We start from the raw sequence: 563,985 nt of genomic DNA on the forward strand, positions 1-563,985 counted from the left end.
ATTTGTAACGGGATGGTATAGAGGAACCTTTCCATGGAATGACTCAGTGCCAAAATGAGAGGAAACGAGAGCGGCTTCATAAAAGCATGGCAGCCGCTGATAACTCACATGCCAGCACCAGAGGCTCTTCTACAATTCACTCCATGAATGGTTTGTATGAAAGCGATAGTGTGTTAGGAACAGTGTGTGCATGTGCGGAAATTATCTCTATGATAACGTGCGTGTTCTTCATTTGTTTCTTTTTCTCTCATATTCATCTGTTTGTTATTTATCAAGCTCGGGCCTGTAACATGTTGCTGTTAGTCATGATTTTTACCACTTTTTACTGATCAGTTCTTAATTGCTCTGATGTGGTGTGACAACAGCAGCCTCAGCTTTAAAGCCGTCTAACTACTCCTTAAAGATCTGAAATCTGGGTAATAACTGTGCTGATCAGCATTTTTGCTTTCTAATAAGCAATTGAGATAGTATTACTCAACTGCTGACCTTCTGAATCGCCTGTGTGGTTGTCCAGTTGGTGGTGTGGTTGCAAAGCAAAGCTGAAATGATGATGACCAAAACTATGAAAATGAGACACAGATTGTCAGTTTTTGTTGGATATTGAACTAGATGGATCCAGCGCTGATGTCTGTGATATAGTGAGACTTGAAATACATAGATTTTTAATTCCATGTGTCCTTGTGGTATGAGAGATTACAGTACGTGCTTTCATGTTGCAGAGGGCCAAATTTAAATACAAACTCCTGCCTCTGCTTGAGTAATAAATGGAGCTTTGTGAAGGACTTGGCTCCGTTCATTTAAGGCAGGAAGGCTCGGAGCCGCCGTGCTCTTGTGGTCCTGACATGTGTGCAGAGCCCGGATAAATAATGAATGAGCTGCATGGAAGTGAAGGTTAAGCCACGTAAACCTTGTCTCACTCCGCTGCTGGTCTTCATAGGAGCTGAGCTAAAACCATCTGTTGACCACTAAAAATCAGCTCCAAAGGGGGGGGTTCTGTTCAAAAAATGTCTTGTGCAGTGGTCTTATTCCATGTATTTGGACATCTGCCCGTACATGTTGCCATAACTGCAGTAACTGTAACATATTTCATTATGTAAGCAGGTCTGGGCCTATTTTCTGACAGTCAGTACATCTCCTTGTTAAGGGACTAAATGGCTAATAATCAGAGCTGAAGGTCGGCCGTCACAGCCAGAAGAACAGTGGCCAACACCAACAGAGCTGCAGTGCCTCACCTTCCTCTTCAGTATTTCACTGCTCTGCTGTAGGAGCTGGGCTGGCATTTTAATGCTCACTCTTTATTGCTTTTCCTCCTGTTGGTCTGTCTCTTTGCCCAACTGTCTGTGTCTGTGTGTGTGTGTGTGTGTGTGTGTGTGTGTGTGTGTGTCTGTGTGTCTGTGTGTGCGTGTGTGTCTAACTCCAGATATCGTAGCAGAGGTCTAGCAGAACACAGCCCTGTTGCCATAGCACCGGCTGGACAACAAGCGTACACAGTGGTGAAGATTAAGACGTGCAGGCTGCAGCTGGCAGCGAGCAAGCGTGGGGCTCTGCTGTGGCTAATGATGCTGCATCGGAGTGCCAGGGCATTCCTCGCTGCTTTTCCATGAACGTACAGAAAGGGTTTCAAGAGGAGTTGGAGAAGACAGATAGAAAGAGAAAAGAAGGGGGTCTGGGAAAGGCAGGGAAAGAGCGGTGTTCCTGATAGACACAGCTGGCAGCTGCTTTAGTAGGAACATCTGGATTTAGGGGCCTCATTGGATGAAAGATGAGTGCTGGATGAGTTTCAGTGTCTCTATAGAAGTTATGATAAATACAGTTGCTCTGGAGGCTTCATGTGTCACTGCTGGTGGGAAGACAGGCCTGGATGAGCAGGTTACTGCTAATCTATTACAAATTAGGAAATCTGTTATATAATCTGTACAGTGGCGATGCTCAGTAAAGGGTGAGGTATGCTTGAATAGAAATTTGTTCTTACAATGTGAGAGGAGAAGATTGAATATTGAAGATTGAATACGAAGCTACGGCCAGTAGCTGGTTAGCTTAGCTTATCTTATCTTAGTGTAAAGACTGGAAACAGGGGGAAACAGCTGGCCTGGCTCTGTCCGAAGGTAAAATCCACCTGCAAACACCTCTAAAGCTCACTAATTAACACGTTACATCTTGTTTGGTTGATCCGCCCAAAAATCCAAGTGGTTTCTAGGGAGTTATGAGCCAGATTATTTCTTGTCTGGCTGCTGCAGCTTCATATTTACTGTACACACGTGAGAGCTTTAAACTGTTTCTCCTCAAAGGCGTTCACGGTGTTGCACTCGATTGTGCAAAGATTTCAGATGCAGGCCACTATTAGGTCGGACGGTAGGCTCATATTATTAGCCTCACATTATCACGTTCCTTCTTTCCTTTCCCACACCTGTTTGCTGACTTGTCTGAGTAATGTTTAATCAACCACCTACAAATTTGTTCTGATTTGTTGACTATCATGACCAGGAACGTCTTCTATGATCATAGTGTGAGCCTGTGGGGCTTCTGCTGCAACCATAACTCCAGGTAAGCCCCAAACAACTAGCCAGCCTTCAGGTGCTTTCCTTTGGTTCCTTTACTCCACTCTGAATCTTTTTGTCTGTGTATCTAACAGTACTAAATGTCGTCTGAAAGAACATTGATTATTTGAGCGGTGAACCTCAGAAAGTGGCTTAAAAGGAGAGGGCATTTAATGATACCTATCTGTAGATATTTCACACGTAAGTCCTTACTATAAAACAAAGAACAGTCCCCTCAGGTCGCTCGTACAGGGTGGTGTGTAGTCCTACAACCCCAGCTGGCAGCCAGGATCACGTCTCATGTCCGTTTATATGTAACTGACTGGCTCCAATTTAAGAGATGCTGATTTATAGTCACATAAACCATTCTTTCGAAATACCTTTCATACTTTGTCGCTGAACTTTCCTTTTCCAGCACACCACAAATTGTCTCCGACACAATAGGCCCAATTGAAAAATCCGGGCATTGAAAGGGGCTGTAATTTTGTGGCTGATTTCAGGTGACCACACTCTCTGGACAGCAGCGACCAACAGCGGCAGCAGCAGCGGTTTTCCTGTGAGTACAATGCAACAATCCCGCAACACACAGCCACTGCTATCATTGTTCTTGCAGTCTGGCCAGTGGTCAGACACTGCAGACGGGATCTGGTCAGTCGGAAAATCTCCACACGATAAAAACAGACTGACCGACACACATATATACACACACTCCCCGATTCTGTCACTCTTATCAGATTGGAAACGTTCAACCTTTTCACCTCGTGTGCCTCAAACAATGTGCTGAGGTGACCGTCATCCTGCAGCCGAGGAAAAAATTCACCTCACCTAGCAGCTGCACTTAAAACAAAGAGCTTAGGCAGCAACTTGCGGTATAAGTTGAGCCATAAAGGCAATGCATTTTAATGAGGCTGGGCCACGGAGGCTGTCCTGGAAATAGACACAGTGTGGTCCATTTCCTCTGCAGATTTTTAGGACAGGGCCAGTGTGCATGAAGTGGCTGCTGTGGAGAAAATGGGCCAGAATATATAGTCCTGAATAGATCGCTGCGGACTGCTCTGCCGACTCCCACTCAGAGTGTAATCTTAGCACATTGAAAGCACATTTAAGGAAACCTTCCTTTGCTAATCTATTATGGCTGAGAGCTGGTCTCTCTGCTGCCTGACAGAGACATATAAATGTTGCAAACGCAGTGTAAAATAGTGGTAGCTTTGAATTCCCCGTCCTCCAACCATGGATTTCTTAATCTTGCATTTAAAAAGAGCGTCATGAATACTCTTTCTTGTTCGACAAGTTAAATTTCAACACCCATGTGAAACATTTAAAGCGCTTCAAGTTCTGATCTTTGGAGGCGAGTGACAGAAACGGCTCGAGAGAGCAGCTTGTACAAAGAAAAGACCAGCTCTGTTATCTGCGTCGACAAAGGCCAACACATCACTGACAGTGTTGGTACTGTGCACGCAGCAGCTGATTATGCTGTAAGACCCCTTTTCACAATGTGGTAAACACTGTCGTTCTCTCCTCTGTGTTGCTCGTTCACAGATGTGACCAGATGCAAACTAAACGATGGGATTTTAAAGCTAATACAGGGAGCAGGTAAGTTCGGTTGACTTTTAAAGGTACTCTGCTTTGGTTTTGAGCTGTTTCTGGCCTTTTAAAAAAAAAAAATCGCTGCAGCAAAATAAACACTAGATTCCAAGAAACTATTGCTAAATGCTGCTTTTGGGCAAATGAGATTTTAATTGGAACAACTTGGCCAAATTTTTAAGGAGAGAAACATCGTATTTCAGATTGGACCTCATGATGAAATTCCACGGGGGAAAAAGAAAATGAATAAATAAAAACTCCAGCATCTCATAATTGCACCAGAGTGGATCTGAGCGCTAAAGTCTGATTTCCTGAAATATCTAAATCACCCCCGTGTCAGGAGAGGTGGTGGGAGTGCTCTGTAAGGAAATTCCTTGCAGCGAGCTGGCAGTCGCTCTGTTTGGATAAGCTCTCTGGGATCTGGCAAAGAGAGCGAGGTGGCTGGCTGCAGCAGCCAGAATGAACTTCATTAGATCTGATGAGTAAATGTGAAATTGATGCCTTTGTCCAAATGGAAAAATCATTTTATCTGGAAGCAGCACATTCAATAGACACAGACATCAGTATTCAGGCTTGACATCTGTAAATCTGTGCAGCTTGTATTCAGTGGAGAATATTTCATGATATTCCATCAGCAGGCTGCTCTGAGCCTCATTAGCTGCACTATATGCCATTGCAATATAGTGGATGTAGTGAATAAAGCCTACAATGGCCCTGACAGAGGACGGCTGTAATTTTCTCGTCATTTGCACGCTGTGTTGATGCACAGGCTATGAGGGAACATACAGAGATTCAATCTCACTCCGCGTCATGCACAGTTTGTTTAAAAGGAAGAAATTTCGAGCAGGTTTTCCATGATCAAAGTCATCCGCCAGAGCCGAGCGTTGCCTCACTTTCGACGGAGTGGCTGAAAATAAATGCGTGTTCACAGTCACGGTAAATTTACAAACGGGCGAGGGAAAATTCGGCCGAGGAAAAGCTTTTGGAATGAGGCGTTAAATGAAATCCATTTGGAATACTGACGTCACAGCGATGCATTTCAGCTGCGTCTTAAAAGGTCTGACATATTTCTCGCTGGGCCGAGAGAGCGAACATGTTGGCATGTGAATGCTTTATAATGCACTATAATGTCGTTGTGAGCAGATATAAGGACAGTTAATGAGTAATTATTTGCTACATTACTTACACTTCAGCACTTATTATAATTATATTTATTGAAGAAGTAATTATTAATTTATAAATACTTTTCACTCAAGTTTTTTTTCTTTAAAACACATTTAGCGACAATTTTGAACCTGCTTGTGATTGTACGTATGGTGTTAAACATAGCCACAATTACAGAAATGAGTTAAACCACAAACATATCTTGTTTGTGTTGTTTATTGTCTTCCGTACAGTTTAAACAAATGCAATAAATAGGTGAGCTTTAGAGGTGCTAATAAGCAAATATTTGAAGTCTGGACAGAGACAGGCTAGCTGTTTCCCCTTGTTTCCAGTCTTTGTGCTAAGCTATGCTAACTGCCTGCTTGCTGTATCTCACAGACCTGAGAGTGGCATCAATCTTCCTCTTTTCATCTAATTCTCTGCAAGAAACAAATAAGCAGCTTCTTTTAAGTAAACACTGAAATCGTCCTTGTGCTTACAACTACATTACAGTCTAATATAAACAGTTTGATATTTGTTCATATGCTGCTTCTTGATAGATAAACGGCAGTTAAAGTGAAGGGTTACCAGGATATCCACATTGCATGCACACTGTAACCTTGCACTTAAAAAAACAAATCTCTCGCTCTTTATTTTCCCATCTCCATCAATCTGTCCTTCGCTCTCCCACTCATACATAAACACAGCGTATATGGTTCCTCTTTTGTCTGGCATCGTTTACCACGTGGCCGTGGTTCAGCTCCTTGTCCTTATCAGTGTCGGGTCATGGTGGTATTTCCTGCCTGGAACAAGAGCAGAAGGTGGCACAGGATGAGTGCTGCTTCCTGTGCTGGCACGCCCAGCATGTACCCACTGGCCCCAACCACTCTGCACTGCAGTCAGACGCAGCGTTACAGGGGGCTTGTTAAGTTGCCCCCTATATACAGCTCATGATTTCAGCTAACACATCTGTATGCCTAAGATCAAAGCTAGCTGCACGATGCTGACGAGTGGTTAACTGAGAGCAGTTCATTTGCAATTCATCTGATCTTTACTGGGTTAATGGGTTATTCTAAAGGTGTCTGTGCTTGCTGGACAATATGTGATGGAGTGACCATGAAGGTGGGGAGGGGTCTGATCCCTGAGGTGGACTCACAGCAGTGCTGGAAAATGAAACTCAGTATGGCTGCAGCCTGCCTCACTCATTACTTGATGAGCTATATGAATTTTTTAAGGAGAGCCAATCATTTCTGATGATGTTTCATCAAGTGAGCGTCCTTAAATCCCACAGAAATTCTATTTTATCGCTGGTTGGGTAAAAAAGAGAAAACTACTCAAACAGCATCTGAGATGTTTCAGAGGGAGAACTTTGACTGGACAATGTTTGATTTTAAAAGGATAAATGTCAAAAGCAAACCGATTCATTAGTCTTGCGTTGCCCATGATATCCTTTAAATGATGTTTTAGTATCCTCCAATTAAGTGCCTGCCTCTTTGGGTACCCACCTCTCAGGAGTCCCCGCAACTCCATGAGGGCCCCTCTGGGTTCGAGAGGACTCTTTGAGTGACACTAATATATTGTCTGCTACCATTTTCACAGTGGAAGCCTTGTTTCATCTCGGCCTCAATGCAGCCTTTCCCATGGGAAGTACGCAGAAGAATCCTCGGTCTCATCAGGGGGAATCTGCAGATGTTTGTAAATACGCATGTGGCTGCTGAGACCAGGGAGGACTTGCCCTTCAAACGTTCTGATGTTGAATGTTTATCAGAAGTGGGTTTCTTGGGAAACCATGATCACTGGGCTCGCTCGCTCGCTCAACGTATTTGGAGTGCGGCCTCTTGCATGTCATCATGAATTGGCTTTTCTTCGCAAACGCCCATCTCCTCCATCACCAAGCTCCCACAGCGAGCCAGCTGGAAATCAGCCGATGCTGTTTGTGTATTACAACCTTCAGTGGAACGCTGACATTTTCCCTTCTAAAGCTTAATATCGGCAGCCCTTGCATTTGCCGGTTAGAGGGCAGTAGTAGCTACAGAAGTGTAATCTTATTTGACAGTTAAAAGTACTGATTTTGCATGCGCGTGTTCTTATAGCAACATAAACCGCTCCTGCAGACGGCATGTGAAACGTATGGGCCTTTTCATAGCAGAGATTTTGACTTGTCATAGCAGGAAAAACACTGGTGTTATTTATAATACGAACAATCTGTTATACTCAAGTGTCCCAGTAAGTCATCACAGCGTGACAGTTAGCCAGCACACACAATACCAGGACCCTGAAACTGAGGAAGCTACAAGAATTCAGATCCCTTTTTAGGCCACAAGATAAGATAAGCCTTTATTCTATCAACTGTAATGGTGTTATCAAGTCACGGTAAGTTGATAATGTCAGTGTTGTCTTTTACAGCCTACTAAATCACCAGGCTGTAAAGCACAACACTGACATATTATCAACTTACAGTGACTTGATAACACCATTACAGTTGATAGAACATGTGAGCAAACAGTTGGTTATTTGCTCATTCAACGGACAAGCAGCAACGTTAGTGTTCGTCTCGATTGTTTTTGTGGCCACCTGATGAATGTATGTCCAATATTTACTCTCTTTTCAAGCTCTGTTTCAGTCTGCACATATTTCTGAGGGAAACATCTGCCTCTTTTGCAGCTAAATGCTCCACTATGTTCACCAGCTGCTGTTAACTTTGTCTCTCTGCAGTCTTTTCATTTGATGGTTTTTTGTTGTTCTCGTTGTTTTTTGGTGAAAACAGCTGCTTGCTGTGGCTGGAAACAACACTGGTGAGACCCAAGACAGCGAACCAAGACAGTTAAATAATGACCATAAAACCAAAAACAATGAAAGATGCTCAAACACGTCTTACCTGAGTGCAGCTATTAGACGTCTCTGTGGGATTGTGACACCTTTCACGACACACAGTCATTTCACCCATTCTTCATATAAAAGTATTGAACAGTGCAGCTTTAAGTATCAAATGTAAATGTATCTGTCAAATCTTAGGGAGCCGATCACACTGGATGCATTTCCAATGATTCTAAATTACCTGGAAGCAAGGACATCTGGCTATAAATGGTTTGTGCGTTGATATGAAACACTGATATCTCATGACTTTTGTTCTTTGTTTTCGTCTTAAATTGTTATGTTTGTCTTATGTCTGTAACCTGTAATTGTTCTGCTGCCTGACAAAGGAAAGGGAAGGAAAGAACATTTCGTAAATACATGCTTATTCTGAATTTAATGCAGCAAAACTTTGGCACAGGAGCAACTGAAGACTGGGAAAGATGTGGAACGCTCCAAAAACACCTGTTTGGAACATTCCACAGGTAAACAGGCTCATTGGTGACAGGTGAGAGTATCATGATTGGGTATGAAAGGGGCATCCTGGAAAGGCTCAGAATATTTTCCCAAAATGTAGTGAGTTTGCGTACTTCAGCAAAGTACCTCAAAATTGTACTGAAGTACTACAGCACTACATATATTCAGTTGCTTTCCGCCACTGGCCGTTACTTTACAGCTGTGTAGGTCTGCAAACATAATTCACGTGGCTTTCGTTAATGCAGGGTTTAGATCCACTGCATATGTTTCCTTTTTGGTATGCATGAAATTCTTTGATATACTGCCTTTACTCCCTCACAACACAAAACACTTTGATTGGGTTTGTGTGTAACTGTATCCGCGGCCACATTCGGGGCTCATATTGAAACATTTTATTGGAGGCAAGGCAACTAAACCTTCCCCCTCTTTGCTTAAATAGTGCGTTCCCTGTAATCTAGGCTTGGTGAATGGCATGACCGTCATCTTCAGCATGATCCCCTTTGGAGCAATTAGATACTTTGGATGAATCTGTGGTAAAAGCCACAGAAAGGGTTGATGTGTGGCATTACGCTCCGAGGAAAGAGATGCTTTTCAAACATTATCAAGAGAGGAAGGAAGATGTGGGTGGGTTTTTTTTTTCTACTCCATCCGTGTTTGCAAGCTAGTTTTTGTTTTCTGTTTGTTTCCCTTCCTCCTTTTGCTGCTTTGTGATCTTTTAAATTTAGCATGAGGGGTTGCTTTTAGGTTCACAATGTGTGCCTGTTAATGGCACTGCTTTGACGGTTTTACGGGTGATAAGAGAGGAAGAGGAATGCCTGAATAATACGTTCTTAGCAAGAGTTTGGGCTCTGTGACATAGTGTGCTATGTCCCATACATATATATAAACAGATCGACAGATAAGAGAATCTCATCTGACCTTACATCTGTCACTCATCTCCACACATGAACCACACCAAGAAACAGGATGTTTCCTGTCACACAGAGATGGGAGTCACATGCTGCAGCGTTTGCTCACATGTTGCTGCTCCCCCCTGCAATGTGTTCCCTTTCTTAAACAGACTTTGGCACCGTTTTGGACACCTATCGATGTTCTGCCGGAGAACAATAGCCCTAAAAGTGTCCCGATACCAAAGGTTGTAACCGTTGGCGCTTTAAAGATAAACTTTCGCTTCCTTCACGGCTTCTGAGTAATACTGAGGGACAAAGCCTGTTCACAGCGGTGGGAGAAGACAGAGTGAGGCTGTTGTTGTCAGAATGGGCCATTTTGACTTCCTTAGGTTTACCAGTGGCACCAAGAAAACTGTGCCAATTCATTGTGTGGGAGTGTGGGAGTTATTGTGTATGACTCTGCATCTGTACAGCTAAGAGTGTTGTTATGTGTTTGTATGAGTGTGCATGAAAACCCACATGTTAGCCGTGTTGAGTCAGATTTCCTCTTTGGTTGAATTTGTGGCAAAGTGCATGCAATGAACTTAAAAGCGAGAGGCTGTGTTTAATGGTAGGCCTGTCTTTACTGTCCATGGCCTGGATTTCTGCATGTGTCTGTGGGTTTCAAATTATTCAGTGTTTGTTTGCATGCTATATTGAGTCATGTTCCTCTTATGAGTTGCAGTTGTCATCATGTTATCTTGTTGTTCGTCAGCCTGTTTGTCGGTCCACCACATTTTGTCAAAATTGAACTATTTTAACAGCTAACATCAACTTTTATGCAGGCATCGATGGGAGGATCAATCCTGACTTTTCCTCCAGCGCCACCATAAGGTTCATATCAGTGAAATTTCGCAGTTGGTGGATAGGTTGCCATGACATTTGGTCCAAACATTTGTGTCCCCTATACTAAGAAATGTGTTTACTTTGGTGACCCTTTTACTTTTCATCTTGAACCATTATCTGGTCAAAGTTTCAATTTGTTCAACACTTGACAACCAAACACCTGCAAAACCGATGACAGGCTCAACTTAACTATGTGTTTACTGCTAATTAGCAAATGTTAGCATGCTAAGATGCTAAATTAAAATGGTGAGCATTGTACCTGCTTAACATCAGCATGTTAGCATTGTTGTCATGTGCATGTTAGCACTGTGACATTAACATTCCTTACATTATGTTCTTCCTATTGCTCAAACATCTGCCCCAACTCTGTTTCTGATTGGCTCTGATCCTGGCATTTGCTTCCCTAACCATCAATCCAACCATCTAACCCTAAAGCTAACCAAGCAATGGTCTTTTTGGACATTGCAGCTTGACCAGATCTGTGCTGCTCTTTGTTTTTTGACCTCAAACTGATGCATCTTTCTCTCTTTTGCTGTCTTTAACTTCATTTTCTATCTTGATTTCACCTTTCACTTTCTGGTTTTCCAAAATTGTGCCCCTTTCCCTCAGATTCTGCATTCATATGCAGATATTTGTTTATAGAGATTACTGACGGATTGGAGAGGCACATCCTGAGGCACATTCACCTGACAGATTGACATCCAACAGCTCTGTAAGTGAGAAAAAAGCCCCCACAATCTGAAAAAATAAAAAATGAAAAACATTTCATATTCGAGTTGCGTGGGCAGGCACCTTAATCATGTGCAATGTAACTGAAGAATCACTTGATTGTTTTGTGCCACTATTCTCACAAGCAATTTACAAGTTGTATTACATTTCTCTCTGCTGTGCACATGCACACGGCCGAGCTTGTGGGACTCGAGAGCCATGTTTAAAGATGTTTTTTCCTTTGGCATGAGCATTTTATCCTGTAACAAAGTCTTGATTGAAAGTGGTTTAAAAAGACAGATGGCGTGAGGTGAGCTGGCTGGCAGTGGGTGCAGTGATCCAGCAGCTTGCTTGCTTGCTTTTCCAGCCAGCGCACCAAAGACATCATTGGCAAATCAGCGATGTAACAGAGATCTGATCAGGGGATCCGTTCAGGGAACGGGTGAAAACATCTAAAAGGGAACAAGGTTTATTTATAAACCAGTTTCCCTCAAGATTACCTGAAGAGGCAGATTTCTTCTATTGGTGACAGTGGCTAAAGTCCAATGGCAGTGGGCACTGACAGAGAGCCATGCTGCAGAGAGAGGACAGAACAAAGACACTGAAAAATATTTCAATTTTTGAGCCCCCTGATACCTCCCAAAGTGATGTTAATGATTTCCTTGTGAAAAAGAGACAATGCTTTGACATTTTGTGAAATGTTTATGATTTCCTGGCCCCTTTGACTTTTGCAACAGATTTTAAGAATATATCTAAAAATACAATCTGCAAAACTAAAAATACCATGAAGAAACCTGAAGCTCAGAACTTGAGTTTTACAGTCACCTGTAAAAAAAAAAAAAAGAAAAGAAAAAGGCATCCCTTGCGTAACGTGCTGCCATGTCTAATTTTAGGTACCAAGAACACAGTGTGCAATGCAAGAACTGAAAAAGCTCAAATTCATACAGTAGGAAGGCTGTAGCGCCATGCACCTTCAAACTAAAGTGATAATCTTCTTTCAAAATCTGTAATAAATAGGAGCACTCTCAAAAGGTTGAAATCAAACCTGGTGTGGAGGAATTGTCTAGAGAAAATTAATTCAGCGTTGAACTTTCGCAGAACTTTGAGACGTCGTTCTTACACTAAGTGCCAGAAATTCACTGTTTCTAACAGCAATTCAGCATCTTTCTAACCTTGCAATACTTGCCGTGCCTCAGCTTAGTACTGACTGATGATTCAATATCCCTGTGCGCCCTCTCCTTCTGTGGCGCACCTCCAGTTGGCACTCAGTGCGGGGGAGAGATCTTATAAGAAATGCGCATACAATATATGCATATAATCCTGTGTGTGGGAGAGACTGCACTTGCGTTACCACTTTTTGTCCTACGGATATGCAGAGAAAGGTGCAGAGACCTCCGAATGTCTTTGTAATGTGCTGCAACGCGCCACTTGTTTGCCATCGGTGTTATCTCAAGGTGTGCGTCAGGGGGTTTGTCATCAGGTTGCTCTGTTTACCTTTCCACTCGACCAGAGCAGTTTACAGGAACGCCAAGCACCTGCTACTGAGCATAATACCACTCAGGATGTTTGCCTGCTGCTTGTTTATCTGTGTTTGTGCGATGAGGTGGGGAAAAGTCGTTCAAAGGCAGGAGGAGCACTGAGAGACTCGTGCACGGGGAAAGGCTAAAAGTGAAAGGAGCACATGAAGTAACACTAAAAAAGGCTGTGATTAAATAAACCCTTCTGGGCACACAGGAGTGTTGTGCGGTTGTGTGTTTCCTGTTGAAGTGAAGCAGATAAAGTTAAGTCATAGAAGGCCTTTGTTTGGGTGTTGTGGTCAGTGAGCAGGATGTTGTGACCCTCCAGGAGGCCACATGTGCTGAGGTCAGTGGGGAACGGCCGTCTTGGGCTCACAGCGCTGTCGGATCTCCACCTTGTGGCTTGGACCCCACCTCGCAGTGCCGAACACCCGCCTGGCACACAGGCTTAAACAAACACAACCGCCCACACCCACCAAGAGCTGAAACAGAGTCAGTGAAATGAGCTGAACAAATCTCTCCAAAGGACCAGTGGTTTTCAAAGTCTGATGCTGTGACCCCCCATTAGACAAAACTGAGACAACTGAGCCCCTTTTAATCTGTATTTGTTTACATTTTGGCAAATTGGCACAATTAAAAGTGTGCCGAATTAGCTATTATCAGCTCCTGTTTGCAATGTTTCCATGGATGCACAGACTGCTATCACTGCATGACTTTATTACTGAAGACAACTTGAAAACATGATGACTCTCAGCCAGATGCTGGGGTTGTATGGAGCTGTCTTTTTCCACCCTTCACTGCACTACACCTTCGCTATCACAGGCTCGCCAAAAGCAAAGCAAGAGCTGCTAATAAAGCTCAGTGAGCCGATGGCGTAGGAAGCAGCAGACGTCCTGTGTGGAGAGTTATAAGCTCCGGGGTCAGGGGGTCAGGACAGAAAGCTGACATCACGCCTCGAGTATGCAGAGCAAAAACACATGTCTGCAGAGCCCCGGCAATAGTCGAGTAATTTATGGGTGTTAGAGTGGACTTAACCTCTGTGTGTCTTCAATAAAAACCAACTCGGTGAGATATGGAGTGACTCTCGCCACTTCTTATGTCACCCTTGATTAACTGAGAGAGCCTGGAGCCTCTCCAGGAAAAACATGAAGAGTGTAATTTAGCGTCTTGGAATGGACACCTAAATGAGTTTAGTGTGTCAAAATTAAAATTAAATATGAGCAGAAGCCAGCAGCTGACAGCTCTAAGTAAGATCTGAAAGGTGTGACGACTTTGAAGTAAATCTGGGTGTTTGCATATGCTCGCAGCCCATAGGTGAAGCCTGCGGAGGAGCTATTTCAGAGCATGTCATTTCAAGTCCTGCGCTGCTGGGCTTCACCCTCTTAATGACATGCTTCAAGAGCCACATGAGCACGCCTGAGAAGTAGAAGAAGAAGAAGAAGAAGAAGAAGAGGGGGAAAAAAAAGCTGTCCAACCCCTCTGAAGATTTCCTGTTTCATGAAAAGTGCATATAGGGCAAGTCCTGCCTGCTGTGTTTACTCTGCTTCTTCCACCCGGAGCTGTGAAGGCGTTCTTTGGGGGGGAAGCAACAGGCGGACCGAGCGAAGTCCGCGGCGTCTGGATATTAACCGGCAGTCAAGGCTTCGGTAAATTAATGAGAAAGAGAGGAGTGTACAGTCCGTTTCTGAATGGAGCTACTTCGGTTTTCCGCTTTTTGGTGTGGAGCGATACTCTTTGGTAGTATTCTGCCGGAGGAGGCGGGTGAGTTGAACTTTTAAACTTGTCAAAAAACTTCGTCCGCCTTTTATCTGCGCCGCCGCGCAGCTTTAAGGTGAATCTGTGAAGCGCCACAAAGTCTCAAATGAGCTCTTTAAGGACATGATGATAAACTAAAGTCGTTATCTTTTACACAGGTGTTCTTACACGCGCCTGCAGCACATTGGCACGTCGCTTTTTATTAAAAGTAATGATAAAGACAACAGAAACTGCCTGAGTGCGCAGCTTCATTTAACCTTAAACTCCCAATCAGCTCTTGTCTCCAGCGCCATTTTTTGTCTTCCTGTAATGTTTATTCATGTCTCTCAAAGTGTGACACTCGTGAGTGCTGCAGCAGCTCTTGGGAGGGCCTCACCTGCTCTAAGTCACAGCCTTTAAAGCCCCCCCTCACATGGCTTATCTCCATCTTTGATGTGTAGCCACACTGCTAACAGGTCTAGCAGCCCCCTCCCCTCAGGAAGACAGTGTTATACCTTCATCTGTCTCAACACTCAGTCCCAGCGGCACCAAGTGGCTTTGGCTGCTCCTAATCCTCTTTCCCCCCTCTCTGCAATTATATGTTGCCCTGGGTGACAATTACTAGCATTCATCCCCTCCATAGCCGCCTCCTGGGTTTAAATGACATGCTCTTTCAGAGGAGTTGTTCTAATGATATAATTACTCCGGCTCAGCCACCTTCCCACCACAGCGCTCAGGCATGGACTGTCCCCCCTCAGAGCTGATCTGCTTCAAAACACCTCACCAACCCACCAGGATGAGTTTTAAATTGCTCTGCCGAATAGTTCAGTCTGGAGTTCAAGTGTAGTATTTTGATGTTTTTATTTGGGAGTCTGTCAGTTAAGACAAAGCAATGGCCGTCTGCAATATCCTGCAAGCGTCTTGTGAAACGCAACAGGAAGAGGATGCCGTCGACGTTTCATGTCTCTACATTTGCTTCTCTTCGGCGCTGCAGGTTGTTTTTGTGTTGCTGCAAAGCCGCAGGTTCAGCCCCACCCGGCAGATTGGGTGAAATGACACAGTAGGCTTTTTGTGGCAGGTTAGGAGCACACAAACACACACAAACACACACATACACACACAGCAGCTTTTCATCAAGCCCGCGTAAAGTCAGGGGCGAACAGATGCTGAACAAACTTCTTCACACTGTCTCCTGTCAAGAGGTCTGCTTTCACTTCCCAGTCCAAAGCATCTCACTTAGAGGTCACGTGACCAGAGTTTGTCAGGGCCATCTTCACAGCCTGCTTCAGACACGTCACACGTTTGTTCACAGGAGGTGATCTTACCACCACAGCGTGTCAGTCACCTGGTTCGGTCTCGTGTTGTGTGTTATGATGCAAAGAGTAGGTGCACTTCCTGTCAGCGTGTAGTTGAAGTGCGGTTATGTGGTTTTACAGTAGCAGCGCTGTCGCATGCTTTTTCATTTCCTCTGTATTTGAAATTTGTCTGTTTTCAGTTTAATTTTATCTTTCAGTTTTTATTATTTCTCAACACGAGTCTTTGTCACGTGGAAATTTCTCTTTCACCCTCTCTTTGCTCAGCAGACTTACAGCGAGTGGCCTGACTTATCTGCATGGTACCACTTGAGTCTACACTGTGTACACTTGTACAAACAAACTCATGTGGCATCGCCCGTATGACACATCCTTTCCTGAAGCAGTGGTACTAGATTGATCCTGGGAAATTTGGAATGTCCTCTTTTGGAGTAATTTCTGACTCTTAAAGCCACAAGATCCACTTTCCAGTTGCACTTTTATGTGGTGGTGCAGGCTTCCCTTTTAGGAAAAAGGAAGATGTGAGAAGAGAGGGGAGGCTGTTCACCTTCCTTGGTGCTCAGTCTCTCCTTTCTGTGCCAAACAGAAGCACGCCGTCTGACTGATTTTTATCATCACAACCTCTCAATGCAAGGATGATCTGCAGACTGCAGGCAGAGAATTTCTGCACACACGTACGCACATGCCTCTCTCCAAACATTCACAGACACTGATACATAACGTCTCCCCCCCTTTTTTTTTTTTGATATTCACGAGCAGAGTTGGCACAACACCTTTCTATACGGGGAGCCGACTCATCGGCCTGACAAATTAGAGACTTCTCAGCGAGGAGATGCATCCGTGTTTCCTTTGTTTGTTGTTCTTGCCTGTCTGGCAGTTGTCTCCTTAGATGATTATCAAACCCACAGGCACTCATCACACAATCCTGTCTGTCTCACTGATATGGGTCTGCCTGCCGGCAAAGTCAAGTCTGGACAAGACCAAAGGAGGTGGATGCCACTGCTGCGCGCTGCTCTTATTGTTCAGACTTCACGGGGAAAAAATCTGTCCACCCCTCTAGGATGGAATAGTTTGGATTTTCATGTGGTTATATTGAATATCTGCTTCTGCTTATTGGCACATTCCAAAAGACTTCCACCCTTTAATTAAACTTTAACTTCTTCTTGCTGTTAGTGCTAAGAAATCTTCCTGTTATTCATTAACATGGAAGCGTTTTGCATTTTCAAATGCTGCATAGGTGGAAATAGGCTGTTACAAGACAGACTGAACCTGTTGATGTGTCCAACTCACCGTCTTTCCTCTCTCCCGTCTCTCTTTTTCCAGAAGCCACTATAATGAAGGTAAGGAGGCTGTGCAAGTTCTGTGACGTTCGCGCAACTACCTGCACAGGTAAAGGCAGCTGCAAGGTGGAGTGTGACATCACGTCCATCTGCCCCGATAAACAGGATGTGTGTGTCAGTATCTGGTAAGTGTGCTCTCAAACCACATATCTGTATGAATAGAAGTAAGGGTTATGATGCAAAATGGTTTCAGACATAAATGAACGACTGAGTCATTTCAGTCCAACTTGGACAAACAGAAGTGAAGCAACGAGGCAACAGTAGCTTCTCTTTCATTTATCAGATTGGGCATCATTTCCTCCCAAAAGCCCCTAAAGTTCTTCATCGGATTGACCTTCTCCTTTGAACTCTTTGTCAGTCAGCATTCTGCTGAAGACGGCTGACTGGATTATGACAGCACACGAGCGTCTTACCACCCATCAGCATCTGATCTGACTCTGAACGTGAGAAGGCAGCAGGAAGCAGATTTGTGTTGGTGTTAAGAGCTTAAGGCTGTTTCTCATTATATTAGCAGTGCTGTGGGTTTGTCGTGAGCTGAGGTCAGCAGAAATGGACAGCAGCACCTCTTTAAAATGTTTCTCGTAGCGCTGCTCAGCAGGGAAGCAAAATCTGAATATGTATATTTGTGCAGGTTCAGGGTTTTCCTTGTTTCCTGTTTGTAATGGTGTGGCTGTTTGTAAGTGTGACTTCTGTATTGCATCTATTTGCATAATGCTGAGACTGTGGACTACTGAAAGAGACAAATGTGCCATTTACAGCCACCACTTTATCTCTGTACGGCGGAAAAATTGCATTATTTGCACAAGTGTAGACCTGCCATCATTGCCTTGTTACGTGATAATACAGATCGCTGAAAAGGGGACTTCACTGCCAAAATAGTTGTCAGCAAAGACTACAAATCAAACTTAATCCAATAAATGGCAACATTTTCTATGCGTGTTTTCTCTTTCCAAGGAGGAAGACGAATGACAACATCACCTTTGATACAGTCTGTCACAACCCGGCTCAGAAGCTGTACGGCCTGGTCCTCGAGGATTACAACAACAGCAAGTGTGAGATGAAGGAGAGAAAGGGCATGGGCTCACAGTTCTTCATCTGCTCCTGCTCGGAGGATGAGTGCAACGAGCACATCTTCTTTAACTCCTGTAAGTCAAGACCCAATTATTTCACCTGCTAATTCTTTATTTTCATCCACGCCTGAGCTTAGTGAGTGTCCACTGTGTTAGCCATGCGATAGCAGCAAACCCTCTGTGTCCTGACTTTAAACCAATAGCTAAACATTTTGAGAATTTAGCTTTTTGTTTTTAGTTAGATGAGACAGTTCATACCACTCTCATGTCTGCATGTTAAATATGGACTTACAGCCAGTTAGCTTAGCTTAGCATGAAGACTAGAACACCAACTAGCATTAAAACAAGAAAACCTTGGGCTTTGTCATGAGTTCAGGCTAGCTGTTTCCCCCTGTTTCCAGTCTTTATGCTCACCTAACAACATAAGTTTATTTCCCGCAATTCAAACCCGCTCTTGCGTCAGTACTTCTCTTTCTCAGTTCACTGATGTAGTAACTCTCTTTTGAGCATGTAAAAATGAAACTCTGTGATTCTTACAGCCGTACAACTTAACACAGCAACGTCATAGTCATGGTCGGCCTAATAATAATATGCCAGTTTCTATCAGCTTGTCATGTAAGGCGTTGTGCATGGATGCTAACATGTGCGCTGCAGTGCTCTCCAGAAACATGATTACAAACAGGTTTTTGGAGACACGGGCTCATAGACTCCAGTTACAACACTGGTCCTGGAATCAGATGTATTTTGACTACAACGTCCAGGCGATAATAACACTGAGGTACATTTCCGAGACCTGGCTCTGCACAGAGAGCCAAATTGAAAGCATCTGCACAGTGCAAACCACGTAATGGAAATACTTTCTCTTACTCTTGAGAATGTCTGTGCACTCCCTGTAACTTCTCTCTGACTAACATGAGACAGTGCAGTAATGAAGGAGCTCCAGCAGAAATAAGAACCACGAGGCAACAATGCCAGTAAATTTAGATGAATCTGCCTCTTTCTCTACTAGCAAGTGACTGGTTTCCCATTTTTTCTGCCTGAGCCTTCACTTAGGTAAATTTAGGACACTGCAAAAAACATCTTATTGGTAACAGTAAACCTTCTTTCTGCACCATTGTACTAACAAGAAGGCTAATGGTGTTTTTAATCATCTTATCAGCAATAAAACCATTGGAAACCCCAAGAAGGAGATCTAATTAGAGAACAAGAAGCATGTAATGCCAGACAAAATAAGTAATAATAACAAAAAAGCAATTCTACAGACTAAAGATTGCAGGGTTAGAAACTGGCCCAGCATGTGGTCTGTTTCACTCGCCACCAATGGGGTGTTTTGACCTTGCGTTGGTGTATTTTTACATTACTGTTGGATTACTGGATCAAAATATCCCTTCTGTTGGGTGGTTTGAGTACTGGGCACAGCATCCCAATGTCCCAATTTAACATTAAGACTCACAGTAATTCGTATTTTTTTGTCACTCACACAACCTTTTCTCCTAAAAATTCAATATTTCATACTTTAAGTGAAGGCTTCGGCCAAAGCCGAGGGAGTCCGGAGGCACAGTGACAGGTTTGTTGTGAGAAATAGCTTCTCAGTCTAGGAAAATAAAAACAAACTGGCTGGGGCCATGTTGAGGATTTCAGACATGTGGTTTCCTGTTCAGAAAAAAGAAATGAGAGGGAACCAGAGGGCTCGACTGGGCAGGCTGCTAGATGCCTTCTCCATTCGTCCTCGTCCCTCATTTCATCCTGACTCCTCTCCTCACATCCACACGTGCCTCTTAAATTAGCTTCTTATCAGTTCTTCAGCAAAATGGGGAAAATATGAGGATATTTCTGCTGCAAAACTGCATTTCAACATTACGATCTGTCAAAGCCGGTAATTTTAAAATGTTTTGGAAAGTTGTGTGGCACTCAGAGCAACCAGACAAGGAGGCGTATAAATGATTAAATTTAGAACTCAAACCGTGCACCAATTGGGGGTTTCTCATTTAGTATGTCGGATGATATAGTTTTTATAGGTCTTCTTTTATGACTGCAGCTTCAAAAACTGGACCATAAACACAGCACAAGCATAAACTTTCACCGTTTGCCAAAACCGTAGCAGCTCCCAGACACACCACGTCCTAAATTATAAGAATCAGACGTACACTATAAAGAGACACAATATGTGGTTGACTGGGTCAGGGTTTGGAGCTGCTCGCCTTTGTGGCCCAGACGCTAACTTTAGCTTTCTGATGCTTATAGACATTCCACAGGGATAGGTCAGGTTCCTCTGCTCCTCTGAGAATATTACTTTACTCTTAGCTAAACGCTGATCTGCCGAGACGGAATTCGAGTCTTCTTTCTTTATATCAGGGGAGACTAATTGTTTCGTGTGTTATCATTCCAAACAAAGCGCAGCAGGAGAAATGCAGTGTTTTGAGTGAGCTTTCACCGTTTTACAGCGGTGCTTTCAAGAGCCTGTGTTTGGTTTGTCCATTTTGGGCGACTGTAGAACATGGGCTCACTCCCTCTGTAGATATGAAGAGCTCATTCTAAGGTAACGAAAACACAGGGATTCTTATTTTCAGGTGATTATACACTAATAAAAACATACATGCAATCAGCTGAAAGATGCTAAAATGCCCTGCAGAGCTGAGGAGAACTCTGACACCTTCACATTACATGCAGTCATTTTCACATGATTAGCACGGCGTTAACCTCAGCTGTATAAATGTGGGCATCATCTTCATCCTCATCATCTTAATCTCTTGACCTTTGTTCCCTCAGACATGGATTCCCAGGTGGTGGCGGTCATCTTAGTGAGCCTGGTGCCTCTGCTGGTCATGGCTGTAGTCGTCATCACTTCCTTCTACTGTTATCGGGTCTACCGCCAGCGGCAAGCCAGCTCCAGACGCAAGAGGGGGCCCCCGCTGGACTTCAGTGACGCTCACGCCATCATGATAGACGACGAAGGTTCAGACAGCAGCTCCACGCACGCCAACAACATCAACCACAACACAGAGCTGCTGCCCATTGAACTGGATGTTCAGGTTGGAAAAGGACGCTTTGCAGAAGTTTACAAAGCCAAACTTAAGCAGGGCTCCTCCGTCAGCGAGGAGCAGGGCTTTGAGACGGTGGCCATTAAGATTTTCTCATACGAGGAGTACGCCTCCTGGAAGAATGAGAAGGAAATTTTCTCAGACGCAGATTTGAGACACGAGAATGTGCTTCACTTCCTGACCGCAGAGGAGAGGAAGGTGCAGAGACAGTACTGGCTGATCACAGCCTACCAGCCAAGAGGGAACCTCCAGGAGTACTTGATCCACCATATTATCAACTGGCACGACCTGTGGATGCTGGGGAGTTCGCTGGCGTGTGGAGTGGCGCACCTCCACAGTGACCACACCACCTGCGGTCGCTACAAGGTGCCCATCACGCACAGGGACATTAAGAGCTCCAACATACTCGTGAAAAGCGACCTGACCTGCTGCCTGTGTGACTTTGGCCTCGCCCTCCGCCTGGACAACACTCTGTCTGTGGATGAGCTGGCCAACAGTGGGCAGGTAAAGCCTCGTAATCCTAAAATTTTTATTTTTTTATTTTGGCTTTACTTAAATAAATCCTCTGCTGTTGTAATTTTCACTGCCACCCCAGACTCAGGCCATTCAAAGCTTTGATTTCTTTGAAGATACGTACCACCCCGAGCACCGCCGTCTGTCAAACTTTTCATTCTGAAGCTCATCGCTCAGGGACACCATCTCTTAATATTTGGCACTCTCTATATCTTGGCCCCAGATGGCTAACGCTGATAGAAATAGTGTTGTAAGTGTTCGTAGGTTGTCGTTTTATTATCCTCACAAGACAAACAGGTTTGATTGATTCTTAATGGACTCATTACGCTGATGTAAGAGGCCAGAGTCATATTAGACTCTGTTATGAGAATGACTCATTATGAGCAGGCCTCACCCTTTGCCGTGCAGCACACCTAATGCATTGTAATGCACTTTCGAGGAAGCGCCAGTGAGCACATTTTCCAGGTTGGTAATTATGTGAAGACAAGCGGCGTGTTGTTGAGCTCAGAGCTGCCTTTGTTTTTCCAATTATGTTATACATCAAACATGTTTTAATTCAGATCAATGTGATCCGAATACACAAAATTGCCACCTGCCTCTTGATTAATGCAGGTGAAACGGCTAACAGCTAAGATGGTCTGCTTAGCCGTGCTTTCTTAACCAAACCCCTCTTGTAAAAAGGTAGTCACTGGTTAAAAAGGTAACTTAATTGTGTGATTAACCATCTGTGCTGTCGAGGACTTCGATGAGATCTTTTTCTCCCTGTTTTTTCTCAGGTGGGCACAGCCAGGTACATGGCCCCAGAGGTCTTGGAGTCCAGAATCAACCTAGAAAACATCGAGTCCTTCAAACAGGCCGATGTTTATTCCATGGCTCTTGTACTGTGGGAGATCATCTCCAGGTGTAGCGCTATCGGAGGTAAGATGTGATCAGACACACATGACTGTGCTGCTGGAGTTAGATCACATTCACAGACAAATTACTTCCTGTTAGTGGTAGATTAATGTTTGAATTTGAAGGCTAATGCAGCAGCTTTTGATTGAAGCACCTAACAGCTCATATTTGGGCTTTTTTAAAATCCTAATCAAAACATTTAGCAAATTTCAGTGATCTGATTAATTAGGCTTTGAATGTATTATTAATTGATATAATTGAATGAATAAAATCAAGAAAAATGAAAATGATAGTATTATTATCATAGATTGTACAGACACTGGCGCTCGAGGGTTTTTTAGATGGGTGAAATATATAAAAAAGCCAATGCATGTCAAACCACCTTTAAAAGTGGCTGACAGGCCTCAGACACCAGAGGGTTTAACCCTACCACACAGCAAATGTGTGAAGACGATACCCATCGAGCTTGATCCTCCTCACACAATACAATAAAACAACAGACCTGAAGTCAGTGTTTTATTCACTGGATTCAGTAGATATTTGCTGTCATGGAGGTTTGAATGATTCCTGAAAGATGGACTTCTTAAAGGAAGACTTTCAGAGAGTTAGATGAAAAGACTGATAGCAACCTCCAACCTTAGCTTAGCTTAGCTTAGCTTAGCTTTGCATAAAGACTGGAAACAGGGGGAAACAGCCGGCCCGGCTCTGTCCAAAGGTAACAAAATCTGCCTACCAGCACCTCTAGGGCGAGACACATTGGCTTCCAAGGGTCTTGTCATTGCTGTGAGGTGGTCAGACGATCAGCAGAGGCTGCATGAAGTCATTGCCTCCAGCTGAACAAACAGTCCAGCACATAACCCTGTAAAAGGACAAGTTGACAGACAGATAAATGTTCTCTAATTCTCAAAAAGGAAGCAAATAGGCATATTTCTCAAATGCTGCACTGTTCCTTAAATGAGTATTCCATTCTGCTGCCTTCATCCCCTCTGAGTGTTGTTGGCTGTTTATTCGTGTTAACTGTGTTTTGTGGACACCATCTTTAAACATGACACATCCGACTGCCTGCGTAATGGCATGCTGCCCCCACTGTACACACAGAAAACATCGCTTGTGACCTTTACTGTAGTTAATAATGGAGATAAGCGCATTTTCCCTGGTAAATTAGAGATTAGCTTGGGCCGTTGAGGGTAAAGGAAATCAATAGAAGCGCTGATTGATGAAATTCCCTTTGGGGCCTGTGTAAAGCTCCTCAGAAATACTGTAAAAAGAAAAATTGCCTCCACAGCTCGCTTGACCTCTAAGGACTACCAGCACAGCGACGACTTCACCAATTAGGAGCGCAGTGGCCCGCTCCACCTTGAGTTCACTTACTGGATGTGTGACACTGTGCGACAGGACTTAATGTGTGTGCCATCCACGACCCATTAATCACTGCGGGAGCAAAATCTGAAAGTGTCAAACACGCGATTCATCTTGTGGAAGTCTCAAGGATCTGCCTTCACTTTCCTAATGTACCGTTACGTGTGTTTGTCATTCTGCAGCAAAAACAAGGCCAGGATATGTGCAAATAATAGAAATGAGTGATTATCTGAAGGCACACCGCAGGGCAGTATTTCATGTCGACACTCAGTCGTTTGTTTTCACTTCCTCTTAGTGTCTCTGTGGTCCAGCTTGTTTCTGTGACTGCTCCTGTCTCCATTGTGTCAGAGCAGTGATTGAAAGCCCGGTTTGGGCATGAACACTTCTACTTTGGCGTTTTCCTGTTTTGTTCCCCCCCTACCACCACCAGTCCTCCCGAGGGGGGCCTCCTTGAAGTGTATCACACAGTTACACTACCCAAGAGTCCTCTCAAGAAAAAACATGGTTGAGTGACCCACAATCCCCCTCGCTTTTCCTTCCCAACAGCAAGAATATGTGTGCCCCTTGGGTACACCTTTGAAAAGAAAATAGACTATTTCCTGTTTTTGCAGTCCCCAAGACGTACTGTTCTCAGAGTGAAGTTGTAAGTATGGATGGCTCCTTTATATGAGGATGTTTTGCAGCTAATGTCTCATGAGGAGACCAGACAGGATGCATGTTGGTGGACTAAACGAATCCAGGCTCCTTGGTTAAAGGTTAGTGTGGCTTCGCTCGGCTTCCTCTTGAGGGATTTGAGGGACAACGGCTTTATTCATCCCACTCATCCTCCTCCGTGCGTTTCGTTCATTTCTGGGTTTATTTCTGAGTCTTACTTGGCGTTTGTTTAGATCTTGACAAACAGAAACACCGCACGGGGCAGGAAAGGTTATTTTAGACATTTCTCTGACTGTCCTTGCACAGAAAACTCTGTGTCATCCTCTGCTTCTAAACTTTTATCCACATTTTTCTCTCCCTCTCTGTGTCTGTCTCTTTGTTCCTGCCCTCAGGCAGGTGAGGCAGCACTTAATTACTCTCCCACTGCACTGTAGCACTGCAGACAGCCATCCAGCCTCACTCCTGCCGACACAGACAGACAGGGAGGACAGGCTAGCGTAGATGTAATGGTGAAGCAGAGGGGTTCCCGTCCCACCCCCGGACCAGAATCGAGACTATACATAAGCAGCTGGAGTAGTTTGTGTGTTTTTCTGCGTATCTCAATCCATTTTTTCTGGACTTGGCATCTCTCCGAGACGAGCCGTGGAGCGAAATCTGTAGTTCATTAAGGCCAAAACCCAAGGAGACGTTCTCATGCTGAAAGGTTAAAACGTTGCACAAACACAGCCAACCTCCTACCTTGATAAACCCAGAGGAAGGCGGAAAGAATGAGCTCCGTAAATGAGATGCAGTGATTTGGTTCTAGTTCGCTGGCAGCTGAAAGACTCTCCACGCGGATGGTATGCTGGCAGAGATCTGGTATTGATTGGGGAAATCAGAGCACCATGAGAGTAAAACTGATGTGTTTACAGAGTGCACTCAAAGAGTTTCATGCTTTCACGCTGCTGGTCTCTTGTTTTCCACAAAGTTGCCAAGCTGTCCCTGGAGGCCGGTGAGTCACTAATGACACCCTGAGTGCTCACCTCACATGAGACAAAATATGAAACACATGTGCACACACACAGATATTCAGAGTGACACATCCCAGGGCATCATTATAATGACTGGGGTGAAGCCCTGGTTTCCTCTTGTCTCTCTTGTCTCTGTTGCCACCTGCCTGTGTGTGTGTCTGTGGAAGACAGATGTCTGATCAGAGCTCTGCGTCTCAGTGGCAGGCAGCCACATAGCCGCTCTGTCACAGTTCCTGGGGCCGTGGTCTGATCTGAGATCCGCCAGGCGAGGAGAACACAGCCGTCTGTCGACAACGCCAGTCAGCCAGCCATGAGCCATCACTTTACTTTCTTTATCTTCCAAGACTATAAAGACTGAGGAAAAGTTAGAGTGAGAGGGAAACGGTGAGATCAACGCACCTCGGAGAGGAGGAAAAGCTGGATTCAAGGCTCAGGCCTTTTTATCTCTGACTCTGTTCCCTAAAATGTCCCTCCTGTATAATTTCGCTGGTCCAGATTTAGGGCTTGGAAAGACTATGAGGGCGTTCCTCAGGCGGGTGGGGCTACGTGGGGGGATAATAGTGGAGTGGTGTTGAATGTGGAGCTGCAGACAGAGAAATGCCTTCGGTCCCTGGAGGGAGAGGTTGGGCTAGACTGGAGAGGAGAAGAGGTTAGGGCAGCTGCTCTCCAGATGTCAGACCATCAACTCCTCCAGGACCGGAGGGCCTGATCGTACGGTGTGTTTGTGTTGTTTTGTGCGGGGTCTGCCATAGTCCGTGTTTGGGGACAAATGTTTGATTTCCCTCCACTTGCTTGTGGATCAGTTGGGGACAAAATGTGTGTGCCCAATTGATTTTCACAACAGTTACATCCAGCATGAGTTTAAATGGGTTTTTGGGCTCCTTTAATGGGGTTAGGTTAAGGTTAGGGCCCGAATCAGCTGGAGCTAAATGTAGGGTAAGCCTCCAGGGTAAGTCAGTGCCATATGTCTAAAATGGAGCTCCGCTAACATGTAATGCACATGCCTACATCTGTACTAAATGACTTTAACAACCTGTGAGGAAGACAAACAAGTGTCACAGCCACCGCGGCCTAATGAAAACCAGCAGAGGCGGCTGGGAGTGGATTAGTCAAGCTCTTGTTGCTTGACTCAGACAGACTCTGGGAAACAGGCAGTGTTACTGTGATCACATTACTAATTAATTTCCAAGCACATGTCGAAACTCTGCGCGGATCTGTTTTTTTTTGCATTATTGATGTGTTTAGGTTACAGGACTTCAGTTCTCTTTTTCAGTGTTTATGTCTTGTTGTGCATAATTATAGAGAATGTTGGCTTTCAGGGGCAGCACAACAAAATATCAATATCAGTAGCTTCAGTCTAATATTTTAGGATGGATCCTGCCGCAGAGCTGAGTACATCAGTGTGATAGGGCCACAATCAGAACAAGTGAAACGCTCATGAAAGACTTTAATTAGTTGGGATGGTTGAAGTCCTGGTCATTCCCTGAAAGACATGAAAGTGGCTGTTAGCTATGGCAACACGACTGTCATGGATGCACATCACAAAGCTTCAGAGTGACATTCATTGACAAGTTTCCCCAGTCTGCCATCGTCGCTAAATTTAACTGGATTTCTCTTGGCTGCAGATTCCCAGACAGTTTCGACAGGCATGCCTGACAACCGGCATGGAAAATAGACATTAAGGATGAAATATGTGCTAGCATTGCAAAATCCACATCACTCCATGTCAGCTGTCGCAGGAGACACAGTGTAAGTTCCTCATTGTTACTCTGCTGAACTTGTTATATTGCTTCGCAGGAATCTTGTCAATATGCAGTGTGTGACTTTTGCAAACCGCAGCATTCCTCCCTCGCCCTGTGTTGTGTTTTCAATAGCTTTTTGCTAGTTCAGAGTTTAATTTAAGGTTCGGTTGGAAAAACCATCTTTCCTTTTTAGAGCGGGATTGGCCAATCTTTCCATCCTGGAATACACTCTGTTGTTTACACTGCAAAGTGCTCAGTAGTATGATTCATATATTTTGGGCCCATTGTTTGGAGATGAACACATAAACATGTTTGCCCAACAGTTTATAAATGGGATTTGCAGTGCAGAGCGCAGTTATACACTCCCACGGACCTGTGCAAACAAAAAGAGGCCTGTCACCTTTCCTCCTAATGGTTGGGTGGAGCGGTGTCTAAACTTTAATACCAATCCAGGAAACCTTGCTTGCCTAAAGAAATAGGAAGTTTTAGAGTCATCTGTTGCACTTGTCCATCTCCCAGAAGCCTCCAGTTCTGTCTGTGGGCTTCATGACTTCCTCTGAGCTTCTTTTGAAGCACGTTTTGAAAGAGTGAAATGTGAAACCATCATCTGGTTCATCCTACAAATTGTTTACTTGCTGCAATGGTTCACTTGCAGAGACACCATGTTGGCCTCGTGATTGGGCGGGTTACCCCGGAGCTCGCCGACTCCGGCTGGCGCTGCTTTGATCCAATCATGTAAACTCTGTGGGACAGATTTACGGACGGGGAAGCGCAGGACAGATCTGCGCTGTGCCTTCCTTTCTGTGTGTGTTTGGAGCCAGATATACTGGATTAAAGCACCAGCACATTTTGCCAATCAGTGACTGGCACTGCCCTGTAGGTGTATTCTTTGAGTAACTGAGAGCTCAAAGGGGGCAAGTCCAGCTTTAGGTTTGTATATGATGCTGGTACACTACCTTTGTGTATCATTAATGGCATCATTTTTAGGCATTAGTCATCGTTTCTACTGCAAATGATACACTTCCGACTTCTTGAGTGAATGCAGACGTTGAACGTTATTGTGTAATGACACAGACTGCACTCTGACTCATTTCCCTCAGTCAGGTTTCAGCTTGTAGTTAAAGCTGAGAGCTGCAATAACAACGTAGTGTGTGCACCCCAAAAGTGCATGTCTGTTTTTCTAGGTGAGGAAATTATAAACGGTATATGAAAGGGATCATTGTGTTCAATTACAGTCAACAGTGGCAGTCAGTTTAAAGTTTTCAAAGTAGAAAAGTGGAGCTTGTGTCTGTTTTCTGTTTGAAGGCTTCTGTCTGCCTTTGCTGAGGTGTTATTTTGCAGAGCGCCGTGTGATTCTCAAACTGCTGTTTCATCTCCCGGTCATCTTTTTAATCATTGAAAATCAGCTTGAGCTAATTATTTACTTCCTCATTCTTCACACAGTCATGTGCCTCATCAGGCTCCTCTTATCTCGATGGATTCTCTGAAACTTGTGTTTGTCTTTACACGAGCCCTCCACGCTCCAAAGCAATTTGGAATTTGATTTGTTGTTTTACTCCGAGGATACATGAATTCATGGGAGATAAACCGTCTGGAAATTCTTGACCCGCAGTTCCCAGACTGTCCTCCACGGCAGTGCTTTGAAATCTTGCCCTGAGTAAACTCAACTGGTAAATTTCCTTTGACAAGCGCCCTGGATTTCATTGTTTAGGAGAGCTGACACAAAGCCAGAGCTGCGTTGGTGAGATACTTTAAGCTCCTTGACGTTGAGGGTAAAAATGTGATAATAATAAGTGTTTCTCTTCAGCAAATCTCCCCCTTGGCCCCTCCATCAGCAGCTCAGGATTCTGTCGGTGTTTTGTGCTGCTTCAGTGCTATTTAAAGTTTGCAACCTGCAGTTTTAATTTGGAGCACACAGCGAATCCTTTGAGAAGTGTTGTTGATGTGTGCGCTGTGGGGCACTGCCATCTGATCTAGTCTCTCCGTTCAGCAGAGCTGTAGCTTTCAATAGACGCGAATCTCTTTGAAAGTTTACTGCTTGTATTAAACAAGCAAAGCTCACCAGTTTGAGCGGTCACAGGCTCACTTTCCTGTACCTCTTTCTCGTTTGCGTGTGCAGAGGTGAAGGAGTACGAGCCACCCTTTGGGAACCTGAGGGAACACCCGTGTGTCGAGAGCATGAAGGACAGCGTTCTGCGAGACAGGGGACGACCTGAGATCCCCAACAGCTGGATCAACCATACAGTAAGAGGCACCGCACAGACATACATGTTGGATAACCTGAATGCATCCTACAAGGTTTAATTCCTCTAATAACTAAAGTCTCCATTGCACATTAATTTGCATTTTCACCGTATCTGGTAGAAATGAGCAAATTAGACTAGTGACAAATTGAAAAAAAACAACAGCAGTATGTGAGATGCATTTTTTACACATGAGGAAACATCAACACAGAGTCGTCCTGCTGTTCTTTGTACAACACTTCTCTGAGTGGATGCAATGAAAGGAAAAACAGTAGACATGCAGAGGTGGAAATGCAGAACGAAAAGCCCAGAACAGCTGTCTCTAAAGCAGACAATCTGTTGAGTGTTTCATGGTTATTTATTCCCGCTCTTAAAACAAAACCACAATCAAACAATTAGCAAATAAAAGTTTTATTTCTCACGTTCACTCGCTCGTTCTTTTGACTGCCTCTTGCTCTCTCTCATGCTCTACGAATGCCTTCAGCTTGTTTGAACACCCTCTCTCAAAAACATTATTCTAATTTTAACATGAATAAACATAGCAAGAAATGTCGCTCCCGTGTCCTGATATTCATACTAGTCGTCCAGTTCGTCCTCATCTTTTAAATGAAGCTGTGCACAAGCTGCAGCAGGTGCATCATCAAACTCCACCCTGAAAGAAAGCACCACCCTCGGAGCAGGCTCCTGTAACGATCACACAGGAGCTAAATTTAGTTCTGCTAGTGGAAGTGCAGGTAGAGTTCCTGAGTTCCTCTCAAGGATTTTTGTCCCGTGGGACAGCTCTTGCAGTGGAAAATAATTGTCTCTATTTCCATACTGATGTAAGGCCAGCAAAGGTGCAAACATTAATTAGGTGTATTGCTAATTTAATTTGCCCTAAATTGTGTTTTTTGTTTTACTTTTACCTGTTTAATGACATCAGGCGCCTGAAGCTTCTTTTGGCTGTGTTAAAACACGCAAGCGTTCATATCGTAAATGGTTTGTGTGGACTGCAGGAAGATTAGGACCTGCTGTGGCATAAGCTGAAGGAGATACTAGCAAATATACAAATAAGTGGTTAGCATTGCTTTGGTAAGTTTCACAGAGCGGTGCCTGTTGTCTGTTTAAAGTGCTGTCTGGAGTCATCCTGTTTTTAAAGAGTGAGTCCCCGTTTCGTTTGTCTCTCACGTGCATGAGGACACGCGTGAACGCAGGTGACACGATACACGTTTCTTCATATGGTTTCAGGCTATTCTGCTGATGGAGGTGACACCGCAAGAAAGGCCAAAAACAAGAGCAGATGAGTCAGTCAAGCACAGTTTTATCCCCGCTGATAGTCCTGAGAGGAGTTCTAATCTCTACTCTGCTTCTATTCCTTTTCTCACCCAGTTGCCATCGATGAGGGTCGTTCAGTTCAGCAGCCTCTGAAATGATCATACAGCTGAATTATCGCCTGGCTGAAAAGATTCAATAAAAACTGAGCATTGTAACCCTCATGAAGGCTGCTTTTACTTCAGACTGCGATGCTAGACTAAATTAGTTTTAGCTAGGTGTGCCTAAATAACTGGCAACTGAGTGTATAATTCTGCTGTATTATGTGACTCCGTCTTTTTGGTTTCCACTCGCAGACAACACAGACACAGGCGGACAAACATAAACACACAGATGGAAACTCACTCTCTCACATGAGCACTCAGGGGTTCAGCTTGAGGTGATGGTATGCTGTCACAGTCAGACTTGCCCCCAGTCCGTATTATTGACTGATTATATCTCTGCTCCACCGCTCCCCCTGCAGGGCATCCAGATGGTGTGCGCCACCATAGAGGAGTGCTGGGACCACGACCCGGAGGCCCGTCTGACAGCCCAGTGTGTTGCTGAGCGCTTTTCCGACATGGAGTACCTGGACAAGCTGTCAGATCGCTCTGACTCAGAGGAGAAGATCCCTGAAGAAATCTTAGTGGTGGATGAGAAGTAGAGCTCGACAGAAACACTGCCCCCCACTAGGGTGGCAGAGGAATTACAACCAAGCAGCTGGGAGAGGAAGAAAGTCCAGAGGATGCATTGTTTGCTATGGGTTCATCAGAAATGTGTGACGGAGGAGCAAACTGGAAACTCGTGGATGAAACAGAACTGATGTCAGAGACGGACTTCCGTGTACAGACCAGGACCATAAACACAAACGGCAGTGACTCGATTTGTATTCTTCTACATGCTTCAGAGACTGGATCGAGTCGTAAACAAACAGGGAAACTGCATTTTAAAGCTTTTATAACCAAACACTATTTGCACTTTACCAATATCTATGCACACCAAATTATATATATTCAGTGCCTTCAGGTATAGGAAATAAAGGGACAGAACATATTTAAAAAAGTGAGGAAAAAAAGGAGCGATCTAAAATATTAAGATAGTTAATAAGATTAATACCCCAATACAGTTTATTGGATCGCACACTAAAGGTGTCAACGGGACTGGCTGACAGTGCAACGCAAGTTTCAAAGTGCAAGTAGAATTTCTTGTGGCATGAAATGGAAATTACCCACAGCAAAGAAACAGAGAAGCCTTCTAAGGCAGAAATCTGCAGGGAAAGCTGATATCATATCTCAAGGACTATGAATTGCAAAATAAAGACGGCAAAATCAGCCTGAAAGGAAAAAAGGAACAGCTATATACTGCGTGTGTGTGTGTGTGTGTGTGCGCGCGTGTGTTTGTGTGTGTGCGTGTGTTTGTATGTGTGTATTACTCAGAGGAGTCTGTGTAATCAGACAAAGAAAATAAAAGGAATGGAAATCTGTATAAAGGACTCTCAACTGGAAGTTCCTGCACGTTGCCTATATGCTATAAAAACTGAGCTTCTTCACAGACATTTTGTCACTGAAAAGGGAATTTCATGATCAGAAAAGATCTATATCACAGTCATTTTGTATAAAACTCTAAAGCCATAATTAAAAGTATTACAGTACTCCTCGTGTCAATGTGGTGTTTTTAAGGCTGTAATGTGAGATGATGGGGACGTTGATTTGACACTGTGAACCACTTTCATAGAAAAGCTGAAGTTCTTTACAATTGCATTACAAATGCTGAACTTTCTTACACAATGAACCACAATGCTTTTCAGTTTCCTACATAAGTGCGATCCTCAAAGCTCCACTGTGCAGCGTTTTTGATATTTCTGACATTGAATCAACTGGCTCGCTCTTAATGTTGCTAATGCTGCTGAGAAGCAGCAGCTCTGTGCAGCTTTCAGCTCATGTTTTAGTTCACTGGACCTTATGGTTAAGTCCCTCCAGCTCTCGTCGACCCCCCCAACTAACTCATGGACCAAACCAAAGCTAAAATGTAAGTGAAAACTGGCCTTGATCCTTTTTTTGTCCTCTTCATTAATGGAGCAGTTCTATTTAACAACAACATTTTAATATGCCTCATGCACTGAAAACATGCCTTTGGGGTGAAAAGCTCTAATCTAAACGATCACTGCAGGGCTCCTGCAGGATGACAAACTCGGTAAAATCAACATCGGCCATCAGTTGCTCTCAGGCTTGATGTTCCAGTCGTGATGCCACACTGACACAAACTTCTTCATTCATGATTGCACTGAGGCCACCAAGATGCTTCACATTCTGGGTGTTTTTCAAAATATGACAAATCTCTCAGACTGTGTTGTCACACATCTTGATAGTGGCAGTTGATTGACAGGCAGGGCCTTTACACTGTGTGTGTGTGTGTGTGTGTGTGTGTGTTTTTGTTTTTCAGGCTGCTTTCAGAGTCACATTTCAAACTCAAGAGCAGTTAATTGAGGACAGCTGATGCAACTGGGGACAAAAGCATCGCCCTAATTGAAAGACAGCTGACTTTTGGGCCAGCGGTTGTGGTTCGGGTAAGTCTCCAGGAAATGAATGTAAGTCTATGTAATTTCCCCAAAAGTGACCCATGTCAGGGTGTGTGTGAGTGTGCCGGATGAACCCAAGGTAAGAGGCTCAGCGGGGCCACACGCTGTTTGGCATGGAGTGTGTCTGCAGTGTACGGCGCCGTCAGACCTTTCATCCTGAGCCCAGAGGTGACTCAGACTGGAAAATGTGCCTGTTTCTGTCTGTTGCTCTCTGTCTACCCGTCTATGCCACTATCTGCCGATTTCTCCGCTCATCTGTCTCTCTTGCAGGCAGCTGCTTTTAATTCATCCAGCAGTTCCCAGAATCTATTTTGTATGTATGTTAACAGGGCTCCACTTGCTGCTTCGACTAAACTAGAAACCAGTGCTTGCAGTGGGATGAAAACCCACATGAAGAGAATTCAGTGGTACGTGTGTCTCGGTGGTTATGTCACGGTGTCTGCGTTATGTGTGATTTAGCCCTTTTCCGTCAAGCTGTGTGCTATGTGAGAATTTCTGCCTCCGACACTGTATGATGTCAAAATTGCCGTTCTTTCATTCAGAACACATTAACATAGGCTGCATTCGTGGAGCAGCACCACTGAAAATGCATGAAATGTTAAACAAATGCACTTGGGAACAGTAGGAAAGGGATTTATCAGCTGCAGTGGGCTGAGTTGTCGTCTTGCAGGGAGATTTCCGTTGCCCTTCCCACAGTTTACATGCTCTATTTACATAAACTATGCCACAGGCACACTTGGTGTGGGCTGCACTACAGATGAATTGGACACTGCCGCGGGATATACACGCTGATGATAAATGATTTAAGATTTTACATTATAAATGGATTACCACAGGGGTGTCAGAAGTAACAAAAGTAGCATTTCTCTTCGTTTTTCACAATCAAACAATGTGATGCCAGTTATCCTGTAGCACAGGAGTCAAGTTCTCACACGGGAGATGCATATGCAAGAAAGGGAATGCCTCTAAATGCCTCCTGATGCGCTTCTTTAAGTATACTGCCTTCTTTTCAACAGCAAATTCTGTTTAGCTTTTACTGTTTTTGCAGGAGCAAAAGAGCACAGATACCCCAGAAGAGCAGGTCTACGCAGCTAGGTGCAGTTCGCTTAACAGTGTGGGACAAGTGTAAAGCAATTACACATGAATCATGTAGCCCATACAGTCAGTCAACAATAATCCTGTTATGTTTAAGCTGTTATGCCAGTTTATATTGCTGTGCCTTGCAAATGAATTCACTCAGTTTTAGATTCTGCAATCACAGTCATCATGAAGGGAGCAGATAGACGTCACTGCGTGTTGTGTCTTTCAGTTTTTTGGTTTGGTTTTTTAAACTCTTTTCCAGTCTGTTCAGCATTAATAATATTCATATCCTCAGTCAGCTGGTACAAATCCTCCAGTCTGTGATCCCATCCCAATTTGTGTTTTAATTAAGGCAACATGGGAGCTTGTGCACACTTATTTACTTCACTGCCAGCAACACCAAAGCAGAATATTGCCCTAAACACGTGCATTTTGTCTTATCACCAGTAGAGGGCGTAGTGGTTCCACTGGATGCTGCGTACAAAGACACCATTTGTGCCTCCTGCAGCCAACTGGGTTTAAGTGCTAAAGTGCAGGGTCCAGTGAGTTGACGTTTGTGCTTTGAGGGTAAAAAATGGAAGCAGTGCACTGTGAAAATGAAGGGGCTGAGCTCAAGATGTGACAGGTCTTTCCATTACGAAGACTTATGCTGAGTCATACTAACCAGTCACCAAACGCTGGAGTCATTTTGTATCTCGGTGGGAACTAATTGCATTTAAACAGCTGCTGTTGGCAAGCATAACTTAGTGAATTTTTCTCCCTCCGATCCCCTCACTCTGTTGAGCCCCTCTCTCTTCGTTACTCACAGCACTTTCCATCACTCGCCTGTCACAGTGTATCAGAAAGTAGAAGCTCAACACGCCATTGTACAGCCCTCCACTGGTTAAACTTCGCACCTGGGGCACTGTATGTGTTCTTGTCAGCTGCTCAATCATGATACTTTCTAACCCGATTAACCCTTTGAGTGGGAGGCAACAGCCGGCAGAGAGTTAGGCCAAGAACAGCTCATCATTGCATGCACGTATTTACAAAGAGGCAACCCTTAGGTGGTCTTAATAATCCAGAAGGAGATATTCTCCTGCCAAAGTCACTTACCGTTCCCACATGCCGGTTGCCATGGCAACGCCTCGTACATCAATCAAAGTTGCTGAGGAGTGCGTTGGTTGGCGAGAGCTATAAACAATATTTTAAGTTCCAGTAAGGAGATGACAAGGAAGACAAATCACTCCTCGCTCCGATATCACCTCCTCTCTCCCCTCTCCGGATCCAGTCGTCGTCAGAGGCCGTTTCCCCCTCCATCCCAGCTGTTTTGGGTTTTTTTTCCCCATTCCAAATACCCATATGATTTAGACATTCCCTTGCCATATTACGAAGCAGCACTTGGGGTGTTCAGCTTTGTTATTGGCAGCAATAGTGGCAGCAGTGGGAGTCACATTCTGGAAGAAACTTTAAGGCCCTGAGCCACAATTGCATGCAGCAATTGTCCAGTGGATGATGTGCCTGTTAAGATAAGAGCAGCAGGCAGCCAAGGCCCAGACACAGAGAAATGGGACTGCTGGCGTATCAGGAGCCATTACCCCTGCTGTCCTCTTAGACATTTTTGTCTGATAGCAGTGGGCTTGATAGGTCCGATATTACTTTAATTTCCTTATGCCTGAATGAACTATTGTGTCATTATAGTCTCTGCTAGAGAGCGCTCAATAGGGAGAAAAGGAACAGCCTATCAAGGACAAACACAGCTGTGTCACAAAAGGCAGTATGTTTGATCTGAGGGTGCTTGTCTTGGGAGGATACATCAAGAGTGTTGTTTGCTCACATTTAACAAGACCCGTGCTTGGCAGTTATGCTGCGATTTCCCCTCCAACAAAAGAAGCCGGAATGATTTGATCATTTGAGCCAACAAGGACGATGCCATTCCACTTAATTCCTTACATCAATCATCCCCTGGTTGCATGCAGGGTCTGATGATGATTTGGGACTAATTTGGCTCAGTATATCCTTTAATCTCTGTTCCATATTAATTTGTCTATTTGGAAATAGCCTAATTCACTCATTGCTGTGCCATTCCAGTTAATGTTCCATGAGAGTCTGCAGCGATGTGTGAGTTAATCTCCAGCCGTCTCTGCTGCAGCATTGTTCAAACCTCTTTGGTCTTCACAGACAGCTCATTATAAAATAATGTACAGAAATGTTCTCCTCAAAGGTCAGCCAAAGTTGATATAAGACGTAAGAGGCAGTGATGGGGAGAAAAAAATGATACCTTATATGTAGGATAACTACTGCAAATGATAATAGTAACAATCCATCATTGTCAATAAGCTTCCACAATGCTGCAGCAAATGTGTTTAGTATCGTTCAAGCACTGCATCTTAGCATTAAGGCTGCAAAACAGACCCACCTAAGAGCCCGACTAATGGACCAAAGTGGAATTCATGACATCAGTGAGGTGGGTGCTGCACATTGGTGGTGGTTGAGGTGAGTTTGAGTATCATGATAAAGAGCTGTATATATGTAATCCTTTATTATTATTGTTATTTATTATTATTATGGTTGCATTCCATGTAGGTTAGCCTGGTATTGTGCATCTCACTCACTGACATGGCTTACTGGGACACCTAATGGGATTAAGCTATCGTTAATGTTATTATTTACACCTGTGCTTTTCCCTGCCTGACATCTGAAAATGTCTGCTGTGAAGGGTCTGCTCCCCTCAGAGTTTTGCTTCTTAAAGGGACAGATTAACGTTTTTGGGGGAAATATTTCATGAGAAGATTGATAGCGCTTTCATGTCTGTCCATTAGATATAAAACTAAAAGCAGGAGAGTTTGTTTAGCATTCAGACTGGAAACAGCAAGCCTGGCTCTGTCTAAAGGTAAAAATCTGCCTACCACCTGCCTACTAATTAACATTAACGTGTTACATTTTTGCTTGCGTATGGATTAACATGTTAATGAGCTTTGGAGGTGCTGGTGGGTGGATTTTTGAACTTTGCAGACAGCTAGGCCAGCTGTCCCCTCTTGCCTCCACTCTTTATACCACTTTATTTCCTCCTGGTTGTGGCTTCATATTTAATGGACAGATACGAGAGCGATATCGATCTGCTCATTTTATCCCCAGCAAGAAAGTGAATAAGCATATTTCCCAAAATGTCAAATGATCCCTTTAAAATTCTGCCTGCCTTTTTGTCTGGAAACACATCTCTCTGGTTCAGCAAATATCAGTCAAACCTCTGCTGTCCCAGGCTAAATTGCATGAATTTACTAACAATATTGTCTCATTGCACGTTCATTAAAAGCAAAGGGATACGTTTGTGTGTTTATGGTTCGAACTAAAGGTTTGTGCTGTGTCCTGGTGTGCAGTTGAGGCTCAGTCTGCAATAACTTCACCAGCACTAAACAGCCTGCTGAAGGGTGGTTATTTCTCTCTCCCCCCTCCTTGTGTCCATTTTGGCCATCCTGCAGCCCCCTCCTCTCTCCCTCCACCTCATCCCCTATATTCACTGGAGAGTCCAACCAAATTTAACTTTATTTTGGAGGCGTGAATTGCATTCTGTCAGATGACCGATTGAGGGCAACCAGGAGGAGAATCGATTGGACACGGGCTGAGCACAGAGATGCATAGTCTTGACCAGGGGGCCACTTGGTATTGAACCACCTTTACAGAGCGCGCTTTGGTCAGAAAAGAAAGAGCAGAGTAGGCCTTTAATTTAATGTATTTGCACATTACACAGAAAGGTATTAAAATATAAAAAAGTACAAGCATGAATTAGTGTTCATGTGGCACAAAAGCTTCACTGAAACCTAAATTTGTAGTCAGTAAAACAAAAAAAAAGAAGACGAGAGGGAGGCAAATGCAGCCAGGAGCTGTAGTTTGTGAGAAACATGACAGGGGTCTTCATTTGTGCAGGATCTCTGTATGAACTTTGGAAAGAACCTGAGATGTGCTTTGTCACCACCGCCAGAATAATATCAGTGTGCTCCCCTTGTTTTGAATGCTCCTGCCGTAATTTCGCCACAGAGGTTTCAGGGCTGTCATTGAAGCAATATCACATAAATCTGCTGTCTTCTGAATTGAGACAAGCCCATGCTGGCCACTCAGGAAAGCGAAAGAAGGGTCATTTGTCAACCCGGAGCAGCTGGGAAATTGGGAGACATACTTCAATTTTCAACACTTGAGTCATATTTTTTTGTCTCCTGTGGGGATAATGTCAGAAGAAGTTCAACTGTTTTCTACGCTCTTCATTTCTAGTATCTGAACGGCAAGCCCCCCTCAAAAGACATGAGGAAGAGGCTGCTCGAACCATACCAAAGCGAGGGAAATGTTGATAAGGCAGCTGTTATTCTGAAGAGGTAGAAATGCATGCCAACTTTTCAGAGATTGACATTCTGCCTGCAGACAGTTGATATCTCTGTTGAGCTCAGGTTAGTGCCTCGCTCCTCCTTATTTTTCCCCCATCACTCTCCCTCGCTCATGCTCTATCAATTGCAACTTTCTTAGAAAACTTTTTATGCAGCACGCCAATAGAATTGAAGCATCACTGCAGGCATTTTCAGCTGTGTCGACAGGTCACAATCAATCTTGATGAATGTGGCGAACTGTGAATGTTTGCAGGCAATTTTCGATGCTGATATGTTTTTTGGGAGTCGCTCTCAGAAAAAGAAAGATTAGAAGTTTTCTTTTTTTATACTTGAGGCCTGCACTCAGATGCGAGAGGATCTTTTTTTCAATTCCATAATTGCATAATTATTGTGTAATTTCATGGGATAATTATTGTGATTAAAAGGCTGATTAAAAATTAAAACTATAGATTCCGTGACTGTGTTAATATTGGAAATTAAGATTTTGGGTCGAATAAAGACACAAGGAACTGACTTTTATTACAATCCAGTTTTTGCATTCTCATTTCTTTTTTATTTAAGTTGTCAAAAATGGAAAGATTTCATTGACAAGCACAGATTGCTTTGTTCCCTTCTTGGAGATGATGTGGTAGATCTTATTGTAATCACAAGAAAATGCATTTTCAATCAAAACTGTCATAGCCTCTGCAGCTCACAGCCTCTTAGGGAGAAAGAACTTTTCATATGCTTTGGAAAATGACAGATGAGTGCAATGAATGCAATATATCCTGAAGCAGATGCAGCCTTATAAATTGAGCGAAAGCTCTCTGATCTCAGGGATGATGGATCCCACCATGAACTTATCTTACTGTTTCATATTTTATCACAACAAGCAATTTTCTTTAGAGAAGGAGTCTGAGCTCGGCTGTGCATTGTGCATGTGAATAGATAAGTGATGCAGTGCTATAGATAATCTATGGATCACTTGTGACATTATCAAGATTGGCGGCCCTATCGTGCAGGGTGAGGCCTATGGCCGATCCAGCGGCAGCACATCTTCCATCAAAGTCAAGATTACGGTGTTGCGTGGCTGAGTATCAAACACACATGTTGCCTGGGACTGAGTGGGTCATGTTCACATCTAGTAGATTTAGCTGCCTCTCTGCGCCCCATTGATTGTTGGAGAAATGAGGCATGCTCAGTGTGAAATGGCGTGTCACTGATGAGGCCACACAGGTAACCCCTGCAATCCGAGAAAGACCCCACATCCTCAGGTAGAAGTTAACTCGTGTTTTTGTTTCTTTCGTTCTCTGACTCATCACTGAGACTTGCACGCCAGATGTCCTTTAACCCTGTGTCATGGAAACCACTTCAAACCTGTAAGCAAATTTAAATAAGGGATTATTTTTTGACGACACATGAAACTTGACCTTGAGACAACTGCTGTGATGTTATAAAGCTTCTCAGAGAGCACTACAACAGACTAACTCTGCGTTGGTGACAGGTAAATAAACAGTCTATAACAGTCAGACGCCGCAGCTCATTGGGAGTCTAAGTGCTTTTCTTTAAGTGCTCTCATTTCTGTTAATGATTGCGATGCAGATCGGTGTGTGCAGTGGTGATCCCCAGGCACCGGCTAATCATCCCGTTACACTGGATGACACAGACAGACTCTGGAGTCTTTACAGCTTGCTACGCATACAATGAGCAAACATCCTGTTCTGCCATGCTTTCTGATTGAATATAGAGAATGGATTTCTCCTGCTTGTTGGGCTGTTCATGTAAACGATGCACAAGGCAATTAGAGGAGAGCAATGCCAAGTGAATTAACGGTCAACTTTACAACACAACAAACACATCGATAAGATCCCAGTCTTACATTTATTTTCTGTGTTTAGTTTGCAAGACAGGGAGCTGATGAACTGAAGACTACGGATACTGTAGGTGTGTGACTGTGTGTTATCCCTGTGATGGATTGGCAATCAGTCTAGTGTTTTCCTGCATTCCACCCACTGCATGCTGGGAAAGGCTCCAGGCCCCACTAATGACCCTCAATAGGACAAAGTGTGTAAAGAACATAAAATGATATCATTTTCATTTCTGATTTTTCCCCCCGCCTCCATTGCACAGCTTCCACTGATTCCATTGATGTTGCAAGGATGTCAGGAACCTGGGAACATGATGTGCCTGCTTCTCAGCTATCCTTCACACTGCAGGCTGCGCCTTAAAAACAAATTACAACATCAGATTCCTCCACACTGTGCATTTCACATACCATCTGCATTTTATCAGAGGATTCCTTTATATGTATAGAGCAACTTTGCTTTCATCAGAGAAAGCATATTCACAGAGGACTGTTTGCTTTGTTGTCCCTGTTTACATAACACCATGCACAATTGATTGAGAGATTTCAGATTATTCTGCATCTTGTTGCTGAATCCAGTCAATACTGCACCCAGATGATACTGAAGCTGTTTATAGCTTTCAGGATTCACTGCATGAGCCACTCTCAATGACATCAGGTTTTTTTAAAAAGTGTAAAAACGGGCATAATCATTATAATCATCTTGACCAGTTGCGACACCTCTCTCTCTCACACACTCACTCTCTCTCACACATGCAGTCAAAGCAGAGAGAGATGACAGGGAGAAAGGTGCAAAGAGCGTCTCATGCCAGGCATCTTAAGCTTTTTAGCACGGCTGGCCTTTGGCAAAGTGAAGAAGTGTAGACACCTAAGAATGCCAGGCATATACACAGCAAGTCTGTAATGTTTTGGGGAGAAAAAAAAACAGAAAAGAAAGACAAAGCAAACACAAACATTCAAGTCTGCCTCTGGGGACGGAGGAAAGCAAAGCTGCCCTGCCTGGCAACAGCGCTCATTTTGGCTGGCTTTCATCTGGGCTTGGCCTTTTGACAAAAGATGCGATTGAAGCAATCTTCACAGGCTGCATTTCTATTTGTCTCAAAGGTCATCCATTCAGAATTTGAAGGTAGAGGGGAAAGGATGAGGGGGTAGAGTGCTCATCATGGCATAAGCAGGCATTTATGAATTATTGAGGAACTGAGGGCATGTGTGTGTGTGTGTGTGTGTGCATGAACACATGGTTGTATGTATCAATCAGCATGCATATGCTTGTGTGTATGTGTGGGATTACATATGTTTGCATCTTTACACAGTGTTGCCTCTGTGTATGCTGTGTGTGGGTGTGTACGTGTACAAGAATTCTTTTTGGCACTGACTTTCAGCTGCAGCATATTCCTGCAATACGGTCTGTGATACTGAGTTTTGGTCTCTGTGATTTCTTCATGAGCTCAAAACTCTTATCCACATTGCCACTCCGTCTACTCTCCATGATGACCCCCATCAATTTTCATAATCATCCTTTTACTCTCCTTTAGTGTTGGCCTTCCATCTCCCCGTCTCTCCAGCGCTGTATTCTCATCCCCCTTATCTCCTCCTCGTCTCTCCAGAAGATAGCCTTGATCCAAAGCCGTGCTAAGCCGGCTCAAACTTTAGTCCCATTCTTCTACATGAATATTTCATTTACATTTTTTAAATCATGATCTTATGGATGACAGGGTAGCTGTAAACACTGTTGATGAAAAGTAAGGATGGGAATTTGGGCCAAGTTTTCAAATCAGCAAATGGGCTATTCTCAAATCAAATGTACTGAAAGGAGACCTAATTAACAACTTGTTTTATATTGTAGAAGAAAATCATGCATTCCCTTCAAAACTTAGATACTCTGATAATTAATATGTACTTATCAGAGCAGTGTGAAGCATCTGTTTAAACCATAAATTACCTAAAGTAGTTTTTAATTTACAATAATGTTTTGGAGGTATGTGAATCAAGATCCTGCTTGTGTAGAAACAGGCCTTCAGTGAGTGATGTAGTACTGTGCAGTAGGTTAGATTCACATAAAGCATCATTATACGCAACAAATGTTCGAGGAGACGAGAAAAAGATTTTTTGTCCACTCTGAGTTCAGAGCACAGTTGTCTCTATCAATGATATAACACAGAGGAGGGCTGCTGGACTATTGTTTTTCCCTCCTTTGGGAGAGAATCACATCTCAGCTAAATCAATAATACTTCCTGCCCGTCGCATGGTTATATAAAACAGTGCAAGCACAAAATGAACCTATACGATCAATCAAAAACTTGTTCAAAAAAGGTGTCTTATTCCAATATAGGCTTTCTGGGCTTTGGGGGAAGTTGTGAAACTACATCCTGAGTTTAAGAGAATGATGAATGCTGTGTTCCTGTCTTTGCTGGGGGACATAATAATGATGAGACACATCAATCTTTATTACCACTCCAACACCAAGTCCAGAACATCCAAGGGCAACAGAAATATTACACTCAGACAGAACATTTATCTTCCCACACCTGCCTATAGCATTTAGCTGCAAGGAATCGGTTTCTTTCTCGAGTCTGGGCTGTGTGCACGTTATCTTCTCTTTGTTATTCTCAATGAAAATGACTAATTCAGCTCCATACAGCCAACTTTAAGCCCAGTAATGATTTTATTTATAGTGAGCACCAGAATGACTCAATTTTATATATAACTGGGGATAATCCTTATTTCAATCAGTCGCAGCCATAATGTAGTGTGTTTCCATTGGTGGACTCATTTGTCTATCTAGCCAGCATTGCTCTCTGATAGGTCTGAATACGTAAAACCCCGCCCTCTCGCACCTGTCGATCTGTGAGAGGCCGCCAGAGCTTTCTTACGCCCCGCCCACCGCTTACCTCCCGCCCCTTTCCACCGGCGTTCTATCGTGAAGCGAAGTGGCTGTTGCAGGCTCGGAATGTGGCGCATGAGAGTGCGTTTCGGGATGTAACAGCTGTCTCTCGGAGTAGCGACGCTGAATTTAAACATATATATACGCGGGGGACTCACAAGAGAGAATACCTGAGGAGACCGGGCACAAACTAAGGGAGTTTACGACAATACGGAGCGGAGGGAGACACGGGAGCGTGGCAGGAGGGACGCTCGAGCAAATCCAACCGACACCGCACGCAGAAATGGCGGAGCACCACGCAGCCAGCGACGGCAAGCACAAAGCGTCCACCAATGCCGGGGGCTCGGTGCACGGGAACAGCCGACCCGGCGCCGCTGGTGGAGGAGGGGGCAAAGGAGGCCTGTCTGGCGGACTGACACAGCCGGCAGGGTGGCAGTCTTTACTCTCGTTTAGCATTCTTTTTCTGGCCTGCCTGGCAGGATTCAGCTCCAGACTTTTCGCGGTGATCCGGTTCGAGAGCATCATCCACGAGTTTGATCCATGGTAAGCTAAGTTAGCTAACGTTCGTCAGGTCAGACTGAGTCCTCCGGTAACAGTTGCTTGAAGTGGCAACAAAAGACCGAGGTTGACGTCCACATCACTCCAGGGGGTCATTTAAAACAAAAAAGAAAGATAACGTTTGTTAAAGATAACGTTAATTAATTTCTTCACTCTTTAGAAGTCAGCACTATAACAGCGACTGTCTTCAACACAGCTTTAACTATTTATACGCTCTGTTAACGTTCACCTTAGCTCGTCTCATTCAAGACAATTAAATCTTTTCCATCAACAACCAACGATGGGTTTTCCTCTGGTGTCGTCGGGACAAACACTTTGAACATGGGGGCCAGTGGCCTGATGTGTAGTCCGTGTGAGGGACCTTGACATTTAGATGTGATGATCCGAGTGACACGCAGCTAGCTCGTTTGGTCTGACTACTCTTATGTAATTAGATTTAACGTTAGCGTTCAGCCAACAGCGAACAGTAACTGAAGTCTGAGCTGCAGTGAGCCGCATGAGGAGGCTTCACCTGCAGGCACAACTTTGTTTGGATTGTAGGAGAACGCGTGAATAACCGGAATGAAGTCGTGCGCGGTTTCTCTGTTTCCAGTCATCGAAAGCTCAATTCAGTGAGAGCGGATGCGGTTGCAACGGTTGCTGTTGCTTAGATGAGGATTATCGCTGCAGCGGTGGTCGATGTGATTGATTGAGATTGTTCTACTGCTCAAGCAGGTTTTGTCTGAGAGTTCAACGTAACTTGTTGGTTTTAGAAATGGTAAAGATAAGGCAGATGAGTGCATACTGAACGACCGGGTTTTTTGTGTAAATTCCCGCCGGTGCTCATCAGAAGAGCAGGCGGCTTCAAACCCGGAAACCAAGTTATCCGGTCTGGCGTGTCTCTCTTCACGATGCAGGATTATTCCGCTCTGTTACAGTGTCACATGGGCCCCACAAGTGTTTGCGATGCACTGTCATTCCCTCACTCACATACATACACACCGTGGCATTCACGAGAAAGCACGACTGATGCATGCATTTATTAATTTTCAAGAACAGGTGCTCCATCTTGTTCTGGGTGTCACTCGCCTCTTCAATTATGATGATAACTTGATTGCATTTTACAGCCAAGGGCCAAGCCGTAGGGGTAATAACAGGTTCAGCATGGTTCAGAAGAGCTCCACCCTGCTTTCAGACTGGAATTTGCACCAAGGACCCACCTTTGTACTATTAATGAGCAGCACAAAGTGTCACACGGTCGTTAGAAGCCACATTCTTTCTTTACAGCCTTCATATATCCGCTTTACATCCTGGGTGGTCACACAGTTGGTGTATTATCAAAGGTGTTTCGCACTTCACAGTGAAAGTGGGAGCCGTTTTGCTGTAAGTTTTGTAAAATATTGCTATAAAGCGGCATCAGTTTTTGCAGATGCTGAGTTAAAACTGCAAACAGTTTCCTTGGCAGCGTGTCACAGAAAAGGAAGCAAAGGCACCCTTTGATATTCAAAAGTTTAAAAGCCCTCGCAGCTATGAGTAGTCTACATCTGTTGTTCTCAAAAATCGTTCTCCTGGACCCCAAAAACAAAGCAATGCTTGGATGAAACCTTCTCTCGCAGACTTAAATGTGAAAAAATGGTGAGTTAGGCTGATGTTTTTAGGATGGCCGGCTTAATTAGTAGAAGGAGTATTGGAGTTTTCAAATACTAATCATTTTACAGGAAGTACGTTTAGAGAAACAGATTTACCAGAAATATAACTGGAGTTGACTGTGTATGAATCTTGCAACCATTTACTATCCACTCACTATTCTTTTGCTAAATTGATAATTATTCTGGTATCTTCTGCCGACCCTAAGAAATGCGAGTGGATTGTAACTCTCTGAAAAGCTGGTCCTTATGATTATGCTGCATTACGCATTAGAGCTTCCTCATCCTTTTTGACAGCGAGAAAAGAAAATGTGCATTTTGCTGCTGCAGCATGGTAATTCCAGGTGGCCGTCCCTCCCAGACACACATGATTAGTGCCGTGGTTGTTTGAGGCTGTCATTGATTTTTCCCTCAGTGAACAGCTTCAAATTATCTGCAGCTAACTATTACGTTAAACGAGCTGGCAATTTGAAGATTCAAGATTGGATTTACAAGCTCCAAAATGTCAGGCTTATTCTGCAGTATGCAAACACCACATGGCGTACTGATTTAACACGAGTCCCTGATATGACTTGCCTGTTATCTGGCTGTGCTCATTTCGCTTTCCTAATATTTCTGGATTATCTTAAGACCGGGGTGGGCTTTTGTTGGCATTCAAGTTACATTTGTTTTTAGTCTTCTCCATTCATAAAAGTAATTCATTTCTTAAGCTGTGCCCCGATTCCTGTTCAGAGTATTGTCATGACTGCCGACTAGGCTTCACCATGTGGAGGTGTAACTCCTCAACCCTGCTGGTGCAAATATATCCGCTTTTTAAGTACCAGTATTTGCCAAGCTCCCGCTGGTGCTCCTCAGAGGAGACAGATTTGTTCCCACTCCCCGAGTTGACTTTCATAAAATATCTCTGTCCGGGTTATTAAGTTAGTGGAAGGAAAATTTAACTAGACTGAAAGCTGTGTGGTGAGGCACATACATGTGTGCAGGGGAGGGGAGCCTTCCTTGGAAGTTTTTCAGCAGGCAGTCCGTTCTGACAGCAGAGTGAGGGGTAGAAGAAGCGTCTCTGTCAGGAAAATAATGAGCTGGTTACTCGGGTGTAGCAGCAAGACATACACATTCACACACACACACACACTTACACTTTTACTTTCTCTTTGACCGGTCGGTATCAGAACGGCTGCTGCTTCGCATGACTGCAGCTTTGTTCAAGGTCTAGATGGATGTTCACAGTGTGTCGTACGGGATGTCAGCTTTTAGTAGCTAAGTCTACTAAAGCGGTGTGTTTAGACATATGTGGTGCTGAAATGATTAGCTGATGAATCACTTAGTCGATTGGAGTTACCCCACATTTCTGGGGCGTTTGAAGATTTGCTCAGTCTGTGCTGCCTCACGGGATTGTGAATTGAATACTTTGGTCACAAAAATAAATAACTTAAATGACAGATGCACTGATCCAACTTTTTTCTCCCCCAATATCCAAGTACCAATTGATACCAGTGCTGCTTTTTCACAAATTTAAAATTTGTGTGTGCAACTGTATGAAACTTGAGTCCTTTTTATCTGAAGATGAGGCCGGGGATCATCTGTGTCACAAACAACTGATTGGGTGCCATGTTGTGACAAAGTGAATGCAACCAATAGCGGATAGACTCATTTTTATGACAGTGACAAAATGAACTGTAATTAATGTTTCATACCAAATCATAAATCTGGATGTAGTTGCAAGTTCAGAAAAAGACACAGTAGTGAAGTTGTTTAGGTAAGCTCGAAAGGTTAGGTTCAGGTTAAGGTAAGAGACAGTCGGGGTTGTAGTATTTGTGCCATCTGCTGCTGTAGTGTTTCTGTGCCATCTGTGTGCACACTCACTGCAGCAGTGTTACCAGGTTAAGAGAAGATTTTCAGCTCGAGACCCCATTGGAAGACTAACATGCTCTAAAACCACCCGAACACATCGCCTTATTTCTGCTGTCTCTCTCTCTCTCAGCTGATCCTGCTTGCCTGCACGCTCTCCTTCACCTGCCTATCCTCTTGTAATCTGCAAAATTTGGGTGCAACAGATTAGAATATTCTTGGGAAACACAAATCTAAAAATTCTAACAACCGCTTTCATCTGCTCTGTCGGTATCCTAATTATCTGGGTGGGAAACCCGTAAGACTGGCAGCTCTAACACCACTACAGATGGAAATTGATACAGAATCTTAGACCTTTTTGGAGGCAGTCACATTACTTCATGCAAGACTCAAAAAAATTCAGTGATATTCAACTGCTTTTGATTGTTAATTATGAAGTGAGAGAAGTGTGATTTAACACCTGAAATGTCAGTAGCTTCACAGATTCTTTGTACAGTCCTCCACTATCTTAAACAACACTTTGATAACAGCTAACACCTCTGAAAGTGTTTCTGACCCCTTCTGATAATACAGTCTTTGCTACTGAAAGTTGTTAAGTGCTGTGAAAATGAAATCTCCCCACAAGTAATGTTGCCACCTCAGCTTTTTTTGGAAAAGCCAGCGAAATTAATGGGGGTAGCAGTTTTTCTGTGTGTGTTCTCTCTTCCCCTATCTCTCCCCTTTTCTCTCCTTCTGTCTTTTTCACACACACACACACACACACACACACACACACAAAAAAAACATGACGTCTAGCTCAGTGCAGATTAGGCCATCCCAGGAGCGGCTGCTGGCACATCAACACGTTAGCAAGTGCAGCAGTGTGGGAAAATGGAGAATAAGTTGTGATTGATCTCCCTACCAGACTCTTGGCTGGAGCTGTGATCCCTGCCTAAACCCCCGACTGACTGTCCAACAGCTTATGAAATATTCAGCGTTGAGACGGTGTCCAGTTACCTGCATGAGAAAAACTTTTAGTGAGTGCCCATCCTCAGTCATTATCGGCTAGTTTCCGAGGCTTACATTATTCTTTGTTTAATAGATTGGGGTTACCACGGCGGCTTATTAGCCATTTCACAGCATGCCTCGGCTCTTTTGTCTCCGCTCCAGCATCGCGGGCCAGGCCTCACACACAACGCTTACAGGACATGAGAAAGCTAACACACTCGTTTTTTTCTCCCTTGCAGAACTTTTTGATTTGCTGCTCTCTCCTCAGTCAGGAGACTTGATGTCAAACCCCTGATGATTAAGTGCCATTTTTCAGGCTGGGCCTCCCAGCAGACTAGTGTCAGGCATAACAGGAGGCTTCTGTGAACGCAAGGTGTGCTGCGTGTGTGTGTGTGTGAGATGGAGAGCGACAGATCTGTTCCAGGGCACCTGGGGCAAGTGTCGATGAGCTGAGATCGGGAGGAACGTCAGGCATGGGGGCACCACCGGCTAGCACAGTGAAAGGCACGTAAAAGCAACCCTGTTTTAGACCAGATTTAGTTGTATGTTTTTTGGTTTGCTCTACAGTGGACTGGATTAGCATTAAATTTACATCAAAGCTTATTTCTAACTGTACAGCAAGACCATTTCCATGTCTCTTGACTGCTTAGTTGAGTCGCCTCCTTCTGTCTTCATGCTCTCTATTCTGAGGTTATCCTCTCAGCTGTGGATAATGTGCAAATGTTTGTGCATTAAGCTTTTTGCAAGCTATTCCAGGATGCTGTTTAGGAAAATAAAAAGGGGCATATGCATTATAAAAGCGAAAGGTACTGGTCAATTCATTCGCACTGAATTGAGGGAGCTGATGCCCTAGTTTGTATCCCGCAGTTTGCCTGTCAGCCAATTTAGTCAGGCCATTCTGAAAGTGTGTAAGATTGCCACCTAACAAGAGGTGCTTGTCAGCAGCCTGGAGGCCACACGAGTCAGAGATGCCTTGATGGAGCATAATGGCACGGATAGATAGCCCAATTTGTTAGCGTGATGAATTGCCTCTGCTGCGTATTCAAAGCAATATTTGTGTTTGTGTGCTCACCCGCACATTATAAGCTTCACGGGGTGTTTGGTGCCAGTTTAAGTGTTTGTTTAATTTTGCATTTAATTACAGGGGGTGGGAGAGGTTCAGCATAACCCGCTCCTTGCATAAGCTACAGCACAATGGAGCCATTGCCATTATTCATTGCAAATTATCTTGAGCTGGTCCTCTGCTCCACCTTTCTGAACCGCCGTCTTCTCGCAAGGTTTGGCAGTCATTCACTAATGAGATTTTAAGAACATTTTCCTCTGATGGCTTTGGGTACTGTGTTCCAACTCTGTGCTCTTTATTGAAGGGTAAAGAGTGCGATCTTGTACTCCTATAACTTTCAGACATGGCAACAAGGCAGGCACCTGATTACACCCAGCTTAGTGCTTACATCTCCACATATCAGATATAGATGGCAGTATTTCCTATACTGTACTTTCACTAATCAGCAGTGGGTCTCCACAGTTTGATTCACTTACAGTTAAACTGACCATGTTTCAGGCCAAGTTCCCTAGCAGAAATATAAAAAATGGTCCCCTGAGTTAGAAAATATAGATGAAAATTCACCATTGCTAAACAACAGAAATTATATAACAGATTATTGTATTGTACTGCTTGTTCTGTGTTTCCAAATTACTGCATCATTATGATTTCAATGCTACCAGATGACGATACAAAAGAGCATTGGCGTGAACCCACATGACACAACATTGAAATGATGTATTACATTTTAGATCGAGAACATAATGCAGGTTTACTTGTTGTGACGGCTTTGGTGTTCGTTTGAAGGACAGTTTGCACAAATCATCTAAACACTTGCAGTGTGGGTCGTCTCCTCACAGCTGCTGATAGCTCAAGTGTAGCACCATTATTGTTTGCACAGGCCTGAACCGCAGCATTGAAACTGGATTTTTATTCATACAGGAAGTGTAAGTGTTTGGCCTTGAAAATGTAACTTGAAATGCTGAAATGATACTGATGAACAGTGGTATTTTAAGGAAAACTGAGACTGCTCTAATATAGGGATTATGAAAATGAGTACATTTCAGAATATACACATGGATATTGTTGCACTGTTCTGCTTGTATTGTGCAGATGTAATACGTCTTGATATACATGCCCAAATAGCATTGTGTCTAATACTGTTTCCTCTACTGGAACTGATCTTGTAGTGGGCCCAGAAGCAAACCTGGGTAGCAGAACTAAATTTATCCCCTGTGTTCTCATCTACAAAAAGTGCTAGAGGAAACACTGGACAAACTTGCACGCACACACACAGTTGCATATCAGTGTGTGTCACGCAGAGTGGAGATGCGTGGTTGATGCAGCTTTTGTCAAGCTGTTTGTTCTGTGTTGTCATGTGCGCTTTGATGTGATTGTTGTTCCATGACCACCCAGCCTGCAGAACCCATCCGTCCGGGGAAAAACAGAAGGAGCGACGTGTCCGTTTAACAAATGCAAGGCTGTAATTGATGGCACTCCTTTCAGAGTGCCTGTACGAGTGCCTTCTCTTCACTGTTTTCCTATAGCACTCTGTGCGTCAGTCGTAGAAGTGCGTGACAGGTCAGTCTTCATGCCTCGAATTTCACCAGCACCACCACCACAGACATCCCTTAACTCTTCCATCCCAGTGAACTGAGACATGTTGGATAAGGAATATTGGCTTTTCAGGGTATAGTCTTAGATTGTCGGAAAGGGCTCGCAAAGTCAGACTCCATGTGTTATTTAAGGGTGGGAACGCTGTGAAAGACTAAGCGATGGAAGACCAACAGGTGTAGATGATGCGAGTGCAGACTCCACACTAAAGTAGGGGCTATCCTAAAGGGAAGTTATGCTTGCATGAGAAAAAACAATATCTGCTTGTTTTACAGCCCTCTAACTCTGTTTATGGTTACTGTAGACCATTGTTGGTCAGACAATCCTTGAATATTGGCTCAGCCGTACTGTTTTTCTTTTTCTCCTTCACATCGGCTTTGAAGTGGTTCTTGATGCTTTCTGGATGGTGTGGGGTGGAAGTGGGGCAGAGGGAGCAGAGAGAGGATCTGAGCTCATCATACATCCCTGTCCTCATACTGACAGGAGTCAGCGTGCAGCTCTGTGGGCGAGCGCACCTGCATACAGAGAGGAGAAGAAAGGAGAAGTGAGAGAAACGATGGTAGGAGGAGGAGAGGGAGAGAAGAAATTAATGCCTGCCAGGCATCCAATCTGAGGGAGGTTTTGGTTGTGGAGCCAAAGAGATTTCATTGTTCCAAACACTGCTTCATCAGTTTGTTTGTGTGTGCATGTACATGTGTAATGTCTGTGCTTTATGTTTTTATGCAGGGAGGATAGGGTTGATTTATCATTGTGTCGGCCTTGGCCTCTGGTTAAATTGAATGTCTTCTGTAGCTGATAGACTACTTACAGCAGAGCACATTTAATAAGATCAGCTGCTTAAAGCATCTCCAAAGCATTACTGAATAGTTAAAATAGCTCAACTCAGCTTATTCTTGAGTAGTTTTTCTCCTTTCAGTATAATCCCTCCAACATTTCGCAGAAACTCCTCAGAAAATCACTGTTTGGTGTCAGCAGGTAGATAGGTATGAGCTGGTTTAATCAAGTAAATCCCAAAGTAGAGGTTATTATGAAGGTCAGGTGGTTACAGCCACACTTGATTGTGCTTGGTGAAATAATTTAGTCATTGGGTTCTGCAGTCAGTAAGCTGGTTATCTTTTGTATGAATTTTCCACTGCATGTTTCACTTTGAGATTTGTCTGTTTAATTCTGCATGTGTTGATATGGCCATTGGCCGGATCCCTGTTTACTTGATTGGCTAGCAATCAGTTTGGCACCTCTTAAATGCCTTGCGTTCTGTAGTCATTTAGATTCTGTTATGTCCTCACTGGAAGTCTTTTATTCCTTTTGTTTCAGAGTAAGATTTCTGAGAGCCTTTTGCATATTTTTGTATCATACGCATATGAATCTGTTAGTTTTCAAGTTGTTTTATGAAATTATTGAAATTCACAACAGTCTGTTTCAGTCTTTTATCACTATGCAAATAAACTAAACCCATAGCTGAAGCTAATCTCAGAAATGATGTAATTGCCTTTCCTAGAAACTGTAACAAGGCTTCTGTGTCTTCTCCCACCACTGTTTTGTAGATGCCACAGTAAATCCTCCACACTTTTCTCTCTTGTTAGAATATTGATGTACTGTGGTGGAACTGTCGTCCCTTCAGTTTTATATGTACATGTTGTCCTCTGGGATTACATGCATTTGTTCTGGGTGCTTTGGTTTCCTCCCACACCAATAGAGAAGTGTTAGGAATTAAAGATTCTTCTGCTGTTGCCCTTGACCAAAGCATTGGACTCAGAGCTGAAGTTGGTCCCTAAGGGCCCACGCAGGGGCCTCCCTTTGCTCTTAAAAAATTAGGCTGTATCGAACATAGAGGGTGATTTTCTAATGGAAATCATATAACTTGGAGTCACTGTTTTTTAAGAGGAAGAGATATGTTTGGGTACTAAGTAATACTTCTTTACTGATTAATCTGTTTATTTCATCGATTAATAGAGCCCTGATGTCTTATTTTGTCTGACCAGCAGCCCAAAAGCCAAAAATATTTACTATCACAAAGGAGTAAGAAACCCAGAAAATATTTCGGACATTTATATGAGAGGGTGGAAAGGAAAATGTACCTTAAAAATTGCTTGAAGTTTCAGTTTAACACGCAGTTACGAGTGATTTGCAACAAGAGGGCAGTGTTCAGTGTGATTGACAGTAAACTCAATCATTTTGTGGAAGAGAACAGATATTCTACTATAATAGAAAGTGAAGAGAAATGAAAACTTGAAAGCTGATTACTTTTGTGTTAGATATCTTTGGGCATATTTTTGTAGTTTCTAGAGCTGTGTAGACTCAGACTATCTGCCAGTCAATGTCAGTCTCATATTGTATCTGTAAGACTCGTTTTAATTCCTTCCTTCTTCATCCGTAAAAGATCACCCATCCACACAGTTAGAAAGTGAAAGTGTCCATTCTGCTCATAGTTCAGTCTTAGTGTCCCAGCATACCATGGAACATCTCTCCTGGTGGGCTGCTAACAGCGCTGTCAGCTGAAGAGTCCGTCTCAGTGGACGGCAGTAGAGGCTGCCCTCCGTTTCTCTCACCCTTCTTTGTTTCTGTCCCAGTTTTGTGGTCATTTTTGAGACTCGGTTTGCAAATCTGCAAATGCTGTTGATTCCGCATTACTCTGTGTACAGTGACGCAGCTGAAAAACACAGGTGCAGTGATCGAGCTGTTGACTTGGCTTGATGACTTGAATGATCTTCTGGGCTTTTCGGGGCAGCCCTAGTACTGTGCAGTTTTTACGTGATTGTCACCTGCTTTTAACATGCAGAAAATCTCCTGATTATTTCCTTGATTTACTCAGTATTTCTGGTTTTGTTTTGAAAATAATTTTTCTAAGTATATTTCTCTGCCCATTGTATGTCTGCCAAGGGGAGCCTCTCCATTGTGGCAGCACCCGGCCTTTTGTTTTTCTAGTGCAGATGTGTCCATTGTTGTGTTTGTTTTCATTCTCATCGGCCCATTGAGAAAGGACGACTTTATTGTCACAGCATAGCCACTGGCAAGCCCACCTGGTGTGACATTAGGGCACATTATAGTCTGAGGCCATTGCTTTGTTTCAAGTCGGCAGAACAGCTGACTGCCAGGCAAGTACACAACTGCCCAGAGTTGCTTTCTTTTGCTGTAGGCCACAGACAAATGGGGGAGTAGGAGAGGGGATGGGGGGTGGAAGAGGGCTCTGGGCAGAGGATGAAAAATGACAGATGGACGAATGGAGTGGTGTCAAGCAGGACAGAATGACAGCCGGAATAGGTTGTCAATCAGTGACTGGCCAAGAAAGACGAGTCTGTCAGGCGGCTGTCATATCATCTTGGTTATCAAGTAGAGCAGCTGGCAGGGAGTCTGAGCGAGCCGCACCAGCTTTGAAACACAGTGGAGTGAAGAGTCTTGACCCAACGAGAGGCTGAAATGGGCCTGATGCTAAAACCACTGTGGACAGTTGGAGATCATCTTGCATGTTAGTTTGAAATTAGTGCAGAAATGTAGATCACCATCTTCCACTTTATGTGGTGACAAAATCACTTTGAGAGCTTATATTAAAAGGAACTAATGAAAAAACATTTTACAGGTAAATACATTTGAATTTTTCAATTATTAGGACTGAATAACCCATGTATTCGATTGGGCAAAGCTCTCAATCCCACGGTCCAAGCATACATATGTTAACTCTATTCACGAAGGTTTTCTCACTATGTTGCATATCTCTTTTTTGCTGACCTCTAAAACCGGTTGCCTTCCTGGATCTCTGCATGGCAAAGGTGAAATTTCTGCTGAACAGGAAAGGGGAAGGAAATTAAGATTGGAATTAATCATCTGCAACAAATTAATCAAGAAAGTTAAAAGCCCCTAAAAGTGCATTGTAGACGTTTAATATCCAGTGAAAGAGGATTTAACCCCTGCGAGGATATACTTACAGAGCTGTTTGCTTTAAATGTTGTAGTTATAAGTTTTTGGCCAAAACTTGCAGAATAAACATTCTTTGGCTGTAGTTTGTACTAAGCTACAGTAAGCTTATAGCTACTTAGTTCCTGGCTGGGATACTGGGGTTGCTTTTATTTCGGCAAAAACCTTTTAGGCCAGTGTCATTATTTAAACACCTGCTTTCCACTACCATCTCCATGCCACCATGTCAGAGTGACAGAAGGCACAATGTAATGTGAGTGCTTGTTGAGAACAGGTTTCCCTCATGGACACTGTGGGCATTGTTGGCATGCAGCTAACCTGCTGCTATAAAAAGTCTAAGAAGTGCTTTGAGAATAGCATGACTCATTGTGGCTCCAGGCAACCCACAGCAGGCATCAGTGCACTTGCAGGCCATTAGATAAACGTTTGTTTCTGCCTTAAGACATTGCCGATTTTAAAAAAAGCAACTCTTTCAATTTCCAGTGAAAGATTATAGGCTTATCACAGATTGCTTTTGTAACCCTGTTTGACAGATAAATATAGTAGCATCTCTCTATAAGTGGTGGTTTAAAAAAAAAAAAAACTTTGTGAAGGGGTGTGAAAAAAACAAAATCCTACTATCCTCATGTATCAATGGCCAGTTCTGGAAGGCCTACAGGTAGTTTGTACAATGTGCTGTCTGACCACGTCTGAAGGCTAAAGTGTTTGTAGCTTTTCCTTACGGCTCTAGTCAAAGGTGGGGTGAAAAGGCTGCCGTCACGGAGAGGGACAAGATGAAGCAATCGTCCAGAAGCAGATAACCGCCCAATTTTTCAAACAATCTGTTCTTGCAGGCATATGTGGTGTTCCAGTTGTTTGTGCATGTGGAAAGTGACTGAAGTAGATGGTGAAGAATTGAAAAAGAGGCCTCGAGACTTTCAAATTCTGCCTACTTTCACTCCTCAGCTCCCTTGGCCGATCACTACGTGAAGAAGATTTTCAGATACAGCTCTGTCAATTCCACTTTCTGCGGGGTGTCGGGAGGGAGGGGGCTTCAGACACTGTCTTGACAGGCACTTTGATTGAAGCATACAAACCCATTTGCCATATTACTTCTTCATCCATCCCAATGAATTATCGCTCTTAAAGAAAACTGTATACAACTTGGCTTTCCCAGCATTGTGGACAATGTCTTGTATGGTCTTTTTTTCTTTTTGAGTATCAGCCTGTAATATCAAGTTTGTCTTGTGAGTTATGCATTCTCGTATCTGTTTTGGACTCCTTTCACGGCTAAACTGTGACATTTCAAGCTCTATTTTGCATGATTACAGCTTCAGTTCTTACAGATGCTGCAAGATGAGATCAGTATATAATGTTTTCTCATTCCACTTGCAGTCTCATCTTGCAGCATTTCAGTCTGCAGAGACACAACTCTGCCTCCTCATTTTGCCTTTTATGATGCTTCCTCCTGATCTAGCCAAGTCTTCAGAACAGATTTGCTGAAATTAATAAATAAAATGATTTTTCCCCCAAGCCAACTCTTCAATTTAATGTGTCCTTGAGACATGTAGCACCACATGAGTAGAGCAGCTTTCCCTTCCAAATGCTAATCATTGTCCCGAGTGCCATACTCCCTCTTGTCTGGTATGGCCCTTCTACATTTCCCAAGCAAATGATGGACTAACCGACTTGATTTGGAGGCTTAGTCTTTGCTGATATCCTGAAACTTGCTGCCTTCCGCTGATATCCCTGAAACGTGCTGCCTTCCACTGATATCCTGGAAATTTGCTGTCATCCTCAGAAACTCTCAGTTTCATTGTTCACAGTTTTGTCAAGCTGATTTTGCTTGGTGGGGGAGATGTAAGGCAACCATTCTTGGAGTCTTGAGTCACAGCAGCAGTTTGGCAGTCTGATTCAATACTTTTCTCTGAGTCAGCCTCCATATGGATGTCATGGTGATGCCAACATATCCCTCACATCTTCTCTTGTTTTGTCAGGAGAAAACATGATGAAGATGCAGTGTTTCTGTCGGTTGTGTATATACTCCGACATGGACACAGACAGCAGATATGCATATGGTTCTGTTCGTGCAGCATTTACATTTCATGTGCTTGTCACCATGCACTGCACCATTCTAAATTTTGGGCTGCATGTGGATTGTCCACAAACGACGAAATGTACGTTATGTGGACATGCCAAAAATATGCCCTGGATTTTGCTTTGCATCTGAGCACAATGAGGATTATCCTCCCTTCCATTGGACAAACACAAGTTTTACTGACTTCCATAAAGACCAGCCAGAAATGGGAGTCTTTATTCTTCTTAAAATTGACCTTCAGATTAGTTGCCATCGTTTGCTTGGACTCTTAAGATTTGTTGAGTGATGTAAGAGGTCTGCAGGAATAGTTATGGGAATCAAGATGAGAGTAACTTTCCTGCTGTGTAAGAATCGGTGAAGAGGCCTTTGTCTGTACCGCATTGGCCTGATGTATGGGCTGAATCAGGATGGAGAAAGAGTTCCCTGGGCTGGGTTAACCACTATGGATGCTAGGCCATTACTGCTAAGTCCTTGTGAAATTGAATGTGTCAATAACCCCGAGGTCAGGCTGAACTTATCTGCTCTTTGTCTCAGGACCAGTTTCATGACATGAATGTCCAGTTTGGGTGCATTTTAGTGGTTCTTCCCCACTGTCCTATTCTAGCTCGGCTGCGCTTCAGTGAAGACCAATAGCTAAAGGGCTCCTGTAGCATGAAATATGAGATGATGGATGCTTTTTTGAGAGTACTCTTTTAGAGTGCATATTTTGTATAGTAACTTCTGGCTCCTTGGAAATTCCTCAGTGTCCATTAGAAATATAGCCGTAGGTAATTACCTGTATTGGTCTTGACCCTTGACTAAACTCCTCAGTATAATGATGCCACTGCAAGGAGTATAATGAATTCTCAGCTCTGTTTAAATGTTTAGTCGTATATCTTCAATAGGTATATTATTTTTGGCGGTATTTTGCTTTTATCCTCTTGTTGCTTTTCTTTTTGTGACAAGTACTGCCTTCCTGCTTTCCCCTCCCAAGTCCTTTGCATTTGACACTAAAATCAAAGACTGTGAAATTCTGTGATGGTGTCATCTCCTCTCTCATCTCAACCTGTGACCTTCAAAGCATGTTTTCTTTTTAAGCAGATGCACCCTAGTTAGCGAGATCAAGGAGGATATTTCCGACACTTAAGGAACGAATCCAGCTCTGATGATGGCACCTCTCCATTAAAAATGCTCCCAAAGCTTCATTGGAATATATGAAGGAGATCATTAGGCACTTGATATGATTTCACTCAGGAGAGATAAGTGACCTCAGACTTTGACATTTCCCTTGCAATGTAGCTCCAGAATTTGGCAATTACCACAGTCATTAGAATTCCATTTACCATGACTGCTTATCTTGACCTTGAAACATACATTTTCAATCCAAGTGGCAAACTTGACAGAGGTACTCTTCTCTCTGTCACTCTCAGTTTCTTATTTGCCAGTTTCCTGGGTTTCTTTTATGTGTCTCTGTTCTCTTCCCATGAGCATGACTTTGGAACTTAGCAAGCAAGCCTTGTTCTCAAGCTGTGATCTAACTCCCATCTGGTCCCCCCAGCTACCCAGAGTTTCATTTCAAAGCAAGATGAACTTGTCGAGGCTCTTAATAGCTATGTCACCTGTCTCCCATTTGCCTCAAAAGTCTCATAAAGCAGGACCCCTGCATCAGTGAGAAATGGCACTGTATTAAACCTCTGTGTACTCTAACAAGCATGCTTCCGTTTAGGTTTAGTGTATTTCTTCCTGACTTTGATTGCATGCTAACCCCCCGCAGCCAGTCAGTGTGCTAGTGAGGTTGTTATTTTTTTGATAATGCTCTTACTGTTGCCATTTGGCACATCATGTGAATTCCTGTGGTGAATGGCTGCCAGAATTCACCTATTTTCATTATTATTAGGGGTTTTTACGCTCTTTGGCTTTCACAACTGCTTTTTAAAAGCTTTGGTATTTTGGAGTATTTTCTTTCTTTTTTTGGGGGGGGGGGGCTTTTTAGCCCTTATGACAGTGACAACCGAAGGCATGACAGGAAATGGGGTAGAGAGGGAGGGGATGACACACAGCAAATGAGCCGCAGGCGGGAGTCGAACCTGCGGCCACTGCAGAGGACCGACAGCCTCAATACATGGGGCGCACACACACTACCAGCTGAGCTATAGGGGCGCCCCTTGGAGTGTTTTGTAATGTGGATTTTGTGTCGTCGAGGAGGAAAGTGATTTGTTTGTGGCTATTGTAGCGGATGCTTTAAAGTATTTTTCACCTTTTTCTAGAGCTTACACAATTAGTCGATTAATTGATTTGTAGAATGGCAGAAAATTACTGGTCAGCTATTTTGATATTTTCCAGCCTCTCAGTTATGAGGATTTGCTGCCTTATGCGACAGTAAATCAAGCAATTGTCACCTTGAACTCTAAGAAATTGCCATTTTTCACAATTTTCTGACATTTCATAGATTCACCTTTTTTTATCCAATGTAATTTTTTTATCTTTTTAACTATAATAAGCCCTACCAATCCACTTCAGGCAGAATACATTACAGCCAAAGAAGGGCTCAATAGCATTTCTGCATTGAAGAACATGTGATTGTGTGCGTGTTTCTATTTGAATCTGTTTAACTGATTCTCTCGAGACAGTCCTTGATTTTTGATGATGTGACACAAATGGTAAATTTTGGCACTGTTGCTCAAGGGTTCATTATGGCGAGGTCATAGTTTGGGGCAGCAGGATGGCCATTAGCCAGATGTTGAGTGGATTCCTCAGAGGGAATGTTAAGGGATGGTTGGTTCAACCCAATTAACATTTTATTCAGGCTGGGGCAAGTCGGGCTGTTGTAGTCCAGCTTAGGTGATATTAAGTTCATTTCTTCCAGAATAAGCGTAAATGATCCTTATCACCAGAGCTGTTAATGCATGTTGCTGATTGTACTGTGTGTAACAACATGTCATGTCTGCAAATGCCAAGAATGTTGATAAAAGGTTGATAGAACTCGTATGTTTAAACAAAGATGTCTCTCTTCTTGACTTAATACGGGACAAAGGATGTCTCTTGTAGAGATGCTGGCTGTACAGCTTGTGACATTAGTCTTCTGTCTGCATCAGCATCATTCACTTGCAGAGGGAAATCAGAGGGACGATTCTCCCTTCTGCGTTTCTGGGCTGCAGTTCAATCAGGAGTCGAGCTGAGAGAGTCATCTGTTTCTTTCTCCGTCTCCATCACCCTCTCTCTTCATCTAGCGTGCGCGCGCACACACACACACACACACACACACACACACACACACATACAAATGCACCCTACCTGCACTTGCTACAGCTAGAGCTGCCCTAATGTCATTACGACACTCCCAGCGAAGGTTGGGCCATATTTGATGGAGCTCGGCAGACAAAAGCAGAATTTGGCTGCGAACTAACAGCAGTCCCATCTCTCAGGCTCCCTGTAATAGGGTTCTGGGTTTGTTACCCCCTCTGGCTGGAGATTTGCTACACAGGCAAGAGCGCAAGAGGAAGCCCTTGCTCTCATTCACCACTGCAGATCTATAGAGTATGGAGTTTTCATCCAGGATGAGCTCATTGTTGCCTTTTATGTATTCCCTTTGCCCGGAGATCCGTTTTCTACTAAGATGCTATCTCTGTGCATTTCACACAGATTTCTACTGCAGCTTGATTTTTATCTCTGCTGAAGTTTCAAAGTTGGATTAGGGCAACTGTTTGTTTTCAGTGTGGAATGAGTGATTAGATCTCTGTTCATACGGAGTTTGCAGACACCAGGCTCATACACAGCAGTGCTGACCGCCTGTTTAGCATAGCTTTGATAGGCTTCCAAAGAAAGTTGTCACTGATCATCAGAATTTTAATACTCCTATGTAAGTTTATTTTAGTGATAACCTGAGGCAGAAGGGCAACTGTAGCAGCTTGACAGAAACAGAAGGGGGACTGCGTGAGTACACTGAAGGGTTTGAGAAGTGATCATATATCCACATGACATTGAAAGGTATTTGGTTTAGTTTTTCATTCATGCACAGCCCTGATTGCAAAAAATGCACTCATTTGCGTACAGACTGTTTTCAAGTCCATGCAGAAATATCCTTTATCCAATCATGTGTTCACAAAGTGGTGAACGTCGCTCCATCCTTGCTTGCGAGTGACTGAACCTTTCCAGGATGCCCCTTTCACACCCAATCATGATACTATCACCTGTTACCAATGGACCTGTTTACCTGTGGAAACACCAAACAGGTGTTTTTGGAGCATTCCACAACTTTCCGAGTCTTTAGTTGCTCCTGACCCAGTTTGTTTAAAATGTGTTGATGGCATCAGAATAAGCAGATAATTACAAAAATCAATGAAGCTGATGAGGTCGAGCATTAAATATACTGTCTGTACTGTACTGTTCAATTGAGTATATGTCAAAAGCAAAGCAAATGATCACATTCTGTTTATTTGTGTTTCACACGGCGTCCCAGCTTTTTTGGAATCTGGGTTGTTGGAGGATCTGGAACAGGTTTCTCACAGTCACACAGTTCTTCTCATGCCATGAGACCAAAATAGGTCATGTTGCTGTTTTAGCGTGCACCACATGTCGAGAGGTGTATAAAATTGTTTTAAGGCGGGCCACAGTTTTGACCTTAAAAGCTCTTGCTGCACTGTCTCAGACACTGAACAAAACTCATCCCCATGCTGAGATGCATTTGTGATGCCAGGGCCTGAGTGATGAGCAGCAGCGCATACAGCTACAGTACTTTCCATTTAGCCAAGAGCAATCCTTCATCCCTGGCACTGAAGCCCTAAAGCGTGCAAGCTTCACCATGTCTGGGGTGACATTTAATTGGAGGAATAACAAAAGGCTCATTGTCTTTCCTCTACTGGAAATTACTACAGCAATTTTGCCCCCCACCACACAAATCAATGTCTTCGTCCTCCAGTGCAATTATGCATGCAGAGTCACAGTTATGACGAAGTAGCTTTTTCTGCGTTTTACAAAGTCGTGAAGTCCCCTGTGGTGGTATCTGTATTCGGCATGGTTGCTCATTAGATTGCATGGATCATTAAAGGCTGCTACATCAAACAAGCGTTCTTTGGGTTGCTTGCACTGAGCTCATGTTGCCTGTGTTGTCTATGTCCCTCTCCAGCTTCTACAAAGAGGACCTGATCTGACAATGGATCTTTGAGGCTGCCTTTTTATTTTTCGTCTTTTTCCTACTCTGGAGTATATGAGCAATTACTATTATTTCTGAAAAACATATTGTTTTTAATGTAGAAATAACGGCGCCTAGAACTGTTTATTAGGCCATCCAAGAAAGTGAGTAAAAAACCATTAATTGTCACTCACCAAATTACTGAAGATATTCTGTAGGCCTGAGCGGTGTACTCTGTCACACTAGTTCACTCAGGTTAAATGACATGAAATGGAAGTTAATGTGGGCTCTAAAACGAGAAAACAGGCTCAGAGCACTTGTGTACTCAGTCAGCACAATGGTTTTGTCTTAACATAATTTAACAATGTGGACATGCATGCATATCTGTGTTTTTTCCCCATGCTCTTGAGGAAAGTGGATCTTACATTCATTGTCTGAAATAAGCTTTACAGCTGCAGGTAAGTTTTGAAGCTGCTCAAAATGCCACAGATGACTATGCTATCTATCTTGCCTAAAGATCTTAAGTTGCCTTTATGCTTTGGGACTTTGTTTTCCAGTTTGTTCGTTAAGTGAAGGTGCGGCACAAAATGTGTCCATGCTTGTCGGAAAGAAAGACTAAGATATTGTGGCTATAAACTATGCACATTCAGTCTGTGGCTTCTTTTTTGTTTGTGGTAGTCTGGCTGTCAGTCAATGTCACTGTCATACTGATGACAGAGGACTTGCCATTACTGCGTTATGCAAAGGCAGTTTAAAATAAAATGTTTTGACTGGCTATAGACACAGAAGTTCTTCTTCGACAGACGGATAACAATGGCATGCCGACTGGCGTATGCACAGATGAGATACTCTCTCTACCCTCAATGATTTCTTTTTATCTGCCAAGAATACTCAAATATATTCAGTAGATCTATATGCTGTAACTAAAAAAAAGCCATTTCATTAAAATTGGACTTAGAATGGCTACCTATATATTATTGATATGTTAGTATGCTGTTAGATCGAATCAGATGAAAGCAAATCAAACTACTCACACCTTCACTGAACAAACAATGAGGCCGTTGTAGCTCCTGTGTATATGTAAATATGCTTATTAAAAATGATTTAATTATGATGAAATGCGTGTTAAAATCATCAATCATCCATCCTCACAGACCGAGTCGTGTGTGTCTGTGAAGACTTCACTGTGTGCACAAAGAACTTGTTGATTTTACGCTGAGCCTTGCTTATCAGTAAGGTGCATTCGGGTCTCAAGAGGGCTGACTCCTCATTGCTGTTCAAAGAGCGAGAGAGACTGTCTTTCCCTGGAAAGTTAATTCTGAATTAACCAGCTGCTTGCTACTCCAGATACACTAGCTCTTCATTTTCATGCAAGTTTTTTTTTTTTTTTTTTTTTTAAAAAAGGCCATACCCCAGGCTAGCTAGTTAGTTGGATAGCGACAGTGCGAAACGCAGACATCGTGTGTCTGTGCTCTTTGCTTGCTGAAGAGGCCATACGATTTGGGAATTTGTACCTCCTCAAAGACTCCCTCGTGGAAGAATGAAACACTGCTTTGTCCGTACTGTAGAAAAAGAGAGAAAAAGAGGAGCAGAGAGAGTGAAGCACTCCCTTCTGTTCTCTTCCATTCTCTTGTAGCCATAGAATATGAAACAGCAGAGGCAGCCATGTGTTTGGAAATAATGATGAAGGGACCGCGGTGCTACAGGAGACGGTGCATAATTATTCTGCCCTGGCAGTAAATTTTGACCCCTCAGTATTTCAGAACCACAGTCAAGCCCATTTGTGAAGATATGGCAGCTTTGGGGCAGCAGTAAGTTGTCTTATGATGTAGGCACGCTGTTTTAATGATTGTCGAGATTGCAGAGAGAGGTTGCGTAAAGTGCTCAGTGTCGTCTTGAATGGAGTGTTACTGAGCGCCTTCCACTGATGTTTAAGCCAATGAGGCGTAAATGTCTTACCTGCTTTCTCTGCTGTCTCTTAGCGACTCCGCAGCTCATAGCAAAGCCATTGCACTCAACGAGAGAGCAATAACAACTTTTTGTCCAGGGGAATCAATTGTATGTAGACTGCGTAATTGTCCACAGCTGTGTTTTTAACATCCAGTTTTATGGCTTCATCTCTGGCCATTGTGCTGTCTTAATAGAGCTTTTTCTCCCAGTTTCCCTCTTTCCCGCAGTAGGTGGATGTTTGGATGAAGAGAAAATGATTTTTAAGCTGTATATGACTGTAGCCAGCTGCCCTCAGTTTACCCTCACTGCAGGATTTTCAGGCTGGAACCTCACAGTGGGGGATTTAGTATATGCTTGTCTGTAGCTCCAAAATGTACTGATACTGCAAGCATTACAGCCTTTGAGTTGAGTTCCTTCTCAAGGATATTTTGAGGGCTTAGGCAAGTACATCATCAGGAGTTGTACATGCATTTTAATTGCCTTCCCCATTACACCTTGTCAGTAGTTAGTCTAGAAACTTTAGTTTAAACCTGCGCTGTTCTTTTTTCCAAATCATGACAAGGCATTCAGACGTGAGTTCTTTTGAGAATGCCTTCAATAGAGATCTCAGTCTGTGATGATTAGGCCTGTAATTATTGCTGCTGTTTGTTCTCGATGTTTGTGTTTGTGATATCCAATTGATTAGCCGCCCGTTATGACAGCAAAGCTCTTTGTGTACCAGTAATTACTCCCTATCTCCAGGATTCACTGCTGCCTGCTCTTTCTGCCTGGCTCTCCCAGTGCCTTCCCTATTTTTGGTCGATGGTAACAGTGGGTTTTGATAAAAGCAAAGCCTCTGCCCCAGTGGACTCCTTGGCTAAATGTGGAATTGGCATGCCTTTCATCCATTTCCTTTGATTCACATGCCGCAGTTTGAAATTCAGTGACTTGGTGCTTTTGGGAACGTCACATTTCTTATCCTCCTCCTTACCTTTTAAATGGACTCAAAGTGCAAATCTTTAGCTGCTTTTGAACCACTCTTGTATCAAAGACGTTAACATAATTCTAAATCTAGCATTGTGACTAGCTTTGGCTTATTGGTCCTGCAGCATTTAACCAAGAGCTTAGGGAGGAGAGTTTGTGACCTGAAGACCTGGCACAGGAAATGTGTTTGAAGAAAAACTGAAAACTGAATGAGATGAATTTAAGTTCCCTTAACACTTACAGTTGGTGCCCACAAACAAAATGATAATTTACCATGTCTACCGGCCTTTCCTGCACTAATGAATAGGCTTTCATCAATAGACAGCCAACACATTTCTTTTTCTTTTTTTTTGCCGTGTGTTACTGAGCGGGTAGTGTACTGTGTAGGTTGCTGTGCAATTGCAGGCCAGACAGCTAACCATTGAGCTACAGCTTTCTATGAAGTTCTGCAAAACCAGCGCTGCAGATTCAGGTGACATTTCTCTGTAGGTTCATTACTACAGGTGACCCCTTTTCCCGCATCACATTACTTCAGTAAACAGCTGTTTTCCATCTTGGGAGATCTGGGTACCTTTTGTGCTCATAGAAATTTAATTGTATCCAGTTTTCATAAACGATACAACGAAATGATAAAATTAAACAGTGATATCATTAGGTACATCAATTTTAAGGGGCCAAGGCTACTGTAAACATATATTAAAGCAGTTTTCAGTATTGACCACCTCTCCTGTGCAGTCTTCTTTCAACTTGGTTTGACACCATCAGTCCTTTTTTGGACAGAATGATTATGAGTTTATTGGCATCTACAGTACATAAGCCACAGGTAGATTACCTCTACTTTGGCATTATATGTGGTGAAATCTATAATACATTGATCTTATAATGCTGTAGCCACCCAGTGTGTCCATATTGCAGTTCGTGACACTCATCTGTGCATGCTCTTAATCTCCAGTGCTAAGAAGCACACTTCTTATTTCCCATCTGCTGTCCGTGTAGTGTGCAGAGACTGTCATAGAAACATCTGTTACAGTTCAAGTCCACTCATCAGTTGTCAACCCAACATATTCATCAGACAGGACTTTTCAGAGCTTGGATGGATGGCTACATGTCTGCAAACTGGAGTGTTTTGGCTGAAGATCATGGATTTACTCCAGAAATCTTAGTCCCTGTGAAATGCTGATAGGATTAAAGTTTTTTGCAAATGAAATACACCAGTTCATCAGTTATATCAGTTAGGAAACAGCTGATATTTTGTTTTTCGGATTTGGGCAAAAGGGTTATAATGTGTGCTTGTTTACACACTAAAAGCTCCCTCTCTGTCTCTTCAAGTGTGCATGTATTGTGAAAACTGGTTTTAATAAAGTTGTTGTGGAGTGATATTTCAGTCAATAGCATCTGTCTGTTGAATGTTGCCTTTTACTGAGGGGAATACAAAGATGACCCAATTATGTAGCTAAGTCAATTGTTTTATTCCTGACCATCCATTGGGGAGGGGGTATCATGTGTGAATGCTTTGCTTATTTACTCTCTGCTTTGTCCAGATTTCACATCCAGTCTATGTTCAGTTCGGGAGGTTCTTAGGCGATGGGAGGCTAAGCTTTATGGGGAATTTATAGTATTATAGACCGCACTAAGAAGAGCTTAATCTTTTGAAATATGATCAGGTTGCTTTGAACTCTGACAGATTCAGCTGTATTCTTGCTATCATGCGGTGGAGTATTAAGGCTAAGATAGAAGCAACTTGAAGACTGATCAAGGTAATAGTCAAACTTTCTCCTTTCAGCTAGGTTGTGTTTTTAACACTGTCAACTAAATATGCATGTAAGGGGGTCTCACTCACCTTGGTTATACTTAAACTCCCATTTTACTTCTGAATGCATTCAACACAGTAATTGCTGTGGTGTTCAACCAATATGTGTTGGGGTTCAGACTCCTCATCTTTCCTTTGTGATTACTAGTCAATACTAAGCTAGCCCCAGCTGGTTAATTGTATGCCACATGGCCACTTCTGTGTAATGTTATTGAACACAGAAGGCACAGTTGCCTTACTGTTTTGTCATTGATGGATTCCTTGCACATCAGCCTACAGTTTTGCAAGTGCTGAAAATCTCAACCTTGCCTATTAGAGCTGACCCCAGGCTCAGTTTATTCCCTTTGTTATTACAACCTGGTTTTAGAGTACTTTTTAAAAATCTTTTCACATTCTCCACATGCTTAATTGCTGTGAAAAAAGACGTTAACACCGTCTCTCCATTCTCTTTTGCATACCAAATGACCAAAAAGTGGAACCCTCTGGACAATGAATTAATTGTACCTTTGTGCAACTTCAGTGACTCTAATTTTGGATTTTTGCGGAGACAGGAAGGGCTTCTGGGGAGGGGAGGGGTTCTGAGGCTGTAGTTTGCAGTGAGTCACTGCAATCATGTTTTGTCTACTTCTGTGTACATATAAGGGAGGAACAGAAATTATAGGCATCAAAATAAATGTAATTTTGTATTGGACAAAAAAAATAGATAGAAAAGCTGCAATTGTTTCTGAATTCTCATCTCTCACTGCATTACTAGCACAACGCTAAATGTGATCCACCCCACATTGTTCTATTGTGTACTTCTTTTGTGTTTTCACTGTGACATTAATTAGAAATTTGTTCTCGCAATAGGAAAGTCACAGTAGGAACCACACTGTTAAAACAAGGCTGTTGTTCATGTCGTCCTTTGGTGTCTTTCCTGCATAGGAAGTAGAAATGTTCTGGTTGTGGGATTGTCTCAGTTGGCCTCATTGGACTCAGTTGACCTGGCACATTCTTCTTCATGATGCTATCATGGAGAGCAGTTGGATCACACTGAGCCACTGCTTTGTTTAGATTACTAATCTGTTTGTAGCTGTTTAGTTCAAAATGTAGGAAGCAATTAAGTGTGAAATGATTCTGTGTACCAAAGCCCCTTCTTGAAATTTCTTCGAGGACCTCCATAACCCTGTGCCCTCATCTGGCAGCAGTATCAGCAGGCCTTCTCTGAATGTCACAAGGTTAAATGCTCTCAATTTTCTCTTTCAAGTTTTGTACATGCTTGTTTAAAATATTGTCATCTGCTGCTGAACAACCCCTGTGTTGTTTGCCAGCAGAGCCTGCCCTTTATGTGGCTGTGTTCTGGACACATACAATCATGGATGTAATTAAATTCATATAGCATGAATAATTAGAATCACCAAGGGTTGTACTGACATTTTGTTCAGTGCATTAATTTTCATCAAATGATGAACTCAATAAACTATACTAACTGCACACATTGTGCAATTGAACAAATTGTGATAATGATTAAATCATTGGCATTAACTGCAGTTTGGGGTCATGTGGGTAATATTATTGCAACCGTTTTTTTGAAATATTATAAATATAAAACATTAGTTTTGGGCCTATTTTCAATTGTCATTAAGATGTTCATCATATTTAGATTGATCATGAAGCACATACAATGTCAAAGACAATGACTTTTTTGTTTTCAAAGATGAGCTGTTATGTCAAAATGTTAGTTGCTACATCTTACTAGAAAGCAGTTAGCTACAGTATATTTCATGTACCCCAGACCTCATTGTTTCAAGCCTGTTTGAAGTGATCAGTGAAGGCTTAATGTAAAACAAACAACATTCAGTGTGTAGCCAACAGATGTTTCCAGCCATGTGTGTTCATCCACCTCAATAAATCAGACAGTCCTCAGACTTCCTCTGTTTTACAACTCACACCACTGCATGCATGCTCACTGTGCATTCTCGACCCTGTTTGGATAATTTATTATTCAGTGCCTCTCCTTGTGCACTTACAGCTTGTGTAAGCATCTTGTCCAGCTTCCCTAGGAGAATAGCCTAATTCAAGATCGATTGTTCTATTAGACCCACAAGGCATTATACATCTGTGTCATTGTGATAGGTATGGCCGAGTTGTTTTCACACAGGTGTGAATAAGAGCCTGTATGCCCGTGAAAAGATAATTAGGATGTCAATAGCAGTGATTCTGCTCTCCTGTAAATCTGTTGTCAGGAAAATGTAGAGCTCATTGACTAATTGCCTTCAAGTGACTCCAACTGGGTATTTTACACAAAAATCAGCACATTCCAGGGCTGAACAAATCTCAGGAAGCCGCATGCTTCCTCACACATAATACAAGAGATACAGCATTGACACATTCACAAAATAGCACCTACTGTAGACACAGAAAAGTCTTTATCAGACTGTGCTCTATTTCAGAATTGAATAACTCTGCTCCCAGCAGCCTTTTTTACAGCCCAAACTGTTTTATGTGTGAATCTTTATCTTCACTGTCAAAATGTGGAGGCAGTGGAGCAAACAAACAATGCTAGTTTATAGCTATTCTGTGTCTAATGGGTAGTCCTAGTAAGAGCTGGAGCACAATAATGTGTTTTGAAGTTATTCCCCAAGGCAAGTCAATATTTATGCCATCGTGTCTCTTTACCTCAAGATACATTGTCATTTTTCAATTTTCATCCATTAGTTTCAACAGGCAGCAGTGTGGCTGTTTGTATGTATATTAACATGAAGATCTTGCACTTCAGCAAGGCACAAAAACAGAAACCATCTGGTTGTGTTACTACTGCCAGCTGGTTCGATCAGAAAAATTTAAAGGGGCAAATTTAATGTTTTCTTTTTTTTGTATCACCCCAATGTCAAGTCCAGATCCAAATACATATCCATTCAGTCCAATTCCAAATTCATAGTTTTGTATTTTTGGGTGTTTTCTCTCATATCTTACATAGTACCTTCATTTTGCACAGATTTATTTATTTTTTAATTTTCAATGCCCAGTTTTTGTGCACACTGTCGTCCTTGCCTCGATGAACACTGTTTGCTGGCCTTGGGACGATATTGATTGCAATGCTACCCTTGTGAGATGAGATGTCACTATCCACTTCTTTTAATGTGCTTTTGTCTGCGCTGGCATCGTGACCAAGTAGAAGGAACAGGAACCTCACTGAACCGCATCTCTTCAGGAGTGGTTGAAATTTCAGTGACGACAAACCCAGTACCTCTTTTTATTGCACACTGGACTATGACAAACTTGTTGCTAGTGAAATTCATTGTAACCAAAATAATTCTGGTGGAGCCTGCCATTTGAAGCATGTGGGAGGAGGGTTTAATATTGATGCTGAAAATCATATTTATCATTCATCATTAATCCCTTTATACATTTATATGAGATTACATTTCTTACATACATGCTACATTTGTATTGTTTATCTCTCAGTATAAACATGCAGCCCTAAGTCTATGTTAGGATGGTTTTAATTGTGGATAGACCTCCTGCCTTAATGGACTTACATGCTAGATGCAGCTTCCCTGTACCAATTTGAGAGTGGAAATTGGGGTTGAATGTATGGATTCTCCTCAGCCTGCTAAGTAGCATAATGATGCAGCATTGATTCACCTCACACAAACACGCGGCTCTGACTACAACCACACTACAAAGTGTTTTAAAACACTGTTTTAAAATGAAAGTGATCTCTGTCCAGCGAGTGTTTTAGCACCTTTTCAGACTGTCTCACACACATGCATCACAAAGGAGTATCGCACAGGTGCTATGTACCAAATGCGAGATATGTTGCACTGTACAACCCTCAGTAATTTTGGAAGTAGGATGAAATGGCTCTTCCTGGACCTCTTTATCTCAAAAGATGAGCTCTGCACTCAAGATTCAATTAGAAAAATGCTCCCTGCAGTGTCAGCAAGTGCTCACGCGTTGAAATTAGGATAATTGTCTTTTTTTGTGCCTGTTTGAGTTTTTGGAAACAGTTGACTGATTATCTGCATATGTGGTATTTGTTTCCTAACGATTCTGTTCATAGGTTTTTGCTGCTCCGGTTTCTATAAACAACCCTACATCAACTGAGACAGTACCTCATTGAATCTGCTGCATATTCTGGCAGGCTAGTAATTACAGCCAATATTTAATTTTGGATTTACTAAGTCGTGTCTTGTCGCATGTGAACAATATTGTCATCACACATCCACTGAATGCAATTACCTTACTGGGTCATTGAGCACTCAGGAACACACATACAGACACACACCACCCTCCGAGAATGAAGTGATACAGTCGCTAGATGACATGCCAGGATGCCTCATCTTGTCAGGTGATGGCAGGCATGCTGGACACTCAGCACTATTAAAGCTTTGGCTGCTCTCCAGTGAGCCAGTTTGTGTGACCCTTTCCACAGCACGGAGGTATTAGTTTTGGGGCAGGAAGGGAAAGTGTGCAGTGTGACTGAAAACTAGCGATCATGCAATACTCAGGTAATCCAACCAGAAAATCCAATTTGGAGACTATTAAAAGGCAAATTCTGTAGGCTGCAGATAGTTGTAATCCTATTTCAAGTGCTTGTAAAACTGTACGTAAGGGGCTTGTCTAGAAGGCTAATCAGAGTAGCAAATTTACAGTTGGAGTCGCAGGTAGGTTTAGTGTTTCATACTGGTTTATGTGCTGTCTCAGTGAGGATCCGTCCTGCCGAGGTGTCGATAAGCTGGACTCTGAATCTACGAGCTAATATCTTATGGCAGTGATGTTGAGACAATTGGCAAATAAAGCACAGTTGTAGTTTGGTTTCTCTCAGTTGGTTGCCTTGTTTACTTTTTAATGAGTTTTACCTTGTAAGATCAATCAATTCTCCCATTCTCCAGAAATTCAGATTTTATATTGTTATGTTTATATTTACAGCCAACGTTAGGGATGAATAATGAACTTAGCAAATCACACTTTGGCTGAGCGTCCTGTGAATTTGTCTGACCTTATTCTTTCCTCGCATATTGTGTCTTGTAAATCATATTGTGCTGTTGACTGCTATACTACTGTCTCCTGAGTGCGTGTTGTGGTGCAAGCCAACAATATCCTCCACCTTCATCTATCCAAGTCTCCTTCATTGTGTTCTGCTCCTTTCATTATAGACTTTCGAGACCACTGCTTTGAAAACACTCAATAACATGACACCTCGGCGATGCTCAACCCTGTTCATTTGACAGGTGTCTTGTTGTGTGAAGCTTGTGATGCAAGTGCTCGCTGGCCTTTTGGGTCCCCAAGCTGGCTCCCATTTACAGGTTACTCATTCAGAGTTTGACAGAGGTGGCTAATTAGTCAAGGTGGTGATTACACCCCTGGAACCAAAAGTCTATTTAGACATTCAGCATATCGTAAACCAGTGGGGGAAAGGCAATGATGCATCTGATTATGAAGTCGATACTGAATGAGGCATTACTGGCTTGTAAACAGCAATGCTGCCCACTTAGTCATGCTGATGATGATGGTCCTGTCTCAACAGGAAACTGATAATCAGTGAAACAGACCTTTGATTAAAATGAATTATGACGCCTGCAGAGCATCCCGAGTGATCTAAAGTGCACACTATGCCACTCCTAATTTTCAGTTTTGCGCTGAGATGTTGTCAGAGGAGTTTATATAGGGGCCCCATCGTTCCCTTCATCCTGCTCGCAATCAATCCAGGAGTGTTGTTTTTTTTATGGCGTCGCTCAGCTTTAAGTTCACTTGCTGCTGGTTTGAAGTGCTGCAACGGCATCACTAGTAGTCATGTGCTCTGTGGCCTGAGACCATATTGGCAGCTATGCATTAAATTGCTAATGTGCCTGGCAGTGCTACATTATCCGCCCCATCAAAGTGACAAGGGCAGGGATAAATCACTACGCTCGGCTGTCCGTGAGATCATTGGAAAATGGGTTTTGTGGATATGGCTTGGCAGCGTGCAGAGTTGTCTTTTAGAATGCTTTCTTTGAATTCGCTTTGTTTCTGCCTCGCTGATTTGACAGCTGCAGAACAATGAGGCAGAAGTAGCTGGCTAGTTGCACCTGCATTCAAAGTCCCACAGTGGAAGAACTCTCTCACACCTGGCTGCCTCTGTAGCTTTTCACTTTGTAACATTGTGGGTCTTTGCACACCTCAGTATGTAAGGAAGTAGACTCACGGAATGGCAAAACAAAAGAATCGTCTAGGTCGTCTAATTTTTAAGGAACAGTTTGATTGCCCATTGCAAATTGTTTTTGCGGTAAAATGATCTTATGTAAGAGGAGGATATAAGTTCTAAACTATGATGGACAAGAGTGAATCTTCAATAGTAAAAAAATTTCAGGTGGATTTTATCAGCCAAAAATCTGACATGCAAGTACAATGGCAGTGTATTCTTTTCTGTTCTGTGCCAAGATTCAGGGCCTCGGGTCTCAGGTTGTTGAGTAATATGATGTAATTGCCCAAGGAGCCACAAAGATAAACCCTCATGTCAGCTCCTCAATAGCTTTTCAAGATCACTTTAAGAGGCACAATGCCTGTTACTGCTTTCTATTTCTTCCACGTTTTCTTCCAAGGCATAAACAATATTGCACGTCTAATGTCTGATCACTGTGCTGGCATTGACTTATAAATGTGCCGAGCAACAGCTCAGAAGGTCAAATGTCCTAAAAATGGCATGGAAATTTGTTGGTTTTCAGTGCAAATGTCAAACTTGACGACTTCATGCCTGCATATAAAACACTGATTAAAAAAACTTTCATGCAATGAAAACATGTGATACATGTTGTCATGTGAGTATCTGAAATTGTACGATAAACCAAGAAATAGTCTTAACTGATATAGAAGCAGGGATAAAAAAAAGTTGTTTACAGTGGAGTCAGTTATTGGAAAATTGGATCTTCTAGAAATGAAACGTGCTGCTCAAGATGAACACGAGACCACCTCTTAACGTTTGGCTTGAAATGACTCATGTCTGGCCACCGTGTGCTCTCTGGAAACATGAGCCAAGATGGGAGGCCTTGCACGAGGGAGGAGAGCTCCGACTTCAGGTGCGATGTGGAGGCGGTAAAACACCAGGCGACTTGTGATGATTAATGAGCCTCAACTTATGCCAGCAATTTTAAACACACTGTCCTGATCACGAGTGGAAGCCGCACACACTCGAGCAGCTTTGTGACAACTCTGCTGCTGCCTCGCCTGATATCAGACAGAATGGTTAACTCGTTACACTCCATTTGCATCTTCAGTCTGACACTGTGTCCACATTTCTGTGGGGCTGAGGGATTCGATTTCCCCTAGCCAATCACAAGAGACCAACATATCTACCTGAATCAAAGTCCTTTTAAGTTGACACAATGCAAAGCTGGAAAACTGGTATCGCTCGGCGTGTAAGAGCGAAGCAGAGCAAAGTGAAAACAAACTACTGTGTCGGCCATAGAAAGCCTTAATATCACAGCTTGACAATGTTTGACAACAGCTTGACAACGGTGTTAGTGCTGCCTGTAGCACTGATTGGCTAATTGTTGGGCACTCATTGGATCGATTGCTTTTTTTTAACTGAGAAACAGCTGTTTTCATGTCACTATGCATCAGTCAGCTCAGTGGAGAAGGCAGATTTCAAGGTCTGGACCCAGGCAACTGCTGCCTCTCCTTGTCCAACGTGCATTCGTACACACACACAGTTAAAATCTGAAGAATACCTATAAATGTGATGTGTGCATGTTAGCCTCTATGCAGTGCTGTTGTGTATATTGGTACACCACTGTAATCTTGGTAAGGCCTGTGTGTGATTTGAAGCTGTACATAAAAGCAAATTCACAGCATTTTGAGGATCTCAGCCCTGAATTACCGCAGAACAACCGTCACAGATGCATGCATGATCTTGAGGAAAGCATTTAGAGTAAAGATGAACACATAAATTTAAGGTTGTTAAAACTTAATCACACATAAACACGCCTTTGCAGTGTTTTGTCACATTTAAGGCTGCTCGCTGAAACGTGACCTTGTCTGTTGGCTGTCCGTATGCTTTTACTTGGTTTTAGTCTGAATCAAAGAACCTCTCTGGTGGTTAAAGGAGCTGATTAATAACACAGGTGATGTTATCTCCCATTCTCTCTTGTATATATCTCTAGAGGAGACAGACAGATCAGGTAATTGTCCTTTTGCAGTCTGTTCTGCCTTGCTATAGGTTCTCTATGCATGAAGTGTTTTACATGAGTTATATGGACCTCTGAACATACCATAAAGCAGCCCACATTAATGAGCTCTGCAGCGAAGACGGTGCCTCTGAAAATGTACTGAACACTTGCCTGGTCCTCTTTGGCAGCACTCTTCTCAACAGTGTCAGCTCTTTCGTTCTGCTGGTTTGACAGTGTTCCAACCCCCTCGGCTTACCACAGCTACAGTGTGAATCAAGGCCTCTTTGTGGTGATATTCCTTATATTTATTCTCAGGTTTTTTTTTTTTTTTGGTTTATTTGTTTTTTCTTTTGTTTTGTTTTTTTCACGCCACTTTTCCGCCTTTGTCAACCCAGCACATACCAGTGGTTGCAGTTGGAATTATCTGTACAATAAGCAGGCTTTGTTCTCAAAATGCCACAGTATGGGTGAAAGCCTGTCATCTCTCCATTTTTTTTAACCGGGGGCTGACCTGAGAATTGTTGGCATCAGCACAAAGGCTCACATAGTGAATGGAGGCTTTATCTTCCCTATTCTAACAAGGCAAAGTCTCTGCAGCTAACCCATTCAGCCCGCCTTCTGGAAATCTGGGAATAAAATAACCTATTCTTTCCTAGAGTTAAGTGTTTTTTCTTGCTCTGTCAACAACTGCAACATTTCGGCAAAGTATGGTCTATAAATGGAAATTGATGTTCCTTCTCTGTGTGTGGTTGTTATTTTGCCTTATACTAAGCAAACCCCCTCTCTTTTTCATCTGTTGCTTCAGGTTCAACTACAGATCAACACACCACCTCACTACAAACGGCTTCTACGAGTTCCTCAACTGGTTTGATGAAAGAGCCTGGTACCCCTTGGGCAGGATCGTTGGTGGCACAGTGAGTTTCTCCTCAAATTGATGCAGGCTCCATGTTTTACATCTTTGCTAATTTGTTTCATTATTCATCAGTTCTAGGTTATCTTTAGAGGAATACATATTACCTTGCAGACAACATTCTCAAGCTCGAACAGGCTGACAGGAGCACACAGAAATGTGCATTTCAGTGTTCTGACCCTCTTGTTACTCTCCTGGTGCACACCAGAAGGAGACACCTCCTGGGGATGCCATAGTTCTGCTAGAGTACTTTACACTCACATAGGCAATGACAGTGCCTAAGGGATGGAAGACAGTGAGTGTTGGCTTGCATTTCTGAAAAAGCGCAAGATGATGTGCTCCGGCTCTGTGGTTATCACGCTGCTCAGCCTCTTCAGGAGGGCTTATGCAAGGGTGCTGGAAAGGACTCTTGAGCCGATTGATGAATCTCATATTGAGGAGGAGCAGTGCAGATCCCATCCTGGTCATGGAACCTGTTTAATCTTGGAAGAATCCTGGAAGGGTCATGGAGTTTGCCCATTGATTTGTGTTTTTTGCACTAGGACGTGACTTATGACCGTTGCTGGCGTGCCAGGGCCGCTGATACAGTACTTGTTTGACAGAATGAGAGCTGTGTATGTATCCACGGCAACAAGTCAAATTATTTCCAGAAGGCATTGGGATCAGCCAAGGGTTTGCCCTCATTATTTTCATGGTAGAATCTGAAGACACAGCAGAAGCATAGAGGTTTTCCAGTTTGATTGCTCAGGATTGTATCGCTACGTTTTGCTGATGATGTAGCTGTGTCGGCTTAATCAGACCATGATCTCCGCTGTGAGCTGGCTCACTTTGCACCAGACTATAAAGTGGTGGGGACGAGACTCAGCAACTCCCATGTCTGAGGCTGTGCTAATCTGCTAGATTGCCTCCTTCAGCTGGGGAGCAAGTTGCTAGCTCTGGTGGAAGGAGTACAAGTAACTTGGAATCTTGTTCGTCAGTGAGGGTAAGATGGATGATTAGGAAGTCTCCTACATGCCTCCCTATGGAGATAGTCCAGGCTTGTCCACCTGGGAAAAGAACCGGCAGACGCAGAACATGCTAGAGGACTTACACATCCCGCCTGTCATGGGAATACTTTGGAATCCCCCAGGAGGTGCTCGCTGGGACAAAAAAAGTCTGAGGTACCTTGCTTAGTGTGCTGCCATTGTGACCCTAACCTAGTTGTTTCAAAAAGAAAAGGATGGATGGATAGCAGAAGATATAACTGCAGCGTATAGCCAAATATAATGCTAGCAGTACTTCCGTGGTTGTTTTGGTACAAGTAACACAAAATTAGTGTAATCAATAAGACACTCCACACAGATACTAATTTTGTAAAGGAACGTAATACTTTATAATGAAAGTAACTGTTGATATATTACATTTGGAAGTAACTTGCCCAACACTGGCATTCCATCCCTCACTGAGTACAGTCAAGCATCAAATGGCTTGGGGTTATCGGGGGTTAGGCACGGCAGTGCAGGGATGCCAGAGAGCCCTGTAAGCCTCCACTGGGCAGCATGGATTTAAGTCACAATCCAGCAGCAACAGTGAGCTGTTAACTTGACAGATTCCCCTCGGCTGCCATGGCCTCCCTGTTTACCAGAAGCAGTTGTGAAACATTGACCCTTTTCAGTGAAAAATACAACATTCCGATTCCACGCAATTTATCTCCCATTTCCCCTGCCTCCCCTCCTCTGTGCATCCCTTCTCCCAAACTCATCTTCTCAGCCCTGCATCCTGTAAGCTGTGAGGCCTGTGCGAGTAAAATGCCATTGGCCGATCCATCTCCCTCTCCTCTTTAACAAACCCACCTGCCTTCTTTCTTTTGACCACCTCCATGGACCCACCACGTTTGTACTCTGAGCTGTAATTGCAGTGGCTAATGATGCATCAGGACTACATAATCCATGTCCTCTGTGCCGAATAAATGTGGAAATGTCTCCCTACATGATTCCATTATTGGGGCCAGCTGAGAGGCTGGGATAGAGCCTTGCCCTGGGTGCCTGAAGTGTGACTCTTTCCCTTCTCACTCTTTCTTTCTTCCTATCTCTGCTTGGTGTAAACTCAGTCCTACAGGCTGATCAGAGAGTTGCTCTGCACAGTTGAGACAGTGAGGCATGTTAATGTTGTGCATTGCTATCAGATGTCGTTATCATTACAGCATAAGCAGATGGTGCAGGGCAGGAGCTGTAGCCACGCTACATGCCGATGTTTGAATTTAGCATTCACTACGGCATAAGAGGCACAAGGAATTGGGATCCAAAACCCATCCATCAGCATTCATCTGTCATAAGCAATTACCATCAGCCACTGGTAATTGCATATGACAGGCCTAGCTTGTAATAATGAATGTGCTCGGTACATTACAGTATGTGGATACTTGGTAAGGCCTTGTAGCCACAGAGTGGAAGCTAAATCTCATGATTAGACTGGTAATCGGAATTGGAAGGCGTATAGTTTAAAGTTAATTTTCATGACATTTGGAAGATCCCTGGGCTGCAAAACGCATTGTCTTTTGCATACAAACAAGCCTACAAAGCAAACAGAGTTTACATCTTTCCCTTGTACACTTGTATTGATATTTCATGAATGTATGAGTAGAAAAAACAGCAGAAAATAACTGCAGAGTTATTCACACACATTCATTTGAGGAAGATTATAGCAAGTTGTGCTCTCTTCTCAATTGAATTTCACATAAATGTCATTTAATTTCCCAGCTGAGCATTCGATCAAATATTTTGAATTGATCAGCAGAGTGTCCACAAGCTACACCAATCTGCAAACACAGGACATGCAAGAGCTTTGCTATTGTGCAGTGTGACAATAGGTGCTGTGATGAGCATCAGTATAATACGTAATTTCCTCCCGAGCAGAACTGCTGTCTATCTGTAGATTGTTTTCCTTTATGAATATTAACTTTGTTGCTCTGTATATCAGTTTTTCCACGAGAAGGTCTTACATCTCAGATTCAGATTAAGCTCTCTGCACAGTCCATGGTTTGAACACAAGAAATAAGTGAACTGAAAAAACATAAGATGAAACAATATACAATCACTAAAAAAGCTTTTCAACAAAAGGCGCTATATAAAGGCTATATGATTTTGAGATGTTAAGCTGAGCAGTTATAAAGAGAGTGAGCGGCCGGGATATGTCTTGCACTCTGTCCTTCCAGTTACCGTACAATTACGGTGGTTATATTGCCCTTGCACTTGCATCATATATTATTATTTTGAACAGTCACATGTTAGTGTACACCTGTTTTTTTTCTCAGCAAATTCAGTGGAAAGACCAAAATGAAAAACAAAGTGGATCCTCTTCTGTGTGCAGCCAAAGCTTGACATAGCTTATTCCTCTGTGCCATTGACGTCCATTGTTATCCAAAAACTATTACAAACATGTCCATGAGCCGCACTGTTGCACCAGGTGACACATTTCTGTCATTACCATGAACAAGGCCATTGCCGTTCATTCTGAGTTGATCCCTCATGCATATTTTGTCTAACTCACCAGCTGCGTGTTAACCCACGGTTGGAAAAAATCCCCCAAAAATTAAACTATTTGCTCCTGTGTGAGTAACATTTGCTGAAAATCATTGTGCCCATCTGTCATAGGAAATTACTGTGGCTTTTTTGAAAATGAAACTGTGTGTTTGGGAGCAGATGTTTTTTAAAGATTTACATCTTCAAGAAGAACCAATGGGCTTGAGGCTGGGAGCCACAGACTGTTGGTGTTGGTCATTTGATTTGTTTGCAATAGAATATATCGAATTTTGCCCACCTTGTTCTGTAAAAGGCGACATCTGTTAACAACCCACATTTGACTTGAAAGAAGTTTACTGCCAGATGGTTAAGTCACATCCTGCCTTTTAGGGTTCACGGGCATTTTAAATAGCATGTGGGTGGGTCATTCTGGCCGCCATGGTAAATGCAAATGTGTCCTTATAACATGCAAATCTATGCAAAATGCAGCAAGATCTAGGAATTGATGCATAGAGAAGATCTGACAGAGGCACTACAGAGGGTCTACCTGTTGGCTCAGTGATGGATCCATGTCCATTTCACTTTTAACTGCTGTGTCTTTATACGAGAGGCTGAAGTGGGATCGGTTGGCAAAATAATCTGGTGCCTTGCTCAAGGGCACCGTGATGGTAGTTGCTGGAATAACAGAAAGCCACTCAGGCTAACTGTCAAAATCCCACATGACTGAGCTCGATAATTTTCTGAGCACAGACAGGCAGACAGGGAAGAAGGGCATTTAGTTTACACCCACACTGCATTCAGAATCACAAAATGAGTGTGTAAGAGCTCTTATTTGCATCCAGCCTATGCTTTTAAAACATGCAGGGGTGTGGACAAGTGCTAGGTTCACCTCAGTCTGTTTCATACCCCACAATGCAGTTACCAATCCATGACCTTTGTTTAGAAAACTTAAAATAGTTTATGAATTACAAAGTTACAGTCCCTCCTAGTTTTCAAAAAAACCTGTCTTGACATTTTAACAATGTCAGTCTCATGTGGAGTGGTGGTCTGTGACCCTCGTGGCTCCAGGTGGAATTCATAAAACCACCTTTGCTCTATCTGATGGCGGTGACCGAGACTCTTGTCTGTTGCGTTCAACCTTTTGCCTGCCTGCACTCACTTAAACACACCCTTTCAGCCTCTATACTTCACTTCGTCTTCTGTCTCTCCAGCTTCTTCGTCTTTCATCATCTCTCCTCTGCCGTCTGCCTCTGCCTCTCTCTAATGTCTTGCTGTCTTTTCTCACCTCCTTTGTGCCTTCATTCTGTGCTCTCATCCTTATCCCCTTTTTTTTTTCAAATTCAAAATCAGACAGATGATCCTGACAGTCCTCATTAATTGTGTATGATAGCGTTAAGTCTCTAAGCACTCAGATGGGTCACACTGTTTGGAAGACAGACGAGTCGATATCAGTTAATGTGACACTTTGGTGCCTTTATGCTCAGGCCGGTCCAGCTGCCCTCTCCCTTTTTAGTTCCCCTTTCACTCCCACCCTCCCTCTGTTCCCCAGAGGACGACTGTCAGTTGCTCTTTCTCCTGAGCCATAGATAAGGAATGGAAGGCTTCTCTAATGTGACAGTCCATAACAACAGTGGGCTGTCAAGCCAATAAACCACTCTTTGTTGGCATAAGGACAATGCCTCAAGTGCATTTTTGGTAACTGCTTTTGTCAGTTCCAGTTGATGATATTTTCATAATGAACAAGCTACATAATGCATTCTTGAATGTCGATATAGAGAAAGGTGTTGATAAATTATGCACAAAGATTTGTCTCCATCAAGCTCAATGCAAAATGTACTTGGCTATGATGAACAATCTCCATCATCTTCACAACATTTCGGGGACCTGGACACTACCACAGGGTTCAAAATGGCTAATTATTACAAGAGTGGTTCTGTAAATGGCAGGATACCGCTCCATTAGACATAGTCCAATCTTCAGAGCCGAGAGGCAAGACATGGTTGATTTTCACTGAAGTAGATTGGTTGATGAAGCTTAGGTCTCGTAGGCGCCAGCTAATTAGAGACGTGAAGACCTGAGTTTATTAGCGGCAAGGCAAAGTGCATGGACTGCCGCTGCAGTGAAGACACATCAGGGATATCACTCACATGTTAAACATAGCCAGTGTGCTGCACAGGGCCCTAATTGGATCTGCTCTCACGTAAAGACAAGGCCTCGCTTACTCATTCCTCAGCCTCCACTGAGTGGAGGCTTTAATTCATTCTAACGTCCTGTTGAAGGACGTCCTAAATGACAACAAATTTGGTTCCATATTCTCAAATGTCACTGTCAGATGAAGCAAGCTATTCAGAGAGTACACCTTTGGCTCGGGGAAATGGCTGATGACCATTTTTCACTATTTTCCAACCTTAGGCAGTACACATCAACAGATTAATTGATGATGCAAGTAATGGTTGGTTGCAGGGCCCACTGTTGGTCCGAGTCTTAAGGCAGATTTAGTTCACTTTAGTTATATTTAGGACTGCAGCTAACAAATATTTTAATAATCAGTTATTACTTTGATTAATCAATTAAAAAAGGAAAAAAATAGCAAGTATGTTTTATATAACTTCATATATTTCAAAAAACAAAGTTTATTCCTCGTCTTATTGCACGGTGCTCTTTCAAACAACTTGGCAAGGCAAGTACAGACAAGGCCACTACAATAAACGAAAATGAAGTTAACTGACTGGACATTGGACATGCAGCCATGCACTGAAAATAAAAGGGAAATGTAACCAAGATTTAATCAGACAGCGCTCAAGTTTCTGTTGTGAAGGAATAAAGGATTCACTTTAAACTGTCTCTGACTAATAGCATGAAATGGAGAAGAAACAGAAGGCATTTCTGTTTCCCTGTTCCCAGTCAGCACTGATGAAGTGACAGGTGGTTGTGATGCAGCTTTCGTTTGTGAGAGCTGTCTAGCAGTCGGCGGTCACAGTGTTCTTCAATGTGTTTGGTCACAGTAGCTCTCGATGGCATAACATGCTCTGGCTGTAGGTACTGAACTAGTGCTTTGAATCCCTCGATGTCTGCCACAATGATTGCCAGCATATGGGTCTCAGTCATACAGCAGAAGAACTGGGTGATGGCCCCAGACCGAAGTGCATCACAATGTGTGTATTCAAACCTATAAACCGACAGAAATCTTCTCTGTGGTTAACTGATTAGTTCAAATAAAAGCCTGTAGCTGATCCATGTTCCTCCTGTAAAGCTCAGAATTGTTCTTATCTCTGTCTAAAATATTTTTAACTTTCGTGCTTCGTCTCTGGCCTGACCCACCCTTCATGCTTTCTTTGTTCTCTTTCTCTCTCCTTGCCCCCTCGCTCAGGTGTACCCGGGGTTAATGGTGACTGCTGGCCTCATCCACTACGTGCTCAACCTGCTCCACATCACGGTCCACATTCGTGACGTGTGTGTCTTCCTGGCACCGGTGTTCAGTGGTCTGACCGCTATCTCCACCTTCCTGCTGACACGGGAGCTGTGGAACCAGGGTGCAGGGCTGCTGGCGGCCTGCTTCATCGCCATCGTCCCTGGATACATCTCCCGCTCCGTCGCTGGCTCCTTTGACAATGAGGGCATCGCCATCTTCGCCCTGCAGTTCACCTACTATCTCTGGGTATGTACACAGAAGAATCTTACTGTACATGAAAATGTAACCATGTAATTAACATGTGGACATACACCTCTGGTATTAGGTTCATGGTTATTCTAATGTGACTGTTTCAACTTGTCTTTGTGCTCACTCTTAGGCAGCTTATATCCAAATAGTGAGGGCTCAGTCTGTTGTTTTTAAGGAAGAGGCCTTATGTAGCCAAACAAGTAGCCCAATCTGCTTGGCCTGAGATGTTCAATTATCTATCCAGACCCTTGAAAGGCACACCAGTCATCTTTCTTGACCATTTGGAGGCCAGGAAATGGACTTCTGCACTGTAAAACCCTCACAGTCAGATGATCTTGAATTGAAGAGGTCTTGGATTCAAGATTGAACAGCCCTCCTCCCAATTTACTTTCCTACAATGCACAAAGTAAATAGAGCAGGTTGCGCTCTCTCCAGAGCTGCTGACCCTTTTGGGTTTCCACCATCAAATGAGTTCGACAAGGTCAAACTTATTTTATATGTAACACATATTTTCCCACTGTGATTAAAAACCTAATTTGTCGAGGTTATCCTTGATCTGCGAGGCAGACCTTGACAGAACACAGAAATTCCAATATGAATACAGCTTGAATGTTTGCAGGAACTACACTGCAAAGAATTTCTGAAATGGTCGTCCACAGCAGGTGCAAGGAAGGAGCTTTTCAAGCTGCAACATGTCTGAAACAGACTTTTCACTGAACCTCAGTCTGTCCAGTCTTTTCAGTTGCATCAGCAGCTACCTTACTGCCCCGCAGCTATCGTCCTATGAAAGCATTTCGTGTGTGTGTGTCTGTGTGTCTGTGTGTGAGAGGGAGAGAGAAATTGAAAAGCTCTGTTTTGCAAACAGTTTTATCAGCATCCCCCTCTTTCTTGTTATTGGAGTTGACCTCGACAGGTATTGAGTTCTTCCACTCAGTATTGAGCTGTATCCGTTCAGTGATACAAACTATAATACTCAGGAAAGGATTTATGTGAAAATGAAAATGTGGAAAGGAAGCTTGAGATGGAGAAGAACTCAGTATTTCCAGCTAACCAGGTAATGGAGATGGAAGTAATCAGCTTCTTAAAGGCACTAATAGATGCAGCAAAAAAATAAATAATAGAAAATAGAAGAAAAAATGAAAATGACAGTATAAATGAATGAATTACTGTATGTAGGCGTCGCTGGATGCTACCAGTATTTTGAGCATGTTACATTTACGTTTGCATTTATTCATTTTACCTAAAGCGATGTACAAATGAGATACAATTTTGGGGGAGGTAGAAAAGGAAAAGGCATGTTAGGTAAGTACTCTTGGAAGATGTAGGCAGAGATTCTGCTGACCCAGTCAAGTCTGATGAATGATAGTTGTGGGACCGCACAGGAGAAGAGGTTGGATTGAGATTTCCTGCCTTGCAGTGATGCTGGGACTTCTTTGTACTGAATGTGGTGAACCAGATTGCTCATAAACCTGAATGAGGGGATTCAGGTAGATGGGTGCCATGCTACTGGCCACTCTGTGGGCGAGAATCACTAACTTGAACTTAATGCGAGCACCAGCAAGGATCCAGTGGAGTGGAATGAAAAGTGGAGGGACAGGAGCTGTTTTTGGCTGGGTGAAGCCCAGACTGGCTGCCACATTTTGAACCATTTGCAGAGGTTTTACTGGGCATGCAGATAGCCTTGGACTTGAAAACCATGGATTTCCAAAGTCAGTGTTCTCTTTTTTTCATGAAGAAATACAATAAAAATGAATAGATGTTGGCATACTGTTAAAACTGCTCTTGTTTCTGCTGCCGAGAAATTGCAAATATTCTAAATGCCTAAATAGCACTGCCTTTCATTCGAGCACTGTCAGCATATTTCTTATTTATACAATATCATGTCATGGTGTCTATAAAATTCATTTCTATTAACAAAGTTGTCTCATGTTCCTGTAGACTGGCGCAATATAATATGAAAAGGTTAAACTGAAGCAATTACCTTCATCATTGTGAAAGAATTTTACACCAGCACTGTTAACCTGCAGCAGGAGCAGGTGCTAAATGAATATAAACATTTGGTGAGTCCGTAGTTTATATTATAGATTCAATCAATGTAAAAGAGATCAAGCAAAAGACTTAATTGATTTTAAGGTAGTAATTTGCAAGTAGCAGCTTTACAAAGCTGAACCTGCAAGGAGCCAGCCACCCCCATCTACAGGGCCCTCCCCCAAACATGCATGCAGCAATGAAACCCCTCACCCCTATTGCACAATATTATATTATTATTCTTATTTGCGTCACTCCTGCAGCTCAGTGTAACTTGGCAATGGACATTACTTTTTTTTTTTTTAAAGCTTGGAGGCTTTTTGCATTATCTAGAAACTGTTATTACATGATTTGATGCTGCAATCCTATCAGAACCAAAGGAAACTCATACAAATAAGCCACATGTCTCATTTATTGACCAACTGTAGCTGTGTCGTTGTAGGGAGGCTTATCATTCTTGGCTGGTTCACATCAAGTGCACAAGAGTTGCAGACAAGTAAAACCCCAGTTTTATTTAAACTACATTGATTATTCTTTTCATTATACCCGCAGCGTTCAAACAGGACCGCCTGCAGCTCTTAAACAAAATACCCCCTCTGCTAAAAGCAGAGCACGACTAACAGGAGTCCCACATTTATGCAGACTTTTATTTGGAGGCACCACTGTGGTGCTCATCAGCATTCGGGATAAATGTTCACTTAGCTGATAGTTTGGTGAGCCAGTTGCTGCACAGCACACAGTTGCAGATTCAGGTTACTGTTAAGCCTGAACTATCCACACAACAAATGCACAGACATGATTGTCAAAGATCGTCACCTGATGTTGTTCACATTTCCTGTGAGTGCATAAAGATTTCTCTTTATAAGGGCCTTCTGATGAAACATAGAGTTGTTGTTGATTCTGCATAACTTCATCTACATGCTGCTTGGCAATTAACAAATGGAAAGGAAGTTTTTACACGACAGTTGGAAGTGAGAAGCAGCATAAATATTTTGTATTGTACTTTTTATTTTGCTTTCCATTTTTAATGCAAATTTGCCATTCAGTCTTTTCTGTTTCCAGGTCACTATATATAATATATTATTATTGTATTATTATGAGATTTACATATATAATTTAACTGTCATTTGAATTGTCAGTGGAAAAGTCGTACAGAGGCACAAATTTGCTGAATGGCAGCGACGCCCCACGTTAAACTGCCTGTCCTCATCCAAGGGTGTTTCAGTAAATGAAAAGAGAAGAGCTCTCATTATGCATGCCATAGGCGGCTGGTAATGGTGGCTCGTACGCTATTTGTCCAATTTTTATTTTACCTTCAAGGTGTAGATCTCTTTTATGCTCCAGTGTAAAGACATGCTGCACGGTGGAGGCTTTCATCCAGGTAGAAGTAGTGAAGCAGGTATTTCGTCATGCCATGCCTCACTGCTGTTTGTTACAGCATAACAAGCTTGGCAGTACAGTTGCCGCCGGGTTGGAAGGGACCCTTTTATCTGTCCAAGGATTCAGCCATTCCAGTTTATGTCACTTTGTCAAATTGTGCATGGATGCATCTCTAAATGCGGTTTCAAGGTAGTCTGAGTCACTAGGCTCGAGTGTGTTTGATGACAGCTCTATGGCTCTTTTTCGAACTCGCTCGCTGTCACTGATCTGGCAATGACCTACAGTTTAGTGTCCAGGTGGCTGGCTGAGCACGCCTGTTGTGTCTACAATTTAAGTCCCGATATAACACGATTGGCATCATGTCTGTACCGGCTCAGCAGAGTGAAACCAAGCAGCTGATGGTGTCACTCACCGGGAGAGTTGACATCCTCAAACATATAGTGCATATCTGGGAGCCAAACATACTTACAAACAGACAAATAAACAGAAATGTGTATTATTCACCTTTTTATAGGCATAGCATTTCCACCAACATGCACACATTTGTAGACTATAGTCAGAAAGGAGCATATATTGAACATTTTATCAAAAACAAAGGACAGTAAAACTGACTCCCAAAACAAGATAATTTGCTCTGCTAATTTATATTTGAATTCTGCACAGAAAAAGCCAGAAATCAAAGGAAAGTCACAAAGGTTTGTCGAGATGTGGCATATTGAGAGAGTTGGGCAACAAGAAACACAAACTGTGCACAGTGCTGCAGCTGTAGATGCAGTGCACAGTGTAAAAGGTGAACTTCACGTGAACTGTCTCAGGATCTGCAGTGAACTGAATTGAACTAATACTCTTTACTCTAAAAGAATACTTAGAAATAGTTCATTTTGCCATTTTCAGACAGATTTTAAAGTGATTAATATAAACTAATACATTTAAGCAATTTTTTTTATTTTTCTGCAGGACTCTCCAAAAATCATCATTTAACTTTTCAGGGCTCACCGTAACCATGTCTCTCACACCGGGACATCTTAGTCTCCTGTCCATTATAATGGCCTCCTGTCATCTCATGCATATAATCAGTACATCTCCAAGTGAGGCAGGTGCTCCTCGCAGCAGTCATCACTGCCTGTTAAAGCTGGTGTGAGTCATTCTGGAGAAAGATTGTTGATGTCGCCATCTCTCCTTCTTCACAATGTGATTACACATTAGCATGCCAGATTTACCGTCTCCCTCGATCCCCCGGTCCCCTCTCCCCTTCCCCGTGTCCTGTGCAGGAGCACGAACGCCACCTGTTGCTGATTGGATGGAATAGTGTCGCGTGGCTTGATCCGATCCTTGCAGAGGCAGGACTGTGTACAAAAAACAGATTTTTTGTACACAGAACGGACAGCTAGTGGACTGTGAGGAGATATTGGCTGAATATCAAATCCAGCAAATATCAACAATCTTTCTCCAGAATGACTCACCCTACCTTTACGGTGACGCGTCATCAGTGAAGCAGTGCCGTCAAAAAAAAAAAAAAAAAAAAAAAATCCCCCTCTACTCACCTGCCACCTCTCACGTCCTCTGTTCAATTGGCAAGGGCCTTGAAAAACAATCAACCAGGCCACGCACCACTGCTTCCCATTATCAGTCTCATTTACCCACATTTGTCTTTGGGTCTCTTTCCTCCTCTCTGTCTTTCTTCCATCTCGTCTCCCGTTAATTGTCTTTGTCTTCTTTTGTCCCTGCCATTGTTTTGCTCTTGCCATGTTCTGCTTTCTGTCTCCTCTTTCCTGTTCTTCCCATCGTGCTGTCTCCTCCTATATCTCGTTAATGCTCATTCCTGTCTTCTGCTCTCTGCCTTGTCTCCTTACTCCTCTCCGCCACATGGCAGAAACGCACAGAGCCGTTCTCTCAAGTCTCAGCCCAATCTTCATTATCCGACTCCTTCATTTTATCCGCTAATAACCCATTCAACTGCACTCGCTTAATCTCTGTGTTTACCCCCCCCAACACACACACACACACACACACACACACACACACACACACACACACACACACACACACACACACACACACACACACACACACACACACTCTCTCTCTCACACACACACTCTCACACCCTCCCATAATCTATAATTGAATCCCCTCACACCCAGGAGAGCTGCTCTTTTTAACACCATAGCTCTTCATAACATGAATACACACACACACACACACACACACACACACACACACACACACACACACACACTCCCTTGCTCCACCCCGTGCACCATGCATGCATTGTTATAACAGTAATTCCACTCTTTTTCTCAGTTCACATTTAATTAGCTGGACTGGTATCACACTGTGTAACTTCTGTGTCTTCACAAAGACACGGCTGGGGGGGGGGGGGGCAGTGGAAACAGTGGTTTGAGGCACCAGTTGAACACTGTTTATACATGCCGCCGAATAGACACAACACAAGGCTGCACGCTAGCTTCAGGCCAGCTTGAGTGGGGATACAGTCTGAGGAGAACACAGCGGCTTGTACAGTAACTGTTGTCATCCTAATCTGTCATTATGCTTGTTTTCATTTGTTAACAAAAGAAGCAACATGGAGCCATTTATGGGGAAAGTGTTTTGGTGGCTGCGCCTTTGGCAGTATACCCTCAGTTGCTAGTTTGCTCCAAGCCAATACTAATGCAGTGGAATAAAACAGCCTTGCAATGAATCCTGCCTTCACGGCAGTCAAAATGTTCAGTTTTTGTTGAAAGTGTTTCACAGAGGCGCTGATTCAACTCGATGCGGCGGTTTTTGGTGGTGCTCAATTGTCTCGAATTACGCTGAGAGGTGTTTAGGATATTTTGTCCACCCCATTTATATCAGTGAGGGTACCAGATAACAGAAACACCTCCGAGTATAACACAGTGCGGCCCATCAGCAGCACAGCCTCCAAACTAACCTTGCAGTTAAATCAACACCTTTTGAATTCAGACTCAACAAAAACGAAACATTATCAGCTTTTATGAAGGTCTGATTTTTCGCAGGGCTGCACTAGTCTGAGCTAGGTGTACCTAATAAACTGGCAACTAAGTGCAACTTAGGCCCTATTTGGACAGCATGTTTCAGATGACATTTTAGCCACTGACAAAAACACAGGAGCTAATTCTGTAACAGACAGTCATGTGATGTGGGAGGACCATGTGGCTTTTAACACCAGTGGGCTTCATATTACTTTTAATTTAGAAATTACTGAGAAAATCAATAGTTAAATGCCTCGGCTGTACCCAAGAAAGGCCAGCAGAGACGGAATCATCTGTGGTATGACTAATACAACAGGCCTTTTGACGAGCTGGCAGGGTTTTAGCCTTGTGATGTTTATTTATTTATTTTTAGGGATTGGTAAATCTCATTGGCTGGGGCTTTAGTCTTGGTGTGCCAACCCCAAAGAGCAACAAGGCCCTAAAATATTTATTTTCCTTCTTCCACAAAAAATAGTTCCATCTTCTTAGAGAAGGATAATCAGCTCACCACAGACCTGAAGACAGAGGCAAAGCACTGCTCGAGGACAGTTTATTTTTGTGTTCAGGTATACCTACAGCACGAAGCAGAGTCAGGGTCTGTGTGGCTGGTTGATCGGTGGCTGATCCAGGGGTCTGTCTGTGACGCTCTGCCGGGTATCTGGGTGAGACCACCTTGGTCGAGCGATCACTGATGGCCCCTCACCAGCACTGGTGTGTGTGTGTGTGTGTGTGTGTGTGTGTGTGTGTGTGTGTGTGTGTGTGTGTGTGTGTGTGTGTGTGTGTGTGTGTGTGTGTGTGTGTGTGTGTGTGTGTGCATGCATGTAAGTTTTTATTGTCTCAGTGTGTTTTTAAATGTTTATGTGTACACATGCTGGCTTTATCGGCCCGTGGCGAGGAAGGAGAGCTTGTTTACAAGATGTTTTCGTCGGTCTACTCTGAACAGCTCTCCTCTCATCCTCTCTCACTACAGCTGGCTGTTCCATATCGACTGTGATCATTAAGCTGTGATCATTAAACAACTTTTTAAGATGCACAAAATATGCATATTCGTCTCCTTTTAACCCATTCCAAGGATGCATGTAGAAGTTGGTTTGACACATTTTGCGTTAGTTGCGAAATACATGTCTTGACTTGATTTTAAATCTGGTGAAGCACAATGTAAACACAGCTTTTAATGAGACTCTAGTGTCGCAGCAGTGTGGGACTAAAACAAATAGAGTGAACCTTCAGTAGAGAGGACAGGACAGCCTGCACTCACGCAAGATATGAGACTTTTCTACTGTAATTGAAGGAGAACCACCTCGTCATTATCACAGAAAATGTGCCGCCTTTAGTTTTTAGCTTCCCTGAAACACAACCCATGGGCCAACGTCTTACTTGATGTTGAAGCATGTGTGGCGCACCGCTGTGACTGTTGTGTCATTTTGTGATCTCTCTCTCTCTCTCAGGTGAAATCAGTGAAGACAGGCTCGGTATTCTGGACCATTGGCTGCTGTCTCTCCTATTTCTACATGGTAAGAATACTTCACACACAAACAGTGACACAAACAAGGGTACTTTGTAACCGCTGGCTGGATGAGGCTGATTTGATTAAGCCATCCCTCTCAATTGTAAGTCAGGATCACATTATGACTTTCTGTTCCACTCTACCTTCTCTTCAAACAGACCGAATAACAGGAGAAATGTATCTTCATGTATCCATGTAGGACTTGAATTCTAAATATTATGTGATTTTATGTTTTTACTCATAATTTCTTTTTGAATTATTTTCTTTTGTGCACTGTGCTTTTTACACATCTCTGTTTTTTCTTCATTGTAGATACATGGTGTGTTTTTTTTTTTGTGCTTGTGTTTCTGCTTTGCTGTTTTGTAACCAGCTGCCCTTTGGAGACAAAAACAGGGATTGAGATCACTTGGGTCTGGTATATTTTAGCCTTTTATCAGTTCTGTGTCTGTTTCAGCTCATTGATTCTGGTTCTTATCAAGCCTTTTCCATTTCTTGTCCTGTTATTTGAGCCAGAGAACCAAAACATATTCAAAACTATAATCTCAGTATGTTTCTTGTGCCATAAACAATCATTCATCATAAGCAACAAGGGTGGTTCCTGTAATTTAATATAAATAGTCCTTATTTTTGCATGCATAAAGCACCTTCACAGCTGGAGCTGAAGATGCTGGCACTAACTGACTCTGCAGCACTTTGATTACAAGAGTAAATATGAAAAAGTGCTGCTTTCTCATGCAGTGCTGCAGGAAATGCTGTGTCATGTTAGTCAGACTTCCTTACTGTTATGAAATTATTATCATGCATTGAAACTGTCTCTTGTAACGCTGTAACATAACGTTTGTTAGCTCAGGTTCTGGACTGTGTATTTTTTGTATTTTGTAACTCTAAACCTAAACACACACAGCTGACCGAAACATGAAAGGTCTCTCAACAAATCCCACTTTATATTTGAAGCTAGTTACAAATTCCGTACTGATTCTTAGTAATTAAGCCTTCTCCTGAGTTGATAGCGTTTGGACAATTTTCCTTTGTCCAGCATAGACGTGACAGTGCATGGAGAAAAGGGAGGAGCAGATCAGCCAGTGTTTTCTGCATTATTTATGAATTCAGGCACAAGCCCTTCCGGGGCTTGATGAGAGCGATGAGATAAAAAAGACAATCCAGGCACACTGCCTCAGCGACAGATTGTTTGCGTGTGTGTGTGTGTGTGTGTATGTGTGTGAGGGACCGCGATCGCCTATGAAAATCTCCAGCTTCTTGCTCATTTCAGGCTTAATCTCTGTGGCCGGCAGTGAGACAGATATCAAATGAAACAGATTACCGAAATCCAGCTTCATCGATCACGCTGGGTCACACAGGGGTGGGGCGGCAGAGAGGATTGGAGAGAGGAGTGATGGAAGGATGAATAGAACGGGAGATGAAACAGGATGGAGAGGGGGCAGAGACAAAGCAGTAAAGAGAGGTGTGGAAAGATAAGGGTAGAGGGGACAGAGAGATGGGGGAAATACAGAATGATTAGACAGGGCAGAGAATATATTGTGATGTGTAACTTCTGCATTGTTCTAGTCAGCAGCAATGGGAACATTGGGTCTTCTTTCTCGTTATTACTATTTTCTCTCCTTTACACCCTTTCTCCCCCTCTCCCCAGTGATGTGGATTTCCTCTGTATTGTATCTGCAGCCCACCCACTGTTGCAGATGAGACCTCTAACAGCAAGCAACAAACTAGGCGTATATGTCTCCATCAACACCACCAACCTCCCACCATCTCCTCTTGGTCCTGCACAAAAAGTACCGCATACACTCGTTGACCTGCCCCCACTTTAACCACCCTATCACCTTATGCTGTCAATTTAATCAGGATATAGCTACGTTTTCCCAGGGGGCTTAATTGAATGTGACACTCGTAAAGCAGATATGGAGACAGGGAGGGAGAGATCCCCTGCCTGGATGCTGGCATAATTAGGGAGGGGAGGACAGAGAAGGACAAGATTAAGAAGAGGATCAGAGCAGCAGGACCTACTGATGGACAGCAGCCACAGGGACCATTCTACCTTCCTGCACAGTATCCTCCTTTCATCCCTCCAGGGGTGAGGGTAGAGTGGGTTGAGGGTGAAGCAAGGGGAAAAACAGAGGACAGAGCGATAGCCGATGCATAGATCAACTGCACTGCTCCGTTCATTTCCAAAGCTCTGGCCTACTTTTCTCTCTAAGCCCTCCACGGTCTCCTCTAGCAGAGCTACCTGTAAAGTCAGAGCACGCCAAAAGTTCCTTCACTTAATCAAGTATTGATTAAACGCTCTGAACAAAAGGCTCCTGAAGTAATTCTTTTAAGAGATGTCACTTTGTTTGACGTTTTTGCTATGCTAGCGAGTCGCTCTCGGGCTGTCAGTGGTTGGTGAAATATCTCAGCAATTACATTTTGTACAGATATCCATGGTTCCCAGAGGATGAGGCCTAATGGCGTAGGCAATTGTCTTACCTTTCCTGAAGCCAACACAACGTTGACGTTTGTGGTTTTGAGTGAAATGTCTCAAAAACTTTGAAATGTACTTACATAAAACTTGGCACAGACATTCATGCCCCACTCTGAATGAATTGAAATAACCGGGATTTTCCATCTAACAGCAAAACATTAAACTTGCTAAATATCAGCATGTTAACATTGTCATTGTGAGCACGTTAATGTTAGCATTTAGCTCAAAGCACAGTAAAGCCTTCCTCATGAAACAGCGAGTCACTGCTAATATTAGAGAGGGCAGAGCTGGTGAATAAGCACACATAAACAGAGCAGCATTTATATTCACTATCACAAAGAAACAGAATGATGCCCTACATGAGCACATAGGCAGCCTGCAAACATTTGCACACACACACACACACACACACACACACTCTGAGTAAACCCCTTCTCCCTGCTGCGTTCTTTATATCCTCTTCAGAGCGGGCCCCGAGGTCATCAGATAAGCCCAGTATGAAATGCAGAGAGCGATAACGGCTAAAAGACTTTGCTCCGAACATTTTCTGATTCCTGCCCTCAGCTGTTAGCCCGTGGCTTGGGCAGAGAGCTGGCTGTTAGAACCATAATTTCAAATAGAGCTTGTTAGTGCACACACACACACACAGACACAGACACACACACACACACGCACACAGGTTTGTTTTTTGTCATTGGCATTCATCTTTGCATAGTCCTCTAATGTGACCAGATGGCCAGTTTCTCCCATTCTTATTTTTCCCCCCGTTGATTGTGCGTTCTGCTGGCATGACCGTTTATTCTAAACACCGGAGAGGTAAATCTGCAATCAGGTTGCATTGTAGAGTTTGCTGAATAATGGATGCTGATACCACCTTGACATCGTGTCAGAGTTACTATATTTACTGATCTCTGACTCGAAAATTCAGGCCAATATCTAAATGATAATTATTACTTGGAATCTTATTTTTAGCCATCCTGGCAACGCGGCTCTTGGGTTGGCTCGTCATTCCACCTCTTTGATCCAGACTGAGTCATCCTACCAGCCACTCGAAGTGTTCAGCTCTCCTGAAAGTATCTCAGTATCTAACATGCTAAACTATGATGTTGAACAGGGTAAACATTATACCCACTAAACATCAGTATGTTAGCATTGTCAGTGTGAGCATGTTAGCATGCTGATGTTAACATTTAGCTCAAATCGATGCTCTGCACCCCCAGAGAGAAGCGAGTATGGCTGTTGACTCTTAGCTAGATTCAGTCGGGTGCTAAGCAGCACTAAATAGCAAACACACATGGATGCCATTATGCCAGCCGAAGGCCATTATTGACTCAGTGTTGCTTAACCCTGCTTTAATGCCAATTTGGTAAGTGACATCTGAACTCTGCAAATGATATAACTGTAACAGAACGGTAGATAAATATTCATGTAGTGTGTAAATGACTCCAGTACGTAGAACCGCTGATCTTCTCCATTTTCAGTTGACCTGAACAATTGCAAATAGTGACCACGGGAATTTTTCCAGTCACTGCCTTCCATCCCTCTGACATGGCACTGAGCCTCCTACATTTCTGCCCTGTTAAGTATCCGAAGGGTAAAAACAAGCCTTAAAAATGCTGTTGACTTTGACTCTCTAAGTCAATACTGTGCGCCACGTATACCAGGGAGTCTAACGTGGAGGGATCAATAATTTAAAGAGGCTTTTTTATTAGGTTTACCCTGAAAAACTGTGTGGTTGGTCTGGTTTTTGTGAATGAAATATGCTGCGATTTCACTAACATGTCTATCGATCCACAGACCTTCGTAGTAAAACGACTTTGTGACTTGTCTGTCTTGTTCTTGCAGACACGTGTTCTAATGTAAAGCGTCTTTTGAGCTGCGTTAAACTGCTCAGTGTCAGTGTTGAAGAACACGTCTGACTTGCTCTTTATTGCAGTGACATCGTGTTTAGTGCCTTCAGTAGGTTGCAGTCAGTTTTGGCTGAATGCAGAGGACAAATTTTCTGTTTTCCTGAATGTCGTAAACACTAAGTATTTAAACATGTACATAGCAAGATGTGTCACATTCAGTTTTACAGCCGCAGAGCCAGTAGCCTCGCACTCTGCGTTTTCAAGCGTTATGTTTTCAATTAGTTCCCAGCCAGTCAGCAACAGAGACTCTCTCACCTGTCCTGTATCAATGCCGGGAATGAGTCCTAATTGAAGTCATCTCTGGTATTCATCTAAGTTAGGGTTCACCTGTTACTAATTGGCTGTCACCATCTGAGAGAACAGATGCAAAACGACTGCCAAAAGATAATTACACTAAACCATTCAGCAAGGAACTTAATTGGGAATCTTCTTTCACTCTCCCATAATGTAACATATTAATGCTTTTATCAATTAGACATGATGTGCTCATTTTTCCTGTGATTGCACTCGTGTTATGAATGCTCTTTTCACTGTACTTAGCAGGTGCAGCGAGGCTCTTTCCGACAAGCTGCTGTGAGCAGGATCAGACGATTTTGCATATATGCAAACCCTCGTTTGATTCACTCTCACTCTCCTCTGTTTCACTTTCCAGCTCTTTACATCTCTCCTTTCTCCTTTCCTCTCTCTCTTTCTTCTGTAGTCTTTCACTCTTGGCTTTGCTCCTCTCTTTGTGAAGTGCTCTCACCGTTTCCATTTGCCCTTTGCTGTAGTCAAGTGGAGACAATTGAAAACTTGTCAGTGATGTTTTTGTAGAGTCTTTTTATTGCCCCCCACATCTAGTCTCAGCAGACCTCAAAAACCGTTGAGGTATAATTTTAGTGGAGCTTTTAAAGTTATTGGTGCATCTCACATTTTACACCTAACATGTAAAATATGATTGCCTAGTTTTTATAGATTCTATATAAGTCAGTTTTTTTTATAGCTGTGTGCTTGTGTCTAATGGAGAAAAGGCAGGAAGACGTTTTTACGACTGTTCTTGAACGATTCTGTTCAAGGTCTGTGAGGTGATCTTTATGCAGGGGTGCATGCATGCAAGGGCTGCTTCTTATGTATGCCTTGATTTAACTTTTTATTTAATTATTAATGTACTGTATTTCTTACTGTTGATAGTCCACAAGATGCAGTATGCACATGAACGGTCGGAGCAGTGTGAGGATGGTAGCAGATGCCTGTTAGAAAGCAGAGGGTGAAGACAGGCCTCTCTGCTGAACTGACTGGTTCACTGTGCATGTTGTGTGGTGGACGTTTGAAAATGCTGGCAGTGTTTCTTGCATGGGCAGAGCCGCCATTGTTATGATGACCCTCTGGGCCTTAATACCATCTACTATGGTGCTGCTGTCAAGCAAGCAAAATACAAGGCTCCTTGCAGCGTTTTGCTTACATCATGCAAATCCAGAAGGTCTATATGGTCTGAGTTCTCGGTTGTGCCCTCTTGTGGTATCCTCCAGTAACATGCGCAGCACAGAGGCAAGCATGTGAACAGTTCCATTCACGACACGGCCGGCTGTCTACAAGAACATGTGGTTAAAAAGCAAGTAAATCTCTGGCCTTAATCTGCACTTTGAATTGCATCTCCCCACAGAGCTTTGACAGCAAGAAATAATGAATGCAACAAAAACCCTCATGCACGGGGACTTTTTTGGTTTTGCTGCCCCAACGAATGTGACACATTGTCTGTGATGATCTCCACAACGTCAACTATCCGCTTTTTGTGACGCGCTTTTTCGAACGATCCAACAGTTTGTTTTAGCTTAAGACGTGGGAGAACGCAGAATGTTCTCAAAACATAAAGCAACACTTGATCCTTCAGTTGATCAAAATAAACAAAATAAAAATGTACGTGGTTATCAGTTGACAGCGGCAATATGTGGAAAAGTATCGTCTCACAACCTGAGCTGTTTCCTAGCAGCTCCCGTCACCGAGGCAAGCCCGACATCAAGCCTGCAAAGTTAATTTATCGCAGTTAAGAGGCAGGCCTCCACAGGGTTATCTCATCTGAACCAGAAAATGTAGAACAATTGATCATGTGGGTCAGCTGTTTCTAAATGAAGATTGCTTTAGACTAAGAATGATGTCCTCGTCGGCTGACTGCCATGTTCTGTGTGTATGTGTGCGTTCTAGGTGTCGGCATGGGGAGGTTATGTCTTTATCATCAACCTGATTCCTCTGCATGTGTTTGTGCTGCTGCTGATGCAACGCTACAGCAGAAGAGTCTACATTGGTAAGACACACACACACACACACACACACAAGCAATTAAACCAGACAGTAAGTTTTAGTGTGTGACTTGATGTTTAAAACTCCCCCACATACAGACGAGCTGAAACGGAAACTGTTTGCAGATCCTCCCCCCTTAGAATAGAAAGGTATGCAAGAAAGAGACAAACCCCCGCTCCTTCCTATGCATCCCCCAACCTCGTCGGCCAAGCGTTTAACCCTGAAACAAGCTCAAATGCCCAGTCACGCCTGTGCTCATCCCTCACAGCCGTAAGCATTCCACCATCAGCAGTGCAGACATCCACACACCCACACACCACTTAACAGGAAATTCAGTCACCTGCTACCTGATCCTCTTTATTTTTTTTTTTTCCCACAAATACCAGAGGCGAAGCGCTGGGGAAGAGGATAGGCTTGTTATTCCACAGAACATCCCAGTTTCAAAGAGCACGCGGCAGCTCCTGCACATTATCCCTCTGCTCAGAGAGCTGGATCCCAGTCCGTCAGACCCTCTGCCATCCGTCGTCAGCTTAGCCGTGAGCCCGCGTCAGGCGCCTCTGTTGTGGTCGAGAAAAATCATACCATGTCAAGTATCATTTACGCACGATTATATGTTGCACTCAATGTAACCGCAAAGCACAGCCTTTGAGAGCTTTGATAATAAATGATGACCTCCTCAGACTGTGAAGGATTCGACCTACGTCTGCTCGTGTCTAAGCGGTTCTTCAATGATGAAATTCTACTCGGCGACGCTGGTAGATGAAGTGGAAAATGTCCCTCCGCCTTCCTTGTTTCTCCAGGATTTATGCAGCCAGAGCATCATCCAGAAACCTTATGCACCTTTTGTTAGCAAAAGAGAGATGGAGGAATACATTTGTAGACATATTCTGTTGACAGAAAACACATTAGGTCTTCAAGTGCGTCCTATATTCCTCACTTTCCCTCATCTTTACATCTTGCAGCTCCTTTATTCAGAGCCAGGTGTCTCTCAGTCACTGCGAAGGAATATGCAAAAAGGGAAAAGAAAAAAATCCTGGTTTAATAAAATGCCTCGCAGTCTGTGTTCCCTCACAATTCATCTCTCTGTCTTGAGTCAATAGCACATGTGTGAGAAAGAAATTGCTGAGGGCAGTCACAACTACTTCAAAAATGAGGCACACTCTTCAGGAAGAGTATGAAATCTTAATTAAGCCGGTGCGTCTGCGAATCGGTTCCCCCCAGCTACAAAGGTGGGAGTTGCACTGTTCTCAGCACCGTCGTCTCACTGCAGGCCTCCCTGCCACACTGCACCGAGCCAGCTCCTATTTTCTCAGTAAATGACATTAGATTTAGTATTTTGTATTTACTCCCTCTGAGGTGCTGAGTGAAAATCAATAGACTTTAAATACCTCTATTGAGGTTGATTTCCCTTAGTGGGATCCAAACTGGAGTGGTGGAGCAGAATAGAGGGTTTTCAGCAGTGCAGTAGTTCATTTTGATGCTTTGATTTCTTATCTGTTCTACCTCCTCTCTCTCTCTCTCTCTCTGTGTTTCTCATTCCCATTTCTCTTCTCTTGGTACAGCTTACAGCACTTTCTACATCGTGGGTCTCGTACTGTCGATGCAGATCCCTTTTGTCGGCTTCCAGCCAATCAGGACCAGTGAACACATGGCTGCCGCTGGTAAGTCCCACCCTCTCTGCCTCCAGAGTGGCTGATCCTACATACAAACAAGTTCCCTTCTAGAAAATTTCAACATAAATGTCATTCAGAGTGCAATGAATTGGAAAATGTTGCCAGCTGAAGTCATGACTATTACACCTCTCTCAGCAAATGCCAGTGCTTCTCACACGTGTGTGGTAGCGTGGCCTTCAACTGTCCTGTTTTGTTTCCCTAGCTGGGTTTCCATCCAAATCTATCGCAAAAGAAAATGCGAATGAGTGCTTGTTTCTAACCATTACCTTTCTGTGAATAGGAGTTGTTTCATCACGATAAGCAGTACGTGTCTCCATACACATGCTAACACAGGCCAGTTGACAGCGATAAAATCTATGTTTAGCAGCCAAATACTTCTCTCAGGAGTTGGAGGGTGAATAGTGGACTTATATTCAACAGGTGGCAAGAAACATGACTCAAAATGAATGGCTGCAAAACATGGGAGAAAGATTCAGGCTGGCTGCTGTAGTCCATGTATTAAAGGTGTTACTTCACATAAGCCACTGGCTTGTTATCCAAAGCACCTTACAGTACTGTGGATGCACACTTCCAGATTGGCTGACTGCAGCAGGACGTGAATCCCCTCGCGCTGACAGCGTTAGTCATGCTCTGTGTGTAGAACAACACAGGACCTTCTCAGAATACATTTACAAAATTAAAAAAAAAGAGGAAGCAGCATCACATGTCGCCCATATGGGTTTGGGACTTTAAGTACTTTTTGTTTTTGACTTGTGGGTAGTTAATTAAAGCTTGTTCAGTTTCGCTTCTCAAGAGTGGGCCCATCTGCTGCCCAACAGTACGGCTGAGTGCGCATGTATGTGCGTGATTCTTGTGTTCATTTGCATCCAGATTGGGAGAGGACTGTCGCTCGCAGCTTTATGACGACTGAGCAGCACCTTTTTTGGAGAATTGACTGCAGCAGGCGAACGCTCAAGTGTCCCGTTTTTTCCTCTGCGTCTACATCACCAACAGCATGAGAGGCTTTGAAGAATGCACCACCAAAAAATCATCTCTGCCGCTCTCTGTTTTTGGCTCCCCCTCTCTGTGTCTCTCAAAGAGCGAGTGTGTTTTCATGTCGCCAGGGTAGCAGCTGCTCTGAACATCTGGTGGTAGCATTCAGGGAGCTCAGTGGGAGACAGGAAGAGAGTGACAGAGCCGCGGTCGGTACCCTTGAGATGTCAGCCCCTGAGGCAGGCAGGGTGGCATGGAGTGACAAGCGTGTTAGCACCATGGCGGCTCTCCAGGAGACAGGCAGGGGCTTAACCTTGGAAATGGGTGCGACCTGCCGTGGGTGGTGGTGGGCTAGCGGAGGAATAAGGCGATATCAGACAAGGTTTGTCAAAGGAATGAGAGGTGGTGAAAGGGAGGGGAACCAGGCCTCTAAATTTTTTATATGGAATTCACTGTGCAAACAAAGAGACACCGGAGAAAACAGCACGGAGAAAGTGACAGAGCAAAGGAACAGAGGAAAAAAGTGTGACCGAAGGGGGCTGCAAACAGAAAGACAAGGCGCGGGAAGAGAGGGGCTTATTCACACGAATCTGTCTCATGCATTTGAAATATGCTGTCCCGCAATATTTGTTTTTCACATCTGCATGAACAGCCAAAGGGGGCTACCGCGAACTGCTTTGTGGCGAATTCCGCCAAACTTACGACGCCGCTTCTTAACCACGTAAAACCTGCTTTGTACCCTGCAGGAGGCGGCGGCGTCGAACAGGGCCCCCTCAAGTATTCACTGTGTTCCTGTTGTGTGTTTGCTCATTCTTTTGTTTCTGTCTGTATCTTGTCTCAGGTGTGTTTGCACTTCTGCAAGCCTACGCCTTCCTGCAGTACCTGAAGGACAGGTTGACCAGGCAGGAGTTCCAGACACTTTTCTTCCTCGGGGTCTCTCTCGCTGCTGGCGTGGTCTTCCTCACTGTCATCTATCTGACATACACAGGTCTGTATGTCTGCTCACGTACTTTCACAGTCTTGTTTAGTCAAAATATAATTGGAAACAAGCTAGTTTAATGTATTTTTTTGTCCTTTTTAAGTCGAGCTGAAGCAATTAGTCTGTTCATTGATTAGTTGGTGGAGAGAATATTGTTCTTCATTTAAGTCAATTATCAAGTGGAAATGCCCAAGAGTTTTAGGTTTTGGCTTCACAGAATGGAGGATTTGCTGCTTTTCTCTGTTTTTTGCTCTTGTAAATTTCAGGGTTTTTGCTGTTTGTAGGACAGAACGAGCAAATTTAAGACATCTTCTTTTATTCTTTGTGACATTTTTCACAATTTTCTGACATTTTATAAGCTAAATGAATTGAAAAGATTATCAACTGATTCATTTATTCAGTTCTTAAACTGAACCTTCCTTCCTGCTCGAGTGCCAGTGTCAAGGTCACTCATCATAATTTAACTTTTATTACTTTATAATAGTAGTGTTATTCTACAATACCAAAACAGAAGACAGTTTAAAGTTTTCACCCCCATCTGTTTGTCACTTTATTAGCACAGCGTGTTAGAAATCACCCAGAATTTGGCTGAGATTTTGGCCTCTTGTGCAAGGATCAGTTAACTCGATTTTGATAGTGATCCAGATCTGGGATTGGAGCCATTGTGGATTTTCTTTTCTTTTCTTTTTGGCCAAAAGTTCACTGAATGTTCACACGCTATCCCCTGATGGTCTGCCCTCCAGGCCTCCACTGTGGGCCACTAATCAGCATTTGGTTTAAACCTGGAAGGAAAACCATAAACAAAAACAAAGTGATGTGGATGCTTCGGCTTTGCAGCTTGGAGAACTGCTGAGTGTTGGTGGAGGATTGTGCTCTCCCTGAATGCCTTTTTGTGAACTTGTATATGTGCTGTTTTTGTTTTTTTTCACTGGCCTGGGTGAACCCTGATGTGCACAGCCAGCTGGTTGAACTTTGTCCTTGTTAATGTTTTTCTCCATTACTTTGAGCTCCGCCTGGGTTTCGGCCTCAGCGGAAGCCTCAAGGTTTCAGACCTTTCAAATGTTGCCTCTTGCTATTTATTGATTAAGAAAACAGACATTATATATTAGTTTTCTAACCTTGAGTAACGTAGCGTATTATTTACTCCCCTTAAACAACAATCTGCCATTCTGTCACTGCAGATTATGTAAACACTGCAGCCAGGCGTTTTGCCCAGTGTAGAGAGATGGTGGCACAGTACATCTACACTCCTTAGACTGGTTGCCTGCCTGTTTTAGAACTGAGCGGCCATTAATGTGGATGCAGAAGTCCAGTCTCCTGAGGATTCTGGATTCAGCCAGACGTCTGCTAAACGTTGTACTCTATCAGCCATCTGAACTGAGCAGTGGGAGTCTGTGACTGTTTGGTGATGTGCCAGTTTTGCAATGAAACTGCACACGTCCTTCTCCGGTTTGTCAGACTTTTTCATCTCATAAGAATCTCTGCAACAGCGTAGCCGGGTGGGTTTACTCAGTATCTTGAACACGGAGCCAAGTATCGATTGGTTAAATCAGTGTCATCCCTTAAATCACCTCTCAGAATATCTCCTCCATCTCCCTCTTACTGCGTTTCCACATCTTGTGCTTGCCTGCTTTGGTTTACCTTTCTATAACATCTTGTTTAAAAAGTGCTCTGTTTTTCTGTGACGGTGACCAGCTCCTCATTATTTTTATTATTATTTTACGCATTAAGCGTAGCGTCTTTAAAGGAGCATCAAAGGACTTTATGTTGCTGCAAACGTCATGAAATTTAAAATATGAGGCTAATGCTTTTGTTGGTGTTGTCTGTGCACATGTGAGTGTGTGAGTGGCTGTGAGAGCCCCCAGGCAACAGTTCAGAGCTGAAATGTATTCCACATCAAAGCTTCACCAAAATAAGACATTTGCATGCGCACATAAAATACCCTGTGCGGTCTAATTTGCAGCTTAAATGGTTTCAGTTACATTTGTAAACAAGTCAATTCCAGTAATTAAGTACCATCAATAGAATACATTTTGAGCATTGACACAGTCTCTTCTGGGGGTTTTCTTGGGTTTGAACCACAGTTGGCAGAACGTTTGTACAGTTTAGTCGCTGGACTTCATATGAATATAAGTAAAGGTGCAGGAAGCCTTTTTTTCTCAGTCAACATCTTACTCTAAAGGACGAGAATAGGATTGTCTGTTTTTATATTTTAAATTGTGATTTGTTGACATCAGTGGTGGGAAACCTCCAGCCTCCAGATGATACACAGCCCACGATAAATACTAAAGAACAATTACTTTTTGTCAGCAATGAAGTAATAACATAAGATGCTAGACTAACACATTCTTCCAAGTGGTCCTTGAATGCAACACACGTAGTAGTTGATATCACTTTCTTTTTTTTTCTTTTTTTTGTAAAATACAATCCAGTTTGCATAAGTTAGTTTGTGGGGACACAGTGGCAGTGATGGAAAAGGCCAATTTCCAGCATCATTACAGCTACAAACATGCTAAACTGGATGAGTTACAAGGACAAATGCATTTGGATAAAGTTAACAGTCTTCAGTGGAGTTTGGATGCCCAACAAGCACCTTTCACAGACCACGTTCTGACAGAAACAGTGTTACACAGGCAGGTTTCGTGGCGAGCAAGCTTATAGCTAAGAAGCCTAACCCTCATTCAGAAGTAGAATTCGTGAAGGAGCACCTTGTTGCTGCTGCGGAGCTGCTAGCACCAGACAAAGTAAAGCTGTTCCAGAGTGTCAGTTTGTCTGGAATAATTCATAGACACGTAGGAAATCCTGACGTGGAAACTCAGTGATAGCAAATGTCTGTGTGATTTGGACGTCATTACCAAGTACCTCTGAGAGCTGAACCTCGAGCTCCAGCCAGCTCCTCAGCTCTCTGTGCTCACATGTGAAATCATTTGAAGTGAAATCAAAGCTGTGGCAAGTGCAGCTGGAAAGAGTAAACACTGTGCGTTTCCGACTCTGCAACAAAACAAAAGCCTGCTGTGACATCTGAAAACTCCTTCAGGTTTCAGGACGTGAAGAGTAAACAAAAGGAATTGAACATATTTGCTTTAATGTGGAACCAGCTGATGTGCCTGACAACCTTTAAAGTGAAATCATTACGCTACAAAGCAACGACCTGCTGCTGTGCGCAGCTCTTTTCAGCTGTGCTCAACACTGACCGACCCAAACCTGGAAAATCAGCTGCAGGAAGCTTCATCACAGCGAGGAGAGCTCTCTGAAGAGCCGCGAGCGAGGGTACACAAGGGCTTTACCAGCCGATATGAGCCTTTGTTGGATATCAGTTAGTGATTGGACGCTACAGCTGATAGGACTGATCTGGTGCATGAGTGGAGATTCATACCAGAGTGAAGACAGATCAGAGGTCAAACTCAAAAGTTTTGCATTTCATTTGTCTTCTGATTCACTATCTAGTTACAGTAAATACAGATGAAAATAATCATTAAATAAATTCAACACATTCTGCCAGTAGAGACGTGTCCTGTGTCTCTGAGCAGGACACAAAACAAATACAGAGCACAGGTTGTTATTCATGTGTTAAACAGGTAACAGGCTACAGAGAGCAAACACTGCTGCTGCACTAGCATTAGCACAGCGCATGTGTTCAGACGCAGATTCATCAGAAGTTTCTCCAGCCCACTGACAACTGATCCAGCTGTGATCAGCTGTTGGCGTCTTCAAAAACGGATGCCGCCATCTCTCTGAAACCGTATTTCCTCATTTCGTCTCTCCTCGCATGGTTTCCTTGCTTCTCTGCGTGGGTCCTCAGTGGGAGCAACTAAGACGCAAGGAGGGATGTAATTTAAGAGAGCTGAGATGTGCAGCCTGTTTGCTTGCTAGCGGTCCTCTTCACTGCTGTTAATGGAGCATTGCTGCTTTTTTTTTTGGCACATTTCTGCCACCAGCTGATCGGGGGAATGGGGTCAAATCAACAGCAGGATGTCAATCATGCTGCGTTGCACCTGCTCATTTGCGTCTTGGTGCACAATCCAAACACAACAAAAGCCAAAGGATGTGTTTTTTTTTTTTTTTTTAATTTTATGCTGATTGTTCCTTATTTATTCATGAATATTTAATGCTATGGAGAAATACCTGACATCAGATAACTTCAGATAAGCAGATGCACATTTCTATATAACGCAGTTTTGTTCCAAACTATGATCATTAAAACTGTGCTGTAGACATCCAGTGGACCTTTTTTCTCCAGTCCTGTTGGTGAAATAGTGTCAACCATTTTATTTATTCCACGCTGTACACTGGGGTTGAGTTTGCCATGTGAATAAGTACGTTTTGTTAGAATAAAGAGCAATCTAATGGAAGTATTCTGAGGTTGTTTTAATATATTTTCTCATTATTAAGGACCTCTATCCTGCTTATCATTAACTTAATCCAACAAACCTGCCTGACCACAGTCCTTGTTTTCCAGGGCTCAGCTGGAAGCCATTAAAGTGAAAGCATTACATATTTCTCCATTGATTGTCTTCTCCTTCTCCAGGATACATTGCTCCGTGGAGTGGTCGTTTCTACTCTCTGTGGGACACCGGGTAAGCTCTGCTGACCTTCACACTCTTGCTGTCGATGGAACACTTGTTAAGTCGAGTGCATGTGTGTGTTTTCTAAGACATATAAGCCCCCGCCCTGCCCTGCACCATCCCAGAGGGGGGAAACAGCACAGCAGAGTCGCTGTGTTGAATCATTGTCTTGCTTCCAAATAGCACCGGGCACCCTGTGTTCTCCAAATGCACTGCAACGTGTTTGATATTTCAGCACACCCAATCAATCCCCCCACCCCCCACCCCCCACCCTCCTCCCCCGTTTGCTGACTGAAGCAGTCTGGGTTCGTTTTTTTTTCCCTGCCTTCCCTCTGGAGGCTGATACTAATTCCTTAATGTGCTGTGTGTTTTCTCTTCCCCAGCTGTAATCACAAAACACTTTAGTGAGAAATATTTAAAATTGTATAGAAACTGCTGTGTGAAAGCCCATAATGAATAAACAGGGAACAAACACATCAGAAAAACCAACAGCAAAAAAAAAAAAAAAGAACATTTCTTATCTCGAGCGCTTAATGTGTTCATGTTTTACCATTAGCATGCCGCGGAGGTAAATTAGCTTTTTCCCCTCATAATTCTGGAGTTAATCAGGGGGATCTATTGTATAATTTGTCTCAACATTCCCAATGCGCTCAACCCAACATGAATTACATCCTGCCTGTCTCTCCCCCCTCCCTCTCTCCCTCCCTCCATCTTCAGCTATGCAAAGATCCACATCCCCATCATCGCCTCGGTGTCGGAGCACCAGCCGACGACGTGGGTCTCTTTCTTCTTCGACCTCCACATCCTGGTGTGCACGTTCCCGGCGGGGCTGTGGTTCTGTATCAAGAACATCAATGATGAACGGGTGTTTGGTAGGGGGATTTTATTTTCACAGCTCGGCAGTTTTTGAAAATACGCTTTAAAGCCTTAATATCCACTGCGGCGTTGAGTCACTGCTTGTGGAAATGTTTTTGCCCACTCTGAATTCCCATCTCAATTTTTCCATTTAATGATGCACTCAGTGTTACTTAACATGTAAACACGGGACCATCCCAGATGTATCAGTCCCACAGATGCTTGTTTTGGCCAGTGATTTGGCCAGTTGGATTAGCATGAAACTTTGTACAGACATTTGTGAGTATGTTAGCGCTGATGTTGTGATGATGTTAGCATGCTGACATTGAGCATTTAGCTGAAGGCACCAGCACTGTGTTGAAGTACAGCCTCAGAGAGCCTCTAGCATGGCTGTAGAGTCTTCTTTATTCAGTCAGATTGGCTCAGGATGTGGCTCTAAATACTCTAAATACCACACTGAACCTGCAGAGTTTCATGTTTCCACCAAATACGGTCTATGGAGGGGATGAATTGGACTTGGACGTTCAGGAACGTTTCCGCTGTGCACTCTTTCACACATGCCACAGTGATGCTGGGATAGACAGGGCCCAGCAGATGTTGGTAATGCAACACTTATCATGCCGACCGCCATAAAACTCAACAGAAGTAGAAGAAGGTGGGGCAAGGCTGGATATTCATGTACACAAATAATAAAATGTCTTATTATTTTCAGGAACGTGGCAGGCGAGGAGCTGTTTTTGACCGCTGCTCTTGTAATGTATTCACTATTCAACAAGTCTGCAGGACAAGCAGTGTTTTCTCGTGATCTACTTGAAGCAAAAACACACATTCAGTACAATAAAAGGAACACTAAGAGAGGGTTGGATTCAAATTAGTCATCAGCGGAGTCTTGTGATTGCTTTGCGTGCTCCATGTGAAAGCATCTTTCGTCAGATGGACGTAACCCTTTACGTAATCTTTCATTCACACCAGCATTCTTCCTGACATGTTTCTTGGTCTTGAGGCGGGAAATCCTCCGTACAGATGTCTCTGAATGTCAGTCACTGCTCCCATTCACGACCCCACGCAGGAAATTTGTTTCAGGGATGTGTGAAAGGGGCTCAGTTGTTCTGCTGTGGCTCTGAATAGCATGCATCATTTGGAAATAGCATAAGTCAAACGAAACAGCACAGTACAGCATCTCCTCTGCAGTTGTGCCGTCAGCTGTCTGTCTGCCTGACAGAACAACACTGAGGGGGACTGAACTTTGAAAAAAAAAACAGCTCAGAACTTTAATGTTTACAGAGTGAGACAGCCACGATCAAGGGCAGAGAACCTTGATCTGAGTACTATAAAACAGTCCCTCAGCAGTCTGTTTCTCCCTCAGACTTAATCAGCCTGTTACAGATATTGATTAGCCATGCACCTGTTGAGCCGGGTCGGCACTTTTCAAGGACGGGCAGCAGCCATTAGGGTTTGAGTTGTGCAGAGCCAACGTAGACTGATTATGCTGCGTTAGTCTAACAACTCAATTTATTTTCTTCATGTCTTTATCTCGTTCTCACACGCTCTGCCCTATTTTCCTGTCTCTCCTTTACGTTCACACCGTGTTTTTCCTTGTCCGACCTTTGTCTGTGCTTTGTCCCCCCCCTCTCCCCACACCCCCGCCTCTCACTCACAACCTTCTTTTTCCATTTCTTTCCAGTGGCCCTTTATGCCATCAGTGCAGTGTATTTTGCCGGCGTGATGGTGCGCCTGATGCTGACACTGACGCCGGTGGTGTGCATGCTGTCTGCGGTGGCTTTCTCCAGTGTCTTTGAGCATTACATGGGAGATGACACAAAGAGGGAGAAGCCCCCCGCTGAGGACAGCAGCGACGAGGATGACAAGAGGAATTCCGGGAATCTTTATGACAAGGTCAAGACAGGACAGATTGTCATAGTTCACATTTACAGAGATGTCTTTCTTTGCACTCAGCGCCCTGTAGCAGTATGTCATTATGATGTGCCTAAAGTTTAAAGCAGCAGTTACTGAGATGCTTTGCAGACTTCTTCGCTGACTTTACGCGCCCGTTTTGCACAGGAGTTTGTATTTATCGGTTGCATGTTTATCACCTTGGCTCCTCACCTCCCCACCAGTTTCCCGTGTCAGTTTGTGTAAACGGATCCAACTGTTGGCTCAAACTGTGAGATACTGTTACCGCTGTGTTGAATTTAGATCTGACTGCTGTCAGCATTTAGCCAAACTGTAGCTTTGCGTATTCCAGGCCACCTTGTAATCACACCGTTCATGTGCTGCCCACAGACACCCATCTTTCCGAGGTGACTCTGGAATAACATTTTAGCTTGTGTAAAAATTGTTTACAATTGACAAATACTTTGAAAATGACATGTTTTAGAATATAAAGAGAGCAACGTTGAAAGTCTGCTGATGGTGATGGTGTTCGTCACACATCTCTGCTCTCCAGCACTTCTGGAAAAAATACAGTGATGGACACTTTAGCTATGCTTGAAGGCTTTGCTGTTAATACAGGTCGGCGCCTTTATGTTGCTGAACGTAAATATTGCACACGGTGTGATACAAACTGTGATGGACGTTTCCGCTCATAGTTCTTCTAGCATGTTGTAAAAAGCAGTGTTTGCAGGTTTCTAGGTCAGAAATACATTCAGCATCAAGCTGAGTTGTGGGAGTAACACTGAATGTAAACATTATGTAATATTAAATTATTCAACGTTTCATGTTTAGTCTGAAAGGCTTTGTTCGTTTACTGATTTGTCCTCTAAATTCGTGAGTTATCTAACCTTTATTTATTCTGAACTCTCACTAAGACCTTTACAAGAGAGACCTGAGAACAGAGTAGATGTATATATCACCTCAAGCGAGACAGCTGTAGCACAAAGCTGTCTTCACACGCTCTACAACAGTCACAAATATTACTAAAAATATGTACAAGTACAACTTTAGTCCCTCAGTTTGGAACTCGTGTCTGTAACTTCTGTTTAACATCTCACTTCTTGGTAGAAATCAAAGTATGTCCTCTTATCTTTGTCTGTCTCTGCTCATATTTAGCTACAGTTTGGATGTTAGAGCGAGCAATTGGAGGTGCTGTTACAGAAAAGTGTTCGCTGTGCAGATTTCCTGCTCACTGGAGTTTCTGCAGCCTTAACGCTTCTCTGCAGCTACTGTAAAATAATAGTAACTCATCACACAGCATGGGAAGCTTAGATGCTCTAAGATGCTTTGCTCAATTAGTTCATTCAATAATTTATTGCACCCAGTAATTCATCTCTCTGGAACACTGGAGACATTGCAGTCCATCATAATAGTATGTGTCTCCCCCTGCAGGCCGGCAAGGTACGCAAGCATGTGTCAGAGCAGGAGAAGGCCGAAGAGGGTTTGGGTCCAAACATCAAGTCCATCGTCACCATGCTCATGTTGATGCTGCTGATGATGTTCGCCGTCCACTGCACCTGGGTCACCAGCAACGCCTACTCCAGCCCCAGCGTGGTGCTCGCCTCATACAACCACGACGGGTAACGCATGCACACACACACACACACACTTCGCTTGTAATGTGCTAATGGATGTTAAATAACCGCGAGGAGCCAAGCAAAGTCTGCAGTAGTCGTTCATAATGCTGAAGGACGGCACGCTCCACCTTGCATGCAAATGAGCACGTGTGAGCATGCATGAACACAGAGCAGCAGGAGAGAGGGAGTATATGTATATTTCATCAGAGGTTTGTGGAAATATTGTTATGTGCACCTATAAGCGTTAGTCTGATTGCTTGACTTAGTGTTTCTAGGTCACAGAAAACATCTGTGGACCATCTCTGAATTTACAAAAAGCTGATATATTATTCTCTGTGAGACTCTTTACGGGCATAATTATTCTCTTTAAGTATTAGGGAGGAAATACTGAAGGCCAAGACTAAATGGTAGAAGCAAGTTCTCATACATATATTAATGATACGGCGGCACATCTCAGACAATGGTTTCGCCATGCTACAGAGAGCATAGCTGTCACTGCTTTTTCTCCATCGCACTTATACACAGGCATAAATGCACAAGGACGCACAGACATAATGTAATTACCATAACTGCGGTTAATTGGTTGCCTGTCTCTGTGTCTGCTCCCGCTCCTGGAGGTAAATTTAGGACACGGACGTTTAAAGTTGGAGATGTTTTTAACCCTCAGATTATTATGGATGGATGCTCTATTTTCAGCTGTTGTTGCCCTTCTGATTCAAAGTCTTAAGTCTGAAATATTAATAGGCTCCGCAGCCATACGCCTGTCGACGCCGTTACCTGTCAACCTTTTTCTCCTCGTTAGGACGCGCAACATCCTGGATGACTTCAGGGAGGCCTACTACTGGTTGAGACAGAATACGGACGAGCACGCACGCGTCATGTCATGGTGGGACTACGGCTACCAAATAGCCGGCATGGCCAACAGGACCACACTAGTGGATAACAACACGTGGAACAACAGCCACATAGCGCTGGTGAGCCTCCATCTGCTTCTCTCTTGCCGTCCTTCGTCTCTTTGCTGTTTCACTCCTTGAATTCAGGCACGTACAGAGAAACAAATGATTTCTTCTCGCAGCCGCTGGATGATTAGCAGGCTCTTCAGTGAATTTTTTATGTAATTGCCACATTGTATAAAACCTCTCCTTCCAACAAGCCAGATAATCTTGTTTGCTTAAACTTTTCCCACTGAATTTACACTGTGGGGGGATTTCAGTTAATTGCTGTCAGGTTCTGTGAGTTTGATTTATTTTGTTCTCTCACTGCTGCCAAATGTAGAGTCATGTTTTTTTGGCTTTCAGGTAAGTCTGTTAGAAACCCTCCAGCTTTCATCGCTCCTGCTTTCTACCTGCTGACTGTTGTCTCTTCAGCATCTGTCCATAGGCGATGTAATTTCAGAGAAAACAAGATGGATCTCTGTTTAATCACCATGGCCGCCGCTGAATGGGAACACAGTCTCTTGTAAAGCCCAAATTAAACCTGTCGTTCTTTATCGCGGTCTTTAGGTGGGGAAAGCCATGTCGTCCAACGAGAGCGCAGCCTACCAAATCATGAGGTCGCTGGACGTGGACTACGTTCTGATCATCTTTGGAGGTGTGATCGGCTACTCGGGAGACGACATAAACAAGTTCCTGTGGATGGTGAGGATAGCGGAGGGAGAGCACCCCAAAGACATCAGGGTGAGTGCGAGGCAGCAGCACCTGCCACTGCGGCGATTGTCCAGGACACCGTGTAGCAGGCGCTCACACAGCAGAGAAATCAATGTTTCCTCTTCACTCTCACACACTCACTCTTCACAGCGATGCTCAAGGACACACTCTGTTTCGCCCGCTGCAGTGTTTCCCCTGCCAGTCCCCCACCGCCTCCCTGAAAGAAGAACAAAATATTTTATTTATGTTATTTACCTAATTTATGTGCACTGGTTTCATTTCAGCTCCGTGTGAGAGTCTTTCCTGCGTTCTGCTGTCATTTTCTCAGCTCCTCCACACTTACCGGCTACGAACTGACAGATTCAGTGTTTTTGTGTTTGGCCACAGAATACTTGGTTAAAACCGATCGGAGATGCTGTTTTGGCCTAATTGTTCTTCCTTGAAGTTAGCTGAAAGAGATCTAATGTAGTCCCAGTGTATTTTATGTAAGGTGGGCCCTGTGCCAGACTCCATTTTTAAAAGAAGAAAACCTTTTTAAATGCTACACCGTCAGCATCCGCTCATATGATAACTTACGAGGCAATTTGGCCTCGTGTGCTCTGATTAATTCAGCATGCAGTTAACACACCAGTCATAATTTTGTTTTAATGAAAACTCCTGCCATTTGCTCCTGGTCTTCATCACCACTGTTGTGGAAGAACGAAATAACGGCGAACCAGCTTTAAAAGTGACATATTTATCTTTTTAAATAAGTGCTGTGTGTTGGATCCAATTTAACTGACACATATTCTTTGGGGAGTCTATATTAGCATGTGAGCAAAGAAAGTTTAGAGAGTTAAATTGGGTGTGGTGGTAGGTGTTAGAGCGAGGATGTTTAACAGGGCAAGATGTGATGGGATCCGCTTTTGGTCAGCTAATTAAGTTAAAAGTTAATTAGTACAAGTCTTTAAACATTTGCTCTGGACCTTGTCGCTTTCTCCTTCATTCAGATAGACCTGGAGAAATATTGAGAGCAGCCTTCCCTTGGCAAAAGATGATGATGAATGTACCTGACTGAAAAAAAAAATATTCTGAGTGGATCACAAGGAAATAAAATAAAATAGACTTGTAAAATATGAGTGTGTTACCTTGGGGATACACTGCATTGTAGCACATTCATGACACGTTATCCTTGACTTGTAGGCACATCCTGAACAGCACCGCTTTTTTTTAAAGGGCAGAAAATATTACATTTTCAAGTTCACGATGTCCCTGTTTACTTTTTTTTTTTTTTTTTTTTTTTTGGCTGGCTTGTCAACATACAGCATCACGAGTGCTGCAGCTGACTCTGCTCCAGCGCATCAGTGTACCACAAAAACACGCCCAGCAGGTTTACATACACTCGAGAAATTAGGCTGTTCAGAGCAGCCAGAACATGCAGGTAGTCACACACCATCTGCAAGTTTCCTGCTCTTCATCATACTTTCCTCTCTGTGTTCTTCAGGAGAGCGACTACTTCACGCCTCAGGGAGAGTTCAGAGTGGACAAGGCCGGTTCACCAACTCTGCTCAACTGCCTCATGTACAAGATGTCCTATTACCGATTTGGCGAAATGCAGGTGAGCAGAGAAGCTCTAATGAAAGGCGAGTTAACATCGCCAAAAACGGCCTAACTCTGCACGTCTTTGAACGTTTTTTTTAACTCCAGGTCTGAGGTCAGGGCCGGAGAAAAACTCTTCAGTGAATATAAAGCAGTTTTGTGGGGGTTATGATCCACTTCATAGGTACAAATAATGAGTTCTAGCTTTGTGCCAAGATCAGAAAGTAACAAGCAGCTGCTATCGCCAAAAAGTAAAAAGTACGGCTACTATATATTATGCAGCACGCAGCTTTGCCGGAGAATAACAAGCAGCTGCCGCCACCAAAGGTGTAAAACTTCTTGATACTGTATCTTAAAAGCAGAGCTGGCTGACAGACAGGCGGAAGAGGATTTAAGGAGATGCCTTGGGGAGCTCCTGAGGTTGGGAGAAGGAGGCTGTTGGGGAGGAAAGAAAGGCTGGAGGAGGAATATGAAGGATTGGCGGAAGCTTTGAAATGTGCCATGGCTACTTCTGGCAGGTAGCAGAGGGGAGATGAGAGAGCTCCTTCTCGCAGATGCTTACATCTCCACTGTAGATGAGGCCCGGCCAGCAGCCATCCGCAGACAGCCAGCCAAAGCTCTGTGCAGCTCTCAGACAGAGCTGTTTCAGGGAAAAACGATGGAGAGACTGAGGCGCAGGAGGAGACGGAGGACAGAATGGACTGAGCGGCGAGGGAGGAGAGAAAGAGAGCGGGGGGGGGTAGATTAGGTTTACGGAAACAGGATGTGACAAGGTGAAACGGAGGCTTAGAGGACGTCAGGAGAAAGACAATAAGTAGAGTGGGGTGAACCGTAAAGGATAGCTGAGGATGGATGCAGTTTGCAGCGGTGAGTGGAGATTAAAGGATAATACTGACGGGGCATAATACATGCAGAATAGGAAGTATGGAAGGACCCGTGGACTCCACCTCTCCCCAGAAACCTCCTCATTTATTTCTTTTTCTATACACTTAAACAAGTCGAACAGTGGTAATAAATACAAATCGAGGGTCTAAACTGTTGTGACTAATAATAATTTGATATTTCACACTCTGTCCTCTGAAGCTGGCCAAAGGCATAATCGAGATGCCAAGGTACAGTAGATGGTGCCCGAAGGGAGAGAGGAGGCGCGAGAGAGGCGACGGTAGACTGTAGCTTTGAGAGCAAAGGTGACCAGGTCAAATCAAATGTGACAAGGACAACGTAAGAGCAGCTGTCAAAGGCTTTTAGAGCAGCATCACAGGGAGAAGAGGCTCTAAGTGGCTCATACAGAGCATAATGGAACCGTCGCCACAGGGCAGACGCTGCTCTGTAATCAAAGTACCATCAAACTTTTTATTATTCTTTTATAATTGTGTTTGTTCTGGTTTGTAGCAGCTCAGCACCAATGTTTGGATTAGTTAAACTGCAGCGGGCTGAGATGAAATTAAACCAGAATTGCATTTTAATTGTCTTCATAAGACTTTGGGCCTTTTTGTTTCTCAGTTTTCTTGAAAGGAAAAGTTTGACAAAATATTTGTCTTCTCGCTCAGAGTTGGACAAAGAAACCGCTCTCACATCTGGAAATACGAAGCTACAGCCTGCAGCAGCAGGTTAGCTTAGCTTAGCTTGGCATAAAGACTGGAAACACGGATCACTATATGTGGAAAAAGGACTATTTTGGATTTTGTTGCATTTAAAGTCAAGCAAGCTATTTCCCTGTTTCCAGTCTTTGTGTGAAGCTAAGCTAACCGGCTGCTGGCTGTAGCCTCATATTCAACATACAGATACGAGAGTGGTATCGATCCTCTCGTCTCTTTAGTCCGGACTGTTCCTTTAAACGAAGAAGCATTTTTGATGCGACAGTTAACCAACACGCACAGCTAGCTGCTAGCCAATCAGCCGAATGACCACCATATCCATCTCTCAGCTGGACTTCCGGACGCCTCCTGGCTTTGACCGAACGCGCAACGCAGAGATCGGCAACAAGGACATCAAGTTCAAGCACCTGGAGGAGGCGTTCACCTCGGAGCACTGGCTGGTCAGGATCTACAAGGTCAAGAACCTGGACAACAGAGAGCCGCTGGACCACAAGCTGCGCAGCGTAGTGCCCAAGCAGAAGTACACCTCCAAAAAGGTAGCAGCACACACCCTGTTTCGTGTTTTAAATGTGTTACTTGCAACAATCGAGGCGGTGATTCAGAGCTGTTTGAAGAGCCGACGTGGAGGCAAAACACTGTTTTACTCACTGTAAACTAACTGCTTGCATGCTCATTCCTGTTTTTATATGTGCATCATGCATTTTTCCACATATTTAATGTTATTTTATTGATTTTATTTTGGCCTTCAGGACAGAATCACTGGATTTTCCCCTTAAAAAGACAAAAATCATTTACAGACTGTAGCAGAGTCACTGTGACGTATAGCTTACTATCTCTGATGTGGGATTCTTTAGTTAAGTCACTCTTCAATGAATATTTATATTATGCCAGTCATTTAAATTCTGGATGAAAGTTATTTCATTATTTGTTCCGTTGATTTTTTTTTGGACGGTTTGTCACTGGATTTATCTTTTTTCCGTCCCTCTGACCAGACTGCCAAGAGGAAGCGAGGACACATCAAGAACAAGCTTGTCCTGAGGAAAGGCAAGAAGCTCCAAAAAAAATAATGACGACGGTGACGAACTCTTCTAGGAAAACAAACACATGCGAAGAAACCTCGAACAACCAATGAAGAAGAACACAGGGGCCGTTAATCTGGCACTCGGTCTCCAGCGCGTCTCATTAGAGCGCCCCCGTGTGTTGAGGAAGTTGAAGTGTCATATCTGGCTAGCTCCAGAACTGTTGTCCGTTTTATCCTGAGGATCTTTGTCTTGGCTTATTTTCTCCCGTTTTTGTTTTTCTGATTTATTTTTTTACTTTGTACTTGAATGTGTGGCGAGGCATAGGGCTGCTCTACTTGGTTTGGCGTCGGTTCATTTTTTTTTTTTTTTTTTTGTGGTACGTTAATTAACTGCTTATCAGTACGGGGATCGGGGCGAGAGGAGGTGGAGGGGGAAGCGAGGGAAGACTAGGAACATTTGCACCAAAGACCCATCGACCTTGCTCCACGGCACATGTTGAACTCATTCCTGAGAGTGAGGAGCGAAAAGCTGAGGACTTGTTCCTGACACGTGTACAGAGGACAGTATGCGGTATGGAGGAACGTCACCGTCTAGGCACAGTCCGTCTGTAATATTAACCTTTTTATCATCATCATCATCTCCTTCATGTCTGCCTGGCTCCCCAACCTTCCTTTTTCAGCAAAATTCGTTAGAAAAAAAATTGGCCTAATGTGTAAATATGTTATGTAAAGAAAATGTCTAAAAGGATGATAATATATTGGATTATTGTGGTGATTTTTAAATATGCGGTTTTTGTTATTCTCTGTTTCTTTTTGTGATTGTTTTCCGGGTTTTGGTTTTTTGTATGACCGCAAATAGAACAGTGAATGCAATAATTCTTGTACAGAGGGGCTTGAGATTTTGTTGAAAGAATGAATGTGAATTTTTACAATGCTCCCCCCAAATCTGCCGACCTTCGTCTCAGTCGATTTCCTCTTCTGAAACGAACATTGGAAAATAGAAACAGAGCTTTTTTAAGAAACGGGCATCAAAGTATTTCTGATATAAAGTCGAATTTATAGTTAACGGCTGAAAATTCAGTTTTTTCGTTCTACCTAAGGCTAATATTAATCCTCGGTGGGGATTCCTTATCAAGAAAAACTGAACTTATGAATGAAAAAACAGAATTTTGAGCCATTTAATATCAGAAGATGCTTTGATTTCCCTTTTTTTGTTTCAATTCCAGTGATGTTTTTTAAAAAACCTTGTCCTTCTTTTTCCAATTTTCTATCCAGAATTGGAAATCTGTTGAGACGAAGGTCAACGGATTCCCCCGGGCCCCTCTTTTTCATAAATTGCATAGATTGTAAATTTCTGCTGCTAGGGTTTTAAAGACGGACGCAAGCAACAACTGTGTGTAAGAAGTAGTGATAATAAATTAGACCTCCCTTCCTGCAGGGGGAGCTCTCTAGTTCAGTGTGCAAAGCCTAGTGCCTCATCGCTGGTCATCATCGCCTCATTCATTTGTGACCGTCTCTACTTTGTTTTAGCTCGTCTGTGTGTATCGATGCAGCGACCACACTGAGGCTTTGGATAATGGGCATTTTGAAGAGGTCTGGAAATAGACTGGTGAACTGTGAAGGGGGGTGGTTATAACGCAGGCACTGAACCTGAACCGAGAAGAACTTCCATCATCATCATCAGTCTGTGACTACGGTGGACTGACGACCACCTTTAGGGCTCTTTAGAGCTGTGTCCTGATTCCATACTGCACACGAGTCTGAGCGTGTTGTGGATTCACACAGATATGTCAGTGAGCATTCAGGCTGCAGCCAAGTGGTATTAATTAATGAGCTTTGTCCATAAAATGTCAGTGAAATCTTAAAATTAAGAAAAGCAGCAAATCCTCACAGTGGAGCATCATTACTGCTTGAAAAATGACTGATTGGATAAATTGATTGGTTGGCAATTAAAGGGGTATTTCACCCTTTTTTTTTTTCTTCATAAAGTCAGTGGACATAAGAGACACTGACGATGAGGTGATCTCTGACCTTTAGTCCACAGCACGAGTCAGGATCCAAAATGGCTGCATTCCATATTTCCCATGATGCAGCTCACTAGTGTCCATGTCTAGTAAAGCCCCACACCTGTGTGAACTTGGTGGAATGGCCCTTTAATTTTCCATCAATCGATTAATGACTAAATGACAATATCAACATACAGTACAGACGCACTGAATGATTCATTTTGTTATTGATTAATCAAAATTGGAAGAGTGTGACAGGGATTTTTTTGTCCAAGCTGATACTAAGTGAGACAAACCAAATTCATTTTTTGGAAATTCTTTGAAAAATTCCTTAATTAATAAATAGCTACTGATCAGTTTCCTGTTCGCTGATTGATGGATGAGTCGCCTCATCGTTTGGGCTGTGTGTGCACTGTAGAGTTGGGACACGGCTCTCGGGAGCTGTAACCTTTGACCTGTTAGCGGTCGGGCACTGCACTGTTCTTTGTGTCTGGGCTCTTCAGATACACTGAAGGAGTTTCTGTACGTGCACGCTTCAGTAACTTTTTTATCAAGTCAGTGATCAAACACTCACACATCATACAGCCGCACTTGTTTTGTCACACCTCACAGGAAGTGACTTTTTTTTTTTTTTTTATCGGTATCACCTGTTAATTTTCTGCTTTTTAAGAAACTGTGTCTGAATCGCTTTGTTCTTCTTGCTTTGTTCTTCTCCGCAGCCGAGCGTCACCGTTTCAGGCTTCAGACCTTTGACACGATGCCACATTGTTATTCAGCCGCACGGCGCCTGAAACTGTGTCGAGCCCTTTGGTTTCTCATTTGTCAAGTGAGGAGAGAGTGCAGACTAAGCCTTAATGTGATGTGCAGTTTGTTGCCCTCTTATGTTTTTCATTTTTCTTACGTTTTGTGTTACTTAGGAGCGGTGGAACAGTTCCTTCCTCTACTAAGTTGAGTCATTTCTTAGTAGCTCAGTGCCGTCTGTCCCCAACACCGTTCATGTTTGATGAAATCCCTCCCTCACCTTCAGAGTTTACATTTTTACATTGTTCTTCTGTTCAGCCATCTTTAAATATACACTTTAATGAAAACACTTGTGTAAGTTGTTGTTTTTGTCGAGTCCAAAGCATTGTGCAGAATTCTTAACGGACAGTTGAATTTATTCATATTTTTCAGTCTAGGTGAGCAGGAAGCCAACCACTTGATGGCAGCATTATCCTTTGGATGAAGACGTTCGCTTCTGAGTCTGCAACCGCATGTATAACAAATGACTGAAGTCTCACAGCGGGAGGATAGTTGGTGGTGGGTTTGAGAAGCATGCTTGTGTTTGCGTGGTCACGAGGTGGAATCCAGTCATATGTGGGGAAATATTGGTTCAAAAATATAAAGTCAAGCGACAGATAACTCCTGAATGTTCTTCACTTGGTGTGAATAAGGCACTTTAAAGCCAGTTTCTCCAGAGCGAAACCATGTGGTGACCCCTAGTGTGATATTTGGATCTGTGAAGCAGCTCATGAATAAGAGAGGAATGTGTTAAAGCATTCAGTATAATTATTATTTAAGGGCAAAAAAAAAAAAAAAAAAAGGCATCTTTAAAGAATTTAACCACAGTTGGACCACATGGGGTTGTGATGCTCACTTCACCCTAAAAAACAAGTTTATAACAGGCAATTATTCTTAAATTTTTAAGAGGATGACGCCAGAGGAAAGGACATATTTTTCCAAAAATCATGTTTTATCCTTTTGTACTTAGGTCTCAAACTCAGCTCTGCTTCTAAACTCTGCTCATGCTAATGTGCTAACCTACAGATAGCCTGTTAACATGCTCAGCCTGTACTGCTGTTGATTAGAAAATATGCTAACACTTAGCATGCTAAATGTGTTAACTGCTGGATGGTCATACTCTAGCATGTTGCCATGTTTGCATGCTAACATGTAAAAATTTGGTGTGTAATGTTTTGCTTCTGAACACAGTTATAGTTAGCATGTAAACATGCCAATGTTTAGCATGCTAGCATTTAGCTAATTTATCGTGCTACCATTAGCATATTTGCTCCGTTAGCATTAATCTTCAGCTGAGGTTTCGGTCATTAGCTTTGAAGGTGCCCTCTTGAGAGCTGACTTCTTGAAAATTGGTGGCGGTGATTCACAATCTGCTGGTGGCGTTCAAGGAAAGGTCAGCGGGAGTTATTACAGTTCATCCTCCAGGTAACTTACTCTGAATATCTGTGATAATTTCATCATTAGGTTTTATATGCTGAAGCTACAACGCTAGCAAGGTTAAAGACCCTGTGATTGCCATGGCACTTTTTTTTTTTTATTTCAGAACAAAATGATCTTAAACGGGAAATAAGATGCTGCACAGACCTCAACCTCAGGAGTGAATGAGGAGCAGCAGTTTGAGAGGAATCACTTGAATGCAGGACAAGACATACATTCAGGACATGATGAGACGACGTTTAATTTAAAAAAAGATAGAAGGTCTTTATTAATGAACAATCCCTCCTTCGTCCACAGTCACGACCTACTTCAGTGAGTCTGGATCCTCTTGGATATAAAAACAAAACTGCATGTTAGTTTCATGTAAGGCGAGTGTCATAAAACAGTAATGAACAGTGGTTTGCTGGAGACGGCGGCTGCAGGTTTGTTCTCTGTACTGTCATGGCATAAGCTACAAATAGGCATCTGGTTAAAATCACCTGGCTCAAAATACGAGTGCTGTTTGAAAATGCACGTGAACGAGCTGAAAGTTTGTCCTTCCGTGACAAAAAATAATGACAAGGCATTAAGAAAATCAATTCTCAGTGGAAAAACAGCATGAGTGGATAAACTGTTGATTACTCTCAGTTAATTTCTGCTTTACTTTGTTTAGAAAACAGCCTGAAAAAACGGCGCCATGGACGGTGAAACAGTGAGCACCGCCGCAGTGACACGATGCATTTCCTCTTCTGTCCAACAGGCTGCTCATCCCACTGATTACTTATTCTGCCAGATTATCCTCTTCACAGAGGCAACCTTCCAGCGACCCCAGATGTGAGAACATGGTTGTGTGTTCCTGCAAGCCTCCTCATCCATATTCATGACCATCACAGGCGACCTAAGGAGGAGCGTTAACTTGAGCAGGCATGGCCGAGCGGCGGCTGTCTAATTACACAAGTGCCGTCTTTGGGGCTCAGATGCAAAAAAAGGATTAGAAGACCCAGGAGTGTTTTGTTTTGGAAGAGAAAGTGGCTAATGGCTGGAATAGCTGAATAAGAGAGGTAGTAATGGAAATGTAAAAGGATGCGGAGGCGTCTCGCTCGATGGGTGGAATACTGTAACTGGAGCGACGTGACACGATGAAAAGGCAGAACACAAAAAGTGTGTGCAGAAGCGAACCGTGTAAGATGGAAAAGTAGCATACTACTAAAATGTGCCCAAATACATTCATAGTGCAGACAAAACAATCAGGACCTTTACCTCCTAGTAGCTCACTCTAATGTACGGTATAATAATATATACTAACACATAATCTAATGTAGTACATTGGCTCATTTTACCTCTTGATCTATACTCTGTTTTAAATCTGGTTCGGTGTTCTTGTTTCCCGTAAAGCTCTTAGAAACCACCCTGATTGGTAGAAGCCATAGATATAAAATCTGAAATTTCTTTCTATGGTAAAAGTGCTTTTATAAACAACACATTTACAGCTACGGTAATGTGTGTGTTACAGGGAACTCGTATCGATTCATTCTAACGCTGCTTTACAAACTAAAAGCGTGGGACCAAACATCGACAATGTCTGAGAAAACACTGATCGTTTAAAAAAAAAAAAAAAGAAGAAAGACTAAAGCAAAACACCAGTGGCAAACTTCATTACTGTGCATGTGCAAAAAAGGCCTTGGCAAGGTGAAAAATAGAAATACTCTACTTTGAATAGTAATACTATTAACTGTATATAAAAATTTACTTTGTCCCAAGAGCTCCAGCCAGCGTCCGGCTGGAGATCCCTTTGGCACCTTGCTTCTTTACTGTTTGTGTGTCACTCTGGGATCTATAGCTCAGGTCTGAAGGTCTCTGGAGGTCACGGCTCCTCTGCCCTCGCCGCGGAGGGGCAGGAGCTCAGCTATTGTCCGTGAGAAGAGCGCGTTCAGGTGTCAGGTGGACTTCCACAGCGGGCTGTTGTAGATCCAACCGTCTCCCTGCAAGAGACAGTAATGACAGACTTAAACACGTGAAGACGAGGGACGGTCATTTCTTCCATGTTGCTGGCGTCAGAGACACAGACAGGAACAAAGAGACTTTTCAGACATGTCCCAGATCCAGACTGCAGTACTAAAGGGTACTTTGTGTTATGGCTTTCAGTGAAAACCTGCTGTGCATTGGTTTGTAGTATGGGTTTGGGATTCGGCCGCAGTTCAGCTCCTGTGTTTACTTCCTGGAACTTTTTGATTCACAGCCGTCGGTTTTCAGAGAAACCGCTTTCTGCTGAGGAAACATGAAACCGTTCACAGTGAAGTCTGAATTACCCAGAGTAACGAGAGACTCAGTGCTTCCTGAAATTCTACTGCTGCTGGATTGTTTTATGTCATTTTTCAATGGTGAGAGCAGAACAAAAATCCCACTGACAGCAGAAATCTCTCAGAAACACTCTGTAGTGAGCAGTGGTCTCAAGGATCTGGACATTTTGCATCCTTCCTTCAGGTTTAGAGTCAGATGAGAGTCATTTTCTATCAGTCTGACACATGGCATTGTTGTACTATGTGCAGGGAGGCGTGTACTGTACATGCATGGACACAGCTTTGTGGGAACATGAATTTCACACAGTCGATACATATACAGTAAACAGGAAGTGATGTCCAACACAGTACCTCTTTCGTGAAGTATTTGGGTGTCCAGGGTTTGTTGTCAGCTGCTCTCTGCTTCTCCTCCCCTCGCTGTCGCTCCTCCAGCCGGTGTTTGTGCTCCGTGGCCTCGTCGATGTTCCCTTCCTTCAGCGACTTGGTGACGTGTTGCCACAACCGCCTGCAAGCAAAAGTACAACACGCCACAGCGACGTTTAGGAGCGATCCTCCACAGCCCTGCCTCTTCAGGAGATTACATGGAGCGAGTTTGTCACCTGGACTCCGTCCTGCCCTGCCTCTCCACAGGCCGCAGCTTCTTCCTGGTCACCGGCAGCTTGGCCGTGTCGATCACTTTGGTTTCGCCGCTGCTGTAGGTGAACTCCAGCGTGCCGTTCCACTCGCCCTGCGCTTTGCACACGATGGTGTTGGTGGGGTTGTGTTTGACCTCCGCCGTCACTCTGCGTTGGTCAGACAGACAGGTTGTCGTTGCATTGTTGTGCACATTTATACCTGCGTTACTATTTGACACTTAAGATACAACCACAGTGCTTTAAGTCCCTAAACATCGCCATGAAAAGCGCTTATCATGCTTAAGTTGCTCAGCACTAATATGCAATTTCTAGGTGACGGGGTTGTAAATATAGTGTCTTATAAGTGATTCTAACAGGATGGAGAAGTGTTTGTTTGTTTGTAGTAAACTGAGAACCTGATTGGAAATTAGCAAAGTGTTCAAATTCTACACCGACTGGCTTTTTTCTATCATCAGTATTTCAACTCTGAGGCATGATTTTCTCACAGTAAACAGTCTTTTCCTGACTTGCATACTGCATTTCTTCCCTTTTATCATGAAATCTGTTGGATCGCTTTACATCACAAAGGGTCAGGAAGTGCGCTGCTGTTCTCTCATCACACACTGGTGTTTTTATCGCTGCAGATGGACGAGTACATTAAAGGCTGATGGGATATTTGTGTGCTACAGTATGTGTATGTTTGTGATAGGGAAAATGAAATCACTGGAAATATGTTGTGTGTGTCATCCTTCCTGATAAAGTGAATGAAAAAACATGAGACACGGAGGGGCAGCAAGACCAGGAAGTGACTGTATAACAGCAGCTTTGAAGACTTTGAAAAGGAATTTTAACTTGACAGAACTGCTGAAAAACGAACTGAGCGAAGAAAAGACTTTCCAGACTGTTTTAATGCAGCTGGAGTCCAGGAGGAGGCTTTATCTCAAGAGCAATGAGCGACATAATCTGCCTGATATCCAATAAATAAATGGCCAACATTTGCCATCGATCACCGTAATCATACTGTCACACCGTCTTAGTACATAAAGGAAAAGGCCAACAGGCAGGGAGAGAACAAACACTCACCTGTGAACCTTCCCTCCGTAGAAGGGCTTGGTGTGAAAGGTGACGGTGGCAGAGTAGCCGCTCTTGACGCAGTTGATGGAGACTTTGCCCCCCAGCTCCACCCAGGGCACGGTGAGGATGGAGCGGGCGTAGGCGCAGGGCAACGTGAAGACGTACTCCTCGTCGTGCTCCAGGAGACAAAGCACCCCTGAGAGGAGAGAGACATTTTCTGAGTTGCTGATGTGTGAAACACTGAGAGGAAACGTGTTCGTGAGGGCTGAAACACTCGAATCAGCCGCAGCACGTCGAGCCAGCTGACTTCGCTGCACACTGCCTCCCTTTGTCTACATGCATAATCAAATGTTGGAGTACTAAACACAATCGACGGGCCTGATGGTGTTTTCTTCACGACGCATTGGTAAAACAAAGCAGGCAGAGAAGAGAAACTGAACAGGGACTAAATAACATATAAATATATACATTAAATGAAATGTCATGACGAGGCTGCGCAGTTTATTCTGCTGTCCTATACCTTTGATGTTATGTAAGGAATAAACTGTTTTCAACAATCTCTGAAGTGACGTGATGAAAGTGTGCTGGTGTCCTGTGTGTTCAGGCGATAAAAAAAAAGAAAGTAACGTTATTTAACCTGACTGGAGGCAGCGATAATTGCTTTCTATTACACATAATGCATAACACTCAGCAGAGCGAACACCCACTGCGAAGAACATTATATAAACCATCTGATATCTCCTTCAGGCAGCTTGTGTTTGCATCTCTCGAGTGCAGCAGAACCCATAAGAGAGGCCATTATACTTAAAGCTCATGATCGACTCTCAGCGTATGCAACTAATCCTCATCACCGGCGTCCTTCAGTCAGCACCGGTGGGCTCGTTCTGTCGTAAACGACGGCACGTGGTCATAAAAAGCTTTCTGTCCTCGCACCGTGATCACATGTTTGCACGGGATCACTGGCGCAGCTGTGCTTCACTGCCCGCGGTGAGCCGAGTCCATGTGGCGCCCGTGTGGTCAGATGTGGTTTTAGAAGTCGACTGTACTTCAAGCATCAAAAGCAAAAGAGATAAATTCATCCTCAGGAGCTCGGCGTCAAATACACGACTTAGATTATTTTTCTTACCCATGAGTAAGCAGCATTTAACTGTTAGAAATACATAAGTTAAAGGTATGGAGTCCCTGCATACACGTGGCAGGTATGTTCACCTGTTTGGCCTGATTAGACTTTTTCTCAGGACTGTGTGGACGTGCACTAACTGGGTCAGACTCCTGTTGGCTTTGTTGTGGGACAAGTTACAGTTTTATCATTCTGACTGGTGCACGGAGGTTTAGATCCCAGCATGAGCAGGTCTGATCAGCCACAGTAACTGAAATCACCTGAATGGCCTCAACAGAACGTGATAATATGTTAATCCTCTTTGACATGAACTCAACTGTAAACAGCGCAAAGACAGTATATTTAATGTTTGACTTCATCAGCTTCATCGATTTTTGGAAATATCTGCTGATTCAGAATTTGATGCAGCAACACGTTTCAAACTATTTGGGACAGGAGCAACGGATGCAGCATTTAATTGTCATCAGGTCCTTTCTGTCACCTGCTTACAACCAGATGTTCAGAGCAACATCTGCACAACAGCAGTCACAGCTTACTACAGACTATGATGTAACACCGGCCGAATTATCTTCTGCCTCTTACCTGTGTAGATGTAATGATGAAATTCTGTTTTTAAGAGGCAGAAAAGTGTACAGTAAATCTATGAGAGTCATGACGTCCATCCTCGCAGCCCCAGAGGCGACCAGAGCAACCGCGCATCACCACGTCTCACAGGTCAAATCCAAATCCTGCTGGTCACGTACGCAGAAACTCTGAGGCTGCATCAGCTGCTGTACCTGCCGGCCCTTTTCCGGTGCTGCTGACTCACTGCCAATCAGTCCAGTCTGAGCCATTCATAACGAAATACAGTATGAAAAGCTCTCAGGAAAGCAGCCACTGCAAGAAAAAATACCCAGCAATCAATATTTCCTGGGGTGAGGGTCACTATGTTCTCCGGTGGCGGCACATGGTGATGAACCGCTGTGTCACAACCTGCAAACAGGTGGTACGGCGAGTCCGGGGGGGGGGGGGGCGGGGGACTGAATCAGTTCATGCATCCAGAGTCAGTCGATTGGACTCAAGGACTTCCTGTTCAGGGTGACTCATCGCGCCTCCTGTACACGGTGTGACGGTGCTGACAGACGGCACTGGCTTATTGATTGCTATGGGAGAGCTCGCGTCCTCTTTCACGCAGGACAGGACGCTGAGACGGTCTCACACGGCTTAAAGGTGAGACACAAAGCGCCATTTTCAGAGTTTTTCACACGTTGTTCCTCCTGTTTTTCAGCTGACACAAAAATAACCTTCTTAAAAACGAATAAAAGTCATTCATGTTACAAAAGGTGAGCTGCGTTCAGGGCAGTGCTCTGTTTAATTTAGTGTTTGTCAGCCGCGTTGATAAGTGAGGTCGTTTCCCGTTTGAGGTTCTCGTCATTGTGACCTTTATATCGACTACAACAACAACTCAGGCCTGAACTGCCTTTACAGTAATTACAAGAGTCCATGTATTAACAGCATTCATCCAATCACGTGTTCACAAAGTGGTGAAATCGCTCCAGATATTTACGAGAATCAGTGAAGCTGATGAGGTCAAAGATTAAATGTATTGTCTTTGTGCTGTTTTCAATTGAACATATGTCAAAAACACTACTTTAAATACATTTTGCCAACATAACCTCTGTACTTGTTTTCTGAAGTGAAGAGCATCGGTGGGATTCCACCACTGATTTTCTCGCTCTGATTATGTTTGTATTTATTACCATAATGTTGTTTTTATGCTTTTTCTCTTAATCTGAAGGAGAATTTCAGCTCGTCCAGCAAAGAAAAGGAAACAAAGACCAGCTGAGAGCAGAGTGAGTGAACATGCTGTGGGTTCGCTCACCTTCTCCCACCATGGACACTCCTATCGACATCCCCATGAACTTGCTCTTGGTCCACACATGGGCGTTGACGCACATCCTCCTCTCCCGGCACTCGCAGTAAAACCCCGACACCGGCGGGTGGTGGGACACCTGCTCGGCCACAAACCGGACTCTGTAGCAGCCTCCCGGTGAATCGTCGGCCTGCTGTGCGTTGTTGGGGCCCCTGCTCGGCTCCCAGGAGGACCCCTGGTTCGACCTGACCGAAGGTTTGACTTTTTCCCGAGGCACTTCCCAGGAGCAGTGGAAGGTCTCGCCCAGCACGGGGTTGTAGGGCTTTTTGGCCACGGCGCCTTTCCGGCCCTCGTGGAAGGCGGTCAGGTAGTACTCGACAAAGCGGACTATCCGGTCCTCGGCCGTGGCTCCGGCCGTGATGGACAGGAACATGTCGGGGTGGGCCATGAAGTTGGCGTACATCTCCAGTAGTGACCGCTTCTCCAAAATGAAGGTCGGCAACACCACCTGGGAAAACCACAATGACCAAAAATGACGCACTAAAAACATCCCACAAACTTTATCCTCACGAGTCGGCGGCTGTGATTGGACAGTCAGGCTCTGGAGGCGTACCCGTGTGAGGTCCATGCCCAGTTTGAGCTGGGAGAGCAGGTGGAGGATGATGCTCCGCTGGTCGTCCAGGACGCCCAGGTCCTCCTCTTCGTTGTCCTCCGTATCCGTCACCTCTTCAGTGGGGCTGATGTCTTCCAGCCCTGTGTGGTGCTGTGAGAGCGAGAAGACAACAGAAAATTCAATGACTATCACCGTTTGTTTTGTGTGGAGGGTGTGCGGAAACACATTAAAGCTCTGCAGCCAAAATCTGCTCAATGTGAATCTTTGTTGACAAGCAAATCTGCAAGAAAATCATCTGCTTATTTCTTCTCTCATCTGTTCTTGTTCTGCTCATCTTCAGCCTTCACCAAAGAAGTGAATTTCACTCTCAGACACGTGTAACCTGTAACAATGGCTCCTCGAGGCTGGAAAGCACTGACACGACTGAAAAAATATTCTAGATTTTAGTCTGGCGATGCTCCACATGCTCACAAACAGACCTGTCACCTGTCACTCAGAAGGCCGCGAGGAGGAAGATGAAGCCATCTTCTCTCGCCGATATTCAACCGTCAATACCGGCGCTAAGGTCACAGCTCAGTCTGGGCCTGCTACAGAAGCAACCTATAAATACTGTTCACTCTCCACTGCGGCCCATTCACACTCCATCCCGCCACGTCCTCCCACCTTTCAAGCCACTTCCAGCGTTTCACAAGGCAACAGGAGCTCTCTGAGTGCCTCCCGCTCGTATCGAAGAGCCTTCAGCACAGACCTTCACAAAGCCTTCACGGGCGTAAGTTGCTCGGCGCTGGAAAGCACACACAAGTCGTGTCCTTCATTTGTGTTCCAGCATTCGACTGGAAACTGATCTGGAGGAGGTTAAAGGAGAGCCGTGCCTTTGATATCTCCTGCAGTAACTTGGGGCAGGAAGGAAGAGGAAGAAAAAAAAAAAACAAGAAAGAGGCTGATGTATAATGCAGAAAGTGCTCTGGAGCCTGTGGGCAACAACAACTCTCTGTGCACCCCCCCCCCCCCGCCCGCCCTGCTGCTCTTTATCCTCCATTTATATCTGTATCTCTACGCGACTACATTCAATGCATGCGTGTCCCTTTTCCAGCTTGCATGTCTCACTTTAGTGAAGCCGCTGCTGGAAAATCAGCAAGAACACGGAGGGAGCCCGAGCGGAAACTCCTGGCAGCATCGCTGCACGCTCCTGCAGAGAGAGGGAGGAACGCTGAAGGAGAAGAGATTTCCAGGAGCAGAGTGGCTGCCTGTCACCTGAATATTTCATTGCATGCATGCATGCCAAAAGCTCCACACATTCGCTCACACTTTACCTCCACGCTGAGCTCACTGCCTGCACCAAAAAAATTACAAACGCACACACACGCGCGTGCACACACACACGCACGCGAAGGAGCACAGGAGTCCCTGGAGCTGGTTGGTTCTCGCAGCAGAGTGATATATATAGAAGTGAAAGGGAAAAGAGAGGAGGTACTGTAGGGGGAGGAGGTCTGTTATGATTCCACTGGTTCTAACTAATTAAAGAGGCTCTTGAAAGCAGCAGAAAGTGCAGCTGGAGAGGTCAGAGCACCTCCGCCGAAGCCCTGGAGTGGATATATTGGTGGACTTAGTGGTTGTCGTTAGCTTAGACTTTTTAATGCAGTTCAACTTGTCCAGAAGTCGGTAATAAAGTGTCCCCAATGACAAATCAGCTCAGAGGGTGTTTGGATTTATGACTCGACAGCATGAGGAGGAGAGGAGACTCGCTAATGTTGGTCATTTAGACACTTTTGTTGTACTTCATCCCATCCTAAAACACTGGACGCCGGCACTGTGTGTAACTTTGACAGGCTGCGAGTATCATGAAAGGTTAAATAAACATGAAAGCTCTCGTTTTCATTGTGGACGTTTTCAGAAAAGAATGTCTTGATGTTAAAATAAGACCAAAAATAAAGGTGCTAAAGAGTTAGCTGATGGCTAAATCAGTTAAGTTTGGTGGATACTGTGGGCCTTTTAACGGGGCATCCTTTAGAAGAACTAATGGCTTTATTAACAGTTTACATATCAGTTCTAAACCACTTACAAGAACTTTAAAGCTTTGTGAAAAATACCTTTGAGTGTTTGAACTCAATCCATTAACTACTCACTAACAGTTATAACTGAACACTGGATGGTTTATTAGAACATGAGAATGAGCACTTTACATTGTCTTACTGTAGTTAAGAGAGTAAAGAGCAGCAATAGCACAATGAAAAATACTCTAGAGAAGAAAATAGGATGTATTTGATTCATATTTTGTAATATTCATCTGAATCTGTGAAGTAATGAGCAAGTGAAGCTGTAAAGTACATGCAGTGAAGTAAAAAGTACAATATCAGAAGTAGGATTAGCACAGAACAGATATAGTCAAGTAAAAGTAACTCAAAATTGTACTTATGTGCAGCGCTTGAGTAAATGTACTCAGTTACATTCCATCACTGCATATGCAGGTGCATTATTACTGAATAGAAAAGATAAACACTGTACACAAACAACATATCTGACAACCAGGCCACCCAGAAGGACTTCGTATTAAGTGCTTATAATTGCTCTGTGAAGCATTAGTGGACATTGAGGTTACTGGGTTTGGTTTTTCACCTTTTTCCATTTCAAACCCCATTTGAGAAACTTTTAAGGACGCCGTCGGCGTTAAATGTTTACCTCCGGAATGAGTCCTGCTGGCTGGTTTGTTCTATAACTTATTTATGAAGTCAACAAAGACTCGGAAACCTTCCCATTTCAGATAAATGATGTTTACTGCTTCAACGCAACCCAGTGCACGCTGGGTAACCCCTCAGGCTGCAACTTCACCATTCACCCCCACGTCCAAAAACAGACGCAAAGACACACACATCAGCACCATCACACGCAGCTTGTCGACACTCACGCTGCATTGCTGTGTAGCTACAGGCTTGACCTGCATGATGCTGGATCTCATCTCCGGAAAGGGACGGAAGTAAGACGGCCTCAGGTGAACACAAGCGCCGGCGACATCCAGCAAAAGGCAGAGAAGTTACAGCTCCTTCCTCCACAAGCAGGACAGCCACGGCAGGAGGCCCGAGTCGCTGTAAAATCCAGTTAAATAGGTGCTCTCTGAGTGGAAAACCTGTCAGAAACTGTGTCTTCTGAAGGGTGTAAAGCTCCGATGGGCACCGCGGACCAAAACACTCGTCTCCCGCGGCTGAATTTGCTGACAGAGCGAGCAGCCTTCTTGAAGCGGTCCCGGGTCTTGTTAGAGGGACGCACAGTGTGGCTGAGGGAAGGCGGTGAGCTGCTGTGCTGTGCGTGACTCGCAGAGAGAGACTCTTTCCTCTCTGTCCACCACCCGCTCTGAAAAACAGGGAGGAGGAGGAGGGAGAGAGAGAGCTCAGGGAAAGTCCCAGTGACGTTTCCCTCTGCATCCTCCCATCATCCCTCTGGCGTGTTTCCCTTCATCTCTTTCCATTTTTACATCCTCCTCCCTCCCGTCCTCCTCTGTCATGGCGTCCCTGCCTCCTTCCACACCTCCACCTTTCTGTTTATCAGCCTGGTTAATTAGTGTGGCAGTTCTGCGAAGCTACAGCAGGCTGCTCTCTGTTTTCATGGCCTTTAACCGTGGACACACTCCCCTCAGATCTCAGAACTCTTGAAGACATTTCTTCCTAATTTGGGTTTATTTTGCTGGTATCACTGTTGATGTTTTACTGTGTCGTTACCAGATTTTTTCTTGTCGTTAGTTTGTTTTCCTCCTGCTTATTGCTATTGCTAACATTGCTATTTTCACTCATAGCACTTGTAGCTTTGCACTCAAGGTGTTTTCTAAATAAAGTCATCAAGCTCTTCCTCTTGTCTTTGCCATCCGTCTCTCTTCTGTCTCAGTGCAGTAACTGTCTTCTCCTCTTCATTCGTTCCAGCCTGACAGTCTTCCTTTTAATTGACTCCAATCTCATGTTTGATTCATTCTTCCTCTCTCTTCCTCCGCCCTCGCGCTGTCATCTGTCATTGTGCCTTCCATTCACCCTCCCTTCCCTCGTCTTCCTCATTCATGCCATCCGCTATTCTGTTTCATCGCCGTCTTTCTCCTTAACCGTCTCCTCATGCATTCGCAGGGCTTTCCCACCTCCACCCTGTTCTCTTTTGTTGCTCTCGCTGTGAATACTTCTCCGTTTCTTTCTCTTTGCTGCCCCTCTCTCTCCCTCTCTCTCTCTTGCTCTCCCTCTCTCTCTCGAGTCATCAGGGGAGAGTGTGGGCGTCTGCAGGAGGCTTAGATAGGGCGAATGCGATCGTGCTCCCACTTCAAAGACTCCTTTTCCTTCTCGGTTCGAACAGGCTAAACTTGGAGGGCTTGTCCTCCTTCACCCGCCGTCCTCTCCATCCCCTATCATCATCACGTCCATCTTCTTTTTATTTCTTTTCTGTTGAAACACCATCTAAGAACCGGTGGGGGGGGGGGGGGTAGCGCAGAGTGCATGGGACTCCACTCCTGAACCTTTCTGCTGTGAAATCATTCCCTGACAGAAGAGTCCTCTTTCTAGCTCTACCTTTGAAGTGTCTGTGTTACAGTAAAGTGGATTTCCCCTCCTCCGCCTCCTCCTTTGGGCACCGTCAACAGAGAAAAAAGGTAAAACTGTAACCTGCTCGATTAGTCATCGCCAACACCGGGGAGGCCAGCTTTGTGGTGCAAATTAATTTTTTTGTCTCCACCCAGCTCGGACCAGATTGTAATTAGCAGGATGTGTTTCCACCTGCTTTGTTACTAAACTTGACCCTGAAGTCTTAAAGGGCCAGTACCCCTTTTATGCTGTATAGAATTAGATAATAGTATGAATTTGGGACATGCTGTAAGAACATAACTTTGTTTTTAACTTCAAGAAATTCACCAAGTCTCTCGTCCTAATTACAGCAGTGCCAGTGTCGCACAGTGCTGCTGCTTCAGAGACGTCTGTCGGATGGCTGATCTCCGTCTGTAACTTTCTGAAACCCACGATTGGACATTCATACCCATTTCACACAGTGACTGCTCAGCTGTGCAGAGGTGAGAAGGGAGCAAAGGTTTCAACTTCTCTCTCTCGGCTGCCTTTTCAATACTGACCCAACTATTTCACTTGTGCAACACTATGAATGTCTTCCAAGAGATCCCCACATCTAAACGATATCCACCTTCTGGTGTCACCATTCAGACGCTTCTAATTTCCAACGTGGTTGCAGAACACATTGTGAGAACTAGCTGTGAACATGTACAGTGAAAGTGTTTTCAGTATGATCAGCAGCCAATATAAGAAGTGTCCCGAGGGTTGATATAAGAGAGAAAGTGGAAGTCATGCAAACTGATGTACACCCCTCGACTGTGTCTTTAAATCAAGCTTAGGGAACGAGTTTAAAGTTACATACTGATGATAAGCTGTGGAACAGCAACTACAGTTTATGGAAGCACGATGAAGTGTATACATTCACAGTATACATTCAATGTATTTTTTTAGTGAGAAATTCATTATTTTGTTTGTAAAATAATAATAGTAATTTTCACTTTTCTGCACCAATGAAATGGGAGAGCAGCACACTTTAAGCGTGTGTGTCTCTCTCCTGATTGGACCCTGACACTTTCTGCCCAGCACTGTCACGCTGCTACTGAAGTATCAGTGTCCCGCCTGCTGGCCTCTGGCCTCCCTCTGATCATCGTGGCATTTTCACTGGCAGGGCTACACGTGTTTTGTCGTTCCCAGGAAACCCTGAGGCAGCCGTGTCTGCATGTGCAACACTAATAATCATGTCGAAAATCACTGAAAAACACCTCCTGTCCAATTTGACATTCAGTCGCTTCATAATCACTGAACGTCCACACCCTGTCTGCGTGCTTCATGCTTATCCGGATCACTGTCTGCAGGAGCAACATATTCCAATAAATTGACGGTTTCATAACTAAAGTATAACAACTGGGTGTGTTTGTCGAGCTCCTCTTCCTCTGTTAAATGTCAGCTCTGCTTTGAGTCAACATGCAGGGAGCTTCTCAGGGCTTCCAGTGTGGCTCCCGTTCGGCATTTATCCCAAAGCTACAGCTTATTTTTACCTTTCATCCATCATTTCATATAACGCATACGAGTGTTGATACTATTTACTAATAAGGAGGTGACAGCGCTGAGAATAGGGCTGAACTTCACTTTGTGACGCAGCGCTTTCAGTGTGTCGCTGCTGCCGCTGGGCCAAACAAAGCTAAGGCAGCTTTAAAGCTTAAAGCTCGCTTAAGACACATGACAAAGAGGAGGTCAAGCAGCCTTGAGTGCAACGTGCCAGCCCAGACGGAGAGCAGACAACCCCACCCAAACAAGAAACTGCTAAAATCCATACATGAATCAGCTCCGTGTCACTTTCGTCTTTCCAAACAGTGACTTTCGCTGAAAGGCAACGGGGTTTGCAGCTGTGTAATAAGACCTGTAGTCATTTTTTAAACGTTAATTAGAAGCTTTAAAGGCATTTAAATGGTAGCAGATGTCTGAACAGACTGTGCTGCATCAACTGCTTGGTCTCAATTTAGGACATAAATGTGTAAAAACATTTTGTGCAGAGAACTACAGCACACACAAGACTGGGCCAATGATTAGCATTAGGCTGTAAAGCTATTAGCATTGGACCTTCTCTCAGGGACCTAAGAAGCAGAGATACGACGCAGCAACAAACACACGACACAGAACTGCCACAAATAAAGCTCCGGATTAGAAATGCACCTGAACAGTTACGAATGAGAAAGAACATCAATGAGAAGGAGACCGCCCAAAAAAAGAGGCAAACAGGGCTGAGATGTTGAGTTTCAGTACCTCATGTATAAATCATAATGAGCAGTTCCATCAGAAGAGCGTCTAATGAGAGGATAGAAAGTACAGACACAGTGGTTAGGAGCTCACACACACACAAAGATGAAAGAAACCGTACGCCATCACACTCGGTGGTGAGTCATCCTGCGGCCGGTGTGTGTTAATCGCGGAGCAATCTATGAGTAAAACGACATACAGCTACAGTACGACGTACTGCAGCTACACTACGCACAAACCAATAAGACGCCGCTGTTGTCGACTAATCCAACCACCCAGCTGGCTTAAAATGAGCCGTACACTTGGTCCCACTTGGTAACACACTGATACAAACGTGTGACACAACAAAAGCAAGTCAGGCTGTTTATCTGGTGAGCAGTTCCATGGTTAAAACTACCGCTGGATAACGCTGGAATAAGAGCTTCTTCCCATTCTGCCCACAGAACTAACCATACACAAGCCAGCACCACACACATCTGCGGTCGTGCTGTACCGTAGCTTTTACAGAACAGTGATTTTCTGCAGCTTCTGCCTGAATAATGATCAAACGAAGCAGCGAGTAATGCCAACTCCCTCTAAAAGTTATCTAATATGTAGTACACCTGGTAATCACACACCTTTCCATTCTGGCACTCCTGTTCTTAATCAGAGGCTGATGGAAGTCTCTGCACAACTGTTCTTTCTCTGACATGAAGTGTAGAGAAAACCAAGAAGTGAGAAACTTTCTGCGTCAGACGTCTTTGTCTCGGAGCTTTGAGGGAGATTAAAGCAACAAAGACACCTTACAGTTCAGAGCAATGAACTTTCCAAAGCCTCACTTCTCACTACCGGCGCAGCATCACAGGGCAGAGTTCTGACGTTCTACAGGCGAAAAACTAATCAATTACTTCAGAAAATCAATGCCCAGTTAATCGATAATTAAAGTAAGCCACAAAAAACATCACTAAATGTCTCTGCGCGTGCGTTTCATGCCGGTTGTTCTGAAAAACAGCGAGAAGCTTCGATTTAAAACACTAAGTCTGTGATGTCTCCAGCAGAAGTGCAGAAGCAGACAAAGCATTTTCCAGCAGGCAGATGTCATTTCCAATTTCCCAAAGTAAATCTGGAGTTCAATAAAGAGAGTGGATTACAGAGCAGAGAGTGAGTCATGGGTTGATATTTTCCACCCTGAGCTAAGACCTGAGAACACACAGCTCTTTATTTGATGTTTTCACTCCGGGACTGACAGGATCTTTACGCCTGTTAATAAGACTTGACTTACTTTGGCTGTTTAGAGCAAAATAATCTTCTTAATTTAACTCAAATAAGCGTTTGAGTTCATAAAGTTGCAAGCTGACCACACGCTGGTCTAAATCAGACTGTGATGTTATTGCCACTGTTGGCGTTACAGTTACTCTTGAGTTCACATGTAAATCTCTCTGGCAGTGCAGTCGACTAACACTGTAAACTGAGTCACACAGAAGAGGAGCTGCACGTCACACTTTGCTGCCCTCTGCTGGAATAATGAAGAAACAACAATTTAGATGTAGAAAGTTTTTAAATTCAAAATGCAGGAAAAGAATCAAGAGAAAAAAGAAATAAAAACCTTCTGTAACTACTGTTATATTCTCTTTTCCCGTATGTCTTTCTGCAGGATTTCCACCTCTTTCTATGTTTTCACAGCACAAAAAAAGAAAATTGTGAGTAAAAACATGCAAATATGAAACAAAATCTACTTTTAACCGAACACATGGACATCAGAAAGAAAGGACTCCTCCTAATCTGCCTTTTCTGTTGATACAGAACTGATGGAGGTGTGTCATTAACTCTCTGTTCTCCAGCAGCAGCTTCTATCCACACTAACACTGTGGACGAGTCGAGTATGTTGGAAGGAAGTGCACCGCTGCTGCTGCAAATGCATTAAGCAGCTGATTTCTGCAAGCACTAGCAATTTTTCTTCCATTTTCCCACAGTCACACTCCGGCCCTGTGCTTCCTTCTTGTTGCCTGCATACTTGGAGCGAATATCAAACGCGACCGCGGTGCTAAATAATTCAAATAGCAAACCTTTATTATTCTGGGTTAATGTATTTTCTGCCTCGCGTTCACGACTACTCACGACATTAATCGGGAAATGGTAAACTGGCAAACAACTAGGCTCAGAAACTGGAGATTAGATGCTTGAGCAGTACTGGAAGTGAACATTTTGTCCACCGTTTAAGGACATCTGACCAACAAATAGTGCAACTGGAACTAAACAAGAATATTTCATTTAAACCATTAATAATGCAAGAACCGTCTCTTGTTTCTAGTGTTGTCTGCTTTCTAAAGATATATAATACCAAACCTCCGGATTCAGAGACCCAAGGCATTTTGCAGTGAACTCTGTCTGCATTGTGTTTCCCCACCACAAGATGGCAAAATAACCATCTCACCAGAGCCACTGTTACCCTGTCAAACAGCACACGAGGTAAATGATTACACCCTCAATCTCTGGTCCTCTTTCTCTAAATATCAGCTTTAGTGTGTCAAAGTTTCAGACAATCAACTCAAGAGGAATCTCTCAACCCTCTCACCTCCCTCACACTTTCAATCGCTCTGACTGGACGGGGAGTAATCAGACGGATGACGGTGCTGCATCTCATTAAAAGATGAAGAAACGTCAGTGTCGAGCTGGACTAATGCGCCTTGGCAATCTGCACTGCATCTCCTCCATCTCTGGCCGCCGTCTTCAAACGCAGGCCACAGCGTCTTTGAAGGCTCTAATGAAATCTGGTTCGAGCTGCAGGGCAGAGCCGAGGAAGAGGCGGGAGGGAAGCGCAGAATATTACAGAGCGGCGACGGAGCGCGGTGAAAAGTCTACATGTTTCGGTGCAAAATGAGATGTCGAACCTACGCAGACTTTCTGTGTCGTGCTGACAGTTGATGATATGTCAGTGTGCGGGTTACAGTACAGACACTGTTTACACAATAACTCAGAGGCCTGACAACTTTTTGAGAAATAACGTCTAATTTACTGTCCACGCTTGGTTAGCTAGAATACAATTTATTTTCACTCATGAGGTGTCAAGAAAGGCAAAAATAAGTCCTTTTGTGTTCTTTTGCGAGATATCACCAAAGCTACACAGTGTGCACGGTTGTTTGTATGCAAGTGACGTGTGAAGAAAAGAAGTTTTCACATGATTCGCAGATGAACAGTCAGAGGAATCACACCGCGGTGCAGAAGCTCATGGTTGAGTTTGATGGCCTGTATGTTTTTCTGACAGAGTAATGAGAAAAAGGAATAAATCATGAGGAGCATCATGATATATAATATGTGCAATCTTTTTTGGTTAAACCTGTTTCATTTTATGTTCTTCTCCAAGTCCCTGATGGTCGTTTTTACAGTTCCCTCAATGTCTGCATCTTATTTTATGGCAGGCATATTTTCGTAGTACTCCGTAGTGGAGTATCCTAACAGCACACTGTGGTGGGCAGAAACATACTGACAGTGGCAGGAATGTCAGTGCAGATGGTTGGCCGAGACCCCCTGAATCATAACTGCCGTAATACTGTCTGAAATGTCTTTAAAGGCGCCAAATCACTATTATGGGCTGCCTTCCATTCTCTGCTCTTAATTGTGCGCTATGAAGTATGCTGAACAGCTTGACAATTAGCTGTAAATGGGTTGACAGAGCAATGCCTTAATACCCATTTTACACTCATATGTCAATAGAAAATGATCATTAACATGACATATTACATCTCTGTGCGTCGAGATTAGACCGCTGCCAGCACAGCTAAGTCCCTGGTGGCAGTTAGGCAGGGCGTCGATTCACTGCTCCCATCAAGGGTAAAAAGTCCCTCCCCGCCCCGCATACCTTGTTCTGTGGTTAAACCAGTGTCACCCCATTATAAGATGTGACATGAGTGTTTACCAGGCTGTTCCCTCAACGTTTCACAACAGAGACAAGCAATGAAAGAAGTTTAACGTTTGACAAAAAGGCTATTACGAGCAGGCGTGGCAGCTAATGCTGCTCAGATGATACTTGCCCCATTAATCTTCATCTTGTTATTCACAGCTGAGGATTCCATTATTACGCTGTGTTCGAATAATAGGATGACAGAACCAAAGATCAATGCGATTCATGTCACAGAGGTGTTACAGGAAATCGATCCATGTTTACATGATGCTCACACTTCGCTGGTGCGGTGAAGAGCAGCAGTCGTCATGACGTGACCGTCCATGTGAGCCACCTTCCTCCTCTCACCTCCTCTCCACCTGGTTTGCATACTTCAACTACAGATTATGATTCCATACATTTACAATTTGCTGTCTTTTCACGGTGGGCTACATGGAAGATAAAAACATTATACCAAAACGACTTAGTGTAGGAGGAGTGACTCTGGAACCACATCCCTGCTGTTTGATTTCATGCTGATGTTTTACAGAGCTGACAAATCCACTGTAGCATCTCATCTATGTTTCCAAGGTGTCCATGGGAACAAGGAAAATACACCACCAAAAATCACAAAGCTTAATGCAAGACATGGAAAATTAGCTGCTTCTGAACAACCATATCTTTCATAATAATAATGCAATATGTAAAATAACATATAATATCCATACAATCCATATGAAGCTGTTTGTCTTCATATGGACTGTCCTTTGAAGGTAATTATCAGTGGTTTAACTCAATCATTAAAGCTGCAGTTGGCAACAACTATTGCTATCAATTTATTAACTGTCCATACAGAGTGACACCTTCCGCCTCCCTCTGCCGCCTCGCATCACTCCACTAAGCCCTGCCACCAAATCCACAAGTTCAAACCGCAGCAAGAGTCGGTTTCCCTGCAAAACCTCAAGCCTCGTAGGGTCCACTCTGCACAACGCGAACCTCGCCAAGACCCCGGGCCCTCTCGCTGCGACTCATCTTCTCAAAGACGCCCCTCCACCACTTCCCCGCTGTTTGTCATCATGCCTCTTCGCCACTTGTTGATACGAGCACCACAGTATCGAACATAATGAGCCTGAAGCTCCGTGTGGAGCTGTACCACAGCTCTGGCATGTCTGCTTACCATTTTTGGCAGAAAGCAATTAAAGCACCAACGTCTCAGCCTCTAAGCCTCACACTTTCATCCACCCCTCTTTCTCTCCACCCAACTGAAACACATTTGCGTCAGGGTCACCTGGTCTGCTTCTCCTGTCACTGATGCAGGGTGGTCCAGGCAGTTAGATGGCCCCTCTCTGCAGCAGGCAGACAGGAATTCATAGAGCCCCCTTCTGGGATCAGCTCAGTTCTAGCTCTGTACTGTGTGACCCACTTATTTGACAGCAGCTCTGTTAAAACTTTCAGAAAACCAGTGCTTCCCCTGCTGGGAAACAAGGGCTAACGTCATGAAAGTGAAGCAGAAATCGCATCATCATCACAGACACATTTGTTTCGGTCCACTGGCCCACAGAGGAAGTTTGTGAATTAGGAATGAATGAATGGTTTATTTCATTCACATTTTTCATACCATTTCATATCTTGCAAGTAGCTTTTTACTTTTAATTAACTTCACTAAAGCAGGAAAATCAACTTACAGAGGTTTGAAAAGACAGGTAATCCATCACAGTAAATATGTAGTCAGCTTCATTGTTTTAAGAGCACCACTGAGGGAAAATGTTTTTGTTGGTGCCTTCAAGGGCTTTTTGGAAAGCCTGACATCAAATACTTGAGACTTCACTGCTGATCAACAACATATTTAATGCAGGAAAATGGCCAATGCACTTAAGCCTTTTTAAAATTATGTTCATGCTCGCTTATTGTTCGTTCTCTGGGTTGAATTTTCTGAAAACAAAGCTGACAATTTCAAACCTTTTTTTTTTTGCAGTGAAGTCTCAAATACTCATTTAAGAGTCTCACTGAACATACAAAGATATAGCCCCTGTCTGCAATCGTAGCTGTCCAGCGAAAACCAAGTATCTCCAAAGTAACTTCGAGTCAAAAAAGTGGTGGAAGGTTTAATGTGATGGATGGCCTACTTTAAGGTCCAAATGCCCACTTGCAGTAACAATTAACGGTAACAATTCATTGTTGTTTATGCTCGTCTACGGACAAAACCGTTTGCGTTTATACTACACTATATAAACGATACGCCGCTAGAAAGCTAAAATTCTCGTTAATCGATCGTTGAAAATTTTTTGAAGATATAATCGCAACAGGAGGCACAGTAAACGCCAACAGCAGCCAAACAACTCTTAAAATTGAGGCAACATTGAGGCAACTCACCGAACACGTTTCTCAGTGATCCACAGATCGACGAAACTCCAACAAAAACGGTCTGGTAACATCGCCAAAGTCCAGACGATCGACGGCAGTAAAAATATGTAGTCCAAAACATGATAATAATCCATAGAAGGATGTTTTGTTTTCTGCTTTCAAATTAGCAGACCATTCACTCTTCTTCCGCTTACCCTCTGCGTTTTTGCCGTTACAACTTCCGGAAACGTTAAGAGATTTCAACTGACACCTCACTTGACCAATCACAGTCTGCCTTGTGAAGCCTAGCAACCAGAGAAGCCAATAACAGTGAGCTGATCAGACACGCCTCTTTTCTTCTGGCCTGAGATCGAGCCAATCGCAACTGACTTTGCAGATGAATTGAATGGCCAATGAAATTCTGAACTTGCTGACTTCTGAACTTTCTGATACGTTCACTACAGCAGGTTTTTTACAGCTCCAGTCACCTTAAATCAAAGATTTCAGTGCTAACGGGGATATTCACGCAATTTGAAGTGCTAAATATATAAAATGGCCTCAATATAAACATATACAATATAGCCAAAATATAGATATAATACCTTAAATACAAACATGGATGGCCAGTATTAGACAAAACATAAAAATATTCAGTTTCTGTGGTAGTGTTATCTGTTTTTATTTAACTTGGACTAGGATAAGGCTTCATGCTGTGTTCCCATTGTGTTTTCCAGCTAATATGTTCCAGATATGTACATTGCACATCCTAGTTTAAACACTAGATGTCGCTGTCATTTTAACAACTAGGAAGCCCTGTCATTGCACTTTTAGTTTGAACACGAAAGTTTTGGTTCCACTTCCACAACGGCTAGACCTACAATGACTGATGAAAACATTTACTTACCATATATTGATTAAACATGGCCAAACCGAAAATACGGAAGACATTGTCTTTGCTTAATTCGCAAGGAAGTTGTTGCAGTGATGACTGTTGATATTGAGTATAATGTTCAAAGTCGCCATGAAGCTAAACATTAGTCCCATGCTTTGAATATTCGCACAAATCACGAGCAGAACACCAAACAACTGACCCCTATCCTGTTAGCTCAACAACAGCAACCAACAAAATACAAGAAAATACTATAATAACCATCTATGAGGTAACCCTGCTCCTCACCCAGCACAGAAAAACCCTGGCAACTTTATAAAAGAGTGCCTCATTAGTTGCTGAGATAAAGTGCCCAGAGGAAATACAAGAATCAAACCACAAAGAACAAAAAACCCTGATGTCCTACTTACTTATACTTTTCTGCATGTATCTGCAACCTTGGACTTGGAAGCATGAGCAAAATGAGCAAATGTAAAATTATTTTCTTTATAATCCAATCAACCCCATCAGAAACACCCTCCCAGTTAGAAATCAAAGTAGACAATATTTCAGTTTCAATATTTCCTAGCTTAATTGTGCAGTCCTATGGTGGTCTCAGTCCCACATCTGAGACCATGAACTCAGATTTCTTACAGACATAGACCAGACAGCAGAGGTGATAACTGACAATATGATGTAATGTTTCTCACCTCAGCACCATGGGACAGACTCCTTTTCCTGAGGGCCGGGGAGGGCTCGGCTGATCGTAGAGGAGTCAGACCTCCGTTCTTCATCAGCTCCCCTGAGGGCGACTTTGGTACAGTCCACACAGGAACACCATCTGAAAAAGGACAAGGCAGCGTCAGAGCCGACTGTGGCTTTTACTGAACAGTGAGGAAGAGATATTTGGGATTTATAATATGATTTGTACTGTGGATCCAAGTCTACTAATGCTTGATTTTGGAATGGATAAAACTGATAAGAGGAATCAAAGAGGGACTAGAGAGAACCCATCACACTCTATATCCTATATATTTCTGACAGTCAATATAAAGATTCTCATGAATAGTACTGAACTGAAGGTGTGTGATTGACAGAGACTAGACAGGAAATTGTGTGTGTTCTTGTGCGTCTGTTTGAATTTAATATTTGTTCATTGTTATATGCTGGCCTGTTGTGTTCACTCAACTCAGGTAAGACACACAGAAATGATTAGAATCAGTAGTCATTTTGACGCCGGCCAACAAACACAATGTTCTGCAGATACATTATAAATCTACATCGTGTACAATCTGTCTCATACTGTTTCTGAGCCTTGAAACAATTTCATGCCAGTCATTGCACGCATTTAAAAATCAATATCTGAAAGTACTGCTCTATCTTCACCTACAAAGGACAGAATGGCAGAGGTGATGATTCAACTTGACGGTCTTTTTTAAGGCTATTGTTTGCAGTGCTGTTCAGCAAAATCCCTTAAAAATCAGTCAACTCTTTGTTTTTGCTTGTGCCATTTTTCTGTCTTTGGAAAACATTGTCAGACTTTTGAGGCTTTCCCTCAGACGATGTTAACATGCTATGTTGGGCAGGTATGACGTTTACCATCTTCACCATATTGGCACGCTAACATTTGCTAATTAGCACTAAACACAAAGTAGAGCTGAGGCTGATGGGAATAAGCAACTAGTTAATGTTGAGTTTGTGTACCTTAATATAACAACCAAAGTTTTGGACTAACTGAACTTTTGACCTGATGATGGCACTCGAGGAAAAGGAGATCAGAGTTATTCAGACTCATCCTCTGGGGACTGGGGAATGTTTGTACCAAATATTGTGACAGTCTATCAAGTAGATGCTGAGATATTCCACAGGGTGATTGAAACCTTCAACCTGCTTGTGGCACCAGAGGAAAAGTCAGGGATCACCAGGTCAGGTTCATCCTCTGGGGAGCATCAACATCCGGACAAAAGTCATGACTGTCTATCTCTAGAGATATGTTGCTAGCATGGATAAAAATTTCAGGCAGCTACACCAGTTCAGATTTATCAAGATCAAGATCAATATTCCTTTATTTGTCCTGCGAGGGGAAATTCCAGAATTTATACAATATTCCAAATTTCAGATTTATACAATATTACAATGAAAAAAGAGAAAAATGGGTATTGTATGGTGAACATGTTGTATTATCATTTCACAAAATTCTGCCATCCAATTTTCTGAATATCAATTTGATTATATTAGGATTGATTTTGTATATTTGTCCTACTTTTTCAGTATTGTCATATTCATTTTAATCTTCTCACTCAGCCCTACCTCAAGGAATCACTAATATTAAAGCAGCTTCAGTCTAAATTACAGTTACAACCTTATGTAATGTGGGAAGGTGAAAAGGAAATATGTATTAACTTAAAATACTGACTAAAAGGCTCCTCACTGGAAATCTGCTTAACAACACGATGAACTACAGCCTCAAAAACAGACATCAAATTCAGTCACCACCTCTCACAACCCTCTAACACTGTGCTTCACCAAATCTGTATCTAATGCAGGACTATTGCACTGATCAAATTTTGTGTCTCCTGTATGTATGAACAGACCCATCGGAAAAACAAGCTACGATTTTTCTCTTTTAAAAGCTCCTTATACAGACCACAGTGGTAGATCCCATTTCAAAGTACAGTTAATGGAGCAGGACCACAGGCCCTTCTCATCTCAAGTCCCAACACTCAAATTGGGTTAAAAGTCTAATGCACCAAGAGGCCGTTCTTTGATATCCATTAGTGAGAAGCAAGCTGTGCTGACACAAGTCGACATGCTGGTGAGGCTGAGGCGAGCCCGTCTAGACAAAATCTGCTGAAATAGCCCTCAGGCCAGGCCAAACTGACAGTTTGACTGACAGGAACCTGAAAAGCGTTAGTGAACCTCCTCCTACGATACTCGACTCCCATACAGCGCAGACATGAGCAGGGGTGGCTCTGCCTGAAGGCGAGTGAGATGTGAGAAAGTTGTAAATACAGTGAAAATTGAATTTTTTGAAAAGGCTATTCTCGAGACATTTGGAGGTTAATAGATTCCTGAGAGTTCATTTCAAGATAGAGTTGTAAGGGAAACATTTCTGGAAATAGTTCATGCGTTTATGCTGGTAATAAGTTAGGGGCTTACCAACACAGTTTATGACAGATCTACTTTCATACTTTCTCTGAGATGTCACATAGAAGCACCAGAAGTAGAAACACTCAGGGGATGTCTGGGCCATTGGATAGAGGCATGCAGGTGAATCAAAAGGCTGTTGCAAATCAAACAGTGGAGAGACAAACATTCATGCAGTAGAAGTAGTTTCCAATGGCTTTACCTTCCATTTCTGGGCTGTGACATCGACTCAGATTTTGTGATGCTTTCACATCCAACTCTTACCCTTCATGTTCCTCTTGCCTTTTATTTTGTGTGTAAAATAGTCGATTTTCTGTCTTTATGTTAAGCTGCAAGGGGGAGCATTTGCAAAGTAAATTTCCTTTATGGATTTTCATTTCCTTAAAGGAAAATGTTCTGTGTGACAGAGACGGAGGGTTGGGCTTCAAGCTCTTTATGGCAGTGACAGAGGGGAGGGGAGGGGGATCCAAAAAGAGCTAGAACGAGCAGCAAAGATCCTCCGTGACATCAGCTGATAATATTCTGTCTGGTTTGTGACTGGCAGGTTCTTGGTGGGAGTTTACAAAGATCCTTCAAGTTCCTTGACTGTCACTGCGATTACTGGAGCTGACTCAAACAAGCTGCTCTGGTTTTGTGGTAATAGGAGCCTGGAGGGACTAACGTGCCGGCCAAACTCAGTCCAACCTCATGCTTGGCTCTCTACCAAAGAGTTATCTTGCCCATGCAGTGGCAAAGCTTCCCTGTGAGGGCATAACAAGACCACTCAACCAACCGACCAGCCAGACACTCCCTTTATCAGCTGCATCAAATCTGGATGCTGCCCATGCTGGTGAGCCACACTACCCATCACTCGGCAAAACCGAGGATTCTAACGAAAAACTCCTCACTGAGGTGTGGGGGGTACATGCCGGAAGCGGGGGGCAGCTGGACCTCCACAGGACTTATCAGCCAGGCAGCGGAAGGAAAGAGGTTTGTACTTGCGGCCCGGTGGTCCCACTCCACACCACCCCCTGTCTGATGAACAGGTACAGGGTAGAGTGACTGTTGGCGTAAAGAGAAGACCAACAAACTGTGAGGACCGGCAGATTGGCTGGGATCCAGCACCCACCCAAACCCAGACCCCAAAAGACCTTTCTCTAAGTTGGAGATGGAGGTTGACAACAACTTCTTGGCTTACATATTCCACCAAACACATGCACCTGTAGGGCCTAGAAGATGGCAGCGGTCATCAGTTTGGATTCACAGCAGTTATAATGGATTCCAATGGGGACCAAGAAGTCATGAGAAACACACGCATCAAAACCATCCGTCCATCTTCCCCTGCTTATCTGGGTTTGAGGCGTTGTGACAGCAGGTTAAACAAGGTAGCCCATGCATCCTTCTCCCTAGCCCTGCCTTCCAGCTTAATGGGTTCCCAAGCTTGATGGGACATTTCATCCCATCAGTGTCTCGTGGATGTATCCCAGGTTCTTCTCCCAGCTGAATGTGTTTGCAATACTTTCACAGAGAGGGGTCTTGGAGGCATTCAAATCAGTTTCCCAAACCACCTCAAGGAGTAGCGTTCCTACACTGAGGTCCATGCAGATGTTTGAACTTATCACCATGTCTCTAAAGATGTGTTCAGACAGTCAGTAAGGTGAATTTTAGAGGTTGCATGAACGCATACAAAGTCAGAGGAAAGACCAGAGTGGGCGAAAATAGAAGCAATTAGCATGGGGGCAGCGTGAACTGAGGCAAACATGATCCATTGTTATCCCAGAGATTTGCAAGTCTGCTTAATATACCACCAAAGACGAGAAGAAAAAGGAGACAGGAGGGAAAACCAAAAAGAACTGGAATTCCTGGTGAGTTCTGTTTTCAGTCAGAGGCTGAGCGGCCACACACACACACACACACACACACACACACACACACACACACACACACACACACACAGTGAGTTTGTTTCTAACTAGTTTACAGCTAACATCTGTACAGTTGATTCACTGGCTTTTTGAGGTGAGCAGCAGTCCAATTCACCTCACTTTCTGTCTAAACACAACTTTAGGGTGAGCCAAGCACCTTGCAAAGAAAACTCATTTCTGCCGCTTGTATTGGTGATTCAATTAGTTCAATCTAATCTCCACAGAAACTTTCCAAACAACTTCTACAGCATAATCGACTTCTTCAGTTTACATCAACCAATTCTAGTGCCAGTGAAATGTTGAATACAATACTTCCGGCGGAGCTTTGGAACTATGAGGAGGCAATAGTGTAACACAGAAGTAAGCCATTTAATGCTTTATTGGCCATTTTCAAATCCACTTTGAACATCGTTTCCATGACAGGTCCATAACAGCAAGTGAATGGACCTTGAGTTGAAATTACTTTGTCAACAAGGAAATTTTGCCACAGCTGTTTGGGAAATTTCTCTGGGCAAAATGACACATTTTTTGCCTTAACTTGTGTGTGATTGGCATCAATTAATAACTGCTGTGAATCCAAACTGGCTACATCTGCCATCTTCCTCACCTTTAAGCCCACAGGCAGTGAGTGTTCTCAGTAGCTTTTCAATGTATCAGCGTACTCTTTCAGAGCACTTTAAATCATCTCCCTTTTCAGGAGAGATTTATGCTGCTGTTGTTCTATAGCAAGTCGACTGTAAATGGATTACAGGTATAGCTCTGTTCTTGGGAAAATAGGATTAGTCCATAATGTTTGGATGGATTTCACATTATCTTAACAGTCTATTCTTGTCCTGTATTTGGAGTCTACCTTCCACCTTTAGGAACTGTTCCCTAATCCTGATCCTTGGTGTTAGGCCAATAGAACCACCCTCAGGCTTCAAATGGTTTAAATCGAAACAACTTTATTGGATCCATAGTGATCTGGCACAGAGAGGGTTAAACATGGCAGAGGTCTGACATTTTAGGCACCAGTGTGGATTCCTTTGGCAAAGACTTAATCCTTTGGGAAGATTTCGAAGTGCATAGTATTAGTCATTATATTTAGGTTTACTCATTCACACATAAACCCTGATTTTTCTGACATGCATGTTGGGAGACAGTCTGCAATGCTTTCAAGGATTCTGTAAACAAGATTGACAGTCAATTCATGTTCATACACACAAGTTTGTACTTGGCACTACCATTTTGAGGAAATATTGGCATTTCAATGCAATTGGCGACACTGAAGAGACACAATAATGAATGGAAAACAACACAGAACAACATTAACAACCACAAACTATGACAAAAAAAAAAAAAAAAAAACAGAAATGGAACAAAATAAAACAATTTAACACAAATGCAACATTCAACAACATTTACTACAAACATTGAAGTTCATGGTAGCCATTAGGCAGGGACAAGAGCCACAGTCCAGCTGCCCCAGCTGGACCTTGCCGCTGGTGCTGGGCTCTAGAGGAGGGGACTGGAAAGACAAGAGGGATGGGGGAGATGGAGGGGTCGGGGGCTCCAGTAGCAGCACTGGAATGGGGCCCAGGGCAGACTCACCGGAGGGGGCTCCATGGGCAGCGTGACTGCGGTCAGAGGCCTGTGACTGAGGTGGCGCCTGGCTGTGGCTCTGGGTCTGTTGGAGGATGTTCAGGCACTCTCCCAGGCAGCTGAGTGTGGCGGCCGATGTGGCTTTGAGCAGCAGCAGGTCCTGGTCCAGACAGGAGAGAGGGCCTCTGGTGGGTAGAGAGTCAATGGATTGGACCAGGTTTTTCTGTTGGCCCTCTGCTTGGGACATCACCTGGGGGACAAAGGTGATGTACAGCATTAAAATTCAAAGTCATCATTTAAAACCATAATCAACAGCCACTGAGTTACTCAGCAGTTGGTGGCATGGATGCACATGTTTGCTGGATGAGGCAATGAAATCGTGTAACTGCATTTCTCACCTTGCCTCACCAGACAATATTTAACCCACAAAGCAACATTAAAAACATTCCTGGTCATTGGATGGCAAGAAAATTACTATCACTACTGGTGAGTAACTTAAAGTATATAATTTAATGTAAAACAAACTAAAAAACGTTCCTTTAACTGCCACTGTACATTGACAGGACAAACCCCCAAGTATGCACTTTAAGAACTTCAATGGTAAGTTATATGGTAAGACTGGTCAGTTATATGTCTTTGCGCTTAAAGGATGAGGCTGGTGGTGTTTTTATTGTTCTCATTCATTCCATGAAAAGACCAAGAAGCACAAAAAACACATCAGTACACAGCTGCACTTACTGATGTTCCTTCATTATGATTACATGGGCACTGTAGTCTGGTTTAAGGCAATCCCACATCATAAATACTGTTGTGCATCAAAAGTGTATTTATCCGCAGCTGAAAATAGTCCCCCAGAAATGCACTTCTCTTTGAATAAAGTTTGTTAAAAACTACTGTGCCCAGCTGTTTTTGTAAATTATTTGGCCTTTTAGGTGATGAGACTACAGATCTGGGGCAGTTGTTGAATTATTTATGTAGAAACATGTGTTCAGTAGGAGCCAATGTGCTTGGGGCAGGCGGGGTGAGTCAGAAAGTATTGAGATATATGAGCACAGCTGATTTTGGTCTTTCGTGGGATTTGTTGGAAAAAAATAATAATAAATAAATAAACACAATAGCTCCAACTTAATCAATAAATGTCCATTTTCACTGTCGACTCATGAATTCCAGACCTAATTAGCAGGAAGCTGCTGTTTCACTGTGATAAGATGGGTCATCAAATCCACAAAAATAAGATTAGTTTGCCCACTTGTTAAAACAATGAGGCGCAAACTAGTTATAATTTACATTTTAAAGCTGGTTGATAATTTAATGCTGGGCTGATAATTGCTGACATCTCAATATAAATGTAAATTCAGTTTTTTTAAAATGTTTTCCAGTGTTAGCAAATCAGAAACAAATGCGACATCCTCCACCATCTTATACATCTTTTTTACAAGTGCGTAGGAAGTGATACAACACTCTGTCACCTCAGTCTTGACTGCAGGCAGCAACTGATCCACACAACCATCTGCTCATAGACGGCAGTGCCAAAAAAGAACCTGCTAAAACTCTTCAAACAACAAAAGTTCTCCCCTATGCTCCTACAGACTCACAGAACAGTTCTTACTGAGAATTCTTTCTGTATGACTCACCTATCAAAGTCTAAATGTATCACAAAAAGGAAGAAGTCAGTTTTTCGCTGGCGGGTAATAAGCTTCTCTCGGGGCTAATGAATCTGGGTTGTTTATCAGCCTGGAAATGTTGTATTCATTAATATTGTATGGCTTCACAAACACTCGTCCTCTGCACGCACTTCAATAGCACATCTGTCTCCCTGCATCAGTACACAGAGCTATTTTGGAGTCACTGAGAAGTGCTGCGGTGGGGTTATATGTGGCATAGATGTTCATGTAGAGGAGGTTTATTATTATTATTTTTTTTTTTTCCTTAAACAGAGCTTGTCCAATTATTCAGCTATTTACTTGTGTCAGGACTTGAATTCCTCAGGCAGATGGAGCTCAAATTTTTGTCTCCGCTGCTTGTTATAAATAGATTCTTAGTGTTCAGCATGCTGATAACCATATCATTTTCACAGTGCCCTTCAAATAATAAGGACTTGCTGTTTCCTTTCACACAGACGTTTCATTTTTTACAGCTGAAACCCTCGAGACAGATGTGTCCATTTCATGGCTGACATCATTTTTACTGCCCTTTATACAGTCATAAAGGGCAGGATGTAAGCGGTTATTGTCTTTCTGTATTATAAGTTCCCACATCCTTCATTACATCAGGATATCATGGTTAACATTTCATGTCTAATTTTCGTGTCTTACTAAAACGAATGAGCGGAAAGTGTGCTCATGTGCAAACCAATGCACGCCACCATAAGACTAAGGGAGACACTAAGCCTGACCAATATTTGACTTTTGAGACAATGAAAGGATGTTTGATAGATTAAAAAAAAATCCAATAACGATAAGATTTGTGACAAAGATGCAGACTGACCAGGTCACAACAGAGACACAAATATAAGGTAAAGTCATAGCATGTGAGGTCAGGAAGAGTAAAAGCCAACTATAACATAAGGTATCATCTCTCAGAATACCAGACTGGATAAGGACGGACACACACACACACACACACACACACACACACACACACACACACACACACACACACACAAACATGCATCCAAATAAGGGTCCTTATTGTAAAACTCTCAGCACCTGAACATCATAAATACAACTTGGTCTCATGTGTGTAACAAGGGTCACCACTGAAGTACCCGAGTCACCTTTAAGTCTTCATTCAAACAGACACACAGATAAAAAACACGAATGTTGGTACATATCTTCCTTATATTCCAACACAAACCAGGTCATAAAGGTATTAATATACATCTAAGCTCTACTTTTTAAATAATGTTGTGCCCTGTATGTGACTATAGTTCATATTTCCTTGCTTGGTTTCCAAGTTGATTACACCGTTAGACATGAACATAAAAGGAACATAAAATTGCAGCAGACCTCAGTCAGTGGGCTTACAGTAATGGCAGCTCCCCCCACCACACACACACACACACACACACACACACACACACACACACACACACACACACACACACACACACACACAGTTCTCTGGAGCCAACAGGACCAGAGATGCTTCCAGAAATAGCCTAACCCCGGTGATCCAGCTCTGCAGCAGCGGTTTAAGAGCCCAGTGGTGCTGCTGCACTGCGAGTCGAGGCGTTTGATGAGTTCACATCAGCCGTGACAAGCAGGCTGAGGAGAGACGGTAATGTGGTCTGACTCCCAGCGCCACACATTCAGAGGAAAGACAGATGCATGCATGGATGGACAGATGGATGGGAGGTGACAGCATGACAATAGCCTGAACATCCAGTCCAAGACCTCAGCAACATATTAATACTTAAGTGCTATCTTTTAGAGATACCAGAGTCAGATGCTGCATATTTATTTTGGAAAAATGTTACAACCTGATATTTATCAATTATTACTATCGAGGTTTCTCTTACCTACAAAATCTAAGAGTCACACTTTAAAATGCATAAACACGCAAAATCATGAAATGCTTGTTTTGCCACCTCCATGTTATATAGGAGTTGCTGTAATAACCAGGTTCCATGTAACCAGCATTCATGTCAACATCATGACTGGTGAGATGTTTCTGAAAATTCAGATGTATCTGACTTTGTGCTTAATATGTGAAAAGCACCTGAAAATCAAACAAACATGGACCAAAGTCTGTCATTCAAGGCGATCAAACCCAAATTTAATATTCGTAGTGTTTTCATCCTAATACACAAACATTTTCACTTGTCAGATGACAATGATGGAGTCGTAAATATGGGAATCTTTCTGATCTCTGCCATCCATTCGGTATGAGATTAATAAAGCATTGCTTTAACAATATGGTAGTAGACTGTGTGAAATAAGAATCAGCCCCTTCATTCATGTCAGTGAGGCACAGCGAGGATGCTGAAGCACAGGGAAACTACTGTCTTACCCCACAACCGTCGAGATGGAGGATTAAATTGTTGCCATGATCATTTTCCAGTGCTGTTAGGTGTCAAGAGTCTGATTAAGCCTTCAAACACATGGATGTGTTACTCAAACTGGATTTTACACATCACATTCAGCTTACTTGTCACAAAGAGCACCAATACGGCTGAGAGAGCAGCTGTATGACATCGTCTGTGGCTCTGGAGGGGGTTTCTTTCCAACGTTTGAAAAAATAACCCTGGTGATCTCATTAGGGTTGGGAACTACTTTTCTTGCAGAAAGCCTGTGTAACAAACTGGGGGCATGGAGTTTTGAAAGACATGGAAATGTACCGGACGAACAGCCTTTGAGCCAGGTGAGTGGGGGACACTTTAATCCTGTTACACAACATCGGTAGAACCCTAACAGCCAAGTCTCCCGCCTGGTGTGAGGATGGTTCAGTGAGCGCTGGCGGGACGGGGATCAACGGGCAGAGCTGAGGAGGCAGATCATGTGGAGACTCACCGAGGTGCAAAGACCTCGTTCCCTCCATGACTTTGGGGAAAAAAAAGGCAGTGAATGCATCTGTAGCTGGTGGGGTGTGTGTTCCAGGAACTCCCAGAGTGGTGCTTATGAATATTATCAGGGATAGTGACCAGAAAGCATATGAGATGTACAACACAACATCTGCGATGCCGCTGTTCGACCATAAATCCACTGATAATCAGCACGCAGCAGCTTTCTGGTCTCTACTGAGTACAGTGGTGCATTAATCACAGAGCAAGCAGACTCCTTTACTGTCGACTCCGGCATCCTCCAGCCCTGTGCCAAACCTGTCAGACAACTTTATGGGCCTGTGATGAATAAAGGAAGGGGAACAACAAATGACACGAGGAAGGAGGCAAGGCGGTTGGAGGCTGAGAAGGAATAGCGAAAGTAAAGAGTGATGAAGACGGAAGCTAAACGACGGCGGATATGAATCAGGTCACAGGAAGCAGCAACCCAATTCTCCTGGACCAAAGGAATGTGAAGCCGAAGGGAAAGTGACTCACACATCACAGAGGGCCTTGTTTTCTCAATCTGTACAGAAAACACAAGCAGCAAAGGAGTGTTTGTTTTGCTTAATGATCGCACCATCTGCTCGGTATTTACTCAAACTGTCCCAGGTTCACTCGAGGAGACAGACTCTGCTCCTGAGAGGTGAGAAATTATTCTCCACTCGCACTGATCGCTCGTTGCTCTCTTTCTGTCACAGAGTGAATCACTTAGACGAGATATTCTTAGCGAGACGAGGAAGACACACAGCGTGGCGCATCTGAATGGGGAATTTAACAACTTGAAGGCAGCCAGGTCTTCAGTGAGCAAGAAGGCATGAAAGAGAGATCCTTGCATGAAATATTGATGCTCCTCCAAAAGCGTCATTAGAACGACAAGCAAAGGAACCGGACGAGCCGTTGACACTGTTTAGCTAATAGTTCTCCAGTCTGTTCCCTACTGCTTGTTTAAGGACAGGTGACACGGTGATACAGGTGCTCAGATCCTACTGTGAGGTAACATGACAGGTTATTAGACGAGTTTTTTGTTCCCGTGGTGTATTCGAATGCCCGACTCAGTGGACGCCATGCAAAGCAGCTTTGTCCCAGTTTAAGACAGCCGGTAAATGAGAGACGTCTTTGTTATTCTGGAGGGAGGATCAGACGGCCACAGGTGAAAGATTGTCTTCTTATCCCTGTAACCTTCAAAAGGCAGCAAAGTCAGAGCAGACAGAAAATTAGTAATTTATCCAGCATATATCACTGTAACCTGGATATCTATCAATGTCCAGGCTGTTTTTGACTGTTCATCAGACAAATGAGTCATTTTTTACCTCTAGCAGTGCGATGGAGATATTTATTCAAGAGCAGGTCCCTGCTTTGTTTGTCTCACGCACACAAAAATGGGTGATGCGTTACACATTCCTGTCAATGAGTCCATGCTATTCCACTGATCTACAGATGGTGGTGATGTGCCAAGAAACACACGGCAAAGGGAAGAGAGGAAGACTGCGAGCCAGCTAACACAAAATGTAAAAAAAAAAACAACACAAAACACACTGGTAACACTTTATGAGAAAGGAAATATGCTTCACACGTCTGTGAGAAGTCAGAGATTCACACAATGTGTTTTGGGGAGTAACACTGGATGCACACATCGCTTTATGAGAAAACCTCACAGAGCAACTTTGAATCGTCGCCCTGGCTCGTTTTCACTTTTTTATAGACTGAAAAATCAGCTGATTAACACAGACAACAGACGAACAGATACTGAAAACAACGATTTGTTGCAGTAATCAAATGAATGTTTCTGGTAGAGATGTGTTATCCAGGTGCATGTGTGTATTTTGTCAATGCTCGACACAAACTACTTTCTAACCTTTGAACTTGCATTGACTGAAACAAGCTGTAAATACGAAACTTTTAAGTCAATATGGCACATAGTTGTCAATTGACCCAGAGCAACATTAGCATTCATCTGGACTCTTCTTATGTCCCTTGTGAGGCCATGAATGTGCAATATTCTCTCTTTTAGCTCTGTTTTTGGTCTGTGCCAACTCCTGAGGAAAATATCTGGCTCTTTAGCTGCTAAATGTTCCACTATGTTTGAAACAGCTGTTGTTTGGTGCTGAGCAGGTAGTGAGTTTCACAGCTTTTTTTTTTTTTTTACTGGACTCAGTTGTCTGCTGCTGCTGCTGGAAACGTCACAAGGTGATTCTCACTTAAAACGGCTTTAACTTATCATGCAGCACTTTATTCTTTTGTGAAAATGTGTCACATTTTTCAACATGTGGCTCAAACTTAATCTGTTCTGGATGAGTTACTACAGGCACTGATAGTCTGCATAATAGAGGGAATACAATTTATCAAGTCACGTCTTGATGTTTGCAGGTAAGTAACGTACACCTGAACAGCTCAAGGACAAAAACAGCTCAGAAAGGCTTTTGTGCTCACCCAAAACATTTTCCATGATGGCCGAATAACCGCTTCCCTGCCAGTTCTATTTCTCTCTTCTGTACCAACAATTGACATGGGCAGAAGCGTTTTACATTTAGAAAGCTTCTTGACTCTCCTTGTCCATGTTTCTTCCTCCATCCAAACCATAAAGTCATCTTATCTCCATTATTCGGCGGCCAGATGTGCAGCTACCTGGCAACAATCCGAAAAGCGCATTTCATCTCTAAGCAAAAGGGTGAATGCAAAAATGCTGCAGCTAATGACTCTGTAGTTTGCCAGCCAGGCATACAATCATGTCTTCATCACGTCTTTATAATTTTCGCTTTGCAAACCCAACTTCAGGGCTAATCTCCTGCAATTAATCACTAAAATCCAACTGCAGACAGGCTATTAAGAAGAGAAAGGAAAAAAACAATCGTCTCTTGAGAGATAAGCGGTGAAAGTGAATGACTGTGCTGAGTGTATGGAGATGTAGCAGATGAGGACAAAGTGGTAACTAGAAGTGACAGGCCTGGTGACTGAAGCGGACAGAATTAATGAGGATATGAACTTCAAACTAAATCAAAGCCTGATTGGAAATTTGAAGTGGAGGGATTTGTAATTAACTCAGGGTGTGCTTCCAGGTCTGTGTGTTTAAACTATGATGGAAATACTAGTAAAAACTGTAAAGATGTATACATTCAGCCATCAGCATGGCAAGGTCATTAATATCAAATGTTCCATATGGACAAGCTCACTTTTTCCCAGTCATCACCTCCACTATTTATCTTCTTTGCACACATGGACACATTTGCATCTAATATGTTGATTACTGCACACGCTAACCACACTGACCCTGATTCAACAACATACGCTCCATCAGCTCTTCCCTCTGTCACCAGCAGTGTTAATCAGTATTGATATATAACAGAAAAAATGCAAACAAAGCTGAACTTACAAGAAAGACAGAGCACACTGCAGTCGCTGTCAAGCCTGCCAGGAAGCCAGAAATATCTGCTGAACTCACTGCACCAGTGTCCCACCTGAGACCAGTGTAGAGGCTCTGAAGACAGAGGCCACATAAAATGTATGCCGCTTCTGGAGTTTGATCCAGATGATCAAAAAGAATGAAGTTTCTGATAGTTGAGGGATTATTTTTTAGCTAACTGCTCTGGGATGTGGACAATGTGGCAACATACAGCAGATGTATGATTATACAGGTTTTAAACAAAGCTCCAGGTTAGCTGAACACATTTAGAAAAGTTGAAGAGAAGAAGTAAACTTGGGAGACTCAAGGAACCACTGCGACCTGCACGGCCAAAGATGTCAGCAAGCTAGTTTTTGGTAGCCTTGCTGGCTTGTCTACTTGTACTGTAAGAAATTCTTCAGAGAGGACGCGCATAACATAAGTGTCTTTGAAATTAGTAAAATTCTACAGCATTAGAAAGACCTCTTACAGCAGTAAGGAGTCATTCACTCAAACAGCATTCAAAAAGAAGAGGACAATGATGAATAATAATAATAATAATGTTGAACATGAGACGGATGGAGTGCCTGCCAAAATGGCTAAAAGTTTGTACAAGTACCTCACCAAATAGAAGCAACATCAAATGCTTTTTGTAAAAACATTCCCCCCGCAGGGAAAAGCGACAAATCTGCCAAGCATAAGCTCGCCAAAGAGGTGCAGGAACATGCTTCACCAATGACTGCATTTATACCATCTCTCCCATCCATTTTCATAATCACCCTCTCCTACCAACTGTCTCTCTTGCCAGGAGCCTCTCTTGAAATCACAAGTGAAGCACAACGTGTAAATGATGTGCACGTATCCTCCAAGTAATACATATTCAGACATGCTGAAGTGCTGAATTTATTTGCCCTTTGGTGTTTTAATATATTTAATGCAGGGATGTTGAGAGCATTTCACTTTCAACTGGGTATCTGATTCTGACCACCTAATTGTAGTCACTTACTTAATGTAGGAACTAGTTAACCCAGTCCTTGTTGCTCTAATATTTAATGGTTGCCTACCAGAGATTTCAGAAGTCACTGTGTGTGCCAACGTCTAAATGTAAATGGTATATGGACAGTGGTATGGGTGGTGGGACGGCCCTGGGCAGGGCACTGGAAAATTTCCCTCATTATCAAATCCCAGTGTTAGCGAGTATTCTGTAGTATGGTATAAACACATGGTGCTAACACTGTTTGCACCTGTTCATTTGAAAGAGCAATCAATGGCGATAATTCAACACTTTGCCAACCAACCAATGGTGTATCTTCAACAAACAGGCTGTCAGCCCCCACCCCCACCCCGGGCCTTACTTGTATGCAGTTCTGTACAATTATGAATTTTTAGCAAAACATTTCACGTTGCTAAACTGTTAGCTTGTTTACAACCTGTGTGATCGTCTGCACCGCACGTTTTAGCCCAGTTGGACTTCGTAGTGACATTGCCGTATTCACAAATCTAAGCAATGAATTTGAGCACAATATTAACATAACTGATAGGAATGATGACCCAAACTAAAAATGGGAGCCAAGTTGTAATAAAACAGAATTATACTTTCATGTTGTCTTGGCAAATCCAACTCCACTGCTTATTCCCAGTCTGTGCAACCTCTTGAAAAGGCAAAAACATAAAAACTACACCCACTCGTCTGCTCTGAATTTCAGGCCTGGAGGCCAAACACTAAAAAGTTGCTAAGCCTGTGAAACCCACCTCTTTGACCTCCAGCAGCCGTCCTGGGTACTGACTCTTGGCCCGCCGAGCTGCAGCCGGAGATTTGTGGTGGGTGATGGTGACGATGTTGCTGGGTGAGGCCGTGTGGCTCAGGTGCCTCTGAGAACCCGGGGATGAAGATGGAGTTAGGTGGGGGAGGAGGGAGAAACTACGGGTCCGACCAGAGGATGAGGAGCCCTGGGGGAAGCAGGGGGTGACACAGAAAGAAAGGGAGAGAGTTGTGTGGGAATTTAAATGCGAAAGGAGCATGATAATGTAAAGGAAGAGCATGCTCTTCAAAATAATCTCATTTTAAAAAAAAGTTTCAATAAGGAATGCCGGTTCTGTTCCCCAAATCAAATAAACTTCAGCCACAAAAAGCTTCAGTATTAGATTTGTATTGAAAAAGAGCCCGTAATGTTCATGAGTTTGTCTGATTTGCCTGCTAATAGAGAGGAGAACAGCGCTGAGCCTATGCAATCTGCGCTAACTCAATTTTGGCTAACCTAAGTTGGTTCCACTCTTATTTTATTTCGATATCTCTGGCACTTTAACTGTCCCAGTTTCTTTAGTATAAGCAAAATAAGACAAACAAATTAGTATAATCAAATTATGCTCTAACACGACAATTCAATGTCAGTTAAGGCTAACTGTTAGCTAGAAATAAGTTAACCTCAAACTAAATCTTAATCTTAAAGCTCCTTGCAATGTTTAAATAATTTAAATACACCAAGTGGATCAGCATGTAGCATATGGTAGATATAGGAATGTAGAAAGAGCTCCATGAATATGTTCTCTCTGTATATTCAGTAGACATTAGTTTGGCTAACATTAATGCTAGCTAGCATTAGCTGTAAGCTGTAAGTAAGTTGGATACTGTTTGGCTTTTCTTCATGTTACTAACTTTACAATTTACTCAAAGTTATTAAAATGAGATGTTTTCAGATGGCACGGCTTAAAAGAATAACAATTATAGCCTATACATTTTGTGCAAACAAAGAACTAGCTGTTAGCTGTTAGCGTTAGATGTTAAGTAGAGACAAATCTGCAACTTTTTACTTATCAAAATGTGGCTTAGTTTCAGCTGTGATCCATTTTCTTTTTATCTGTTTCCTTGTTTCTTAGATTACAAGAGGAAAATTATCACACAGACCACACAAAGTTGCTGTAATGTGTAAACGAGGCCTATTTTCACCCCTGCCTTCTAAACCAGCATCTCAAACATTTCACAGAAACAGCATGCTACTGCAAAATGCTACCTCTGTTCTTTGTGTCTGCTGGGGCTCATCAAACCAACGCCAACGCTCATTTTCAACAGCAGAAACCAACGGAAAAACAATCTCAAAAACAAATGGATTATCAAAATTGTTTAATTTATTGTTAATTTATGTTTATCTATTTGTATTTAATGCATTAATATAAATGCACTTTCTGTGTCTGTGTGCGTAGAGTGTGTCACTGTAGTTTTCTCTGTTGCTCTTTTGTGTTTAGGATTGTACATGATGATTATTATTGTTGTTGTTGTTGTTGTTGTTGTTGTTGTTATAAAAAGGTTCAATATAGAACCACTTGTTTTAAGAGTGCAGTGAGAGGTAAACATATTTTTTACTCATGACAAATCCCAAAAAATTGCCTCCCAAGAAACCTGCAAGACAATTACATACAGTAGGTGCCACCACCAGGTGTGTGAATAAAGTTGAATTCGAGCTTTATAACAAAAAACAAAACAAAACAAAACAAAACAACAACACTAGACATCCCTTTTGACATTTCTTAGTTCTCGGCGCCAAAGCTAAAGTCACATCACATTCTTCATTTTGATGCCTCCTTCGCCTCCCCTCTGCGACTCTTGTCTCTTCAGTTCGCTGACCTCTGCGCTCACGCAGGCAGCGATGTCAGAACAGTATCTCTCTCTTCTGTCTTTACTCTCCATTACTTTACAGCAGCACAGGGAGACAAGGCACCAGAGATTTATCTCTCAGAAGAGCACAGAGGTCTGGCCACTGCGGCGGTGAAAATAAGATAGATCAAATAAACAACTTCACCCCTGGGACACCAGCCTTTGCCACGTGGTAAACCAGGTAATCACACCTACGACTACCATGGTGTTTTAACATAATGTCACATACATGATTAGGTGATAATTGTTTGTTATTCTGCCTCTGTGAGTAGGTTTTAAGAGGATAAAACAGCATGCAAAAATGCATTTTTACAAAAAGAAAATCATATCCATACACCTGTAAGTACATCTCCTTGTGATTAGATGCATCCAAACACTAAACAGAGGGAGTTGCAGTATAGTAGGCAGGTTCGTGTGTAATCATTTTAACTGAAAATAATCAGCTTACAGGAGAGAACACTGTTGTGTTGTGCGAGGCTAAGCCACGAGTCGTGAGTAAGCAGAAAAGGAACAGCATTTCAGGAGTGCGAATAGATAGACACACTGAGGTTCTGTGCTCCAAAACTGGCACAGAGCCCCGAGCATTTCAATAAAAGTGGAACAGAAAGAAGATGTTAGACCAAGAGGAAAGTGAGAAGAAATGCAGGGAAATATTGAGTATCACAGGTGTGAGGAGCATACTAAGTGCAGGGTTTGTAATGCCAATGAAAGCAAATGCATATCAAGAAACTATCAGAAATAAGGTTAAGTTAGGTCACATGGGAAAGTGTTGCTGGATATTTTTGGCCTCTGACCAATTAAAATGAATTTGATATCTAGTTGTTAGTCCTTTTTCTTTCTCATACTGCTTCATTTAAAGGATTTTTGGAGGTCCAGAGAGTATTTCATTAAGAAGAAATTAAGAACAAATTCCTGCAGTAATCTGTGACGTTCAGCTTTATGTTGGGGCCACCATCACCCACCACACTGACACACAACAGAGTACCATTAACACATCAAGGAGTATATGAACATTTTCCCAATTTTACCACTTTGACTAAGTAAGAATAGACACCAAACCTGTGATGAAAAACATAAATCTAAGGCCATATAATCACACCCTTGGTAAATTTACAGCCATGACTGGTACTCCAGGCTTCTGATCTTACATAAAAGGCAGCGTGTGCCTGACAGACTTAGCTGTGGGGTAAATAAAATCTATTGCTTGCTGCTTCGCAGGTGCTCCACTGTCACTCGACCGTGGGCGGACTTGGCCCTGTGAGAGGCCGGCATGGGTAGATGGTACAACGGTCAGCTGCTGACCTGCCATTTTCTTCACTGCAGGGAACAACATTAATTACACACAAGCTATTCAGTAATCACCTTGGTTAGAGCGAAGGAAAACAGTTTTTAAAAACCTAAACACAGACACCTTTAGTATGTTATTACCAACTGAGTTTAAAGCCCAGGACAGACACTCACACGTGCATGTCCACAGCTTGACTCTTTGTGCCCCTCGTGTCAGGAGTTCAGTGTGTTTGTGGTTTCAGCTTCACACCTAAACAGTGAGCACACACGATAACTGGCCTATTTGTGAGGTGGCTAATCAGCTTGAAAACCAGCTGCTGTGCTCACCAAATGTCCACCTGCAGCATCCTCTAAAACCACACCTGCATGTGTCGGTGTACGTAGAAGTCTCTACAAGTTTTTCAAAAAAGTGTCAGTGCTGACCGATCAGCTGTTTGTGCTACAAAACCCAAAAGAAGAAGCCGTTTCTGTTGTCGTCGTCTTCCCAGATATTCCTGTAACGCTCTTCGTCTTCATAATCTTCACCTTCGGACAGCACAAAACAACACAAGAACAATTTCAACTTGCCCAAATGAAACAAATTCCTGCAGACCTCTCTCCATTTTTCTCTCAGGTGGCCACTCTTCTTCTTCTTCTTCTTCTTCTTCTTCTTCTTCTGTTTATTATAGCCATGTGCAACGTAGCTTACACTGCCGACTTCTGACGAAACTACGATTTACATTTTGCTTAAAAATCACTTGACTATAGATGGAAAGACGGCTACGGAAGAGAAGCCTTTTAAAGAAGCAAAGAAAATCGTATTCTGTCCATGTCACAAAAATATCTCCATTCAACCTGCATTTGGATTTATACCAGAGGTTGTTAGAAATGATAAGAAAGATGCTTGCTTCATTTTTTGTGTTCAGTTGTTCTCCACGGCCACTTATGCTCCTCATACGTGTAAATATATCCTAATTTTGCTGCCAACAAAATACATAAAATAACACAAAAACAATAATTTGTATTCGCTCAACACCATCTCATGTCTTTCTCTTAAATGGATAAAACTGAAACTCTGAAACTAGGACACCTAGTTAGTTAGACTTGGAAGCAGCGAACAAAGCAATAACCACCGTAAGCAGCTACCTGTGGTTGGAGGAAACAGGCTCTCACTGCAATGAACAAGGTCAAAATCTGCAACCAGACCTGATGGGAATCTACAGGAAGCTCCAGGCAGAGAGATAAGAGCATCTACTCATCCCTTTAAGGGTTATTGCTTTATTGAACGTGAGCTTTCTTACATTGACAATGTGGCTGCAGAAAAATGCATTCCTGTGGTTTTCTTGTGTAAAATGGATAAAATGATTCTGACTCTCCCTTTGAAGATGTTACGTACTGCTTAGCTCTACCAGATTACCAACAAGGGAGGAAAGAAAGACATACAAGGTACATCTGAGGAAACACAGCAGCCCTAGATTACCTCGAGGTCCATCATGTAGCTGTTGGAGTTTTCAACCACAGCACATGGAAATGAGATTCCGCAAAAAGCTGAATAATAATCATATAACTTCAGAGGCTCGTCACCTTAGAAGTGTTGCAGTCAACACATTTATCCAACATTTCCCGTCAAGTAGATCATCAGTGTGCAGGTGGCCATGAAATCTGTGTGAGAAGAGTCCAGCCATGGATGCCTATGGTGCAATTATGTCACAGCTGTCAGTGTCGGATTTCACCTGCTGATATCGTCACCAGGTGTATCGTATGAAATTGGACGATATCATGCTTTTAACCACAGTGTATTCCAGCCTGGTGTATTTCCCATAAACGTGGCCATTGTGGCTCTATGGGTTGTGCTAACTTGCCGCTCATCACATCTGTTGTAGAGTTTCGGGGAAATGTGGACTCATGCAAAGCGACATATATATCAGTGCAAGCTGCAGGGGCTTCCGACAGTTTTCCAAATAAACATCATATTTACATGAATCATTTCAAACCCTCGTTTCTGAGCTCAACAACCTCTGCCTATTTGACGTTACCTCGAGGGAGAAGGACTGAGTCAAAAAAGATGAATGTTGGCGAGAAACACTGGACTTCATCAGGCCGGCGAGTAGCTGCTGTGCTGTCATAACATTATCCTCGGTCCTAACTGTGGGAATGTGTTCATCATTACTAATTCCAGATCAAACATTAAAGTAGCCTGCTCCTTGTAGAATAAATAACTCTGGAAATAAAATGACTGTATGTGAAACTCGTACCTTTCCTAATTGTTATCCAGATCCTGCGCAGAAGATGTATAAATAATGACCAAACGGGCCAAAGTTTAATCCGCCTCTTGCATTTGCTTTTAATGCTAAAGCACATTTGCAGCCATCTCTTTCTTTTCTTTTTCGGTACACAAGACTACAGCGTCACACACACAACGCCGCTGTCAGTTTGATTGACAGCTGCTTCACCTGCTTCCCCAATGACATCTGAACTCGTGACAATCGTTTAAGACAAAAAAAAATCGTGTAGTCTGAAGCGGGCCTAACTCTGCTGATGTTCACAGCTGAAACACTGTGGTGTCTATGCTGAGGAGAAAACCAGCATACCAACATACTCTACCTCCTCAGCATCGAAATCAAAGCCTCCCAAAGCCAAGTTTGAAAAATATAGTCTCTGCATCTGTATCTATCCCCACTATAAAATATGTCTCACTCTTTTATTCCATTTCTTATGAAGACAGACCCCCCGTCCTTTTTTTTTTGTAATGAATAAATCCTGCTTTACCTTTTGTGCTAAAGAGGCTTGTTGTCAGAGATGCAGCCGAACCGCCACCGCTGGCTACCTCATCGCCAGAGTGGCTGCGATAACGATCTGAGAGGCAGACAGTGGAGCTCAGGAAAGGATTAGACCACAGTAGTGGGTACAGTAATAACAGCTGCTGCTGTGGCGATGCCCCGCAGCCAACGAACAGGAACAAAACACCCGCAGGACAGAAGGAAAAGGAGAGACAGACCACCGTCCCCCTTCCACTTTTCCTTGCTTATCCAATTTTCTCTCATCTTCTGATTGCTTTTCTCATCACGGCTGAGCAGAGTAATTGGACTTTCCCCTCGCTCCAGCTGTGCAGCAGTTTGAAGTGGTGAGCAGCTACATGTTGAATAAGCGAGCCGGCGATGAGGCAGCATAATGAGGCTGCAGTATTTTAATTGTTAAAAAGACACATGAAAGAGCGTCAGCATGGAAAGAAAGTGAGTGTTCATTGTCCTTTTTCAAAGTTTGAAGGTGAAACTCTGTTTGTGAGGAGCGTCTTTGGTGCTCAGGGATGAGTGTGTGGTGACTCACCAGCACGTCCTGGCCTCCTGCTCTTTCCACACTCAGGTGTTCATCAGAGCCCTTCAGCTTCCTCACCTGAAACCAAACACACATGCAGACAAATTAATGGAACATAACCTGAACAAATTAGTGAGGAAACATGACAAAAGCATAAGCATCCGTGCAAGGGGAAGACACTGAATGGCTTGATGGCTATGAAACTGACGTGAATCAAATGCTGTGATGCCTTCACAGTCAACAAGGCATGTGGGACATTTTGGACCAACTGGTTTGACAGTACTAATACACAGTGCAGAATTTATCACGTGTGCCGTACATTACAACAGAATCTAGTGGAAGCATCATTTATTCTGAGTCAGAATGTTCCAGCTCCTTCAGTCCTGGTCCATAGACTGGGAGTTTCCTCCAACTAGTCAACAAATACAGCCTTTAGTCATGGACACTCTGCATTTAGTCAGAATCAGCAGTTTTAAAGAAGCTAAATTTGTCTTGGCTTTCAAACATCCACAATTTGAAAATGAGATGCACAAATGAATAGAAACATCTTTCACCTTTTAACTTAACTTTCACCCAACTTAAAATTTGCCTCTATGACGGTGTCAGTAAAAATAAAGCTTTATAAGCTTCACAAAGCTTGGATTTATCCTTGGCCAGTTGTATTGAATTGCATTAGATTGAGAGGATGTTTCTAATAAACTGGTAACTCCGCTGCTTAAATATACACCAGTCACACAATGGACTTCAGAAGTTAGAAACTCAGCTTAAAACATAATACCAGCATCCCAACATCAGCTCGTTCATTCAGAGCTGCAGCGACGACCAACAACAAATATGCCTTCACGGCTTCCGTGCACAAAATCAACTTAATACCAAAAGTTTGCCAAAGAGATAATAAAGTTTGGATTATTCTTCTACTTCGTGTACTACTGATTTGCACACTGTCACAACCTGCAGTGGCGCACCGGACGGAGCTCTATAACAAGCCTCATTCTCTACTGGATCAGGCGGATGGGGATGTGCCCCACCGAGATACAGACAGCACACACAAATACACCGAATAATCCCTTGAAGGCCTCACTAAACCTCCCAAAATGCACATGCCAAAATATTAATCCATGAAACCCATATTAAAAAAGACTGGTTGTGGATAAAGTTAGTAACTTCTGCAGCCCATGCAGTAATCTCTCAGAATTAGCCCAGAGGGATATGAAGAGGACGGTGAAACCAGGGACATTTAGTGACACTCTCATCCTCAAATAAAGCAGCAGGAGCGTGCTACCACATTTCCCTAAGTCGCTTCTGTCAATGGAAGAGCTAAAAATACTCTTGAATTAGACAAGCAAGAGAAGTTACACATGACACGAGGAAGCTGAGCTCTGCAAACGGTGTCCGTCTCAGATTTTCACATCCTTTACACTTTCTAAACGCAGCATCTCTCTATGTTACACGCATGTGTGCTCGCTGTTGTTGCATCTTTTTTTGTATCCTTTCTCACTTTTTGACTATGTTTACTTATTAAATGTTTTTAATTGTTGCTTTTCATCATTTCCTATTCATCCTTCATCATATTAAAAATTTCCTTACTTTTTTTTAACTTATTTTCACTTTCAGACACACATGGACAGATTTAATTAGGAAGCATTACTTGCCTGCAGAGACACGGCATTTACTTGGATGACATTTAAGGTCTGCAACTGTGGATTTGTTCACTCCGTTTGTGGCGAGACAGCGAAGGGAGTCAGAAAACGAAAGAAACCTCACACATGAACGAAAATGATGATGCATGTAGTGTATCGAGACCAGACCTCCCCAACTGAGTTGACTCAAAACTGTTCAAGCGTTCAAGTTAAAATATTTAAAAAGTCTTTGACCATCTGTTTCCATCTGTTTCACCCTAGGAAAAGTTCATTCAAGTACCCCAGAATACCTGTGGTCCTTTGCACCAGCTACACATAAGTTCTCTCTTAAGTTAGGATGCCACATTAAATGATATGTTGAAATTAGCTCGTTTGATACTGTTGATGTTTGGTTGCACCACACAGACCTAAGATTCATCTCAACTACTGTCAAGTCCAAACAAACCAAAATATTGTTTTCTATTTTGGTATACTTGCTTGCTGACACTATAACAGTAGATTCTAATGTCAGTCAAGTTACCAGCTTTGCTATCCCTATAACATAGTGTTAGAAGTTACGTTCAACCACAGGCTACGTTTGAATTTATGTACAACTGGTACAACCCAGCGCTGGTCACTGGTAAATGCAATGCCCAACATTAGCTTTCTGACATTTGACATTGAAGACACAGCATCTGCTTTTATTATGTTACTGCTGTTTGGCAAATGTCCACAATTAAGCTACAAAGTTTGATCCACAATCATTAGCTGAATTAAAAAAAAAATCTTGCAGCAGCTTTAAAACTCTGGAGGGAATGTTAAGTGGGACTCAGGGGAGATGATGCCATTTAAAATGAAAATGGCACAGAAAAAAAAAAATCTGTCACCTTTAGAGTCACTAAAAAAGACAGCAGACTATAAGCAGAACAGGAAGTAAGACAGGGCCAGGACTTGTCCAGACTGTACAGAGGGTCTTCACCTGGTGAAGGATCTGCTCCTGTGCACAGACGGGCAAACTGTTGAACTCATGACCCTGACCTGAGTTTACTCAAATGGGAAACTGTCGCATTTATAAACACACACACACACACACACACACACACACACACACACACACACACACACAACAGGACTCTCCAAGGAAATGTCAAGGCTTTCCGCTCACTTCTCTTCCTGCAGGAACATACGCCAAGAGCTTGGACCGGGGTCATGTTTACAACTCACTTACTGTATGTGTGTGTGTGTATGTGTGTATGTGTGTGTGTGTGTGTGTGTGGGTGTGTTACCTTGGCACTGCTGTCGGAGTGACGTCTGGCACACGCTTGGAGCTGACTCATCCAGAACTGCTGCTCCTTGGCGTCGGAGGCTACAAAGACACACAGAACAGGAACACATTGATAAAATGAGAGGCCTTAACTTCCTTTACACACAAGATGTTGAGAATCACAGATAAATCCTTACATGAGTTCACAGCCTGGTCAATATGCAGTTAGAAGAAAGCCATCTGCCTTAAAGTGTCTCCACATCCACCGATGGTTAACATTCAGTTCTTGTACTGTGGCTTCTATTTCCACAGACGAACTTTTAAATTATTAAAGCACTAAACATCGTCAGAGGAGCGAGACGCCTGTACTCATTAGAGTTTACAATTTGAACCTCTTTTCTTAAGAAGCATTCAATAAATAAAACAATAAAATACAAGGAAGCACTGAATCACTACAATTTCTGAAGTCACTGAGGTCATGTCCTCGATATGATTACACAAAATATGGGAGCTTCAGTGGACTGTGAGGAGTTATATGGGTAATATATGAACATGGGTATTTAATTGGCTGATTCCAGGATGAATCTTAGACTTTAAATATTAAATATGTGACTATTTTTAGCCAACAAAATAAAGAAATTAATCATAAATTCGCTGCTCCAGCCCCAGAAGTCTGTTCTTGGCAGAAAAGGCTTTGAAAGATAATTAAGACGTTAATGTTCGCTAATGTAACAGTTAAAAACAGGAGGGTGGGATGACTCAGGAAGACCTGGACTCAGGCAGGTTTATTTTCATTGCTTATTCTTTTGTTCATTTTTTTTAAATTAATCAATTAATTGTTTCCTTACTTGGTTCTTGTTTTTAGGCTATAAAATGTCACAAAAATGTAATAAAATAAAATAAAATCCAGAGGTGATGTCTTCAAAAGTCTAGATTTGTCTGATCAACCTAAAGATATTCAGTTCACATTTGTTGAATCCTCCTGTAAATATTCTTAGCTCCAACAGCTTAAGATCAGGTTCAACCAGTCTGAACCGACACAGCAAACACAGTGTACTGCGAGGAGAAGTGGCGCGATAGGAGGCAGAGACACAAACTCACACACGCTGTAACATATCGCAAGCAGGGCAGGTGGTGGGCGCATGAGGTTTCAAGAGCGGCTTTAGCCAACAGCCGCTGTGGATGCTAAAGCTGCATTTTCCTGTAATTTCAAGTTTAAAACAAGGCTTCACAAAGACAGACATAGGCCCACAAGGCACAAAAAGAACCTGACAGCATCAGATATATGCACATTAAACATGTTAAAGGAAGAGTTCAGCAATTTGTTTAACATGTCTGTTTGTTCTGTTGCAGGGAGTTAGATTGACACCACTTTCATATCTGTTGAAGACCAAAACCAGCAGCTGTACAGATTCTAAAAATACTATTGCCAATATTCTTGCCATATGTTGAATTGCACTTGAGAAATGCTGTTGCAAGTCTATGTATATGTAAAACACGTACACTTTATAAAAATACTGTTGCCAATATAGATAATACAGTGTTTGTACTATTGCACAGCTGAAAAAAAAAATAAAAAAAAATACAACAAATTAAAAATTGCACAAGATGTAATGGTGTTGCACCAGATGCAGTGGATGATGTGAGCATAGAAAGCAAGAAAGAGAAAAAGCAAATTTCCCAAAATGTTGAACCGTCACACAAAATGATCAGAGAACCAGCACAACCATGACAGAGCCTGTTTTAAGGTGGAATGAATGAGTGTTTTTGATTTAACTTGTGACTGCTGCCTTAAGGCTAGAAGTAAAGGAAACCGCTAACACTTGGATGAGGGGTGATGAAGGCTGCATATGACTGAGGCATCAGTGAGGACGACCTGCTCGGTGATCTCATTTGTAGCCAAATGATTATTCAACTTGCCGACTGTTCACCCGACCATTTGATCCTGTTACCTTCTGAATGAAGTCCTCGGGGCTGATTTCACATCTGAACCTCTTCATTTTCTTCTAAATTGAACATTCAGTATTCGAGAAACAACAGCAGTTCATTTGGCCGGTTTGGAGCAGCACAGGAAGCAGCTTGATACTCTCTGCGTGCTTGTGGTTTTCCCTTTGGCACGGAGACAATACGCCCTGTTATCTAAACACAAATAGCCAGTTGAAGCCCAGACTTGCTGACTAACACATCGAGCTGCAGCCCTTCCAGTTGAAGGAGACACCGACTGTCTGCTTGTGCTGACCCACTCCAGGTCAAACTCGAAAAGAATATCCTTCTGATCCCATTTCACTGACTAATTATTACAGAACAATGTCTTTGATAGGTCTGATGATGCTGACTTTAGTCTGTAGGTCAATCCTAACTGAAGCACCAACAGAAGACTGCACCTGCTCATTCTGTGCAATTAAACTAATAAAAAAAAATCTTCAAACCATAAAAACTCACCTAAAACAAAGATCCTTCTCAGTAACAAAAGGCAAAGTGTGTGTCAGCACACCTGCACACAGCCTCATTTAAAGGTGTGCTTCAGTCTGTGTTATCAATGGTAGGTCGACTGCCAAGGTCTTGTATGTACACCACTGCAAATACACCCATCCACTAAAATAAGTCACCGACAATAGTTTCGGGTAATATATCATTGTGAAGTCTGTGCAGATGCAAGCTTCACCAGAGGGTCCATCAGGGGCTCATGACAGCACTTCAGAGCAGCCTTGCAGAACAAAAAAAAAAAACAGGACTGGGACTTCCTGCGTCTTTACGGACCCTCGCATGAACGTACACACTAGACCCAGAAGAATGAGGCTGGAAACTAGGAAAACATCACTTATTTCCAGATCATGACTTAAAAATGCTTCAGGTCTGCCAAACATCGGGCTTCATTCAGATCTAAACAAGGGTGTAATTAGCACTTATCACAGCAATTAAGCTTTAGAGTAGTCGTGAGTGATTTCAGGATTTATTTTGGCCTGCTTCTCAGACAACATACAGGCTGTCGTCTCCTCTCGGTGGAGGTTATTATGGCTGTATGCAGCCTGTGAGGCCGCCTGCAGACACTGCTCAGGACTGTGAGTCAAGCCCCCTTCGCATTCTGGGGTGCTCTGATTTACAGATATAGAGATAGTGTAGTAAAGGGCTGAGCTCTTTGGTCTAAGGATGGAAATTCATGCACATTATCTTAAAGGTTAATCCTGTGTTGTCATGTTACGTGTTGTCATGTGTCGTCTTTTAAAACAAAACTCCACACATTCCTTTTTTAGCTGCATCTTACAGTAGTCTGATTTGCCCGATAATTATTACTTTTATTTTATATGATATATATGTACAGTATATATATGTATACTTCGACTATTATGGAAAACATGATGACCAACTTGATCATTAATTGTGAGATTAGTGAGTGCTGAGCAAACCAACAACCTTGGATCCAAACTTCTGCATTGCAGTGTTTTAAATGTCAGGTTTGAAGCCAATTCAAAAAGCATATTTTTCACAAACTGCTCACCTCTGAATCACGCAGCATAGCTAAAACAAAAAACCCTCTCATATACTGTTTGTGTTCGCCTGCACACTGGACTGTCGAGCCTTTTGTGGAAGGCAGGAAACAAAGAAGAGCGAAGTCCTCGGTACGCTCGAGTGAATGAAACACGACATTTATGTACAGCGGTGGATGGTGGGCGTGTAAAGTGCAGGACTGTGACATCAGAGTCCAGGCTTCACCTCCAGACTGTGGTTAGATTTAGGCAACAAAACACACTTAGGTCAAGTTTGGGAAATATCCTGATTACAGCTGACTTCTTCTGCATTGAAACAGACCGCGAACCAAACGCTGCCAGCGCCTAAACCGAGCCATAAAGAACTTGAAGAATGCTGCAGTCACGACGAGTAGGTGAAATACAATGTCAGTCAACCTAAATTCAGTAACAGCGTTTTTGTGGCTTGCAGGTACTTTAATTAACAACACTTCCCCATTATGTTAATAGCAAATGTAATTTGGTTTATTACATTTCCTTCTAAATGTATTTGCGGTTGCAAATTAGTTCTACGTAAATGTGATTACTGGGTCACTTTTTGCATGAGTACAAGTCCATTAACGCTTTTGAGGTGAGACTGTCTGAAAGCGCGTGACTTCATCCTCAGAATTTTTAGTCTCATGTCGTATGAAGTGGTTCGTTTGAAGCCTACTGAACCTTTTAATCCACTACTGTTTGAAAGACGCCTGAATTAAACTCCACTCTGCGTGTCATCAAAGTATTTTCAGTATCTCCTCTCCCGATTCTCATCCGGAGAAAAGCTTTAAACGCGTAAACGAATGCAGCACTCTCCCCATTAGCGGCTGGATAATGAGGAGGGATAGCTTCATTAGATTTGGGTTGCAGGAGTTGCATCACCACCAGAATGAGACTTTTAAATCTTCTGTTCGGTGTAAACTGTTTTTTTTTTTTTTTTGGCACGCTGATGGAAGACATTTCAAAGCGTGGAGCATTCAATTTGCACTTGTCACTCACTGCCGACATCCTCCGCAGTCATGAGAACACCTTGAATGAGGAGGGAACTCTGGGAAAATGAGACGTTTCGAGAAAGTCTTGACGAGCGCAGCATTTGAGTCGTGCTGGGGGAGTGGCTGCTCACCTCTCTGGAGAGAACAGGGTATTCATATGAAAACACCTGTGCAAAGCTGCCTCTCTCCAAAAATACCAAGTATCAACCTTCCCACTTATTTCTTGTTGTCATCGTCCACAGAAATCACTCACTCTAAAGGGGCCACTTAGCCGAAGAGTGAGCAGGCGCCTAAATCAGATATTTTTCTCTGATGCGCACAAGCCTCGCTGCGATTAAAAATAATTAGTTGTCAGTGCTGCGCAGAGCGTCCTCCGTATGCGGCTATGCTAATATGCACCTGCTCGTACGGTGACGCAAGAGATAACCACACTACTTAGCTGAGAGCAGGACGTGCTGTTCTCATTCAGGGAGAATACTATGATACTGATGAAAATTTCAACGCTGGTTTTGTGTCACAAGGGCTGCAGACTTGGAGGTGACACGTTGACAGCTCTATTCATTTGATGAATGCGCGAGGTTTGCGCTGGAAACCGGGGGGACCAACAACGAAATGAGAAGCTGGTCCGTCTGCCCATTTAAAATGAGCAATAATAGACACGCGTCCCGGCCTGTGTATCCTATTTAAATGTCAATATCCATCCCAGAGAGACGGTGAGCAATATCCGCACACTACTGAGTCAGAGAGCTCCTTTCCAGTCAATCATAGCATGGCCATCATCGTCTAATTACACCCATTTTAATTACAGCATTGAGAAAGATGTTATTGGTTAAGATAATGGTGCGTCTGAGGATTAATGCTTGGACCAGCAGTTTGATTTGATTAAAGTGCTGAGAGATATTATGAGCGAGGCACTTTAAACATATACTTCAAGAAAATGGACAGGCTGACATGGACTGGAGAGGCTGGAAGAGTGGCCCAGCAATTACAGCAACCAGCCTTTCCTCATTAAAACGACACAATGGCCCCCCTAATTATTCATACTGAATCAGCAACGTGAAATTATACACTAGGAGAAAATGTGTTGTAATTTCAGCTTTAACTTTATGTTTAATTGGCTTTTAATAGCTTTTATTCACTCATGGTGCACACTGCTGCACCTCACATTTGTTGTGCAGAGCAGTTCATTTGAATCTTTTATGCAGTCTGGCAAAGGGGACTTGAATGTCATGTTTAAGCAGAGTGAGTGTTTACTTTAGTGGTGTTGAACCACATGAAAAGAAAACTACACAAAAGTCTCAAAAGACCATGTGTGGAAGTGAACTGTGGCCACTGACTTGATAAATGTCAAAATGAGAGAAGAGCAGGCAAAGAGGAGACTCTGTTTCTCCTATTATTTGTCCTTAGAAATAAGAGTGCTAAAGTAAAAATCTACTCCAGGAAAGGTATGAAGTGGATCATTGAAAATGTATTCAGAGAAAAGTCACTTTTAAGAGCGCGTGATTCTTTGTTCCAGTTCACAATTTGTTCCAGTTTAAATGGAGTAAGGCACAGCACTAAACAGCTTTTTTCGACAAGTACGATCAAAAAGTATGCTTTTACATTAAAAAGGGAAATGGAAACGTGACATTTTGGGAAATAAGCTTTTTAGCTTTCCTTCTGAGAGTTAGATGAGAAGATTGATACTACTCTCAGGTCCGTACGCTACGGGTTCATTTATCACCAGCTGACAGTTAGCTTAGCTTAGAATAAAAATTACAACAACAACTACTACATGTGCCCGATTTTGTGTAGATTAAACAAAAGAGACATGACATGCTAACTTAGGTGCTGGTACTGGTAGAAACCATTAGTTTTACTTTGCTAGCTATGCTAACTGTTTCTACACTAACCTTCTACTGGCTGTTGCTCTATATTTAGTATAGCCAAACCAAAATGCAAATTTATTCTTTTAATCACAGTAAATGGATGCTCTGGTGTTTCCTCTATGTAGATTGCTGGAAAAACAAGAACTATTACCCTCTTCTGAGTCAACTACAGCTCTACACCGAACAATAATAATGATAATAATGATTTTAATCTGCAGACAGACGAGCAAGACAATAAACGCCGCGCTGTTCACTCACTGAAAGTCACTCTGGATAATCACATCAACTGAAAATGTCAAGTTAGTGAAAAGCTAACGGGGGATCATCACGGGAAACAATAAAAATAGTCTGCTGCTGCAAATAGTAGACATGTTTTGGCAGATTTGTAGTGAGGTGTGATCTTGGCAGACTTATAAAAATCAATTGCAATGACAGGCATCAAACGACTGCAAAATTATTGTAATTATTATGATGCACAAAAAAGACTGTGTCAGGAATCCTAATCAGCCAGTTTGAAACACAACGTGACATTTCATTGGCTGACTGTCTCATTGTGACATTGTTTGATAAATTGCTTAATTTGCCGTCTGAGCATTCAGACATGATTAAATCCCCACTGTTCTTCACCTTTGCTCAGCAGCAAAACACGAGGCACAACAGCCTCCCTCTGCGCGATAATGAAATACTCCCTTTACATCACTCTGCTTTAGCTAATAATACCGTGATCCTCAGACTGATTTAAGGCTCTGTTAGATGTCACATGTTAAGTCCCAAGATGGATCAAATGAGACATTCTTGCATTATGGAGAAACATTATGAAGAGTTGTGATCAATTGTTGCACAGAAGAAGCCTCATAAATTGCTGTATTATAATGCACCAACCCAATAAGAGCCTGCAAGTTCCTTGTGAGATCTGATACTTTTTGATAAATATTGTTATAACTATAATTTCCAATATCAACGATGAACCTTTAGAGGCCAATAAAGAATGTTTCACATCTACCTTGACTACAAAGAGCACTGTCTTTTTCTGCACCTTTCATTAATCATTAGTTCTAGTGTCTTTCCAGGAGAATTACCTGTAATTAAAAGCAGCTAAACTATTTTTTTCCCACCAGAAAACGCGGTGGTGTTGGGGACGTTTTAAGCCCTGAGTCTTTCCTAAAAGCTGCATACAGCACTAACAACCTCCACCATTCATGCAGGGCCTCTTTTATATATCGCCTGAGAGGCAAAATCCAGGACAAAAAAAAAGTCTGAAACTCACTGGTAACTGGTTGTGAAGCTGAAGCTCTGTGAGTGCACGGTATGACTGACTCTGATGGGCTTTTAAACATTTTGATCGACTCAGAGATTTTCCCATCTGGATTTTGGCAGTTGGACGGTAAGAGGACATGACAGAGTGTCTTCTTAAGCAGCAAAGCAATATGTTCAAAACCCTCTTGGGAAAAGGTATCGACCTGAGAACAAAGGTGGCATTTAAAGCTTTAGACACACCATCGGTGATATGATACGCAATTTATATAAGACTCCCAACTGAACCTTCAAGTTACTCTTTTTCATCCCCAGGTTTGGACTTTCAGGGATTCCCATGGTAACCAATACCAGATCTGAAGGGTACCGGCTAATCTTAATCACAGACTGTTGAGGGACTTTGAACCCTGTTGTTTGAGCAAATTGAAGTTTTGGAGTACAAATGCTGCAATTAATTTCAGGGTAAGAATATCTAAAGAGCTGTTTTGTTGTTGGGTCATTGGGGGGTTGTGCGCCAGTCAAACCTAAAAACAGGGTTTGTCTGGCTGAGCTGCATCAAAAGATCACTTTTCTCTCTCAATGACTTCCTTGATTATTCTCGACTCACTGAGGCACTGGAAATGGAAATACCTCTGCCTGTGAGCTACTCAGCCCCACTTCTTCGTCTCTGTGTGATCATTGTTTCCTTTTAGCTCAACACACATGGATCACCGAGTTATTCGGGGAATATAGGCCAAGTTATTCTGATATCCTCCCCCTCGAGAGCGTAAGGGGACATTCCAGCGGCTCAAGTGGAGCAACAGTGAAAAGGAGTTTCTCCCGCTTCAGTGGATACAGGTCACTGAAAGCAAAGGCCTTCAACACAGTGACCGGCTACAGGCTCTCTGTCTAGCACTGGGTCTTAAAGCCATATTTCAGTTACATTTGCTTTACACGATGTTCTTACAGAACTGTGCATTGATGTGGGAGACATTTTCAACTTGATGCAGGAAAATCAAGCAAATAACATTCACTCCTACATTAGATACTTGCAAAGTCTTGACAAGACTAGATCACAGATTATTTGAAGAACAGTTGTAACTCAGCACACCACTGACTGCTCCCCTGTGTATAGTCCCCGTGTGCAGTGTTTGCAGCATAACTTTCTTAATTTAGTTTGTCTCTGCTGTTTTGTTTTTGTATAAACAGCACGTGTACAGTGTAAACAAGTCTGCACTATCTTGAAATGGCAAGACTATGTTCCCTTGAACCCAATTAAAATGACAATAGAACTGAACATAATTGAATTTGCATGATAAATTACTTAAATGATTAGTCATGATTACAACTGTTGATTACGTGATCAGCTATTCTTTTTGGCATGAACTGAAGTAAAAAACACTTAAACGACTTGTAAATCTGTTAGAATTCAATCTCAAATATGTAAAGTGACATCAAATTACTCTACACACAAAAGGAAGAGCTTGATTTTAAAGGTAACAGATCTTTTCTGATCAATAACAGAGCAGAACAGTATCTAGTGCAGTTAAATGTGTGCAATTTATAAAGCTTCCCTACAGGTTTACACCTACATTTACTGACTTTTTGGCCACTTAAGGGTAGTGAAACAAGCAGTAAACACAACATTGACACATTATCACTTTATAAAGATGATGCAGCACACTTTTTGGCAAACAGCTGCATTTTTACACAACCAGCAGTCACACAGCAACATTACCATTGATTTAGAGTCATTATTCTGGCCTTCTGATGAATGTAAGTCCAATATTCACTCTCTATCTCTGTTTCTGGTCTCCACCAACTCCAGAGGGAAATATCTGGCTCTTTAGCTGCTAAATGCTCCACTATGTTCCCAAGCTCGTCACTAACTGTGTCCGTCTGTATTTAAGTGCTGGGCAAGTAGCGTGCAGTGGGTTTATCAGAGTTTTTTCACTGAAAACAGCTTCCTGCCACAACGGAAAGAAGCATAAAGTTGCTGGCCGTAAAACCAAACCAATGAGCTTAAAAACGCTAAAATGCTTCATAGACCTGAGGGGAGCTGCAGAGCCTGTAACAATCACTGGCAAACAGCTGCATTTTTACACATTCAACAGTCCCGCAGCAACATGATCGTTAATTTGGAGTCGTATTTCTGGCCACCTGATGAATATTCACTCTCTTTTTATCTCTGTTTTTGGTCTCCTGCAACTCCTGAGGGAAACATCTGGCTCTTCAGCTGCTAAAAGCTTTACTATGCTCACCAGCTCGTCACTGTGTGACTGTGTCTGTCTGCCATTTAGTAATAATTCCTTGTTGGATTATCACAACGAGTGACGTCTTTCACATGGCACAAAGTCATCTGATCCACTGTCCGTCTAAAAATATTGATTGGAGCAGCTTAAAGAGTAAAACGCTGCAGCTTTAATTCTCTCAAGAGCTTTCCATTACCAGCTGTCCAGTGCATTCACAAATACTGGACGGAAAAACTTCATTCATAACACCCCCAGTATGTACACTGCACACCAAGTGACTCCAACATAAAACACACACTCAACTCTGTGTTTGTACTTTGCCATATACGGACAGCCTGAGGCCGGCGAGGGTCGTACCTCTGAGTTTGTACAGCTCTCCGTTGACAGAGTTTACAATGAACATGTGCGGAGCCTCCTCGCTCGGGGTTACCGAGGCACCGATCAGGGGCAGGGACCCACGGGGCTTCTGGCTCTTCCCCTGCTCGTTGACAAAGTAGTGCAGCTGTCCCAACTCTGGATCTAACACAAAGTACCTGCATGGGAGGAAAACAAAGACAGAAAGAGGGAAGTTAGGAAAGTAATAGGCCAGAGAGAAATAAAGGGAGAGGGAAATACAGGAAGCATTCTCATCATTTTGTTTTATGTTCTCATTACTGCAGCTTGTTTACTGATAAAACTTTTCTTATATTCCTGTTGCACAAACTTTTCAGGCTTTGGGAGATAGCAAGAAAGTGAGTAGGAGGGTTATGAATGAGTGTGAGATGAGAGCTGCCGTAAAACACACACAGCACTCTTAAATTTCTCACCTCCCATGCAACGACGCCTGCAGGATGTTATTTACCACAGCTCTCCTCATGCAAGATTCGTTAAAAATACCCCTCCGCTCACATTAAGGCCTGCTTTCGCCAGCATCGAGCCGGCAGCTCAATTCCAAATTACTCAAGGTGGCGATTAGAACGGTCATCTTGAGCAGAACCCACAGCTCGAGGCGTGGAAATTAAACCCCACATTTTCCCCTTTGTGATTAATGAATCACATTCAATCACTGCATAATTAAATCTCTGCCTCGCTCATCGCTGGCTGGAAGACTCAAACACAGCCAGACACATAACCCAAGACTCTGAGAGGCAGACACATTTCATTTCCTGTAGCCAGAGAGGACTGTGTATGACATTCAAGAAACCAGCCCGTCTGCCCCGCTTAACGCTTTGTTCTGGTTCTGCAGTTCAATACAGGCCAGAGTGGCACTGGGTGGCTTTGGCTGACCTTTCCATGTTTGTGCGCAGTGGCCAAACAGCAGCTGTCTTTGTCCTGTCTTCTGGTTCAGCACGGCCCTGCATCGCCCTCTTTTCCCAGAGATTCCCCGTGTTCACAATCAATGTCCTCTTTCCACCCGCGATTACAGAAGCTGCAGTATTGATCAGGCCTTTGTCGAGCAGCATCGCTCTCAGCTCACACACAGCGTCTGCTTCTTCCTGCGGCCACATCATGGCTGAATGTGACGGCTGAGCGCCACACTGGAGCGGTCACCTGTCGGCTGCAGCATCTCACAGATGTGCTGTTTATTAATAGGTGTCTCGTAGATTTCAAACAGCAGTCTGCCCTCATGCTGTCGCTGACATGGTATCAATGTCTGCCACTTCCTTCTTTCATCTGTAACACCACATCAACAGACTAAAGCCAAATGTGACGTCTTCAAATGGCTGGTTTTATCCGACCAGCAGTTCAAACCCAAAGATTACAACTTTAGACAAAGACAAGCAACAAATCTGCACAATTGAATGTCTGGGTTTTAAACAATTATCAAATATTTGCAGATTGATATTCCACCCACTGACTAATTAATTAATTGGCTAATCATGTCAGATCTACTGTCTGTAGACACATCCTATTTTTGTGTCCAATTCATTCATGGTTAGACATATCTAGGACAGCAACTAAGAAATATTTTCATCACCAATTGATCTGCTGATTTTTTTGATTGTTCTGTTAATATTTAGTCTATAAAAAGGTCAAAAGACAATGACAACATTTGCATTTTCCCAGAGCCCAAGGTGACATCTTCAAGTTCTTGTTTTGTCCAACTGACCACGAAAAACCCAAATGCATTAAATTTATAAAGCTAGAAAACAGAGAAAAGCACACACTCACATTTGAGGAGCTGGTAGCAGCAAAAGTTTTAACCTTATTATCAGGTATGATCCAAACATGACTATTCCACAGTAAATACAGTTTCTTTGAGAATGATAATATAAAAATGTGCAATTTCTGTTATCAGTTCCATTAATTCATTCATAGCTATTGGGTACAGATGTCCACAGTGCCTTCAGGATAAATCTCAGTGACTTTGATGACCCCCAGACTTTTCCTCTAGCGCCACCATCAGGCCAACTGTTGCAAATTCTTCTGCAAAATGTACGGCAGAACACCAAATCCTTACATTTAAGAAGCTGGAACAAGCAAATGTTTGACATCTTTACTTGAAAAATGACTGATTATCAAAATAGTTGCAGCTCTACTGATGTTAGCATTTAGCTCAAAGTACCAAGATGTCAAATAACTGAAAAATACCATTCAGAAGTTCCCGAGAGCCCCGGTGAGGTCTAGAAATTATTTGTTTTGTCCAAAGATACTGCAAAATACAAATATACTAAGTTTGCAATTGATTGAAATGCAAATGTTTGGCATTTTTGGTTGATAAAAGACCAGATTATTAAATCTAAATAGTTGTTTGATATTCTACTAATTGATTAATGAGCTATTTTCTGCAAAAGAAATCTCAAACATTTATTAATTATGATTACAAAATAAATGCCACTGGGAACCTTAACCTTAGTCTTTAAATATGCAAACGATAAGACAGCAAAGAACACGTGCAGCATCCTTCACATCAGGCGTTTTCCCATGAACCCTCGAGGGTTCCCCAGAGAGGATGCAGTGAATATTGCTCTCTGAAAATTGATCCTCACTCACGGTCTTGCCCCCTTCCATCAGGAGAGCTGGTGATTTATGTCGACCACAGCCAACCAGGGAACAATCTGCCTGCGTCAGTTTCTATCCAGCCATCTCTTTTTCTCTCACACACACATGCTGTACCGTATATGAAGTCTTATCCCCTGTTCAGTCAGCAGATTGGAGGCTTTTACCGTTGACCTCTTCAGGCAGTCTTGCCTTTGCAGCTAAACCACAATAACAGACCTTTAACATGATGGATGGTGCTGGATAACAAAACCTTGGGCTTTACATTCAGCCCCTCGTGTCGTAGCAGTGCTGATATCATGCGACCTGCAAGGCTGCAGACTCTCTGCGCTCACAGTGAACTTTTCACCTTTGGAAGCACGAGGCTGCAGCAAACTGGGCCAAATCAAATATACTGACATAACAACATTGAAAGAGCACCAGAGTTTTGCAGCAATGTTGCTGCTCTCGTTATACTGCTTAAAAACAACCCATCTAAAGCCACCATATCAAAAAAGAAATGGGAGACAAAATCAGGTGTACAGATAACTGAGGAAGACTGGAATAATATTTGGGAAAGCCAGGCAGCACAAGGTCCTGGCAGGAGCTCTGTTGGCAGATCATAGAAGAGTATTTTGTAACTCCAAAATGTAACTTTATATTAAAAGATATCACCAAGGAGATAATCAAAATATTTGGAATAGAAGTTGAATCCTTTGTTTTTAACATTTTACCTGGGTAAAATCACAGATTAACCTATGTCACAGGACAGATAATTAAAATACTTTTGGACTGTAGTTGTCAAAGAAGTGGAGAAACTGACCGTCACCTTAAGATGACAGCTCCTGCAAACTGGATATTCACATTTGGCCATATTATCGTTGAAAATATCATTAAAAGTAAATGTCTCTTGTTAAATATATTATGATTTTAAAGATTTTACTGGTTTAATCAGGATTAAAATAGCTTGAGAAGCATTTTCAGACCTATCTGTATAGACTTGTGCTTTTTCAGGCATTGAAAACACTAAATATAACTTCAGTGGCTGTTCTGAATTTTCATCAAAAACTATCCTTGGCTTTCAGCTCTGAACTGTAATCACTCATCCACTCAATAATAGACATCTGTAACAACAAAGAGCTTTCCGATACCGACTTTTTTGCTGATATCATTCAAATAAATCACCACCAAAACAATAATAACACTGTAAAAAGAGCTTAGTCAAGCACATTTATCCACATCAACAGAAACACTGCCATTTCCTAATGGCTTCAACATTGATGCTGCAGGAAATAGCTTGTCAGCAGAATTTGCATCTCCTCCCTGCTCTTTTGGCAGTTAATTCTCAAAAATGCCCAGAGGAACATCGGACCAGCAGGAAGGCAGTAAATCACGCCGGTTATTGGCAGGAAATGTGGGTTTATACTTGTTAAGTGATAAAATGTGTAGTGTTGTAGTGTCAAAGGCCCAACATCTTATTATCACACAGCATCAAAGGAGCATCTTAAAGCTGCGTTAGATCTTCTTTAACCATGAAGGGTCAGAAAAACTCCAAAACAAGCTCAAAGAAACACAGGCCTGAGATACCCACTTATTAAGTGAGTGTAGCTAACCTGTTAGCTTTGACAGTTTCCTTCTCACACATCCAGCAGACACACAGCAGCGTTAGCATCCTGTTTCTGTCCACATGACAAATTGAGTTCAATATTCCTGTAATTCAGTGTTTATTTTGGATATTGTGAAACAGGGATGTGGACTCGCTGTAAGAAGACGGGGAGACCTCGCCCTTACACCAGTCACGAAAGAGTACCTTAACAGCCACGGTAATATGTAAGAAGTGCAAGAAGACTGCAAAAACAAAAGGAGATGATGCCACAAACTTATGTCGCCACCTCAAGCAGCAGCTCCCAGTTGAATACGAGCAGAGCCAAAACTCCAGTTAGGAGAGCGCAACGGCCATTCTGAGGTCACAACTGAGCAGGCAAACTGCATTGGCTCAGCACAGCATCGCCGAATATTTGGCAAGTTGTACTCCATATTTTGTCACATAGTCAAGAATATCATTTTCACAGAAATACCCTGAAATAATGATATCATTTCGGGGCCAAATCACCCACCCCTAACCTCCAGCAGTTTAAACTTTGCAGCAGAGATGTATGAGGAACATTAAGCAAAAGACAACTGTCTGAATGACATAAAGCCACCACTTCAACAGATTAACGAGGAAATTTCATGTCTGGAATAAGTTTTTCTCTATAGGGTGACTGAGGAGAGCATTGACAATCAAACAGAAAACTAAACATCAGGCTAAAAGTTGGTAAGAAACTTAGGAGCTGACAGGCATTTCTCAGTGGATGTGCAGCAAAAACAAAGCAATCTTAACTCAAGGTCCACTTACTTGCCTGCCATGGAGCTTTCAACCGTGTCAAATGGGCTGTGCTACAGCTGCTTAAACCTTCCATCATCCATGTTGACTTCCATGTTGAAAGTTTTACCATCTACCTATATATCTATCTCACATGGCCAATCAGCAAACTCTGATGATGAGGATGGCAGATTGTCGGTTAACTCCTCGTACAACCTTTATTTTGCAGCTACCAGGAAATCAACCAACAGCCGTTAAGAGAGCGTGACGACAGCAAATGCAAATTCACTTAAGGCAGCAGAAGACTAACCAGCCTTTTTTTCAATCATGTAGAAGTCAAACATCTTAAGTTTTCTTTCTCTTCTGTGCCATGGAGACACCCACCAGAGCCGCATTAGCTCGACTCACAGCTTTGATCAAAGCGGCACAGCATTGCTGCTTTCCTGTGAGCACATCTGCAAAGAAATGATTCATCCCTTACAATGTACTCCCCACCCTGCTGACCGCTTAGGAAGACAGAAATTTAGAATCTACACATGTCGAAACCCTCGCAGATCCAGCCTCATATTGTACAACCAGATATGTGAAAAGGGGAATGAGAGAGCTTTGATTGCTCAGGATTCTGTGGTCTGCATGCAAATGTTGGGATACCTACTGTATATACGGCGCACACAAACACTCATCACGCTGTGCAGATGAAAACGAGACTATGACCCAACAACAGAGCAATATCTCCCGCATGAAAAGCTGAACACTGGACCTCATTTGCAGTTTGAAAATAATCATTAATAAGTCCATCTCCTGCACCATCACCCTGGAAACCAGCTCTGAAACGCCATCTACAACCACAACCCTCCCATCGTCTGCTTCAGCAGCAAAATCAACTTTAAAATATGAATTATCACACACTAAACATGACCAGCTGACGGCATTCACACACACACATGAACACACACTCCTCTATTGTATACTGCATTACATTAGAGTCAAAAGAGCTCCAACATCTTACACCAACCTCGTCTGACACATGAACGTCTTTGTATCTCTAACAAAAGGCCAAGGCTCAGCAGGGATATCATGCAATCACTGCATGCACGTTAAATATCTTTTGAGTGTCTGTACATGAGTGTGAGTCGGTGTGTGTTTGTGTAAATGCTCAATGGCAACCTGATTGTCTGGTCCGGGGGCCTTGAGGCCATGTAACGTAGAGTCAACCTATTAATCCTGACAGAGATTCTCAAGTGAGCATCTTCTAGTGCAGCACTAACCTGATGAACATTCATAAGTTGTGTGTGTGTGTCCTGTATTTGGACTTTTGTGGGGCTCATTTGAGTTAAGTGCGGGCACATTTTGGCATCTTCACAGGACTGTTTGAAGGTTAAGACATGGGTTAACATAAGATTAGACTTAGAGTAAGTTTAAGGTTTGAGTTAAAGTGTACAACCCAGACTCCAAAAGGGTTGGGACGCTGTGTGAAATGTAAATAAATTTGCACAGATCATTTCTTTGAGTAGCTGTAGAGGAAAATTCTATGAAAACCCTTAAGTAGAAACTTAAATGTCAGTTCTAGGGGTTAAGGAGTACATTATGTTAATGAGGGTCCTCACAAGTGTAGTATGTATATGTGTGTACAGAAAAAAAATTGCTACCTAGCACATTTTCTTCATCACACACACACACATACACACACACAGCACCCACACAACATAACAGCACTTCACACTGACACATGGCCACCCACACAGTGGCAGAATTAGCTCCACTCAGGTCTGTTGCCCACCATGACACCGCCTGCCAAACACAGACAATGTGTTTCTCCACGTGATGAAGATGGAACGTGACTGCCGACTGTAATTACTCCAGCACCATCTTCCACCGGTACAAAGGCTTATGGACTTTATTATTCTCTACTGTCTTTTAAACTTAACCTTTGCACAAACTCCTATGTACACGGCACGTGGTGAATACAGCGATTTCTGATGTTGTTAAAGGTTTGTTTACATCAATTTTGTCTGTAAACAGAACTTTATTTTCATTTTGATTAGCTGAGAAACACAAAAACTCTTATTTTACATAATTCAATGAATATACACTCAATATAAATTAATAATTTTTAATATTTATGTGTACAGTTAAATTTAGTGTTTGTGCCTTTAATTTTCACACATTCGTGTCAAAAACAAAGGAGACAGTAATATCTGTGCTTTGCAAATGTCAAATAGTCTAAAACGGCAATGGAAAGAAACAAAAACACAAACCCTACTGCAGCGATTGCTGACCTAAACTGCAGCCTCAAAGCAGTTCCATTTGCAGTATATTTGTAGCTGTTATGCAAAACATGACACCAGGAATCATCTTAATCCGCTGTTACAGCGTTAAGTCGTTTTAATTTCAGGTACAGATAAACATCACGTTTCGATTAGTCACATTCAACCTGCGTTCTATATTTAGAACCACCGGCATGAAACAAAATATGATTAGTAAATCTGGCTTCCTTCAGAAGAACTGAGATATCAAAACGGTCTCCTGATGAGTTAAGAATCTTGATCATAACAGGAGACTAGGACAGGAAAATAGTTTTAACCGGTAGCCATGACAGAAGGTTGGTACTGCAATAAATCATTAACATTTAGTCTGATCTCATTGCATACTCAAAGAGACTTTTCACTCTTGGGCTACATTTCAAAGATGCTTTAGTGGACACATTAACCTGAGCTGGAGGCCGCAGTGTTCACTCAGGGTCAAAGAACCAAAAGGAATCTCTCCTTGAAAGCAAGCGCTTCGCCTCCAGGCACTTTGAAATTGAAGCGGGACAGCTATCATCACCCCAAAGAACAAACGGATCCTTTGAATCCCTTCCTGCTGACAACTCAACTTACAAATCAGCACGATCCCGCTCGTAACGACCCAGGCTTTATATTCTATGATTTCTGTTTGCATATATGTGTGTTCATGTGTTTGTGTGAGCAGAGGTGACAAGACTCCAAATCCCACATGGACGTCAAATACAGTTACGTTTCATTGGATCAACCACTTCATTTTTCCCTCTTTCAAATGAGCATGTGTCTTTTCTTTTTCACCCAGGATGAGTCTTACACTCAGGTATTCCCGTGGGTGCATATCAAGATGCAGTTCAGTGGATCATCTGCCTGTCAGTTTAATGGGAGAGCAGGGAGCAGCCATTCTTCCTCTCCACCTCCACCTCACTACCCCACCCGTCTCACATACACTGGCTTCCAGCCCAGATCACACACTACAGCCTCAGCTTCTCTGCAGCACCGCCACAGCGACAATGGGACGTTATAAGTCGGTAATTTTTGTGTGCATATTGGTGAAAAGGAATTCCGATCCCAAATCACACGACAGCTGCAGAACAGAGATCCTGCATAATTCACGCTAACTGTGCAGGAGTTTGGCAGCGAACAGGAAATTCACAAGAAAAGGCTTTCTATTCTCTTAAAAAACAAAAACCAAACCACAACCAGATGTTTCACAACAACAAGTGTAGGCTTGAGTAATATTTCGAACTTAAAAACTCATAGCTTCCCATAACAAACTCTCCCAGTATCCAGCAGTGTCTTGAGTTGAGTAAATCGGACAGGGCAGGGAGTGAACCCATGAATGCTGCATGAAGTACAGTCGCACAATAATGCACTGCTGTGATCTCGACAGTTGTTGCTGAGACATTCTTCATTATGAGAGCGGCTGCAGAGCCTCATGAGCAGCGGAATATCAGACAACCGCAGGATATGAGCAGCGTGTCTGTTCAAAGCAATAAAAAAAGCAATAAGTTAGTATATCATTAACCACGACGACCTGGAACAGGCAAACGTAATCACAGAGGCTACAGTGAAAATGGCTCTCAGAAAACATTTCAGGGTGAATGTCCCGCACGCCAAGCTACCATTTTATTACATACACCCACACAATTCAATCCAACAGCCCCATAATATATCCTAGCCTCACGAATCTTAGACCCAGAGCTGCAATGATTAGTTGATTAATCAACTGACAGAAAAAATGTTTCAATGATGAACGTTTCAGTGATTTTTGTGCAAAAATGCGACCAGTTCCAGCTTCTCACTTGTGAGGATTTGCCACTCGATACTTGACTGAACATCTTAATGATCTGAACTGCTGGTCCGACAAAACGTAATCAGCTGTCTTGTACTTTTAGCCCCACTGATACTGGATTTTTGAGGCCTCGATCAATATTCGAGAATTTCAAAAATACAATAAGAATTTATCCTACAGTTTTTAACATATACAAACACTTTCATAAGGATCCCTTAGATTTGGTTGTTAAGCAGTATTTTACAACTGCAATGACTGAGCAGGTATTGTTCACAATTTTCCTTTGACAAAATGTTTAATTGAATCTGTAGTTGCAGCTGTATGCTGGGGGCAGAATTCTGAGACGAGTCTTACTGACAACCCGCCCCAGGAAATAAGGGGGCATAATATTAAAGGCAGTGCACTACTAACAATTAATGCAACCACTGGTAGTTGATTATTTTTTCTGCCCGTTGCTTAATAAGCTCCCAAGCCCAAGTTGGATGTCTCCAGACCAGCAGTTCAAAACTCAATGATATTTTATTTTCTATTATCGAGGACTTAGAAAACCAGCAAATACTCACATTTGAGAAGCCAAAACCAGTTTGTTTTTGGCATGACTGGCATGACTAAAAACAGCTCACCAATTATCAAAATAGTGGCACTTTCCTCAACAACAACACTAGATCTTGCCTCAACAATGACTGTGGAATTGGGTCAACACATCCCTGATACAATGTCCACCGACATGATACAATATAAAAGATACTGAATTCAGGACTGCTGTCACATAAATTCTCTTGGCTGACATTGGAGTTATTAGTGTCCATTTGCTTTATAATAGTCAGTGAAATAGTTCGTGAGCAGGCCTACAAGCATGTGTGCAGGCTTTGGATTTAAACCCCCTCGCCTCCTCACCCCTCCTCCTCCCCCTCGCGGTGACGTGGTGGCAAAAGTGCAACGTGGACGGGGCAAATAACAACACGAAGCCATCTGACACCTGAACCCAGAGTGACTGCGTCTATCGCCCCCTGTCCCCTGTCCACCCAACTCCATCCATGTGCTTACCTGTTCTGCCAGCCTTGGATCAGGTTGGTGTATTTGCTCAGCACTCCTTCCAGCTGCCTCTTGCGCGCCTGCTGCTGCTGCAAATTCATGCTGTTCCCAAGCACAGCTCCCCGGCTGCCTGCTGCTCCAGCCGGGCCGCCCAGGGAGCCGGAGCCGGGGCTGTGCGACCCGGTCCTCCCGGGCTTCCTCGACGATGGTTTCCCACGGTCCGACGAGGAAGAGTTGGTTTTGTTGGTCCCGGGATGCGGACTGTAGAGCGTCTTGTCCATCCTGGCGACGGGACGGCAGAGAGCAGCAGGAGGAGGAGGAGGAGGAGGAAGAAGAGAGGGGAGGAGGGGACGGGGATGGACCAGAAGCAGCAGCAGCAGCAGGGACGGTTTCACCAGCGCATAAGTGGTAAAGAGGGCGATGTGTGTCTGCTGAACTAAAGCAGAGGCAGTGCATATGCACTGACTGCGCTGCGCCGGTGGTTTGAGCGTCCCTCGGTGCGTGAGAAAGCTGACATTATTCCTCGGTGGTGTTTGCCTCCTGCTCGCCCCTCCGCAGTGCGCGTCTGAGAGGCACTGTGGGTCTCCTCCAGCGTTTTCCTGGTGGGAAGGGAGAGCAGCGCGCAGGCACGCCCACTCCACTCTGGACCTGCCCCCGGATATTACAATGCAATCCTATTACACACACGATCATAGCAAAAAATCTAAAAACACTGCAGACATCAACAGGAAACGCTTTAGATGACTCACTCACGAGGCTGATACACATGAAGATTTTCTTTATGATATTTTCGAAGGTGCAGGTTTGGTTTCACAAGTGGGACACACACACACACACACACACACACACACACACACACACACACACACACACACAGCTAGTCAGAGGTTCTTGATAAGTGTACTGATGTTGCGTAACAGAAACATGTTTTCTTATTATTATCTCTGTAATTGTTCTGTGACCCCTCAGATTTATCACGTGACTCCTACAGAGGACCCTGACCCCTGGGTTGGACTCAGTTTACTGTAGTATAAATACCCACTTGAATATTATGGAAACATTATAGCCAATACTGCCACATAAGGGGACTATACAACTATTAGCATTACGATTACAATTTAATATGTATAATAAGAAGAACAAAATGTGTCAATATGTCAATAAAGCAAATAAAATCACTCACTACGTGTATGTGTGTGTCTGTGTGTCTGTGTGTGTTTGTGTATACACATACAGTCTATATGTAGACTGATGTCATATATTTACAAGAACAAACAGTGACGATTTTGCATTAGCAATACATTAGTTGATATATTAATATATTAGTGGATACTTCTCAGCCACTTTAGCAGCGTGGCTTTAGGGACAACAATGTCAGTCCACTACTTGTTCCAGACTGAAATAACTCATCAACTATTAGATGGATTGCCATAAAATCTGTTGCAGACTTTCATGTTGCCCTCAGGATGAATAACATGTAATGAACATAATGGCTTATAATGAAATACCTGTAAAACTTGTAACATTACCACCAGTCTCCACTTTGGTTTGTGTTCTAATGCTATTTAGCAAATGTTAGCATGCTAACATACTAAACCAATATGGTGAATGTGGTAAACACATCTTCTCTAGTCTATTTGTGAAGTTTTATAAATTTGGGAGGGCGTTCAGATAGTTGCACGTCCTTGAGATTTCTTTTCTTCAAAGTATTATATAACCTATTCACACATACACTCACACACACACGCACACGTCCATGACAACCAGGATAAAAAGAACACGTTAATGAAGACCAGACTGAGGAGCACTGCAGGCTATTAAGAGGAGGCCAAGACTGCGCTGAGCAATTGAAGGCATGCCTCGGTGAATCTCCATAGGACACTCAACAGAGCACAGCTAGAGTCCTGTTGCTTGTCAGCTGAGGCAGCCACAAAGCAGAGATCAATAAAAGAGGGTAAAAAAAAAAAAGATCCCGTGTGACGGACAGTCAGTGGTTTGTTAAAAGCTTGTGCTAAGAGTCAAGCTCAAGTCAGCTGCATTTCATTACGAGAGGCCAGTTTGACTCTGAGGCTTTTTGTTATTAATTTTGAATTTATAATATATATAAATCATAGAAATCAGATTTTATCATCTACATTTTGCTGTTAAAAGTAACTAACTGTTTGATAAACCCAACCCCTGAGTGGTAACTATCTTAGTGCTACAGTAGTAACCTGAGATTAATTCGTCTCAAAGGCAAGGGGCATGTTACTAGATCACTATTTCAGATTATTTTGTGGGGTAACAAGTTAGAAAATACCCATACAGGACTGAAACATTCATCACGCAGGTGTCAAGATGCTAGTAGGCTATATAAGAGTAATGTTAGCAGCTCTGTCCTGCTCTTTTATTTAGTTTGGGGATGTTTACACTCCAGCAAGTCCAGCCAAACTATCTTATCCTCAAAACCTTTTCTTTTGTAAAAGTTAGGCTTCCTGTGTGAAAATATGAACACTAAAACCACTGTGCTACCTGTCCAAGCACATTTTTCTATAGTAAGATTTCAAACCATCCCTGGGTTATGTCAGAATTAACAGCATTTAAATGACATTATAACATGGGTGCATATACTGTACATATGTGCATAGAAATGTAATATCTTGCAAATGGAACATGTTAGCCTCAATGTTTCAGCATTACATCCATGTTTAAGACCCTTTTGCGTAGTTCTCATTTTAGAACGAATCAGCTAAAACACTGACAAGTCAGCTAACAACAGAGTTTTACCCTAGCATTAGCATTAGCTTCTACTTTATCTACATCTGATCTACTCTGCTAGCAACAGTCTTTGCCTAAAAATGGGGGGCCAGCATTTGTTTACCTTTGTGTGAAGTTGAACACCCGCTGTATAAAAAGTTGCTGTGAATTTTAGTGGTAAATGTGCCCCCTGTTATCGTTTTAAACTGCTTATCAGCTATGAGAAAACGCACATCTTGACAGGCACAGCAACGGTAACTGCGGGGGGGCGGGGCTTAGCTGTTGACCGTTGACCGAGGTGGAACCGCAATTTCCGGGTTCTTTTCCTTTAAAAGCCTATTGAGATTTGCATCGACATTAATAACTAAAAATACAAATATATCATCAAAATGGGGAAATTACTCAGCTGTGGCACTTGTAGTTTTTTCATGGGAGCTGTAGTTTGTTTTGTGTTCACCAGCAGGCTGCAGTGTCTTCTGTTTTGTCTTAGAATACGAAAAAAATGAAACTCAGGAATGTGTTTACTTGTTTCACAGAGACCAGTGACAGAAATGCTGAATAGACTGCATAGAGTTCCAGACGTTAATGGAACAGCAGCTCTCTATTTTCTTCTGACAAACTCTGCAGAATCATGACATTTAAAATCCTCATCATCTTCATTATTTCTTCTTCTTCATCCTCCTCCATTCTCTCCTCCACCTTATCATCTTCATCACCATCATCCATGTCATAAGCACTTTGAAACTGCTTGCATCACCACCATCATTCTGCCGAGACGGAGCGAGCTGCTGCAAGAGCCGCCTCTGTTTCCTCACCTCAACACTGTAAAATATGAAAGAACTCATTCCTCACAGCAGTGATTCGCTATGTTTCTTCTCCCCAGCTACACACTGACTTCGCAACAATCTCCTCCATTACAGTCCTGCGTCAGCCCAGTCAGATTTATGGCAGCTGTGACCGCCAGAGGCGAGGCCTCATCATCTTCCACTACCAGTCCACTGTCAGCACCAGAGCCATTACAGTGTAGAAAGAGATACTTTTAAACCTAATGGCTCCAAAATGTCAGCTTTTTAGGAACTGAGAACAGCAGCCTGGTTTTTAGCTTCATAACAACACATTTCTCTGTTTATGTAGTGACTTCTAAGATATGAGTGTTAAGTTATAAACCTGCAATTTTACATACATTTCCCCTCATAAACAGCCTGACACATTTTCTGTTTTTGCAGTTTGACAGCTTTACTAGATTTGTTGGTAGTTTGGCTGCCACAGCATGAGCTTGTAGTGGTTATGCTGGTCCGCTCACAGGTAATGGAGATTTAAGATGAATGAACAAAATCCAAATTAATGAGGTATCTGCTTGACAGCGACTATGCACAGATGCCCTGTTATGTAGTGTTTCTTTAACAAGGATCACACGTAAAGATACACCTGCATGGGAAACAGCCTCACTCTGCCAGCATCAGTGCACAAGCTGGAAATAAGGTCACCCATGTCACACTGACCTACCACAAAAATGTAATTACCGCAGTGCTGAAGGTGCTAAGCTGCCATGCCTTTATGCTTTCCTGCCAGACTGTTCCTCATAGATGTAACTGTTGAGCAATGTCATATTTTTACATATACAAACAATTAATGAGTCTGATGAAATCATTTTGGCACCAGCATGGTGTGCCATCATCATCATTCTGCGGCCGTCTGATGATGCTTGTTATGTGATTGAAAAAAGACATGCTGGGCATACAGAGTGTATTTATACTGTAGAGGTAAAGCATGTGAGCACATGAGCTGTTACCAGCAAACTCTACATTTACATTTTTTCTCAAAGAAGGAAAATGGTCACGGTCCAGAAAGTCTTTGATAATTGGATGCAACCTAAATGAAATGCTTAATACAAATAAAACCTTTGTGCTTTGTAGAAAAACTGATCACATGAAGCATTCGTTAAATTGTATTTTAACTGTTAAATGGCAGCCTAGCAAGGCACAATCACTGTAAGTATTTCATACATGTTCTCATGCAAATTCATATAAGCTATATATATATATGTTTGCATGGATTAACTAAACTATAACTACTTAACTGGTGAGCTTTGTAGGTGTTGATAGGCAGATCTTTTTTTACCTTTGGGCAGAGGCAGGCTTGCTGTTCCCACCTGCTTCCACTTTTTCTGCTCCACTAAGCAAACCTGCTGCAGGCTGCAGCTTCATATTGACTGAACAAACATGATACTGGTTAAAACTTCTCATCTAATTCTCTGTTAGAAAGTGAGTAAGTGTGTTTCCTAAAATGTAGAACTACTGTTTTGGAACAACAGCACACAACGACTGTAGACAACAGTGTGATTCGATCTTTTTGAGAGAAAAATGAAAGGAAATCTGTGCAGCCTGGAGGCCAAATCTTGTTGAAAACTGGTGGTTTTGGAGTGAGAGGCTGCTGTGTTCAAGTATATTTCACTATATTGCAGCAGCAAACTTTGTGCAAGCAAAACCTTGCCTGATCAAAGTGTGCTGCTGTCCAGCACATTTGGCATTTAGATGTCTGACAGCCTTTCAGAAAATAATTGATGATTGATCGTGAGGCTCAGCACAGAAAAAGCCCAGCAATCAGCTTTAAAGATAAAGTAGTGTGAAGAAACCCTCCATCAGGACTCTTTCTCATCTCTTAGTTCATATGCTTCAATTTCCAGAATGTAATATTTCATAGCTTTTAATGGATCCTGGCATCTCAAAGGCAATTGTATGAGTGTCAGGGCAGAGAGTTTTGTTCGTTGATACAGTATGTTAAACGATCATTGCTTACTAAGTGCATGGTTTGAAAGGTTATGGGAAAAACTACGGAGTGACAGGGTTCATTTTAGAGTAGGCAGTCAGACTTTCAATAAGGATGGGTGTATTGCACCATCGATCTTATCGATGTTGGCTGTATGAGCTTGTCTGTCCTTGTCCATGACCGATATCTGCGCAGTGCTGCACTGCCCGGCACTTTGTGTGCAAATACACAAACGCACACACACAAACAAACATAATCCACATATGTCTCCTCCTTTCTGAGACTCCAAACCAACCCAACAGTAATGTACAGTGAGACATGACTGACCTTGGTCTGTTTCGCTGACGCTGCGTTTACAAAGAGCAGCTGGATCAGATTAGCATTTCACCTGGTCTAATTGTTCCTGGCAACCACAGGAACTGAGATTATCTGGAGTCTGTTTGTTTTGGGAACATTTTATCTGCTTGTTGCAAACTGCTGCCTGCCAACATGGCTCAATAAAATGTCTCTCTCCCTTTGCTCTCTGGAAAGAAGCTTAGTTGGCGTGTGAAACAAGCTTAATTCCCTCTGTCAGCTCTTACTTTGGTTTAACTGTAATGTAAAACCGTAATATTCAGTCATATTGGGTATAAGTGTATTTTACTTTATGGCATTTCTCAGGCTGTTCAGTCTGTGACATTATAAATGACATGTGGTGATACTTGGCTTGCCAAAAGCTAGCGTATGTTTGTACAACAGCCTGCATTATTCACAAAGACCGGCCAGTTCGTCATAACTACTTAATGGACTGGAAGGAGGCTATTGACCCCGTACACTGACAAGGTCAACAGACTGTGTGCCTGTGTAGTTATGTGTAGGACTGTAAGCTGAGCGCAGGAGAGAGGGAATTTATAGTTCAAGGGTGTGTGTGCCTGTGAGTGAATATCTGACTCTGCGTGCTGCCTCTTTCCATGCTGGGCTGAAAGATGAGAGCATGCATATTCATCAAGGCAGCTAAAGAATGAGGCTCTATGGTGGCTAGAAATGAATATGAAGGCCAGACTATTCATACTTTTTTTTTAGTTTTTGTGTGCCAGCCAATCAGCCACTACTCTCAAGGTCAAAACATCTCTACAAGAAAGAGGATGGGTAATTAAGACCAGAAAATCAACACAAAAGAACTTAGCATGTGGGTTTCCACAAGACCATAAACCTAGCTGCTTACATGAAATAAACTATATTTATGTCCGGTATTTTCATAGCAAGGCATTGGGTTAAAAGAAAGCCAGTAAGTGAGTGCATCACCTTTCAAGGGCAAGTCAGTACAAACAACAGTATGTTAATGCATCACCATTCAAAGGCACTTCAGTGTGTAGAACGGTAAGCAGCCACATGTAAATTAGCAAGTGAAGGCATCACCATTCAAAGCGGTTTAAGAATCTAAAACAGTCAGCGAATGCATCACCTTGCAAAGGCACCTCAGTACTTACAACAGCAAGCAAATGCATCACCATTCAGAGGAGCATTAGTTCGTAGAACATTAAACAACTACATGTACATCAGTAAGTGAACGCATCACCATTCATATGAACTTCAGCTGGTAGAATAGTAATGATATGCATAACCATTCAAAGACACTTCACATAAACAAGCGAATGCATCACTGTTCAAAAGGACTTCAGGCCGTACAATAATAATTGAATGCATCACCATTCAAAGGCACTTCAGGGCGTACATCAGTAAGCGAATGCATCACCATTCAAATTCATTTCAGTCAAAAACACTGCTATCTTTTTCCCAGATGTTCTTTTATTTGTTGTGTGCTCCTAGAATAAGAACTGGAAGAGAAATGGAAAGAAATGAGAACAAGATAACAGTGTGCAGGTATTTTGTCATCTTTTGATCTCCATTATAGTGTTTCCTTTGTGCAGTTATTGAGTGTGTGCTACCAGAATGATCAAATGTTAAACGCTACCACTAGCCAGTAGCTGCAACATACTCTCCAGCAAAAAACTAATGCAAAGAAATGTGAAATTAGCTCAATATTGTGTTAAAGAAAATGTTGTTCACTGTGTTTTACTGCATCTCCAGATGAAATGAACACATCTAATATTTAGGTGTCATTATGGAAATATAGATGAAGGCAAAAGGAAATGTGCAACAGTATGAGCAGAAGATCCATTTTGCTTCAGTTCTTACAGCTGAATTTTCCTTTTGAATCATTAAAATCTGTCTGCAAGTATCTGACAGCTGAGTTAAAGGTCACAGTTAAAGTTGTTACACTAATGAACCCTACACTTTGAAGACAGTATTTTCTTCCATATTAAATCACCTTACTGGACCAAAAGCACAAAAGGTGGACAAAGATACAAGAAGGCAGTGACAGACCTTCAGTAAAAGTGGCACTGAAGCTCTCTGTGGGCTCAATTACCGCTCAGTTGGACAAGAGTAGAAGGACCTCCAATTCATGCTCTCACTTGGCACTTTTTTGTGTTTGTCAGAAGAGCAAGGAGATAACAGCTAATGGTTCCACTTGATTTCAGACTTTTCTGCTAAGCAGACACTGCAGAAAGACACCGGTGTCAAAATGTGACAGTTCGAGGACGGTCATTTCCCTGAAGCTTGTTTCAGTGGGATGAGAGACAGAAACAACACCTTGCTTCTTTTCTTCTGCTCTGTCGTTGCTCGGCACTCTAATATCCTTTTCCAGTGACAGCAGGAAAACACACACATTGTTCACAGACACACACGTACACCGGGGCCCTGCAGTTATGTGCTTGTTTTGAGACCAGGTTTTATTACCTTCCTTGTTTTTCTGCCTCTAATTTCCTTTAGGGACTCTGTGATCACCATCTCAGTTAAAATCACTTTATGAATCAACTTGATGTATGTAGATGCATTCAAAGCAGCAATAATGCCATAATGGCATCTTTACAGGGTAATTTTACTACTTGCAAATGTCAAGATGGAAAGGTAATATGGAATTTGGTAGTAAATCATCAAAATATCAGCAAGCAAAACAGGTTATTTCAAACGAATTATTGCCTCATCCCATGACATTGCCGCAGAAATAAACGTACACAATGAGCAAGTCAGGGATTTTCACCCACAGCAGGTTGTGGTGGATGTTTTTCTCTGAAGCTCATTAGAGACATCTACTGGCCAGAACGCTTACTGTGCGTTTACACTTGGCCTGTTTGAGAAAAAGATGAGATCACCTTTAAGATGTGATGTCATTTGCTTCAGAGGATTTGGTAATTCAGGCCAAAAAAGCCAAACATTTGGTCTAAGATTGAGTTCAGACCAGAGAGGAGTTTTTGACATGTGTCAAAAAGATGATTCTGGTAGCTTTACAGAAAGGAGAAAAAAAAAAAAATCAAGCCAAAGTGGAAGTGCAATTGCTGCCCTGCAGTCACAGCAATCATCATGGCTTATGGCTCAGTAAGCAGCCACTCCAATCACTGCACTTCCACACAGACAGCTAGACAGCTAAAGTAAAGGCCTTTTTTCAGAGCAGACATTTTCACATGCCAAAACATGAAGTGCACAGGTGCATATGAAAAAAATAATGATGGCTGAATTCACTTAAAATGCTTCAGTGTCAGGGTCCTGGTAATGTGCATGCGTGCAGGTTTCGGCTAAAGCTGAATTGGCTGACTCTTTCCTCGTATTTGTTTCCTGTAGGTAAGTAAAAAATATAAATTTGAATAAACTTGGTAACTTAATAACATAAACTATAGCCTAGCTTCTGCTAGCCTAGCTTAGTGGCTCTGCCTCTGAGTGAATTATCTGCATTTTTCAGATATTATTTATGGTCTAATCAACAAATAAAATAAGTAAATAATCATCTTTTCTATATTTTTGTATCTCTTGGGCAGTTTAAGTTCATCATACGCCTAACGTAGACTATTTTCCCTCTTTTTCCACGATCACCTGACCTCCTGTCTTTAAAATATACATAATTTTAATTTTGTAAGCGCAGAAATAACACCGTGACACATAATCCTCCATCGCTGGCCAAATGTTCAGCTGAGTCTGATGAATAGATGGACCACTGTCCCTGATGACTTGTCTTTATTACAAACGCTCAGATTAATACAGTCATTACAGGCTCATACATGCATGACAATGACTCCACTTTCTATTCCTAATTAGGAGAATAATTTATTCTCGTGCTGGTACCCCCTCTCTGACAGCCCCATCTCTCTGTAAAGGGCACAGAGGAGAGGGAATGAGGATCATGAGACTGTGTGTGTGTATGGAGGACACACATGTGTAGCTGCCAACACACACGCTCTTCCCGTCCATTCCTCTTAGAACTGGTGTGCTTTAATGTAATGAGCCTTTACAGTGCAGCTCATCACTATGCTGAAGGGAGGAGAGGTCCGTCCTGAGCAGTCTGGATAAACTGGAGTCATACTTTATTCTACGCCCACACTCAAGGACATTACATTAGCATTGATTGTCCTCTACTCCACCCAGTATTAATAGCACAGAAGAATAGGAGGAGACTTCCATTCACTGTCTATTAATATTAAGACTCTGCTTAATCACTCTTTTTTAAACTAAATATCTGATCAAAACACTATAATATCGATTATTATGGCTCCAGCATGGTTGCAGGCACCTCACTGCTGCTTCAAAGTCATCATTTATTCAGTTAAGGTTATGAAAAGATAGAACTTCAAGTCCCAGAATGCCACAGTGCGCTTTTTAGTCCAACCACAGCGCTGCACCGGCTTGACAATGCGTTGTGTGACTGCCACCGGACGGCTGTCGGTAGAAAGTGCAGAAAAACGTGCCATGCATTGACACACACACTCACACTCACACACACGCTACCATGCAGGCAGCTCAACCCGGACCATCAGCAGCGGCAGCAGCAACAGCAGCAGCAGCAGCAGCAGCAGCAGACATGTAAAGACGGATTAGAAAATTATGTGCCTCGGCTGTCATCATCATGTTCCCGGGAGTTTTCTATGCACTGCTGGCGGGTTTCCTCGGGGCCGTGGCGTCGTCGTCGGCCAAACTGTCCCTCGGAGCCGACTACCTGAAGGGAGTCTGTGAAACCGGACTCCGGACGTGGGGAGAGCAGCGGAAATTTAGACAAGCGGACGAAACTACCGCCTGTGACCGGGTGAGGCATGGAGGGGCCGTTAAAGTTGCGTTAATTATTAACACAGTGTGGACGCCTGTGAATAATGCAGCGTGCACGCGTATGATTTCTCACGGAGGAAGTCGGGGGTTATCCCCGCCCGCCTCCCCTCTCCGCCCCGACTCCCTCAGCATCAGCACCGTCAGCAGCATCACTCGGGGGAGCCCGTGCAGCTGCTGCGCCCTCGTGCCGCGTCCGCGTGCTGAGTGACATTGCAGCTCGTACGAGCGTGTGCGTGTGTTATCGCGTTGTTTTGTTCACCCGTATCAGCGCGGTGGTGTTGATGGAGGGGAGGAAGGCTGGGTTTCTACATAAAAGGGGGTCAGGTTTCCTGCATGGATGTATTATGGGTTTCTTGCGTGACCTTCACGCTCTCCGCACACGTCAAACAGTGATGTCAGACGCATCTGCAGGCAGCCGTCTGCAGCTTTAGAAACGCCAAACTGACCTTTAATCTGAGGGATGTCTCAATCAGCACATAAGGTGCGCAGATGGATATAAGAGAGGTGCTCTTAATATTCACCACGAGCTTTGAATGCGTCATGATACCTCAGACATGCAGGAAATGGACAAAATGACAGAGACCCTTCATTATATAATGCTCTGATTAAATTATTAAGACTGCGTTGAATGTAATATTTGCTGTGGTTTGTAACTGTTGTTACTAAGTACATGTACTCACTAAACTGAAGTGCAGTTTTTAGGTATTTACATTTACCATTTTCATTTTATGCTACTTAATTGTACTTTTTACTTATTTACTACATTTGTCAGACATATATAATGACTCATACTTTGCAGATTTCGATCTGTTTACAAAATAAGATGCATTGTTAAACTACCCCAAAAATATATATAGTAGGTAATAGTAGCTTCAACTCCATCACCTGCAACATTAAAGTGCTTTGCAAACATTAATGCATCTGTTATATGCATCCGTCCACCAATGGACTGTAAAAACTGTAGCTTTTGGTGATTGTGTGCTGAATTGCTTCACTCTGTCTGGTGTTACTGTGGTTACTTGTCGAGAATTATGGGATAAGCAAAGCCCACAGCTTTTAATTTGTACACTACTCTTCTTGTTTTTCAGCTCCATATCCCTCTGAGGCTGTTGTGTGGCGGGCTGCTTTTCACCTGCAATGCTGTGATGTGGACCTTCCTTGCCAAAGCACTCAGGTACTCCTCTTCCTCCACCCGAACCACTGTGACCACCACCGCCTCCAACTTCATATCTTCCGTAAGTATCAGTCTCTCCTGCAGGACCTCCGACTCACCTTTCTTGTCTCTTCTCTATAATCTTACCACTAAATGCTTCACATCAGACTGCAGTGGAGTGTAAGTTAATTTCAGAGTGACCTTACATTGTGTTGTCCTTATAGAAGCTGCTTTATTTTAGGAAATAGGCTGGACTATATTCAGAAATAACTTGTCGCAGTGATTTAGGCTTCTTACAAGAATTTCTTGTCAAAGTTCATCTCCTTGTCTGACATATTCCATCCAGACTTCCTTATTGGCTGTTATTTAAATGCGCTCACAGAGGCTGATTTCCTTTGACAGAGTAGAAACCTTTTTTCCTCCTGCAGGCTTTTCTGGGGCAGCTGATCTTCGGTGAAGCCCAGATAACGCTGTGGTGGGTTGGGATCTCCCTGACCTTCTCTGGTCTGTTGGTACTGCAGAGGGTTTCACCGCAGGATGGACATCAGAACACAGTCGCCAAGGACGAATAATATGTCTCGTCTCCACTAGCTCAGGTCAGCTTGGCTCCAGCCGGCTGTGGTATGTGGTGTGTTTCGGTCAGCATCTCCTCTGATTTTCAACATTTAGCCAAAGAATATTGAAGTGTATTTGGTCAATTTTGCTCTTTTACAAAAGTACATATGTTGAATTAGGGACTCTCTTCCTGCACTGCAGTGAAACAAGAAGAAGAATATCCACATAAGTAGCTCTGTGGCCAAGTAGGCTGAGTAACACTGCTGGCTCAGCTGTGGTGCAGCCTTGTTTAGGCCCGTTCTAAAATCACAGGAGATGTTGGCCCTCAGCCAGTCTGACCAAGGCACAGCTACAGTGTGGCTGGTGGAGACAAGCTAATGGATGCCTGTGCGAGGCTTGCCAGAAGCTCTAAAATCATCTTCGCCCACAGGCTTACAATGAAGCAAAAATTATATTAGCTTTAGTCAACAACAGCACAACAAGTCATGAGCTAACAGAACAGATGTGAATGAAGGGAAGAGACCAAAAGGAATAATTTGACATTTTGGGAAATGCACTTATTTGCTTTCCTGCCAGGAGTCAGACGAGAAGACTGATACCACTCTCATGTCTGTACGGTAAATATGACGCTGATGCCAGTGGCTGGTTAGCGTAGCTCAGCATAACAATGGAAGAGGGAAGCAGCCAGCGTGGCTCAGCCTGAAGGTAACAACATCAACATTTTTGTGTGGGTTAAAAAAAAAAAAAAAACAAGAGGCAGACTTTGTTGTCATTAGACAGAGCCAGGCTAGCTGTCGCCCCGTTTCCAGTCTTTTTGCTAGGCTAAGCTAACCAGCTCTCAGCTGCAGCTTCATATCTAATGGACACACATGAGAATGGTGTCAATCCTCTCATTTAACTCTCAGCAAAAGAAAGGACATGAGTGCATTTCTCAAAATGTTGAACTATTGTTTCAAAGGAAGAGACAGAAAATACAAGATACGTGTATATAATTTGAGAACCTGTGTGCATATTGACGGACTGATCTGAAGTCAATCTTTTGGGTTTTGTTCACAAGCAATGAACAAATAGCATCATTGGCTATGCGCATGATGTGACCATCAATCAGCCTGTGCATTATGTATTGCAGCCGTCAGATCACCAAAGCTTTCTTAATTCTCACATTTCCTTAAGTTGCTACGACACTCACTGTAAACATCCTACACTGACATTGCATTTTATGCATGCTCAAGGCGATGTTATAAATGGCGCACTTGGCTAACGACGTACTCGTACTTTCACAAGTAATAATACTAATGTAGCGCTGAAAGGCTCATCCCTGGTAAGAATTTGCTCTCTGCCTGGATCTTTCTTTTACTTTTTATTTGCCTTTCTTGATAGCTTGAACCTTAACCTCAAGATATGAGCATGACACATGTTTTCAGAGGCAGCTGGTCTTCCATATCATGATAGATGTGTGCTTGTTCCTACAAAGGCCTGAGCTCAGATATCTCACACCAAAGCATCCTGGAGCGTCAGCCCACATCAGAGGGACGTCCCTGTGAGCTGCTTCATTTCATTAAACTCAGAATCTTGCGACTTAAGTGGCCAAACTGTCTCTCCAGCGACAGAGACATCACATAGCCTCTTGATTGCCTGTTGAGCTTTACGTGCCCTGCGTTTGCAATCTCATATTATTTTGTTGCACGTCATGAATATAAGCCCATCACTCATAATCTCTCGGGGTTTCATAGACATCAAGTTCATTTAAAGCTTCCTTCTACATCGCAGGAGTTGTCAGTGAGAGTGCAATAACATTACACTTCCTTTAAATCTCATAACACTGTGATGTGTGTAACAACAAGGGAGCTTTGAGCATTAATTATTGAGCAAAGAAAATGTCAATAAATGCTACTAGAAGGACGTTTCTGTCAGCGTGAATCAGATAAGTAAGTATATTGTAGTTCACAGGGATTTGCCTGAACATCAAAGGTTGCTTTATTGAAAATGTTTTAAGATCACACTTTGCTGTTCGGATACATATCATAATATAAATGCATAATGGTAGCTATAATACCTGTCTGTAATATCCCACAGCAGCAATGCACAAATATAATGTCAGATGTCCGTCCAGCCGCTGCTGTGCAGGTTTTGTATCATGTGATTTACATGCATCCCTATTAATGTGACTGCAGTGACAATGTGATTATACGGCTCTTATGTTAAAATGCCGGCTGAGTGATGTCTCATGGCAGGGCTGTATTCACCATGCAGGATTTTTCAGCAGCGATCACTCACAGCCGCGCACAGGCAGCGTTTGTGCCTCCATGTTTGGGGATCCTGGGAGTTTGCATTAAAGAATAGTTAGGCATTATGGGAAATTACGCTCATTTGCTTTGTTGCCAAGAGTTAGATGAGAAGATTGATACCACTCTCATGCTTGTATGGTAAATATGCAGTTTGAGCTAGCAGCCGGGTAGCTTAGCTTAGCATAAAGGCTGGAAACGGGGAAACAGCTAGCTTGGCTTTCTCCAAATGTAATAACATTTCCTTACCAGTGCCTCTAAAACTCACTTATTGCCTTGTTTACTTTAATGAATAATTTGACATTTCTCCTGCCGACTGTCAAATAAAAAAACTGAAGCTAGTAGCTTGTTATCTTAGCATAAAGACTGGAAACATGGGGTAACAGCTAGCCTGGCTCCGTCCAAAGGTAACAAACTCCACCGACTAGCATCTCTAAAGCGCACTAATGAAAATGCATCTCAGTTATTTAAATTGTACAAAAACTGAGGTGTAAAAATAACAATCTGTGGGTTCACAGAGGGTTATGTGTAGGAGCATTTGTTGGATAGGAGTAGTGACTTCCGGGTTGTTGTCACCGTGAGGTTGCCCAGTGATTAACAAAAAAGTTCATTAGTGAGGTTTGGAGGTGCTGGTGGGTGAATTCTGTTACCTTTGAACAGATCCAGGCTAGCAGTTTCCCCCTGTTTCTTTATGTCTTTATGCTAAGCCAAGCTAACTGCTTCATATTTAGTGGGCAGGTGTGAGTGAAGCCTTAAGTTGTGGTTTTATTGGTGTTCATGTGCTGGAGTATTTCTTGGCTTGGAGCAGTTGCAGCAACCAGCGGAGACTTGCCAAGAAATAACCCAACACATAAACCCAGAGAAAACCACAACTTTCCATTTTTACACTTCAAGCAGTATGATCACAACATGTCACTTGTTAATCAGTGACCTTTAGAGGCGCTGGTAGGTAGTTTTTATTACCCTCGGAGAGCGCCAGGCTAGCTGTTTCCCTCTTGTTCCAGCATTTATGCTAAGCTAAGCTAACTGGCTGCTGCTGGAGGCTTCATATTTACATACAGACTTGAGAGTGGTATTAATCTTCTTGTCTAACTCTCAGCAAGAAAGTGAGTTAGCGTTTTTCCCCAAAATGTCGAACTATTCCTTTAACCTACCTTTAATACCTGTACTTTGTGCTTTTGTTTCTGAAGATTTTTTTGGTGCCTGGCTTTTCTCCAGTTAACGGCATGATATGAAGGTAAACCATCTACCTGTGAACCCACTCTCACTGTTATATAACCAGTCAGAGCTTTGCAGTAGCCACATTTATAGCTCTGTGACAGCGGCATGGCCCTGAGTGTGATCTATTTATATCCGTGTGCATATAAAATGCAGATGTACAGAAAGATTAAAAAAAAACACTGAAATACAATCATGGCCTGTCACAACGATGAGTTCATGTGCTGCAGTGCAAAAAAAAGACAAAAAAAAAAAACATTTAATTTATCAGGGCTTCTCATGTTTGCATAAAATCTGTGCATATTGGTCACTTTAATCTGAAGCTGCAGCTGCACAGACAAATTTAAGATTAGGATTAACTTTTTAACACGAGTCAAGACAGCGTGATTAGAGGGAGAAGCTCTGTTTGCTCTGATATAAGCCGCTCATAATGTGTCTTACAGATTATGTGAAACAAACATTTGTAAAAGTGTAAATATGTTCTGTTAATAAGAAACACTTAAAAGGATGTGTAAATTGCCACTGAGAGAAGAAACACTGTTGAATTATTGAATAAACATCTCATCTGACAAACAAGACTCTCGTGTGCGTCGCTCAGATATTGTTGGGCTGTGGCAGGATGTTAAGTACATCTTCACGACAGAAAAGCTTCTTTGTCCTTCATTTCCGTCCAGATGAATTGAATTAGACGTGGATAACAAGATGAATTATAATGCACGCGTTGAAGTGGATGTGAAGGTCTGTGTTTTCCTGTAGTAAACACAGACTTTGTGTTCATTTAGCTCAGTGTCCTCTAATGTCTAAAGAAGATCACGCTCGCTGTGGTTAATGGTGCTGCTTGTAATATTAGCCTTGAGCTCGAGAGCTTTGTGCTCACTGGACCAGTTCCTTTTAATACATCTTGTAAAATTAATTTGTAAACTAATTTTGAGGCCTTGCATTGGAGAACAATTTATTGTAAATCATAATTTTACATTTTTTTAATGGTAACTACTTCAAAAAATTATGCTGCTGGTGCTACAAAAACAGATTACGTTAATTTTAAGTTATGTAAATTTAATTCCATGCCTGAATTAAAGGAATTTAGTTCCTAAATTTATCACAAGAGGACCAAACCATCAAAGTAAAAGCAAATTAAGTCAATAAAAATGTAAATTTGAATAACTGTTTTACCTAAATAAATCTGCACTTGATTAAAAAAGAAAGCAACTTTTTAAATGATGAAATTAAGGGTATTCGTGTGTTGTTGTTGTTGTTGTTGTTGTTGTTGTTTTGGAGGTGAAAGTTGATGTTTTCAAATGACGAGGAGCATAATTACAAAGGCTAAATGTGGCAAAAATGGCAGATTTTTTTTAGTTTGTTCATTGTTCAAGTCTTTGTTTTTGTTTCACACTTCAGTATCAAATATGTCCCTGAATTTAAAGTGGACAGTCTGAATTTACCAAAATATAAACTTGATAAACTGAACCGAAAGCTGTGTCACATATATAGATTTATTTCATTCCCCTTGAAACAAACACATCAAAAAAAAAAAAAAAAAAATGTGGTCCACGGTACTACAAATGGTTTTCATACCTGACCACAAAGAACATATTGAACAATTCAAGAAAAACGAAGAAAGCTGGTGCTGTATGTGTAAACTGGATATCATCCCCGTATGACGTTAACGCTTTGTACATATTTTAAAAACTCAGTGATTTTTAAAGCTGAAGAAAATGTCACTCTTGACTTCCTCTGCTCTACTCTTGAAATGGTCACTTCAATGCTTCCCTTCATTACGCAGTCAATTTGGCACCATTATCAAATATGTCCTTTCAAGCACGTCTTAGAATTACAGTAAGGCTTTCCAACACATTTGGGCAAAGGCATTTTTAGTGTTAAATGCTTTGATGTGACCTTTTTCCGACCTGCATCAAATCCCCATCACCAGAGGTAAATTCAACACTCGTCCCTTCGCACTGGGCGGCCCAGGACTGTCCACAGCTGCGACAATTAACGTGCAATTCCACCAGGGTCTTTCAGGCCTCAGTGCATGCTTTCTCCTGTAAGGCTTTTTTCCACTTCAGTCAGGCTTGCAACTACAATCTATGACAAACTGGATCATCCACGGGTAAAGTCCATCAATTGAGAGCATGTGAATTACACTTGGGGTCAGTGCGTTCAGAGAGCAACGTGTATTGCTTTATTCCCTGACTGTCCATCTGAGCTGGTGACTGTGATGGAAATGGTTTTCATGCAAAGAGGTCGGCTCGATTCAGTACATCAAATGATCAACAGAGGGACGCTGGTCAAACTTTAGGAGATACCTGAACTGAAGTGTCAACTTTCAATATTGTACAAGCTGAGAAACAAGTGTCAAGTGTCAGATGTGGGAGTTTAAATTATAATCCTTAAGATTTTCATGAACTCAGACGCCTTTTTTGATACGGTTTGTGGTTTCGAGTGATATAAGATCAGAGTAAATGAATTATCGCCCCCTCTCTGTAGTGGTTTTCTTTCTTAGTAGCCTCCATTCTCAAGCTGTATTCAAAATGTATTCACAGGATGTAACCTAAGCATATAATACTGCATTTTTAAGTCTATCTCATGGATACCAACCTCTCACAGTGCGCTTCAATCCACATTTATGTGCAAATTTTAAACAGTGAAAATTCAAATTTACTTGATTTGTTTAATTTCTATTTGCACCCTCTTCTTCTGCACTGGTTTTACGGCACCTGACAGATGAATCAGTGCCGCCAACTATTTATATTCATGCATCCAACTGCTAATAATCACATCCTGGGAGTGGATGGAAAGGTGCACTAATGCAAAAATACAATGGTACTGACATCATCAACAGACTGTTTGAAGGTTGAGACTTGAGTTAAAATTAGATTTAGAGTAAGTTTAGGGTTTGGGTTGGACGTGTACAACCCTCATTCCAAAAGTTGGGTTGCTGTGATAATCTGAAATAAAACCTGAATGCAGTCATTCGCAAACAAGCTGTGTTTACAGTCTTCCTGAGCCCATGTAGTAACATCCTTCATCCAATCATGTGTTCACAAAGTGGTGAACCTCGCTCCATCCTCGCTTGTGAGCGACTGAGCCTTTCCAGGATGCCCCTTTCATACGCAATCATGATACTATCACCTGTTACCAATGAACCTGTTTACCTGTGGAATGATCCAAACAGGTGTTTTTGGAGCGCTCCACATCTTTCCCAGTCTTTAGTTGCTTCTATCCAAACTTGTCTGAAATGTGTTGCTGCATCATAATCAGCAGATATTTACAAAAATCAATGAAGTTGATGAGCTCAAAAATTAAATATACTGTCTTTAACTGAGTTTATGTCAAAAAAGGCTTTGCAAATTATAGCATTCTGTTTTATTCATGTTCTACACGGCGTCCAAACTGCTTTGGAATCAGGGTTGTGATATTCAGGTAACGGCTGATGAAACTGCACATCACTGGAAAAACGTGATGAAAAAAAAAAGCGAATTATGGACCCATTTACTAAAACAACAGTTCGTTTGGATGCACTGTTAACAAACTCAACAGCTGCTCTTCAGCTGTGTTTCTGAAAAAGTAGCTGCTCAACGAGTGTTTGCTGTAGCATCAGAATCCCACTTGCTGTTACACAGTAAGCACGGCTGCCGCAGGACTGACATCTTAAGGACTATAAGTTCGACTGGCCACTGCGAGGCTACCTTTGTCCTTCACAGTGAGCTGGCACCAAATAAGGATCCAACAAACTAATTCAAAAGAGTGTTTAACCAATGTGATCCTGCCTCACCCTGACTGTCATGTTAAGGCAAAATAACAGAAAGGCAAGTCACCCGCAGCGCTCGGCAGAAGACGACTGCTACGACAGAAACACAGCGGATGGAGAAGCGACAGGATCACAGCAGTGTTTACAGGAAGACAAACCCTGGGGTCCATCTTGGCACCCGGGCCGCGGACTTCAGTTTCAGATTCACATTGTTGAGTCTTGGAAGCAGGAAATGATCAGACATACTGCAGGAAATTTGACTCTGGAGAAGGCAGAACTTAGTCCCTTGGTGTCGTTTCGCCAGCTCTCATCAAGTGCTTCTTGTCAAGTTGTCGCTGCTGCTTGCTTTGAGATGTTTTCTTTTTGTACAGCTACACCTCATTAATCTCAGTCAGCACCAAGAGGGAAACAATGACATGAAAAGAAGGTGACAAGCGGTTAAAAAATAAACATACTTTGACAAATGTAATAGCTTACAGTAGAACACCCTGAAATATCAATAAATGAAATATTCCTAAACGAAAGAAAACATAGTGAAGAGGAGTTCATGCTCATTGAGGTCCAGCCAATAGGAGGCCAGACCAGGACTGATCAGTCTACGTCCACAGCAGCAGAGCTCGGGGTTCCAGCTCTCACACAATGTACTGGTACACATCTGCCTTGCCGTGGTCGGGCGCTGCAAAGGGGCTCAGCCAGGCTATAGAGAACGGATGGCCGAACACCACCTTCATATTCATCCACTTTGACTTTTTGGCCCATCGTCTCTCCTCCTTCTTGAGCTGTTCGATACCCTGCAGGGACAAGATGTGACAAACAGGAGGAGATGTGAGTCTGCCCCCCCTGGTTCACGCTCAGAGCTGATATATGTGTGAAGATGCAGCCGTGTGTTTAAATTTTAATGTACCAGCAGAAAATAACCGGCGCGAGGGATTAAAAATGAAACACGTTTTGCATTCTTTTGTCTGTCTCCCGGAGGTCTTAATCAGGGTTAGGTGACTCACTCTGAGCGTTTCATCATGTCTAAGAACAGCACACACATGAAGATGCAGAGTACTGTCGGCCATATTAGACTGAAAGTGACTGAAATAGATGATCTTTGTAGCGAAAATTACGACACTGTGAGTCATCGTCGTGGGTGGTCTGAACACACACGTTATGAGAAACTGCACTAATCTCCACCTACCTGGAGGCTGTAAGTGAATTAACTGCTCCTACTTACATCTGTGCTCTGATTTACTGAACAACAGACAGGACGAATTTAAGAAGTCAAGAGCTGCTGTATAAACTATAGACCGAACCGACACGAGTGCCTCGTTCCTCATATTATGGTTCTAACTTTTTTGGGGGTATTTTATGATTTTCTTAGAGAATCAACCATAGAGAGATGACAGAAAATTAAGGAGGAGAGATTTACGGTCGGTGCTATAAATTTACAATCCTTAAGATTTTCCCACTTTTGATGCCATTGATTATCTGCCTTGTTCAGCAACAGCCATCAAATGTGTTCATATTCAGCAACTGTTACCTTTCTATGTTGTATTCTTTTACTTTCCCTTGCTCTGACCCCGATTCTCCAAATTAAAAGACAACTTCCACTCTTTACTCCCCCCCAGGCTGCAGCTGAAAGCCCGTGTGGAGGAGGTGCACAGGTGTGAAGCTGCTGCTGCTGCTGCTGCTGCTGCTGTCACTCACCGTCTCATCGGTACAGATGGAGTGGACCTGGGTCCCAAACATGACAGCAGTGAAGATCAGAAAGAGGAGACCCTCAAAGCAGAGGAGGATGAGGAGGATGACAGTCGCTGGTGGGGAGAAGTTACTGCACTCTGGAGAGGGAGGAAGAACAGAGAGAGATTAACCTTGTTCAACCTTATAGCTGCAGAGTCGCTGCCCCGAATACATTAAAAATCAGTCAGCTCTAACAGGAGATAAGCAAATAAACATTGAAGGGTCCCAGTGCCAGGCCACTGCACCAGTATGTTACTTACTTGTCCAGTCCTCTTCAATGCAGAAAACAAAATGGAAGGCCACCAAGACTAACGCATGGAAAGATATTAGTGCAATATACATCTGGAGGGGGAAAAAAGAGTAAAACAAAGCATAGATTTAGTGTTAAGACTCTTAAATAAACTTAAAAATAAGACAAAATTCATGGGAGATCTTCTTAATTTTGACAAAACTACATTTCATACTGAATAAATTCAAATTCAGGTTGTCAGATTTATACAGTAAATAGATTTACAGACTAAGAGTCGAGTACTTCACTGTGTTCTTGCTGCTTCATCATGTTCCTCAAACTGTGTGATGTCAATGTGTTTTCTGGCCTCTAGAGACTCACCGTGAAGAGCACAAAGTATTTCTGGTTGTTCTCTCCGACGCAGTTGTTCACCCAGGGACAGTGGTGGTCCATCTTTTTGATGCAGCGTTTACACACACTGTGGAGACACATGCACGTAACAAGGGTGAAAAATCTTGCAGGCAAACTGAGATCTTTTAAGGCTACTTTGAGGCATATTCAACCATTTCCAGAGTAAGTCAAAACACAAACTGACACAGACAAACTCTCAGTCCTCCTTCAGCAGCTTAATCCCCCCCCATGTTGACACTGACTGATGTGAGAGACTGGAACAGACTGCTCTCCGTCAGGGGGGCTGGACCGTGTCTGTCAGTGTGTGTGCTGAGTGTGTGTGATGGGTTATTTATCTCGCAGAAGTGCAGCTGGTTGAAAACTCAAGTAAGGTCTGGCAACTCACAATCTATCATGTGACAAAGCAGGAAGTCAAACCCTGTCTGTCCGTCTGCCTTGTTGTCTGAGGGAAATCTACATTTAGAAGCTGCCTCCCTGTGTGTAAGATATTACTCTCATGGGCCATTGGAGACAAGCGTATCATCTGCACCACCCACGAGGATGACGAATAATAGTCAGCAAAAAAAAAAAAAACCCTGCTTCATTCAAACTGACTCCCATTCTTGCCTCTGAGACCGAATGACTCACTGGCTTTACAATTCAATTACTCTGCAGTGTTTTTGTGCTTTTCATGCCTCGAGATCCCCGGGAAACCACTGAGCAGCCACAGAGGGAACTCCTTATTATCAGGCTGCGGAGTCTGCAGGGAAATGCTTCACAGCTACTCTACAGCGACACGGGGGAAGCAGGAGAACCGGTGCAGGAACAAACACAGACGAGCTGAGGAGTCCCCGGTGAGAGCCTCATCAGGAAGGTGCAGGCTTCAGCAGAACACTCCACCCGCCCAGACCCACATCTTTAAAAGTTGCAGAGTCTGCAGTGGGAACTGTAATCCGTCCTACACATTCACACAGTGCTGTACCTGCAGTGGTGAGCTCTGTCAGGCTTGATGCTGCAGCATTTGGGACACTTGTACACCACCTGTCCCGGCTTGAGCTGCAGGCTCTCGATGAATTCTTTGGTGGCGTTCCCTTTAGGCACGGCTCCCTGAGAGAGAGGAGGGGGAGGAAAAGATGCAGCGATAAGGAATTCAGCTCCTCTCACTGCAGAATCTTTTTACAGCGTTTCTGAGTCATTGATTTGGCTGCAAGAGTTCCTTAATGATGGAAATTTACCCTCACAGCACCCTCCTTTACTGGTGTCTGTCTGTGCATATGTCTGTTTTTGCTCATGGTCAAAATCAATTTGCCTTCAGTGGTTAATACAGTTGTATTGAATGGAACTGAATTGTGCAGCCAAGGTAAAGACTGGAAGAAAATTGAAAAACTGAAATATCAAAAGGTATCAAAACTACATTCTGACACATGCAAAAAGATGGTTTCTACAGTTTTTAAGTTTATCTTGGGTGTCACGCGTCATTACAGCATTTAGACACAGCTCATATGAACATGTATGAAAGCCTATAAATGAGTCAGCTATTCGGCGTCTGACTGACCGGGTCTGTGCACATCGCCTTGGCGTGCGAGGCGAGGGCGAGGAAAGCGAGGCCGTTGAAGATCACCCCGTTGAAAAGGCTGTAGAACACGTTCTTGGCAGGAAGCAGCATGACGAACACCACCACGAACTCGGCGTAGAAGACCAGGAACCAGGTGATGACGCCGCACACGATGCCGCAGCCGTCGCGGATGAACCACATGGTGTCGGAGCCGGTGCGGGGCGGGGGAGGGGCGCAGTGCTCGGGCCTCAGGTAGCCAGCTTGCCGCTCGATGTCCCTGGTGCGGTGCGCCGGGCTCTTCATCCTACAGCGCCCGTGACTCCAACCACATACTGCGAGGAGCGATGAGAGGCAGATGGAGAGGAAGAGGGGGAGCGGAGCGATGGGCCGAAAATGAAAGAAGAAGGGAATTAGAGAATTAGGTGCCGGATTTGGACTGAGCACATGTCGATGAGGGAAGGTATGAGCATAAGGCTGCATCTGACATTTATTCTCACTATCCATTAATCAGCTGATTGTTTTCTGGATTAATCGTTTGGTTTCTAAAATGTTTTCTGCAGTCTGAGGTGACTGCAAGCGCTGATTAACAAGCGCTGACTGGTCCAATCCCAACGGGCCCAGCAGAAACAAGAGGCTGCTGCTGGATTTGAAAACTGTGTTTCACTGTTTGGTCAAAACAATGCTCCAACAAAACAGCCTACACTTTTATCCTGACCTGCACTGAGTGTGTGTCCAGCTCTGTTTGGAGACGGGGCTCATGAATAAGCCATTGAGCAGGTCGGAGTGTGTGCAGGCTGAGATGATGTGACTTCAAAGGGGACAAAATGTCAGAAAACCAAAAATAGGCCTCGCTGCTATATGCAGATAACACAGAGCGAAATATGGCAGCTTATACCCAGAGGATGGCTGGACCCCCTCCCTCAAACCTAAGCTTATAATGAGTGAAATCAAATTGCTTGGTCATACCTGAGGATTCGGTCGATCCATTAGGATAAACTGAGCGATGGCCTAATCTCACTTTTATGTCCGTATTAATTAGTGCTTGGCCAGTGATCCTGGCAGTTAAACATGCTTCCCTGAGGACAGAAATTTAATCAGAACGATACGATACGGCCTTCCTTCGGCATGTTTGGGGTGAAAAATGAATCAATGCCATCTCCGGGTTGAACTCAAACATCTCATGGTCCATTCGGCCCACGTTCAGATCAATCGTCTTCTCCGTCTTCCCTCGAGATCAACCTGCTGAAGACATCCACCCCTCGGTGCCACCACCAATCCAAATGCTTTTCTTTCACCTCAGCCTGTGAGTTTCACTTTTTACAGTGGGATAAAATAAATTACGCCAACTACTCTGTGTCGGGCTTTGTTTCATTAAAACAGAAGACACTGACGGCTCCCAGAGGATGAATCCTGCTGACTTTGGTGATCCTATAAGTTTCTCTTTAGCACCACCACGAGGGGACATTTGTGCTTCTGAGTGAACGGATGGATCGCCATAAAATTTGCTACATACTAGAGTTTCTGTTGTCTAGAAATCACTGTTTTGGGGGTTTTTTTTTGGGTAATTTCCTCCAGGACACATGACACCAAACACTGCTACATACATTGTTCTTGAGCGCCACCATCAGATCTAAAGTTTTAATTAGTCAAACACTTTGGTTTATGACTAATGAGAGTCCCGTCAGCCTCAGCTGTACTTTGTGTTTAGCGTTAATTAGCAACAAACTAAGACAGTGACACGTTAAACTTTATACCTGCCAAACCTCAGCATGTTAGCATTGTCATTGCGAACATGCTAATATGCCTGTTAGCATTTAGCTCAAAGCACCGTTGCGCCTAAACGCAGCCCCACAGAGCTGGGGCTGTGTACTCGCCTTCTCTTGAAAACTAACCTTTTTTTTTTTGCTTTACAATAGGAAAAACAAACATGGAAGCGATAAAGATGATAAAACCCAGCCAAGCATTCCACAATGAGCGCAACACCACAGGTCTTCAAATGAAAACCCAGATAAGACTCCCAGCCTGAGGTTGTTTCGTAAAGGCAAACGGTTCACTGACGGCAGCTGTGAATGTCGACAGGCGTCAGTTCCCGACAACCTGAATTAATCCACCTGTTTGACCGCAACCTTTCCAGCGATCCGACTCTGGAAACAGAGACGGGGCCATTGTCTTGTTAAAAATGCCCTTCCTGCTTGGAATGACCTTTCTAAAATACAGTATGACTGACCCAAACCCTGCTGCGCAGCCTCTAGACCCTTTTCACCACGTCTGTCATCACACAGCAGGAGTCGGGCGCTGTGGGAGGTCACGCTGGAGGCTGGGTGTGTGCTCGGCTCTCACTTTCAGGAGAAGCTTGGGATTATTGTACCATCTGCCTCGGCACCAGTGGCAGCAAACTGTAAAAGTATGTGTAATTGCACACATACTGCACATAAGTACAAGTCTGGGGTGCCTGTACTGTAGTATTTCCATTTCAGCTTCTTTTAACTTCAGCTCATTCCTAATGGAAAGCATCTAGTTGCCACTTAAAGTTCAGGTTTATGTCGTTCACTAACTGCAGTTATATTGCGAAGCACAATTCATGTGAGGTTACAACCTCAAGGTGAAAATGTCTACATCCTCTGATCAGACAAAATGCTTGTTAAACAGGCTTTGCTTTGCCAGTCCAGCTAACTGTTAATCCATGTGCCTGTTCACTGCTATAGATCTGATTCAGCTGGTGGGAGCTGCCCAGTTCAAGAAAAACTTGTTCCTGTGTGTGTGTGTGCATGTGTATCACTATCAGTCGTGGTGATACGGGCGCTTGATAACGACCTGTATCTGAAACAAAAACGCTTTGATGGCCCTAAAACCTGTGGAGTCACAGATCGGATGAACTCAATAACGTAAAGAAAGACGTGGAGTGAAACTAACTGCAAAGACAGAGTTCATTAACAACTGTCAAATAGATCTGGGCTTTGTTTTTGTGCAGACTGAAGAACGATCCTATAGTGAATAGCTGGTTTGTCAATACACAACTGACTGACTTGATTGTAACAGACACACTTCACAGAACAGACCCAGTGTAGTTACTGTTCACCAGACTGAAATGCCTCTTCCACCTCGGTCAGACAGGATACAGGACGTGAAAATGCCTGATTTACACTCAGGATTCACTGAACTGATACTGACTCAGACAGCAGGATCAGGTATCGGTGACAACAGGGCGGATCTATCCAATTCAGTTCTATGTTTACGTCCATGTGCTGTACACATGAAAGAATGACCCCGGTCTCTTCCATTGATACTCAGTATCAGCAGATCCAAATTCATTTTCATTTTGATTGGTGCAACCCTAATTTAGACTGTAGCAACGCCTCAGATAATCAATGATTTATGGGTATGTTTGACACCCTGCTGATGGAAAGTATTTCAAAGCACCTGACAGCACTGACTGATAGCAGGACAGGCAGGAAGAAATACAGATAAATGCCACCCCCTGTTCATCAATATCGTATGATTTCACTTCATTGATAACCTCAATTGTCAACTTGGAAAGCAAAGAAGCAGTAACCTGTGAATGACTTCTGCTTAAAAATGACTGAAATGAACGACGATCAAAGTCGTCGCCGGTTAATTTTCTGTGGATGGATGAACTGGTGTTTCCACTGTTAGCACAGATCTCGGACCAGCAGAGCCACACGAGCATCCTGTGAAGACAAGTGTGTCCGGCCACCAATTTCAAGCCCAAACTTCACTGACTCTTAACTCAGATTTGGTTTCCACCGATCTCTGAGAAAAGGCTCTAATAAACCCGGCTCCAATGAACACATGGCTGCCCTTTTGAGCTTGGTTTATTTCATTCACAGGCTGAAATATGATGGAAAACTTAAGGCAAGAATGAAGATATTAAAATCTCTAAAATGCCTCTGAGCAGGAATCCAGGGATCCTGTTAACTGGCTAAAATGACCTCTGACCTCCCTGAAGACTGAAATGCAGAGGAAATGATGCTATGACCCATAAAGCCTAGACATATATTATGACATTTTAGGGCCGTAATGAATACACTTCCAGAAACTTCTAAGACAATTAAACTGACCAGGAAGTAACTCTGGAATCTGGAGCCATGAAACCTGGATTTCCTTGAGCTGCCAGCTGATCAACCACACAGCGAACCTTACATTCAACTTTCAGGAGTAACACTGACGCTAGCTTTCTAACAACGTACCTCGCCGTCTCCCGTCTTCTCGGCTAAAGTTTCTTGCGTAGTTTCGAGGCGCTGGAAGTTAAAACACGCCTAAACGACGGCGTCTCCTCCGCCGCCGCGTCAGTTAGCGCAATCCGGGCTAACCTCACTGTTCTGCGGGCAGCTTCCCTCCACAGCTCCGCTGCTCGGCTCCCGCTTTTACAGCCGCCTCGGTTTCGACGGGGTGTAAATTCGCCCGTTCGTATGCTAACTACCGCGGGACCAAGCCTTAAAACAGGCGGTTGCCCAACTACTTCGTTGCTTCCTTCTCTTTTAGATCCAGAAAGCTTTGCTGGCAACGGGACAACACAACGTAGATCAGAACCCGGAAGTCCGACACCCTCGCCCGTTACAAATGGGCGTTCCGCCCTGAGCTGCGTCTATCAGGCAGCACGTTCTCTCCGCCCTCGATGAAAGCTGAATCAATCAAATGCTGATGTGAGGAAAACTCCCACTTCCATTTGGGGATAGATCAAATAGTCGTCCCTCTGACATGGAGAAATGTGAAAATGGGATATTCGGTACACATCCCAAGCTAAAGTGGAGCTAATATAACAGTATGATGCTCTTTAAAATGCCTATAAAAGTAATTTAGCAACACTTACCAACGCTGATTAAGATGTTAGGAGGCTTCTTGGTAAACAAAAACAAAACAAAACAAAACAAAACAAAACAAAACAAAACATAATAACAATTGCTTGGCCCCTCTTTGACTCATTTTTTATATTAGTGTGTGTGGCCTGGTGTAGGGTTTGCTTTGTGGCAAGTTGATTAAACACAAGTTGCTGAAGTGATTGATTGTTTTCATAGCAGATTTTGACACAGGGCCCTTCATCTAAGCAGGGCCTTGAGTTCAGGTAATGAAGCAGACCCACCTTAAGGGCCTTCACGTGTCAGTTGATATCCCTGTATAGATTTTCTGTTTGATTGTTTCAAAACAGTTGACACACCTGCAGGCTTTACATTTAGCACATTTTTCAATCGTGAGAGTCTTAGATGATTCTGGAAATGCCTTCAAAACAGCATTAAACAAAAAATGGTGGTCAGTGGTGACTGTGGTGTTTAACAATAGATGGGCGACTGACAGAGGCTTTTTTTAACTTCCCTTTTCCTTTTTTATTCTCTCTGAACCAACTGTCTATTCATCATGACAAGACTAGTTTCACTCACTTAAGGCTTCAGTATGCGGCCACAACTGCCTGAAAATCATAACTCAGGGCAGAACATTATAATCACATGTAGCATCAGGGGTTGCGGCTGCAGTGGAAATATGAGAACTATCAAATCTGACCCGGGGTCTGTGATAGAGATGGAATTCCCGGTGCATTATAAACACCAAACAGAGAAAAAGCTCAATACTAGTAGAGGCTTCATGCAGATGAAACAATAGGAATGTCTCTTCTAGTCGTGTTTTATGAAGAATTGACGTTAATCGCCAGTATAGGTTGTGTGTTAGTGTATTAATAAGCTGAAAACGCTCAAAAAAGTTATCTTAAAACAGTTTCTCGTCTTTTCCGGTATCCCTCACGTGTTGGTGAAATATCTTCAGCCTGGCTGCAGCGGTTGGGCGGGGTCTTCCAACTTTCGGAGGACGCTCAACCCAGCGGGATATCCGGGTAAGCAAAGCGGGCACACCTGCGATTGGCTTTTTTTTTTTTTTTTTTTTAAATTATTCGTCGTCTTTTGATGACGTAGAGGACAAGCGACACACATGCTAGTAGAGTTTGTACATTATGGCAACTGTACAAGTTAGCGAGGCTGAAAAGGTGTACATTCTGCACGGTATACGGGTAAGTTTTGAACACTTACACGTCAGCCTTTGACCCCTGAGCTTAATAAATCGATAAATGTCACAACGGTCATTTGCGCTCCACAACGACAAAAAACACTAGCTAGCCGTGTTAGCATTTGCTAACTGTGAGACTGCTGTTGACATGCTGATTGTCATCATCAGGATGACTTACGGGTGGATGGGAGAGGCTGTGAGGACTACAGACACATGGAGGTGGAGACCGATGTGGTGTCCAACACAGACGGCTCGGCTAAAGTCACACTGGTAAGTTCTACATTTGGTTAATTTTCTATGGAAACAAGAAGAAGATGCGCTAAAACTATCGCCTGTGCACCCTCAGTCATCCTATAAACACTTCCAACACCACAAACTGCCTCATGTGTACTTTGTTATTGTTTATAATTTAGCAGGAAGAGTGATTGATTGATTGATTGATTGATTGATTGATTGATTGATTACCTATTATTTTATGATATGTTCTATTTTGTCTCTTTCTCAGGGGCACACCGTGGTTCTAGTTGGGATTAAGACTGAAATTGGAAAACCCAAACCTCTGGTGCCAAATGAAGGATACCTGGAGTTCTTTGTTGATTGGTAGGTATGCTGCATATTGACTTTTATAAACTGATTAAATCGAAATTGTTTCATGCTATACGTTTATAGTCTTATTCTGCAGCATAATAGACACATGGGGATGTGGGGACTGTGATTAAACTGAATAGTCTGTATCAGCATTACTGTGATCAACTGGCCCACTTATGAGAAACACCCGTTTAGAAGTGAAAATAAACCTCCTTTATAATTTACCCATTGTACTGAAAGATTTCATACTGCATACAAAGCTGAGGTACGTGTGGTCAGTCAAAGTTGTGAGCTGTGCAGTATGATTACACTGGACATTTAGGTACTATTTGTAAGTATTCATTTAATTACTGTATCAAAACAACACATGAAATCAAATATGAAAGTGTTTCAGACAAAAAGAAAATGTCATGGACAACATGAATGGTGTTTAAAAATCACAAAAATGGAGACACATTTTTTCTTAGTGATCGTTTCCAACAGTCTTTGTAGTGTTTTGATGGGTCCTTTGCCACTAGGAGGTAGTGTTGCATCATCTGTTCCCTGTCAGATGCATCCCAACACATCTCAGTGGCTGTGGACTTGCCAAAGAAAATATCACCACAATAAGAATAAAGCATCTCAGACTCAGTTATTTTATTACCTCACATTTTTATTGTCTTGTTTTCACCTTCCGTCACTAGTTCGGCCAACGCTACCCCTGAGTTTGAAGGCAGAGGAGGCGAGGAGCTGGGGACGGAGCTGAGTAACACTCTCTACAAAGTCTTCAACAACAAGCACAGCGTGGACCTGAGGAGCCTCTGTATCAGTGCAGGAGAACACTGCTGGGTCCTCTATGTGGATGTGCTGGTGAGTGGCAGCGTCTCATAATGTTTCTCACTTTCAAAAAGGGCAATGCGACACTCAAGCCCACGCCTTGTGCAGCAATGGGGAAGGTGTGCCTCTCTCAGCTTCTCTTTTTTCATTCTTCACACTATTACTAAACCAGTGCAGCTCTATGAAAGCCTTTGAGGACAGATTGTGCAAAAGTGTGCCCTGTTATCCACATGTGAATGATTCACTGTGACACACCCCGCTCTATGACTACAGACTTTTCACCTGACGTTTGAGCTATAAACTCTTGCTTTCAGACATGGATTGATGAATATGTCCATCTGCGTCATACAGACAAGCTTGTTTCAAGCACCAGCCTGCCTTTAGGATTTTTGTTCAAATTGACAAAAGTCAAGAAAGGCTGTACCAAATGTCCATTTTTTTTTTACATTCAGAGCTTCTACAGAGGTTTTCAGATGAGGCGTCAAATGTCTGTCTTTTTGGTTGCTGTACATCAATTTCTATGCCTGCTTGTATGAGATGACATGATAACTCATCTTTGTGTGTAAAATATGTTTGATAAAACATGCGGAGCTGTTTAGTTTCTCCTGGACAAAGTGTCCCTGTGTGTCAGTGGAGGAACAAACCAAAGCAGCACGTTTTTACATCAGAATCACCTTATTTGGGTTGTGTATATTCGGTTTCATGGTCCTCACTAAGGTAAGACACTGATCTGTTTTCACAGCTGCTGCAGTGTGATGGAAACCTGTACGATGCCATCTCCATAGCTATAAAGGCCGCTCTCTTCAACACAAAGTAAGTGATGTGTTTTACAGGTATTTGTTCGGGTCTGGAAAATTCTTATTCGTTGAAATGAAAGCTCACTGACTGTCTTCTGATTACCTTACTGACAGAATTCCCAGAGTGCACATATCAGCTGACGAAGAAGGAGGCAAGGAGATTGAGCTGTCGGATGACCCGTATGATTGTATGAGACTCAATGTAGAAAACGTCCCCTGTATAGTGACGTTGTGCAAGGTAAGCTTGTGTTCTACAACCCAGTATAACTCAAACAGTGACGCACATACACCACTTGGCTGCCCTGACGCTGCCTGCTTTCCTGCAGGTGGGCCACCGGCACGTAGTGGACGCGACCCTGCAGGAGAAGGCCTGCTCTGTGGCGAGCCTGCTCATCTCTGTCACACACAAGGGCACCGTCACCTGCACGAGGAAGGTGGGCGGAGGCAGCCTGGATCCAGAGAGCATCTTCGAAATGACAGAGGTGAGTCCAGCCGTCCTCCCCGACCATCTGGCCTCCTCTCGCCTCAGCTGAAGCTCTGGCATTATGGGATTTTATTTAAATATGCCTTGATTTAAAAAAAAAAGAGAAAGGAGCAACAACTGAGCTAATCATCAGGTTATTATGTCCACTGGATGAATCTGCTGGTGCATATCTGCGGTATATAAAGTTTTGAAGGAACCATTTTCTGCTAACTTAAAGTGTAAGTATCCCTTCCTCATGCTTTGGTTTTTGTTTGGATAAAATAAACAGGATATAGCCTGTTAGTTACTGAGCTTTAGAGGTGCTTGGAGGCAGATTTTGTTAGAATTCATATAACTTTAAAAATGACAACATAATAGGTTTTGAATACGATAATAGAAATGCACTAAAGTATTTTGTTGTTTCCAGGCAGGTAAACGGGTGGGGAAGGCCCTTCATGCTCCGCTCATGAAGCTGCTGCAGCAGGAGGAGAGTTTGGGAAAGAAGCGACAGAAAGTTGGCTTCCTTGGTTAAGATACTGTATCTACAGTATTTATGCACATGTAAACATCATTTTCTAATAAAACTTTACATTTCTACAGCCTTCTCGTCTTTGTACAGATGCACTGATATGTGGTCTTGGTGTTTTGACAGCAAAGTAACATGAAGATGTCAGATCTGACTGAGATAATCCTTTCAGTGACAGAGCGATGGGACTGAGAGAAAAAGGTGTTTATTACAAATCCGTCTGCTACTTCAGCACCACGGACAGCTCCATGGATTTATCAATAGACAGCACAGTTAGGCTACTGATGCGTCAGAGCCATGGTCGGGGTCACAGACACTAACTTAAACAGTCTGATAAAGGATCAATGAGATGGACCTGTGTTACTACCAGTGGTCCACAATATCAGTGTAATATTTTACTGTTTGAGATAAATTATATGACAAAATATGCAGGGGGACTATGTTTCACTGAAATCAGGCTAATCGAATGATGTTGTTGAAGAGCCTGTTCTTCATAAATAACTTGCTGTATTGTAAAACTTTTCTCGTAAAACGTCCTTGTGCTTTTGTCCCGCGCTCACCAGGCCTGAGTTCATTATTTTTTGGTAAAGAAACTAAGGTGATACTCAGTATTGTGGTGAGTTAGCAGATCTGAAATCAGCGCAGTACGGCGAGGACAGAAATGCACAGGAAAAGTCCAGACTCTCTGCAACCTTTGGTTTTGCCACGTGGAAGTCGAGGATTGTGTAAAATGGAAGTCTTACAGAAAGTCCAGATGTGACTCTGGATCACTTCCACTCTTCCCTCAGACTGTTGTTGGGTGTGTGCACTGGCTGAGAGGAGGCAGGTCCAAAACAAACTCCTATTTATGGCTAGAGCTCTCGCTGCAGACTTTAAATGGAAAAAAAAAAGTATGCAGAGAATTACTCTTAAATGATACAGAATTTAAAATAATGGATGATATCACATGAACCTAAACACATCCTTCACAGCTGCAAAAGAGACTTTTGCAGCTTTGATTTCAGTGACTCATGGCTGCCAAAAACACCTGGAAATATTCAAATCTTTCCAAATGAGGCCATGCTAAGACTTCCAAACACCTTTTGGCCAACTTATTGGAAAGAAAGGCTCTTTTTTTAGATTAAACTTGTCTTTTCTGCCAAGAAATATACTGTAACCAACTTATTTAAGCATTTATGCAACAGATGACTCAGTGTTTGTTTATTTCTTTTTAATATACGCACATGAAAGCTCATAACTGTTTCACACTGTCTCGCCAGTCTCCACCTGGGTCCCAGGCCTGGCTCTGGTCAGCACTGGCTGTCCACATGAAATGTCTGGAGTCAGATGAGACACACACACAAACTTCTGAGGTCGGTTTGTTATTCCGGCAAATGGCTTTGGATGTCAGTATTTTTCCCTACTTGGAGAGATGAGAGGGGGTGTGTGAGAAACACAAAGAGAGAGAGAGGGAGAGAGAGAGAGGGAGGGAGGGGGACAGATAAATTGCAAGCATCCACGTTGGAGCAGCCTTATTCAACAGGTCCAAGCATGGAGTTCAAAGGAGTGTGTGTGCTGCTGGGAGTCCTCCTACTGGTGAACTGCTCATTTCAGCAGACGCCACCGAAGAGGAAGCCAGTGAAGAAAGGTAGAAAACATCTGGCACATCACGATCTGTAGGAATAAGTACAAATTCTGTGAATATTGTATTTCTGCTCTGCCTACTTTCAGCGTGTTGTCTTTGTGATGGTGTGATCAAATCTCCTTGAAACGCCTGATTTGAATTTCCTCGTGTCTCTGGTGTTGTTGGAATCAGATACAACAAGTGATGCTGCCATTGTGCAGCTGCAGAAACAGATCGACGACATTGTCCAGGAGCTCAACCTGCTGAAGGAACAACAAGCCCTGCAGACAGGTAAGCTAAGAAAATTTGACAGTTTATACGTTAATAAAGGAATAGAAGAAGAAGGGCTCCATTACACAGAAGTCCTCAGGCCAGGTCTTACAGTGCTTTTAACCTGATGGATGTCGGTTCAGACCAGTGCTTTCTTACCACCTGGGAAATAAAGCCTTGGTCAAATGCCCCAGGTTTAGTGTGTGTCAAAGTGCTTTACAGTCAGACAAGGAATAAAAGTAAATACAATCAAAAGCGAAAAGAAAAGAAAAGAAAAGCAACAACAAGATACAAAATATCGCCATAAGCGGAGATTCTGCATTCAAACCTTTTCGAAGTAACAAAATTAAACCTGCAGGCAACAATGAGCACATATCAGGCTTCACAAAGCTCAGCAAAGCCACTTCAACCATGGTACTGTGTTTAAAGGAGTGAGACCAAGCACACCCTTTCATCATCGCAATGTTTGCAGCATTTCAATAACTGCACACTCAAAGTACCTGTTTGCCTCAACATTATGTGGATGTGAATGAAAGTCGGCGTGTGACTGATTACTGTTATGTGATACACTACGCCCACATGCACCAATCAGTATGGAACATCAGGTTTTGGGTAATACTTGGCCCCAGACCACGTGCACCAAAGTTGGTGAAATTCTGCCCAGCAGGTTAAGTTTTTCGGCGTTTGTGGCGCCCCCTATTGGTCAGGCTCAAAATGCTTTAACAGGCCTGTTCCCAAACAAGAAACAAGATACCCACCAAGACTTATGATGATTTGATTTACGATGAATTGTACTTGAGGGGTCCAGCCTTTCAAAATTTTTGCTTTTAGCAGTTAATTATAGCGCCACCATCTGTCCAGTTGGGGTCATATTTCTTATTGCACATCTTTTGTGGTGATGGAGTGAAGTTTCAGGTGTCTTATTTGTTCCAGTTCATGGCAAATTGAGCTTGAACTTAATTGGGGTTTGAACTTCAATTATTAAAAACAATTACGACAAATTCCATCACACTTAATCGAAAGCCACAGGGCGAAAATACGTTTTCAGCAGAGATTTAATCAGGCAGGGATTTCCACAACTGAGGGCCCAGAAAGCAAAGGCCTGGTTTACATTGTGCTCCTGTGGTGCACATTTCTAAATAAAGCTGCTTTAATCAAATGACCATGCAGTCACTGACACACAGAACCTGGGGCCAGGTGACAGGTGGAGGATCAACAGGGGTCAGATACCATTTTTTTGCCCTAAGGCCTCGTAACAGGTTAATCCGGCCATGGTTCACGTAGCATGACATGAGCGACATTGTTCAGGGCACCCAAATGTATTAAAGTTGGAGTCAACAGTCTGAAGTATGCTTCTCTTGAGTATAAAGACAGATGGGACACACGTGTAGCCTTTGAAAGTGCGAGTATTAATCTGGACAACACATGGCACACCCTTCTCTGACCTCTTGTTCAGAACACAAAATGATATCCAGTTGTTCCTGCAAATCCAAAAAATCTTCAGTACAGAAAAAAAAAACATGATGTTCCTCAGGATCTAAAATACTGCAGGACGTTACCACAGGACTGAGAGATAACAGGACAATGAAAGATGACACTGAACCACAGTTTGTCTCACCATCTGCTCCCCTTTCATTTTCCTCCTCAGTCTGTTTGAAAGGCAAAAAGATTCATGGCAAGTGCTACTTGGCCGACCCTTTGAGAAAACGCTATCACACCGCCAGCGAAGACTGCAACAACCTGGGCGGAGTCCTCGGTACGCCCACCTCCAGCGATGAGAATGACCAGCTCAGAGACTACATCCGCCAGAGCATCGGCCCAGCTGAGCAGGCCTGGCTGGGCATCAACGACATGATGACCGAGGGCACCTGGGTGGACCAGACCGGCTCCAGCATTTCGTTCAAAAACTGGGACACGTCCAACAGCCGGTCCCCTCAGCCGGACGGCGGCCAGTCCCAGAACTGCGCCGCCCTGTCCGCGGCCTCCCGCGGGAAGTGGACAGACGAGAACTGTCGTGAGGAGAAGCCCTCCGTCTGCCAGTTCAACATCGTTTGATCGCATTTATCTCATCATAGACTGCGCTTGGTTATAGCCGCTTTCACTCTTGCTGCAATGCCACTTTGTCTGCTATTCTAGAAGGAGTTTTAAGCCCGTGGTTCTCAGCTGGTCTTGCATCTGGACCAAATTCTGATCTAGAGGTCACAGTCATAAAGCTGTTATTTTTGACCAAAGTGATCTGCTGATGTGTCATTTGCAGCATTCCTTGTGGTCACAATAAAACCATGAAGAACACAGCTCTGTGTAGAATAAACTAGATATTATGGGACATCACCTCCTCCAGAGGAATCCATGATTTCTGCTTTTGTTTTCAAGATGTTTGGACATCTTAAAAAAGAGCAATGTCAAAACAAATATTTTGGATGTTCGTATTTCAAAATTCCGGTCATCCTGCAACAAAAGGTGTGTGTAGGTGCTGGCACCTTGCACTAATAAGAACTGGGTGTAACTTTCCATCATTTCCACACCTCTGGTGCAGCAGTTGCATGACTCACTGGTCGAGAACCACTTGTTTAAACTCAGGCATCCCTTCACAACTACTGTATTTGAACGACAAGACTCACATGGAGCCAGAATTATAAGTGATACTGCATTAACATAAACATGTCAATCTTCACCTACGTTCTCTTCACAGATTGTTTCAGTTTGCAAGTCTTGTGATCTCCTATAATGTCTAGTCTTATGTAACCAGAAAAATTACCATTAATAAACTATGAAAACCGATCGCTCTGCTGGCATTTCTTGAAGGAAAGGTTTTGGGAAACACTACACGCACCAGCTTTCCTCAGGTGTACGAGTGGTATCGATCATCTCGTGTCACTCTGAGCTTTCCGAAAATGTCAAACACTCCTCCCGAATGTCAACCGGCTCAAAGCTGAAAGGCAGACACATTCACGCAGGCTTCTTTTTGAATTTAATGCCTGTGTCTGCAAGAAATTTGGTGCAACTACAAATGGCTTCCACATTTGTTGTTTCCAGTAAAAACTTCTCCACGGTAAACATTGGCTCCCGCCCTGCAGTCTGAAGTCTCCCACACCCTCCTCCAGTTTTTCATGGCTTGAGTTCCTGTGGTTGAAATTGTTTTCACCATCCAGAATGAAAAAGATGGATGTCTCAGCATGAGAGGGAAAATTAAGTGTGATGGTGGTCGTTACCTCAAGAAGTAAACTGTTTCCGTGCCGCAGCATTTACCCAGAATTTATTGCAAAAACAAACTAAACTGTATTTACAGGTAGAGAAAAACCAAATCTCTTAAAAACAGACTAGTAAACAACACACAGTAAAAACACTTTAAAAAACAAGGACCAAAGGTACTTGCACATTTTTTTCATAGTCCCTCCTCAAGTCCATACCGCATGGGCGGAGATTTCATAAAACTAAACAAATCAAATCAATTACGTTGCTTTCTTCTTGAGAGTTGAACAAGACTAATACCACTCTCATGTTTGCAGGGTAAGCTGCAGCCGGAAGGTGATTAGCTTAGCTTAGCACGAATGCTGGAGAAGACGAAACAGCTAGCATGGATCAGCCCAAAGCTAACTCTAAAGCTAACTAATTAATATCTAATTATTTAATCAAGAAAACAAATTATAAAATGGTTTTATGGGAACTATTTCTTGGTAGGATGCAAGACTCCAGGAAGTCACTGCACAGATCGAACAGATATAATGCATTAATTGGTGAGCTTTAGAAGTGCTGGCAGGTGGATTCTGTTACCTTTGGACAGAGCAGGCTAACAGTTTCCCTTTGTTTCAAGTCTTTATGCTGTGCTAAGCTAACCGGCTGCCACCTGTAGCCTCATTTTACTGGACAGACATGAGAACGGAATCGATCTTCTCATCAAACTGTTGCCAAGAAAGCGACAAAGCACCTCCCAAACTTCCTTTAAAGAGGAGGATCACAGCATCCAGTCTTGAAGCTTTAGAAATGACTGAGTTCTGGCAAACATTCACATCACATTCAGATGCTCACTGAACTCAGATTCCCTGAGTGTGATCAATGTTCACATCAGTGCAGTCTCGAGATACTCCGAAACGTAACGAGAATTTAGTAACAGCAGTCCATCATGCAGTTACAGTCCTGACTACACTACAAGGACTCCTCTGTTATCGGTGGCTGCGGCTCCAAGTCAATAGCTGAGAGCCGGATTGTGTTCATATCGCCGGTGCTCTTGAACGTGTACAGTTCATTGTCCACCATCCTGCGGTCCTGGAAGCCGAGGCTGTCCTGTCGGTCAATCGGAGTGCGCGGACGGGGAGGCATGAAACTCATAGATGGGTCCAGGAACGTCTTGTCCCGGTCCATCTCAGGCCCATGGTCCGGCTCGTTGATGACAGGCAGCTCTCCATCAGTGGGGCCTGTAAATGTTTGATAAGAGTCCACCTGCATTCCTTTGTAGTGGTCCTGCATGCTGTCGGCGTAGCTGGAGTCACCCAGCAGGTGGCCGTACACCATCGTCTCATCTATGGAGTCGTAGACGTGGGATTCGTTGTCAGACCGAGCTTTGCTGAAGTGTCTGTCTCCTGGCACGAACATATTCCCTTTGCTGATGTAGATGGAGGACTCCGTGTTCATCTTTTCCTTTTTCTTTTTCCTGTTTGAAAAGATGAACGCAGACCACAGACAATAAGAAAGAATCGACAAAAGCTGCCAGCTACAGACCAGTCTTAAAGAAGTACTTTCTTATGTGGCCAAAATATAACTAAATAGAACATAAATAAATATTACTCTGAGAAAAAAATAATGTCATTAAGTGTAAGAAAAGTATATATTTTTAGCTTATATTTTCCAGATGTACTCACTTTGTGATGATGCATACGACAGCCAGCACTATGAGCAGAAACAAAAGAGCTCCTGCTATCCCGAGGGCGATGGCCAAGAGATCTGTGGAGGCAAGAAGAAGACATGGTGGTATAAAGTCCTTCAACTCAGCTGTTAATCATTTGTTTCTTTGTGTGAGTGGCCTAAATTAGTCCTGCGTGCTTACTGCTCTTTTTCTGCAGAACGATTTTGGTCATGGCACCAAACTTTCCGTCCTCTGGCACACAGTTGGACATGTTGAGATAGAAACTCTGTGGCACCATCAGCTTGTCCTCCGCCTGCTCGTCCTCCCTGCGGCTCATGATCTCCTCCTCGTGGCCCAGCATCTTCACCTTGATGCCGGTGTGCCTGTCCTTGCATTTGGGCTGGCTGAGGTTGACAAAATGCATGTTTGCCTGGTACTGGCTCGGCAGAGTGACGATCCAGGACACGGTGGAGGAGGGCCTCATGCCCTGAGGCCAGTTGGGGGTGGCCAGCAGGGCCGGGGACGACACCTTTGGACTGACTCTGTAAATAATGGTCTCTAAAAAGGCATGCAAACAATGCTGAGTGTTAGTACTGACTGAACTCTGCTGGTCTAAAAATTTCAGAGGTGTCTGCAGCGTTCGTGGTACACCAGCGCCCCTGTGTGGCATTAAAGGTGAATGTGATCTGTTTAACTGTAGTAACAGAGGAAAATCACAGCAGACAGAAACATGGCAGAGTCGAGTAGTTTGCAGACACAGATTCTCCTATTAGGGATCCAGAATGCCTTTCAACAAAACACTCAGCCAAAATTAGTTGCTAAATGCTCTTCTATGTTCACCAACTAGTCGCTAACTGTGTCTGGTCTAAGTATTGTGCTGGACAGGTAGGGTGCAGTGTGATTATCAGAGCTGCTAGAGACGACAATGAAGAGAGGAGTCAGACTAAACCCAAACAATAAAAGCTGCAGGCTGTAAAACCAAAACAATGCACTGAAAGATACTAAAACCTGTTTTCAAAAAAGGCAAAAACCACCTGAAATGGTACAAGTTTTTTTGATTTTTTTTTTTCCATCAACTTTTTCTAATACGATACTTGAAAATGTGCATAAAACCACATTGAAGGACACAAAGCCACTGTTGTGTACTGGAAATAAAGGTTAATTTGGAAAGAAAACCATATCCATGTCTTACCTGGAATCTCCTGACTGAAGTTGACGTTGAGGAAAGGCCCCCTGGTCTTGGTGAAGTTCTGGACTGTTGCTGTGACAGAGATGTTGGCGTGCACCTGTACTTTCTGGATGACTCCATTAAAGCAGAAATCTCCAACAGAAACCCCGTTGTCCTCTGCAAAATGCAGGGAAAGAGACTGATTACACTCCTGGCCGGGCAGGGACTGTCGGAGGCTCCCTGTGGGCGACGTCAGATCCACTGTGCTGTCCTGAGGGATGATGAGGTGCCAGGTGAAGCTGTGGAGGGGCATCCGTAGACAGGAATCCAGCAGGGGCACGGTGAGGGCAGTCGCAGAGCATGACGACACGTTTTGGCATCCTGTTATCAAGAGGCACAAAATGAGATGGAGCATATCAAGCTTCAAATGAAAGGAACTGCCCAAGTTATACTTTCAAAAGACACGCTGTCTAACAAAAAGTTTGTTCGGACTTGCCTTTAAAGCTCACTAATTAATCCTGTTTCCTTAATCCTTACAAAAACCAAAGTGCAGAAATGACACATTGCAGTTTTAAAGGGGGTTAGGATACTTCCTGGAGTCTTAAATCACGGTGACAACAAGACTCCAGGCAGGTGCTAGCTTTGTAGGTGCTAATAAGCAGCTCTTGTTAGCTTTGGACAGAGCCAAGCTAGCTGTTGCCCCATGTTTCCAGTTTTTATGCTAAGCTTTTCATTAACATGCAAAAACAACATCTTACCAATAACTTTACTGGCAGTCAGGCGCACATCCTCATTCGGACAGTCAAGGAAGGAGAGGCTGGCCTTAGTTCCTGCAGCCACGATTATCTTCTCTTGAACCTTCGAGTCAATGCTCATCTCACAATAGGGATCAGAACCCACTTTCTCTATCTGCAGGGACACTCCTTTGTGTTTGGTTAGATCCACGTTGCACAGCACTATAAGGAAACATAGAAAGTTTTCGTGATCAGAGAGGAAGTCTTTATCTTAGCTGTTATTGTGACATGTACAGTATAAGGCCATTACGTGTTTTGGATCCGAATATCACAATCTGAAGGACAAGAAAAAACTGATGGAGGCAAATTTTTTTATACAAAATGGCAAAATTATGGCTTTTTGTGGGTAACGTCATGTGTGTTTGGACTCACACTGTCCCACATTTGTGCTTGTGTATCACATTACAAGTCACAGAGCTACACGTTGGATTATATACCTGGAGATCTTTGAGAAACCCAGAAAATAATAATAATAATAATAATAATAATAATAATAATAATAATAATAATAACAATAATAATAATAATAATAATAACCATAATAATAATAATAATAATAATAATAATAATAATAATAATAATAATAATAATAATAAAACTTCCTTAAATCCTCAAAGATTTTTCCAACCATCTGGATGGAAAAATATTTAATCAAGATAGCCAACAAACTTCCAATTCCTTAACGAGCAACAACGGTAGGCGAAGGTGGAAAAAGATGCCTTTAGGACAAAAATCAAATCTGAAGTTTGAACCCACCATCACTATCAGCTCTCCATGTTTTAAAACCATACCTGGATGACCACTCCTCATTAAAGAGACTTTGTACTTCAAGGCGAGTCCTTCTAGTGTCCTGTTGGTTTCACAATTCTTCAGAAACATGTTGAAGCTGCCCTGCTGATGCTCCGGCTGAGGATCCGTCAGAGTCAGTTTGGTGACCTTATTGCCCTCTTTCTGGTACTCCACCTCCACTTCATTTTTGAGGCATTCTGGAGCTGTGTGATCCAGGAAATGCACGGTGTAGTTGTGCATCCCGGGCACCTTAAAGTCCCACTGCATCTGCTGGTTATCAGGAAAATCACTGGGATAGTTGGCTGTGATGAAGTTCGTGTCTGATACACCTCGTGGTAGGTTGACTTTCACTATGGCAATCACTGAAGAGAAACGAGGAGAGAACACCGTGGTTTGAAACATGCAAAGAAAGTCACCCATTTACCTTTAAATACACTTTTTTAAGGCTGTAAAGGAGCACCTAAAGACAAACTTGTTTTTATATCAGATGATGATTTGAAACTTACTACAGCTATGGTTTTGGTGATGTATTTTAATATTTTTAATAACGAAAAGATCAATATTTGATAAGAGAAACTTTGCTGAGAGTTAAGTACAGACGTTTGATATGTAGCGGTGTCTTTTAAAGCCATGTGGGGTTGACCAAACTTTTGGCATGATACTGAAAGAAAAAAAAAAACCCCTAATTTACTAACTTACTGCTGGTCTCAGGTCCAACAGTCAGTTTGAGGTCAACAGGATCCAGCTTCCTGTCCCCAGGCACCTGTAGAGACATACGGCCTTTGTAGCGAGCCTGAATGGTTGTCACAGTTCCTCCTTTGCAAAAGGTACCAATGGTCGCTGGTCCTGTGCGCAGATACGTGAGAAGAGAGTATGTGTGGCCATCTGGACAGGTCTCCTCGTTGGGAATCTGTCGCATTCCAGGCTCTGGAAAATCCAGTTGGAAGGCCCGAGTGGAGACCACTTTCAGGTCCCAGGTGAAGGTCCGATTAAAGTCTGGGAACAGTGAGGACTCGGCCTGAACAATGTTACCCGAACAGGAGGTCTCTGTGCAGTCTGGAATTTGTAGAGAAGAGCGCACAAATGATTGTGGTTTAGTTTTTACAAAGAGTTTTGAATTCACAAGGATTCAATCAACTGCATGTTTGATAAGACATTTTGTAGCTTCACAGTCAAACACTGTCGCCAGATGAGGAACACCTGAAGAAAAACACTAAACAATGTCAGTATCAAATTCTTATTTTTTGACCTTCGTACCAATTTCTCTGTTGATCTCCACATTGAAGACATCCTGAGGCCGCGGACAGGTAAACTCTACTGAGGTGTTGGTAGGATCTTTCAGGGTAAGACGCTGAGTGTTGCATATCGGTTTGGGTGCCTTGTTCTCACACACACTGCAGTCTGGCTCGCTGGTCACCCTACTGATGATGATGATGGTGTTGGGATCAGGGGTCACGGACATCATTCTTCCACCTGAAGAGAAAGGTAGTACAAGAGGACACTGATCAGACCAAAGACTTACAAATACAATGGCTTCTCAATATGAAAGTGAGACTGTTGCATGTAAGTTCAAATTAACAATAAGTCAAACCATTAAACATTATACATTCTTTTAAGGGAGGGAGCACTTGCCTCTCGGTGCTGCTTTGACACTGAACGCCGTGGAGTCAATTTCTCCTCCTTTGGGAACTTCTGTAGTTACAGTCGTCGCTCCGAGCAGATCCAGATGAGAAACTGTCCCACCCTTGCAGTAACTGTTAGTTTTGATCTTTCCGTCACTTTTAGTTGTACTCACTGAGTACTGGTGACCATCTTGGCACTTTTCTGCTCCAGACAACTCCTTTAGTCCACCAGGGAAGTCCAAAGTCAGCACAGTCCTCTCTGGTAGGCTCATGTCCCATGTTAGGGATCTCTTAAAGTCCTTGAAGAGGTCAGGATCAACCTCTCCTGCAGCTGGAGTGCAGGAGGTCTGGGTGCATTCTGAGTAATGAAAAATGTTTGAATTTTATACACTTAATAGGAATCTTTTGAATATTACAGAAAAAGAAAGAGCCTACTTCAGTATCATGGCTATGGAGGCCAAAACATGACTTATTCATCTACACATAACAAATAAATAAATAAACACATAAGCACATTCTTAAACTACCATAAAAATGAATAGATACATGTTTCATAAATAAATGTAAGCATGAATTTAAGTATTCATTTCCATTTTTATTGATGAAAGTCTTTTTTTTTCTTGCATTCATAAAAGTTTTATACACAGTCAATGTCAAATTTTGCTGGTAGATGATCTCAACCCAGGTCTCACCTATTTTCTTATTCATCTTCACACTGTACACATCCTCAGGTTTCGGGCAGCTGAACTCCAGCTGGAGCTTTTCAGCGTTCGTCAGTGTCTTTTCTGTGGGGCTACAGCTGGGAGTGGCACCATCAACAGAGCACACTTCACATTCTGGTTCCTCTGGATTGCGGCTCACGACCACAGTCGTGCTGGAATCTACAGTTATAACCATTGTTCGGCCCTCTAAAAGGAGTAAGAAGGAGAGCGTGAGACAGATGTCAGGGCTGGGATGCACCAGCTATTTGTAAGCCATCCTCAGGTACTAGCTTTCAAACTAGTGACACTGTGCTCCACCATTAAAACTTAATGGAAAAGTTTAACATTTAGGGTAATAAGCATCTCCTTTCTTGCAGAGAGTTGCATGAGAACATGTAAAGAAGTAACTGCAGTGTCATAAGCTATTAGCCATTTATCAGTGTAACAGTTTGTAGTTTGAGGTTATTTTTGTGTAAAGTATCAAGTTTCAGACCAAATGTGAGCAGTTAGCAATTAACAGCCATCATCAAAATGAGTAACACATTAGTAAGCGAACGTTACCCATGACAGGTGGTTCAGTCAGCTGTAACGGTTACACTTTGTAGTTGCTGGGTGTAAATACTGAGAAACAACTAATCTTGATTTAAGCAGCAGTTCCTGTGGTGTGTGGAGTAACCTAGGATATAGTAACTAGGCTATGTTTGAACTTCAATAGTTACTCTAAAGGGTTTTTTAAAGAGTTTGCATTCAATAATTTCTTACTTAATGGTCCAGCGGAGGCCTGGAACAACACAGATTCGACCTGAGCCTTTGGCTTAACTTGCAGAGACACAGCAGCTTGGTCGGGCAGGTCTAAACGAGTCACAGAACCACCTCTGCAATACTGAGTCCGGCCCTTGTCGCTTGTTTTGGATGTAGCCACCAAATACTGAAATCCATCAGGGCACGGCTGTGACGTCTCCATCAGTCCCTCTCCAAGGATGTTCAGACTGACAATTATCTTCTCAGGTGCCTTGAGCTCCCAGGTGAAGGTTCTGGTAAACTCTGTGAGGATGGAGGGTTGAGTTTCTGCTGTTGTGGGGGTGCAGGAGTCCTTAGTGCACTCTGGATTAACATTAAAGGCAAGAGGAGACACACAGATTGGTGTACGAAGTTGAGCTCGGGTGAAAGGTGCATACACCTGTTTATTAAATATGTTCTCATGTGATTTAAAGCAGATGGGAGCTGCAGATTCGGGTGCTAATTCTCTTTTGTTGTTATTTTCAAAGCCCATACCTGGTCCTGCTTGGTTCCCCGGAGCAAAACAATTACTAAAAAACTAATTGAGGCCGGTGAACTCACCAATGGTGCGAGTAATCATCACAGTGTATGCCTGTTCAATCGGCTGGGAGCAGTTAAACAGCAGTTTGACCTCCTCCTCAGGTACCAGGGACAGAGAGGAGTGGCAGGATGTCTGTGTGTCATTCACCCCCCTGACTGTACACACAGCACATTGATCCACAGGCAGCTCAGTGGACACCGTCACTGTCGAGCCTTTGTCTGGTCGGACCACCGTCTGTAAGCATTCTGAGGGAACACATTAGGTTGGGGAGAAAATTACAACAAGGAAGCAATGCAGAATGAGAACCAGCATCATTACTGCCACTATTGTCCTGTTTTAACTGCTCTTCAGCTGTTTCAGAGCATGCTGAAACACATTCCCATATTTGGACTTTGGAGTCTTTGGATATTTTAGCTATGCTAAATGACATTCCCATGAGCCTCTGCTGTACATTACACTTAGTGATAATCAGCCAATGTTAGCATGTTAACATTCTAACATATAATATAAACATCATACCGAGCATCAGCATGTTGGCATTGTCTTTGTTAGCATGCTGATGTTAGCATTTAGCTCAAAGCACTGCAGTGCCTATTGTTGTTAGGCAACAATGTTGTTGTTGTTGATGAAAAAGATTAATCAAAAATGAAAATGAAACTGTTGAATGAATTAGATGAGTGAACATCAGTTTGTTCACACTGAGCAGAACAGTGTCCAGCTCTCCTGTATAACAATTTAAGGTATCAATTCAACATGTCTGCAATATTTAGGTGACAACAGGAACAAAGCACACACAGCAACGGTCAGAGAGTTTGCGGTTGATGCTTGAGCAAACAGAGTGGTTCCAGGCACTCCTATCTCCACGCTGTGTAGTGATAAACCAAAGCAAATCAAATGACTTTTCATTATCATGATTCATCTGAGCTGTGAGAAAATACAGGAATTCAAGGTGAACCAGTTTTAGAAAGCATGAGTAACTGCTGACTCTGTGGTATCTGACTCCTGTTTGGCAAATGCAACCTTATCTTTTTTAGGCAATTGTACATATGCAGCTTTATCCGTTCACAAACTGAGTCATTGTTTCATCTGTTATACATCAGCAGCTGTGAGGCTACATAGATCAGGCCGTTTAGCTTTTCACAAATGTGAAACCAAAGCTATTTGAGCATCAGCTAGGCCGATACATCAGCTGATAATAGCTTATTGCAGATATATTGGTATCTGTGTTAATGTCAGCTGATGAGTAACAAGAAATTGCAGTACAGAAATGGGAGCATAGGTTTGACCTCATTCAGAAACAGTGTCTAATTTTCCACTCAAAATGTGCTGCTTAGTTTGTGTCTCCGTATGTATCTTGGTCATAATTGAAGAATTAATCAAATGTTAAGAAAACTTACTATTAACTGATATTCACATATATCACATTTTCTTAAACAATTTCTATTGGTATCGGCCTCAAAAATCCAGTATCAGTCTGGCTTTATTCCACATTTACATGCTATTTCTATTAGAAAGCTATTAGGAATAAACATATAAACACATTTTAGAGAAATAAAATTCTACATTATAGTATCTTTTTTAGGATTTATATTTCATTGATTTTGCTAAAAATTCTTAAGGAAATCATGGGGAAAAAAAATTCTATACACAAAAAGAAACAGACAGAAAGAAAAACATCCACGCGAGCATGTACGGCATACACACATCTGCATGCACATATGCATACATGTACATACATACTCGTATGTAGAGACACACTACTACAAACAATGATATACACATGCACCCAGTGCATGCACAAATATTTACTCGAAGCTCTGCAGTCCTGCTACAGTCTAGGATTGTAGTAAAAAAGAAAACCTTCCTCCAATGCATCTGGAGTAAAGGGCACTCCCAAATCACCTGCGTGAATCATCAGGTCATTGCAACTCAAATCAACTCTGGTGACAGTTTTTACGCTGCAGTGATGCAACGACTTGAATGAAAACACTATCATGTCTTTAAAAGAATGTGTGTAAAACATCTAAGCAGGAATTCACAAGCTGAACTTGCAGGGACTTGAAAGCAGCACGGCACAGAAGAGTTCTGCTGCATTCAGGTACAATGCAGGCTAAAGGGTTTCTTGTGACAGTAAACACTGGGTGTGTCGCAGATGTCAAAGGTTTCAAACTGACATATTTGGAAGCAATGTAGAAGTTTATATGATCACTTCCACAAACACAACAGAGTATAAATTCACCATGCTGCTGATGGCTTTTTCCTTTGAAATGATTTACAATTAATGACTTTAAATCTAACAAAAGAAGAAGAAGAAGAAGAAACACCCGCCAGAATCATAGTTCATCAGCAGATTGCTGGTCAATCATTAATGAAGCCATGATGAATTCAAGCCTCCAGGAAGCTCAATAAACGCCTCATAAACCCTTTGAAAATGGAGGTCTAGAAGTCAGAGCTGAACGTTATTCCACTCAGACTGAATTTGAGCTCCAGCCTTTCATCTCCACCGTCAAGTCAATCAATCACATGTAATGTTGACTTAGTGTCCTCTATCATCGCTTAATTAATTGACAGGAGCTTTGAACGCAGCTCACTTTGTCCTGAATGCTTCACAGGGCTGCAGCTTTCATGAGGTTTCGCCTGAGCACGTTTCATCACAGCAGTTTCTCATTTTCAGTTTTCAGTTTGACCCAATTGGTGCAAACTTGACGTTGTGCTGTTTGAGCCCATTTTCAAAAGCGTCGCCCACGAAAAGCAATTAGGGTGGAGGAGAAGTAGCGACAGGAAGCTTCACCGAACAATAAATGGACATATGTTGCGTCTTCCTAAAACAGATTATTATCCCACCTGATGAATCGAAGAGCGTCAACAGCAGAAGTCCCAGGAGCGCGCAGGTCGCACGGAGCCGCATGTTCGCAGGAAACGAGGGTTTTGGTGTTTGAAAAAAAAAAAAAACTGCGGAAAGATTACAAAAAAAGAAAATATAAAAGCAGTCGTTTCTCATTCACATTACAACAACAGCGACGGCGGTGACAGTCACTTCCTGCTCTGCATTACCTGTGCGTAGCAGTGCGCGGAGGGCGTGGACCTCAGGTGCGTTCACCTGCCCAAACTTGACGGCTGAGAGGACGATCGGGACCTGCCGTTGGACCCTTGAGCCGAAGCACCGAAGAGCTGAGACACACAGAATAGACTTATGATAAGACGCTTTCCCTCGCCGTGTGGCACAATGGCTGCCCTATTTATAAACATGCCAAGGATTGTTGGCATCGGGCTGTGTATCCCCAAAATGAGGCAGAGGAAGGGTGTGGGGACAGCTCCAAGTGGAGGCTACTTTATGCTGGAATAGGCAGAATTAATAATGTGACGTGCCACCAAAGATATAACTGCAAAGGGAATGATATAACAGAGATGGGGTTTTTCCTTGTGAGTGCAGATGAGCAGTAGGTAGATTCAGGTTGCGCCTGCTCAGCTGCATGTTTTCCCGCAGTGAAATGATGCTGAAAATGAACCGTGTTTGGTGTCTGATGTGGGGTAAACTGTGAATAACACTCGCATGTTGCAGGAGCTCCCTCCTGCCTCCACATGCCTCATGACGCAGACATTCCTGCACAGAAACATACCCCAGGGCAGGAGCACTCACACACTCACACACCCCTGAGTAACGTCTCTGAACACTTCACCTGCACATCACCTCGCTGATATACCCTCGTTTTAATACCAAATGGCTAAAATCAACCCTGAATCAAACACCAGACTCACTTCGAGCCCCTTCAGCCTCATTTCACCTCTTTTTATTTGCACAAACACACTCGAAGAAGAGTGACACTGAGTTTGGTTTTGCTGAACCAGTCTGACAGCTTGCAGAGTGGGCGGTGTGGTGAATTTAAACGGCTTCACAGAGTTTCAACAAGGGACCTCAGTGAAGAATCAGCAGCTGTCAGGCTTCCCCTCCCTCCAGATCCAAACATGTGCTGTGGGGAGTTTCATGGCCAGGGTTTCTTTTCTGATGCCTTTATACTGGAGTTCATAGAGTTTTTGGCCGTTAAGCAACTTTAACTTATAGTTATTGGTGTATTGTATGTATTGTGTAATAAACCAAAAGGTGTGATGCCAACTTGTTTATTGTTTACGGTCGACTAATAATGAGTCTGACTGAATTGGAAAGGTCGAATATTGTGAAATGTTTGCTAAATTCTTTTTATGTTTGTCATCTTCTGCCTGTCCCTCATTATTCAAGAGCAGATATTGTGTAAATACAAAAGAAAAGAAGGAACCATGAGCAAAGAAAACAGAATACAGACAACCTTTTAATTGAGAAAACACTGAAATGTTCAGTTAAACGCTCCCTCTGAGCTCCGAGCAGTTTAACATAAATACCAGCTGTTCTTTGGTCTGATTCAAGGCCAGGAGTTGCAAAATGAAGGAACAAAGAGTCCACAGGGGGGCAGTAACACAAATACATGATCGGTATAAAACTATAATGTACTTTCAGACCTTTTCTTCAGTGTGTTGTTCATGCACTGCTGTTTGAAGAGAAGGCCTGTTTGTTTTTAATATGTTTCTGTATTTACATTTATTAAAGGAAACGTATTTCAGGATGCTTTCTGGAGGCAGGAGTCTTTTTTCTGTGCTGAGTGAGATGCTGAAACAGCTTCCATGTTGTTTATATGTATTTAGGGATGTTTCACTGCCACACATCCTGTCTTTGTTTTGCCTATAAATAACAATAAAAGACATTTTAAGAAGGATTTTACACTATAAACTGTATTTGCTTTAAATCAGGTTGCGTGGGGAAATTAGATTTGTAGGACTGATATTCAATGTTTTATTTTTTATACATCATAAATCAGATGATATATGATATACTGTATGATGTGCAGTATTCCTTCGCTGCAGTATTGCTACTTCAGTACATGCAGAAACTCCACAAACCCTCCACAGGCATCTGAAAGTAGGTCAGCGCTTTGAATGGACCATTGCTCTCGTTGTGCTTCAGTCTTTGTTTCATTCATCATTACAGAATCGCAGTGGTGGGAAGTAATTAAGTACATTTACTTCAGTATTGTACACACCTAAGTCAAATTTTAAAGTATTTGCACTTCACTTGAGTATTTCCTTTCTCTGCTGTACTTTTCATTGCATACGTACATTTCAGGGGGAAATATTGTACAATCTATACTGAAGTACTGAAACATTTCTCCTCCACGCTTCTCGTATGATTTCAATTTAAATAACCGTTTGAGGCTCAAATTTTCATAAAAATGCAAAGATTGGAGAATAATAACCAAAATATGAATAAAAATTTGCTTGTCTCGAAATGTTAAGGCTTTAATAATAATGAATTACTGTAACGTGTGATGATATAGCACCCACAGGGTCTTTTTACTTTTGATACTTAGGCGCATTTTGCTGATAATACCTTCTCAGATGTAAGATTTTAAATGCAGTATTTTTACATAGTCGTATTATTCAAAATGCTTCCTCCACCACTGCAGAATCGCTGTTGCTGAGACCAAGAAACCTGACAAAGTGAGCCAATCTTAGCACCGACGTGACTTCACTTTCATCCAGTTTAGGGACATTTTTCACACCCAGGCCCAATGATGACGACCATCTGCGTTCAGTGAGAAACTGTTGATCATTTGGACACAGATCCAGGACCAGCAGAATCTAAATACCCCCTTTGTGGTGTTCTAACTTGTGCTAAAAGATACCAGTCGGCCTCATCTGTTGCCACCCACTCAGCCAGGCACCCTGGAGGAGTCAGGAGGTCTGAAGAGAGACCGAAAGCACCGAATACAACACCCATAAACCCAGACGGCAGCTCCCCTTACAGCTGTACATAAAATTAGACCCCCAGACAGTCGTACTGTAGGCTCCAGCAGGCAGGGACCACAGGGGGAAATACTGCAGGAGATGGACTCAAGTCATAGTTCCAGTCTTTACTTTGGTAAGGACGGAATAATCTGACTATTCATCTTTCTAACGTAGCTTTTAATGGTGATCTATTCCAGCTCTCTGCAGGCTTAAGACAGATGATTCTTCATTCTCTGTGTTATTAGTCTGTACAGTCAGTGAATCAGGCTCCACAGTAACCAGAGTACGCTGTGTTTCTTCTCCATTGTGTGTGTGGTCTGTATTCAGGAAGGTGTACAGGATGCAGTAAAGCGGTGTACAGTGATGGGAGAGCCTGCCGGGCGATGGGTCATTTGTTCCACCACACCTGTTTCACCTGCAGCCTTTGCGGTGAGTTCTCTTTGTTGGACCGTCGCTCTTCACCACTGAAGTAGCAATACCACAGCGTAGAGGTACTTTGTTAGTAGTAAAAGACCTGCTTTCAAAATCTTGAAAAGTAGAAGTATCTAGTGGCACCAAAATATTCTTCGAAATAATAAGTAAAAGTACTCATTACACAAAAAGGCAAATTTCAGAATAATATAATCACTCATTTCTAGTTTTTGATGCATTAGTAAGTGACTTAAATAACATAACATAACATAATAACACATCTGCATGTTCATGTATCACATTGTGGAAAATACTCACCTTCCTCCTTGTCCTGCGTTTCATGTTTAGGTAAAATTCTCAGTGGCAAACCATTTTATACAGTGTCAGGAAGAATCTACTGTGAGGAGGATTTCTTGGTAAGAATATCCTCTTTTAGTTTGGCTGCACACAGACTTAAATAGTGCACAAACATATGATTCTATCCAGTGTTTAACAGCAATCAGCCAGACATTTAGTCTGTGAATTCATGTGTTTTTAATGTAGTACTCAGGAGTTCATCCTTCAACAGAAGTGTGCAACAGCTGCGGGTACTTAATCATGGACATGGTGAGTATGCATTAATTTACTGTATGTGCCTGTAGTACTTCTTCTACTGAAGTAAAAGTAGCTTTACAGTGTAGAAATACTCTGCTACAGATGTTTTGTGAAAGTACAAAAGTATTTCATCAAAATATACTCAAAGTACCAAGAGTAAAAATACTCATTATGCAGAATAATGTATAGTATGTTACTGCATTATATTTACTAATATGTTAATATGTAGCTGACATCACTTTAATGTTGCATGTGGTAACAGTACTTTTTACTATACTGGTGTACTACTTCACCAAGAGATCAACAAAGTCTTATTGATATAATAATATCATAATTCATTGGTTCATTATATTTTGCAGCATCAGCCTGAATCTGGAAAGTAACTCATAACTATATCAAATTAATGTAGCGGAGTACAAAGTAGCAGAAGATGAAAACACTCAAATGAAGTACAAGTACCTCAGATTGTACTTATGTACAGTACTTGAGTAGATGTGCTGAGTTACTTTCCACCCCCGCCTGTCACACTGTGTAAGAAGAGCTCATTTTGCTCCATCAGGTCTTGCAGGCTCGTGGGAAGTCTTACCACCCGTCCTGCTTTCGCTGTGTCGTCTGCAGACAGAGCCTGGAGGGTCAGCCCTTCTCTGTGGACACAGACAGCAGGGTTTACTGTGTCAGCGACTACCACAAGTGAGTATCATGTGCACAACCTGTACCAGTACAACAACTGTGGGCCAAGCCCTTTAATTCACTCTCCATTGAAAGAAACCAAACCCCGCCAGACAGGCAACATGCGAGACAGGTCACACCCAGAGTGTCTTCACTGTGGAGTTTCTGTGACCTTTTGTTGAGACTTCTTCATGGTTTCAGGGTCCGGGCTCCTCGGTGTGCTGCCTGCAGAGCGCCGATACTGCCAACCGAGGTGAGTTGAATTCATTGTTTAATTAAAGGCAAATAGCAGTGACGCTTAAGTTTCTGTTCAGTTTCAATCTCCCTTCATTTGCTGATTGTTTCAGGGGTCTGCAGAGTGTATTCGAGTGGAATCACTGAACAGGAGTTACCATGTAGAGTGCTACAATGGTGACGTTAATCTCATTTGAGGACAGGAGCAGGCTGGCATACATTTTTCTGCGTCTTGATTTTGTTTTGTGTTGCATCTGTAGCATTTTGCACTATTTCCTGTCTGCAGTAAAGGTGCTTCAAATATATTCTGTCCTGAGTATTGTTTTGTGCTCTCTTATGGTCTTTCTTTAGCCATGGTGGTCTTCAGACTTGGTTCAAAAGTAGGAAATTGGAGATTAATGTAACGTATAATGCAAATAATTATGTTATACATACTAGTTTGCTGTATTTCATACTTCAGCGCTGTTTAGTTGCCATATTTATTTGATATGTACATTTTATTCTGTTGCTTTTAATGTCATTAAAGTTGTATATATTCCAAGTTGCTCTGTTCTGTCAGCTCTTTGATCAAATATCATCAGTGTGCATCATAACATTGTCCTGGCTTGTAGTGGATGAGGAGTAAGTGCAGTTTAAGCCCATCAAATCCTCTGAAAAACCCCACTTTGTCAGACTCTCTGCACTTTCTCCCACTGATTTCGCCGCGCAGCAGCGACACCGTGTGTCAATAGTCGGTACTGCCACAAATTCCCCTTCCGGAAGAGCTACAGTGGAAGGGTTGCCAAATGAAGATAAACGCTGATTGAAATGGCGTCAGTCACGGTACGTGGCTGGGCTCTCTGCACCGTGTCCCTGCTTAACTTTGCGTTTGTCTTCATATCCGGTGCAGACTTCATTCGGTTTTTATCATTTCGAGCCATTTACCATAACATCACCGGGGAGACGACACTCTGTCAAGGTAAGCTTGCATAAGTTTTACTGATAGTTGGCAAACTTTGGTGGAGTTATTAGGGAAACACAGTTAATATGTGGTGACCTTCATGTTGCTGTTAAGTTAGTTGCTGCATCATAGAGGGTGTTTTATAACATGAATGAAATGATGGTTAATAGTAAGCAAGAGGCCACAGAACTCATTTGTCTTAAGGTAAGTCAGATACTGAACTGCATCACAAGCGCGCCACTCTCTGTAACCATCGGTAACAGATATAGATGTGCTACGACACTCGTAAGTCCACCCAGCCACCGCCAGGGGTCAGTGCCCGGCTAGCTCAGTCGGTAGAGCATGAGACTCTTAATCTCAGGGTCGTGGGTTCGAGCCCCACGTTGGGCGTAGATCTTTTTCGCTGTCCAAATTTTCAATCTCCTCGGGTGTTTTCCTTTTAATTTCGCATATTTCGAATCGATCAGTGTGAAAGTGAACGCTGGTATTTTCTCAAAATGTGTCCGTCGTCGAACTTTTCTCTTTATCTGCAAACCGGTGATGCTCCAAAGCCGTTTCACCAGTGACACGACAGCGACAGCGTCGTTCCGCGGGTTCGAGCCCCATGATGCGACTTTCCCAAATGAAAACAAATATTTACTTGATGCAAGAAAACATATGAATTGGTTTGATTTAACTTTAATTATACCTCTTTAAATTCAGCACAATGAAAATGAAGAGGAAGAGCAAATCTTCACTTGGATTCCAGTAACAGAGGTCCGTGGTGTAATGGAGCTTTATGTAGAGGACTCTGGGTTGGATCATGTTTAATGCTTGAGTGCTTGCAAACAGTACTAGCGTGTTCTTAACGCCTTCATGGATAACTGCATTTTATTAGGCCATTACTGGTTAGGTGCAGCGTGCAGGAGGACCACACATTGTAATCAACTTCAGTCAGTAAATCCTGGAGCCTGCTCCAAATCACACTTCATGGATGCCTAGATGTTTTTGTTTTTATTACAGAGTAAAGCTGAATCTCTCCGTTTTGACGTTATTTTTTAATGCTCATATAACCATAATTCATGACAGTTATCAAACTCCTCTCTTCTCCTCTTGGTCACATCATTTGCCCTCACCTAAGACTCCATACCGTGGTCCGTGGCCCTGCGGGACAGCTCTGTCCTCAGGTCTCTTCTTGTGGACGTGGGGCTGCTGGCTCTCTTCACCACACAGCACAGTCTGCTCGCCCGGTCACCTGTCAAACAGGCCATCCAGTCGGTGCTGGGGCCCCTGAACAGGACGGCGTATTGCTTCACCACTGCGCTGGCACTCCAGGTACAGCGACACACACTCTTACAGTATGTAAAATGCTGCTTTTATTGCCAGAGTGAACAGGGGTTTGTAATACATGTTGTTTCCCTGCACCACCCTGTAGATTTTGATGCGTTACTGGCAGCCCGTGACTGACGCCCCCTGTCTGTGGTCAGTGCGTCATGCACCCTGGAGCATCTGGTTCCCTCTGCTCTGCTTCTCACTGCACTTCCTCTGCTGGGCTATTATCTTCAGCATCCTCATGATCTTTGATTACCCAGAACTGCTGGGCATCAAGCAGGTAACCAGATCTTCGTTAGTGGGCGAAACGTAGCTCTTTATTAATTAATGTTTTCAAGTCAGAAAACATGTGCAAGTTGCAAGAAAATTACCATTGAGCCTGAGTTGTATTTTGTCAAACTCCCGATGGTCAGTGGTGTGACACGGGATGCCTCGTTTAATAAAGGCTGTGCAGTTAAAGTAGCTGTAGCTGTCTTAAGTGTCATCGTCTGACTTATTGCCTGAAGCCACTAATGTGTGATTCATTTCAGTTTCCTTTAGATTCCTGAGTTGTTGACAATATGTGTCAAAGTTCAGGAAGATGTGCTGCTCCATGTAATTCTTAAATTTACACAATGTGACATGAAATGTATGAAAAGACATTTGTGGCGACATCTCCAGTTGCGTTAAGAAGTCCACTACGTCTCGTCTGCGATAACAGGAACAAGCTGTCACAATTGAACTTCTCACCTCGGGTACCACACAAGCCTCGTCGGGCTCAGGTGAAAACACGAAGAGGATCAACATCTCAGTTAACTCAACGGCCGGTTAATTTGTCAGCTAACTCTGCAATCCACGTCTTCGTCCATGATTAATGTCCTCATTCTGATTTGACGCCACAGCAGCAACATGACATCTGAAGAAACCATTACAATGAGCGTACCAGGGCTTGTGTAATCAGTGATTACGAAAACCTCTAAAATGTTCCGTAATGCGTCACCTCATGTGTCTCTCTGGTCTCTCAGGTGTATTACGAGTGTCTCGGTTTAGGGGACCCCCTGTCTCACAAGTCGCCTCGTGCCCAGCGCCTCCTGTCTCACCTCCGCCACCCGGTGTGCCTGGAGCTGGGCGTCGTGCTGTGGCTCCTGCCGGCCTTGTCCCTGGACAGGCTCCTGCTGGCTGGGACTCTGTCAGCCTACCTGGCCCTGGCACACTCCCTGGACAAACAGGATTTAGCCTACCTTTGTATCCAGCTTAAAAGCAAGATGCAGCTCTTGACTGAGCCACACCGGGGCAGCGACGACCGCAGTGTCCGGGACAACAGCAGCCACAAGGAGAAGTGAAGTCTTCTTTCTGCTGTGACGTGAAGCCGACTGCTGCCTCTCTTTCTGGTTATAGATGTGTAATCACACTCTGAAACTGACTTCTCCATGAGCCTGCTTAGAAAAACAAAGTGAACCTGCTAATAGCAAATGAGCACACTAAAACTGAATTCTTTGCAGCTTCACACTGTATTTTTTTTTTTTTTTTTTAAATTTTCTTTTCACTGCATTTGCAGTTTGGGAAAGGGAGAGTTTTATAACAAGAGGAGATTTTAATTCTGCCGTTTGAAGACGCCTCCTTCTCCTTACGAGGACTTATCAGTGTTTTCAACCGTGGCTGGTGTTAACTGTTGAAATATTGTGTGAACTGTTAAAATTCTCAATCAACATAATGTAATAGTTGTATTTGTGAGGCTATGTTTGTATTCTGATTACATTTAGGGAGAAAGATTTGTCCAAAATGGAGATTTTATGTAAACTTTACGATACAACCCTCCAAATATGATATTTTTTTTTACCACACTGACTTTTTGTTAAACATATAATATAATTTTATAGGCTGTAGGTTCACTGAATTTCTCTGTACGCTCCTTTCAAATGTAATTGTTTTACACTGGCAGAAGCACAAAATGCAGCTTTGTTTTTCACCGTTTGCAGCTATAATGAAAAACTCTCTGAGATTGTGAATGTATTTTCTTTGTTTTGTGTTTGGAAAATTAAGATGCACCCCTGCTTTCATTAAAATAAATAGTTGGGGAATCATAGTCATATTTGCTGTGCTTTTTCAGAAATGTTTAAATATTTAATTTTTATATATCATGGTAAGATTATCAATATGTATAAGTATTTTCTGACCATTTTCAGGTGGATGAGGTACTGTTATTTATTCGCTTGTCCTGCTGAAATAAGGCTCCAGTGTCATTCCTTTGCAGGGTGGAGCAAACAGATGAAGCTGTATTTTATGTTCTGGCATGAAAAAAAAAAAATCAAATAATCAGGGCTGAAAATATGATGAGGGAGGTTGATCATGTCTGGTGTGCCTCAGGTGAACTCCTGCAGCTCCGTGCTCTGCTCCTCTGACTCCACAGCCCGCTTCACATCCGCACCCACCTCCACCGCCACCTCTTCTCCAATTAGCCCTGCGGGAAAAAGGGATGAGACGAGGGAGGGGGTGGCGCTGGTGCCCGGGCAGACGGCTATGTTCTTTAAACGCCTTTTCTTAGGTCCGACAATATGGTGTGTGCCACTAAACTCTCCTGACGGAATTTAATGTAATTATCGGATTACAGCACTGCCGCTCTGAGGCTGGAAACATTTACTACTATACAGGCGACGGACGTGTGTTTTTATGCTCTGATGCACAGTCAGGACGTGGGGTGATTTGATCGGGTCGCACAGCATTTTTAAACCCTCCATTTTTTCACAGCATAGATTAATCTGTTAGTTTTGAGCGAAGAGGATTTTCCGACGAGGAGCGGAGCGCATTACGCACAGCCGAGACGCACGAGTGGATATGACAACTATAAAGACTAAGCGGTCCTAGTGATATCTTTTGCAAAAACTGGGGCTTTGGTGAGTTTAAGTCGACACTTTGATCCTAGAGTTTACACTAAAGCAGACCGTGATTTTCTTTTTCATGTACATACTGTGCTGCGAGTTGATTTGGTGAAGTTCTTGATATTATTTATGTAAAAGATTAAAGTTAGACTCAGGGGACAACAAGTCAACAAGGGCTGCAGGCTAGTATTGACAGATGCCCTCCCACTCTGTGATATTTTGTTTTCTTTATGCTATTAAACTTTGAAAACACCCCTTGATATTACATTCACATAGTAAAAGCATTTTACTGTATTATGTTCCAAAAGTAAAATTTGGGTGATGTACTCCTCTACTTTACATGATTGTGAGAGAGCTGATTTCAGTTCATCGTTTCCTTATCCGCAGAGCATTCCCAAAGACCAACACCAGCCATCTTGTCCAAAACCCGGCACCTTTTCTGTTATGTCTGTCTCCTCTCTGCCGGAATGGAAGCAACTCCTGTTGGAGAGAAAGAGGAGAGAGGAGGAGGAGCGAGAGAGGAGAGAGAAAGAGGAGGAGGAGAAGTTTGCCAGCATGCCCGCCTGGAAGCGAGGGATCATCCAGCGGAGGAAGGCAAAGCAGGACAGTTTGGGTGACAGAGAAAAGGAGAAAGACATCTGTCTGCTGCAGGTGGACGTCAGGTCTCCTTCTGACGGTCTGAGTGACACAGACAGCTTTGTAACGGTCAATCTGGGAAGCGAACTGTCACTTAGTCCTGATCCGGGGCAATGGCTGGATGCAGACCTCAAACCAGCGAGTCAGGTGTCTGTAGAAACTATAGTTCCAGTCCATGAAAACCCGTTTATTCGCACACAGAGTTCATGGAGGAAGGGAAGGGATGCAGAAGTAGGAAACGAGACAGAAGTTAGGGAGAAGGAGAGAGACAAATTGAGCCCCAGGGGTCAAGATGGGGAGTCAGGAAGGGGAAGAGATATAGAGCTGAAAATAGAGAGATTCAGAGATTTAAGTGAGGTACGGGAAAAAGAGAGGGGCAGGGACAGAAGAGACAGAGAAAATAGCAGGGAGGGATGGGAAAAAGAAAAAAGCCAATGGAAAGAGTCAGTAAAAGATGCCGTCAGGGAACGGGAATTCCTCAAAACCAAAAAAGACGAGGAGGAAAAAGAAACAGATCCACCATCTAGTTCGTTTTCTCCCCTCGTGCCTTGTCTGCGGACCATCCGAGCCGACAATATCATCATCATCGAGCAGGACAGGAAAGGCAGCGATGAGAGAAGGGGTAGATGGAGGGAAACGGAGAGGGAGAGGCTGGAGGAGGACCACCAGGGGAAGAGAGGGATGAAGATGGACCTGAGGGAGATCCTGGCTGGAGGAGGGAGTGTCACCGAGATCCGAGCCTCTGAGGTTCTGATCATAAAGCCCTCGGCAAGCCCTGAAGAGAGGAATCCAACAGGAGGAGGAGGAGGAGGAGGAGGAGCGAAAGGTGCTGGTAGAGAGGATGGAGAGATGAAGGGCAGCACGGATGGAAGGCGGGAGAGTATTGGCAGGGAGCTCAGAGCAGACTTGTCCTGGCTGAGAGACAAAGAGAAAGAGAGACCATGGGGCCAGGCAACAGTTATTAAAGAAGACAGGAAGGACAGCTTGGATGATAATGTGTTTGTTGACAGAGGAGGGAGGGTCAGCCAGTTGCTGAGCAAATTCGGAGAGCACCCCAAGCCTCCATCTCGATCCAAAAGCTCTGACAATTTCCTCCGGCCTGGGAGGAGAAAATATTCTGGAGATGAAGATGACCAACAATCTGAGGCAGAGGGGAGGAATATGCTGTCGAAAGGGGTGCCGAAACGCTCCTCTAGCTTTTCTGACCGTGTCATCTGTGCTAAGGAGAATGGTTTAGATGACGATGGGCATTGTGAGAGGAAAATGCGTGAGAGGATACATTCAGAGAAGAGTGTAGTGCCATGGGTGGACGTAGCATGCTTGGGGATGGAGAGCACAGCAAAGATCAAACTGGGGTGCACACGACATTTAGATAGAGACAGGTTTGGAAAGCACAGAGAGAGACAGTTCAGAAACGAGGATGAAAAGGGGGGGCCCATGCAGAGGACAAATGAGGGCGAAATCTCCATCCAACACAGGAATGAGGTTAAGAAAGTCGAGCCCGTTGACACGAGGGCTGCGGAAAAGGCAGGTGATGCAGATGGAGACGAGGGGTTCACGGTCGCGTCTGTCAAAAACACGGAGGGAATCTCATTCGCTAGAAGAGTACCGATTAGGCAGGATGGGAAAACAAGGGCTGAGAGAGAAGTGAAGCGACTGATGGGTGAGAAAAGTTTAGAGAGGGAGCTGAGTGTCGAAAAAGATTCAGAGACTGGGGGACAGATTGAGGCGCAAGTTTGCGACAAAAAGGCCTCTGATTGTTGGAGAGAAGAGGGATTCGAAAGCACAATCTCACCTGAAGCAACGCAGAAGAGTTGTGTCGTTGCCGCATCAGCAGAGCTCCTCAGTCACTCTGCTGAGGGTCAGCACAGACATGAATCAGCTTTCCAAGAGCACACCAGTCTGCTCTGCCCGGTCACAGATAGGCCTCGAGACCCCCACAGAGGGCCAGAGTGGAGTGGTACAGGACCGCAAGGACCTTACCTGACACACTCTGTTTTGTCCCAACACACAGAGGAGCTTATAAGTAAAATTGAGAAAATAGGAGACACAACTGTTTATAGCAACGAGAGAGGAGAAAGGGCTTACAGGGCTGCTTATGAAGCAACAAAAGAGTGCAAACAGGAGGCGCAAACGTACAGTGACACTGGATCGGAGAAACTCATTCATGATGTAACCCCCAGATCTCCGAAAAGGATTGCACCCATGGGGATCCCACAAGGTCCCCTCGAGATTCAAATCCCCAGAACTGTGTTTTACGTTGCCGAAGAAATGGTGGAGAAAAAAAAGGCTGTGGGTCAAAGCGACGAGGGGCAAGACTGGGACGAAGGTAAAAGGGTTGAGAGGAGGGACAGCTGGAGGATTGGGAAACCCCTGAGCCGCATTGAGTCCTTGCGAGAGAAAATCAGGCAAAGAGAGCAGAAACAAAGAGAGGCAGAAGATGGAGGTGGGAGCGAAGGCATGGAGATAAATGTCACTCAGACAGCTGAGGACCCACATGATGAGATGGCAAATGAAATGGAGACAGAGAGAGAAGATGCAGTTCATATGCAGAAGAGGCTGGTCGAAGCAGAGGGGGGACAGGAAGACGCAGCAGCGCAGACATCCATGACTGCATTTGACGTCACACAGGAAGTGAGCATGTTGAAAACCTGCCCTCAACTTCCTGTTCCTGTCCCACACTCACAAGCTGTCAGAGAGGAAGTAACAAGCGGGTACGCCACTGTTGCCTCCGAAGTAATCTCTGATAGCGTCCAAATATCTGAGGATGAAGACGACCCCGTGAAACATGTGGAAGAACAGCTGAGGCGCCACAGGGGCCAACACGAGAACAGAGAAGTACGCGAGGAGGACCAGGAGCTGTCCGAGGAGGAGTTAGAGGAATCGAGTCTTGATCCTGTGCAATCTCTTTCTCCTTTGCTGCCTCATCCCAACTCCCTTGCAACCATGAGCCGGATCTACAACTTGGAAGCAGTTGGCCCGAGGTCGGGCTTGGGTCTAAGGGAGAGGACTGTAGACATCCCATCAGTGCACCTTGTGAAAGTGAAGCCCCTCATGTCAAACGCACCGCAGGGCGACAACAAAGCATTCCCAGGTGAGGACATTTGTGCGGTTCAGACAATACAACGGCAGATAGAGCAGTTTCAACTCAAAGAGCAGGAAGTGCTGAAGTCTTGTACATCACCAAACACTCCTCTTAAGGACAGAGAGACAAAGGGGCAGCAAAGCCCCAGAGGATTGTTAAAGCACCAGGTGAAGGACGATGCCAAGACCCAGGAAAAAGATCAAGAAACTTCAAACCCTAAAGTGACTCCTCAGCGGGTTTGTTCTCCGACATCTCAGCTCAAACAACCCAACCAAACTATCACTCTCACCCCTCCACATCTCAGGAGCCAATCTCCGGACAATACCCTGAAACCCTCCGATTGCGCCCCAACCCCAGCCCCCTCCCCGAGCTCCCCATCTCCTGCCCAGTCTCCTAGCGTCTCTCCATCTCCAAACCCATCGCCCACGCTCTTCTCCATCAGGAGTGCCTCTGGGGGTAAAGTGAAGAGAGGTGCCACCATCACAATTTCTCCAAGAAAGCCTGGGGGAGGAGGCGGAGCGACAGGGTCCGTAGCAGCAGGGGTGACACCTGCAAAGACCACATCGCAGCAGGCCCAGATGACCTCCTCTGTGGCAGAGCCAGTGAAGAAGAAGTACCCCACAGTGGAGGAGATTGAGGTGATTGGCGGATATCAGAACCTGGAGAAGTCCTGTCTGATGAAGAACAGAGGGACCCCAAAAAGGGTGAGTAGAGACTGTGGTTTTTGTTTGCCTTCCGCTCAGATAAATGTAAGGAAAATAACAGACGTATTGGCTTCTTAACCAAACAAACAATAGCACCAAATAGCAGAGGAGACATCTCCTGCATCTCCCAGTGATTCAGGTGTGTCATGTCAAGCCAGATTTCAAAGGCATGGTCGTCCCCCTGCGTCATCAGAGGTGGTCCAGAGGGCATCACCTTGTGTCACCTGCCTGATGGTCCCTCATCGTCAAGCAGAATCCCCTTTCACTGTGAGAACATCCCTTTTGATTGAGAAGTGCAATCACCGACCTAAGCCAGTTAAAGCCTTATCAAGCACGACATCTTGATTCTTAGCCATAAAATCCTGGAGTGATCTGCTTTGCCACTTGCTTCTGCAGTCTAATTCTTTCCAGACTTTTGACTTTCACTCTATAATGATGATCTCAGCATACATATTTTAGCCAAATGTGTGGGCAGCGGCAAAAAATGACATATTTTTGGACCTTTATTGTTCATTGTTAAAACACAAAACCACAGAGAGAGAGTGAACTGTTTGTTGCTTTGTTTGTTAATCTAGGGTAATTATAAGTCCAACGAAAACGAGGAGTGTCTGATATAGTGCCCCTTAGAGCAAACAGTTAATGTTGCAGGCTTCGTGGAGACAGAGAGGTTGAGTAGAAAACCACAATGACGAGCAGCCAGCTCCTTCCTCCCATTTCTTTGTGTTTTGCCTGCCCACCTAACATCACATGCTCGTCTTGGTGAATTCAGGCATGACAACACTGGCATTTACAGTAATTCAGACTGAGCAGTTTGGACTCAAACTGAATTTCGCTGGAGTCAAAGTTCATACTAAGACTTTCTGTTTCCTCTTTTGACCTCCCTTGAATCCGGTGCTTGTCTGACAAAGAGTGGGAGATGAGCTCAACTGAGTTGCTCAGCATAGCAGAAATAAACTTCGTCCTGTATGACACCATGCTGATGATGAATCTGACTGTATTTATGTGTTTTGCTGCATCTGACTGCTTTTAGAAGAATCCTATTGCTTATGATTGAATTTTTTTCTGTGTGAGGGCTGTTGAACTCCAGTCTGCAACCGAGCGTGTTGCAGGCTGCTTCCTTGTTCCCTCGCACCAATTCTGCCATTTTTGTTGAGTCAGCTCTCCGTTCCTCTCAGACAAATCTCCCTTTGTGTCTTCTTGGCTGTTTCCTAGCGGGGGTTTGGTCTGTTAGACTAGAGTCTTGGCACTCAGTTTTTCACCACGCTGACCCACTGCAGGGCTGAGGGTTACTGACAGCAGGCTGCCAGTTCTTAGTCTGACGTGGGTGAACAGGAAAACAGGCTGTTATAGAAAGACGTGAGGATAACTTGATTGTGGTCGAACGTGTCAAAATATGACAGTTTGACAGTCATACTCAGTCACACTCAGAGGATTAAAGGCCTGTTAGTTGGTCCAACAGAAACTCCCTGTCACACTGCATGTTTTTGCTCACTTCCTCTTTCAAACTTCCTCCAAACAAGAGACACACATCGACACAAGGAAGTGACGTGGTATCCATTTATACAAGTGGATAAAACTGTTTTAGCACAGGGCCATCTGTTTGGAAAGACTGGGCAACAGCAATGGACACACGAGCGATAACCCAGTGTTCGATGCTGTTATATGAACTTCTCCAGCTCTCTGCTGGCCCATTATTGTGTCTGATTTATCTATAAGCACGGTCCTCTTTAGCAGCACAGAGTGACCACTTTACGCCGCTGATTCTCTGACCACCTGTCGCTCTCTCGTTGATGCCCTTCAGACCGTTCAGGCCTCCTTCCCTCCCCCATCTGAACTGCGCCATCATGTCACAGAGGGGGGTGACCTGCTTGCTCCTCATCTCCCTCCTCCTCTTTCTCCTCTCCGGTTTTCTCTTCATACGTGTGGTTTTTAACTTGGACTGCCTCTCCATCACCTTGCACCGGCTTGATCCAGACTCTTGAAACATAAATGACAGCATTCATTCTTTTTTTGACATTTGGTAATCTGGCGACGATTCAAAATGTATGCATTGATTAGAAATTATTGTCTGCATTTACTATATTCTAAGCAATCACATACACACTTTTGATTGTCTTCTTGAGCTATAAAAACATAAATTGTGAGTCAGTCTGGGATGTGAAAACTTTGCAGCTTAAATTTAAAAATCTTCCTGAATACAAATAGAAACTTTAACTTTCAGCATTCCTAAACAAGCAGTACTGAACCTGTAAAGGTCTGATATTAATAGAAATATTAAATTCCTGCTAATGAAAACCCTCTTTCGCTCTCTTGTTCTCCCACTCTTTCAGTTTCTGTCTCTCACCCGCTGCCTCTGCTGTCCTGCTGCGTTAGCTTGGGTTAATCGGGTTCAGGGAGGGAGGATTAGCCTCCTGTGCCTTAGCATGATTCGCCCAGCCTCTTTAATGCAGAGCTATTATCTGCACTCCGCTGCAGACAGCCACTGACAGGGTGAAGCAGCGGTAACATATAGCGTGTGTGGTGTGGTGTCTGGATATTTCAAGCTCCATCCAGATCACGTCTGCTCCTCTTGATGTGTTTACTACGGTGCACGTCCAGGCCTCAGAGCTGACCTGCTGTTATTATAAGACACACTGCGGATGTGCTGCGCTGACCCATCCGTCTGTTTCCTGTCCGGTCTGTTTACACCCCGCTGACCTTTGAGTAAACATACTCCATGCCAATCGAAGCAAAGATGGGCTAAACACAGCAGAGTCTCATTCTGCTTTTCCACAAATATTGCAAACCAACTGCTTCCTGTTTGTCTGTGTGGTGACAGTCTTGTCCTAATCAATAAGTTGGTGCATGAAGTGTTCAGTCAGTAAGTACTCTGCAGAGGAGTATTTCTGCTGGGTTAAGCCTTGTGCTGTCAGTAAACATTACACTGACGAAGTACAAACATCTCACAGAGACGGACTGAGACTCTCCTCAGTGCCTCAAAGCTTGTTTACATTTGAACATGTAAGTACATGTCAGAGGAAAAGCCATAGATAGTATAGAAAGGATACTGTTCTTGGCACTCACCTGGGCAAAATATGGATTACATTTTTTTAAACAGTGAATTTGCTTCATACAAGTCAAGAAGACCTACAATAATAAAAGCAACTGAAAAAAAATGCATTTGACTAAAAGTGAAATAATCCTCTTTTTGCTCACGTTAACAGGGAAAGGTGTGTTTCGATGAGGACCAGCTGGAGCAGGTGTGTGAGTACCCGTCAGAGACCTCCATGCTGGCTCATAGCCCCTATCCTCATGACCTGTGGAGGCTGCAAGGAGAGGAGGCGCAGGAGGAGGAGGCTGAAGTGGAGGGAGGAACGATTATGTCCAAAAGCACAAGGAACCCAGGGACTGCAACAAGACGGGGTCTAAGAGTGGGTCAGTGTCACCCCCTTCTCAAAAAACACAGTGTGTAGTGAGTGAGATTATGGATTCAGATTGTTTTGCCATTTATGATGTCTTACAGACTCTCCATATGTTTGGACTGTATTAAGGCTAAGATGGCAAATTTCTGTACCTTGTTTGTTTATTTTCAGTGTTGTCACCACAGAGGAGGGCTGGAGTGCCTGAATGTTCTTTAAATGATAGGTCTGGCAGTAAACTGTGGGCTATATTTTTCTTATTGCCAACAGACACTAAAAAAAAAAAAAAGGCCAAAATCAGCAATGAATTTATCCTCCAACACAGAGGTGCCCAAACCATTAATGATGGGCCACAGGCCAATAGCAAACACCTATTTTAGTGTGAAAAAAGTACATGACTCCAAATTCCCCCAGCATTTTTTATTATATTTATTTATTTATTTTTTTGACAAGTAAAATCTGGCGGGCCAAGTCAAACCTTATGGTGGGCCTATTTTGGCCTGCGGGCCCCACTATGGCCGACTCTGCTCAAACAAGTATTTCCTGTGAGGCCAAAGCCTGATATAGCTTCTTTTTTTCAGTGTTGTACTCTTTGTTTGAGAAATGTTAGCTAAAAACTACAGCACCCAGCTGTATTAGTAAATGAAGGAGCCATTTTTAAAAGCTAAACCATGTATTTATGACCAATTTTTAAGGATTTAATAAAGAAGAAAGGAAGAAACCCTATCTGAGCTGGGAGGCTTGCAAAATGACAGCTAGTAACTGTCAGTTAGCAAAGGGCTTGCCAACTGACAGTAAGCAAGCTCTGAAAGTTAGCAAGCTACATGTAGCTAAGCTAAATGTCTTTTAGCAAGATTGTTAGCTTGGTTGCTAATGTAGCAATAAGTTCTCATAGCTGTCTGAATACCTACCCTGTTTTCTGGAGCAATTTTTATTGTGACAAAGGAGTTTAGATAAAGATTGGTTGTAAAACACAGCTAGTAAGCAACAATAGCTTCCTCCATTTTACACTATACTTTATACAGGCTGTCCATTCCCTCAAAGACCAGTGGGAACTCTCTGTTAGGATAGCTTGCTAATGGCTAAAACCAAACATCAGAGTTCACCAAATTTGATGCAAAAAATTAGCACAGAATTTAATTGAATTAAAATTACACAATGGTGTGACCGGGCCTTATAACATTGCTGGTTTTGATCTTTTCATGTTATTTGTTGACAGTAAGAAAAATCTGGAATAACGCCATCAACAAACACACTGACCAATTTTCAGAGGTTTGTAAATGATAGCAGGTTAGCAGTGTGGGCAAGCTCAGTATATTGAAGAAATAAAGATTTAAATTCCAATACATGATTTGTTTTAAATGCAGCGATGGAAAATTTGGTAAAATGTATTTTCTTAGAGAGCAAATGGAATGGTATGGTTGCATTTATGGTCCTCACAAATCCATAAATGTCACTGTTGGTGAATGGGAAGTACTTAGCTCCAAAAATGCTAAAAAAATGGAACGGCGTGAAAATCCGAGATTGACCTTATTCACCTTCCATCTCCGTCTCTCTATCTTCCAGATGAGTCTTGCCCTCGGTAGAAGCCAGTCACCTCGCCAAAATTGCCCATGTGATGAGATGACCAACATTTTGTTGAATATGATGTGATTTTTCTTATGCTTTGGTGAATTTGAATTCTTGAATTGAGTGTTGAACTGAGTGTTTGTAATCCTTGTGGTGTTTTTGTTTTATCTAGCATCAGCATGAATGAGTGTTGTGGAAGAAATGTACAGTCCAGGTTGTTCTATGCAGTTGAAAAAGGAAAATAATTGTGTTTACTGGGGAAGTTATCACCCAGTTTTATTTTCAGGGAAACTGAGGGACAAATGTGAATGTTTAAGTGTGGTACGTATCATAAAGACCCTCGGGTTTGCACTGAAGGATCACTTGTCTATGCAATATAATAAAACTGATAATATTTTTTTGTCAATATATTTGATAGTTTCTGGATTCTAGATTTGAGTCAGCACTGCCTCAGCACAGAAGAGTGATGCTTATATCATCTGGTTTCATGTGCCTGCTGGATTTGCTCATACAGATGATATGAAGATCAATTTATATAAAGACATTTTCAGAAAAAAAACCCCCTCCTCTCGGCGGGTGTTGTGTTGAGCGTTGCAGGAACAGGGGCGGTGCAATGTGTGCAGGACAGTTTTTTTAGTGGTTTGTGTCTTTTGTGGGGTTTAATTGAGCCTTACTGTTCATAATGACAACCCTGGTAACAGTTCAGTTAATCTGTATGGATATAAATAAAGGAATTATTCTATTTGTTCATGTGGAAGCGGAGAGCACTGTGTGAGTGAAAATCTCTGAGAGGAAGCAGAGAACATAAACAATTCAATTAACACAATAACTTCATCATATTACAGCTGCTATCTGACTTTTGGCTGTATCACATTTATGACCTAATATATACTTGTATTTCTTGTTTGTACATGAATATTTTAATTGGTGAAAAAAGCTGCAAATTATGTGAAAATTATTTTTTTTTCTATGATGGTTGAAGAAGCTGGCTTCAAGAGAAAAAAAATCTAATAAATATCTCTGGAAACAGTTTCATCTCTTCTTTTATTTGTTAATGGAGTGCTGAAAATGATGCTTCTCATAATTTATATTACCAAGACTGGGCAGTGAAAGAAGAAGTAATTAATCATATATAAATACTAATAACTATGGTGAAACTTCTCCAAATACTGAGATGGAAAGTTGGAAACCTTTTCAGTTATATCACATGATCTTCCTCAGCAGATGGAGTTTCCCAGAAGCTGCAGACATTAAAAGCTACCATTTTTAGAGTTAGCAGATTACACCAGAGAAATAAAAACCAATACTTCCATGTGTTTTGTTAGTTATCCATTATGCTAACTGTCATGTCAAATCAGTAAAGAATGTTTAAAAAACTACATTTGAGGGGAAAAAATAAACTTTTAAGACCAAGACATGGATCGGCGTTCAGTACCTTGTTTGTTCTGATGGACACCTGAAATGAGTTTAAAATGCTTTCTACCTAAATAACACCTAATGATGTTTTATTGTCGTAGAATTCATTTCCTTGTACGTACACTGCCATGTGAATTATATTTGTTATTATGCTGTACATGACAACATAATGACAAACATAGGATATGTTGTTTCCTGTTTACTTCACCAGATCCTGCCTTGTGAAATTTTTAGTGAATAAAATAACAGAGTAATTCAAATGTACCTCACTGTATTGAGAAGGTGTCACTAACGACCAGTGGTGTCAAAGAGGGGGTCAGGGCCCCTTCAATAGGTCCCAAAATAAATCGGAGAGGTCATGAGATGATTAACAGAACTGGAAATTGGAGAATTAATTTAAAAATACGAAAAGAAATCACGTTTTTTTAATTAACAATTATTTAATTTCATTAAATTTTAATTTATCATCTGTCTCCCCCTGAATGTTTGAGCATCGAAGTTATTGCTTACTTGTTTTAGCAAAGGTCTCTTGCCCTCAGCGCCATCATGAGGCGTAACAGCGACACCCTGTGGAGAGCTGCGGTATTACACGTTGAGTTTGGAGTCACGTAGCTGTTTACGGAAACATTTTTTACGTCAGCACGTGTGCAGACTTGTAGTGTTGGTCCAACTCGGTTCAGTACGTGAACCTTTGCATGGTCGGACTTTAATGGAACAAAACACCGAGATGTTCCCTTTCCTTCGCACGCGTGGGATGTTTTCAGAGTAGGATCTGTCGAGCCATGAGGACTCTCATCTACATCCACCATGGAGGAATAAGAGGAAGGCTGCGCTGCTTTTTGAACGTCTGACTCGGTGGGGATTGTGCAGAAGTTATCAGAATATAAAGGCGAAGCGGCTTTTTTGCAACACAGATGCAACATAGAGTGGATTTCTGATTTAAGGAAGCATGATTTTGAGGAAAATTCAAGCAGGAACCCGCAGAGCATGGCTGTCTCGGGTGAGTCTTTTTCTGGTTTTAAAGTTAACTCTTAAACTAAGAAGAGTCAAGCTGTTGACTCATCACAGTGGACTCTAACGTGCCGTGTAGTCATTTGTTGTTGTTAAACGAGCGGCTGGCAGTGGATCATATTTCCACAATCATACCTTCACACTTCCTATTTTGATACGCCCGACTGTGCCCTGCCTGTGCTGTGCTGCCATGGTCAGACTGATGGAAGTCGTCGCTGTGCTGACACGCAGATTTACTCTGTGCTCTGTGAATTACACTGAAAACGTTTTAATCTCCATGCTGCACAAGAGGGACTCTGTCCTTAAACGTCTCACTCTTCCTTCCAGGTTTCATTGAGGCAGGAGCCGTGTTTCTTCTCCTCCGTGCCCTCCCAGCCGGTGCCCCCTCTGGCCCAGACCCTGCAGGGCTACCTGAGGGCCCTGGAGCCCCTGTTGCCCCCCGAGGAGCTCAACCACACCCGCAGGATGGTGCAGGAGTTCGGCAGACCGGGCGGCCTCGGCGCGCGGCTGCAGGAGGGCCTGGAGAGGAGAGCCAGAAGCACAAGGAACTGGGTCCGTGTCTGCTGTATCACTGTGGGAAGTGTGACAGATGTCAGAGGAGGATATGGGTCAAAGAGCTGCTGTTATATATCAGTTTATCAGGCCAAAACAGCAGTGCAGAAACCCCCAAAAACAAAACACTACCAGCTCTTTGGTTATCAACAAAAAACTTAAGCATCATTTAAGAAAAGCGAGGAAATGTGAGTAAATGAGTTACCAGATATTTTCTTTTTTACCAAAGTATCAGCCCTTTAATTCAAATTTGAACCAAAAGTGCAGCCTCATTGGCTGAAAAATGGAGCCAATGAAGAAGAACTAAGAACAGCAGTTCCTCTAATGGCCACTTGAGTCTTGCTCCATTGACCCCCATATTAAAATGGTGACTTCATTTTCCGCTCAGGACGCCATTACTCCACTACAGATAGATGTGTGCTACTATATTCATGTTGAAAATCTCATATATATGGAACCTCGAATGTCTCCCCTGCAGATCTCACCCTGGTGGGTGCAGTGGGCGTACTTGGAGGGCAGACAGCCGCTGCCTGTGCACTCGAACCCGGCCATCTCTCTGCCCAGGAGAGATTATAATGGCTGGAGGAGCCAGCTAGTGTGAGTCAGCACATACACACACACACACACACACAGTAACACAGCGTACTAGCGTCTGTCTGACTGCATTCATCTGATGCTGGAGGTGCAGATTTTCATAATCAATACACTGATTTGTCCGTAAGTTCCCATCACAGAGCAGACAGCTCACAGAACAGTCCAAGCAAACAACATTGTTGTGTTTATTTAGTGTCAGTAATCTGTGCGATGAAGACGCTCTGCCAGGATGTTGCCCTTCAACATGATCTGCAAACGCACACCTGTTTCTTTCCTCAGTCATTGTTGCCATTAAGACCTTGTAACTTGATTACCCGCCCCTCTATGAGCTGAGGAAACTCTGCAACCTTTGGGCAAAATCATTGCATAAACTGAGAGAAGTCATCGTTGTCGAGCTTAAAATTTGGCTGTTTTTCTGAGAGTCTTGTTAGTTATCCTGCTCTTTTTGTTGTCGTCGTTTGTGTTGGGCAGTGTTGAATTTCCTCCTGTGCGTGTTTAAAGCAGAGAAAATAATCAGCCGTGAATCTTAATGAGACGACTGACCACAACATTTTCGTCTCCACACAGGTTTGCATCCAAACTGATTGCAGCAGTTCTGGACTTCAAGGCCAAAATCAACACGTAAGTATGACCGCGCTGGACCCAATCAAAAAAAAAACAATTACTGATCGTTGAAGCAGTTGAATGGATAGTTTGTTATTAAAATGGGTTGTATGAGGTAGTCAGTGTATTACCTACAGTGGGTGGCAGTCGGCACAGTCCCGTGTTGGAGAAGCAGCGGGAGTGACGGTGCAGCCACCTAATGGCCCGCCTAAGGCCGTCAGTCAGCCCTGTGCAATGGCAAACTGAAACTGTTATATTACGATCTTCAAAGCCATCAGACTCCTTTGAAAAAACATGAATTTTGCCTTGCGGAACAGGGGAGGTGCTGGTCGGCTGCTGCCATGACTGGTTATTTTGTTTTTTGCTATCATGTGACATCTGTGCTTTAAAGGGTTAGTTTGGATTCACTAAAGTCACACAGTAACACAAACTAACAAAGTGATCAAGGGAGCAGTACACCAGAAACTCCCATAGTATGTAAGTTAAAATAGCTGTTTTTGTCAAAGGAGTCTGGTGGTGTTGGAAAGAGTGACATGACAGCTTCAGTGGAAAGGACTGCTTGCAACAAAAACACATTTCTGTATATAATTGTGTCCCAACAAGTTTTTAATTTAAGTCAACTTCTTTTTAAAACGTCTTGACACCAGTTGATTTTTTTTTTTTTTACTTTTCAAACGAAAAAAAATTCAGACAAAAATCAGGTTTTTTGTGCACGATGTTTTAAGAAGTGTTTCTGTTTCGTCCTGACCTCGATAAAACTCATATTTAATGGCGTACACATTCAGTCAGCCGTTACTGCTTTGTAGTGAAGAGCACAGTCGGTATTAGCAGCACAGACAGTTCACGATATGAAGTAGTCCCATTACAAGCTGAGCCTGCTGTTAATCATTTTCTGTAGAGCCAGTTATTAACTGTAAACTGTTGTCAACCTTTGTTCAGATGTTACAGTAATCCTCCTTCTTAATCTGCTGTTGCAGTCACTTTCTGCGGCTTCTATTTAAGTGCTGTAACCTTAAACTTGCTGGCTTCAGCCTGCGTTTCTCTGCTGTATGACGTTATCTGTGTCTAAATTTGTTTACCCCTCACTGTCTGTTACAGTATCTGTGCAAAGCCAACAGCACGCTGCTCAAACGTCTGTCGTCTTCTACTCTGTTACCCACAAACATAACTTGTATCAGAGATCTTCGGCTTTGGTTCAGTCAGTTTAGAGCAGCAGTTTTACCACATCAAGATATGTCTGATAGGTCTGTTATCTGATAGCGTTACATATTATAGTATAGATCAATACAAAAATATTTTTTAAAAAAAGGCATATATCCAGAAAAATGAAACTGAATATTGACGAAGACTGTCTGGTTGTCTCTGCCCATCAGCGGCCAGCTGCCGACCGAGTACATGCGAGGGAAGCCTCTGTGCATGGAGCTCTACCCGCTCCTCTTCTCCTCCTGCAGGATCCCGGGTCCCAAACACGACTACATCGCCCACCACGGCCGCTCCCGGCGCGCGCCGACACACATCACGGTCGTCAGGAACTACCAGGTGAGATGAGCCGGACGTCATGTGTCCTCCTCTGTTCTCCCTCGTTGTTGACTCAGCTGTTGCATGCAGTCATGTTCAGTCTTGTGCCGTCACACCTTTTTTTTTTTCTTTTTCTTTTTTTTTTTTTTAACCCATGCTTCCTGTTTATTAAGTTTCTTCAGGCTTAAACCACTTACAAATGCACCGAGCCTTGTAAGGTGAAGTCACGTGATCGCACAGGAAGCTCATTTGGCAGCAGGTCGTCTGGTGAGATCACAGATTTTGGCAGAGAGGGGACTCAAAACTCATCTGGCTCCAGTTCTTTTAGGTTAAGATGCACGTGCTCTTCTCCTTTAGTCACCCCCTCGTCTTCATATCAGATAACAACATGTTCTGTGGTTGCTGAATTTACAGTAAATTTCACTTGAAGCATGTCGAGAAATACATTCAGTTGATTCTGTTGCTGCTATTTGGTGTCGTTGTCAGTAATATCATGAGTCCAGATGACAGATCACAGCAGCAGCAGCAGCAGCAGCAGCAGCAGCAGCAGCAGCAGCAGCAGCAGCACTGCGCGTGTTGGCGTGATTGTGGAAGAGAAAAGCTCCAGAGGTTAAATGAATCAGCACAAATATGTTTACTGTGAACACCACACACCCAAAGACAGCGTGCATCACATCAGCAGTAAACACAACGCTGTGTTTGCGTCAGGCGACACCTGCCGTTTGTCCAAACCGACACGGAAAGCTTCACCCCTCTAACGTGACCACCTGTAGAGGTCAGACGTGACAAAGACCGTCCTCTTCCTCTGTCCCTCTGCTAGTTCTTCCAGCTGGAGGTTTACAACAGCGACGGCTCCCGGATGACGGAGAGTCAGATCCACAGTCAGCTGCTGAGGATCAGGTCTCAGTCCTGGAAGACGGACAAAGAGCCGATGGGCATCCTGACCAGCGAGCACCGTCACACCTGGGGACAGGCCTACAACCGCCTGCTGAGAGGTAAATCACAGGACTGCACATATGTGGTGGAAAATTAGAACAGAGTGCACCATGGCCTTTTTTAGTTTATACCTTCCTGCTGTTGGTTCCCATTAAATTTTATTGTATTATTACAGTCAAGCTGCAGAAAAACGTGATAGTCAGACCTGGCAACCCTCCTCATTCTCCTGTATTTCACCCTTCTCTCCTCATGTCCTCCGATTTAAACGTTTTCCTGTAAACCTCACATATTTTTAGCCTTTTGAAAACAATAACAAAGGTTGACTGTCACGTTGACGGGAGGCATTATGGAGTCCTCCAGTAATAGTAGTAGTAGCAGCTGGCAGTGTGTAGAACGTTAGCTGTAACATGTAGTGATGAGAAGTCAATCAAATGGCACCCGCCAATAAAACAAGAAGAAGAAGAAGAAGGATAAGGAGGACAACAAGGAGAAGGACAAGAAGAAAAAAGAGGGGAAGAGGGAAGAGAAGAAGAACAAGAAGGAGTAGAGGAAGAACAAGAAGGAGAAGAAGAAGAAAAAGAAGAAGAAGATGGAGGAGAAGGAGGTGAAGAAGAACGGGAGGTGAAGAAGAACTTTATAAGCTAAGCTACATTAAGCCAGCTAGTGAGGCTGTGGTGCCACAGCATGCAGGCTTTGTTGTGGATTATTCAAAGTGTATTTGTCATCAGATAATAAAAAGATAATGAGTTTGACTAAAATGACCAACAAGCATTGGTTTTGGTGAGACTGAATTGACTGAAAAGTTCAATACAGTCTGATGACTCAGCAGTTTTCATTGTGTAAAATGAGACTGACAGTTCTAGGTTTGTCTGACTGAGATAAAATGTCCAGAGTTTCAGTCGACTAAAACCTGACTGAAAAAAAACTGGAGGATGTGAGTCAGATCTGAGATGTCCAAGCTTCATTAAATGCACCACCGGGGAAGAGAGAAAAATATATATATATGTTGAAATACTCAGCCTTTGTTTTTCTGCTCTTTCTGTCTTTCTGTCTTTTTGTTGCTTTGTGTGTGTGTGTGTGTGTGTGTGTGTGTGTGTGTGTGTGACTCAGATAAACTAAACAAGGAGTCGGTGCGGCTGATAGAGTCGGGACTTTTCTCCCTGTGTTTGGATTCTCCAGTCATGAGGATATCAGATGAGAAGTATGCGCACACACACACACACACACACACACACACACACACACACACACACACACACACACACAACCTAACTCTTTCTCTCCATCCTCTGTCTCATAATCCACACTGAAGTATTTCTGTGTTTGCTACATACGTTGGGTAATCCTGTGTGTGTGTTCAGATATCATTGTGCTGTCTGTTGACATTCTGTCTGAAGTAACAATGTACATTTGTCACTTCCTCAATTTGAAATGGCGTCCCGGCTTTGTGTTTAAATAATGATAAACACTTAGGTTTGAGTGTCTTGAGTGATTGACATTTTTTACTTAAGTAAAAGTAGAAATACCACAGTTTAGAAATACTCCATCACCAGTAAGAGTGCTGAGCTCAGATCAGTCATGTAGGACTGCGTTAGATCATATAAGCATATGTTCTTTGTGCAGTGGAACAAGTAACTACAACTATCAAATAAATATAATGTAGTTCAAATATAAAGTCAAGTAGTCAAGTATTTTTACTTATCTTGTTTGATTGACAGGTATGCCAGCCGTAAGGCAGCGCAGGTTCTGCACGGAGGCGGGACGTTCTCCAACAGTGGAAACCGCTGGTTTGACAAAACGCTGCAGGTGAGCCGCAGGAATATTCGCGTACGACAAGGAAAGGCTGGTTTCGACCAGCTGACTGAGCAGCTAACTCTTCTGTGTGTTTGTTTGAGTAGTTTGTGGTGGGCGAGGACGGCTCGTGGGGTCTCCTGTATGAACAAGCCACGGCTGAGGGTCCGCCCATAGCAGCGCTGCTGGATCATATCCTGGACTACTGGTGAGGGAAAGGCTTGATGAGGAGAGACATGATCTGATGGACTGTCTTCTTGCATACTTGTCTACAAGTAACTGTTTGTTTTCTTGACTGCAGTGAGAAACCAGACCCAAAGAGAGCCCCGCTGGTCCCTCTACCGATGCCCAAGAAGCTTTACTTTCACATAGACCGAGAAATTAAGAGGGACATTGAACACGCCAAGCAGAACCTCGATATGTAAGCTTCTCACTTCTTCTCTTAAACGGGGTGTTTCAGTGTGAATGTAGCGTCTCTCCAGGATGGTAGAAGAATGGCCTCGCTGCACAGTGTAAGCCACATGTTTGCTTTTGCCCTTAAAATCTAACAAAGCTGAAATGGACGTGGCGTACAGGAGAACCACAGGAGGGTAAACACAGTTATCTCCTCTGGGTGAGTGCAACCTTGAGGAAAAGGAAATCTGCCATTAGCTCCACTGCCTTCTTGAATCATTTAGCAGTCGTTATTGTGATCCAGGCGTTTCCCACAAGCCTTTATACGCCGCTGTGTCATTTTAGAGTGTCTTCGATCACCCTGAAGCCAATATTTTAATGTGGAATAAAGCTTTTTCTCACATGTGGTGAAGGCTTGAGCTGGACTGTTGTTACTCCTGCAAATTACGTGTGTGGCAACACCATTTAGCATTCGTTAGCAGGATATAAACATTTGCATCTGATGCAGAAGATCCTCCCAGAATCACCACTGTTATACGACCACCTGTGATCATGTGACCAGTGTCCATACCTGAGAAAGTCTGTTTGCTGTGAAAGGCCAAGAGGCATGGCCGAAAGTTGTTAAACAAGAAAGCAGGTCAACCTTCAACCTTCAGTCACAACTACAAAATAACGTTAAAAATTTCCTGCAGACTCATTAACGACCTCGACGTGAACGTGTTCAACTTCATGAAGTTTGGCAAGGAGCTTCCCAAGCAGCACAATCTGAGTCCTCACTCCTTCATCCAGGTCGCCCTGCAGCTCGCCTACTACAGGTCAGTGACGCCGTCAACACGTTCAGCCCACAGGAAGTCTGGTTGATGATGTCATGAGAAGAAAAAAAATCCACCCTTAGAAACTTAATCGTCATCAGCAAGAGGCCCAGAAAGAGTCTGATTGTGTAGCTTTCAGTCACAATTCATGCTAATGCAACCAAAATAAAATAAAACATATTATGATATATCGAGCATGTGATGATGTGTGTCTGTGGCTGGTTAATTAAGATAAATAATTAAAAGAAGCAGAACAAAAGTCCCTCATGGCAGATTTTGATTTAAAAGAATATATATAATTTTGCTGGAAGTAGTTTATTTACATCAGAGGTTTTCAGTGTGAGGAGTTGAAGTGGAGGTGCAGAGTCAGCCAGAGATGCTGCGGGAGGTGAATTGCACAATTTAAGCAATTTATGTGACTCCTCCTCGGTGTCACAACTCAGTCAAATCTGAACACGCAGATCTCTGGTGTCTATCGGGAATAAATGTCCGTAAATTTGCTTGGAAATTACAGAACTGATACACTCCTTGTAACTGCAGAACTTGCCTGAGAATTGTTACGTTTTTAAGTTTTCTTCAGTATGAAAGTAATCCTGTGATAGTTGTCTCTACATCCATGGGTACGTCGCAAACAGGAAGTGCTGATAGTTAATTCGGCATGACTTTTAAAAGCACCAGTTTGCAGAAATGTAAACAAACAGAGGCTCGATTAGTGTCAGACTCCTGATTTAGATCACTTGTTTCTGTATTCTTTGCGGCTTGTGCTTTGAGATTTCTCTCCCTTCTCTTCTAGAGTTCACAAGGAGGTCTGCACTGCCTGTGACATCATCTCTCAGAGGATGTTTCGAGGAGGACGGACAGAATATATCCGCTCGCCCACAAATCAGACGCTCAAGTTCATCCTCGCCTTCGATGATCCATCTGTATCGGTGAGAGACGCCGGTGAATTGTTCGTTGGAGCTGTTTCGCCTGCTTTCAGGAGATTTAGCCGCGAGGAGAAATGTGCTTTTGCTTGCAATCACAGTGTGTTTATTTTTTTGTGTTGCAGCGGGAAGCAAAACTACAGCTGTTCAGAGAAGCTGTTGATGCTTATGCAGCTCTGACTAATCAGGTAAAATAACAAGTGAACTCTCAGCTGCTTTTGTCCTCTGTTATTAGCAGATGAACATTATCTTCCAGAGTTTCAGTTTTTTTTCCTGCTCTGTTCAGGCACTTAAAGGACACGGCATTGAACGCCACCTGCTGGGGCTCAAGCTGCAGGCCATCGAGGAAGGACTGAGCATTCCCAAAATCTTCATGGACACAGCTTACGGCCTGGCGACACACTGGAAGCTGCGAACAGGGCAGGTGTGTGTTTCTGTGTGTGAACGTGTGTCTTTGTTGCTCAGAGGTTTGTTTTACAGGAGTTGATGGCAGTCCTGTGTTACAACACGGAGTGGAAATTTTGTTAATGTTACCATGAATATGTAAGAGGGAACTTTCTGTTTGTCAGCAGCTTTCCAGTTGTTCTGGAACGTGTGATTTTCCCATAAAGTGATGCATTTACTGTCATTGCAGTCTGGGAGTTTCCTTCAATCAAGCTGCTCATGTGGTTTTTTTATGGCTTGCAGTAATTTTCCTGCTTTTGTAGGTCACATTTTGTGCTATTATCCCTTTACAACAGTTACTGTGTGCAGTGTGCTTTGTTTTTTTCTTAACCTGCTCTTTCATCCTATTTGTTTCAGCTGTATTGTGTTTTGATTTGATGTCCAGAGGAGTGATTTTAAGCAGAGCAGCTTTTATTTTGCACATTTAAACTCTTTGGTGTGATGTAACTCTTAACAGTGGGACACAGTTTATTGCTCTGAACATAAGTTTGATTGTTTTAGATGTGATTTTGCATATGTTTGCCATATTACGATGATGTTTCTATTCATACTATTGATCCTTTTCAGCCTTATCGCCCGGTGCAGGTCTGATGTTTTCTCTGTTCGTGCATCACCTCATGTTGTCTTCTGTCTCGCTCCGTCAGGTGCCCGCGAACACAGACAGCGTGATGTGTTTCGGGCCCCTCGTTCCCGACGGCTACGCCGTTTGCTACAACCCCCAGGCAGACCACGTCCACTTCTCCATCACGGCCTTCAACTGCTGCGAGGAGACACATGCAGAGACATTAGCTGTCACCCTGAAGGACACCTTGTGTCATCTACAGGAGCTTCTGCAGCCTACTGTGTAGAGCTGCTCCTGTCCACTCTTCTACACCTGGAAATAAGGCTTTATTTTCTTCAACAACATTTTGCAGAAGTGTTGATGAGTCACGTTTTTGACGAGGATGTTTTCTGCCGTGTGCCACGTTACGCTTCAGTAGAGCGCTTAAATCTGAGACCATAGTGAGGACTGCACTTGGCGTCTCTGAGGTGCTTTGGATTCTTTTTTAAAAGTTTTCGATGAAGCAATAAATCACTTTCCTTTTCTAGCAAGAGCTGAGCATGCAAGCTGCATTATAGTCGCTATATAGAGCACCAGACGCATCTGGTGCTACAATATCTCGGTGTGAAAGCAAAACAAAGATAAGCCAGCCTGACACTCCATTGTTGGTGAGAACAAGCCAAAAACACGTATTTAAACTGACCGCACTCCTTTCAAAAGTCATGATGAGACGACCAGCAGCTTTCCTTGTACCCTCTGCTGAGAAAACATAAATACGTTTGCACTGCCATCAAATTTAAAATGTTTATGGAAACTGCTGATTTTGTATCTTAACACGTCTGTTTGAAATGGACCAAAAGCCAGAGATCTGGTCATGAATGGTGAACATGCATGTTTGTATATTGAAATGAATGTAAAGAGGCGTTGACCCCCTCGCTGGGGCGTGTTGTTCTGTTCTCGACCTGCAGAACGTAATAAAGCCTGTCATCACGTGATTCTCATTTAAAGGCTTTGTATGTGTTGTTAGAGAATGACGGTATACAAACACGTCAGAGCTCAGTGTGTTTGTTTGCGACGACTTGTGTGCCAGTGTTAAAGCATCCCTGCAGAAATCAGTGAGCTATTTCAGATATGCTGTAAACCACAAGACGTCGTGCTCATTTCTTCAGCAGCCATGAGACCCGGGGCAGGGCTACCAATCAGAGCCCCAGACACTCAGGGTGCGTTAATGAATTTCAGATTTGTACGGGGGGGATGCACCACTTCCGCATAATCACCTGCTGTGTTGCAGAGGAGTCCTGTGTGCCCACAAAGAATGTCTATTTAACACCTTGGGACAGACATGTTAATATAGTACGAACTCTATTTGCACCTATCCCTCCATTGCAGGCCAACAGGGAAACGCAAAGAGAGAATTTTGTACTGAAAACACATTCACGTCATGTATTTTTGCAGGGGATGAAGACTAGATTCTGTCCCCCATTACTTACATTGAAAGCTCATTAGGAAGGGCTCTTTTAATGCTCAGTATGAGCAGGAACAATGATGACAGCAAACGAGCCCTACTTCAGTGTTCAAGTGCTTTAAGAAAAATTGTGAGTCAGTCCTTTCAGGAATCTGCTTTGTTAATCATTCAATCTTATTTTATGTCTGTGCCGTCATAGGTTTTTGTAACCCAGCTATAATCTCTGTGCCTGAGATGCTCCTGTAACAGAGCTTTTTAACCCCAGCGAGGAACTTTCCTGGTTAAATAAAATAACTGAAAATATACCGTAAATAGTTATTGATAATAAGTGGCTAGATGAAAAAAGAAACATCCGGATAATACGATTAATTTTACCATAATATTGCACAAGGTCTGACCTATATAAAGGCTGTTATAACAATGCAATAACAGAGGGGGGCCTTTCCGAGTCCGTGCCGTTGATTGGACGAGCTGACCGGACGTGACGTCAGCAGCGTCCGCATCACTTTTAATTTAAAACCGGAACAAACAAAAGAAACCAATGCAAAGCGCAGCAGCTGGCCGGTGTTATCAAACAGAAAACACACGGCGTGTGTGTGTGTGAAAAAGGCTTATTCATTTATTTACTCAGTTAAGGGACGAGCTCTGCTGAACCGCAGCTGGGGAAGAAATGGAGAGATGAAGATGATAGCACAACATTAGACAAGCGTCAGGATTTTATGTCTGGATTTTATCTCACACGTCTTTTATTTAGTAAAGCGTTACGGTTTCATTTGGTGTTTCTTTTTTAATTGTTCTGAGTTATAATGAAGAGCTCACATGCTGCCATGTCAAGCCCGAGGAGGACGAGGGAGGGCGGGCCGGCCGGGCTGCTGTACCCCCTGCTCGGTGCGTGTCTCTGGGCTGCGGTTGTCGGATACAAGCCGGTGGTCATAGTGCACGGTTTGTTCGACAGCTCGGGGGATTTTATAAACTTAGAGCGGTTCATCAACGAGGTGAGTGATCGGAGTGATGAGAAGCTGGATCACTGTGGTTGTTATAGATATAATGTGGAGAGCAAGATATATATGCATGTTATTTTACAGGGCTTGACATTATGCAGTTTGTGATGCAGGCCTCACAGCTTGTATAAGCACAGCTAAACCTGTATCTGCACAATGCAATGTTACACCTTAGCTTTTATCACAATGGTAGAGCCAGAAGACTGTCTTGTAATGTAAATTGAATTAGTTTTCTGTGTCGTTCCTGCAGTAATACCACAGGAAAGTGAGTGGTTAGTTCTGTACTGTGGGCTCATACACTTACTTGTATTATTATAGAGCTGTGCATGTGTTACTTTGGTTTATTATAATCTGTAGCATTCTGTAATATTCTATAATGTTTTCCATAATTTGTATATGGGAACTATCTTGAGCCGGTCTGGGCTTTTTGTCACATTAAATCTATGAGCATTAGGTGGTGTACAGGAGGTTTTAGTCAGTGAAGTTGGCAGTGTTGGTAGTATCAGTGAAATGTGCCCTTTCCTGCTTTTCCTCTTGAATCCAAACCCCTCTCACACTCTTTTAAACAGACACACACTTCCAGGCTGTGCTGGGAGTGACATGGTTGAGGGAGGTTTTTGTGGTGACTCCGACAAGGTTGATGAGGTTAAACTCAGATCAAGTTCCTCTTTTCCGCCTCCGCTGTATTAGAAAGTTTACAATAAAAACCAGACTGCAGATATTTTTGGCAAAAAACAAATTGAAAGCGGAAATTCAGACCACGCTCTCTCTGCTTCAGTTCGTCTGTGCTCCGGCCTTCTTACCAAACAGCCCGATGAATCATCAATATTTCACACACATCCTGATCAATTAGTAGCTTAACATCCCCATGGACCTTTGATAACACAGGAGGTTTGGTTTGCCTTGCTTTTAATGCTGAGGTTAGCATGTTGCTCCTTGTAGCTGTTTAATGCTTCATCCAATAATATGAGAAAATTATTTACACACAGTTTCTCCCTGCAAGCTCAGTACAAAGTGTTTCTGAAGCAAAAACATCCCCTTCTCTGTCCTGCAGTCTCATCCTGGAACAAACGTGACGGTCATCGACTTGTTCGACAGAAGTGCCAGCCTGCAGCCCATGTGGAAGCAGGTGGAGGGATTCAAGGCAGCTATTTACCCAATAATGCAAAACGCAGCAGACGGGGTCCACTTTATCTGTTACTCTCAAGGTCTGTGTGTGCATTGGTTCAAGTGCAGTAGAAACATAGAAGAGATTATGAAACGGTCTTGGTATGTGTCTTTAAATCCAATGTCATTCGTGCAAAAAGTGACCTCAGAGTGACACAGTATTATGTACGTTGTAAATATTTCCCATCTGTATGTAAAAGATTTGGCTTTACAAGACTGTGTATTTGATATTTTATTGACTGGCTCGATTTCTTTATGAGTCTTTGATTTCTGCTTCTGTCAGAAGTTGGAAATTCCCAGCCAGCAGCTTGTAATTCAAACTGCGAAATGTCCCAGTTAGTTAAAACCAGGTGTAATCTTTACAGTACGTGCAATTAATACAAATTGAGCTGAAACAAGTAGTTGATAAAACAAATTAAAGTTAATTGTCAACAATTTTGATAACTGATTAATCATTTAAGCAAAGATGCCAAACGTTTCCTGATTCCAGCTTCTAATTTCTGATGAAAAAAGACATTTAAAGATGTCACCTTTGGCTTACAGAGATTATAAGGGGAACTTTTCACTACTTCATGACATTTATTCAGCTTTAAAGAAAATAGAGGAACATAATCGGATGGCAGCCCTGAATACAGTAACTGCATGCTTTGTTGTGTTTGTGTCTGCTCTCACCCCAAGGTGGAAGAAGCAGGTAGAAAGAGTGATGAAAAATTATTTTTTGTTGACGTCATCACAGGTGGGCTGGTTTGCAGAGGAATCCTCTCCACTCTGTCTGACCACAACGTCCAGTCTTTCATCTCTCTGTCCTCGCCACAGGCCGGGCAGTACGGCGGTAGGTTCACCTTCAAGAGCTAAATGCTAGCTAAATATTTGTTTTCAGCTGATTCAGGCAGCTGTTTTCAGTGAAGGACCTCTAAAAACTAGTGACTCAAACTCAGCAGCACAGTGCAAACGTTTTAAGTACTACTGTTGTTCAAGAGTGAGTTACACGTAGATGTTGTTATGCAGTCAAGTAAAATAATAAATGAATCCATCTGTGCTGAAAGCCCTCTGTACACCACCTGCCCAGCTCCAAACAGCAGACAGACACACCAAGCGACCAGCTGGTGATCACAGCGGAGCATTCAGCAGCTAAAGAGCCAGATATTTCCCTCAGAAGCTGGTAGAGACCAAAAACAGCTAAAAGAGAGAATATTGGACACACATTCATCATTCAGGTGGCCAGAGGCGCTTTTCCAAATGAATGATAATGTTGCTCTGTAACTGCTGGGTGTGTAAATAAGCAACTGTTTGCTGACAAGTTTGTCATATCAGCTTAAAAGGCTAAAAACATATCTCCTCACGTTAGCCTTTAGCTAGCTGTGACTGTCCTGGTACAGGCCTGAAGCCTTTGCTCTTTACTTCTTTTATAATGATGTATTTTACTTCTCTCGCGTTCCCTGTGGTCTATTTTTAACTTTATTTTATTTTCCATCTTATGTTACATATTCTTGTTATTTTCCTTTTTATTTTTACCATTATTCTCCATCCTGATGTTTTGCTGCCCCCTGTTTGTTTGGAGTGACCTTCAGGCCAATTCTTACACCTTTAACATGTTTCGGACTAGGTTCATCTCTCCGACTCTCACTGTTCATCCTGCTCTGCGTCTCTTGTTTTCTCTCAGACACAGACTACCTGAAGTACCTCTTCCCACAGTTTGTGAAGTCCAACCTTTACCACCTCTGCTACACTGCAATAGGTCAGAGGATATCCATCTGCAACTACTGGAATGGTGAGACTGCAACAGCATTATTAAAATTATATTTTTTAGATTAGCAAACCTGAAAGTTAGATATCCAGTGTTTTCTTTAAAATTAGGTCAGGGTTAAAAACAGGAGATCTGAGACATACTGGTTATTTGTCCTCTCTCCTCCTCCTCCTCCTCCTCCTCCCCCTCCAGACCCTCACCACAGAGACCTGTACGTGAACAGCAGTGATTATTTGGCTCTGCTCAACAGTGAGAGAGCCAATCCCAATTCAACAGGTCAGCACATTCCTTGTGGGTAAAACTCATCCATAAGTTTAATGTATGTAACTATCACCGGGTACATGTTCATCTTTATGATTTGACCACCTGAAAAGAAGTTTTAATAAGTAGGAAAAGGTTGTTAACATCACAACGTCCTGAATGTGCTTCAACTTCAAATACTTTCATCTCTCAGAGTTCTGCATATTTATGATGGAAAGTTATTAATTGTTATTATTTATTTGTGTATACAAGTGGACCAAATACGGTGCAGTCCAGTACAACAGCACAACTGGATTGCAGTATGTTGCACAGATGTACCTAATAAATTGGCCACTGAGTGTGTATTTACTGTTTTACATTCCAGAGTGGAAGAAGAACTTCCTCAGAATCAAAAAGCTGGTGCTGGTCGGAGGACCAGACGATGGAGTCATCACTCCCTGGCAGTCGAGGTGAGTTCATCCTCTGTCTTCTGTCTTTTCATCCTGATACATGATTTCATGGGATGATCTTCTTTATACCAAATGTTTTGAGGCACCCAGCTGCATGAAGCTGGTGCTAAAATACATCTATAAGACCAGAGTTAATTAGTTGAATAGGATATTGATCATACTCTTCTGTGCCCCTGATGAAAGCTGAGGGGTTGTCTTTTCCAGTTTGCTTTCATTCACACGTACTGATTGAACTTGTTTTTGGGCTGTGGATGACTGTCATGTATTCTTCACACGTTATATCCTTCTGTCTCTCTCATGATTTTTAGTCAGTTTGGATTTTATGACGACAACGAAACCGTCATAGAGATGCAGCACCAAGATGTGAGTGAAAATCATGCTACAAACACATATATGCAACACTGCTTTTAGTTTATTTTAGATCGTAATGCTCTGCATGATCATTACAGATACTTTGATATTATTTTGCATTATTTCCATCTATAATTAGTTATTCATTATCATGCACATCAACATCAACATCACCTAGACCTCTGAAAGCTTCAAACTCGCCAACAAACCACTCTTCAGTTATGTACTCCTGTGGAAAAGATACCCAGTTTGAAAATTAATAAACTTTAGATTAATTTAGAAGAATAATGCCCTGTATCGTATTCTTCTTTTTCCTGTTTCAGTTATATTTGAGAGATGTTTTCGGTCTGAAGACGCTGGCGGCTCGTGGAGATCTGATCATCTGTTCTGTTCCCGGAGTCGAACACGTGTTTTGGCACTCGAATGAGACGGTGTTCCACCTGTGCATGGAGAAGTGGCTAGTGTAGACCAAAACTCTTTAAGAGCACACACATACAGACACACACACACACATACACACACACACAGACACACACACACGCACAGATACACACCCGCAGTTTTACAAACTCTTCCACCAACTTCCAACTCTGCCTCTACAGTTACTGTTGAGTATCCCCTGTAACATTTGTGAGTGTACTCTGAAGCGTTTGTTTTTCCTTGTACCTCCTGATGGTGTGGTTTGTGTTTCCGTTTTATTTTTTAGTAGCTACTCTGTCACTTTAAAAGGAATAGGTTGACTTTTTTGGGGCTTATTTGCCTTCCTGCGGAGAGTTAGATAAGAAGATTGATACCGCTCTCATGCCTGTGAGGTGTATTTAAAGCTGTAGCCAGCAGCCGGTTAGCTTAGCGTAGCATAAAGATTGAGAGACACAGCTAGCCAAAATGCTCCTACCAGCTCTGTAAACTTCACTTAGAAACACTTACATTATTTAAATTGCACAAAACTGAGTGTAAAAACGATCACTTGTGTTTTTTAACGGGAGGTTAAGGGCCAGACTATTTCTTGGTCGAAGGCATTTACTTCCTGTAGTCTTGTCATCACTGTGAGCTTGCCAGGCAACAAATGGAGACCTCAGAACGCTTTTGTTCCCAAAAACACCATAAAACCACAAAGTGTCCTCTTTACACTCCAGTTTTTGTACAGATTGAACAAACGGGATATAGACAGCTGGTAGGTTGATTTAGTTATTTATTTTTTTAACCTTTGGACAGAGCCAGGCTAGCTGTTTGCCCCTGTTTCCAGTCTTTGCTTAATGCTAAACTAAGCTAAGCTAACAGTTCATATTTATCTTCGGGGCATGAGAGCGGTATAAATCTTCTTATCCGACTCTTGGCAAAAATGTCGAACGATTCCTTTCATTTCTTTCTTTCAAACCATGTTGCTGCTGTGGAACAAATCCAGCACATGACTGTGTTTGTGCTGAGGGCATTTTGTCAAACACCGTCAGGTAACAAATATAAAGGCTTCCATAAACGTGGTAAAGGGTTAACTGCTATTATGTTGTTACAGTCTGCAACAGTAAAGCAAATCAGATGTTGAAGGACCACTCCAGCAATTTAGTGTTGCATTTCCATAAAGTATAGGGACAGATTAAAAGGAGGAGGGTCAAACATTTATGTAGCAGAGACTGAAATATCCAGACTTTTATTCCCAGGTTTAAGCCCCAAAATGCTGCAATTTCCACAATGCAACTCAACGGTATCTTTCAGACCCTTCCTGCCTGGTAAAAGTCTGCCTCTTTCAAAATCCTCACGAGTCCCTCATGGCTGCGCTTCATGTGTAAAAATTGGTGGAGTGCTCCTTTAACTTATATGGCTAAGTCAGTTTATTAGAAATTTCAACCCACATACATACAGTATTTATCCGTGTGTGTGTCTGTGTGTGTTCAGTCACACATACCTCAAAACACCACACAACACGACAGTGCCTGAGTGACGTTCTGTCATCTTGTCTACTTGTACAGAATCACTGCCCTGCTCATTTTATGATGCAGTAGTTTATATCTTTTTATCCTCCCATTTGTAACCAGGGGAGATCGTGTTTTCCCGTTTTTTTTTCTTCTTCTTCATTATCATGCAGTGCATTGGAGCTTTAGTAGATTAAGCCTTAAACTTTCCCCTCATGCCTCAGTGTTTCATGTCCCATACCGAAGTGCTATGGTACACTGCCTTTAGTGACGGTGCTAAATTGAGCGAGGGGAGAGACGTGGAGACTGATGTAGTTTGACCAGGGAGTGGCAGTGCTATATTAGTGTTCACTTGTCCAGCAGACTATTGTACGTGGCAGTCTTTACCTCCCATCTCATTTAGATATCTCAGGCGTCTCTGTCGCAGAAGGGATCGGTTTTGAACTGTTAGCATTTTGCTGCATGGTTCATGGCTGCCTGTTGTACTTATATTTGTTTCTCAAAAGAAGAATGGAAATATCTATTGTGTGATAAAACAAGAAGTGAATTACTATTTCAATGAGTAAAATGTGCATTGCACAATATTTAAGTGGAGAACTAGAAGGGAAATGATTTTAACACTTTTTAAGTTGTTAAATTTGCAGTGTTGTTTTAATATTGTTGCATCTTTCATGTTTGCTGATACAAATTTATTAACTGCGTATGGTAGGGATTGAAGGGATATCATCTGTGTTGAGTTTTCTTGTTTTAAAAAGAGTAGATGTCCATACGGACAAATTTTTAAAACTCAAACAGAAACTGCTATTTTGCCACTGTCTGACAATTTCTACAATATTTGGTCTGCCAATGAAAATGTGTCAAATGTTGTCAATTCCTCAATAAAAGACAGTTTTGAGCATCTCTTTTTGTCTTGATTTATGACAACAGATTTTCTATATATATTATATTGTAACTATAATAATATAGTTATTCGGCTTTTGAAAACTCAAGTATTGGTACTAGATTTAGAAATGTAAAAATCCTGGATTCCTACTTTCAAAATCAGTTTTGATCAAGGGAGACAGGAAAGGTGATGTGTAATCTTACAGCTTTGATAATTAATAAATTAAAAAATACTTTTTTTCTTCATCCTCATTTTATTTCCATCACGTTGTCGGACTTCTGTTCTACGACGGAGGATTAGGGCCACATTAAGGGGAAAAAAAAAAAATTATTTACGAGAAAAAAGTCATTATTAACGAGAAAAAAGTCATTATTAACGAGATTAAACTCATTGTTAACGAGAAAAAAGTCATTATTAACGAGATTAAACTCATTATTAACGAGAAAAAAGTCATTATTAACGAGATTAAACTCATTATTAACGAGAAAAAAGTCATTATTAACGAGAATAAAGTAATTATTTATGAGAATAAAGTCATAATATTCAAACCTGCTACTTTTGGAGACACTTGGCAAAATGAGGGCTACAGAGGATTTGTTGATTTCTATTTTAGGATAGGTTTCACAAACAAGGTGTCATATTTTACATTCCGACTCATAAATTTACGGGAGAAGTCGATGGGAGAAAACGCCAGAGACGGGTGAGGATGGTTGATGTACTACACAGGGCTCTCAAGTCTCACGCATTGAGCGTGACAGTCGGTCTTTTGTCACGCACTCCCACCACACATTGTATTTCTCACGCTGAGAAAAAATACTGGTAAATTTCTCTGGTGCACCGTTGCTATGGAACCGGGGGGAATCAAGCACGTCTGCTTTGGAGTCGAGCCTGTCACTTACATGTCAATCAAAAAGTAAAGGGGCGGGCTAAAATAACGCAACAACGAATAAAAAAGAGCATTATTATCACGTGATTCTGCTACAGCGGAAACTGATCAATACTGGCCCATTGATCAGAGCATGGAAATCTAGTTAATAATGACTTTTTTCTCGTTAATAATGAGTTTAATCTCGTTAATAATGACTTTTTTTCTCGTTAATAATGACTTTTTTCTCGTTAATAATGAGTTTAATCTCGTTAATAATGAGTTTAATCTCGTAAATAATGACTTTTTTCTCGTTAATAATGAGTTTAATCTCGTAAATAATGACTTTTTTCTCGATAATAATGAGTTTAATCTCGTAAATAATGACTTTTTTCTCGTTAATAATGAGTTTAATCTCGTTAATAATGAGTTTAATCTCGTAAATAATGACTTTTTTCTCGTTAATAATGAGTTTAATCTCGTAAATAATGACTTTTTTCTCGATAATAATGAGTTTAATCTCGTAAATAATGACTTTTTTCTCGTTAATAATGACTTTTTTCTCGTTAATAATGAGTTTAATCTCGTTAATAATGACTTTTTTCTCGTAAATAATTAATTTTCTTTCCCTTAATGTGGCCCTAATCCTCTGTCGTACTGTTCTGCTTGTTCAGTCCAACTACACTTTGTTTTAGTCAAAAGTTATGGCCAATTTGAGTCCCAAAACGTCAAAGCCGTTCGTAAAGAAATGACTACACTTCCATGCATGCCTTGCGCACCGGAAGTAACCCACCAGCTCACCGGATATCAGGACGCGGCGCCCCGAAAAGGCCCTTTTCCGTCTCAGAGAAGTGTGGTACAGAACGGCAGACACAAGTGAGTGAAAAATTCACTTTTTCCTTGCCTCATATGTCGTTAAAAATATAATTCTCGGATAATTAACACCCGCACTGACTCCTGTGGCCCGAGAAATAAGAGCAAAATCAACCAGTTTTGCCGTCATGTTGTTTTATTTGCCCTAAGTGTTGCCTTGCGAGCACAACGGCGCTGAGCGTTAGCATGTGGCTAGTTTGTTAGCACATGTGGATGCGGCATGTTGATTAGCCACCTCCATCGATGTCAGTTAGTACTCCATTTCACTGACTTTAAAGGTCGTTGATTTACGACTGCAGCATTTTCGCAGTAGAAAATACGACAATTGGTTTTTAATGTAAAACTTGTCCCTTTTCAGACCATCGCTAGCTTGTCGGTTGACATCGCTTAAGTTGGCTAACGCTACGTTAACTTTGAGGAAACAGGCTTCATGTAGGGCCCTGCTGTGAAAGCGTGGCTCAGTGTTTTACCTGTATCTCACTTTGCATTTGATTAAAGTGATCTGTCAGGAATAAAAGTTTGAAGTATTTGTTCATGGTCTTTATGTTACGTCGGCCAGGGTAGGTTAGCCTATAAGCGTTTAGCGCTGGGTAGTGCATGCTAGCTAAGATGTTGATCTCAATGAAGCGTTAGCTGATGGGGATTAATGTAGTTTATAATACTGGCCGATGTTGTTAAACGAACAACAGTAATATTACGTTCAAACTGATTGAATATGTTACAATGACAGATCCGGTGTGATTGATAACATGGGCATCAACCAGACAACTGACCAGTTTGTCTTTTATTAACACGGGACAACCTGATGTGATGTTAGAAATGAAGGTGCATATTGCCTTAAAAATTGTGCGTATTTTGGGAGGAACCAAGGCGCACACAAAGCTGTGAGTTGTTGAGCTATTTTTTGTTTGTACTTAACCTTAATTTTATTTGACCACCTGCCCTTTTTCCCCTTTAAATCCTCAGTGACTGAGTGGGAGACTGCCCCAGCTGTGGCTGAGACCCCAGAGATCAAGCTCTTTGGAAAGTGGAGCACCGATGATGTTCAGATCAATGACATCTCCCTGCAGGTAAGCAGCAGAAGACCCATGCTGCTGGTCTCATCTGCATTTAATAAAGTACTTTTTTTTTTTATCAATGTAAAGCGAGGCTAGAGTCACACCTGGACACTGACCTGTTGACCTGGTGTGCTAGAGTGCTCGCAGAGGAAGCTGTCTCTGCTTATTCATTGGCTGTAGTCTGTTGTGACCCAGTCAATCACCAACTTAGACACACTACCATGTCATAAATGCTGTACCTCAACAATGCTGTCTTCAAATATGCATAAACCAGGATTCTTAAACAATCCCTTGTGCACTACAGGATTACATTGCTGTGAAAGAGAAGTACGCCAAGTACCTGCCGCACTCTGGAGGACGTTATGCCGCCAAGCGTTTCCGTAAGGCCCAGTGCCCCATTGTGGAGCGTCTGACCAACTCCATGATGATGCACGGCCGCAACAACGGCAAGAAGCTGATGACTGTTCGCATCGTCAAGCATGCCTTTGAGATCATCCACCTGCTGACTGGAGAGGTATGGACCACTAACTTTTACAACAGCTGTCCACTTGTTGGTGACCTAAAATGTTGCTGAGTATGTACAGCATACTTAGGACTGTACAGTCAAATCAAGACTGATGAATGGCAGCAATCAAACCATAAGTGACAGAAAAGGATGAACTGTGATAGTGAATTAACAGTCCTCAGATGATACTATGGGAAAGGTTATCAGAGTAATATATCACAAGAGATATTCATAGTTTTTCATTTTGTTTTTACCTGTTTACACTGAGAAAACCCAAAAGAAATATTGGCATTGTTTGATTTTCACCCAGTTTAAAGTCCCTGCAAATTCAATAGCTGTGTGTCCTGCTCTAAAGACACTCTCCAGCACTCAGATTTTAAATTTTGTTCCCAGAATCCCCTCCAGGTCTTGGTGAACGCCATCATCAACAGCGGACCCCGTGAGGACTCCACTCGTATTGGTCGTGCTGGTACCGTCAGGAGGCAGGCTGTGGACGTGTCGCCCCTCCGCAGAGTCAACCAGGTAACCAAACTCTGTACTTTAAAATAGTTTTCCATTCTGCTGTTGCTGTTGTGCTTTCGTGTATCAGGCAGATAAGCTGTGAAATGTGTCCATCATAAGCAAAAGTGGGAAGAAGAGCTCGTAAGCTTCTTTTCAGTGCAGCGAGCAGATTACTTTTACTACCTTTCATTGACATAGAACTGATAAAGTGGGAGCCATACAGTGGTTTTTAAATTCTTATTTAGAGCCAGAAATATTATTTGAGAAATTAATATTTCACTATTAAATAATCTTTGTCTTTTTTACTGAAATGTCTGTATTTGATGCACGAAGCGAGGCTAGAGTCACGTCTGGATACTCCCCATTGTCCCGGTGTGCTAGAGTGCTCGCAGAGGAAATATCTTTGCTTATTCATTGGCTGTAGTCTGTTGTGGCCCAGTCAATCACCAACTCAGATACATAACACTCCCAGCCAGTGTTTATCCCACTGAAGCCAATTGGTCAGCCTGTCTCACTGGCTAACGTCTGTCTCGTCTTGTAGGCCATCTGGCTGCTGTGCACAGGAGCAAGAGAAGCTGCTTTCAGGAACATCAAGACCATCGCTGAGTGCCTGGCTGATGAGCTGATCAATGCAGCTAAGGTAAGAGTTCATCCACTTACTGCATGACCAGCCTGATTCAAAGTGTCATGTAGAATGAGTAGCGCTGTTACACGACTCAAAATGCAGTAGGAATCCTCCTGATGCTTTAATGCAGTCTGTCACTGTGGTCTGTGTGTGCTGAGGTCTAATAAACTCTCCTCCTCCTCAGGGTTCATCAAACTCTTACGCCATCAAGAAGAAGGACGAGTTGGAGAGAGTTGCCAAGTCCAACCGTTAAACATGTTTGCTTTCTAACAAAACAAATAAATTTGAAGAAATTTCTCTCGCTGCCACGAGTGCTTTTTGTTTTACTAACGTACAGTTATTGTGATTCTCGAACACGTACATGAATTACACACGAACAACAGCCTGTAGTTGAGTTTTATTGGTATTGCTACACTTGCTACAAATTCATACACAAGAAAGCTAAAATAATTATTCAAAAAGTCTGCATTTTCTATTCTTAGCAGCTACATTTCCTGTAATTGAGACAGTAAAACGACAAACATTTGAAGAGTATTGAAATACTGTAGGTACCAAACTGTTGTACTATGGACATGAAAAATATTACACTGTCATGAGTTTGAGTACCAGACGTTATCTGCAAGTCTTTGCACTGAATTCAGTTTCCTTGACCTTATGTTTTTCATATAAATATAAATTTCTCTCGTCTGCTGTGAGCAGTAATGTTACTTATAATGAGAGTGTCAATTTCATACTTAAATGAATAATTTCTTCTCAGTTAATCCATTCATTTCACCTGTCCAAGTCAATGAATTTAGTTATGTTAGAAACTGGAAGGAAATTCTGGAAAAATGGACTTAATTCCTGTTCAAATTACATTCAAAGTCTTTAACTTGGTGAAACTCTGGTACCAACATCCATCTGCTTTTCTAACATTGTCAAAATGTGATCTGTCAGCTCAGTGAAAGTCTGCAGAAAATGAAAAAGTTGTGGCGTCAAACAGTGTGAAGCTACAGCTGAATTAGTGGTTTCTTAGAGTTGCATTAGAGTTTTGTGTGCACTGCTGGTTCGGGGGGGGGGGCAGCCGTGCCAGGAATCAGCCTGTTTGCAGAGAAAGTCAGTTAGCAGATGTTAAAGTTGGATCGTACTCTCATACAAATGCTGTGTCAGTGTTTTTCCCCTTGAAATAAATAGACAAGAATTTTAATCTGTGGAAATCTGATGTGTTCACTTTCAGAGCCCCCCCGCCTGCCCGCCATGAACACGTGCAGGTGAACGCTGTGTAACGTACTGACGGTGAGAAGCGTGTTTTCAGAAATACGTGTGCTTTCTGTTGACGAGGAGGCAGAGCGAGGACAGGGACGCTCCCAGTTTGGAGGCCTCGCTGCAGGCTGTAGGCAGGAGGGTGTAGTCCTGCAGCTTCTGGAAGGCCTGCAGAGAGGACGGAGCAAACGTCTTACTCATCCACACACACTCATCATCACGTGCACAGACTCAACTGGATACACTCAAAGGAAGAAGTTACTGGCGAATGCAACAAGGAACAGGAAAAACTGCTTCACTGGCTGTAAGCGCCATGACTTCAATCAGTTACAGGCGTCGCTGTCAGCCCATACTGTGAAGAAGTGGGAGGTAACTTAAATACAGTACTTGGGTGAAAGTACTTTAAGTACAAATCTGACTTGTTCTTTACTATCTGACAGCTTTATTTTCTTTGTTAATTACATACAAAACATGAGGAGACTGTTGTAAATCAAAGTACTGTAAACTGACAGTATACACAGTGCAAGTAGAGCAGAGAGGATTATTGATTGATTCACTGACTGACAGAAAACTTTGGGATTTGGACAATTGGTCGGACAAAACAAATGCTCTGAAAATGTCACTGTTTAATTAGATTTATTTAACGGAACTGTGACTAACACTTAACAGTAAATGTAATACATTTATTAAATTTTACACAGCAAATAATCAATTGAATCAACTACTGTAGGAAACAAACAGCAGATGATTAAATGTAATTAAATTAGTCACAGTCTTACGTAAAATGGTTAAAAGTCAGTTCCACTTCAAACAGCTTCAACAGGAACATGCTGCTCGACATTAATGATCACTAATAAGAATTTAATCACATATTTTTACATGCTGGTATTAGTACTTTGGCCTCAGTGAGGGGTCTGAATACTGCACTGGCCTGTAAAGATATTTGTAAGTATATTAACTGTTGGAGTGTTAACGCTTCCCAGCAGAAATCATGAAAGATTAATAAGTCTGATTCTTACTGCTCCACTGAACGCATCACAGAGCGCAACTACACAATTACTTCACCATCCAATATTATTATTGATTGACTTTCCTTAATATAATTTCAAGATGGTTTTATCTGATTTTCAATGACTTCGGACAAATTGTAATTAGAAATGAACAAAATTCGACCTTACTGTAGGTTCTGTTTGACAGTTTCTTTATTCTTTCCTGATGTAATTCCTGACAGTGGAGCACAGCTGCCTTTACTGAATATGAGTGGGATTAATTTACCTGGAAAATATACATATTTATATTGTGATATTGCTAAACCCTGGTCAAGTAAACACACCCATTAAAACTCCACATTTTCAAGATATCTCAACTTCTGTTGTCCCACCTACTCGTGTTTTTAAGAAGGTCAGCTCGGAAGAAAAGGTACTGCTTTGATTGGCTAAAAACGAGACCATCAGCTGTACTCACAGAGACGCTCTCAGGACATTCCTCTGCAGGTCGGTGCAGCAGGAAGTCTCGGTTTGACGGACCTTTGATGTAGACGCAGTTCGCTGCCGATTCCTCTGGAACAGTGAGCACTTCATAGTGGTGATCAGTCAGCTGCTCCATCATCTGCCAACAAACACACACTTAGTATTACTGCGCACCACCGTGACCAACACGCACACACACACACACACACACAGACATTACGTAGACTTACATTCATTTCCCGGAGACTAGTCCTAACTTTAAGCTAACCCTAACCTTAACCCCAACCAAACCACCACTTGCCTGACCCTAACACTTACTTACCCAAACTGTAATCTAAACCTAATGTTGCCCACTGACCCACAAATCTACTGATGGGGTCATGGCTTTTGTGTCCTGTTGGACACAAAAATTCTGGGATATTGATAGAACTCACTTTAAAGATATTGTATTTTCATTTGCACCACATTCGTACAGTAATCAAGCATTTACAGCAAACACACACACTTACCCGGAGTGTCTTCTTGGCCCCGTCGCTGCTGCAGATGATGATCGTGTCCGGACCTCCCATGGAGCAGATGTTTTTCAGTCTGGCTCCACCACACACGGGGACGGTGGACACAGCAAAGTCCTGAACAGATGGAGGTTGAAAGGTTTAATTAACACGCGGTCCCTCGTCTAGTTTTGCTGCCGTCACCTGAGGGCCCTTTTTCACAGCAGACATTCTGTCGTAGTATGAAAAGCTCAAGTGCTGCTAATAACATTAACGCCGGCTCTGTGCTCTTCGAGAGTCAATCGGTTACCACATGCAGCTCGACACAAAGCCGCCTGCTGGGTGATTCTGGGCTCTCTTGTGAAGGATCAGAGGCCATCAAGCAGTTGCCTCCTCTTGCCTTAATGCAGCTGCAGTAACTCATAACTTTACATTTAGGACGTAGTTTTGAGAAAGAGAAGCGAGACGTCATATAAGGTGTTTATCCACTGCTGGTCTGACAGACGTTCCTCTCTGACCACAGCTGGCACCTATTTCTCTCTTCAGCTGTATAACAGGAGACATAACGAGTTATTCCTTTGTGGTGCTGGTCTGGAAAACCTGCAGAGTAACTGCCACACCCTGTCTTAACGAGCTGCCAGACCCACTCCATGGGAAACAGTGCTGCAGGTATTGTTAGCAGTAGTGGAAGAAGTGCTCAAGTACATTTTTACTTAAGTAAAAGTAGAAATAATCACAGTGTAGAAAAACTCTGTTAGACGTTAAAGTCCATCTGCCAAGTAATTATTGACTAAAGGTATCAAATACACATAGTGTAGTACAGGTACCTCCGAGTTGTACTCACAGCGGTGCTTTTCGCTACATGCTAATGTCAGCATGCTAACACACTCACACTGAAAATGCTAACATGCAGGTATAATGTTTGCCATGTTCACCATCTTATTTCATCTTTTTAACGTGCTAACATTAGTTAGCATTAAACTAAAGGTACAGCCGAGCCTGAACGTATTCGGTCAGAAACCAAAGTATTGGACAAATTCAAATTTTGATCTGATGGAAATCAGGAGGAGACATGACTGCGTAGAGTAAATTTCACTGCAACCTAGCTGACTGTTGATGAAACGTTTCACTTAAATCCACGAATGTCAACCTCATGGTGGCGCTAGAGGAACAGTCAGAGAATCACAATGTCAGTGGGCTCGCTGTTGAGATTCTTCAGCCTGGACCGAAGTGATGCATGAGCTGACTAACGCTGCCATCCCTGGCTAAAACGCAAACATCTGACTCAAACTGAGGTTGCACTATAACAACATGGCTCTCTTCCAGCTGCAAAATACATCTGGAACACAAGCAATTTGGCCAATTGGTGTTATTATAACAATGACAAACACGTGAATGACAGTTGAAAGGCCTGAAGAATGCTGGTGTCACAATTTGGAAACACGATAGAGACGATGTCAGTGCTGGCCTTCCTCTTTTCTTCCCTGTTCTGACCACATGAACCCTCCCACCCACACTAATTCATACCAGACACACACACACACACACACATAGCAACAACACATGCACATTCAACACAAGTAGATGCAAAATGTGTGTGTGTGTGTGCAGAAAAGCAGGCGTACGTAAAATGCACTTAAGAGAAGTGAAGAAATCAATATTAAAGGGCGGGTCATGAAGGGCCTGAAGGGGCCCGCTGTGGTCTCCATTATTTGGCCAATGCAACGGCCTCATTCGTCAGTGTTTACAGACTATAATTCCCCAAATGCAATACAGCAAATGGCCACCTGCTCACTTTGGCAGCTGGGGTTCGTTTTCTGACAAGCAACTTGGCACCAACAGCGTCTTTGTTGCACTGGCTAACAGCTGAAACTCTGTTGGTTTTTTGTGGGTTTACAGTTGAGCTTTCATTTGTTTTTTTAAGCGGCAGAAGTTCATGCCATCACCAATAAATGCAGCATATTAAACTGGCAGCGATTTCGATGACTGTCTGTTACATACACACAAACGTTTCCCTGTGTGCTTCATTCATTCACGCAGAGATTCAGTCAGCGACGCCTTCTGTCGATGCTGCTCACCCTGAAAGTGTCTGCTAGCACTTCTGCCCCTCTGCGGTTGGTGTGAGAGGAGATGCCGACAAAGAACTCCCTCCCCGTGAAGAGGACGTCGCTGCCCTCCAGCGTGGCCCCTCCGGAGTCCCCCTCCTCGGCCCCCATCTCCACCACGGTCAGGTTGAGTTCTGATATCACCCTCCTCACTGCCTCCGCCTGCAGTGATGAAGAGTGAAGAGGAGGAAGTAGAGAGAGGGAGAAAGGGACACGTTCGGGGTAAGTGAGTCAACAGGGTCAGTGAAAAACCACATCACTCGTTTTGGTGGAGCTGTTTCATAGTTAACCACCAAGTTACACCACTTACAGACATGTAAAATAAAGCATGTACTTGTACTGTTTAAATACTATCACCATTTTCCCTACAATTAATACCAAATTACAAAGTTCTTTCCAGGAATTACAGACCTTTAAACAAAAGTGCTAACTGAGCCTCTGACATTCAAGATTATTTCTTTGTAAAATCAAACCTATCAGACAAACAATAAAAGAAAAATGGACGTCACGATAAGGGTGACTTGAGTTCTGTGATCTCACATGTTGCCCTTTCCAAAAGGAATCCACCAAAAAGTAACCACAAGGATCTGTTTGATCACGTGACAATAACGTAACCTAAATCTGCTCTTAAACAAGTTTTAGACCACACTGATATGAGCTGAAAAACATGGCTGCTCCCAACTGCTCTTTATCTCACCGAGCGAGATTAAGAGCAGAGGATTAGGACGCAGAAATGGCTAAACTAAAGCCATTTTCTTGTCCCCAGTGTTACCTCACTGCGCCTCTGCTGTTTGAAGGGCCTGGTGATGAGCGCTGTGTCTCCCTGGATGACTGCCACATCCTCTATCCTCCAGCTCTCTGGCAGCTCGGGGTCTGGGGGGATCTCGATCAGCTGCAGGCCCACCTTCTGCCGCAGGGCTCCTGTCAGGCAACCAAACTGACGCTGAGCTTTGGCCAGGTCCACAGAGACCTCCCCGTTCTCACAACCGCCTCCTGCTGCTGCTGCTTTCCCAAAGGTCTCTGGGATGCCCCGCACCACGGCGTGGGTGAATCTGCCATATGGGCACATGTTTGCCATGATTCCAAGAAAGACTGTCTGTAAAAAGTGTTGGCACGTGTCGGTTTTTCTGCCAAAATGATGAACTTTGCTCAGCCGGACGACAAGCAAGAGGCAATAAAAAGATGTGTATGTTTCGGTCTGTAAAAACACCAGCTGAACTCTAGATGAAGCTAACGGGATGGATCAAGAGGTCCAGGAGGAAAGTGGAGAGCATCTTTATCCCCGTCTCTTCTTTCATTCCAGGGCTCCACCGGCTACTCCTCCGTCCGCAGACGCCAAGAGGTGGAGGCAGACGATCCCAGCCTAAGACAGACATATAAACGAGGACAGATGCAACGGAACAAACAAAACAAGGATCAATCTTTGGAGCTCCAGTGCACGCCCGTCCCCTTCTGTCCCACATTACTCTGAAGCATGGCACTAAAGAATTCGACTCATGTGGATTTTTGATTGGTAGCTGGTAAGAGGAAGCAATTCATCGCCACATAAAACATTCAAGGGCAGCTGAAATAACACAGAGAGAGATAGCAGAGTGGACAAAGGAGCATTGTTCAAGGTTAGATTATAAAGAAACATTCTTCAGTTGTGCTGCAATATGCTGCAAAGCCTTTCCATGCTTGGCCAGTGGGATAGATTTGGGACAATTGCCCTTTTATCGTCTTCCCTGTAACTCACAGCAGTCGCCCACTGTGAGGCTGCAGAGAGGCTTGGTCCCCTTCCACACAGGATGTTTCCTAAATCTGCTTCAGAACTTATGCAACAAGTGCTGGGATTTGATATCTTATTAAAAGCCAGCACATGTAGCATATTAAGAAGACCTGTTTTCCAGTTTAGGCTTCAAACCAGAGCTTGAAGGCAGTATTTTTCTGTCTGTGGAGCCCACTGATGAAATCGATCATACCTTGTGTGGAAAGAGCAGAATTTCTCCTGATATAATTTTCAATATTCTGCACCCGATTTTGTGTTTTTTTTAGTTTGACTATGGAACAAAAATCAATCTTTCTGACTGAGGAGTCCTGAGTGATCCAGCTGCACACACACACACACACACGCATCACACACAGAACAAAACATCTTGAGTGTTTGGCTGCAGGAGTGCACCGCCCCGCACTTCACCGCTCCTTCCCAAATACTTCTGGTGATGTTCCACAGCTTCCTAACGGGGAAAACTATGTCCAACACTCCCAGAAGTTCCACAAATAACGATTACAGGCGTGGACATATATCTGCTTACCGTTTTTTTTTTATTTCTGTGTCGCAGCTTCCACGCTCGTCCGCGTTTCCTCTGTTTGGTTTAATTTCCAAAGCGACCCAGTTCCCGTTACTCACTCGCTCCCTTTTTCCTCTCTGTTTCTCCGCCGACCTAACGACGAGTCAAGATGGCGACTGTGAATAGGCACATTTCCGTTTAGCTTTCAAAGTAAGACGGCTACTAAAACCCGTAATTTGAACTATGTCGTGTCACCTAATCTTCCACGAGGGCTGATAAACCACACCACATCTTACCTCTCTAAATTGAATAGATAATGTGATAAAACTCAACCACAGTGGTGTTCAAGGTAAAAACGAAGCAGTTATAGACACAACAACAGTTTACATCTTAAGGACGGTTATGCTCTTATTTTTTTCAAGCCAAATACTACACTTCCGGTCTTCTTCGCGTGTTCGTGGTGATTTCGACACAGCTTTCCCACCCTTTCATCCGAGCACCCCCCATCCCCCACAACCTCCTGTCCGGATTCAGTCAGCGTTGATCACCACAGCCGCTGCTGTATTGACTTTCAATCATGATCAATGGAGCTACACCTTACGGTAATCAATACCGACGAGTTCAAAATCACCAGCGTTTTGTTACTGAAGCATTTCCTGTTGAAGTTTAGAGCATCAACATGAAACCCATAAACAAAGATAACTTTAGATATTAAGATCCTCTTTAAGATAATCAGAAACGGTAATGTCCAGACTTTAATAGTGTGATGTAACATTAATCCAAATTATACCGTAATTTTACAGCGACACAAAAGATTCAAAAAATACTTTTGATCACACTTAAGCTTGGCTGTGACCTCAGCACTGACACTGGGGTCACAAATGTGGCTGGTTACCAAAGCAATTGACCGTTAAGCTAACGTTAACGCTAGCTTTTAGCCTGATTTGGGGACCTGCCAGGAAAACTGATTAATAATTAATCGTGTTTATAACCTAATGATAAGGAAACATCAAATTGGCAGGTCACTTGGAGTGATAAAGAGTGATTTAGTTTAAGACAGCTAAATTAAAAGGAAATTCTAGCAAGTTATTTGGGCCCCATATGAAATCCATGGTTTTGCCTTAAGCCTACCCTGACTCCTCTCCTTGTACTGAAACACTGAATTTAATGATGGATTGGAGTTTTTCTATGAGGTTTACTAGGATTAAGGACTCCTATTTAATATTCTCCCCTTAATCCTGATGAATTGTTTATGAAAGGTCAGATACTGTGTCAGCCCCACCTCTGCTTGTATCTGCCATTTTAACATAAACCTGGACTGCGAGATATGGCAAAAAATAATCTGTCTTTTCCTGAAATGTGGGTCAATTGATGCTGGACACTGCTGAGACTGTTGGATAAACAGATTGCACAATCAGACGCTAAAGAAACAGTAATATTTTTTTTACAGTTAATCGCTATATCAAACTTTATCTGCCGACATTTGGCATCTGATATCTGGAGGTTCGCACAGCAGTGACATAAACATGCATGAATATGTCCAACATTAACAGATGGCTGTGACTGAGTATATAAACATGTGCACTTGAGTGCATGTGCGACTACTTTCTGACTCACAAAGGAGCACAATATTCCCTTCTACTGACTACAGTGAGTTACTGCAGCCAAGGTTGTTCATCAGCAACAGAGAGGCTGAGACATGAAGGCAACTCAGTGGCGAAGAAGAAAGATGAAATATCTGCGTGTATTTCAGTGCGCAGAGGAAGAAAAAGAGGCAGGAAATGTGAGGTTGATGTAATAGTGGAGGGAAATGTGGAGGGATGGAGGATGGGAGGTGGAGGGCACAGACAGGATTAAAGAACACCATCTGTCCGCTGAGATCCTTCAGCCAGCAAACAAAACACCTCTGTCAAATACAGCATCAGCATGTAAACCACACTGACACTATCTGCGTCTCCACTCCCCTACTATTAGTATTTATATTCTATTAAAGATGGCATGAATTAATTAATAGAGGCAACATCTAATAACTGTGTGCGCTGAGCTGAGACCAAGTCTGGGACCAGTTTTGCATTTTTTTTCCCTCAAAAACAGCCCCAATGTGGAATATAGGTGGAATTTAAAGAGTTTAAAAAAAAAAAAAAAATGCACATCTGATTTGCACATCTGCCATTCTTAGCACATCTGAGACTGGCAGATGTGCAAATCAGAAAAGTATGTAACATCCAAACAGCTATAATGCACTCACTGTAAATTTAGTTCTAGTTCTGATGCTTTCTCTATTTCACACCAAACTCTATTCAAAAATCAACTGCTTTATCAACAAACACACACACATTTCAAAGACCATGACAAGCTATAAATGCTTGGCGACATTTATGACTTCTCACAGCGCACTGATCCTTTCTGCATACACCATCCCGATTAAAAAACAAACCTATGCTGCAATTAAAAAAAAGACAAATTGGGGAAAATGCCTTTTAAATACTGCTGGTCTGAACCTTGCAGGAATTTTAAGGGAGTTTTTCAGGCTTTTGGCTGTGTAATTAATTAACTGGTAAACAGCTTATTCAGTCCGAGCCTGGTTGGCTCACACCATCACAAGACTGCTGTCAGCAGACCGTCCTGCATGCTGCCCTCACGTCTCTTATTACGCCCTAAAGGATAATTCAGTTAAACCGGCTCGCTCTGCATGCTCACTGACTCTCTGTCTCTGACATGCTGACTTTCTCCATCGGTTTCTTCCTCCATCTAAGATGCTGACTCTTTCTCCATTGTGCTGACTTTATTGTTGTCTGTCTTTTCTGACTTCTTGGCACCTTTCTAGCTGCTGCCTCATGCATACACGCAGGACATAAACATTTGGACTCAAATAAAGGAGAGCATAGCACCACTGAGAGCAAGACTGTAGCCACAATTGTAGAAATACAGATGTTATGGGTAGAAGTTTCTCCAGCACCAACCAAACTCTGGAGTCCAGGTTAATTTTTACAGACTTTCTGTCTATTTAATTTTGTCTAATATTATAGACCAGTTCATGGTAGTAAAAAAAAATCATTTATACTTACAAATATTGCAGATAAATGTAAGAAATGTAACTATAACACAGTCTATTTACATTTTCTATGAACTTGTTTTGCTCATATTTTAATGGAAGTCTCTGTAAGCCTGTAAATCTCTGAAAATACTAATATTTATGGTCTCAAGACATAAATGAGCGGCATGAAAGTCCCACATCAGAGTATTTTCAAGTGATTTTCTCCGCTTATCTCTACATGATACATAAATGAAATTCTGTTATTGTAAACTAAACATGCATTTTCAGGCTCGTGTGTAACCATAGAACATAAATTTCTGTGTCATTAATTTCCCAGAAATATCATTGAGGACATTTGCCGTCCTCACTGACTGAGACCTACAAATCATCCTTTTGCTTGACCTCCTTGCCGGTGAGGTCAGAGGTCATCTTATCAGCACTATCACACATTAACACTTCCTGTTCCATCTACTTTGTCTCGCACTTCCTCTAAAGTGTGCGCTCGCCGTCCGTCCTTTTGATCAATTAATCAGCGAGTAAGGATGTTGTTGTGAAGTCTCAGTTCATGTAACTTAATAAATCTCTTTCGCAAACCACGTCAGCTGCACATAATTACCGCTCCAAATCAAATTAGAGGTTTCAGGGAGGAGACACTGACTGCCAGAGTAATGTGGATGTATCTTCCAATCGGGCCTGTGACAAAGGACGGAAGACAAGAGCGAGAGTGACATAAGGAGGAGAGCTCAGAGGTGACCCCAGGGTGGTTTTAGTACAAAACAGTGAAAGTAAAGGAGAAGGAAAAAGCAACAAACTGAGGGTGTGGACTCTGACTTCAAAGACGAAGAGAAACTGAATTTAGGAATGAGTTGGATGGGCTCCGATCAGCAGCAGCAGTTAGTTTGATGACAGAGCTGTAACGCCCGAGAGGGAATTTCTGGACGTGTCTGAATAGTTTCAGGACTTGTCACTGGAAGCATCATGTCTCGTTCGCAGCTTCTGATTGTACTCCTGTGTTGTCTACCTTTGGCAGGTACGTGGCACCTACCGTTAACCTACCAAGCAAAAAATATTACAAAAGGACATTTAAACACTGTTTATCGTACAATGCGTTTTCAGCGACGCGCTACTAAAGCTATCATTTCTGCTCCAGTTGAGGTAAAACAGCAATGTTCAAACATGCTAAGACTTAAATAAAACTAGCCTTGTGCACAAAAAACAAACAAAAAAATATTTGGATACAATCTTCTGCAAAAAATATTGTTAGCTGTCAGCGTAAGGTTTGGTGTATGAACAGCTTGTTTCGTGTCAGCTCAGGATGTCTCACAGTCAGTTAAAGCCAGACTGAGAAATCAGGATGGTGATATACTGGAAAATATTAGCTTATCAATAATAAACTGGTGTTGGCGTATAGAAAAACGTCTCTCTGAGGGAGTTTGTGCCCAGAGACAAGTTTATATTTACTTTATATTAACTGTGATTACTGAGAAGTTTCCCATTCAGTTCTTTTACAATGAAATTTAAGAATCCCTATCATGAACGTTTATGTTATGTGTGCATGCAAAAGTGATTCGCAGTCAATATATTATTATGTGTCAGTACTGGTCAGAAAAATACTGATTCACAGTTAAGTTTCCGCTGTGTACAGTCTCTGCTGTCTTATTCTCATGTATCTATTCAAGTGCTGGCATCAGGAAGCAAAACTCTGCATAACAGCGGCTGGATAGGTTTTCACTGGACAAAAACACCTTCAATAGGTCGACATACCCACGAAGACAAGACCTCTTCGCTATCCCGTCTTCTGCGCTAAAAACACCACGTACCAAAACATCTCAACAAACAGAGACACCCAAAGATCTTCTAACGTGTACGACTTGACTGTCTGCACCTTCTCTGCCATCAAAGATGGCGGTTACTCGACTGAAACAGACACTCAGCAATGCACAAACACAGTATTTATGCAGTCATTTTCCACCAGGCTCTTAATATCTTCCTTTCTTGCTCTTCCCTCAGCCTGTTTGCGCTGTTATACCTGTGTATTCCCCGCCATCTCTCCTCTGGACTGCTTTAAGTTCCCTCAGGAGTGCCCAGACGGGCAGCGCTGCCTGTCTAGTACTGCGATGGGAAGACGGGGTGAGATCCAGATTTGTGTGTGTGTGTGTGTGTGAGAGAGAGAGAGACAGTTGGATTTCATTTCTGTGTCTGCAGATGAGATTATTTCCTGAGAATCTAGGGCATGGCGGCCACAAATTGGCAGACAAAGCCTCATGCAGAATACTGTCAGTGTTTTTGTAGTTGGAGTTTCTGCAGAGTTCATCCAAAACAGTCCAAATACTCCCAGAGCTGCTTTTAAATCCTGCGTACCTGTTTAGCTCTAACAGGCAGGTTTATTGAGTTATCTGGATAACTTTGCTGACGAAAACCCAGAAAACTCTCAAATCAAGACCGAAATTGGATGTAAAGATATCACAGTAAACCATTTTCTCAGAGAGCCAAACAGTAATAATAATAAAAAAAAAACAACATCCTAGTCCAAATCTTTCCAGTCTGATCTGTGCGTGTTGCTGTTCTGGACACTAGAATAAGAATCGTGACTGGGTTTCAGAGCCTCCTCTCAGTCACAATCCTGGACTCCACCAGCGTAAAAACAAAATGAGACCAAAGAATGAGTCAATAGATGAGATCTGAGCAGCATCTCTCATCAGGCCGGTTGTCAGCTCACTAATGCCTGTGATGCCATCAAATTATCTCTAAAAATAGCTCCGTGGGTGGGGCGAAAAAGCTCACTGTGTCCGATCAGAGGCTAAAGCCCCTTTTTTTCATCCACCTTAACCCCTAAAAGCTCATATACTAAACAACAACAATGCCCCTACACTGAACAACCTGCAGAAAACGAGTTCAGATATATTAACTGTTGTTCAAACAGGTGAAAGGAACTCAGCTGGAGGACTCATCAATGCTACACTAAACTTTACTACATGGAGCTACATTCATGGGTTTTGTATGGAAGCAAAAAAGGCCAAAACCTCATTTAAATAACATCAAATTTATAGCACTTTGAAAGGCGTCCATCTTCTTTTTATGTTGCCTTTTTTTAATTTCTAGCAGGTCGTTCAAGGCTGCGTAAACCTGAAGGAAATCACTTCCAAAACATGAAACTGTCCTCTTGATAACAGTTCACACGATTCAAATCACATAAATCCAGTGATTTGATAATAATATGATGACGTTTAATTCGTTTTTTTTTAAAAACTTAATTCAATATAAAGATTATCCAGCAGTGGTTAAATTTCACAATTAAAGCACTGGCCTGAATATCAGACGTTTATTGACATATTTTTCTTTTTTTGTGTGTCTTTTTCATCATTGTGACATCTTGTGATTCTTGGCTCTTTGACAGATAAATCTGGTAGAAACGTTGGGAGCCGCTTCCACTTGTCAGGAAATCATTTACTTCATAACAACAGAAACTCCCGTAGCTTTACCGAGGCTAAATAAATGCCTTTAAGACCAAACAAACTTGAAGACACCTGCTAGCCTAGCAACATTAAAGCTTCAAACAACCCACAATGCAACACGCTATTTAAGTTGAATATCTGCTGTTTGGACACTTAAACATCTAATCCTTAAAACACACTTCATTTAAAATTCTAATTATTACGCCTCTCTTTGCCTCCATAGCTTTGTTCGACCTGTGCGCATGACCAGAACGACCTCTTCTCATTTCTCTGCTCTTCCAGGTTCACTGCAGGTGACGATGTACGAGAAGAGCTGTGCCATACCCTCCCAGTGTGGTGTGAGCGGACAGAAATACGCCTCAGGCCTCTACTTCAACTACACCAACGTCTGCTGCGACACAGACCTGTGTAACGGGGCTGTGTCTGTTGCTGCCCTCAGCTGGGGAGGCGTCGCCCTCTGCCTGCTGCCGGCGCTCGCTCTCCTGCTGGCCTGAGCAGCAGAGGTGATGATGGGGCGGGGGTCTGGACGGGGTCGCGCTCAGCACCGAATATCAAAGCTTTTAACTGATCTGGAAAAGATGCACGCTCACAGCCTCATGAGCGTGAATGATATGAGTGATGCGCTGAGGTGGTTTTCAGAAGCCTGTATTATTTCACTCTGTTATCCATTTCCTCACCCACAGCAGCATCTTCTTAAAAAAAGTTAAAAGATAAATCAAGTAAAATCATCCAAAACATGGGACAGTTTAACAAAAGCAAAAAAACAAAACAAAACAATAGACTGATACTAAAATATATCTCAGCTAAAGGTCCGTTTTGTGGCTGTTCTGGGCTTTCACTCATTCCACATGATCTTCATCAGGACATGATTACATTATGGGCTGATTTGGCTTTAAAGTTAGTTCAAAGCTCATTCTTGACTCACCTCGAGGTTCACTGTGAAGCCGTTCTGGAGCTTTTGATCACGTTACATGATCTTAATCAACTCTCAACTCAAGTTTAAGTTCAAAGGTTCATTTTTGACCTTGTAAGCAGAAGACAGTTTGCAGATGATGATCAGGTGACGCGACAGAAAGCTGCCGAGCAGCGACTGAAGAGACCTTGATGAGAGATTGTTTTGTCAACTCCTGTTTCAGAGGTTAAGAATGAACTTTTGCACAAAAACTCGGAAAACATTTGACATTTGAGCATCTACATTCCCATACGACATGGGCCAAAGCAAAACAGAAACTAAATGTTTCCTGAGGTGTGGCTGTTTTGTCGACTGCTTTGAAACTTCAAATACATGCAGTTTTATTTTGGAGAATAACCTCAGGTTGGCCATATATCAGTGATAATGGTAAAAATAAAACTTAACTATGCTGAGGAGATGCACTTGCTATGTATATGTACACGAATTGTCTTTAAACTACAGTACTTGTCAACATGCTTCTATTAATTGCTGTCTAAGCTTCGAGTGTACGGCTTGTTTTCACCTTTTTCAATGATGGTTAAAAAGTAAAAACACATCTGTCGCTCATTTAATATCAGGTATTTTTTTATTGGGATATTAATACATGTATCTTTGTAAGAGCTTTAAAGAACAAAATACATTTCAGCTGTGCTATTAGTTTGATTGTCTTCATTGATGATCTAAATCTACTGTTTTAGTGTCCACACCATTGCTTTGATCCGGTGGACTTTCAAGTGCAACTGCTTTGTACTACATGGCAGCATTAAAAAAAAAAAAAAGACAAAAATAAAAAGGCTACGATATATGTAGGGAAATGCAAATGGGCAGGAAAAGCACAATATGGGTCTCATAACAAAGAAAATAAATGTACATGAAGATTAAAAAAAATAGTTAAAGACTGAAGTGAAAAATAAACTAATGAAAATGACATTTGAATTAATATACCAAGTTAAATGGTCCCTGAAATTGTATCAAGCCCTACAGTAAGAAGTGGAAAAGTCAAAAACACATCAGCACTGAAATGATTTCAGCCCTGAAATAACTCAGACACGATCCCTTTGAACGTTGGCCCATTTTAGAAAACTGATGAAATCCACAACAATTCAGTCAAGTAAAATATACAGCATCATCTCCTTCATCAACACCTGCATTAGCCAAATAACAGTTCATCAAGCACGGACTTAACATGAGTGATTAGAATCATGTGGAAAAATCACCAGCTGTGCTCACACTGGATGTCTAATATAATCAAAATCTGTGTACAAGATTGTCTTTATAATCACCTTAAATTGCACTTAGGTTCCTTTTTTTCATCCTGGTCTGAGAGACACGACACGTAATGAGGCCATGTTAAGCTCACACCGCTAACTGCTGTATAAATGCAGTCTTAATAGCAAAGCCTTCATAAATGTTCATTTGCATAGTGCTGTGAAAATGATAAAACCCTCAACACAAGCTGGTACTACAGTCGGACAAGGCATGTTATTATTGGTTCCAGTTCTTCCCAGCGGTTCAGTTTCAAGTCACATTTATAAGAATTTCTAGCAAACTTACAAGCTGATTAATCCTACTGGCAGGAGTACACAACATTTTTAATCTAAGAATATGTCAAGTGATGCGCTGCAAAAACTAAAAACTAAGTAAGATACAATATCTTAATTCAAGGCAAATTAGCTTTTTTGTCAGACAAGATAAATCTTCTCACCAGACAGTTTTTTGTTAGAGCAGAAGAAGCTGTTTGATCCATAGAAGTCAGAATTTCTTTGTATTCAGACACATCTTTTAGTCTGGCTGCAATGCTCTTAAGGTAGCTGTGGATTCTTTGAGAGTAGATGGTTTTACTCGGTTTAAAAATAGATAATTTTGCTTATTTTAAGTAATATTTCCCCCACTTTTTTTTTTTGCTTGTTTGTTTTTGAGAGCTGAGTTTTTGCAGTGTATTAAAAATGTTTCCTACTGTCAACAAATCGCATGAAAAGACCAAAACAAACAATGCTATGCAGCCATGCTCAAACTGACCATGCTAACATGCTGATGTTTAGCAGGTATGCATTCATCACCTTAGTGTAGTGCGTTAGCATGCTAACATTAATTAGCATTAAGCACTGGTACAAGGTTAGTACAGGTTTATGGGAATGTTTTTTGCAGGTATTTGGTTTCAAACGAAAGTGTTTGATGTATTAAAAGTTTGACCTGGCGATGGTGCTGGATGAAGTTATGGGACCATCAAAGTCATTACGAGGCCTCCTCAGCGGGGCGTGATTAGATAAGATTCAATGTGAACGTGCGACCCAAACATCACGGCCATCCAGCCAATAGTTTTCAAATGAAGCTGAAATCAAAGTCAGCTGAATCACTCCCAAATACACCGTCCATCTGCTGTAAACTGACTCCTGTTTGAGTGACGTTTGCTAAAAACTGCACCACTCTGCAGTTTCAGGAAGCTACTATCTCTTTAAAAACAATGCAAGCATATATTTGTGACTCATTTTTTTAAAGATTTACGTCTTCAGTGGGACCGAATGGGCTGAATGAAGTAACATACAGTTGGTTTTGCTCTTTGTTGACAATAATACAGAATATCACCAGGCTTATTCTTTAATTAATGATGGCCTACAAACTACAGCTGCGCATGCCATTTTCATTTTAAACACTGTGCACGTCTGTATTTAACTTCCTGCTGTTTTTTTCACCCATGCTACAGAGCAGGCCTCGTGCCTCGAGCTACCGGTGGAGTAAGAGCAAGTGCGTTCAGTGGAGCACTTATGCAGTTCACAAAAGCCTCACAGCGACTTCAATGCAACCACAACCAGATCTCACACTTCTGTATGACATTAAAAAGGATCCTTCATACATGACAGGCAGAACAACATAAACTGTTGGCAAGGGGCCCCGACCGCGGATCACAAACAAGCTCGGTAATCTTGACTAATCCTTCACGCCTGCTGTGGGAGCACAGAAAGGGGAAGCCCTCGTCTATTGAAATAGTTTCCTGTCTCTGCAACTGTTTGCTGCTCTGCCTCCCTATAGCGAGACCTGGTCTGCAGGCCGAGGAAAAGCACCCCGCTTCCTCTCTGAGGTGCGCTATGAACAATAAGAAACCATCACATTTAAAATAGAAGTTGGCTTGTAATCCTTATTTGTTAAAGGCCGCACTTCCTCAGTAATGAAATAATAAAGTCAATGTGAAGCATCTGTGATTACAGAGAAACCACAGAAGACACTTTGGCAGGTGAGCTGATGCTGGTGTGCATGTTTGTCACTATAAAAACCACCCATTTCCTTAGTACCAAGACTGAAAATGAGGGGTGAATCAGCTTGCGAGAGGCTTGCAAGGTACTGGTGAAAGTCTGATCTGATAGGCAGCTTTGTGTCTGAATTTACCCCCCCATAAAAAAAATAAAATAAAAATCAAGAATATACTGTAGCAAACGCCATCAAGGAGGGAACATTTCCAACTTTACAGTGTGCATCTACTGATGGTGAAACTGTACACAAGCGAGGCTGTAGTTTTACTTTGTGTATGTATGTATGTATGTGTGTGTGTGTGTGTGTGTGTGTGTCTGCAAGCAACATGATCAACAAGTAACTCAAAGTTCATTAATTTCCAGAAGAGCTGAATATCCAGGAAAACTCAGATGGCATGTGGGCAGTCCACAAGCTTGTTAACATAAGAAATGTACCCACAGCTGCCTTTTCTGTGCACGTGTTTGTTTTTACGTCGGCTTATTCGACTCCTGCACTTCCTTGTTTTCTTACTCAGGTAAACTGAAGCACGCCGCCAACAAAGAGCATCCCTTTAAGGAGGAAAAATGAATAATAAACCTCTCCAAAGCAAACCTGAGACCAAATGAATGATAGTAAACGAGCTATACTGACTCATCAGAATGATCCGACATTACAGAAGGTGATTTTGACTTTTAAAGCTGCAAGAAAGAAACTACTTTACAGATTCAGTAAAAGCCTCTTGAGAAACAGGCTGACCGTGCTGCTTGCAGAGTGACTGTTCGGTGTGTGTAGGTGAGTAAACGTGTGTGTTTGTGCATGTTGTTCTGCTGGTGTATTCATGACTTGTGTGTCCCGTCGTCCTCCTACTTGAGAGCTTTAGCTACAGAGAAGTAGGCGATGTGGATCTCCTCGTCGATCGGGCAGGTGGAGGCGAACTCCTCCCTGTCGTACGCAGCCTTCAGGTACCTCCAGAGGTTAGTAAGTGACTCGGGGATGCTGAAGTTGCGGTATTTTAAACACACCACCTGGAGAGAGACAAAGGGTTTGAGGGACGCAATCACCGCACCACACCACGCTGGATACTTCAGTTTCACACCGAAAACACGGACTCAGTCTTATAATCTATTCATCCCGGGCCTCCCGTGCTGCACAGCTTGACACAGAAGATTACCTTCACGATGTGGAGCTTAGGCAGCAAGTTGCAGTCAGCCAGAGTAAGCTCTTGGCCGTCCAGGAAGGGGCGGGACGAGGAAGTGACCTCATCAGCGCTATTCTCGTCGATCTCGTCAGGAAGCGGGGAGCCGAGGTAGTCATCCAGCTTCTTCAGAGCCTTCAGCAGACCTTTCTCTAGATCTGAGCACACGTGCATGCACAGAAATATTCAAATACAGAGTGCACTCGAAGCTAAAAAAAAAAGGTTTGCTACCTTGATTTCAGACTAATGCAATTCACTTATTATTGTTTAAAAGGCTGAAACGATTGACTGAATTTTAAACCTTTTTAAAGAACAGTAGATTAAATTAACAACAACAGCAGTGACTTTTCCAACGAGATCCCCCAGACGCAGAGAGCAGCAGGTGACCTGTGTGCACTGAGGCACAACAGCTCAGAGCATAATGTTATTAACAAGGACGCTCCCTGCTGGTTTTCTGTCCGTCACAGTAAACACAGAAGCTGCTGCTATAGAAAATACAGCCAAAAACAAAGTCTGGATGACGCGAGGGGTTTTGCTCTACTGAAAAGACGGATACTTCTTCCGATTTTGAAGTGTTAGATCCGCTTACTCTCATTGGCCTGAGGGTTGGAGTTCTTGACGTAAGCGGAGAATTTGGAGAAAACATCCATGCCCGCTGTGTTGGACTCCGGGTTACGAGCAGCCAGACGGGGATACCTGAACAAATAGAGTTTTGTCACATCACAAACAAAACTTCACATGAATGTGCATGAGATGTGAACTGAAATGTGAGTTTAGACCAAGTAGGGTGACATCAAAACAGCAAAAAAAAAAAAAACACAAGGGCTGCAACTAACTACTGTTTTAGTTGTGGATTAATCCTCCAACTAACTGTTTGGTCTAAAACAGGGGTATTCAACTAAAATTCAAAGAGGTCCGGTTAGAGAAAATTTCCTAAAGCAAAGGTCCGGAACATCATAATGTCATGACGTTATGATTTGTGTGATATATATACTGAAGTAGCCTAGTAGTTGTATCAACATCTGCATGTAATCAACATCTGATCAAATAAAGAAAGTACAATTCAAAAACATTTCGACAGTATTTATTGTCACTTAACATTAAACCAGGCAGATTTGAATTTAAAAATGAAATAGAGAAAATAAAATGTTTTTTGAAAAATTGTGCATTATAAAAGAAAGTGTTTAATTTTAGAAAAAGTAAAAGTGAAGCAACAGCTTGAATATTCCTTTTTCTTTGTTAACTTTCACATCTTAACAGTCTCAACTAATTTGAAAAAACAGCTGAACAGTTATACAGTTTCTCTTTCTTTCCCTCTTTTCCCACTCTCCACACTTTTTGTTGTTCAGTGAGAGAACTGAGCTCGAGCTTGTCCTGCCAGGATTTTAAACCTGGACTGGAATGGTGTCAAGGCCATCCTCATACACACGTGCAGGTGCTCATTGGTGAGCCTGGAACGATATTTAGTTTTAATTATGTTCATCGTGGAGAAAGCTGCCTCTCGCCCTGTATCGCTTCTTTCTTTTTCTATCTTTCTAACTTTCTAATTTTCTATCGTCTCTCCGTTCGCTTCTCACTCCTCATCTGACTGCAGTCAGAGTTGCTATGTTTATCGTCCGCAATGCAGAGATGCGACTGGCTGGGTAGCATCACGTGGGATGGCTTAACTCGCATGCAATTGGCTTGTGCGTTTCCTGAGCCGCTAAACCGGTGCCGTAAAGACTAGAAAAGTTGCGCCGGTTAAAATATAAGTGTCCCGTCAAAATTTGAAATCCCTTAATAATTTACTGGTTATAGGTCCGGGTCCGTATAGGACGGTGTCTGGGTCCGGACTCGGACCGCGGTCCGCCTGTTAGTGACCCCTGGTCTAAAAAGTGTCAGAAGATAGTGGAAAGTGCCAAAAAGCTCAGGTATAAATCTTCAAATGCTTGTTTCACCCCACAAAGTCCACAGATATTTCATTTACTATCAGCACAATTGCCAAGCTGAAGCGAGGAAACGTTTGCTATTTCACCAAAACCGCTGATCTGATTCATTTTACGCTGATCGACTGATCGTTTCAGCTCCTGAAAAACACTGGTGATTACTTCGGAGGGCAGAGGTTTTCCTCCAGGAACTCCTCGATCTTGTTGGTGTCGGTTTTCACCTCGCTGCCGTACAGCAGGAAGGGAGGCTGGGCACCCGGAGCCAGGTCCTTCAAGATGTCTGGCTTCCTAAAAGCGGGAAGACCGACGGAGACGGCAAAAGAGGTGGAGGGTTTCACAGCAGGAGAGAGATGGAAGAAAAGGGGAAGAAAGAAAGGAAAATGAGGGGGAAAAAACAACATGAAACCAGAGGAAATTACTCATGTTTGCAACTACGACCATTACCAGAGCGGTTTTATATGCGTTAACACTCGATATCTGAATGAAACGCCCCCCGTTCCTTCACTGCACAGCGCATGAGGGAGCAAAACAGAAGGCGGACATTCCTCTGTTGTGCCAATAGAAACCCGCAGGGTGCATGTGTGAGTGTTTTCACCTCTTCATATCCACTGTGGTGACATCAAAAGTGACTCCTTTCAGCCACAGCACCATGAAGAGACGCTGGGAGAAGGGACAGTTGCCGATGCTCTGACCATCGCTCCCCGCCTGGAACACAAACACGGAGAAAATGACCATCGATTAATCATTTCAGCTCTATGGAATAACAGAATCAAATATCTTAAGGGTTTGGACGGCTGGTTGGGCAACATTTTCACGGACCACGTGATTAAAGGTGAAACAATTAGCCGATCTACAGACCCTATTTTAACTATCATTTAAGAAAACTTTTCAGGCAATTATGACACAGCTTGTCCAGTTCCAGCCTCTCAAATGTGCAGATCTGCTTCTTCCAAGCATCTTTGGTTTACGGACTGTTTGTCACTCTTGCATTCAAGTGTAGAGCTTCTAAGCTGCTCAGGAAATGATGATGCAGCTCTAAAATGTCCCTTATATAGCTGCAGGAAGCCATATTTTATGTTCAGTCGTTCTGTCTGTACTGCGGCCCGAACAGCACAAACTGGAGGGCAGTGACGCTAAATCGGGCAACTACTTACTTTCTATTACTAAGGCCAATGTGAGATTGTACTTTAATATTGTTAATGTAAGGCTATCAAGTGTTATTGAGGATCCACAAGTTACAACAGCATCTTTCACCCCTGAACAAGAAAGAGAGTAGAGGGTGGCGCACATGTTCATACAGAGGAATCATTATGGAAACTTGTGTAAGACCCTGAGGGGAGGCAGGGAGAGCCAAACTGGTTATATTGGAGCATGTTTTTGGCTCAAGGAACATGAGATTAGCCTGCCTGACCAACATACTAAATATAGATTAAAGTCGGCCGCCCATGATCTTAACGTGCATTTAATTAGATTAGTCTTACTGTCATTTGTAAGGCCGGTGGGTCAGCAGAGGTGGTCTAGCTGACATGAATAGACACAGGACGCATTAAGCCCCCATGTGTGAGAGATGTAATCAGCTTGTAGTAAAGATACACAGAGTGCTGGTGAACTGATGAGACAACGAGCCTCGAAAGCCACTGTTCAATAAATTCATGTCAGGAAAAAAAATGTCGTTACTCTCTGGGTGTGACGTTTTTTTCTTTTATTGAAGCCATCATTCAATCGCTTACCTTCACAAAAAGTTCAACTTTGGGCTGATTCGCGTCGCTCATCTTCACCCGCTGCTGCACGAGACCCCCTTTTTGAAAAAGCGGAAACAGACACAAACAAGTTAAAACGAGGCGGAATAAAAGCACAAAGTTAACATTTTTTCTGGGCGAGAAACGAGGCGAGTTTGAGGCTCGGGCAGCCAAGCCCATCTTCCGCTACAAATCCCGGTGAGGACATGACAAATGACACGCTGTAGCAGCTCCGCGAGCCGCGCAGACGTTAAACAAAGCCAATTTGGGCTTATTTAGAGCTCAAAATGTGAAGTTTTAGTGAATTTTGGCCTGCAGAGCCGACCTCAGAGTGCTGGAAGTTGTCGCTGACGCCTGTTGCTGCCTGCTGCTCGTTTCCCCTCCCAGTTCTGCTGTCTGTCTGTCAGTCCGCCGCAGCGACACACTCATCACCACAGCTCCTCCATTTCCTGGTGGCGCGTGACGGGTTGAGCTCTCTGCAAATAATGAAAGAGAGGAGGAGGAGGAGGTGCACGCAGCGGTGGAAGAAGAAGACGTGCTCAGAAACAAAACACATATTTTGTATTAAAGACGCCTTCATCCAATAGATGTGCAGAAGTATGTCCACAGCCTTAAATCAGAGGCAGCACCCTCAACACATCACACACACACACACACACACACACACACACACACACACACACACAGACTAAAGGAAGCGCATCTAATTGTTTATCATGTGTGGACACTGCAGGTGCGACACACACCTGGGGAGGAAAGTGCCAGACTCCCTTAGGAAACCGCTTTGTTTTGTGAGTTGTAGAGTTAGCGGACACTTGATTAACCCGATAAACTGTCTGTTGGCTCCTGTGTCATATTTTTGAACACCAATCTGTTTGTTTCAACTGATTCCACCATTTGCGCTATTTTCTAAGAGGAGTAAAAATTTTAATGATGGTAAAACTGTCAACTTTTACAAGAACAGCAACTGCAGTTTGATCCTGTGTCAGGCAGGGAGAAAGTCCCCAGACTCCATTAGAAAATGTCCCAGTTTTGAGAGATGTTGAGTCCGGGGAGACTTTATGAACATTGTGAGATGATGTCTGTGACAAATTCTTAATTATTTGTCCCCTCTCACAAATTCGGCAAATACCTGAATCCCGACTTTTGCTCTCTGTCTTCGTTTTCTTCATTTTTCTTGTGGCAATACCATAAACTCATACTGTAGCAGCATAATGATTAGATAGTTGCTACAGCACATGTGCCAATCAAACTGACAAAATCTCCCCCTCCCTTACACTCACACACGCACGCACACACGCGCACACACATTCTGTCTTCAGGCTCTCTTGTGGAACATTTAAAGCGCTCTTGGGGCCCCCTGGTGGCTACGGGGGCCCTTAGCAGGCTCTCAGTTCGCTTATGCGTCGACCGGCTCTTCACGCTTTTAAGTTCTGAAGTAACAACTATACCACGGTATAAAAATACTCTATTAAAAGTAAAAGTCCTGCATTACAACATATGATCTTAGTAGTTTTTCCTTATAAGAATATGGCAATAGTATATTCATGGGCAGTAGGATTTTTATAGCATTTTGTATTTTTACAATCTGTGCACAATGTACTTATACACAGTTGTTTTTTCTATTGTGATTCCTGTGCACATTTCTTTTTAAATCTTGACCCTTTTGTGCCACTGTTTTTGCTTTTTGTAATACTTACTGGCTTTAACGACTTAATTTCCCTGGTGTGGGATCAATAAAGTCTTATCTTCACAATTTACATAAGTACATAAATGCTATCAGAAGAAAAATTAACGTAGGTAGGCTATCAAAAGTAAAGATACTCATACAGAATAGCTCCCGTCCGAGTGTTATACCCTTTGATTTGGATTTGATTTTCAGTCCAGAAAAGAGTAAATGACCTGAGATCAGTATTGAACCACTTGTGCAATACTTGAGAGATGATGTGCACAATCAATATCAGGAGGAGATCCACATTTTAGTGTTCTTGTGTGCTGGATGTTTTGGAAGAAGCAGTCATAACTGATCATAAAGGGGCAAGGCAGTGCAGCACAAGCTTAGGGTCAAATGATTAAATGTCACCTTACTTTGTTGGGTACTCCTGGCAATAGGAACTGCCATCATGTAAACAAAATGTACATCTTGTTCAAAATTATTTCTCTTCGTAATACACAGTGTGGATTGTGGTACAGTACAGAGCCAGTAGAGGGGGCCATCTACTTTGGAAATCCTGCTGGTTTGCCAGTCCAGTGAGCATGCAGCACTGACAGTGAAACATTAATTAATTCAGATGCAGTGTGCTCCCTGTCCTGGAGGTCCAAAGTGGGATCCAGGGACTTCCAGGAGTCCGTGAGAAATGTCTTGGGGACAGGTTGAGGATGCTTTAATGCAGTTAATGAGATAGTTTAGATTGTTACTGAGAGGTTTCATTTTTCAACGATACAGACATTTATGGTCAGAAATGTTTCTTCACTGGTTAATTATTTAACTATTGTATCCTATGATTATTTAACAACACAACAACAACAAAACAGGACAAAAACACCAGCATTCAATCCAGCTTTAACATAGATTGTCTTTATTTAAGATTGGATTATTTCCTTTTATTTATTTGCTGTTACCATGAGTTAAGAGAGAACTTTTACAGTCAACAGATGCGAAGCCCTTAAACTGTACCCGACACAAGCAAAGAATGGAAAATAATGACCTTTATGAGATGTGGTTGTCTTTTGTAATTAAATTTCAAGTGACATTTTCTTTCAGTCTTTTTGCGAAAGTTCGTTAATGTTGTCAGTACCTATTATTTAATGGCAAAAATGTAAGCAAGCCAGTTCTAAAGAGAGTTTAAGACTTTGAGATGACTGAGGTATCAATTGTGCAGAGGGTTCTTATTTTAATAGTATTTAGTCAAGATGCTGAGGTTGTGATACTGTGCACTAGAGGGCATCGTAGGGTTTTGACTTCAGGTGGGGTGGTGAAGCAGGATGAAAGGGATCACCATGTTGTCGGTGGAGAAAACAGTGTTCATTCACTGTAGCAGTGTTGAGAACAAGTCACCACAGATCCTTCTCAAGTGCAAACAAACCTGTTGTGTGTCTTTGTGAATAATAATAGCTTCTCATGTCCACTGGTTGTATTTATAAAGAACAGTTCACCCATAGAGGAAATCACTGTTATCTGCCTTGTTTGTCTATCAGGTTACATATGAGCCTGTTTCACACTATTGTCTTTTTCTATGTACCCCACACCCTTCAGTTTAACTCCAGGACACTGATCGTATCGTTTTTGTTTTGTGGAGGACTTTAAAACTAATTTATGCTCTGCGGCAGTGTCACTGAATCTTTCTATTAATCATTTTTGGAATCAACCTTCTCAAAGTTACTTAAAATAAACAACACAAGATAAAATAAAATAACTGATGTCTGCTAGCTATGGCCCTGAATCTGTATTATTATTATTTTTTTAACTGTAATGATGATGACACAGTAGCCTTAAGATAAATCCACTTAGGGAGCTGTGGAAACAGGCAGATCATGTAAAACTACAACTCCCACATGCCCCACACAGAGGACAGGATGGCAGCACAGAGGGCCACAGTCAGAGGGAGCTGGACAGAAGTGGCTCCATTACAAAGATCAGTTGTACAACACTGGTAAGTGCTGGTGTAACCAGCTCCCAGGATGGTACCGGTCAGCGTCGTCCCACACAGGTCGGAGTCCACGCAGCCGCGGTTGTGCAGGGTGAGCGATCCCGTAGCATTGAACTCTGCGAGGATTGGAAATAGCAAATGTAAACGTTAAAGGGAGCGTGACATTTTTCCCGCCATCAGCAAAATGGTTTCAGTTGAACGTTCTATTGCTATAGCAGCGACTACTGATGAGTTCTGTACCAGTTTAACTGACATCGTTAGCTCTGCGACCAAGATAATGTTCACAGGCATCGTTTATCTTCGCATTAACTGTCTTGTTTGGAGCATTATCTGTAGGTACTCTTAATTTTAACTGCTTTTTGATAGTTGATTTGCTAATTCAGTTTACTGCTATCCAAGCTAGCCATGCTAGCTCACTGAAGCTGATGTGTTGCTACGTTACATAGCATTCGGTTCAATTTGACATTCCAGCTTGTTAGTCATGATTCTGATAATTTGGCCATGGTGATATCCTCTATTTTAATGTACTTTTCTATATGTTCAAGTAAAATTTCAGCCTTTTTAAGGTAGTCACAGTATATTCAGAGTGTTGTAGAGATTTCCTTACGTGCTTCTCCACTGTAGCAGCTCTCAGTCGCATTATTACATGTGGTATCGGTTCCAAACAGACACGTCCCAAGTATACCAATGTAGCACTGACGGCAGGTCAGGCATTGTGCTGTTCAATGGAAAGAAAGAAGAAAAATGTGGTAATCAGATTGTGATTAGCAGTTTCGTCCTGTTTCCAGTCTTTGCACTAAGATAAGCTATCTGTCTCCTGGCTTTAGCTTCATATTCAACAGACTGTTCTGTGAACTGTTCTTTATGATTAATCAACTGTTGCTGCATGCTAGTCATTGGTCTAAATTATTTCAGATCTGAACTTTGTTAATCTTTTTATAATTGGACATATGAATCACTGGGATGTCGATGAATTTCTTTAATGCAAATCTCAAACTGTGTCAAACTACATCCACATGCTGTAAAAGGAAACCAATTAGATCATCCTTAATTACATGGAAACTGTAATTTGCGCACTCCTGATTAGTTTTTTCATGTTGAAGAACTCCAAGCTCTGACTGCTCTGGACTTTTCTTTGTCCAACCACTGAGCTGTAATCTTCCAAATATACCTCAAAGACCGAGTTCTTTGTTTAAATAGTATGTTTTGGTAGCATTTTACAGAAAATCACACCCTATTAAGACTACGAGTACTCTATCATTCTTGCTCAGCTTTTTATTCATTTTATTTACTCTGTTTTATTGCTAAGCACAAGTGTTGTCTAAATACAGGTATAATTAATACTATTATCTACACCTGATCTTCTGTCATTTTTGTAAATTTGGTTGAAGTGTGAGTTGAGAGGACTAGAAGAGTGATGGAGCACATAAGCTTTGGAATGTGGTAGGTCAAGCAAATAAGTGGCTTGTTTCAATTCTATTCCGTATACACTTCTTTTATTTTCTAAATACATATACCTTTATTTTTCTTTCTTTACAGCCACAGCATACTTATTAAACAGGTTCTCATTCAAATTCGTGCGGCAAGATGCTCTCCTAAAGCTTTATTTTGCCCTCGTATGTATCACAGTTTCATAATCTGTATCAAATCCAATTTATTTTACAGCTCATTTGAACAGGAATTCCCTGGTGGATCTGCTGCAAACACTTAACACCAGACTGAATGTCATTAAGCTGCAGCACAGTGAAATCACCTGAGACTTAATTATAACAGCAATTGATGGAACCAGTGATCTTTGTCTTTGTCAGTCCTGAGAGTTTGTCCTGAACAACATACTGGGTGCAAAAGACCTTCTTTTGACCACATTGCTATTCCAATGATAGCGTTAGATGGTGCCTAACAAAGACATGAACCTCATATTTAGTTGGTACAGCGGTCAGAGGAAATAAAGTTTAATTATGAAGAGTTTTGATATAAAACACATTTTTAGTCCACAATAATAAGAATTAAAGTGAATAAAGGCATAGTTTTCTGCTTAAATCCTCCATTTGCTTTCGTGTATTGATTCTCCCACCATTCTCCTCACCTCTGGAATCAGACATTGTTCTCAACATACCTGCTGTGATAAAAGCACCCAGGACAATCACTGCTTTCCAGAAGTTATTCATCCTTCTTGTGGTTTCGAGGTTAACGGACTCCTTTTCTTGGAAATGAACTCAGAGGACTAAATACCTGTCTCAGTCAAGTGAGCTTCTGAGGAATGACAAGATTTCAGGTGCAGTTCAGTGGAAGAGCGACATGCAAGAATGAGGTTCATCAGGTTTTGTGTTCCAGCAGCGTGACAAGGAAGTGTCCCGTCACTGCCGGTAAACTCCACTCAGTTCAAACACCCTCAGCCAGGAGCAAAACTCACAGTCATTAAGTCTGAGCATGAACACCTTTTATTATTCGTTCACTTAATTTATTTAAAGGCAATGAAGGGTTTCATGCAGTTAAGTTTCCTTCGTGGTAGATGAAGATGCAAAGATTTTCACAGTTCAAGTTCACAAGACAGACAATATGTTATTCCATTAAGCTTTTATACTGTGTATATATTCTCTCTTAAAACCCCAAAGGCATAGAAGCTACAAGAATCATAATATAGAAATCAATTTTCATCAAGAAAAGGCAATACCCACTCAGGAATGTGATCTTTATTATTTGTTTTACAGGCCTCAGGTGCTCCAAATGGCCATTAGGGCGAAACCCATAGCAGCACTAAGTGGGAGGTGTATGGATGTGGCCCCATTACAGAGATCAGTGCTGCAGCAGGTCCTGTTGATGGTGTACCCGGCAGTCAGGAGGGCTCCTGAACTGGTCTGGTTGCAGAGAGATGAGGCCAGGCAGCCTCGAGTCTCCAGGCTCATCAGTCTACTGATGTTGAAGGCTGAGGGAGAACATGAAGATCAGCTGCCTTTGTTACATTTTCACACAGAAAATAAAAAGTATACATCATCTCTCTGTGTCCGACCCAGTGTGTCATTTATGAGAGAAATATTCATTTAAATGAAATGTTCAGACAGCAGATGTCTCCTTGGTGAAACTGTAAACAACAGACATCTGAAGTGTGACAAGAGGCCCCACATAGACACTGCTTTCTGTTAAGAGGTCAAAAGCCAGAAATGCGGGGAACCACTGATTTCATCCTTAATTATGTGTTGTATTTTAGAATTTTATTATGTAAAACATTCATCTGAAACCCAACTAGAACTGTAGAATGAATGTAGTGGAGTAAAATGAACCATATTTGCCTCTGAAAAGTAGTAGAGTAGATGTACAAATTAGCAGAAAATGTAAATACTTAAGTCCTACTACCATGTTGGCATGAAATGGAACTCTGTATCTCTGTGTGTGGCATGAGCAGGTTTGGACTGCCTTGTTTGCTTTTGGCATGTCACGCTGAGTTGTGGCCTTTCACAACATGGGCAAGTCATAACAACAGCACAATAGCTGAAAAGTACAGTGTGTTAAAGTACAGCTGACTCACAGACATCAAACCAAAACACTGGCTTGACTGAACCTGGTAACCTAAGTACCACTAAAGGCCAGTGATATTTTTCATTGTCCTCTAAGTACAAAGTAGTAAATTAGAGTCCAGTATTTCTACCCACATACTGTTGCTAAGCATGTTTTAGCCTATAAAAATCAAAATGCACGTGACATATACTGATGATCATTTATCAGTGGTGTAGTTAAAATATGCTTATTCACTTTTCTGCTGAGAGTTAGATGAGAAGATTGTTAGCACGCTTGTGCTACAGTAAATATGAAGCCAGAGCCAGGAGACGGTTAGCTTAGTATAGCCCAAAGACCGGACACACCTTAGCCTGTCTGTCCACATTTAAATTAAAAAGACAAAAAAAAAAACAAAAACACACCTACCAACTCTCTAAAGCTCATTTATACACACTTTATATCTCATTTGTTTAATGTGTACACAGACAGATGTGTTAATGACATGCAGCTGGGTTTTACAAGGAGATTTATTGTTCTATCTATAACTGCTCTTTGGCTAACGACCAAAAACTGCTAGGCAGTAGGCTAACACAACCGCTAGGCACTAGGCTAACTTCCTGTAATCTTCCAGGCCAACAGGTTGTTTTACATTTTTGTGTAAGTTCTCATTAAGCAAATGAGATACAGTATTTCAGAAGGCATATTTTAGTCAGGCTAGCTGTTTCCTCCTGTTTCTGGTCTTAATGCTATGTTAAGCAAACTGGCAGCAGGCTAGCTTCACATTTAAGGTCCAGATATGAGAGTGGTGTCAATTTTCACATCTAACTCTGACCAAGAATGCAAACGAGCTTAATTTGAAATATGTCAAACTATAAAATTACATGTTTGACCTCTAAGCATAGCAGATTAGCTTGTGTTGGCCCATAAAATATATTGTATTTTACAAATCTACCAACAATTTTCCAAGGCATTATCCTACTACATGATTACCACTAAATGAAAGTAGAAACTTGTCTAAGATAAGGAAGATTTAAAAGTTTGTACTAATATGAATACTACTTTCATCTGTTTTGATTTTTTTTCTTCAAGCTGTGCAGGATAAATCGTCCGTGTGTGGTAATGCAGTTAAAAGCACTGATTGTTTTGAAAAGCCCTCCTAGCTGGCACATGCAAGTGCTGGTTGAGGAGCTATCTAATCCAAAACAAGTTTTATGAGTCATGTAGGAAAAAACAAAAAAAACAAAACAAAAACAGCTGACTATGACTCAGCTTCCTCATTCAAAAAGGTTTTAAGTGGGCGTCTGAGCCTTCTACCTGCACATAAACCCACCAGTCAAAGTTAAAAGGCCTAAATCAGATTCAAGTTGATTTTTTGACCAAAGGCTGCATAAAATATAAAAATTAAAGCCTTTACTTTGTAAAATTGTGGTAGGAGCAATGTAAAGTATGTGTTTATATGCAGTGAATTGTACAAAACATGCAAAAACATTGGTGTGGTTCTTTCTACTTCCTGCATGTGTCTACATAGAGCAGGTAATTATAATTGGGCTGCGTGGGATGAAGGTGTGCTAAGCTGTGTTGAAGTTCGGCCACACCTCAACATGTTCTAGTACAGGTTTTTCATCTTCGGCACTGTTAGACAGTTTGTGGTTAGAAAACTGTTCCAAAAACAGCAAGGTTGAGTAACATTGTTATTACAAACACAAACACACACCCGTCTGCCTGCATCGTGGTTTTTCTCTTGTAAAGGACTACAGAGAGCAGCAGATGATCATTGAAATGTTACTCACTCAGTTTACCCCAGTAACAGTTCGGCTGAGCGCCACTGCAGGTCTTAGTGGAGCCGAACAGACATTTCCCTGCAATCCCCACTCTGCAGGTGTCACAGGTCAGCGACTCACCTGTGACCCAGAGGGAAGGGGATATTTAGGAGAGCACAGGAGAAGAAAGAGATCAAATGAAGGAGAAGGGACAACTTTCTTTGTCCTTAAGCTTATACAATGGAGAATTAAACATGTCAGAGTTTTAAATGTCAACACGCTTTTAGTAATTCAGTATTTTAGCAATATTGCTTTAGATGGATAGTTTCTATTTCTGTGAAAGTCACAGGAAATTTAATCATAGACAGATTTGCTCTTACAATTTTAATGAAGTTTATTCAAAGTTTTTTTTTCAACAACCAGAACTCCTGCACAGAGCAACTACTGTATGTTGTCTGACCTTCGTAGGTGAAGTTGTGCCAGGAACATTCACTCTACCTTTGCAAGGATTTTCTTTTACAAATTATCTATCATTTTTGACTCTTATAAAAAGTGCACAGAACTTCCTCACCCAACCCAAGCTCTTACAGCTTTGTATTTAAGCCTCAGGGCCATAGCCAGGATTCTAGAAATACTGAGGTCATGAGTCAGAAAAGTCACCAACAGCGTTGGGAGTACAAAGAAGTGCTTTTGGTAGTAACTAGACAACATTACTGTTTCAAATTAAACAACACAATTATAGTCTCTAAATTTTAAGTGTGCTTGTTACTTTTGTCTCAAGTGACAATAGTGGACAGCTGCAGAGGACAGCATACAAACACAGCCTATCCCCCAGATTTTCCAGTCTAACGTCATCCAACCTTACAGTAGCGCAAGACAGTGCAGGCAAGGTGAGCTTGTTTTTCTAAAACGAACTGAAGAAAGTGGGTTCATCACATAAAATCCTTTATTTATAGCAAAGCTTGGTCAACATGTTAACATCCAGCATTGCGTGGGCCTCCCTCTAAATCCTACTGTCTAACCAAAGCAATGCAAATGTAGTTTGCACATGTGAACGCTTTTTGTTGTTGCCGTCTGGGGGTTGAGAGTATTCATAACTCCTATCACTACAGCGTTACTAAGAGAATTGAATAGAAGAATACATTTAAAAGTACGCAAAAGTTACTTTACATTTATATGCAGTAATTGGTGAAGTAATTCAATTACTTTTGAAAGAAGTCACCAACCAAATTCTATAAAACTGGACTTAGAACTGGACGATGTACAACCCTGTTTCCAAAAAAGTCGTGAAAATGTGGATAGAAACATGATTGGCACAGCACTGAAACCCCATATTTAATTGATAATAGCACAAAGACATCATGTAAAATGTTGAAACTGAGACATTTCATTGTTTTGCAAAGTTACATCCTCATTTAGAATTTGATGCCAGCGACATGTTTCAAAAATGCTGGGACAGGGTCATGAGGTCTGGGTCTGACAGCCTGACGATCACAGCCATCCAGTAGTGGTTTTGTCCCTTGCGTACAGAGATTTCTTCAGCTTCTCTGAATCTTTTAATGACATTATCTACTGTAGACTTTAGCTCAGAAAGACTCTCTGGGTTCCTCTTTTTATAGCCAATCATACCCAATGACCAACTTTTCAAATCTTTTGTTGCCACTGTCCCAAACCTTTCGGAAACGTGTGGCTGGCATCAAATTCAAAATGAAAATATAACCTTCAAAAAAAACAATCAAACCTCTCGGTGCACCTTTTTTGTGCTATTTCCAGTTAAATATGGGCTTTCAATGTTTTGCAAATCATCACTTTCTCATTTTATCTATGTTTTACAACTGTGTTCCAACTTTTTTTCAAATGGGGTTGAAAAATTTAGAATTGAAAAGTTGAAATTTTCTCAGTAGGAAAGCTATTTAGTGTTCAAACTGCATCATTAAGATCTGAACTACAACATTTTTAAAAGGCTCTTTGGAGAAAATGCTCTTTTCTGTCAACACAAAATGTAAAAGAGTGCCTCCTGTCTGATGCTCTTACCTGTAACAAACATCGCCAGCAATGCCACAGAAACCCAGGTGAACTTTATCATCTTGCTCTCACACCAATCGGTGTTTTATCGAGAAATTATCAGCACAAATAAGAGCCCAGTGCAACAGAGGTGGTCAAAGAGGCGTTCAATGATCCAACAGCTTAGGTGAGTGAAGTGGGATTCCAATGACCTTCATCAGCTCTGGGCATCTGCTTTTATGTGAGAGGTGTGCCATCAGGGGCTTAGATCTGAATATGGCAAATAAGTGAAAATAATATTGACATCGATTTTCATTGGTCAGTCTCTGATGTATTCTACAAAATGGTTACGGGGCTTTAAAAATAAAACAAAAGAGAGGTTTGTTTGAGGAGTTAAGCCTATTATAAAACCAAACAAAGAGAAAAAGAGATGATTGATGACAGTCTCTGTCCTGTGTTTGTAGGTACATCAGTCTGAACCTTTGTGAGCTCCTGGCTTATTGCAAACCAACACAAAAATCATTTTCAAAAGCTTTACATTGCAATAAAGACCAAAGCTTCGGTCAATAAAAGAGTAATTTCTCGGCAAATATTAGGATTGTGTGTTGAAGATACTCCCTTTATTCTTATGATATATAAAGAAAGGGAAATGATCATCGACTCTTCACCTTGGAGTAGAAAGAGACTCTGAAAAATTAAAGGATGATTTGATCTCAATTCAAAGATGCATTTACAGAATAGAAATAGGTAATATAAAAGACACATGTGATGGAATTCAAGCTATGAACTTCATGAAAAAAACACGACGTACATCTAACAGCTGCTACAAACCCCAGTTCACAAATTAACATGTTACGTCTCATTTGTTTAATATGTACAAAAAACAAAGCATAAAAATGACGAATTGTGGTTTTCTGGGAGTTATGTGCCGAACTATTTAATGTATCTGTGCCGGTTGCACAGCTGAGTCACTGCTTCTGTCCAGGAAACTCAGACAACTTCTCATTTCAACATCTCTGTTCATGTACATACTGAATAAACATCATATAACATGTTAATTACTTAATTTCCCCATGATGCCAAACCATTAACTGCTGCTTTGTTCGTGTATCATCTGCAACATCCCAACTTACTCTCCAAGAAATTACATTACCATACCCCATTATATGAATCATTTAGAGGATTGTGTTCTGGGAGTATTTTGAAATACAGTATTAAATCAATGAGGTCTTAAAATATTTGAGAATTATGTATAAAAGCATAGATATTCATTCCTGATATTGAACAGGATATGCAGCTACAAATTGCTCATGCAGTAAATGTGGACTTACTGCACCTCACACAACGCTATAAAGACTCTAACCTGAGTCACATAATGAACAACGGGGGGATCCTGACACACTGCAAGTGTTATTTAAAGCATATGCAAGAACTTAAAGAACAAAAAAAAAAAAAAGACATTGTTAAATGAAAATGTGCAGCAACCCATTTTCTCCCATTTCTTTTTTCTTTAAAGGCCCCATTGGTTCCAAACTGCCACCAGAGCAGCACCCAGAGCTGCAGTCAGGGGCAGCTGCACAGAGGCAGCTCCGTTACAAAGGCTGGTGCTGCAGCAGGTCATGGTGATGTTGTAGTTTACAGTCAGGATGGAGAGTCCCGTCTGATTTTTGCAGGCGGATTCTTCTGTGCAGCCACGTTCATGGATTGACAGCAGGTCGGCACTAAATTCTGGAGGTGGAAAAGACGAGACACAGTATCTTTGATGTGATTTTTTTTTTTTTTTTTTTTTTTAAACGACTGGAGCAGATTACAGTCAAAAAGCCGAGCTGTAGCCACCACTGAGGACACAGAGGTCATGTTCTCAGTTTTGTGTCTGGGAATTGTTTTAATCACCTGTATTGTGGTATTTCTTTGTACCGTATGTCTAACCTAATGAACCTAATGTAATATATTTATGCAAAAAAAAAAAAAAAAGAATCACTAATTCAGTTACTCATGTAAAATATATTTTCTGTGTGAGGAAAAACACATGTTTAGAGGCCATTCCTGGTGGAAACCTGAGCTTGTTTTGAGATATTTACATTAATCAATTTATCCATTCAGGCAATTTTTTTCAAACAGGAACAGCATTTACTGCGATCGGCTGGCGACCGGTTCAGGGTGTACCCCGCCTCTCGCCCATTGCTAGCTGGGATAGGCTCCAGCCCCCCGCAACCCCGAAAGGGATACGCGGGTATAGAAGATGAATGAATGAATGAATGAACAGCATTTATTCATTCCTTCATGTTGTTTCTCCTTTAACTGTGATTACTGCTACCGTTTTATGCCTTCCCTCTTAATTTGTAGCCCGCATGTGATTAAAAAAAAGCCCCCACTATAAAAAATAGAAATGATCAAAAACCTGTTTGGCAGCTATGAGAATAAAGATTTCAAAGGATTTTTGTTCCCTTTTTTCATGTAGCTGAGGATGACTTATTACTGAGTTACTGGGCATTTTTGTAATCATGCAAAAATGATGAGTCGTTCAGCTGTTCAGCTTACTGGCAACTGCGGTGTAGCATCTGTTCTGATCTCCGGTGCAGTTTACAGGAGTATCGCCGAGGCAGGTGCCGAGAACGGACACATCACAGGTGTTACAGGTGAGGGACTCAACTGTGGCAGTGGACACAAAAAGCAAATAGGAAATTGTAAAGAAGAATATTTTCGGATCTTTGGGTGTGAATCCTTTGTCATACACTGAAGGACAAAAAGTTAAAACAATAGCCGCAAATATCTGACTCCGTTTAGTTCCACCTTTATCAAACAAGCACCTGCTGTAATCACAAAGTACACATGAAGAGTTTGCTCTCGAGCGGATTGGCTGCAGATATATAATCTAAAGCATAATTCAATCCAGGATATGACTTTAAAGCAATGTGAAATGGCACAACTAACCTTGAGCTCCACACACATGGTTTATATTTGTTCAAGTTTTGAGAAGCCTGAAATTTCTGCCTCCACCCAGACACATTAGAGATGAATGGAATGGTGATCAAAAACTTGAAAAAATACATTTAACAGCAACTTATCTTTCCAGATAAACCATAAAAACAATTGACAGTGTGTTTGGTCAAACCCTGTACAAAGTAACCAAAACTATTTCCTAAATACCACGAGGGCCTCAAATATAGGTGTGGCATTTCCTACAGCTTTCTTTGAAGTCACATACCCTGCACTCATTTTTTTTTTCTTTTTTTTTAACAAAAAAACATCAAATTTTGAATTTAGTTAATGGACTTACAGCACAGCCCTGCTCTTACAACACATATCTCCAAAAAGCATGTGAATTGCAGGATACCCTGTTTCTGCACAGTTATGGGTCAATAAGATTTAGAATTAGTGAAATGAAGCTCAGAAATAATTTAAAGCCCATTAATAATAAATAATGTGTGGAAAGGATTTGCAGTAGAAAACAATTACAAACGCCCAAATATAGTTAAACAGTTAGCAGTTGGAGTTCGACAATATTTTTGTATGAATTTGGTCACAGGTTTACAAAGAGTAATATACAACCACAGGCTTATTACTATTTCTGAATATGATTTTGCAAGCTCCAAATCTGATTGATCCTTATTTGAGCCTATACAAAGGGTGAACCCTATGTGCCACAAAGTGAAAGGTTCTGCTTTCCATTTACAAAACATGGTAAAAGCCTCCTACCTGCAACAAACAGAGTCAATAATGCTGCACAGCTCCACAGAAATGCGTTCATCTTGATGTTCTCCGACGTACGTACAGGTGAAAAGCTGTGGGATTAAGTTTTGAGGAAGAATGGTTCATGGTCAACATCTTCATGCACGGGGTAGGTATATCAGTAATACACGTCAACAGTAGTGATAAGAAAGTTTGTGAGCGGTGAGTCATTCCTATAACATGAAACGAAATCCATTACAGTACAGTCGTCGGCATCGCCCGTCGTGTTCCAGATATGTTCATTTGAATGCATTTTAACTGGACATCTGACATTTAAATTAGATTGTTGCAACATATCTTTCATGCAATTAAATCGTCATTATTAAGATTGCTTTGGTCAAGTTTGCATTCGTAGCCTTCTGGGTGACAGAAACCGGACATATAAACAATTTATCCATTACTTTTAGCTAACTGACGTGACAAGACCCGAGTTATGGAAAATAAAGAGTGCTACAGCATATGAGTATATGAATAATCATAATTCTAAACTCATAAGGTCCCAATAGTGTTTATTGGAAATTGCTTTCGACTTTTGATCGTAGTACAAACAGGTTTCAGCAGCAGCTGGCAGCAGCTGTTGTTGTCACTGTGCATTAGACATATTACAGCAAGCTTCCACACATGGAGGCCAGAATGGCTGCAGCGATGGTGGCGGTGAGGGTCATCTTGGTGGATGGGGCGCCACTGAGCTGGACAGTGTTGCACTTGTCTGTTTCGCAGCAAGTGACTGATCTCTCGCACATGATACCCAGCACAGTGATGGTGGTGTCCTCAGCGCCGCAGTCTGACTCACCGGTTACTTTGGAGTCACGGCACCCCAAAGTGTGGAAGCCCACACTTGTCAGAGACATCTGGAGAAGCTGCAGAGAAACTGTTGTGCGAGGAAGTGACAAGTAACTTGGTACATCTCTAGTCTACTCACACCCTGATGGCACTTCAGCCGAGGATTCAACCACTGACCTTCTGATGGGCGGACGATCGCTCTACCTCCTGAGTCACAGCCGCTGTGTGTGTGAGAGTGACTGGGTGTCACAGTATTTAGGTATATTTAGGAGTGATTTTAACTGAATCATGCCTGTGCTTTTGCAGAGGAGCAGACCTCCGCTGTATTGCTGAGACAGTAGCCCGCCAGGCCATAGTTGCATTTGTTGCAGGTCAGAGACTCCACTGAAACACAAATAAAAGCATAATAGTTCAAATTAAAAACACCTTACACTGAGTATGTAGAATTTACACAGTATTCAGCAAATGTCCATGTGGCTGAACAGAAAATGAGCAAAAAAAGAAATAAAAAATCAGTCACGGTAACTCAAACTCCATAACGCACTTAACTTTTATCGCAGTGATTGTTTTATTTTTTAAGAATTTGCGTTAAAGTTGTTTTGTTTGGACTGCTGATACTGGTGATAATGTATCTTTACTTTCGTAGTTCAACGGCTTCCCTCACGATAAATAAAGTTCCAACTTTTTCTGTTTTCTTTCCCGATCAGCAAACAATGTTTTGGGGAATTTGTGGACCACCGCACCCGCGCTCTGTTGTACAAGCAAACTCCCAGGTTAAATAAACAGGTTCTTAGATGACACACATGTAACATGTCAATCATGTCACTTATTGATAACCCTGATTATTGTTTCATCTTCTCCTGCATGAGAGATGCTACAGCTGCAGTGATTCCAGACAGGATCTTTCCCATCTTGTAGTTTCAGCTTGGTGTGCTGTGGAAACTGAGTAGCCTGTGTGGTGATGCCAGAGCTTTATACAGAGAGAGGGATGATGGGAGGGGATCAAATGTGGTTTTTCCAAGCCACTTGTCTTCATTTTTGGCTTGGGGGAGAGCGTCGCTGGGAGTGACAGAATGTTGAGTACGACTGACATTGAGGAAGACCTAATTGAACATCACGATCTAATGATTGTTTCTAAAACATGTTGTTGCAAAGTCAGGTAGTGAAGCAGAAAAAAGGTGCTTCATGAGCACAAGAGTCTGCTGTATTTCTTCCCTCTAATCATTATTCATTTCCCCCTTTTTTGTCAAAGCCACAGGGAGCCACTTGAGAGGGGCAAAGCAGCCGCGGGTTGCCGACCCCCGCGCTAGGGGGAGGGGAGCTTCTGTGCTTTTAACTCCTGCTGCTGGTTGATATTTTGGGAGAAGTCAAGTTGCTGAATTTTAACATCCTGAAAAACAGCCTTCATGACACTGTGGCAGCAGGTTTTCTAACCCGCTTTCTGCTCCCTCTTCCTGGATTGTTTGGAAATGGGAAACCTGTCGATACTCTTGGCAAACTGTTTCAACTGTTTCTCCATTCTTTTAGCTAATTCAATTGTTTTTGCTAACTACTTCATATTCAGCTCATAATTATTTAACTATGTCAGCCTTCCCCCATGTTGGGAATCAGTGGAGTAGAATATTTATACTTACTAAATCATTTATTAAATAACACTCTGTGCTGTATGATGTTAAAGTAGGTGTGAATATGAGTGTGAACGGTTGTCTGTCTCCATGTGTCAGACCTGTGACTGACTGATGGACATCAAAGAATAAGCAGGTACAGCTAATGGATGGGTGGCAGCATGATGTCAAGATAAGAGCAAGAAGCAGAGGCAATAGATGCTTTTTAATGACTTTATTTGTTTTCACATCAGTGTGTTTCAACAAGTAGTTAAAGGATAAATGAGATTAAATGAAAAAAACCAAAACAAAGTCAGACAACAGCCTGGAAGATTTACGATCTCAATGTTTCCTTGAATCATTCCATTGATCAACTTCCATGATGTGGACACCTTCGTTTTAGGTTTTCTGCAGCTTGGCATTATAAAACTGAACTCTGACATGACAAGACCCGAGTTATGGAAAATAAAGAGTGCTACAGCATATGAGTATATGGATAATCATAATTCTAAACTCATAAGGTCCCAATAGTGATTATTGAAAATTGCTTTAGACTTTTGATCGTAGTACAAACAGGTTTCAGCAGCAGCTGGCAGCAGCTGTTGTTGTCACTGTGCATTAGACATATTACAGCAAGCTTCCACACATGGAGGCCAGAATGGCTGCAGCGATGGTGCCGGTGAGGGTCATCTTGGTGGATGGGGCGCCACTGAGCTGGACTTCGTTGCACTTGTCTGTGTCGCAGCAAGTGACAAATCTCTTGACCTTGATACCCAGCACAGCGGTAGTCTCCAGCGTTTGCTCGCAGTTTGGTTCGTTCTCTACTTCTTTGTTACGGCACCCCAAAGTGAAGAAGCCCAAATTGTCGGAGATAGCTGGAAACGCTGCAGAGAAACTGTTGTGTTAGGAAGTGGAAAGTAACTTGGTACATTTAAACAAATACAGTTTTACAGTACTGGTGTTGATTTGTGTGTTTCTGTATTATTACTGCATTACTTTGTACTCCACTGCATGGAACTACTGCACTTTTTACTGTAACACATTTACCTAAGCTGCTATACTTGCTTATTTGTTTCTATACTTTGTAAATACATTTTCCTTTTTTCAGATTCACATTTTACATTCAACATGAGGAAAGCTCATAAAATCACAAATAACCTGAAAACACTAAAACGTCCCAAACTGGCAATAAAACGTTTTTGTCTCACAGTGAAACCTAAAAGGAGTACTTTTTGCTGCTTTACTACTTACAGCTACTTTTAAACTAGCATGGGAGCCTTGTAAAGGTATAATGTTCCACTGTGGTATAGCTACTATTAGTTTAAGTGAAGGAAAATGAGGAATAACTACACTGAATCAGTATATATGTGGTTGCATCACATGTAGTTTAGCGACTGGGAACACTGGGATTTATGATCAGTGTGTGTGTGTGTGTGTGTGTGTGTGTGTGTGTGTGTGTCTTGGTGTCACAGTAGTTAGGAGTCATTCTAACTGAATTATGCCTGTGCTGTTATGTACTGTTTTAAGGCAACGAGTGTGAGCTTTTAGGTAATTAGTCAGTGACCTACTTGCTTTTTGCGAGACGCAGACTTGTTCGGCCTCGCAGGTCGCCTCTGAATTCTTGAGGCAGTAGCTCGCCACGCCATAGTCGCATTTGTTGCATTTCAGCGGCTCCACTGAAATACAAATAAAAGCATAATAGTTCAAAGTAGAATTTATACAGTATTCAGCAAATGTTTGTGTGGCTGAAGCAACAGAAAATGAGAAAAAAAAAAAAAATCAGTCAAGGTAACTCAAAGTTAAACTTTACCTTGAGCTGAAATCATCTTACTTGGTTTCACTGACTTTGGTCAGTCACATTGTTGATATCAGTGTGAACATTTTGTATCCAAATATTTGTTTAACAGTTTCCTTTATAATAAAAAAAAGTTGCATCTTATGTTTTCTTTCCAGATCAGCAAACATTGTTTTGGGGAATCTGTGGACCACCACACCCGTGCTCTGTTGTGCTAACAGATGCCATCAAACCTCACTTAGTTTAAATAAACAATCAAGTTCATAGACGGCATATCAGACGACCATCACGCTGATTTCAGCCAGACTGTGTGATTTGAATCTTCATTCAAGGAAAATATCAGGTGTCAACGGCTGCTCCTCAATTTGTGCTTTTCTGGAATGAGGACTTAAAATAGGCTTTTTACTCATCTGGAGGGTTGAAAAAGGGTCATTTTATTTAAAAAGGGTCAGTTCACCCAAATCACACAAAGAAAACATTTTGTCTCACTTTCCTTTGGCGGCAATAGTTGCTGAAAGTTGTGGTTTCATCTGCTTCTATGCCTGTTGCTAGCACTCTAATTTAATAGAGGTGAAAGGAATTTCAATTGTGGTGCTCAAAGCACCGATTAATGATTAAGTAAACAGCAGTGTGTCTTTCTAGAAAGAATCTGGATATTCTGGATCAGGCCTTCACAAACTGTGGACTCCAGTCTGTATTCGGACAGAATGGCAAATCATCCTGGACCCAGCCCATATCATCAACTCCCACATCCAGCCCGCTGCATTTCCATCCAGCCAGCAAAATATTCATGAACTCAGAAGATGCACGCAACTAATGTTAGTCACCAGTGAAGAGGGCCAGCTGGGGTCAGGCTACCAACCCCAGGCAACAAGCTATATTTGGCCCTTGGACAAATGTCATTTTGGGTTGACAGCAGACATTTTAGTGTCCAATATCGCAAAATCTGAACACACAAAACTAAAACTATTGTGCTGGCTAGATAGAAGTATGAACATAGTATTTCTATGATTTCAGTAAAGTGACAGCTTTAAAAAGTCTATTAAAATTGTAACTTCATAAGTCTTAACAAATACAGGTGAGGTGGTCTACCTTTGTTAGAGAAGGACATGCGATCATCTTGCCTAAATATTTTACTTTAATGCCATGCTCTCCGAAAACATTTACTGTCAATGCAAATGAAATGATTCTGATTTGTGCAGAAAAAGCTGAATTCACCTGTGATATTGGTCGCCTTGGTGTAATATATCCATTACATATTCAAGCTTATTACAAAACAGAAGAGCTGAGCAGAGAGTTTTTTTAGTGTGAGATTTCTTATTGAAAGAGGAGACTTCATCGGACCATGTATGAACATTTTTGTCAAACAAGTCTCTATAAAAGTACCATTAATATACAATTTCAAAATATCTGGTCAACCACTGCCAGAAACTTTTGCCAAGTCCATACTTTATCATTTGTTTCTTTCCAGTAATAAATTCTTGATCACTGATTGATAACCCTAATTATTGTTTCGTCTTACCCAGCATGAGGGATGCCAGAGCTACAGTGATTCCAAGCAGGATCTTTCCCATCTTGCAGTGTTGGCTTGGTTCTTGGTTTTCAGCTCACAGACAAAAAAATCCTTCCGCTCAGGTAATCGGATGCTGTGTGTCTGATGTTGGGTGATGCCAGAGCTTTATACAGAGAGAGGGATGATGGGAGGGGATCAAATGTGGTTTTTCCAAGCCACTTGTCTTCATTTTTGGCTTGGGGGAGAGCGTCGCTGGGAGTGATGGAATGTCGAGTATGACTGACATTGAGGAAGACCTAATTGAACATCATGATCTATGGGCCAATTGTTTCAGCTCTAAAATATGTTGTTGTTGCAAAGTGGAAAGTCAGGTCGTGAAGCAGAAAAAAGACGCTTCATGAGCACAAGAGTCTACTGAAAATGTAAAAAAACCCCACTAAGATTGGAGTCAGGGAATCATCAAAAACATTTGTGTCATTAAGACAAAGTCAATGTTTTCTCATGTTTGTCTCCTAACCTTTACATCATTAAGCTTCCAGATCACAAAGGCCAGACAACATGTGACACAGGAAATGCTTCGTTGGAGAGGCCATTCATAAAAACATCTGGGTTTTTTAGCAAAAAAGAAACTGAATACCTGCAACAGATTATTTTCTGATTGACCCTCAATTAATTTCCAGTGTCATTAATACAAAATACCACAACATATTTATCTCTGATCATAGCTCCTCGACCACGTCCCTTAATCTCTCTCTTCCCAAACAAGCCTTTTCCTGTTGCCTACTGACCGACATGAGCTTCATTGAAATAATAATTACAAAACTGACAGATTTCCACGTCTTCACTTATGAATCCAGTGCTAAAACGGCAAGAGAGGGTCGTCTGTTGGAGATTGAGAATGTTCTTCCCACCCTTGAAGCAGCATATCAAGCCTGGAAGAGCGAATAATATCATCAAATCAAAAGCAGGCACTATGTTGAATAACCCTCAAGAAATACATGATACGTTTAAAGATTTTACAGGGAACTCTACACTTCTAAATGTAACGCCACCCAATCTGATTTAAATGACTTTTTCAACACTCTTGAAATCCCCAAACTTAGTGACACAGCTCAGGATTATTTAGACTCTAACCTCAGTATAAAACAAATAGCCTCTGCCATTAAGTAACTCCCAACTGATAAGTCTGCTGGGTCTGAAGGATTTGGTTGTGAGTTTTATAAGGCATTCTGTGACATCCTTGACATCCTCTCTTCCTCGGAATGAGCTCTTTCTCTAAGAGCAGTACAGCTTTGCTGAAAACATTGTGTGAGGCCAATATTTGTCTCATATCAAAGAAAGCTAATGAAGAAACAGACGCGGGCAGCTAGGGACCAATAGTGATCCAAAATGTTGACAGAAAGGTAATCACTAAAGTACTTGCTAACCAGTCATCCATTATCCATCCTGAACAGACAGGGTTTATCATAGGCAGATTTTCTTTTTCCAATTTTAGGCGTCTTATATACAACATATGTGTTGACTACGGGAAGGCCAGTGGAGCAACAATCTTGTCCCTCAACGCACAGAAGGCTTTTGATCAAGTTGAGTGGTCAATGTTTGAGTCACTTTATAGATTTGGCTTTGGTGAATCATTTACATCTTGGGTGAAACTGATATATGCACACCCAGGGTGCTGTGTTGTAACTGAAAGTGATAAATCAACATTTACTTTACATTGTTTAGTTCAACAGGGTTGTCCTCTCTCACCGGCCCTCTCAGCCACTGTGAGAGAACCCCTTCCTCTAAGACTAAGAAACCATTCAGATATGGGTGGGGTATACAGATGGGTGGTTAGGAAGCACTCATTAGCTTATATGCTGATGATGTACTACTGTACTTACAGAACTCAGAAAAATTTGCTTCTCCTCTCCTAGATGTAATCTCTGCTTTTGGCACATTATCTGGATTAATTTGACCAAGAACGATTGCACGCCTCTTTGGGACACTAACACACCAGGTTTCTGAGAAAATATCCCATTTAAAGTTGTCAAAAATCACCTGAGCTACCTTGGCCTGAAAACACCCAATGTGTGGAAACTAATGTTCAAAGTATAGAGAGTTGAAAGTCCTACCCCTATCCATGATTGGCCGTATTAATTCAATTAAAATGGTCTCCCTCCCTTGGTTTCTTTACCTCTGTCTCATACTTCCATTTTTTTCACACCAGCCTCTTTCCGAGAATTAAACTTCCATTACTTTGTTGTACATCTGGAACTATAAAAACCACAGGATTTAAAAAACCCACTTACAAAAGCCCAAGGCTGACGGAGGATCGGGCTTACCTGTATTTAAATATTACTACTGGGGCTAAAACATCAGGGTTCTGATATATTGACAGCAGAGTAGGTGAGTGTGGCCTCTGGGGCCCTCTTGTGGATGCGTACAGAGGCTGCCTCTGCTACCAGTTTCTTCTACCAGTTGCTACCATCTGCTACCAGATGCCGGCCATCTTTTTCCAGCTTCAAGGAAAAGCATGGCGAGCTATAAAGAATCAAAAACAGAATTTTAAACCAAGTCGGAAAGTGTTTGTCATCTATACCAGAGACCCCTGCATATGGGCCAGTTTGTTTCAAAAACTCTTTACACCACTGCGGTCCTGTACTTTTCATGCCTGGAGGGGAAGGGTCTCATATCTATTAAGGACTTACACAGAGATGAATGGTTTTCTTCATTCAGTCAATTGAGAGATAAGTTTGAGCTGCCTTACTCACATTTTTTCTGTTATTTACAAGCGAGGCATTATGTCCAATCTAAGTTTTGTAACTTTGACACCTTTCGTGAGCAGCATAAATTTAACCGTGCCAACTTCTGTGCCAAAATTTGAAACGAGGAGAACGCCTTCATACCAGTGGTGGCAATACAGCATCTCTGTCGTTTGGCACTGAAACCAGAGGAACCAGTTGGTCCTACTGGATGGCAAAGAGCTGTGCAACAGACACCAAATCAAATTGGATATTTATTGCATTCTTCAAATTCTTCATAAAGTGTTGGTTTCAAAAATGTCTGACTCGTCTTTCATAATTTGTGTTGAATAGAGGTTTAAGATCGGCCCTGACACATTCAGAAATGCTACAAACTCAATTATATGTCAATATCAGCAACCAGCACAGTGAATTTGATCATGTTCCCGCCATATATACATTTAAAACTAGCAAGATCAACAAAAACGAACATGAGTTGTGGGCGATCCAGTCACAAGTAGACAGCTCTAAGTACAGGTATGAATGTACCCACAATGCACTGAGGACACCGTGAGATTGGATCACTCAGACCACATTCAGACGTGGTCACACTCTTTTAGCTGTGTGTAATGTGTAATGTGTCCTGGGCCACATCAGTGGACACTTGTCATATTTGGTATTTAATACATGTTGTTACTTTTTCTTATGCTACTTTAGGGCGACGGGAGCTTCTGTGCATTTAACCCCTGCTGCTGTTTGATATTTTAAGAGAAATCAAGTTGCTGAATCTCAAAATCCTGAAAAATAGCCTTCATGACAAACTCTTTCAACTGTTATTCGTTACTTTAAGCTAACTGTAACAATTGTTATTCATTACTTTTAGCAAGCTTTCAATGGTAATTCATTATTTTTAGCTTGCAGTTGTAACTATTATTCATTACTTTCACATAACTGTTTCAGCCATTTAGCCAGTATTTTTTGCTTGTTGCTTTGCTTTTACTTTGTGCATACTCTTGGTTCTATCATTGCTACTAGCTGCTATTTCTCACTGGACTTCTATTAGCTAGCAAGAGCTGACAGGCTACTACAGACATGGCAAAAAGTTTTGACAAGTGCAGCGTAGAAATTTACCTTCAATCAGTATTTTGACCAGCTGCCATTAAATTGCTGAATTTTAACATCCTGAAAAACAGCCTTCATGACACTGTGACAACATGTTTTCTAACCCGCTTTCTGCTCCCTCTTCCTGGATTGTTTGGAAATGGGAAACCTGTCGATACTCTTGGCAAACTGTTTCAACTGTTTCTCCATTCTTTTAGCTAATTCAATTGTTTTTGCTAACTACTTCATATTCAGCTCATAATTATTTAACTATGTCAGCCTTCCCCCATGTTGGGAATCAGTGGAGTAGAATATTTATACTTACAAAATCATTTATTAAATAATACTCTGTGCTGTATGATGTTAAAGTAGATGTGAATATGAGTGTGAACGGTTGTCTGTCTCCATGTGTCAGACCTGTGACTGACTGATGGACATCAAAGAATAAGCAGGTACAGCTAATGGATGGGTGGCAGCATGATGTCAAGATAAGAGCAAGAAGCAGAGGCAATAGATGCTTTTTAATGATTTTATTCGTTTTCACATTAATGTTTTGTCCAGTAAGACACAAAGTAGTCAAAAGGATAAATAAAATTTGATTAAAAAAAAAAAAAAAACAACAACAAAAAAACAAAGTCAGACAACAGCCTGGAAGATTTACGATCTCAATGTTTCCTTGAATCATTCCATTGATCAACTTCCATGATGTGGACACCTTCGTTTTAGGTTTTCTGCAGCTTGGCATTATAAAACTGAACCCTGACATGACAAGACCTGAGTTATGGAAAATAAAGAGTGCTACAGCATATGAGTATATGAATAATCATAATTCTAAACTCATAAGGTCCCAATAGTGTTTATTGAAAACTGCTTTCGACTTTTGATCATAGTACAAACAGGTTTCAGGAGCAGCTGGCAGCAGCTGGCAGCAGCTGTTGTTGTCACTGTGCATTAGACATATTACAGCAAGCTTCCACACATGGAGGCCAGAATGGCTGCAGCAATGGTGGCGGTGAGGGTCATCTTGGTGGATGGGGCGCCACTGAGCTGGACAGTGTTGCACTTGTCTGTTTCGCAGCAGTTGAGTTGGGTCTCATACGTGATGCCCAACAGGGTGCCGCTGCCAGTAACATTGCATCCGCTGGTCTCACGGCACCCCAAAGTGTTGAAGCCATTAGTGTCGGAGACAGCTGGAAACGCTGCAGAGAAATTGTTGTGTTAGGAAGTGGAAAGTAACTTGGTACATTTAAACAAATACAGTTTTACAGTACTGGCGTTAATTTGTGTGTTTCTGTATTATGACTGCATTACTTTGTACTCCACTGCATGGAAATACTTTCCTTCTTCATTGACCTGAAAACACTAAAACGTCCCAAACTGGCAATAAAACGTTTTTGTCTCACAGTGAAACCTAAAAGGAGTACTTTTTGCTGCTTTACTACTTACAGCTACTTTTAAACTAGCATGGGAGCCTTGTAAAGGTATAATGTTCCACTGTGGTATAGCTACTATTAGTTTAAGTGAAGGAAAATGAGGAATAACTACACTGAATCGGTATATATGTGGTTGCACCATATGTGGTTTAGTGACTGGGAACACTGGGATTTGTGATCAGTGTGTGTGTGCGTGACTTGGTGTCACAGTATTTAGGAGTTATTCTGACTGAATTATGCCTGTGCTGTCATGTACTGCAGAGTGAGGGTGTGAGCTTTTAGGTAATTAGGAGACAACATACTTGCTTTTGCAGAGAAACAGACATGGGTGGAGTTTGAACAGGCCACCTCCGTGTTGCTGAGGCAGTAGCCCGCCAGGCCATAGTTGCATTGGTTGCAGGTCAGCGACTCCACTGAAACACAAATAAAAGCATAAAATTCAAATAAAAAAGCATCTTACATTGCGTATGTAGAATTTACACAGTCTTCAGCAAATGTTTGTGTGGCTGAAGCAACAGAAAAAGAGAACTCAACTGAAAACAGCTGAAATAATCTTACTTGGTTTCACTGAGTTTGGTCATATTGTTGTTATTAACATGAATATTTTGCAGACCTCTCTAAAATGTAAACACTTACCCATAATGCACTTTACTTTCATGGCAGTGGTCGTATGGAAGTTTTTGTTGAAACCATTTTGAAATTAAACACTTTTGGACTGCTGATACTGACACGAATTTACCTTTATTTAAACAGTTCAACAGTTTCTCTCATGATAAATAAAGTTTCATCTTACGTTTTCCTTCCAGATTAGCAAACATTGTTTTGGGAATTAGTTGTACACCACACCCGTGCTCCCTTGTACAAGCAAATGTCATCAAACACTGCCCAGGTTAAATAAACAATTAAATTCTTAGACGGCATATCAGATGACCAGCATGCTGATTTCAGCCAGACTGTGTGATTTGAATCTTCATTCAAGGAAAATATCAACAGCTGCTACTCAACGTGTGCTTTTCTGGAATGAGGACTTAAAATGGGTTTTTTACTCATCCGGAGGGTTGAAAAAGGGTCATTTTAATTAAAAAGGGTCAGTTCACCCAAATCACACAAAGAAAACACAGCACTGGTGGTGCTGAAAGTTCTGGTTTCACTCTCTGCTTCTATGACTTTTGCCAGCACAGACAGGTGAGGTGGTCTACCTTTGTTAGAAAAGAACATGCGATCAACTTGCCTAAATATTTTACTTTAATGCCATGCTCTCCAAAAACATTTACTGTCAGTGCAAATGAAATGATTCTGATTTGTGCAGAAAAAGCTGAATTCACCTGTGATATTGGTCGCCTTAGTGTAATATATCCATTACATATTCAAGCCTTTTACAAAACAGAAGAGCTGAGCAGAGAGTTTTTTTAGTGTGAGATTTCTTATTGAAAGAGGAGACTTCATCGGACCATGTATGAACATTTTTGCCAAAAAAAGTCTCTACAAAAGTACCATTAATACCAATAATACCAATTTCAAAATATCAGGTCAACCACTGCCAGAAACTTTCACCAAGTCCATACTTTATCATTTGTTTCTTTCCAGTAATAAATTCTTGATCACTGATTGATAACCCTAATTATTGTTTCGTCTTACCCAGCATGAGGGATGCCAGAGCTACAGTGATTCCAAACAAGATCTTTCCCATCTTGTGGTGTCGGCTTGGTTCGTGGTTTTGGCACACAGACAAAAAAATCCTTCCTCCCAGGTAATCGGATGCTGTGTGTCGTAGGAACTGATGAGCCTGTTTGGTTAGGGTACAGATTATATACACAAAGAAGCAGGCGATGGGAGGGGACAACATGAGTTCTTGTTCAGCCACCTGTCTTGATTTCTAGCTTGGGGAAAAATCAGTGGGAGTGAAGGAATGTCAAGAATGACTGATATTAAAGAAGAGCCTGTCGTTCATTCAAGTTAAAGAAAAAGTCATTGATCATAGTTTTATCTTAGATTACAGTGAAATGTATTTTGTAGTTTCTCTATTATGACCTTCATGTTTTATTTGTTCAATACAGCAAAACTCAGAAATATTATTTGCTTCTTTCTACCTGTTACTTTCCCATGAATGCCTGCTTTTTTTATTTGACAAGGTTGCAGAAATTGTTTCTGACGATCAACCAGTTAATCTATTGAGTAGTTTCAGCTCAAAAACATGTTGTTGTTGCAAAGTGGAAAGTCAGGTAGTGAAGCAGAAAAAGGCGCTTCGTGAGCACAAGAGTCTACTGTATTTCATCCCTCCACTGAAAATTTAAAGAAAACCACTAAGATTGGATTCAGGAAATCATCAAAACATTTGTGTCATTAAACCAAAGACAGTGTTTTCTCATGTTTGTCTCCTAACCCTTACATCATTAAGCCTCCAGATCACAAAGGCCAGACAACACGTGCTTCGTTTGAGAGGCCATTCATAAAAACATCCTATCTGTTTTTTTTACTGGTGATTTTTGTTTATTTGTAAGCAGTTTTTCTCAGAAACTGTATACCTGTACTTTCCTGATATGCCAAAAATTTCTGTTCTGCGCCAAAACTTGACATGAGAACACCAATGGTATCACTGCATTATCTCTGCTGTGGGGCACTGAAACCAGAAGAACCAGTTGGTCCTGCCAGATGGCAACGAGCTGAGCAGCATTTAGAGAGACACCAAATCACACCAAAACCACCACATAAGGGGTTAGTTTAGATATTTATTGCATTCTTCAAATTCTACATAACCAATTTCACAAAAACAGGCAGGCCAACACATTTCTTTTTTGGAAAATAATGCCAAAAGTGTTGGTTTCAGGAATGTCTGACTCGTGTCTAATGATTTGCGTTGAATAGAGGTTTAAGATCGGCCCTGACAAAATTTAAAATTCCTGCAAACTCAATTATATTTCAGCATCTGCAAACAACATGGTCAATTTGACCAAGTTCTTGCCATATATATACATTCAAAAGTAGCAAGATAAACAAAAGCTTTACCTCATCCACGCTGCACATTTGAGCAATGTGCAGTGTGGATTTGACACATATCAAAAATAAACACAATTCAACACAGAATTGACGGAGCCATTTGTGCCAAAAAAAAAAAAAAAAAAAAAGGAAAAACCCACGAAACAAAAGGAATATTATCACAGACAGCACCAAACATAAGCCAGGAGACAATTTACATTATGTTGGGTACACATTAATAAAGCAAACGGCAATAAATGAAATGTTCATAGAAGCTTTCTCTATATATTGATATTATGACTCTAAAATGATAATACAGTGGAGCAAAAGCAATAAATTAAAGGAACTGTTCAACACTTTGAGAAATATGATTCGTCCCCTTCTTGCAAGGAGTTAGATACGAAAAATATTGTTTTTGTGTGGAGTAAGCTGCACCCAGGAGCGTTAGCTTAGCATAAAGACTGGAGACAGAGAGAAACTGCTAGCCTGGCTCTGTCCAAAGGTAGAAAAATGTGCTAACGAATACCTTTAAAACTCACCACGTGCATGCAACAACAACATAACGTGTTGTTTTTCCACTTGTATGGATAAACAGACAAGATAAAACATGTTAATTAGTGAGCTTTAGAGGTGCTGGTAGGCAATTTCTTTTTACTTTCAGACAGAGCCAGGCCAGCTGTTTCCCCCGTTTCCAGCCTTTATGCTAAGCTAAGGTAACCATCTGCTGGTTGCAGCTTTATATTTATCATACAGAAATGAGTAATATTGATCTTCTCATCTAACTCTTGGCAAAAAAAAAAAAACATATGAGCATTATTTCCAAAATGTTGGACAACTCCTTTAAGTTGGAGAGCCACTAATTAACCCATAAAACCAATTTAAATAAACAGTAAAATGCCTAACATGATATTCAGCTATCAACACCCATGGCCCTCTACCTAAATTTTGTACTGCTCATTCAAGTGGAGAAAGTTAATTGCAGGGCACTTTTAAACATGTGGTGGAATCATCTTTGATGTCAGTGTTGCACATTGTTTTACACTTTAAATTGTCTGTCAATCAGCATTTTGATATCTGTTACACTATAGTGAAACATTATTGATGAATAAAAAAAATACAAAAAGAAAAGAAGGAATTAAAGTTTAATTGATATAAACACTTGAGTGAAATCAGAAAGTGCAATACACCTCAAGGATGGAAAACACAAGACCCGTGTGTGTGTTTTACATGTGTATGCACTTTATGTCATCTGTCATCCACTGTATTTCCTGTCAAACCAGGGTGTTGGCGATAAACAGAGCAGTGATGGTGGCCAGAGCCAGGCTGAGCCCGGGGGTCCCGGGCAGACCAGGCGCAGCATTACACAGGTCTGAATCGCAGCACGTCTTGGTCATGGAGTAGACGGAGGTGGAGTTTGAGGAGCTGGGGAAGTCCACGTTTTTGGTCTGGTTGCACTCAGCCAATGCTAGACAGCCCTTCATCTTGAGATCCACGAGGCCGACTGCGGAGTGACAGCAAACACACACGATCGCTGTCAGTGTCTATTGTTCATTGTGTTTGACTGAAATGGTTGGTTGTAGTTGCAGAGTGCACTTATACGCTGCATGTTGTTGTTGGATGAAGACCTTGTTGCTCAAGTTGACTTCCTTCGCTGTCTTTAAGCGATCCATTTCAAGTGTTATTTCATTACATGAAGATGTCAACCGTTAATTCGTTACATTGAACTGACTTTCTCGACTGTTTTAGCGATTTCAACTGTTACGTCCTTACATCAAGATGACTTTTGCATCTGTTTCTAAGCTAACTAGTTCAACCATTAATTAATTAGTTTAAGCTAACTTTCTCAACTGTTTCTAAGCTATTTCAACCGTTAATTCACTAGTTTGAGCTGAACTGCTTTTAAGCTAACTATTTCAACCGTTAATTTGTTACATTAAGTTGACTTTCTCAACTGTTATAGCTATTTCAACTGTTATTTCATTACATTAAGATGACTTCTTCAACTGTCTAAGCTAACTATTTAAACCATTAATTCACTAGTTTAAGACAAACTGTTTTTAGCTATTTCAACTGTTAATTCATTACTTTTAGCTGACTTTCTCAATTGGTTTGAGCTAACTGTTTCAACCGTTAATGTCTTTAAGATGACTTTCTCAGCTGTTTTATGTAACCATTTCAACTGCTATTTCATTACATTAAGATGACTTTCTCAACTATTTTTGGCTAACGATTTCAACTCTTAATTCATAACCTAAGGCTAACTCACTTTGCTAACCATTTCAAATGGTTCTCGGGATTGGGAATCATTAGATTTAAATGACCAAAATGTTTTGAATAAACAAGTAATCGTTCCCGTATAATAAAAATCTTCATCTCAACCTTTTGATAAAAATGCCTTTCACAAGCGGCAATTGTCTGCCTTCACTGTTGTTATAGAGCTATGCATTTTGAGAATGCAACAGGTGGGGTGTTATATGAGTGCTGATGACAACCATCCTTTAGGAGAATGTCGTCCAGTGACATTTTCAGCTTCTGAACTCCTTACCAGCTTTCCCGACACCACTGAAGCATAGTTCTCCACTTCCACATGTGGTTTTAGTGGTTAGGCACACGTCTCCAAGGCCAATTGTGCATTTGTAGCACTGCAGAGCTTGACCTGTTATCAACAGAGAGTTGGTGAGGAAGGGGAGGAGGGGAGGAGGGACAGAGAGGAATCAGGGAGGAAAGAGGAAGTTGAATAGTAGAATTTTGCGTAAACAGGTTTGCAACAGGCTATAACTATGAGGTAAAAAGGTTCCTGATAAATACATCTGGAATCAAGTAAACTTCTTTTTAAGTTGGTCCTTTGCTGAGAACTGAGAACGTTTCAGTGTTTATAGTCATCTCAGTTGATGTAGTTTGTTATTTAAAAAGGTCTCACATGGGTGACAATAGTGACACAAAGTCACTTATGGATGAGGTAAACGGGTGACATTTGACCCGTAGCACAGTGGTGGTTTTGTGGTTGAGGTCATACCTTGGTATGGAATGTGGTCTTTTTCCTTCAGTCTTAACACGAACTCCAATGCGTTGCTTTAAACTGTTTTACTTACTACCCCTAATATTTACTTATAATTATGATGTGCACTTTTCTTACTTGATATTCTAATTCTACTACTGCCACATCTACTCTTTATATACATGTATTCGATGTCATTAATTAATCATTCCAGCACGATACAAAAACCTCCTAGGCCTAACCTTGTTATGAAAATGCTTTTAAATTACACTGAACATTATTTTCCCACCAATTCAAGTTTTTGTGGTGTTTTGTTTTATCTAAATTGAAGAGGTAGAAAAAGAAACGACATAAAATAATTACGTTGCATCTACAGAAACACGTGAAATCCCTCACACAAATTCCAGATTTTTAGCTATATAAATAAAACCTGAGCCATTTAACAGCTTGCACAATGGCAACTCTGAGGTCGGTTTATAGTTGAGGTATGTTGCCTTATATATAACAGTTCTAAAAAGGTTGTCAACTCAGGCTTTTCCAATCCAGCTTTGAGAGCAAGTTCGCAACGCACGTTGCACTGCATGTAACATGAACAAGTTTAGAACAGCATGATTTGGCGTACCAGGAAATAATAATAAAGAAAGGTGAGCAGGAAATACATAAAATCAAACAGGTTGTCAAACATCCCAATAGAAAAGCCACAATTTAAAATACAATTAATGAGGAACTCCAACAATTTTACACCTGAAAGGTCCATTTACCCATAATGGAGAATAAACAATGCCACTCACAGGTCCTCAGATGTTAGAGACACTAAATATTACAATACTGAATCATGTTTAAAACAAATCACATTAGACAGGCTGATATCAATTAAGGCATTTAAAAATGTAGGAAAGGGTTTGGTGCCAAATATGATTGGAACTTAATAGGTAATTGCCGCCTTAGCTAGATCTTCCTCATTCTGCGGGTCTTCTTTGGCATGTGATGCGGTTTGAAACACTGTGATTACCTGTCAATGCTTTTTCTTTTGTTTTGTCTGTTTTTAATGTTTGCATGCATGTTGCTTGAAGTATTGTAATCTTGGCCAGGGCTCCCTTCAAAAAGAGATTTCTCAACAGGACTTAACTGGTTACATAAAGGTTAGTTATTAATAATAACAAACATTTTATCATTCATATTTACACAAACAAAGTTCCTACAGTATAAAGGATTGTAAAACTGCATGGAAAACAACAGGATTGGAAGAAAACACTGAATAAATACACGTGGGTGCTGTGGCTTGAGAGGGTTACTTAATATAAAATAGCTGATACTGGAAATGTTAATTTAACAGTCCTCTAGTCACCTGGTGAGGCCGAGGCTCAGAAAACATTCATGAAGTCACACTGAAGTGAGTCAGCTGAGATGATGACACAACAGCATGTACTAAATGAATTTGTCTCTGGAACACCAAAAGAACATAACCACGTCTATCACGCACCATAAACTTTGTTAGTTACTACCGGCAACTTATTTACAAGCCATGCATCATTACAAAGTGGACAGAATGTTGGCTTGAACCTGCTCCGAACAAAAGGAAAGTTAATGAGTGACACCACTCTGCTAGTCGCAGCCGCCAGTTTTACAGACGTCACGGAGTCATTGAAAAGAGAAAACCTTAAAAAGGGAGCAGTGACCTCAGATAGATGGGAAAACTGATGTTCAATTACAGATTTAAGACTGATTCACTGTTGTCTGTTGTCATGATTGACGACTGTGAGACTGAAGTAGCAGCGTGCATGACTCAGCAGAGCGATACTCTGCAACTGCACTGAACTCTGGTGAAAGCATTGTTCGGAACCTGTTGCTCCAGTTTCAAAGCAGCACCCCATGACATGAGCTGTTCCGGAAAGTACACATGTCATCATACAAAGAACAATGTGTCTGGAAAGTTCCCTTTTTGTCTTGTTCGAAGATTCATTTGTTTATTTTAAAAAGAGTTTGTAAAGAGATTTGGTGACATCACAGCGGGTTAGGTAAAGTGCGTACGTATGTCCACAGGGTCCGTACTCTGTGATGGTTTTAATCCGCACTCCAAAATAAAAATTCATACATGCTTCTTCTGAGGCAGCATACAGCTCAATTTTATGAATCTGAACAGCTCCTCAAGCTGAACAGCAAAATAACTGAAGGAGCAACACTAAGACTGTAACATAGTAATTATAACAACGTCGAAGCCCAGATTAAACTTTCAAAAAATAAAAGTCAAATAATATTGAACCCCTATAGTGTATAAATCATCACAATGAATGCTTTTCTTGTCCAAAGAAGGTTTCAGGGGGAATAAAGGTGTGATTACCGGGTCAGGAGGTCAAATAATATGAGAGGCCATCTTGGAACATCATGCTCTGGTTCAGCGTTCGTATTCAAGTGCTTTCCTTTCCTCTCGTTCAGCTTCCTTTATCCTTCCTTTCTAACTTTTGAATATTTATTCTCTATGAAGACGGCAAGCTGAGAATCTTCAAATCTTCAATCACTACTACCAAAAAAGAAAGGCCATTAAAGCGAAGGCACCTTTTGTTCAACAGCGGCCACTGTGGCCACAAATGGAAATTGCACCATCATAGTAAATTCTTGAACGTCATACAAATAGAGGAGAGAAAAACTGATGCGTATCTTGTGTAAACGTCCCAACAGCAGCTTCCATACGCTACAGCGCATACCAGAACAAGTGAGGGTGTATGAGGGTGAGCTCCTGGAGTGTAATGAACCGAGTAATGGTGCCTTTTATCTGGAAGGAGAACAATGTGCCAGTTCTTTCAAAAGTAATTCATAATGTCACAACTCAACCACTTTTCCTAAAACTAACATGTAAAGCAATTACTCAAGCACAAAAATGGCAAACTCAATATTTAACTCCAGCATCTGACATGGGAAAAGGAGTGCTGCTTTACTGTTCATACGTTTGCTGATCTGACTCATCAACCATTCATTCTTTCCAGCTGAGTATAGCTCCTCCATTTAGGTGCGCTTTGCATTACGGGAGAAAACCGTCCTTTACGTCGCGCTCAAACGTCCCACGCACTGATAAGCTTTGCCTATATTATGTCAGCAAAAGGTCAAGAATTGGGAAACATGACCAAAAGTCACTGAAACTCCAGCACAGAAGAGGGATTTGACTTGTTTAAAACAAATGAACTACACCAGAGATGTGAACTTATGACAAAATAAAGGTTGTGAGTTGTGAGAGACCATGATTTCAATCACAATCAGGTGGGATGACCTGAACACACCCACACTTTTGAACACAAACAGCTCCACACCCTTTCCCATTGGTTTCACTTACACCCGAGTTCAAGTAGAGCTGACAGTTAAGAAGACGTCCGTCAGCTCTCACACCCTCTCCTACTGCCCCCAGTGTATAATCTCAAACATACAATCAGAATATACTGGACATAAAACAACATTTTCTTCATCTGGGAAACAAAATGTCTGCTTGTTTGACAATAAACCACCAGAAATACAATACTGTATATTGTATAGAATACAATATAAAAAAGGCTCTTACAAATAACTGACTCGTTTGCTTTCCAACACCGTGTGCTAAAGAGCAATACTGTAAAATGGCAGCACACAATTCTAAAAGGTAAATAGTAAGTAGGGTTAAGTGTTGAAAATCAAGTTGTCATGTGACTTCTGGGTTGACACACCTAAGAACACTTCACTGCTCTGCAATGCTGACTGACATGTTACGCACGTCACCTCCTCGCTGCTGCGGTCCGGGAAGCATCTCAAATCCAGTCTGACCTGATCCTCAGAGTCATTCTGTTCATGAAAACAATCATCGCACGCATTTAAGGTAACAAATCAGTATCTCCTTTGACTTTCCGTCTGCATTACAGCACAAAAGTCCATTGTTGTGTTGAGGAAAATGTGAAACTGGCCGGAGGGGAAAAAGTCACAAGGGAACAAAAAAAAAGCTAATGATGTGCAATTACAGCAGACTGTTCATTCCCGTCAGCGTCTCAACTTCTAATTGGCTGTGTCAATTATGTGTCAGCACACGTCCCTAAAAGAAGCTCTGGATAAAAGTTGCTAAGTGCGGATCTATTCAGAAACAGGTGCGGTGAATCACTTCCGACAACAGGCAGATGAGATGGGCATGTGAGGTGTCGTGCCCACATCACAAGGTCACACTGGCTGAGAAGCGCTGAGATAATTATCGTTGTCGGCGCGCTTGAAAACTCTTCCTTTCCCGGATGCTTGTTGCCTGAGTTCAAGAATGTTCAGGTGAGTTCTGCCATGACTGGAAATTCATGCACATCCTTCAAACCACAGTCAACGCCCAAGTCACAGGTGTGTGAGAAAAGGACACGTGTGAGGAAAAGCTGCGGCAGCCTTTCAATGAGGACAGCTCGCAGGACGGCCTGAAAAATGTCTCACACCAACCGCCATAGTAACCAGCAAGATAAGAGGTACTCAGGTCCTTCACCTGAGTCAAAACAACAGCTATCTATGTATCTGTCTGTCTATCTGACAGTGTTTTAATTTCTAAGATTGTCATTCATTTTGTCTTTAAAATCCTAATCTGAAAAGTACTTACAGGTGTCAGATAAAGTAGAAGTGAATACTGCAATACTGTCCTGAGTAAGGTTACCTGTCCTGCACAGGCAGACGGTAACTGCAGAAAATGAAGTTGAAAAGAGGAGATTTCAGGACATTTTCCGCCCTTTTAGGCCAAATATTTTACTTCAAAAGGACAATAAAGAGTATCTGAAAACGCAGATGCTTCACTCTGACTCTTTAGGGAAGGTGAGAAATGTAGTATCTCCAATCAGATTTTGTATCTTCTGTTTCTTTTCTTCAAATACTTCTTAGAGATTAGAAGTACCTGTTTTGCGACCACATTTTTGTACCTGCGTTTTGGCTCTGTAGGCCTGTTCGGTGTATCTAAACCGACTCAAAAGGAGTTAAAGGCTTAAATGTGTATCTGTGTGTAATTGAGAACTTCTAGAAATGTTACAAGAGCGCCATTTCTTTAGTAAAACCGAGCAAAAAAACAAAGCATTTCGACTGTTTTAAGTACTTCCAGACTCTCTGCCTTTGCCAGCCTGTTTGACAGCGAGGAGCCTGTTAAAGCTCTGAGGTGTGGCACGTTACTGATCACCCTCAGCGTGCAGACACAGCCTTAAACTGCCATCTGCTGCTCTGTCACTGCAACTACAGACTGTGGTGCATCAGGCCCACAGTTTCTAATACAAGAACACACTGGGGAACCCAAAACACAGAAACGATCACTGGCTGTGTTTAAAAGACCAAACCTCTGGTGAAAATCACATAACAGGGGAAAAAATGCAAGTCAACAGAGAGGAATCACAGTGCTGGTATGCTTGATAGCGTTGTCTTGGGTGTGGTTTCTTCCCTGTAATCCCTGCTTTGGGGGGAGACACTACCCAAGATGTCCACCTGAGGGCATCCTTGTTACCGAAGGCCTTGAAAATTGTTTATTTCCAGTTAAAACAAATGTTTCTGGTGGCAACATTTCAGCTCAACAAGAGCGTTTCCATGCACGAGGAACAGCTGAAGATAAATTCGCCGACAAAAGCTCCGTTTTTGGGAGCTTTGCATTACTATGGCCGTCTCAGCTCACTGTGGGGAACAACTGGAAAGAAAAACGGCGAATTAGGAGCCAAAATTAAACTCCCAACGTGAGTCATGCACACTGAACCCAGCGTGCACGGAAAGCTGAAATGAGGCACCATGTCGTGAGATGAATACACAAACAAGTTTATGTAAAGCATCATGAGAATAAATATGCAAAGATTGCCGTCAAAGCTTGATCTGATAGGGATAATTATTATTCTCACACAACAGCCTCACAACAGGTGAAGATAAACACACCCGGGCAGGCCTGCTGTGTTGTATAAATATCCTCGCTTTGCATTTGGATTCGAAGTGGATTACGGTGCAAAAAGCCGACATCCTTGACGGATGGGAGCAGCCAGCCTGATGGGAGGAGCAGCCAGATGAGATGTTTGGCAGACAGATCATTTTTGTCCCCTTCTGAACTCAATTTTTACAGATTCATAAACACGGCTTAAACCTTGTGCTTGAGAAAGAAGAAGCTGTCTTCAGAAAACATTACTTCTGGAGTCAATTTTAGATTTTAAGTGCTTCTTCTTCTTAAGTTTCGTGTTTTCTTTCCATTGGTTCTTCTCTGTTAATCTCTTTGTACTTGCACACTCTTTGTATTATCGGCGTCCTTTGTTTCAATTGTTGGAACGAGCATGGACGGCCAAGGCTTCTACTTCTAAGATCAATACACTGCTTACACACATTCACATCACCTCCATGTCATTATCTGGTTCAGTCAGCAGCCTCTTAGATTTTCTCCTCCCAACTGAAGAAATTTACCGACATCTGGATTACAGAGGTAAGTATTTTTGACCATTTTTCTGGCAGCTGGTCGTTCGGGAAACCTCTCAGTGGCCTGTAACATGTTGACTTCAGAAACCAACCAGACCACTATCTGAAATCATCTACTATTCCCCAGAGTACACACACACACACACACACCCACACACACATTCATCCCTCCTGGTCACTGCTACAGGGAGATGTGAAACCTCAGTATGTAATTATCTGTGTTTGTGAATGACTTGTGTGTCACAAACAACTATTTCAAGACTTTGTAGGCTTTAGGTCAAAGGTATCACCTGAAAGTATAAAAAGCAGCCAAGATGGGGATATGGTTCCCTCTAGGAAGGGTGTGGTTTGAAAAAGGACACTGAAACAACGGAGCTGAGGTGATCCTGACTACAATGGCCTGAAAACACAATAGAAGCGGGACAAATGGCCCTTAGTGCACTCAGTCCACAGACCCTCTGTAGAAGTGGAATTTGAGACTTGGGCAAAGCCTCAACTATTACAGGGTGAGGAATTTCTCATGCAAAGGCTGGCAGGTCGGGACATGATTCAGTCTTTTAATAACATCTGGAAGAAAAAAAAAAGAAGAAGAAGAAGACAGAGAGAACATCTTCGTACCACAAGCAGGCTGCCTCACCCAAGCCCATCATAACAGCATTAGAGTGAAGCATGCGATGTGCACAGAGGGAGCTTCATCTGTGGGATCAGTGGCTCATCCTGCTGAATCTTACACTGGAATATAAACTGGAGTCCTACATGGTGATTTTCATCAGCAATTAATCTATTATTGTCTCACTTAATTGATTAATCACTTCCTCCATAAGATGGAATCTACTGAAAAATGCCCATTATGCTGACATATGATGAAGAAAACCAGCAGATCCTCACTGAGATGAGGCATTTCTGTTCATTGTCAGTCAGTCGACATTAATTGACTAGTCATCGTGGCTCAGACTAATTTTAGTTTTAGCTATTCCAACTGTTTCCTCTTTAGTTTGAGCCGTTTTAACTTTTTCTCCGTGACTTTTAGTCCAACTGTTTTTCTTTTGGGACCCTGTTGGGTTCTTTCTGATTGCAAAAACAAAAAAAAAAAATGTTGTGGATGTTACAACCAAGCAGATAATGTTGCTGCAAGGGCGTCACCGTTTTGTAACTTCATCTCAAACAGTCAAATGAGTCCTCTGAGGTCTATCAATTAACGCTGAACTAAAAAAAAAAAACCTGCCGAAATCAGGAAAAGACAGTACATCATGATTTGACAATAAGCAAAACACACGACTGTTACATGTTAAACAACCAGAGGCGCCTTTTCATTTTTATTTACTGGTGCATCATGGGTAAGTTGTCGGATCCTGGGCCCCCTGCCCCTAAAATGATGTGAACACACCACTGGTATTAAGAGTGAACACACCCAGTCAGACAGTCCAAAGCTCTACACCCTCCAACACTGAGCACACCCAGTGAACCTGACACAACATGTCACATATGTCCCAAAACCACATGCAGAAAGCCAAATATTTAAATTTTTATTCCAACAAAACGTGTTTGACAGGATCTGATCTGCGCTGAGAGGGAAAAAAGAAAGAAAACGTCTTTTTCTCGTCTACAAATAAATATCGGATGATGGAAAACAAAAAGCTCCGTGTAGCTTGGAAATGTAGAAATGTATCTATTCATCTAAAACTTAAAAGATAAATGTCATTGTGAACACAGCAGTACTGCAGCGTCTGCATATATACAGACGGGAAACCGACCTCAACAAAAACACGCACACACCAAAGTCCATGAAAAAAAAGGCAAATTTAGTCGGGAAAGTATTTAAAGCTTCTCTCAGACAAATGATGCTTGGTTTTAAAACAGATTCAGTTTCAGATGTTAGTTAACAAGTGAAAATTCTTTAAAATAATCTTTCAAAAAACAAAAACAAAAAAAAAGTCTAAGTCGTCATGACTTAAAGCATTTTCTTACCGATTGCAAAGCAGAATCCGATCGCAAAAAGCTGGAGGATAATTCTGTTCATCTTTGAAGGAAAAAGGTGGCAAACTCGACTTTCAGGAGAAGCTGCCTGTGAGCACGCAGACCGTTATAATTTTGATCAAACAACGAGCTGTTTTTTCCGCCATGGTCGCATTTATAATCTTCCACTCCCATCCGAACGTCACCGTTATCCAATCAGAGGAGGTCTTGTGGGACAGCGACCCAGTTTGAGGCTCTCCCACCTGTGTGAATCACAGGTACGCCCGGCGGGGAGCTCCAGTGTGGGAAAGCTGGGCGACACAGAACTGAGGCTTAGAGGTGATTTTATGTTCTCATCCCAGTTTGCCTGTATGGGTTTATCATGTTTTGGTGATGCTCAAAAAAAAAAAAAAAAGAAGACTTAAATGTTGTTTTATGGCCTTAAAGCCACTTTAATCAGCTGTGGAAAGTCTCTACTTTTACTTCTGTTCACTATTTCTGCTTTGTGTTGCTTCATACTTCTACCATGTTTAAGGTTTTACATATAATAAATGTCTTAAATGCATCAATTTGTTAAAGATGAAATCAGCGACACCCAATATTGTTTTACCTTTGGTCCTTTATGTAAAAAAAAAACAAAAAAACAAAACTTAAATGCCACTTTTTAAGATCCTACAGTGCTTTATTGCATCTCACATGTATTTTCTTCTGGGATACTTGTGTGCTAACCCCATTGCTGTCCAGTGGAGACCATAGTTCTAACAAATTAGGTTACTTTAGATAAACTGGTTCCTAAACTGTCCTGTTTAGATTAAATCATCTAAAAAGACGGATTATTAAACTGAATATAAAGGTGTTTCCTTACTTCATGAGAAGTTTGATTTTGTTTATTCACAACTCGACAAAATACACCAAGCCGAGGAATAATATGTTAAAGTCAGAGTACTCAACAAGGCCCCAAGATATTAAATGACAAGACACAAAATCAAATCAGACTCTTAAACACAACATCAAACTAAAAACTAACCTTCTACATGACCTTAACTGGGATTAGAAAAAAACTCATTTATCAGTCAAAATACATAGAAATGTCTGACTGAGAAATAAATATAGATCAGAGGTGTCAGTTGACATAAGTGACCAAATTAAGATAATTACTATTTGCCCTCCTGATGCAGTTACCCACACCCAGAGTGATTCAGTCAGCTGACCACACGCAGTATCCTGCTCTATCATGGCCTGAAGTTACAGGATTTAGTGTTTGTCGCTAAACTCTCCTGATAAATTAACACTCAAAGGTCAAACCCTACAGTATGAAGTTATATTTCTCTCGCTGCATGAACAGACATTCAGTTCTTGAGTCATGACTTCTTCTTCTTCTTCTTCTCTCTCTTTTTTGTGGCTTCTGCATCAGGAAAGTCTGAAAACTGCAGCAACAGCTTAATGTCCAGAGAAAAGAGGGGGAATGCATTTGGGAGTCAGGGGTTTAATTACGCCCGGACGCCATCTTGGTGGATCTCTTATCTCTTGTATTTCCTGTTTGTGCGCACAGTGGACACCAGTTACTGTTTTGAAATAACTGTGACAGAAAACATTAAGGGATCAAAGCTTAAAAATTACACAAAGTCGACTCTTGTGCAAATTCTAAACAGTCAGAGTAATATTTCACTGCACGTGGCAAATGTGTGACTTCTCTAGAAGCAATAACAAGAAGCAATTTTTGATTTTCTCTGGCTTCGTTTCAGCTCGGGCGTTAATCAGATCATCCGCGGGCTTTCCTCGAGGCGGTGTGTGCAACGGACAGGCCACAACACATCTACAACAAAACAACACACGGCAACACCTCGACAGTATCACGCAGGCGGTATTTTGCGTCTTATTAAGCTATTAAGCTAATAACGCACAACTTTTTGTTGACATTGTGTGGAAGCATTATTCAGCTTTTTACCAACTTCCAAAAGTAGTGTCATGATGATGTGTCTCCCTGAGCTGCTGCTCCCTCTGTGTGTGTGTGTGTGTGTGTGTGTGTGAGTGGAAACAGGTGTGCTGCAGCCACACCAGCTGCACCTCCTCTCCACAATCAGCCCTGTCACATTTCTCTCCGTGCTTTAAGTTTTCTCGTGTTGCCTGCGTCCTGGTCCCCGCAGCTCCTCATCTTGCTGCTGCTCTTCTGCCCTTTCCTGCCCCCGCTCTCCAACCAGCTACCAGCCCAAGCCTCCCCCGGCCTTTACATTAAAGTGCTCTTCGTCATTGTGTGTCTGCTCCGTCCCACTTAACAAGCAATTTGTGCCAGACTTGTGTCCCACCTGGGCGAGGGGACCTTGACCTGCTTTTAAAAAGACCAGAAGTGTTTGAAAAACATAAACTCCAAACATTAAAGCCAAAGAGTCTGAATGAGGGCGTCGCCTTCAGTGTAATATGATAGTTTATCTGCAACTTACCTCAGGCTATTAATTATTTACCGTTGCATTGATTTTTTTCTTCTTTTTTTTCCATGCTCTGTACATTTAAAGTGTTTTTTTCCTACATTTTTAAGAGTAGGCAACATTCTGTAACATGAGACTGATACGAAACCTTATACAGTGTCTCTAGATGTGAACCTACTTTTTGTAATGCTGATACATTTACTGTATTTTCACAGCTGAAAAAGCTCTGCATCACGCTCATTGACATTCATTTGTGTGCATGTAGGAAAGTGCTGCTGGCATCCTCTGATTGGTGAAAGCTTAAAGCCTGTATGTGTAAGGAACTCTTCCTGGTGAAGGTCTTAAGACTGAGTACAAGTGACGGCCAGTGTGCAGGATTCTTTGATTTCTACCCACATTGTAAGAGAATAAAAAAAAACTCCCGCCTTGTATCATACATCTCATACCGCTCACAGCAGAGGAAAAGAACAGTCTGGGCTCTGATGAGGCCTGGTCGGATTTTGAGCTTGTGAAATGATGTTCAGAAATCACGTCAGAGCCTGTGGTTGCACAGTGGATCACCCTCTGTGGACATGTCAGTGGACACTCTGCATGACAAGTCCAAGTGTGTGAAAGTGAAGAACAGATTTGTTGTTGCAAAACAACAACAACAACAAAAAAAACAATGTCAAAATAAAAGCTGTGCATCAGCATCAAAGACAAAAATCACTGCTATTGCAAAGGTTCCACGCTGTGTGCAGAACTGACGATGCACACACACCCACATTGAAGTGACATGTACGAATTATTATTCTGCTTTCGGCAGTAAAAGGGGCCAAAACTGCATGTGTGTGCATGTTTGACTGCCATGTGTCCATTTCTTTGCTTCTTTTTCAGTCAAACCAGGTCTCCTAGTTTCCTTTAAAGCGAGAGGTGAGGCACTGAGAGAGCTGGAAGGTTAACTATTAAAAACAAGATTCTACCAGTTACAAAAGGATAAACAGTGACCGTGTTTACCGTTTAGTTATCACCACACAGATTTTACCACTAATGCAAATACTGCATGTCTTCACCAATCACAGTGCGTTAGAAAGGCCTGAAGCCTAAAACAAATGTTGCTGTTTGCTGCCAGACGAATCAATTGTTTGAAACAGAGGCTCTCGTGTGTAATCAAAACCAAAGTGAGGAAGGGAGGTGTCTGTGGGTCCTTCCTCCCATTCTGAGACACGGTGATGAAACGCCCGCTCTTTGCTTCATTTCAAGGAGAGACTGAAATAATTCACACAAGCAAGCCTGGTCTCGCCCGGAGTTTGTCCCCGAGCATTTCTCTGTGTCTGATTGTCTCCGAGTGTTTGCAAACACCTCTGGAGAGAGACGACAAAGGCACTGAGTCAATGGCTAACCAGTGGAGTGTCAAGGTTTGTTTGTCCGCATCAGTCACAACATGACAGGCGTTCTGTGGTGGCGAGCGTGTTTGTTGTGTCAGCGCGGGCCCTTTAATGATGCATGTGACTTTAGAAAGGGCCACGGTTTGGTGCACTGCTGGAGGGGGGAATGCTTATCAAATGGCATCTTCAGAGGCATCGTTTTGAAATAGTTTGCTGAGAGGGAGGCTGTTTGGGCCCGGTGAAATGCCTCTATTGTTTTGCCCACAGATCCTCTGAGTTTCTCAACTCTTGTCTCTTGGAAAGAGGGAGTGTGGGAGAAACCAGCCAAGCTAATCCTTATTCCATCAGTCAGAGCAGTAACAGCAAAGTCAAACGGACAATCTAAACTATGGGGACAGAAGACAAGAAGGAACGAAAGCAGGGAAGTTCAAATATTAATATGCAGCACCTTTGATGAACAGAAGAACTCTACAAATATGCAAAGTAATCCAAATTAATTAGAAATATAAAATACATGTGGTCATAACCATTCCGCGCCTTGACTTCTACTTTCATGTGGAGGTCATACAAGTTGTTTTAAGGAGATAAACTGCATGCACTCAAAGGATTTCAGTGCATTGCAGTATGAGTACACCTAAATCTGGAAGATCCAGCATTTGGTGAGTCAGTGTTGTGGTGAAATCACAGGTGGTGATAGAGGAAAAGCTCTGGGTACTGCAACAGTCATTAGAATTCATCCCGTGGAGAACATCAATGTCTTCACCAAACTCAGTAGCCGTTGAGATATTTCAGGCTGGATCAAAGTGGTGGACCCACGGACCGATAGTCACATCCCGAGAGATGCTAGCAGGGCTAAAAGCAAACATGACCTCTGACCCGCAGTTTGGAAGAAGGCACAAGACTCTAAAGTCAGCTGGAAGAAGCTTTTTTTGGCCTGATGAGACCCACATAGAGCTTTTTTTTTTTGACCAAACAGTGCACATCGGCATAATGTAGCTTCCCCTGCATGAAGCGTGGTGGCGCCAGCAGCACACTGTGCATCTCTGCAGGAGGCTTGTGAGGGGAGGGAAACCCGATGTACATGCAAGAAACCAGCGAGATGGAGGAAGACACAGGAGCAGCTAAAAAAAACACCAGGTTAATGTCCTCGAGTGACCCAGGCAGACTGCAGCTCTCAACACAGTCCAGAATCTGTGGCAACCCAACAGACCACGAGCAGAGAAGATGTGCAAAGCTGACAGACCTGGACAGACTCCAGCTGCTGCAAAGGATGCCTCCACTTGTGCAAAACAACTGTTTTATTTTGATTTAAGACATTTTTTTCTGTTGATCGGTGCCAAAAAAGCCACATTAAACATGCTTTGCTTCAACGTTGTAAGACAAGAAAACCTCCAAAGGCAAAGTTCTCCGAACGATCTGCTCCAACATGTCAAGTCAGAGCTTTAATGAATCTCCACCAGAATTTGTAAAATTCTTACAAACAGCTGCACAGACTGAAGCATCACATGTGGAGGGTAAAGCCTCTTAAAAAAGGCACATTTTCTATCAACAATACATATTTTTGCGTGTGGTCTCAGTCTCTGTGGCTCACATAGTTCCTCAACAGTTGTATCCGTTGTGGAGACGAATCCCAAAGGAAATCTCTGAGAGGGAAATGGTGCAATATGGCTTCTGGGTGTGGCAAAACAGAGGCATGAACACTTCACATGACTGCAGTATGAGCAGCAGAACTGAGATGATTATGACTCTGCAAACAGCCTCAGAGAGGAGTTTTGTTTCCAGCACACACAAACACACAGACACCTTTCATTACTCAGATTGAATCAGCTGCTTTTAAAAAACAGGGGATTCCTGGTCACCAAGTTCAGAGGAGCTGCTGAAACGAGGGGACGAGGTGGAGGAGAAGAAGGGTAGGTCCCGAGCTGCGGTTTGAGGCTATCCTGAGTCATGAAGGAACCTCCTCCTCTTCTCCCTCTGGAAAAACTGACAGGGTGCAGCCACATGAAGACAACTCAGCCCTGCCGCTCATATTGCCAAAAACAGCTGCCGTGCAGAGGGAAAAACAGCTTTTATGAGTCATTTGTAAAGAAGCTATACCATCGTGTTCCCTGCTGTTTGTGTCTCAAGGTGTTTTCTGTGGCTCAGTCTGGATAAAGAGGCAGCCTGCACTCACATTAAAGATGCACTGTTGACTTTTTGCAAAAGGCTGAACGACGTCCAAAAAGCTGATTTAAAAATAATTACAGTCGCCTGACTGAGAGCTTTCCCGTGCTTTTAAGATCTTGTTTTGTTGTTTTGTGTTTGAGAATGTTTCCCCACCAATGCTGTTACTCAAAGTCATGTGAAATGCCACTGCAACCACACCCAGAGGCAAGACAGCCATCATTCCCTCTGTCACCGCAGGAAGCTTTCCTCTGAGGCTGAAAACACACATGAACGCTGGTGCAGCGACGAGCTTCATGGTCCCTCTGTGTTACATTCTGTTTTCTTATCTAAGCCTTCAACACAGCTGGTGCAAGAAAGGCCTTGGAATTATATAAATGTGGAAAAATAAGGATTGTCAAATGTGTTCAGCTCTCTGCTGACACCGTGTGGCAGGAGGGCAGAACCGCAGCCCTGAAGAAAAGGACGGACAAGAAAGGTATGAAAAGAAAATAGAAGTTTATTGAGAATTCTGAATCCTGCTCACCCTTCCACAGTCGCAGAAAGACAACAACAACACAGACGAACATCAGTTAAAATCTGGACACATAAATACCTCTTCTCTCGTGTCATGAAATCCAAACACAATCCGTTCCAGTCACACAGAAGTGGAGAGTGAAGGGGGGGGAGGAGGGGGGAGAAAAAAAAAAAAAAAAAGCAGCTGGTGGTCTGACTGTCTCTAAACCTGAACATAAATAATGAGACTGTGCTGTGGAGAGACACCAGTCGGATCAGTGCAGTGGTGGAGTGAGCTGAAGGATTCAGATTGTCTAAATTCCTCTTTCTCTGACTCTCCTTGATCTTTACAGGAAGAGTTTGACATTTTGGGAAATACTCGCTTTCAGGCCGAGTTAGAGGAGAAGACTGATACCACTTTTTTTTTTTTTTTTAAACCACAGAGTGGTATTGATCGTCTCCTCTGCTCTCCACCATAAAGCAAGTATTTCCAAAAAATGTCAAACATTTTCTTTAAGGGAGATGAAGCTACGAGGGAGGGGCGGTGACAATACAAACGCAGCTAAGCCCGCTGCAGCGGCGGTGGGCGGGCGCACGGCTCGAAAAAATGTAGCACGGGTTATGCTTTCACCAACACAGACGGTTGTTTGACACACGCACAGACAGCTGGAGAAATGACGCAGGCTGATTACAATTGTCTGAACGATTCGGAAATTCACGTTAGTCTCATCTATTTCTACTTCACCTCCTCTAACAGCAGAATGGAAACAAAAAAAAAAGAATTTCGCTTGTGCCTCTTGAAAAACAAGCTGGGTGTTTTCTCCGAATCTTAAGGCAAAATCAACAGAACGCGTTTGTGCAACACCACCAAAAAAAAAAAAAAAAAAAACGGCAGACAAACCAGCGAGAAAGTGTAAGAAACCGAACGAGTGACACAGAAAAACACCCGCCGCGACCGTCCCAACTGTCTCTGCGAATGCCAGCCTGAGTGTACATGCACTGGGGGGGGGGACTAAAGGAGAGGGGAGGCTTCCAACGACGGAGGGGTTTACCACCACCCGTTACCAAACTGTGCCAAATACAGAACAAACACAGAGCCAGAGCCGAAAACTGGCCCAGCCGCTGCACTTTGTTCAGCTTTCCGTCCGACTTAAAACGCTTTGGGTTCCCTGCAGCGGCGCCCACCGCTGACGCCGCCCTCTCACGCGTGTGCTCTGAATGTGAGCGAGCAGCAGAAGCAGCGTGGAGCCCCCGTGTTATCCAGCTTCCTCTTACTTCACCTCCTGTTATTGGCACTGATGAGTTTGGTAAGGTACGTGCATGGAATCCCAAGTGTGTGGATGCAGTTATCTTTTTTCTTTTTTTTTTTAATGTATGAGTGCTTGTGTGTGTGTGTGTGTGTGTGTGTGTGTGTGTGTGTGTGTGTGTGATTAAGATCATGGCTGTGCGTTTTTATGTCTCGCTCACGCTCAAAAATCTTTACACTTTTTCATTCGCCCTAATCTAAACCAAAATAATACAGTCTTCAGGATGGGGAGGGGGCATCTGAAAAGCCTTGTAAAATGCAGGTGACCCCTCCCCTTCTGGTGATAATTCTTCCTGTCTTCTCTTTCTCTCTTTAAATCTTCCTCCTCCTCCTCCTCCTCCTCCTCCGTCCTGGACGCTCTAGCGGATGGCCTTGACGGGGCTCTTGAAGCTGGAGGCTGCTTGCAGCTGCAGCTGGTAGGCCATGGGGTGGATCTTGAACCCGTACAGCCTGGAGGAGGAACAAAGGCACAAACGCATGTGAGCATTTCTTCTGGTTACTGTTTAGGTTGCTTAACAAACGTGATGAAAAGTCCCGAGTGAGACAAAAGCTGCAAATAGGAACAATGACACAGAACTGACACATGGATGAGGCTGCTGACAGTGTGAACAGTGATAAGCTCATCTAAGGTCAAGTCCATTTAATCACTGAGTGAAAGGGGTCGTCATGCTTTCATCTCAACCCAACTTGACTACATTAATGCCTGTTACGTCGCCTTTAGCCAGTTTATTTACGTCCCCACTCTTTTGGACTTGGGGTTCTCTGCACTCTTACTACAGCCTGCAGTGCAGTTAAATGACTGCTGCACTGCAACACAGCACTCGTCTATAGGAGCACACCTCCTTTGGACGTACTAACCTTGGGACAAACTGGTTGGCGGGCCTCTTGGGCCTGTACTCAGGGTGAACCATGAAGAGCATGTGGGGGAAGCCAGTGCCAAAATAGGCTCCATCTGTGTGGTGGTGCCTGGAGGATTTGGGTGTGTAGACATCCATACATTTAGGACAGTACAGTTTCACCATGGCCTCTCCTGGGATGTCTGACAGACCTGAGGAGGAAGAAACTGGCTTAGATATGTACATAATTACATCTCCTGTACCCAAGATGGAGACAGCACTGATTTACACTGAACACTGCGACAATGACAGAACAGACTGCAGCTAAATTCATAGACAACTCTCTCCCCTGCAGCAACCGATTTTATAAAAAATTACAAGCAAAGGGACACCTGTGGTGACAACAGGTTTACTACAAACACAAACTAAACCACATCACTTTAATAGTCATGAACCATCTTGTGCTGTTTTAAGCCATCTTTAACCTGTTTAAAACATGGATGTATTATTAAGAATGAACATTTTGAATTTTCACTCACCGATAGGAAGCATAGGCTGATTCTCACAATAGACCCGGGGACAATAGCCAAAATCTCCCTGCTGATACTTCTCCAACTGCAAGTTATGAGTCAGAATATAAAGAGTCAATCAAAGTAATTACAGGTGGCAAACAATTCTCATTTAACGGCTGCAAATCAGGACATTTTACATCCCTTTGTCTATTCAGCAACTAGGAAATTCTACCATTACAGAGGGTGACTGGTGTAAAGACAAGACGTGAATACAATATTGGACATAATCAATAGTTGAGGCCCTAAACGCCACAGCTAGCCGCATGTAATGTGCATTTCATCTCCACTGAAGGGTTACAGCAGTCACGGAGAAACCATGGGGGCCGCAAGAACTGTGATTGGTCAGCCTGGGCTGCTTGTGTTTTCTCTTTTTTGATGCTGGTGGAGACTCTTGATGGTGAAGACAGAACTGAGCAAGTTAGAGACTCGGTAATCTGCTGCTCTTCAGTCACACAACCACAAAAACCATCTCCCCTCTCCATCACAGAGAATGAAAGAATGGAAAGACTGTGATTACACGTTTGCACTGCAGTGGACGCCTTTTCAGTAATGGGACAAGACAAACTTTGCTTCCATCAGGTGAAATCTTGCTTGCATTAAGTATAAACCAAATGTTACAGGTACTGAACTGCTGTACAACAACATATATGACTATTATAGAACCCCGGTTTTGTCATTTTCCTATTCATGCCACGGAAATCCAGCATCATCAGCCCTTTCACTGAAGATATAAAGTCAGCAGCAGCGTTTAAACTGACATGGTGTAAACAATTTTCCACCCCCTCAAGAAAAAAGGATAAAGAGCTTCTCTAATGCAGACACAGGTAGCGGATTTTGCTGATGCAGCTGGCGCCTACCATCTGTGCGATGCCTCGGTTAGTGAGGATGTAGCGTGCGTGGATGAGGCCGTACAGCATCTCAGCCGCCTGCTCGATCAGGTCGCTCTGGTTGGGATTGTCCTCCAGCTCCTCGTCTGCAGGCAACAAAGGGAACAGGGAACATTGATGGTGTCCACATTTCACAGAGATGGACAGCAGTGCCGAGAACGATTGACCCTGTAACCCTGTACACTGTGTGCAATCCTCTGAAGAGGAGAGAAGAAACCTGCAGTTGAGGCTAAACAGCCTTAAAACAAAAGCACGCTGAGATCAAATGTTCACTCTCATCTTTATTTATTGGACGACGTGCAGCAGTGCTCAACATGACAGACTGAAGAGCAGCACATGTTACAGTCAGGATCGCTGATCTCCTGAATGAAACACCTGCAGCGCCTTTCATCTTACCTCTTGATCTCTGTTACACATGTTAGCTGGTAAATGAAGATGCAGATCAACATTTGGTCTCTCTTCAGTTTTGAAGCTGTCTAAGGCTTCTCTTGCTCTCTCTCTCTCTCTCGTTCAAACCACACACTCAGTGTAAACTAATGTATTCTGGACATTACTGACATGCATACCAACAGAATTTGTACTCAACATTGACGATGGTAACCAGTGCTTGATTAAATTTGAAAATGTGGTGGCACAAACATAATATACAGACCTGGTTCAAGGTCCAGGATCATGTCTAGGGCCTGGCGATAGTGCGGAACCTGCTCATTGAGTCCTGTCAGGTTGAACTTGTCCTGAATGTAGTCCTCATCCACCTTTAGTTGGAGAAATCAGATAGAAAACTGTTTAATCATTAAAACTAAGCTTAAAGCTGAAATGACAACGTAAAGTCTATGCTCAAAAAGTACTCAGAACAAGCCGCAATTATTCCTTCTGTACATCCTGGTGGTGGCGACATCCCAACCAAACGTGATACAGATGTAAGAGATGTGGTTCAAAATCCACACTCTTAAACTGGAGTAATCTCCTCAGGGCCAGAATGAACAGGACTAATGATTACAGCAATCAGTAACTCTTCCAATGTACACATGGGTGTGACAAAACTGCTTCAAAGTAAACTTTGAATGTTGTAAACCTATTTTTGATCGAGTTAAAGCACAGTCTGGCTGAGTCCTGATCTAGGACCGTGTTACTGAAAGTATGTTGACAATTCAAACTCACTGGTCGGTAAGTTCATTCACATTTTCCCTGTCACAGGTTTTATGAGGGGCTGAAATGTGTGAACTGATTCATACAGTCCGAGATCAGGGTTAGATCTGGCCTGTGTCCCCTGTGTGTAGTGAATCTAACACTAAGTGAAAGATGCATCAACATGGAGTCAAATATGACTGCCTTCACTAAATACTGTGAAGTTACGCACTTTTAAAGTTTAAAGTCCAGTTGTTTTAACTTTGTTCCGATATGTCACTACATGGACAGCAACAACTGATACACTCAGAGTCCATAAGGCAACTCACCTCACAGAAAAATTCATTTCCCCTCAGGCCACAGAACCAGGAAATCCATGACACTTCCTCTGAACTACTCATCTTTAAAGACCTGTAGAAAGGGTGAAAATGCTCACTTATGATCCACAAACTAACCAATTAACCCACATCAACGCTGAATTCACACTCTCAACAATACTAGTAATTATTTCTAGTGTCAAATTCAGTACCTTCAACTAATTGAGATTCTTTCTCAGTATTTCCCCGATGTTAGTTGTTGTCCAAAAACAAAACTGTGACATTATAAGACTTTGACGTGATGAGAGTAACTTTACGACAGCTGTATGAAGGGATAGCTACAGCCAAACCTGATAAAGGCTAGGCTAACTAGCTAACTAGCGTTGTCTTCTTAACACTGATAGTATCATTAACTTGCCGTCGCAACGTTATTTATAGTCTTGAATCCGTCGAAAACATCTGTTTTTAGTGTTAAGCCCAATCTTAAATGTATGGTGCAGTCATACGCGACGACAAACGGTTAATGCAGCCAACGTTAGCTCGCTAAGCTAAACCCCGCTAGCAGTTAGGATCCAAAATGAAAATCAATATGGCGCATCGTTACAAACAGGCCCCATGATATAGATTCGTTCTTTTTGGAGCTCCCCCAGCCTCCGATTCTACACGTCTCAATATAGTAACGCCACTTATTCCACCAACTTACCCGGCTTTCAACTTTTTCACTCCAGAAAAAAATCCACAGATCAAAAATTTAGCAAGCTCACCGGTGTAAATAAGATGGACACCACCTCCCAGTTTACGCTCTAGGTTACGTTCTTCCTCTTCCTCCCCTGACACGAACACAGCGCACAGCGCCCATGGTGCACTGCTGCCACCTACTGTTTACTATGAGTACTACATATTCTTGAAAGACGAACTTGAAATGTTTAATACTTGCAAGTGGTTTTTATCTGTAGTTCCATCCTTGACCCCTCCTTTTTTTAAATAAGACATCTGATAACAGAACCTTTTATATTCTGTTTCATTTCATGAACTATATTTATTTATATTCTACATTGTCTATTGTGCTTCCACGGTTCCACTAATTTAAAGATGACAAATGCTCTTATCTTTCTCTAATATGGATAACAATCTGTGGATTTTATGTACAAAACTTCAATCAAGTTGGTGGGAGAAAAACATGTTTTAGTCTATCTACATCGTACATTACTGTTAAAACATGTTATAACGTTATGATTTTAGACTGATGACTCACCCACTTATTTTAGTTTCTGTCAGTCATAGTCAATCATTCTATGTGTCATAGTAAAAACTTGACAAGTATTACTCTTAAAGATAACCCCACCTCTGACGTACAGAAACTTTTGCAAGCGACTGAATTTAACATGATTGTGTTCACAGCGTCCAGGTTTGCTTATTGATCGTCTCACAGGTCTGATTTTCTGACAACATGTGAATACATATTCTGCTTGGCAGCCAACTCTGAACTTCCAGATATACCTCCCACTTAAGCAGACTGACATTACTATGGAGCAATAAAAATATCCTTGAAAATAAAAAGATGACTAAATATTCACTGTGAACAAATATTTACCTCATGAAAACTCAATGAGATATTATGCTCTCTAGAAAACATCTAGAAAACACACTTTCCAGCTCAGAAATGAACAGAATACTCTGAAAAAACTGTTGTCAGCAATATAGCATATAAAACTATAGCAAAGAGAAAAGAAGCAAACAAAAACATGCCGCCAGTCTTCTCATTTCAGCTGTTATACCCTTGAAGGAGGAATTAATCTGATTTCATTGTAAATCACACCAAACACAAATTGACAGCAGTTCTGGTTCCTTAACACACTATAATGTATATTTTGCTACATGCGACCTTTACTCCACCACTTCTTAAATAAGTAAGACTTTTCATTGCCACTGCCTGACAGCAGATTGGAAAGCTTTGGTCTGGTAATATTTCTGATGTGGTGTGCAGTAACCTTACATGACAGTGACTAATAACAATGTTCACAGAATTCTTTTACCTGAAAACCAAATGTTGGAACAAAATTCAAAACATTCCTTCACAGAGAACATTTTGTCACGCACAGGTTTAACTAGCAACGCTAATTAGGGCAGCATTAGAACCAGTTAAGTGTGACACATATAGAACTAAACCACTGCTGGTAAGTCACACCTCCGCTTTTCCTGCTATGACACGCGAAAACATTTGCAGTGAAACAAGTTTTTTTTTCTCGACAGCCCTGATTGGAGAAAAGGTGGGACGCTGCGTGACACAAAGCAGAATGTGATCTGAGTGTGGTCTCAACTGAAAACAGTACAAAGACGACAGATTTAATGCTTTCACTCAACCACAGGTAAACAAGTTCATTGGTAACGGGAGATAGTATCATAATTGGGTATGAAAGGGGCATCCTGGAAGGCTCAGTCGTTCACAAGGGAGGATGGAGCGAGGTTCACCACTTTGTGAACACATGATTGTATAAAGGATATTCCTGCAAGGGCTCAGGAACACTTTGCAAACCTGTTGTCAGTAAACACAGTTTGCTAATTACTGCATTATGTTTAATGCTTTACACAAACTCCCAACTATTTTTTGGGCTGTTGCTCAAATTTTTCGAAGTCTTTCACCCACCTGCCAAGAAGAATGAGACATGCAATTACATTTTCCATTAAATCAAAAGTAGTTTATTTGACTTTGCCTTCTCTGTATAACTTTATTATAGTAAGACACTTCTCTGCTTGTACATTGCTCCCTTGAACTAAAAATGGCAACATTTGTTTGTGGGAATGTAAGTTGGGGTAGACAAAACTTAGATACATACCAATATACATACATGTGTGTATATTACGGTTCCATTAATAAAACCATAAATGCTAAAAACAGTTTGAACCACTCCAGGTACCTTGGTAATGCTGGAAACAGTACAATCTTTGAGTATTTTTTTTCTGGAATACACTACTTTTGTTTTCTTTTAACATGGGTACATAAAATAATGCGCACATCAACATTAAGATTTAAGGAGGGATGAAGGACTCTTTGAGCCAGTGTTAAGTGTACAGCTATCAATGTATAAACCAGTAACAGGCAAGGCAAGCTGCACCCATGGGTGTGTATTCATGCTTAGAAGTCAGTGAAAAAGAAAGTATGTCCAACTTCACTTGCCTGCTGAAGAATGTATGCTTAAATTACACACACGCGCGCACACACACACACACACACACAAAAAAAAAAAAACTGGTGAAGTTCTCCACTGCATGTTCTTCATTTGGATGATGAACATATACACACAGCTGAATGTATATATGTGGATGTATTTAAGAAACAGTAGAATTGTCTTAATAATATTGGTTAAATCAAGTGTGGGCAAACAAGGCAGAAAGTGCTTGCCATTCATGTCAACCCTCTGGTCCCCACCCCTTCCCGAGTTATTACAGACACCAGAAAACGCACACATGCCACACACATACACACAAGCACGCACGCACATGCACAAATCATCAAATGCCCTACTCACAACATCCCAGAGACGATCTTCAAACTGTTGTCAGTAAACAAACAAACCCCAACTTACAGCAGTGACAGAATAGATGCAGATGTATAAATCGATGTAGTTCACACTGGATGTCGTCCCCGGCCATTTTTCAAGCTGCGTGCCATTTTATGTCTTTTGTGTATGATACAAACTATGTTTATGAGCGTGATCCTACATCAATCCGATATTTCCTCGACACTCCAGGTCGGCATTATTTGTTGCGAGGGAAATCTCTGAAACCATGTGAACCGCAGAAGGTGACTCGCGTGACACTTTCGTCACACTTTCAGCATTGTCCTGAATTCAATCAGCCTGGGCTACTGGTTGCCACCGTGTACTGAAAACGGCCATCCGGAGAACACACACTCTGAAAAATACTTCCTCAGACAAGGAGCTCTTGGTAGTAGTCCTTCTTGGTGTGAGAGTCTCCACGGGAGCACGGGGGTGGGGGTGGGGGTTGGGGGGGTGTAAGAGTACAACACACAGCCTAGCTCTGTACTCTGGGCCCAGACAGAGTACCTGTCCTGTTGCATCACATGAAACTTGCCAAAAACAAACAAAAAAAGAAGAGGAAAAGAAAGGGGGGGGGGGGGGGGGAGAGAGAGAGAGAGAGAGAGAGAGAGAGAGAGAGAGAGAGAGAGAGAGACCATTGCATTCTATAACAGGGAGTGCTTATTAGAACAAAATCGATTACCTATTGAAGCATAAACAATTTTCTGAAGGTCAAACATTTTTTGCCTTTATTCCATCATGACCTACATTTTCATTCCACAAAAATGGAAGTCACTGAGGAAATAATGGTTGTTAAATAAAGCCATCAAGCTATCAATACAGTCTTCAAAGGGTAAACAAAACTCATGGATGAGAGAGAAAACTACTGTCCTTAGGATAACTTTGATTTTATGTGCAGAACGTCTGCAGGTACGGAGGTTACTATGATGAGGCTGAAAAAGCCTTTAGTTCCTAAAAAGGACCAACCAATAGCTAATGAAATGTCAGAGCAGGTCAACAACTTGGGGGTTTAAACAAAAAAGAAAAGAAAAATCACACCGTCTATCTGAACAAGCAGCAGAAACATTGATATTAAAGACAAATCAATGCGAGTGTAGGAGAGCACTGAGCAGTAGTACTTCAATGGGTCTTATCACAGTAATCAGACACGATTTGCAAGAGACCAAAAAGTCAGCGGAAAGAGGAATTGGAGAATTTAGTAAAAAGGTATTTTAATGACCTGCTTTTTTGAAGAAAAAACACACGCCCCTAACATTTCCCAGAGGCTGAAACTCAACTAACACGAGGCCCAAAAAAAAAAAAAAAAAAAAAAAAAGACAAAGAGAAAAAAAACATGTTACATTGTTCTCGTTAAAAGATGAAGCTGCACTCTTTCCCTTTGTGAGGGAGGTAATGCAGAACTGCACTACTGAATACCACCCAAGGCCTAAGTGTGGTAGAAATATACACAGGTACATAAATATAAAAATTAGCCCAATCCAAACATTTTTGCCAATTTAATCCCACATTTTCACTTTGCACTCACGCGACTGCATGTGTTCCATGTGTTTGTAAAGATGTCATATTTTGTGCTTGTATATGCGAGAGTGTGTATGGAGCTCTGTGTGAATGTCTTCTGTCAAAACCACGTGCACCTCCACTGCAGAACCACATGCTTGTCAAATCCAACTGGGGTGAGATTCTTGAGGGAAGGTAAAGGGCGGGGTCGGGGGAGGGGCATAACTGAACGGAGAGCAAGACGGAACAAACGGAGAAATTTACAATAACGGACGGTAGATAGTAGATTGATGCAAAGGGAGAGAGGTGACCGTGGTGAGGGGGTGGGTGGGCTTAAAGTGAATGTGAATATCATCTCCATATACTGTACAATACACGAATATGTTTAGGGATGCCAACAGATAAGCCATGAAATAATTAGCAAAAAAAGGATTAAGATGTAAGAGGGTGGTTTTAATGTGGGTGGGTTTCATCTGACATGTTTTGAAATATTCCATCACTTCCTATTTTTTGGGGAGGGCCAGTTGCCACGCTTCTCCCCGCGGTTGCCACCTCCATTACTGGGCCCACTAGAGCCACCACCAGGCGGGCCTCGTGGGCCCCTTCCTCCCCCTCCGCCTCCGGCTCCTCCGGCATTGACCCTGCGGTTCTGTCGCTCCATGCCAGGACGCTGGCTTGAGAAGCTTCTTTTATTAGCTGAGGGTTCTTTTCCTGTCATCTCACGCTCGACCACAACTCCGCCTCCGCCGCCCCCTCCTCCCCTTCCCAGGTGGTGGGGATGGTGAGAAGAATATGACTTCACTCCTCCTCCTCCTCCTCCTCCTCCTCCTCCTTCCCTGTCTCTGAACTCTGTGAAGTCGCTGCTCTCGGAGGCAGTCTCCCACTCCTCATTGGCCTGGTCTGAGTTCTGATTGGTAAAGTCAGGGGACTTTGCTCCATGGCTGTGGTGGTGCTGGGCGTGGGTCGGCCCAGCGTTGCCCTGGTTGTAGTGGTGATGGTGGTGGCTGTTTGAATTGCTCAGGTGCCCACCACCACTGTTATTGTTGGTTGTTACTGTGGTGTTGTGGTTAGCATTTTGGGCATTACTTGGCATGGGAGTGGAGATGGGGGCTCCGTTACTGTCCTGAACTAAATTTAGGGAAGGAGAGGAGGGCCTTCCTCCCCCAATGACACCCACTCCTCCATTGATGCGTGCGGCATTCTCTCGCTCCTTCAATCTGCGAAAGCGAGGCGGCTTGTCTTGCTGATGCTGGGAACGCCCATGGCGGCGACGTCTAGGTGGTCGCTCAAACCCACTGGGAGGGAACCCGCGGCTAGTGGGAAGAGGGAGTGCATTTGGCCCTCCAGAATTTGATGTAGGGTTGGTTGAAGCTTGCTGGGTCACAACACCTCCATTTTCAGTGGAACCTAGAGTGGCAGGAGTTGCAGTGGGCAAAGACGGCTGAGGGGGATTGGACCCTTGACTTTGAGCTTGGCTTACATCAGCTATCTTGTCCTTCTTCTCTCCTCCATTGCCTCCTCTGCCCAAGTCTTTGGGTCCAGAGGTTTGCGGTGGGCCTTGTTGCTTTCGGCCTGCGGCTGATGACTTTGAGGGTCCATGAGAGGCTGAGCTGGGTCCAACTCTGTGTCCTCCAGGTGTTCCTCCAACATTGCCACTACCCCTGTAGATGTTTCCTCCTCCACTTCCTCCACCCCTTCCCCTCCTAGAGGGCACACCTCTGGGAGTGAAGACCCGGGCCTGGGAACCTCTGGGTGGAGCAGATGACATGCTTCCGCTGCCAGTGGTGTTAGCATGATCAGAGCCATTCTTGGTATTGGGCTTCTGGTTTTCATCCTTGTCTGAATGACCAAGGTCACTTGCACCACTCTCACTGCCAGTCTCTGAACCCCTCTCCCTCCTTCTCTTGGGGATTTCCTCATACTCTGAACCCTCACTGCGGGTTTCACTTCGGTTCCTGGCCCTGGCTGGGTTATGCTGGGACCGATCTTGACCATGCCTGCCACCTCCCCCCTCAGCCTTAGACTCATGGTGGTGGCCTCCAGCAACAGATGAGCGGTAGTCTTTGCTGCTCCTGCCACCCATTCTACCTCGACTGCCACCACTGGGCCCAGCAGTGGCCATGTAGGTGCCGCGGTAACCTCGGCCACGCCCAAAGAACTCTCCCCCTCGTCCACGACTGGCTCTGCTGCCTTTGGCAGGCACTCCATGGTGATGGGAGGTACTGCCTCCTCTCTCAAAGGAGCGGTCCCTGTCCCGCCTAGAGGAGGATCCTGAAAATCCTGAAGAGGTGGTGTCTACATCTTTGGGCCCTCTACCTGACCCTCCCCCACCTCCTCCTGAGGATCGTTCTTTTCCTCCATTCCTGGGTTTGGCTGCCTGGGCTGACTCATCTTTAGATAGAGCTGATGTGTTCTGGGAGATGGAGGAGGCTTCCTGTTTCATGGAGGTGGTTTGGCCACTATCTTGCTCTTTATCTTTCCCGAAGCCTACACTTATTTTTTCTCCTCCATCAACTTCACCCCCATCTCTCTTCATCTCCTTCAGCACTGGCTTCTTAATGGGGCCAGCTCTCTTGTTGGCATTGCTGCCTCCTGTCTGGTTGGAGGGTTTGTGGTCCAGTGCAGTGTTGGAGGAATCCTCCCCTCCACGGGAGGCGTTCCCACCTCCTGTATTGTTGGCCCTTCTACCATGAGAGGACCCTCCACCCGTGTTGCTGCTGCCAGGCCGTGGGCCCCACTGGGTCTCTGTCTTGTGCTCCCGCCCCCCTCTTTGGTTTGATTTAGGATGGGGATGCTGCTGCTGCTGCTGCTGCTGCTGCTGCTGAGTATGACTGCTATGCTGAGAGGGCGGTGGGCTGGAGGTCACGGAGGAATGGGGAGCATATGCTGGGCCTGTTTTCTCCTGCTTCACATGGCCACTACTGCCAGTGCTGCCACTGTTGCCTCTTTCACCAAGATTGTGCCCGATACCAACTTCACTCTCTCTCTGGGGTGGGTGATGATGCAGGGCAACTTTGACGTTCCCATCTTCTCGGGTAGAAGAGGAAGAGGAGGAAGAGCATGAAGATGAGAGGGAAGGTTGGTTGATTGGGGGAGAGGAGTCTGTCTTCTTAGCAGGAGCATCAACAACTCTGTCACGACTGTTCTCTGGCTTATGGGAGTGGAGAGGGAAGTGGGGCTGCTGTGGGTGGTGGCTGTGATGGTGGTGGAGATGAGAGTTGCTCTCAACAGGGGGGAGATCAGCTCTACCGTTGCGATCGTAGTGAGGGTGTGGGGCTCCCCATATCTGCCCCTGCTGAGATCCTCGGGGAGGCACTTCATCCTGGTGGGCGAAGCTATGTGGCTGGTTTCCCCTCTCACCTGCCCTCTGTTGCTGTTGGTGGGGAAGTATCCTCGCACCCTGGTCAGGGAAGTTGCTGTAGTTGCCCCGTCCACTCATGTAGTGATGAGGGTGGTGACTGCCACCCTGGGCCCCAACCTGAGTGCCAACGGGAGGTGGAGTCTGATTGGATGTCCCGGAATTGGAGCTGGGCTGTTGGATGGGTCCCAATCCACCCTCTCGCATGCGGTGTGGAGGAGTGTCGCTCCTAAGATAAAGAAAATAGAAAGAAAAAAATGAAATAGAATCCATTCAATTAAGTGTAATTTTGCCTGTATCACAAAGAAAAAAACTTTTCCTCTTACACTTGGAGTATTCTGAGCATATACAGTATATACAGGTTGAATACAGAATCAAAAACACCAAGAGAAAGTAAAACTCTGACTTCGCAATATAACGACACAGTTATGAGTCATGCATCCAAAAATATTTTTTTATTCACCTTGAATATATTAAACTTAAATCTACCCCAGACTGACTTTTGTATCCATACCTGGGTCCTTTGGCTCCATCATCATCCTCCAATGCCTGCTTCTGCCTGAGGGGGGACGCTAGCCCACGGCCCTCCCCTCCACCAGGAAATACCTCCGGCCCCCAGGCCAGCTTAGGATCCATAGGGGGGGTCCCACGGTGAGGGTGCCCTGGATGCTGTTGCTGCCTGTCAAAGGGGTCCGAACCAGATCCCCCTGAGTCAGACCGCTCACGCCCAATAAGCCCTGTGGGAGTGAAGAATTTTTTTTAAAAAAGAAAACATCCAAACAGATGTTGTCAACAAAACAAGACATAATGTGACTACACAGTAATCACTTCAGCATGCATGTCACTGCACTGGCACACCATATACACATACTATGTTCTGTAATACAGTAGTATTGTTTTTTTTTATTTTACAATTAATACCAGTGACTAGGGCTCCCTAAAAACTTGGCATTTCACCCAGATAGAAGTTGTTTTGCAGGAGCGAGTAGCATACACTTCTGCAATCTCCCTGCACATTGTTTTCCTGTAATCTGCATATTTGGTCTCACACCTATTTACATTAAAATTGATAGTCTGCCTTTTAAGCCCATTTCAACACATTAATGGGAGAAGTTTTCCTTCAGGGCTTTCTGCCCAAAAGCCTTTATTAAGTGAGGTGATACTATAACCAATTCCAAGTAGGGAGCAGTTTGTGGTGGATGAATGGGTCAAATAATAGGAATTTCACCCAGGAGACTGAGGTTTAAGTCCTGTGTGAAGCCATAAGTTAAATATGACTTTTTATTTCTAAACTTAGTTGACTTACTTTCTTTTTTTCAGATTTCAGTCAGTTTGGTTAGGTTTAGGAAATGTCAATCATAAGTCAATATTGACTTCTGGTTTTCGCACAAATATCGTCTTTTTGGCAGAAAACCCAGAAGGCACATCAGTGAAATGGCAAAAACCAAAACGTTGTGTGCACACAGAGTGTGCAGATGACTGAGTGAGGGAGTGGGAGCAGCAGAGAGTGACAGTAATGCAAGCAGAGCAGAGGAAAAGACATCCGCTCTCCTCTAGGTTTAATCCTGAGATTCAGTCAATAAACAACTTTGAGGTTACCGTTTTGATTGCTTATCTAAAAAGTGATGAGACAACCCGATGCAAGCAGACAAAGCATATCAGGCGCAAAATTCTCTTGATACTGATGCAGGATTGAAGGTGAAGTGAAATACCAAGTTTTAGGGAGTCTCGATACGGACTGATCTCGCTGAATATGCCACATCCACTCACCTGATGGGTGCATGCCAGCTGCATAGTAGTCCATTGGTGGAGGGCGGCCCTGGATCATGCGAGGGTCCATGTAGGGCATCATCATCCAGCGAGGGTCGAAATTCATTGGCAGGGGCGGGGGTCGAACCATATTGCTGGGCTGATAAAGGGGTCCACCCTGCTTGGGTCCAGGACCCGATTGGGGTGTGGACCCTGGTGAAGGACCCTGTGGACCCTGAGGCTGAGGAGACAGCTGGCTTTGTGATGCCTGGCTGTGCTGCTGCTGTTGTTGCTGCTGCTGCCATTGTTGCTGCTGCTTCAGGAGCTGCTCCTGAAGATAAATAAACGTGAAACAGAAAACACAGAACCCAGCAAGTTTAAGAATTTCTAAAAAGTCATGCCACCATTGGTAGCCAAATATGTTGGAAAATGTGGGAGTTATTTTTGTTTGCAACAACCATTCAAGCAATACTTGTAGTTAAACAACTGACAAGTCCTAACCTGCTGCTGCCTCTGAAATCTTGGTGGAAGAGACTTCTGGTACTTTGAGTAGCCCTGGCCAGGAGGACCACCAGCTTGACGACCTGCTCCCCCTCCAATATTCTCAATCTTCACTGGGTCGACTCCTCTTTCACTTCCACTACCTCCACGAATGTGAGGACTGCCCATGGTCTCTTCCTTAATTTCTCCTGCTGAAGGTACATCCAGCGTGGGCTGCTGTGGCTGTGACACAGCTGGCTGGGGACACTGTTGGGCATCTGAACCAAGAAAGTAGGTTGTAGGACCATAACCATGAGGTGGAAGCTTTATTTGAAATGCCATATTAAAAACATCAGAAAACCGAATCACATGTCAGTGATCCAAATGATTCAGACCAGTCATCACTGATCATGTGCATCCGAGAAACTCACCTGCACTGGAGTCATAGCTGCTGTTGCTGCTGGCTCGCTGTCGGTCACTGACTCCAGGACTGGGCCCCGGCTGGACAGCCAGCACGGGAAGTTCCTCAGGGTCCACACAGGGGGATGGTGGCTGGCTGATGTTGGGGGAAGAGGCAGAAATAGATGGACTAGGACTGCCTGCTGTGGCAGCTGTAGAGTTTCCATCAAGGCTGGGAGTTTTACTGCTGCTACCACCGCCCCCTACGTTGCTGCCCTGCTGCTGTTGCTGCTTCTCATCCAGCCTCTTAAGCTTCTCTGCACAGGCTGCACGCCTCTCCTCCTCCATCCTACGCTCTTCCTCCTCACGGCGGCGACGGGCTCGCTCCACTGCAGCAGAGATCTCGGTGGAGGACTGCTTCCTGCGTTGACGCCACGTCTCATCTTCATCTTCCCCCTGGGCCCCATGGACTAGCAGGCCCGGCTGGGGAGGAGGAGTAGGGCCTCCTGGTGCTGGCTGAAGCTGGGTGGGGCCAGGTTTCCCTGGGACAAGAGATGCACCCTGGTTGTGGGGCCGGTCCTGAACAGTTAGAAAATATATTATGCTTTATTATGCAGTTTTCAACTGCAGATGACATTACTGCAACATTGTCAAGAAAAATGTCTAACGAATGATTAAACCAACTGTAGCAGAACTCAAGTGGCAAAAAGCAAACTTAAAACTAAAGATGACTTAACCATAAAACCTGTGGGCGGTGGATGAGACAATGACAGAAATGGTTTGTCTATGAGGCCCTATACGGATGTCTACCTGTCGGTAAAAGGAGTAAGGCCCTTGTCCGAGGAGCGGCCCCGGTGGGGGGGAGGGCTGCTCCCGGGGACCAACCAAGCCAGGCCTGCGCCCCTGTATACAGGCAGACACAGTTAGCCATGCTGCACCACAATAATCTACACTGACAAAAATGCACACACGCCAACACATCTCTGCCCACAAATCAGTCTCTGCTTAACAGTATGGACAAATTGTCCTGTGTTGTAAATCTGGACTTGGCGTCTTCTCAGAGCCTGAGCATGGCCTGTCTGAGCAACACCTTGTTGCTGCTGTTCATCACTTCTACCTGGTAGTTGGATGGTGCTCCCTGGCCTCCCCAGCCACTGCCTCCCTCCTCGGCCCATCCTGGCTTGCTGGAGGGGGGTTGAGAGCCATTGTCAGCATGAGAGGGAGGGGTGTGGCGGGAGTCTCCGCCACTGTCCGAGGCTCGAGAGCGAGAGGCTGCAGGGGGGGCCTCCTGGGACCTCTGCTGCTCGCTGGGGACAAGAAAAAAACGTTCTTTCAAACAAATTATAGTATACTTTTTTTCAGACAAAGCTATGTTGTCATAATTTGAGGTTATCACACACTGAATGCATGTGGTAACACACCGCGAGTCACTGCTGCTTTCGGTCCTTTCCTCGTCCCCCTCTTCATCTCCTTCATCATCACTGAACTTCAACTTGGCAGAGTAATCAATTTCCTCATGAGCCCCTGTTAAAGAAGAAGGAAAAAAAGACAAGAAAACATCAGAGCCATGTTTGTACTAAACATTATGATTTAGACTATATTACAGGGGTGGGCGACAGGGCCAGAATCTTTTATCGCAGTATATGGATTTTTTTAGGATGATATATAAGTCATTGTTAAGTAAATTCAATTAAGAAATGGCTTTAAAGAGCAACATCGTACCACACTTCGTGATTATTTTCATGTTTTATTTGGAACTTCCACACAAACAAAACTGCCTCACATGCAAAGCTTTCTTTCAAAACGTAAGCTTTAAGGTTCCAAATAGAACAACACAAAACTCTTGTTTGGTTTAAATGAGGGGTGGCGCCAGGGTTGAAGACAGGACTCACCCGCAATGACGACTGTTTTTGAGTTGATATCAATACTAAGTATATTTGGATGTATCCGCAATGTCAGTGTCAACAAAAGAGTGGAAACAGGCAAGTGGAAAAGAGTATGAAGCAGCTACACTCTGTGCAATGTCATCAACACTCCCACTCGCTTGCTGTGTAGCAGGGTAGCAGTGCATACACTGTGAATGACAGTGTGTAAATACGGCTTAAGGGATAGCTCCCACAGTGGAAACAGTATTGCTAAATCTCGGTTTATACTGTCATACCACCCAACCCTACCATATTATACATTATTCATCATCTTTCACTTTGATAAACCTGATCCGCCGCTCCCCCCCTCCTCCCCCTCTGAGCTGATTGTAGTGCCTGGAACACCCCTGCTTGGATCAGCAGGAAATATGATATGCAGAAACATCTGCAACATTAGAAAGCATCAATCTATCCCAGTACCACAATGTCATACCTCCTTAAACATTTAGCAGCATAAGCACTAAATCAACATGCAATACACAACAATACTTTAATGTCAAAACTAAATGGGACGTGACACTCCCATGTACAACAGCAACAAAATAATTGTGAGACAATGTGAAATTAGAAACTCATGATCCAATCAGGAACCACTGCTCTCTGTACATTGTGATCTGGTTCCAAATCAGAGCAGGTTCTCCATAGCCAACCATATTTATAAGTTAGTTGAACAATCTTTTTTTTTTTACCTGCCCAGCCCTCGTCTCCATCATGGTCCAGCTCGTCTAGCTCCTTCAGGTCATCCTGTTTTAGGATAGAGGGTCGCTTCACCACCTCTCCGCCTGCGTCACGTGGGCCACCCTGAGGTCTACTGTCAGGCCCACGAGAGAACCTTAACAAGGGGAGGAGGTCCTTTGTAAGCAACATGTTGAAGTGTGGCCCCAAAAGGCAGGAAAACTGATTCAATTTAAAATTTAGACTTAGTCCACACATACACATCTTTTTCTTTTGTTTTTTGAGACAGAGCCCTTTCTTTGCGTTTTGGCCTATTGTTCACACACAAATGCAGTTTTAGGTCACTGAAAATAAGCCTTTTGTAAAACTCCTTCCAGGGTGAAGATATTCAGAAACTCTGTTCGCAGTGTTGATGCATTTTTAGATTTTGACAGCAGAGCGTGCGATATTATCTCCTTTGATTACATGAAGCAATTTAGTGCAATGGCGTAAGTGGACAAAACAGTGTTAATGTTAATGTGGTTTAAATAAGTTGTTAAAGTTATACCACTGCCCATTGGTTTGACATGCTCTTGGCAGCACTTCAATTGTGTTTTTCTTTTCCATATGGACAGAAATTTTTAAAACTGTGCTTGTTTGAACAGGACGAAGGAGGAAACACCCCATTTTAAAAAATACCTGTGTACATGTGAACCAAGTCTAAATTGTGAGCCATCAAGAGAGAGTTTTTTACCTACTGATAAACAGACCATGTGAATAAACTGTCAAAAAGTAAGACAATACTGCTTTATAACTGATATTGGCAAGGAACATACCTTGGAGCAGCCCCTTCCCCAGGTGCAGGGTACCTGTACGGCCCCTGCGGGCCATAGGGGGCCGGGAAGGGCAGGTAGGGAGGATACATCTTAAAAATAAAATAAAATAAAATGAATTGAAATAATAACAATAATAACAGAGAGATCAGCTTCAGACACAAATTCTTGATAGTCAGGAGAGCAGTCTTAAGAATAGCTGTGGCAGCCTACAGCCTTTTAATTTATACAGGAAGCACAGCAAAATCAAAAATGTAATGAAAAGAAAGAGCAGCACTGGACAATTCTTCACAAAAATGTTGAAATATTCCAATTATAATATGTTACAATCATTAGACCCTGGAAATACATTGCAAAGCAGCTGTGTAGCTATAGAAAACACATTTAAAAATCATGCATCGAAAACGTAGCAATTGAAAACAAATACTGCAATATTTGCCTAAAGTAAACGAGGAAAAGTAAGAGGAAAACTTACGAAGGGAGGCATGATCCCTCGGTACTGTGAGAACCCAGGCCCCACAGGGGGCTGGGGCAGGGGCAAGGCAGGGCTGCCTGCGGGAGGGTTTCTAGGTGGCCCGTGGGACTGGGAGTTCGGAGGGGGGACCCCAGCTGCCCCATCCATCACCAGAGCCCCACCAGTGCCACCCTCCACTGCCCCCTCCCCAGACAGGGTGGGCGCCAGGGCTCGGCCCCCACCGTCCCGCCAACTTGTAACGTCTGGAGACGGTGAACACAAGAGAGGACGGAGTGGTTATTATGGTTTATGAGCGCTAATGGAACAAGACCAGAGATGCAAATCCATTACTTTCAAAAGATGACCCAGACCCGTGTCTGGACTTAAAATGAATGGATTAAATTTTTGATATAATTTAATGTTAATAAATGGGAAACTTTCTTATTTTGCCAAATTAAATTCCCTAACTGAATTTGTCGTTGGCAAGCACATAGCAACACCAACCAAAGCAAAAAGAAAAAAAAAAAAAATACACACACATTATGTCTAGTCTCTAACTAAAAGCTTTTGAAGTACTTGCTCAGCCGCCCTATGTTATCAACTGAACCAGTAGCCAAGATCTGAAGTCTATAACATAATAAATACTATGTGTACAAATAGGCACTACTCCTAAAAACAATCTTGTGAGAGAAGTTTTCTCTCTGACTTAATTTAATGACTTAATGATTTGATCAATTATTGGAGATTAAGTGGTCAACACTCACTCTGGGGGCGGAGGCTTGGTCCGGGCCCATACCACTGATCTGCAGTGCCCTGTTCTTTGCCAGCTTTGTCCTGGTCGCCAGCCGCCTGCAGGGTGGGAAATTCCTCGCGAGAGAATGGCGACGGTTGGTTTGATCCCTTTCCACCTGCAGGACGGGAAGACAAGGGGAGAACGATTTTTCAAAGGGGGGAAAATGTGTAACTAAAAGCTTCTTCCAGAGAAACGATGCGAGATGAACAAAAAGGAAGACTCACCATCCCCTTGTGTTCCATGTGTAACACTGGCCTGTGCCCAGGACCTTGCCCCTACGGCCTGGGTTGAAGCTGGGGCCAGAGCCTGGAAAAGAGACAAGTATGATATGTGAACTATAGCTGCTACAAATCTCCATGGACATGACTAAGAGCATGACTTTGCATTCATTTAACTGTGGCTGTCAGTACCTCTGAAGCTGGCGGGGTTCTCGGGCGGGTCGGTGCAGGTGTCGTTGAACCCACAGGCTGCTGCGATTCCAGCTGCGGTGCTGACAATGCATCGGTACTGAGAGAAAGAAACAAAATCAGAACCGGGCAGACGCTAGACAAGATTAGACAGCCTCACCAAAGGAAACCCTTAAAGTGTGTTTTTGTTACCCCACTGTAGTAACTTTAAAAAGTGAAAGTCTAAAATGAGTGTGATAAATTGGATGCTGAAGGGGGGTTACTTACCTCTTTGGGTCTGCTTGTTCCTGTTTGCTTGCCCATCCTGTGCCGTCTTTGGGAACGAGCGAGACGTTGGGATCGTTGCCTTTGTTCTCCGCCTTCAGACTGGGCAGGTTGGCAGGGGGTGGCATACGCCGTGCGGAGGCAACTTTACCAAGAGACTGGAGGCCATGGCGGGGGGGAACTGATATGTCGGAAGAGAAAGGATGTCATTAGTACAGATGGACCACTGAAACGTGACACCAATTAAATCTACTGGGTGCAAGGAGGAGCCTGATGACAGGGATGGCGCTTGCTGCTTACTTTGCTGGATACACAATTAGGATGCCGAACAACCCACAAAGCTAGAGGGTTGATAGTACTTTGGTTAGCCCACTTCAACTACAGTTCATGGAAAAGTATTATGATATTGATGTTCACAGAAGCATGGAAAAGCCTTCCGATTCTGTAAAGTGAAGCTATGCTCAATATCAATCCCTCATTTGTTTCGTTAAGACTCAGAGAAACCACAGCAGTGCATGGATTCACTATGCAGGAGGGGGGGGAGTCTGTAGTTTGGAAACAGGGACAGCTGCTTAGATCTAGTGGGGAGCTTCTGAATAAAACATTGACTGGGGACTCAGCACAGAAGTCAAACAGCGTCCACAAGTAAGCCTCTGTCTCAGGTCAGGCTCAGTGGCTCCGAGGCTCAGCTGACAAGCCAAGGCTCGAGAGCTATTCACCCTCCAGATCATGCATAATGTCCTCCTATATGGCTACTGTTGTGACACACCCTAAAAAAAATGTTTTTTCTCTCTGAGACAGGTGCAAAAGCCCATAAATAAGGCTAGTAAATATTCTTGATCCCTGAATAATATTAACAGCATCAGCAAAACCCTGTTGGCAGGCAGTTAAGAGATGCAGCATATCATCCATTTCCTGTATTGGAAATCAGCACCACAGCAATTAGGGAGACAGTAGAGTAATGCATCAAAGTTGCAGTACTTGGTGTCGGGAGGCAACGCAGCACAGCCTGGCACTTTTAATCACAACACCAATGAGCAAATCCAACCGCGATAGCAGATCTGTTACTTCAGGCTCTATCTGATCAATTACAAAATAACATAATATAACCTCAGTCACAAAACAAAACCATCTGGCAGAATCTTAAAATGAATACCCTCGGTAGAAAGTCGAGAAAGACCAATCTATGATCACCAACTTCCATCAGGTGCTTAATGTTCATGTTCTGCCCACAACACATATGACAGAGCTAATCGCTGTCATTCTGGTCAATGGGTGCATTTCTACTGGGTACATAGCAACCCCGTATCAGAAGCGCATCTACGCTCTGCTCTGCGAAGAGTCTGCCGGGCCTATTTTTGCCATGTCAATCTGCACAGAGCAGATCGAGCCAGACAGGAAGTCAGACTCAGGACCGGTGTAGAGAATGGTGGGGACTGGAGACACATGGAGGACAGAGCAAATATGCGTTGCATATGTGATATCATGCATATGTGACATCACAAATCTGCACAGTATAGCAGAGTTGAAATCCTTTGTTACACTGGATGTGTGTTCTGAAAATGACAGCAAGGACATGACAGACGCATGATACTCACCAACAGGCTTTTGTGTTTCAAGGCTCTTTCCTTTGTATGTATCAAACAGGTTGAGAGACGCATACTTGGTTTTGCCTTCCTTCCCCTTTGCAGTTTGCCCAGAGCGCTCTGACATTGCGCTGTCCGCTCATTGAGTATGGTGAGCCCTGAGACTGGGGGAGAGTGAGAGTGAGTGAGAGTGAGAGTGAGAGACAGAGAGAGAGAGAGAGAGAGAGAGAGAGAGAGAGAGAGAGAGAGAGAAAGAGAGATTTGACACCAGATGTACACACAAAGTGAGAGTAAAAGTGTTGATTATACAAGCATGCATTCAAAACAGCTAGCAAAACAGAAACTGTCTCGCAAATCAAAACATCCTGAACATATGCGCTGTGGCCTAAGAGTAATTTACAGTAGAGCAGGGTAGAAAATATATTAGCTATAGAAACAGCAGTATCACAACACACACAGCTCTGTGAAACATGATATATTACAGGACAATCAGTCATGACACATCAAAGTAGATGTGTTGGGGGCACATACTCATAAAGGGAAAAACTATTTTTAAAAGCAAGGGCTAAGCAGGTTTTCTGCTACTGCTCAGGTGTGGTAGCCTCACTTTTCATGGACGCACAGCCTTGTGCAGTAACTAACTAACTGGTGGTCCACACAACAATATTTTCTGAATCCTTTTAGAGAACTGTAGTCCTCTGTCTCACAAAGTAAAAATTCCTCCATTTCTACAAATTTGCAATCCTTAATCCAACGGGAGACAATGCGGCTACACACAACACTGATTTATCCCAGTAAATCACACAGGTAGTCATTAAACCTATACAAATTTCCTGTTTCTATACACTGTGCACTTGAATTATGTACATTTAAGACACAAAATCTGTCTTTCAATGACAGCGTAAGTTAAACTTTGACCTCCAATAATCTTCCTTAAAAAACTAATTTTAGGACAGACTAGCTTTGGCATTCAGTATTTCTGGCATATTTTGGAAGCCCACTGACTTTAACAAACAATATGCGAGTTCTTGTTGGGCTTTCTGCCCAATCTTTACAAAATCTCAGCAGTTTATGGTTATATGAGGAATTGCATGTGTTGCAGATTGTAATCGAGACAGTATCTTGACTTTGTCACATGGAGCAGCATCACAGAGACGAAAGTGTCAACACAATAACGATGGCGCATGTGGAACTGAAAAAATAATAATAATTATATATATATAAAAGAGAATAGTTCTATTAAGCCCTGTCAATGACTACCGAAAGATACAATTTTGATATTTGGGGGTGACTTGTTGTTGACACTCACAAACACACACGCACACCCTGTTGCTTGCACTGTTTACTTAATGCTGTACCATCCTCATAGCAGAATTCTTACTGACACACGACAAACATTCAGCTTAGTGTGTAAGGGGTATCGTGGCAGCGTCAACATTTGTGCAGCATTTCACTCAATGAATTCTCGTTCTGGCCTGGCTTCTTGGCGGGTGAACAGCTGGTTTACCGCTGGGATAATTTAGGCATCCTTTCAAAAGGGTGTATTATCTTCACACAGATTTCATCGAGGGCAGATTCAGCATAAACACAGCTTGATGTGTGAGCAGACTCGGTACAATGAATGACTTAACACCTCATCACGGGAAACACTGTACAAAAGAAAGGGAAAGAAAAGCTCAACCATGGTTTCTATGGCAACACATCATAAATGATGTTCTTCGATGCCTTGCCTTGAGACAGGGCTGGCTCCATGGCAACTGCCAGGCCTTTAGCTTGAACTCATTTTTACTGCACATCAATAAAACACACTGCGCTGACATCTGTCCAATTCAGAACAACTTGGCTGCATCCAGCAGGTTTAACTGCTGCCCGCAGGCCCCGACTCTGCCCAGCTCCCATTAGGCACAAACACTGAGAGCAGATGATTCACCTGGATTATTATGATGGAATCACATCAGTCATTCCATTCAGTTTCTTTAAATGAAGTTGTGAAATGGTGTCAGGCAATCCAAATGGTCCATGAGGAGAAGAAAAAAAATGTATGAGCTAAACAAAGACCTCAAGCAACAGCTCTCTGTATTGTTATGTGGTTATAATACTGACCAGTGTGTATTTCAATAACTGAAAAGTGGAAAAAAAGAAACGACTGGAATTCCAAGTCACAATAGCTCCATCAGTCTTCAGTAACCTTACACCTGAATAACTAGTCTACCTGAAGACAACAAGACTCATACCAGCAATGTGCAAACAGCAGTGGCGTACGGTAACTACGTTAGCCAAACATACATATTCAAATAGGGATGAATATAAAACCACAACCAAAACAACGATTAAAGACTCAAAAACAAAGCCAACTGCCTCTACTGTGCACGGATGAAAAAGCAGATTGACTACAGAGCAGCAGCACGGCACCGTGCCTCAGCAGCCAGATGAGATTAGAAAATTAGGTCGTGGGATGGCTGGTCAACTACATGTTGTATGGGGATTAACGGGGGCCAGCGGCTCCACTACCAAACCATAACTGCAGCAACGTATACTACAAAGGGGCCTTGTGCGGCTAAAGCTAACAATCAGCACTGACCACATACAGCGAGCTGATTCTCTTTGGGCAAAACCAACTGGTAGCTACGACAGTAGCAATCCCAATCGGAATCAAATATATAAACCACAAACTGCTAAAGCTGCCGACGCATGAGACATCTTTATTGTGGTGCTAACTAACGTTAGCTGGCTAACACGGGGCCTCAGTGTTCGCGTTGGGAGGGGGACTGCGTTGACGTTTCATAATACATTTTCAACACCTTGCGGTAACATTAGCTTAACACTCTTCGACTCTGTGGGGGGCTACGTTTCGAATCACACACTGACATCGCGACTGGGTGTTTTCAGCCGACGATGTTGCTTATCAATCGTTCGTAGTATGCACAGGGCAACGCAGAAAAAAAGATTTTATTAGGAGAACAAAACAAAATGGCGGTGAAGACAGGCCCGGTGCATATTAACATTAACATAGACCGGTTTTGTAGCATAACAGTTAGCTCTAACACAGCCAACCTGCCACTATACGGTGATCATATAAGCTCACTAGCATTATAGGCAACGTAGTGTGAATTGTTTTGAAGGTTATCAATCGAAACAAATACCCGTTTTGACAACCGTCAGTGTATCTTAAACTGACACTGTAATAGCTAAAGCTAATCGACCTGCTCCACAGTGTAACGTTATTCCAAGCGAACAACCTGCTCTAACGTTTATCTTTTAACATTAACTTGGTCTTAGATCGTTAGCAACCAAACGTTATCTCATATTTCAACAAGCTAAACAAGCAACCACCACAACTAGAAGTTTTCACAAAAACCTCTAACACGTAATCATTTGATATGACAGAGGCTGGCTAACACTTAGCCAAACTAAGCTAACGAGCTAGACAACCACCTAACATTAGCTAGCTAGCAACAACAACCAAGCACCACTGTGCCTTTCCAAAAAAATCAATACTGCCCCTACACAAAACATCCTCACTGGTAGCCAATTCTGTGCCCAGTAGTAATGGTGATAATTTCTAATACAATATAAAGTTACTCGTCGGTGCTTGCATAAAACATGCAAAATTTTCCGGCCACTGACCTGGTCTTGTCCCGACTTGTCTCGAGGTTGTAACGCAGAATGAGGTTAGCTAAGCTATCGCGTAGCTTTCTAGCAAGTGACCCAGCTAGCTAAGCAACGTTATCCTCCTGCATAGTCAAACACACAAGGTCTTTACAGTAGATCGCGCTGTCTTAGAAATGATTTGTATTATATAGGTAGAGAAGGTATTCGGCTTACTTGCACTCCTTTTCTTTTTTTCCAAAAATAAATGAAAAGGGGAAAAGAAAATTGTAATACTGAGCTCGATCCGTCACCTAAAGAGCCGTCAACGGCTACTGGGGAAGCTTGTGTGATGGAAGCCGTTTGGGACCTCAACGGTAAGGCAAAAAAAAAAAAAAAAATGCGACTCTTTATTTTTAAAAACCACTGATCAGGAAACATTCCAAGTAGACGTTGATGGAATAATTTCTATTCCATGATGGATTGAGAATTACGTTTGCATTTAGACAGTTTTCACTTAAAATGTGATATATCCACCGTCTTTGACAGACGGGTCAAAGGTGTCATAAATCGGGATTAGAGTGATGAGGAATGAAGATTAGATATTTTGTTAACATCAACTTTCTAGTTTGGCAAGCAAATGGAAAAAATACCCAAAAGCTGGTGAGAAATGCATCTAGAAAAACTAGAGCAAAGAGGGTATCTCAGGTCACACATATGGTACAATTCTTTACTTTATTAATGTGATTTGCTGTTTTGCTGTAATATTAACTGTAACATCATGAGTTGCTGTTCAAGAACCAAAAAAAATAAATAAATAAAATCTGTGCCTAAATCATGAATGACAAATCAGCTCCATTGTGCCCACATCAAATAAAAGGGTCTATAATTGTTAGAAATCATTTATTCTTTAGATAGCACAGGTCAGATAACGTCCATCAGGAAAACAATGCAACCTCGTGAACAATGCTGGTAATACGGAGCATTGATGTGCACTTGATTTCAAAATAAATATCCAAATCTGAGTTGCGTGGAGTTCAGACTTATTTCAAAATATCAGAGTATGTTCAAAGTACAAAAGATACTATTGCTACAATACGTACTCAGCTCCTCACTGCCAAACACACACAGACACACACACCTCATCTTTTAATTAGAACTGTCCTAAAACAACTAAATTGGAAATAGCATTCAAGTTCAGAGTCATAATAAAAGACTAACAACATTACATTTACATAATTTCTGATTTTTACAGTTTCCGTCACCATTGATTCATGGAACACTTGCAAGTTAAAGGCAAAATGAAATAAAGTGCAGATGAGGTTTGAAAACAGGCAATTTCACTGTGAAATTCTGAAAAGTATGTGAGCAAACAGGAATCACTTCACACCATCGCTGAGTATACAGTGAATCTGCTGGTCTGAGAGGTGAATCAGTGATAGATGATCTATGACTGAGGTGCTGAAATCTATATTGTGTTGACATAATATTCATTTGATGAAGCCTTTAGCGTGGTATCGTCATCGCCATTTCTTGTAAAATTTAGCCATCGACTTCAAAACTGAAGATATTTACATGACAGTACTACTGAAGTTGCTTGGAAAGGAGTGTATTTGGTAATAATTTATTGTCTCCAAACCTGTCTCTTGCTTGATCTTTTCTTTTTGTCTAGGAACAAGGACAAATATTGTGGCTGTGCAAACTTTAAGCAAAACTTGAGAAATGGAATGGAATTTTAGAGAGGAGGAAGATATGGTAAGAGGAAAATAGTATTTTTTAGATCAGTTTTTCACAGGCTAAATTCAAACTGTTGGAAATTCATGACGTTGAGCCTTCTATTTTCCCATATTTAACATCATTAAGTGAGTTTAGAGAGTCTTTTATTTTTGTCCTGAAGACGTTGTGGGAGTAATCAGCATCTTCCTGTTTCCCTTTTCCTGCCAACACTTGAACCTGGGAGACAAACAAAAGATGAAATTGAAACAATGTGATCAGTGTTTTTCAGACTAACAGCATGCAAACCAACCATCAAACCTGAAGCTTAACAGTTCTTCTGCTCACCTGCCTCTCACGCGCTCTACTTGCCACCATACAGGTGGATCTTGACGAAGGAGATGGTCTCGACATAGTCCTTCTTGCCCTTCTCAAAGATGACAAAGATGTACTTCCGATCCTCTGGAGAACTGCCGTTCAGCGATGTGATGCAGGAGTAGCCGCTCGGTCCTGCCCATATCTGCATGGCTTTATCCACCCAAGATTTACCGTCTGTCGTCGACCATCGCAGGGTCAGGTTAACTCCTGGGGGGGGGGGGGGGGGGGGGGATGCAGGAGGTCAGTATTCTCATTCTGTTTTTTTTTTTTTAACATGGACATGTGAAGTAAACTGATTGTTTTGGCATGAAGGAAAGAAAGTAACTCGTAACATTTTGAGGTACTTGTACTTTACTTACATATTCCATTTTAAGCTACTGTGTACTTCTACTCAACTATATTTTAGAGGCCAAGACTGTACTCTTAAGTCCACTACATTTATTTTGAAGATATAGTTAGTAGTTACTTTGAGTATTCAGATTTCACACAAAAATGGTGCATTTGTTACATAAAATAACAAAACTCACCCCAATATAATAATATAATAATATTAAATTAAGTACATCTAACATCTAATATTTAGTTCTTTTACTTCAGTAAAGTTTTGAATGCATTTGTAAGAGTGTTTTTACAGTTAGGAAGGAGGAGGAGACTGTGACTCTCGGCATTAGCGGCTCTTACTGTGTAGCTCATGGGCTGGGTTGGTGAAGAAGAGCACTCCGTCCTTCTGCAGAGCTCCAGCAGCGACGACAGGATCCACCAGCGCGTAGTCGAAGTACAGATCATCTATGGGCAGGGACTCTCCCCCGTCACGGCTGCGTACCACTATACGACACCGACAGTGGTAGCTGTTCTGGTTCCGCACGTTGATGATGATGCTGCCGTCTGGCATCTCAACCGGCTGTGGAGTGGTAGAGAGGCAGGAAAGGGTTTAGCTTGACATAACACAACACCTACCTGGGCATCAGCAAAGAGAAGAATCTGTGGTGTTTTTCTCACAGCTGATGAACTGATGACTGGATAACTGAGACTCTCAGTGTGAAGAACTTTCTCATTTTTCTCATAGACAGTTGGATCGTTTTATTTCTTCGATAATAAACGTCTTTTCACAAACAGCAGGAAGCGTACCTGGCACTCGTCAGGGTTGAAGTCCTGCGGCCTCTTCTGCTGGTTGAAAGGGATGCTTTTCAGCGCGGCGCCGTTGGTCCAGTTACGTCCGTGGGTATCGCTCAGGATGCAGAAAACTCCGTCTCCCTCCAACGTGCCATGACCACACACCACCAACCTCCCCTTAGCTGGTTCGTAGCGCTTCTGCAGTGCAAAGTGGGAAAAAAAGACGTGGACTCAACTGTGGAAAACAGAAACTACATCTAATTCTGAAAATGTCTGTATGAGAGAGGATCCAAAGACAAAAACAAAAGAACAGATTTGCTCGGAAAAAGGTGCAGTTCTTAAAATGAGTTAGAAGTAATGTGTCTGCTACAAGGGCATCACTATCTTATGAAACAAGCCATCATAATTATCCACAGTGCCTGATCTGCTGCAATCCCACAGATGGTTTAGTGTCCTAAAACCTGGCAGAGAGTCCACAATCATAAAAGCTCATAATAACTGTACAGATGCTCGACTCCGTCTGTGGATGAGGGATAATCAACCAATTTGCACAATTTTAACCCCCCTCCAATTATATAATTATTGTGTTGCTGCAAACATTTCAAATGCTCTTCTGTCAGTTTCCAATGCAATCATCAACATGCTTGTTTAAAAGGCCAGAAATGAAGCTCCACGTTCAATTCATCCCATTAATATGACGCAATTTAACAAGGTGCATATCAGGGAGCGCAATCTGGACAGGCGTTTACATTTTCCAGGTTTGACAAGTTTAATACAAGCAAAGTGGAGCTCATTATTATCCAATAACAATAACAATTAATAACAATGTATGTGTGATGAGTCAATATCAGACAACAGTACAGACTCTACAAGATCAGCAGCTGCTCAAATGAAGCCTATTATAAGAGCAGAGGTAATGACGTTATGAAGGCCATCTGAGGACCACATTCTGCAACTTATCTTCTGATGCATTGATCAATAGTGGGAACTCTTTGATCTGACTTTTTCGGTCAGTTGCTACAGCTGTCAGGACGCCGTCTGTGTGTGCTGGCATGGCACTCCTGATCTCTGATTCTAAGAAATAAAAGGCCCTTTTGCCTTCTAGCGATAACAGGTTGATTATGTTATTAAATTGAAATAATTCACTTGCGATCTCCAGATATTTGCATTAAAGTAAAGAATTGCGAGCGCGGTTGTTCTCGGTTTCCAGGAGGATCAAATTCAAACAAAGCTAAGCTTCCTGATCGGTTGTGATAAAGAAGTACGAGTTCGGATTTTCACGACCCCCGTAACAAAAGATAATCTCAATATCCTCACTGAGAGTAGATACGTGTTTTTGTGACTTCATGTCACTTTAAGGCCACAGAGATTTCTGCTTCTAGTCTCACTGTAATACCTGTAATCACCACTAGTGTGTGATGTGAATGACTAACCTATCAGTGGCTTATAACACAGCAAAACCAATGTGACCTGAACGCAGCATAAAATCTTTACAACTAGAAAACAGCTCAGCTCAGCTCACCACAGTTTCTCACACCTCATTCTCTCACCTGGATGCCGAATCCCGGCCCGGGAGCGAAGTTTCTGACTCCGAGCTGGATCGAGAGGTTTCTGGGCGGGCTCCAGCTGAGGCCGTCGTCCTTGCTCTGCACCATCATGGTGCTGGACGGGCGGCAGCCTTCGAGGTGGAAGCACACGGAGTAGATCAAAATCACCAAGCCCTCTTCCTCGTCCACCACCACCGAGCCCAAGTTCAGGCCGTCCGGCGTGTCTCCGTCATCCACAATAAAGTTGGGCGCGGACCAGGTGGATCCTGGAGGGACGGAGGAGGAACAGAAGAGGATTCAGACAGAAATCCTGATAATACGCATATATCAATTTGGACAAAAGCGTTAAACAAAATGTAAATATTTGATGTCTTTGTCTCGATGCTTTCATCTTTCCATCTAAGGTTTTAAACTCTGGTCATATTCCTCTTTACTTACCCTTTGATCTGACTTCAGTCACAGTTTTGACTGCCTTTCACTCAGGTTACGTTCATTCAGGTTACGTTGTACGACTGCGTTTAAGTGCATTTAACATTTAAGAACTTGTTACATGAAGAAAAACTGTTTTGCAGATTTGTATGATTATATTCCTCGCTTGTTTACTTTAGTACGCAACTCAACAAAATATATAACATCGATCCAGTCAATTCTAGACATTTCAATGCAGACATGTTGTTTTATGCCTTTAGGTTGAAAAGATAATTTAGTGAAAGTTGTGAATGACTGATGCTGACATTCTGTCCTGTTGTCACAAAGGAAACCAGCGAGCTCCAGTGGGGTTAAGCGATTTTTGAATATTTATATTATTATTATTATAGATTGTGTTGATTTTTCCCTCCATTTGTGAATGTTTCCCTTTAGATTCATCACAGCTCTCGTGGTGGAATTTGTGCATGTTTCTGATGGCATGACTGTGTGGTGGTCGTCCTGCCTTTGTCTGTGGACCTCCGCATTGCGATGAACTTTGACCCCGAGTCTCTGGCCAACAACTTCCTGCCCTCTGCGAAAGCCAGCAGACTCCCTTTGGGGGTGTAGGTGATCAGCGGGACCCTGTAGGTGTTCACGTACCCCTCGACTCCGCTCACCCACAGCAGCTGCTCCTCATACAGCAGAGGGTCAATCTGGGACAGCAAGGACGGACATGAGAGAGAAGTGAGGACAGGAAGTGGTGGAGAGGACACATGCTGACTGGTGGAAAAAGGGAACTCTGCAGGCACAAACCAATTTTGGCAAGAATAATATCTGTCAGGCTACACGTGCAGGTGATGGTCAGACTTTCATCTCAGGAACTATATCTGTTATATCCTTATATCAAAAGCAAAGGGCAGAACGAGGCACGCGCAGACTGGACAAACACGTTAAAGCGTCAAAGATGTCGAGCTGAAATAAACCTCAATCATCATTTTCCACTCCACAGAGCTCCCGAACTCTGCCGTAACGTATTTATCGTCTACGTTTGTAGCGATAGCCGCTAACTGTACCTGCTTAGGGTCGATGGCGTAAACATGGGGAAACGACACAGCAGAGAGAAGTAACGAGAGCGCAGCGAGCCGGCTTCCTGTTTCCATGTTGGATCCACGTCCTGAAGCCTTCGTCTTTATTCCGACAGAAAGTTCAGCATCGAGTCCGGAGATCCGCTTCTAAATAAACCGAAACAAACACACAGACAGGTGGAGAAACGAAGGCGCAAACACAGCGTTCCAAACTTCAGGGACTGAGCCAGCAGGTCACATGACCGAAAAGAGCGGTCACATGACTACCGTCACCCACCAAAATAAAAGACGAGTTTGTTAAAGGTACATGATCGTGTATATTTCTTTTAAAGAGTTCACGCACAATCAAATGGTATAATCACATTTTCTAATTTCGTTGCTATTTTATATTTTCACAGGTTTTACTGTGTTCGTGTGTCTGTTTTGTATATTGTGTTATTATGTTGATTTTTGTCTCCCTTTGCAGTTCTGTGTATTATTTCGTTTTATAAGACTGACTTTAACTGAATGCAGTTATTATACAGATTTGTTCCGACAAATTGTAAATCGAAACTTATTATTATTTGATTTTTTTAAGTTTTGACAAAAAAATTTTCCTTCTTTGTAATTTATTTTTAATTTACTTTTTATTTGTCTTGTATTTTTGTAATCAAATTCGTAATAAATATTGGCTAGTTCATATCGTCTGGAATTATATTTAGTTGTAATATCTATAGTTTGTTTTTACTGTTTAATAAGAAAAAGCTATCATTGTGCAGAAATTCACATGGACTGAACAACATACCTTGTGGTAAATATTTCACATCTAATATTGTTGCATATATTTAATGTCTATGAGCTGATGGATAACATGTGGAAAAAATATTTCCACTGGGTTTACTTTTGACTGTAGGCAAGGATGAATGCAGACAAATGAAACGAGTATATGTTGTTAATTTCAGCCAATTAAAGCATTTCATTTTCTGGTTGTGTGTCTTCATTTGTGAGTATTGTGCTGAATACACTTACTACTTGTGTCCACACGGGGGCAAAATTTCCCTAAAACAACTTTCAGTATGTTCAGTTCTTTGGTGCAGTTTTCAGGACTGACTCACTTCACTGGGAGAATAACACCATTGTTAAAATCACATTTAGTATTAGTGTTTTTCTGAATTTAAATTCAAGTCAAATGTGTCTTTAATGAGAATTTAAACCAGGTGGTCTAAAATACATTCCACTGAACAGCAATTCAGTTCCACCCAGGGACCTTTGTTGCTTCCTGTTTTCCTCAGTGTCTCCTGTCCACATCTCTACTGTCACTAAAATGAATAAAAACGCCAAATAATCTAAAAAAAAAAAAAAAAAAAAAAAAAAAAAAAAACGATTTACACAGAAATGTCCTGACTTTATTCTTAATGGAAGACACGTTTTCTACAGTATTTTGTTCTTACCTTTCTCGTCGATTTATGTGGTTTACCTTTGGATTAAAACAGCATCATCTGCATTTATCTATGTTCAATATGAACTGGCTGGAGATTTAATGTTCAATCCAGTGGCTAAGAGAAACGCATATATGAGTTCACATCCTTGTGACCTCCACTTATCCACAATTACTCTTGGGCTTGTTAATGTTAATGTGTGACAGCTCCAGTAAAGCTGCAGCACAATGCCAGTGAAAACAACCCGGCTCCTCCTCCATCACGACATCAAAACTCCCACCTCAAAATAAGGTTTTAACAGACCTCCTTAATGATAAAATGGGCGAACAAGCATTATTTACACTCTCTCTAGTGCTGTCAGAGCCGAGAACCACAAACCACATTCCTGCAGTCATGAGGCCAAGCTGATCTGAGTCACACGCTAAGAGAGAGAGAGAGAAACTGAGAAAGAAGAAACTCTGCCGAGCCACAGTTGAGTGTGGAAGCAACAATCGCCACAGTCTGCACGCACAGTGGGACATATCTTGTTGCTTTCAAGGGATCCACTATACATGTTCTCTGGAGACAAATGGAAGGGAAGGGAATAGGACCGTCACAGCTTCGATGACATGGTGGACTTTCATCGAAGATGCAGGTAAGGTGTGTGTGTGTGTGTGTGTGTGTGTGTGTGTGTGTGTGTGTGTGTGTGAGAGAGAGAGAGAGAGAGAGAGAGAGATCATGTGAAATATGGACTTGGTCCGTCATTTATGATAGTTTTGTTTTCAAGGCTTCAACGGATAAAACATGTCGGGTAGATACACAAGAAGTCATTTTTACACGTGAGGACATTTGACATGGCTTCTTTTCTCTACATTTATGTCCAAAGAGAGTTTTCAAAAGTTCTTTATTCTAATTAATTAGGACAGACAACATGCAGTTTTCAAGATTGTGAGTTGAGTTTTTACTGATGAGCTCAAGACGACGACTGTGCTGCTCCCGCTATGAAACGCCGGCGATGCTGCCGGTACTTGAACGCGGCCTTCTGCTTGTTCATGAGTGAATAACATTCTTTTACCTCTTGAGCAGGTGCAGCGTGAGCAGGAAGTGATAAATTGGCCCAGAGTCTTTGTCTTTATTTACAGGCAAGGAAGTGAAAATGAGAGCGTAGATGAAGGCTGAGAGGAGGCCTGTGTGTAACAGACAGGGCTGGAAAAGATGTTAAACAGGCACCACGACCGCGTTTTCACACTTCAGTGCTAAAATGTGGCTCCGTCACCGGCAGGAGGTGAGAGTGAGGTGCAAAGTGACTCATTTTGTCTACAAGTAGCTTCTCTTTCATTTCATCTGTTTCTTTCTTGCTTTTTGTGCTGCGGAGGGTCCCTGTTGAGATGCAGCGTCATGACTAAAAATACTTCTTATCCGCTGTTAGCAGACTGAGCTTCACCGGTATAATAAAACAAGGCACTGAACATCTGACTGTAACGGCAGTGCAGATGCTGGGTAACTCTAAAGGCTCCTAAAAATGAACATTCACTTAAACCTGCTCTTAAACTGAATCTATCCAATAAGAGACAAATTGTCTCTGCATGTAAATAACACGATCACTATATATTTGGAGTAAAAGCCCTGAAAGCCGGTGGTGGAAAGTTACTACTGTAAGTGCATTTACTCAAGTACTGTATAATTTTGTACTTGACTATTTTCGTTTCATGATCCTTTAAACTTTTACTCCACATCATTTCAGAGAGAAGTGTTATACTTTTTTATTCCTTTATTTGACACTTATATCAAGTTTCTTCATACAAAACACAAAGCAGTGCTTTACTATTAAACTAACTTGTCGAGTAAAGTGCCTGATATTTGTATCGTCCACAGTAAAAATGTGAAAAGAATGAGTGTTTCTGCATAACAAATACTTTGAAAAGGCCTACAGTCAGCTGATAATACTTTTCTTTGACCACTCCTGAAAGCAGAAGTGATCTGTTTCCAGCAGGTTTTCAGACTTTTTGCCTTAAAATAAACTGTGAACATGTTCCTCAGAGATAAAGGCCGTGGCTTATCTGAAGGCATTTCTGCTGAAGAGATTACACTCGTCCGGTGTGAACGTTCTTCTTCTTTAAGTGTGACATGTTTAACCGCTGTTTATCTGCTTCTGTCCAATGTTCCCCTACATCAGTTCAGCTTAACTACACCCCATCTGCACCATTTGTCATGGTCATATGAACAGATTCTAAACTCATTTAACACTTTTGTTTATAGAAAAATGCGCACAATTACAAAAATGTAATTCTGTAATTTAGTCATCAGTGTTTTGGCTGCTCAGAGTTTGCGGTCATAACAGTTAGCGTTAGCTCCTTCGTGGGTTTGGCAGAAGAGACTTGAACCATTTAAAAAAGCTGTCCGTGTTTTAACTGCTTCAACCTGTCTGCTCACTTCCTAATAACCAGTTTCACACACTTTAAATTGCAGAACGTGATTTTAATGTTACAGCTGAGTCTTGGTATTCTTACTTGCTTTTGTAAATTTATTGATTAATTAGTTGAGCTTTCGACCACCTGGTGGCTGCAGAAGTACCCCTGAGGCTCTTGGCCTGCAGTCATTGTGTTAAGAAACATCTTCACATAAATAAACGTGTACTTGTACTTCGTTTTAAGTGTCAGCTTCCTGTATCAGTCAAAGTCACATGACTGCTGATTTTTAGATTTATCACCTGTAGGCTTTATGTCTTGACATGTTTCGCAGTCCTTTTTTTTGGTGACTGTTGTTTCTCATGCAACTGCTGAAGTGATGCATGAGTGCTGTCACATGAAACCACTGGATCCTCTTTTGTCCTGACTTGAAATGAAAGTTAGGATTGTGCAATATTTTCTTGTCTTCTTGTCCGTTGACTTCTTGCACTCTGTCTTGTTGCTGCTGTAACATGAATTTCCCCCCATTGTGGCATAAATAAAGTCTATCTTATCGTATCTCATCTTTAAGAGGCATGTTTCGGGACCTTAGGGCTCAGAGGAAATTTCAGTTTTTCATGAATTCTTAATTAGAAATGGTAAAATGTGCCACTTAGGCCCACTTTAAAATGTTCCGTTCTTACTAAGACACCAGCTGTCTACCTCTTATCAGCGTTTTAAGCCACTCCCAGATGCTGTTACCTCATGCTCCGTTTCTTCCTTAGGACACGGTTACCTCTGAGATGATGGAGGACGAGAACGGCCACGTGATGGAGGAGAGTGAGGTGGATGTTCAATTAAAAGCTCAGCCACAGGCCAACAGCAGACCCAACTGGTTAAATGGTAAGAGCTGCATCCTGGTTTGTTTTTCTTTAGTCATTTGTACGACAAAAAACTCTTCATTTACTCTCAGCGTCGTGTTTATGAGACGATCAGGAGGACTCACCTAGACTAGTTTGCTTGAGCACCAGTGTTCACACCTATACATATATAACCCACATATTCCTATATTTAAAGGTACCGATAATATCCATTTGTGCCAAAGTCACATGATCTCCTTTTGTCCATAAAGCTCTGCCCTGCAATGCTTGTCTCTGAAATCTTTTGAGTTTGTGTCACTAAAGCAGTACTTCTACAACGTTAGAGAAGGGCTGATGGTATGAGCAGTGTTGCATTGTATGCCTCAGCTTCTTATTCATTGCCTTAAATTCTTGAGCAGTGGCATGGTTGGATGGATTTTAGATCTGCTGGCGGACAGACCCCACTGTGTCAGGGTAAATAACACTGTCTGATGTGCTGTGCTCTTCCACTGGATCGCCACAGGCCTGACCAGGACTAACTGGGTGAATAATTATGTTATCTCGGAGGCAAGCGAACTGCTAAATACTCACGATGATTCAGCTGATGATTAGTTTTGCACATAACTACTGGGGACTGATGATGTTTGGTGTCTTTGTGTGTACTTTTGTTGGTGGATTATATCAGCACAGCTAAACGTGGCTTCTTGTTGTCTCTCCCCATCTCAGGTCAGTGTGTTGTGTCAGTGCCGAGCTGCTCGGTGCTAAACCCCAGTTTTGATCTGTCTCTGTGTCGAGCCAAACTGGAAAGCGATGGCTTCCAGGTCCATACACACATACACACATACACACACACACACACACACACACACACACACACACATATTCAAATGACTGTGGCACTGCTAACTTCTAACATCTTTACCCTTGTTACTCTGTTAGATTCCAGTCAGAGACATGGAGGCTCCGCTGAAGGCAGCTCTGGATGTTCCCTCAGTCAGGAGATACATGGTTTTCAACTCAGCTCTCTTCCATTTTATACTGGCACCGGTATGATCTCTTAACAACCATTTATCCTCTTAGTTTTAGCTCTCTCACCACTTCTCCTCTATTTCTCCCGCATGCTTTTATACTTGGTTTGCCTCAAATGAACACTGTGGTACTAAAATTTGGAGAGACAGATGGTCAAACTCACAGGAGGCCTGAGAGATCCAGTCTTTTATTCCCAAGTTTGAGTCATTCCACTCATAAGCACTCATTTGTTTCAAACCATATTCCCCCTGTTTGTAAAACAAGCTTTTTGTTTAGTCTTACCATACAAAAGATAGTCCTAATGAAATCATCTGGGGTTATTTTCCCAGCCCTGAGTGAATTTTATTTGTTTTCATGGGCTGGTTATAATCCACATAATCAGTAAACTGATCTTGATATGTATCTCATGTGCCTCTTTAAGACGGCTCGTATGATCTGCTGCAGACACAGTATTCACATAAACGCTCAGATTTCAGGACTCAAAGACGACATAAATGCTCATGTCACATCACAGATAGAACAATGCCGCTACTGTGCACTGCTGCTAACTGTTAGCAGCTTCTACCTGTAATATCTAGAAGCTATGTGTATTTTTAACTTTTCGCCATTTTCACCAGCTTTGAAGTAACTACACAGCTGCAGCTGGGAGGCAATTAGCTTATCTTAGAATTAACACTGGAAGAAGGGGGAAACAACTAGTGTGGCTCTGTTCAAAGGTTTAAAAAATCTGCCCACCTGCACATCCGAAGCTCATTAAATCTTGTAAAATTACAAGTTGTATGGAGGGTTGGGTACTTAAACTATTTCCTGATGAACACAGACTGGTTGCAGTGATGACACCGAGTCTCTGCAGGTTGTTTGTAATCTTACAGATTCAACAAAAGGGATATAACATGTTAATTAGTACACTTTAGAGATGCTGATATGTATATTTGTGAGCCTAGACAGAGCCAGGCGAGCTGTTTCCTTCAGTCTTTACCCTAAGATGTGCTAGCTGAATGCTGGAGGTAGTTTCATACTCACCACACAAACATGGGAGTGATATCAAACCTCTCAACTTACTCTGAGCAACGAAGTGAAAATGCATTTCTTTAATGCTACATGGACGCTGAATATTTTACAACCTCTCCTCTCCCTCCTCCAGGTGCTGTATGTGGTGGTGTGGTGCGCCGTGTTCTCCACCCTCCACCTCTACATCACTGTCAGTGACTACTGGGTCCTCTGCCTCTCTGTCAGCCTGGTCTCCATCTTCCTCACCACTGCCATCATCTTCATCCTCCACCACAGTAACAAGGAGGTAAAAGGATGCTGCTGATAGAAGAAGCACAATTAGTGCAAACCTGAAATGTGAAATAATTCTCAAACTTGTCTGTTTCTGTTTCAGCTCAACATGAACTTAGACGTTCGGTTGATCCAGGTGAATGAGAGGATGGTGAAGCACAAGCTGCTGGTGGCCGTGGCCGACTGGGTGCAGAACTGCGCAGGACACATGCAGGTAGTTCTCATAAAATCAACTGAAACTGTGAGAATATGAAGTTTCATATGTGGCGGGAGTGTACTAACATCTGTGTCCGGTGCATTTGTTCATGTGTGCTGTTGTTGGATGTTGGTTCGATGGATACACAGCTGCTAGTGTGTGATTTTACTGCAGGTGTCCTGTTTCTTTGCTTCACGTAAAGATAAAACTACAAGATAATGGGAGAAGCATATGACACTGAGAGTAATAAAACAAGAAGAATGATACAACAAAACCATGTGGTTAATGATGCAGCAAGATGACAATTAAAACCACATCAGCAGGCATAACAGCACAGCAATGACAAAGCAACAACAGCAATGAAAAACAGTAGAAAGTAATCAAATATTCACATCCAATATGCCTTTATGACTGCACCAGACATCAGTGTCCACTTTATAGACATTTCTCCAAAATGTATCCTGACACGTTCGGTGTCCTTTGAAAGTTTGTGATCTCCAGCAGAATGTAAAATTAAGTTGTGTGTATTTGATAAAACCACCTGCACAGCATGACTTGTGAAGATGAAACAAAGCAATTCAACAATTCAGGGAATGGCTCAATTTTACCTTCACGACAACATAAAAGTCATATAGCTACAGTTCATAAAATAAAAACAGACTTTTAGGAAAAGGGAAGATTCGGTTCATAAGAGAAGTTGGAGGTCAGTAATCAAAGAAAACGGAGTAAAGAGAGTCATTTGAACTTTGCAAAGAAATGCTCCCATGTGCTGAAAATACCATATTTGGCTCATACTGGAGTGCATCTCCACCATCATGTGGGAGTAAAGAGCTTTATGTGATCAATACAAATGCTCCTATAATAAAACTGGTGATTTGGTTGTCTGGGACAAAACTAGAATACCAGTAATGAATAACAAAATGGATAATTTGGCTTTGGCAGCGACTGACGCTCCTGTGTTCATCTCTGTGTGTGTGTGTGTGTTTGCAGCTGTACTTTGTGTATTGGGACATGTCCCTCTGTCTGAGGGCACTGACTGAAATTTTAGAGGAGCGCAGCTTTGTGGCAAATGAAACCCAGGTGAGAGAGTCGAGTACATCTGTCGCTCTGTTTGTTCTCCTGCCGCTTTATCGATTTTCCTTGTGCATCCATGTTAGTCCTCCCTCAGAATCAATGGAAACATAATTCTAGACGCTGCAGAGAGGATATTTAATTCTGGACTTCAGGCAAACAGAAGTGTAGCCTTTGAAGGATAGCATCACACTTCTTTCATTCTTGCAGCATGGAGGAAGTGAAAATGATCCAGTAAATGTCACACTTTCACCAGAACAAGCTGAGGAAGAAAATGTCTCACCTCGTCCTCGTGGCCGAGGTAACGGCTGTTGACCCCGAGGTCGGTGAGTCAGATGCGGAGCAGGGCTCAGATGAACAGAGGCCTCTGCTGAGAAATGAGGAGGAAAGCTGCAGTACCTCATCCAGCCAGCGGGAGGGCGCCAAAGTCACCAACAACTACTGCCTCGTCCCTGACGCATCCTTACCTGCTCAGGTAAAGAAACATGATGCTGAAAGACTTCCATCACAGCACTGGTGCACTTGAAAAAAGTTTATGAATAAAAGAAAATACAATTTATATTTCATGATTTGTGGACTTATTTTTCAACTGCACAACATCCAAACCTCGATATATTTTTACTCTTGAACAGACACATTTGAGGCATCCTTGCCAAGTTTATATGTTCAAGTAGATAAATGTACATATAGAAGGGCTAATGTTTGAGTATTTTTTCTCTAAAATCTATGTTGGTAAAAACAGAACAGCATGTAAATGTTTTGCACGAGTTAGCAGCTTTATCAGGAAAACTTTTTTTATAAGAAACGCCAGCTGTCACATTAGCAACCTTACATCTCTTTATAAAAAAACACAACTGACTGAATGATCTATAAAATAAATGTGCAAATAAAGCAAAATTTACAGATTGTTGTTACAGATTACAGATAAAAATTCCCTACTTGTAATGCAAAGACGTCTTAAGTAGTTCTGACAGCAATTCTAAACAAGTAAGTGAAAAAACGTAGTGATCTTGAGATGCATATAAACGCTGGTGTTCTTGAGGGGAAAGGAACAGGTGCAAAAGAGCAAACTTCAGTCCCCTGCATTTGAGTAGTTTCAGTACCACAATAGATCTTACCTTTGCTGTATTATTCTAACTAATAAGTGTTAATGTACTTGTTTGCAGGATATAGCCTACCAGCTCCTGATGACTTACAGTGCAGCATATGTGAAGCTGCTGGCGTCGGAGAGGCTGTCAGGACCGTCACACTACCGCCTACGTACCCGGAGGAATCACTGCACCACCGCCCCTTTCTGCCTCTGCCTGTACATCAAGAAGAAGATCCTTTGGTAACAGAGCTGTCAAACCAGGAAGCTGGGACAGGGAACTGGTGGACTACACTTAATACCTTTGCTTTGCATGCATCCTCTTGAACAGACAAAGTGACACGTTGGAGCAAGCATGGATTAGGTTACATGTTCAAGGACATTTTGATCAAGTGAAGGACCTGTTTGGACCCTCACACTCTTGATTTCTCTGTTTTTAAGGCTGTTTCTCCAGCCTGCAGGCTACTCTATGTCTGCTGCTGTTTTCACGCCAGATCTGTGTTTGCACCACCTGGATCCTGGTCCATTTGGTCCCAACAATGTCTGCACCCTGCCAAATGCTGTGACACTGAGAACACACTGAGGTCTATTCCAGCTGCTGTAAAACAACATTTGTACTCTTGTACACGTGAGACTCGCAGCCTGTGTTACTGCTGTTTCAATTATTTCCACACATAATAATTGATTTTCAGTTGATTCTACAGTATTTGTCTCTGTGGTTTAACTGAAGGCAGTGGGGGAAAGTCATGGCAAACAAACAAAGAACCACACAACACAATCCCAGCCAATCAGTAACTGGGGGCATTTGACAGGGGGGAGGGGAGGGAGAGGGGGGCAGGGATGATAAATCTGGCTCATGCTAATGTGCTGAATCCCCCAACACAAACAACATCAACAGTCTTTCTCCACAATTGCTGACTCCACCTTTAACACGAGTCATTGGCTTTAGTTTCCTGGATATATTGTCTGAATTGTCAGCAACACAAAACCGTGTGTGTGTTTGTTTTTGTGGTCTCACACCTTTGGTTTTATGTGTGTGGGTGGATTAGATATCTATGCATTCATGCTTGCAGGATGCCGGGTTTATTTCCCAGCATTATTACATATTACCAGCCATTACCCATCAGTCCTGATGCTGAGGCTGAGATGACAGCCCAGCGAGAGAGCTGCAGGATGACACAAACACACACAGCGAGACAGCCAGCGTGGCCGACCCAGGGGAAGCGGGGACTGTGTGATGGAGGAGAGAGGCGTGCAGCGTGAGGCCAAGTTAAATGATCTCAGAGATGCTGGGTCTCCTCAGGAGGTTAAATGGCCATCTGTGATCCTGCACACACAGGCTGGCTCCGCTCCCACCTTTAGTTTGTCCCTCTCTTTCCATCGGCCTGTTTGGGTCCACACTTCACCTTTTCACTTCTATCATTCAAAGCAGTTATAATAAAATATTTTTATTAAAATTTGTTAAATAGCAATGTGAAAACAGTGTGACAGTGTGAAAGGGGTTCACTCACAGTGATGAAGCCCCTGAATCTGCAGCTCACCTCAGCTTTAAGGAGATTTACAGTGAATTTTAGCTCATCATTTAGCTGTTTTGGCCCAAAACTTTAATGTTTTGGTTCACTCTCACTGCTCCCATTGTATCATTTTCAGGCGCAGTCACTGTACAATACCTGCATCACCAAATGTCAGATACAGTTGGTACTAGGCGGTGAACATAATGGAGCATTTAGCCGCTAATGACGAAGATATTTCCCTCAGGAGCTGGTGGAGACCAAAAGAAGAGCTAAAATAGAGTGAATATTGGACTTTAATCCATCAGGTGGGCAGATATATGACTCAAGATGGATGATAATGTTGCGCCATGACTGCAGGTGTTTGACGAGATCCGCTTGAAAGGTATGTCAATGCAGTGCTCACACCTTGTTCCTGCCGTAAGTGACCAAAACAACAAAACACAATAAAACAAAAAAAGTTATTGTAGGTTTGAAGGATTTTAGTTCAAGGAAAACCATAATGAGAGCATGAAACCACAGCAAAAATAGGAGAGAGAAACAAGGGATATGATAAGACATACAACAAAACAGGCTGCAATTATGCTCCAATTTAAAATGTCCAATTAAGAGTGCAATACTTATAACATGTAAGGTGGAACGGGAAGATGTATTCATCCTTATGTGACACAAATACAGTGAAGGTAATGCAAGAAGCGAATGCAAACCTGATGTCAAACAAGGCTAAAGGTCAATAGCCGTGCTAGCAGCTCTGTGCTTGGCTAAAGCACTGCTTTGGGCTAAATGCTAACATCAGCAAGCTAACATGCTCACAGTGACAATGCTAACATGCTGATCTTTAGCAGGTATGATGTTTACCCTTGGATGCATTAAGGGTCTTCTTTTCATACATCCATGTGTTTACCATGTTCGCTATCTTCGTGTTAGCATACTAACATTTGCTAATCACAGCGGCTGAGGGAATGTTTTGCTGGTATTCAGTCAGAAGTATAGGACAAATTTGGACCTGATGGTAGCGCTAGATGAAAAGCTAGTGGCTCACCAAAGATATTGTCATTAATCCTTTCGGGAACTTTAATTTTTGTGCAAAATTTCACAGCAATCCATCTGACTCAAGCCATCAACAGTTAGTTTCATGGTGAGATCAGATTATTTTATCTGTACAAAATGTTATATTGTGCTCACATTTGGGTTTGCCTGCATGGGACAGCATGCTCATTTTAATGTGGCAGGCATATAGATGATGCAAGGAAACAGTTGCCACCATAATGCAGAAAAATGAGCAGCTGTAAAACCCAAACCTGCAGGACCTCATGTGATTAAACACAAGACAGTGATAGCAAGAGATACTGTAGTTCATGTTCTGACAGAGGGAGGAAAAAGAGAGACAGAGAGGGAGAAAACCAGGGCAACTATAAATAGCACCTTAGTGATGAGGGGAGAGAGGAAAGGCCACAGAGAGACTGAGAGGATGGAGAGACAGAGAGGTGAAAAACAGACCTGAAGAACAAGACGCTGCCTCGGCTGACGTACCGTTCACAACCCAAAATTATTCTTTTATTCATTACTCAAACAACGGAAGTCAGAAAACAACCAGTGCAAGTGCAACACAGCCATGAACATAATTATAGTAATAAACCCCAAGAGAACCACATGTACACAGGTAATTTTTGGCTCTTTGAACAAGCAACCCATCGCATTTACAAGCTCAAAAACAAAAGAATGAAAAGAAAGTGAGGAACGCATCTCCCAGCTATGTGGTAAATAGCTACGATTCATGTTGCTGAGAGCTGAAGAGTCCTATCAGAAAGCACAGAGGGAGATACAGCCTATGAACTCTGTATAAACTAGATATGCTGGGAGTGACTCTATTCAGTAGACACACACTCACTGCCAGAGCCTTCTGCACAATAATAATACTAAACAGCACTGAGCTTCATCGACTCTGTATACACTGAAATATCACTGTCAATCATATAAGGGCAGGGCCTGGATTTATCAAAACTCTGTTCTTTGAAAGTAAAAATCCTTCACTTTTACTCACGACTTACAGGAACAGTATGACATTTTGAGAAGTACGCCTATTTATGATGCCTATTTATGCTTTCTTGCCGAGAGTTAGATTGATATCGCACTTGTATCGCATAGTAAATATGAAATAACAAGAAGCTAGTTAGCATAGCTTAGCAACAGGGGGGAAACAGCTAGCCTGGCTTTGTCCAAACATAATAAAATCAACTTAATAGCACCCACAAAGCTCACAAATTAACATATTATTTCTCTTTTTTAAATACATACAAAAATCAAACCGTATGAATGACAATTAAGAGGTGCTGAGAGGTAGATTTTATCATCTTTGGACAGAGCCATGCTAGCTGTTGCCCTGCTTCCAGTCTTTGTGCTAAGCTAAGCTAACATGTTCTGGCTGTAGCTTAATATTTAGCGCACAGACATGAGAGCGGTATCAATCTTTCATCTAACTCTTCAAAAAGTATTGCTTTAAGCCTGATCTTGTTGTTTTAGATAACTTAAAATGTAATAAATAATATGTTATCTGAGGCACACACTAGTTTTAGCCTCTTATTTATCGCTCCTGCGTTAAGCTGCTATGAATCCAACAAAATGTGAAATGAAAGTATTGTTTGCTTTTTTTAAATAATTAAACAATAAGGCATTTGCTGAGTAAGACCTTGTCTCTGATTGGCTGTTCCTGCTCTGAACATAAATGTAATTAATCACCTGATCAATGGAGAGATTTTCTGAAAAGTGGCTCTCTGTAAATGGGAATAAGTAACTGGTAAATGTGTCTTACTCTTCAGCCTCAGCACAGAACTTCTTTTTATTGCTAATTTAGCTTTTTAATTTTGGTAAAGTTTGATAAATACAGGCCCAGATGTGTTAAATGTACTTAATAATATACATTAGTGATAATCAAATGTAATAATAATATTAATAATAATATATAAACTACAGAGCTGTATATATAGTCTCTTTTCGTGTTCATTGTCAACAAACACAAGTTTCATAATTTTTAATATCTCTCTGTATAATTCTTTTAAAAATATCATCATCACAGGGACCAACACAGGAAAGGAGGAAGAAGAAGAGAAATATCAATAGGTCCAATAACTCATGTGGGGAAAGACAAAAAGAGAGAGGAAGGGGACCGGAGGAAAGATTTCATAGAGCGGAAAGTGCTACAATACAGGCAGTAATATTGTCCCTCTCTCTCCTATTGAAAACATTCATTTTCAGTTCTCCCATAACGTCACATGATAGTTCATACTGTAATGTTACAGCTCTTACAAACAACAGCACGCCTGCTGCTCAGAGCTACGCTACATTATGGAAACCATGTCGGGTTGACCCTGACTCATTGTGAAACAGCGTTACAGGAGCTCACAGCTGCACGTCTAGCCGCAATATTTAAGACAAATGGAAACAAACTGAGGATGACATGCAGGGTTATGTTGCCTTATAAGTCTAACGTTGCACTAAAGTTTCATATACAAAGTCTGATTGATTAAATAGCTAAGAGATGTGCAACACAAAATAGGCCAAAACACTTCTAAAATACCTGCAAAAACAATATTTGTAAACCTATGATTCAAATCATCTAAACTGTCTCCTTTTCTTGTTTAGACGATAGCTTGTTTGACATTTTGAAAAATACTTTACCACACACTTTTACATTTTAGGAAATGTTCCCACCAACAGCTGGGATACAAGCTATTTTTGCACGTTAGCTTAAATTTATATTCATCATGCACTATAAGAACAATGAATGTAAGCAGCTGCATCATCCTCCTACTAAAAAGTGCAAAATCATCATCATCGGATATCAAATTTAAGCCAATTTCAAAGTGTCACATAGCTGCATTAAACTTGTGATATACTGTAAATTATAGCAGACACAGTCAATGCATGGGTAGATATTGAATAAATTAATAAATAAGAGATTCCAAATAAATTAATAAACATATAATCCATAAGTTATGTATCATCTCATCCGGCTAAAATGTCCACGTAACATACGAACAACCAATCTGAAATAAATACTCTGTTTGGTTACATTAGACACTGTCAGTCCAGCCTCCATTTGGTGTGTTAAATGTGTATTGATCACCCCCTCTAACACTGAATCAGTCTGTCCGAGTGTATCAGCAATAATACTACTCTGTAAATGAACACGCTTTCAACATGGCACTTTTTTTGTTGCTTTTAAAGAAGAAAACACGTGTATACTTGTACGTAAGACTAAAATGTGCATTTAACTATCCTAAAAATGACTCTGCGTGGACCCATTTAGAAGATTTTGTTGGAATATGTAAAACTGAGACACACAGTGACCTATCCTCTCATCTAACTGCAGCATCCGTATGAATTAATCAGTGTCAAATGAATTGTTAATGCAAGGAGCTTTGTTTCCCTCTTGCAGCTCATATCTGAGTGTAAATATTAAGCGGTCGCTGTGCTAACAGCAATACTGGACCTCATTTGACAGCTGCTTGTATTTGACATTTGAACATCGGCTGTGATTGGTTGTTTTTGGTCATCGGTGTGTGTTTGATGGCAGCAGGTTAGATCAGAGCTGTGTGTGTGTGTGTGTGTGTGTGTGTGTGCGTGTGTGTGTGTGTGTGTGTGTGTGAGTGTGTGTGTGCGTGTGCGTGTGTGTGTAGCTGTACACAGAGGGCCAGCAATGTGGTAGCAGTTTGTGTGCATGTTCAGTGCTCCTATTTCCTCCAAACGATTGAGAGTAGTTAGCTAGCTAATATATGCCATGATTTCCCATCTGTCTGACGCTGCGTGCAGTTATGGCTCCCAGTCGTCATCGTGGTGCTGCGAGGCGATGATGACTACCACGGTGAGGATGGTGCACAGCACAATGGAGGCGATGCCAACAGCCAGGCTGATGAAGGAGAAGTTGCGCGCCTCGCGGGATGCTATTTCCGCCGTCACCATGTCCCCTCTGGCTATCGCCGTGCGCACCTAAGTGATGCAGGAGGGAGGGGATGGGTGTGTGGGAGAGAGGAGAAATTAGAAAAAATGTTATATAACAAGAAGATGCATGAGTGGGAGCAGGAGAGAGTCTAAAACACCATGAATGGATCGATTTCACTGCAGCACAGCCTGAATGTGCAGAAAGAGGCCACTCCGCACAACATTAACACACCATAACAACATATACAGCTCAGACCGGTGGGTCCATGCCTTGTCAGCTCAGCTCAACTCAAAGCCAGCTGAGCAGGCCCAGAGGAAAAAATCCATTCTGTCCCGTTGCACCGACAATGGTGCAGTTACGTAATGTGGTCTGTCATGTGCATGTTGGTCAGCATGGCCTGCCGTTACAGAGGCAAACGACAGGCATCATGAGGTCTGAGAGCCACCAGACTGAGCCTTTACATTTGCAGCATCACGCTCAATTTAACTTGTATGTTAAAAGGCGTCTCGAAAGGTAAAAGAGCAAACTGCGACTTTTAATGCAGAGGTCATATGCAGTGGATGACATTGCTCCAATTTTCAAGCTAATTTTGAGCAGGAAAAGCAGTTTGTTAGCCACAATATGAATTTTGTTGGAAAAACCGTTGCATTAACACCACATGCCAACAAGAATCTATGTGATTATGTGTCATCTACATCCATGCTAGCAGCTCTGTGTGGCTTCACCGGTGCTTTGAGCTAATTGCCAATGTCACCATGATAACATGCTCACAATGACAATGTCATCATGTCCTACATCTTAGTTTAGCATGTTAGCATGCTTAGCATAGCAAGACAAAGCAGACCTGAAGCTGAGGCTGATGGGAAGGTGCTTTGTCTCGCAGATATTTGGACAAAAGCTACAGTTTAGGGCAAAAAGAATTTTTGCAGACACTTCGCAGACACTGGAGGATTATTACAATTCATCCCAAGGGAGACGTGAATGTGTGGACTCAAAAACACAAAATTCCACCTCATGCTGACATGAGAGGAGAAATCCCTGACTTCATCCTCTGGAGATCCTGAATGTCACCATCTAATCTCAGCAGCTATTTCAGTCTGGACTGAACAACTTGCCCTCTTTGCAGCCATGCAACTAGCATGACTAAAAACCCTCATCTCCATTTGTAACTACAAGGTTTCTCCCGAAGACTCAATCTTAATGCCACTGAAATAAGTGTGATTCATAGCATCTCACTTCTCTGCATACTCTTTATCACAGTGTCTTTCTAAAAGGCCAGTACATTTCTGAAGATAAAGTGATGGGTAAAATGACTTTAGGATGCAATTACACTGCAAAGTCCCCGGTGAAGGTGCCATTATGTTAATACAGCTCAAAGATCAAAAGATGTGCCATCAACCTGCACTGCTTTGATGATTGCAATGATGCCTGTCGGCCAGAAGCAGCAGACGGTGGTGAGCACGGCGATGGGCAGGTAGTCGTGTGGCGGTCGACGGTCCATTAGGGTAATGCTGGGTGGCATTTGCATGGGATGAATCTGGCCCGGTGGGATCCCTGGGTGGCCTCCCCCGGCCGGCATGTAGGGCTGACCCTGAGCGGAGGAAGAGAAGAAGACAGAGGTTAAGTACTGGCTTTCTAAAACATTCGAGCTGTTGTAGAGCAGCTTACAAAGCACTCTCCACTCAAAAGACAGGACAGTATTACATTTTCATGCATTAAAGAGTCTTGCATGGCTCAGCTTTAGCAGCAGCGAGGCAGGAGATGTCTTAAAAAACGATGATTTATTTGTGAGATTCAGTAGATGTGGCTTTTCCTTGCATTAAACTCTCGCTCCTCTATTCTTGCATGCAAGAACGCAGCTACACGAACATAAATTAGACACTGCACTGATTCTAAATATTTAATTTATTAAAAGACAGCAATGAAGTGAAAAGGATTTAACCTCAGCTCTTGTTTACAATTCAGTGCACTTGGTGATGAGACTCGCAGTAGCACAAAAGCAGTTCGTGCTTCGGTTATTCAGTGACTCGCTATCACATTTTCAAGCCTAATTTCAGCACTTTCACTTGACCCCAGGGTATAATGTGAATGGTTTGATCTATTACTGTGTGTAGTATTGTACAAAATTAATAAATAAATGAAGGGTACAAAATTGGTACCTAATAATGATCTTGAGCATTGATTCACAATCTGCTTAGTCACTGATCAACCCTGTTACCAGCCAGAAAACTGCACACCCAAAGAAACAATGCAGCGTCCTTTAGACAAATCAAAATGCCTGATGCTCAGACACAACTTATTTAATGTAATGTAAATGTAGTTTTTCCAAAAGCAAATGATATGAGTGATCAGTCAATTCACTGAATATTCTGCTGCATGCTTTCGTATCTGTCTGCACCGACAAAAATAACCAAATAAGTGAATAAAATCAACAGCAACCAAGTTAGCTGTGTCAAACATTGCTGCAAACATTTTTATTTTGAGTAACTCTCATCATGAATAATGAGCTGAAAGTTGTCTAAAATCGTAAGAGAAGCTCTGGCTGCTGTCAACTCACGCCTGTGAGATAAAAGCTTGATTTCTAACAACATGCGAACTTGAACAAATGTATAATTTAGAAGACACAAAATCGAGGGAACACTTTATTTTACAGCTCGGTAATTTTTCTCAGAATTTTCTAAGAATTCATGAGGTGGTTTCCTGGAAAGAATGACTTAATTAATTAATGGTACATTAACTGTCACAGTGCAGATAAAATCATTAAGGAAACTTCTCTAGAAATCAATCCTTACTGCAAACTGAGGAAACAAAACACTGTCTTTATTGTTCCTTTAATTCATCTACAATCACAAGAAACTTCCTAATAAAATATGAGTAAACTGTGTTTCCCCAAATAAACTGTTACCAAAACACATTTGCATCCATTGAAACTGTAAATGTGAAGGACGGAAAGCATAAGAACTATTACCCCTGATATGAGGTGGAGAGAATAAATGTGCTGAATTTTGAACAGAGTCTGGTGTAATTCTGCAGCAGCCTGATGCCAGACCTGTGAAATCTTTAAAAAGCACTTTACTTGTCTGTGACTCACCGATGCCATGGGGTAGACAGGAACGTAAGCTGTGCAGGGCTGCAGCTGAAGCGGGTAGCCCGGATGGAGGTATCCTACAGGGGGGTGAGGCATGGTGCCTCCGGGGGCCTGGGTCTGGACTGTGTAGCCCTGCGGGGCCCCCTGGGGTCCCAGCGGGCCGCAGTGGAACTGGGTTTCTTGGAGATATCCCTCTGAGCCTGGGGGAGGAGGCGGAGGAGGGTAGTTGGGTTGGGTGCCCGGTGCAGGCTGCATGTTGGGGTGTTGGGGCACGTTGGGGTCTTGTGGGCCGGGGAGGTACGGAGGAGGCTGCATGGTCTGACGGCCAGAGTCATCGAGACCTGAGGGATGAAGAAGAAGGAGAAGAAGAAGATGAAGAGGGAGGAAAGATAAGAAAAAAGCAGGTAGGAGAGGAGTCACAAATAGAAAAGCAGAGGAAGAACGATAAAAGAACCGGATGTCAGACTGAGGGCCTGTTATCTAACTGGAGCACCGTTACAGCACATTTGTCGGCGTGTTGAATGTCTTATCTCACTGCTGAGGAGGGAGAAACAATTACAGAGACCACAGCTCCAAAAGCAGCCACAAAGACAGAAAACCTGCTTGGTCTTTGTGCTAATGATGACAGTGATTGACACTTTGACCTCCAAAGAAGAAAGACATTTTTCTCTCCTAAATTCAAAACCAGTGTTTACTGGCTGTCAGAAACGTGCCATTTCTGAGATGAAGAGCCTCCTCTGATGGTCTGTCTGCCTGAAGCGTCTGTCTGCTTTCGGACGCCTGAACATTTCATGCTCACACCTCTGCTCCCTTTGCGTTTGCTTAACATTGAAAAAGACTTGACGGGGTGTCGTGTTTTCACGGTAGGGAAGCGTCCGAGGGTGCGGTAATCCATTTTGACAGGGACATGAGGGAGAGAGATGGATATAGATGGAGGTGAGGACGGAGGAGTGAGCGTTTGATAGGACGGAGGAGCGAGAGCGGAGCTGCGCGAGTGATGAGGGATGACGACTCCTGCTCGGGGACCGGCTTTACGTAACAGACCCCAAACCCTGTCACAAGCAGGAAGTGGACCAGAAACAGACAGAGGGGAGAGGAGCGAGCGCGAGGGAAGGGACACCTTTAAAAGGTCATGACGAGACGTGACGAGCAGCCTGGCAGAGGGAGAAACATGTCTGTGTTTGTCCATTTAAAAATCTGTCAAGACAGAACTGAGAGAAGAAAAGCTAGAGAGGCGGAGGGTGAAAGCCCGGCTGTAGGTCTGTGGTCCTTTATGTAACTGCCGGAGTTAAATGGAAGGATGGATCAAGGTCTCATTAATAAGTAGCAAAATTAATTCAATAATTAATTTCTCCTCTATTTAATGCTTTTAAGACTAGAACAGCTGGTTTATGCTCAGCTGCACATTTCAGAAGCTTTCACTGCTCTCAAGTCACTGTTTTAACATGTGAAGGGGAGTTTTTTTCATGGTCAATTCTGAGAAATTGGGCTGTTTCGCCTCCAAAACATGACTTCTGTCAGGCGACGGGGGAAAGAAAACATCCAAAATACACATTTAGGTTTTATCTGCGTTCAGATTTTTGTTCTGGAAATGTAAATCAGGAGATAATTAATTAAGTAATACAAAAAAATATTGTCATCATGTGAGAAATCAGCTGGGGAAGTTTCATGGTGATATCTGTCAGTCAGAATATTCAACTGCAGTGTCTTACAGTGTCATTCCACATTAACTGTTCACTGCTTTTAATGAATTACTAATCAAAGTTGTTGATGATTCCTATCAAATTGCAACACTTTCATTTGTTTAGTTTATTTCCCAATAAAGACATCAACATTCATCACATGCACGTGTACTGTGGTGTGATGTAGTTAAGTACATTTTTGAGGTATCTGTACTTAACTTTCATTTTAATCAACTTTATACTCCATTTGTCTGACGCTTTAGTCACTGTCCAGATTACACTTTTTCATACCCTTTCCGTTCGGTGAAAACCACGTATCTCCAAAATTTGGTCATTTTGAATGTTGTGTAAACTGAAGGATTCTCCTTCAGTTGGATTAGCTGGAAACTGTAGAGATACGTGGTTCTCACAGGACTGCGACGCTGCAAACATATGCTGATGTTACAGAATATGATTCATTGCTGTAGATTAAACAAACCAGCAGTAAATAAAGCAGCTAAAAAGAGCTCAACCTTAAACAGCAACAGCAGTAAAATACAACATACACATTAACACAGCAGTGATATTAATCCACAAACACCACGAATATCACTACAACACTGACTTTACTGCACAATGAGTACTTCTACTTTTGATTCTTTAAGTAAATTATGCTGATAATGCTTTCCTAATTAAGTAAGGCTTTAAATGCAAAAACAGCCCCCTGATTATGGATAATTACGTAACAAAGAGCAGGATTAGAGACATTTTGTTGATGTGAAATGCGGTATAAAATACTTCAGTCAAGGCACTACTGCCTGTATTTAGCTATAAAAGGGCCCTTTGGGGGATAGTTAGAATTAATACTGCTGGTGTCATGACTTTGAAATAATATCTAAAGTATGTTATTATTTAGTTTTAAGACTGAGCACTGCTGAATTTACATGGACCAGAATCCCTCTCGGTGTGTTTGCAAGGTGTGATTTCCCTGTAAGGCCTCACCTGCTGAACAATGTTCTGCACCCTCACTGATAACATCAGGTCTGCTGCTGTTCTTATGTTACTGTGCATCTCTGGATCATGGGCCACACAGCTGATTAACGCACAACTGTCACATTTACAGCCCAAACTGCAGCCTCCCTTTACAGCATCAGAGGCAACTTCATGCGTTTCACGATGACCTTTATTCCTTGATGTGTTACTGTACAGCAGCGGCTCTCCAGGGCTTTGAGCTCCAGCAGTATCTGCGCTTTAACATCCTAAAAGAATGGAGGAAAAAGCCGGAAAGACGAGACAAAAGGTCTTTTTTTTTTTTTTTTTGTGCACCAGACGTTGAGGATTATTAATTAAGGCTGCTAACACGCGCGCAAGTGCAGCCGTGCACGCGCAAAGGACACCCACACTGATGTCTATAGTCAGGAGAGATGCACGTAGGCCTGTGCGTAATGATGATAATGAGACACACAGAGGAGAGGAAAAATAACTGTGACTCCTGCATAGAATAAAGCAGATTCATGTACGAATAACACGGGAAGTCTTTGCTTTAAAGCAAATACTAATTAGAATCCTGACAAAAGATAAAATAAAAATAGAACCACATAAAGTCTGATAGCGTCGCTTTAAACTCTCTATGGAGCACCATGGCTATAACGTGAGGCCCTATGGCGCCCCCCCCCCCTCCGGCTGCACCCACACAGCGGTGCATCATCCTATAGAAGCAGCGCCGTGCAGATCAGCAGCGGATGGAGATGCAGATGACAGAAAAAAAAAAGATGTCATCACCCTCATATGTACCCGCGGACCAACCAGACCTTCAAAAATAACCAAATTGTCACACCTCCGCGGGGGGGCTGACAAGTGGCTCAGTGAGGCTGCCAGTTAGTACCACATTTAACACAATTAAAAACAGCTCACCGTGTTTTTCCGACGACATGCTTCCCGATCTTCTGTCCTCCTTTGATCGGATGTATTTGAACTGGTGGTGCTGGGGTTGGGGGGTGGGGGGGGGGATCGCTCCTTTCGTGCGCGATGATGCGGACTTTTACTCCAAACGTGTGCAACCCATCCTCAAGATGTCTTCATCTTTCAATACACCCACTGGCAATAACTTCAGCTGTTTTTTTTTTATTATTAAAAAGTGGAGGCAGCTCTCTGCCAGCGCGCAGCTCCGTGCAGTTTTCCTCCCCTCCTCTGCCTCTCTGTGTGGCTGGACGTCTAATAAGGTTTCTCCACTAACGCGTCACTGTACATTGAATTAATCAGACACAAAGCTATCGTTGTCTTAAAGCGACAGCCCGGACTGGGGGACCGCTCACGCACCGCGCTGGAACATCCCATCACAGCCCAACAAAGAGCCACGCATGTCTTTCCTTGCGTGACGTTTCACCACCTCAGCCTTCCCTCTCACGCACGCTGTCCTCAGATATTTCCTTTTTTTTTTTTTTTTTTTGTTCCCATGAGGAGTTTGTTACCAGGATGTGAGACAGCCTGGAGAATAGACCGTTTATGATACACACAGAAAATTTGAATTTCTGCAAACATCAGAGAAAAAAAAGGACACTGCATCATGTTTCTGGGATACAGATTTTTATTACTGTACAATAAATTACAGATTTCATGCTCACTCCTGCTCAGTTTGGTCTGTTGGTTAAAATAATTCCCATCTTCCTGATCAGGAATTTTCATGTAAACAGCAACATGTTTTGTAGGCACATACAGCGTCTCTTCACCTCCCCCATACATCTCCATCTTTCTCACACCTTTCACACAAAGAAAACACTTGGCTGCAGGCATCGTTCGCCCTCCACCTCTCAGTGGGTGTAGAGGGAGGCGGTGAAGACAATGTCCCTGCGGATGGCCAGCGAGGCCTTCTCCATCTTGCTCCCCAGCACGGAGTCTCCCACGATGCGGGCGGCCTGCCGCACCTCCTTCAGCACCTCGTCCAGGCGCTGGATGCAGCGCACCACCGTGCCCTCCTGGACGTCCGTCAGCTGGGCGATCTCTGCAAACGGCTGCGATGGGACGGCAGGAGCGAGACAGAGGAGGGACAGGGCGAGATGTGACATGGTGAGGAGGTGGATGAAGCAGCACAGTAGCACACAACCAGAGAGAAACACAAACACAGTAATGAAACCATTTAAGATAACATTAAATTCATAATTAGATTCTACACAAGCTGTGAGATCTCAGACGGTACGATAAATGACAACTGACTGCTGTGTGACCAAGTGCAGAGATGCACAGACATCCTGTGGCTCCAGATAAACCTGACAGGTCTCGAGAGGATTCACAGAAAAGGGAAAAAGACAAAAGATGCATCTGCTACTCAAAACAATGGGCTTCATGCTGTATTCATCCATGAGTGGCAACTCTGAGTGATTTAAGGGAATCTGTGGCATTGAAAAATGAGTTAAAATTTTGTCTTCAGTACAATGTGGTTTGCCTTTTCTTCACAAGGGAAAAACTTGCTTAATGTAAGGATCGTAATGCCAAACCTCAAGGTCAAATATAGTACAGATAATAGAGTTCCCCTTTAACATGATTTTTTCTCATTTGGATACAGACTGCATGTTAATCCGGGGCTCAAAATCAACAGTATGAGAGTTAAACCTCACCATGCCTCGGGCCCAGCAGTACACCACTTCCGTCAGGCCAAACTTGAACTGGCCAACGAACTCCTCAGCTGTCTGTGGTATCCCACAATCCCTCTGCAGCTCTCCGATACGCTGGGCCACTGACAGCACCCGATTGATGCCCTGATGTGTATGAGCAGAGGGGAAAGAGTAAGTTAAGCGTGAAAAGCAGAGATTTTAGTTTTACAAGCAGCCCTTAAATGCATCCCTCTTTGGCCTCTTGGTGTTAACACTGAGGCCTTGTCATTTACGTCCAAGAAATCTGTTTCACGGACCGTAGCCTGGCTTGTCTGCTCTCCTGTCGCAGGTCTACAGAGCTCAGGTCATCACTAATTCAGGCGCTCATAAAGCACTTTGGTGTATCGGGGGCAGATCAGAGCACACACGGACATAAAGAGCAGTATTTGACAGAAAGAACCATGAGAGTGAATTAATGAGTGAGTGAGAGACTGGGGGGAGTCAGGTGAAGTGCCCTTGTTGTCCTTTCTGCAGGGCGAGGATGTTACGCATCAGATCTGCACAAGAACAATGTAATATAATGTGAGTGAGTGTGCGTGAGTCACCCACGGAGGAGGCAAAGTCTGTACAGTATGTCAGCACACGCACGCCCACTGTCGCTTTAATATCGGAGCTTTTCATGAGATGCAAGCCAGAATAAACCTGCTCAACAAAAAAAAGAAACTTCCTCCTCACCTCCTGCAGTGTGTTGGTAATGTGCGGCTCCACCTGCGTGTTCTGCGTGAAGACCAAGCAGGACAGCAGGGCGGCGCTCTCCTCGGGCGCCAGCGGGCTCAGGACGTTCTCGAACAGCAGCTCGGTCAGCAGCAGCTCGTGGCTGCTGATCTGACAAGCCACGCGGCCTTTCAGCTGCACCGCGCCGCCGGCGTCGATGTACTGGAGGGACTGGAGCACCTGAGGCAGACCGGCGGTGACTCAGCTTTAGTCCCTAAAATTCTTATAATCCTAGAAATTGTTAAATTAGCTCTTAGCCATGCTAGCAGGCTCTGGTGAGGGTTGGCCCACCAGCTCTAGACTGAAATACCATATAATCCAAATAATATTCAACAAATGCTTTTTAAACACATTCATGTCCCTTTTGGAGTGAACTGTAATAATTTCAGAGATGAATTCACTCTTCATGTAGCGCCATCATCAGGTCAAATTTGCCCAATACTTTGATCAAATACCTGCAAAACTAATGACATCCCCATCATCCTCAACTGTACTTTGTGCTAATAAGTATGCTAACATGCTATATTATGATGGCAAACATTATACCTGCTAAATGTTAGCATTGTTGCTAGCATAGCTTTACACTCTTAAGTTTAGTTTGCAAACATATTAAATGAACATGTTAACTTCTTTAATCTCCAGCAGCTCGTTCTGAAATGTTTAAATTCATTGACGACGATTAAGTCATTTGTCAAGCAAAAATGCAAAAAATTCACAAGTTCCAGCTTCTCAAATGTGAGGATTTGCTACAGGCCGAAATGTAAATGTGAATCCTCTAAAACAGAACTAAAATGAGAATTAGCCATCTCAGAAATATGACTCAGGTCAGAGATTTCACTTCAAATAAATGAATCTAACTCTGCAGGACTGAAGTGACCTTATTCTGAAAAATAAACTCGCCCTGACAGAAACGGGTCAGGACAGCGAGTCAAACGTCGGATCCAAACCTTGATCCTCTGGTGGTACTCAGGCAGCAGAGACAGGGACTGGTCCGACACCAGGAACAGCAGCCTGTCCAGCTCCTCCTGCACACTCATCCTCTCCTTAACCCGAGCAAACTGAAACACACACACACACACACACACACACACACACACACACACACACACACACACCCTGTGGTTACTTGAGTATACAACAGCAGAACTGCAGCACTTGACCTGATTTCAGTTTCACAAAAAAAACAAAAACACACAGCATTGTGACAGAGAGGAGAACGCTGCCTGTTGTACTCTCACTGACAGCACAGAGGATTGTCTTTCTGAATCTGTTACATAAACCCACTGAGGCCAATTACTGTACATTAACAGCTTGCATTGCAGAGCATACTGCATTAACCACTGCTTTATAACACCGACAACGCCGCATAAAGACACAAGGAAGCGTGGATCTACATTGATAATGCAAGTAAGATCTTGTTATCTTGCAAAGCAGTGACAGCGTTTGCGTGCGTGAGACGGCTTGAATGACACGCTGCGCCTGTGAGACAGCGATGAGCTGCGGCTATGAGCCCATACGGGTAATTATAGAAACAGCCGGCTCCGATTTGCGCATCTTATCTCCTCCAAGGCTGCCAGGAAGACAGGATACACAACACAAAAGCAGAAATCTTGTGGCGGAGTTTGATGCTATTATTGTGAAACTCGAGGAGGAATGATGGAGGGATAAAAGGAAGCTGATGCTGGAATGAAAAGAAAGAAATGAGAGGAGGCATCAAAGGGGGCCAATTGCAAAGTAAGTGTCTTATGTAAGGGTACGATGCTAATTAGCTGCATAAATATGCAATTGCTGCACAAAAGAATTTGATGTCTTTATTAACAAACAGTCAAATAAAACACTTGCCTCATCATCCATCTGCATCATCTCAGAAATATAAATAACTCCCACAAAGAACTTAAGGAGAGCGCTCTGTTCAAGGACTGCCTCAGTGATTAAACACATCAACCAGCAACACACACACAGACACACACACACCTGCTCTGCGAATGTGGGCGAGTGGATGCAGTTGAACTCTCTCAGGCTGTCTTGCAGCACGCGCAGCCTCATGGAGTCCTCCACCACGTCCACGCTCTTCAGCTGGAGGTCGTTCACGGGGTCCAGGTTCGGTATGCCGCCGGGGCTGGCCTCGGCCAACCGCAGGAGCTCCTGGGTCGCTGTGGAGATGGCTTGGCCGGGAGGGTCGTGCCTGAAGGGCCAGAGGGGGGAAGGAGACGAAGGAAAAGAGGAGAGCGAGGGAGATTTTTTGTGTAATGATCAGAGAGGCTGCTTTCAGTAATCCAAAGTAATGTCACTGCAGCAACTATCGGGGGACATTTAAGCAGCCAGGCTAAAAACTGTGGTTCTAATTTTGACAGGACAGAGGACGCTCTCCAGAGGACACAGAATTAAACTTTCAGCTTCTGACATAAATGTTGTTAGACAGCTCTGATGGAGCGCAGGATTTATCTGGATGACGGCTGCTTTACTCCAGCAACTTAAATAATCAATGAAGATACGCTGCTGTGCCTCGTGTGTGAATGAGACCGGGGTCTCTCTTCATGGGGAGATGAAAAATGAAGCTAAAATCATACACAAACTTTAGAAAATGTTATTGATATTTTCCCCCTAATGATGTATTATTTCACCCACTTGCGATCCATCCACTATTAACACAGGATCCACAGCGCCACCAGTGGTCAAAAACCCCACAGGACACCTTTAATTTAGCTTCTCAAATATGCAGCAAAGCAACAGAACCACAAATGAGAAATTTGTTTTTTGGGACAAAATAATGGGGTCCTGAGAACACATAACACACTGCGAGGTCCAGCTTTTACAGGTTTAATAGAGAGGCAACAATTAGGACCTGCTCCATAACCATCATCCAAGCTGACACACACACACCTGAATCGCGGCTGTTGCCTCTTGTTGTAGTTGTCGATGATCCTGTCTGGAATCACTTTGAGGGTTTTCAGTGTGATGGCCGAGATGTCCTGAAGCTTCAACTTCTGCACCGTGTGGCTGCAAGGGCCTGATGTAAACACAGAAATCAGCGAAATGTAAATGTGTGCGGGTGGTTTTAGTGAATGTGTACAAATAATGAGAAAAAGTATGTGAGTGTGTGTCAGCATCAGTCCGTCAACCAACCTTCGGGTATGAAGAGAGCTGTGTTGTAGAGGTGAGGGAAAGTGTCGCTGCTGTTGCCTTTTCCCTCCCCTTCCTCGTTGCCCTTCTCACAGATGATGAGAGATGTGAAGGTGCGATTCACTGAGTCATTGGACACCTGCAGTGGAGAGAAGACAGGTAGGAACAAGTGCTGTCGCCTCAAAGCCCCTGGGCTCGAACCCAACCTGGCCTTTCTGTGTGGAGTTTGCGTGTTTGCTCCACGTGTTTGTCCGATTTCGCTCTCTGAGGCTGCGTTGGGTCCTGATCCGGCCGCGTTCTGCAGGGTTAGCTGCCTGCTAACTGAGCTAACAGCGGCTAATAGCTACAGCCAATGACAACAGAAAGGAGTATAATGAGCAGCAGCTAGAGGTTACTCTGGTGATGCGCTGCCCTTATTTGTTTGGTTTGACCTTCAACAGGTTGCCAGTTAGTACATATTGCACCCTTAAGTATTGTTTTATTGATTTTGTAGTGTTTCGTCTGGAGCGCTTCATGCAGCCACTGTAAGCCCGGTTTCCCTTGTAAAAGATGCTTCTAATGTCAGTGAGTTGAATAAAGATTATTCCAAAATATATAAAGTAATAACAGATACACACGCTTAATGCAGAGCATCAGTGCTAAAGTGTATTTTACACAAGCTGAATGTTACCTTTGAGTGTCCCTATAAAATTAGTAAACATAATTTCAGGTTTAGCACAGCAGGCTGCCCTGCAACATGTTTTCAATATGCAAGATTTTAGACAGCTGTTAAGACAGGTCTGCTGAGTCTTCATGTCTTCATCTGCTGCTACACTTCAAACACACACACAAACACACTACCTGTAGGATGACTCCCAGGGCGTTGAGATGCTGTTTGTTGTTCACCACCACCACTCGGCCCACAGACAGAGCTTTCAGCCCGTTGACAGACTCCAGGATAGCGCGCTGAAACCACAGACAGCAGGGAGGAAATGCTGCAGGATCAAAGCAGGATGAGTTTGATCTTCGCTCCGTCTGTGTGTGTGTGCGTTTTCTACCTGGAGGGCCTCGGTGGTGGTTCGCAGCTCCGTAATGGTGTGGTAGTAAGGCAACAGGTCGGACAGCTGGCCCTCTGTGTCCAGAGGAGGCAGAGAGGACAACGTCTGCCTCAGCTGGCTGATCCTCTTCTCGTGGGCCTACAGCAGGAGGAAGAGAAGAAGAGGAGAGGAAATTTTATGACACATTTGACTGAGGGAGGATGTGAGAGAGAAGACTGAGGACATTACAGAGGAATGTGAAAAAAGCTGTATGCGCTGTTTCTGTGTTCTACGATAACAAACCTGCTGGTCTACGTTACCTGAGTGTCCCTGTGGTTCTCAGAAAAGCTCCTCCTCATCATGTCGGTCACACGGAGGGCTTCGACTCGCAGCAGGTTGAGGATCATAGTGTAGGTGAGTCTGAACTGGGACTGGAGGATGGTCGGTTTGCCCTGAGCCAGACCGAGAGGAGGATCGTTAAGAGGAAAGCCAGTGCAAAACTAAATGCTTAGACTTTGCTGTATAGATTTTGGTCATTTTCTGGGATTTACCCACAAAAAGAAAAATAAATTGAATATCAACCAGACTTAATTTATTTTTCACCTAATTTTCTTGCTGATGTGTAATGTGTGCATAATCAAAGGCTAAACAAATATCCCTTTATATTTAATGCAATGCAAACATTCCTTTAAAATGAGAGCGCAGCAGAAAACCTAACCTACACATCCGCACAGTTTGTACGTTTAGTCGGGAGGATAAAGATCCTGCCAGAGATAAAGTTGAAGAGAACATTGAAATCCAAACAGTCCTCTCCAAACTGGCACAGAGGGAAAGCAAATTAAAATAACCCACTCAACTGTGTAATTAAATGTTAAATGAATAACCCAGCAACACCTTCCTTGAAGCACGGCCAAAACAAACAGGAGGCTGAGCTCTGCTTTAAGAGATTATACAGATTTTGCAATGTTGACCAGAAACCTGCGGAAGCAGATTTAGCGCCACGCTAAATGAAATATATGTAAACCCATGTGGCAGGCACTGAAACACGGAGGGCCTCACCAGCATCATGACGTGCAGGTCTGCCATCTCGTGAACTCCGGCTTTACACAGAATGATGACGGTGCCGGTGGCGTCCAGGCCTCTCCTGCCTGCTCTGCCCGCCATCTGAATGTACTCACCTGAGGGTACCGTTCAAAAACACAAAAGAGATCTCAAAATACTGCTGTTTTCTTCAACTGCAGTTCACCGTCGGAGATGAAAGAGCATAATAAATGCCGCCTCAGATGAAAAGGAAGAAACGTGGAGAAGAGACGGAGAGCGCCGAACCTGGGAGCAGGTTTCTGAAGCCGGTCCCGTCGTGTTTCCTGATGCTGTCGAACACCACGGTCCTGGCAGGCATGTTCACTCCCATGGCAAAAGTCTCAGTGGCGAACAGCACCTGTGGGGTGAAGGGAAGATGCAGGAGTTTTGTTTAAACCATCTGCGGCACTGCTGGTATTTGATATCTTCTCTCCTCTGACTCACCTTCACGAGACCTCGAGAGAAGAGCATCTCAGTGACCTCCTTCAGGATTGGTAGGATCCCGCTATGATGGACTGCTATTCCCCTCTTCAGCAGGTCCCTCATGAGCAAGATCTAAACGTGGCATTTTTAAGATGATAAAATAAATGATAAAAAATGTGAGAGTGAACCAAAACAGTTAAAGGTGCAGGTTTGAAAACCGAAATCATAAGCTGAAGAAGACTAAAATGCCACATAGAGCTGAGGGGAAGTGCAGAGCCAGGTGATAATTCTGTCCAGGTTTGTTACTATGAGCGACACCTTTCACATTACACACAGTCATTTAATCCATTTATACTACAAAGTATTGATTAGTGCAGTTTTAAACCACAGTTTGCACTCTGCTGGCACACCCAGTTCCAGGTTGGTAAAGACTTTGTGATCAGTACATAGTACCTCGGGTTGTCTTTCTCTAATAAAACCCTACAGGCTGAGCTGACCGTTCTTTACCTGAGGAAGCTGTCGGTCTCCTCCTCGGAGGCGGCTCAGGCTCTTCTGGAAGAACGAGTGGATCTCGGCCTTCTCTACGGAGGTGGTCATGTCCATGGAGTCCAGCGAGCGGGCGTTCTCGTCGCAGCGCGTCCGAGAGAAGGTGAACGCAACCACCGGCGTCTGCTGCCGCTGGGACAGGTAGTGCAGCAGAGTGAGCCACACCGCTCGGTCCTGGAGCAACATGAAGCATAAGGACGCTGTTAGAGCAAAGCCACAAAGGCGGTGAGGTGACAGAGGGGAAAGCGAGGGAATCACCTGACTAGCTGTGGTGTTGTGAGGAGTATGTTTGGTGCCAAATGACTGGGCGTGCTTGCTGGTGCGCTCCTTCTTGGCATCAACAGCTGCATAGTACCTGAACAACAAACTTCCTTTATGAGAAACCACTTCAATATCTTTCTCTGTGACTAAAATAACAACCATGTGCAGAAGCACCAGGCTGCTACTGAGGAGACAAAAGCTGTACCCTTTAGTGAGGAAGTTTCCGGCAGCATCCACCAGCAGGAACATCTCTTTCTGAGTCTTGGTGCTGTTTCCAGTGTACAGATGATGCTCCAAAGGCACAGGTCTCTTCATTGTGCTGATCACGTAAATGTGCCTCTTCTTTATACGGCTACGAATAAAAAATTGATGGGGGAGAGAGGGAAAAGATACTAAAAAGGCAATTAATATTAAAAGCTATTTTGTCAAACGCTACCACAAGAGGCTCTCTAATATTCAGCCGATGTGGCGCACCTACCCGATCCACTCGCTGAACTCCAGAGCGTTTGGCACCGTGGCGCTAAGCAGAATGATACTGACGTGATCGGGAAGCATAATCAAAACCTCCTCCCACACAACCCCTCTCTGAGGAAAAACAAAGGGATGGCAGAGGAGAGGGAAGCCGTTAATCTCGACTTCCAACAGTCAATTAGCCGAACGAAAGACACAGAAAGCGGCTCCGGACCTCAGCGTCGTTGATGTAGTGGACCTCGTCAAAGATCACCCACTCCAAGTCTCTGATGACCTCTGACCCGTTGTAGAGCATAGACCTGAAAGAGCGCAAGAGCGAGACATCTGAAAGCTGTTTCTTTTTCATCAAAAACATGAATTTAATATTCACCACAAACAGGCCGAGTACCTGAGGATCTCTGTGGTCATGATGAGACATGAGGATTCAGGACTGATCTGGACGTCGCCTGTCAGGAGTCCAACATCTCCAAAGGTGTTCTTAAAGTCTCTGAACTTCTGATTGGACAAAGCTTTGATAGGAGAGGTGTAGATGGTCCTGTCCAAACACCAGATTAGAGAGAGAGAGTCAGAGTATGATATGCACATGCAGAAAATGAACACAGAAGAGGAAGAAATGTTGATACTGATGGCTACAACAGGCTACATTCCTCATGTATATCTATGTAGAAAATGACATGAGGAGACATCTGAGGCACTTCAGGGTGATGGACACGCAGCACAGACATGATTTTAATGAGCTGAGGTCGTTCGTGCCTTCATCAGACCTTGAAAGAAAAGCTGTTGCATAAGTTGAAGATGTCTCGAGCGTTGAAGCGCACTTCCCCTGCAGGTGCGAGCACACGGGCCTCACATCGTATCTCTAATCCACTTATGTGGTTTTTGACATGTTGGATGATTGCCTGCTCCTCTGTGACTTCAGAAAATCACCAAAGTTTTTTAAATCCCTTTCAAAACAAACTGAATTGTGCCAAAAAATGCTTTGCCCTCACCCTTAAAAATGACTCAACAACAGCAAAACACTTACACTCACACTTACACTGAGATAACCAAATATCCTCATAAGCTCCGTGGACACACATTCACTTCAGTCCTTTAACTAAATCAAGGTGATCTTAAAGAGCAGCACAACACCCCCTGAAAATCAATAAACTCACTGCGCTGCAGTGATGCAGACATGTCCTCAAGGGTGTGTCAGTACACTGTGACATCACTGTGGGGGCGTGGTTACAGGTGCTGCAGCACCCCCCAACACTGCAGCAGATACATACAAATATAAAGAAGCTAATTTTAACCGGGATTGCCTGATGCTAAACCCACGCAAAAAGTCTACACAGACTTTAATTTTATTGACCGACTTTCAGCTGAACATCCTGTTGCGATAGTAAGCCTGCTGGCAGAGTGCCGCAGCAGTTCACACATTCCTCTGACATCTGTGAGCAAGCAAATACTGACAGACATCTTTTATCTCTAACTGTCCTTTTGTAGTTTTATCTGTGGGCTTTTGTCATAAGTGCTGATGTCCAACCCTGATTCAAAAAACTGTATTGTACCGTATTAATGGATTTTTACATCACCTTCCTTGACTATGTCATCTCATCTTAGGTTCTCACTGAATTAGTTGTGTTTTATCACAGTTGCCTCCAGTTAAAACCTCAAAAGACAACCTGCTGTCTTCAACCTTTACTGGAAGCACATTTTAGCCTGCTGCACCTGGACACATAGCGAGGGCCGAAGAAATTGATTTGTACCAACAATTACGCACCTTGTCATGTGTTTCTGGGAGAGTGCGATGGCGTATTCGGCCACCACTGTTTTGCCAGCTGACGTGTGTGCGGCGACAAACACGGAGTCGTGAGCCTCCAGCCGCAGCACAGCCTGTTTCTGGAAAACATCCAGATCAAACGGCCACTGGAGCAGAGGAGGGCAGAGACACAGATCAGTTATCACAGGATGCTCAGCCAATGAGCAACGTGATTTTCATGAGATGATTCATCATCCAGAGAAACACAGAGGCAGCAAATAAATAAGGGAGGGGAGTGTGACATTTTGAAGACTGCATATATGCAAAGGCACAGACACTGTATCATATTTGTGGATAACTGGATGATTACCAGATTACCCACCTTGAAAGCTGGGTTGGGGATGCGTTTATAGAAATCATCACAGGGCGAAGTTACGTTGACAGGGATGGCCCATTTCTTATTTTCTTCTGGGTTCTCTTTTGTCTTTGTTTTCTCGTCTTTTCCTTTCTCTGGGGGAGACGAGGATGACACAGCATCCTGAGGAAAGAGGAGGAGAACCAGATTTCAGTGCAGTTAATGTTTAGCCAGAGGCACAGTTGGAGTTTGGGTTGTATCTATTAAAGTATTACTGCAGTTTGGAAAAGGAAGGACTGCATTACATTGTGACTGATGTCGGTTTGCAAAGTTAAGGAGCCTGCAGTGAATCTGATCACGCAAACATCCAAGAATCAACATCAAGTGGACACATCCTGATAAATTAGATTATTTTAAAGCAATTACAAGGAACTTTGATGTTGTGTTGATATTGGCGGCCCCTGTGGACAAAAGTGGTAGTGTTTCCAACTCCTGGTGTTGAAAATATCCTGATCTTGCTAGAGGAACCAATATTATATTGAGCCTGTTTTATAAGCAGTTAAAAACTCCTTGTTGTCTCTTTAAGTAAAAAATACACAAAAAATTTCCCCCATTTCTACAGTGACAACAAAACCAAGCAAACAAACTGCAGTACCTTGATGCCCAGGTCTTCAAGGCTGTTTGTTCTGGGGAGCTTGGGAGCTTCTTCACTTCCTTTGCCTCCCTCTTTCTCCTCTTCCTCAGGTTGCCACTCAGTGATGTCATCCAGCGTGGACAGGAGGGACATGAGGTTGACCTCTGCCTTTGCCATCTTGGCATCTTCAGGATACAAAAAGAGATAATTATTTAAAAACATATGATTTGACTCCTGCTGGATGTCTTGAATTGAAAGTATGATGTCTCACCGCTGTCAGTGAAGTCCATCCCGGCTTTGAGTCCAGGTGGGACTCTGAGTAACTCTATGAGGAAAAAAATGAGAAGTTAAACCACAAAGAGTTGAAATAACAGCAGAATCTCACCATTATTTTACACTGCAAGTCAAAATTTAACAATCACCTTTCTCAAAGTCTACGTCCTCCTCCAGCTCTGACTTCTTCTTGATTTGGTCCAGACTGAGCTCCTCCATTCCTCCTGTGGACAAATATTTCAGATACATTTATCACTTGCAAACATCTGACCTAAAGGAAGACTGTGTAAGTTATGGAGGACAAAATCTTTGACTCAAACACAGCTCACCTGGGAGGAAAGGGTAGTTGGTGTTGCTTCCTCGAAGGCTCTCTGAAGGAGGTCCAGGTTGGCGTTGAAAGGAAAGCGAGTTCTTTGCAGACAGGCCAGTGTTCTCCAGTAACACCTGAAGGTGAAGTAAAGACAAAGACAGACCCAAAAGTATCTGAATTAATCTTTAGTTTGTTTAATGTGACACAACAGGTGCTACCAAAACATCTTCTTCTCAGTAAGAGACCCTTTAATTTCCGTAACAGTGTTACGGAAATTAAAGGGACCGCAATGAATGATCGTTTTCATTGGCGATCCATCTGCTTCTTGATTAATCAATTAATGGCTTGGTCTAGAAAATATCAGGAAATAGTTACAAATTCCCATTACAACTTCCCAATTTAACCAATTTCCCCTCAGGGACCAATAAAGAATTTTGATTAAAAAAGGAAGTTTACATACTGGAATTCATTTTTAAGAAAAGCAAACATTCACATTTGAGAAGCTGGAACGAGAAAACTTCTGTAATTATTTACTTCAAAAATGACTAAAATGATTAATCAATCATCAGAAATGTTGCTGTTTGTGTGCTACCTCCGTGAAGTCCAGCAGCATCCCTGTGGTTGGATCTCTGACCACAGAGAGACCAGAGTGAAGTGCAGACGGAGTGCAGTTGAGGAGAGAGTTGACATTAACAGCTCTCTGAGTCACTCTGGTGAAGACGACAACACAACGGTTTCAGCTTCTTCTGATATAAAAATAATCCTCTGTAACACGTTAAAAAGTCATGCAAAATGTCTGATTTAAAGTAATTCTCATAATTTGATGAAATTCTTAACTTTATCTGCTCAGGATTGGTCACCGTTACTGTTGTTTGAACATAATCTCAAAATACTGTTTATTATTCAACTGGCAATAATAGGATTGTTTACGGGAACACATACTTGAGAAACTTCTGGAAGGCAAAGTCTGTGTCGTGTATAGGAAGCCAGGAAGGGTCCTGTAAAAACTGTTTCTCCACTTCTGTCTCCAGGCTCAGGCTGGTGGGTGGAAGCCCATGGGGGAGCTGAGGAGGGAAAGATAAGATCAGATCATCTAAATAAAACAATGCAACAAGGTGAAAGATAAATCATTACAAGTAAGAGTCCAGCACTGAAAAAAACTTATGTAAGTAAACATACAGAAGTATTATCAAAGCATTAAAAGTACTTGTTAAGCTGAAAAAAGTCCTCTGTGAATGCTGTTATACTATTGGATCATTAATACAGATGTTTTAATGTGTAATCAGCATTTCAACATCGCAACACCGCAATATTAGCAACGTCGCATAATGTTGGATAGTTGAATATATATAAAAATGATTTTATGAGCTTATTATATGTTTGGGAAGAGTAACTACAGCTGTCAGATAAATGTAGTAAAAACATGACATGTAGTTGAGAGTATAAGTATACAGCAGTGCTAAGCAGCATAAGTATGTGCATCTAAAGTATACTTAAGTGCAGTACAGGGGTAAATGTACACAGTCATCCTGCGCGATACTGACCGTGCTCTGTGGGGGTAAAGGCTGGCCAGGGAGGGGATGTGTGATGAGCTCAAACCTGCCAGAGCATCCCATCTCCAGCAGGGACAGCGGCAGGTCCATGGGGCCCGCGGGGGGCACATCTGCAGAGATGAAGGAGAGACAACGATGGACACAAAGAGAATGAATGGACTAAAGAAAAACAAAAAGTCCAACTGTTTGTCCACATGCACGCACGGTGCAGCCAGGAAGATGCGCCCTATATGAACGCTAATGCGAAGATAACTCTATAATTATCTGTATGTGTTCAAGAAAGAGTGAATAGACATTTTAAAGCTACTGGATAATTAGATCAACATTAAAGCTGTGACTCATGAGGCTGCAGAGTGGAGAACTGATTGACAGCAAGCTGGCTAACTTACACTGTTAGCCACATCATCACACAAGCTAAAAAACGCGAGGCATGTTAGCAGGACGAAACGCGTTTAAATTACACATTTATAACATGATATGACATTTAATAAGCCCCAACTTACTTATTCTGTCCATGTCCCCACCAGCAAGAGGAAGCTGAAAGTTGCCACTAACTAGTAGTTACTGCTGTCGCCTCGGAAGTTGCCAAAGCGGAAGTGGCTACTAATCGAGTCTAGCTGCAAATAAATAAATAACTAAAAACGAAACTGTAAACGTGTTATCAGTTTTCACAAAGCTTTCTGCAATATACAACCAGCTGTTAAATTCCGGACGGATACCGTTTTGTGTGCTTTGCTAACTGTTTTTGCTAACAGTTGTACTACAAGAAAAAAAAAAAAAAAGAAAAGAAAAACGTCACCAAAGGTTACGTCATATTTACGCGTCGGCGTAGTTGTTGAATTGGGTGAACGCCACCGTTTGAATTGGTAAGTGAAATGATGTTCTATAAAAGCTAATAACTGCTATATTAAATCGTTTTAAGAGACCATACATGTTTAATTGCTCGGGCAAGGGTTAGGGGTTAGCTTACCTTTTAGCGTGGTTTGAATTATCTGTATGTGTATTTTCTGGGAAAAAAGTTTTGTTTTGGTTAGCTAGCTACCTCATTAGCTTACCTAGGCTACCCGCGGTGAGCGGGTTGAATATAGTTATGCGAATTTGTTAAAGCCTGTTGTGTTGCTACAGCTGTATTTTTGCCATCTCTTAATGCAGCTGTCTGTCTTGTAGCTGTTGCAATCATGGTGGTGTTTCCAAGTTCACTAACGGAGGAAGAGGAGGCTCTTCAAAAGAAATATGCTAAACTCAAGAAAAAGGTAAGTAGATGGAAATTTGTGTGATGTAAGATTATGAAAAGTAAGATTCTGGCGTTTTAAATAAAGACGTGAGTGTATAACAATATCACACTTGTTTCAATGGCAAATAATGAATTTATTCCCCGGTTATGGATAGTGTAACTTAGGAAGACCACATTGAAATTTGTCTTGTCTTTATCATTTTGTTAGCATTAAACTTTTGTTGACTGTCTTTTCAGAAAAAGGCTCTGCTTGCCTTGAAGAAGCAGAGTTCAACCAGTCAGACAAACCAGAGTGGCTTGAAGCGGAGTAAGTACATTTGACTGCATGTGATGTACTTGTGCCTTAATCTTCTTGAACACTGGCTATACTTGTGATTGCTTTCCACTTTGCTTCATAACAGCGTTGTCAGACCAGCCTGTCATTGACACCGCAACAGCGACAGAGCAAGCCAAGATGCTGATTAAGTCAGGTGCCATCAGTGCCATCAAATCAGAGAACAAGAACTCGGGCTTTAAACGCTCTCGAATGCTGGAAATAAAACTCAAGGTGAGCTGTCATTTCTTAGGCAGTTTTGTTTATGCCCAGCTGTTTTCTGGCTTTGTTTTGTTTATTCATTCATTTATGTCTTTGTCTGCCACAGGACCCAGAGAAAGGCCCAATTCCTGCTTTCTTACCATTCCAGAGGAGTGTCTCTACAGATGAAGAACAACCTGAGGTATAGTGGGTGTTAAATATAATAAAAGATGGCTGCAAACATCCCTTAGTAATAATCAACTCTTGAAATTTTGAGTATTAATGGAAAATACTGATGCAATGTTTGTGTCTGTGTCTGTCAATGGCATTAAAAAGACAAACAACAACCTATATTATGCACGGTTACGTATTAAGAGACCATTTCACAAATTTGAAGATCTGCAAAAATGACTATAGAGGTTGAGGAAAAGACCTTGAGCGCTATATGTTGCACTTGAGCAGAAAACAAAAGCTTATCCTGATGTTGTCATATTTGTGCTTTTCCTAGTCTGGGAAGAGAGCCCACAGGAAATCTTTGTATGAGAGGTAATGACCAAAAACCATGATGATTAAGTAAAATAACACATTTAATACACTGACAGTGAGTATCTGGGGTGTAACATCATTTTCCCCCATGTGGCCCTGCAGCTTTGTCAGCTCAAGCGACCGCTACCGGGATGAAGACGACGGAGGCAGCGTGTCATCCAGCCGTGAAATGGACAGAGACAGAGAGCGAGACCGCGACCGAGAGCTGGATAGAGAGCGGGACAGAGATAGAGAGAGAGACCGGGACCGAGACAGGGACAGGGACAGGGATAGGGACAGAGATAGGGATAGAGAAAGAGGCAGGGACAGGGACAGAGAACGGGACAGAGAGCGAGACAGAGACCGAAGCAGAGAGAGGGATCGAGACCGCGACAGGGAACGGGACAGAGACCGAGATGGACCGTTCAGACGTGAGTAACCAAAGTGGACGTGGTTTGGTGGTGTAGGTTGTCACATGGCGTCCATGGGGACATAAATGATTTTTCTCCCATGTTCTCATTCTCAGGGTCAGATTCATACCCAGAGCGGCGAGGGGTGCGAAAAGGGAATACAGTGTATGTTTACGGCTCTGGACTCGCTGAGGACAGCCTGCGCTCAGCGTTCTCTCAACATGGCAACATCATCGACCTCTCCATGGACAACCCACGCAAGTATGGAACCGTTAAACACCAGTACGCTCAACTGTCTTCTCCTGCTTCTGTTTTATTGTCTTTAACTTCTGATGTGCGTTTCCTGTTTCTCTTTCAAGTTGTGCATTTATCACGTTTGAGAAGATGGAGTCTGCAGACCAGGCTGTAGCTGAGGTTGGTATAATCCAATACAAGAAGGATTTAGGATGTTTTCAACCAAATATCAATGAAATCTAGTCATTTTTTAGTTTACTACAAGCGACCCTGAAGTGGAGGGGATGTCCTCCTCATATTAGCTGTGTACAGAGCAGACCAGCACTCACCTCACTGTTTTTGTCTGGCAGTTGAATGGAAGCACGGTGGGAGACGTTCACATCAAAGTCAGCATTGCCAGGAAGCAGCCCATGCTGGATGCTGCCACCGGCAAATCTGTGTGGGCTTCACTGGGTAAATACAGCACTCTTACTGTTAGTTTCAGACATTCAGACCCTCTTTGTCTGCACAGCCTGAATTAACCTTCGCAAATGTCTCTGCTCTTTCACAGCTGTGCAGAACAGCACTAAAGGCTCCTACAGGGACAAGAGGAACCAAGTCGTGTACAGTGAAGATTTCTTGTGATTGAAAACAAAAAGAAGTTTTTATTTTTGCATTAGCTTTTCATGTCTTTGCTTTAATGATGACCTGTCAGTCAGCTGCTTTAAGTGTCTGTGTTGCAGGATGGATACTAAATTAGTTGTTTTCTGGATTAGATCACTGTAATTCACATGGCCGCTGTGTGTGTGCAGCTTTTCTCATGAAACTAGAGATACTGTTTTGTGGAGCACAATAAATGGTATCCATACGTTGTTACCCTGAGTTTCCATGAGTCTTCCATCAACGAGACACAAAGTGTATCCAGTATCCTGTTTTGTCCACAACCCAAAATATTCAGTCTGGCAGATTAGAAGCTGGGTGGAGCTGTGGAGTGAATTTTGTGATTTCACCAAACTATTTAATACATACTATAATCCATTTACTAATGATGGCAAAAGCCCTGAACACATGCAACAAAACTAACAGAAGAGTGAGACACATGTCACTTAGAGTCTGCAGGAGCATCTTGGAGTACCTTTGTTGCATGTCACACCCACCTCTCCCTCGACATGTTTCCAATCTGCCTCTTAACACTTAAAACTGTCCAATAAAGGCAAAAAATGCCCCCTCAAAAATCATAAAATGTAAAAACACTTGCGTTGGTAGACTATTATAAAACTGAGATATGTGTAAGAAAGAGACTTTCCAAATAATTTCAGCATCATCATCTTTTCTTTGAACAGTAACCAGTCATCCTACTACATTTATTACATATATTCAAGTTTAAGTCGAACTTATCAAACTATTCTGAAAGACACAAAAAACACAGGCTTTGTCACTGAGGACACTTTCACAAGTCACAGCAGGAGAAGCACAGGTGTAAATAATAAAATTAACCATGGCTGGATTCCATTTAGCTGCTTCAGTTTCAGGGTCCTAGCATTGCTCCCGCTGGCTTACTGGGACACTTGAATGGAGCAGAGCCACAGTTAATGTTATTAAATAATCCTTTTCTTTTTCTACCATGACAAGTCCAAACGTATGCTGTGAAAAGACGCTTCTGTTCTGTATAAGAGACAACTTTTATCACTTCTAAATACAAATTTCACCCAAATCTCATGTGAAAGGACTTTTACTTGCTGAGATTTTAAAGGCCTCATAGTCTGTACCTAGCGTTTGTTTAATTTCCAAATGGGGACAGTGACCCCACAGACTGACAGCAGTAAGCTGATGGGCTTTAGATGTGTAGACACTGATCTGTCTTTGGCTTATGACACTTGTTCCGTAACCAGACATTCTTGCTCCTCCTCTCGTATTTCTCCAGCAGCTCCCCTCGCTCTCTCCCTCTCCTCCTGCTCATGTAGGGAGTTCTGCCCCGTGGTTTTTCCGTGCTGTTCCTTCAGGTGGCGCCGTAAGGCGGGCTTGTGGGCAAAGCGAGCGTGGCAGTACGCGCAGCGGTGCGGCCGCTCGCCACTGTGGAGGTTCATGTGGTCTATCAGTGTGGATTTTTGGGTGAAAGTCTTGTAGCACAGGGGGCACTGGTGGGTTTTGCCGGCTCCTCGGTGCACAGCCATGTGTCGGGTGAGGTTGGCGGAGTGGTGGAAGTGTTTGCCGCAGCAGGGGCAGGCGTACAGCAGGTGAGTGGAGCGGGAGTGGATGGCTAGGGAGTGGGCCGAGGGGAACGTCATGCCGCAGTGCTCGCAGATTACGGGACCGGCTACACTTGAAGTGGATCCCACCACTGCAACAGACTCATCCCCTCCCTCGTTTGTTCCAACAGTTGTCAACCCTGAACTCCCCTCGCCAGCACCGCAGCTGGACTCCTCCAGGGCGTACTGGGTCAAGCTGCTGGCAGCCACGGGTGAGACCTTTTCTCCCTGAGCGTCGCCCATGCTGAAGTCTAACCGCGGGAGTTCAACTGAGACGTAACCTCCTGACTTAAACCCATCTTGGCTGTAGTCCAGCCCGAAACTCCCTCCCATCCCTGCAGTTGCCAGATACCACAAATCCTGGTGGTGATCTACGCCTTGAGGTCTTTTGTCCTGTGATGACACCCACCTTCTCCTCTTAAAACCCCGGCCCCTGCCTTTCCCTCTGGCTTGGCCAATTTTAGGGTCAGGCAGCCTGCGCCTGAAAACATGTGCCCCAGTACTGAGATCATCTGTCGGATTCAAGTCATTTTCATTGCCATCTCCTCCAATCACAACACCGTCTGTCTCTGGGTAACAGGCATCTTGAGGTCCATCAGAGGGAACTCCTCTCCCCTCCTCCCTGTCTCTGGTCATCTGTTCTTCTTCAGAGATGTACACTCTGAACACATTGTAATCCTCCTGTCTGGCTTCTTCGTCCTCATCTGATGCATTAACCTGTAATAGAAATGAAGACGCCGAAAAGTTCAAAACTGTGAAAAAATGCTCATCAACATTTTTGACTCGGTACGAAAGTCCTGCAGGGACAAAGGAAGCAGGAAACAGCTCAATGAGATAAGACTTCTTTGATTTCACATCAGGAAAATTTACTTGCAACAACAGCAACTACAACTGTTTTTATCTGGTTTTGGTTTTATTTTTGTACGTTCCTAATTGTTTTACTGTTTTATTCTGTGTTAAACCAAATTCCTCTTGTAATCTATTTTAGCATTTTTAGTGTTTACACAATCTGTAACACTTAAACTCTTTCTAGAAAAGTGCTATAGAAATACTATTATTATTCTTTCCTGAATACTGTACATTAGTACATTTAATGTGGATTACAAAAAATGTACCCTGGTCTCAGGTTTTTCTTTTACACACAAACCTTAATAGACGGCTCATCCAGCATGGGACTGTCGTCTTGGTGTTGACCGCTGCCCTGAGCAGACATATCGCAGTTTTTCTCCTCCCCTGAGCGTAACACAGGACTGTGCGGGTGCACAGGGGAGGGTCGGCCCATGGGAGGAGACGCAGATCCAACAGAATGAATGCTTCCACTGACAATCACTGGCCGAGCCGGGCTCTCCTCCTTTAGAAGCACAAAATGGGAAAAACAGATTATGGGATTGCCAAAAAACAATGAAAAATCCATCACTGCAAGCTATGAAAGTGCTGAGAACGTGTTGCTGTACGTACAAAATGCAGAAAAAGGCAGTAAAAGAATTATGATCAAATCAATTCAAGAGAATCAAGCAGGGGTAAGCAGCCTTCCATTATTACTAAACATATGTATGAATTAGAAAAAAATATGATAATCATTTGAAATCGTTGTTTTGGATCACCAACCTTCGGTGGGCTGGGGTTCTTCAGCTGCATATACTTCTTCAGCGCTCCTCGGCAGCGCTCCACAATATGCTCCATCTGTAGATAGCTGGCAGCGGTCAGGTAGTTGACAATCTCCTCAGGGTTAAACTGCAGGATGCCAGTGTAACACGACTGAAGCAGATCACACACCACTGTGGAGCTGTACAGCATCGACACCTGGATACAAATGTCAAACAAATAAGGAAGCGCTCTTCTTCCTCAGCAGAGACGTGATGACAGCTTCCACTGTGTGTGTTGACATCTGCCTACCTGAAGCTTGGGGGAGGGGTTGAGGAGGAACTGGTCCCGTAAGAAGGGCGAGCAGGCGGCCAGCACCACCTTATGCCCCCTGAATGTCTGGTTGTTGCTGGCCACAATGGTGATGTCACAGAAGTGCTGGCGGGACCTCAGTGAATTCATGTGCTTCAGGGTCGTGTCCCCGTGGCCCGGTAACCGGAAACAGAGCATCTCCATTTTGTCTGAAGAGAGCTGGGGAAGTATTCACGACAAATAACCCCATGAGGTGCTTTTTAAATGGAAGTGGGCACAAAAGGCAAATAAAAGCCGCTCAGACAGCATGTTTAATACCACATACATCATGGTCACCTGATCTGAAACACAGGTATCTGAGATCCGCCAGCTCCTGTATTGTTCCACTAAACTCCAGATTGCTCTGGAGCAGAACCTGGAATGCAGCCACATGCTTGAGGCACATGGCATGATTATAAACTAGGTTTTCTTCCTATCGCTGGGTTTTGAACTTTTTTGTCAGATATTTGAAGACACCACACTGGGCTCTTTGATATCATAATGGACATTTTTCACCATTTTCTGAACTCGTGCTGGAGCACCCAAAGCATTGATAAATCATCTAGCTGGCTCACAGAAATAGCCCAATGTGTGGATTCAGATTGAAGTGGGCAAAACTGGCGAAAGACAAATATCACAGACTAAGTGAGTCAATATCAAAGTATTAATGACAACACGCTGATCATATACCGATTATTTACCAATATATAGTTGCCAATATAACCCACACTGGTTAGTAAGTGATAGGCCCCATGAGAATATGCTTCAGTAATATTGATGATGGTCAAACAAAAAGAACCAATTATTATCCATTTAATTCAGCTTGAACAGTAAAGTATCCTAAAGTAGCTTCACAGGATTGTATCACTTGTCATGCGGCTTCTCAGGCACCATTTTATCTGTATCACGAATCTATTACTACATATCACAGCAATGTACTTGAATATTTCAGATATTGCCTGTTTCAACAGTAGCGAAGACTCATAAAATCAGGTTGTTATTCGACTGGTGTGGCTGGAGACTGACACCGATGATAACATCATTGTTTTCGTCCTTTCCCTCTGGCCTAATGTTACGTTAAACCACTTGTCTGGACGTTAGCTAACGTTAGCTACTAGTTAGCTTGCTGGCAGCAGCTAGTGACCAACCACAGGCACAAACAAAAGCTCCCCGGTAATCGTCAAACTTTGGTGTCACTCACCTTCCCCTTCGGTTTTGTTGAACGTCCTCTTGGCTTTCCAAAATAACAAACCTCGATTTGTTTCGACGGCACAACCGTTGACTAAAGCGACGTTATTTAGCCGGCAGTACTTCGTTCCTCATGCCCACTGCCACTAGCTAATACCTCGATTCCTATTTACTTTTTGGCCTCTTTTCGGAGGAAGCGCATCCCGTGACAACAAACACAAACCACTGGTCTTTCGCCACCAAACTGACTTTGAATCGGTTTCCGTGGGAGGGTACTCCTCGAAGGTAGCCGTAAAATCAGAGTACGCTCGCTGACTTCTGATCAGCGCTTCACAAATAGATGGACACGGGGGGCGTGGTTATGACGGTGACGCAGCACGTTCACATACGTTGGTGGTCATCGGGAAACATGTCGGCATCTGAGGCAACGACAAAGGTAGCAAACCCACTGCACTACAAAAATGCATGTTAACGAAATTTACATGCGTTTCACCACTTCTTAACGCATTAGCCTGCTTAGCAAAACCATGTCACTAAAGCTGAAGTCTGCCACAATGCAAAATGGCGTTATTTGTCGGGTGAAGAGCTCTTTGTTGTAAGCTTTTCTGCACTGCTAGCCACGTTAGCCTGTGTAACAGTTTTGTGTGAACAAAATAGCTCCAGTGTTAATGTTTTGATTATTTTCTCGATTTATTGGTTGTTTTCAACACTGTTTAGCTATCGACTTGCGTTGCTCGTATGACGCTATGAGATTTTTGTATTATTTTCTGAGTTTAGACCGGTTTTCAAAGCAAAAACAGAAACTGTCCGTTTTGCAGACTGTGAAAATAATAAGCTAATCTCAATGACAAGGGAAGACTTCAGACAGTCAGTGTGTTAAATCTACACCGCTTTTAGTTTACGGACAATTGTTGGCCGATGCGTCTTGCTTTGGTTTGTGTAAAAGGCTTGAATGGGTTGACTGACTGATGGCGGCACTTGACGTAGCATCAGAGAAGATCAGCCATTGGTTGAACGGTTTATTATGGGTGCTGAAGGCGGAAATTATTCACGTAAACACACTTAACATAGAATTTTGGCAGTTAAAACCACATGCTTGTTACACCTACTTTTACGGACACAAAGATATTTAGTGCCATGTTTGTGGTGACTGGATATAATATCATTCAAAGTTAGATGATTCGAGTTAGCTCATTTCATGTGATGAAACCCTGCGTGGTTAATTATATCTTCAAATGTTGTCAGTCATGGTGATTTACGCTGGAAAAACAAATGACAAATTTGTTCAGTTGTATGTGGCAGTCACATATAATGACACCCAAAACTAAAAACTGATCCACTAACTGTTGTTGTGTGTTGTTTCTCTGCCAGGAGCCGCCTGAAAGAAATGACTCAGAAACACCAGCAGAGTCATCAGCTGGACCAAGTCAAGTAAAGGAAGGTATGTTAACGCAGCTGATGCATTAGGGTATTTTTTAGGTTACAAATAAACAGAATTCCTCTGTGATTTTGTCAGTACTACTTGTACAAACTCATGGAGAACTCTAAACTTCCAGATAATGCAGCCTCCACATCAGCTGCTGTTGCCAAGAAGACAGAGCCCATCGGTGGAATGCCTCTGATGTTGTCGCCTCAGCAGCCAGGGAAGGACACTTCCAGAGCTGGAGAGGACGGAGACAAGCGGTCGCCTGCCTCTTCCCCAAACAAGCTTCCTGCAGGTAGGACTGATGTCAAATCTCAAATACTTTAGATCATTTTCCAAGCAATTCACATTAACTGCTCATACCTCCCTCTTACAGGACATGCAGCAAAGTCCCTTCCATCTATGTCCTCCTCTTCGTTGTCCTCCGCTCCTTCTACGTCTTCAACGTTGTCCCCTGGTCGAGCAAAGATGAGTGTTTCTGGGCCTGGTAGCAGTAAATCCGTCCTGGCACCTGCTCCTTTGTCCTCCTCCTCTTCCTCCTCCTCTGCCGCAGCTTCCTCGTCTCCTTCTGTCTCTCCTGCCCCGCCCAAGATCCACCGGGCCCGCAAAACCATGAACAGGCCTCCACCAGCGCAGGTGAGCCTATTTCGTCTACAGCAAGTAGTCAGTGTTTCCGTTTGGCACGATTAAAATCAAATGTGTAACGATTCAGTCTTTTGTTTCAACCTTATCCTGACAGTTTGAGCAACTGGCTGACTGTTTTTGTTTCACAGGTGAGCCACGTTGAGGCACCTGTTGCACCTGTGACACCTTCAGGATCCTCTGCCTGCCTTTCATCAGACTCTGAAACTGGTTAGTGGCTGTATAATACTCACTCAAGCTAATGTTTGTGTAAAATAATCAGATTGCTATGAATGAAAATAAGTTACAGTGTCTTGTTTAAGTTAAAACTCAGTGTGTTGTGACTCATGTTGCACTGTCATGTTTCCAACAGTTGCAAAAAGGAGAAAGTTGGGTCATTTATCAAACAGCACATCTGCGAAGTCTGAGAACGCTACAGACAGTGCTCAAACTGTGGTAAGATGATGTTTTTGCACGCAAATATATGACGCTTTACTAACCTAATGAGGTCCCATTTGTTAATGTCTGCTGCCACCGTCTTTTCTGATTTCTTTCAAAACAAAGGAAGAAACGTTATTCCATAAAAAGGTGGAGTCTGTTACCAAGACTGTGCCAGAGAAAAACAACAACAGCATGGGGAAGTCAGAGGGGGGAAAAATTCAGAGTTCCAGTCCGTCCATGCGAGATTCAGAAAAGGTGCGAGGCAGGGACTTGCTCAGCGTCCATTAAGTGACCACTCACTGTCAACAACGCACATATTATTCAGCATAATACAATAACATGTTCTGCAAGCTGTTTTTGTGTTGTGAAACTTGTTTTCCTTTTGTCTCTGTTCTAGTTTGAAGATGGTGGGGCAGAAGCAAGGCAGCGCACTAAAGACATAGAGGGGTCAGTGAACATGTCAGAGCATGTGAGTGATTCTATCTATCTTACTATCTACATAATTACTTTATCTTGATAATAGCTACACTAATCTCTAACTTCGTTTTCTAAAACACTTACTAGCCTGTTAGCCTGTTAATGCTAGTCCGCAACTGTTGTATCATCCTGTACTTGCTTCAAAATGCAGGCTGTGTAATAGATGATTGACAGTTCTTCCAGTTTCCCAAACTGTTCTTAAAAATTGGTACATTTCTTAGTAACTCCCCACCAAAACCAGTTTCTGAATGAACATGAGACAAAATGAGCTACGCAGTGGCAGAATCATGCTTGGGTTTTCATCTGGAATGCCATAACTAGTTTAGGTAATTGGCAAGTCACCATCAGTCTGCATAGTTTTTAGTTTGTGCATCATGGATCTGCTGAGGAACAGCAGGCCCAATAATATCACACAAGTTGACACACACAGGTTTAAATGGCTATCTAGGGAAGTTTCCTGGTTGAACTTTATGAAAAGATATTCAGAGATTTCAAAATACCAATCTGCAGTGTCCAAATTCTGATGAAGAAGTGGAAAATTAGAGATTCTATTAATACCAAGACACAGCCATGTAGACGAGCAAAGATTTCAGCCACAACCACCAGGAAAATAGGTTGATTCAACAAAAAACCCACAAGAAACATGAGCTGAAATACTTCTCTGTGGCTGTTTCAAGATGCACAATAAGGAGGTACTTGAACCAAAATGGGCTGCACGGTCGAGTTGCCATAAAAAAAACATTACTGTGCCAACATCACAACACAGCCTTCTGTCAGTGTGCCAAACAGCACCTAGAGAAGCCTCAAAAGAAAGGTGCACAGCCTGCACAGATGGCATGTGTTTATATTCAGAGAGCATTTCTTCTTGCAGGGTTCAGAGTCTGAAACACAGAGAGCCGCCCAGAGTAGAAATGGGAGCGAGGAGTCTTCATGGCCGCAGTCAGACCAGGACAAAGAGAGAAACGCAGCTGATGTGGTGGAGACCGTCGGGGGTGAGTGAGATCACCTGGTGGTTTTCTAAAACGAGTCTCAGTTGACAACACTGAATCATGTCAGATGTAGTTAGAATTTTTTGATCAACAGAAATGTGAGTGAAAATCACCAGCATCTCATCAATGAGTGACAAACGTGCTTTGTATCTAAGCATTTATGCCTCAACTGAACTGCATGATTTTCTGGCATGTGTGTCTCATGGCCGGTGCTTATAGTGTGTCATTTGTCCTCAGCAGGAAGACCTGCTGATTACACAGAGGTTCCCTTGGGTGCTCTAGACATCGCTGCTGCTGATAGTCTGACACTTTCTCCACATCATGGTAGGTTCACTGTATGTCACTGTCATCTGGACCCTTGATTCGAGTAAAGATAACCCCCCTAAAAAAGCCCTTTCACTAGTAAAAACACACATTCAGGGTTGCTGCCCAGCAATAGAAAAGCCTTTAGTTTGTCTCCTCAAACTAAGCTCATAAACAATCGAATTTCCCCCACAGAAGGAAGCGATGCAGGAGACACAGAGCGGCTGGAGGAGCTCCCTCTGTGCAGCTGCAGGATGGAGGCTCCTCGAGTCGACAGCACCAGCCACCGCGTCAGCAGACAGTGTATGGCCACTGAGAGCATCAACGGAGAGGTTTGTGTCGACTCGCTGTAGACGTGGCCGTTTGAAATAACTACCATCACGTGCAGTACTGAAGGGTAGATACAGGTCTTTGAAATGGTGACATTTTAACTTATATTAATAAATAAAAAAATCAACTATGTATATGTACATTCCATACAAAACGAGTATCAAAAATAATGTTGCTCATGTTGCACGTGGTCAGGTATGGATAATTATGTACAGTGCTTTGTACAGTTGCAGGTCTAGTGCGTGTGTGTGTCTGTGATGGTGCACAAAGCTCACAGATAACCTTCCTTTAAACCACATCTCTCCCTCTTGTCTCCCCTGCTCTGTCTTCAGCTGAGGGCTTGTACCAATCGGACTGTGAAAGGGGAGACCATGCGGCCGTCCAGTCGAGTGCCCCTCATGGTGCTCTGTGACGTCCATCGCTCACACATGGTCAAACACCACTGCTGTCCCGGGTGTGGATACTTCTGCATAGCGGTGAGCATTTATATTACTTTCTTCTCCTCCTTGTTATCCTACTTTCATCCTCTTTCTTCTCCTCAATAAATTAGCCCCTCTTCCTGCTTTAAATCCTTTTTCCCTCTCCTCCTCGATATCCTACTGTCTTCTCCTCCTTCTCCTTGTTGATATCCTACCATCTTCTCCTCTTTCAGGGCACGTTTCTTGAGTGCTGCCCAGACCAGCGCATCGCTCACCGTTTCCACCGGGGCTGTGTGACGGTGCTGGGCGGCGGACGCAGCAGAGCAAACGACGGCGGCATGCTTTTCTGTCCCCACTGCGGTGAAGATGCTTCCGAGGCCCAGGAGGTCACCATCCCCTCCTTCAGCTCGGCCACAGCCTCCGCGACCACCGTCGTCACCATGTCAGCCTCCTCCACCACCACCCCGTCTCTGCCGCCGTCTGCCCCCACGGCGCCCTCCCTCACGGCCTCAACAGGAGGGATGAAGGACGGGAAGATGCCCGAAAGACCTGTCAGGTAAGATTAGATGGCGTGTGGGAGAATTATCGGTTCCATGTAACTGATATGAAATTTTCTCCTACCTGTGCTCTTCTTCATTCTTCTTCCAGCGCACGTATACGGAGTCACGGCTTGGTGACAGTCGCGGTGGAGCAGCAGCAGCAGCCCCAGCAGCCTGTAGCCTCTGCAGCAACTGTGTCCACCGTCCCCCCAGCAGAGGAGGGAGTAGACAGCGTGGGACCCTCCCTCTGTATGCCAAATGGGAAACCAATTAGCCCCAGTGCACTACCACCTGGGCCCAGCAGGGCGGCGCTGCAGAAGGCCATTCTGACACAGGACACTGAGAGGTTGGAGTTCAGATTTAGATTTTACTATTTTCAGTCACATTAGGTTAAAGGAGTAGGTGGAGTAAACATAAAAATAGGGGCATGAGAGTCTTCTCTAAGTTGTGTTATTCTGGATCTGCCATGTAATGTTTAAAAACAGTTCAAAATCTCATTTTGTTTCCTTAAAGTATATGCAGAGATTAAGCTGTAGAGGACAATAACTTATTAATAAAATCCTGGTGAAATGCCAATTCGAGTGTCTTGAATCTGTAGAAATCTGCGGTTGGAGCAGTCTGTTGCAAACTATCAGCCACAGCAGAATTGCATGTTGCACTGAACTTCTCAGAGAGACAAAATAGTTCGAGTTATGTTTGCTTTAGCTCTTCTTTAGCTCTTCTTCTTCTGCAGTTTCACAGCTTTCAGCAGACAAGAGGACATCAAATATGTTTAGATCAAATTGTTTTTGTTTTCCAGGAAGAAGAAACTGAGGTTCCACCCTCGGCAGCTTTATCCTGCTGCCAAGCAAGGAGAGGTGCAGAGAGTTCTGCTCATGTTGAGTGAGTGGCAGAAATGCTATGGACTTTCATTTATGACAGAGACTCTGTTTACAGCTGGCTTTAACGTGCGTCCTGAGTGATCGATCACATGTGGACAGCGCTAAGTACAAGCATTAACAACTTCGATCTCATCCAATCTAATCCAATGAGATCATTGTAAATGTGCCCAGATTTTTGTATTTTAACTCTGTGTGTCTGTTTGTACCACAGTGGAGGGCATAGATCCAACGTACCAGCCTGACTCTCAGAACAGGCGCTCTGCTCTACATGCTGCAGCTCAGAGAGGTCTGCTGGAAGTCTGCTACATGCTTGTACAGGTGAGAAACTCGGGCGCCGACCACACGTTTAAACGGATGATTTAAAAGCTGTTATTGCAGGTTCATTTTTAAAATAATGTGAGCAAACATGGATAAAAAGTACGCAGCAGAACAAACAATTGATCGAAAACCTTGCATTGCTTTGCAAGTGTAGCTTAAAACATCGTTTTGTATTTACTTTGACAGGCTGGTGCTCAAGTTGATGCCAAGGACAAAGACCTGAGGACCCCTCTGTTGGAAGCGATCATCAACAACCACGTCGAGGTGGCTCGCTACCTGATCCAGAACGGTGCCTGTGTCTATCACACTGTGAGCGTCTGCTGCTGCCTAAAATATCAACAGAACATGAACCTCCAGCGGTTTGGTTGAAATGGATTTCAGTCTTTGTTTCTGTTCTTGTTGTTCAGGAGGAGGACGGATATACTGGCCTCCATCACGCAGCTAAGCTGGGAAACCAGGAAATTGTGAGCATGCTTCTGGAAACAGGCCAGGTTGATGTAAACGCACAGGTAAAGGACGAGCCAGATGTCAGTATTACAAAAACCCTTTTTTCTCTTAATGTCAGTTTATTTCCATTAATTCCTTAATCTCCTTTTTGCATTGTCCTGACAAGACAGGGTTTTGTTGTTAAAGTGAACGGCCAGCGGAGCCCAATGCTGATTCTTCCTGTCGTTTCGTTTCAGGACAGCGGCGGCTGGACGCCGGTCATCTGGGCTGCAGAGCACAAACACGTAGACGTGATAAAAGCGCTGCTGAACAGAGGAGCAGATGTCACCATTAATGATAAAGTAAGTTTCTACCGGCCAGCACTGGAGTTTGTAGAATGTGTTGCATGAAAAATGTGTTGTGTGAAAAATGTGTAGATGTTTTTGCAGAGAAATGTTTCAGGTCATTACTTTAAACAGTCCGTCTCTCCCTTCAGGAGCTGAATGTGTGTCTCCACTGGGCGGCGTATGCTGGGAATGTGGACATAGCAGAGCTGGTGTTGAACTCTGGCTGCTCCCTCGCCTCAGTTAACATGCACGGAGACACGCCGCTCCACATCGCCGCCAGAGAGGGCTACTTGGAATGTGTTACGTGAGTCAACCACAAGCTGTAGCCTCATCTAATGCGTGAGTCACATGTGTCCTTTTTGACTTGAAGCCATAGCACCCATCCTCAAAAAATGTGGATTTTTTCCTCTGCAGGCTGTTCCTGTCCAGAGGTGCAGACATTGACATTATGAACAGGGAAGGAGACACGCCTCTCACCCTCGCTCGGGCCGACACTCCGGTGTGGGTGGCTCTCCAGATCAACAGGAAGCTGAGAAGAGGAATAACCAATCGCATGCTTCGGACTGAGAGAATCATCTGCAGGTAGGTGTTGTGTGATTTTAAATGGAGCCTTGTCTTCAAATAACCAGATGTTTTTTTTTTTCTGATGTTTGACTCCATGTTTTCTGCTCTCTGCTCCAGTGACATTGCACAGGGCTATGAGAACGTGCCGATCCCATGTGTGAATGCAGTGGATGACGAGGGCTGCCCCTCAGACTACAAATATGTTTCAGAAAACTGTGAAACTTCAGCAATGAACATAGACCGCAACATTACACACTTACAGGTAAAATATTGTTTTTCTTTTTTGTTTTTCTGTTTATACAATTATCTGCAATGAACCATGCATATCATGCCTTTAACTATCTTTGCTTCAGCACTGTAGCTGTACTGACGACTGCTCATCTAGTAACTGCCTCTGTGGACAGCTCAGTATCCGCTGCTGGTATGACAAGGTAAATAGAAACATTTTACAGCCACATCATCAGGGTAATCTGCTCAGGAAAGCTGCAGGATTTCACTGAAGGAAAGGGTGTTTTTGGAATGATTTCACTACATTACAGAGGCTTGGATTCTTTAACTCACCAGAGTGTATATTTAGTACCCATGGGATCAGTAAACATCATATAATCTGCAATTATTAGGAGTCATTTTAATGAGGTTTGGCTTGAAGGCCAATGAGATCCATGAAGTCTTTGATTCAAGGATTCGTTTAGTTGCAAGAGAAATTAAAGGAGTGAAACTCATCAACTTGTTCTGTAATTTTTCCAGGACCAGCGGCTGCTCCAGGAGTTTAACAAAATTGAACCTCCACTTATATTTGAATGCAACATGGCGTGTTCCTGTTACCGAACATGCAAGAACAGGGTAGTACAGGCAGGCATCAAGTAAGACCTTTACTTAGTACTGAGTATAACTCGTCTAACGTAATAATGCTCAACCACATATGATGATTAAATTTTTAAATCAAACCCTTATAATTTCCTCTTTTTTCCACTCAGAGTTCGTCTCCAGCTCTACAGGACAGAGAAGATGGGCTGGGGAGTTCGAGCTCTGCAGGATATTCCTCAGGGAAGCTTCATCTGCGAGTAAGAGCGGCCTGTCTGCCGGGCGCACAGCAGGTTGCTTTCACATGAAAAGTCAGAGGTCAGAAATGAAGCCTCTCTCCTCTGTCCACACAGATATGTCGGGGAGCTGATCTCTGACGCAGAGGCAGATGTTCGAGAAGACGATTCTTACCTGTTTGACCTGGACAACAAGGTGAGCCTTCACAAAATGTGTCTTCTCTTTTTAAAAACAGGTGACTGTCCTAAACCCAAGTATTGGACAAACTAACATTTTGACCTGAAGATGGCGCTAGAGGAAAAGTTGAGAACAGAAAACCTGTCAAAATAAATGAGTGATTACTAATGAATTATACAAATGTGAACTTGTGTGCGTTTTTACTCTTGTGTTTCCTCTAAAGGACGGTGAGGTGTACTGTATCGACGCCCGGTACTATGGCAACATCAGCCGCTTCATCAACCACCTGTGTGACCCAAACCTCATCCCAGTACGTGTGTTCATGCTGCATCAGGACCTGAGATTCCCTCGCATCGCCTTCTTCAGCTCCAGAGACATCCTCAGCGGACAAGAGCTGGGGTGAGGCGTTTACAACCGCCTGCTGAGAGCGCATTTCTTTTCCTTCTTTACATCTTCTCATCTGTCTTTCTGTCATTTCTTACTCACTTCCATGTTCTCCCTCTTTTCTTTTCCCTAAATTAGTATAATAATTAGCATTGAATCACCTTTTTTGGGGGGAGTTTTCTCAGTTCTCACTGAGCATGTAAGGGTTTTATTTACATATCTGCCTGAAGCTTCATCCATGAAGAAGTACACAAATACTTGACTGGCCTTGTCTGTGTCGTTAGGTTCGACTATGGAGACCGCTTTTGGGACATTAAAAGCAAGTATTTCACCTGTCAGTGTGGATCAGAGAAATGCAAGCACTCGGCCGAGGCCATCGCCTTGGAGCAGAGCAGACTGGCTCGACTGGAGGCTTGTCCAGAATCGGGAGCTGACTGCGGGATGACCATGCTGGGAAACTCTTAAAACACTTCACCCGTGGGGCCTTTGGATTAACCTCATCCATTTCACATAAGCACATTGGCAATCGTGAGGGGTTGACCGTGTTAAAAAATCTGTTGGATGCATGTTTTTTTTTTTCTACTTGAAATGTCTTTTTTCTTTCAAAACTCGCCACCTTAAAGTTTATCATTTCCCCTATGATAGAGGACATGGGCCTTAAAATATTTCTAAACTGTGTGGGTATTTTAATATGAAAACAGGAGGTTTTTTTCCATTCTGCACATACAGTGTTTACTGTATATCACAATGTCCTTTTGCCTTGACATATGAAGTTTGTGCATTAGGGGTTTGCTGTCATGTATCTATCATACATAATGTATTTTCTGTTGTGCCAACAAATGCAATGCATTTTTACACAGTACAGTAATGGGTCAACCATTAGCCCATACTGGACCCAAAAAGGACCTGAGGGATAGCGATGTTTTTGGATGATTGTGTTAGCTTTATTTCCTTTATTTTTGTACGTATTGTTTTCTTTATCATATTTAGTGTAATAAATTAGATTATGTGTTATTCTTTGGGCTTTTGTATTAAGTGTGTCAATCTTCTCTTTTTGAATCTGTTGACTGGTTTACAACATGATGTGATAGATGTTCAGCACACGTGAACAGTCACACAGTCACAAAGACATATGACATATTTCGTGCCATATGGAGTGACCTCTTCATGCGTGTGAGTGTGTGTACAGTATCTAGATAAGCAAGTTTTTAGACGACTTGTGGATTCAAGGCAGCTCTCATCCAGACTGTTGCCTCTTGGTGTCATTGTTTCATCAGCATTTAAAGGCTCACAATGCAAAGTTAGAGAGATGGAGCAAGACGCTACACCGGGCACAAACAGATGAAATGAAAGGAAGATGTCCCACTCTGTCAATAATTTCCTGTCCATGATTCATACAGTTTACAGGGGATAAAAGTTTTTTTTTTTCATGAACAGTTGAACTATAAAGGGTTCTAATGATTAACCCAACCAGAAATCTGAAGTCACTAAACTGCTTTTTTATAACTTATCCACATGCTCCAAACATTAGTCATCAAAGAAGGAGCCACTGTCAGGAAGGAGGAAGCAGAAATGCTGTGAAATAATGAAAAACATACCACTTTGCACATTGTGATTGTCCTGGATAGCTATTTGTGGTAACTTTAAGCTCATCTAACTAAAAGTATGCATGCAAGTGCAGGATAAACTAACATACAAGGAGTGCTAAAACTACATTTTAACAGATCTTTTACTAAAGTAAAAGCAGTAATACTACAGTGTTAAACTAGTCTGTTATAAGTAAAAGCCCTGCATTCAAAATCTTACTCAAGAATTAGCATCAAAATGTACTTACAGCACCAAAAGTACGAATGCAGAACAGCCCATTTCAAAATCAGAAATATTATATCACTGAATTACACTCATTGATGCATTAATGTGTAATTAATTATTCGGCATATATTGGATAGAGGCCTACTCTAGTAAAGTACAAGTACCTCAAATTTGTAGCAGTACAATACTTGAGTAATTTAAAAAAAAAAAAAAAAAAAAAGTTTCTGTAATCACGGTACGAGTGATTCCTCTCGCCCATAAACAATCTTTGATGAAACGCGCAGGTGCGCATCCCTCAGCAGGTGCGCTCGTGTCGTCACTGCCTAGTAACAACCGCCAGGAAGAAAAAGATTTCTGAACTTAGTTACGGAGCTCGGTCAGACACGACAGAGCTCCTTTAAAACGCGATTTTAGCCCTTTGTTTGTACAGTTTTAAGGTCATTTCAAGTAAAAGAAGTTGTGTTTTAGAAGTTAAGGACGAAAAAGTGGAGGTAAAGGCGGAAAATGGGGAGAAAACAAGAGACAAACCCGGACTCCGAGTATGGTGAGTTGACATCGCCCGTTACCTGAAAGGGTCCACTGTTAAAATCTAGTTAGCTTAACAGCTAATTATCTGTAAGCTAGCTAATAATGCTAACCAGGCAGCTACGTTACTTTTGTCAGTTCTTAACGTCATATTTAATTGTCGTGTCTCGTACTGAGTCACTCCCAAATTTTCGGTTGCAGGAAAAGTTTGTAATATTGATTTTAGCAAATTATTTTCAGGATTAATTTATTCTTTTGATAAGGATAGCTCAGCGTTAGTTGATGCAGTCGATTTGACGGTAGGTCATATTAAAATTCATAAGTAGTCATCATCCTGTTTACATTGATGGTGTTTACGTCAGATTCATTTGTTTTTCTTTCATATTTAAATGCAGTAATAGTGGGTACCACTATCGTTGTCTCAGTCCAAATGATGACTCGTTTACTGATGTGTTTGTAAGTGAACAGCTACCTGTGTGCCAACACTGAAACCAATAAACCTGGTTGAATGGATAATAAACTACTTGTGTTTTGGCTGAACCAAAACACTCCACACACTTGACCTAAATGACAGAAATGCTGGTAGTAAAACAGGGGACTTTGATTTTGGTACAAATGAATCTCAGAATATAAAAATAAGCATTTAAAATAATATTATATCGCCCTAACGTGGGGATTGGGAAACGCAAGATCAGTCTGAGTCGGTCTCCACATGATTAAAGGAAGAAAAGCAATGTCAGAGAAAACTTCTTCGTCATTTGGCAATTTTGATGTATTTGTACTTCACTTGAGTATTTCCATTCTCATCTCTGGTACATTTCAGAGTGTATATTGTGTTTTTTAGTCCACATTTGTCTTCCCACATGACAGTGACAGCGACAGAAGATGTAAAGGTTGATTTGTTGCTCAGGGCTAACTATTATTTTTGATTACCTGTTCATCTGTGAATTATCTTCATGATAGATCGATTTAATATTTAGTCCATAAAATATCAGAAAATGTTGTTATTGTTGTATTTGCTCCATGTTTTGCAAACAACAGACACAGAAGAGAAAGCTTAAATAGAGAAATTTGGCCAAGATTGCTGCAGTCGACGCCGAAACATTTCGGACCTGCTGGCGACTGTTTGGTTTTTAGCCTCGTGTCATGTGCTCAGCAGATGTCCGTCTCCTGCATCCCTGTTTACTCTTTGTGGGATTGATGTATCGACAGAGTCGCAAGTGTATTGACAGTCTGGGAGGTTTCGCAAGGCTACGATAAACAAACCCTCCCTGGAGGTAAATATCCAGTTGGATTTCACTTCTCCTCAAATAACTTATGAAAACATGAGAGAATAAGATGAAGACAAAGGAGGCGACCACAAGTGACGAAGTTGACAGTTTACTAACCATAGCATACCCGTAACGACTGAACCTCTGTGCCCTAAAAAGCCTTTGCATGCTTTTAAACTCATCACCATGTTTTCTAATTGGGAATCTTCTTCCTAATAGTCACTGTTTGTATCAGCCTTCGTGAGGAAGTAGAAATCCTTTTCAGTGTTGAATGTTACAAGGCTTCCTAGTTCACACTGCCTCTTGTTGCACAATGAGGTTTGCTCATTTTGTTGTACAATATGTTTGGGTTTCTTCTTGTTTGGAGCAGTTGCATATTTCAAAAGCAACATTTCTTCCTGTTCAGAATGTGTAGACACTCAGCGTTGGGAAATATGTGAGTTGGTTGAGGTTGTTGCTGCAAATCATTGACCAGATAATTTGTTAAAAGCTACTTGAGGCAAAGTGTCGGTTTGATTTGGAATCACATGCTAGTTAATATAGTTAATGTACACAGTGAGGGAACCGCTGAATGGACTCATTTTGAAAAGCATGTTTGTCTATTATTGAAAGAAAACATGTTTGAAATGATCAGCTGTCTGATGGAAAGTGGATTCATGTTGTTTAAACTGGTGGATATTTTGGAGCGATTGTGAATCTATAATGAAAATAGTTGTTAGTTGCACACCTACTCTCCATTTTCTCATTTATTTACAAGAAATCCTATCTGCTGCTGTCACGACACGTGTAACCATAAGGGCATTCAAGAGTCAGCCACACTTTTAAATACAGCCTCCCCTTCACCTCATAATTCACACTTCTCTGTAAGCATATCTCTTGTCCTCTGGGATAGTCCTGTGTATACTGCAGATTACCAATTAACCTCTTTTTGCAGTAAAATATAGAGATGGGTGAGGTTTGTACACTAAAGCACGCAATCACAGTCTGAATACTTGTAATATCCCTTCAGTCAACCCATTTCCTTGATGAACATCCTCATTTGTGGCCCATGTTCACGTTTTAATTTGCTCTTTTGCGACACTCCTCTTCAGCTAAGGTCAAGGGATGAACCCGCACACCTGTCGTTTTCCCGGATTTTGCAAATCCAAGCTATAAAAAAGTTTTGTGCTAGCCTGTCTGGGGTTCAAGGTTTAAAGGTTTAAAGCTTTCCTCCAGCTTTTTACAAGAGCATAAAAACAGAAGAGTCCCTTTTATATGTACCACACAGAGCCACAGCCACAGAGCCATTTTCCATGTTGCCATTTACTCTAAACACACAGCAGTGTCGCAGCAGAGCTGAAATCTGACACTCGCAGCATCACGACAGGCCGATGAACAGGTTCCTTTGTTGAGGAAATTTGATATCACTGCTTGAGTCTTTTTTCTCAGTAAACCACAAATGAGGGTTTATGGAACAGCTGATGAGTACAAAGGCATTGACGTGGATACTGATGTGTGGTCTGTTCAATCCACGTTCCTCTGTGTGGCCGTCCAGTGATATTCACACACGTGTTGTTTACATCTGTATCAGATATTACTGTATCTTCAGAGTTTGTTTTGAGAACCCTTCTCAGCCAAGAAGAGATTCAGATTTTATCTGTGTTGCTGCGTCTAGTAGTTGATTTGAAGGATTATTATGTAGCACTGCACTGGATTTTCCGGGTCTCTCTGAATGTGTGTGTCAATTCTTTTTGGTATTTTGTTTACTAGACTCAATCTTGCAGCAGAATGAATAGCTACTAACGACGTGCTCACAGTGTTGACAATGTCTACGCTCTCATTCAAATCAGTCAGCGGAGATAACTTTGCTCTGGCTGCTATGACTGTGGTGAGCAGCCTGGCTAAATGACCTTTCCTGGGGACCAAACAAATCAACACAGCATGTTGATAACCACAGGAACGCCTGCACCTTTTTCATCACCTGAAGATCCATTAGGCCGTTCAGGCTCTTCATCACAACCTGTTACCACTGCTGGTTTTCAAATGACCAGGCGTTGGAGCACAAAAATGCAGATTTGCTGTTACTTGTGCTGTTTTCAACCTGACACCTACCAGCAGGTGTCTGCATGTCCTTCTTATGATCAAATAGTCCGAGCAGTCTGGTGTGTTTTTCCTGCCTGACAGGATAATGCAGTGGAGGCTCATAGATCTGACTCTCATAGGAATGTTTTCAGTTGGGATCTCCTCAGACAAGTTTAATTTCAACCTTTGAGATGATGAAACATGTGTGACTCCCTCCCCGAGTCACGCGGCTCTCAATTCAAATTGCATTCAAATAATCATGAGCCGTTTGTGTCGATGCTGTGCCTCAGCTTTCTCATTGCTCTGTTACTGCACATGAAGTAACTAACATAAACTAATACGAAGGATGTTTGGTTAGTATGGACAGCCGCTTGTCTTGTGAGATCAACAACGCCTACTGGATTTCATTGTTTGTTCTTGCTGACATTTTGTCTCGCTGCTCCAGGAAACAATGAGACATTTCTTTCCTGTAACAGTTATACAGTCACCTCTGTTATAGTGTTACAGCACCTGTGGACAACTAACCCATAAAAATAGAAGCTTCCTCCTCTCGTCTCTGGACATTTTTCCTCATTCACTGGCACCATCATTCATTAACTTTTAGAAATGGGCACATTCATTTCTCAGAAACAACACCGTCCTGCTTTATTAGGCACACAATATAAATCTTAAAATAGATAAATGACACTTTATCCTTTTTCCAACCCTGAAACTCAAGTTGAAAGTGATCGCTGGTCAAAATGAACAAACTTAGCCGTTTCCCTGAATAGTCTTTGTTTTTTATGTGCATATTTCTGCACGTGCAGCACACACACATTTAATCAGCGGCACATTTCCTTGAGGTGGAATTGAGGGTGCCATTACACAAGTGAGTGATAAGCTAATGTGTCCTTGATAACATGTTAAGGAAATGAAACGAGGAAGTGTGCTGTTTAATGTTCCATGGCAATGGAAGAGATCAATTTCCCATTGAAATGAACTGATTTCCCATTTCACTGTTTTCCCAGGAGAACCTGCTCAGTTTGATCCAACGTTCAACGGGCCCATAAAGAAGAGGTGAATCTGTCTATTGTCTGCTTGTATTGTCTGCTGGCTTTTTCCCACCATTAATCTCCAAATCCTCAGTCTAGCTGGAGGGTTTCTGATTTGTACTGTGTGGGTGTTTTCAAAGCTGACATTTTGTTTGCTGAGTTTCTGTGGACTGTTGGAATCACATTTGTCTCCCCCAAGGCGAATGCAAAGCTCAGCACGCTCACTTTAAACTGTTGCCGTCTCTCTTTTCTTCATCAGAGGGTGCACTGATATCATCTGCTGTGTCCTGTTTATGGTCGTCATCCTCGGCTACTTAGCAGTTGGGATTTTAGGTGAGAAAAACCAAACGCCAACACGGGCCTTTGTCCTTTCTGTTTGCTCCACTGAATACCTGTGTAATTCATTTCTTCTTTCACTTTTTTCACTCTTGCTGTCTGCTGCCAATCTTAAATACAGGGAAATACAGTTGGTGGCTTATTTCCTGAGAGTTGAATGAGAAGATATGCACCACTCTCATATCTTTCCATTGAATGTGAGGGTAGTAGTTGGTTAGCTTAGCTTAGCTTAGCTTAGCTTAGCACAAAAACTGGGAACAGGGGAAAACAGCTAGCCTGGCTCTGTCCAGTGGTAACAAAATCCATCGAGTAACACCTCTAAAGCTCACTAATGAACACATTCTGTCTTTTTTTGTCAATATGAACAAACATTGTGGTGTAAAAATAACAATTTGGGGTTTATTTGTGGATTATTCCTTGGCTCCAGAGCAGTGACTTCCTGCAATCTCTGCAGATTGCCAAGCAACTTCACGCAAGGAAAAAACACTTTCTTTTTTCTTTTTCTTTTTTTTTTAACAGATTAAACAAATGACATATGACATGTTAATCAGTGAGCTTTAGAGGCGCTGGTAGGTGGACTTTGTTACCTTTGTTTCCCCCTATTCTGCTCCTGTTTTTTTTTTGTTGGGATAAGCTCAGCTGCAGGAGGGGTCAATCTCTTCTCAATGTCAGCAAAAAAACCAGTATGCTCCACAAAATGTCAAACTATTCCTTTAAAGGGTAATTTAGGTATTTTGAAGTGGGGTTGAATTAGGTACTTATCCATAGTCAGTGATTACTGACAGTAAGTGACGGTCAGCACGTCCTCAGTTTACGGCCCCAAGGCAGATTGCATCCTCCGTGTCCTCGTGAGGACTATAAATCTTGCATTAACCTAAGTTTAGACATAAAGGGTTGGCAGATCATCAGAACAACACCACGGCAGCAGAAGGGTTTTCATTGTCTTGTTATGATCCTGAAGTGACTCCATGACAAAGATGTCAGTTTCAAAATGAGGTTGTTGCATTAAAACCTCAGAAAATGGCTGTTTGTGGGTTTCTTTTACCTCACACTATGGCTTCCTTTGGGTGCTCATGAGAGTCACGACTCAAAGTCCTTCAATTTGATTCAGTTTGTACTGTGTTCACTCCTTTTGGAGTAAGTCTCTGCTATACAATTATACCCTGCAGTCATACAGTACACTTAATGGAGGAGCAAAGAGTTATTATTTCTTAAAGTTTACATTTGTCTTTAGGTTTTTTCTCTCCTCCCTTTCCCAGAGTTCATATATTGTAATTCTTAACCCCTATACTTCGATTCATCAAGAAAAGTTACATTTTATATGTTGGATATTGTTATTATTATGTATACAATATGTACAGCTGGTTTCCATGTGAGCGTCCTGCCAGATTGCCGTGTTATCAAACTCATTCCAACACTCTGGGTCAGTTCTCTTATCTAGAGTCAACAGAGACTCCTGATAGGCAATGCATTCACCTCATGTGTGTCACCGACTGAGTGCGTCCCAAATAATCAGCTACTTACCTCATTGGAGGCACTCTGGTTGGCTGAGGTGGATAAGTGGAGAAATCTCCGGCCTGTGTTGATACATAAAAGGTTACGTTTACTCTCCATTAACCAAATCTTCTACTTGTAAATACAGTGCATATGAGAAACAGTGGTAATAGTCAGAGTAGTTCAGGAATTGAACACCTCTAGCTTGTCTGTATGATCTATTAGTAGTACAATACATAACATTTTATATCACATCAGTGTGAAATCAACAGTAAGTGTATTCACACCAAACTCACGGGAGAAAGAGAGAAGTTCATTCTGTCAGACAGACTGGGCCCTCTTGTGGTTGGACTGAAATAATCCTTTAATGCACCACATTCTGTGACCTGAGCAGCATTATTGGTAATGTGTAGATAAAGGATAATGGAGCCTGACTCACTTTCTATTATGTTTTATGTCACTGACTTTTCCTCTTATCTTTGTTATGTTGTGTGTTTGTTTTTTTTTCTACCAGCTTGGCTCTATGGAGACCCTAGACATGTGCTTTATCCAAAAAACTCAACTGGATGGTTCTGTGGCATTGGACCAAATAAGTAAATCAGTCTCTCCCACTCAGTTGCCTTTTTGTATTATGCGTTAGATGCTCTAATTGTGCATTTGACTGATAACGTTCTGTCTCTTCCCGCTCTCAGAGGCCGACCCAATGTGCTTTACTATGACGTTCTCAAATGTGCCTCATCTGTTAATGTTATGGCATCTGCTCTTAATGGCTTACAGTGTCCAACCACACAGGTAGAGATTTTATGCCTGTTTTTGTTGTTTCATATGACACTGGTCCATTTACTGTACTCACCCATTCTCCAAGAAATAATCGTCTTTTCCCACTACCTGTAGGTGTGCGTGGAAAGCTGTCCCGATGATTTCTGGGCGGTGAACATAATTGATCCTAGAAATAGAAATCCATCAGATGTTTTCAATCAAAGCCTCTGTGTGCCATCCATAGACCTGGAAGCAACTAAGCTGGTCAGTCTCATTTTGTCAGCATGTTTAAACTCCCTGCACGTTCCCAACCTGACACTTTGACCCCTTCCTGTGTAACTTATTATTTAACCACATGATAATTTGACTTTTCAGAGTGTTAAAGAAATTGTAGACAAGGAGCTGTGTCCTTTCTTCTACGTACCCACAACCTCCGGTGAGTGGAGCTGCACACTTTATTGTATTTGTTTTCATTTTGGTCTGACGATACATGTGAGAGATCTAATAAATTACGATTCAATCCATTTCAAGCTGATTTGATTATTTTCTCTTTCGTTAGTGCTGGGGAGGTGTTTGCCTGATGTCACAGCACTGGCCAAAATCCCTGATTATTTTTCCAGTATTCCAGGATTACCCTCATCAGTCAACGAAACAGCCAGCATAATCAAGAACGGCACTGAGTAAGATCCAGAGAATTCCTGACCTCTAAAATCACAGATAACTGCACTAACTAAGACACACTTACAGTTTAATAACCCTGTTTCTGTCTCCTCCTCATCACCAGCACAGGGTCGGTGGTTTCGTGAGTTTTTGTGTTAGCGCTTTAGTGTAGCAGCTGGTTGTAGTCGCTCTCGTTGTTACACACAGCGGCCTTAGATGTCATGTGAAACGCTGTCTTGGGACGTGCAGAGTCAGAGCATTAATGTGTCGTAGTTTTCTGACTAAATGCAGAATCCCTCCGTCTCTCTCTGTGTGTGCTGAGTGCCTGGGGTTATCTCTGTCTTTTTAGTCTGTCTTGCTTTATTTGCACCTCATCAGAGCTGTAGTAGTATGGTGATCATCTAGTGAGAGTGGTATCCTACTCAACTTTTCCTCGCTTTACGTAGACGTATTGAAGGTTTTACCTTTGTTTGTTTGTTCTCTAAACAGTTTTTCTTTGTTTCTTCACTCTATTTGTTTGCCTAACTGTCAGCGTTTCACTTTATTTTCTTGAAAGGAGAACTAACACAGCTCGTCCTCACGTTTGTCTTCTTCAGGGACATTGTGAATGGCTTCAATGCCAGAGAGATCGGCGTCCGAATCTTTGAGGATTTCGCGTCGGCATGGCCATGGATCCTCATGTGAGTTGGCCTTGCAGAACCACAGCACACACTCACACACTGCCACCTGTTGGCAGACATGCAGTACAGCTAGAAATTACTCAGGAGAGAAAGTTGAGAATCGAGTCCCACCTCAGTTGTTTTGAATATGCAGAAGAGAGCTACAGAACATCCTGGCTGTATCAAATGAACACAGAACAGTAAAGCAGTCTAGTCTAAGGTCATCTGTATGACAACATATTTCTATATAACAGGTCACTTTGCTCAGTTACTTTTATATGTCTCATGTGTCTCACAGTGAAATATTGATATTGAATTTTTCTCTTGTGTGTTTTCTTCATGACTGTTTCATCCCCCTCCTGCCCACCTCCCTCCCCTCTCAGTGGTCTGTTAATAGCCATGGTGGTCAGTATGCTGTTCCTGCTGCTGTTGAGATTCACTGCTCCAGTCATGGTGTGGGTGCTCATCATCGGAGTCCTCGGTGCTGGGGCATACGGTAAACACTCCTCCCCATTCCCAACCCTGCACAACATGGAAACAAGAGGGGTCCACCTGCATAGAGAGTGGCCTGTGTATAAAGCTACTGCCAAAGAGATAAATACATGTTAAAGAAAATGACAACAAAGTCGAACTCATCTTTTCACAGGTGGAGCTCAGAAGTTTTAGTTTTATATATATTGACTCTGAACACAATCAAAGTCAATGAGGACAGTTTATTTGTTACGGCAAGATTATATGTTCCTATGTTTCTTTCTCAGGGATTTGGCACTGCTACTGGGAGTATGATAACCACAGGCAAGCCTCTGCTACCATATCTGACATTGGTTTCACCACCAACTTCAGTGCTTACCTGCAAGTCCAAGAGACCTGGCTGGCCTTCTGTGAGTCCGATTTAAATGCTCTTCACTTTATTTGACTTACACTATTTCACCCTCATCAGATATTTCTCACAGCGTGGAGACATGTTTTTATCTTTAAACCTTGGCTGGCCTTGGTGGCTGATTAGCATTTTGCAGCGATAGTGCGCGAGCAAAAGCTAATTAGGTCAGACGAGGTCAGACTGTGTCAGACAGCTTTTACACAGGCAAATATAAACCATTGTTGCTATACTCAGTGGTCACGTGTCACGTTTAACACCAGTTGATCCGTGATGTTGTAAAACGATTCTGATAATACATGACCCACATTTAAGGGTGATGGCTCGCTGCAGCTGTTTGTTTATTTCTCTTTTTGGGTTCACATTTTTAAGTTATGCTTAGGTAGCATTTGTTTTCTCCCTCTTTTAAAAAAATACTTTTAAACTTTTACAAGTTGTATCATAAACACAGAGGAGAAAGAGACAGAATAGTTCATTTCCACAGTATTAACTAAAAACTTTATTAGTATAGTTATGGGTGTATGGAGGAGTGTGTTTGTGTTTATGGAAGAGTCCATGTGCAGGTGTTTAGTGATCCGGGTGTGTGTGGTGAGGCGTGTGTGTGTATGATGTGTAATAGTTGCATAAAAGCCTTCTTTTCACACGTCTCCTCCTCTCCTCCCTCCTCAGTAATAATCATATCTGTGGCGGAGGCCATCATCCTCCTGACCATCATCTTCCTGCGGACCAGAATCCTCATAGCCATCGCCATCATCCAGGAGTCCAGCAAGTGAGTCGTCAATGTAAAACATTGTTCACGGAGTCCCTTACTTCTATTAAACTTTAATGATGTAAAGATGTTCTGGATCTTAAACAGAATTTATTTAAAGGTTAGTTTGATTTTAGGGCATTTTTCTGAAATCAGATCTGAGTGTAATCAGTGAACCTTGATGCTGGTTTGTATCTCACTGTGAAGAGGCCACCTGGCCCTGGCTCAGCCTCATGCTGTGTGTGTTCATATTCCACAGGGCCATCAGTCACATGATGTCCTCTCTGCTGTACCCTCTGGTCACCTTTGTTCTCCTGGTGGTGTGTGTTGCTTACTGGGGTACCACTGCTTTGTATCCTTTCATTTTATGTATAGCTGCATGCAGGCCGTTAATAACACCGTGCATCACATGCAGGTAATGTTAAAATGTTTCTGAGGTGACTCCACAATCACTTCTGCAGTCCAGAGTGTCGCTTCTTCTCTTAAACTGGTGTGTGTAGATATTTGGCCACTTCAGGAGACCCAATCTACAGAGTGGTGGCTCTCAACTCCACGCAGAGCGACTGTAAGAGCATCAATGGCTCTGTGGACTGTGACCCTCAGGTAAAAACTGACTTAAAACTCTGACTCGAACAAAAGGTGCTTATTTTGAATTCGACACTTGTACACTGAAACCTTCTCACATGTTTAAGCACGTTAGCCAGTAGAAGGAATTTGGCTGTCAGATCACGAGGACACAACTGTGATGTAGTAATAGAAAAATGTTTCCCTTGTAAAACTCAATGATCCATCCAGAGAAGGGAAATACAACATTTCCAATCACAATCACAATGTCTGACATGTCGAGTAGGATAAAAAGTCATTGTTCATACTGTTCATCCATTCATCCACTCATTCGTCCGTCCGCCTCCTCCTCTCAGAACTTCAACTCATCATCTTACCAAAGCTGCCCCTCGGCCAGCTGCATCTTCATCAAATACAATGACGAGGGTCTCTTCCAGAGGAACCTCTTCAACCTGCAGATCTACAACGTTGTGGCTTTTCTCTGGTGCGTCAACTTCGTCATCGCCTTGGGTCAGTGTACGCTGGCGGGGGCCTTTGCCTCCTACTACTGGGCCTTCACCAAACCAGAGGACATCCCCATGTTCCCCCTGTCTGCGAGCTTCATACGCTCACTCAGGTTGGTTAATGAGCTGCTGTCACATCGGTTAAACTTCTGCAACAAAAGTGTCCAAAACACCTAACATCTGCAATCCCTCAGGATGCCATTTCTGGATTTCTGTTCAGTAATTCGAGTGAGAATTTACAAAATGTCCCACTTTTTTACCTAGAAGTTAAAAGTAGTTTGGATAATTTGAACATCACAGGACAGACTGACCAGCTGCAGTTCCCCCCTGGCCCCTAGAGGGCGCAGTGGACCTACAAATAACAGTTTGGGGAAGCAGACCTCAGCTGTTAAATAACGAGAACTTGTAGCTGAAGTTGCTTCACCTGCCAAATTGAGAGTGATTGACATCTTTCATTTGACTTGTAAAATGATGCAAGTTTTTGATTCAAATGATGTTAAATAGTTTTACATACACATATCAACAGTGAGACATGATCATTTCAGGTACCATGTGGGCTCCTTGGCCTTCGGAGCTTTGATCCTGACCCTGGTGCAGCTCGTGAGGATCATTCTGGAGTACATCGATCACAAAACAAAAGGTAAAGCTGATGTAGCTTCAATTCACCGTCTGCGTTACCCTAAAATGATTTATTTTAAATCAGCTGGTTTTATTTTTTGTGCTTGAGTGTAAATGGAACATCCGAAGCCTTAATTTGTGATGATACTGGGCCAAAGTGCACTTTATTCAGTGCTGACTCAGTTTGGAGTTACGTGTTTTTTGTTTGTTTTTGGAGGCGTGCCACTCTTTGCACGTCTCATTGGGTCATTGAATACTGACGATGTGCAGGTTGCGTCCGTGTGGAAACACGTCTTCAGAGGTTAGAGGTGAATGGCATCACATAAATGACAAACTGAATGTGTTCTGGCTTCTCATCCCCAGCGGCGCAGAATCCATGCGCTCGTTTCTTATTGTGCTGCTTGAAGTGCTGCTTCTGGTGTCTGGAGAAATTCATCAAGTTCCTCAACAGGAACGCCTACATCATGGTGAGCACAACATATTATTGTACAGTTATTGGTCCCTCCTATCTGAAGCATTACTCTTATTGTTGTAGTAATAATTAATATTAGTGTAGCTCTCATGTTAAATCATACAAAGTACCACCAAAAGGGGAAAAAACATACTTTACTATAAATTAAATAAAACTTTTAAATCCTCCAGAGCATCACACTTCAATTTTACCATCAGTTTACACAGAGTCACCTTCACTAAACTGAGGTCTAATATAATGCTTTGGGTATTATTTGCATTATGACCATTTTATTTTCCTAAAACAAGTTTTTTTTTTGTTTTCTTGACAGATTGCCATTTACGGGAAAAACTTCTGCGTCTCAGCCAAAAATGCTTTCTTGCTGCTCATGAGAAACGTAGTAAGGTTTGTGCTGAAGTCATGTTTCAGTCCTGACAGCGCCTGCTGGCGACATGCTGTCTGAGCGGTGCATAATGTTGAACATATTTACATGTGTTTGAGAGACTCAGTGAACGGTGTCATGTTTCTCTGAAGAGTGGTGGTGCTCGATAAAGTGACAGACCTGCTGCTGTTCTTTGGGAAGCTCCTGGTGGTCGGAGGAGTAGGTAAGGATGACATCAGCGTGTTAGGAAAGTGTGTCAAAGCCATGTTGAAGGTTTCAGGAGTGGTTGACTGTACATTTACTGTAAATATATGTGATGGGCTTAAGTGATAGAAAATGGAGATACGGAGCAACATTAGCTTTCATTTGGAGTTCTTTTCCTGGCTACGTGGTGATTATAGGTCCAATATTCAGTCTCCTTTCAGCTCTGTTTCTGGGGAAATGCATGGCTCTTTAGCTGCTAAATGCTCCACTGTGTTCACCAGCTTGTCATTAACCCTTTGGTTCCAGGCAGGTTGTGTACAGTGGGATTTTTTGGCTGAAAACACGATTGATGAGAGCAGTGAAGAGACAGAACAAAGACACTAAAATGCTCTGTGGAGCTGAGAGCTGCAGAGTCAGGTGATAACTCCACGTAGCAGGGATTTACACAGTCATGGAACGCTGGAACTCAGCAGTGAAACAGACTTCTGAAAACCCCTGAAAGAAGTATTGTAGCCAAGTTCTCAGAGATTTCTGTACTTTTACGAGTTAATAATGTCATTAATAGAAATACTTAAGTAGCTTACAGCTGAGAGAGCATCGGTAATTTGGAAGCTTTTCTTGGATTAGGCTAAATAAAAGCAAACATTATTTCAGCTTACTTTTATCCAACACTGAATTCTCTCTTTTTTTAAATACACTTTATTGACATTAAACTCATTAATCATGTCCATACTGGGCTCTTATCCCCAACTCATCATGCTTTAACCGGTCTTTGTGCAACAATGAGAACTCTAAAAACCGAAAATATTCAGAATTGTCACAAAGTAGAACAAGAGACACTAAAGAAGAAAACAAATAAGGATGTAATCTCACCCTGCAGCCTGATAAACATTGACATTAATGCATCAGAAAAGAGACGCTGACATCTGAATCTTTTTCCAGGCATATTGTCCTTCTTTTTCTTCTCTGGTCGAATACTGCTGCCGGGCACCACCTTCCGCTCTGAAACCCTCAACTACTACTGGATGCCAATCATTGTGAGTCACATATCATCCTTCTCTGCATTGATAGTCGCCATTCAGATACATCAGCCTGACCGAAGGTTATTCTGAATCTTTGCAGACTGTGGTGTTTGGCAGCTACCTCATCGCTCATGGATTCTTCAGTGTGTACAACATGTGTGTCGACACACTCTTCCTCTGCTTCTGTGAGTACATGTTTACACTCAGTAAAGTAACAGTCGCTGTGTGGACTGATAACTACACCTTTCCCCATATGATCAAAATGCACCTGTTAGCATGGAGACAACATGCACATACTCTACGCTACAACATTTTAACATGCCAGTTTGGAGCTAAACCCTGGCTTGTTTTGCATTGAATGATGCTACAGTACACACAGAAACATCACTTTGAACAGTGTGTCTTTCACCGTCACAGTGGAGGACTTGGAGCGTAATGACGGATCTCAACAGAAGCCGTACTTTATGTCCAAAAACCTCATGAAGATCCTCAACAAATCCAACAAAGCACCAAAAAGAGGGAGAGGGAAGGACTGAAGATCATTTTGCCTCCGAGTTCGTGAACCCACACAAACACAGAGTCACGGATTTTCAGGGAATCTTTATTTGCAGCTTTTTCTAAAGAAAAAGTTTACCAAAACAAATTTGCTGATTTTGCACTTTTAAATATTTTTTTATTTTGTATATGTGCATATGTAGTGTTAATGACGGTACACATGGAAGGACTGAGCATGTGAGTGCAGGTAATGTGAAACCTGCATCCTACATTTCTGTTTTGGGAGTTTTAGACGAATTTAGCATTTAAATGTCTTTTAGTGCCAGTCAAGGTTTGTTTTTTCTGTTTTACTGAGAGTCTTTTGTTGAGGACTCCATGTGATTTTTCTTCAAATGGAACAAAAAAACTGCAGCAATTGCAAAAAGAATTTAAAAAACATATTTTTAGATATTATTTGTATAGAAAAGTTTGTTTTATAACAAAACATTTTACGACATTGTTGATTATATTGAAAAGAATGAAATAAAGTTATAAATGTGAGTCTACACGACACAGCGTTAGTCTGCGTTTGGATGCCATGAATCCTTTTCAGCTTCTCATCTTTGTGTATCGTCTCCAGTACCTGTGAGCAGCCATGTTGGTTAATATGATGGTTTTCTATTGGTCGCACTGCACACCTGAGCTGGAGCCCAGTCAAATGTAGATAATGACGACACAAAACGAGTCAATGTTTTAATCAAGCTTTAATCTTCCTCCACCATCTGGTTTTGCACAAAGTCTCCAGGTTTAGTTTGAAGTCAGAAGACTCTCACATCGGGACCTCCATCACTTGATTTAGCGTCACATGAATTACAAAGTGTAGCTTGAACAGACAGGTATGCAAGAAATGACGAGCCCCGGCAGCCATCTTGTCCACCTAACAGAGGACGCTGAGTTTCATCTCCCACCCTGGTGTCAACGTTTAGCCAACAAAGTGCCAACCAAACACCCGATTCGTTAGATCTGCAGGTTCAACTGAACACGGGTTAAAAGGGGGGAACAGGCTGTGATTTTACACACTGAAGTCTGATTCCAGACGTTGGGGAGTAACGTTAGCGCTGAACATGTGAGAAAGTGCGTGAAATCGCCTCATCTGTTGGTGCTGGACTACACATTTCAAGGTGAAAAAAGACGCTTCGAGGTTACATTAGCCGCTGGTACCTGTAAGCTAGCATTCAACGGCCTCTCCGACCCAACGGTTAGCGGTCGAGTTGCACTGTGGGTAATGTAGGCGCCCAGGTTTGATAAGGTATAAAATGATGGTATCTCTAGTCCTGCAGCGTCGATTTGGATATTTTAATACACTTTTGAGCAACAGTTAACCTTTTCCAATTGAGATGAGGCCGAATCTCAGTGTTTTTAGCACTTGTTGCTTCACATTTGTCAAATAAGATGACTGTTTCTGTCGGTTAGCCAGAAAATGCGCCAAACCATACATACCATCATATATCAATTCACATAAGCAGGGAAGGACAGACTTTATGCACTCATTATATTTATTTAAATTAATGAGAGGTTGGCAAAAGAGTTATGAACTTGGGCTGCAGGCGTTTTTTTTTTTTTTTTTACTCGAGTTAGTAAAAGGGAAGGAGTTCATGAAAACCAGGAACCAGATCTCTCGCCGCTTTACAAAAGCATGCTGAGGCCATCCCGTCCTCTCTCGCTCTACATGGCTGGTCGTCCACTCAGAAAACACGTAAAAACAGCATTTACAATAGTCATATATACAAATATATAATGTGTAACACGCTCACTCAGACAGACAGACAGACAGACACATACAGTCAGGGCAAAAAAAAAAAAAAAAAAAAAACTGTGACAAAGTTCATGGAGCTGCTCTCCTTCATGTGCAGAGCTTTCCACCTGCACCACTAACCGAAAGGCTGATTGGTTGCGCTGCATCGACTCTACTTCCTGTCCTGACGCACTGAGCGGCATCTCATCTTTCTCTTCTTCACAATTTGCTCTGTAATTAACGCCCCGTGTGCGTCAGATTGGATTTTTCACTCTCTCAAGTTGCTCCTGCGGATGCGAAAATCTCCCAAACTGGCCCTTTAAGCGGCGCGCACGTCCATGTTTGTAAAGCTTTGTGGGGCAAGACGCGACAAGTGGTTCAACACCAGCACGAGCGCGTGCGCACACACACACACACACACACACACACACACACACACACACACACACTAATCTTTAGGACAGCGCCGTCTACAAATGACTTCACAGTGCAATGGCAGTTTTTTTGTTAAGACAAATGTATATAAAAAATGCATCCATCTGTGCTATCCATCCGTCTGCTTTCAAGAGGAAGTCGCAAATTCTAGAGTACTACTAAGAGGAGGAAACTGTAAACAGGAACATGTTTTTCACCCCTGACGCCTCACGTGACCGATACGCCCGTTGGAGTAAGTGTAGCCCCCAGCGAACACTACCTTACCTCGCGCCCTTCCCTCGCTTCCCTGATTTAACCCCACTTCAGCTTCCCACAGCGAGCCTCCATCTCTCTGTTTACAGAATACACCAGTGACTCCTTCAACAGGAATGTGAAAAACCTAAACAGAATTAGTCACAGCCCCGAATTATCCTCCACCCAACCCTTTCTGCAGCTGGACAAAAAAAATAAAAAATAAAAATAAAGATCCTTTACAAGGCTCACCCTGAACACTTAATACTGTCTCTGACCCCCAACAGTGAGCCCCTTATTCTCCGAGTGTCCCCCTTATATACGTACAGGTGCGTGGAGGTGGGAGGGGGGCGCTAACGTGACTTACTTTGGGATTACACTACCTTCTAGTGAGTGTTCCTTGCATAAACAAAATGGACGAAGCAGGTGGTTGGGGCTGAGTATCATAAAGTGAATCTGCCTTTGCCAGGAGGAGAAAAAACAAATTCCTGTATTTCCTGTTTTGGAATCAAACACACACACACACAAAAAATATGCTTCGCTTTCTCTCCCAAGTTAGTACCTGCTCGGGGACTTAAAATGAGTGTGTGTCTGTGGCTCGAGTTACGTGTGTGAGGTCTTCTTTTTTTTTTTTGTGCTCCTCCCTCCCTCCCTCCCTCCCTCCCGGTCATCCGTCCATCCGTCCGTCCGTCCGTCCGTCCGGTCTCCATCACACGCTCAGCAGCCAGAAGAAGAAGAAAATGGCCACAAACAGGAAGAGGGAGTCTTGCCAGTTGTTATTGCCGTTGTTGAGGTTACCATTGCCTTGGTGATCACCTGCATACTGGTCTGAAGGGGAGAAGGGGAGAAGGGGGAAGGGGTTATTACATCAGCATCTCAGGGGAGAGTGTGTTTGCATCTGTGCTCTAATGATGTCAACAGCTGTGTTCAGATGGAGCTTTTGACTCACTAATAATCAGAATAATCCGACCACAATCAGGCTGAGAATCACACGACCGTGTTGACATTTAAACCATGGCCACAGAAAACTCTGCGTTCTGATTGGCTGGAGGATTTTTAACCTGTGTAGAGGTTTGTTTGGAGTTCTGAATAAACATGCCAGTATTGATCTGCAGGTAAAGGCAGCAGCAGTGAAAGAGGCTCAGCCGCAGAGCTTTCAGTGAGCTGTCAGGCCCTTCAGATTGAGTTCATCCAGTCAGAGCACGTTTGTGGGTTTGTCGTGGGTTTACCTGTTCTGTGAAAGGGGTCGTTGGCGTTGAAGACTGTGGTGAAGAAGCCGAACGGGAACGCGCCGATACCGAAAGACATGTGAAAGCCGGTGTCCCCGAAACCCTGGAACATCTGCGCACAGACGGGAGAACGGAGTGTAAACATCAGACGAACATAAGAGAGAATAATGAGCAACGAGAAGAGGCTTGATTCGCTCACCCCGCCTCGACTCTCCGGCTCTGTTCTCTGTCCCTGAGGCCGAGGGGGAGTTTTCAACCTGAACGGCGACACAAAGTCAGTCAGAAGGCGACCGCGAGGCACAACACTCACACACAGCCGCAAACGCTCATGGGATACCTGGGGTCCTCTTGGCTGGAGCTCCCTCTGCCGTACAGCGGGATGACTTTCTCTCTGCTGATGCCCGCTTTGCAGACGGGACACTGCTGCCTGCTGGGCCGGGTCTCCAGCCACTGAGGGACGAAGGAAGACGGAAAACGTTCATGATGCACATCAGATTCTGTCGCATCCCTGAAGCAAACCAAGCCAAACGACAGCTAATGCTTTCTAATAAAGGTTTGTCACAGTCTAAAACTAAAGATTTAACCCAGCAAATGTCACCTGAAGCACATCACAGTGATTCTCTGCCCTGCAACACATTCACGGGGAATTTTCCACATATGGCAGCAAAACTCTTTAACCTCTACTAATCTATGCAGTGCTTATGCTGGGAGCAATGCACGGCTCTGCGCGTTAAAGAGCTGCAGTAAACAGAGGCATTAAGTGCATTAGCATCTTTAAGCTGCACTAAGTCAACTGACAGGTGTAGTTTCCACGCTGAGGTTACATCACGCCGATTAGGGCGAACTCGCCGAGCGCCGCAGGCATCGTTAAAGGCCCCGCTCAGCATCGGCCCGCTCACGCAGGTGTTTCCACAGACCTCGTTTGACAGACCTATTTTAATCTACTGATGTTTTCTCGATTCAAACTGTGTCAGAAAACGGTTAAAAACGAGCAGATTTCCAGGGCTGAAAGTGACATGTTCAAGAACAACAAAACCCCACAGATGATCTTCCTGCCAATCGACTGTCCACCAGTCCAAAATCCAGATGTTTAAAGTTGACATGACAATACATCGGTCATTAAAACTGCTGCTGATTCATCATCTGTCCACCAACTTCTCATTTCATCCACCAGTTATTAATACGTGGAGTTTTATGTCCTCAAGCATTACAAAGCAAAGGAAGGTGTGACAGAGGAAGCGCTCACCTGATGAAGACAGGGCCAGCTGTGGAGACAGAAAAAACAAAAGGTTAATTTCCATCCTCACAGTAGCTCCTTCCTCTTCTGATGCCAGCTGCAGTGGGCTGAGTAAATGTAAAGTCTACAGTGTGATTCTGGTACCTGGTAACTGGTCAGATTTTTCTTTGCCAACTGTGAATACCCCGCCTAAGGAAGCCCACCCGGCTAGAACAACCTGCTCCTAATGAGGTGGCTGATTAAACTCATCCCTGCTCCCCACCGTCACTATTAATTGGCTCCATCTGTTGTCAGCAGTTAGCAGAGTCTTGGCTCGGCGGCTGCTGGCCAGGCCGACCTGCTGCTGTGTCGTGGGAGTGCAGGATGCAGGTTTTGGGGGGACACCACACCAGTGTTTCAGGAAACGGACAATGACACAGTGGTGAAAATGCTTTTCCTCTTCCACCTTGCACAAAAATCAATGTGCAATGAAATGTTTTCCCCTGTGTCAACAGAGCCTTTTACGAGCCCCCTCCCCACCCTGATAACGACCACAACCTTCGTCTGCTCCTCAGCAACTTCAGCCCGTGTGAAGGTCATTATTCTCCACACACAACACAGAAATATGGTTCAGCAGCAGCGACGGCTGTTCTCACAAAGATTAAACCACCTGCAGGATAAATCCAGCACTGGTAAAGAGTGATAAACTGAAGTACAGCTGGTGACTGCATAAGATTACTCCTCCAGCTGAAGCACAGAAAGGTGATTTTACACATTTCATCAGTTCAAACGCACCGACAGGAAAGTTAGATTTCTGACTTTTCTTTTCTTAGTTTACCCTTTACAGGATTTACACGGTGTCTGCCTTGTGGTTTTTAATTTTACCAAACTAATCTGCACGTATGAAAGCTCTCAATAACTTAATCCTGCGTCATAGTCTACGGCGCATTCGAAATGTAAAATGTTTTCGGGGCTTAGCTTTACCCTAAGACCTCCGTTAATTAAAGCACGCTGCACATACAGCAGTTCATCCACTACAGGAAATTTCTAAACTTAGGGTTTCTGTGAGTTAATCAGAGCTCTTTTCATTAGCTGAGACGACATCCTGAGGCGTATGTGGATGCAGCAAATTCACACACGTAGCAACACATGCTGCTGAAAACTCCTATTTTTCAGTTTCTTTGAAGCGTCTCTTTTGTACAAATGCATCATTTCTGACTTCACCGTGTTCTTAATCTCTCCACATGCGTCTGTCTGACATTCCTCCACAGATAACCTTCACCAGCAAAGAGCCTCAGACCATGCAGACGAACAGGCACGACTTGTTTCGACACTTACAGCACTTAACAAAACACTGAGAACCTCGTTGCCTCAGGTGGGCCTGACCGAACGCCTCGACATGAGCGTGACCAAACTCACCAGCTGAGCCAAACAAACCATGCAGCGTCAATCTGCAGGCTTTTACACACACACACACACACACACACACACACACACACACACACACACACACACAGTTCAGGGTTCGTGGCACGGCTCTGTGCTCAGTATTAGTGTAGCAGCAGCTATCAGATGGCTGCTGAGAATGGAATTCCTGTGGATCCAAACAGCTGAACAAAGCGAAAGGCCCAAGTTAACATAACAAGCTTTTCAACTCCGATTAAACATGTGGCCACACGTATATCCGAGCTCTTCTGACCTGAAAATAACTGCTTAATTTCCAGTGAGAGGCTCAACAGCCTGACTGCAGAGTGTTTGCACAGACTCCACTATGTGGAGCTGGAGCCATTAAAGGAGCAACATGGAGAGGTATTTACTTAAATTAGCATGCTAACCAGCTCGTGATACCACTGTGTACCTGCAGAGCTGATGGTGCGTCACTGTGGCGTCCAGAAGGAGCACAAACACCTGAAGGATACACCTGAAGCTTGTGGATGCCCTCAGGTTGGTTCAGACGACGCAATTTTGGTCTAAAATTGCGTCGTCTGAACTAGAGCTAAGACAGAAACTGGTCCACCTGAAAGACTGCACATCCAAACAAAAAAAAAACAAAGAAGTGAATGAAGACTTGTAAATCAAGGAAATTAAACAACCATTAAACAGATGCATGGCTCAGCGCAGGCGAGGAGCCACCTCTCAACAGAGGATCAGAAGCTACGACGCTGCCCTTCCATCCACTCACAGTTGGCCTCATGTGACTCCAATGACTGCAGGTACAGGAGGAGCACTAACGACCCAGGTGGTATCAATGACCGCGATAACGACCCCACAGAGGGGAAAAACCCGGGACTCAGCGGCAGTCAGGCAGAGCTGAAGAAGAGTCATGGAAACGTTTTTCCAGTTTCTACAACCGAGTCCGGCTGCGAGCGGGACGACTGAGGACCTTCACAGACATGGATTTAAATGGATGCAGAGTCTCATTTTCAGAGCGTTAAATGAGAACAAGAACATGCACCTCGACTGGATTGTAGCATAGTTACTTATCTTAAGCAGGTGTTTACAGACGCAGACTGCCGTAATGTTTGATTAACATTGCGTTTGGTGGTTGTTTTTGGCGAGAGTTTTATCTGAAATGTCCACAGCAGTGATAGAAGAATCCAGCTGCATGTACAGCAACTACTGTCCAAATGTTGGGCTGCAGCTAACCAGTATTTTTATTAGAGATTCATCTGATAATCACTTTTCGGATTGATAGATTAATCTTTAGGACATGTTGTTTGTCTTGCTAACAGTCTACACTCCAAAAACATTCAGTTTAGTCCGATAAAGCAGCAAATCCTCACGCCAGAGAGGCCGACGGCACAGAATGTTTGACAGTTTTGCTCAAAATAAAAAAAGCAAACAAAGGCTTTAGCTTCAGCCCCTCAGCTGTGAGGACAGTTAGTCCTCCAAAAAATGATTCCAGTAAAATAATTTAAGAAAACAAAATAACTCTGTGTGACTTAAATATGCCATCACACATTAAACGCCACACGTTTATATGTCTGACCGGCTCAGATCACTGTGTATCTTGTAGGTTTTGCTTATGCTAACACACTTTTCCTAAACCTTGCAGTCAGACTCTCTGGATGCTCTTAACACGCTGACCGTCGCCTCTCTTGCTTTCCGTTAATATCACTCTCCTACATTTCTGATTCGATCGTGGCGAGCTCTCATTCAGGCTTGGTGGAGAAAATTCACTGCAGCAAGTCGCTCGAGTGGACTGCACAGATGTCACACGCTAATTAACCTCAAAGTATTTAAGCGGCGTTAACGTCTCTTTCACACAAATCCTCCCTCTGGACTCTGATGCCGGCGCTGCTCTCGGCTTCCTTTCAGAGCTTCAGATCTGAAACTAGAACCTGAGATGGTTGTCTGAAAGCAAGTTAAATGTCCATTTGTTTGATGCACAGCCAGACAGATGCAGGCTTAGAGTTAAACTCACACTGAGGGCATCTGAAACACAACATGTACCCGACAGACTGAAGCTGTATCCATTTAAGAACTTCTAATGGAAACAAGACAATTTGTAATTAAGCTGTAACTTTGATTTGAAGTTGCAGCAGGCGATCTGGCGTCAGCACCTTTCATCCTTGCTCACGGTTTCATCATCAGTTTCATCACGTTACACGGAAGGCAATAGAGACGAGGTTGGTATGGTGGGGGTGGGGGGGTGGGGGGGTGGGGGGTGGGTGACATGGCAACTGAGTTACATCAGGACCACAACACAGGAATGGTAACTCATGGCTGTGTGGCAACTGCAGATGTCACTGGATGGGGTGGAAATTTTACATTTAAGCGTTCACTTAACATGTAAATAAAAGACTTTGGTGTCTTGAACTTAGCCTGAAGATCACGGTGCTCTTACATTCAATCCAGTGTCGGCATAAAAAGTCCAGTTTAAGGAGGCTGGAAGAGTCCCGTTTGTAACTTACACGCCTGTGATCTATAACTCTCAAATCAAGTAAAAGCGACAGCACCCGTCCTGAGACCTCCCCTAACGTGACGCAAACACTGATGAGGATTTATTCAGGAGGAGCCGTGGATGGAAAGGCGATGGCAGAGGAGACTGAACCAGGCAACGCGAGTCATTCGGTGGATTAAAGCAAACAAAAACACACAAAGTCAAAAGGGAAGGGGGGGTTAAAGCTGCTTAAGAATTCAATATGGAAAGATTAATTGAAGCCGTTTGACCAGAAATAATGGCTCCTCACACCTTTAACTGATTGTTCCTACCAGAAAACTGCGACAACCAGCAGGAAACTCACTCCCGACAAGTCTGGACTTTTCTTAGAGTTAAGATCATTTCCACGCCAGCGTGAGGTTTCTCAAATGTCTGCTTGTACGTGGTTTTCTTACTCCTGATTGAAACTGTTTTCTATATGAGCTGCTGTAAATCAGAGCGCTGCTGGTCAGAGCTCAGTTCTTCAGTTATATATTAAACTATATAAAACATAAATGTTTCTGCTTTAATTTTGCTGCATTATTTTCAAATAAAGCACAAAATAAGGAGTTAGTTTGCAGGCTGGGTGTAACAATAAACTACAGAAGGCAGTTAAAAGCCTGTTTCAGGTGAAGTATGTCTAGTACACGCAGCTCATTTTGTCGTCTAAACCTCACTGTGGACGAGGAGATCCCGGCTGTAATCACTGCTTAGGAGCTTCACCTGTGGGCATTCCCTACTTCCTTAAACTCCACCTCAGTTTCTGTCACCAAAACACGTGCACAGCCACACAGATCATTATCAGCTGGAAGAAGAAACGGACATACGTGTTCTTTTACTGCTGATTGCGCCGCCCTTTACGTCTGACTGCAAACCCACACTCTTGGCTCTAATGTCACTCTGGCCTTGACCGGCGAGCGAGCGCGGCCGGCAGTCAACACACAGATGAATGAGCCTCAAGCGTGACGTCACTGTGTGAAAGGACAGGTTTTCAACACAAAGTCGTCTGAAGGTTGAGCCTCGACCGAGTCTCAAGACCACGGCAGGAAAAGTGACGAGAATCAGAGCTGAGGCGCAAGTTAGGGTGACAGGTTACACTGTTCGTCACTGATTAGTCTGATCTCAGTTAATCAATAGTTTAGTTAGAAAACGTCCCAGAGCCCAACTTAACATCTTCAGATTACCCATATTGTCAACCAAAGCGATGTATTTCAGAGTGGTCTGAAATCAGAGAAAAGCTGGAAATCCTCACATTTGACAAACTGGAACTAGGGAACTTTTGGTATTTACGGTTTGATTTTCCGTTTATCAGCTAATTAGTTAATGAGCTAATTGATTTAGCTCTGCTGGGAGCCTGACAGCAGCATGTCTGCACACACTGTCACTCTGTCCCAGATCTCAAAGCTGCAAATGATCCCCAGACTGAAACAGTTAGTTAATGTGTCACGGTGTGTGCGTGCAGGGCGTGTGATCCACTGGCTGCTGCTGTGACCTCCGACCTCCACTAAACGTGTGATATGATCAGCCTGAGCCACAGGATCACATCACATGTGTAATTAGTGATCGGCCCTGATCTGAGCCATCACGACCAGTTGAGACAGTAAACACACGGGTTGTAATGTGGGTTGAAGTTCAGCCACACTTCATTTACAGCTACAGCGCTGACAGCAAACCAACACCCTCTTCACTAACGTCGAGCAAGCCATCTTGGCCGCTGTCATCTTCAGCATAATGCGGAGGCAGCCGACTGGTACCGAACCGCCGGGCGTGACCGAACTCAAAATGACGGTAAAGAGGCCGCACAGACGGACAAACTACACTCCGGTTCGGTGGGCTGGACCGAAACAGAAACAGAAACAACCGTCTCCACACACCAAAACTACCCCCCCTTCCTCCCGCCTTTCCCCGCCTCGTCTCGTACCAGAACAAGTGGCCGCACATACTGATGACAGCGTCCCTGGCAGTGTCCAAACAAATGTTGCACTCGAAGGTGGCTCGGTCCCGCTCCCGTTCGCCCTCCCCGCTGCCGCCGCTGCTGCTGCCGCCCGGCCCGTCGCGGTCGTTGCTGCTCTCCCCGGCAGGGAATCCTCCTCTGCTGGCCGGCCCGCCGTCACTCGAGGACCGGGGATCCGCGGCCGCCATAATATTTTCTGTACAAGAAAGGAAGGTAGCGCACCAACCCAACCCACACGGGCCCGAGCCGAGCTAACGTTAGCCGTGAGTCAGAGGCGACGACAAGTGTCACCGGACCGAAGCTGCTGCTACGGCTTTACCTGAGGGAGGACTTCCGTTTCCGGGAAAAACAGAGGCGAGGGGCGGGAAGAATAGAAACACCACCCCCTCATAATAATAATAATAATAATAATAATAATAATAATAATAATAATAATAATAATAAATTAGTAGTAGTAGTATGTTTTTTTATTATGTTAAAAATAACATAGCTTAAAAAACCCAGAACGCTACATTCCATAATAATGCTAATAAAACAAGCATAAGTAACTACTTTAATTAAACAAAATTAAATCAGAATTAGAGTTTACTACCTTTTTAATTCACGCTGTTACTGTCATATCCCCTGTAGGACAAAAATATGTGACAGGTAGTGTACAATTGTGCACAATTAATCCAAACATTGTCAGTCAAAGTCCAAAAATCTGATATAGTAAATCAGAGTTATGAGATGATAAATCTAAGTTGTTATATATAAAGTCAAATTATGAGATATACTGTATGTACTTGACATGCAAACTACACTTAGTAAGTCACAATTATGAGTTACTATCTTGTAATTCTGACTTGGCTCACAATTCTAATGTACCAGAAAATTAAATTAAAAATACCTTTTAAAAAAAACCCTAACCTACACATAGTATTCAGTATTTTAAAACAGTTTGTTTCTGGGCTACAGGTTTCTTTGTCGAAAGAAACAGTCGGAGAACAGCCGGAACCTTCGTTCATATATTGTTTCCGCCCGGAGTCACAAGAGGTACGGACCGCAAGCATGTTGTGTATACTAGAAATGTCCATGCTTAAGTAGATGATGATAGTAATTTGAACATTTGTTTGAAAAACGTCCTTCAAACGAGTCAAAGATCACACCGGAAGAATCGCCTTCAACGGACATTTTAACGTGCGTCACAAACTGCAGTTCGTGTTTTCTGAGGAGGACAAAAAGGAGGAAAAAGCAACCATTCCTCTGACTTTACCTACCAGCCACCATGAAGATCAAGCGACAGAAACAAGCCAAGAAAACCATAAGTTTCTACAAATACAACTTCGGCTTCAGGGAACCTTTCCAGATCCTCATCGATGGCACTTTCTGTCAGGCGGCTTTGAAAAACAAGATTCAGATCAAGGAGCAAATGCCCAAATACCTGATGGGGGAGGTGCAGCTGTGCACGACAAAGTGAGGAGATTTAGTTAACTGTACGTGCAGGTTACATGCAAGCACCATGTCTTAGCTAACATCCCATGATTTTACCCGTGTTCATCCTCAGCTGCGCACTGAAGGAACTGGAGACTCTGGGAAAAGAGCTGTACGGAGCCAAAATCATCCTGCAGAGGTACCAGGTGAGGAGATGTCCGCACTTCAAGAGCCCCGTCCCGGCCTCTGAGTGTCTGCTGTCCATGCTGGAGGAGACCAACCCACACCACTACTTTGTGGCCACGCAGGTAAACACGAGGGCAACACCCAGAGGAGCAGTGGAAGGAGAAACGGCCAAAGAGAGAAATTAAGTTTATAAAAAGGGATCTTGGGACTGTCGCATGTAACATATTTGTAAATCTACAGCTTGTGGATGTATGTATTGTGCTTCAGTAGTGTATTTAACATATAACAAACTTGTCTCCTGCTGTATCTGCGTGTTTTCCAGGACCACACAGTAACCACCGGCTTGAAGAAGATCCCAGGTGTTCCTCTGCTCTACATCATCTCCAACACCATCGTGCTGGACAAGCCCTGCCAGACGTCCCTCGACCACGTCCAGGCCGTCCAGCTGGGAGAGCTGGTCAGCCCGGCCCAGCAGCAGAGCATCCGCAGCCTGAAGGAGGAGCAGGGCATCGCCCACAAGGACGGAGAGAGGCGGGGGAGGAAGAGGAAGAGGAAGCAGAGCAATCCCAACCCTCTGAGCTGCCTGAAGAAGAAGAAGAAAGGCGTTCCGACGCCGCCGCTGAAGAAGACGGAGCAGGGGGAGAAGAGGAAAAGGAGTCGACACAAGAAGCGAGGAGACAACACGCCTGCTCCTGCCGTCACAGATACGTAGTAGAGCAGGAAGACAGAGACTTCAGCCAGTTTGTTTCTTTCATACATATTTGAACACATCAAAGATGTTCACAATTAATATAAACCCGATCTGAACTAATCACACTCTGCACATTCACTTCTGGTCTGTTTTCCTGCATAGAATAAATCGATGTTTATTAGACAAAATTCCATTTGAAAATACTGGTTATGGTATTTGTTTTATTTTGAAAAACAGTTTCGGGCACTCAGGACTCACAGGCATGGGACTGAAACCGTTCACAAACATACCAACATGTTTGAGATCCAGAAGACTTGCCTCAGCCGTTATAGAAAATCAAAAAAGCAGGTTTACAGGCACATAGTTTAAAATTCAAGATGCACTCAGACGTGACATACAGTACACATGGACATGGATATTAAAAAACGATGCATTCAGGTGTCTTTGCAGAAGCACAGGGAAGAAGTCACAGCAGCTTGGTGGTCTGCTTGTTTTTGTGATTTCTGATCAGTTTAGAGTCCAAACCGCAGCGTTCGTATCAAATACGTCCATTCAGACTTCACTTGATTATCTTATCATCTCATTCTGGTGATTAAAAATCCATTATAAATAAAAAAAAAAACAACAATTCATTCTATTGTTATATATTCCATCAATAAATGATTATTGAACAGAGTCTACTGGATTGACACTGTTGAAGTTACTGAGGTCAGTTTAAGGATAAAAGAGCAACACGGGGATAAAAATGGATTCTGGAGCAAGTTCACCTATATGAAGTATTTCAGGACAGAACATGCAAGTATGGCTGATCACTGATGTTTACATGAGCTATAGGTTAAAACTCTGAAGCTCTTTTTTTATAAGCTGTGTCCCAATTCCACAGTACAGACGACTTAAGTACAGTATGTACTAACCTTACATAGCTTTTGCAGTTTGAATACAAGAAGTCACTGTACAAATGATGTTTGACTTTCTCATCATTACTCTTAAATATAACCCCATTATTCATTGATTTGTACGTACTCAAACCCTGCTTAGAATGAACATGTCGTATGGATTTGGGACACAACTACAGTTTTGCTGACTGTGAGGTGGAAACAGTCCATGATGCAAGCAAGGCATTTGCAGACACACCAAGTTTGAAGTTTGTAATGATTAAAGTGCGACACTACAGTTGTATAATGGTTAATTGCTGGTTGAATCTGCACATCACTACTGTAGTAACTGTTTAAATATCCTCTTGCAGAGACTGGATATAGTGCATGCTCCTTTTGGCTAAAGTCAGAGTACACGAGAGCCGTCAGGTGAGAACCTTTTCGTGCAGTTGTGGGACAGACGAGCCTCAGAGTAACATGGCTGACTGGGTTCTCACTCCCACTGCAAGCATCTAAAAATAGATCCCGTTTAACTTCCATCAGCGTCTTATAGTGCTTTTCAAAGTAACTGATATCTACATGGAAAAAGGCCAAAAATGTGAAAACAGCAACTCCAAACTCACTTTCTTTAAGATACTTAATACTAACTTGGTTATAAGGCAGGTCTTCATAATAACAAATCCAATAAATAAATGAATAATAAATAATAACAACAGTGTCTTTTGTTTGATTTTGTGTTTTTCATGGAAGAAACTTCTTAATTCAACCACGTTATTCAGACTGCTTTCCTCCCACGACTGCTTGGCATTCAGATATTGCAGACAGAAGATAAAACTCCACATTATTCACAAAATAAAGTCAACAACAGAAGAGTTTACCAGACAGCCGGCGCTGTGATGCAGAGACGACACTGTTTTTTTGTTTTGTTTTCTAGATGATGTGGAAGCGAGGTCCGGGCGTAGCTACGATGTCGCTGTACGGCTCCTCCTGGACGAGCTCCACCGCCTGCTGCTTCTTCAGAACCAGGAAACTGTAGAACTTAGCAGCTGCCTGCTTCTTGTTGTTGTTCCTGCACAGATCCAGCAGGCTGACCGACTGAGCACCTGTTTTGGCCATCACCCTCTGTGGGAGAGAGAGAGAGAGAGTCAGGACAGGGAAGAGCTTTACATTCAAAAACACGTTTTAAACTCATTCAAGCAGCTATTGCAGATACATCCAAATACATCTAGTATCAACAAAAGCAGCCATCATTACTCAACATTACAGTGTGATGGGACCTTGTGGCCTCGTCCAACGTGTTGCCGTTTGTTTGTGGCTTTAACTTGAGACATAAAAATGATTTTGAATGTGATCAAAACAGAAATTCCTCTGAGTTGTAGCAACAAGATATTATCCTATTCTTCTGGTTCTTCTTATACAATGTGAGCAGATGCATACCTGGAGGCCATGGAGCATCTGCTGGGTTCTTTTGTTCCACCTCCTCTCCTCCTGGTCCTGATCCCCTCCCTGTGCCTCCTCCTCCTGACACAGAAAAACACAGTTACGAACACTAATAAAGGCTACCTACTGTCAAGTCCTAGATAAAATGAGTCTGTGCTCGCTAACTCTGAATAAATAAACAAAAAAGGATGTGAAAAATCTAAAATCCCACAAGTAGAAGTGTACTGTACAAGAGGATCTTTATCTCACCTCTTCATCAGAGTCGTCATCGTTCTTCTTCTTGTCCTTGTCGCCGAGCAGATCCAACTCGATCAGCTGACTGATGTTGGTGTTTTCCTCTGGGGGAAGATCCACATTGGATGGCTCCAGCTGTTGGGACACATTAGAGGATCTGGACCCCTGCTGCTGTTGTGGCTGCTGCTGCTGCTGCTGGTCCAAAGCTCCCATCTAGAGAAGAGAGTGGACAGAGTGTACCACAAGAACAGAAAGAGTAGTTATTGGAGTCCTGACATCAAAATATGGGCTGATATCAGATACAGAAAAGGGTGGGTGGTGAGCGCGTGTCTGTACTCACAGGCAGGGCTGGTTCTGTGTCCTGGGCTTTGCGTTTGAGGCCACGTTGGGAGGACGGAGGCAGCATGACCGACTCGTCCAGCGTGGTCCTGCTGCCTTCCACAGCTGAAGTCTGCAGAGCATTGGCCTCCTCCATGATGGTCTGGTCTGGAGGGGAAATGGGCATTGTGAACAAACTGGGGTGCATGGTACACCTTTTCACTTAAGAATAGCTAACAAGAAAGCTAATAACAGCGAATAAGATAAGCACGCCAATATAATGGAAACACCCATTTGTTACCCATGATGTCTCTCTGCTGGTGCGCTGTTGTTTCCTCTCTGGGCACCTCCGGGTTCTCCAGGTCCTTGAGGATTTCATCCAGACTGTCAGCCTCTCCACCTTTCCTCCTCTTCCTCAGCTCGTCTGGTACCAGTGGTGTCAGACACCTTGTAAACATCTACAGAGAGCAAAGAGACAGACAGAGAGGACACGCGGGAGGATACAGTCGTTGAATTCTTACCACTGTGCTACAGTTATCCCTGAATAACTGCCCATCTTTACGTTACCTTAAGCAGCCTGGCGTTCCAGAGAGGCTGAGCAGGGAGAGAGAAAAGCTTCTCGACTCCGCCAGTCTCCTTCCACATCATCAGCTTCTTGGTGGGGGGTGCCAGGTCGAGTGTGGTGACGATGTCAGAGTAATCAGACAGCTGTGCACGGATGGTTTTACTGTCCAGCTCCTTCACGCTGTCCACAATCAGCTTCCTCTTGCGCTTTGCCTTGGTCTCCTTCACTGCACAGGCCACAGGGAGATGGAGATGAATCGGCTCAGTAAACCAAAACAGCTCTGATATTTGGAGCAAAATGGCATTTTTATATAAACACATTGCTCCTGCGTAGACAAAAACTGTGAAGTTCTGTGACTGTGCAGTTGAACTAGTCACCACATTTATCATTTTCCACATGCTCATGGTAGCTTTATTTTGTCTGCTGCTTGTCTCTAATCTCTGTAACCCTCTGCCACCAATGCGATCTGGTATGGTTCTATGTTCAAGACGTGATCTTGTCCATGGAAAAGGAAGGAAACCCATTAAAAATGAAGTGGAACTGTGCACGATAATGACGTGGTGAAAGTTTCAACACAAAATGGAAATTATGGGATTGAGGGATGCTGAGGTTGTCCGTTGAAACCAGCTGCATTACCTGTGATGTCAATAGGCTCCAGGGCGAAGGTTTCTTCCTCATTGTGAACCAGGGTGGTCTGTTCTGCCTGGTCTGCCATGGCCGGTAGGGGCTCTGTTGGGCCTGAGTCTGGACTATCCGGAGCACCCGCTAACAACACACAATAACAAGGCTGGGTATAACCAAAGCTACTGCAACACAACATAAAACACGTCATGTCAGGCTGTGCTGCTGAGGTTCTTTGTGGAACTGACCTGAGAGAGCGTCAAAGTCGTCCTCATCGTCTCCGTGGTCCTGAGGCATCATCACACTCTCTGTGATGGCAGGAGGGTCGTCAAAGATGCCGCCTCCATCCTCGTTACTCAGCAGCTTGTCCACTACACACAGAGATTAGGTCATTCAATTATTGCAATCAAGATCACTGTCACGACGCACGTCATGTCTATATCACTGACAGGATCCTACCCAGCATGCCTCCCTCGTTGCTCTCCATCGGGTTGTCTCCGAAGTCGTCCTTGTACTGATCATCGTACTCCAGATGGTTAGCCTTGTCAGCCATCGAGTTAGTTGCACCCTCGGCCTCAAGCAGCAGGTTGGAAGCGGACGCTCCCATGATGTCCACCTCGAATGCACTCTCCTCCCGCATCATCTCCCGGTCGTCCATGCCGAAGTCAGCTGCGTAACAGAAGCGTATCTTTACAGTACGTCGCGAGGAATGTGGGCGGAAGGACTAACAACGAAAGGTACATCAAGTGACTGTGAAGCATGATATTACTGAACAAAGGCTCGAAAGCTCAGAGGACAGATGCCCACCGAAGTCATTGTCCTGCAGCAGGTTGAGGTTGCCCACCTCCTCTCTCATGGTGATCTCCTCCACTCTACTCTGGTTCAAGTTGAACTGCTGAGCAACGTCAATATCACTGCGCAAAACACACCACACAGTCACATCATACAGCGCGTCTCTTCAAACGTCAAATTCTGGTTTCTGCTTGTAGTCCGAGTAGTACTGACCAATCACATTTGAGCTGACTTTGGTTGTATACAGGTGAACAGTTGTGTGTGGAGAGCAAAAGAGGTGGAACGCATTGGCTGAAATTCAACCTCAGAAAGTGTTAGATTTAGCTTTTTATGAGCTTTTTAAATTCGGAGAGCAAAGAGTGAGAGCCATCACAAGAAAGAAAACATTCATGGTTTGACAATATCTATGAATAATCAACTTTACGGAGAAAATAATAACAATAAAAAAATTAAATATTGCGTTGGTTTTGATTTCTGGACGCACAGAGGACTCACTCGAGGTCTGGCAGTGGCTGATCAAAGTCATGGAACTCCTCGGGCAGCGTGATAGCGTTGTAGGCTGCTTCTCTGTTCTCCTCTGGAAGATCCACCACACCTGAAACGCCACAATTTAGTTGAAAATATTAGATAATGTTGGCGTGTGTCCCTGTGTTTGTCTGCTTAGTGTGTATTGACATGGATAAAGCTACAACATCAACAAAACTGCAAACTGTCTCTCTCAAGAGGCATGAGAAACGCTTCAGTCTCTGACACTGTCTGTAATATGAACAACTAGAGGAAAGCAGAGACTTTGATGCATCAGTTACATTTTGTCACCAACCTGGTCTGAACGCCATCTTGATCTTGATGAAGGCCTCGTTACAGTCTGCCAGCAGGTACTTGGCCTTCCTGTGGTAGATCCTCACCACCCCCAGCAGCAGATGCCCTGATGTCCGTAAAGCCATTTTCACCTGTAAAAACGATGATTAATAAAGGGTATGAGCAGACATCAGTAATGATACCGAGGAATAAACCTGCAGCTTTTTAAGTAATCTTTGTGTCAATACTCTAAAACCAGTGACAAATGGCCATCACGTGCCCTAAAGTGTGTGTAAGAACTGCCCACTTAAGTCTAATCAGGTCACAAATATACATTTAGACAATTAAAACCAGGGTCTCCTGTGAAGGTGAAGACCCTGAGACGTTACCTTGGGTGAGATGATGCTCTCCACGCTGCTCTCCAGATTGCACTCAAACACATGTGCTTTGGTCAGTTTCTTGTCCCAGTGGGCCGCCAGCCAGATTTTGGCCAGCGGCCCACGTTTGCTGAGGACAAAGTGGGCATAAAACATCGTCTCAGCGCCTTCTCATCACAGGGGAAAGGGGATAGGGGGAGTCGTCGGGCCTGGAGGGGGGACACAACACAAGATTCTTTATATGATTGAAGTCACAGCCTGAAAGGACACATTCACACTGTGGTCTGAGCTTCGGCAGACACGGCTGTCTAGCTGTCATAGCAGGGCACAAGGTGACTAATTAAGACCTTTCTAAAGCGTCGTCTGGTATGGCAACAAACCCCATCAGGACCACACAGCCCTGCAGACTGTGGTGAGGGTCCCATCGTCTCAGCGCTGTGCTCTACACTATCTGCACACTACAAAAGCAAAGCAATTAAGTAAGTAAATAATTAAGTAAATTGAGTAATGAGGTGATTTATCTACTGCTGTTTTCATGGTAACAAGTGTCAAACTGAACTTTAATCCTTATAATTAGCTCCATCTTCACCAGCTACAACATCAAAGTAATGTACATGTTATAATTAAAAGTCAATAATATGATACACATGATTCTGAAACTGGCCATTCTGCATGATGAGTACTTTCACTGTTTGTATTTGAAGTACATTTTGATGCTAATACTTCTGTCCTTTTCTTAAATAAAGAACCTGTGGTACTGTTACTTTTACTTAAGTGAAAGATCCGAGTACTACTTCTACCTTTGGATGCTTGTCACTTCACATTTTGCTGTGAAAATACTTCATTAAATTTTATCAAAAACTCAAATTTGTACTACAGTGCAGTAACTGAGAGCTTAATGTCATTCCACCACTGTGAATAAACGAATGATTGACAGTGTGTGACAAACCTTCCAGGTAGCTCAGTGTAACTGTTAGCTTCACCTGCAGCTCTGAGGCTAACGTTAGCATACCTGCTGATATTACCGCATAATTATCATCACTACAACGCAGAATGATCCAGTAACGTCACCCACAGGTGAGTCGTTCATATCCCAGCAGGCAGGGTTTTCTGAAGGTTAATGTCGTTCACAGCAGGTGAGCCGTTACAGTCACATTAACGCTCAGATGCTCCGCGCTGCCTCACAACAGGTGATGATGCAGTTAAGCTAACGTTAGCCGCTGTCACTCAAAACCAACACGGACGCTTTTCAGTCCGCGCCGACATATTTAACTCACAGTTTCACGTCCACGTCACACAAACACCTGTCGGACTCACCGGTGAGACGCTTGGTGCTTCTCTCGCTTTTTTCCCGTGGTGTCGCTGCTGGCGGTGGCCGTTTCGCCTCCACCCCTCCTCACACTAAAACAAACAAGATGGCGCCCTGCCTCTGCCCCCCCCACCGCAGGATGCGGAGTGGTGCTGATGAGGGGGAGAGGGAGGGATGCTGAGCTCTGCACCTGTGCACGCTCATCTGCTCACCTGTGTGCACTGGTGGAAAGTGACTGAATACATTTACCTAAGTGCTGTACTCAAGTACACATTTGAAGTACTTGTGCTTTACTTGAATACTTCCATGCATGCATCTTTTCTTCCTTTACGTACATTTTGCTGATAATACTTATACTTAAGCAAGGCTTTAGATGCAGGGCTTTTACTTTTTACTCCACTGCTCAGTGTAGTGGAGTATGAATTGCTGTGCTTGAGTTAAAGTGTTATATTTTCTTCAGACAGACACATTTTCCTTTAATGACCTTCAAACTCTCAAGTTTCCTCTGCACTCCCTCTGCCTCACTGCTCTCCAGCCGCCTTATTAATAGTGGATTGTCTGGATTGACTGCCCATTTAAAGGAGAGAAAAACAGTTTTATGTCAGCTTGGAGTCTCCACACAGTGAACCAGCCTATGCTGCTACATAAAAAAAAAGTCTCCATTTACATGAATGTCATTAACACACATTAACACGCAATCATACCTCATTAGCAGTTTGTACATCACATGTTAAAAATCAAGCTGCAGGAGCTGCCCTTGTGACATTCTGCAAACAGCTGAAAGTACCACCAGGGGGCAGCAAAGCCGGCTGAAAGCTTAACCACCAGTCAGATATCACACATGATCCCATCAGCCCTGAATTCAAATGAAAGCCACTTTTAAGTGTCTCAAATTGTTAAAAGAGATGAAAAAGGTACCTTTTTTTATTTACTGGAATAATTCATTTTTAAGACAATTATGGTTACCGCTGTTTAAAAGCTTGACTTACCACACTGCATCATTTTCCATTTATGTAATTACAGTAATTTCAGTGGAGATGAAGCCCTCCAGCCCCTTACTTACTTTATTTATTTTTCATCAAACATGCCTTGAATCTAACATTATGCTTCCCCAAATGGAAATAAAGATGAGTTTCATGCTTGAAGAGGTAGAAAGTTATGCTTCAGGCTGAGTCTGAACTTATAAGGACCACGCATTTAAAAAATATACAACATAAAATAAGGAAAATGTTTGTCTAAACATTGTCATAGAGCTGGGTATGAGCATGTGTAAGGGAAGGCTGAAGGGTATATGATCGCAGTCTATTTTGATTTATTTATTGTGATTGGATTTACTTCTTCATCACTGCATGAAAGTGAGTTAAAGACGAGGTGTGGACTTGAGTCACGTGACTTGAACTTTAGGCAGACTTGATAAATAAATGTGATTAACCTGATGACTTTCGGCTCCACAGGACAAAATCAAGTCACACCAGTGACTTTTGACCTCACTTGGACTTTCCTCCCCAAACCCAAAGAGCACGTTACAAATACAAGGCATGGGATTACAATCATCCTCACTCAATATTCTTTAGCAAATACGTTCTTTTATCTTAACCCATCAAAGATTTATAAAGTTGAATATACCTTTTTTTAATATAAGTACACAAATCATATTTCCTTCCAATCTCATTATTCAGACTAATCTTTAAAAACGGTGCATTCAAATCATCTCCCTGATTTAACATTTATGAATAATCCTAAATAATTTAATTCCATCTGCTTTTGAATTTAACTTTCATCACTTTTTTCTAAAATAATCCTGCAGTTTGAGAACAAATATAGTCAAGTGGACTCAACAGAATTGGTTTCAAGTCTATTTGTCTCATGTAACCCTTGAGCTGAATTCCTCCCTGTTCTCCAAATCCCCCCACTTTGACAAAACACCCTCATTTCCCATTTTCCCTCATTTTTAGTGCATTTTGCTGATAACACTTGTCATAATGGAGTGTTTTTAGACTACTGTATTTTTAATTTTACTTAAGTAAAGGATCTGAGTACTTCTTCACCATTGGTGTAAGCAGTGGCGGCGCATGGTTAAAGATCACAGTCTGGGTTAAAACAGAAAATGTCCACATTGACTAGAATCACAACATGTTTATTAACTTTTAACCAAAATCCCAGTTTCCAAAACCGAACCACAGCCTCGACTCGAGCTCCTGACCACTTCCCTGCAGCTTCTGTGTGGTGGAATCACTCTCAGAAAAAAACATTTCCACTGATCGTAATCCAGACACTGATTGTGTTTGTCATCCTGACATAACTGGGGAAACAATTTAGTAAATGCAAGCACAGTTTCTGGGAAACATAAGGCCGCGCCACCACCTGAGGCTCACTGTGAGTATTTGGCAGCTTGTTTGTCCCTGTCACTGCCGTCACGCGCCGCCCTGCTTCCTTGACCTTCAAGACTGACGGCCCAGTCCCTCCAACCTCTTCTCACGCTCCACAGACCTCCGCACAGATGGAGCCATAGCTCACATCTTATGAGCTCTGACAAGTGCTCTCTCTCTCCGGCTCGGCTCATCCATCCGTCTTTACACACTGCTGTATGACAGAATTGCAAATCAAAGCCATTTATTTAAGGGCCGGATGTGTGGAGCAGAACTTGGCTGAGAGTTTTTTAATAGGCTGTTGGACATGGCTAGGTTTCACGCACACACACACACACACACACACACACGCAGCTTGTCTTTGTTTCCCGATGACATAGCACTGAAAACAAGCAAAACATTTCCTCAAAGTGAAGAATTACCTTGGGAAAACGCTTGAAAGCACTGACTGAGTGTGATGTCCCCTCCAAATGTGCCCTCTCACTTCTCACAGCCAGGCCCATAAGTCAGGCAGGGCAAAACACTGGACCCCTGTCTCATCTCTGAGCAGAAGTCAGGGAAAAAACTGCTCACAGCTGCCAAAAACCATCCCACAAACCCCACGGGGAATGGACTTAACGTGGGCACAAAGGGCCTGGTTATATTTCACCGTAGGTTGGCCTTTGTGCCTCTGAATCGGCTAACACTGAGGCTGTGTCTCCCTCCTCGCCCAACCTGTCTGTCTCCTAAGCTGACAAGCAGGTCTTATTTAGGGAGACGCACTGAAGAAGTCCACTGGGGCTTTGATGGATCTTGTGTGCGCTGTATGTGCGGACACACACTTGTACTTCTCTCCTTGTGAGGACACTCAGTGAGATCATGCCTTCCCTTGCTTCTTACCCCAACCTTTACCCTAAACCTGACTCTAATCCAACCCTTAAAACCAACTCTGGATCATCAAACAGCCATTTGAAGGTCAGTCTGGAAGTGAGGACTGGCCGAAATGTTTCCATCACTTTTGGGGATATGACATAGACTTACATTCATTTAATGGAGGCTTACCTTAACCCTAACCTTAATTCCTACTTGCCTAACCCTAACCAAAGCCAAGCCTTTGACATGAGATTTAATGATTTACATTATGGGGATTTAAGTTTTGTCCCCACAATGCGACTGTGCAAACAGATTTATGTCCCCACAACATGAGTAATACAAGTAGACACACACACACACACACACACACACACACACACACACACACACACACACACACACACACACACAGGTTTACACTTTGGCACTTTGTCCAAATGAGAGCTCACTCACACATTTCTCACAGTGGAATTGTATGGAGGCGGGACTGACTGAGAAAAAGAAAGAGAGAAAGGGGGAAGAAAACGGGGGAGGGTGTGGTGGCAGTGGTTGGGGGGGTCTTTTCAGTTCTTTTTTGGAGGCAACAATAGTCTTTGTCCGAGATCTTCCACCATTCTTATTAAGGTTACCGAAAGGAGGAGGAGGAGGAGGAGGAGGAGATGGGGCATGCAGGCGGAGGGCAGCTTCTCCATAGTAACAATGACAAAACAAGCCAGTTCAACACCAGGCAGGCAAAAGGGATGAGTGCAGCTGCTGAGCAGAGGCACACAGACTTGTGCTGCAGAGCTCTGCACTCATAGGGGGAAGGAGGAAGAGCAGTTCAGAGGATCGGTAAAGTGCAGATCTGAAGGCGTAAAAAGAAGAGAAGAGAGAAGGTTCCCAAAGTTTCAGGAAAGGGTGCACAAAGTCCGTCAAAGAAAGTGCTGGGAGGCAACACGTGAGGCGGCGCGCATTCATACCCTCCCAGCATGGACCGAGACAGCCACAGCGAGGACACTCTGTCCACCATGGTTCTGGAGAACATTAAAAACAAACTGATTCATGCCTTCAGGACCACAGGAGAGTCCAGAGAAGATCCTCAAGAGTCTGGCTCCTCTGTCAGACCAGTCAGCATCGGCAGGAGTTACCAAGCCAACGAAGAGCTGCGGAGGGCGCAGATAGATGGAGCGATAACCTGGCTGAGGTCTGAACTGGTAAGTTCACGGACAGATTTGGCATTTAGTGCTTTTTGTCTGTAGTTTTCAACAGTTTATAGCAGTTGACATATCCAGAAATAGCTCTGATTTATCTGTTTATCATGAAGTAATGTACCTTGTGTAGTGTATTCATTCCAGCTTCCAATATGCTGATTCAGTTCTTTCATTGTTGTCATGCAGCTGGAGATGCGCTCACAGGACCTCCAGCTGGCTCAGACACTACTGGGGCTCAACACAGAGATCCAAAGACTGAGGAGGGAAAGTTTCGGAGGCGTGGAGGTAGAGGGGGATGATCAGCAGTAAATGGCCCCGGCTGAGAGCCCTGTCTCTGGGGAAGCAGGTGGAAAATGCTCTTACGGGAAGCCATGGTGTAAAAGGAAATGGCTCTGATGCAACTGAAAACTCAAAAGTTTGAATAGAAAAGATTGAATGCATTTGCTCATGATAATGGCTCATTGTGATAAAATGTGTCATGGCATAAAAATAGACAACAGTTGCATGTAAAGTAACCCGAGAAGAGGAAAAAGAAGGACAAAATGTGCTCGGCTTTATGTGATGCCGGCATTGTTTTTTTTAGATATTTTGCACTTAAGCAGAGTTGTCCTAAAGAAACCTGTTTGTACATGTTTTGTTTCTTTGCTAGGTCAGGAAACAAGGCACTATGAATGTAAAAATGAAACAGAAAATGAACTTTGTCACGATTTTATGCTGACTTTTTTTGTGATTTGACAAAAATAAAATGTGCACCATGAGTGATTTCATGTCTTTATTGTGCTGGCATACTGTACCACCGCAGTACAGCACCTGTTTGAAATACAGCTAGAAGTTCAGGTATGGTTAATAGATACATCCACATCTCTACTCTCTATGCACAGACAATCAGACCACAGTAATCTTTTTAAACATGGATTTATATACTGTACTAACTAATAATACTTTCTCAAAGAGATATTTAAGAATGCATGGTCTCAGTAGCAACCAAGATGAGGAACAATGTCAAACTGTCACCAGAATGCTTTATTGCTGCTCGTGCACAATAAAGATGCAATGAACTCCTGCTGCTGCATTGAATCCATTCTGTACGCAGTTACAGTCATAAAAGGTCAGTGAGCTTCAAGCACGCAGCTCACTGAGGAGAGGCGGTGCGCTAATGACTGACATGTTCACACATTTTACATAAATCAGGAATTTCACAGCTCAACATTTGCACAGCGTTTGAAAAATCAACTCAGCAGACCAGTTGAACGGTGTCACGAGCTGCTGTTAGCATCGCTATGTGTCTACAAAGAGAAGAAAAGTTTCTCTCACTTTCTGCACGGGACTTAAATTATCCTCTGTCACAATTTATATTCTAACTTAAATGAATACTTTACACATATTCTTGCTGCAAGTAAGACGAGAAGATTGATACCACTCTCATATCCATCTGTAATATAGCCTATGAAGCTACAGCCACGAGTCGGTTAGCTAGCTTAGCATGAAGATTAAAAACAGGGTGAAACAGCTAGCCTGGCTCTGTCCAAAGGCAATGAAATTTAGCTAAAAGCACCTCTAAGGCGCACTATTTAACTCGCATCTCATTTGTTTTATCTGTACAAAGTGTAAAAACGACTTCTTTTTTAACCTTTGGAAAGAGTCAAGCTAGCTGCTCCCTCTGTTTCTAGTCTCTATGCTTAGCAAAGCTAGCTGAATGTTGGATGTAGCTAACTCTCAGCAAGAGAGCGGTTGAATTGCTGCTTGTGAGTTTGTGGTTTCAACAAGGGAAGATGCGCTCCAACCCTTTTTGAAAACGTCAGCAAACATGTCAAAACAAGAGGGGTGGTGTTCATATGGGCTCTTGTCTTGAACACAATAAACACGACCCCCATTTCAAGGCAGCAAGTGTGATTCCAAAATCTAACAGTTCTAACAATTTCTCTAGATTCGTGTTTTAATTTACAAAATCATATTTTGCCATGAAAATAAAATTAACAAAGGAAAAATTGTAAGTTAAAGAAACCACTAGAGTGACATGTATTTTGTGCATGGATTTGAATGAAAATGACTTCTGCATTAATATAGTAAGGCCATTATAAGCCTACATGACACCACTGTTTACATGTTTTCCTTTTTTCTTTCCTCACTCATCCTCTTGTTTGGCTTCTCTTGGGAAAATACAGGGAAGTGAATTCATGGTGGGAAATTGCAAATTAATTTGTCTTGCTCCACCTTGTCTTTGTCGACTGTCTTAGAGGATATGAGGAAGCTGAGGAGAGACTTCAAAAGTTGAATTTCTTCCAGTAGTTTCAAGGCACAGAGCTTCTCCTGCTGAACGCCCTCCTCGATAAAACCCTCGAGGAAAGGGGCGGTGGCATCTTCAGGACGGACATGGAAAAGCCCACCTCCCCTGAGCTGCAGTAGATGCTGCCGCTTCCCCGTTCGCTCTCAGAGTCCCAGTAGCTGCCCTCTTCTTCCTCCTCGTCCGTCCCTTCCTCTTGCTCCTCCTCAGATAACTCCTGCTTGAGCTCCTGGATGCCGGAGTGGAGCTCCATCAGCTGCCGGATCAGAGCTTGGTCCTGGGATCGCATCTCCATCTGCACACATTCAAAACACAACCCTCTGTTTAGTTTTTATTTTTACACATTTTAGATATTGATTGATTGCTACGGAGGAGACCCAAATATACGATGAAGGAAAGAAATCACCAATTGAGAAGCCTTAAAACTTCAACCAAAACACCAAAAGACTCCTTCCTGATGAGGCTGAGTGGGTTCATGCTCAGCGGGAAACCACAGCCATTTCATTTGCCCTCTTTCAAATGCAAATGCATCTTTCTGCTGTTCCCTTTTTTTATGAGAGGCTGTCTAATTGCCCGCATTGTAAAATAAGATATTCAGAATTCCACCAACTTCAGAGTCCAAGTTTGTCCTAAGGATTGAGGAATGTCCCCAACAAAAAAACCTTCTGAGGCCGATCTGCATTTCTTTTCTCTGTTAATTACAGCACCAGGCTGCGACTGGGCTCCGGCTGAAAGATGCAGGTTCGACCGCCTTTGTCGACACTTGGAGGAACGAGAGAAGAAACGTGACCTTTTCATTCTGTGAGGGAGTTGGAGATGTGGGCATGCTGGGCTCCACCTCCTCATGCCAAACACCAGCTCTATTCAAATAATGTGCTGGATGCTGTGTGTGTGTGTGTGTGTGTGCATCTGTCTGTGCCCCCTTTCTTTACTGTTCCACTGCAAACTATCCTTACACACAGTCCTTAATTTACTTCTCCATAGGAAAACATGAACACGGCACCCCGGGATTTGATTCGAGGTGATGGTGGCTGTGCTGAATTGAATCCTGGTTTAATTATATCGTGAACACTGGTCTGTTTGTTCAACTTTGTTTTCTACTGCTCCTTTTTTATTCTGCTATTTATTCTGCTAATCTGCTGTAACAAGAGAAGTTCCCCGGCGTGGGATCAAGACAGTCTTATCTTATCTTATTTAGATGATGCCATCGAATGAAGCAATGATTCAAGCTCTCAAAAAAACAGGATAAATCTACTTTTTGAAGAAAAGAAAACAACTGAGTGTGTAAGTTTGTAGTTCCAGCATGAACAATAGAGCTTGAGAAAAAATGTTGGTTTTTTTTGTTGGTAGGTCTGAATTTACACAAGCTTCTGCCTTATTTGTCCTGGATTTGATCAGATAAATACATATTTATTTAAGATTTAGTGTTTAGGTTGGTCTTTAGTGCTCCTGTGACGACTGGGTAAACGCCATCTGCTGAGGAAGATCATGTGATATGATTTGAACAGTGCCAAACAGCTTCTGTGTGGACCTTGAGGTGAGATTGTTTTGTTAACTACAGCCTCCAGAGCCAACAATGAATCTTGAACTCAACTTGCAAGCCGGCACGGGAAAGAAAGTCCTTCGAGTAAAACAGCAAAATACAGAAACAAAATACAAAATATTGGTTTGGACACCTACATTTCTGTCACAGCTAGGCAAACTCCATCAGCTGATGAAGATCATGTGATGTCACTCAAAAGCTGGAGAAGAGCTTCTAAATGGACTCTGAGTCTGAAACGCTATTTTAATAAGATCTGTGCTGGAATACAGTGAATTGTACTCGTCCTTTCAGGTGAGTGGAGTCCAGGTTTTGCCATTCATTGCCGTTACTCAAAGAGTTGTTATCAAACCACCCGGGAGGCCTCTGGTTTTACTGGCTGTGTAGTCCAGCTCCGGCTCAGACACGTGGTTTCTCCTTCTCTGTGTGCTCAGGACTCTCGGTTACCATGACAAGCTGTCTGGGTGGCTGCACTAAATGGCGAGTGATATATCAGGCCGTGACAATGAGCCTTACACAGCGGCCCACAGAGGTGCAAACAGACACACACATACACACACAATTGGACACATAAACACACACACTGCCGGCCTCTTTAACTGGAGAGGATTGTTTAAAGGGGCTGACTTTATAACGACATGACCTACATGCGTCTTAGGAACAAAAAGGCAATAACTTTGGCTGTCCACACAGAAACATTCACAGTGGCCCCCCGAGGTCATTTTGTTGGGGTGACAAACGAGTTGACCTTTAGCATAAAGGACAATGAAATGCTTTTATATTACTGTTATTATTTCGCTTTGGCTGAAAGATTCAATTCAGCGATGAAACTTTCAAGTCTGTGCTCAGCTCTGGAGTTCACGACCTATAAAAAATGTACATAAAAGTACATAGAAGTAGAAATATACCATCAAAATGTACTTAAAGCGACACAATGCAACTGAACAGTGGTGGCTGCAACTATGGGATAATGCTAAAACATAATGTCACAACAGTAGCACAAGCAGGGGAAAGTGTTTGTTACATAGCAATGTTGAGCCTAAGTTTGCTAACATTAGCTAAAATTAGCCACCAAAAGCTACGGGTCGTACCAGAACGAGTGAATAGGCAAAATTCCTAAATGTACTGAATTGAGTAAGGGTGCATTTAATTGTTCATGAACTCAACGTTTCATTTTTAAAAGAAATTACTAGTCATTTTGCTTTCAAAAGTACATAAGCTCACTTTAAAATATCAAAAGTAAAAGTAGCCACTATGCAAAATGCCCGCAGAGCGTCAGAGTGTTAAATTATGGACCCCCAAAGTCCCGAAAGTGGACAAGATAATTATTCTACCACATAATTTATCATCTTGTTCCACAAGACTTTACAACTTAGTTCTTATTAGCACATGGTGACCTCTTTAATCTATGATAATCTATCATATTTGATCATTTAATCATATGTTTTGTATGTCAAATCAGAGTAACTATTGTTTATAGTGGTTCAAATTATAGAGAAGTAAAAGGTACAATATTCAGCTCTGAAATGTGGTGGAACAGAAGTATAGAGTAGCATAAATTCTCCTCAAATACACCTAAATTGTCCCTAAGTACAGTACTTCAGTAAATGTGCTAGATGCTGAAAACCACAATGATGTGAACTCTATTTAAAATGTAGTGAGACTCCATCAGAGCGCTGGTCTTACCAGTTCTCTTCGCAGCCAGGCCAGAGCGCTCTCTATGTCCAGTTTCCTGCCTTCCTCTCCAGCTGTGCAGCCTTCACCGAGGCAGCCAGTCCTGCTCCGAGGATCCCTGCAAACCCTCTGTCCCGCTGGTTTGCAGTCATCGAAGGTGGAGGTCTTGCAGGAGAAGTCCCGCAGTCTGGTTAGGACCACTTCCATCATGCTTTCCTTCTGCAGACCCTCTGCTGTGTCTTGCGTTGCTCTCGGCTGTAATGCAGATTCAGCCTCGTCTGATCTCTCTGTCTCTTCTGTTATGAGATGATCCCTTGCAGTTCTGACGACTTATGAAGAACTCACTCTCTCTTTCTCTCTTTCATTCACACTCCTGCCCCCCCCCCCCCCCCCCCCCCCCCTTCTCTTTTCTTGCTGTCTGTCTCTCAAACATTACACCCCAGCTCCCTGGTGAACTGGCATCACTGGAGTGTGAATGGGGAGCAGGTTTGACGTCAGCGCATTGTGCGGATGCCTGACCTCGAGTTGTTTACCACTTTTGGGGCCTTTTTATCTGACGCACACACACACACACACACACACACACACACACACAGTGATCATTAGGATGGAGAGGTGGGGAAGAGGCGGGTGGTTGCCAGGGCACAGCAGTTGTATATCTTGAAAAGACCCCGGGCTTGCAGAGGTTCAGGCCTGTTGTTTTCTCAGTTAAAAGAGGATGCACTTGCAGATACACAAACATGCACACACAGCCCTGTAGTGTAAGCACAGCTCTCATGATCTGGTGATTTGGCCCGTCGCAGGGTCAGGATCTTAAGAACAGTGTGAACGGCCATGTGTAACTAACCCTTCTCGTGCCATTTTCCCCTCACTCTGCAGCCCCTGGCAACCCCGCTGCACCATCTATTCACTCACACAACGCCTTGGCAAACCAAACGCTGGCCCACGCTCTGCGCAGAGCACAGACGGGATCGACCAAAATAGCCACCGACACATTGAAACTATTTTTAGAGTCAAGCTGAGTCCACTTTTAGACCACTCCGAGAAAACAAACTTCAGAGGGAATAAAGGAAGCTGCCTTTAAGTCTCATTGTGCAACTGTGTCATGTTCTTAATGCTGCTTTCAAAGACGCTGAAGAGCACTGATGTAAGCTGCATGAGCTGTAACGTCACCAGCCGCTTTGTGAATGAGTGAATATGTTGATGACTATGTTTGTGCAAAAGCGATAATCATACCATACAATACCATACAAAACAGACATTTTGACAGTGTGTCTTTAACAAAGGTTGCACAGTTTGAGTGTGCACACACTTGTCTTTACTGCTGTGGGATGAACAAAGGTGCACCAGTAACTGAGCTGCACCACGTGCACAGCAGAGGTGATCCATGTGTTAAACCCAAGACACACAGGTATGATGGTCAGGAGTTTGAATCAACAACATAAAGAAAAAGGTTGCACCCAAACAATCAGACAAATACATGAATTAGAAATAATAATGATAATATATCCTTTAGCATCACTAGCAGCCTGGATTTTAAAGACCTTCTTGATGAAAAACACAAAAACACACACGTTTCAGCTCCTTCTTGGTGTCACAGGTGTCTGTAGATGGCTCATTGTCGACACCTTGTGGTACATTTTGGAACCAAACGCTAACAGGCACCTCTCTCACTGAGCCACACAGATTTTCCATCTGTAAAGACTATCAGCACCATTTATTCTCTCAGGAGATTTCCCTACAGCCTAAGCTTGTGAAAACTGTTCTTGCTCAACATGATTTTAATTGTTGATAATTCACAAGTCCAAGTAAGATGCTGTTTCTAATCCACACAATCAAATCTCCAGATTTGGTGATTATGGATTGGAATTTCTGTAACCTGGAGGATCAAGTCTTCCTTTACAGGTTGAGTAAATTCTCCTCCCTCTTAAGAAAAATAAACTATTTCTCACTCTTGGATTAGCTGAAAATGCATCGTCACAAAGCTGAAAACTCACAAGACAGTAACTCTGCAAACATATGATGATCTTATAGAAAATGATGCGCTGCTGTAGATTAAACTAAACAATGAAATCAGTTCAACCTGAAACATTTTCAACAGTAAAATGCAACACACACACATGGATACAGCAGTAATACAGCAGTAATACTAATCAAATATAACAGTAAAAACTGCCAGGGAGCATTTTACCACACAGTGAGTACTTCACAATTCACACCTTTAGTACATTTTGCTGATTAAACTAGTGCTTTTGTTTAGTACGTTTTTAAATGCGGGACTTTTACTGATAGTGGAGTATCTTCACAATGTGGTACTAGTACGTTTCCTCCAGTAAAAGCTCTAAATACTTCGTCCAGCACTAAGATAAGAACACAGACAATGTGTAACATGATGGAAAATAAAACCTAATGCATAATAATAACAAATTTAAGGGAAAATGGAGTACATAAAGCGCACAAGATCGAGTAATGTACAACATTTTAAAAGAAGGAAGCGCAAAGAGTTGGTGGCAGACAGAAGAGGAAGCCTGGACTCAGAGAAGTGTGCCATGTGACGCAGCCGGAGCGCACGGCACTTTGTTAGATTGTATAATCATTGAGTGCCGGCTGGTAAAAGGAGGTGGGCGGATCCCCAAATGAGAATTTGGCAGCCCGACCCTAACAGGCAGTGAGCACCCAACCAATTAATCACACACACAGGTGAATTTCCCTTCAACTTTCCTGACTGCATTCGGTGAAGTGTGCGATCAGAGGGCTTGTTTAAGCGCCTGATAGATGCTTCCTCCAGCTGAGACATTTGGTACCTTTTAAGTTTGCCATCTCCTCTTTGCATCCTCGTCGGTCACCTTCCCCCCTTCCCTCTCATCACCCGGCCTCAGAGGCGTTGCAGGCGGCCATGCATTTGCACACGGTGCAAACGGTGCTGGTCACAAGGCTGCATCACATTTTCAGCTGTTTGCACCGGCTGGTTTTATAGGATGTTCAGCTGGTCATCTCAGAGGAGTCACCAAGGCCTGAAGGAGACCACCACGAGAACCAGGATTTAGGTTTGGAATAACACAACTACAGTCTGAGAGGCACTTTGGAGTTGGATTAGATTTGGGTTTGAGGCGTATTTTTGTCTTAATTTGGGCTCTGAGGACTTTTTTTTTTTTTTTTTTTTTTAAAGTCTGATATTCTCCAAGACATTAATCATGTTCAAAAAGAGGGATCCAGAGAGACATCCCCTGGTGTCCGGAGGGAGGGACACATACAACACTGTGGAAAGGTAAACTCTGATTCCTCCGCTGCGAGTTTGGATCAGTAGAACTTTGAGTTGTCCGTCAATCATTTGTTATGATTAAATTCAGTATGTGTGCGTGTGTGTTTGTCTGAAGTGATCGAGTGCGTTTTAGTGACACAGAGTGGAGTGGGGGTATCCTCTGTGGCTGTGTCATGTGGGCAGGGTCTTTGCTCACGCTCCCTTGTTTGTCCATTCGGGGCTGGTCTGAGATCTGCTGGGATTAGCAGTGCGCAAACGTGCGGCTCATTTGGACTGCCTCTGCTTATCCGGTCATATTCCAAACGCAGGGAGGTGCGCACAGAGCGACCTCATTATTCAACTGTCAATCTGGCTCCTGGTGATATTTGCCAAACCTCCCCGGCGGGCACGTGTCTGCGGAGACGTAACCCTTGCGGGAAAAGCAATGCTTGCGTAAATATTTGCGTCCTGTTGAGAGAAAGAGAGAATGTCTGTCGCACTTTCGAGCTCTGACCATCTTGTGCTGGTTTTTCTGCTCATTTTCACGCCGTTGCCTCCTGGTTCTTCCTCCAGACGTGTTCCTCAGTGACTCTAAATGACTCATTTCTAGTTTATTTCTATCCCACAGTAAAACAAATGTCTCTTTAAATGACACTCTTAGAGTTGGTTTTCAAACATCCTGCAAGCTGTTTATTTTTATGCAACAGGTAAAATTCACCTGCATTGTCGCTCCTCTTAACCTGCAGCTTTACTGAGTCTGGAAGCAGAATGATTGAACCAATAAGAGAGAACTGAAGTACGAAAAAGGCAGCAGACGATTGGCTGAAACATAACTTTACCTGAACAAATAGAAAATGAAGCAACATCAATAAGGGCAGCACATACAGAGGATGAACTCATTCATTAAGTAAAACTTTGGCTTTTGTACTGATGTTCACACAGTTTTCAACAGTTTTCTGACCTATTTAAAACAGTTAATCAATTAAATGAAACATTGACAGGTTAATCAATAATGGAAACAACTTGTCTATTTTAACCTGTATTTATCATTTTATGCTGTGATTTGATGCTTTATCCTTTTTTTTTATTTCCATCCTTATTCTAATTTTACCTAGATTTTAATATTTTATAGTGTGGTTTTAAGCATAGTGTTTATTTTTATTTTCATCCTTATTGTGAAGTGGATTTTATTCTCCATCTTATTTTACATTCATTTTCTATCTGTTTTTATGTCCATTCTGTTTGTTAAAGCACTCACTTGGTGGATGTGATTTCTTTCTTGCAAAGCACTTTGAGCTGCATTTCCTGTATGAACGGTGCTGTATAAATAAAGTTTATTATTATTGATAAACAGAGGAATCAGCTGAAGGAGGTAACAGAGTGTCATATAGTGAACAGACGGCAGATTTGTGATAAATGGAAATGACGTGAATAATCACTAAGCTACACGCTGTTATCTGCTCTCACTGTGTTTAATTCTGATGTTAATGTACATCCAGCGTGGCCGACCAGGAGGCGTTACAGATTGACGGCACAGGTGGCATCAAGCACTGCCACGACAACAGCCGCGCACGGGAGGATCGCGAGCGAGAGAAGAAAGTAGCCAGGAAGAGGTTGTACATGGTCTCCGTCATCTGCCTGGTCTTCATGATCGGTGAAATCCTCGGTGAGTCGTTCACTTTGTCTTCTTTCCTCTCTCTGCCTCCCCTTTCCTTCTGGTACTTGTAGAGTCTTTGTCTCCTTTCACCTCCTCTGTTGCTCCTCTCTCCCATATACTTCCTGTTTTCGCCTTAATCCAGTGCAGATGTTCATGTTTCCTGGTTGACGAATCTTGATGACTTTGGTGAACCCTGAGCTTTCCACATAGTGCCAGCATCAGCTCAAACACTTCAAAACTCACAACAACCCCCTCACACCATTGCTCTGTGCTATTATAACAGAAATCCCTTTAATTTATCAGGTTAAGACACCCACATTTATTGTCTTCCTTCATCACCGACACAGCCAAACATGTTTTCACTTTCCCGTCTTTCATTAAATTGCCTTCCCTCTGCATCAATTTTTCTCTTCTTGGACATTTCGGGATTACTTGTAGATCTTTTTCAACTCCATCACTTGTCAGAAAACCGCTTTAGTTAAACGCCGATATGGAAACACTGCACTCTATGCCGCCATTTCGCCGGTCACAAAATCGGCATGCGTTGCGGGAGATGTAGAGTTTATGATCTCTGTACGCTGTAAAGCAGCTTAGACTTTTATTTTAAGACAATCATATTCTTTTTAAGCTCTCTTGGGCCACACAAACCGTGGCTTTGACATCTAATCCATCCCTCCCTCCCCACACAACTCATTCATTTCATCAGCGTAACATTCATATTCATATTCTCTGCCTTTCTTCAGGTGGGTATTTTGCAGGCAGTCTTGCGGTGATGACAGACGCTGCCCACCTGCTGGTCGACTTCACCAGCTTCATCATCAGCCTGTTATCCCTCTGGCTCTCCTCCAGACCTGCCACACACAAGCTCAGTTATGGCTGGCATCGTGCAGGTACACTGGAAGCGGCTCTACAAACAACTCTCCAGCATTTAATCCTTTATTCGACAGTCTTTGCCGTGAAGTTTACGGCCATTGTTTCCTGGAAGTTTTAGTCAGAAAAACCTTTATTTTTATTGACATTTTCAGACACAAAGAACATGATGTATTTTCCACCGACTGACTGTAATGGTTTACGTCTTATAAGCACATATGGTGTCATTTAATCCAGTATATTTCATATTGATCATATCACAGTCTTAAGGTAAAGGTCAATTTCAACATAGTGTTTATTAATTTAATTGGCTTTGATAGTTAATTAGCCTAAAATGCTAATGGATCTTGCATTGGCGAGAGCCACCTTAGTGCTTATCTATATTCAAACAAATAGGAAGATGGTTGTTGTACTTCATGAAGATGTTTTTAACGACTTTAGAGGACGACTTCAGACCTCCAGTGCTAATTCTGCACTGAATATGTTAATGCTTAATTGGCCAAGATTTTAGCAAAACATCTGTAAAGTGTTCGTTTAGTCTGATAATTAGAGGTGAGTCAGTAACTGGTCTACGCTCTCTGCACTTTAAGTCTTGTCACTCAACTGTGTGCTTCATTTCGAGCCATTTTCAGATTGTTTTTGTGCACTTTGGAGTTGGAAAACCTGTGATCAAGAGCAGCTTCCAGCCGGTATTTGACCACAGCTCTTGTTATTTTCCTCCTGCTTTATTTTTCTTCTCATCTCTTCACCCCATGCAGAGATCCTGGGTGCGCTGCTGTCTGTTTTCACCATCTGGCTGGTAACAGGAGTGTTGGTTTATCTGGCTGTGGAGCGCCTCATCAGCGATGACTACACCATCGAGGGCACTGTCATGCTCATTACCTCTGCTTGTGCTGTGTTGGCTAATATTATGTGAGTGAAATACACACTTAGTCTCATTTATGCAGCTTTTATCAGCTCACGGTGCGCCTTTGAATATTTATGCCAAGAAGGAGAGGAGGGCAACACCAAATCCAGTTTCACGGGCTCTTGAAGAAGTTTGTGATGTTATCTGAGCTGATTCGTTTCACACTTTGAAAATTGTTCCCACTCTCAAAAAGCATGGCCCTCACCCTTCACCAGTCCGGCCACGGCCACAGTCACGGGGGTCTCAGCTCGCACGGGCACGGCCACAGTCACAAGAAAGCGAAAGGAGGCAAGCAGATCTCGAATCACGCCCACTCGAATGATAACCACATGGACGTGGAGCACAACGGGCTCAGTAATGGTATGTTTCTTGCATACAAGCCATTTTGTCACTTTCCTCTCAAATATGATTAGCTTGACATCCCAAGTGCACAGCAGCCTGCAGTATGACTGAATGTGCACCGTGGGGGGCGTTGCAATCCATACATATAATGGCATATGTGATGAATTATAATTATATTTAGAGCATGGATCTCTCTGAACCCTGTTCTTTCAGGACGGAGGGCTCAGCAGGCCAATGCCAGTGTGCGAGCGGCCTTCGTCCACGTGGTGGGAGATCTCCTCCAGAGCATCAGTGTGCTCGTCAGCGCCATCGTTATCTTCTTCAAGGTACGGCGTCTCTGTGGTTGTGCACAAAGTGTGGGAAGCCTTACAAGAGTCCCTCAGTTAGCTGATGTTATTGTGAGTGTTTTGGCTCGAATTTGGCTGCTGTGGGTGTGATTCAGTACTGTAGCTCTCATTCATTAATTCCTGCATTATTTTTAGCTTCCAGCCTTGTGCTGCTCTGCATTCTCGGTGCTAAAAACACACTCACCCTCGAGGAATGCTGAACGAGACAAGGCTGAGGCTGTTTGCAGCAGGAAAGATGGTGCCGTATTTTCTGTCCACATGCCGTTTTGTTGCTTGGTGTCTGTCTGCAGAATGCTCATTGATTTCATTTCTTCGTGTTGTGCAGTTAGTTCCTTTCTTCTGGTTAAGCTCCAAAGAACTGTTGAATCATGAAGATGATTAACACGTCTGATAATCTTAACGTTCTTTTTCTGTGTTTTTTGTTTCTTGCAGCCAGAGTATAAGATGGCTGACCCCATCTGCACCTTCCTGTTCTCCATATTTGTCCTGTGCACCACCCTCACCATCATGAGGGATATTCTTATTGTCCTAATGGAAGGTAAGGGTCTCATTCCCTGGCCAGTCTTGATTGTCTCACTCCTTATCATTTCTTACATGTACCCTCCACCTTTTTCCTCTTTTTGATCCATGATTCAGGAACTCCAGCAGGGGTGAGATACAGTGAAGTGCGGGATGGTCTGCTGGCAGTGAAGGGGGTGACAGCGGTGCACAACCTTCACATCTGGGCCCTCACCATGAACCAGGCTGTACTGACTGCACACGTAGCCATCGGTGAGGAGAAACCGTCTGCTCAAATGCAACATATTCCCTTGTAAAACTACGAGCTGTCTGCATGATTCACTTTTGCCACTTGTCACCGCACATAATGAATGAATCAAAACACTGTCGCAGGGCGTAGTTTTTGCTTTGACAGTAACTTCGGGTTTTACAGCTGAAGGTGAAATTTAGATTTGTGAAATGTATGCCAAGTCTAACACCGTAAAGCTGAGCCTAACAACCCAAAATGAAACCTCAGGCAGTTTTGTTGTTGTTTTAAACTCTAAGAACAGGAGTTATCTCTCATTATTTCATCCATCCAACAGTTTTGCTTTCTAGTGTATAATGAGCACACAGACTCTTCCTATACAGTCGATGAACGGCCGCTGCAGTCTCAAGGGGCTGCTGGCGTGCCTCCGGACGAAACCTTGAGTGCATAAACAGGTTTTCGAGCACATGAATATTCAGTATAAACACACGAGGTGACTAACAGTTGTTTACTGCCATTTCCTTTGTCTTCTGCTCTCCTCCACAGATGAGTCAGTGGATGCTCAGACTGTCCTCAGAGAAATGACACAAGCTTGTTTCTCCTCCTACAACTTCCACTCCGTTACCATTCAAATGGAGAGACAGGCCGACCTGAAGCCTGGATGCACCCTGTGTGAGGACCCCAAGATGTAGGAGCCTGCCTTAATTCTTTATATGATCTCAGCAGGCCAAGGCCAAGCTGTGCTTTAGCCGCTGTAACCTCTGGTGAAAATGATATCTAGTTGCTCATCGGGCCCTCAGGTTTTACGTTTCACTGTGACATTAATGACATATTCACATGACAATAAAATGCCTTTGTGCTGAGATTCCCAAAGAAATGTTGATGTGGAAATCACAATGAGCATGTGCCTGGATGAGAGACGAGCTTCCTTGTGACTGAAATGATTTTAGATGAAAAGCTTTTGCCATCACGTGTGAAGTTTTACATTGTCTAAAACTTTAGTGTGAGATGTTTATGCTTTTAAGAGTTGACACAGAAATCACAGTTTAATGTAGAAAGTACATCTTTTCTGTATCTATACATGATTGCGTTGAGTAACTACCATTTAAAACTTCTTTTCGATTACCAAAATACACATTTAAGTAGTGTGTTTGTTTACCTTGTTGCCCCATGTGAAGCATAATGTAGTCCTTGTTGGAGCATTAACATACTGTATCAACCGAAGACATAGGACGCAGCCACAGGCATTTGCAGACACTCTGGTATGTAAATATGAACCAATAAATATTCCTATGCATGGACTCCTACACCAGCGACCTCAGAAGTACTGTATGTGGAGAGCATCAAGTGTACTTTAATGCACGACGGAAATGACTTTGCGCTGCCTTCGTACAATTATAAGGTACACGCTGAAATGAATTATTCAATAAAGTCCTTTTTCAAATATTCTGTTTTATGAGTCTTGCTTTCAAAGACTGATTTACATTGTCATAAAGTCCTTCATGATGAAGCACCGTGTCCGTTTAACCCCTTCCTGCCGGCAGCAGCTCCCTTGTTGCTGGGCAACAAGCTCCAAAATGGATCCATGATCTTCACGTTGATCCCTGTTAAGTCCCTCACCCCCACCTGACCTTAGATCATGTCTGTCATTTTTTTTTTTTTTTTTAAACATGACGTAATTAAGAAAGTGACACGATTTACATGGATTGTTAAAGTTGAGTTCAATTTGATTGTCATGGTTGCCTTTAACAGCTTGTGGACTAATTTACAAGTAACAGACAAGGACGTTTTTTCAAAGGATGTGACGTTTATGCGCACCACTCGTCTGGCTTGACTCTCTTCAACTTCCCGCCAGCACCAACAGTGCGCGGCACTAGCTCACATTAGCTGAGAAATGGAGTCTGCTAACATCAACAATCAATCTTGCCTAAATTTATGAAGCAACCAATGCTAGGTCTATGCACCGTAGCTAAGTCACAGCTAGCTGCTTGACCTTAGCTTTCTTGCTTGCTCATGTTATTGCTGATGTTAGTCGGCTAGCTCGCCAGAAAGCTTCACCAACTGACGTGATCCATGGTACTAATTTAGTCAACAAAAAACTAAGTGACAGAGTGACACTGCAGTTTACTTAATGGCCAGTGGTGTCATTAATAACGTTTAAAGTAGCTTTAAAGTAATTTAAAGCATCTTTATTCCACGTTTCATGGATCTCACTGGCTGCACCAGTCCATCAAATTGAAATTAAGATGTCTTGTGCATGCATTTTAAGCAGATTTAGCCTGGCATACATGGGGAATTTTAGCATATACATACTTGATAAGACATAAAATAAGAAAAATATCTGTTAGATCAAAAAGATCATCAGCAGTCCTATACATCATGACGCCACAACTGTGCTGTGGTTAGTGTCCTTTCAGCGATGTTGAAAGAGCAGCAATCTTCACCTGCTCCCTCGTGGATGGACTTTATCATTAAGCTTGTTTAGACTTTGCATTTGAGTGCAGCCAGGAGAAAAAACACCTCCGCATGCATTAGCAGGCTTGTAATATTAACGTGACTGGCATATAGCTATTTGCACCTGTGCATGATGTGTCTTTGAAGAAATAGTTGAGACAGCATCCCTGCATCCTAAACTTACAAAAACATCAGTCAAAAAAAAAAAAACCCCTTTATTTCACTTTAAAGCTGGAAGCAGGCTGACTGACACTGCAGAAAGAGCTGTAGTATAAGATGACACCTCAGGCTCTGGCAACTTGTGCCAGAGGGCGTTTTTAAACAGCTGTTTGACCTTTAAAGGTTAAACAGTTAATCAATTGAATGAAAAAAATAACTGTCGGGTTAATCGATAATGAAAATAATTGGTTGCACCCTGAAGAAATGTTAAAGAGTTCCAGGAGATAATAAGGAAGCTATTGCTCAGCTACTTTGTTGATATCTGCTTTCACTTTACTGCATTTGTTCTGATGTTAATGTGCATCCAGTGTGCCTCACCAGGAGGTATTACAGAGCACTGGGGGCATCAAGCACACAAGCTCAGCCATGGCTGGCATGGTGCATGTATAGTATTGATGGTTGCCTGGAAGGTTTAGCAATAAGGATGGATGGATGCAGGATTTGCAGTTTCATTTTTACTGGCATTTTCAGGCAAAAAGAGTTGGCCAGCATAAAACTTAAAAAGCCGTAGGGTCTTTCAGTGATGTAATGGTTTACCTCCCATAGGCACATACATGTGATCAGTTTGTTCCAGTATTTGTCATATTGATCATAGTGCAGTCTTAAAGGTCAATATCGTGCTTATTTAAAGGCGGAATGAGTAGGATTCTCCTACAAGAATAAGCCCTCCCAGTCAGTCCCTCTGTCCCTCTGTAGTTGCAGAGAAAATTGCCTTTGGTTTTATGCATTTGATAGCTTATTTTACTCCTAATTGATGGCATTGCACTGTGACATGAACACACTAGCCAGCTAACGTTAACAGGCTAAGCAAGGTAATGTTGACGTTTGCCTCAAAGCATGACTGAGTTTCACAGCCGAGGCTTACAGAGTGCACCTGAAGATGAGTTCAGTCAGTTTGGATTTATGCAATTTATGCCAAGTCTAACGCTGTAAAGCTGACCCTGACGTCCTCAAATGGTCACTTTACAGAGAACACTCTTTCCTCAGGCAGTTTTGTTAGATTCATATCTCTCCGTTTTTCCTCCATCCAACAGTTTTGCTTTCTAGTGTATAATGAGCACACAGACTATTTCTATATAGTCGTTGAATGGGCACTGCAGTCTCAGGGGGCTGCTGGCGTGCCTCTGGACATTTGTCTCTTCTCTTCTTTGCTGAAACCTTGAGTGCATAAACAGGTTTTCAGGCGCAATGAATATTCAGTATAAATGCACAAGGTGACTAAGAGTTGTTTACTGCCATTTCCTTTGTCTTCTTCTCTCCTCCACAGATGAGTCAGTGGATGCTCAGACAGGCCGATGTGAAGCCTGGATTTAGCCTGTGTGAGGACCCCAGCATGTAAGAACCTGCCTAAATGCTTTATTTTATGCTTTCACGGCTGTGACCTCTGGTAAAAATAATATCTAGTTGTTCTGCTCTGCTCATTGGGCCCTCGGGTCTTCTGTTTTACTGTGACATTAACGCCAAAGTCAAATGACACAGAAATGCCTTCGTGCTGGAATTGCCAAAGAAAAGCTGATAATGAAATCACAATGAGCATGTGTCTGAATGAGAGACGAGCTTCCTCATGACTGAGACGATTTTGGAAGAAAATACAAAAGGGTAATTATTCGTGGCGGATCTCACCTCCTCCAGATCCTCCGGTGTGAAGCTGATGTCTGCTGGGTCCATTTCTGGTCAGCTCGTGCCATCATGCACAAGACATACAGAATTGGATGGAAGGCAGCAGGATGATTTCAGTGAATTATTGAAGCCATAGCTTACTGGCCGGTACAGGTAAGCAGACAGGTAACAGGCAGGCGGGTATAGGTCCAGGTACACATGCACATAACAGACATGCACACAGCAAGGACTGACAGAGGAGCAAAGCATGTGGGCTGGTTCAATATCTGCAGGGCTCATGAGGGAGAGTAAAAACAGCTGAGCGGATACAGCCAGGAGAAAATGTCTGAGGTCATCTGGTGGACAGGACGAGAATGGCAGTGAGGAACTGGGAATTTGGTGAGTAGCTGCTAATTTATACTTCTATTCTTTATCCTAAACGCACATTTTAAATACTTTTGACCCTTTGTGAAGTGTAAAAAAAAAACGTTTCTTTGAGCATTAACATCAACCTAAGACACAGGCACGGGCATTCTGTCAGATATGTAAATATAGATCAATAAATATTTCTATGCATGGACGCCAGTAATCTCTGAAGTCCTGCATGCGGAGAGCATCAAGTGTATTTTAATACATGATCAAAATGTCTTTCTGCTGCCTTTGTACAGTTGTAAGGTACAAGCTGAAATGAATTATTCAGTAAAATATTCCTTTTTCAAATCCTCTGTCTTACTTTCAAAGTCTGATTTGCAATGTCATAAAATCCCTCCGGATGAAGCGCTGCATCCGTTTAACCCCTTCCTGCCAACAGCAGCCCCTCTGTTGCTGGGCAATAAGCTCACAAATGGATCCGTTGTCTTGAGGGGCATTTTGATCCCCGTTAACAGTCCATCACCTCCTTGACCTTGAGCCAGTTTGTGTGATTTTTAATGCAGCTAGGTGGCCATTTTGGGGCACCGGGGGGCTCTGACATATTACTGACACTTCAGTGTTTACTGCTCGTTTGAGTTTGACCTTCTCCTACCCTGCTGTGTGCTGCAGAAAGAGCTATGGGTGTCCTGGGCTGCAGCAGCACGGTCGAGGGCATCATTAATAATAGCTGACACACAGCTGGCCGGTGCTCTCTTACTTCAAGTCTTTTATTTTGAAAATATCGACATTTAAGGCTCATATTCTCATCTCAAACATGAACGTTTCTACAATCACCACCATTAAGCCTAAAAGTATTTACTTCACATTAGGTTTTCTTCTAATTTCAACAGATTTTAGTGCACGTTTTACTTCATAACACACAATGTTCCACACATTTTTTATGGCTGCACCAGTCAACCAAGTTGAAATTAAGATGTCTTGTGCATAATTTTATGCAAATTTTCCTCAAATTCTGCCTCGGAAATTCGGTATCTTTGGGAGCTTTTGGGACGTCCACTAGAATTTCAAACAGTTCAGTGTGTTTGAGCAATGTTTTGCAGCACAGCGGTGATTTGTGATCCACCAGTGGGCTTTTAATTGCTTCTAGATACTTATTTACCAGATAAGACATAAAATAACCAAAACATGAAAGTAATAAATCAAAACCTGAACTATAATCTGAGCCAACAAGAAGGGCTACACTCTAACTCTTGATGTAGACATCGTGCCTGATAATAAGATGTACGTTTTTTAGTACAAGCAATCTACATACTGAATATAGATGTCTTGTATTTGTATGGCAAGGTGGTTCATTCAAATCCCATAGATCAGCATTGAGAATAACTCTAGAATTAAGTCAGTATTCTTAGATTCTTGCTCACACGCACATACACAGCACACAGGCACATCTACCCATATGCTCGGCCTCCCTCGGCTTCATCCCTGTTTCCCGTAGTACCCTCACATGCATTAATCTCATTCTTGTGTCCAGACACTATCGCAGGTGAAGTTTGCTGTGAGCAGCTGAATGGACTTTACATGCAGCTGCCTTCGGAGCAGATCGTTGTACTCCCTTCTCTCTCCATCTGGACTTAGCCCTGCAGGGACCAGATCAGTGCGTATTTAATTAAAGCATGAGTAATGCACTAGGTGGCTAGATAATCCGTTTTAGTCCTGATACCCCCTCAGCTCATAATTATTACACGGTTTGAGTTCAGTCTGTCTCTCTTGCAGTTTTTTTTTTTGTTACCTTTTGCTCCCTCTTCAACTCCTCCTCCTGGTTTCCCCTCCAGTCACGCCTCTTCTCTCTCTCTCTCTCTCTCTCTCTCTCTCTCTCTCTCTCTCTCTCTCTCTCTCTCTCTCTCTTTCTGTCTCACCCTCCCACATTCAAGGTTCAAGCCCCCGCAGCATTGATGAGATGATGCAGTACTATGCGCCCGCCGTCACTTTCAAAGTAATCTGTGTTGCCTGATGATTCTTCATGCAAGAGGCCTCAATTACATGCACACGATGTACAGTACGCTGCACGTGACACACAGTAATGAGATACTGCACCGCCTGTTTGTTCAATATTTTCTTTGAATCGTCTTCTCGCTGCTTGCCATTAAGGTTTGTGACCGTAACCACGAACTGAAAATGATGAGAGAATTGACTTGAGATTTGTCATCGGCTGACATTGTGATGAATGAAGGTCTTTCATTTTGAAAGTCTGAATGTAAAGGAATGTTTTGTCTCAACGAGGTTCGATCACATTAACATGAAAAAGCCTTTCGAAATCAAAGCACTTTCCATCAGCTCGCCTTGACGTGATCAATGCGTTCTGTTGTGTTTCTGCTCAGTTTGATCAGTGATGATAGATGATCTCTCAAGTCCCCATTGCTCGGCCCCGCCCCCATGATAAACACACACAGGCACAAACGAGCTCGCGCGTGCACTCACACACCCACCTTCCAACCTAATCCACGGATGTGATGTGTGAGTGAACTTATTTTTTAAATTCTCTCTTATAATGTCAAATGCATAATTCAGCAACAGAGCAGGGAAAGCATATCTGTGTCACTACCTGCCTCCACCCACTCACCATCACTACTCTCTCGTCCCAATTAAAGACACCAAGAAGACAGTCTGCATGATTATGGAGAAACTCATTTCCAAATGGCATGCCTCAGTTGGTCTGGCGGTGTGGCAGATGGGGATTGTAAGAGTAATGCTCATTCATCCTGGCAAGCTAACCAGCACTCCCTCTGCAATTAAGAAGTTGTGGGCAGTCAAGTGAACTTGACACTGTGTTTTTCATATCAGTGTCGCATGTTGCAGATAGGGTGTTTTTTAGAAACAGAGAATGAGTGAAAAGAAATGACTTCAGGTTATTATTACACAAAATGTGTTCCAGATAAAAGGAAATTGAAATCCAGCCTGTAACCCCAAATTTGAATGAATAATGTAAATTAAGTAATAGGCATCCTAATCTACTTTTTCAGCCCCACTCAAGCCTGAAGGCAAAGCCTTTCTTTCCTTTTTTTTTTTCTCAATAAAGCTCTTATTTCCAGTCTCTGTAAGTCAGAGCAGTGATTCTGCATGGCAGAGCACATGCTGAAGAAGCAGCTTTGTGCAGCCTCCTGTCTTTTTTCTGACACCTCTTGTATTTCAAATTAATTTAAATTCTGATGGCTCACAAAAATAATCCAAGCACAGCTGTACAGTATAAGTAATGGATGGATGGATGCATTGAATGATTTGATTTAACACAGAGCAGACGTACATAACATAGTCATTTATGGGATGAATTTGAATTATGCTGACTAAAAAAGTTATAATGACCCATGAGAAGCAATCATGTGGCGTAAATTGGCCTGGGGGCTGATGAAGCCAGATGTGTGACTTGACTGTTATATAAGAGTAGACCACCAAATGGCGCTGTTACCCCAAGTAGCATGGGCAAGTTTCAGTGCCCCTTGTTTTACCGTAATGTCGCCATTAATTTCGAAACATTTGGAGGGACTGTGTCAAGTTAAAAGATAAATATGGGTTCACCTTAATATTAATGGATGTCACATATCTGTTTATGTAAGTTACAACATCTTACACCGGTAAAAAAGTCACGTTAAATCATTTAAAAAATGCAATTTTCACGTGGCGCTTCTACTCTATCATTTACTGCCTCCAGTCGCGGTGTCAAGCCGACTTCTCGCGATAGCTGCGGTGGCTGGAGCTGAGGAGCAGAGCAGGAAACTTGACATGTCAACAAAACAGATAAATAATCACCGCACAGGTAACATTACGTTGTCTAATGCGCTATGACATAAATATGAACACTCACAGCGATGTTAAGTGTCACGTAGTGTCGGTGTAATGAAACAGCACACACACAGACACACAAAAAGAAAGCTGAGGTGTCGGGTGGAGTGACTGTCCACTTAGCTTTGGATGACAGCCTCTCAGCATGTTAGCTAATTAACCGGCTATCACACTGAATGCGTTGGGATGTGGTATTTAAAGTCCAGGAAAGCCTCAAACACACTTGTGCTGGTGTAACGGCACGTTTATCCGTCTGTGAAACCCCGGAATACAACTTATACTTATATATATACTAAATGCTAAAGCGTTAGCTCAGACACTTTATCAGTGTTGAGTCTCTTTAGCTCGACAGCGTTTCGTTTTAGTCGATTTGTGATAGCTGGGAGGCTTTCAGAGAGCTGTGCTGCGTTTCCTGACTCTTTAAATGGGATTGTACCTCATTAACCGCACTTCTGTGGCTGACGAGCTAAATGTTATGCCAATATACTTGTGCATTGATGTGACTGTCATTTTGTTTTTAGACTCACATCAGAAGAAACGCAGTCACTTCCACTAACTGTCCTACTTTCTTCCTCCTCATCTTCCTCCTCTGCTTCTGTAAAACACCCCATGAAGGCATGTAAGGCGTGTGCTGCTGTGGAATAGCCTGACAGGTAACCTCACCTGGACCTCGACCTCCTCCACCAGCATCTTCACCTGCTGTCTCGATGACAACCCCTCCGCTTGTGTCGCCCTTTGGCGGGCAGCCCCCGGCGCCACAACAGCAACAACAGCAGCAGCAGCAGCAGCAGCAGGCCCAGGCAGCACGGGACGTCAACACGGCCTCGCTGTGTCGCATTGGCCAGGAGACGGTCCAAGACATTGTCCTCAGGACCATGGAGATCTTCCAGCTCCTCAGGAACATGCAGGTCTGTCTCTCTGCTCACACGCCTGTCAAATGTGGTTACGCAGCCCCTTCAGTTTTCTGTTTCCTGCTTCTACTATCTGTCATCTTCTTGGCATATTTTTCACCCTTACACCCTTACAAGATGCTTAACACCACAAGAACAATAGTATGGGAGGAGTAAAACGCACCAGTGTTGGACAGCAACATAAAACAGCAGAATATAATCATAAAAAACCAAAAGCTGGAAAAAAAAATCTAAAAGAATCTACTAAAATAGTAATAATAGGTCTTATGATAACATGACAGAGCACTATTATGCAAATAACAAAAACAGCTGTCATTGAGGACGGCAATTCTTTAAAAGTGTGTTTTGATGCCGGATTTAAAAACAGACAATGCACGCCGATTGAAAGCGAAGTGGAAGGCTGCACCAAAGCGGAGGCATCAGCACAGCCAGCCAAAAGGTTGATTGATTTTTGACTTCAACTAAGGATCAGCTCGAAAGTTTACACCAGAGGCATTTATGGCCAGTAGTGAGTTTAAAGATCATGTAATCTGGTGACCATGTGAGGCCTTCTATGGATCCTAAAGTAAATTTTCTACGAGTGCAAAGAAGTTAAAATCGTTGGAGATGTAGAAGTAGTTTGTTGTCCGTAGCATGGCTGCAGAATTCTGCACACAGAGTGCTTTAGCATTAACAGATATCAGTTTAAAGACACAAAACTGAGAAAATTAAAATCCTCACGTCTTAAATATTCCTGAATTGGTAAAAACGTAGCTTGAATATTTTTTTATTATAACACCAGAGATCTCACAAAGACACTTGCTGCTCCGAATAAGGCGTCCAAACAGCGTTAGTGAGCAGAGGCTGACGAGCAGGGCCTTGTTTATTCAGAGAGTTGAACAGCAGCATCCAGTCTGTCACGTTCGCTTAGGTCCTTTTTAGTGTGGCCAGACTGTTGAATTCAAAGTTTTTGGCAGAATAGCACGATTGTGTTTCATCCGCCTACCGATGATGAATAATGCACATTTCCCAACAGCGTGTTGTATGACAAGTGTTGTCGAGTTATGATGAGAAATCCAGCACACGCTAAGAAAGGCTTTCACTCCTTTGGGTTTTCAGTGGTTTTCCTGTGTTGAAGGTTCATCACTTTCTCTCTTTGCTGTTAGAATTTATAAGAAGCTGTTTGAGGAGAAGAGCCTAATTTTTGGTTTTACGTTTCTTATTGGTGAAACTAATCTTTTCCCTCAGAAACCGCCTCACACACAGTCTGTTGGTATGTAAAGTCCTTATACTGATACCTCAAATATGTCTTTAATTTTTGCACTTTGCATTAGCGCAATCTACGGCAGATACTTTCAAAGTTAATCTCGCGGATTCCTTAAGCATTTTATTCAGGATATCAGGAGACTTTGGATCAGTTTGCTCTGCGGTTCACATGTAGTTCAGTCCTGGCGGTGTCCTGGAGAAGGGGTCAGCATGAGTTTATCATGGATGTCTGCCTGCTCCTCTGAGACGCTCCTCCTGCACCTTGTTAAAATCGCAGCCACAGACAGGCCAAACAAGCACACCTCAGCCACAGAATGCACAAACAGCATTGTTGTGACTTGTTTTTTAGATCACAGACCGTCTTTATGCTCATAAAAATTCTTCATTTATCTTGTGTTCCTCCCCTCCCTCCCTCTCCACCTCTGTCTGTCTGTCTCCCCTCTGTTTCTCCGCGTTTCTCTCTTCCCTTCGCTTGCCCTGAAGGCAGGCTTGTTTCATGTTATGTAGGATGTTCATAATCAGACAGTGCTGCCCCAGAGGCTTGTCGATCCTCTCAATAAAAAAACATCTTGTTACTCTTAAGCAGGCATTGTAGTTAAAAGCCAGTGATGCGATGCTGCCTCAGTGTGAGAGTGAAAACATTCAGAGTGCAGCAGTGGAAGCAGTTCACCTCTGAAGCAGCAGAGTTTGTGTTTGGTAGTTTAAACTACGATTTCATTATATTATCAAGATGGTTACCGTGTTGTTGCAGCAGCACAGTCGTGTTAAACACATTTTTAAGGTTTCTCTATAGCCCGGCTTCTCTCATTCTTAAGTAGACAGGAAACTCTCCCTTTGTTATGTGTGTAAATGAGTGTGCATCAGTAGGAACAGCTGAGGGTTTGCACTGCATTCAGCATCAATGGCTGCTCCTTTTTTATTAGCACGAGCAAAATTGTTGGCTTGTGCTTTGCTTAACACAGCGTTTCCTCTGTGATGCTTCTCAGCTGCCTAATGGAGTCACTTACCACCCCAACACCCACCAGGACAGGCTGGGAAAACTCCAGGAGCACCTACGCATGCTCTCTGTGCTGTTTCGCAAGCTGCGCCTCGTCTACGACAAATGCAACGAGAACTGCGCCGGGATGGACCCCATACCCCCAGAGGTGAGACAGGGAGACATTGACGAGATTCGCCATTTCCTCATATGAATGTGAATGGAAGCGTGTGTGGTTATGACTGTATTCAGTTGTTTTGGCCAGTTTGAATACAAATTTACACCATAATCAGGTAAAATGTATTCACTCACATGGCACTGGCACCAAACTTATGTATATATATATGTAATACAAAATATATATGAACCTCACCCAGGAAGAGGTTATCAATCTGAGGATGCTAGCAGCACCTTCCAGCATTAGCACAAATTAAAATCAATGAGTTTGAGTGACTGTCATAGCGACCCCGATTTGGGCACTTCACCTGTGGAGGTCCCTTGTCACCAGTAGAGCGTAGCGTGTACACAAGTATTGCAGTAAACAACCCTGATCCCAAAACAGTTGCGTAAAAATGTAAATAAATCAGGGACACTTTGTAAAACTGTCGTCAGTAAACACAGTTTGTTTGCAGGTGATTGAATTCTGTTTTTATTTGTGTTTTATGCAGCGCCCCAACTTTTCCAGAATCAGGGTTGTAATTTCTTTCTGTCTTTAGATTTTATTCCATCATCACTTTACCAACTCTTTAAAGTATTTCACCCCCCACGTGGAGTCAGACATGGCCAAGCACACACGCTCTCTCCCACAGCACCGTCCCATTGACAGTTTAGCAGAATAATAGAAATAAAATAACAAGAACAGACAGCATCAATAAATAAAGGATTAACCTGACAGTAAACAAGACGCAGGCTCTGCGAAAACAATCACAGGCATGCAGGGAACATTGTTATCTGGAGGTTAAATTACATTAACAAGATTTACTTCACTTTAAACCCATTTACAAGAGGAGGACATATTCTCTGGTTTTCGTACTGTTCTCATATTATTATTGATGGTTACAGTTTCTGTTGCTGCTGAGATGGTATCCCAACTCACCCCACCTCAAATCACGTTATCCTTTAAATGCATGTGCCGTGCAGAAATCTCTGCAATTAGATCTTGCATGATGTGGTGGAACGACTGTTTTAATTCGACTTTGACTGATCGAATCATCCAGATGCTGCAAATGCCGTGATTTTTTATTTTTTTTTTCAGCCACTGCCTCATATAGGTCAGCTTTCACACAACCCGCCTGCTAAATTAGGAAGCTGTTAGTTTAAAGGAAGTAGGCCATTGTTACTGCTGCACCTCCTTGCTCACACACACACACACACACACACACACACACACACACACACACACACACACACAGCACTTTACCCCGGGGGACTCTTATCTCACTTACTCCCTCTAGGTCTGTCTTTTCTCCGCTTGCGGCAGATTCATTGGTCGCTTCAGGTGAGTCTCCAGAGTCTCTTTACCGCTGGTTACGGTCACCATCCACCTTCAGGAACAACAGCACTCGAGCTCAGCCGCACTCCATCCCCGCCTGCCTGCCCAGACACACAGAAATACACGTGCATGCGCACAGTTGTGTCCCGCGCACTCCATATACACAACATAGACATGCATGTGGCGCACTGTAGCATGTCACAAAGGCGTTTTTTTCAGCACCGACGTGCACTTACACACACACACACACACACACGCGCGCGCGCACACACTGGCTCAGTGGGCATGCACTGTTCGAGGCTCCATGCTGGGCTACAGCTAGGCTATCCACCCCTGTTTGATTGGATTTATGACTGCGGCAGTCCCTTCCCAATTTCTACAGATTGGCTCGGAGCTAATCTCTCTCACCAGACTCCTACTGAGGATAAAGGAGGATGTGGGAGGAGACCAGTCTTAAATTGGAACAAATTTGTGATGGCTGCCACCGTGTACATTTTCCGCATTGAATAATGCCGTCGCTCTGAAGCATTTCGAATGATCTATCCACTAGTTGTTCAAAATGACTCTCGGCTGCAGTTCCACCCCTAAATCAAAGGTTCTCTTTGACATTTTCCTTTGCTGTAATGGTGTAAACCCTCATTGAGTCATCACGCCAGCTAGCTATTTTTCTCCCCCTCATTTCCACCTTATTTAAATGTTTATTCATTTCCCCTTGAGGCTGAGACCCAGTCCAGTGCTGACCGGCCAATAGCTCAGCTCACCGTGTTTGTCTGGGGCGGAGGGTTGTTGATTTTGGCCCCGGCGTGCATGCCATTTATCATCTCGGAGAATTCAGGTGCCTGCCTGACAGCCGCTCACTATTGGCTGCCCGAAACAGGAAGTGGAATCAATGACTCGGGCAGTGTGACCTCATCGCAGCCTAATTAGCAACAGACCCGTTTAATGAACAGCTGGACCAAGTGCAAACGTCAGCGCTTTGCTCTTTTTCTTTCCAGCTGTCATGCCTTGCTGCCCCGTTGCAGCTTTTTCCTCCCGCTCTCTCACACTCTCTCCTCCTTTCTGCGTTTCTTCTCTCTTCCTTCATCCCTCTTTTTCCACCTTTCTCTCTCTGACGGCTGCTCAATATTGTCTGTCAATTTCCTTCTGTCCCCCCTCTCTCTCTTTAAATCTATTTGTTCACGTCGGCTTTGTTGCACTCTCTTCTGCTTTTCCTCTGTTCCTCCTTCTCTGCTGTTCAAGTGCTCCTCTCCTCTGTCATTTCCTGCACTGAACAGCTATTTCATTTCCCTCTCGCCTCACCCGTTCACCCTGCTATTTTCTTATTATTTTGTTATTTTTTCGGTTTGTCTTTTCTACCCTTTTTCCTTTTGTCTCAGCGAGGCAACCTGGAGAACTTCATTAGCCCATTCTTCTCTGTCAGCCAGGAAACCACATCCATCTTTCTGTGGAAGAGGCAGGGGTTATGACTCACACAGGCTCACTCGCACACAAGCTGCATGGCTACACGTGCGCACACGCACACACACATAATACACTCTCCATCCATCTTTCCCACCCTACTCAGCACATTTCATTTTCCCCCCAGAAGCTGCCAAAATCTGCCCACTACCTTTAAAATTCGATATGTCGCTGGCTTCAGTCTGAAATTATCTAATGAAAAAACTTTCCTCTTTTCCTACTTAAAGTTTTCTTGAGCCAGAGACAAGCTCATAGTTTGTCTGATATAATATCCTGCACATGTCCTCGCTGTCTTTTCCCCCTCCAGCACTCCAGAGTTTACAGTTTGGCATGGAGCTCGGCCTGGAAACTGACAGGAGCGCAGAAAGTTGTCCAGATTTTTATATCTTTATATCTCCCTCGCAGCCTCTGTGTCTCTTAGTGTTTCTCTTATTCTGTCTTCTCTTTTTCCTGAATTTGTTTCCTGTTGTCTCTCTCTCTCGCTCTTTTTTCCAGCCCTCACTGCCCTCTTCAACCCTCGCTTTTTTCTCTCTGACTATCTGACATTTTGCCCATCATCTCGCCGTCTTCTCCTCTCTCCATCTGTTTGTCCACATTTCTCTCCGTCTGCCTTGATTTTTTTTTTTTTTTCTGTTGCTTTCATGCTAGTCTCGATGTTGGCCGTCTCCAGCTGTACTCGAACACCAGTCAGTCATTGCTTCCAGACGAAGCAGCTTACTCCAATCATTGTCTAGCGTCCGCGGGGCCTTCGCTCCAGCTGCACAACCTCAGGTCAAACGGTGTAGCCAAGCAGAATAATGTAAAGACCTTTGCATGATTTAGATTAGCATTGTGCCGTGTCGTTATTGGACCAAGGTGTGTTTTCCCACACAGGCAGTTTTTATTGGCTCCTCGTCGTTTGGACAGTCTCCCACCTAATCTGTGTTTGTGATCTTGTCTGGTATGACAGTTTTTGTTTTGGAACGGTTTGCAGACTTTGTTTTTTCTCGTAACAGGAACTCCTTGCTTCCAGTGTGATAACGCACTGCAGATTATCTTTGCAGCTTTTAATTGAAACCCGTTTGAAGGGGCATCACGTGGCTGAAGATTGTGGATTTTTGAGAGTGTGAAGCTACTATGTCGACATAACTGATACTTCCTGGGACTTCTGTCCCGTAGCACAGGCATTTACACTGTGTGTGCATTGTGGTCACTCTCCACTCTTCAGTCGCTCTAAAGAGCAAATCAATCACACATTGTCAGACCCTTTATGTCCTTGCTGTGCATTGTACCAGAACACTGAGTTCTCAAGACATTCACACACGACTCAGTGTGACTGCAGTAAGCCTCCTGCTCCCCTCCTCCCCGAGGTGACCACTAGGGGGCAGTGCGATGTAAAGCAGCATGCAGCGACCCTGTAGGCTCTCAGCAACGCCGCCTCGCCTGAAGGCTCTTGCACATCAGCCTCACTGTAGTGTCAAGCAGACAAGGTCAAGCACACAGAGCGTTGAAAAATGAATTAATCTCCCACTCGCTTTCTGTCTCTCTCTCGCTGCTGTCTCTCTCTATACGTTGAAGAGCGACGGGTGAGCCTGTGCTCGAGAGCTTACGCTGAATCCCCATTTTCACCACTTCATGGGAACAAGATTAAGAGACAGCACAAGGATATCTTGAGTATGTGATGGCACTCATAGGATGAGGTTTCCCATGAGCACATAATTCTGACCAATAACTGCACTCAGCATGTATTTGAATTCATGGGCAGAATAAGAGGAGGAAGAGGAAGGTGCATCAGAGAGCAAGTTTTGCTCCATTATGACAAAAGTAAAGCTCTTAAAATACTGTCACAGTGTAAATTCTATATGCACAGTACCAAATGAGTTGACTATGTTAGCCTCTTGGTAGTGATCATCTTGCTTATACTAAATAATAAAGCCAGATTTATTTCTTTGCTGTCCCTTCCAGCAACTGATACCCTTTGTGGAGGATGACAGCTCAAAACACGAGGATCGCTCAGCTGCTCAGAGCCGCCCTGCCACCGAGGAGAGGAGAGAAATCCTGGAGGTCAATAAGGTATTGTGTTCTGTGTCCCACTAGCGCAGCACTGTTAGGGTTACAGGTTTGATTCCCAGCTGGCGGCCATGAAATGAGAAAGGAGGGCTAATAAAAGAAAAATGAAAAATAGGTTCATAAACTGATATCTTGAAATTTTATCACAGCTTGACATGATATTATTTCAGACCAGTAAAGGCTCGGATCTCTGAGCCTCCAGACCTTTTAATAAATCAGGCCTGCTGTATCTGAGCTGGAGGGAAAACAGTATCATCTTAAAGATAGGAAGTAATAATAAGGTGTGAAATTCATTACAGATCAGTAATTTTACTCACATCATTAACCTGAAGCTTTCATAGCCCACTTTCATTATTTGGATAGCAACCATCCAGGTTGTAAAGACGAGGTTTGCACAAAACAAAATTAAGAGGCTACACTTGATAAACTTTATCGTCTGCTGATAGAGTTTGTGTGTTTAAAGGGGCCAGTGTGCTGCTGGGAAATGCTATTAACAAGCGTTGCTTTTCAAAGGCTGCATTCATTTAGTTTGTCATTCCAGGCTGAGTGTAAACTTTTTCTACTATTCCTTGGACTTTGTGTGTATTCAGATGTGAAGGTTCTGTCTTTGTTGGCCTGTTTCGCTCCAAGGCCGCCTGCAGTGTCACGTGGAGAGTGTGCACAGTACCTACGGACTGGCTGAAAAGGGTGGAGGTTGTGGTGAATGCGGTCTCGTTATCAGCGTATCGCTCTGCTCAGCCTTCTTAAAGCTGTGTGTGCTGGACAGGAGGCTCCTGTTGACTGCTGAACCTCAGATTCACACCTGGTAATTGAACAGTGAGCCGCAGCCTTTGCTGGAGCGTTTCATGGTGGAGGTGTGCCGCCTTTCCTGAAATAAGGCTTTGAAATAAAAGTTATTACATTTTCATTGCTACCTCACGCAGGAAAGGCCGTGCATTTAATGAAGGAGGTAATTGTTTATGCTGTCGTCCCGTATCTAAACTGTCATTTTGTACACAAACTACTTTCACTCAATTTCCTGGGGACAGTGGAGGGGTGATGGGAGTTTGAGAGCGTGCTCAGGGCTGTGACAGGTATGGTTGACCTATGGAGTGATGAAGCTGTGACTTAAAGCCACCCAGTAGGACCACTTGTTTAAGGAAAGTCATTGTGCTTAACGGTAGGTCAAACTTTCTCTCTTGCCTCATCAGTGATTCTGTTTTCATGGACTAAATCTCGAGGTTGCACCTGAGCATTGTGGCATGTTTGACGTGATATCACCATGTCATCTCTGCTTTTTGCTGCAGATGTTGTTCTCTAGGCTGCACTGGAGCACAATCTCCAGCATGCAGTTTAGCACCGCAGTGCAAAGTGCTGGGAATTCATTCAACCTTTATTTAAAATTAAAAATAAAAACTCATTGATCATGGCCTCAGGTCAGTGCAGTTAAAACAGAATAGCTCCACACAATAATGATGAACGAGAAAACAAACAAAAGCAATAACAGGACACAGCTAACAGCAGCTCAGTTGAAGTGTGGAGTAGCTCTAAATCAGGTTTTAAATTGACTTATAGGTACAAATGTTAAGTTCTTAGTGCATGCAGCACAAAAACTGAAAGCAGCTTTCTCAAACTCAGTGTTTGCACGTCAGGCTTCGAGCGTTAACCAGTCGCTGGAACGGATCAAATAATGACTGTGAGACCAGGTTAATAAGGAAGTGATGCATGATGGCCGTTAAGAGCCCTGTGAATAATTAGAAACCAACGCCTGTCACATCGTCCTGTTAGAGACACCCGCCCAACCTTTTCATACAGGATGCAGTGATGAGTGGAAAAACTGTCACCAGTAATGAATCTTCGGGCGGAGTGATTAGCTGAATGAGAGCCGTCACCTGAAAATCTGACTGCTGCACCCAGTCAGGGAATTCAAGTATCTCAGTGTCTGGTTCGCGAGTGAGGGTAAGATGAAGGTGAAGGTCTCACTTTACCAGTTCATACCCCGTCTCAGCCTTCTCGTGTGGAGCTCTGGGAAGTCGTATCGTAGGTAATATATCAGGTTTACACCACTGACCGCAGATCAGAAAACGGCAACAAAGAGCGGCTTTGTGTTGCCAGTACGCATGAAAAGATATAAATACATGTGTAAATATAATGCAAATATCAATGAGAACGAACTGACCGTTAGCTACAAAGAGCTAACATTAGCAAGGTAGCAGCCGATGGTGCTTTGAGTTTTAGCAGAAGGAAAGAGGAGGTGACTTCTCTTCCTAGCTTGTGAGTGAGGTGTTCACTTCTGGAGTGGTTTCAAGCGTCGGACATCAAACACTCCTAAGAGCTTTTTCAAATTTATTCACTGTCAGATATGTTTTTGCCCAGCGCTGATAGAGGGGCTGTTTTACGACACTCTGAAGTGCAGAGCAGAGAGCTTTTCTTCACCCTGACACGCCATGTTGTCAGTCAAAGTCGGAAAGTTTGTTGCAGACAGATTTAATCCTGAGTCATGGCTTAGTTACATGCCGCAGACGAGGGTCTAAGGATAGAGGATGTCGTAAGCTGCACAGATTGTAAAGCCCCTTAAGGCAAACTTGTGACTGTGATGCTGGGCTGTGTAAATAGTATTGACTTGACAGACAAACAAGGTAAATTTGAGCAGGGAGATGTGTAAAAAGATGGTTTCTCAGTCATGAATTAAACATAATCCAATATTAGTAAATAAATGCAGTTCCTGTTGTGGATAAGACAGTGAAACTAATCCCCACACTGCAAAAAATTACAAGTGTTTTAAGGTAAAATTGCATTGTTCAAGTTAAGTCTTCGTTGATTTGGTGACAAAATATCAGGAGTTGTTTTGTAGATTGATCGATGGTTAATAGATGGATTGATGAGCTAACCTCGGGGACAAACACGTTGCATTTCCCGTGAGCGCTTCGCGATTCAAAAGCTTTTAATGTGAAGCAGCAACAGCAGGAAACGTTGGGTTTGCTTCTGTAGCAGCCTCACAGCGCCGATACAGCTGTTTTAAATTAGATACAATTACAAACAGTAACGCTGGATTACATGCATGCATCATTTCTCATGAATCCCTTGTGCGTAGGTAGGCAATTTGAATCCAGCGTGGTAATGGCGGACCCACCACTAACAACGCAAACTACAATACTGCGCCGTGATTACTGAATGTAAACACATCGAGTGTTTACTGCAGAAAATTGCAGACAATAGATGCGATCGAGAAAGGTTCAAATATTTCTGCAAATTGGATGCGATAATCCCACATGATTTACCTCCGCTGTTCCAGTGGGGGTACCAGTGCTGAAATGTTAAAGACAGGATAAATGTTGATTTACATCTTAACTAAAATAAATGTCTAAAGATGTGTTTTTTGGTCACAGTGCTGCACGGCATTGTTGAGCTGACCACAGGTTCTCTTTAACGCTGACAAACCCTGACCCTTGATATTTTTGGCATTTGCCATCATAGATTATTTTAGAGTCCAGGATTAGGTTTAATCTCTGCCTGGGAAACAGGCACATCCAGATGACTTTAAAGCGCCGTGTGCAAATATCAGCCCTGGGTCGATGAGACCCAGATCTCGCATAGATGCAGGTAAACAGCTCAGCAGTCACACACAGTCCTCCAGGCAGTTCCCATATCTCACCCGAGTACAGTAGTTAGGGACAATGGAGCATGGCAAAGGTTCAGGTAAAACACACCGTGCATTATTTAGGAGGCCTTTTTAGCCGGCCTCGTCTGCCATGGATTTGTTTTGCTTGTATGTGAGTGTGTGTATTGAGCGCGAGAGAGCTTTTGTTCTTTCTTCAGAGAGACAAGATTGTGTTTGCATTCGCTTTCACGCACGCTTTCAACGGCGACTGAAGCCCCTCTCTGTTTCTTCTCTTTGTATGTGCATTGTTCTGGCTCCGTACAGATTGTGCATGCCAAGCCGTCTGAGTGTGCTGCGATGATAATGGTCCAAGGTCAGGAGTGTCAGCAATAGAGATGAGACTTGGTTATTTTTAAGAGCTCAGCACAGCTCCCCTGGCTGCTTTTAAATGTTAACACTACAGTGAAACATTGCAGTGAACCCTGCGCTCAAATGCACTCAGCCCCGTTCCAAACAAACAGCATCTCCTTCTCACACAAAGCCTCCACACCCGCAAAGAGTGCGGTGAAAGCCTGCTCAGATTGTTTCAGATAAATAACCGAGCGCTTAGTGCAAATCTTTAAATGCAACACTGGAAAAAAAAGAAGAAGCAGCCCTCTGCTCATTTTCAGTGACAGCACATTAAATACTGGACTTGAAAGTGAGAGTAATTTTGTCCTATTAGAGACCTGTGTATGCATGTGATAAATAACCTTGTTTATGATGCGACCTTCCCCCTATGCAAAGCATTAGCATGCAAATTGAGTTCCATCAAATGATCCGAGCATATAGAGATTGAGAAGACAGGCTGCCGTGATACGCTCAGGGCAAGCTTTCCACACAGTCTGCAATCCTTAACACACAGCACCCCATCCCCGCACCTTATTATGCAACATATATATATATATATATATGAATAGCTTATTATACTGTACAGTGTGTGCAGTAGATGGACATATTTCACTTATTTTGATGTGTAATATACCATACACTTAATAAAGGAAACACACGGGGTGGGTTGATATTGATTTTTAGCCACGTCTCAGTTGTCTCGCATTAGGAGACGGTTTCTATTTATGTCCACTGTTCCCTTTAAGGCTCGCTGTGGAGGTTTCTTGTAAACAAACAAAAGTAACACCAGAGCACATTGTGCGTATCCTCGAGGCCTAACAAAAGGCTTGAAAGCTGCTAATGCATTAGCAAAGCTGACTTTCCTTAAAAGTTGATTATTTATCTGCACGTTTAGCAGCTTGCAGTCTTCTTCTTCCCTGTGTTTCCTGGTGCAATGCTGCATTTCTTGCTGCATTACTGGCTGCCTGTGTAACAGTGGAGTAATGTGAAGCTGAATATGTATCATGTCACCTGCGTGCACGAGGCGCTGCTGCAGGTCAGAGACTACTCTAAGTTTATGATTTCTTAGGAGAGATTTAAAACCTTAAAGTGCAAAGAGTCCGATGAAACAGATTCTGCTTGATAATAAAAAGCCGTGCCAAATAATAAATCAAACAGTAAACGTTCATCAGTTTAAAATCCTCAGTGACAACTGGTGCAACGTTTCAGTCGCCGGTGGATGTTTCTCTCCCCTCGCTGCTCATTCAGTCTAATTGCTGGTATTTGAGACTCTGTATGCTCACTTGGTTTGTGGTATTTCCTGGGCTTTTGTCGGCAGAGGATTTGTGGCTTAGTTAACAGCGTACATCATCTGTGTGTTTTGTGTCGGACTTTAAGAAATGTATACCCGTTTGAAATCGTCTCATTCATGTTGTGGCCAAGTGGGACTTAAAGCAGCCAAATCACTGGCGCGCCACCAACATCTTATTATCCGCGACAGCTCTTTACATTCAGAGCTCTCTCCAGTCTCAACTATCTGACTTCTGTAACCAAAACATTGCCCAACCAAACCCCTCTGTGCCTTTTTTGGGAAGTAGACTGTGTGCGCTCTGTGCAGTGTAACCTATTGACAGTGTGTTTTCTTATTTAGGACATTTTCTATCATGATCAAACCACACAAGCCTACCCAGAGGCTAAAACTTGAACTTATTAGGAACACAGCGTATGCCTCATGTGTTTGCAGCATATTTAGCTGTGATTTCTGTCTGGGCTGCCCAGCTGCACATTAAGGCAGCAGTAAGGACAGCAAGCTTTGGGGAGTTAAAGCGGTTAGTCTGATCAGCAGAGTAGAAATGCAGCAGGACAGGGGAAGCAGATGTTTGTGGCCTGGCTACATCTGCTGCAGTCACTCCAGCCAGAAAGGGTAGTCCTGGATGAGAGAGGGATGATTGGAAAGAGGGCGAGGCGGCAGCAAAGACGACTGGAGATAAGAAAAACAAGACGGAGGAAAGGGTAGGAAGAGAGCTAAATGGCAGCGAGATGTTACCATGAAAAGGTTGATGGATGCAGATGAAAGATTTGTGATGGAGGGAAAAAAAGGAAACAGAAACACGGAAAGAAAGCTTCTGCTGAGTAAAAGGAGAGCGGGAAGTGGGCTGCTCAGGTGGGAAAGGTTATTGAAGATGGATGGGTGACCAGACAGATAGCTGCGTTGTCAGAGAGAGTAGACGTGTGAAGTGGAGGGTGAAGGGCGAAGGGACGCCGGGAGAAACAAACAGGTAGCAAAATGCATGCGAAAAACCATTTTGTGCTGCGTTTCTGAAACGAATGAAAGCGCGTGTAGCGGTGGCAGAGAGTCGGGGGGCCTCTTGATGTACAGACAGGTAAAAGATTGATGAAAGAACGGATTGATAGATGTGTGGACAGCTGTGGATTCTCAGAGTTAAGCCGCTCCCATTCAGATAGGCTCTTCAAAAGGAATAACAGAAGACTGATGAAATTCAGCTGCAGCAGGGAAAATAGGATGCCTTCTGTAACAGGATGCTGAGAGAGAGAAGATTGATGCATAAGTGAAAAGATAAGTCCAAGCATGCTTCAAACGCTCCAGCTGATATGTCACACTGGTTTAGGATTGCTGGCCTCATATTTCCCCTTAGAAAAGCTGAAAGTAGATTTTTTTTTTTTTTAAAGATGACTTCTATCAAAATTTAAATTCACTCACTGCTGTAAATAATGAACAGCGATATAATGCATCTTCATGGGGAGGGGTGATAGGCAGAGTGATAGGCTGGCAGGGTAATAGGATTCTATATCCATCGATGGGGATTTTAGTACACTCTGCTCTCAGTGAAATAACCTTGGAACAGACACCACCCTTGTTTCCATTTGACAAAAGAGAGAGATCTGAAGAGCGCCATTGAAGTGTGTGTTCTGTGTTCACAAGAGGGAATAATGTAAAGTAGAAGAGTTGGCTCAGCCCTAAATGTCCACGCTGTCCAATCCCTACTTAATCCTTCCCGCAGCTCTGTCCCAAGCCCCGCTGCCGCTGTAGACTGCAGAATAAGTATTGATGTAGCATCTGTGATGTCGCCCAGAGGATGGAGCGAGCGGCCTCGACCACCGCTGCTGTGTGCGACACCCTTCGAGACAAGTCAGTTAAAGCTCTTTCAGCGTCCGTGTCCCCTTAGTAACACAGTAATCTTGCTCAGACACTCATTAGAACCGGTGAAGTTAGCAATGAAACACTATTGATTGCCGGTGACTAAATGGGGATCTTTCTATTACCATTAGGGCTGCACCTAGGGATCACTATCCCAAAAAACGATGGGGAAACGTACTGTAACGGAAACGATAAAATCAGCAAAAGAAATGAGAATGAATGCACGTTTCCTTCCACTACGGTTATGTGAGCGTGAAGAGTCGGGCATGTTGAGATAAACAGCTGATTAACTCTCCGGTCAGGTGCCAGCAGGAGAAGAAGAGGCTGCAACGAGATGATGTAATGAAAAGAGCAGCAGTGAAACCTCAGACAAATGGAAACAATATGGAAAAAGCATGATGTAAATGCTGCGTTTGTGTGTGTTTCATGTATCGATTTGAGCGGCGCTGCTGTCTTATCTCCCCTCACGTACCTCATGTTTTCATCTCCTCGGTGGACGTTAAGTCTGTTTCATTGCACTGTGTTGCATTTAGCTTTTATTGATACCACGTCCTTTCTGCCTCCGCCGAGTGTTGAATCTTCCTTGAGAGTTTTCAGCGTTTCCACATAAAAACATTTGGATGGAAACGACCACCATTTTTTGTTTAATGCTGTTTTGAGCCGCCTTTGAATTCACGGCGTCTTAAACCAGAGAGGCAGTGACCCTGACCCTGACCCTCACAACCTTCCTCTCTCCAGCTGAAGCCACCACCCAAGCTGACGGCGTTGAACAGGTAGTAGAAGTACAGATCCGAGTGGGGTGGAGTGGTGGTGGAAGGGGGATGGCTAGAGCAGATAAATGACTTCTCCATGGTAATGTCTGGCTGCTTTATGGGGTGTCCTGGCTGTGAGTGATAGCCTTGCTCTTGTTATCTGTCGATTGGGGTAATTGCTGTTTGTCGGAGTCTGGCTGATGGATGGTGATGCAATCTGCCCAGCGTTGGAGGAGGAGGAGGAGGAGCGGGGAGGCATCACTCGCATCACTCTCCACAAGTGTCTTCATGAGGAAGCATGTTGGTAGTGACAACATGTATTTGAATGTAAGTGTGTTTTAATGTGTGTTTTCATGTGGCTGAATGAAAATGGGCCTTTTTGTCCTTGCTGGTGCTCTTGGACCGTGCGTCATGTGTCTCAGCGCTCCTTCTCATGCATGTAGCACTCGGTGAGTTGCAGGTTATGCAAATGCGAGTGTGTGTGTGTGTGTGTGGAGAGTTCATTTGAGCCTGTGTGAAAGTCAACAGCGTTTGCATAAATGTTTAAGATGCATTAGCCATAATTCATTGGTGCCTAATGGGTTGCGATTGCTCAATCTCTGTGCTGCAGACCTCTGGTGCCGTAGAATGTGATTGTGCATATCAATTCAGGTCCCCCAGTCATCCACACTGTTTCTGCTCCAATAAAATAGACCGAATTCTGAGGCACCCAAGTGACCGCGAATTACAACCCTAATGAATATCCTACATTACTGGTCACACGCCAATTAATGAAGGAAAACAAAGAATATGACAAATAAATTTGCGGGCGGAGTTTTTCACTGAGCGCTAATTTGGACGGAGCTTTGTGTTTTGAGTGTCTTCCATTTTCGCCAGCTGTCTGCAGCGAGCGCCGTCCAAGTCTGCGGGAGTCAGCCTCCTCTCTGCGTGCCTGACTGACTGATTGACTGGCTGGCTGTCTGGCTGAGTGACGATGCATTTTGCCGAATGGAGGAAGCATGATTCACAGTGGCTCTCTGGACTACTTGATAATCATTCCATCTGGGGTGTGGGACAGGCTGTCTTGTCACTGGCACATCACTCATCGTTTGTTCTCTTCATACGTCCCTCGCTCGCTCCATCTCGCCATCCTTCGATCTGTCCCCAAGGGCCTTGGAGATGACCCTCCGCCCTGGAGGAGGGGGTTGTAACGCCGGACCCGAGCGACATGGCAGAGCCCCGCTGTTTTCTCTGCTGCACCTGCCCTCCCCCCCTTACCTCACCCCTCTGCTGCAGCCTGCCACTGCCACTCGCCTCGCGTTTGATTTAATACCAGCCTAAGTGTGAATAAATTCCTGTCACAGCCCATTAAGGAGGCCTTGGAGAGATCTGGCCTATTATTAATTCTCCACAGCTCCTCTCTTTCTCTCCCCTCTTTTAGTTACTATCTCTCCCACTCTGCTGCTGCCGCTGCCTCTCTCTCCCATGCCCCCCCTCGCCCTCCTCACCCTCCTCCTCCTCCTCTCACACTGCACACTGCCTTGCTTTTTTAATACCCGTTAATTACCGCGTCTGTCCTCTTTATTCAAATGAGAAAGGGAGAAATTAAAAGCAGGGGGATGTTTGTAATTTCAAATGGGAAAGCTATCCACTGTCTGCCTTCGCTCCTCTCTCCTCTCCAGAACTGTGCGCGAGCTAGCTGCCGGTACGCCGTGTATAATGAATTCCAGTGGCACTGGCGGTTAGTTTTATCTGAAGAGCAGGCGGGGAGTCTGCAGAGGCCTGATGATAAACAAACGCACCCTCCTAACTGTAATAAGAGCGGGAGAGAGGGATGCAGCTTGGCTGGCAGATGCTCTCTCTCTGAGTGTCTTTCCATCTCTCTCGCTCTGCTCTCTGATTCCCCATCTCCCTCCTCCTCCTCCTCCTCCTCCTCTCTGCCTCTCTTCTCTCAGTTTGTTGTTACCCCCCCCCCGCTGTGCTCCACTCCCTCTCCCTTTTCTGTCTCCCTTCCTCCTCATAGCTTTCTCCCTGTCCTCCATCCCTCCATCGCTACCTTCCCATCCTTCTACGTTCAGGCTCCAGAATTAGTAGGCTGTGCACAGCAGGTGCCCGTACCTCTGTCTTATTAGCAGCCTCATATGTGGCCCATTAGAGGCTCTCTGTATGCCAAGGGCTTTTTAATTGTTTTGCTCGGGTCAGAAGGGCAGTGTAGCCACAAAGCTCTTGCGGAGGAGGAATCAGAGTTGTTTTTTCAAGAATACGTGTTTTCCTTGTATTTTGTTGCCTTTAGTGCCAAGTGCAACCCCAATTATTTCTGCTTTATGTTACAGTGTTTAAGGGCCATGTAAGCAATTAGAGTCGCAGAGTTCCTTTTTTTTTTAAGCATTGTCCGACCGTGCCGCCTGTTTAGGACTATTGTTTGCATGAAAGGAGGGCGTGATGGATGCTGGAGAGCTTGTTTATTTTTACTCAGACTGCATTGTGCGCGTCATTTGCCAGGTGTGGTGTAGGTAGGTCACTTGTGTAGCGTAAGTAAAAGGCGTACATCAAGGCAGGCGTCATATTTCTCGAATTCCTCTGAGACCGCTTTTAAGAGGGAAAGAAATGTAGAACGCTGACTTGTATACACATCACACGGAGGGTAAGTTCACATAAAAGACCAATGGTTCCTGAAAAGAGAGATGTTTTTAATTAAGTTTTAAAGGCGCCGAGCCCCCGAGCGCTCTCAGGTCACCAGGCATCCACCAGGAGCACAAACGACAAGAAAGAGAAAAAGTAAGCCACCGTCTGTACCTTTCTGTTGAATTCTTCGTTCTTCTTGTACGTTTCTGAAACGACTCAAAGGTTTATTTTCACACGCTTAAATGATATTTCTAGTGATAATGTTCGTAGCTGTCAGCGCGCGGTCGGCAGCTTTGTATTTTGAGAATTGCTTCATCGCTTAAGTTCGAGCAAAAATGTGAAACATCCGCTTTCTCCAGCTCCTCAGATGTGAGGATCTCCTGCTTTTCTTTGTGTTGTATGACAGTAAGTTTGATTCGATTGCACCGGCTCAGGTCTTGATGCTGATACTACGCACTGTGCGTATCCCGTGGCTCCTGCGTGGCAGACAGTGGTGGGATCGTGGAGTGTCTGAAACATACCCCCGTCTTCCTCCTCACTTCCTAACACAATCTGGAGCCCAAGTCTGCGTGGAGGAGGTCGGATTCTCTGGCGTCTGTCCACGTCTCATCCAGAGATGCACCTCCTCCACTGGTGCGGTTACATGCTCACCACCATATGCGCCTGCAGTGGCGCTCAGCCAAGGAATTGTTTTCCATTCGAATGTGTCCGGTGGAGTTTTCATTGGAAGCAAACACAGTTTTGTTAAAATTCAATGATTCTCACCAAAGCACATGGCAGTTTTAACAAGTATGTTGCAAAGCCTCATGACTTGCTAGTCCAGCGAAAACAATGCCACCTCGGAGTTGGTGCAAAATCAGCTCTCTGTCGTCTTCTTTGGCCACGAAGGAAAACCCTCAGCGTTATTTGCTGTGCGTGTTTTTTCTCTGCATCTTTTGCCAATGCTCAGTTTCTAAGATTTTAACTGCATGGGCTTGTGATGCAGCAAAAGACAGTAATTTTAAGTCTAATGGACCCTTAGACTTGTCAGATATGACCCTGTGAGCAACAAATGTCTTTTCAGGCCGCATTCAAACCATCGAGACCCTGCACAGTAAAAAATCAAAACTCTCAGTAGCTCTTGAAACAGTAAAATCATAACAACTTCCTCAACTTCACAGGACATTTTTTGTGCTCACTTGAGGTGTTTTTTCAAAAAGAGTTGATGAGCTCAATGGGAGGTGGAAACACTTTTTTTCGTTTAAGTTCTGACTTTGCAAACATTAAACTCACGGGGCTGAAGAAGAAGAAGAAGAAGAAGAAGAAGAAGAAGAAGAAGAAGAAGAAACAGTTTCCGTAGATTAAAACGTTGTGGTTTCTTCTTTTGTCCACCGTTACGAGGTTCTTCTGGTTGCTCCGTCTTCTTCTGCAATGACATGATGGTTTTTGGAGACTTGATGCCATTACTGCTTATTTCTGTGAACCAGTTCCTAATAATCATCTAACGGTAGTGAACGGACACATACATACATTCATTCGCATTTTCTTTTCCAGATTTTCTCAAAATTGGGCTTGGGCCCCTAAAATCCATGATGTTACCCTGTCAGTAAACTAGATTATTATTTCTACTCAAACCATCTGAGAAGTATTTGGTCCCCTGGATGGAAGGTAAGGCTGTTTGCTGACATTTTAAAATGCCTTTGAGTGACGTTAGCTTGTCGCCCCAAACGAGGCAGTGAAGGCAACACGAGCCACGATGAATGGAACAATGTTAACACCTGTTAGGATGAGGCCACAGGGGTTGAATTATGTGCCATGCCACAGGATGGGCTGGGTAGCTAACAGGTAAGCTAACAGTGTTTTGAGTGTCCATGGTGGCTTATAGGCACCTGCGCAGCTTTAGGATCCAGTACAATACGGTGACTAATATCAGAGCTCTGAAAAGAGTAAAGAATAAACAGCACGCGTTCTTTTGCGCTGTGTAAGGGATGTGAATGGTCTGAAAGGCTGCATTTGTTTCCAGATTTAGCTGCGGTCGGAGTTTGTTGTCAGGAGCTGATTGAGTATCCGCGCTGTGACTGCCAAAGGGCGTCTTACGTCACCTGAAAGCCCGCCATGTTTTTTATTTCTTTTTCTTTCTTTAAACCCTGTCATCACTTCATTCTACTTTCTTGTGCTGTAAAGGGAAAGCTGCTCCGCTGCTTGCTCAGGTGCTGGCAGAAATGTGTACATTTGAACTTGAGAAAATGCTTTGTGCGAACGTGAAGAGTCTATTAGAGTTTTCGACGAGGGCGATGCACAAGTAACCTGCTTGTTCTCTTTGCACTCCGTAAACAACGTCTCCGGAGGATTGGAGGCTTTGAATTGGAGTTACCTCTCTTTAATCTTTCCCAAAATCTGCCCGTCTGTCCTCCTCTCCCCCTGCTGCCTTCACTCTTAAAACCATAGAGGTAATTAGATCCAATATTGCTTCATTGGAGAGGTGCCATAGGGGAGCTGATTTTAAGTGTGTGTGAGTGATTGTACCAATTTAACACATCGCTGAGTCACAAGATGCTTTTGACATCTGAAGAACTGTTGTTGGCACCTGAAGAACATTTAAATCAAAGGTTTTTTCAACCTCATAGGAACCCTCCACTGCCCATTAAAAGCCCTTGAAGTATCATGTTTACTTGGAGTGTGAGAGGAGGTGTTCAGCCTGGCCTCAGATGATTTAAGCTCCTGACAGACATCTGAGGGAGATGAAAGAAAGGCGTCCTGTCTGCTCTGAGATTGAGACGGCGGGATATCACTCTGCAATCGCCGGCTTCAAGCCCTCAACGCCCACGTGCGCACGTGTACGCACAAGCCCGCACGAACAACTGCACGAAACATGCGAAATCATACCTACAGCACACACAAAGCAAATGCATGCACGCACCCACATCGTCTACAGATCAGCCCTCCAAGCAGGGCTTCCAGCGTCAGCCGCAGCTCTGCTTTCCTCTGCAGTCCCTGCCATAAGCTAGCTAGTTAGCAGCACAGATGTCAAGGAGGAAAGACCTCTAATTAAACAGAGTGAGCGGGAAGCCTCAGCCGCTTGACACTGTTTAACGCCGACTGATGAACCTGCAACTAGAGCCTCGACTGATTTATCCGTGGGCTGATTTTATTGGCTGGTACCAACTTAATGAGAGTGGTAATGGTGTTTTTGGACATGTTGGGAGATGTGAGATAGAATAAGCTGCATTTTTAGGCACCGTATCCTTATTTCTCTTATACATATTCTTAGCTGAAGTCAGGACAAACATACTAGATTTGATGTTTTACCTCATCAACGTTGATTTTTCTAAATATGTGCTTCGTCTGACTTTTATGCCGACAGCACGTTCGCAGCTGCAAACAGTGAGAATCATCCATTTATCCTGTTATCTACTGTTAGTTTCCCCCTCAGACCTCAGAGGAAACGTCACTTTTTCAACTATTTGTTTTTCATAATTCAGGTTTTAATGATATTTGTTGTGTTTTATCGAACGTAAACTGACTATGATGATTTTGTTAGTGGGGAAGTTTAGTGTCGCCTTTTCTGTTTCTGTCATCTTTATTTGTAAAAGTTTATTTTTCAACTTTATTTACTGTGCTCTGTTTATTTGTCAGAACTCTTTAATAAGGAAAGGAAACGGACGTCACGAGAGTTGTTTATATAAAAACTCAATATTCGCTGATACATTGTCAGAATTTTTTATTTTTTTTACCCACAAACTGACTCGGTTTCGCTCTCAGAAATCGCATATTTGTCGGGCTCCACCTGTAACTGATGCATATGCAGTCAAAACATTTCCGAACCCACGAGGCTGTGATTTGAATTTCATTCTCCTTATCAGCTCTCGAGCTGCTGTAGCTAATCTGCTGCTGTGTACAAATTAACCCTTTTGCTCTCCTGAACCACATTTGAACTCCTGGCACCACAGTTTGTTGCGTGTTCTTGGCTCTCCGGTTACTGTAATATGTCACTCCTGCAGTGAAATGCAGTTTTCTTGGTTTAATATGTCATTTAGCCCCCCCCCCCCGCCCACTCAGTAAACATAGCTGCAGTCCTTGGTTTTTGCTCTGATGTGCAATTCTGCTGATGCTTAAGTCTCTTGCATGGCTGCCCATCATTGGTTTTAAAGCAACAGCACTCCAACCTTCTTACCCCTCATTTATTATCACTGGGAACCAAATCACAAAGGAAAGAGCAATCGATGGGGCTACCTGGCAGAGACTCAAGTGCTTAGGAGAGAGCGAGGGGGTGCCTAGCCTCAGATACCTCTAAAGGGCTAAATCGATTGCAACCGTTCTGCAACAGTCGGCTGACACAGCAGGCTTTCCACCTCAACGCTGAGGACGTATTGAAAGAACCCCGTCGGTAGGTGTATGCAAGGATGACAACATGGCTATTGTATTTCTGCCACCCCTGGAAGAGCAGGCTTTTATCTGCTTTCAAAATCCCGTTAAAGGGCTTCACTCCCCTGGGAAAGCCCGCGCCGAGCACAGAACACACTGGCACTTAAAGCTTCCCGTTGAGAAAAAGCCATAAAGTTTAGAAAGTCAATTAAGGCTTTTTTAACTGATGTCAGGCAAATTAAAGCCGCTTGGCCCGGCTCCCCGTGGGTATACTGTCAGATGGTAAACCAGGGCCCACTTAGCGTCACGGGGTTCCCCAGGCAGGGCACGGAGCGGTAAGCAGCTTACTTACCCCCAACTCACTTGTGCTTTTACAAGTTTCCTCAGAGTGGGCAGCGCGTTTTCCTTCAAGTGACATTTCACTTTGGTGGAGCCTGTTCCACCGGCGTCGTGCCAGCGGCGCCATCTGGGGGCCGCGTTCCAAATCGTATTTATTCATCTAAACTGAGCTGTGAATTAGCCGCGGCAGACACTCCGCAGTGTGACCAGATAAATGCGACGTGGACAGCTGAAACCGGCGGATTTGCTCCCGTGTTTGCCGCCAGTATTTAAGCATGTTTGACTAAGATCATTCGGGCGGTGCCGGAGCAGATGTAATCACCACTTGGAGCCTGAGTGTTTTTCTCAGATTGCTTTTGCACAGCGTAATGTGAAAGTGGCACAGAGTGGAGATAATAAGATTACAATAGCTCGCACCTGACTTCACCCGTTTTGTAATATGTATAAGCTCCTGGGCCTGTTTTACGGTTTCCTGTTTGTGCTGGCACACACGGCTGAGCCGGGCTGTTGATCCTGGGTTGTGTTGCAGACGGTTTGTGGGTTGTGTGGACGCGGACGCAGCAGGACGGGCTCTCGTACAGTAGACACGCTCATCACTGAAAATGTCGGCCTCTGGAGTTTGCTTTGTCCTAATTCTCCCGCCTAACAGGCGGTTGCGTTTCCTTGAGGAGATTTTTCGTTCTTGCATAATTTAGGGGATGGCTGCTTTCTGGAGGAGCACCTTTCCACACCGCCGAGGCTCCTCTCCAAGTGTTTGTCACACTTGGTATAAAACCACAGAATTGAATTAAAATTTGACTTGTCTTTCTGCCGAGACCCTCTGTCTCCCTGTCTGAGGACAGCAAGAGGTTTTGCTTCAGCCTCCGTGTGAACCATGTGAAGAGACAGAAGCAGTTTCTGTTGATGGTGGTGTAGTTTAAAGCTCTCATCCTGCTCCAGACAGCAGAGACAGTTTGTGTTTACCTGTTTATCTGTGTGTTGTAACGTTTCAGTGGAGGCAGGCCTCCGTGTTCGTACCCGTGTTTGTGTTTCTCTGCAGCTTCCTGCTGTGTGTGAAGCATGTGGAGACACTGAGTGAAGGACTGAATGAAGGATTCTTTGACTCCTTTACCAGCTTAGAACTGGATTCAAAATGCAGCTGACTAATGGAACCCATCCCTACTCTACTCCTCTTCCTCTCCTCCTTTATCTCCATCTCTCCTTCCTCCTCTTCTCCTGGCCTCTTTGTCTCCTATCCTCTACACTGTGTCCTCCTCCTCTCCTCCCCTCTCCTCCATCTCTTGCTCCCACCTCCACCTCCTCTCCTCCTCTGTCCTCTTGCCCTCCTCTCCCTTCACCTCCTCTCCTCCCCCGTTCTCTCATCTCCTCTCCTTTCCTTTTCCTCTTCCTCTCATCTCTTCCTCCTCCACTCCCTCTCCCCTCCTCTCCTTCTCTACTCCCCCTCTACTCTTCCTCCCTCCACCTCCTCTTCTCCTCTCCTCCCCTCTCCTCTCATCCCCTCTCCTCTCCTCTCCTCTTCTGCCTCTCCTCTCATCTTCTCTCCTCTTCTCTTCCTCCTGTCCTCTCCTCTCCTCTTCTCTTCTCTTCCTCCTCCTCCTCTCCTCTCCTCCTCTCCTCTTCTCTCATCTCCTCTCCTCCTCTCTTCCTCCTCTCCTCTCTTCTGCCTCTCCTCTCCTCTCCTCTCCTCTCCTCTCTTCTTCTCTTCTCTTCCTCCTCCTCCTCTCCTCTCCTGTCCTCTCCTCCTCTCCTCTCCTCTCCTCTCCTCTCCTCTCCTCTCCTCTCCTCTCCTCTCCTCTCCCTAATCCCTTCTCCTCACTCACAGACACTTACACTTGTAATTCCCAGCCAGATCCGTCGGAGTCAAAGCTGCGATTTGAGTCGGCAGCGACAGGGCGGATTAGCAGGAGGAATCCTGAGTGAAGGCACGTTTTCGCTCCACTTCCTATATTCGCCGTCTCTCCTCCTGCTTCTGTGTGTGTGTGTGTGTGTGTGTGTGTGTATTAATCCAAGTCGTTTCTTCCTCGCCTTTATCTCAAAGCCCCTCATCAAAAAGCAACGCTGGGGTTCTTAATGTGCTCGGTGGTCATGTTTTTAATCGCAGATGAAAACGGGTTAAATGGCTAAAAAGCAGATGAATACCTCATCTCACTCACATAATAATATAATTACAAGATTAGCTTGATTTTTCTATAATGTTCAATGGACAAAAAAAAGAAAAAAAAAACACCCAATTGGCTTTAATGTGGAGATAATGCAACAGAATTAATTAATGTGGAGATGCCAATTATCGAGCTTGATAAGCCCGGAGACGCCCCGTCGTTTGATGGCCTACATTTGACAAATCCCACGTGTTTACAGATTACCATGTTGTGCTGAGTTGTTGCATCCGACGTGTCGCTGAACGACTGTCGAGCAGCCCTGTGTTGAAGTTGCAAAAATCTATTTGCGCTCTAATTGAAAGCGACCTCCGGTGGGCCTGCGTTGTCAATGCGTGAATATGTTTTGCGGCCTTCAGGTTAAGGTCTGTCTGTCGGTGGCAGGGTCCGCCATGACACGACACACACCTACTGTACTTAGAGCTTCTCTCGTGGCGAAGTTTCAGCCGAGCAGAATTTTAATGAAGCGATCCCGATGAAAAATTCAGCCCCTTTTTCTCCTCCTTTCACTCCTGTCTTTCACCCTTCTGCCGAGGACAGCGTCTTTGATCTGATTTGGACGAGAGGGAGAACGGGAGCATGTTGAAGGGAGTGTGAGGGAAGCAGACGGGGAAGGAGGGAAGAGACGCCTTCATCCGTGTCACTTAAACAAACCGTCATCTGTCCTGATAGCTGAGAGCCGTCCGTCCCTTCTCCCCGTTGTTTTGCTTTAAAAGGCATCAGCTAATGATGGAGCCGCTGTCTTCCACTTACATCTAATCATTTCTCAGATTCGCCCGACCCATCTCTGTGTAATCTTTGGTTATTTTATCACCAAAGACATCCAAACTGAAAGGATATCGCCAGGATGAAAGCTGCAGATACTAATGAGTTATACTCGTCAGCCTGCGACTCAGAGGACGTGGAAGAAATTAGACTTTTAGTCCCCACAGGACGGAGAATAATCCTGATTTTAAAGTTATTAATAAACAAAACCGGTGAGATCTGAAACGAATCCCAGGAATGTATTTTATGTTTCTGACTGTCTGAAAGCCAAAGTCAAGTGCTGCGCAGAGAAATTTCAAACAGGAGTAAGTAATTAGAGTCTGAAAAATAGCAAATTAAAGCAATTTTATAGGTGCTGCAGTGAATGACTCCTCCTTTCTCTGCTTTTATATGCAGCTGGCTGCAAGTAACAGTTGTTTTCATCATTGATTAATCACAAATTTCCATTAATTCAGTTAATTCAGTTTGTACGATGTCAAAAAAGTAGCGAAAAAGAGCCAGAGGTGACCTTTCAGATGTCTTTTTTTCTCCAAATAACCGTCTAAAACTCAAAGATCTTCAATTTCAAAAAAAGACACAGCGGTGAAAAGCAGCAAATCTTCACTTTGGAGACGCCAGAAACAACAAATATTCGCCATTTTTGCTTCATTCACATCATTAATCACTCATCACTTGGCTGATAACCAATCAGTTCATCTTATTTTGCTCACAGTGTTCGTCAGAGTGTCGTGCCAGCGTGTTTAACAAGTGTTAAAACTGAAAACAAGTCGTTTTCTCATGATAAATTATCTCGTTATCATTAGAAATTCTCAAGATAAAGACATGAATTAATCCGCATTAAAGGAAAAATGAGCCTTGTTATCTCAATGTAAAGAATAATTAACTTGCGATCTTGAGATAACGCCGTTAAAAACATAATTAGATCATTTGTGTTATCCATTGATCGTTGTCCGGCTGTCAGTCCGAGACCCAAAAATATATTCACTTTACTGTAACACATGACAAAGAACAGCAGGACGTCCTCGCGGTGAAGAAGAGAAGAATGTTTTGCTTTATAGTGACTGAAATGACTCGTCTGTTATCAGAACAGCTGCTGATTGATCGTCCGTCGATGGCCTCTGATCACCCACGAGCTCCACGAGCTTGAAGAAACCACTGAAGGCATTTAGGTCAAACTGCAGCTACGCCAAGTTCATAAGCAACTTTTTCAGAAATCTCTTTCCGCTGGATATGAATCAAATGTAAATTACAGCAAAGACAGCGACTCTGACACGTCCATCAGGCTTAGCTGAAGTTACAGGGACTGGAATCGGATTTGTTCCTAACCCCCTCCGCCCCCCCACTGCCAAACTGTTTAATCTCTTGGGATGACAGGTTGCCAAAACTCTGTCCAATAAACAAACTACTTATGAGTCCATGTGACTTTGGCTTACAAGACCTGCTTTGCTTGCGACTACTCTGTGTTTGGAAAACAGATGTCACCCTGGCTTGTCCTCTGCCCAGATGTGCTGTAAGTGCACCTGAGAGCTTCCTGCGGCTGGACACTGATAATTTACACGACCTTCACCGATTACACACACACACACACCTGCCACAAGCGCTCTGTGCGGGACTGATTGAGATCAGTCTATGTGCTGGATGACATGAGGTTATAAGTCAAGCATGCATCAGTCCTCAACTAGAGGTGGAAACCTTCATGCATCTTTTTTTTGGCTCGTGCAAAGTTTAATCATATTTAGTAGAAGGTTTAAATGCATCAACCTACTGCTCCTCCGCTCTGTTTTCTCCTGGCAAATCAAAACTGACGTGCCAAACATTTAAAAAACTTAAAAAAAACTTCCATCCAACCAAAACTCTCAAACAATTTCTGCCCCCAAAGAGTCAAGAAAGTGGCTAAATCTAGTTGTAGAGAAACTCTTAGCTTAAATGTCTCCGTCAAAACGTCCAGTTTCACAATAAATGCCTGCTGCCACCTTCACATTCACGTGCTTTTATTGTGAACCGCATACAGGAAGTGGCGCAGCATCCGCAGAATTGATTGGTCGAAAGGTCGAGTTGTCCACCCTTGAGGGATTTCCTTCACTTGGACTCCAGGAGGTCAAAGGTCACTGTGACCACACGCAGCACATTTCTGGATATAACTCAGGAATTCGTACACTAATGATGACAAATGGTCACCCAGTCGGTGAAGTGATGACATTTTATATCCAAAAGGTCAAAGGTCAGCTTCACTGTGGCATCATAGTGCTCCGCAGAAACACTCTTCTGGTCAGTGTTCAGGAGGAGGGATTGTGACCATGTTTCACCTTGAAGCTGTGCTCATTGCACAGATCTTTGCTGCTGGTTGAAGACGTGTGTGAAGCATCCACGTTCTTTGCAGCAGCGTCCATATTTGAAGCGTTGTAGTCGACCACAGGCTCATTGGTTCTGCTGATGTTGAGCTTCAGGTGGTTGTCGTCACACCGTGTGATGAAGACAGCATGTTTCTCACTGGAAATTATTCACTGGAAAAGTACATTCAATACCTTCAGAGTCTTCACTTCATGTATAACATGAGTAATTCCAGCATTAATGTAAATGTTTCAGGTTTTGGACAAAATAAGTCGTTTGAAGACGTTACTTTTAGGCAATTATAATGTGAATTTTTCACAATTTTTCCAATATTTTACATACTTACTTTCAAAATCTTACTTTACCAGACTGATCAGTGATGAAGATCTTCATTAGCTGCAGCCCTAATCAGCGACGTTTAGCTCACCGCAGCGAATCGAACCGAGGAACAGAAAACTGTGCATCAGTCACTCAGCCAATGTGTGTACTGTTAATAAGGTCAGCAGGGCACCGATACCCATCCAGTGGATTCAATCAGTGCATCCTGAACACACACACACACACACACACACACACACACACACATAAGAACACGTCCTGACATTTTCACACTTCACTCATTTAAACACAGCCGTGCACGTCGGACCATAAACACTCGCTCTCAGACACACTCGCATCTCAGCTCGCCTCATCTCGCCGCGCCTCCTCTGCGCGTGCCCATCTCCATTTCCACGCTATTTCGGGTCACCGTGCCTTTCCGCTCTCTCTCCCGCGCCAGTCGGGCCGACGTCTGCCAGCATTTCCAGGTTATACGAGGCGGGCAGGCAGTCTGCCAGCCTGCAGGAGGCCTTCGGAGACAGGAGCTCAGACAGCGCCTCCTTGTTTACTTTCATGAGTTGTTGACTGGCCACCCTGCCACGGCTGATGCAGTGTCAGAGCGTGTCAGAGGAGGCCTGCTGCGGATTGAAAAGGCATCAAAACATTATTGTGGGGCCCGTCGGTTGAGTGGCAGGCCGAGAAATGAGGGAGCGCATCCGCCGGATTCCTGTAGAGGTGTTTGTGTGTGTGTGTGTGTGTAAAAGCTTTGCACTTCACACACAAAAGAGAGATGGTTCAAGGCTCCTTTCCTCTGGTTTGTTCTCTGTAGTATACCCTTTTTCCAAACATGGTGTTATAGGTGTGAAGGATTAGAGCTGTGCTAATTATGAGGTTATGAATGGAATTATGTCTCCCTGAGGTTGCAGAATCATTTCTGTGATAATAGCAGCCTTGTTATTCATATATCAAGATATGCCAGCGAGCCTTTTATAATGAACGCGCCGTGAAGGCTTCGCTGCCTCCGTGGTCTTTATTTCCACTGTGAAAAATGTGGAATTTCATGTCTGGTTTCAAAGAAAGCAGAGTAGATTTTTTTGGGGGAGGAATCCGGATTCAAAAGTCGTGATTTTTTTCGTCTTTGAAGCCAAATTTTCCCGTTTACGCCTGAGCGCCGACGTGAGGAGTACACCTGTGATTTCAGCTGGTTTTTAAGCGCCGTTCGAAATAAGGACAGGTGTTGTGTTCTTTAAGAAAGTGAAATTACAAAGGCCCGCGGTATCGTCTCATTAATGCGGAGAAGATGACCGAGTTATTTCAAGACTTGCTCATCAGATTAATGAGGCACATCCCATGTAACACACACACACACACACACACACACACACACACACACGCACACACACACACACGCACACACACACACACGTCTACATCCACAATGCACAGAATCAAAGTGAAAGTCGAACAGAGAGAGAGAGAGAGGGACAGAAGGTGGGAGAAAGAGGAGAGAGAGAAGAGCGAGCGAGCTTGAGAAGCAGTGCGAGCCCCCCCAGAGAGAGAGAGAGAGAGAGAGAGAGAGAGAGAGACTGGAAGGCTTCCAAATGTTCCACTCAGGAATATCTTCAAGGACAATCAGCTAAACAGTTGATATTAAGAGAGCTGTGTGAAATCGATTGCTCAAGGTGTTATCTGTGCTGCAAAAATGGCTGGTAATTAGTCATGGCTAAAGGAGTGTTACCGAGAGAGTGAGATGGATTTAATCTTAATAGATTTCACTGCACTGCAGATACAGTAGCTCCTGAGTGAAGGAGCTCTCCTCTCTCCTCTCTCTCCTCTCTCTCCTCTCTCCTCTCTCTCCCCTCTCCCTTCTCTCCTCTCTCCTCTCTCCCCTCTCTCCTCTCTCCTCTCTCCTCTCTCCTCTCTCCTCTCTCTCCTCTCTCCTCTCTCTCCTCTCTCTCCTCTCTCCTCTCTCTCTTCTCTCTCCTCTCTCCTCTCTCTCCTCTCTCCTCTCTCCTCTCTCCTCTCTCTCAGCAGCTGAGTAAGGAGCTGTGATGCACTGCTGTTGCTAAATTTGCCCGAACCTTCAAATGTAGATGTTTTGCCTGTGTTACTTGTTCAAAGGCAGCTCACATTTGGCGGCTGTACCTGTTTTTTTTTTGTTTTTTTTTGTCTTCAGCAGCAGCTCGGGAGCCATTATTTGTGTATGCATAACGCTCGTGCGCTGAGCGACTTCAGTCCACTGTTGACTCAGAGATCTTGGTAGAGCGTTCAGAGGTGATCAGCGGACAAAGCCCTCTGTTTGCTTCTCTGTTATGTACCTGTGCACTCCTGAAGCAGGCCAGATGTGTTAGTTTAGCGATTAGCGGCAGCTACCATTGATGAAGTTCACTGAAGCCAAACGGCAGGCTGTTGTGTGTCAGAGAGAGAAATACCCAACAATGCGTCCACACGTCTCTGCGCTTTGACTCACGTACCCTGTCTGAGGATGAAGATCTTTACAAGCAGCTTACAAATACAGCTCATTTTTTGGCCGTGCTAGCTGCTAACAATCCTCCACTGTCATAAAACCCTGAACAGACATTCAGTTTAGGACCAAATACCTGCTACCTATTCCTACTTAATTTTTAATGCTAATTAGCAAATGTTAGCATGCTAACGCGTCAAACTAAGAAGGTAAACGACAATATTATACCTGCTAAACATTAGCATGTTAGCATTGTCTTTGTGTGCATGCTGATGTTAGCGCCTCTGTGTCTGAGGCTGCAGAGTGTAGAAGAGTCAGTGATTTCCTAACACACCTGGGTAATGTAGTTTTTAGCAAATGAACAGGAGCAAATCATCAATCTGTTGCAGCTATTTCAGCACATTCATTCATTCATTCTGTGTCAATGCAAACGCAATGACTGTTGTTTTCAGCTGATTACACACTCTTGAAAACACACCTATGAATATTATCTTCCACGTCTGCCACATTCTGCCCATAGATCCCAGTAGATCTGACACACTGGTCCTTTTAGTAACACTTCTAGTCTCTACGGTTTAGACTGTTTTCAGGAAAACTTTTCCGGAAACACACTCTTGTTTCTCTCAGGACTTCCTGCTGGGCAAATCCTCCCTGTTCATTTTCTCATGCCAGCAGCGTCATTAGGAACGAGATCACATCTGGAGCCACTTCTTCGCAGTAATACAGTGAAGGAAATTATATTTTACACGTGTTTACAGCAGTGCGGGACGTGTGAAGTCTACGCTGCGTTGATAGCAGGATGCTTAAGGAGAGCTGATGAGAAGAAGTGGTTTGGCAGTGCAGCAGCTCAGATCTGGCTCTGCGGGACCTTTTAGCTCCGGTGCTATGTGCAGCTCTAATATCCTGCAAGCCGTGAATGATTTGTTTTCAGCCCAGAACGTAATTGCTCTGTGTTTTGTCAGTCGTTTGCCCTTTAAATGTTCTGTAAAGCTGTAGTTTAATTGTTTCGGCAGACTAAGTGTTTTTCTTTAGGTAGCAGACGCGCTCTGACATTCACGTTTGTTGGTTTTTTTTGCATCTAAAAATGAGTTATTTTGCCTTTTTTTTGTTGTTTTTTTCCTGCAGAAGCTCAAGCAGAAGAACCAGCAGCTGAAGCAGATCATGGACCAACTCCGCAACCTCATCTGGGAGATCAACTCCATGCTGGCTGTCAGGAGCTGAGCCACACACGCACACATATATCACACATACGCACGCACACACACACATACATTTGCTACAAGTGATGGACAAGAAGATCCGGTCGTTAACTGGATGTGCGACAGGGTACCACAGACCGGCTGAGGCTGCACTTTACGGAAGAAGAGGGGACTCGAGCAATATCAACCATGAGGAGGAGGTGAAAGAGGAGTAAAACCGAGAGGAGACGAGGGAAGACGCCACAGAGGGAGAGGTGAGGAGGCGCTGGGAGAGACGTCAGGGCGGGCGCTGGCAGAAAATATTCTGTCTACCTCGATATTCTACATTTCAATCAGCATTAAGACTGAGTTAATCTGAAGAGCTGATATATTATGTTTTATCTATTTGTAGGTCCGAGCTGAATAGTCATATATTCTATTTAATCCTCAAATTCTATTGGTCTGTTACTTCGTAGTGTTAGAACTGCGTGAAGTCTGAGAGTTTTTCTACGGTCCCTGAAAACTTTAATAATGAAGACAAACACTGTGGCGAAGTCTTACTATCGATCAGCTTTCTTTTTTTTATTTGATGTGATATCAATACCGCTCATCAATGCTCTGCTCTGATTGGACGCGACATGTCGTTGCGATGCCTTGTTAAGGACTCTGCTGAACTATAAAACTCGCTGTGATTTTTACCAAAAGTCGACGCTGTTTTGTTCTGTGGTTTTTGTGCTCCGGTGTGTCTGTCGTGCGTCCGGCCTGAATGTATGAAACGCCTCAGAGTCACTCAGAATCAGGATGAGGATAATTAAGGAGCGGAAACTTTAAAATGCAGAACAAAGCACCAGTTTTAGGTTTTTCAACAGTCAAACTTTCAAACAGTCAGCCTGACTGATTTATCATTATTAGCAATATAAACATATGGACTTAATATAGTTCAGCCGAGGGTAATTTCAGACAAATAAGCAAATACATTAACATTAACTAAATAAATAAAGCAGGGCTGCACCAAATGTCAGTTTTTTCACATTTGAAGCTTCTGTTGAGGTTTTTGAACAAAGCTTGTCTTCATATTTAATGATGTTGTCACCAAAATGTGGTGTTAATTCACTCCAAACAGCCAACATACTGCACATTAGCTGTAAGCTAACAGGCCACCGCAGGCACGAGGGTGTGTGTTTGTTTTGAGTTCAGCCTGAACTCGCCACGCTCCTCTCAGTTATTTCCTTCCATTCTTTTTTTTTTTATTTTTATTTTTTTTTTATTATTATTCCATGAAGTAAAGTGCATTTCCCCTCCAGTGAGCAGTCAACAAACAGAGGCTAATTACAGCACAGGTCGCCACCTCCGTTGGCTCACTGCTGCAGAAAGGCTGAAGTGACGGTAAATCCACTTTTTAACCCCCAAAAGTTTAGAAAAGAAACTCTGAGCTCTCCTCGGCCGGCGAAGGTGTGCGGATCAGAGCGGAATCTGCTGTGACTCTGGCTGTTTGTTCCTCCAGAGTCTCCGGTTTGTTTTTCCCAGCAGCCATCTGTCCCCCCTGCTCTGCCCGTCCTCCCCACACAACAACAGGCAAAGCCCCACGATACACACTCAGATGTTGATTTACAATTCAACAGTCGGCGCTGTGAATGAGCATGATGGATGATGCTTCGAACTGTGTGTTACAGCCCTAAAATAAACCCTCAGTCTGCTTGTCTTTATGGATGCAGAAGCTGTTTTTTTTTCGTGACACAGATCCAAACGGTCGCTGCTGCATCCTCCCCGCCGTCGCTGCGAGGGTCTCGGTGTATGCAGAGAGCGAACGTGCGCTCGCATCCCGCACAAGGACCATCAAACACATTTTAATCAGCTGATAGTCATTAAGGAGCATCCCTCTTCAGTCAGGGTGTGCAGTTCTGTGCCTGAACGCCACCTCCTGGCAACTCCTGACGGGCTGGGAAAGTTGATAAAATGCTTTTAGTGTGCGAGCAAAAAATGTGTCACTCTGACAATTTATGGCCGTTTAGCAGTGATTTCCTCCTGAGATGGGCGATAAATATGGACCCTCCTTTAATGGGAGCGGCTCATTCAGCTCGGGGGAGCTTTTGGTTTATGTTTTGTATTTTTTTTTATTTTTTTATTTTTTACCATTTTAAAGAAGACAAAGTAAGACGGGGAAAGAGGAACTCACAAAGGACCTCATTCAATCCAAACGTGAAACACGAGCTCAACTCTGAGCGCACGCGCCCGTGGCACCGCTGTCAGGTCACCGATATGCATGAGAATGAGTCTAATATGAGCGCGTTTAATAATTCAGAGCAAAGCCGGGGTCATATCTGCGATGTGTTATGAGGGCACTGTCCTCAGGGAGAAGCAGAAGGACAGGCTTTCAGCCGAGTTAAAAAAAAAAAATCAATGCTGAGTAGTGACTAATAAACCCCTCCTCAGCGGTCCAATACAGGGGTGGTTATTATATCTCCGAGGGCAGCGCAGCATTGAGGGACTATTATTACTCTACAAATGGAGTGTGTTCTCATCCGGCGGAGGCAGAGGTCAGGGGCTGAGTACTTGTCCATGCACACCCTGTCGCAAATGATGAAGGAGATAAAAACCCGCAGGGTTACGGTTTACCGCGTGCACGCAAACCGTCGGTCCTCGTGCCGGCGTGTCCTTTAACAGGCCGCTGCTGCCGCTGCAGTCAGGACAGAGTGAGCACGGTTACGTGTATTTAGGAGTGTCTGTGTCGTATGCTTTAACTGCACAGTGCATGCAGGTGAACAGGCAGGTGGTGACGCTGCAGTCGTTGCATCCTGGTATGTGACGTGAGCGTCGGTGATGACGCCAGGGTGACGATTTTCTGTTTAAATTGTGCAAATCTGATGCTTGATTCTGATGAACTGAGGCCAAAACTTGTTGTTTCAGTCTCGTTTAGTGCAAACTAAAGACACTGTTTCTGAGTGAAGAGACTTGTTTCTCAGACGCTGCAGATTTTGACTCAAAAGGCTAAAAACAAGATGCTCCGGCTGCGCCATGAAACCTGACTTAAACCTTAACTTAATTTGGACTTAATCCACGATCACTTGGATCTGATTCAGCCATGATTAACAAGATTATGTGACCAGACATTCGATGCCAGTTTTCACTTTTTGATGGGAGGACTGGTGGACTGAGTACAAATGAGTTCATGTTACACCAGGAGACAAAAAAAAAGCAAATCATCAGATCAAACGTCCAGCCTGTGAGGGGGGAAAAAGGCGCGAGGAGACGCACTTATCATCAAATATGAGTTTATTTATTTATTTATTTTTTTATAAATCATTCTTACAAAATTGGCATTTAGTTATTTCATTTGTGACCTCTATAAAAGTCTTCTGTTAATTACAAGGTAGGAGGGAGGAGAAGGCATCGGGACAGCTGGGCTCGACCGAGTCCTTACAGATCAACGGGCAGCGCTGCCGATCGGCCGCGCGATACAGCCAGTCACTGATAAATAATCCCAAACAGGAAGTGGTCATACGTTGTCACCTTAGCAACAGTGTCCAAACACAAAGATGAAAACGGGGCGTTGTGGTAAAAGAATGGAAGGTGTGACTCATCCAGTGTATGAAGGCAGGGCTGTCCGTCCAGTCTCGGACAGACGGTGCTCGGCATGTCAACAACTCGCATGTTGATTTAAAAAAAAAAAGGCACAAATCAAGAACAGACCAGTTTCCAGCACACATGCCGCCGCCGCCGCCACTATAAACACCGACTGCCTGGCACGTTTCGGGTAAACCTTCCTCCATCTGTTTTGAAGCACAAAATGATAACTTGCATAATGTTCCCCCTGATCAAACGGTGGACGTGACGAGAGACGTTTCGGCGGGCGCAGAGGTTTTCCCGGTGGCCTAAAATCACATCCATCACGCTCTCGACCGAGCTCTGGACCCGACGATGCGCCGCGCGGCACGCCAGCTCAAAGACGGAGCGGAGCGGTGTCTGTCGCCAAGTTGACTGACCCGAATTCAAGCTTTGAAATAGTCAATTTAAAGTCGACTGTGTCGCGGCCTCAGACCCATTATTGCGGCGCATGGGGGGGAGAAGATGTTAGAGTAGAATCTGAAGATGTTTCCATCTGGTACAGGGGACCCAGCTGCTTATTATTTTCCATGTTTCAGTTGGTGTAGTCTTTATTGGGACTTTGCAATTTGACTCCCGCAGAGAGCCGAGATGGTGCAGCCCAATCCAATTCTGGATCAGTGGCGTATGCAATCTTTTAGAGTTAAAACTGCACTCTGAAAATGTTATATCTCTCTTTGGGGAGTTCTGTATGAGACAGAGCGTGATGTATGCTTCCCTGGAAAACCAATGCAGGGTGAAAAATAACAGGAGCTGCGTATTGGCATCTTTGTGGATTAATGTGCACAGCGTGAAGAAAATAAACTGAATAAATACCATTAACTCCCCTCAGCGATGCAGGATCAGTCTTATGTTCTCGCCACGTCATCTCAGATCGTACACAGTCTTTTTTTTTTTCCAAAAATAAATATATGCCTATGTACAGTGCTGAGAGTCGCAGGGATTTGAAATGGGTGGTGTGTTTTTGTTTGTTTGTTTGTTTTTTTTTTGGGGGGGGGGGTTGTGAAGTATCTGCAAAGCCGGGGGATGCTGCTCTCCAACACGATCGACAACAATGATTCGAATGATCAGACATAAAAGGCTTGATATGGATTCAAACAATATGGTTCTCTGAAGATGAAATGGGAACCAGATGCAGAGCGAGCGAGGAGCACGTCTTTCCCAGAATGCCGTGCTGTAGATGAGCAAACATTAAACAGATCATAAATCTCTCCTGGCAAACAAACGACACTCCAAACTTAAAAGTCCCAGAATGTAAATACAAACGTGATATTGAAAACAGCGACGTGAGGAGAGGAATGACAGTCCTGCTGGGTGTGATATGATGTGCTGAAACAGGGTTTATGAGCGTGGCATGAACACACAGTAACCCGTGTTGACACTGTAAAGGCTTTACAATACATCTTACACAAAGAAGAAAATGAAAATGAAAAAAAAACAAACAAAAACCTCAAAGTAAAACAGCAATTGAACGTGTGATCGACGCTGACGATGCTGATGACAGCCACTGATTAACACACGCTGAACAGCTTTGGCGGAGACATTACGCTGAACGCCCGCCTGACGGAAAGGCCACTAAAAGCACGCTGCTTTCATTCAAGTGTTTGGGAACTAAGTGTGAGAGTGGACTGCCCGCACGCTCGGCCGCACGCCGCTCGCAGGCTTAATGACAGCGTGTGGCAGCTCCGCTACGAGGCAGACATTTCCTCTTTGAAATGATTGATCAAGGGTGAGACAGCTAGTTATTTTAGCATTTTGATCTGGTTGTCCAATAGCAGTAAGGTAATAAAAAGTGCATAATGTCAGGAGGGTTGACGTGGCTTCAGCTGATGTGAGTAAGCGACACGCGGGGGAGGAGGGCGTGCTTAGGCTCTCCTCCCAAGGCTAGCATTAGCCAGCAGGTCGTGTGCGTGGGTCACTGCTTTCACAACACAATGGTCCATAATTGTTCGAGTGTTTCATCAACAGCTTGTCCCCGGGGAATAAAACAGCACTCTACATGAAATAGGTTTACCTAATTGAAGCCCGAACGTACAGTATCCGCGCCTGACAAATGGAGGAGAAAACCTTTTGTCAATTTAATGGCTTCGAGGTCCGCTGATATGTCACCGAGGGATAGAAACGGTGGCAGGAGAGCCACATCGGACTGATGACTAGAATATTTCAACGCCAGAGCATCTAGGCATTTCAAAACTGATGTAGGCAACGTGATGTGCAATAAACGGTTTTAAAGGCAGACCCTGATGTCAGGATGGCACTGATGCGCTCAGCGTTAAAAAATCTCTACGAGCACTCCTGTGAAATGACGCCGGTCACTAAAGACCTGCTATGGTCTGAAATCTTATTCCGTTTCTCCCTGTAAGGATACTGCTCCGAGGCCATGCAGGGAGAAATAAATGGGCGAAACGAGTTTGGGTTAGAATGCAACGTTCTGCTCCATTTCATCCAGAAATGTTCATTTCGCCCATTCCAACGGAGGGAAAATCTACTCCGCTCGAGCTTATGGTTGGATGAGCCAACTTTTCAAGGCTCTGTACACACACACACACACACACACACACACACACACACACACACACAGAAGAGTGAAAGTACAGAGAGTTTGAACGGGGAAATAAAAGATGATGAAAGTAAGTGGGGGGAAAAAAAAAAAAGATGAGGAAAGTACGACTGCCTCGGTGACTATGAGAGGAAAACGGGAGATGAAACAGGATGTTTCTCTAACTTATCTTCGCTGTAACAGGGAAACAGATAGACGCTATAAAAGCCATATCAGCTCATCAAGGATAGGACAGACAGGATGCCTCAGACTGCAGGCTCAAGGATGGGTATCAACAGCAGAGAATTTGAGGAAATAACGGCTGCTTTGCTGTAAAAACCTCGTCAGGCTGCTGTAATAACAGGTTGGACTCCGCCGTTTTACCTTTTCTGCCTCCAGAACAGAAATATTAAACCGATGAGGCTCCGGCTTCAAACCTCTCAGAGAGGACAAAGAGCCAACAGTGATACCAGAGCGCTGATTTGTACAGAAATCAAATCAACTAAAGAACAGGGTTTCCTGGGCTGTAAAGCAGGGGTTTGGTAGTGAGTCCAGTATTACGTCCTGATGCAGACTGGGGAGGGTTGCTTGGGGCGACCGGTAGGATTTATGGTGGGCGGGGTTGCCAGGTTTTGCGATCGCGGACACCTTCCCTCTTCTACCGTCCTGCACATGTGCTGAGAGCGCAGGAAAGTCAATGTCATCCTTGTTCACGTTGTACAAAAAAATATTCTATCCAAGAGTTCTCGTCGTCAGTAGTGTGCGCTGCGTGTTTGCACATTTGCAAAGCATACAGTACTGTTTGGCATGTCCATCAGTTTGTGTACTCCTCTTTGTCTGTCTGTGTTTGCGGTTTTTGTTTGTGTTTTTCATATCCAAATGCCATCTGCTTGTTTCCTATTCATCCCTTCCCTCGTCAAGTCCTGGCAGCAGCGGCGCTGTGGTCATTGGCAATGTGCTGAGTGGAAGACAGAGCTGTGTCGCTCCCCGTCCATCCTGCTGTAGTCCTACTACTCCTTCTACTCTCCACAGAGTCTCTCTCTCGCGTCTCCCCCTGCGTGGGGTCTCCCCCGAGGGGGCGCCTGTCCTGTCAGAGCCTCTCGATGTCCCTGTATTTCTTGCGGAGAATGGAGACCTGGTCCTTAAACAGGACGGGGTCCAGTCTCATCTGGGAGTGGACCAGCGGCATGGCGCCAAACCAGCTGGCGAACTTGTTCATGCAGGTTTGCCGCTGGGCAAAGTGGTCCGGATCGGCCCAGCGAGAAGCCCTCGAAGACTGGTGGGAAGGAGGAAGATGAGAAAACAATGTTAGACTCATATGATCTGTTTTATTAATCACTTTGATTCAAAAATTATTGCTTTAGATCAGTGATTCCCAACCGTGAGGTAATGGTACCACAGCTGATACTGTGCTGTTGCTTGGGGTCACAGGAAAGATTGTGGAGTTGGAAAAATAAATAAATAAATAAAATCTGATCTTATATATCCACAAATTTTTATGTGGTACACATTTGAAATAATTTGCTTAAGTGATGAAAATTAGCCAATACTAATAGTTTAAATTAATAGCTAAAAATTACGGATAAACAGTTAAACAGCAGATAAGTCAAAACAGCCAAAAGTCATTGATAAATAACTGATTAAGTTTAAAAAGTTAGTAGAATGGTTAAAACAGATTACTGAACACAGGCTAACCGTTAATTTTGACATAGCTAAAAGTAATAGGTAAACAGTTGAAAGAGTTGGCTAAAAGTAACGAGTGAACGGTTGAAATAGTTAGCTAAAAGTAACGGATAAACGGTTGAAATAGCTAAAAGTAACGGATAAACAGTTGAAATAGTTAGCTAAAAGTAACAGATTAACGGTTGAAATAGTTAGCTAAAAGTAACGGATAAACGGTTGAAATAGCTAAAAGTAACGGATAAACGGTTGAAATAGTTAGCTATAACTGATGGCGTAACAGTTGATGCCATTGGCCTTAAGTGGTTAATAAAGAGTTGGGATAATTAGCTAAAAGTAACTGGCAAACAGTTAAAAAAGCTAAAAATCTACAGAAACACTGACAATTCAGGAATACTGTCACAGCACCTAACATGTTGTACCGTGTTCTATGTTGTAGTGCTGTGGGGGGACGCTGGTTAAATCCTTCTGCTTTAGATTACTGGAGGACGAGAGACGTTCTCAATACACGACAAAGACTGACAATAAGAGTCAGCGGCAGTCTGTCATTCAGTCAGAGTAACGACTGCAGACACTGACAAGAGAAAACCATTACTGAATGACGGCTGACATTAATGTTCCTCAATAAATCATCAGCTGGATCGTATTCTGCGTTTGGGAGACTGACTGGAAGCTCTGACGCAGGGCGACTCCTCTCTGTGCTTCTGTCTCTGCGCTGTACGTGACTTGTCCTGTTTACCCCTGGGTCGTGCCAAAGACTTTTTAGAGAATAATTCATGCTGCTCATAAAGCAGCGAGAGTTCGCTCCAGCTGAAAGGCCGTGACACACACGATGGGAAGAAAACAACACTGGCTTCAGCATGAATCACGGTTTATGAAACGGAGGACGGAATCAAAGCGCGTTACATAACAAGTCTGTTTCAAGGTTGGAAGATTGTTATTAGTTCAGTCACATCCTGTAATTCATTTTTCTTTAATGCAAACTGATCCTCTCGACTGGCAGCTGGTCTGTTTTGGTGTATCAGCGCTAATAAGTAAAAACAAAACAGTGATGAGAGCTCTCACCTGTCCCATCATGGTCTCCTTGTACTGTTTCTTCTGTGTGACCTTGATGGGTGGCAGCTTGGTGACAGCAGAGACCAGGAAGTTCATCAGGATGTCCTCGCAGTTGGCCAGCTGGTCCACCATGCTCTTCAGACTCGTGGGTAAGTAGTTGGTGTACAGGTGGTGGTAATACCTGCAGGAGACGAGAGGAAGCAGGTAGAATTGAGAATTGTGTTTCTTCCCAACAGCAGCTGCTCTCACTGGCCAGTTTTCAGCTGCGTAAAATCATGTGGTCCCATTAAAATTCAGTGTTTCCTTCTTCATTTCCTTCACACTTTTCCCATTTGCACATACTGAAGAAGACTGTCGTTGGATTAACGCCTGAAAAGGCCGCTGTGAAGGTGAACAGTCCCACAGTTTCAGACCTTTAAAGATGGCTGAAGAGAGCGTCTGTCACAAAGAACTGTGGGGACAACTTCATTTAAATGCATCACAAATTTTGGGCACCTTTACGTTCCAGGTTGAAGCCTTTGGATAGATCTCTGAATTCATCACCAAACCTGATCGCTCGAGTTCATGGATGGATTAAACGACTGACTTATTGAAAGTGATTAAGCGTTTGGCTGCAGTGATTGGCTGACTTCCGCCTAATGGACTGCTCCCATCACAGCTGAGTGAAGCCATATTGAAGCTGACAGGGCTGTAGTATGACTAAACGCAGGAACTATGGAACACTGTGAAGCAGACAAATTGACATTTTTTGGATAAAACACACTTTGTGTCAAAACACCGGTTTCCTGAGGCTGTGCTACGCTGAACATCGCACCTACTTTCATAATCTACAGATCACTGCATCAAAGTGTTGTATCAAAAGAAAGACAACTGAACACTGGAGAGCAGAGCAGAGCAAAGCTGTGATCCCTGTATAACAGAAGGGGAACAGAACAGACGTAAGATGCATGAAAGAAAACGGCAGAGCAGAGCGAAACAGTGAGAACTGCCTCTCATGGAGGTAAACAGTGTACTAGAACCAAGTTTTACAGATCAGACGGGGGGTAGGTGAAGCGCGTGCTGTACCTGTGGTAGATGGCGGCCCCAGTCAGCACCATCGAATAATCGTTGGTCCATTTGGACGTGTAGCCCCAGCGCTCCTTGTTGCTGTCCCAGAAGTGGCTGCGAGCGGGGTAACCTACGATTCGCTCCGGGAAACTCTGCCAGACGGTGAAGGCAAAGTCCACCTGGACAGACAAAAAACTGAGTTTAACACATGGGTAGCACCTCTTAATAACTCACCCTTCCTCAGTTGTGTATTAATGCTTTCAGATAATAACTTTTGGGTTGCAAGGTTGTGAAAAATCCCTTTAGATGGAGCTAATCCTCCTTCAGCAGGACACTGGATTTATCTTGACAGATGGTTCTTAAATGCACTTCATCAGGAGACGACATAGTGCAGAGATTACCAGCATATGTCCCCCACAGTCCTGTCAGATGAACTCAAGTAGGCCTTCATCAAGACTCATTTATTTCAACTGTTTAGTCTCATAACTGTCTCAACTGTTTATACATGACTTTTAGCTCTTTCACATTTCTTCATTAGCCTACTTGTAGCTAACTATTTCAACCATTTACCCATTACTTTTAGCTATGTCACATTTATCGATTACCCTGTGCTCAGCAATCTGTTTGAACCATTTTACTAACTTTTTAAACCAAATCCTATTATCTGCTTTTTCAAATTAGCATAGCTGCTCCACAATCTCTCCACATATCCACTGGCAAAGGCACTTGTTTGCAATACTACTCTAATTATCAGAGTCTATGAGACTTTAGGTCATTATAAGTGCTCTATTAATAAATTCTGGAGAAAACCTGCAGATTATCTGGGAAAAAGAAACATTTATTAATGCCATACCAACATTTATAACTGTATTATTACCAAAACAGGAAGTCTGAATATCAGCCAAAGGGACACTAACCTGGCACTGCCATTAATGGATTATAACGGATATATAAAGCATTAGTAAATTATTCTTTACCCACTTCTAAAGATATTATTACAAGACAGTTTGAAAAGTACATTTAAAGCCTGAAACATTTTCTTTGTATATATTTATAAGAAAAACAACAGAAGGGAAGAAAGAGACTACAGGGAGAATTAACAAAGGAAGTGCACACTCAAACACGCCACAGTGAAAATACAACAGAGGCAAAACCTCATCAAACACAAAGCAGTCTTTCCTAAGCAGCTGCCGGCAGCCAACTTCTGTGGCGGCGATCAAAGCGTTCAATCAAATAATTAGATGAAAACATCAAAAAGGCCTCAGCGGCTCCACAAACAGCTCGCTGTTTCACATTACGACACATATTACTAAAGTATACTACGCTGAGAGAGTGCCGATATTAATGAACTCTTGTGTCGAAATCCACAATAAAACACACATCATTTTCATCTTCCTGCCAGAATTTGTGTATAAAAACAAGTCCTTAAGGTGAGGAAAGAAGAGCTGGGAAAATGTTTTGCTCTTGCTTTCAATGCCAGAGAAAGGCCGATCAATGACAATTAAGACACAATGGAAAAAAGGAAATGTTGCAGGAAAAGTCTGCATGTTGGACAAGTAAAAAAAAAACAAAACTTGGAAAATAAGTAAAACCAAGGAAGAAGATGAACTAGAACCTTTTTTTTCGCCTGTTTAGAGGCCAAAGAGTTCAAAAATGCCACTCATGTCCCTTTAATGCTGCAAAGGTTTTCTATGATTGGAAGGGCGGATACATGTTCACAAATCTGTGACGGTATTTTTGCCTGAATTTCTTTTTTTAACTTGCGCAGGCATTAATGTTCCCTGGGCTCTAAAACTTTGGGAAATGTTTATGTTCCTGATCCAACTGTCTTCATGGGAGAAACACGGGTCGATTGGGTTTTTTGGGGCTGGATTTTCCCTTCAATGCCAGCTCTGCCTTGCCATCTTGATCCTCCGCACAAACAGCCTTTATGAGATCTAATTCTACACTGTTCAAAGCAGCATCTGGCTTCCCATGGTGCCGCGCCAAAACGCGTCCCCGGGAAAAACGGGAACAGTCCCGGCAGCACGAGGAACAAAAAAAAAAAAAAAAAAAAAAAAAAAAAGCCCATAACAGCGCTGCTCTCAAACTGGGGATTGGGGAGGTGCAGTGTGATCACAAGCGCCAGAACACGAGGCGGAAGATGGAAAGAGAGGAGGAGAGAGAAAGTAACAGCACTGGGAGTAAAAGTTAGAGTATTTTAAGCGATTTAAAAATCGAGCTGCTTAGCCATAACTTGAGAACACCAGGGACAAACAGACAGAGAGATAAAAAATGGAGGGAAAAAACACAATCAGAGTTGCATTTGGGACACGGGGAGAGTTTGCGGCTTTGTTTTGTCTCAAGAGGACCGGACTATGGAGACAGAGACGAGGGAGAAAGAACGAGATAAAGAGAGCTTTCCATTCTATTTTATATTATTATATTACACGATACCTCTGTGGTGGACAACACTGTGTCTTCATCCAGGCTGAGGACAGCGTCGGTCACTATGGTCTCGTAGGGCAAGAAACGACTGCTCATCACCTGCAGAGGGAAGCCAAAGGGTTAAAACTGCATCGTTAGAGTGAGAACAGTTGGATTCCCCTCTTCAAACAGCATTAATGTGTGATCATTAAAAAGGTTGAGGCGCGAACGCAGATCTGAAGGCTGGAAGAGGAAAGAATGAAACCCTCAAATCTCGTACGTGTTGTCCCCGTTTTTCATTAAACTGCATATTTTTGCAAACTAGCAGTGCGGAGGTGTTTGTTCACACAGATGACAGCTTCCATTGAACGTTTGCTTGAAAACATTAATAGCTCCGTGTCATCTGAAATTACTGCAGGTTGTTTTGTTGGGTTTTGCTCCCAATTATGGGCTGTTTTATCAAACATCTGGGAATGTTTAACAATAAAAACATTGGTTTTTTTAAGCAATACTGAGCGTCATTGTGAAATAAATCTAGCCTACATGAAATCCTCCTTGAACCACATCCTTCAGCTCCTCCTGGAGCTTCTCAAGACGTTCCCAGGCATGATGGGAAACCGGATGTTACAAGCTGTAAACACAACACTGACATTATCACCTTTAATGTTGACAAAGCCAACTTGTTAGCTAACAGTTGCCTCAAGCCAACATGGAGCAACATGACATTAGCATTTCTGACAAATCCAGTATTTACTGTTTTAGCTTCATTTTTGGTCTCCACCACTATGGTCATCAGCTAATTATCAGCTAACAGCTGCACCAAAAAAAAAAACAAAACAATGAAGTGAGAGATGCTAACATGGTGTGTAGAGCTGAGATGAACCACAGAGTCTGGTGACACTTCATCAATACTCGTAACCTCTTTCACATACAGCTAGTCATGCAATCCATCCAATAGGACAATATTGATTAGAACTGCTTCACGGATGAGCTCAGCCACCCGGACATCTTAATTCCTTCCGTCACTATCCAGAGCTCATGACTTTGAAATGAGATCCACTGTTCAACCTGGAGCCACTTCTGGATCCCATCAGCCGCCGAGGATGATCAATCCTCAGGAGACACCAGCCAGTGTTTCAGGGCTTCAGGTGCAGCAAGCGGATGTATGGATCACAAAGACTTCCTCCTCTTCAGACATTGTTTGCGGTCTGATTAGCAACTTGAGATGCTAAGACGGCATTTCGGCTAATCTCTATCCACAGATATCAACATATGACTGCAGATGGATTGAAATAAAGCTGATAAAAAGCTAAACGATGATCGATCTGTTCTGAGATTGCATTTTGGCAGATGCATCCCGCCTCTTTTGCTCTCCTTGTGGACTGTTTAACTGCTCAAACATGATTGGTCAACACCACTCGGACTACAAGCAGAAACCAGAATGCTTCCAGTAGCAAAATTGCCAACAGATTCTGCATTAACATGCAGATTTCCATTTCTGGAGATTAATTAATGTGGAGCTTCACCTTGAGATAAATTTTACAGTAAAAACTCTTTTCTGCTGAATAGATTTTTAATGATTCACTACAAATTCATTGGATTCAGGGGAGACAAGAAGCCATGACGTGAACAAACAGCAGCGCTCAGAGAAGAGGAGAAAAGCCAATAACCTACGCTTTACTGCATGCTGCTCCCCATTGTTTCCAACAGTGACAGAGTGCTGATACAAGTTTCCATTACTGCCGCAGGGTCGTCTTTCTATTTCAAATCAATAACACGTAAACGCAGACACATGCGGCGTGACTCATGAGCCCCACATATGGCACAAATTTACCTTTCCTCTCCGCCACCGTTGAAAAATGAATATGTATATTTAACGGCAAATGAAAGCAAACTGCGTAACACACGACGGTCCTTGAATATTTACTGGAAGCAGCGAGAGTGACGGTGGCCGGGGCCTGGTGGGTGGATGGAAAGATCAACATCTTGAGGATATTTAGACAGGAAGTCTTTGGTGTGTTGGCTGTGATGAAAAGCGCTGGGATGAGAAAACAGCAGCTTCTCATTGAGGATGAGTGTGCGTGTTGTAAACTGGATGTGTGCTTGAACTCAAACAACCTCCCACACAAACAAGAAACGGCTCACAGTTGCATCGCTTTAATGGCAGACACACAAACACATCCAGATACGGGGTATCTACATGTACACGCACTAACAGCCCGGAAAGCCTCTTATTCATTTATTCTGCACAGCTCTGAAGGTCAGGCCTCTGAGAGAATACTTTTAAAACACCACCTGCACTGAAAAGCCATTACATTTACATTTAAGAATAGTCAGTGTTGACCTCTTTTCTCTGTAAACACCTGGCATTGTCCGCCTGCTGCGCTCCAGCAGAGTGACCTAACTCTCAACAGGTCTTCATCACTCCTACGGTCCAGAGCAGCGACTCACACCCAGGAAAATGCACGAATAAATGGCTTTAATGTCAAGCTGTGTTATCCACTCCACTGCAGACAACTAATGATTACTTTAAACCATGAAATGTCAAAAAAATACGGAAAAATGTCCATCAAAATTCCCCAGTGACCATGGTGATGTCTTCAAACTACTTATTTAATCTGACCAACAGCCCAAAACTCGATTACATTAAGTATGAAATCACAGGAAGAAGAATCGCAAACACCTGAGACAAGAACATCCTTGAATTTACCGAACTCTCTTTAGTGTTTGTGATTGGCTGTTACAGCTTGTGGCTACTGAATAAAGATGTTGTTGTTTCAAATCATGCGTTTGATGACTTGTGATTGTCCATAACTGAAACTCTGCATCTCTAATAAAGTAAAAGTGAGCAGGACTTCAAAGCTTTCTCTTCATTTTCCTCTGCACCTGCCGACCAGGTGTTCAATTAGACTTCACTGAGTATGAAGTTTGTAATGATGTGAACTAGAGGAAAGCAACAAATCCTCCTTTTGGAAGAGCTGCAACCTGCGAAAAAATGACATTTTTGCCTGATAAATGATGCAGATGATTTTTTTTTTCTCTTGCGATGTTCTGCAGGTTGTTTCACACTGATATTATTTACAAATCTACATGTAAAAAAGCAGATTTAACTTCCATAGCAGCTGAATTAACTACTAATCTGCAACATAATAAGCAAAAAAAGCTGTATTTAAACCATGTAAACTCAGTTTTAAGGGCTCAAACTGAGGATTTATTCGTTTTTCAGACCTGATGGATTATGTTGGTTGGTTTTCTTTCTCATCTCATCCTCGTACACCTGTCCCATGAATTCTACCACTGCATACTTTGGTGATGAAGAATAAAGAAAAAACAATTATGGATGTTAAAATGACTAAAAGTATAAACAGGCAACAAAGCCAGATTTTAATACAGTTTTAAAGGCTTAAATTGGGATAATGCAGCCTTTTTCTATCTGCCAGTGCGCTGTTTATGCAGCACAAACTAAAGTCAAATCACAGATTTCCAGAGCTTAATTTTACACGTACGTCTCTGCATTTCCAGCTCCGACCTCCCCACGCAGCTCAGCCTTGACAGAGCTGAGAACTGTCAGCGAGGTCAAGTGCCATCTACTTCTCCTCTCTCCGAAAAACCCTCCAGCGGCAACAACAGCAGCTGAAAGTTTTGACTGCAGCTCATAATGTTCCAGGGCGGAGGAGCCGAGGCGCGTGAGTGACAGTTGTATTTACAGACGAAGAAAGGGAGAGGGAAAATGAGAGTCGGGAGGGAAGAGGAGAAGCGGCACCCCTCCCTCTCATTTCAAGTATCATCGTTACTGCTGTAATTTCCTGCGGGCATAAGGAGAGAAACAAAACAATCCCGTCTCTCCGCTCCTTGTTTTCCACTTGTTTTTCAGCAGAACGTGTCAGAGACAATACCAGCAAAGACGAACTGGAGAGAGATAGAAAGAGAGCAAGAGAGGAGACGGGAGGGGTGGAACTGTGACAATGAGACAAACAGCAAAAAGAGGAAGAGACAGAAAAAAGACAAAGACAGGATGAGAGGCTGGTGTTTCCAACCCCCAGATGGTTTGTAATGTTAGAAGTGTGACATATTAGCCTGGGGCTGCCTGCTGCTCTCCAGGAATGTGAGCTCTTGCAGCAGGAATCCGCCTCCAGCGCTTCACCTCCTCTCGACAGGACAGCAGCAGAGGAGGAGGACGTGAAAGGAGAGAGGAGGACCACCAGTGTTTGTAAACCATATTAAGCGCTGCTGGGATTATCACACGGCTTAAATCAACCGTCATAAACCATCTTCTTGGCCACCGCACCGGAGAGAGGGAGAGGACGACTGTTAGAGGATGAGACTGGCGTTTTTCTGACTGTCAACAAATCCCCGTGACAAGATCCAAACTAACAATGCTGCCGTGTTTGTGCCTCTCAGCCCCCACCTCATTCATTCCTCCTGAAGACGGAAATCTGTAAAAACAGCTCACAAACGTGTCATTTCATTTTTAAAAAAGCCTCAGTCATTTCCTGAAACCGCTGGGCACTGCGGTGCTCAAACTAATTTGGGACTACTTTCAGATGCGGATTAATACACATTTGGTGCGTGACTGAGAATTCAGGGCATCAAGATGGTGACTCGAGATAAACCAGGAAGGAAGGGAAAATATCAGAATCAGATGCAGAAATAGGGAATAAAAACAGATCAAAGTGGTGAAGCTCGCTCCGTCCTCGCCTGTTAACAGCTGGAGGAATAAGTGAGGAAATGAAGGACAGTCACGAGTGTTGCGACCATTTCTTTTCTGGGAATCTGCGTTTTTTAGAAACCTGAAGGGACGTTTTAATTATACAATTTAAAACGCACCCATACTGGGTGCTCGTAGTCTGGTATTTTTAGACGCGGCGTATTAAAATTTGATTTCTCTTTGGTCAACAATAAATAAATAAATGCATTTTGGAGACTTTGAATCAGAAGTTGTTTCATTTTAGGGAAATAAAATTTGCTGAAATGGAAATGTTGATTGAAGAAATGAAATATAAGACATCTAAATCATTGTATAAATTAGGAGGAAGGGGCTGCATGGGGGAAACTTAAGACTCATGAGCTCAGTATTTCTAAAATTGTGGCCACGGTCCTGTGGAGACTATGCAATAAAAAAAACTGAGGCGAAAGGACGGGAAGCGAGAAGAACACGAAATGATGAAGAGGGAAAGAAACAGAGGATCTGTGAGTGAGGGAGGGGATGAAAGAGAGAGGGGGGACATGAAAGAAAGTGGCAGGAAAAAAGGCGAAAGGGATGAAAAACCCTCTCTCTCTCGCTCTGTGGGGTGGAGGAACACAGCTTGGCTCGCCACAGTAAACAGAACCCGCCACAACCACAACAAACCACAGGCTGCCTGGCGCACACACACGCACACATACGCACACACACACACAGTCGTTTCCATCACTTTTGGGGACATTACATAGACTTCCATTCATTTCCTGGACACTTCCCCTAACCTTAACCCCAGCCTTCACCCTAAAATGTAATGATTTACATTATGAGAAGGAAGCAGAGTCCCCACAATGTGACTGTGTAAACAGATTTATGCCCCCACAACGAGAGTAACACGTCCACACACTCACACACACACACACACACACGCAGCGTCTGTACACTAAGCCTGTTCTGCTCGCTCTTCACGGTCACACAGCTACCCTCGCAGCCCTCCCGCTGTGATTGACAGCTTGCGAGAAACCACTCAGAGCCACGGGGAGAGGTAAACCATAAACCCAGCCTACCGCCGGGTGACTGACACTGATGTGAAAAGCACTTTGTCTGATTGGCAGGTGAAGTTTAGTCCTCACGAGCCGCAGGGGGAGCGAGGATGAGTCCGGTGTCTGGCAATACAGATGAGCGGCCGGATCCTGTTTCCTTTTCCTCAAAAACGACCTTAAACGGGAGCTCGGTAATTGTGAAACTGAGCCCGGATCGGCCTCTGGAGGCAAACATCGGCCCGTGCGTCCATGTCTGACCTTTGGCTTTGACAAGGGGAGGTCACGGGGAGGTCAGCGCGAACACAGCAACCCCCTCCGACAGGGCAGAGTCTTCAGCGTGAAAGCTTAATAAGGTTGTCATAATAAATGCCACTGAGGCACGCTCATGGCTCGGGGCTGCGGGTTAGGTCCGACCGGAGGGTTAACTGCTCGGTAAAGAGAGAGCGTCTCTTACGACAGTGTCAGTCATGAGAACAGAGGCAAAAACAAAGCATCTCTGAGCCGACACGCTGAGAAAATTGACGCCCACGCGTAAAAAAACCCATTATTTCTATGCACATTTCATTTAGTTTTTAAAGCTCTGAGTCACGTTTAAGCCTTTTTTTTCTTCTGCGCACTTGAAAAGGTTTTGTGAAAAGGTTTCCGAGGGAAGAAACAATAACATGAAAGCCGAAAGATGGAGCCGATTAATCAATGAGTCAACGAGCACAAAGTTAATTGTCACTATTTTGACATTTGTTTCATTCGCTCATCAAGAAAAAAAATGCTCAAAATTCTCCCGTTTCAGCTTCTCAACTGCCAGGATTTGCCTTTTCTCTGTTTCATTTGACATTTAACATTTTGACTTTTCTATTTCATCATTCACTATAATCAGCACGTCATTAAAATAATCCTCAGCCGCGTCCCTGAAAACACACATTTTGTCATTACGAGTTTTGAACGGCTGCTTGGATGTGAGGATGGTGAGTTATTAGACACATTAAAAACAAAAAAAATCCAACCTGAAAATTAATGCAGGAGGCTGTTTTCTGTGCGCGAATTTAGTGCGTATATTTATAGTGCACAATCCAGCTCAACTGTAACTTATTCCTCCAGAGAGATTTTGTCACCTTCTTCAGTTAATTAGATATTTCATCGCGATTAAAGTAAAGAACAAACAGCAATAAAGGCATTAAAAACAAAAGCTACTGTGCATATGTGCTTTATTGCCTCCTTATCTGTCCTAACAATATGCATTAGCCTCTCGATGTATATTATTCCCATTACTGAGCTTTAATTAAAACCACACAAACTGTCCTTTAATGGAATCAGTGCGGCACAAATCGAAACTCATTAACTCCCAGAAACTCTCAGACTGAGTAAAATGCGCTGAGATACAGTAGCTTTACATTTGGAGAATCTGCATGAGATGAGCTGCGTAATTAGAGATGATAGCGATCGCGCCTCCGAGGTAACGGCGAGGAGGAGTGCGTGCGCTGAGGCTCACCTTATTCTCTCCCTCGATGACGATGACGGGCACTGAGGTGGCGGGCCAGCGGTGCTTGGCAGGTAGAGGCTTGTCACAGTTCCACAGGACAATGATCTGAAGGAGAGACGAAAGATCTTATGAGCTGTGCAAAATATCTGCGCTGTGATCCAAATTATTACGACGCATCAGCAGGATTTCAGTTCACCTCGCTCTCACTTTTTGCCTGTCTTGCACAAGGCATGAAAACACTCGATATTTCAAGAAAAACCTGAGAGAAATCCATGAACCGTTGAAAGACCTGCGTGTGATTCAGAGCACAGATGACTTCGGTCAAATAAAGGCTGAAGGAACGTTTCTGTCGGGTGTTAAAGGGCAGCTTTAAAACAACGGGCATTTGAAGCTGCTGCTGCTGTCTCTGGAGGCCCAAGAACCTCTTGAAGCAGACGCTTGCAGGTGTGCGTAACGCTGCGTTTCGGCTCCTCCTGCCCAGTGAGAAACGTCTGCGTTGGGCTCAGAATGAAGATCTGTGAGGGTGGGCTGAAGGAAATACAGGCAGAAGCTGTACCTGGACTGACGGGTTCAGTGGATCAGAGGATGTTCATTCATGTAACTTCAAGTTTCTTTCATTTAAACTGCATTTGCCTTGAAAAATGGTCTTTTCATGCAACAAAATGCAAACAGATTTCTACTCCAAATGAGCGAATTCTTTGCAAAATGTTGTCATCATCAGAAGTTTTGCTTGTATTAACATCCACATTATAATATAATTGTTGAGGATAAAAAACATCCTTAATTGTATTGACTGTTTAGGAAAAAACAGACTTGGGAAACAGAAACGACATGTGCATAATAATTTGGAAAGCGGTGTAATTTGATTTCCTCTAACCAAAAACAACTCGCAGCAGCGTGTTCCTCAATCAGCGAAAGAACATGTGACATTTATGTGACCTGCGGCACCGTAAATGTCACCTTATTACAGGCTGATTGAATGTTAAAGAGCCAGAAGGGCAACCGAAGTGATAAAACGTTTCCAATTACGGCTCCACAATGGTTTGTTTCAGTCCATAATCAATCTGTCGCTTTGTCGGGTTTCATTTCCAACTACGACATGTTGCTCAACACAGTATCCAGAACATGTGATGTCACGCTCGACCAATCAGACGGTGTTTTACATGAAGCGCTCGTGTTCTCCAGCCACAGTCACAACGGACTTTATCCGACTTGGACTGCAGTCAGCGATATGCACATCAGCCCACATGGGAATGACACCCCCCCCCCCCCAAGTCACTGTACTACCATGGTGGACCTCATTAACGTTTGATGAGGAACACACACACAAACACACACTGACATGACTCCTGTCTGCTCTCACACACACACACACTTACAGTGATACATCCAAGCCTGTTCTTCTCATGCGTCTGAAATTGCAACTTTTTGGTGACACAGAATAGCTGTTCTCTGAAGCCCCTCCCCAAACGGCAACTGTCCAATCACAGCTTAGCATCGTAAACTAGACACAACAGGTCTGTCGAGATGTGGCAGCAGTAAGATCGACAGTGCGTAAAGAGTTTGGAGGGTGGTATGTTTTTTTTTTTTTTCCAAAACCAAAAATAATATACTAAATGGACAGAACAGCATGTTCATCTGCTCTAGTAGATTGTTAGCATGTGCGGCTAACTAACGTACCACCTACAGTTAGCTGTGCGGCATTTCCAGGGCCAAGACTTAGCATCCCATTGGAGGAGGTTCACCGGTATGGCTATGGTTTTAAGTAAAACTCATTGAAGTTACTGAAAGTTAGTAATTAGTTACAGATGTGTCTAGTAAAAGGAACTGTGTCGCTGAGGCACAGTGTGGACAAAAGTCATCCAATTTGATGTATTTTAGCATGAACGCTGAAAACGAAATGAAAAAGAGAAAATTCAAATAGTATGTTATTGTAGTTTATTATGTACTATACAGGTACAATTTAGTAAGATTTCTCATAAATCTGAGCTTGATAAATTATTATATAAACTGAGACCTAAAGACAAAGCAAAGCAGAGCACAAAAACAACCAATATTAACATATTTTCATCCCGAGAGATGAACGTGTCAGCTAACATCTGCCCTGCTGAAACGTCCTTGAACAACTCGGTAAATTAATCCATCCCAGTTCCACAGTGCAGAGCTGTGGCTGACTCTGTGCTCAGACGTCCCCGATGGAGCCCAACCGCAAAAATTCCCCTGCAGGGATCAATAAAGTTTCACATTATTCTGACATTAACTACGTCACACGCAGCAGCGGTTCCCCTCGGGGGCCCTGCGCCCTGACTGGACCTGCCAAATTATGAGCTGGGAGCTGTTTGGATGTCTGTGTTGAGGTGTTGCCTCGTGACTACGGCGGCTGTATGTCAGAGGAGAGGAAAAAGAAGACGAGGACATACAGCTGTTTGACGAACGGCAAAATTATCTCATTATTATCAGCAAATACAGATAAAGAACAAAACAAGCTTCACTCCTGAGGCCCAATACAGCGAGGAAGTGTTCGTCATCATGAGATAACAACAGGTACACACACACACACACACACACACACACACACACACACACACACAGCTGAGAAAGGCGTTAATCCACTCTTACAGGCCTGTATTCCTGTTTGACTAGAGAGACAGATGGTGCCACTGTGAGCTCACCAGTCCTCTCAGGGTGTTGATGGTGTGCATGTATGCCTGCGCGTGTGTGTGTGTGTGTGTGTGTGTGTGTGACTGGAGGAAAATGGTGAAGAAACTGTTGGTGTGTCTGCAGCACTAGTGCACACATTCACACACACGCAGCAGGAGGCCGCTGCTGTGTCAGAACGCAAGAAGCTTTCTTGTGTCTAATTTAGCTTCCTCCACCCTCTGTGTTCTTTCGTTCTCCCCCTACCATTCATTTATTTATATCCCTTTCCTCATCCGCTCGTAGCCCAGCAAACCCCCCCCCCAACCCTCCAGGTTTCTGTATGCAGAGACTGCAGGAAAACGGCCCGGCTGTGTACCTGGCATGCACAGCCCGACGAACGCAAACACACAAGCGGCTCCATAAAAGTTAAGAAGAAGGTGGAGTTTCCTCCTTCAGCCTGCTGTCAGGAGAGAGCGTGTCTCACACCGGTTGGCTTTCCTTTTTCTAAGAGTGATAGCTGACAGCACACATAAAAATGTGCTTAAATGGAAAATTCGTTAAAAAACAATCTCCACTCGAGAGCCACTTACTCGCTCGTTCTGGAGCTTTCGACCACGTCACCGTATGGAGTCAGTGCAAGAAAAGCTGAAGTTATTATGTCAACTTTATTCAGGCAACAAGGCAAGGCGGCATGTTCATGGTGAACATTTAAAGTCAGTTTAACGGTCATGAGAAGTGCTGCTCAGTCGGTGAAAGCTGTTGGATGACAGCTCTGGAGGACGTCTGGGAAATATGTCATCTCATAAATATGTTGTCTTAGCTCAGGTGTAGAGAAAGCAAATTCAACACAAACCAGAAGCACTGAGTTTTAAAGAGGTGCACAATTTAACAGGCTGAGAAGCTAGAACAAAAAGCGATGTTGAATTATGGGAAATGTACGATCCAGCATCCCTTTAACTTTTGACAAAATGAAGAAAAAAAAAAAAAAGGATTTTTGAAAACAATGTTTATGTTCTTCAAAATAAGGTCTTGAACAAAGGCTTGTTCTGGAATCAGGACTGAACAAAGGCATCGTGCCCCAGTGTCAGAACAGCACACACACAGTCCTACACACACATATGTACACAAATAGACACAGGTATGGAATACACACATGTACTGTACAAGCACCCCGCCTACGCAAACATGCATTCATATCATATATTCCACTGCCCAAACAATTACACTCACACACACACACAACCACGGGGCCGCGCGTTCATGCACGGCGCTCCCACGGAAACACATCCCTCCTACACAAAATACAAACTCGCTTACTCATACGCTCTGCCGGCCAAACAAGCAAACAGACACACACATGCACACACACACAAAAACCAGCCATCGGGGAGCAAATTCCATTTCATTTCCCGTGCTGGTAAGGAGCAAGCAGGGGAATCAATACATGCCGTCTCCAGCTGTGCTGAAGGGGGTTTCGCTGCCATGGAGACAGATGTAGCAGCGCTACGAACTGCTGCTCTAATTCAATCCAACGGAGTCAATGCACACGCACGCACACGCACGCACACACACACAGATAGGAATGGAGGATGAGCGCTGTTGTTGCTCCGGTTGGAAAATGCGATCGCAAAGCAGCCACATGAGCCACATAATGCAGCACAATTTGGGGAGTCATGAGGTGGAGATCAGTGGGGGATTCTGGGGGATGCGGCAGTGAAGACACACACACACACACACACACACACACACACACACACACACACACACACACAAATCCTTTACCTGTGCGCAGTACTGGGACTTGGCCACAGCTACCAGGAGCTTGAGTATGGGCTGGGACTGGGACACCAGAGGGGACACGGCGTGGATGACCGCTGTGAACTTTGGGTACGGTTTAATACCTGAAACACAACAGAAAGACGTGTTAAGGCCTTTTAACAAATGGAGAAAGCAGCGCTGGCTGGAACACGGCGAGCCGCCTGTCAGCCATCAGCGCAATTTCAGACTCTTTGAAGAGAATAAAGCCGGAGGAGAACTGAAGGCTCTCATTCCCAAACACTTCATAACTATTTTCAGAGAAAGATGTGACTTGAAACGAGTCTGTTCAAAAAATATAGATGATTTAATTGTCAGGGATGTACGTTTTCAAGGCAGTCTTAAAATATTCAGCAACGTTAATGTGTTTTGAAAATGCCAAATCTCTTGATCACTGAATATTTCATTTTGGAAACTCTTCAGCTGTGTCTGCAAGCCGCCGCACAGACGACTAAGTGCTGATGTGACTTTAAATTCAGTCTGACTTGATGTTGGAATAGAGTAATCGAGGCTGAAAATGAGCAGGAAATAAGATATTGAGCAAGACGGATCATAGAGGACGTTCAACTTTTCCTAATTTAAATCTAATCTAACCCAAACCAACAAAGCATGGCGCCGAGGAGATAGCATTAGAGTCTCCTTTCCGCTACTAAGCAACTTTTATGATGAGGAATATACGCAGTCTTAAAACTTGGTAAACTCTCCTTGTGATTTGTGGTGAAAAAGTTAAGAGTGTGCAGAGTTTTGAAACACCTGGGACGTAAATTTGTAACAAGCCCATAAACAGACTTTCATGAAACATTGAACAAAACCCGGAGCACAATTAGTGTCATGCGGCGTATTGTAAATTTTGGATGTGCATGCTGTTGTGTGCCTTTAGCACGAGATTCTCTGCGGCTTTTTATCACATCCTGTATCAGCACATTACACATCTCGCTGGCTAAATGGTTACAGCAACACAACAGGCTGCTTTCAGAGCGATTCTGCTGTCGGAGGCCATTTAATACCCACAATGACAATGGCTACTTAAGATACATGAGTTTGCCAAAAGTATATAGACATGTCCGTTTTTCATACTCAGCCTGGGGTTGTTTTTCAGTGTTTTGTTCCCATTAAGGGAAGTTTTAATGCTACAAAATAATAATTATATTTTGCCCGATGGTTTGGCTTGTGACCCCTTACAACGACCTGCAACCCATCATCACAAGCAACACAACTATCCAACTTTTGAATAAGAAAACAGCAAAGTTAAGACTGAAGACCACATAAAAACACAACTTAAACACAACATAACGCACACCCTCTTATGACCCATTGAAGGGGCCCTGAGACCTGGGGGGGGGGGGGGTTGTGTTGCCCTGTTCCAGCATGAGAGTCAAGTCAAGAAATCATCTTCCCGGTTAGGTTTGGTTTCCGAGCCGTGACCTGAACCCCGTCCAGCAGCTCGGGGATGAGCAATAACGCTGTATTAATTATCCGTACTGGCAACAGTATTCTTAGAAACTGTACATAATGGACATTTACACAAACTCATGTGGTTAAATGTTCTTCTTTATGCAACAGCATCTCAACATATGGTATTGGCAGTTTTCTCATAAGAATGTTGGCAAAAGTATTTCTATGGGCAGTTGTATATTTCATGCTAATTAGTATTTTCAGAATCTGTACATAATGTACATCTACATAATAGATTTTTTTTCTGTATCCTGCTTATCTCGACTCTTCTGTGCCACTGCTTCTGCTGTTTTTGCTTTTTTTAATACTTGCTGGCTGTAACGACTTAATTTCCCCGGTGTGGGATCAATAGTCTTATCTTATCTCATCTCATCTTATCTTATCTTACCCAGCCCTTATCAGCAAATCAGTGGCTGACCTCTCTCATGCTTTTGTGGCTGAATGGCAGCAAATCTCTGCAGCCAGGCTCCCAGATCTTGTAGAAAACACTTAATGGAAGAATGAGGGCTGACACAGGCACTTATTTAACTTCATGTATGGGTGTGTCGCTCTGGTGTCCACATACTTTTGGCCATGGAGGGTGATGCTGGTTCAAAACTGCCTTGATCAATTAGTTTGTTTGTGTTGTGTGACTGAAGTAAATTAACATGTTAGCTTAGATCCAAACTGACCCTTTGAAATGCAAAAACAGGCCCAGATTAAAGAAAAATTACTGTTATAAAGTTGTATTGTTTGACTAAAATATCTTCATCACAACGTGTTTGTTAATGTACAAAACTGAACGGTCAAACATATGCAGTTATTCTGCTGTCAGGCAAAAACCCAGTAACTTCTCAATGAACCGTCTAACAGTGTGTGTGAGTGTTAATATGCATGATGAGTGTGTGTGTGTCTTGTTATCAGCTCTCAGTGAACAAGTGTCACTTAGAAACAAACTCTCCTTCTTTGATTTTTCTCTTTCACCCATCAGCAACAAGCCACCTTGTCTCCTAAAGACCCATCCGCGTTTTAATTGCTTCCCCTTTGACAAACAAATAAACTTGCCGCCGCTGTAATCCTGGCCTGTCACTGTGCTCATCCATTTTAATATCGGCTCTCCACCTCGGGTGCTCCATCAGCTGCATTTGCGTGTTCGCGCACTGTGTGTGCGCGTGGATGTTCGTGGCGGCGGCGAATGATGATGGAGTGAAGAAGTGAGGGATGGAGAGGTTCCCGGGTCACAGATGTGTGGCGGGAGAAAACTCGGCGCCGCCGAACCGTAGCGGCAGCAGTTGTAGCAATGCTGACTCTAAAAAAACCAAATGATGGACGGGCTGGTGTGTCAGCAGGACTAATACAAACATCCGTCAAAGGCCCATTCCTCCACTCCACTGGATGCTGGACGCAGCCGCTGGAGGAGGGCGGTAGATCAGGGTTGGAGGCCATATTTCTGCTGTTCAGACAAGGTCCGAAAAACCCACAGCAGCAGCTCCACCAGCATCTATGAGAAGAGAGCCCTTCCAAAACATCTGATGCTGCCTGATGAAGACGTCTTGAGAAGCTTTTCTCACCAAGCTTTACGGATCACTTCACTGTTACACCCGTGTGTGTCGTGGGAGTGCGACTGCTGTCACGTAACAAACACTTCTGTACATTTCACGGTGTGTGTCTGCTGCTGTGTGTTACTGACCCAGTGTGGCGTAGTAAAAGGGGAAGTCTCCCAGGTATCCGGAGTACTGCGGCAGGGCGAAGAGGCCCCCAGGGTGGCTGTTCCACATCAGGCTGCTCCGGGAGCCGTGCTCCAACACGCGGTCCTGGATGATCTGCACGCGGAAACAGAAAGAAACACACTTCAGACTCCAATTCAATGAGTTTCATTTGCGTTCAGTGTCAAGGGCCTGACGTTTTCCTATGTCACAGTTCAATTAAAATGCTAAATCATTAATAGGAAGATGCAACAAAATAACAACTCATTATGGGAGACATGAAAGTGAACCCTCTGGTTACTGTACCTTAGTTCCTTTGTTTCTGTAATTCTGTAATTCTGCTGTCTACTCTGCACATAAGCCACCTATTGGTCTATATCTGTCTCTCATCTGCTGCTCTTCCTGAAGTGTTTTTCCTTTTATTAACGAAGGATCTCAGAATACAGATTTTTGGGGTAGAAAATTTTGAGATAAGCTCCTTCAGTGCTTCAGTACTGTAATTCTATAAATTCAGGTGGGGAACTTGCAAGAAAGTGATATAAGAATGATCAAAATCCAAACAGCAGAGGCTGAAATATCCTGATTTACAGTCCCTAATATGGGTCAACTCCAAAAGCACTGGATCCTGCATTGCCCATAATGCAACCCGATGGCGTCTTTTTAATAGATGACGGGTGAAACTCCATTAATCACTCGTGTGGACAATCAATCATCCATAAAAGAAATGTTTCCAAATGTGCTGAATGCAGTCCACTGTGCTGAATCACGTGCATATGAGATGATGCTCATTAATCAACAATCTACCTAAAAGAAGTTGTGGATGCTGACAAACTGTGTGGGGGGGAAACAATCCAACTTTGAGGCTTTTCAATGGGGACTTGAAAGGAATCCACAAAGATCTGTGCTGCTTTGACAGCCGCAAAGCAATTAGCGGACACGCTGTGTGTTTCCAGGATCAAACCTGTGCCCTTTTAATTACAGCAGGGTCTCCACTCTTCAGGCCACTCGGCCATTTGTAGGGCTACAAAAGAGCTACAACAACAAAGACAAAAACTATGTTTGAATAGTGTTTGGCTCAGAAAAATCTGAAATGTTTGTGTTGATAAAGGAACAAACGTTTGCCTTTCACATTATGGTGGATGAAATATTAAGGATTTGATCAATGAGCCTTGTAATCACACCTATAAAACATTTCACACCGCGAAATGAGTTTTCACACACACACACACACACACACACACACACACACACACACACACACACACACACACACAGCCAAGAAGCAGACAGTCATAAATGTGAATGAACACCAACACGGCTGATGCTCCAACTTCCAATGAGCTCATTTCAGTTCAGGATGACATTCAGAGCGTTATTCAAAGCCCAGTCGATGAATTAGAGCGGCTGAAAAACAGATAGACAAGTGAGTCTGTGAGAAGTCTTTCCAAATGTTTGCTTTGTATCACCTCAATAGCAGCTATTGATTGTGTCAAGAGCGAACCGCTGTAGCACAAAGCCGCGCTGAAATAAATCCATGTTACTGTGCAATATTTCCTCCGCAGACAAACCCGACGGAAGCCGAAGGCATCAGCGCCGGCCAGTCCCGCAGAGACAAAGCCATCAGCCGTATCTGAGCACCAGTCAATCAGGCCTGCCCCGATCCTTCCTGCGCCCAAATAGAGCAGTCAGTCAAACAGTCGGACATGAGAATGGCCGCTATATTCCTCAGCTGCAGCTCGCCGTCGGGCCTCGGCCGGGCGGCCAGAGAGGGGAGAGATATTGCTGCTGTGCCCTTGAGCCATGCTAAATTGCTTCAGTAAAACAGACACAGGTTTGTGGCCGTGCTTTACGGCTCGGCCATTGGATCGGCGGCTACATGGGAAGAGGTGAGTCAGGCGGGCCGAGCGGCTGATGGCTGTTTGAGTTGTAAAAAAAAAAAAGGTAAATGATACACCTGGAGGGGGTTTACTGTAATAATACTGACAAAGCAACATAAAAATTCATCAGGAGGAGGCGGGGATGTGACGAAAGAGAGAAAAAAACGGCACCGCGCGAGGCTTTTTTCTAACTTTCCCCGAGGGCAGTCGATAACCATTTGCCTCAGCCGAGCAGATTAACTCGGAATCCGTTAACTTCTCTATAAAAACACTGCCTGCCACCTTAAAAACCCCGAGCCCCTACACCTTATGAGGGGCAATTTTGCTCGCTTGGCTGCAGCTCCTCCCCCGTCGGCAGCCCTCAGTCGGGACATGATGGACGACTCAATCTCACCCCAGAACAGCCACAATCAACCAATTAGAGCATGATAGATAAATCCTGCTTCTCTCTGTGAGCAGCACACTGTGAGCTCGGCTTTAATAGGTGAGTTTAATAGGTGTACCGGCTGCACGGGCCCGCCGAGTATTGACCTTGTGATTGGTCGGAGCACGTCCGCTTGCTGACAGGAAACGCCGCATGATAGGCTGAACTGGCGTTTCCTGTTCGCTCGCCGACTTCGTGCGCACAGTTTGGAGTGGATGTGGGAAGTCAATAAGGGATGTTTGTGAATGTCTGTGAGGAGATTCAATCTGTCAAGATGTTTCAGTGTGTGCGCGCGTGTGTATCATCACAGATCTGCAGTGAGGAGGAAGAGGAGGAGGAGGAGGGCGAAGCCTCGACAGGATGAATAAACCATATCGCTCGTTATCTCATGGGCTGCCACGGCAACGCCATTTACATGTGTCACCCCCACTCCTCCTCACCCCTTCTCCCACCACTCTTTTTACAGGACAGTCAGTCAGGATTAAACGTTCAGCCTTTGCTGTATTCAACGAACACACACACACACACACACACACACACACACACACACACACCGAGGTTTTGGCAGTGTCACCTTGCTCTTTAGTGCAGAGTGACAACATGTCAGTGAGGTTATGCCCGGGTTGTGCCACGTGTATCTGCGCTGACACACCTTGACATATGGAGATGTGTGTATGAGACTCTGCATGTGTGTGTGTGTATGTATGTGTGTGTGTGTGTGTGTGTGTGTGTGTGAGACAGGG

At 43.1% G+C, this 563,985-nt stretch overlaps 40 protein-coding genes and 3 non-coding genes across 57 annotated transcripts in view; 23 read left to right on the top strand and 20 right to left on the bottom strand.

The window, feature by feature from the left end:
• The first annotated feature begins 4,014 nt into the window (after positions 1–4,014).
• Positions 4,015–32,447, top strand: tgfbr2a (transforming growth factor beta receptor 2a). Of its 2 annotated transcripts, none has more exons than XM_076755436.1 (7): positions 4,015–4,130; positions 16,965–17,106; positions 17,936–18,126; positions 20,821–21,596; positions 22,382–22,523; positions 29,384–29,508; positions 31,282–32,447. In XM_076755436.1, the coding sequence occupies exons 2-7, from the start codon at positions 16,976–16,978 to the stop codon at positions 31,459–31,461; spliced, it is 1,545 nt and encodes a 514-aa protein (XP_076611551.1). In that variant the 5' UTR covers positions 4,015–4,130; positions 16,965–16,975; the 3' UTR covers positions 31,462–32,447. The 2 variants fall into 2 exon arrangements, with proteins under 2 accessions (XP_076611551.1, XP_076611550.1); XM_076755435.1 differs by lacking the exon at positions 4,015–4,130 and adding an exon at positions 14,183–14,355.
• An 11,121-nt stretch (positions 32,448–43,568) lies between these two features.
• LOC143335279 (dolichyl-diphosphooligosaccharide--protein glycosyltransferase subunit STT3B) lies at positions 43,569–119,299 on the top strand. The gene is made up of 16 exons (XM_076754571.1): positions 43,569–44,083; positions 75,971–76,079; positions 82,946–83,233; positions 91,086–91,151; positions 97,712–97,811; positions 99,370–99,468; positions 101,294–101,440; positions 105,960–106,008; positions 106,714–106,868; positions 108,536–108,747; positions 110,176–110,363; positions 111,163–111,334; positions 111,863–112,036; positions 113,490–113,603; positions 115,512–115,718; positions 116,175–119,299. Exons 1-16 carry the CDS (start codon positions 43,824–43,826, stop codon positions 116,247–116,249), a joined length of 2,415 nt encoding a protein of 804 aa, XP_076610686.1. The 5' UTR covers positions 43,569–43,823; the 3' UTR covers positions 116,250–119,299.
• A 1,365-nt stretch (positions 119,300–120,664) lies between these two features.
• On the bottom strand, positions 120,665–188,374 carry osbpl10a (oxysterol binding protein-like 10a). The gene is made up of 13 exons (XM_076755171.1): positions 187,814–188,374; positions 177,727–177,902; positions 167,544–167,623; positions 164,651–164,716; positions 158,158–158,355; positions 148,493–148,733; positions 142,562–142,692; positions 127,979–128,128; positions 127,375–127,873; positions 124,403–124,589; positions 123,305–123,487; positions 123,057–123,210; positions 120,665–122,387 (listed from the first exon to the last, which is right to left on the bottom strand). Exons 1-13 carry the CDS (start codon positions 188,080–188,082, stop codon positions 122,343–122,345), a joined length of 2,379 nt encoding a protein of 792 aa, XP_076611286.1. The 5' UTR covers positions 188,083–188,374; the 3' UTR covers positions 120,665–122,342.
• Positions 188,375–198,046: 9,672 nt separating this feature from the next.
• Positions 198,047–204,231, top strand: tmem42b (transmembrane protein 42b). Its single transcript, XM_076755179.1, has 3 exons — positions 198,047–198,422; positions 199,531–199,677; positions 200,024–204,231. Exons 1-3 carry the CDS (start codon positions 198,246–198,248, stop codon positions 200,165–200,167), a joined length of 468 nt encoding a protein of 155 aa, XP_076611294.1. The 5' UTR covers positions 198,047–198,245; the 3' UTR covers positions 200,168–204,231.
• Positions 204,232–205,125: 894 nt separating this feature from the next.
• On the bottom strand, positions 205,126–215,882 carry zdhhc3b (zDHHC palmitoyltransferase 3b). The gene is made up of 7 exons (XM_076755279.1): positions 215,512–215,882; positions 211,304–211,635; positions 210,731–210,855; positions 209,740–209,836; positions 209,390–209,471; positions 209,097–209,227; positions 205,126–208,195 (listed from the first exon to the last, which is right to left on the bottom strand). The coding sequence occupies exons 2-7, from the start codon at positions 211,604–211,606 to the stop codon at positions 208,037–208,039; spliced, it is 897 nt and encodes a 298-aa protein (XP_076611394.1). The 5' UTR covers positions 211,607–211,635; positions 215,512–215,882; the 3' UTR covers positions 205,126–208,036.
• Positions 215,883–217,214: 1,332 nt separating this feature from the next.
• On the top strand, positions 217,215–220,574 carry exosc7 (exosome component 7). The gene is made up of 8 exons (XM_076754972.1): positions 217,215–217,319; positions 217,484–217,585; positions 217,821–217,915; positions 218,587–218,752; positions 219,462–219,532; positions 219,631–219,754; positions 219,843–219,998; positions 220,407–220,574. Exons 1-8 carry the CDS (start codon positions 217,263–217,265, stop codon positions 220,509–220,511), a joined length of 876 nt encoding a protein of 291 aa, XP_076611087.1. The 5' UTR covers positions 217,215–217,262; the 3' UTR covers positions 220,512–220,574.
• A 1,461-nt stretch (positions 220,575–222,035) lies between these two features.
• On the top strand, positions 222,036–225,141 carry clec3bb (C-type lectin domain family 3, member Bb). Its single transcript, XM_076754998.1, has 3 exons — positions 222,036–222,132; positions 222,301–222,399; positions 224,027–225,141. Exons 1-3 carry the CDS (start codon positions 222,036–222,038, stop codon positions 224,431–224,433), a joined length of 603 nt encoding a protein of 200 aa, XP_076611113.1. The 3' UTR covers positions 224,434–225,141.
• A 478-nt stretch (positions 225,142–225,619) lies between these two features.
• On the bottom strand, positions 225,620–236,628 carry cdcp1b (CUB domain containing protein 1b). The gene is made up of 13 exons (XM_076753814.1): positions 236,461–236,628; positions 233,637–233,861; positions 233,058–233,399; positions 232,287–232,502; positions 231,605–231,952; positions 231,230–231,445; positions 230,672–231,028; positions 229,975–230,334; positions 229,148–229,345; positions 228,414–228,770; positions 227,423–227,779; positions 227,238–227,319; positions 225,620–227,029 (listed from the first exon to the last, which is right to left on the bottom strand). Exons 1-13 carry the CDS (start codon positions 236,615–236,617, stop codon positions 226,525–226,527), a joined length of 3,720 nt encoding a protein of 1,239 aa, XP_076609929.1. The 5' UTR covers positions 236,618–236,628; the 3' UTR covers positions 225,620–226,524.
• Positions 236,629–239,816: 3,188 nt separating this feature from the next.
• On the top strand, positions 239,817–241,538 carry limd1b (LIM domains containing 1b). The gene is made up of 6 exons (XM_076754585.1): positions 239,817–239,862; positions 240,193–240,260; positions 240,388–240,450; positions 240,998–241,128; positions 241,309–241,360; positions 241,455–241,538. Exons 1-6 carry the CDS (start codon positions 239,817–239,819, stop codon positions 241,536–241,538), a joined length of 444 nt encoding a protein of 147 aa, XP_076610700.1.
• Positions 241,539–242,126: 588 nt separating this feature from the next.
• Positions 242,127–245,098, top strand: nrm (nurim). The gene is made up of 4 exons (XM_076755119.1): positions 242,127–242,299; positions 243,402–243,595; positions 243,696–243,872; positions 244,597–245,098. Exons 1-4 carry the CDS (start codon positions 242,149–242,151, stop codon positions 244,912–244,914), a joined length of 840 nt encoding a protein of 279 aa, XP_076611234.1. The 5' UTR covers positions 242,127–242,148; the 3' UTR covers positions 244,915–245,098.
• Positions 242,599–242,671, top strand: trnak-cuu (transfer RNA lysine (anticodon CUU)). Its single transcript has one exon. It is a non-coding gene; the product is annotated as a tRNA-Lys (tRNA).
• A 1,086-nt stretch (positions 245,099–246,184) lies between the features above and the next one.
• Positions 246,185–257,223, top strand: ppp1r18 (protein phosphatase 1, regulatory subunit 18). Of its 2 annotated transcripts, XM_076755150.1 has the most exons (4): positions 246,185–246,465; positions 246,838–250,875; positions 254,079–254,289; positions 255,840–257,223. In XM_076755150.1, exons 2-4 carry the CDS (start codon positions 246,895–246,897, stop codon positions 255,857–255,859), a joined length of 4,212 nt encoding a protein of 1,403 aa, XP_076611265.1. In that variant the 5' UTR covers positions 246,185–246,465; positions 246,838–246,894; the 3' UTR covers positions 255,860–257,223. The 2 variants fall into 2 exon arrangements, with proteins under 2 accessions (XP_076611265.1, XP_076611264.1); XM_076755149.1 differs by having other exon boundaries at positions 254,079–257,223.
• Positions 257,224–257,891: 668 nt separating this feature from the next.
• On the top strand, positions 257,892–268,371 carry cratb (carnitine O-acetyltransferase b). The gene is made up of 15 exons (XM_076754687.1): positions 257,892–258,258; positions 258,597–258,821; positions 259,300–259,418; positions 259,983–260,036; positions 261,392–261,557; positions 262,357–262,531; positions 263,583–263,673; positions 264,191–264,278; positions 264,371–264,471; positions 264,565–264,684; positions 265,349–265,471; positions 266,262–266,397; positions 266,517–266,579; positions 266,678–266,815; positions 267,480–268,371. The coding sequence occupies exons 1-15, from the start codon at positions 258,208–258,210 to the stop codon at positions 267,681–267,683; spliced, it is 1,854 nt and encodes a 617-aa protein (XP_076610802.1). The 5' UTR covers positions 257,892–258,207; the 3' UTR covers positions 267,684–268,371.
• Positions 268,372–269,351: 980 nt separating this feature from the next.
• ppt2b (palmitoyl-protein thioesterase 2b) lies at positions 269,352–276,627 on the top strand. The gene is made up of 8 exons (XM_076754688.1): positions 269,352–269,836; positions 270,897–271,050; positions 271,746–271,841; positions 272,673–272,780; positions 272,949–273,032; positions 273,382–273,466; positions 273,775–273,829; positions 274,141–276,627. Exons 1-8 carry the CDS (start codon positions 269,648–269,650, stop codon positions 274,282–274,284), a joined length of 915 nt encoding a protein of 304 aa, XP_076610803.1. The 5' UTR covers positions 269,352–269,647; the 3' UTR covers positions 274,285–276,627.
• A 1,655-nt stretch (positions 276,628–278,282) lies between these two features.
• On the top strand, positions 278,283–281,334 carry rps5 (ribosomal protein S5). Its single transcript, XM_076753970.1, has 6 exons — positions 278,283–278,351; positions 279,315–279,418; positions 279,711–279,920; positions 280,305–280,433; positions 280,954–281,052; positions 281,222–281,334. Coding segments are annotated over exons 1-6 (612 nt in total). The 5' UTR covers positions 278,283–278,350; the 3' UTR covers positions 281,291–281,334.
• Positions 279,492–279,625, top strand: LOC143335807 (small nucleolar RNA SNORA3/SNORA45 family). Its single transcript, XR_013078455.1, has one exon. It is a non-coding gene; the product is annotated as a small nucleolar RNA SNORA3/SNORA45 family (small nucleolar RNA).
• LOC143335825 (small nucleolar RNA SNORA3/SNORA45 family) lies at positions 280,744–280,875 on the top strand. The gene has a single exon (XR_013078473.1). It is a non-coding gene; the product is annotated as a small nucleolar RNA SNORA3/SNORA45 family (small nucleolar RNA).
• An 83-nt stretch (positions 281,335–281,417) lies between the features above and the next one.
• ddah2 (DDAH family member 2, ADMA-independent) lies at positions 281,418–293,799 on the bottom strand. 4 transcript variants are annotated; one of them, XM_076753964.1, is made up of 8 exons: positions 293,681–293,776; positions 292,268–292,344; positions 288,639–288,767; positions 287,117–287,707; positions 286,318–286,506; positions 284,258–284,377; positions 283,744–283,887; positions 281,418–282,447 (listed from the first exon to the last, which is right to left on the bottom strand). In XM_076753964.1, the coding sequence occupies exons 4-8, from the start codon at positions 287,420–287,422 to the stop codon at positions 282,328–282,330; spliced, it is 879 nt and encodes a 292-aa protein (XP_076610079.1). In that variant the 5' UTR covers positions 287,423–287,707; positions 288,639–288,767; positions 292,268–292,344; positions 293,681–293,776; the 3' UTR covers positions 281,418–282,327. The 4 variants fall into 4 exon arrangements, with proteins under 4 accessions (XP_076610079.1, XP_076610081.1, XP_076610080.1 ...); XM_076753966.1 differs by lacking the exons at positions 292,268–292,344; positions 293,681–293,776 and having other exon boundaries at positions 281,418–282,117; positions 282,308–282,447; positions 288,639–289,555; XM_076753965.1 differs by lacking the exons at positions 288,639–288,767; positions 292,268–292,344 and having other exon boundaries at positions 293,681–293,799.
• LOC143334935 (uncharacterized) lies at positions 292,567–296,851 on the top strand. The gene is made up of 3 exons (XM_076753971.1): positions 292,567–292,681; positions 293,662–293,781; positions 295,389–296,851. Exons 1-3 carry the CDS (start codon positions 292,630–292,632, stop codon positions 295,598–295,600), a joined length of 384 nt encoding a protein of 127 aa, XP_076610086.1. The 5' UTR covers positions 292,567–292,629; the 3' UTR covers positions 295,601–296,851.
• Positions 296,852–299,380: 2,529 nt separating this feature from the next.
• On the bottom strand, positions 299,381–304,601 carry clic1 (chloride intracellular channel 1). Of its 2 annotated transcripts, XM_076753969.1 has the most exons (7): positions 304,471–304,601; positions 304,137–304,204; positions 303,002–303,111; positions 302,569–302,694; positions 301,071–301,177; positions 300,458–300,639; positions 299,381–300,311 (listed from the first exon to the last, which is right to left on the bottom strand). In XM_076753969.1, the coding sequence occupies exons 2-7, from the start codon at positions 304,176–304,178 to the stop codon at positions 300,150–300,152; spliced, it is 729 nt and encodes a 242-aa protein (XP_076610084.1). In that variant the 5' UTR covers positions 304,179–304,204; positions 304,471–304,601; the 3' UTR covers positions 299,381–300,149. The 2 variants fall into 2 exon arrangements, with proteins under 2 accessions (XP_076610084.1, XP_076610083.1); XM_076753968.1 differs by lacking the exon at positions 304,471–304,601 and having other exon boundaries at positions 304,137–304,454.
• Positions 304,602–310,311: 5,710 nt separating this feature from the next.
• LOC143334936 (uncharacterized) lies at positions 310,312–315,244 on the bottom strand. The gene is made up of 3 exons (XM_076753973.1): positions 315,085–315,244; positions 313,081–313,191; positions 310,312–310,721 (listed from the first exon to the last, which is right to left on the bottom strand). The coding sequence occupies exons 1-3, from the start codon at positions 315,134–315,136 to the stop codon at positions 310,510–310,512; spliced, it is 375 nt and encodes a 124-aa protein (XP_076610088.1). The 5' UTR covers positions 315,137–315,244; the 3' UTR covers positions 310,312–310,509.
• Positions 315,245–316,564: 1,320 nt separating this feature from the next.
• Positions 316,565–318,805, bottom strand: LOC143335059 (sperm acrosome membrane-associated protein 4-like). Its single transcript, XM_076754166.1, has 3 exons — positions 318,754–318,805; positions 317,596–317,706; positions 316,565–316,782 (listed from the first exon to the last, which is right to left on the bottom strand). The coding sequence occupies exons 1-3, from the start codon at positions 318,803–318,805 to the stop codon at positions 316,565–316,567; spliced, it is 381 nt and encodes a 126-aa protein (XP_076610281.1).
• Positions 318,806–321,401: 2,596 nt separating this feature from the next.
• Positions 321,402–324,620, bottom strand: LOC143335683 (uncharacterized). Its single transcript, XM_076755260.1, has 3 exons — positions 324,491–324,620; positions 322,742–322,849; positions 321,402–322,057 (listed from the first exon to the last, which is right to left on the bottom strand). Exons 1-3 carry the CDS (start codon positions 324,540–324,542, stop codon positions 321,801–321,803), a joined length of 417 nt encoding a protein of 138 aa, XP_076611375.1. The 5' UTR covers positions 324,543–324,620; the 3' UTR covers positions 321,402–321,800.
• A 4,262-nt stretch (positions 324,621–328,882) lies between these two features.
• LOC143335540 (uncharacterized) lies at positions 328,883–331,531 on the bottom strand. The gene is made up of 3 exons (XM_076755054.1): positions 331,377–331,531; positions 330,041–330,151; positions 328,883–329,504 (listed from the first exon to the last, which is right to left on the bottom strand). Exons 1-3 carry the CDS (start codon positions 331,426–331,428, stop codon positions 329,266–329,268), a joined length of 402 nt encoding a protein of 133 aa, XP_076611169.1. The 5' UTR covers positions 331,429–331,531; the 3' UTR covers positions 328,883–329,265.
• A 916-nt stretch (positions 331,532–332,447) lies between these two features.
• On the bottom strand, positions 332,448–344,224 carry LOC143334845 (sperm acrosome membrane-associated protein 4-like). Its single transcript, XM_076753775.1, has 3 exons — positions 344,089–344,224; positions 335,260–335,370; positions 332,448–334,215 (listed from the first exon to the last, which is right to left on the bottom strand). Exons 1-3 carry the CDS (start codon positions 344,138–344,140, stop codon positions 333,986–333,988), a joined length of 393 nt encoding a protein of 130 aa, XP_076609890.1. The 5' UTR covers positions 344,141–344,224; the 3' UTR covers positions 332,448–333,985.
• A 6,287-nt stretch (positions 344,225–350,511) lies between these two features.
• Positions 350,512–356,410, bottom strand: csnk2b (casein kinase 2, beta polypeptide). Its single transcript, XM_076755143.1, has 7 exons — positions 356,277–356,410; positions 355,586–355,667; positions 354,781–354,883; positions 354,099–354,214; positions 353,209–353,284; positions 352,692–352,881; positions 350,512–352,283 (listed from the first exon to the last, which is right to left on the bottom strand). Exons 2-7 carry the CDS (start codon positions 355,655–355,657, stop codon positions 352,193–352,195), a joined length of 648 nt encoding a protein of 215 aa, XP_076611258.1. The 5' UTR covers positions 355,658–355,667; positions 356,277–356,410; the 3' UTR covers positions 350,512–352,192.
• Positions 356,411–358,250: 1,840 nt separating this feature from the next.
• prrc2a (proline-rich coiled-coil 2A) lies at positions 358,251–377,485 on the bottom strand. 3 transcript variants are annotated; one of them, XM_076754017.1, is made up of 17 exons: positions 377,358–377,485; positions 373,545–373,696; positions 371,950–372,127; positions 371,686–371,782; positions 371,500–371,581; positions 371,247–371,390; positions 370,504–370,745; positions 370,032–370,120; positions 369,231–369,373; positions 368,038–368,140; positions 367,734–367,923; positions 367,427–367,519; positions 366,649–367,195; positions 366,239–366,495; positions 365,759–366,068; positions 364,503–364,725; positions 358,251–364,217 (listed from the first exon to the last, which is right to left on the bottom strand). In XM_076754017.1, the coding sequence occupies exons 2-17, from the start codon at positions 373,657–373,659 to the stop codon at positions 361,127–361,129; spliced, it is 5,904 nt and encodes a 1,967-aa protein (XP_076610132.1). In that variant the 5' UTR covers positions 373,660–373,696; positions 377,358–377,485; the 3' UTR covers positions 358,251–361,126. The 3 variants fall into 3 exon arrangements, with proteins under 3 accessions (XP_076610132.1, XP_076610133.1, XP_076610134.1); XM_076754018.1 differs by lacking the exon at positions 377,358–377,485 and adding an exon at positions 377,160–377,331; XM_076754019.1 differs by lacking the exon at positions 367,427–367,519.
• A 352-nt stretch (positions 377,486–377,837) lies between these two features.
• neu1 (neuraminidase 1) lies at positions 377,838–383,604 on the bottom strand. Its single transcript, XM_076755362.1, has 7 exons — positions 383,353–383,604; positions 382,803–382,992; positions 381,875–382,137; positions 380,340–380,522; positions 379,893–380,112; positions 379,182–379,418; positions 377,838–379,073 (listed from the first exon to the last, which is right to left on the bottom strand). The coding sequence occupies exons 1-6, from the start codon at positions 383,437–383,439 to the stop codon at positions 379,198–379,200; spliced, it is 1,164 nt and encodes a 387-aa protein (XP_076611477.1). The 5' UTR covers positions 383,440–383,604; the 3' UTR covers positions 377,838–379,073; positions 379,182–379,197.
• A 1,567-nt stretch (positions 383,605–385,171) lies between these two features.
• On the top strand, positions 385,172–393,373 carry tmem268 (transmembrane protein 268). 4 transcript variants are annotated; one of them, XM_076754175.1, is made up of 10 exons: positions 385,257–385,416; positions 385,904–386,046; positions 387,934–388,051; positions 388,735–388,829; positions 388,948–389,055; positions 390,182–390,334; positions 390,422–390,532; positions 391,505–391,594; positions 391,842–392,060; positions 392,752–393,373. In XM_076754175.1, exons 2-10 carry the CDS (start codon positions 386,023–386,025, stop codon positions 392,917–392,919), a joined length of 1,086 nt encoding a protein of 361 aa, XP_076610290.1. In that variant the 5' UTR covers positions 385,257–385,416; positions 385,904–386,022; the 3' UTR covers positions 392,920–393,373. The 4 variants fall into 4 exon arrangements, with proteins under 4 accessions (XP_076610291.1, XP_076610293.1, XP_076610290.1 ...); XM_076754176.1 differs by lacking the exon at positions 385,904–386,046 and having other exon boundaries at positions 385,172–385,416; XM_076754178.1 differs by lacking the exons at positions 385,904–386,046; positions 391,505–391,594 and having other exon boundaries at positions 385,235–385,416.
• Positions 393,374–395,713: 2,340 nt separating this feature from the next.
• prrt1 (proline-rich transmembrane protein 1) lies at positions 395,714–406,222 on the bottom strand. The gene is made up of 4 exons (XM_076754179.1): positions 405,789–406,222; positions 402,217–402,554; positions 400,525–400,716; positions 395,714–399,172 (listed from the first exon to the last, which is right to left on the bottom strand). Exons 1-4 carry the CDS (start codon positions 405,805–405,807, stop codon positions 398,996–398,998), a joined length of 726 nt encoding a protein of 241 aa, XP_076610294.1. The 5' UTR covers positions 405,808–406,222; the 3' UTR covers positions 395,714–398,995.
• Positions 406,223–406,441: 219 nt separating this feature from the next.
• Positions 406,442–420,777, bottom strand: skic2 (SKI2 subunit of superkiller complex). The gene is made up of 29 exons (XM_076753898.1): positions 420,528–420,777; positions 420,016–420,134; positions 419,414–419,535; positions 419,064–419,181; positions 418,491–418,605; positions 418,311–418,385; positions 418,160–418,213; positions 417,910–418,073; positions 417,282–417,437; positions 416,921–417,066; positions 415,547–415,693; positions 415,373–415,457; positions 415,166–415,272; positions 414,893–415,039; positions 414,685–414,781; positions 414,388–414,600; positions 413,902–414,012; positions 413,704–413,815; positions 413,437–413,555; positions 412,698–412,829; positions 412,399–412,536; positions 412,202–412,306; positions 411,365–411,500; positions 411,122–411,248; positions 410,213–410,423; positions 409,186–409,296; positions 408,200–408,418; positions 407,489–407,629; positions 406,442–406,885 (listed from the first exon to the last, which is right to left on the bottom strand). Exons 1-29 carry the CDS (start codon positions 420,538–420,540, stop codon positions 406,685–406,687), a joined length of 3,741 nt encoding a protein of 1,246 aa, XP_076610013.1. The 5' UTR covers positions 420,541–420,777; the 3' UTR covers positions 406,442–406,684.
• An 8-nt stretch (positions 420,778–420,785) lies between these two features.
• Positions 420,786–423,796, top strand: nelfe (negative elongation factor complex member E). The gene is made up of 11 exons (XM_076753902.1): positions 420,786–420,890; positions 421,192–421,277; positions 421,496–421,565; positions 421,660–421,805; positions 421,900–421,974; positions 422,281–422,318; positions 422,421–422,728; positions 422,824–422,968; positions 423,067–423,121; positions 423,292–423,394; positions 423,492–423,796. The coding sequence occupies exons 2-11, from the start codon at positions 421,203–421,205 to the stop codon at positions 423,563–423,565; spliced, it is 1,089 nt and encodes a 362-aa protein (XP_076610017.1). The 5' UTR covers positions 420,786–420,890; positions 421,192–421,202; the 3' UTR covers positions 423,566–423,796.
• A 474-nt stretch (positions 423,797–424,270) lies between these two features.
• Positions 424,271–428,664, bottom strand: LOC143334905 (uncharacterized). Of its 2 annotated transcripts, none has more exons than XM_076753900.1 (5): positions 428,306–428,664; positions 427,066–427,284; positions 426,778–426,972; positions 426,317–426,520; positions 424,271–425,886 (listed from the first exon to the last, which is right to left on the bottom strand). In XM_076753900.1, the coding sequence occupies exons 2-5, from the start codon at positions 427,267–427,269 to the stop codon at positions 424,789–424,791; spliced, it is 1,701 nt and encodes a 566-aa protein (XP_076610015.1). In that variant the 5' UTR covers positions 427,270–427,284; positions 428,306–428,664; the 3' UTR covers positions 424,271–424,788. The 2 variants fall into 2 exon arrangements, with proteins under 2 accessions (XP_076610015.1, XP_076610016.1); XM_076753901.1 differs by having other exon boundaries at positions 427,066–427,274; positions 428,306–428,519.
• Positions 428,665–428,687: 23 nt separating this feature from the next.
• Positions 428,688–438,994, top strand: ehmt2 (euchromatic histone-lysine N-methyltransferase 2). 3 transcript variants are annotated; one of them, XM_076753904.1, is made up of 28 exons: positions 428,688–428,728; positions 429,664–429,733; positions 429,849–430,010; positions 430,092–430,351; positions 430,489–430,567; positions 430,710–430,792; positions 430,901–431,032; positions 431,175–431,246; positions 432,126–432,246; positions 432,484–432,567; positions 432,742–432,878; positions 433,209–433,352; positions 433,529–433,851; positions 433,944–434,180; positions 434,634–434,716; positions 434,927–435,033; positions 435,220–435,342; positions 435,441–435,542; positions 435,717–435,821; positions 435,956–436,110; positions 436,221–436,388; positions 436,488–436,632; positions 436,724–436,801; positions 437,118–437,233; positions 437,348–437,434; positions 437,528–437,606; positions 437,812–437,987; positions 438,257–438,994. In XM_076753904.1, the coding sequence occupies exons 1-28, from the start codon at positions 428,702–428,704 to the stop codon at positions 438,435–438,437; spliced, it is 3,636 nt and encodes a 1,211-aa protein (XP_076610019.1). In that variant the 5' UTR covers positions 428,688–428,701; the 3' UTR covers positions 438,438–438,994. The 3 variants fall into 3 exon arrangements, with proteins under 3 accessions (XP_076610019.1, XP_076610018.1, XP_076610020.1); XM_076753903.1 differs by having other exon boundaries at positions 428,691–428,728; positions 432,481–432,567; XM_076753905.1 differs by lacking the exon at positions 430,901–431,032 and having other exon boundaries at positions 428,700–428,728; positions 432,481–432,567.
• Positions 438,995–440,217: 1,223 nt separating this feature from the next.
• On the top strand, positions 440,218–454,992 carry slc44a4 (solute carrier family 44 member 4). Its single transcript, XM_076754373.1, has 22 exons — positions 440,218–440,328; positions 444,649–444,697; positions 444,932–445,005; positions 447,017–447,095; positions 447,195–447,294; positions 447,397–447,525; positions 447,637–447,697; positions 447,821–447,941; positions 448,518–448,601; positions 448,964–449,076; positions 449,339–449,461; positions 450,127–450,226; positions 450,465–450,557; positions 450,706–450,808; positions 451,126–451,385; positions 451,818–451,912; positions 452,254–452,357; positions 452,673–452,746; positions 452,876–452,946; positions 453,870–453,964; positions 454,050–454,134; positions 454,367–454,992. The coding sequence occupies exons 1-22, from the start codon at positions 440,289–440,291 to the stop codon at positions 454,483–454,485; spliced, it is 2,172 nt and encodes a 723-aa protein (XP_076610488.1). The 5' UTR covers positions 440,218–440,288; the 3' UTR covers positions 454,486–454,992.
• A 176-nt stretch (positions 454,993–455,168) lies between these two features.
• rnf5 (ring finger protein 5) lies at positions 455,169–465,537 on the bottom strand. The gene is made up of 6 exons (XM_076754374.1): positions 465,173–465,537; positions 459,360–459,378; positions 458,451–458,563; positions 458,313–458,370; positions 458,114–458,225; positions 455,169–457,712 (listed from the first exon to the last, which is right to left on the bottom strand). Exons 1-6 carry the CDS (start codon positions 465,391–465,393, stop codon positions 457,594–457,596), a joined length of 642 nt encoding a protein of 213 aa, XP_076610489.1. The 5' UTR covers positions 465,394–465,537; the 3' UTR covers positions 455,169–457,593.
• A 693-nt stretch (positions 465,538–466,230) lies between these two features.
• utp23 (UTP23 small subunit processome component) lies at positions 466,231–467,620 on the top strand. Its single transcript, XM_076754241.1, has 3 exons — positions 466,231–466,660; positions 466,752–466,926; positions 467,127–467,620. The coding sequence occupies exons 1-3, from the start codon at positions 466,473–466,475 to the stop codon at positions 467,514–467,516; spliced, it is 753 nt and encodes a 250-aa protein (XP_076610356.1). The 5' UTR covers positions 466,231–466,472; the 3' UTR covers positions 467,517–467,620.
• Positions 467,621–467,696: 76 nt separating this feature from the next.
• Positions 467,697–474,960, bottom strand: rad21b (RAD21 cohesin complex component b). Its single transcript, XM_076754240.1, has 14 exons — positions 474,833–474,960; positions 473,528–473,724; positions 473,161–473,290; positions 472,836–472,935; positions 472,356–472,462; positions 472,008–472,217; positions 471,797–471,919; positions 471,564–471,692; positions 470,930–471,153; positions 470,664–470,820; positions 470,385–470,530; positions 470,060–470,257; positions 469,808–469,891; positions 467,697–469,492 (listed from the first exon to the last, which is right to left on the bottom strand). Exons 2-14 carry the CDS (start codon positions 473,669–473,671, stop codon positions 469,301–469,303), a joined length of 1,944 nt encoding a protein of 647 aa, XP_076610355.1. The 5' UTR covers positions 473,672–473,724; positions 474,833–474,960; the 3' UTR covers positions 467,697–469,300.
• A 3,799-nt stretch (positions 474,961–478,759) lies between these two features.
• aard (alanine and arginine rich domain containing protein) lies at positions 478,760–479,992 on the top strand. Its single transcript, XM_076754243.1, has 2 exons — positions 478,760–479,238; positions 479,422–479,992. Exons 1-2 carry the CDS (start codon positions 479,014–479,016, stop codon positions 479,542–479,544), a joined length of 348 nt encoding a protein of 115 aa, XP_076610358.1. The 5' UTR covers positions 478,760–479,013; the 3' UTR covers positions 479,545–479,992.
• Position 479,993: 1 nt separating this feature from the next.
• On the bottom strand, positions 479,994–485,199 carry LOC143335096 (uncharacterized). The gene is made up of 2 exons (XM_076754242.1): positions 484,746–485,199; positions 479,994–481,814 (listed from the first exon to the last, which is right to left on the bottom strand). The coding sequence occupies exons 1-2, from the start codon at positions 484,941–484,943 to the stop codon at positions 481,527–481,529; spliced, it is 486 nt and encodes a 161-aa protein (XP_076610357.1). The 5' UTR covers positions 484,944–485,199; the 3' UTR covers positions 479,994–481,526.
• A 2,517-nt stretch (positions 485,200–487,716) lies between these two features.
• Positions 487,717–494,257, top strand: slc30a8 (solute carrier family 30 member 8). The gene is made up of 9 exons (XM_076754851.1): positions 487,717–488,001; positions 489,474–489,640; positions 490,375–490,521; positions 491,260–491,413; positions 491,602–491,768; positions 491,964–492,076; positions 492,530–492,635; positions 492,734–492,868; positions 493,389–494,257. Exons 1-9 carry the CDS (start codon positions 487,928–487,930, stop codon positions 493,532–493,534), a joined length of 1,209 nt encoding a protein of 402 aa, XP_076610966.1. The 5' UTR covers positions 487,717–487,927; the 3' UTR covers positions 493,535–494,257.
• A 6,960-nt stretch (positions 494,258–501,217) lies between these two features.
• Positions 501,218–535,518, top strand: med30 (mediator complex subunit 30). Its single transcript, XM_076754228.1, has 5 exons — positions 501,218–501,297; positions 501,939–502,231; positions 504,466–504,624; positions 509,350–509,457; positions 533,762–535,518. The coding sequence occupies exons 2-5, from the start codon at positions 502,031–502,033 to the stop codon at positions 533,855–533,857; spliced, it is 564 nt and encodes a 187-aa protein (XP_076610343.1). The 5' UTR covers positions 501,218–501,297; positions 501,939–502,030; the 3' UTR covers positions 533,858–535,518.
• A 2,899-nt stretch (positions 535,519–538,417) lies between these two features.
• The window catches only part of ext1b (exostosin glycosyltransferase 1b), a 111,474-nt gene continuing 85,906 nt past the window's right edge, over positions 538,418–563,985 (bottom strand). The window contains exons 5-11 of the mRNA XM_076754226.1: positions 560,926–561,058; positions 557,769–557,887; positions 553,356–553,451; positions 546,176–546,265; positions 543,758–543,918; positions 542,702–542,873; positions 538,418–541,232 (exon numbers count right to left, since the gene is read on the bottom strand). Of these exons, the coding sequence (XP_076610341.1) occupies positions 541,047–541,232; positions 542,702–542,873; positions 543,758–543,918; positions 546,176–546,265; positions 553,356–553,451; positions 557,769–557,887; positions 560,926–561,058 (957 nt within the window). The 3' untranslated portion in view covers positions 538,418–541,046. The remainder of the gene's footprint in view (positions 541,233–542,701; positions 542,874–543,757; positions 543,919–546,175; positions 546,266–553,355; positions 553,452–557,768; positions 557,888–560,925; positions 561,059–563,985) is intronic.

Source organism: Chaetodon auriga, chromosome 17, assembly GCF_051107435.1.
Source record: "Chaetodon auriga isolate fChaAug3 chromosome 17, fChaAug3.hap1, whole genome shotgun sequence".
NCBI classification, from domain to species: Eukaryota; Metazoa; Chordata; class Actinopteri; order Chaetodontiformes; family Chaetodontidae; genus Chaetodon; species Chaetodon auriga.

What these genes read in the sequence shown, in the direction of transcription:
- tgfbr2a (XM_076755435.1), top strand. Translation starts at nt 14,283, where the DNA reads ATGGAGCTACTTCGGTTTTCCGCTTTTTGGTGTGGAGCGATACTCTTT. An exon ending in GATGTGTGTGTCAGTATCTG is followed by an intron (nt 17,107 to 17,935) that starts GTAAGTGTGCTC and finishes TCTCTTTCCAAG; the next exon opens with GAGGAAGACGAATGACAACA. An exon ending in ACAGCTGGATCAACCATACA is followed by an intron (nt 29,509 to 31,281) that starts GTAAGAGGCACC and finishes CTCCCCCTGCAG; the next exon opens with GGCATCCAGATGGTGTGCGC.
- LOC143335279 (XM_076754571.1), top strand. Translation starts at nt 43,824, where the DNA reads ATGGCGGAGCACCACGCAGCCAGCGACGGCAAGCACAAAGCGTCCACC. An exon ending in ATCCACGAGTTTGATCCATG is followed by an intron (nt 44,084 to 75,970) that starts GTAAGCTAAGTT and finishes CTGTTGCTTCAG; the next exon opens with GTTCAACTACAGATCAACAC. An exon ending in TACTCTCTGTGGGACACCGG is followed by an intron (nt 106,009 to 106,713) that starts GTAAGCTCTGCT and finishes CTCCATCTTCAG; the next exon opens with CTATGCAAAGATCCACATCC.
- osbpl10a (XM_076755171.1), bottom strand. Translation starts at nt 188,082, where the DNA reads ATGGACAAGACGCTCTACAGTCCGCATCCCGGGACCAACAAAACCAAC. An exon ending in GTCTGTCCCATGGTGCTGAG is followed by an intron (nt 128,129 to 142,561) that starts GTGAGAAACATT and finishes TCGCTCTCACAG; the next exon opens with CACCACACAGGGCTGGAAGA. An exon ending in CAGGGCAGGACGGAGTCCAG is followed by an intron (nt 123,211 to 123,304) that starts GTGACAAACTCG and finishes TTTTGCTTGCAG; the next exon opens with GCGGTTGTGGCAACACGTCA.
- tmem42b (XM_076755179.1), top strand. Translation starts at nt 198,246, where the DNA reads ATGTTCCCGGGAGTTTTCTATGCACTGCTGGCGGGTTTCCTCGGGGCC. An exon ending in AAACTACCGCCTGTGACCGG is followed by an intron (nt 198,423 to 199,530) that starts GTGAGGCATGGA and finishes CTTGTTTTTCAG; the next exon opens with CTCCATATCCCTCTGAGGCT. An exon ending in CCTCCAACTTCATATCTTCC is followed by an intron (nt 199,678 to 200,023) that starts GTAAGTATCAGT and finishes TTCCTCCTGCAG; the next exon opens with GCTTTTCTGGGGCAGCTGAT.
- zdhhc3b (XM_076755279.1), bottom strand. Translation starts at nt 211,606, where the DNA reads ATGAAGAGCCCGGCGCACCGCACCAGGGACATCGAGCGGCAAGCTGGC. An exon ending in AGGCGATGTGCACAGACCCG is followed by an intron (nt 210,856 to 211,303) that starts GTCAGTCAGACG and finishes CCTCTCTCTCAG; the next exon opens with GGAGCCGTGCCTAAAGGGAA. An exon ending in AATACTTTGTGCTCTTCACG is followed by an intron (nt 209,472 to 209,739) that starts GTGAGTCTCTAG and finishes TTCCCCCTCCAG; the next exon opens with ATGTATATTGCACTAATATC.
- exosc7 (XM_076754972.1), top strand. Translation starts at nt 217,263, where the DNA reads ATGGCAACTGTACAAGTTAGCGAGGCTGAAAAGGTGTACATTCTGCAC. An exon ending in CTGGAGTTCTTTGTTGATTG is followed by an intron (nt 217,916 to 218,586) that starts GTAGGTATGCTG and finishes TTCCGTCACTAG; the next exon opens with TTCGGCCAACGCTACCCCTG. An exon ending in GCCGCTCTCTTCAACACAAA is followed by an intron (nt 219,533 to 219,630) that starts GTAAGTGATGTG and finishes CCTTACTGACAG; the next exon opens with AATTCCCAGAGTGCACATAT.
- clec3bb (XM_076754998.1), top strand. Translation starts at nt 222,036, where the DNA reads ATGGAGTTCAAAGGAGTGTGTGTGCTGCTGGGAGTCCTCCTACTGGTG. An exon ending in GAGGAAGCCAGTGAAGAAAG is followed by an intron (nt 222,133 to 222,300) that starts GTAGAAAACATC and finishes TGTTGGAATCAG; the next exon opens with ATACAACAAGTGATGCTGCC. An exon ending in ACAACAAGCCCTGCAGACAG is followed by an intron (nt 222,400 to 224,026) that starts GTAAGCTAAGAA and finishes TTTCCTCCTCAG; the next exon opens with TCTGTTTGAAAGGCAAAAAG.
- cdcp1b (XM_076753814.1), bottom strand. Translation starts at nt 236,617, where the DNA reads ATGAGAAACGACTGCTTTTATATTTTCTTTTTTTGTAATCTTTCCGCA. An exon ending in GGCCTCCGCTGGACCATTAA is followed by an intron (nt 232,503 to 233,057) that starts GTAAGAAATTAT and finishes TACTCCTTTTAG; the next exon opens with AGGGCCGAACAATGGTTATA. An exon ending in AATGAGGAGTGGTCATCCAG is followed by an intron (nt 229,346 to 229,974) that starts GTATGGTTTTAA and finishes GTTTCCTTATAG; the next exon opens with TGCTGTGCAACGTGGATCTA.
- limd1b (XM_076754585.1), top strand. Translation starts at nt 239,817, where the DNA reads ATGGGTCATTTGTTCCACCACACCTGTTTCACCTGCAGCCTTTGCG. An exon ending in TTTCACCTGCAGCCTTTGCG is followed by an intron (nt 239,863 to 240,192) that starts GTGAGTTCTCTT and finishes TTTCATGTTTAG; the next exon opens with GTAAAATTCTCAGTGGCAAA. An exon ending in ACTGTGAGGAGGATTTCTTG is followed by an intron (nt 240,261 to 240,387) that starts GTAAGAATATCC and finishes TTTTTAATGTAG; the next exon opens with TACTCAGGAGTTCATCCTTC.
- nrm (XM_076755119.1), top strand. Translation starts at nt 242,149, where the DNA reads ATGGCGTCAGTCACGGTACGTGGCTGGGCTCTCTGCACCGTGTCCCTG. An exon ending in GGAGACGACACTCTGTCAAG is followed by an intron (nt 242,300 to 243,401) that starts GTAAGCTTGCAT and finishes CCCTCACCTAAG; the next exon opens with ACTCCATACCGTGGTCCGTG. An exon ending in AACTGCTGGGCATCAAGCAG is followed by an intron (nt 243,873 to 244,596) that starts GTAACCAGATCT and finishes CTGGTCTCTCAG; the next exon opens with GTGTATTACGAGTGTCTCGG.
- ppp1r18 (XM_076755149.1), top strand. Translation starts at nt 246,895, where the DNA reads ATGTCTGTCTCCTCTCTGCCGGAATGGAAGCAACTCCTGTTGGAGAGA. An exon ending in ACAGAGGGACCCCAAAAAGG is followed by an intron (nt 250,876 to 254,078) that starts GTGAGTAGAGAC and finishes TCACGTTAACAG; the next exon opens with GGAAAGGTGTGTTTCGATGA.
- cratb (XM_076754687.1), top strand. Translation starts at nt 258,208, where the DNA reads ATGATTTTGAGGAAAATTCAAGCAGGAACCCGCAGAGCATGGCTGTCT. An exon ending in CTACAACCGCCTGCTGAGAG is followed by an intron (nt 262,532 to 263,582) that starts GTAAATCACAGG and finishes TGTGTGACTCAG; the next exon opens with ATAAACTAAACAAGGAGTCG. An exon ending in GCCAAGCAGAACCTCGATAT is followed by an intron (nt 264,685 to 265,348) that starts GTAAGCTTCTCA and finishes AATTTCCTGCAG; the next exon opens with ACTCATTAACGACCTCGACG.
- ppt2b (XM_076754688.1), top strand. Translation starts at nt 269,648, where the DNA reads ATGAAGAGCTCACATGCTGCCATGTCAAGCCCGAGGAGGACGAGGGAG. An exon ending in CATCTGCAACTACTGGAATG is followed by an intron (nt 272,781 to 272,948) that starts GTGAGACTGCAA and finishes CTCCCCCTCCAG; the next exon opens with ACCCTCACCACAGAGACCTG. An exon ending in ATCACTCCCTGGCAGTCGAG is followed by an intron (nt 273,467 to 273,774) that starts GTGAGTTCATCC and finishes CATGATTTTTAG; the next exon opens with TCAGTTTGGATTTTATGACG.
- rps5 (XM_076753970.1), top strand. An exon ending in CCCTCCGCAGAGTCAACCAG is followed by an intron (nt 280,434 to 280,953) that starts GTAACCAAACTC and finishes CTCGTCTTGTAG; the next exon opens with GCCATCTGGCTGCTGTGCAC. An exon ending in AGCTGATCAATGCAGCTAAG is followed by an intron (nt 281,053 to 281,221) that starts GTAAGAGTTCAT and finishes CCTCCTCCTCAG; the next exon opens with GGTTCATCAAACTCTTACGC.
- ddah2 (XM_076753965.1), bottom strand. Translation starts at nt 287,422, where the DNA reads ATGGCAAACATGTGCCCATATGGCAGATTCACCCACGCCGTGGTGCGG. An exon ending in TGCTAGCAGACACTTTCAGG is followed by an intron (nt 284,378 to 286,317) that starts GTGAGCAGCATC and finishes CCATCTGTTCAG; the next exon opens with GACTTTGCTGTGTCCACCGT. An exon ending in GGGCCAAGAAGACACTCCGG is followed by an intron (nt 283,888 to 284,257) that starts GTAAGTGTGTGT and finishes GTTTGTTGGCAG; the next exon opens with ATGATGGAGCAGCTGACTGA.
- LOC143334935 (XM_076753971.1), top strand. Translation starts at nt 292,630, where the DNA reads ATGTCTCGTTCGCAGCTTCTGATTGTACTCCTGTGTTGTCTACCTTTG. An exon ending in GTGTTGTCTACCTTTGGCAG is followed by an intron (nt 292,682 to 293,661) that starts GTACGTGGCACC and finishes CTCTTCCCTCAG; the next exon opens with CCTGTTTGCGCTGTTATACC. An exon ending in TACTGCGATGGGAAGACGGG is followed by an intron (nt 293,782 to 295,388) that starts GTGAGATCCAGA and finishes CTGCTCTTCCAG; the next exon opens with GTTCACTGCAGGTGACGATG.
- clic1 (XM_076753968.1), bottom strand. Translation starts at nt 304,325, where the DNA reads ATGGGCTTGGCTGCCCGAGCCTCAAACTCGCCTCGTTTCTCGCCCAGA. An exon ending in CAACCCTCAGGCCAATGAGA is followed by an intron (nt 300,640 to 301,070) that starts GTAAGCGGATCT and finishes ACGTGTGCTCAG; the next exon opens with ATCTAGAGAAAGGTCTGCTG. An exon ending in CTAAGCTCCACATCGTGAAG is followed by an intron (nt 300,312 to 300,457) that starts GTAATCTTCTGT and finishes GTCTCTCTCCAG; the next exon opens with GTGGTGTGTTTAAAATACCG.
- LOC143334936 (XM_076753973.1), bottom strand. Translation starts at nt 315,136, where the DNA reads ATGATAAAGTTCACCTGGGTTTCTGTGGCATTGCTGGCGATGTTTGTT. An exon ending in GCTGGCGATGTTTGTTACAG is followed by an intron (nt 313,192 to 315,084) that starts GTAAGAGCATCA and finishes TCTGGGTCACAG; the next exon opens with GTGAGTCGCTGACCTGTGAC. An exon ending in CTGTTACTGGGGTAAACTGA is followed by an intron (nt 310,722 to 313,080) that starts GTGAGTAACATT and finishes GTTCTCCCTCAG; the next exon opens with CCTTCAACATCAGTAGACTG.
- LOC143335059 (XM_076754166.1), bottom strand. Translation starts at nt 318,805, where the DNA reads ATGAACGCATTTCTGTGGAGCTGTGCAGCATTATTGACTCTGTTTGTT. An exon ending in ATTGACTCTGTTTGTTGCAG is followed by an intron (nt 317,707 to 318,753) that starts GTAGGAGGCTTT and finishes CCACTGCCACAG; the next exon opens with TTGAGTCCCTCACCTGTAAC. An exon ending in ATGCTACACCGCAGTTGCCA is followed by an intron (nt 316,783 to 317,595) that starts GTAAGCTGAACA and finishes TTCCACCTCCAG; the next exon opens with AATTTAGTGCCGACCTGCTG.
- LOC143335683 (XM_076755260.1), bottom strand. Translation starts at nt 324,542, where the DNA reads ATGGGAAAGATCCTGCTTGGAATCACTGTAGCTCTGGCATCCCTCATG. An exon ending in TCTGGCATCCCTCATGCTGG is followed by an intron (nt 322,850 to 324,490) that starts GTAAGACGAAAC and finishes TTTGTATTTCAG; the next exon opens with TGGAGCCGCTGAAATGCAAC. An exon ending in CTGCGTCTCGCAAAAAGCAA is followed by an intron (nt 322,058 to 322,741) that starts GTAGGTCACTGA and finishes GTTTCTCTGCAG; the next exon opens with CGTTTCCAGCTATCTCCGAC.
- LOC143335540 (XM_076755054.1), bottom strand. Translation starts at nt 331,428, where the DNA reads ATGGGAAAGATCTTGTTTGGAATCACTGTAGCTCTGGCATCCCTCATG. An exon ending in TCTGGCATCCCTCATGCTGG is followed by an intron (nt 330,152 to 331,376) that starts GTAAGACGAAAC and finishes TTTGTGTTTCAG; the next exon opens with TGGAGTCGCTGACCTGCAAC. An exon ending in CTGTTTCTCTGCAAAAGCAA is followed by an intron (nt 329,505 to 330,040) that starts GTATGTTGTCTC and finishes ATTTCTCTGCAG; the next exon opens with CGTTTCCAGCTGTCTCCGAC.
- LOC143334845 (XM_076753775.1), bottom strand. Translation starts at nt 344,140, where the DNA reads ATGAACAGAATTATCCTCCAGCTTTTTGCGATCGGATTCTGCTTTGCA. An exon ending in CGGATTCTGCTTTGCAATCG is followed by an intron (nt 335,371 to 344,088) that starts GTAAGAAAATGC and finishes TGTTGATAACAG; the next exon opens with GTCAAGCTCTGCAGTGCTAC. An exon ending in CAGTGGTGTCGGGAAAGCTG is followed by an intron (nt 334,216 to 335,259) that starts GTAAGGAGTTCA and finishes GTCACTCCGCAG; the next exon opens with TCGGCCTCGTGGATCTCAAG.
- csnk2b (XM_076755143.1), bottom strand. Translation starts at nt 355,657, where the DNA reads ATGAGTAGTTCAGAGGAAGTGTCATGGATTTCCTGGTTCTGTGGCCTG. An exon ending in ACCGAGGCATCGCACAGATG is followed by an intron (nt 353,285 to 354,098) that starts GTAGGCGCCAGC and finishes CATAACTTGCAG; the next exon opens with TTGGAGAAGTATCAGCAGGG. An exon ending in TCAGCCTATGCTTCCTATCG is followed by an intron (nt 352,882 to 353,208) that starts GTGAGTGAAAAT and finishes CTTCCTCCTCAG; the next exon opens with GTCTGTCAGACATCCCAGGA.
- prrc2a (XM_076754017.1), bottom strand. Translation starts at nt 373,659, where the DNA reads ATGTCAGAGCGCTCTGGGCAAACTGCAAAGGGGAAGGAAGGCAAAACC. An exon ending in ACCAAGCCTCCGCCCCCAGA is followed by an intron (nt 370,746 to 371,246) that starts GTGAGTGTTGAC and finishes CACCGTCTCCAG; the next exon opens with ACGTTACAAGTTGGCGGGAC. An exon ending in AGCTGGCATGCACCCATCAG is followed by an intron (nt 364,726 to 365,758) that starts GTGAGTGGATGT and finishes TCACTCCCACAG; the next exon opens with GGCTTATTGGGCGTGAGCGG.
- neu1 (XM_076755362.1), bottom strand. Translation starts at nt 383,439, where the DNA reads ATGGAAACAGGAAGCCGGCTCGCTGCGCTCTCGTTACTTCTCTCTGCT. An exon ending in ACGCCATCGACCCTAAGCAG is followed by an intron (nt 382,993 to 383,352) that starts GTACAGTTAGCG and finishes TTGCTGTCCCAG; the next exon opens with ATTGACCCTCTGCTGTATGA. An exon ending in GGCCGGGATTCGGCATCCAG is followed by an intron (nt 380,523 to 381,874) that starts GTGAGAGAATGA and finishes TTTGCACTGCAG; the next exon opens with AAGCGCTACGAACCAGCTAA.
- tmem268 (XM_076754175.1), top strand. Translation starts at nt 386,023, where the DNA reads ATGTGGCTCCGTCACCGGCAGGAG. An exon ending in CAGACCCAACTGGTTAAATG is followed by an intron (nt 388,052 to 388,734) that starts GTAAGAGCTGCA and finishes TCCCCATCTCAG; the next exon opens with GTCAGTGTGTTGTGTCAGTG. An exon ending in TGGAAAGCGATGGCTTCCAG is followed by an intron (nt 388,830 to 388,947) that starts GTCCATACACAC and finishes TTACTCTGTTAG; the next exon opens with ATTCCAGTCAGAGACATGGA.
- prrt1 (XM_076754179.1), bottom strand. An exon ending in CTGTCTACCCCATGGCATCG is followed by an intron (nt 400,717 to 402,216) that starts GTGAGTCACAGA and finishes TCCTCCGCTCAG; the next exon opens with GGTCAGCCCTACATGCCGGC. An exon ending in CAATCATCAAAGCAGTGCAG is followed by an intron (nt 399,173 to 400,524) that starts GTTGATGGCACA and finishes TGCATCACTTAG; the next exon opens with GTGCGCACGGCGATAGCCAG.
- skic2 (XM_076753898.1), bottom strand. An exon ending in TGCTGCTGGACTTCACGGAG is followed by an intron (nt 418,606 to 419,063) that starts GTAGCACACAAA and finishes CTTCACCTTCAG; the next exon opens with GTGTTACTGGAGAACACTGG. An exon ending in GAGACCGACAGCTTCCTCAG is followed by an intron (nt 414,013 to 414,387) that starts GTAAAGAACGGT and finishes TGCCACGTTTAG; the next exon opens with ATCTTGCTCATGAGGGACCT.
- nelfe (XM_076753902.1), top strand. Translation starts at nt 421,203, where the DNA reads ATGGTGGTGTTTCCAAGTTCACTAACGGAGGAAGAGGAGGCTCTTCAA. An exon ending in CCAGAGTGGCTTGAAGCGGA is followed by an intron (nt 421,566 to 421,659) that starts GTAAGTACATTT and finishes GCTTCATAACAG; the next exon opens with CGTTGTCAGACCAGCCTGTC. An exon ending in TGCTGGAAATAAAACTCAAG is followed by an intron (nt 421,806 to 421,899) that starts GTGAGCTGTCAT and finishes TGTCTGCCACAG; the next exon opens with GACCCAGAGAAAGGCCCAAT.
- LOC143334905 (XM_076753900.1), bottom strand. Translation starts at nt 427,269, where the DNA reads ATGGAGATGCTCTGTTTCCGGTTACCGGGCCACGGGGACACGACCCTG. An exon ending in ACCCCTCCCCCAAGCTTCAG is followed by an intron (nt 426,973 to 427,065) that starts GTAGGCAGATGT and finishes ATTTGTATCCAG; the next exon opens with GTGTCGATGCTGTACAGCTC. An exon ending in AGAACCCCAGCCCACCGAAG is followed by an intron (nt 426,521 to 426,777) that starts GTTGGTGATCCA and finishes GTGCTTCTAAAG; the next exon opens with GAGGAGAGCCCGGCTCGGCC.
- ehmt2 (XM_076753903.1), top strand. Translation starts at nt 428,702, where the DNA reads ATGTCGGCATCTGAGGCAACGACAAAG. An exon ending in CTGACACAGGACACTGAGAG is followed by an intron (nt 434,181 to 434,633) that starts GTTGGAGTTCAG and finishes TTTGTTTTCCAG; the next exon opens with GAAGAAGAAACTGAGGTTCC. An exon ending in TGTTTGACCTGGACAACAAG is followed by an intron (nt 437,607 to 437,811) that starts GTGAGCCTTCAC and finishes TTTCCTCTAAAG; the next exon opens with GACGGTGAGGTGTACTGTAT.
- slc44a4 (XM_076754373.1), top strand. Translation starts at nt 440,289, where the DNA reads ATGGGGAGAAAACAAGAGACAAACCCGGACTCCGAGTATG. An exon ending in AGCTTCATACGCTCACTCAG is followed by an intron (nt 451,386 to 451,817) that starts GTTGGTTAATGA and finishes TGATCATTTCAG; the next exon opens with GTACCATGTGGGCTCCTTGG. An exon ending in CCTGGTGGTCGGAGGAGTAG is followed by an intron (nt 452,947 to 453,869) that starts GTAAGGATGACA and finishes ATCTTTTTCCAG; the next exon opens with GCATATTGTCCTTCTTTTTC.
- rnf5 (XM_076754374.1), bottom strand. Translation starts at nt 465,393, where the DNA reads ATGGCGGCCGCGGATCCCCGGTCCTCGAGTGACGGCGGGCCGGCCAGC. An exon ending in TCCAGCCAAGAGGACCCCAG is followed by an intron (nt 458,371 to 458,450) that starts GTATCCCATGAG and finishes GTCGCCGTTCAG; the next exon opens with GTTGAAAACTCCCCCTCGGC. An exon ending in AGCCGGAGAGTCGAGGCGGG is followed by an intron (nt 458,226 to 458,312) that starts GTGAGCGAATCA and finishes GTCTGTGCGCAG; the next exon opens with ATGTTCCAGGGTTTCGGGGA.
- utp23 (XM_076754241.1), top strand. Translation starts at nt 466,473, where the DNA reads ATGAAGATCAAGCGACAGAAACAAGCCAAGAAAACCATAAGTTTCTAC. An exon ending in GTGCAGCTGTGCACGACAAA is followed by an intron (nt 466,661 to 466,751) that starts GTGAGGAGATTT and finishes GTTCATCCTCAG; the next exon opens with CTGCGCACTGAAGGAACTGG. An exon ending in ACTACTTTGTGGCCACGCAG is followed by an intron (nt 466,927 to 467,126) that starts GTAAACACGAGG and finishes CGTGTTTTCCAG; the next exon opens with GACCACACAGTAACCACCGG.
- rad21b (XM_076754240.1), bottom strand. Translation starts at nt 473,671, where the DNA reads ATGTTTTATGCCCACTTTGTCCTCAGCAAACGTGGGCCGCTGGCCAAA. An exon ending in GGAGCCTATTGACATCACAG is followed by an intron (nt 471,154 to 471,563) that starts GTAATGCAGCTG and finishes TGGCCTGTGCAG; the next exon opens with TGAAGGAGACCAAGGCAAAG. An exon ending in AGATGCTCCATGGCCTCCAG is followed by an intron (nt 469,493 to 469,807) that starts GTATGCATCTGC and finishes TCTCTCCCACAG; the next exon opens with AGGGTGATGGCCAAAACAGG.
- aard (XM_076754243.1), top strand. Translation starts at nt 479,014, where the DNA reads ATGGACCGAGACAGCCACAGCGAGGACACTCTGTCCACCATGGTTCTG. An exon ending in CCTGGCTGAGGTCTGAACTG is followed by an intron (nt 479,239 to 479,421) that starts GTAAGTTCACGG and finishes GTTGTCATGCAG; the next exon opens with CTGGAGATGCGCTCACAGGA.
- LOC143335096 (XM_076754242.1), bottom strand. Translation starts at nt 484,943, where the DNA reads ATGATGGAAGTGGTCCTAACCAGACTGCGGGACTTCTCCTGCAAGACC. An exon ending in CCTGGCTGCGAAGAGAACTG is followed by an intron (nt 481,815 to 484,745) that starts GTAAGACCAGCG and finishes GAATGTGTGCAG; the next exon opens with ATGGAGATGCGATCCCAGGA.
- slc30a8 (XM_076754851.1), top strand. Translation starts at nt 487,928, where the DNA reads ATGTTCAAAAAGAGGGATCCAGAGAGACATCCCCTGGTGTCCGGAGGG. An exon ending in ACATACAACACTGTGGAAAG is followed by an intron (nt 488,002 to 489,473) that starts GTAAACTCTGAT and finishes ATGTACATCCAG; the next exon opens with CGTGGCCGACCAGGAGGCGT. An exon ending in GCACAACGGGCTCAGTAATG is followed by an intron (nt 491,769 to 491,963) that starts GTATGTTTCTTG and finishes CTGTTCTTTCAG; the next exon opens with GACGGAGGGCTCAGCAGGCC.
- med30 (XM_076754228.1), top strand. Translation starts at nt 502,031, where the DNA reads ATGACAACCCCTCCGCTTGTGTCGCCCTTTGGCGGGCAGCCCCCGGCG. An exon ending in TGGACCCCATACCCCCAGAG is followed by an intron (nt 504,625 to 509,349) that starts GTGAGACAGGGA and finishes TGTCCCTTCCAG; the next exon opens with CAACTGATACCCTTTGTGGA. An exon ending in AAATCCTGGAGGTCAATAAG is followed by an intron (nt 509,458 to 533,761) that starts GTATTGTGTTCT and finishes TTTTTCCTGCAG; the next exon opens with AAGCTCAAGCAGAAGAACCA.